Source organism: Eumetopias jubatus, unplaced genomic scaffold (genome assembly GCF_037043125.1).
Source record: "Eumetopias jubatus isolate StellerSeaLion01/CBP00866 unplaced genomic scaffold, mEumJub1_p1.0 scaffold_12, whole genome shotgun sequence".
In the NCBI taxonomy this organism is placed as follows: domain Eukaryota; kingdom Metazoa; phylum Chordata; class Mammalia; order Carnivora; family Otariidae; genus Eumetopias; species Eumetopias jubatus.
In genome coordinates, this window is record NW_028274818.1 from 72,749,835 (window position 1) to 73,309,200 (window position 559,366).

The 559,366-nt window shown below is 50.5% G+C and overlaps 21 protein-coding genes, 1 long non-coding RNA gene and 2 pseudogenes across 67 annotated transcripts in view; 10 read left to right on the forward strand and 14 right to left on the reverse strand.

Annotated features, from left to right (window-relative positions):
- Window positions 1–1,760: 1,760 nt before the first annotated feature.
- HMOX2 (heme oxygenase 2) lies at window positions 1,761–37,750 on the forward strand. 3 transcript variants are annotated; one of them, XM_088017318.1, is made up of 7 exons: window positions 1,787–1,866; window positions 32,244–32,311; window positions 33,437–33,562; window positions 34,786–34,903; window positions 35,326–35,817; window positions 36,820–36,946; window positions 37,037–37,750. In XM_088017318.1, the coding sequence occupies exons 3-7, from the start codon at window positions 33,477–33,479 to the stop codon at window positions 37,162–37,164; spliced, it is 951 nt and encodes a 316-aa protein (XP_087873444.1). In that variant the 5' UTR covers window positions 1,787–1,866; window positions 32,244–32,311; window positions 33,437–33,476; the 3' UTR covers window positions 37,165–37,750. The 3 variants fall into 3 exon arrangements, with proteins under 3 accessions (XP_027973384.1, XP_087873444.1, XP_087873443.1); XM_088017317.1 differs by having other exon boundaries at window positions 1,794–1,866; window positions 32,215–32,311; XM_028117583.1 differs by lacking the exon at window positions 32,244–32,311 and having other exon boundaries at window positions 1,761–1,866.
- A 1,059-nt stretch (window positions 37,751–38,809) lies between these two features.
- CDIP1 (cell death inducing p53 target 1) lies at window positions 38,810–63,676 on the reverse strand. 9 transcript variants are annotated; one of them, XM_088017327.1, is made up of 7 exons: window positions 63,262–63,363; window positions 62,701–62,906; window positions 41,979–42,067; window positions 41,465–41,566; window positions 41,168–41,323; window positions 40,105–40,378; window positions 38,810–39,983 (listed from the first exon to the last, which is right to left on the reverse strand). In XM_088017327.1, exons 4-7 carry the CDS (start codon window positions 41,547–41,549, stop codon window positions 39,872–39,874), a joined length of 627 nt encoding a protein of 208 aa, XP_087873453.1. In that variant the 5' UTR covers window positions 41,550–41,566; window positions 41,979–42,067; window positions 62,701–62,906; window positions 63,262–63,363; the 3' UTR covers window positions 38,810–39,871. The 9 variants fall into 9 exon arrangements, with proteins under 9 accessions (XP_087873453.1, XP_027973409.1, XP_087873451.1 ...); XM_028117612.1 differs by lacking the exons at window positions 62,701–62,906; window positions 63,262–63,363 and adding an exon at window positions 63,590–63,676 and having other exon boundaries at window positions 38,813–38,899; window positions 39,847–39,983; XM_028117611.2 differs by lacking the exons at window positions 62,701–62,906; window positions 63,262–63,363 and adding an exon at window positions 63,590–63,676 and having other exon boundaries at window positions 38,815–38,902; window positions 39,847–39,983.
- Window positions 63,677–71,413: 7,737 nt separating this feature from the next.
- On the forward strand, window positions 71,414–72,491 carry LOC114207309 (proteasome subunit alpha type-1 pseudogene; annotated as a pseudogene).
- An 8,634-nt stretch (window positions 72,492–81,125) lies between these two features.
- CUNH16orf96 (chromosome unknown C16orf96 homolog) lies at window positions 81,126–118,004 on the forward strand. The gene is made up of 16 exons (XM_088017299.1): window positions 81,126–81,545; window positions 92,244–92,348; window positions 93,870–93,950; window positions 94,114–94,200; window positions 94,308–95,649; window positions 96,954–97,039; window positions 97,371–97,481; window positions 101,432–101,506; window positions 102,180–102,344; window positions 106,609–106,727; window positions 107,432–107,494; window positions 110,176–110,268; window positions 111,233–111,413; window positions 111,550–111,649; window positions 117,001–117,081; window positions 117,787–118,004. The coding sequence occupies exons 1-16, from the start codon at window positions 81,126–81,128 to the stop codon at window positions 118,002–118,004; spliced, it is 3,327 nt and encodes a 1,108-aa protein (XP_087873425.1).
- A 6,395-nt stretch (window positions 118,005–124,399) lies between these two features.
- On the reverse strand, window positions 124,400–130,064 carry UBALD1 (UBA like domain containing 1). Its single transcript, XM_028117618.2, has 3 exons — window positions 129,174–130,064; window positions 125,813–125,875; window positions 124,400–125,496 (listed from the first exon to the last, which is right to left on the reverse strand). The coding sequence occupies exons 1-3, from the start codon at window positions 129,441–129,443 to the stop codon at window positions 125,143–125,145; spliced, it is 687 nt and encodes a 228-aa protein (XP_027973419.1). The 5' UTR covers window positions 129,444–130,064; the 3' UTR covers window positions 124,400–125,142.
- Window positions 130,065–135,807: 5,743 nt separating this feature from the next.
- Window positions 135,808–192,603, forward strand: MGRN1 (mahogunin ring finger 1). 7 transcript variants are annotated; one of them, XM_028117565.2, is made up of 18 exons: window positions 135,809–136,055; window positions 157,418–157,536; window positions 159,013–159,101; window positions 159,755–159,901; window positions 162,370–162,487; window positions 170,514–170,580; window positions 171,306–171,355; window positions 173,578–173,625; window positions 174,273–174,341; window positions 175,996–176,155; window positions 177,750–177,859; window positions 180,008–180,073; window positions 181,706–181,932; window positions 183,371–183,488; window positions 183,764–183,809; window positions 184,873–184,971; window positions 187,221–187,265; window positions 192,491–192,542. In XM_028117565.2, the coding sequence occupies exons 1-17, from the start codon at window positions 135,968–135,970 to the stop codon at window positions 187,259–187,261; spliced, it is 1,662 nt and encodes a 553-aa protein (XP_027973366.1). In that variant the 5' UTR covers window positions 135,809–135,967; the 3' UTR covers window positions 187,262–187,265; window positions 192,491–192,542. The 7 variants fall into 7 exon arrangements, with proteins under 7 accessions (XP_027973362.1, XP_027973368.1, XP_027973366.1 ...); XM_028117563.2 differs by lacking the exon at window positions 192,491–192,542 and adding an exon at window positions 189,016–189,104; XM_028117561.2 differs by lacking the exon at window positions 187,221–187,265 and having other exon boundaries at window positions 135,808–136,055; window positions 192,491–192,603.
- A 508-nt stretch (window positions 192,604–193,111) lies between these two features.
- On the forward strand, window positions 193,112–213,103 carry NUDT16L1 (nudix hydrolase 16 like 1). 7 transcript variants are annotated; one of them, XM_088017324.1, is made up of 6 exons: window positions 193,429–193,624; window positions 193,706–193,966; window positions 194,692–194,914; window positions 195,766–195,925; window positions 199,218–199,280; window positions 211,082–213,103. In XM_088017324.1, exons 1-3 carry the CDS (start codon window positions 193,475–193,477, stop codon window positions 194,911–194,913), a joined length of 633 nt encoding a protein of 210 aa, XP_087873450.1. In that variant the 5' UTR covers window positions 193,429–193,474; the 3' UTR covers window position 194,914; window positions 195,766–195,925; window positions 199,218–199,280; window positions 211,082–213,103. The 7 variants fall into 7 exon arrangements, with proteins under 7 accessions (XP_027973423.1, XP_087873450.1, XP_087873448.1 ...); XM_088017322.1 differs by lacking the exon at window positions 211,082–213,103 and adding an exon at window positions 201,699–204,145; XM_028117620.2 differs by lacking the exon at window positions 211,082–213,103 and adding an exon at window positions 201,699–204,145 and having other exon boundaries at window positions 195,771–195,925.
- Window positions 195,190–228,106, reverse strand: ANKS3 (ankyrin repeat and sterile alpha motif domain containing 3). 3 transcript variants are annotated; one of them, XM_028117553.2, is made up of 17 exons: window positions 227,873–228,106; window positions 224,753–224,921; window positions 222,378–222,576; window positions 222,058–222,179; window positions 220,777–220,858; window positions 210,186–210,321; window positions 205,154–205,312; window positions 203,250–203,387; window positions 202,620–202,729; window positions 202,153–202,329; window positions 199,198–199,322; window positions 198,594–198,735; window positions 198,014–198,186; window positions 197,577–197,662; window positions 197,026–197,109; window positions 196,733–196,824; window positions 195,190–196,639 (listed from the first exon to the last, which is right to left on the reverse strand). In XM_028117553.2, exons 2-16 carry the CDS (start codon window positions 224,917–224,919, stop codon window positions 196,745–196,747), a joined length of 1,980 nt encoding a protein of 659 aa, XP_027973354.1. In that variant the 5' UTR covers window positions 224,920–224,921; window positions 227,873–228,106; the 3' UTR covers window positions 195,190–196,639; window positions 196,733–196,744. The 3 variants fall into 3 exon arrangements, with proteins under 3 accessions (XP_027973354.1, XP_027973353.1, XP_027973355.1); XM_028117552.2 differs by having other exon boundaries at window positions 195,190–196,659; XM_028117554.2 differs by lacking the exon at window positions 196,733–196,824.
- On the forward strand, window positions 227,938–241,788 carry DNAAF8 (dynein axonemal assembly factor 8). Its single transcript, XM_088017331.1, has 9 exons — window positions 227,938–228,261; window positions 230,408–230,580; window positions 231,268–231,396; window positions 233,321–233,833; window positions 235,543–235,657; window positions 236,900–237,038; window positions 238,593–238,748; window positions 239,079–239,192; window positions 239,948–241,788. Exons 2-9 carry the CDS (start codon window positions 230,458–230,460, stop codon window positions 240,228–240,230), a joined length of 1,572 nt encoding a protein of 523 aa, XP_087873457.1. The 5' UTR covers window positions 227,938–228,261; window positions 230,408–230,457; the 3' UTR covers window positions 240,231–241,788.
- A 1,428-nt stretch (window positions 241,789–243,216) lies between these two features.
- Window positions 243,217–251,304, reverse strand: ZNF500 (zinc finger protein 500). Its single transcript, XM_088017315.1, has 6 exons — window positions 251,174–251,304; window positions 249,624–250,110; window positions 247,837–247,993; window positions 247,549–247,616; window positions 245,974–246,085; window positions 243,217–243,984 (listed from the first exon to the last, which is right to left on the reverse strand). Exons 2-6 carry the CDS (start codon window positions 250,023–250,025, stop codon window positions 243,299–243,301), a joined length of 1,425 nt encoding a protein of 474 aa, XP_087873441.1. The 5' UTR covers window positions 250,026–250,110; window positions 251,174–251,304; the 3' UTR covers window positions 243,217–243,298.
- Window positions 251,305–255,893: 4,589 nt separating this feature from the next.
- LOC114219884 (uncharacterized) lies at window positions 255,894–258,787 on the reverse strand. The gene is made up of 2 exons (XR_003611482.2): window positions 258,660–258,787; window positions 255,894–256,821 (listed from the first exon to the last, which is right to left on the reverse strand). It is a non-coding gene; the product is annotated as an uncharacterized LOC114219884 (long non-coding RNA).
- Window positions 258,788–267,381: 8,594 nt separating this feature from the next.
- On the reverse strand, window positions 267,382–283,635 carry SEPTIN12 (septin 12). 9 transcript variants are annotated; one of them, XM_088017344.1, is made up of 13 exons: window positions 283,462–283,635; window positions 282,413–283,145; window positions 281,856–282,004; window positions 279,358–281,264; window positions 277,347–277,532; window positions 273,867–273,992; window positions 273,703–273,784; window positions 271,988–272,125; window positions 271,722–271,839; window positions 271,538–271,633; window positions 268,777–268,873; window positions 267,861–267,912; window positions 267,382–267,773 (listed from the first exon to the last, which is right to left on the reverse strand). In XM_088017344.1, exons 5-13 carry the CDS (start codon window positions 277,507–277,509, stop codon window positions 267,566–267,568), a joined length of 1,080 nt encoding a protein of 359 aa, XP_087873470.1. In that variant the 5' UTR covers window positions 277,510–277,532; window positions 279,358–281,264; window positions 281,856–282,004; window positions 282,413–283,145; window positions 283,462–283,635; the 3' UTR covers window positions 267,382–267,565. The 9 variants fall into 9 exon arrangements, with proteins under 9 accessions (XP_087873470.1, XP_087873469.1, XP_087873468.1 ...); XM_088017343.1 differs by having other exon boundaries at window positions 282,413–283,356; XM_088017342.1 differs by having other exon boundaries at window positions 282,413–283,359.
- Window positions 283,539–284,367, forward strand: SMIM22 (small integral membrane protein 22). 2 transcript variants are annotated; one of them, XM_028117430.2, is made up of 4 exons: window positions 283,539–283,619; window positions 283,802–283,948; window positions 284,034–284,119; window positions 284,251–284,367. In XM_028117430.2, the coding sequence occupies exons 2-4, from the start codon at window positions 283,828–283,830 to the stop codon at window positions 284,290–284,292; spliced, it is 249 nt and encodes an 82-aa protein (XP_027973231.1). In that variant the 5' UTR covers window positions 283,539–283,619; window positions 283,802–283,827; the 3' UTR covers window positions 284,293–284,367. The 2 variants fall into 2 exon arrangements, with proteins under 2 accessions (XP_027973231.1, XP_027973230.1); XM_028117429.2 differs by having other exon boundaries at window positions 284,034–284,367.
- Window positions 284,368–284,696: 329 nt separating this feature from the next.
- ROGDI (rogdi atypical leucine zipper) lies at window positions 284,697–291,068 on the reverse strand. Its single transcript, XM_028117428.2, has 11 exons — window positions 290,938–291,068; window positions 290,795–290,866; window positions 290,004–290,092; window positions 289,721–289,775; window positions 288,941–289,021; window positions 288,028–288,123; window positions 286,668–286,766; window positions 286,205–286,318; window positions 286,072–286,121; window positions 285,831–285,957; window positions 284,697–285,294 (listed from the first exon to the last, which is right to left on the reverse strand). The coding sequence occupies exons 1-11, from the start codon at window positions 290,980–290,982 to the stop codon at window positions 285,253–285,255; spliced, it is 870 nt and encodes a 289-aa protein (XP_027973229.1). The 5' UTR covers window positions 290,983–291,068; the 3' UTR covers window positions 284,697–285,252.
- A 480-nt stretch (window positions 291,069–291,548) lies between these two features.
- On the reverse strand, window positions 291,549–327,158 carry GLYR1 (glyoxylate reductase 1 homolog). Of its 8 annotated transcripts, none has more exons than XM_088017334.1 (17): window positions 327,059–327,158; window positions 325,985–326,021; window positions 324,844–324,923; window positions 315,509–315,647; window positions 314,728–314,970; window positions 309,758–309,835; window positions 308,802–308,858; window positions 307,989–308,039; window positions 307,823–307,896; window positions 305,376–305,475; window positions 300,503–300,565; window positions 299,993–300,085; window positions 299,254–299,355; window positions 298,449–298,611; window positions 297,950–298,129; window positions 297,510–297,634; window positions 293,748–295,410 (listed from the first exon to the last, which is right to left on the reverse strand). In XM_088017334.1, exons 1-17 carry the CDS (start codon window positions 327,094–327,096, stop codon window positions 295,333–295,335), a joined length of 1,701 nt encoding a protein of 566 aa, XP_087873460.1. In that variant the 5' UTR covers window positions 327,097–327,158; the 3' UTR covers window positions 293,748–295,332. The 8 variants fall into 8 exon arrangements, with proteins under 8 accessions (XP_087873462.1, XP_087873458.1, XP_087873465.1 ...); XM_088017333.1 differs by having other exon boundaries at window positions 309,749–309,835; window positions 327,059–327,157; XM_088017336.1 differs by lacking the exons at window positions 293,748–295,410; window positions 300,503–300,565 and adding an exon at window positions 291,549–293,740 and having other exon boundaries at window positions 309,749–309,835; window positions 327,059–327,156.
- A 115-nt stretch (window positions 327,159–327,273) lies between these two features.
- UBN1 (ubinuclein 1) lies at window positions 327,274–366,730 on the forward strand. Of its 4 annotated transcripts, none has more exons than XM_028117431.2 (18): window positions 327,274–327,993; window positions 332,515–332,802; window positions 335,990–336,076; window positions 336,626–336,721; window positions 337,075–337,209; window positions 337,922–338,025; window positions 338,735–339,173; window positions 345,923–345,993; window positions 347,245–347,374; window positions 347,552–347,670; window positions 347,898–348,026; window positions 348,212–348,358; window positions 358,329–358,379; window positions 358,478–358,520; window positions 359,708–361,027; window positions 361,959–362,202; window positions 362,488–362,577; window positions 364,511–366,730. In XM_028117431.2, exons 2-18 carry the CDS (start codon window positions 332,554–332,556, stop codon window positions 364,558–364,560), a joined length of 3,504 nt encoding a protein of 1,167 aa, XP_027973232.2. In that variant the 5' UTR covers window positions 327,274–327,993; window positions 332,515–332,553; the 3' UTR covers window positions 364,561–366,730. The 4 variants fall into 4 exon arrangements, with proteins under 4 accessions (XP_027973232.2, XP_027973234.2, XP_027973235.2 ...); XM_028117433.2 differs by having other exon boundaries at window positions 327,275–327,993; window positions 359,708–360,928; XM_028117434.2 differs by having other exon boundaries at window positions 327,275–327,993; window positions 332,515–332,775; window positions 359,708–360,928.
- A 150-nt stretch (window positions 366,731–366,880) lies between these two features.
- Window positions 366,881–408,340, reverse strand: PPL (periplakin). Its single transcript, XM_088017061.1, has 22 exons — window positions 408,333–408,340; window positions 390,086–390,185; window positions 385,389–385,543; window positions 384,526–384,646; window positions 383,811–383,936; window positions 383,676–383,717; window positions 382,054–382,215; window positions 381,850–381,957; window positions 380,793–380,888; window positions 379,489–379,611; window positions 379,240–379,386; window positions 378,520–378,671; window positions 377,404–377,501; window positions 377,022–377,179; window positions 376,148–376,326; window positions 375,926–376,064; window positions 374,951–375,144; window positions 373,370–373,520; window positions 372,497–372,580; window positions 371,757–371,873; window positions 371,179–371,271; window positions 366,881–370,361 (listed from the first exon to the last, which is right to left on the reverse strand). Exons 1-22 carry the CDS (start codon window positions 408,338–408,340, stop codon window positions 367,698–367,700), a joined length of 5,217 nt encoding a protein of 1,738 aa, XP_087873187.1. The 3' UTR covers window positions 366,881–367,697.
- A 17,816-nt stretch (window positions 408,341–426,156) lies between these two features.
- SEC14L5 (SEC14 like lipid binding 5) lies at window positions 426,157–463,916 on the forward strand. The gene is made up of 16 exons (XM_028117674.2): window positions 426,157–426,240; window positions 426,966–427,080; window positions 440,950–441,099; window positions 441,453–441,584; window positions 443,066–443,194; window positions 443,828–444,020; window positions 447,005–447,117; window positions 449,313–449,502; window positions 451,514–451,602; window positions 451,690–451,760; window positions 453,266–453,437; window positions 456,656–456,790; window positions 458,034–458,168; window positions 458,721–458,948; window positions 459,840–460,018; window positions 462,041–463,916. The coding sequence occupies exons 2-16, from the start codon at window positions 427,018–427,020 to the stop codon at window positions 462,147–462,149; spliced, it is 2,088 nt and encodes a 695-aa protein (XP_027973475.1). The 5' UTR covers window positions 426,157–426,240; window positions 426,966–427,017; the 3' UTR covers window positions 462,150–463,916.
- Window positions 463,917–471,065: 7,149 nt separating this feature from the next.
- NAGPA (N-acetylglucosamine-1-phosphodiester alpha-N-acetylglucosaminidase) lies at window positions 471,066–480,263 on the reverse strand. The gene is made up of 11 exons (XM_028117643.2): window positions 480,152–480,263; window positions 479,605–480,060; window positions 478,160–478,299; window positions 477,212–477,320; window positions 475,798–475,926; window positions 475,099–475,304; window positions 474,947–474,994; window positions 473,840–473,968; window positions 473,525–473,656; window positions 473,375–473,438; window positions 471,066–471,882 (listed from the first exon to the last, which is right to left on the reverse strand). Exons 1-11 carry the CDS (start codon window positions 480,235–480,237, stop codon window positions 471,672–471,674), a joined length of 1,710 nt encoding a protein of 569 aa, XP_027973444.2. The 5' UTR covers window positions 480,238–480,263; the 3' UTR covers window positions 471,066–471,671.
- A 7,334-nt stretch (window positions 480,264–487,597) lies between these two features.
- Window positions 487,598–500,738, reverse strand: CUNH16orf89 (chromosome unknown C16orf89 homolog). The gene is given in 8 exon segments (XM_028117525.2): window positions 487,598–487,776; window positions 490,048–490,134; window positions 491,398–491,502; window positions 492,339–492,474; window positions 493,696–493,810; window positions 495,429–495,579; window positions 496,569–496,718; window positions 500,528–500,738. Coding segments are annotated over 8 exon segments (1,134 nt in total).
- On the reverse strand, window positions 494,761–495,154 carry LOC114219891 (cytochrome c oxidase subunit 6A1, mitochondrial pseudogene; annotated as a pseudogene).
- Window positions 500,739–505,676: 4,938 nt separating the features above from the next.
- Window positions 505,677–517,888, forward strand: ALG1 (ALG1 chitobiosyldiphosphodolichol beta-mannosyltransferase). The gene is made up of 13 exons (XM_028117520.1): window positions 505,677–505,890; window positions 506,817–506,894; window positions 507,013–507,116; window positions 508,730–508,878; window positions 510,314–510,403; window positions 510,728–510,838; window positions 511,264–511,385; window positions 511,554–511,592; window positions 511,916–511,975; window positions 512,820–512,930; window positions 514,145–514,259; window positions 515,141–515,216; window positions 516,507–517,888. Exons 1-13 carry the CDS (start codon window positions 505,683–505,685, stop codon window positions 516,636–516,638), a joined length of 1,395 nt encoding a protein of 464 aa, XP_027973321.1. The 5' UTR covers window positions 505,677–505,682; the 3' UTR covers window positions 516,639–517,888.
- Window positions 513,496–529,527, reverse strand: EEF2KMT (eukaryotic elongation factor 2 lysine methyltransferase). 3 transcript variants are annotated; one of them, XM_028117522.2, is made up of 9 exons: window positions 529,432–529,527; window positions 527,113–527,175; window positions 525,107–525,187; window positions 523,567–523,668; window positions 521,643–521,744; window positions 521,343–521,476; window positions 520,965–521,260; window positions 519,402–519,551; window positions 513,496–514,462 (listed from the first exon to the last, which is right to left on the reverse strand). In XM_028117522.2, the coding sequence occupies exons 1-9, from the start codon at window positions 529,525–529,527 to the stop codon at window positions 514,392–514,394; spliced, it is 1,095 nt and encodes a 364-aa protein (XP_027973323.1). In that variant the 3' UTR covers window positions 513,496–514,391. The 3 variants fall into 3 exon arrangements, with proteins under 3 accessions (XP_027973323.1, XP_027973322.1, XP_027973325.1); XM_028117521.1 differs by lacking the exon at window positions 513,496–514,462 and adding an exon at window positions 517,281–517,471; XM_028117524.1 differs by lacking the exons at window positions 513,496–514,462; window positions 521,643–521,744 and adding an exon at window positions 517,281–517,471.
- Window positions 529,528–531,182: 1,655 nt separating this feature from the next.
- Window positions 531,183–559,366, reverse strand: part of LOC114219860 (ectonucleotide pyrophosphatase/phosphodiesterase family member 7-like) — a 29,334-nt gene continuing 1,150 nt past the window's right edge. Inside the window, exons 2-6 of the mRNA XM_088017062.1 lie at window positions 544,017–544,162; window positions 536,500–537,126; window positions 534,327–534,564; window positions 533,054–533,177; window positions 531,183–531,237 (exon numbers count right to left, since the gene is read on the reverse strand). Coding sequence (XP_087873188.1) covers window positions 531,183–531,237; window positions 533,054–533,177; window positions 534,327–534,564; window positions 536,500–537,126; window positions 544,017–544,162 — 1,190 coding nt within the window. The remainder of the gene's footprint in view (window positions 531,238–533,053; window positions 533,178–534,326; window positions 534,565–536,499; window positions 537,127–544,016; window positions 544,163–559,366) is intronic.

Below are 559,366 nucleotides of genomic sequence, written 5' to 3' on the forward strand. Positions count from 1 at the left end.
AGCCAGGCACCCTCCCCCCCACATTATCTCATCTAAACCCTCAAAGCAACCCCTCTTCAATCAGTGTCACTGGATTTAATTCAATTTTATGTGTATGTATTTGGGGCAGGGGCAGTACAGTGTGATTTCCAATTATTACTTTTTAAAAATTCATTCTTTTTTAAATTTGGTTTTGACAGCCAAGTAATGTATAATGCATTTATGCATCTCGTAAAAACATTTAAATGGTACAGATAAAGCACAAGCAAGTGACCCTCGACCACCCTCTGACATTCTAGTGTGTAAACCTTCTTGGCCTTTGCATGCATTTAGATATCTAAACGTGAACATGTGAAAAGAACATTTTGTAGTTAAAAAATAAAAGGGATCATACTGAATATATTTTCCCCAAAATTTTATTGTGAAAATTTGTAGACATATAGAAAATTTGAAATAACTATATAGTGAACACCCATACATATACTTACTACCTAGATTCCACAGTTAACATTTTGCTATATTTATCAGACACCTATTATCCATCAACTATCTTATTTTTTGATATGTTTCAAGTAAATTGCAGACATCAGTGCCCTTCACCCTTAAACACTTCAATACACATTAGAGTTCAATATTTTTTAGGTTAAACTTACACACTGTCAAATGTATTTTTGTATTTTCCTACATCTTGCTTTTCCCTTCTGCTTAACCATCCTCCCTAAGGTGGTGTCTGCCCTTCCTTTTTTATTTTTATTTTTTAAAGATTTTATGTATCTATTTGAGAGCACAAGTAGGCAGAGCGACAGGCAGAGGGAGAGGGAGAAGCAGGCTCCCTGCTGAGCAAGGAGCCCAATGCGGCGGGGCGGGGGGGGGGGGGGTTCTTTCCCAGGGCCCTGGGATCATGACCTGAGCTGAAGGCAGAGGCTTCACCGGCTGAGCCACCCAGGGCCCCTGCCCTTCCTTTTTAAGGGAAGCACAACTCCATTGAATAGATGTGCCCCTGTCAACCGCCACCCCATCCTCCTTTAATGGACGTTTAGGTTGTTTCAAGATTTTCACCCAAATGACGTACGCATCTCCTTACGTGTTGCAATGACCTTCCTTGCTTATGCCTCTTTGGGTTCTTGCACGCATTGTTCTACGATAGCTACCGAGAAGTGGAATTGAGCAAAGTGAAGGCCCATTCTTTTTTTTTTTTTTAAAGATTTATTTATTTATTTGAGAGAGCGAGAATGAGAGAGAGTACATGAGAGGGGGTTGGGTCAGAGGGAGAAGCAGGCTCCTTGCTGACCAGGAAGCTTGATGTGGGACTCGATCCCGGAACTCCGGGATCATGACCTGAGCCGAAGGCAGTCGCTTAACCAACTGAGCCACCCAGGCGCCCAGTGAAGGCCCATTCTTAATTCTAACAGATCTCGCTAAATTGTCCCCGCTTCCCCTGTAACTCCCACGAACACGGCACATTCCGTATACCTTTGTCAACACCCGACAATACGGGTCATTTAATCAGCAGCCAGGTCCAAGGGTAAGGAAATGACGGGAAGCCAGTGCGGCTGGAACAGAAAGGGCAGGTGGAGCCCAGCGCAAGAGGAACCCGGACAGGCGGTGACACGGGGCACGGAGAGCGCGTAGCCCCGAGGCACCCTCATTAACACCTGCTCTTGTTAACCCGCTCTCTCGGGAGCGCGGGTGCTCCCCGGCACCAGGTGCCCCGCGGGAGGCGCGCGCGCCGCAGGGGCGTGTCCGCCTCAGGCTCCGCCCCCGCGGCGTGCGCGCGTCGGGCCGCCCTTGCACCGTCCGCTCGGCTGCGGCGGCCGCGGCACTTCAGGGAGTCGCTGACGGAGGCGCGGACTTGGCGACGGGCGGGGGGCCGAGCGAAACAGGCCGGTGAGTGGCCCGCGCCCTCCGCGGCCCTCCTCTGGGTCCTCGGCGAGTCCGGCCGGCCCGGGCCTTCGAGACGTGGGCCGGGCCGGCGGCGGCACTCTGCGGCCCCGGCACGGGCCTGAGGGAGACGCGGCGGGCCGGGGCGGGGGGCGGCCGGAAACGGGGTGAGCGCGGATGGGGCCGAGCTGAGGGTCCCCGCTTCCTACGCGTCGCATCGGCGGGCCGGCCAGGCCCGAGCGGCCGGTCCGCCTTGGGCCCAGCCCCTCGCGGCGTCACGAGTGCGCAGGGCGAGGTGACCCCGGGGGCGCCGCGTGCAGTCTTGGCGTTCCCGGCGGGGGTAGCAGCCTCCGACAGCCGTGAGCCCACCGGGACCCCCGCCTGTCCCCCAGGCGCCCGAGGTCTGTGCCCCGCTTGGCGGCTGCTGCGGGCTCTGCGCTTCCTCCTGACTCACCTCAGTCGGAAGGGCGCTTTGAGTCACTGTCATGACTTCATGAGTGACCCGCCGCCGCCGGGGCGCACACCGGTCGGGAGGGACCGCCGGCCGCTTAGTCCGGGCGGGGAATTACCATTCACCTCGTCGGCGCAGTGCTGTAGGTGTATTAATTGCCCGGGGTTGCCAGGAGCGCCTTGCACAGTCTTTCTATATGCTCAAGGCCTGCCTGTGTCATGCGATTTATGTGGATTCTGATGAACCGCTTGTTGTGGCCTGTGGCAGTTCTTGTTCATGGCTCTATGAACCAGACAAGGCGGCCTGTGATTGGTGGGGGCGGGGGGGGGGAAGCACCGTATAATGCTCTTCAGTTCACTGTCAGCCCCTTCCAAAAGCCTGTGAGTTGATAGGTTTTTCCACTTATAAAATGTAATTAATGATGAGACGCGGTTTCAGTGACTTCACCTGCATCCCACAACGGAGAAGTCGCCACAGATGGTTTTGATTTTAGTCGTCTGCCTACAGATCCGATGATCTTTCCTAAACAGTGTCTTAGAGATTAGAAATGGATTATGTCGTTTAAGCTCTCTTTTCCCTCTCCAGGGAAACTGTCTTCCAAGTAGAAGGGAACAGGAGTTTATTGGTTTTGTGTATTTGAATTTCTGGTATGACATTAGTCGGTGTGTTCTCATTAAAATTTTAACTCCCATATTTAAAACTTTTAGTTTTTCTTTTTGCAAGGAGTGGGTTAAGGAATACACTTTAGTAATATGTGCTTTATTCTGTAGGTTTTTCTTTTCTTTTCTTTTTATTTTTCAAGAAACATCACAAGCTTACCAGAAGCTCATTGCTCACTTGGGCATTTGCAAATTTACTTGGTGGAATTGGAAAAACTTTTAAATACAGCACCTAAGCCAAAACACTGGTGAGAGTGTGGGAATTAAAGGGGCCTTGGAAATACTCGCTGAGTAACCCCATCTAACTGGGGATGTGAGGAGGAAAATCTACGGGTTCTCTTATTGTCTGGTTTGATTTGCTTTTTTCTTCTGCTTGAGCCAATAAGGTGAGATGCTGTGAGTCACCAGGGTCAGGTGTATGAGCTACTCTAGAAATGACAATGCCAAATGAAAAGATGAGTTACAGAAAGTATTCATTGCCCTTAGCTCACCCCTTACTGAGTTTGTTGAAATGCAAAATTGGACAGCTGGGGCCTTTGAGCTACCTTGATTTTTTTTTTTTGGTTTTCTTTTAATAGCTGACTGTCTTCGTAGGACAGTTAAACTGCATCAGTATTGTATCAAAAAGTAGAGTATCACTCCTTCAGGAGAAAGATATTTTTGAAAATTGGAATTGTGGGGTCACCTGGGTGGTTCATTCGGTTAAGTGTCTGCCTTCAGTTAAGGTCATGATCCCGGGGTCCTGGGATTGAGCCTCATGTCCTGCTCCCTGCTCAGCAGAGGTCTGCTTCTCCCTCTGCACCCCACCTCCGCTCTCTCAAATAAAATAAAAAAAAAATTGGAATTGTGTATTTATTGTAAAGTTGAGAATTCAGTTTGTTAACTTTTTGGTGGAAAAAAAGATGAAAAATTTGAACTGTAAGTTACCTCCTGCTATGTTCTTGGCCACAGTTAACTGAAAAGTTGTAAATAGACATTTAATGCAATCTTTTTTTCTTATAGTAATCAGTGAGAGAATTCAGAGCTCTGGATTACATCTTTTGTGTTCAACACAGTAAGGGTTATGTGCTTTTTAACTAAATTTATTATATCTGTTAAGTTTGTGCAAAAACATAGGATGAAAGCTCTTTTGTTGTAACTTGAATGATTTCTCAGGATATTTTTGCAGTACTGAGAAGCCGTGCTATTTATGATTAATTCTTGGGAGGGAGGGAGAGGAAGGGACAGAGAAAAGTAGAAGGAGGGGGAATCTTTAATTGGAACAGTTACTGTAACTGCTTGTAACGAGGTCTTTCCTTTTTAAAAATTTTTCAGTATTTTAATTTTTTAAAGATTTTATTTATTTGACAGACAAAGCGAGAGAAGGAACATAAACAAGGGGAGTGGGAGAGGGAGAAGCAGGCTTCCCGCTGAGCAGGGAGCCCAATGCGGGACTCGATCCCAAGACCCTGGGATCATGACCAGAGCCGAAGATAGACACTTAACGATTGAGCCACCCAGGTGCCCTCTTTTCTTTTTTTTTTAAATCCTGGAAGATATTTTACTCTGGTGACCATTCAGGTGTTCTGTAATATTCACTTCTCTACATTGGTTTACTTCTCTACATTGACTCCGTTTATTTACCATAGTATATTATCTACCATTGTATTACACATTTTTTTTTTAAAGATTTTATTTATTTATTTGACAGAGAGAGACACAGCAAGAGAGGGAACACAAGCGGGGGGAGTTGGAGAGGGAGAAGCAGGCTTCCTGCGGAGCAGGGAGCCCAGGATCGTGACCTGAGCCGAAGGCAGAAGCTTAGCAACTGAGCCACCCAGGTGCCCCAAAGATTTTATTTATTTTTTGACAGAGAGATAGCGAGAGAGGGAACATAAGCAGGGGGAGTGGGAGAGGGAGAAGCAGGTCCCCACTGAGCAAGGAGCCCGATGCAGGGCTCAATCCCAGGACCCTGGGATCATGAGCCAAAGGCAGACACTTAACGACTTGAGCCACCCAGGCGCCCTTGTATTACACATTTTAAAGCCAACTAATGAAGGTAGCTGCGGCCCTCAGAAATTTCATTTTTTTTAAATTTCTAATAAATTGGGCGCCTGGGTGGCTCAGTCGTTGGGCGTCTGCCTTCGGCTCAGGTCATGATCCCGGGGTCCTGGGATCGAGTCCCACATCGGGCTCCCTGTTTGGCGGGAGGCCTGCTTCTCCTTCTCTCACTCCCCCTGCTTGTGTTCCTGCTCTCACTATCTCTTTCTCTGTCAAATAAATAAAATCTTAAAAAAATAAAATAAATTTCTAATAAATTTGACACATGGTTCTGAAGTACCCATAACTGATGGTCTGGTTTAGCTACATTACATATATTTATGAATATGCAGTTACATTTATATAGATTGCAAGAAATCTTGCATTTCTGAATTACCATTGTCTTTCCATTTAAGAAATAACATTGGTTATTGGAGCTCACTACGGATAAGTTAAAGGTATATAGCTATTGTAAAAGGAATCCATTTATAAATGCCCATCAAAGAACTTGCAATCATGGGGGAGTGAAATGGAGCCAGGAACTCTTTCTGGGTCGTCATATCAACACATTTATATTCAGACCTCACAAGGCAATATTCTGAACTCTTAACTAGGCATTTCAAAACAGCAATTAAATTCATAAGGCTCTTATGTGAACAGGTTTTTTCTCTTGCTTTGATGTAATTTTCAAAGGCTTTTAGCAAATGTGCATTTCTCTGTGTGATAGATTTCTTTAAGCAAATACTGTAATAGTAATCCAAGGGCTGAGTAGTCTATTTATGGAATAGGAATTACGTCAGTGCATGTATTCTTGCTGTTCAGTGATGGGATGTTGAGGAATTTTCTTTCTTCAGATGTGTGCTTGAATATATCAGTGAAAGTCTGCGGATAGATTGACTTTTTGTTTGTACTTCAAAGTGATTGAATTGTTGGGGTGCCTGACTGGGTTGGTAGAGCGTGCAACTCTTGATCTTGGGGGGTCATGAGTTCCAGGCCAATGTTGGGCATAGAGTTTACTTAAAAAAAAGTGACTGAATCGTTAAGTACAAGATTAAGCTGATTTAGTCAGTCTGTAACCATTTTTTTTCATTCACAGCTATTTACCATTAGACAGTTTTGTTTTACTTGTCTGTCTAAATACATACTCATTTATAATAGAGTGAAAAATAAATGGTTGGTTTCTCCCAAAAAAGGAAGTTGTGATGGTATATTTTTGACCATGAGAAAACATTTAAGCCCTTTGAGCTAGTTTCTGTATTTGAAGAATGGGGTTAATACTTAATGAGGTTGGGGTGCCTGGGTGGCTCAATTGTTAAGCGTCTGCCTTCGGGTTCAGGTAACAATCCCGGCGTCCTGGGATCGAGCCCCACATCGGGCTCCCTGCTCCGCGGGAAGCCTACTTCTCCCTCTCCCACTCCCCCTGCTTGTGTTCCCTCTATTACTGTATCTCTCTCTGTCAAATAAATAAAATCTTTAAAAAAGATAATGAGGTTAAGGTTAGCATCTTAAAAGACGTTTAGTGCCTTGAATCGTGTTTATAGATGTAAGACAGGGGTTTTCAAACCTCTTCTATTTGGTTAAGTTTGGGGTTGGGCCAGGGAATCTGTTTTTAAGGTTTCCCGTGTGATTCTTGTTTAGGGCCCTCTGTCTCTGAAGCACAAGCTGGACCAAAGTGGGAGTGGACGGACGAGGAGGGTAGAGAAGTCAGTGACTGGGGTACATGGGGAAGGGGACAGCAGAAGAGGAGAGAAAGGGGTAATTGTTGCATGGCAGTTACTGCTGTCAGCTTGTACACCAGAGGCCGAGCAAGCAGATGGTCTCTTCTCTCTGCTTAGGGGAAAAAAATTAATTTTTGTCACGTGAATAGATTTGTTTCTTTCCCAGGAGTATCATAGGCCTAATTATTGCCATAGTCCTCAGTAACTTTAAAAGGGCTTTGGAGAATAATGGCATAACAGAGACAGGTGTCTTGCACTCTGCCTGTCTGACTTTTTTCTGAATACTCCTAGCTTCCTGCCTTTCTCCTGATGAGCTCCCTTAGTCTCAGAAGACTCAAGTTTCACTCTTTTGTGTTCAACACCGCAATTATCTGAGGGCTATGGGAAGGCACTAGAGTGGTTTAAACAATCTGCCATCATGCTTTTAGCTAACCTAGTTGATTGGCCTTCTTCATCAGTTGCTATGATGGTCATATTTTCTATGCCAAACACTGGGACCCGTAGTCTGAGCATACAAGTGTACTAAAGGAATTGATGGTACAGGATATTTGATTTGAATTAGAACTGTCTTGGAAAATGTGGAACATAAGGTTCAATCTTTAGACTGTTGCCTGTACTGTACAATTAGTATTTATACAGTGGTACACCTTTATCTTTTTTATTTCTCTCTCTGTCTCTGTCTTGATTGAAAGGTGCTTAAAGTCCAAAACAGAGTCTTAGGCCTCTTTGTAGTCATAGAGCCCATGAGCATTATACATGCTTGTTGGTGATGCTATGGCATGTCACGTGCCCAAGTGTAGCCATCCTCTTCCTTAGTTACTGGATCTGCTCTTCTGTCTGGCAAGACCATACACACTGCTGCAGAGGAACTGTTGTCATGAGTTATTTCCAGGGCAGTCTGGAGGAGGGCACGCAGGTGAAGGGAAAGAATTGGTGAGCAAAACTGTGTGTGGGTTGGGAAAGGAGTCTTAGGTAGTGTCTGAACGCAGATGTAGTGAAGTGTTGACCTTTACTACCTTGGTTTTCTTTGGAAGGCAAGGGCAGAATCAGGCTTTCTCTTTGTTTAGTAATAGCAGGTATCCCATTAATTAGAAAATAACTTTATTTTAGATTTAAAAAAATTTTAAATATTTATTTGACAGAGAGTTAGCGAGAGCAAGAACACAAGCAGGGGGAGTGGGAGAGGGAGAAGCAGGCTTCCCGCCGAACAGGGAGCCTGATGTGGGGTTCAATCCCAGGACCCTGGGATCATGACCTGAACCGAAGGCAGTTGCTTAATGGCTGAGCCACCCAGGCGCCCCAGATTTTTAAATTTTTTAAGTAATCTCTACTTAATTTTAAGTAATCCCCAACGTGGGGCTCAAACTTACAACCCTGAGGGATGCCTGGGTACCTCAGTTGGTTCAGCATCTGCCTTCAGCTCAGGTTATGATCTGGGGTGGGATCAAGTCCAGCGTCAGGCTCCTTGAGCAGCGGGGAGCCGGCTTCTCCCTCTGCCTGCTCTGTCTGCTGCTGCTTCTGCTATGCACGCTCGCTCGCTCTCGCTCTCTCTGACAAATAAAATCTTTAGGGGGAAAAAAAAAACTTAGAACCCCGAGATCAAGGGTTGCATGTTCCACTGACTGAGCCATCCAGGTACCCCCTAGAAAATAACTTCTAAAACACTCCATTCCTGTACCACACACTTTTTTTTTCACAGCTACAGCGAAATTTCCAAGTGTGTGTCTTCAGTGTCATATTTGTCTTGCTCTTTGTGTTTGCAAAATCATACTAGAGGATCCAGAAGGAGAAAAGTAGAGTGACTAGCTGCTGTAGGTTATTCTTTTTTTTTTTTTCTTAAGATTTTTATTTATTTATTCATGAGAGACAGAGGCAGAGGGAGAAGCAGGCTCCCAAGGAGCAGGGAGCCCGATGCGGGACTCAATCCCAGGACCCTGGGATCATGACCTGAGCCGAAGGCAGACGCTTAACCATGAGCCACCCAGGCGCCCTGCTGTAGGTTATTCTTTCTTGCCTTTGCATTTGGCTTTTCTAGGGCATATTGTCCAGTTTTAAAGTTAACGTTCAAGTGCAAATGCCTAAAGGTAGAAGGGCAAGGAAGCAGTGATACCTGCATATTGGGCAGTATGTATTGCCTCTGTGGTGTGTGGAGTATTGGCACTGAGGGGGTGTGCAAAACAACAACAAACCCAGCACAGTCCTTGTTCACATGGAGTTGGCTGTCACCTTGGGGAAACTCGAAACAGTAAAATTGCTTTGTAAGGCTTATGATTGTCGTTCCAATACAGTATTTTGGGAGGTCAGCGAAGTGAAGATCTGAGAAACAGAAAAGACTGAAGAACTTGAACTGAACCCATTGGGGTTAGGTGAAAGAATATTAAGAGAAAAGAAGGCAGCCAAAGAAAGGGGGAAGCCCTCTTTAATCAGTACTCAGGGTCTCATTGAACACATACTACAATGAGAATGCCTCTCATAAAGAGACTCTGCTGGAATGAGGATTCTTAACCTGAATTCTGGGTCTGTGGGTAAACTTTAGGAGCCTGTGGATGCTCTGGAATGTCATTGGCAACATTTTTTATATGTAATTATCCTGGAGAGTCTACAGCTGTCATCTGATTCTCAAAAGGGATTTGCAACCAAAAAAAGGTTAATGATTATATTCTATTCTGGCAAATACCCTTCCTACCCATCTTCAGAAGTGCATGTCTCTGAATTTCTGTCTTCAGATGAGGAAGTATTTGAGTGGAAGATTAGAGACAAACCGTAGAATTCCTTTGTAAACAAACAGCCTTTCACCAAACACCATCATAGGACATGCACGAGTGCTCATGCAAAGGACAGTGTGTTCCCACAGAAGTGTGGTCTAATCTGGTTTTCAGGAACAGGGCAGGTAACGCACCCTCCCTTACTGGTGTGGTTGAGGCTCTAGGTCTGCCCTCAGGGACCTTAGAATCAAGTGTAGTGGATACAGAATGCGAGCTAAGTAAGAGTGTTGAGGATGGGGTGAATTGAGGACACAGAAACCACAGGTTTTTTGGAAGGTCAGGACATTTTCAAGAAGCTGCTAGACTGTTGGAAACAAGGTGTGAAAGAGTATAGGGAGCCCTAGTGCAGCAGCCGGAAAGCCCTGGGCAGGTCCACGAACAGGGGCTAATCCAGGACCAGTTTCTTTCTGTTGCTTGGAAGCACTAGCCTAAGAGACTGTCCTAGAACCACTGTTACTTAGCACATGCAGTAGGAAATGGAAGCCACCTCTTTCAAAGCAAATGACCTAGCTTCCCTAGACCGCAGCCCACAAACTAGGCTGAGCTCAGAGTTCCTAAGGATGCTGGAGGAGCTGAGCTCCTGAGTACCTGGCCTGGCTTTATTTTCCATTTATTTTTTTAAATTAAGTAAGCTTTATACTCACCATGGGTCTTGAACTCAAGACCCTGAGAATCAAGAGTCACATGCTCTACCTACTGAGCCAGTCCTGTGCCCCCTGCCACCACTTTAACTGTGGATGCTCCACTCACTGTATTTGCTTTATATATTGGCCTTTTGTGTAGGATTTGGCTTAGAAAAAGGATTGAGGGGCGCCTGGGTGGCTCAGTTGGTTGAGCGTCTGGTCATGATCTCAGGGTTGTGGTACTGAGCCCCGCATGGAGCTCTGTGCTCAGTGCAGAGTCTACTTGGGATTCTCTCCCTTCCTCCCTCTCTGCCCCTCTCTCTTGCTTGTGTGTGTGTACACATGCTCGCTGTCTCTCAAATAAATAAAAACAAATCTTAAAAAAAGTGAGATACATCACAGAACCCTGGAGCACATGGTCCCCTGCCTTTCTTTGCCTATAAGTTGTTGAGTATTTGCCTTCCCCACCTTGTCTACCTTCTTTTTTCCTAAAGTTATTCATTCATTATTGCCTAATCGTGTCCTTAGGCAACAGTAGATGTTCTGGGCTACTTGAATTTTTTCTTGATAATGATTAATAGAGACAATGATGTTTTACCAGTTCTTGGGAACTTTTGGGAATTATAGGCACCCACTTCATGTATCTTTAATTCATGTAGTTTGTGGGGGCTGCCTCATGGAAAAGGAAGATATTCAGTTTTACAGTGGCAAACTGTCGTTTCTTTGTTTTCTTTGAGTAAGTTGTGATCACTGTAGCATTTTTGCTTTTTCCCCTCTTAATAATGATAATCTTATTCCTTGGTGTATTTCCTCCAAAATGTGCTTGGAGACAGGATGTGAGCTTGTTAGGAGGTTCTACAGCTGTTGCGTTCTTTGGGCTTACCCCTTCCCTAGAGTAACAAACATGAAAATGCTGCTGTGTATCCCTTCTCTCTAGAGCCAGCTGGAGGACCAAAGGGTTTTTACAGTGGTAGATATCAGGAAGTGTCAGGTGGTTTGTGCTTGCCTGGGGTGGAGGAATGCTGGCAAGCATTTGTTACCTTGACTATTAAAATTTTGCCAGTCCATTTTTTTTAAAAAGAAAGGGGTGGGGGGAGGATGCCATAAGGTAGTGTTCTGCTTCCAGTGAGGCTTTCACAGTCCCTGAAACCAGTGCAATGCAACATTTCTTCTTCAAATATGAAACTGTTAGTTGAGCACAGAGCATCACATGTTTGGTTCTGCGACATGGCCAATCTAATACCTCACCCCCATCAGTAGAAATTTCTGTAGTAAAAATGCTTACTCATTAGCCAGACATTTTTCTTATTTCTGGGATTCTTTCTTTCTTTCTTTCTTTTTTTTTTTTTGAAGTAGACTCCACACCTAATGTGGGACTTGAACTAGGACCCTGAGATCAAGAGTTGCATGCTCTACCAACTGAGCCAGCCAGGCACCCCTCTGGGACTCATTTTTGTCATCTGCTCTTTGAGAATACCTTAATTTTGAGAATACTTCAAATTCTGGAAATCATTCATTGACTCAGCAAACCCTGATTGGGTGCCCTGTGTTGGGTAGTAGGAGAAAAAGGTAAATGAGCAGTAATCTGGAATGTAAATAAATAAGTACTAATAAATAAATACTGTAATGGGATACGAGTGCTATAATAGGTCATAAAAGTCTTGTTTAGGTTACTCTTAACATCAGGCCTCCAAGATCATCAAGCTCATTGTTTTCAATACCTTATTTTTAGAAGTAACACAACCCCATTTTTGAAGGAAGATTAGCAAGGAATAGGGGAGCTGCTCTGGCTGAAACAGTTGGGGGAAGCCCACGATTTTCCTGCTCTTCCTCATGATAAATACCATCCTTCCTGCACCTTACTGAGGAATGCCTCTCATCTTATTTATTTATTTTTAATTTTATTTATTTGAGAGAGCGAGCATGGATGGGGGAGGGGGAGAGGGAGAAGCAGGCTCCCTGATGAGCAGGGAGCTCCATGTGGGGCTTGATCCCAGGACCCCAGGATCATGACCTGAGCTGAAGGCAGGTGCTTAACCGATTGAGCCACCCTGGTGCCTGCCTCTTGTTTTATAAATGAAGATGTTGGAATTTCCGGAAAGTCCTATAATACAGCTAGCCAGTGCAGGCTTGGTAATAAAACTTAGTTCTCCTAATTCTTAGCCTGCTTGTCAGTCATGCACCAGATTGATAAATGATCATTAGATTTCTTCCAGTATTTTGTTCCATTCCACAAAGAAGTCAGTACTGTCGGGGCTTCACCTCTACCTGACTTTGTTACTGAGCTTGAAGCTTTAAAGATTTTGCCTCCTAGTGATCCAAATACAAATCAGTCCTATTCCCAGGAAGGTACTGTGACTCCTTTCATTGTCACCTGTGGACAGTGCCAAGTTGCCCTATTTAGTAACACCTCTTCTGTTTTCTGGTATAAATTCAGTTTCCCCAGAAATCTCTGTAAAGGATATTTGATAAAGGTGTGACAAACAATGTGAAGCATAGTGCCAAAATGTCATCTTGTCTCTGTAAACTGACAAAGGGATAAGAAGAGTATTAGATGTGTGTCCTTTCTTGAATAACCTTAGTGCTGCTTCTGAGATTCAAGCAGGGTTTTTCAACCTTGGTGCTATTGACATTTTGGGCTGGATAATGGTTTGTGGTGGTGGTGGGTGTGTGAGTGCACGTGTGCATGTGTGTGCATACGTGCACTTGTGTTTGTGCTTTCTGTGCATTGCAGGGTGTTGAGCAGCATCCCTGGCCTCTACCCTCTAGATACCAGTTGAATGGCCCACCCCCCAGTTGTGACAACCAAACATGTCTCCGGACATTGCCAGATAACCTCTGGGGGTAGGTGTATGCCAGCATGGTCCCCAACTGACAACCATTGGGTTGGGGATTGAGTGTCATGAGATGTAAGAGCAAATCAGATTTATCACAAAGTCAAGTAAATATTTCAGTTACCTAAACCCTTATTTATAGTGATGAGCTATTCTAAAGAAACAAAACAACATGCCCTGTCCTCCATCCTGACCATAGCATGAGGGGACCTTCATCTAACTCATGTTCAGAGTGTCCCTGAAAGAGTTTGAACTTAGGTGATCATCTTCTTTTAGATCCTTTGCAAAGGGGCGCCTGGGTGGCTCAGTCGTTGGGCGTCTGCCTTCCGCTCAGGTCATGATCCCAGCATCCTGGGATAGAGCTCTGCATCGGGCTCCCTGCTCAGCGGGAGGTCTGCTTCTCCCTCTCCTGCTCCCCCTGCTTGTGTTCCCTCTCTTGCTGTGTCTCTCTGTCAAATAAAGAAATAAAATCTTAAAAAAAAAATTTAGATCTTTTGCAAAATTTATTTTGCTAGAAATTCCAAGATTTTTCTATTCCTTTCTCAGTATCTAGTGTTATCAGAATGAAAACAGAGGTTCTTCACAGTGAGCCTTCAACACAAAGTGTGGGACCCCAGTACAGATTTGATGTTGCCTGTAAGGGTTTTCATTGAGACAGGGGTATTTCCATTTCTTGTCTAAAAGTATATGGGGGGTTGCCTGAGCGGCTCAGTCAGTTAAGTGTCTGCCTTTGGCTCAGGTCATGATTCCAGGGTCCTGCTCAACGGGGAGCCTGCTTCTCCCTCTGCCTGCCACTCCGCCGGCTTGTGCACTTGCTTACTCTCTCTGACAAATAAATAAAATCTAAAAAAACCCATAAAAATAAAAGTATATGGGAATATTCGTTAACTTCAAATTTTAAGGGACACTTTCTTCAATTAACATTATACAATATGTTGCAGTTCTGTAAGTAATTTATCTCATTAAATTCTCATATCCACCTTGCAGAGTTGTTACTACTATCCTTACAGGTGAAGAAATTGAGATTCTGAGAAGTAGCTGGTCTAAGGCCACCCAGCTGGTGTGTGACAGAACCAGGCTTTGTTTTCAGTTGTGCCTGACTAGAGCTTGGGCCTTGACCACTTCCCTGCTTTTCCTTTTGGCTTTTGTGGCTAATGGATTCTTTCTTGGCTGAGCTCAGTTCAAGTAACATTTGTTGGGTGCCTGCCACAGGTCATCCATGCAGTGCAGCCGTTGCCTCGCTTCCTCCTGTGTCACATCAGCATATCAGCATTGTGTTGTGCAGAAAGGACTTGTATGCATATGCTTGCTATTAGACTGCTCTGTGCCCCTGACCCCTCTACCAGTGGAGGTAGGGCTCACTGGAAAAGCTGAACTCCTTACTCTGAGACAAAGTCCCAATAGCTGCTGTTGCTGGTCCTCTGCTGCCGTAGACAGAGCTTTTGTAGGATGGAGCCAGCCTCTTGGAGTTACTGGTTCTGAAGCTGGGCTTGTTTCCTTGCCCCCACTCCACTCACCCACCCCTTACCCCCTGCTGTCAGAATCTAGGCAGTCATTGTGAAAAAGCCTGGGAATAATACCTAACTCTGTAGGCCTGTGGGAACATGTTAAAATCCCTTACAGGTCCAAAGTGAGTTATAGGAACCACCTTGTTAGATTGACCAATACCTTGGCCTGTGGAGTTCCTAATCTTACATGAAGTTTATGTTGACATACTTCCTATCCATTGCACTACTCTTCCCAAGTTAGACATATATTTTTAGTAGGCAAAGATGGGACCGAATAGATTTTTTTTAAAGATTTATTTATTTATGAGGCAGGGAGGGGCAGAGGGAGAGAGTCTCCAGGCAGATTCCCTGCTGAGGGTGGAGCCGGACGCGGGGCTCCATCCCACGATCCATGAGATCACAACCTGAGCTGAAACCAAGAGTCCAGTGCTTAACCAGCTGAGCCACCCAGGCACCCCAGGACTGAATAGACTTTAAACACTCAGCGCATGGAGAACATGCTTTTAGTTCTTGAAACCAGGTCTTCTATTTCTCTGTAGTTACTATGGTGATAGATGCTATAGAGATGTGCAGATCCTATTGTGACCTCTCCTTGGTGCAGGGATGCCGTGAGTCTCTGGCTTCATTGTCCACCAGGGCCTGGCAGGTCTGGCTGCTTCTCTTCATGCACTGAGTGGTAGAGGTGCTGTCCTCGCCTCTGGGACCAGCTGTCTCCAGCCTTGGCCTCCCCTGCTAGTCAACAAAAGCAGGACTTGCCAGGGAACAATCTTCTCGGGTTGCCGTGTAATCTAAGCAAGTGAAGGTGAGTGTTGTGGGATGGGCAGCACCAGCTTCTGAAGCTTCAAATGGGAGCCTGAGCATTTACTTCTCAGGAAACATAGGATTGAGCTAACTTTTCATACTAAAAAACAAATGGCACTCAGTGGTGTAGAAAACCCTTCCATTGCACACGTAAATGCAGTGTAGTATAGCCTCATTTTCCATTTGCTAGTAGTCTGTGGTGACATCATACTAATTGCACATGTATGTTAGCTGGGACACAGGAGGAATGAGCTTGAATTCAGGAAGGACTTGGTCCCAACTCCATGATTAACTTTCTAAGTGACCTTGGCCATATTACTTAAATCTCTTAATCTTCATTTCTTCCCAGTCATTGGGACCCTGCTTGAAAGTGACTTAGCCTTGTGTGCCCAGGTCTGTTAGAGTTCAGTCTGGCACTCTTCCTCTCTACCATCCTCCCAGGGTGGATTCGAGGACCTTCTGTTTTTACAGGGGTGCTGCTGAGCCACTGTTGAGTCTCTTTGTGGAGAGGAAAGCACCTGGGAGCCGATAGCACCTCATTTTCCAAAATGAAGATTCAGCAGAAGCATCCTAATTAGCCACTCTCCCTCCACCCCCAAATGCTGTTCATAGTCATCGTATCTATGAGTGAAGCTGAAGCCACATGTGACAACTGTTACACCTGAACGAAAGGGAATAAAGACTCCGCTTAAGCCACAGGACATGTTTTCAGGATTGTTCCAAAGTTGGAATAATTTTCACTTGATGGTACCTGGGGGTGACTCATGGTCATGTCAGCATTTCCTTTGTTAAAACCAGCCCTTGTGGGATGTCTGGTGCCTAGGCTTTATTCTTATAAAATGTGATCCTATCCATTTTAGAATTCAGTCAGGGCTTCAGCCCCCACCCCAGGTGCTTCTCATGGGAAAGAGTCTTCCTCTTCTCAGCCCTGAGTCTTGGTCCTCTCCTATGAGGTGGGGTGACGCTCAGGGAACAGGAGAGTCTCATATTTATTTCATTCATAGTAGGAATTCTTTTTACCAGGACTTCCCTTGGGAGCAGCAACAGTAGACTCTTGGCCCCTACTCTGAGCTCTTTTCAGTGCTTCAGGTTTCATCCCCAATGTCTGCTTTTGAATGCTTGCTCAATTGTATTTTAACATGCTGGAGATGAGTACACCCCCCACCCCCCAGTAAAAAGAGAGCTTGCCCAAGAAGTTTTGGACTTCCTGAGCGGTCAGTTTTTGAGGTTACTAAGAGGCTAGTGCCTTTGGACTAGTTGTTGTTTTGTTTTCAGGTTGCTTATTGTCCAGATGTGCAAATGTGTACTTAGTAAATCTGATGCAAGAGTTTTGTGTCCCTGGAGTCTCTACTTTCCCAGGATTCCTTGTCTGAAACTCTTTATCAAGAGGTTAATAGTCATCCAGTCAATGAACTGTGGGACTGAATTCACCCAGTGATTAAAATGAAAGGGATGAAGGTTGTGTGTAAGATTTCCTGAGGAGTGGCAGCACCAGAGTTCAGCGGAGACTCCAGGCCATTCCTTGTATAAACTAAAAAGCTGTTGACGTAGATGATATGGTTTCCTCAGAGTTTTGGGAGGCACCTCTTATCAGGTGCCTTGTTGGGTTAGAGCGGATTTACCCCGACCCACTGCTCCCAGCATCTGGCTCAGCCAGCATCTACAATGAGGATTTTCTAGCTGCAGTGGTCACATGTCTCTCCTTGGAAAGAACAGGTATTCCCATTTTCTGGCACCGCCAGAGAATGAGGGCCAACTCAGAAGACCTTGGGTGTGACTTGATCAGAATTATCTGTTGATTCACTGGGATTTTGTCATCTTTCTCAGTGTTTCATAATCACTCAGCTGCTCATTTTCTTTTTCTTTTTTTTTTCTTAAAGATTTTATTTATTTATTTGACAGAGGGTGCACAAGCAGGGGGAGTGGCAGGGAGAGGGAGAAGGAGGCTCCCTCAGGGAGCCCAATGTGGGGGCTCAATCCCAGGACCCTGGGATCATGACCTGAGCCAAAGGCAGATGCTTAACCGACTGAGCCATCCAGGCACCCCTTAGCTGCTCATTTTCTTCAGCAACTTCTTCAGTAAGAGACCATCAACATTTGAGGCAGCTTTACATTTCATGAAACACTTATATGCACATTAGCTCATTTAGTCCTTACAGCGCACTTGAAAATGTGAGGCAAAGGGAGTTACCCTATTTATGGATGAGGAGACTCAGCCTTCAAGGAGTTATGACTTACTACAGCCATGCAACTACTAAACATTGGGAGTCCAGATCTCAATCCTAAATCTTTAAAGCTCTAAAGACCATGCCCTGTGTGCAAGGCCCGGTTGCCTTTCCATTCCCAAAGGTGAGCTGAGTCTATAGCAATAATCAGTAGTTAGCAGGAGCCCAGAAGTGCCCCAGTAAACTGACAGGTCCATGAGTGTCACTCCCTTGCCCCTCTCTACATTCCAGGTTCCCTGAAGTCTGGGAGCAGAGCAGGGCCAGTCAAGTGGCTGTTTACCTAAGGCAGATGGCACTTCTGCATGTCCATTCATTGAATGGCATGCAGAACTGGCCCTTGGTGCAATCAATGCTGGATTGTAAACCGTGCCAAAGAGAACAAATTCTTGTCCACACCATATCCAGGAACAGGGCTTTTTCCTCCTCTTGAGAGTTTCCTGGTGTCCTAGTAAGGTTTGAAAAGCTCAATCGTTTAGGGCAGACCAGCTAGTAAATAGTTCTAGGTTCATACTCAATTCCTTTTGTAGCATTTGTATCATTTAACATTTATTATCAAGTGTTTTCACAGTCATTATCTTATTTGATCCTCCCATTGGTCTTTTGGTATGGAACACTGGGCAAGTATTCATTCCTACAGGTGAAAAATAGAGAGATTTGGAGGCTCTGAAGAGATGTACCTTCCTGTCCCCGGTTTCTTCTCTCAATAGTAGCTCTAGGGTTCTTTGTTCCCAGATCATATAAAGGGTTTATATGTAGGATGTTAGAATTTACTCTTTTTATGTTGACACATATTCAGAAAAGAATTTTTAGGTAAACAGTTTATTTATATCTGCTGAGGCCCCATGGGACTTTGTGGCATCATTAAGAATTGACTTGGCCTGATTATGGTATTGGTAAATGGGAACACGTATTCTCTCACTTAAATAATGAAAAGCCTTTAGGGCATATAGCGAACAGATCCTATAATCCAGGAAAGAGAGAGTCTGGGATTCTTGTATTCTAACATCTATGGGGCATATAATGAACATGGTTTCTGTGAGAGGTAGTATATTATTTTTGAACTGTGACCCTCCTGAATGTCACAATATAAGTGAGTGAGGTGAGATCATAGACAAAGATGTATGCTATTGAAAGGTATTTATTGAATGCAAAAGTAGAAAACACACACAAAACTATGGGCAGTGGGAAGGAACCTGCACCAGTGACCAGAGGTAAGCCTTCAGATAAAAGAAACGAGTCCTGGGCCCCTGTGTGGCTCAGTCGGTTAAGCATCTGCCTTCGGCTCAGGTCATGATCCCAGGGTCCTGGGATTGAGCCCCACATTGGACTCTCTGCTCAACAGGGAGCTTGCTTCTCCCTCTCCCTCTGCTGCTCCCCCTGCTTGTGCTCTCTCTCCATCTCAAATAAATAAATAAAATCTTAAAAAAGAAAGAAAGAAAAGAAACTGGAGTCCTCATTACTTCTAGTACTGGCTAAGAAAAGTAAGCAGAGCCCAGTGGAGTGCCTGCCCTCATAGGCACTTGGGTGAGAAGCTGCCTCCTGGGGCGGGGGAGTGCACGTTGAACTGGGCCTGTTCGGAGGGCTCAGAGGGGGCCAGGGAGCCAGTGCCCAGCTTTGATGTGAAGAGAACAGCTGAGGCAGGGACTACAGGGGAGACCCTAGGCCTTCTGGAGCCCCGGGAGGGGAGCAGTAGAGAAAATACAACATACCTGGGTAAATGCAGAACCCAGCCTAACTGGGCCCTATGGGATGAGAATGGCCTTGGCCAGCTTAGAGGCATGGGAAACACAAAACAGGTCATCAGGTAGAAAATTCAGACCATAAGAAAGAGAGGGAAGGGAAGGAGGAAGGGAGGGAGATATGAAGAAAGAAAACCAGATTACATACCAGTTAGAGGCCTAATACCCAATCAAAAAATTTTTCCCCAATTAAAATTATTATTTTATTTGGTATTTATTTATTTTTAGTAATCTCTACACCCAGAGTGGGACTCAAACTCCCGACCCCAAGATCAAGAGCCACATGACTTCCAGCTGAGCCAGTCAGGCACCCCTGGTATTTTAGAATTTAACCAATATTTTCTTGTCCCACCCCCATTTAGCTAGCATTCTCAGTAGGCATTCTGTTTGTGCATCTACAACAGTTACAACTCAAGTTGGAGACTCCCCAGGGTACTGACTTATAAGTGATTTGGAATGTGGCATTGGACTCTGAGAAACTGAGTCTGAGGGAGTTTTGATGATCCGTCTTGTAGGAAGCTTCTGGTTTAACTGGGGAAACAACGATGACAGCACTTGTGAAAGCCGAAGAATAATCACCTCTTATTAATGTAATGCCAGTTCTATACAGGAGTAAACTCTGAGCTGGGAACAGCCTTCTGGTAAGCAAGCAGGAACTCCTGGTGCCCAACCACAGGCTGTTTAGTGGGGAGGGGTGGGAGCTATGGCGGACCCAGTATAGGAGTCTGAGCGGCTGCTTACGCCTTCCCTGTGGCGGTTTCCTCCTCTGCACATTGGGATAACAACACTAGCTAATGTTGTGGGCATCTGTAGCTGGTCACTGTCAATTCCGGAGTGGGAGAGTTGTTCTAATTTCAGGGAGCCGGTTGCCATGCGTTTTCTTACTCTTTCTCCCACCTTGCTGTCTAGTGCTGGCTGAGCTCAGCAACATGCTCCCTTCTTCAGTGGTTTTCCAGGGCAAAGAAAAAGAATCAAAATGGAAAAAAAATTATTACAGATTAAGTCTTTTTTGTGCCTTTTTGGGTTTTTTTGATTTATTTATTTTAGAGGGAGAGCACAAGCGCAGGGAAGGGCAGAGGGAGAGGGAGAGAAAGAATCTCAAGCAGACTCCCCACCGAGTGGGGGTCTGACACAGGGCTTGGTCTCATGACTCTGAGATCATGACCTGAGCCGAAATCAAGAGTCAGATACTTAACTAGCTGAACCACCCAGGCACGCCTGTGGCTTTTTGAATCACCAAATGGGGAATGAGTGATAATGTAGTCCTGTCTGGCAGCATTGCGCTTTCTGAGGTTTGTAGGACGTGTCCATGGAGGAGGATATAATAAAAAAAGTCCTGAACACATCTGTTCTTTCAAGAGCCCTAGTGCCTTGAGCCTGCAATTTACCAGGAACAAAGGCTTTGAAATAAGTGTTCTGGATCTGCTGGGCAGGTCCACGGGACCTTTGCTGGAAGGAACACTGGTGATGGGACATTGTTGCTATTTCTGTCAGATCTGGTACAGGAGTAAAAACCTGTGTCAGGTGAACAGCTAGTACGGGAGTTACGGAGGTAGATTTTATAAACAGAGGGTCACAGTTTTCTGGAATTAAAATACAGACGGCAGGTGGACCTTTCTGAAATTTGTAAAAGCAAAATAAAGGCCCAGGTGACTTCCTATGGACTAGTTAGTGCAGTATCTTACCTTAGCTGGTTTGCTTGGTCCAGTTCCTCTCTTTGTCTCTCTCCCTCTCTTCTTTCCCCATCTTTTCCCCCACTCTTCAAGATAATTGGGCCACTTTATATAAAAGAGGGAGCCAATTAGCTAAAAAGTCAAACAAATAGCAAGTGTTTATACCTTTCCAAACTGCCTTCCTATTATCAGTATACTTAGATACTTTGTTTTTTCATTTTTGTGTATATAGATGTATATCTTTTTAAGATTTATTTATTTTAGAGATTGAGAGAGAACACGTGTGCGAGTGGGAGGAGAGGGAGAGAGAGAATCTGTAAGCCAACTCCCAGCTGAGCACAGAGCCCCATGTGGGGTTCAATCTCACAACCCTAAGATTATGACCTGAACTGAAATCAAGAGTCGGATACTTAACCGACTGAGCCATCCAGGTGCCACTTTTACTTACATACTTTTGCACATACTTGTAGTCAGTATTTTGAGTCCTTTAGGTAAAACAAGTGTATGTAGACTTTTCCATAGTGAATGCAGCCTATCAACTTTTCCCATCTGTGCCAAGATTCTTTTGTTTACTGTCGTTCGAGCAATCCTACCCTGTATTGTTAGGCTGTGTGACTTTTTTTCTAACATCATAGTATGGCTACCTACCATTTTGGTACAGATTACTATTAATACATCTTGAAGTGTATTTCCCAGAGTGGAATTTTTTTGTTGTTGTTTTTCAACAACAAAAGGGGGAGAGAAAAACCTAAGCAGACCCCAGGGGGAGTGTGGCAGCAGCTTGTTGATAATGAGAGGTTGAAGTCTAGAAAATTTCTACGTTTATGATTTGGCCTCTGATTTTCTAGGGATTCCAGTGGTTGCTGCAAAGAAAAAAGGATCCAAGTGTAGAGGCCAGTCAGACCAAGTTTGGACACGTAGCTTTTCAGAGAATGAAATGAATTCTGCTTCTGACATTGCAAGGTGGTTTCTGCATGCTGCCCCACACAGCCACTCCCTTGAAGAACAGTGACCAGGCCACAGGGGTGGACAAAGGCTGCCTTCCCTGGGCCCTGCTTGTGTGGGTTGAATGTGCTAATGGAGCTTTCCCCAGAACCTTCTTCCCGTCTGTGTAGATGGTGCTTTTAGTTCACATTAAGGACTTAGTATTCTTGCCTCTAATTGGAGTAGGACTGTATCTATTTTTCATTCAAAACAAAATTGTTAAATCATGCTTGGAGTTTAGAAGACTATTGAAGTAGTCAATAGCAGATAACTTTTTGTTGTCCACAGGTGCCATGTTGTTGGCAGTATGCATGAGAACACTGCCTGCCTGCCTTTCCTTTTTGGATTTTTTTTTTTAAGATTGATTTATTTATTTGACAGAGACACAGCGAGAGAGGGAACACAAGCAGGGGGGGTGGGAGAGGGAGAAGCAGGCTTCCTGCTGAACAGGGAGCCTGATACGGGGCTCGATCCCAGGATCCCGGGATCACGACCCGAACCGAAGGCAGACGCCCAACGACCAAGCCATCCAGGCGCCCCTGGATTTTTTTTTTTAAGTTTTTATTAATGTAAGTAATCTCTACACCCAGTGTGGGGCTCGAACTTACAACTCTGAGATCAAGAGTTGCATGCTCTTCCGACTGAGCCAGCCAGGTGCCCCTCCTTTGGATTTTTTATTCAGAAAGTGTTTGTTGAGAACTTGTTATTTTCTGGGCTCTAGAACTCCACCAGAGACAGCTGTGGCCCTCCCTCTGGAGCCAGAGCTGGGCCTCCTTTGAGCTGAGAGGAGGGAATTAGGGGTCTCAGGCAGGACTGGGGTTGAGGAAGGTGGGAGGAAAGTGTACCCAAAGGGAGACTGCCACAAAGTGGTAAGGAGAAGACATCTGTGGAAGCTGGCTTTCCCTTCCTACTTTTTTTTTTTTTAAGATTGATTTATTTTAGAGAGCATGTGCAAGAGAGTTGGGGGAGGGGCAGAGGGAGAGAGAAACCTAAGCAGACTCCCTGCTGAGTGCGGGGACTGGATTCCAGGACCCTGAGATCATGACCTGAGCCCAAACCAAGAGTCAGACACCTAACCAACTGTGCCACCCAGGCGCTCTTCTCCCTTTTGTATTTTTAAGATAAGCAAAAGGCTCTGTTGCTCCAGCAAGACTATGCCCTCCCAGAGCAAGACCATGCCCTCCCAGAGTGTGCAGTTATCAAACAAAACAATTAATGATCAGATTTAATCACATATATAATCACTGTTGTGCAGCATGATAATTAGGTGCAGGAAGTTTACCTAACTTACCATAACTAGTAACCTAGACAAGCAGATTGCACTTGTTCTTGTCTGCCTAATTTTATTTTTTATTCATTTTTTAGTTTTTTTAAAGATTTTATTTATTTGAGAGACAGAGCGCACATGAGGGGGGGAGGGTCAGAGGGAGAAGCAGACTCCCCGCTGAGCAGGGAGCCCGATGCGGGACTCGATCCCGGGACTCCAAGATCATGACCTGAGCCGAAGGCAGTCGCTTAACGAACTGAGCCACCCAGGCGCCCGTCTGCCTACTTTTAATTTCACATGCAAGCAGCATGTGGGACCTGCAGTCTTCAGTTGCCTGGGGTATGTCTTCTGCATGGCCACATGCACCTCCACCTGTCTAGAGGCTCTGGGACCTTTTACTCTGCCCTGTTTCCTGCATTGGGTGGCCCTCAGCTCCCATCCAGCTCCCTGTTCTCTCAGCAGTCTGCGTGCTGAGTGGCCCAGGATAAATCTTGGCTCTCAGGGTCCCCAAGGACATAGAGCTGAGATGTTCTTTCTTAAAAGTCTGTAAAAAGAGGTCAGCGTGGACAAGCTGGTGTGGGGCTTATTCTGCAGTCAACAAAGTCTACCTTGGCCCCTTGGTAAAAGAATGCAGGATGCATAGCTGGGCAGCCTTACATCAACTCTGTGGTCTGTCCCATTTTACTTTGTTCATGTTGTTCCTTGATCTAGAGGCCCTTCCTCTCTTACCCAAATGCTGTCTGTCTTTGAGGGTCCTGGGTAAGCCCTCTCTTCTCCAGGAAGCCTCTCTGAATACTCTTCTCTCCAGGTGATGACCACCTACCTTCACATTCTGGACTTAACATTAATGAACTGCACAGTTCATCATTATTATTGGAGATGAGAGTATATCTGATTTGGAGATAAGAGGTCCCATTTTCTATATATTCTGGGTTGTTTTTTTTTCCAGCATATTGAGATATAATTGACAAGTAAATTACAATATATTTGAAGTGTACAGTATGGTCTATAATTACGGATTTCCACAATTGAATCCACATCCATCACCTCACATATTCTTTTGTAATAATGCTTAAAAGCTACACTTCTTAGCAAATTTCGATTATGTAGTAAATTATTATTAACTCTAGTCACCATGCTGTTCATTAGGTCCTCAGGCCTTAATTGTCACTGAAAATTTGTACCCTTTTACCAACCTCTCCCTATTGTCCCCACCTTCAGCCCCTGGCAACCACCATTCTACTCTGTTTCTATGACTTAAATCTTTATTTTTAAACTTTTATTTTTTTAAAGAATTTATTTATTTGACACAGCACAGGTAGGCAGAGTGGTAGGGAGAGGGAGAGGGAGAAGCAGGCTCCTCATTGAGCAGGGAGCCAACGTGGGGCTCGATCCCAGGATGACCTGAGCCAAAGGCAGATGCTTAACCGACTGAGCCACCCAGGCACCCCTTAAATCTTTTTTTCAGGTTCCACATACAAGTGATACCATGTATATCTTTGCCTGGCTCATTTCACTTTCTGCTTTTTATTTTCTAAGCATTCTAGGACAACATCAGTTAAGCCTCTATTAAAATACATCCTTCTCTCACTTTGTCAAATAAATAAATAAAATCTTTTAAAAAGGGGGGCGGGCCTGGGTGGCTCAGTCATTAAGCGTCTGCCTTCGGCTCAGGTCATGATCCTAGGGTCCTGGGATCGAGCCGCACATCAGGCTCCCTGCTCAGTGGGCAGCCTGCTTCTCCCTCTCCCACTTGCCCTGCTTGTGTTCCTTCTCTCGCTTTGTCTCTGTCAAATAAATAAATAAAAATTTTTAAAAAGCCTCTGTCAAAATACAAATGTAATATCTAATATTTAGTGCTTACCATGTGGTAGGCACTGTGCTATAAAAGCCTTACTACCTTCCCTGTTCTCACTTAATCCTTCCTATCATTAATCCCACTGTATAAATGCTAAATCTAAAGGTGTGAAGGTTCAGAAAAAGCATGCCGAGCAAACCATTTATTATAATATCTGAAAAGATAAAGAAAATGTAATTACAAGCCTAGAAGAAACTCAGGATTTATACCAACATACTAGCAATGAGTTTATCTGTGGGGTGAGATGGAGATAGGTTATTTTTTTAAATTTTTTATTGTTATGTTAATCACCATACATTACATCATTAGTTTTTGATGTAGTGTTCCATGTTTCATTGTTTGCATAACACCCAGTGCTCCACGCAGAATGTGTCCTCTTTAATACCCATCACCAGGCTAACCCATCCCCCCACCCTCCTCCCCTCTAGAACCCTCAGTTTGTTTTTCAGAGTTCATCGTCTCTCACGGTTTGTCTCTCACGGTTTGTCTCCCCCTCCGACTTACTCCCCTTCATTCTTCCCCTCCTGCTGTCTTCTTCTTTTTCTTTTTTCTTAACATATGTTGCATTATTTGTTTCAGAAGTACAGATCTGTGATTCAACAGTCTTGCACAATTCACAGCCCTCACCATAGCACATACCCTCCCCAATGTCTATCACCCAGCCACCCCATCCCTCCCACCCCCCCACCACTCCAGCAACCCTCAGTTTGTTTCCTGAGATTAAGAATTCTTCATATCAGTGAGGTCATATGATACATGTCTTTCTCTGATTGACTTATTTCACTCAGCATAACACCCTCCAGTTCCATCTGTGTCGTTGCAAATGGCAAGATCTCATTCCTTTTGATGGCTGCATAATATTCCATTGTGTATATATACCACATCTTCTTTATCCATTCATCTGTCGATGGACATCTTGGCTCTTTCCACAGTTTGGCTATTGTGGACATTGCTGCTATAAACATTGGGGTGCACGTACCCCTTCGGGTCCCTACATTTGTATCTTTGTGGTAAATACCCAGTAGTGCAATTGCTGGATCGTATGGTAGCTCTATTTTCAACTGTTTGAGGAACCTCCATACTGTTTTCCAGAGTGGTTGCACCAGCTTGCATTCCCACCAACAGTGTAGGAGGGTTCCCCTTTCTCCGCATCCTCGCCAACACCTGTTGTTTCCTGACTTGTTAATTTTAGCCATTCTGACTGGTGTGAGGTGGTGTCTCATTGAGGTTTTGATTTCGATTTCCCTGATGCCGAGCGATGTTGAGCACTTTTTCATGTGTCTGTTGGCCATTTGGATGTCTTCTTTGGAAAAATGTCTGTTCATGTCTTCTGCCCCTTTCTTGATTGGATTATTCTTTGGGTGTTGAGTTTGATAAGTTCTTTATAGATTTTGGATACTAGCCCTTTATCTGTTATGTCATTTGCAAATATTTTCTCCCATTCTGTCGGTTGTCTTTTGGTTTTGTGGACTGTTTCTTTTGCTGTGCAAAAGCTTTTTATCTTGATGAAATCCCAATAGTTTGTTTTTGCCCTTGCTTCCCTTGCCTTTGGTGATGTTTCTAGGAAGAAGTTGCTGCGGCTGAGGTCGAAGAGGTTGCTACCTGTGTTCTCCATTAGGATTTGGATGGACTCCTGTCTCACATTTAGGTCTTTCAACCATTTGGAGTCTATTTTTGTGTGTGGTGTAAGGAAATGGTCCAGTTTCATTCTGCATGTGGCTGTCCAATTTTCCCAACACCATTTGTTGAAGAGACTGTCTTTTTTCCATTGGACATTCTTTCCTGCTTTGTCAAAGATTAGTTGAGCATAGAGTTGAGGGTCCATTTCTGGGCTCTCGATTCTGTTCCATTGATCTATGTGTCTGTTCTTGTGCCAGTTCCATACTGTCTTGATGATGACAGCTTTGTAATAGAGCTGGAAGTCTGGAATTGTGATGCCACCAGCTTTGCTTTTCTTTTTCAATATTCCTCTGGCTATTCGGGGTCTCTTCTGGTTCCATACAAATTTTAGGATTATTTGTTCCATTTCTTTGAAAAAAGTGGATGGTATTTTGATGGGGATTGCATTGAATGTGTTGATTGCTCTAGGTAGCATTGACATCTTCACAATGTTTGTTCTTCCAATCCATGAGTGTGGAATGTTTTTCCATTTCTTTGTGTCTTCTTCAATTTCTTTCATGAGTATTTTATAATTTTCTGAGTACAGATCCTTTGCCTCTTTGGTTAAATTTATTCCTAGGTATCTTATGGTTTTGGGTGCAGTTGTGAATGGGATCAACTCCTTGATTTGTCTCTCTTCTGTCTTGGTGGTGGTGTATAGGAATGCCACTGATTTCTATGCAGTGATTTTATATCCTGGCACTTGACTGAATTCCTGTATGAGTTCTAGCAGTTTTGGGGTGGAGTCTTTTGGGTTTTCCACATACAGTATTGTATCATCTGCAAAGAGTGAGAGTTTGACTTCCTCTTTGCCGATTTGGATGCCTTTGATTTCTTTTTGTTGTCTGATTGCTGTGGCTAGGACTTCTAATACTATGTTGAATAGCAGTGGTGAGAGTGGACATCCCTCCCGCATTCCTGACCTTAGGGGAAAAGCTCTCAGCTTTTCCCCATTGAGAATGATATTCGCTGTAGGTTTTTCATAGATGGCTTTTATGATATTGAGGTATGTACCCTCTATCCCTATACTCTGAAGAGTTTTGATCAAGAAAGGATGCTGTACTTTGTCAAATGCTTTTTCTGCATCTATTGAGAGGATCCTATGATTCTTGTTCTTTCTTTTGTTAATGTATTGTATCACGTTAATTGATTTGTGGATGTTGAACCAACCTTGCAGCCCAAGGATAAATCCCGCTTGGTCATGGTGAATAATCCTTTTAATGTACTGTTGGATCCTATTGGCTAGTATTTTGGTGAGAATTTTTGCATCCATGTTCATCAAGGATATTGGTCTGTAATTCTCCTTTTTGATGGGGTCTTTGTCTGGTTTTGGGATCAAGGTAATGGTGGCCTCATAAAATGAGTTTGGAAGTTTTCCTTCCATTTCTATTTTTTGGAACAGTTTCAGGAGAATAGGTATTAATTCTTCTTTAAATGTCTGATAGAATTCCCCTGGGAAGCCATCTGGCCCTGGGCTTTTGTTTGTTGGGAGATTTTTGATGACTGCTTCAATTTCCTTAGTGGTTATAGGTCTGTTCAGGTTTTCTATTTCCTCCTGGTTCAATTTTGGTAGTTGATACATCTCTAAGAATGCACCCATTTCTTCCAGGCTATCTAATTTGCTGGCATAGAGTTGCTCATAATATGTTCTTCTAATTGTTTGTATTTCTTTGGTGTTGGTTGTGATCTCTCCTCTTTCATTCATGATTTTGTTGATTTGGGTCATTTCTCTTTTCTTTTTGATAAGTCTGGCCAGGGGTTTATCAATCTTGTTAATTCTTTCACAGAACCAGCTCCTACTTTCGTTGATCTGTTCTACTTTTCTTTTGGTTTCTATTTCATTAATTTCTGCTCTGATCTTTATGATTTCTCTTCTCCTCCTGGGTTTAGGCTTTATTTGCTGTTCTTTCTCCAGCTCCTTTAGGTGTAGGGTTAGGTTGTGTATTTGAGACCTTTCTTGTTTCTTGAGAAAGGCTTGTATTGCTATATACTTTTCTCTCAGGACTGCCTTTGCTGTATCCCAAAGATTTTGAACAGTTGTGTTTTCATTTTCATTGGTTTCCATGAATTTTTTAAATTCTTCTTTAATTTCCTGGTTGACCCATTCATTCTTTAGTAGGATGCTCTTTAGCCTCCATGTCTTTGAATTCTTTCTGACTTTCCTCTTGTGATTGAGTTCCAGTTTCAAAGCATTGTGGTCTGAAAATATGCAGGGAATGATCCCAATCTTTTGGTACCGGTTGAGACCTGATTTGTGACCTAGGATGTGATCAATTCTGGAGAATGTTCCATGGGCACTAGAGAAGAATGTGTATTCCGTTGCTTTGGGATGGAATGTTCTGAATATGTCTGTGAAGTCCATTTGGTCCAGTGTGTCATTTAAAGTCTTTATTTCCTAGTTGATCTTTTGCTTAGATGATCTGTCCATTTCAGTCAGGGGGGTGTTAAAGTCCCCCACTATTATTGTATTGTTGTCAACGTGTTTCTTTGCTTTTGTTATTAATTGCCTTATATAATTGGCTGCTCCCATGTTCGGGGCATAGATATTTACAATTGTTAGATCTTCTTGTTGGATAGACCCTTTAAGTAGGATATAGTGTCCTTCTTCATCTCTTATTACAGTCTTTGTTTTAAAATCTAATTTGTCTGATATAAGGATTGCCACCCCAGCTTTCTTTTGGTGTCCATTAGCATGGGAAATGGTTTTGTACCCCTCACTTTCAATCTGGGGGTGTCTTTGGGTCTAAAATGAGTCTCTTGCAGACAGCATATGGATGGGTCTTGTTTTTTAATCCAATCTGATAGCCTGTGTCTTTTGATTGGGGCATTGAGCCCATTTACATTCAGGGTAACTATTGAAAGGTATGAATTTAGTGCCGTTGTATTGCCTGTAAGGTGACTGTGACTGTATATTGTCTGTGTTCCTTTCTGATCTATGCTGCTTTTAGGCTCTCTCTTTGCTTAGAGGACCCCTTTCAATATTTCTTGTAGGGCTGGTTTCGTGTTTGCAAATTCCTTTATTTTTTGTTTGTCTTGGAAGCTTTTTATCTCTCCTTCAATTTTCAGTGATAGCCTAGCTGGATATAGTATTCTTGGCTGCATATTTTTCTCGTTTAGTGCTCTGAAGATATCATGCCAGTCCTTTCTGGCCTGCCAGGTCTCTGTGGATAGGTCTGTTGCCAATCTAATATTTCTACCATTGTAGGTTACATATCTCTTCTCCCGAGCTGCTTTCAGGATTTTCTCTTTGTCTCTGAGACTCGTAAGTTTTACTATTAGATGTTGGGGTGTTGACCTATTTTTATTGATTTTGAGAGGGGTTCTCTGAGCCTCCTGGATTTTGATGCCTGTTTCCTTCCTCACATTAGGGAAGTTCTCTGCTATGATTTGCTCCAATATACCTTCTGCCCCTCTCTCTCCTTCTTCTGGGATCCCAATTATTTTAATGTTGTTTCGTCTTATGGTATCACTTATCTCTCGAATTCTGCCCTCATGATCCTGTAGTTGTTTCTCTCTCTTTTTCTCAGCCTCTTTATTTTCCATCATTTGGTCTTCTATATCACTGATTCTCTCTTCTGCCTCATTTATCCTAGCAGTCAGTGCCCCCATTTTTGATTGCACCTCATGAATAGCCTTTTTGATTTCAACTTGGTTAGATTTTAGTTCTTTTATTTCTCCAGAAAGAGTTTCTCTAATAACTTCCACGCTTTTCTCAAGCCCAGCTAGTATCTTTAAAGTCATGATTCTGAACTCTGGGTCCGACATCGTACTAATGTCCGTATTGAGTAGGTCCCTGGCAGACGGTACTACGTCTTGTTCTTTTTGCTGAGGTGATTTTTTTCGTCTTGTCATTTTGTCCAGAGGAGAACAGATGAATGAGAGAACAAAATGCTAACGGGTTAACAATGTCCCCAGCAAATATACTGTATACAAATCAGAAAAGACCTGAAACCAGGGGAAAAGAAAGGGAAAGAAAGAAAAAAGAAAGAGAAAAAAGAAAAAGAAAAAGATAAAAACAAAAACAAAATACAAAAAAACCCAGAATATGATCAAATATGATCAGGCTAGTGCATAGATCAGTGCCACACACTAGAGTTTGGGTGTATTTTGGTCTGTTAGAAAAAAGTGCTTCTTAAAATTTTAAAGGAAGAAAGACATATATGTACAAAATAAGGGTTGATACAATGAAAGGATGGAAGATGACTGTAAAGATGAAAATTATAAAAGATTCTATAAAAGGAATTGATAAGGTAGGAAGTTGTTTGAAAAAAGAAAGAAGATTTAAAAAAAGAATGATCAGGCAGGAGACTAGAACAGAGCCATACACTAGTGATTTAGGGTATATTTTGATCTGTTAGAAGAAACTGTATCTCAAAATTTTAAAGTGAGAACAACTTATTATATATATATGCCAAAAATAAGGGTAACTAGTATGAAGGGATAAAATATGACTAAAAATGAAAAATAAAAAATGTTTTTTTTTAAAGAAGGGATTGATAAGATGGTTGAAAAAGGGAAAAAAAATTAAAAAAAGAACAGTTAAAAAAATTAACTTTGAAAAACTAATGAATCATGGTAAAAAAGCTATGAATTCTATGTGCAGTATTACCCTAGCGCTGGAGTTCTACTGTTCTCCTTGATCGGTAAACTTGGTCTTGGCTGGCTGTTCGTGCTGATCTTCTGGGGGAGGGGCCTGTTGCCGTGGTTCCCAAATGTCTTTGCCAGAGGCGGAATTGCCCCGCCCCTGTCAGTCCGGGCCAAGCAAGCTGCTCGGGTTTGCTCTCAGGAGCTTTTTTTCACTGCAAGCTCTGGTACAGCTTTGGAGGACCAGGGTGAAAATGGTGGCCTCCCAATCTCCACCCGGAGGAGCTGAGAACTCGGGGCCCCGCTCCTCAGTGCGCTCCCAGAGAAAAGCAGTCACTCCCGTCTCCCCGGTCTCCGGCCGCACTCGGTGCTCACCCGGCTTGTGACTGAGCGTTTCTATCTCTGGCACCCGACCCCGTGTGGAGTCTCCAAACCCAGCAGATCCCTGCGGTGCGCTCCCGCGCCGCTCCTCCCCGGGGAGGAAGGGAAGTCTCCCCGGCTCTGCCGCTTGTTGGGTCCTGCTGGAGGAGCATTGGCCCGACTGGGCCGTGGATCACAGTTTATGGCAACCCCGAGCTGAGAGCCCGGGCCTCGGCTCTGTCTCTGCAGCCGGCTTCCCTGCTCCGATACCTGGGAGCTCTGCTGCACTCAGGCACCCTCGGTTTTTTATGTGACCCCGAGGGTCCTGAGACCACACTGTCCCGCGAGGGTTCCACCCCCCCCCCCCCCCCCCCCCCCCCCCCCCCCCGCTTAGCCACTGGAGCGACGTCCCTCAGCGGAGACGGCTTCTAAAAGTTCCGATTTTGTGCTCCGCGGCTCTATCACTTGCCGGAAGTGGCCGATGGAGGCCCCCTCCCCCACCGTCTATCCTCCCGAACAATTGCCTCGGATTCACTTTTCCGCACGTCCTACCTTCCAGTAAGTGGTCGCTTCTCTGTTCAGAGAGTTGTTGCTACTCTCTTCTTCGATCTCCTGTTGAGTTCGTAGGTGTTCAGAATGGTTTGATCCCTATCCAGCTGAATTCCTGAGCCCAGACGAAATCCAGGTCTCCTACTCCTCCGCCATCTTGCTTCACCCCCTGGAGGTAGGTTTTTATTTTCTTCTTTATACCTTCGAAGGACCATTACTTGTACTTTTTCTCCCCCTAGACTCCTGTTTCTGGGTGAACATGTAGAAAATGCTCAATAAGTAGATACTGGTGGAAGTAGAAAATGAAGGTCTCTTCTTTCCTTGGCTTGATTGAGTAGCTCTGGTTTTGTAAGTTCCTTTAGTAGCTGGTGCGACTGTGCTGCTGTTCATCTGGAAAGTTCCCCAGATGGGCTACTCCTGTGCACTGCCAGATAGAGGCCTCCGGGGGTGGGAGGTTAGCTTGTCTTGTGGGACTCTATTTCCCTGGCTGACGAAGGCTTGGCCCTGGCAGCAGCACTGGGAACTGACTGGCTAGCTTGTTTTATTTCCTTCAGCCCGACAGAGTCAGGGGTAGGCTGGGGCCGGTCTCCTTTTGGTGACTCCATGTACTGCTTGTCTAGTGCCTTTCGGGCTGCTCTGTGCACAAGGCTGGCCTGCCGGTGACAGCTGGGACGGGCCAGCCCAGATGCCCTTGCTGCCCGACTCAGAGCCACTGTACCCGCCGCTTCTTGTTTTTGTTCTAAGCTTTATCTATGATGTTATTTTGTATTTTACATAACTTTTAATTTTGTTATAATTTCAAACATACAGAAGAGTTGTAAGAATGGTACAAAGAACTCTTGCGTACCTTTTATCCAAATTCACCACCAGCCTTTTGCCTCATTTGCTTTTACTTGGTATGTCCTCCCTCTCTCTCTCTCTATTACGTATATGCATGCACACACACATTCTGAGCCATTTTACAGTAACTTGCAGACAGTGTGCTCCTTTACTTTTAAAAACTTCAGGATACAGTTCCTAAAACAAAGACATTCTCGTACATAATCACAGTACAATTTATAAAAATCAGCAGGTTCAATATCATTATGATGCTATTACTTAATCCACTGTCCATATTCAAATTTTGTCCATGCTCAGATAATGGTCCCAGTAATGGCAGAGCTTTATTTTTTAAAGAAAACACTCTAAGGCATGTGGGTGACTCCTCCATTATATTGGCTCAGATGAGAGCAGCACCAGCAGGTGTTTGGGGGAAGTGGTGCCATGGGTGCCACATCACCAGCTCCTTGTGTCTCCTTAGGACCAGAAGAGTGAGCGCGCAGGAATCACACTCGGCAACGATGTCAGCGGAACCAGAGACTGCGGAGGGGGTGGATGAGTCGGAGAAAAAGAGCTCTGGGGCCTCAGAAAAAGAGAACCACACCAGGTGAGTGGTGGGGGCTGGCTGTGTTGAGTCCTGTGGGCTTAGGGCGCCGGGGTGTGGTTGGGGTCGTGTTGTGCTGCTGCAGCTGCCCAGGACACCTGATTGGGACTGCAGAGAGGAATAGCACACAGCACCCTGGGCTGCTTGAGCATTCTCCCCCTTTGTTCCCAAGGAAGCAGGTCAGGCACTGCTAGGAGTGCTGAGGAATGGAATTTGGTGGTATTTCTGATCCTTTTTTCTTCTTAAAACCCTAAGTGTTTTCTTTTCTGTGCTGAAAAGGGTCATTAGGCAAAACTGGCACCTTGACCAGTGTTTTCCACTCCTTAGAATGTGGGAGTAGCTCTAACTCCAGGGAATTTTCTTACTGGGTAGGGATAGTTCATGCTAAGCCTCAAGTTACCAAAGCCTGTTCTTCATTGTTCTTATTCTCGTTGTAGCCCTGTCACTGACAAAGTGCTTTTTTATATCTTGAAATAATTGCTAATAATAAATGATTCTACTAAAGAAGCCAGCAGAGGGAGGGTGGGCCGTGAAGGACCAAGTTTTTGTCACTCTGGTGGATAGATTGTGTGGACCGCGTGAGCTGCTACCCGGTGTGTCCATCTTTAGGGTCATGCGTTGTTTGCCTTGTCGTGTACTGGCTGTGGCACCTATCAGCGCAACTGCATCCTGTGTCATTTTAAGTGATACAGACCTGCGTCCTGGCTCCAACTGCCTTGGCCCGTCTCATTCGGATCCTAACCTGGGCCCAGCCCCATGTAGTCCTGAAAGGGCTGTGGGTGGAAAGTGGGAGGAAGGCAGCAAGGCTGCCTTGGGACAGCCACTGTGAGTCCATCACAGCAGCACGGATTCTGCCAGACACGTTCCCCAAGGCTGGCTGCTCCCTGGAGAAGCCAGCAAACGCTGTGGTGGGATTAGAGGTATGTGTTTCCTCAGGTACTAGGTGGGCACAGAGGCAAAGCATTGTTATTTGGGTGGTTCATAGATACACGGACACTGTTAAGGAGTAGGCCACAGTCATCCCCCTTGTTACCCAAGTCCTTGGGGCCAACTCATATCTGCCTGCTCTCTGGCAAGACCCTGTATTGATGCTGGAGTGGAGTTTCTGAGCAGCTTCTGCCTCCAGCTCAGTAGGGGGACACCCTGAGACGAGAAAGGGCTAATTCATACGTGCACGCGCACGCGCGCACACACACACACACACACCCCTCCCCGCATCTCCACAGGATGGCTGACCTCTCTGAGCTCCTGAAGGAAGGGACCAAGGAAGCACATGACCGGGCAGAAAACACCCAGTTTGTCAAGGACTTCTTGAAAGGCAACATCAGGAAGGAGCTGTTTAAGGTTGGTGTCCTTGGTTGTGGATAGGGTCAGGTTGGGGCCCTTAGTCCCATGAGGAAGATCCCCTTGGAACTACTCGGAGGTGGAAGCTGGGCCTTTCTCTACCCATTCTCCACTCTTTTGACATCAGATTGTGGTTTTCACGAAGTTTAAATAGAAGAGCATAGTGGTAGTGTGCAGGAAGCAGAGATATCCATGTTCCTAAGAATTCACCATGTCAGTCCTTTAAGGAACATGAAAGTTTCCTGAGTGTGTGAAATAATTCACTATAAAAATGGGCTTCTGGGGAATTGGGGTGATGGGGGCACACTGCTGGAGCCTTCACTTGTGGCTCCTCAGACGCGGGGGCAGGTGGGCTCAGGAAATGTGCTTGCTGGTCAAGGCTGACAGCCCTATCCCATGGTCTCCCCCATTGCCCTGAACAGCTGGCCACTACTGCACTTTACTTCACATATTCAGCCCTTGAGGAAGAAATGGAGCGCAACAAGGACCACCCAGCGTTTGCCCCCTTGTACTTCCCCATGGAGCTACACCGGAAGGAGGCACTGACCAAGGACATGGAGTATTTCTTTGGTGAGGACTGGGGGGAGAAGGTGCAGTGCTCTGAGGCTGCCCAAAAGTACGTGGAGCGGATCCACTATGTGGGGCAGAATGAGCCGGAGCTGCTGGTGGCCCATGCCTACACCCGCTACATGGGGGACCTCTCAGGGGGCCAGGTGCTGAAGAAGGTGGCCCAGCGGGCCCTGAAACTCCCCAGCACAGGAGAAGGGACCCAGTTCTATCTGTTTGAGAACGTGGACAATGCACAACAGTTCAAGCAGTTGTACCGGGCTAGGATGAATGCCTTGGACCTGAACCTGAAGACCAAAGAGAGGATTGTGGAGGAGGCCAATAGGGCCTTTGAGTACAACATGCAGGTATTGCTGGGGCTCATGGGGCGGGGGGGGGGGGGGGGGTGGTGCTCTGATGGTGGGCGCCAATCCAGAGCTGCCTGAACGGGCATCAGTGCATTAGGCCAGATGAGCTGTAGCCTGCCAGAGAGAAAGTGGAAGGACCAAATAGGCCATAGAGGGCATGAGCCCAGCGGTGGCTCCACTTTGACAGACAGCCTGTGTGTTTTTGCTTTGGGAAGGGCGAGGCCCTAGCACAGAGGGTTTTGGGAAAATGAAGCTGTCTCCCTCTCTCTGCCCATAGGATTCTGGTCTTGAGTGGATTTCCTCCTTTTTAGCGAGGGTTCTGAAAAGCCCCACTTGATAAGTTCATGGAGAGAACCAAGGAGAGTGAGAAGCAGGACTCCGTTTACAAGTAGCCTTTAGATGGGGCCAAGCCTGGGGAGGCTGATTCCATCCCTGGAACCCAGGCCAGCCCTCAGCACCAGGAGAGTGGCCATGGCTGGGGGCAGTGAAGCACCGGCCCCAGTGCAGGCCTACTGGCTTAGTCTGACATTAGCAAGCCTCCAAGGGCCACTTAGGATGGGTCAGCCCTGGTGGGGCCTCAGTTTTCACATGTTCTTCTCTGTCATTCTTGCTAAAAATACCTAGCCACTGAAAATGGCATAGTGCCAGTGCTCACAGGGTGTTTTGGGGCAGCACTTTTGTTCTCTCCTCATTGTTTCTGCCCTGGTAGTTTCAGCTGTGGGCTGTGTTGTCTGGTCAGTGCCCAGGGAAGAGCCACCACAGTCAGCAGCAGTGGGATGCTGAGCACAGGTGTGGTCACACCTCTCAGAGCTTGGGCCAGAGAGAAGTGTTGGGTTGGTGTGGCTGTCCTTGCTGCTGATTGGGGCTGCTCACTTACTGGTTTGCCCTCCTGAGTAAGTCTCACCAGTTCTAGCTCCCTCTGCATGGGGGAAGAAAGAGATTTTTCTCCGAAAGCAGAGTGGACACAGTCAAGTGATGGCTGTTCATCCCCTGCCCCTGCAGATATTCGATGAACTGGACCAGGCTGGCTCCTTGTTGGCCAAAGAGACCCTGGAGGACGGGCTCCCCGTGCACGATGGGAAAGGAGATGTGCGTAAATGCCCCTACTATGCTGCTAAATCAGACAGAGGTAGGTCTTGCCTGTCCTGAACTCTCCTCCCGGGGTGGGTTGTGTCCGTGTTCCCCACTGATGCCATGTCCCGTTGGTGCTGCCACACAGGTGCCCTGGAGGGCAGCAGCTGCCCCTTCCGAACAGCCCTGGCTGTGCTGAGTAAGCCCAGCCTGCAGTTCATTCTGGCCGCCGGTGTGGCCCTGGTTGCTGGCCTCCTGGCCTGGTACTACATGTGAAGGACCCATCATACCACGTTGGCGCCCTCCTCCTGAGTGACCACTGGCCTGCCCCCACCTCCACCGGTGACTAAACTACCACCTCAGGTGACTTTTCTTAAATGCTGGTTTTGAGAAAACCAATAAAGGCCAGACGCTAAAGCCTCTGCCTGTAGCGTCCTCTCTGTGGACTAGACGCTGAGCTGGCTGTAGGCCCACCATTCCTGCAGCCATTAGGCCATGGTCCTGGGAGCAGCCAGTGCAGCTCAGCAGATCTGCCCGGGCCTCTGGAGCCAGCTCTGCTCCAGGGGCCTCCACACTGCTCACCCTGAGGCTCCTTCCCTTCATACTTCCTTATGTTAGCATTTAGGTGGGTACCTTTCCCCTGATGGGAACAGAGCAGCCAGCAAGCCCACACTGCGGTAGCTCTGTGGGAGGGAGGGGTGGCTTGCACCCTACCTCAGAGGCCTGGGGAGCTCCGTCCTGAACAGCCAATCCTCACCCTCTCAAGCAGAAACTCCAGAAGAGGGGAGTCTGTTTAGCTGTGGCCTATCTCCTCCCTTGACCTGTGTAAATGCTACAGCACTCAATAAAGTGGACTCTGACAGCTGCCTCCCTCTTTCCTGGCGCCAGCATTATCCTTCTCAGCCACTCCTGCTCTTCCTGTGCTCCCAACACCCCTGGTCACTCACAGCCCTCTGCCCAGAGCAAAGCCACCGTGTCTCACAATCTGGTCTTGTGATTCTCTCTGAAGTGCCTGGGAGGTTTCCTACTTTTTGAAACAATTTGTTTATAAGTAAGGATAAAAAGTATATACTTGTATTATAACAATTCTTGTCTAAAATACAAATGTGAACTTAAATATTTTTATTGATAGGAATCAGTTTCTTGTTTTATATATTGAGGATCTGCAAAAGTTTTATTCAGAAAAGGGTTAAATGGCAGGGAAAACATTTGTCTTCGACTACTGACCAAGCCTACCCATTTTTCACAGTTCAGATGAGGGCTAGTAGGGGTGGAGCTGGCTCAGTACCTGGGGGCTGACTAGCTGCCCCCCATTAGCCTTCAGACCAGAAGCCTCAGCCCCGGTGACTCTGTCTTGCTTAAGGGAGCAAGGGTATTTGCCTTCAGGGTGGGATGACCCTGAGCTAAAGCCAGGGGGCTCCACCCTGCAGACAGTGTGGGCATCTGCCGTGGCATGGAGATAGGTGAAACCAGTGTCAGAGATAGGAAGGTGCCCTTTGAGCGCAGTGAAGCCAACTCCTACCCCGACCCAGTCACAGCTAGAACCCCACGGCTTGTCCACACTGGGTTTGGGTGTGGTTTAATCAGATACTTAGTGTCATCCCTGGGCAGTCAGTGCAGCACAAGCACAAAGACCCCGAGGACTCAAGCCCCTGCCCTTAGACCACTTCTAGCCCCCACCCTCTTTCCCTCAAAGAAAGAAGCCAGGCAAGAGAGCAGAGGCCCAGGGCAGGGGAGTGAAAGGGCCAATTTAATGAGAAACTACAAACTGAGACCAGCCATGATTCACAGTGACAGGAGGCCATGCAGTGGCAGTGCGAGACCAGGAGAGGGGCGGCAGCAGGATACAGCGGTCCACGTGAGCAAGTTCACAGACAAACCATCCACGAAATACAGTGTGGGCTCAGGCCCAGGGCAGGTGTCCACCAGGGCACTTCCGCCACTTGGGGCTGCTCCTTCCTTGTCCCCAGCCTGTCCCAGTCCAGTGCCACAGCTGCTCCTGCTGCAGTACCTGCTGTTGAAACAAGCACAGTGACAGCAAGTCAGCCAGGGCCCAGGGCCCAGCACTTACTGAGAAGAGGATCCATGGAGCGTGCATGACAGATCTGAGTGTGCTTGCAAGGAGGCCCCTTCTCTGTCATCTCCAGTCCTAGTTTGAACACACCAGCCACTGGGCAAAGGTCTTGCCGATACATAGCAAGGACATGGTATGGACAGATGGGTTAGGCTCCTGGGCATTCCTTCTGGCCCTAGCAAAGACGGGGGTTGTGGAGGGGTGGCCAGAAAGGGAGCTGGGTGGGGGCCAGAGGCAAGTCCCTTCTTAGCAAGCCAGGGCCTAACCACTCATCCCACGACTTTGCAGATATGCTGACCTCTCTCCCTTACTCCAGGGGACTCCTGGGCACTTGGACAGGGTGTTAAGAGTTTGAGAGTTCAAAGAGCCAGAGTCATCCTTCTAATCATCGTGTCCACCTCTAGCACCCCAGGAACAAAGCCAGGCCTTAGGACTCTGTCCTGCTTGGGTCCACTCCCCCACTCTTGGCCCAGGAGACAGAAATAACTGTGGCTATAGGTAGAGCCCCACTGCAGGCTCCAGGTCTGCTCTGGCTGCTTTTGGTCCCAGGGAGAGTTAGGACCAAATCTATACTTTGTACAGAAATGGAGGAACGAGACCCCAGCAGGGAGACTGTGCGAGGAGACCCTTCACAGCTTCTCTTCCTGATCATAAACACCAACCAAACCAGCAACACACAGGCTCAGTGCTATTCCCCTGCCACTTGCTGACCCTTGGCCTTAAATCCAACAGAATTTTTGCCGCAAGAGTCAGATGCTCAGGGAAGGGCAAGCCAAAGAGGACAAGACTTCCAGGGGACTGGTGGAATGGCTTCCACCCCCAAGTGGGAGCAGGGAAGCGAGCCACTGAGCAAGGGGAGCAAAAGCACAGGGGGCCAGACTGACAGCAGGGAGTCCAGTCCCGGCTCCGTTAGCACAGGCGCTTGTACGTGTAGATGTAGGCTTTGCAGCTGGGGCATGTGTGCGTCACATCCTTGAAGTCGTTGATGAGGCAAGGGATCAAGCAGCAGCCCAGATCACACCTGAATCAGAGACCGGGAAGACGGGGAGGTGAGAAGAGAAGGCACAGAGGACATGCAGGCCTACTCCAGCTTGGCGGCAGGTGGGCACAGCCCCCACCCCCCAAGCGCCCACATCACCTACCCCATGAAGCAGCAGAAGAAGCCCAGCACGAAGTTCATCAGGCCAATCTCATAGGAAATCTTGGTGGTGATGGCCTGCTGGCAGTGGGGACACACTGTCTGTACAGGGGCGCCCTCGAAGATCTCTCCCTGCAGTACTGTCACTGTGGTGGCAGCCCCTGAAGGAACTAGGACTGTGGCAGTGTGGCCCCCAGGGCCAGCATAGGGCCCTGGAGGGTAAGGCCCTGGTGGATAGTAGCCCATGGGTGGGTGGGGGCCTGGAGGAGGGTAGAAACCTGGAATGGCACAGAAGACAGAGTAAAGACAGGTTACTGGCTTGCCAAACCTGCCCCATGTGGCCCCTAGGATACAAGGGGAGGCCTCTAGGACCGGGCCCTGGGCCAAGGTGACCATCTACATTCTCCCTGCCCTGTGAGACCAAGACAGAGAAGCTACTTGGCCCAGCCAGACATGGCAGAGCCAGGAAGAAGGCCTAATCTCTCCTCGGTCTCAATTTGATGTGTTTGCTCCTTGCCTCTGACATGCAGGGGACCTCAACCACAGGAGGGAGAGCCTTGCCACTCACCAGCCCAGCTCTCTTATGCACACAGGGCTCTTGGCCCCACCAGCGTCAGATCCTGCACTGAAATACTGGGACTGGCCCACCTCAACCTGGGGCCACCTATGCAAGAGCCCTGGGCCTTTCTTTGGCCTGAGGAATCCTCAAGAACTGCTGGCTGAGCAGGAGCCCAGGCCTCCCATGGATTCAGGACCCTGGCAGGGAGAGGCCCCCACAGCACCCACGAGTCAGCACCTGCCACTGCGCCTGAAGGGCCTTCCCGGGAGCTAGCCCCCCTCCCAGCAGGGCGCAGGGCTCATGTGGCTTGCCCACAGTACCTGCACAGCAGTGCTTTGCTTTAGGACACCTTCCCATGTCCTCCATCCACACCCACAATCAACGCCCCCAGCCCTGAGAAAACACTGGGCAGGAGGACCACCTACCTGCAGCAAAGGCTGGACGGCAGCCCAGATAACACGCTGGATGCTGGACTGGGCAGACCCCTGGGCTCCCCTTTCCTACTTACCTGGAGGCATGTAGGTGCCATCTGCATTCACATGTGGGGGGATGAAGCCAGGCTGAGGCATTGGGTGACCCGGTGGCTCATAGGGTGGGGGACCAATGTCTGCCGGGGGCATCGACATGCCCGGAGGGGGCTGCATCACAGCTGGGGAGGTACGGCCTGGACAGAGAAGGGCAGGGAGAGGGAGCTCAGAGGGCGGTGGCTGCAGAGTCGCTGGGAGGGCTGCTCCAGGCACCAGCTCCTAGGAGCGGGGAGGGGCAAGGCACAAGGGACAGGACCGCCAGGAACACTGAACCCTACCTGGGGTAGGTGGGGCTCCACTCTTCTCCTCCAGAAGGGGGGCTGTGGGACCTCCAGGATAAGGAGGGGGTGGCTCGCTGGACATCTCTGCTGCTTCTGGGCCTGGAAGGAAAGCCACGACATGAACTAAGCTCCCAGCCCCTGCATGCTGGTCACGCGTGGGTCTGTGATGGCTCTCTGAGCCCCAGCAGCTCAGGTGGCCTTTCACGCCCCCACGTCAATCTCTGCACTCTGGGTGGGGACAGGGCTCGTGGACTGGGACGGATTCCTTCAGTAGAGCGGTTTAGAGTCAGCGGGCTCCCTCTAGGCCTTGGAGATCTCCCACCATCACCAAGGATAATCAGGCCCAGAGCCGCCACCATCCACCATCATCCCCGCTTCCTGTGTCAAAGCCAGAAGGCAAGGGTGCCCTATGAGGAAAGAAGCTGGTAAGGCAGACCCTTCCCCCAGGGCAGGAGGCTGCCTCAGTGCCAGAGCACTATGCTTGTGGGAGAGGATCTGGGAGACTTTTTACCTCAAGTCCCAAGTACTCAGAAGGGGAAGACAGGACAGGCTCCTTCCACTGGCGGCCTGAGCAGACACGCAGGGCTCTAGGGAGCTGTCCTGGGGGGGAGAACAACAGGCAGAGCCTCAGCACTAGGGCGAGAGGCACAGCCAACACACCCCACCCCATCTGGCTGGTGGTTCCCACCGGCATAGCAGCAAGCCGCCTGCCCGCCAACTCCTCAGCTCCGCTTCCCCTCTCACGGCTGCAGGTCCTGTCCGCTCCAGGCTCACACCAGCCCCCACAGACCCACACCTACTGCAGGAAGGAAGGAGAACAGGCTTCTCCCCACCCCAGCAGCTCTAGAGCCAGCTGTGCACGCAGGGCCCCTGCCCCGTTTTTGTGGAGGACAGGGTGGGAAGGAAGACACAGAGTGAAACACTTCCCTCATCTCTTTCCCTCCCAAGGCTCACTGAGCACCTGCTGCTGGGCCCTAGGGGAGACGCAGGAAACCAGGGGGCCTTCCTGCCTTGGGTCAGCATCCTGTCTCCCTTAGTAAGGCACTTCCTTTCACTGTTCAGCATAGAAGGTTTGAAATTAGTAGCATTTTGAAGTGAAGCTCAGTTAATTTTTTTAACTGAAAATAATATGAATCAGAAAAAATTCTCAACAGTACAAAGAGACACACAGTGAAAGCAGCTCTCCCAGGGCAGCTCCATCCGAGAGCCCCGCTAGAGGGAAGTTAAGAATGCCACCAGAGCAGAAGGAGCCTGGAGTCAGTTATGTTTATTAAATGTCACAGATCAGTGGCAGGGCCCAAGAGATCAAGTCCAAGCAACTAAAGAAAAAAACTGGATGTCAGTAAAATTAAAAACTTGGGCTTCGTGGTGCAGTTGTTTAAGCAGCTGCCTTCAGCTCAGGTTGTGATCCCAGGATCCTGGAATGGAGGCCCACATCGGGCTCTGTGCTCAGTGGGGAGTCTGCTTCCTCTCCCTCTGCCCCTGCTCTGCTCTTGCTCACTCACGCTCAAATAAATAAATAAAATCGTTAAAACAACAACAAAACCTTGGGCTTCAACAGGCACCATCAAGAAAGTGGAGACAGTTCCCAGAACGGCAGAAAAGTTTTACAGATCCATCTGCTAAAAGACTTGTATTTAAAATATATGAAGAACTCTAACTCATTAACAAAGACAACCCAATTAAAAAATGGCAAAAGATCTGTATACACCTTTCTCCAAAGATTAAAAAAAAAAAAAAGCCTAATAAGCACCTGAAAAGAAGCTGAACACTTAGCCTAGAGGAAATGCAAATCAAAACTACAATAAGGTACCATTTCATATCCATGAGAATGGCTACAGTGAGAAAGTAACAAGTATTATGTGGAGACAGACACAGGAGTTCTCCCACTGCTGGGGGCGGGTGGGGGTGTGTGAAATGGCCGGCAGCTGTCCCTGTGCTAACACACAGTTACCACATGACGCAGTTCCACTTCTAGGTGCGCACCCAAGAGAACTGAAAACCACACAAGAATTTGTACATGAATGTTCACAGCATCATTATTCATAGTAGCCAAAAAGTGTAAACAACTGAGGTGTCCAACCACTGGCAAGTGGATAAACAAACTGTAGTGTACGCCTCCAGTGGAAACGTACCCAGCCATGACCAGGAATGAGCCTGCTATAGCCTGGATGAACCTGGAAAACAGGCCGCTCAGAGAGACCAGACAAGAAAGCTTACATGTGGTGTGCTCCTTATGTGAGGCGCCCAGAACAGACAAATCGAGACAGAAAGCATACTCGTGGTTGTCATGGGCTTGGGGGGGGTGGGGGCAGACAGAATGATGAATACGGGGTTTCCTTTTGGGGTGATGAAAATGTGCCAAAACTGGCTGTAATGATGGTTATACAATTCTGTGACTATATGAAAAACCAGTGAATTGCACACTTTAAATGGGGAAATCATACGATAGGTGGATTATTATGTCAATAAAACTTATTAAAAAACAAAATAAAATTGCTCAATCTCACCACCTTAATGCAGCTAGTCTCCCTGCATGCCCCTGCCCGTCTGTATGTAGTCATGTGTATTTTTATATACTTGCTGTTGTGACAGTTTTAACATCGTGTCCTATATATTTTGTCCGTCTTGCAAGACCCCATGACCATCAATTTTAATATTCCCTAAAATGGGCTCATCACTGTTTACCTGACCAACCCTTATTAAAGCATTTAGAATGCTTGTTACTTTAAAAAAAAAAAACACCACCACCACCACCAACAGGGAAAACCTCTGGCTAATGCTCTTTCCCTTTCTTGGATCATTTTCTTTGGTTAAACTTGCCAGAAATGAAATTACTAGGTCAAAGGGTATGGCCATTTTGTGCCTTTGAGAAGGATGATGGCGATTTATAGTACACACTTTGGATACTACTGTTATCATTAATTTGTAATGTTAAAATGACAGTCGGTACTTATTTCTTTGACCACCAAGAAGCAGAACATGCCACAAGTGCTTGTATATATTATGACCTTCTCTTCTGAGTTGCTACTTATAATAATCCTTCAAAGACATGAAAGCCAAGAAAAAATGGGACTTACCCAGGTCACGTGGCATGTAAGAGAAAGAGGTAGAGCTGAGTGTAGGACTCTGCATGACTCTCCCACCCACCCCTGCCTGCAGGTGAATTTCAATAGCGCACGATGAAGGGAAGCTATAGAGCCTCAAATGGACATCACACAAAGTCCCCTTCCAGGCAGGACTGGCTGTGTGTGCTGGGCCCAGAGATCCTTGCCAGCCCACCAGGCACCCGCCTGATGGCAGAGAAAGAGGCTTGTCATACTTCCGAGGAAAACTGTGTATCCTGCTGAGTGTCTTAGAATACGGGCCAGCACCTGTCACAGACTCCTATCCTACCAGCATGTGGGATGCCACAGGTGGTACCACTGTCCATCTCAGCCCCAGCTCACCAGGAATCCCGCCAGGAAGAAAAGGTGCACTGTGCTTGGTGAGCCACTGGAGCATTTTCCGGTGCTAGGAGAGAGGAACTAGCCTGGGTCCTCCCGGCCCCTCCGTGTCCAGAGGGCACATACCACTAGCACCACCCTCTGAGGATGCAAGCATGGCCTGCCTTTTCATCAACACATCTAGTTCCGGTTTCCTAGAGCACAAGATTCTACTTCTGGAATTCTGCCATCATAATGATGGTACAAGCCTGGCACACAGGGCAAAGCCCTTCTATGGTATCCACCCAACTGAGCCAACCTCTGTACCTAGAGCAGGCACTGATGTGTGCCACATGGACGCCAGCCACTGACTGGGCCACCACCTGCTTCCACAGCTTCCCTCGGCCAGCACACCTGTTGCTTCTCCGTCTCCCCTCCCCTCCACACCCATCCTCCAGCTGCCTTCTGGAGCTGTCAACTGTGGCAGAGACGGGGGGCAGGACACTTCAGTATGAAGGGGAGAGGTTGGGGCACCTGAGTGGCTCAGTCAGTTGGGCGTCTGCCTTCAGGTCAGGTCATGATCCCAGGGTCCTGGGATCAAGCTCCATGTCAGGCTTCCTGCTCAGTGGGGGTGTCTACTTCTCCCTCTGCCTCCGCCCCCCCAAGTTATGCTCTCTCTCAAATAAATAAAATCTTAGGGGAAAAAATGAAGGAAAGAGGTTTCTGAAGAATGAATTGTGAACTTTTCTGGAATTCAACCCTTAGTTCCCCGAGTGCCTCCCAATATAAAACCAAGGGGCGTGCCATAAAACTATGTTGTCTAAGGTGCAATAAAAACTAAGAATGCTATGATCTTTAAAAAGAAAAATCAGGGCGCCTGCGTGGCTCAGTCGCTTAAGTGTCTGCCTTCAGCTCAGGTCATGATCCCAGGGTCCTGGGATTGAGCCCCACGTTGGGCTCCCTGCTCAGCGGGGAGCCTGCTTCCCCTTCTCCCTCTGCCTGCCGCTCCCCTGCTTGTGCTGTCAAATAAATAAAACCTTTAAAAAAAAAAATCACATGTCAGGGCACCTGGGTGTCTCAGGTTAAGTGTCTGCCTTCAGCTCAGGTCATGATCCCAGGGTCCTGGGATCAAGTCCCACATTGGGCTCCCTGCTCAACTGGGAGCCTGCTTCTCCCTCTCCCCCTGCTGTGCGCTCTCTCTCAAACAAAATCTTTAAAAAAAATCACACATCTAAAAGCAAAACAGTTTTCCAATAAAAATGCACACTGCTCAAATGACGCTACAAATGCAAATGTGGAACCTGAGATGGCACCCTGGCAACTTTGCTGTTGCGCAGGCGCTGCCACACTGGTAACTAGAGGCTATGGAAGGGGCTGCAAGACCCAAGTCCCCGCAGTTTGCAGTTCCCCTGAGGAGAGGCAGGCCTGCAGTCCTGGAAGCTCAGTGAAGTCAGCATGCAGCCCTGGAAAGCCAAAACATGCCTCTCAGTCTCCTGTTCCCATCTCTTAGATGTGAACTGTGAAGAAACATAATCGCCTGAAAACCCTCCCAAGTCTGTCGCACTGAATGGGGCTGCCCTGGGGCCCAGAGGATTTTATGGATGAATAGATGTTGCCACTTCTGGTTCTCAGAACTGGAGATCCAGCTGACCGCTCAACAGCTGGCCAGCCAATGAGGTGCTGACCCCAGCAGCACACAGGTGTGAGGGTACAGAGCGGGGTACCCAGAACACCAGGGCGTGGGCTGCACTCCACACGGGAGAAGCGCTCTCAGTGAGCCATAGCACATTACACAAGAAGGAAAAGTGTTTTGTTTTGGTTTTTTTTCTTTAAAGATTTTATCTGAGAGAGAGGGAGGGAGAGCACAGAGGGAGAAGCAGACTCCCCACTGAGCAGGGAGCCCCACTCAGGGCTCGATCCCAGGACCCTGAGATCATGACCCGAGCCAAAGGCAGATGCTCAACCGACTGAGCCACCCAGGCGCCCCAAGAAGGAAAATTCTTACATGAAGTTCTCCTGTCACAGTGGAACAGTGCAGGTACGTGGGTCAGACGCTCATCCCATGCAGGCTGCAAGGGCAGTGTATTCCGGGGACATGGATCTTCCATGCCTCTGAGGACTGCAGAAGTCCAAGAGATGGTACTGAGTATGCACCTAGAGAAGCAATAATCCTGACACCCCTGGGGTGCTTGCTACGGGTGTTCAACTGTCCTCCTCAGCCCTTACGGGGCAGCCCTGCTAACATCTTCACATTAGAGAAGGTGAACACAGCTCATGTCACACCCAGGGTCACATGGCCTCACAATAGCGTTTTAGGTGTTTTCAACGATTTCTCTTTGAGCTTTTAAATTCCTGCTTACCAGTTTTTCAGCACAGTTTTGGGGATGCTGAGGAACTTCCCACTTAGTCCTGGATAAAAGTGACATGCCACTGCCCCAGTCCCAATGGCTCCTACTTTAGAAGCCACTGGCCCTTGGGAGACAGCTGCTTTCCAGAGGCTGGAAGTCTATTTGAAACTAATCAGTATCTGGAAATGCGTGAAGAGTGGAGGTTACTAGATGGCACCCGGGCACAGGAGCCTCAGGGGTCAAATTGACAGAGGAGATCAATGTCCCCTGGACTGCATTTTCAGGATGAGGCGAGCCTGCCAGTAATGGTCCTGACCCTTGCCAGGGCAGGGAGGCAGCATGGGCCAGGTGGCTGATGAGTTAGAAGGCTCAAGATACTTGAGAAGGTGCAGTGGCCTCCAACAGATACCCTGTGCCTGCAGCCTCTCCGTGCTGTTACCACAGGCCTGTGTCCAGGAGATTAGCAAGAAAACCCTTAGAATGGAAAGGGCCATAGCCTGCCCTTGTAAGGGGAACAGTAAGGCCCTGGAGATCTGGGGGCAGACGTAGGGGAGCCCCAAGGGACAGGGGGTGGTATGCCCAGGAGAGAGGGTCCTGAGTGGTCTCTGGCAAAAGAGAGGCAAGGGCAGGCCTGTACATGCTCCTTAGCCTCCTGGGAGACAGAATGGGGCCACTTGAGGCCCAAACTGGCCCCTGCGCCCACAACCAACACAGCCTAACTAGCACCCACTGTGGTCTTACTTAGAATTATTCAAGTCACCCTAAAACAAGATGAAGCCTGTCTTCACATCTCTCTGCAGACCCACTGCCCGCGATCTCATCTCACTTTCCCAAGGACGGCAGATGCTGGGGCCTCTGGGGGCTGCCAAACATAGACCCAGGCCCTTTTCTGCAAAGCTGCCCACAGCTCCCCTCCTTAGTCCAGCAGAATTCTTTTTAAATTTTTTTTTTTAAAGATTTTATTTACTTACCAGAGAGAGAGAGACAGTGGCAGGCAGAGGGAGAAGCAGGCTCCTTGCTGAGCAGGGAGCCCGATGTGGGACTCGATCCCAGGACCCCGGGATCATGACCTGAGCTGAAGGCAGATGCTTAACCGACTGAGCCCCCCAGGATCCCAGTCCAGCAGAATTCTGAGTGCCCCCTGCTGGACCAGCAGCCCCTAGAGCTGGGCCCTGCTCGGCACTCAGCGCAGGTCCACTGCAAAATGTAAACTTCTGCTCCACATCCCAATGTTGGAAGCCCCATTCCACCTTCAGCCGTGTCACAGAGCAGCCCTTCTCCTCGGATGAACTGGTGGGACCAGGAGAGAGTTTCCCCAGGTGTGAGGAAGGAAATGACGTCCTGAGGTGCCTGCTATGGGTTTTAGGGTGTGGGGCCATGAAACAAGCAAAACTGCCTTATTGCCCCCCGCCCCATCCCAGGCCCCGTCTGCATCCAACACAATACTCTAAGCAGCTACTGACAATGACAGCTCCAAGGACAGGAAGGCAAGAACCCACCCACTTCTCCCATTCACAGGGGGGAAAGGATTTACCCCATGTCAGTCATCAGTTAATGGGAAAACAGGGCAAACATGAAGAGTGTGGCGCTCTGGAGTCAGACAGCCCTGGGCTTGAAGCTGGTGGCCTTGGGTGAGTCACAGACCCTCCCTGAGCCTCAAGTCTTCCTGGGACCTGGGACTAGAACCCCTGCCTCCTGGCCAGGCTGCGTGCAGAGTGGTGACAACAGCAGGTGCCCAGTACCTGGCAGGGGAGCAGAGCACTTTTGGGTCCAAACACAGGTCTACTTAGGGGATGACAAGGCTCTGAAATTAGACAGTAGTGATGCCAGTACAGCTCTTCCAACATATGAAAGCCACTGAACTGTACACTTTGAAAGGGTGGATTGTATGGTACATGAATTATAATTACATCCCCCCAAGAGCAAAGCCCACCCAGGTGTGGATAGTTCTGTGTGCACAGTTATAAAAGAGAGATGGGGAAGAAACACCCCAGACACAAGGATCATCGTCTCTGGGGTTGAAGTTCGGCAGCCAACGGTCAAGAGAGGTGAGGATTTCTGTCATTACAGACTTACACACGCATATTTTAAACAAAAAGGTATCTGTGTATTTGCAGAACTAAAATTTCTGAAAAGAATACAATTTTAGGACAGAGCTGAGATGGGCAACTTCAATCCCTGGTGACAGGAGGCAGGGGGTCTCCACCTCCTTGTGCACTGAGCTCAGTGGCTCTCCTCTGGGTCCCCCCACATCCCAGAGAGGACTTAAAAGCAAAGATTTTGGGGCCCTGGGAAAGGCCTCTGGCGTTCTGCTTGGCTCCCAACTATTCATCATTCATTGCAGAGAGCTGCTGTTGATCCAAAGCTGGGCCAACTGGCAGCAGCCTACGGCAGCCCAGGCGGGCTGCCCATGGGAGTTGGGAGGGCCTGGGCCCAGGCCAGCAGGAGACACTCCTTCCCGGCTGCAGCCACAGCTGCAAACCCAATTCTGCAGTCTGAACGGTCGGTCCCGCACACAGCCAAGGGATACCCCTGCTGCACCACACATGACCTGCCAGGGACACACACTGACGCTCCCTTCTGGAGGAAGGCACAGACCGGGAGGGCAGGGAGGGACAGTCTGATGCTAAGCTCCATCTGTGCACGAGTGGGCATTCCTGGAGGGCTGAGGGGGGGCGCCCGGGGTGGGGGATGAGGCAGAGGTGAAGGCAGAAGGCAGTGAGGGCAGTGCCTGGAAGGAGAACTTTCTGACACCAGTGTCCCCCAGGATCTGCTAGGGCAGCAGTTCCCCAATGTTTTGGGTCTTAGGACTCCTTTACACTCGATTATTGAGGACTCTAAAAAGGTTTTGTTTTTGTGGGTTATATCTATCAACACTTACCATATTAGAAATAAAAAGTGAGGGCTTCTTAAAAGTATTAATTCATTAAAAACATCAATAAACTCATTACATGTCAGTATAGTTAAAATAACTACCTTCCAAAACAACTGTAATAATGAGACAGCTGGCATTGTTTCTCATTTCTGCAACCCTTTTTCACTTCCCTTATGGGAAGTCTGCTGGATTCTCCTATCTGCTCCTGCACCCAGTCTGTCGTGCTACGGTGTCTGGGTTGAAGTACGTGAAGAAAACCCAGCTTCCCAAAGAAAGCAGCTGGAAATGGGAGGGGCGTTTGAAGAGTCTCTTCAGGTACGGAACTGTGGACATTCTCCCATACCACACCCAAACCTGATGGGGTAGTACAATACGGAATCTGAATGCATAATGAATTCTTCCTCCTGTTATGTTATAGTTCATCCGTCTACCTTGCATTTGGAATGGCTTTTACCCATGCATGGTTTCTAACAGCACACATGGGTCATCTGGAAAACACAGGTTCACAATGTGAGCCCCGATTATGAAGACAGAACAGCGCTCATGTGTCTTATATATTCCCCCCACTCAAATCACATTGCTAGCATCACCACCAATCTCATCGGAAAAGTCTTTAACTACTGGGAAGCTGTTAAGCTCACGGTAGCAGATACAAGTTTCCCAAAATTCTAACTTTCCCTTGAAAGTTCCCAGTTTCATCATTGGGAACAAGTAGATTAACAAATTTATCATTGGTGACATTTACAAAAACAAACGTCAGCGGTTTCCCCTTTAGTGGGCTCACTGTTCATTTTCAAGAGAATGTCCACTAAGTCCCCAAGTGTGAATAACCACAGTTTGTGTGTCAGTTGTTCAAGTAAATCTGGAGCTTCACAAGAAAGCTAGTTCAGCTCACAATTCAAACAACTGTGCATGTGCTTTCCCTGAGGCATCTGTCATACTCCGCAGGTGCGTGATGTAGGTCTCATGTTTCATCACACAGAATAGTAGAGATGTGCACTTGAGGGTCAAGATGATTTAACACAGTAAATCCTTTTTACTGCTTTTTCTTAAATGAGACCTGTGAGTGTGATGAGCATCATCACAAAGATGATGAGCCCAGGTTGGTGCCTCTGCCTTGAGTCAGACAGCAGTTCGGTCCTCGATGCTTCTGCACCACAGATGTGGTGGCCAACATGGTGAGAACGGCACTGCCATAAAGAGTCCTGACCTTCAGCCCCCTGGCAGCCCCCAGGACACGGCCCCTGCTGTGCTAGAGGCGGCCCCGAAGACCATGAGGGGCTCCACCACCACAGAGACCCAGAGCGGCCCGTCCTGGTGAGCCTCTGAGCTTGCTGGTGTTGCACCCTGGCCCCGGCCCCGGCCCAGGCTGCGGTGTGCCCGGCCTGAGAGGAAGCATCGGACCAGCTTGGACCCAGCTCACCACTTAGTAGCTGCGTGACCTCACTGAGCCTCAGACTCCCTCATCTGGAAGCAGAGGTAATCATGCCTACCTCCAGGGGTGGGAGCAAGGTTTAAAATAACTAGTGTGTGCAAAATACCCAGAGCAGCAGCTCCGGACCCAGCACATGAGAACATGGGACAAACGGCACCTGCTGATAGCACCATTTACTGTGACCTACTTCCATCAGGAAGGAAAACAAAACAGGCACCAAGGTCTCTGCCACAGCAGCTTCAGCACCTCCCCCCGAACTGTGGGGGTCCTGGTATGTGCTCCTCACAGGATGCGGGGACACTTGGAATCAAACCCCACCTGAGCAGCCCACCCAGCAGAGTTCATCCATGACACAGCCAAGTGGAGGCCACCTGCTCTGCGCGACTCCTGCAGAGATACCAGCAATCCTCCTCAGGGCCAACTCTCCTTTCGGGCAACTTTACGGTCAGTAATGGCCCTGGCAAAGGCGCTCCGCCCCAAGACTCTGGGTGTCTACCTGAGACTGTGGTGGCAGGTTGGTGGCCAGGCAACAGCAACTGCAGGACCACCTTTCCCAGGGGCCTCTCTCCAGAGGAACTCACCTTCCCAGCAGCCACAGCGCTAGGATGTCAGCAGGCCTCAGGGGGCTCCTCAGTCCCCAGGACACAGGTTCCAGGTGGCTGGCCAAAGGCAGGACTTGTTGGGGAAACTGAAAAACAGTTTTCTACACTGCCGACAGCCTCCCACTGCTCAGGAACGGTTGGAGGCCCAGAGTAAAAGCCAAACACCCTCTTGGGTCCTCTTGGCCACCCAGAGGAGGGGGGAAGCAGAACCCACCTGGCCCCTGCTGAGTCCCTTCACAGGAGGACTGGCCCATAGGTGACTGCATCATCCATATCCCGCCCGCCCACCCCTGGGGCCTGTGTGAGAACAGAGACACGGATGTGCAGAAGCCACGTAAGGACCAGGCAATATGAGGTGTCACTGACTGGGAGACTTGGTTGCCAGGGATGGGCACTGACACCCTGGGCAACACCACATACTGTCCTGTTCTCCAACTTCCCAGGGGCGGATTTAAGAACAGTCTGTGTGGTGGCCACTTCACAGAGGCCCTTGGAGGGAGGACGGCGCTTCTTCTGGGAATAACCACCTGTCTCTTCACGATGGTAGTTGTACAGTGTGGCAGGAAGTGAGAGCCCGATCCCTGCCTTCCAGATGCTTAAAATCGAGTAGGGGGAGACAGGCATTAAATCATCACACCAGAAATGCCAAACATAATGAAAAGTGTGACCAGTGGCATGCAGAAGTGGAGGAGACTTTGAAAGCAAAGGAAAATTGGACCTGGTCTGGGATCAGGGAACGTCTCTCTAAGCAAGCCAGGAGGCGGGATTAATGAGACCAGCAGGCAAAGGAGGGGATGTGAAGAGCGGCTGGACGGTGAGTCACAGACTGAAGGAAGGAGGCTGCACCCGCGGTGGGGGGGCGGGGGGGGCAGGTCACAAGCCTGGAGCTCACGCTCAAGCTGCCCATCTGCTTCAGGGGCACCTGGCCACAGGGGCTGCTCCACCAGAGCACACAGACCATGGGCCCCCACGGGGGACCTGGGCCAAGAGGCAGGATGAGGATCACAGGCCAGGAAGCCCACAGCAGCGCCCCAGCCCTCCTCTTTCCCAGCCCACTCTCCTGAGTGGTGCCCCCATCCACAACCACTCAGTCTTCAGGAACAAAGCCGTCAACTTCCTTCCTTGACCAGCAATAAAGTTTGAGAGCACAGGGTTCATAGGCATCCTGCCCACCATGATAGACTGTATGACCCTGGACGAGTTACTGAATTCCTCTGAACCTCAGTTTCCCTACCTAGAGCACCACACTCCGTTTTTATTCAGGGCAACAGGGTCTTAACTAAGACGCTCCAAGCCCTTCCTACAGTCACCTGTGACCACATAACTAAGCTCCGGCCAATGAGTCACAAGCAGAGTGCTGTAAGGACTGTCAGGAAGGTGCCATCCTGGCCAGGGGGACCCTCCGTCCTCCTGCCCTCCTGTCTACTGCCTGGAATACATCTGTGACAGCGCCTGCAACCATGCTTGACCATGAGGTGACCTTGGGCATGGAAGCCATACTAAGGACAGCAGAAGGTGCCCAGGCCCGGGAAGACCACAGAGATACCATGCCAGCACTGAAGTGACCACTTCTCATGTCTTCTATGTGAGAAAGAAACAAAACTTGTTTTAGTTGGTAACTTCAGGTTTCCTACTAAATACAGCCAGACCTAATTCCAGTAATCAAAGGGAAACGGAAATGCTAGTTTTCCAGCAATTCTCAAACACACTATAGCCAGAAATTACTTGTGATTGGTCAATTTCCAGATTATTAACAAAGAAGGAAGCAGGCATCCTTAGAAATAGTGCTAGTCAGGCTGAAGGTATGCCAACAAGTGGTCCATAACTGAAAGCCTCCCATTACGGACTTCCCACTGACTTGGCTTTCTTGAGCTGACACTGCGGCCTCCACATGGGTTCGCTGAGCAGCCCCTAGGTCTGCCAAGTTCTAGCCCTGGAGGGCCTGGGAAATCCTGCCTGTGGTCCATTTTCCATTGTTCTTACTGATGGAGGCAGGACGGGAGAGGTAATCCCTCCCTCAGACAGCATCACTGGGGGCTATGAACCGCATGTGAACACAGGCTTATCTGATGCCATGGGAATTCTAAATACTTCAAAACAAGCTAAAGTTAAGACACAGAAAGGACCAGAAAGCAGATCTGGTTTTCCCATCTGCCTCTCGTCCCACCCGGCCTGAACGCGCCTCCCTGATCCGTATCACGGCTCCAAGAAGCTACTACACCAGCCCAAGCCCATGGCCCCAAGAGGAGGCTTGAGCCCTGGTCATGGCGTCAGCTGACAGGACAGAATCCTCACCTGTGGGTGCCCAGGCGCTCGGTCCCACGCCAGCCATCTGGCTCCCCAGCTTTCCAGAGGCATGATGAGGCCTGAGTGGGGTTGTGTGTGAAGAGCACACAGTGCAGAGCCGGCCACACAGTGTTCAATAAACAAATTCTTGCTTGTATCACTGGTATTTAGGAACCGCAAGCAGAGCATGAGAAAGAAGTACACAATTTAAAAAGAGAGAAAAAATACACTGGTTGCTCTTAGAAGCAAAATCAAAAGGCAGACAGAACTCAAAGAATGGTTCTAAACTAAAAAGCAGTAAGATTTCTAGGAACTGTGATGATAATAACAATCATAACAATTTATGTCATACTGAATTCTTGTCAAAGTCCTGGCCAACCACTCTGACTCCCCGAGTGTCAAGAGCAACAGACAAGGGCGCCTGGGTGGCTGTTGGTTAAGCGACTGCCTTCGGCTCAGGTCATGATCCTGGAGTCCCGGGATTGAGTCCCACATCGGGCTCCCTGCTCGGCAGGGAGTCTGCTTCTCCCTCTGACCCTCTTCCCTCTTGTGCGCTCTATCTCTCATTCTTTCTCAAATAAATAAATAAAATCTTTAAAAAAAAAAAAAGAGCAACGGACCACAGCGGAGCAGGTTAGCACGACAACTCTGGAGGACAATTCTGCTATCTGTACATTCTATTTGGCTCATTAATTCCATTTCAAGACATTTTTCTTAGAGCTAAGTGAGCATGTGAGCAAAGATTTACAGGCAAATGTCTGTATGTACCAATGTCTTCTGTTCCACCAAAGGGACTGGTTACCCCCCTGGTTACCTACATAATGTAACTGTATTCACCCCCAAAACGATATAGACCCATTTTTGTAGGCAGAACGATGGTCTTGATATTGCACTGTAAAACCAGTATGTGTAGGGATTCTACTTTAAAAGTACATGTTTACATACGTATTACACACCAAATGTTAATTGTTTTCTCTGGATGTTAAGATTTTGGATCATTTGTTTATATACAGATACATATACAGAAACTGGCATGTGTAGTTTCTAGTTTTTCTAGGATGGGCAGCTCCTTTGACTGGTTCTTTCCTCAAAAAGGCTCATGGTAATTGTGTTAAATTTATGTGTATTCCTCCTCAGTCCAGAAAGGTGCCTCTGACTATACTCTCCGGGAAAAGCAATAGTCCAAGAAGCAAACGCAGGGACTATTTACCAGTTTTCTCTCCTAAAGTGGTGTTACGGTCTTTATATTGGTTTCATGTGAGTCTGGTAGCATGCGTCCGTTCTCTAACTCAGGTCACCTCACCATACTCCGGTAAAATTGAAGATCTAGATCTGTGAAGCTGGAACATAAAGACCATCCAAGGTAGTTCTGGCCTCGGAGACCCTGCCGGGACAGCCGGCACGAGGTCACTTGGCAGAGGAGGGCAGGTAAGAAAAGCCCAGCAGACACACATGAAGCGGAGACAGACGGGGCAATAGAGCTGTGCTTGGGGCGGGGCCGCCGGCCGGGGCAGCTGCGGGGAGTTCGGCCCAGGCCTCCAAGCTGTGGTCCAGCACCTCTTCCACCTTCAGAGGTGCCTCCCAGGCAGGAGGGCCTCCGGAGCTGGACACAGGAGGAGAACGAGCAGCAAAGGGAGGAAAACAGATACAGCTGGAGCCACTAGTGAAGAAACAAGTCATCTGCACCTGTCAGGTGGGCAGGGCTTGGGAACTAAAAGGCCAACTAATTTTAGAAGCAGGATGAGTCTCAAAAACCATCACTCAGGCAATCAAAATGAAGCCATGAAAAGAAAAAGTCCTAACCTCTGCCTCCACTAAGCTGACAAAGCAGTCTTTGGCTTGACTCCATTTTAATCAGTTATCTGAGATCAAGACATACCATTGTGACCCAGCTAAAAGCACGAGGCCCTTCGTGCAACCAAGCCACTTGGCCACTGTGGTCATGGCCATCCAGCTGGAAGAATCTTACTTCAGACACAAACCCTGTACCACCGTTGCTGGTCCCGGAGGGGAGCTTAGCCGGCAGCCGGGCCTGGCCCAGGTCTCCCCACCCAACAGTGAGGACGTTTCTGTACATCGTTTACATCCTTCATGCTACAGAGCGTTCTCTCAGTTAAACAGAGAACAGCTGGATGGAGAACAGGAGCTGCAGCAACCTCACCAGTACCAGTGTGACAGGCTTCCAGAGGTCACCCGGATGGCATCAGTCAAAAGAAAAAAGCCAAAAACCAGCAGACATGTCACAGATTTATCACTGTTCCCGGAGCCCACTGCAGTGGTTGGGTGTTGCCGTAGACAGCACGGTAAGAAGCTATGTTGCAGGACCAGTGGAATAAAACCTGAGACAAGAGAACATTCCAGGGCTACGCTCTCCAGTGCAAGCGTCCCAGGGGCTGGGGGCACTTGGACAAGCTGTTGCTGCTGAGCACGTGGGGCCGGCGTCCATGACCACAACATGATGTCCACAGTGGAGAAAGGGAAGAGTGCGAACAAAGTGCTCTGGGACGTGTGAGTGAGCAACAAATCAGGTCAGTGGTTCAAATTACATGACACAGAAGAGTATATGGAAGTTCAGATTCCTATCACTCTAACGCACATCTGACCCAGAGAGCTTACTCATGCCAGTTGGGACAGAAGAACTATTTTGAATCTTCTCCTTGGGAAAATGAGAGCTCATGGAATATCTGCGGTTGCTTCATTTATGGTCACGTGCGATTTCTCTATGATTCAAACACCTAGAGACCACCTTCCAGGCAGAAATGGCATTAGAGATCACGAAGTCCGAAGTCTCAGCTGACATTCATGACTCTTCAGACATTTACTGAACCCCCCCCAGAGGCAGGGTGCTGTGCCGGAGACGGCAGTGGGCAAGACAAGCAGCGCCCACCCCCGGCTGCTCTCTGACAGGAGCCAGCCCAGCTGCTCGGAGAGGAGACCTGATTCATGCCCCATGCGCATTAGATGCACCGGTCTCAGCCCTCTTTTCTCACGCGTTCTCCAAACTATCCTCAAGCAGGCTCTCACACTCCCAACAAAGGGCTTTTGCACACTGGAATTCCACCAAGGGAGTGTGCATGGATTTCACCATGGCCAGAACAAAAAAGAGAAACGACTGAAGTGAGCCCAACCAGGCCCCCTGCTTTTCCCTTGGAGATGGCAGGGCTTGGGAGGGGACCGGAACTCAGGGACACGCATGCCGTCTGCGCAGGGGCCCAGCTCCTGCACACCTCTGAGCTCACAGGCAACTCAAGGACTCTACAGGGCAGTTGGACCCTGAGGTGTCTGCTCTACCAGCTGACTTTAGACCCTAGCCACTGAATGTTCGCTTGGCAATTCACCTCTATTCACCTGTGCTGCAGGGAGTGCCAGAACACATGTATACTCCGCTCCCCACCCCTCAGGACTTCACCAGCCCTTCCAAAGCCAGGACAGCTGAAATGCAGGCACAGGACACAATTTCACTCAACACATAAATAACCGGCACACGCTCTGAATCAGCCCAGGCCCTGAAGGTGGGGAAAAACCTGTCTTCGTGGAGCTTACATTTGCAGGGGGCTTGGGGGTTATAACACAGAAACAGGTCAAGTATACAGTTTGTCAGACAGTGACGCATGCCATAGAGGAATGATGATCAGGGAAGGGAGTGAGCGCTGCACGGATGCAATTTTCAACAGGGCGGGCTTCTCAGAGTGGGGAGCATTCAGGCCAAGATGGGACAGGTCACGTGCACAGCTGTGGAGAGAAGGTCCAGGCAGAAAGAGTTAAGTGCAGAGGCCTAGAATGTGCCTGCACGTTCAACCCGCTGGGGGCTGGGTGGCGTGGGTGCCAGGAGAGTGGGAGGAGCTGAGGGAAGAGGGACTGGCCCTTGAGGGAAGGGAGGCCAGGTCCTCAAGCCGCTAAAGGACGTCCACTTTACTCCCCGAGCGAGAGGGAGGGCTCAGGAAATCAGGCCGTCCAGTTGTGTCTCGGCTCTCCACTTCCTGCCCTATGTCTGGTGTACGAATGTGGGCCCCCAAAGTCCTGATATCAAGAGGTGGCTGCTAGAGGTGGGGGACCGTCAGTTCTCAGCCCCCACCTCCAGCAGGCATGGTTTCTTCGTGGCCAGTTGGACTGGAGCCACAGAGAACTGGGTCATGGCGTGGATCATACGCTGTCCAAATAAAGCAGGTAAATGCACACAGAAATGCGTGTAACCTGAGCCTGACGACACAGGGACAGAGATGAGGCCTGAGCCTCAGGCAGTACAGAATGGCCCAGAGTCCAAGAGCTGACAAGGGGTCACAGGGGGCCTTCTTGCCTGGAGCAGTACAGAATTCTTCTGGGCCTAGGAAAAGCCAGTTTTATTCAGCAGAGCCATCACTATCCAAGTTTGTTTTTTCTTTCTTTCAAGTGACTACCTGTTTAAAAAGCCTTCAGGTTCTTGACTCCTTAATTCAGCCAACATTTCATGGGCCCCTCTATGGAGGTCACTCATTTTGTGGCCCCAGCCCTCAGGGAGCTGCAGATCCAGCTAGGAAGCTAACTCACACCTAAGAAAAATTTACAGAAGATACTTGGCAAAATCCAAACGAGAACCCATGACAGCAGGTGCTCCTGGTGAGAGAAGGGGCGTCTGTGGGTCCCGGCACTGGGGAGGCTTCAGGCACCGGGTGGGCCCTGCAGGCAGGAGGGCAGGGATTCCTGGTCTGGGACAAAAGAGTCACTGTAAGCAGAGGGGAAAGAGAACACTGTGGTCAAGGGCCCAGCCTCCCCAGGCCAGAGTGGCTGCTCCCAGAGGGCAGGGATGGGGTTTGGGGCCAGTGTCTCCATAGCCCCAAGCAGCACATCAAACCTTCGCTGTCACTGGGTGGATAAGTAATGCAGTCTGGCTGGTACTCTGGGAAGGGGCTCTTCCCTGTCCCATAGGCCCTGTGCTGTTAACAGTACCCCAGCCACGAAGATGGATGTTACAGACTCTTCTCTGGCCCTTAAACCTTGACCTGTCAGCAAGTCCTGCCAATGCCATGGTTCAAAAAGGTCTCAGATCCACTCTCTCATCTATTGCTCAAGGTTTAAAGGCTAAAGTCTAGACTTGGCCCCATGTTCCACATCTCTCTACTACAACCTACTGCAGCCACCCAGACTGTAATCCGCTCTTCTCCAAAGAAACCAAACCTCACCCCTACCAAAGGACCTTCCACAGACCCTTCCTCAACCTCCACACACCTTCCCCCTGCCCTCCAACCCCTGCCTTTCCAGCAAACCCGAGCCTTCCCCATGACTCCCCCACACTTCATTCACCTCCCACCTAGAGAACGCTGGGGGTGGGGGGCTCTCCCACCAGTGGCCCTGCAGGCCCTGCTCAGCCCCTGGCATAGGTGCGTTGAATAAGCGAGTCCGTGAGGGTTGGGGTTAGCCTAACTAGGCTTCCCATGCTGTTTCTTGTCCAAATGCCCACCACCCACAGCCACTGGGGCAGAACACAGCCTTAGCAGAGATGGAGTCCCTGGCTTCCAGGGATGAACGTGCTCGGTTTATGTCCAAAAATTCAGATAGAAGACCCCCTTTTAGAGTCACAGTCAACTCCATGGAGCACTTTCCACGATGGGGTGGGGACAGCCCACATTCCCCTCAGCCTCACTCTCTTCAGCCCTGCTGTGCCCGTATCTGGCAATCTTCAGTAAACCACTCACTAACTCTGTTTCCTCGGCTGCGAGACCAATGCCAGTGTGGCCCCCCCGCTGCTGCAAGGACCCTCGAGGACGGAGCACAGGTGCGGGCGCTGCCAAGTGGACCTGGAGCACTTCCAAAGAGCAGCCCCTGCAAACACAACTGCCTTCCTGCTGCCTCCCCAGCTTGTAAGACTGTTGCTCTTAATGCTGCCTAGAACCACGACACGTCTCACTTCCTCCCATAGTAATAAGGCTTAGAATTCTCAAACCCCAACCCAGAACAACCCTCCAACCTTCTCTACCTACTTCTGCCTTCCTCTGTTTCTCCTTCAGGGGAAAACACAAACACTGGAATAGATCTGGATTCAGACTGAATCAACACGTAGGGAACACATTACGTTTCCAGCGCATCCAGTTTTTACTGGACCTTCATGACAACTCCTTGTGGTGAGAATCGATGGTGCAGGTTCACCCAGGGGCCAGATCACAAAGGAGCTCACAGCACCCACAGATCAGGAGAACCAAAAAGATGATGAGAAACGTTTTTCTGGAAAACTGATCCGACATCACCAAACACATCACAACCACTTTTATGGAAACACTCAGAATGTCACTGGACTTCCTTACCCTGCATTGCGTGGTTTTGTGCTGGTTTTACTTCATCTAACATTAGGGGACCCTAGCCTCTCCGCATGAGTGGATACAGGTCTTCATCTCACCTGGGTGTTGCTTTTCACCTATCACAGATGTAGCAAGTGAGGTTCTGGCAGGGCAAACGCCTTGTCACACAGCTTGGAAGCGACAGAAGTGCCACCAACGTGGTCTGCCAAGTCTAGACAGTACTGGTCCCAGGACCTCACCTTTATTACCAGAACCTGGTAACTCACAGAGCAGGAGAGGGTCTTGGTCTGCAGCCTCAACAGCGACCAGACCTGCATCTCCCTGGGTGGGCTGCCCTCTCTGGGGGGAGAGGCTTTGCCACAGGCCCAGATCAAGGGCCCCCTCTCCTCTGCAGCACTAAATTGCAATGCAGCCTCTACCACCTCCTGGGGAGACATGCCTGGGAGGGTCCTGACTGCAGAGATGAGGAGCCGGGAGCCCTCTGTGGGGTTCTAGAAACTGGCACATTCCCATTCTGCACACTCCATTTCCAAGTCCCTTTGTGAAGGCCTAATAACCCTCGTGCCAGCCCTGCAAGCCTGGGTCTCCTCCGCACTAAGGGCCTCCGTTATCTGCAGAGCTCCCCCTGCATGCTGCCTTCTCACCAGCATGACGGTTTTCCTTCACATAAGGACAGAGACATCAGTATAAGGTGCCATGACTCTACCACATTTCCCTGTGTCCTCCATGAATAAACAGATGTGCATGTCCTTTGAAGAGTGTTGCTGAAGCTGGAGATGAATTTCTACAGACCTGTCTCCTCTCCCTCTCAGACAACTGAACAGGATTAAGGGCTGGTGTTTGTGCCTACAGAACACAGTACCTCAGCCCAAGGGACTCAAAGCTTGTCAACGGGGCTATGCAGCCCTGTTCCCCTGGAGCCTGAGAAAATACACGGAACTAGCAGATTCAAACCAGGCAAACTTAAACTGTAAAGAGTAGCAACAGAGTATGCAGGCTGACAACTTATATTATTGAGTGTCACCGAGACCTGCTGGGGCAATCTGACTATTGGGATACATTTCATTAGTACTCCCTCAAAACGTTTTTGTTCCCTTAAGTATTACTGCACATCACACATTCCATGTTTCTGCACTTTGTGACTTCAGAGCCATGGCCTACTGTTTTCAAATCTCTGTAAGAACACATGTAAAGTTCCTTCCTGATTCCAGAGGCCCATACTATGGAAAAACTTTCAAACTCCTCCAGCTCCTCAGGGATGGGAGACAGAGATAACCCTTCAATACCCAGGGCTTCTACTGGTTAAAAAACAATAAGCAAAAATTCTAAGAGTCTGCTTAATTATATGCACGTTTAATTATTTGGGAGGAAAATAGACTGATGTCTACACTTACTTTGACAACCTAAACAAACAAGAGTTAGGTTTGAGACAAAATACGATAAAATGTTGTGCGTTCTAGGTGGCGGTCTACTGGCATTCAGTGTAAAGTTTCTTCAACTTTTACGTGTTTAAAATTCTTCATAATTAAATGTGGGGCTGCAGACAAGGCAGAGCTGGCATGCCTCTCCCTACCCAACTCTTAAGTCAGCCCCGAGGTAAGAAAGTGCCAAGGAGAGAGGTCACACTTGCCTAGGCACTGCATGCCCAGCAGCAGGTCCCACTCTACATACAAAACTGGTATAAGTGCTATGCTCCAGGACCTCCAACCTCTTCACTTTAGGATAAAGGCTCTCAACCCCAAATGTGACTGACAATTATCTGGGGAGCTTATTAAATACAGTCCTGGCCACATCCCATAACTGCTGAATCAGAACCTTCGGGGGGGGGGGGATGGGGGGAGCAGCTGCCCAGGAATCAGCCCTTGGTGATTCTGAGGCAGAGGATCTGAGACCCACACTAGACACACTCCGAGCCGCTAGCTCTTTACCTGACACCTGTTGAGAAGCCTCCTGGGAACATTTAGAGAAAAACAGAAACGCACACACTTACGAAGAAGTGCCCAAAGCTGGGCTCGAAGACGCCGTGGGTTCAACTACACCAAGGTCCTCGACTGCACGAAGCTGGACCCGAAGCCAGGCCTGGTCACTGCCTCCCCGCCAGGCCCGGCGCGTGCGGGCCGAGTGCGGGCGCAGAGATTTACAGACGTCGCCGAGCGGGGACGGGCGGGGAGGGAGAGGCGCGCGGGCCCCTCGGGCCTGCCAAGGTCACCGAGGAGCTCAGCAGGGGCTCCTCTGTCCCCGGGACCCTCCTCCCGACCCGCTTTCCTCGACGAAACAGCCGCCGCGGAAAGCTGGAGATGTTATTTCCCCACCCTTCCTTACAGGGGATGCGGGAGGGGTGATAAGCGGAACCCCGAGGAGCGGGCCGGCAGCCCCCAAGGCACCGACCCCGGCGCCCCGCCCGGGCCTGGCCAAACTGTAACCGCAGCCCCGCGGGTCACTGGCCAACCCAGCGACGGTGCGACGTCAAAACCCCGAGGGCCGCTCTGGATCGCATCAGTGCCGGGGGAGGAGGCGACGGACTCGCTGCGCCGCCCCGGGGACCCTTTACCTCGGGAGGCCAGGCGCCCGAGGCCGAACCAACGCCGAGACAGGCCGGGGTCCAGGCGCTGGGAGGACGAGACCCTCGGCCCCGCGGGGCTTTGCGCACACACCGCCCCCCGCCCGCTCAAAGACCTCTGGGAGATGTAGTCCGTCCCTGTGCCTCAGGCGCGCTCCGCGGGTCGGGGAGACCACAGTGCCCGACATGCACCGCGCAGGCGGGGGCTGGGGGCTCAGCGGTCCGAGGTCACCCTCCTCCCCACCGAGCGCCGGGAGCGCCAAGCCTTGCTCCCGGGGGGCTCCACCGGAAACTGTCTCCAGCGGCCCAGGCGACTCACCGTCCCCGCGGCACCCGCGGCGACCGCAGGGGCAGGAACGCACGCCTCCGCAGCTCGCGGTCGCGCGTCTGTCAGAAGGAGGCGGGTAGGCTTTGGAGCAGGGCGTCAGGGCGAGGGGCGGAGCCATGAGGTCAGCGCCGGGGCGGAGCTTCTGGCGACACGCGACGGTCCCTGGTGACGTCACGGGGAGCGGAGGCGCTTCGGCTAAGGCAGGACACGTAGGAGGGCCCGGGAGGGTTTTGTCCTGCGGAAGAGTGGCATGAGGTTAGGGGAAGGACCCAGTTAACGCTCCCTCCCGCCCTCGCAGCACCAGGGCATCCGTCCGAGCAAGGCGCGTCTTCCTTCCTTCATTTATTCAACCAATGCTCACTGACGTTAGGTGCTGTGTGTTCTGTGAACATGCACAGAATGGGAAAGGCTTTAGTTTTGCTAGGTATGGAGGGTCCAAGCTGAGGTCAAATAAGACAACTTTGTGCCTTCTTATTTTAGCTCTCATACTGTAAACAAGTGTCTCGTATATGTTTAGTGCCACGTTTTTTGCATTTTTGTGGGTTTTCTTGGTGGTTTTGCTGTTTAAAACAGTGTGCAAGTGTAGCCCCAAGCTGCAGAGTATCCTGTGCAGTAGAGGTCACGCAGGAAGAGGACGGGCCAACCTTACTATGCTAGAGGCTTGGGGGAGATTCGCTGACCCTCCAGAGTCCACCGAATAGCAGAGGGCTTAAGGGCCCATGAAAGGCTAAAATTGGGTGAGATTGAACTGGGGTCAAGTCTTGGACCACACCACTGAATGGCCTTGTTCAAGATACTTAATCTTCTAACCAGAAAGTGGGGTTAAATATGAGGCCAGCCTCCTAGGGCTGCTGTAAGGATGGAAGGGCTTACTGCGGTTGGGTCTCTTCACGCATGCCCACAGCGGACACAATTATTATTTGCTCTCCTTAGGGTGTCCTGGGCCTCAGTTCCCCTGCTTACAAAAAGGGAACTGCCATCTCTCACTTGCTGTTAGAGGAATCATGGAATAAAAAAGAGATGGTTGAATTGTATTTGCACTTAAAACTAAGGGCAGGGGGTACCCAGCTGGCTCAGTCGGTGGAGCGTGCAGCTCTTGATCTCAGGGCTGTAAATTTGAGCCACGCGTTGGGCATAGGGTTTACTTAAAAACAAAAACAAAAAACACCTAAAAGCAGATATTCCTCAAAAGATTAAACAGAGTCACTTAGCAATTCTACTCCTAGGAATATGGCCAAGAAAATGAAAACATATGGCCACACACAAACCTGTACACAAATGTCCGTAGCATTTCTTCATATTCATAGCACGAATGCGCACATTCACTCCGGCCAAAAAAGTGGAAACAACCCACCAACAAATAAATAGATAAACCGTGGCTGATCCAGGCTACAACATGGATGAACCTTAAAAATAGCATGCTTGAGCGAAAGAAGCCAATCACATGAGACCACATATTGTATGATTCCGTTTGTATGAAATGTTCAGAACCCGCAGATCCACAGAGATGGGGAGATCAGCGGTTGCCTGGAGCTGGGGGAGTTCAGGGGAAATGGGTGCAGATTTTCTTTTTGGGGTGATGAAAACACTCTAAGATTGTCATGATGGCTGCATGCCACGGTGAATATACTAAAAGCCATTGAATGGGTGAATGTGTATTATATCTTAAAGCAGTTACCAAAACAAACAAACAAACAACCAGGGAGAGACTATACCCAAAGCAACTCAGGAAGAATCAGACACATCATAAGACACAGCCGCGCCTGTGTAGAGATGGGGTGACGTTCCCCGTGCTGTTTGCTGTAGAATCCTCATGGGGCGCATCTGAGACCAGAAGCCCACGGCTGTCCCAGGAGGTGTCGGGAGTTGTCACTTGTGGTCCTGCTGATCTCACCTTTTCCCGGGAGCGTTTGCTTTCTGCTGACACCTGCTGTTCTCACAGACACACACACAAGGCTGCTTCCCCGTCATCTGCCTACTCCTCCAGCCTCCGAGCCTCACACCTGTGCTGCAAAGCCAGCCGCACTTTATTTTTAGTCAGGATTATACCCTAACTGGGTCAGCTAGAGCGCCTTGGGCCCAGGACAGCTTCCGTGGTCCTTCTGCTGGCCCCTGCCTCCAGAACATCCTGCTGCCACCGGAAGAACACCTGTCTGCTTTCACGGGGGCTGGACCCCAGTTTCCCAGGTTTTACAGAAAACAGCCCAAAGATGGGAAAAGTGGGAGTTCCTCCGTCCTCTCTACAAGCAGTGCCATCTGCTGTTCAAACGGTGGTGCAGGGGAAGTGGTCGCTCCCCTGTGTGCCTTTCCTTCCCAGACTTGGAGCCTGCGATGTGGAGTGCCGTTCATCCCTCTTAGATCTCTCAGGCTGGAGTTTAAACCAGACCTCCCTCCTACAATGAGAACCATGAGAAAAGTGCCCATGTCTAACGTATTGAACTTGATGGAGTTTCAGGAACCTCACTCTTGGTGCAGCAGGCACCAGGTCAAGACAGAGTGTGACCATCCCACAGCAACCTCCTCTGTGCCCCCTTCCACTCACTGTCCACCCATAGGGAGGTCACTAGCCCAACTCCTAAGATTCATTTGCCTGCGTGTGCATCTTCGTTACAAGTTGGAAACATTGGAGCTTGCAGTGTGCACTTGCTGTAATGCAGCGCAAACTCCAGGTGACAAAGGGCATTTTCAGCACAGTCCTCCCCAAAGGAGAAAGCCCAGGTATCGCCAGGGACACCTCTCTCCTCTCCTGCCACAACCCTCTGCCTCCTCCCTCACCCCCTCCTCTGTCAAGCTGACCCACCATTGGCTTGAAAGCCTCAAACAAAATCATGTGGTCATTTTGAGAGGTTCAGCCAACATCACGGAGCACTTCCTTTGCACCAAGTACTGTGTTAAGCACTCTGCATGCACACCTGTCTTCCTCCCCACAAGGAGCCTGTGCACACTTGCCTAAACCTGAGCAGAGAGTATAACGTGCTCAGAGGTGCAGACCCAGCGGCTGGCAGACCCCAAATCTCGTGACTCTAGACCGGTGGTCTCGCTACCTCAGCTGTTCTCCAGAGATTGTGTGAGCCAGGAAACCATCATGTGCAGGCCTGTTCTCCCTAAAAATCTGTCCTTACACCCAGCACAGGACAGGAAGGGAGCCTGCGACCCCTGTGGACCCCACATTGTTAGGTCATTGATTTGTTTGAACGGTTGCGGCTTCTCAGACCTTTGATACAGAAAAGGGCCCTTATCAGAAGTGCACAGCATGATGCATTTTCACAAACTGAACACACCAGTATGCCCACCTCCCAGCAGTCAGCCTCACGCTCCCTCCCAAGCATGAGGTCACCCCATGGCCACCATGCTCCTAACTTCTAACAGCAAAGACAGTTCTCTCCATGTTTGTACTTTCTTATAGAAAGGGATTCGTACAGTATGAGCTCTTTTGTATAGGGCTTCTTTTGCTCAATTTTATATCAGCGGAAGTCATCCATACGGGTGCACATAGCTGCCCATGTTCATCCTTATTGCCATGTGACAGTCCATTATGGGACTATAGCGTGGTCCTTCTGTTGTGCCGTTCATGGGCATCTGGGGAATTCACAGACGGGAATTCTTAGCTATTATAGTACTGCTGTCGCAGATACTGCAGTGCATGGGATGAGAACGTTACTTTTGGTGGCCCGCTGAGGGGTAGAGTGGCTGGGTCATAGGGTCTGCCTGCATTCAGCTTTCCCCAAGTGCTTCTCCCAATTTACACTCCACCAGAGGATGGGAGTTCTGCTCATCATATCCTCGCCAACACTTGGCATGGCCAGACCCTCCGATTTAAACGCTCAATGATTCTAAGTGGAAACCCGCATGATTTCAGTGTTAACGTCTATTTGGTAACATTTCTGTTGTTCACACAGCTCATGAGAGTGGAGTACTCATTGGAGCCATCATCCATTTAGTGAACATTTACTGAGCCCTTCCTGCGTGCTGGGCTCTGTGTGCTGGTGCTAGAGAGACAAAAAAAAGCAGAAAGCTGTCCTGAAGGAGCTCCAGGGACATCCTCTCTTCAGGTATCTGCTCAGATGTCATATCTGCAGACTGGCCTCCCAGAGCACCTGCCCGCATCACCCATTGCCTGTTTCATCTTCTTCATGACACGTACATCACCGAAGGTACCTTGTTTACCTGTTTTTTGACGTGTTTGGTGCTCTCACGAGGGCAAGAATCTCGTCTGCTCAGTGTTCTCTATCCTCTAGCATAGTTTCTGGCACATAGTCTGCATTCAGTACATATTTATTGGGTGAGTGAACGATGGAATAAGTGATAGGCAGGGTGAGACCTGAGATCTAAGGTTCAAGTCGTGGCTTTGCCACTCATCCACTGTCTGAGACCTTCAGTCAATTATTTCAGTTTTCTTTTCTTTTCTTTTTAAGATTTTATGTATTTATTTGAGATAGAGAGTGAGAGAAAGCACGAGTTGGGGGGCAGAGGGAGAGGGAGAAGCAGGCTCCCCGCTGAGCAGGGTGCGTGACATGGGGCTCGATCCCAGGACCCTGGGATCATAACCTGAGCCGAAGGCAGACACTTAACCCACTGAGCCACCCAGGTACCTCAATTGTTTAAGTTTTCTGATCCTCATTTCCTCATCTATAAAACAAGAGTGCTTGAACTGGCAAAGGAAAGAACAAATGAGCTTGAAGCGAGGTTGAGAGAAATTACATAATCTGAAAAAGAGAAAATAGAATGAAGAAAAATCAAACAGAGCCTCAGAGAAATGTGGGACAACTTTGAGTGCACCAACATATGTGTAACAGGCGTTTCAGAATGAAAGAGGAGAGAGAGAAAGGAGCAGAAAAAATATTTAAAGAAATAATGCCCCCAAATTCCCAAATGTAATCAAAGAAAAAAACCCACATTAATCTATACATCCAAGCATATCAACAAACTCTAAAGAGGAGTTTGCAAGGAGCTCCATACCCAGATACGTCATAGTTAAAAGACAAGACAAAAAAATTTTGAAAAGATCAAAAGAGGGGCGCCTGGGTGGCTCAGTTGTTTAAGCAACTACCTTTGGCTCAGGTCATGATCCCAGAGTCTTGGGATCGACATAGGGCTCCCCGCTTGGCAGGGAGTCTGCTTCTCCCTCTGCCCCTGCCCCCTCTCATGCGCTCTTTCTCGCTCTCTCTTTCTCACTCTCTCAAACAAATAAATAAATAAATCTTTTAAAAAAGAGCAAGAGAAAAATGACTCATCACCTACAAGGGAACCCAAATGAGATTTTTTAAAAAGATTTATTTATTTGAGAGAGAGAGTGCATGTGGTGGAGGAGGGCGAGAGAATCTCAAGCTGACTCAGCTCAAGCTGAGCAAGGAGCCCGACATGGGGCTCAATCCCACAACCCTGGGATCACGACCTGAGCTGGTACCAAGAGTCAGATGCTCAGACGCTTAACCAACTGCACACCCAGGCACCCCAGGGAACCCAAATAAGATTAACAGCTAACTGGGCGCCTGGGTGGCTCAGATGGTTAAGCATCTGCCTTCAGCTCAGGTCATGATCCCAGAGTCCTGGGATCAAGTCCCACATCGGGCTCCCTGCTCCTTGGGAGCCTGCTTCTCCCTCTGCCTCTCTCTCTCTCTGTGTGTGTCTCTCTCATGAATAAATAAATAAAATCAAAAAAAAAAAAAAGATTAACAGCTAACTTATCCTTGGAAACAACAGAGGCCGCAAGGCAGTGGGATGATATATTCCAAGTGGAAAATATAGTAGAAATAAATAAGGGTAACCTCCGTGTTGTAGCATTATTGTTTGGACTCAGGAACTGTGAGTTTAGTGTCTGACCGCAGCAGTTCTCTGAACACATTACTAAGGATCATACAGTGTAGTTCCAATTGCCTCTTTTATGTTATTTAATACACCCTATGTGAGTTGGCGGCGGCAGCTCAATATTACCGTGGCAGAAGGTAAAAATCAGTCCTTCTACACCCATCTGGAGGTTTAGCCAAAAGAAGCAAATGTCTCCGTTTGTGGTCCTTTCTAGGAAAAAAGCTTTCTACAAATGACTATTTTATTCATCAATTAGTACGTATTTATTAAGCATCTACTGTGTGCTTGCTAGAAGCCATACTCCCGTGGAACTCAACATCTAACTGCAGGAACTCAGAGAGTAGTGAGGGAGAATGGCATTCACCAAATAGCCACACAAATGACCGTGCCAAGCATGTAAAGGCAGGACATGAGAGGTACTAAGATCCCTGGGTAGGGAGCATTTATCCCAACCGAGGAGGTGGGGAAGGCTTCCCTTGGAAAGTGATAGTTGAGCTGAGGTCTGAATGATGAGTAGGACTTTCCTTTCCCTCATAAATATGGGCAGGAAAAATGTTTCATGTGCAAAGAGCCTGCGGCAGGAGGAAACAGAACAAAGACAAGGGGACCGTAGGTTCACAACCCTCTTGGGAGCTTTCCTGGTGTAATCTGAAACCGCCCCCATATGCAGAGAGCAGGGAGAGACCAAAGAAAGAGGCAGGCCACTCCGAGTGGGTAGGTGGCAGTTTTAATAATAGCAAAGGGAGGGGTGACTGGTGGCTCAGTGGTTGGGTGTCTGCCTTTGGCTCAGGTCATGATCCCAGAGTCCTGGGATCGAGTCCCATATTGGGCTCCCTGCTCTGCTGGGATTCTGCTTCTCCCTCTCCCTCTGCCTGCGCTCTGCCTACTTGTGCTCTCTTCCTCTCTGTCAAATAAATAAATAAAAATCTTTTTTTTAAAGATTTTTATTTATTTATTTGAGAGAGCAAGAATGAGAGCTAGAGAGAGCCCATGAGAGGGGGGAGGGTTGGAGGGAGAAGCAGACTCCCCGCCGAGCGGGGAGCCCGATGCGGGACTCGATCCCGGGACTCCAGGATCATGACCTGAGCCGAAGGCAGTCGCTTAAAAAAAAAAAAAAAAAAAAAAGGGCGCCTGGGTGGCTCAGTCGGTTAAGCGACTGCCTTCGGCTCAGGTCATGATCCTGGAGTCCCGGGATCGAGTCCCGCATCGGGCTCCCCGCTCGGCGGGGAGTCTGCTTCTCCCTCCAACCCTCCCCCCTCTCATGGGCTCTCTCTAGCTCTCATTCTCGCTCTCTCTAGCTCTCATTCTCACTCTCTCAAATAAATAAATAAAAATCTTTAAAAAAAATAAAAAATAAAATCTTAAAAAAAAATAATAGCAAAGGGAACTTAACATATGAGGCTTGTCTTGGGAGGCAACAAGACAAGTAGATCCCTACACTCACGCACCAGGTCTTAAAAGCTTAAAAGGGGCGCCTGGGTGGCTCAGTCGGTTGAGGGTCCAACTCTTGATTTCGGCTCAGGTCATGATCTCAAGGTTGTGGGATCGAGCCCCATGTCCAGCTCCGTGCTCAGCGGGGAGTGTGCTTATCCCTTTTTCTCTGCTCAGTACCCCCAGCCCCGCTTATGTACATTCTCTCTCTCAAATAAATAAATAAATAAATTTTTTAAAGCTTATAAAGGGGCCCTAACTGGGCTCAGTCACGTAGAGCATGCAGGCGTTCTCAACATCACAACACTGTCTCCAGGCTGTGTCCTTGGAGCAGTTTTTGGGAGTAGGGAGGGCAAGTGGAAGCCAAGGACAGGGGAGGGATTGAGGAGCCTCCAGTACGTGGGCCCTGCTCACAGGTCAGCTGGCGGTCACGGCTTTTTGATTGCATTCCCCAACAGGGACTGAAAAAAAGTTAATTGGAAAATTATATGTCTGATAAGTGGTCACTATCCAGAATATGTAAAGAACTCCTACAACCCAATTTTTGCAGGAGGCCGCAGGCGGACCCGCGACCCGCGCCGGAACCATGTTTCGCAACCAGTATGACAATGATGTCACTGTTTGGAGCCCTCAGGGCAGGATTCATCAAATTGAGTATGCAATGGAAGCTGTCAAGCAAGGTTCAGCCATAGTTGGTCTGAAATCAAAAACCCATGCAGTGTTGGTTGCATTGAAGAGAGCACAGTCAGAGCTTGCAGCTCATCAGAAAAAAATTCTCCACATTCACAACCATATTGGTATCTCAATTGTGGGACTTACTGCTAATGCTAGACTGTTACGTAATTTTATGCGCCAAGAGTGTTTGGATTCCAGATTTGTATTTGACAGACCTCTTCCTGTGTCTCGTCTTGTATCTCTAATTGGAAGCAAGACCCAGATACCAACACAACGATATGGCCGGAGACCATATGGTGTTGGGCTGCTTATTGCTGGTTATGATGATATGGGCCCTCACATTTTCCAAACCTGTCCATCTGCCAACTATTTTGACTGTAGAGCCATGTCCATTGGAGCCTGTTCTCAATCAGCTCGTACTTACTTGGAGAGACATATGTCTGGGTTTATGGAGTGCAATTTGAATGAACTGGTTAAACATGGTCTGCGTGCCTTACGAGAGACACTTCCTTGCAGAACAGGACCTAACTACAAAGAATGTTTCCATTGGAATTGTTGGTAAAGACTTGGGAGTTTACGATTTATGATGATGATGATGTATCTCCATTCCTGGAAGGTCTTGAAGAAAGACCACAGAGAAAGGCACAGCCTGTTCAACCTGCTGATGAACCTGCAGAAAAGGCTGATGAACCAATGGAACATTAAGTTACAAGCCAGTCTGTATGTTTATTATCAAATCTGTAAGAATGCAGGAACATGTACTGATGACAATAATCTATGTGTAGGAATCAGTCCAGATGTGTTTTTCCCTAGCAACTTGTCTGAAACCATGTAATGGTATGCATTTTTCTTTAAGAAAGGGTCTATATAATCATTTTCTGGAAAGTATAGGTATCTGTACTGATGTTTTTATATGAAGAACATAGTGTCTTTGTGGGTTTAAAGACAACTGTGAAATAAAATTGTTTCACCTGCCTAAAAAAAAAGAACTCCTACAACCCAACAACAAAATTTAAAATGGGCAAAGGACTGGAATAAAGATTTCTCCAAAGATACAGGAATGGTCAAGAAGCACATGAAAAGATGCTCACCACTGATTAGGGAAATGCCCGTGAAAACCACGAACTACCCCGTCATGCCCACTGGGGTGGCTGTTATCAGAAAAACAGAACATAGCAAGTTCTGGTGAGCACATGGAGGAACCGGAGCCCTTGTGAGCTGCTGTGGGAGTGACGTAGCCACCATGGGAAACAGTATGGCAGGTGCTCGAAAAATTAACCTTAGAATTACCATATGATTCAGCAGTTCCACACCTGGCTTAGAGAATTGACAGCAGACGTTTGTACTGCTGTGTGCCCAGCAGCATTATCCACGATAGCCGAAATGCGAACCCAACCCAAGTGCCCATCGTCCACCAGCGGATGAATGGATGAGCAAAGTGTGTGCGTACACACAATGGACTATTCTTCTGCCTTCAGAAGGAAAGGAATTCTGACACCTGCTACAGCATGGATGGACCTTGAGGACACGATGCAAAGTGCAAGAAAGCCAGACAGAGAAAGACAAATAGTGCGTGATTCCACTCACACAAGGTCCTGAGAGTAGTCACAGTTATAGAGGTGGAAAGCAGAATGGGGTGGTTGCCAGGGGCTGAGAAGGAGGAACAGGCAGTGAGTCAGAGTAGAAAGAGCTGCTGGAAGTTGAGCCCAAAGAGGTGAGAGTTCACGTGGTTTGGTCTTTGTCCTAGGCAAACGACTTCAGGGCTGGTGGTGGACAAAGAGGGATGGGTGTGGGCACCTGGGTGGCTCAGTTGGTTGGGCGACTGCCTTCGGCTCGGGTCATGGTCCTGGAGTCCCGGGATCGAGTCCCGCATCGGGCTTCCTGCTCGGCGGGGAGTCTGCTTCTCCCTCTGACCCTCTTCCCTCTCGTGCTTTCTATCTCTCATTCTCTCTCTCTCTCAAATAAATAAATAAAATCTTTAAAAAAAAAAAAGAGGGATGGGTGACATTGGGAAATATTTAGGGCCCAATGGCGGATGTGATGTGAGTGACTGGGGGAGGAAGACACCCCACCCCACCCCCGCCCAGATCCCTGAGCATTTCCCAAGAGGCTCTGGAAACCTCCAGTCTGAGGTCTCATTAAGGTGCTCTGTCCGGGTCCCCGTGCAAATGTAAACTTAGATTTTATGCCTCCCAAGAAGAAATTTGGGCACCTGCAGCCCGCACTCCCACCTGGACACACCCTTCTGGGTGGGTGGGCATTGGGGGCCCTAGCAGGTACAGGCTTGGATTGGTTGTGGCCTCCTCTACACACACATCCACCTGCCCTTCGCTGAGTTCCATTGGTGGTTTCTCACGGTTAGCCAGCCTCACAAATGAGCACTTTGGGCCAGTTGGGTGTTCTTGATGGCAAGTAACAGAACCTGACTCTGGTTACCTGAGCAGGAAAGGGCTCAACTGGAAGGTCATGGTTGCTCACAGAATTATGTTCCTAGTTGGAGAACAGAGCTCACATGGGACCCAGGAAGCTGGGCCTGGCCACAATGCCACCCCAGGACAGGCTGTCTGGGGAGCTCAGCATGTACCTGCCCATCAGCCCCTCAACTCCGCTGGGGCTATCCTGAAAGCTTCCTTCCCTTTCCATCTGCTCTTCCCCCTAGTGAGAGAAAGGCCATTAATTCCATTTTAGAGACAAGAAAGCTGAGGCCCAGGGCGGTAAGTGGCCTTCATTACGTCAGGTGTCTTGCCTAACAGGGCAAGTGGCTGAGTCACCCGACCCCACACGCCACCCCCACAGCCCCACGGTTTCCAGCAGGCTAGTACAGATATGATTTTCCCTTAATTTAAAAAATATTGGTCCTGAATTTCAGAACCAGGAACAGCAGTTGCCTTGTTGATTTTTCACACCTAACCACGAATGAGACTGAGGTGGGTTGGGTGAGGGAGATCTGATGGGATTGACAGCTTCTGAGTAAGGGGCAGGTTGCTGCACCTGTCATGAGATCACCCCCGCCCCTCCCTGTCCCCCAGTAAGGAGAATGTCCAGATACTAGGCAGCCAGAAACCGCACACATTTACCGCAAACTCTGATCCTTCACCCTCTATCCTCCCCCTGGCGCCTGGTTCTTCCTGGAGCTAAAGAGGAAAGGTGACCTGGTTATCCTTCTTAGCTTATTTATGCAGCATGAAGAATGGCTTGTCTGGGCAAAGTGGATGAATAGCACTTTACAAAACGGATTTAATTGTTGACGTCAATTTATTTGAGAGGGAAAAAAATGCTAATGGTCATTTCCAATCATGTTAATTGGCTTCTGGCTCCAACCAGCCATCCAAAGAATGTCTGGTGACAAGTTTGTCCTGAAATTGTCTTTTTTTTTTTTTTTAAGATTTTATTTATTAGAGAGACAGCGAGAGAGGGAACACAAGCAGGGGGAGCGGGAGAGGGAGAAGCAGGCTCCTGGCTGAGCAGGGAGCCCAACGCGGGGCTCAATCGCAGGACGCCGGGATCATGATCTGAGCTGAAGGCAGACGCTTAACGACTGAGCCACCCAGGCGCCCCTGTCCTGAAATTGTCTTATCGGGAGTTCTGCCCTCAGAACTCAGCTATGCCAAATCACAAGTGCTGCCTGGTGACCAAAGGGCAGGGATGCTTCCTGGGGAGCAAGGCACAGCCCGTGAAGTCACATTGTGTCCTCTTCTACTCAAATGGTCCGGTCTTCGGCTCTTTTGTTTTTGTAACAAGTGTTTTATTTCCAGACCTAAAATGACGTGATCTTTAAAGTTTACGAATCCTCGGGTGCCTGGGTGGCTCAGTTGGTTAAGCGACTGCCTTCGGCTCAGGTCATGATCCCAGAGTCCTGGGATCGAGTCCCACATCAGGGTCCCGGCTCAGCGGGGAGCCTGCTTCTCCCTCTGACCCTTTCCCCTTTCATGCTGTTTCTCTCTCTCTCTCTTAAATAAATAAATAAAATCTTTAAAAAAAATAAAGTTTACGAATCCTCTCAAGTCTAACGCATTGGCTTTATTTATTTATTTATTGCATTTTATCACAACTGTTTTGATTTAGTGGCATCAAATCACCTGCAACATACACAACTTTCCCAAATCTTGCCATTCTGTAATGTGAAATGAGTGAAGGCCAGTGTGTCCGTAGATATGGATTGGTGATATACATGTATACATTGTACCCAGTATACACTGGTATATACTTACAGGGTTGTTGGTGTCATGTGGGAGGGGCCACACACAGGGTGTCTTTGCCAGGGCGGGGGGGGCGGGCGAGTGTTGGAGCCTGGCTACCCCACCAGCCCGATTAAATTAGTGCCCATCCCTCACTGTCATTTCATTGTGTTTTATTATGTTTCTAACTCCTATCCTTACCTGACGTTAGTTTATTTCTTTGTTGTAAAATAACATTTCCCCGCTAGGCAGCAAGCTCTGTGAGGTCAGAGACCTCCTCAGACCTGCTCGCTGTGGTCTCCAGAATTAAGAGCATCCTCTGGCACATAGTAGGTGCCCAGTAAATATTGGTTGAAGAAAAGAACAAAGCACCAGGCCCAGTGCCGGGTGCGGGGGAACAGATCGGTATCTCTGTGGTCAGCTTGCAGCCTTATCTCGAAGGCCTGAGACCAGATGGGGCTCTTTGCGGTGCTTTTCCAGCTCTCTGAACTATTGCAACCTGCACTGATTTAGTAGCTTCACTCTCTTCGAGCCCGGAGGAACACACACACCCTGGGCCCCAGAGTGACCAAAACGTGCCCGTGCCCTCACTTCAGAGTGATCTGGGGAGCTAGTCAGCAGCTCTCCGCCTCCCACCAGGACTCCTCAAATGGAAGCTTCCTCCTCCAGTACAGGGATAGTTTGGATGCTGGGCAACTCCCCCAAATGACAAAGAACCATTACACCCACTTACCCACACCCATACCCCATTACACCCACACCCGCTTAGCTCCAGTGACCAAGAATTGCTTCAAATTCTGGCACTCACACGTCTTCGTAAGGGCCGTGGGGAGCCCCTGGTCTGGCCCCGTGCTCCTCTCTCCTACTCATTTCCCCTGATGGTCCCTTGCCTGCTGAGGAAAGTCTTGCTCACGGTTCTGCAATAATACAGCTCCTCGATCCCTCGCCTGCAGTTCCAAAATCCGCAAAGCTCTGCCCACTGCAAGGTTTTTCGTTAAGTTTGCAGTCCGCCCCTCCAGCCAAGAACCCACTATGTTGAGCAAAGCTGGGCTCATTGACTTGTTGGCACGCGGTGGTGTGGTAGGGACCCCCGCTCTCAATAGTATGACACCCAGTGCTGGCCGGGTAAGATGGACAGCGGTTAATTAGTCACATGGACTCACGGCTTGGGGGGGGAAGGAGGACACCGCTCACCACATGGGGCCACTCGGGGTTGCAGTCAGCAACAGAGTGAACCAGCAAAAGCTGTGGGCTCTCCTTTATAATAGTGGGATGGGGTGCCTCCTGGTTCGTCCAGGAGGATGTGATTGGCTTGCAAACTGGCAGGAAAACCAAAGCCCTCCCAAACTGAGGACGGGGTGGAGTGTGGCTGGTCTGGCTGGCAGAAGAACTGGCTGGGTGGGGAGCTTTTTCCAACAATGGTGGCAGCCATGGGGGGGGCGGGAGGGGTCACATCTGACGAGTACAGGGGACTCAGGAGCCCTCGGAGGCTCAAAGATGTCAGGGCGGCACTTGAATTGAGGAACCCACAGGCATGTTGGAGGGGGTTAAGTTAGACGGGCTTACAGAATTGGGGTCCATGTTAGGTAATGGGGGAGTGTTTCGGATTGGCGCAGTTGGGAAGCAGAGGTAATTCTGTGATCAGGTCTCTCAAGCAGTCTTATCTAGAAGGCAAGAGGAATGAAGGAGTGCTAATGCTCTACAGGTCAAGAAGCCAAGGTCACTCATATTAGCCAGGATGGGGGGCTGTCTGGTCATGTTTGTTGGTCTGGACAATGTTCTTGTTTTTATTTGAGTTCAGACATGATTGCAGCTGGTCTTGTTTTGTGTCGGCCCATCATGGGGGCAGAGCCGCCCCGTCGGGGGCTGGCGTTCCGTGAGGTTGTTGGTGTCCACGGAAGCATACCAAGGCCCTCCCAGCAGCCTCAGGGCCCATAGCTCCAGGCCAGTTCCCCATTCAGGGGCTCCTTTTCTCTCCCTCCACACCCCGTGTAGCCAGAGGCATCCACAGTCGGTCCTTAGAAGCTTGGTCTCCAGGATCCAGAGCTTTGCCGTGGCCAACTGTTGCTGGTCAGGAGGTAGTTCAGAGAACGTCACCGCAGCTGGGCTCGGGTTACACCCTGCCTCCCGCCGTCCTGCAGAGTGAGTTGGTCCGGCCTCTCACTGGTCACCCGACCCGTTGCTGCACTGAAGATGCACAGAATGTATCAGCCGCCTGCCACATTATCAGAAACAAACCTGGCTCCTGGCTCTGGTACCAGATCCTGAAGACTGCGGCCTCGATTGCCAAACCCAGGCTGTGAAAACCTGCCCCAGAGTCCAGCTGGCTTTCCTTAGAGAGCCAGGTGGCTTTTCCTTTTTAAAGCCTAGTCACAAACTGTTCTACTTGACCCATCGCATTTACGTAGCATTTACATAGGTGCAGCAAGAATGTTTGTCTGAGCATCAACTCCCCCTGGGTTGACAACAAGAAATTCAGGGCTTCATGATCCACTCATGAAGGTACATTCCACCTGGTTCGCTGGGATGGCAGCAAATGTGTCGTTTATGACATCTGCTAGGGTCAGAGACAAGTTTGGGATGGGAAAGGTCATCCATCCAAGTTACCCCTGCGTGGGTACCACAGCTGGTGGAGAGAGAGAGTGGCCGTCCCTCTGGGTGCTGCCCCGGGTAGCCTGCTTGCATCTTTTCCAAGGTTTCTGGGTGTTCTTTTCAGAGAAACGTGACTCACTGGAAGGGTGGTCATTTTAAACATCTGAAAATCTCAAACAACCATCCTGAATGCCCAGGATAAATGAGTGTATGACAGGGGGCTATAAGCCTGATGTCTGATAGCTACATAGCAAGGAGAATCCAATATCCACCACAACTGTAATGACAAAGACAGGCAATCACAAGTGTTGATGTCGATGGAGAGAAGTCGGAACCCCCACAGCTGGGGGTGGGAAGGTAAAATACTGTAGCTGCTGTGGAACAGTCTGGCAGTTCCTCAAAGTGTTAACACAGACTCACCGTCTGACCCAGCAGTTCAGCCCCTAGCCATCAACACCAACTAACTGAAGACTTGTACACTACCATTCGTAGCAGCATTATCCACAATAGTGAAGAGGTAGAATTGGCCCAAATATCCATCCGAGGATGGACAGATTAAAAACTGGTCCATCCATACGGTGGAATATGATTTAACTGTAAAAAGGAATGACACCTGCTACAATGTACTACAAAGTATTGACACCTGCCACAATGTGGATGAACCTTGAAACCATGATGCTTGGGTGGGTGAAAGATAAAGAAACCAGTTACAAAAGGCCACACATGATATGATTTCATTTATACAAAATGTCCAGAATAGGCAAATCTTCAGACAGAATGTAGGTTAATGAATGCCAGGCACTGGAGGGTGGGGAAACGGAGAGCGTGTGCTAATGGGTATGGCGTTTCTGGTTAGGGTGATGGGCTGACGTTGATTGCAGTGAGGGTTGCACAACTCTGTGACATACTACAAGTTACTGGATTGTATACTTTAAATGGGTGGATTGTATGGTATGGGAATTATATCTCAATAAAGCTGTTACCAAAAACAACAACAAAAAAAGGAGTATCCAAGTGGGACCCAGACTGAATGGGGGAGGAGTGGGTCTTCGTGTGTTTTCTTGTTGTTGTTGTTGTCATTTTATTTATTATTATTATTGCCTCTTGAGGTGGGCAAATTCCTTTAATGTAATTAAGCAATTCTTTCAAAGCAGGCTGGTGTGTCTGGAGATTAGTGGCCACGGTAGCGTAGAGAGTCTGACATGAGTGCCCACTGTTCCTGAAAAACTAGCTTTTGTGGATAGACTAGTAATGGCCTCAGCAGAAACATTTGCTGATGTGAGGTCAAGAACATGGAATTAGGGGCTCCTGGGTGGCTCAACTGTTGGGCGTCTGCCTTCGGCTCGGGTCATGATCCCAGGGTCCTAGGATCGAGCCCTGCATCGGGCTCCCTGCTCAGCAGGAAGCCTGCTTCTCCCTCTCCCACTCCCCATGCTTGTGTTCCCTCTCTCACTGTGTCTCTCTCTGTCAAGTAAATAAATAAAGTCTTAAAAAAAAAAAGAACATGTAATTAGCAAACAACATCCCTGAAAATACACTTCTATTGAATTCATAACGAGCCTCCTGGGCTCTTTCTCCAATGGCCACGATCACTGGCAGGAGTGGGATATCAGGTCAGTTCTGGGGGAAAGGAATTATTTTGAGTCATAGTGGCCTGGCCCTTCACATGTATTATTTCTATGTACACACACACACACACACACACACACACACACACACACACACATTGCCCCTCCCGGCGGCAACCTCACATGGAAGGTTTTATTTCCAATTTAGCAGGCAGGGAAGCTGAAACTCAGAGAGGTTAAGTCATTTGCACAAGGTCACACAGCTGTTGATAAAGAGTCACGCACCCATTTCCATAAACCCAGAGTGGACGGGTGCTCCACTTTCTATGGGGAAGCTGGGGGAGATTGCCCCTTAGCCAACGACACCCCCAAGAAGGACTCCTGCCATGCGCTATATATAAGCAGTGTGTATCATGCCCAGAACGGTGGGGGTGGGCCAGGAGTTGGGGCTCCAGGGGTTAAGCCAAGGACCTTCCCTGTAGACTTCTGTCGGAGACCAGGACGAGCAGGCTGCCATTTTCTTGTCCAAGAATTGACACAAGCGGGGCCTGACCACATAGGGCCCCATGCGGTTTCCAGGTCCTGTGGCAGCTGGCTCACAGATATGTCCTCGGGGCACTGAGGTGTTAGCGAGCCCTGGCTCTAGGGGGAAGCAGAGCAGGGTTTGGCACGGGCGTCCTCGTTGGTGCCCCTGGGTGGGCAGGGCCACGCGGGGTTCAGACCTGTGGGAAGCCAGCTGCCTCTTACCCTTTTTTACCACCAGCCCCACCCCCGCCAGAAACCCTAACACCTGCAGGGCATTTGAAGCACGAAGCTGGTCTCTTTTCTCTACATCCTCTTTTCTCAAAACCAGGCTTTCCTAACTCCAGGAACTCTCTTCTGTCCTGATTCTAGAGGCTTCCAGGAAGCGAGCTGCTTCCCCATCACCTTCGCTGCATGCTTCTTGGAAGGGGTCATCGGTCTTCCATAACTGAAGGGCTTGAACTGAAAGGCTGACCGTCCATCTGTTCAAACACCCAGCACCTTCTAATTGAGCACCCACCCTTGCCCCACTCTGGGCTCTCGGAATCACGCCCACTCGCCCACGTTCTCTGGTGTCCTAGCAACCAGAAGCTCTCATCTGAACTCCCGCCTGGACAGAGGCCATTTTCTCCCATGAACTGCTGCCTCCCTGGACCTCTGAGGACCTGTCCACACAGCTTGTGGGTTCCCTGAAAGCCACCACTTGTCCCCGAGGACGCCCAGAAGCCCGGCCACGCCGAGCCTACTTGCGGGATGAGCTTCTCACTCACATTCTCCGAGCTGGTCAACATCGCCATCCCGCAGTGCGGGGTGGTGAACTTCAAGGCCCTGCACCTCCTGCTTCAGGGCATCCTGGAGCACATCCACATGGCTGAGCTCAAGAAGGTCCTCTCAGGAGACGAGGACTTTCTCCAGACCTCACCAGTTGTGTTCATGCCCCGGGAAGCAGACGCCCAGCCCGTCCTCAGCCCCATGAAGAGGCTCAGCAATGTCTTTGACCACGTGGTGAGCCGCATTGACAAGATGGAGAGCCAGATGGCCATGCTGCAGGACCTGCCCTCCACTTCCCAGCTGCTGGAGGGCAGCCAGGGCAAGGGCCAGCCTGCCCAGGACCTGTGGCACCTAATAAAGCTCCGGAAGATGGTGGAGGGCAACGAAGAAGCCACGGCAAAGGTAAACCACCTGGCCTCCCAAAGCTTCCTGCCCTTCTTGTTCTCCTCCCAGGCATTTTACCCCCTGTTCCCTTATGCCCCTTGTGATGGGCTCTCCCCAAACACAGGGGCAGGAATGGGGCTTTGGAGTAAGGCAGAGCCAAGTGTTGAGGAAAGAAGCCAGTCAAGTGTTGAGGAAAGAAGCCAGACACAAAAGGCCACATATGGTATGATTCCATTTGTATGAAACAGGCAAATCCATAAAGACAGAAAGCAGACTGGTGGTTGCCAGGGGCTGGGGGAAGAGGAGGGGGGTAGGGAAGGATAGCCTCCCAAAAGGAGGTCTCCTTTTGCAGTGATGAAAAGAGTTTGGAAACACAGATCAAAGTCCGCCATTCCCTGGTTCCCTCATCTCCTCACTGTCCCCTTCACCCTTGAGGCTCTGTTTGGCTCCCTCCCGAGAGAAACCGCTAGAAGGAGCACTCACTATGCTCCAGGTGAGCCAGAGGCTTATGTCTGTTAGCTCCTTTGATCTTCATAGCACCTCTGTGAGACAGGTGTGATTACGACCCCCCAGCTTACAGGTGAGAAATTGAAGGACTGAGAGGTTAACCCACTCAGGGTCACACAGTGTCAGAAAATGGGGAGCTGGTGCAAACCTGGGCCAAGAAAGTCAGTGAAAGGCATAGGAATGTAGAGTGCTGAGCGTGCTGTCACTTACCCACTGGAATGGTCGGGCGATGATCATGGTTTCCCCCTCCCAGGATTGCCTAGAGATTAATACTAAACAAGATAATGTGTGGAAAGTGCTCAGCACAGAGCTCCAGGTATCCTGGGCATCCAATCTGTGGCCACTGTTAGTATTATCCAGAGGCTTGAACTGAGCAGGGAAACTGGGATAACTGAGACCTCAGCAAAGTCACGCACCGGGGAGCCCTGAGGGACAGGGAGAGGGTGCGGTCTGGCCAAGGTGGGCTGAGAGGCGAGGCAACACGGACCAACGTTAAATCAGGTGCTCAGTGAAGAAGCCAGACACACAGGGCCACATACCGCATGCTTCTGTTTCTATGAAACATTGGGAACAGGCAAATCAGTAGCAAAAGGAAGTAGATTGGCATTTGCCAGGGGCTAGGAGGTGGGGGCAGTGGGAGTGACTACTGATGGGTATGGGGTTTCTCTTCGGAGTGTTGAGAATGTTCGGAAACTAGATGGTGGCAGTTGCCAACCTTGTGAATGTACCGAATGCCACTGAATTCTTCGTGTTACCACACACACAGCAGAGATTGGCAGAATGGATTAAAAGAAAAAAAGGCATGATCTCACTATACCCTCGACAAGAGACACATTCTAGATTCAAAGACCAATCGGTTGAAAGCAAAAGGATAGAAAAAAAGATAAACCATGCACACCGCAATCAGCAGAGAGCTAGAGTGGCCACGCGGCTCATATCACACAAGACAGACTTGAAGACAGGAATTGTTGCTAGAGACAAAAAAGGCTGCATGGGTGGCCCAGTTCAGGTTACGGAGGCCTTGGAGGCTAGAAACGTGGACACAGTGTCCGAGCAGCCTCCGCCCCCCCCCCCCGCCCCTCCCCTGCCTCCCTTGATGGGTGGAGGCTTCTGGAATGCACAGTACACAGAGTGACCCAGCCGGCTCGTGAAGGAGGTCAGCAGACAGGCTCGGCCATGGGTGTGCAGCCCTCAGAGGACTGTTTGCACACCTAGGATTAGAGAATGTGCCCCCCGCCCCACCAACTCCAGGCCTGGCTGATGTTGCTGGGAGTTACCACAATGACCGTCTCCCAGCCCCTCCTCTTCGAGTGGGTTGCCATGGTAGCTGGCTCTGGAATGGTGCAAGCTGCTTAGCTAAGTGTCTGCACCAACCAGCCGGTCAGGCTGGCGGACCAAATGTCATGTCGATGTCCAGGTCACCTCACCTGCCGCTGACCCCCCCTTCCTCTGGGGCTGGCTGGGTTAGTGTCCTCTGCCGTCCTTTACAAACACCTGTCAAGGTGTGAGGGCCCAAAGTGGGGAAAGACTAGCCTGCCAGCCCTAGCACCCACCCCAGACGGGGTGAATGGTGCCCAGAAAATGAGGGCTGACAACAAGGGGGCTCTTGAAAGGTTTGCGGGGCTCCACAGGCATGGTTAGCACACCGCCAGATCTGGGGCTCGGGCACTGCCACAAGTCCTTACTAGACGCTGAGATTGCAGCGTCCCTCACCCTCACCGATAATTCTCTGTGGTGACGACTGTGTTGTGCCCTGGGGGATGTTGAGCAGCCTCCCTGGCCTCCACCGTTCAGGTGCCAGGAGCGACCCCTAGTGGTGACAACCAAAACTGTCTGCAGACTTAGCCAAATGGCTTGTTGGGGGCCAACTCGCCCCTATTGAGAACTCCTGAGCAAGGAAAACTGGGCTCCCCTTGCTCGCAGTATGTACTTGTCCCCGAAGACCCCTTGGGAGGCTCCGACCCAGGGCTTTCCGAGCCTGCTGAAGCACCAGCCCCACCTGCGGAGCTCTCCCAGAATTGCAGGCTCGCAGGCCTTGCCCAGAACCAGTTTGATTGATTGATTGATTTTATTTATTTGAGAGAGAGCGAGTGAAAGAGCATAAGCAGGGGAAGTGGCAGAGGGAGAGGGAGAAGTAGGCTCCCCGCTGAGCAGGGAGACCAAGGAGGGGCTCAATCCCAGGACTCTGAGATCATGAACTGGGCCCAAGGCAGACACTTAACCAACTGAGCCACCCAGTGCCCCCACTCCTGACAAAATTAACAACTCCCAAATAGCCATCCAATAATTTTGTGTTGAACTTCCCCCAATTTTATCTAAAATAAGGATGCTATTTTTTTACAGCTTTGTTGAAATATATTCATACATATATTTCTGTGTATACCAGAATATTCATCCATTTAAAGGGTATGGTTCAGGGACGCCTGGCTGACTCAGTCTGTAGAGCGGGCGACTCTTGATCTCAGGGTCATGAGTTCAAGCCCCACGTTGGGCATGGAGCCTATTTAAAAAAAATTTAAAAAGTATACAGTTCAGGGATTTTAGTATATTCACAGAGTTCTGCAACTATTAAAATCAATTTTAGGACATTTTCAACAGCCTCCCAAAAAACCCTTAACCATTAGCTATCATTCTTCTTCCTGCTCCTCCTTGAGCCCCACTTTTGCACTTACCATGATGTCTTCAAGGTTTATCCATGCTGTCCCATGTATCAGTACTTGACTCTTATCATTGCCAAATGCTATTCCACGGAATGGATAGACTACTTTTGTTTATCAGTTGGTGAACATTTGGCTGTTTCCACCTGTATGCTGTTAGGAGTCTTGGCCCCTATGAACAGTGGGGCACACATTTTCCTCTGGACGTGTGTTTTCATTTCTCTTGGGCATATACCTCATGGTGGAATTGCTGGATCACACGATCACTCTGTGTTTCAGGTTTGAGGACCTGCCAGGCTGTTTCCCAAAGTAGCTGCACCATTTTGCGTTCCCACCAGCGGTGGGTGAGGGGTCCAATTTCTCTACCTCCTCACCCGTGCTTCTTAGTTTCTACCTCTTTGATTCTAGCCACCCTCGTGGGTATGAAGTGTACCTTATTGTGGTTTTGATTTGCATTTCCCTGGTGATTAATTGTGGTGAGCATCTTTTCGTGTGCCTACCAGCCATTTGTGTCTTTTCTTTGGAGAAATATCTGTTCAGATTATTTTCCTAGTTGTAATTGGGTTGTCATTCTATTGTTGAGTTGTAAGAGTTCTTTATATATGGGCAGCTGGGTGGCTTAGTCGGTTGAATGGCTGGCTCTTGGTTTTGGCTCAGGTCATGATCTCAGGGTCCTGGGATTGAGTCCCGAGTGGGGCTCCATGCTCAGTGGGGAGTCTGCTCGAGGATTCTCTCTCTCCCTCTGCCCTCCCCCTGCTCAAACACGCACGTGCGCACACTTTATCTCTCTCTAAAATAAATAAATCTTAAAAAAAGTTATTTATATATTCTGGATATATGATGCCATGTGTGTGATTTGTAAATTTTTTTAAGATTTTATTTCATTTTATTTTATTTTTAAGATTTTATTTATTTGTGAGAGAGAGAATGAGAGACAGAGAGCATGAGAGGGAGGAGGGTCAGAGGGAGAAGCAGACTCCCCGCCGAGCAGGGAGCCCGATGTGGGACTCGATCCCGGGGCCTCCAGGATCATGACCTGAGCTGAAGGCAGTCGCCCAACCAACTGAGCCACCCAGGCGCCCCTTTAAGTTTTATTTATTTGTCAGAGAGGGAGAGAGAGAAAGAGAGAGCACAGCAGTAAGAGTGGCAGGCAGAGGGAGAAGCAGGCTCCTGTTGAGCAAGGAGCCCCATACGGGACTCAATTCCAGGACTCGGAGATCATGAACTGAGCTGAAGGCAGATGCTTAACTGACTGAGCCACCCAGTCGTCCCTTGTAAATGTTTTCTATCATTCTGAATTGTCTTTTCACTTTATTGACGGTGCCCTTTGATATGCAAAGTTTTAAATTTTGCTGAAGTACAGCGTATGCCTCTCTTTATTTTGTCACCTTTTTTGGTGTGGTGTTGCTTATGCTTTTGGTGGCATATCTAAGAAACCACTGCCTGACCAAGGTCACGACGATTTACTCCTACGTTTTCTTCTACAACACAGGAGTAAATGGTTTATGGTTTATCTCTTACATCTAGGTCTAGGAGCCATTGTCACTTAGCTTTTGTATATGGTATGAGGTAGGAGTCCAGCTTCATTCATGTGGATTTCCAGCTGTTCAGTACCATTTGTTGAAGACAACTCTTTCCCTATTGATTTGTTTTGGCCCTCTTACTGAAAACCAACTGACTAGACATGAGTGTTTCTTTCTTTTTTTTTTTTTAAGATTTTATTTATTTATTTGACAGAGAGAGAGACAGTGAGAGAGGGAAAACACAAGCAGGGGGAGCGGGAGAGGGAGAAGCAGGCTTCCTGTGGAGCAGGGAGCCCAGTGCAGGGCTCGATCCCAGGACCCTGGGATCATGACCTGAGCCAAAGGCAGACACTTAACGACTGAGCTACCTAGGCACCCCAACGTGAGTGTTTCTTTCTGGACTCCCAATTCCCTTCCATTGATCTATGTATCTTTCCTTATGGCAGTACCACACTGTCTCAATTACCCTAGCTTTGCAGAAAGTTTTGAAATCAGGAAGTGTGAGTCTTCCAGCTTTGTTCTTCTTTTTCGAGTTTGTTTGGCTATTCTGAGTCCCTTGCATTAACCTATGGATTTTAGGATCAAGCTGTCAATTTCTATGAAAAAGAGCACACTGGCATCTTCATAGGGATTAAGCTTAATCTGTAGATCAGTTTGGGAAATTAGTCTTCCAACCCAAGAAATACATAGCACAGGGTGCTATTGCTTGATTGGTTGATTTAACAATCAGCTTTATTGGGATATAGTTCACATACCATACAATTCACCCATTGAAGGAGTGGACAACTCAGTGTTTCTAATCTATTCACAGAATTGTACAACCATCACCACAGTCAATTTTAGAATATTTTCACCACCCCCAAAAGGAACCCCATATGCTTTATCACCACTCTATTTCCTCAGTCCCCGCTCCAACTCACCCCCAGCCCTAAGCAACTACTAACCCGCTTTCTGTCTCTATGGATTTGTTTATTCTAGATGCTTCATATAAATGGAGTCCTGCCATATGCTGTCTTTTGTGTTTGGATTAATTTTTTTGAGAGAGCTCGCTCGAGCATGAGCAGGATGGGGGAGGGCAGAGGGAGAAGGAGAGGGAGAAGCAGACTCCCAGCTAAGCAGGGAGGCCGACGCTGGGCTCCATCCTAGGACCCCAGGATCATGACCTGAGCCGAAGGCAGACGCTCAACTGACTGAGCCACCCAGGCGTCCCTGTTTGGATTATTTTACTTAGCATCATATTTCTGAGGTTTCATCTTTCTGGAATCAGTACTTCATTCCTTTTTATGGCTGAATAATACTCCATATTATGAATATATCATGTTTTTCTTATCTATCCACCAGTTGATTGACATTTGGATCATTCCCACTTTTGGCTATTATGAATAATGCTGCTATAAATATTCATATACAAGTTTGTGGACCCATGTTTTCATTTCTCCTGGATATATACCTAGGAGTAGACTTGCTGGGTCATTTGGTAACTCTATGTTCAATCTTCTGAGGAACTGACACACTATTTCCTAAAATGGCCACACCATTTTGCGTACCCACCAGCGTCTGTAGAAGGCTCCAATTTCTCCACATCCTCACCAACACATTATTTTCTGGCTTTTGATTCTAACCATCCTCGTATATATGAAGTGGTATCTCATTGTGGTTTTGATTTGTGTTTCCCTGATGACATAGTGTTGAGTATTTTCTTTTTTTTTTATGTTATTTTTTCATGTGCTTATTGGCCATTTGAATATTATCTTTGGAGAAATGCCTATTCAGATTTTTGCCCATTTTAATTGGGTTGTCTTATTTGTTTCTGGATTCAGTTTGCTAGTATTTTGAGGATTTTTACATCTATATTCTAGTTTTCTTGTGATGTCTTTGTCTGATTTTGGTATCAGGGTAATAGTGGCCTCATAGAATAAGTTTGGAATTCTATTTTTTGGAAAAGCCTGTGAAGAATTAGTATTAATTCTCCTTTAAATTTTTGATAGAAGGGGCACCTGGCTGGCTCAGTTGGTAGAACAGGTGACTCTTGATCTTGGAGTTGTAAGTTCGAGTCCCACACTGGATGTGGAGATTACTTAAAAATAAAATTTTAGGGGTACCTGGGTGGCTCAGTTGTTAAGCATCTGCCTTCAGCTCAGGTCATGGTCCCAGGGTCCTGGGATTGAGCCCCACATCAGGCTCGCTGCTCCATGGGAAGCCTGCTTCTCCCTCTCCTACTCCCCCTGCTTGTGTTCCCTCTCTCACTGTCTCTCTCTGTCAAATAAATAAATAAAATCTTAAAAAAATAAATAAAATTTTAGGGATGCCTGGGTGGCTTAGTCGGCTAAGTGTCTGCCTTCGGCTCAGGTCATGATCCCAGAGTACTGGGATCGAGTCCTGCATCAGACTCCTTGCTCAGCAGGGAGCCTGCTTCTCCCTCTGCTTATTCTCTCTCTCTCTCTTTCATGTGCTCTCTCTCTCTCTGGCAAATAAAATCTTTCTAAAAATAAAATTAAAATAAATGAATGTCTGATAGAAGTCATTGGTGAAGCCATCTGTGCCTGGGCCTCTCTTTGTGGTATTTTTTATTATTATTATTATTACTATTTCAATGTCTTCACTTGTCTTAGGTCTATTCAGATTTTCTATTTCTTCTTGAATCAGTTTTGGTAGTTTATGTCTTTCTAGGAATTTGTCCATTTCATCCAGCTTAACTAATTTGTTGGCTTACAGTTGTTCATAGCATTCCTTCATAAGTCCTTTTATTTCTGTAGGGTGAATAGTAATGTTCCCTCCTGTATTTCTGATTCTTCTCTTTATTTCTTGGTCAATCTCACTAAAGATCTGCTAACTTGGTTGATGTTTTCAAAGAACCAACTTGTAGCTTCATTGATTTCCTCTCTTATTTTTCTGTTCTCTATTTCATTAGTTTCCATTTTACTCTTTATTGCTTTAGTTTTCCTGCTTGCTTCAGGTTTAGTTTGCTCTGCTTTTTCCCAGTATCTTAAGGTTAGCTTTAGCTGCATCCTATAAGTTCTGGTATGTTATGTTTTCATTTTAATTCATCTCAAAGTGGTTGTTTTTTTTTTTAATTTCCTTGGTGATCTCTTCTTTGACCCATTGGTTATTCAGGAGAGTGTTGTTTTTTAATTTCTTTGTGAGTTTCCAATAGTTTCCTCTGTTACTGATTTTTTCTTTATTTTTTTAAGATTTTATTTATTTATTTGACAGAGAGAGAGATAGCAAGAGCAGGAACACAAGCAGGGGTAGTGGGAGAGGGTGAAGCAGGCTTCCCGCCGAGCAGGGAGCCTGATGTGGGACTTGATCTCAGGACCCTGGGACCATGACCTGAGCAGAAGGCAGACACCTAATGACTGAGCCACCCAGGTGCCCTGATTTTTTCTTTAAATCCGTTGTGGTCAGAGTACACATTTTGCATGATTTCAGTCCTTTTCAAATGTATTGGGACTTGTTTTAATGACTAGCATACCGTCTGTCCTATAGAATGTTCTGGGTGTGCTTGATAAGAATGTGTATTCTGCCATTGTTCAATGGAGTGTTCTGTAGGTATCTGTTATGTCTAGTTGGTTTATAATGTTGTGCAAATCTAGGGGCGCCTGGGTGGCTCAGCTGGTTAAGTATCTGACTTTGGCTCTGGTCATGATCTTGGGGTTCTGGGATTGGGCCCTAGATTGGGCTCCTGATCAGCAGGGAGTCTGCTTCTGCTTCTCCTTCTGCCCCTCCCCCTGCTCGTGCTCTCTCTTTCTCGCTTTCTCTTTCTCTCAAATAAATAAATAAAATCTTAAAAAAAAAACAATGTGCAAATCGATTTCCTTGCTGATATTCTATCTAGTTGTCTTATTCATTATGGAAAATGGGGTATTGAAGTCTCCAACTATTCTTTTGAATTGCCTATTTCTTCTTTCAGTTATGTCCATTTTTGCTTCATATATTTTGGGGCTACGTTGTTAGGTGCATATATGTTTATAATTATTATATCTTCCATCGCTTCTTGGCCTTTTGGCTAAGATCAAGTATAATTATTATATCTTCCTGAGGGATTGACCATCTTATCATTATAAATGTTCCCCTGTGTCTCTAGCAACAATTTTTGTCTTAGAGTCTATTTTATCCAATATTAGTAGAATAGCCATTCCAGTTCACTTTTTTTTTTTAAGATTTTATTTATTTGAGAGAGAGTGTGTGACTGAGAGAGAGAGCATAAGCAGGGGCAGTGGGAGAGAGAGAAGCAGACTCCTCACTGAGCAGGGAGCCCCACATTGGGCCCATCCCAGGACCCCAAGATCATGACCTAAGCCAGAGGCAGACGCTTAACCCACTGAGCCACCCAGGCACCCCTCAAATTCCCTTTTGATTACTGCTTGCATGTAATGCAAGCAAAAACTATCTTTTTGTTTTTCACCTGTTTTTCACCTATCTTTGACTATACATTGTTTCTCTTGTAGACAGCATGAGGTTGGATCATGTTTTCTTATCCATTTTGCCAATGTTTGCATTTTAACTGAAAGTTTAATCCATTTACATGTAATATAATTACTGATAAGAAGGACTTTTGCCATTTTGCTGTTAGTTGTTTTTGTTAGTTGAATGCCTAACTATGCACTGGACCCTTCATATACATCATCACATTTTTTTTTCATCATCACATTTTTTAAAGATTTTATTTATTTACTTGAGAGAGACAGCACAAGCAGGGGGGAGCAGCAGGCAGAGGGAGAAGCAGGCTTCCTGCTGAGCAAGGATCCCAGCGTGGGATTCGATCCCAACACTCTGGGATCATGACCCAAGCTGAAAGCAGGTGCTTAACTGACTGAGCCACCCAGGCGTCCCTCATCATTACGTTTTTTTTTTAAAGATTTTATTTATTTATTTGAGAGACAGAGAGAATGAGAGAGAAAGCACATGAGATGGGGGGAGGGTCAGAGGGAGAAGCAGACTCCCTGCTGAGCAGGGAGCCCAATGCGGGACTCGATCCAGGGACTCCAGGATCATGACCTGAGCCGAAGGCAGTCGCTTAACCAACTGAGCCACCCAGGCGCCCTCATCATTACATTTTTTATACTCATTTTATGATTACAGAATCTAAAACCTATGAAGATGCAATTATGATCCCAGTCAGTGGTGGAGCTGAGCTATGAGCCATCAGCTCATTAGCTCTTGTCTGGAGGTTTCCTCACTGGTCCTCTGGCCTCCACCCTTCCCCTCCCAGGGCCAGTCTACACATGCAGCCAGAGGGACCCTTTAAAAATGTAACTCTGGGGGTGCCTGGGTGGCTCAGTCAGTTATACATCTGCCTTTGGCTCAGGTCACGATCCCAGAGTCCCAGGATCAAGCCCCATGTCAGGCTCTCTGCTTGGCAGGGAGTCTGCTTCTCCCTCTCCCTCTGATCCTTGCTCCTCTCGTGCTCTCTCTCTCTAATAAATAAATAAAATCTTGAGGCGCCTGGGTGGCTCAGTTGGTTAAGCGACTGCCTTCAGCTCAGGTCATGGTCCTGGAGTCCTGGGATCGAGTCCTGCATCGGGCTCCCTGCTCGGCGGGGAGTCTGCTTCTCCCTCTGACCCACCCCCCTCTCATGTGCTCTCTCTCCATCTCTCATTCTCGCTCTCTCAAATAAATAAATAAATAAATAAAATCTTTTTAATAAATAAATAAATAAATAAAATCTTTACGAAATATATAAGTAAATAAATAAAAATGTAACTCTGATCATAAGTCCTTTGCTGATGTTCCAGTGACTCCCACTGAAAGTCCTGACGTGTTTCATAATGAGACTCTTTTGATGTCTCATGCATTGATGCATTGATGAGACAATGTAGAGTTGTCTCCTTCCCACCCAGGCCACCTGAGATCTCAGCATTGTTGACTTTGGTGTCGTTTGCTGGCCTCTGAGCATGTTCCAGCCCAGGCCTTGATAGAGCCAAGAGGACTTCTTGGATCATGGCCAACAACAGAGAGCTTCTGGATTTTATATACCTTTTCCCCCAGCCACACCAAACTTTACATTTTCTCCTCTTCTTCCCCTTTAGTCCATGAAGACTCTGCAAGATTTGCTTACTGATATTTATGCACTCAGGAACACCACTGAAACTCTCAGAAAGGATGTGGACAGACTGAAGGACATAGTTGACAAGGTAGACCCTCTCCAGCATCCTCTATACTGGCCATGCTGCTTGGACCTCAGGTGGTTGGGGTGACAGGGCATATCTAGAGAGCCTGTTCTTAGTCAAAGAACACAGCTATGAGAGCAGGAGAAGGGCTTAGACATTGCCCAGCCACTTGGCCCAACCCACTAAACTCTCCATGGCTCCCACACTTCTGGGTTATGACATCATTTGTAGGTAACAGAAACCTACTTCATTGTGGCTTAGGCAAAGAAGAGAATTTAATGTCTCATTTACTAAAAAGCCCATAGTTGCCTTCAGGTACAACCAGATCTAGGTGCTCAACCGCATCAACATCTCTCTGTCAGTGATGTTTTTCTGTGGGTTGGCTTCATTCTTAGGCAGGTACTCCCTAAGACTCCAGGCTTGCATACCAACAACTTAGCAGAAAGAGAACAGCTTTTCCTATTCTGTAAAGCTCTGTCCACACTGAAATATGGAACAAACAGCACAGGCATACAGGCTCTCGCCCTTGAGAGTCACAAGGATATCAACCCAGGTACATACTCAATCCTTACCATGATGTGTAAGGACACAGAATCTCTGAAGCCTGAGGTCACAGCTGGTGAGTCAGAGCTGGGCTCAGAGGCCAGGCCTCCACACTGGCAGGCTGGTATTGTGCTGAGGTTTTACAACTTGCCCCCGAATAGCATGGTTTAGTGTATTATCCCCAATTCACAGGTCAGTGTACACATTTGATTGTCATGGCAACTGTGAGAACTTGGTCTGTGTAGCTCCCATCTGAGAAGAAAGGGCATCACAAAACCCTACAAAGAAAAAAAAACCCAAAACACTGAAAAGATTCCTTCAACAAATCTGTTGGAGAAAACAGTGCCTCCTCAGCCTACCTCTTGGAGATTCTTAATGTACTTTTTTTTAAAAGATTTTATTTATTTATGACAGAGAGGGAACACAAGCAGGGGGAGTGGGAGAGAAGAAAGCCCAATGTGGGGCTCAATCCCAGGACCCTGGGATCATGACCTGAGCTGAAGGCAGACACTTAACAACTGAGCCACCCAGGTGCCCCCTTAATGTACTTTTTTTTTGCCCACTAGAGGCTCTGAGAAGTCCTGCACTGTAGAAGCCCATTGAATACTTTTTTATTTTATTTTATTTATTTTTGAGAGAGAGAGAATGAGAGGGGTGAGGGTCAGAGGGAGAAGCAGACTCCCCGCTAAACAGGGAGCCCGATGTGGGACTCGATCCCGGGACTCCAGGACCATGACCTGAGCTGAAGGCAGTCGCTTAACCAACTGAGCCACCCAGGCGCCCCCATTGAATACTTTTTAAGCCCAGCATTTTCCAAACTTATTTTCCCAGGAGACCCTCTTCCACCCCTTTCCCACTCACTGGGAGACATTTGCTTTGGAATCTGTTCTTCCTTCTCCAACTCAGTCACCTAGAGCTGAGTCCTTGTCTTTGAGCTGTGGGGCAAGCAGGGCCAGGACCAGAACCTGCACCCCTGGCCCATGGACTCGGCTTATTTGACAGATACAGCCGGAAAGAATGGATACTTTGTTCGAAGATCTGAAAGGACAGAGCAGGAGGATGAATGCACTGCAGCGGGAAGTGGTAAGAGCCTCCGCTTCCCTTCCCAGTCCCGTGACCTCCAGGCCTGGGGTGCTGTGGGCAGGAAAGAGTAAGGAAGAGAACACAATCTAGAAAGGCAAGTGTGGACAAAGGAGCCACCCGAGGGCATCACCCCTCATTCTCAACCTCCTCTCCTGCCCCCCAGGTTACTCTCCAGAGCAAAATCCTCACCATCCCCAAAGCTGAGGACGTGGTGCTCTGGAGCAGCCTCCACGAGGCCATGTTCAACCCTGTGAGTGAAGGAGGAAAAGGAGGGGCAGCAGCGGAGGGTCGGGGAAGGCAGGGTGACTGCTGAGCTGGCCTGGAGCAGCCCTGGGCAGCCTTGCCCCTTTTCTGCAGGGAACTTCTGCAAGAGGATCTGGTCCAACACAGATTGAGGATTCAGACCTGTGGCAGTTGGTGGAGCAGCTCCAAGATACTGGTCCTCCTCAGACCACCGAGTACCATGAAGCTGTTGGGCATGTCCAGGTCTCAGAGGCCATCCAGAGCCCCAGGTTACTGGAGACTATCTGGCATAACAAGACCCCCAGGCAGCTACAGGAGGAGGAATATAACCAAGCTGTTCTACTCACTGGGGCCCAGGGCCCAGGGCAGGCTCCGGGACTTGAGCCCGGGTCTGTGCCCACGCCAGGGCCACAGCCCAAGGCCATGCCTGCTCCGGGGCCTGTGATGGGACCCGGTCTGACACCAGGGTTCACACTACCACCTTGGCCTCCATTCATACCTGGGCCTGGCCCTGGCCCTTGGCCTGCCCTCGGACCTGGGCCTGGCCCTGGCCCTTCACCTGCCCTTGGACCTGGGGCTGGCCCTGGACTTTGGCCTGCTCTCGGACCTGGGACTGCCCCCGGGTATGCACCTGCCCCAGGGCTTCAGCCTTCGCCACGAGAACGCTGGCCTTCCCCCAGAGGCTTGTCCAGGGCTAGCACGTGGCCCTTCTGGGGCTCAGGCTTCTTGGAGCCTGCACAGTCCCAGGACTTCAGGGCCCCACCGCCAGCCAGGGAGTTTGGCTCAGCGTGGCCCCGTCCGCTGCAGTCACAGTCTGGCCAGGCAGAGGTGCACCTGCTCCCAACTGTCTCAGAAATTGAGGAAGACTATGTATCCCAGGACGTGCCAGCCCCTCAGGACAGGGCACCCGGGGCTGGGGCCCCCAGGGCTGGGGTCCCCAAAGAGGCACCTGCTAAGACTCCCCAGTCTGCCCTTCAGCGCCCGAAGACCACTGCGGCCATCGTGGCCGGTGCTGCAGCCTCCTACGCAGCTGCTGCCACCTCAGCGGCCCGGAGAGCCGAGGTTGTCGCCAAGGCTATCAGGGATGCCCCTGCCACCAAGTTGGCCACCATAGCAACGTCTGTGGCTGCATCCGGGCCCTTAGGGGCCTTCGCAGACAGCTTGGGCGCGGGCTCTTCCCGTGGGGCCTTGGCTTTCACTGAGGACACAGAGGTGGAGGACTTGAAGGTGTTGGGTGAGGACCTCTCTCCCCTGTACCCTGCTACCAGCCTCCCTCCCGAAAGGACCCTGTCCCAGGTCATGCTGACTGCCCAAAAGGCTGTGACCCCTGAAGACAAGAAGACGGCCGTCAGGTACTCCATGGGCCGCATAGCCCAGATGCCCATTAGACACGACTCCCTGAAAGAAGAGTTTGCCCAGCTGTCATCCACCCTTCAACAGCGCTTGAATTACCTAGGTAGGCCTGGCCTGGTTCAGGCCCTCCCTCCCTGCAGCCTTCGAGAAGTCCCTCGTCTCCTTCATTGAGCTCCCCCAACAAAAGCTGTATTAACCATTAGCTGTTCATTCCTTTGGCTTCAGCATCTGCCTCTTACTAGTCTGTTCCTTCATCACGAAGGTAGTGTGAGGTCTCCTCATAGGGGAGAGGGGTGGTTGGGGTCTAACGCTGGCCCTGAAGAAGGAAAATCGCATGTCACAATGACTCTGGAAAACTCCCTTTCCACAGCCCATACAACACAGCCCTACCGTACAATGTTTCGATAAGTCTGGATCCCACCAGAATGACCCACTGAACAGACCCCGGATGACATGGTCCGTGTGGGGTTAGGAGCTACTCCCGGGCAAACATACGTATCCTTAAAGACCACAGAAGCTTTCTGGGTGGCAGCCAAAACGGTAGATTTATGCTCTGATTTTATGTCTTCGACGGGCAAAATGCTCGCTGAGGGGAGTGGAGGGCAGAATAGTCTAGTTGAGTAGTTTTCAACCCTGTGACATGGGGCGAGGTCCAGTGCCAATGTGCTCTAAGTGTGAAGCACACATCAGATATTAAAAACTTAATATGAAAACATGAACATAAAATATCTCACTTCTTTTTATCCCATATTGAAATGATACTATTTTGAATATATTGGGTTAAAGAAAATATCAAAATTACTTTTACCTGTTCCTTTTTTTATTTTCAAAGATTTATTTATTTTAGAGAGAGAGCACAAGTGGGGGTGGGGGCAGAGGGAGAGGGAGAGAGAATCTCCAGCAGACTCCTTGCTGAGCACGGAGCCCGACAGGGGGCTCAATCTCACGACCCTGAGATCATGACCTAAGCCATAATCAAGAGCCAGACGCTTAACTGACAGAGGCACCCAGGGCCTCCTCCTTTTTTGATTTGTTTAAAGAATGTGGCTACTGGGCGCCTGGGTGGCTCAGATGGTTGAGCATCTGCCTTCGGCTCAGGTCATGATCCCAGGGTCCTGGGATCGAGTCCCGCATCAGGCTCCCTGCTCCTTGGGAGCCTGCTTCTCCCTCTGCCTCTCTCTCTCTCTCTCTCTCTCTGTCTCTCATGAATAAATAAATAAAAAGTTTAAAAAAAAAAAGAATGTGGCTACTAGAAAATTTTAAATGACCTCAGAGGCCCCCAGGCTCACATTCTCTTGCTTTGGACAGTACTACTTCCAACGACTCCTTTCAGAAGCAGGTGGAGCTCTAGATGAAGCCTCTTTCCCCATCCCTGCCCCAGACAGCCACCCCCTCCTTTGCTTGCAGCTAATATGGGAGCCTCTTCCAAGCTTGGGACGACAGTGGACGTACTGCAGGAAAAGATCGGGACCCTCCAGAGATCCAGGATAAAGGTGAGTGCCCCAGGCAGAAAGAGCTTCAGGGGACGGGTGGCTTGAGGTGGGCTGATGGCAAAGTCCCTGACCCAGGATAGCATTTGTCTGTCCCATAGCTGAAAGGCAGCCTGGGGGAGTCAGTGGGGCCGAGGAGGCAGACCTGGCAGGTGCAGGGGTCCCAGTGGGTTGTGCCTGTGTGGTTTCCATGGCGAGGGTCTTTGGGGGTCACCTAGGTGGCAGGCTGGAGACAGGCTGGAGACGCGTTGGCCTGGTATACTCTTCATGCCCCTTCCCCAGCCATGGTGACCTTAGAAGCAGAGGCCTTTTTGTCCATGTCTCCCCCTTTTAGGAGGAGGAACTCGAGAGAGTTTGGGGTCACCAGATAGAGAAGATAAAGAACCACCACGTCGTGCTGGACAGGGCAGTGGAGAAGCTGCAGATTCGCTTGGATGACTTGAAGGTCTGGGGGCTTGGGTGGGCAGCTGCAGGGAGGGCTCCTCGCTTGGACATTCGGACCCTCCCTGAAGGTTTCACGGATACACCGATGGTGGGGAAACTAGGGATGCTGCACAGGCATTTTACTTTGTGTGAATTACACCTCGGTGGCAACAGACAAATCCCACCACCTCCACCTGCACCTCCAAACATAGAAACAAGAGGGCCTGAGCAATGTCTGTGTTACAGACCGCTGGGTCAGCCGCCCCCAGAAGGGTGCCTGGCACACAGCAAATGCTCAAAATGTGCTGAGGGAATCAGTGAATGAATAAGAGGATTTCTTGCATCAACTGTTAGGTTCCTAACATTTCCCCTAACCCAGATTGCTGGTGAATTCTCAGCGTCGGGGCATGGGCCGGGGGGGGGGGGGGGTGTGTCTTTCTGGAACCGCAGATTTGCTGACCCCACAATTGTGTAGACAGACACAGAGCACCTAGCTGAGGCTCACTCGGCCTGACACCCCCTCCCGTGGGCCTGGAGGGTCTGACTCAGCTGGCCTGATGACCCTGACCTGATTGATGGTCCTCAGGAGCTGTCCAGTCCATGCCTTGTCTCAGAGGTGTCCCCAACCTTTGGAGGAGCACTCAGAGTCATTCCTAGCAGGAGGAGATAACCTTCCCTCAGAGTATAAGAGACAAAACCCCACACAAAACCACCGGAGATGGTTTCCACGGGGGCTTCCGATTCCAAGTCAGGGGGCTATTGGTGGGATGCATGAGGATGTAGGAGGCACAAGGCGAAGGCTTATCTCCCCCTCCTGAGACCATGACACAGAGGAATCAGGCTATGACACACGCAGGGCGCCTTTGGCATGCAGAGAACTCCTGAAAGGGGAACCAGTCGTAGCCTGAGCTAGGGTGAGGGTGCTGTGTGTGGCCAGAGGGGCCGCAGGCTTGCCGGCGCAGACTTTTGTGAGTGCCGAGATTGGGAACTCCCTTGTTTCTGGCCAGCTCCCGGCCCTCCCTGTCAACTGCCCTACAGGGAGGCTGGGCTGCCATGCCCTGCAGGGTGCCTTCCCCGACCAAGACTGGAGCCAGTGCCCGGGCACGCGTGATGTGTGCCCAGTGCTCTGGTCCACCCTGTGCCGGGGGAAGGAGTTGCTCACTGTCTGCCTCCGAGTAGCTGTTGCTTGTTAAGGGAAACTGCAGAGGACAAGGCCTGTCCAAACAGTGCCAAACAGAACAAGTCAGCCTTTGTGCTCCCTTCCCCTGTGCCAACAGGAATCCGTTGCTTATAAAAGTTAGCCCTGGGAGGACCTGGAGCAAGGTTCCGTATACAACCCATGCTTCGTTAAATATTTCCTAAATGAATACAGGCGATAAGAAATCAGCAGCCCTGTGGAGCCCTTCCCGGGGAAATGAGGGAGGGCAGACCCATCCGCTGTGGTTCTTTTGCAACATCTGGAGATGTGAAGCTCTCCCTGGATGTCTGCGAGAAACATCAGGAACACAGCAGGTGGCACAAGAAATCCTCTTATTTATTCACTGAGTGATTCAGCCTGTACTACCAGCGTCCACTTTGCACCAGGCACCCTGCTAGTGGCTGGGGATGCTGCAGTCAGCAAGACAGACACCCTCCAGGCCCTTCGGGGGGAGGGGTCAGTGGTGTATTTGTTTATTTTTAACTGGAGTGTAACTTATACACAGTGAAATGCCCGAGTCTTAAGTCCAAGAGCTCAGTCCACGTCCGCCTGTTTGTGTAGCCATGCCCCCACCATCCAGTCAAGACGGAAATGTTTCTGTCCCCTTGGCGTGCTTCTCTCAGAGTTTCCCACTGAGACCCCAGCCAGAAAATAAGTGGGGGCCAAACTCTTTCTTACGGACCTTACGGAAAACGTGATTTGCGTTTTGCAAGGGGACAAGTGTCTTCCATAAGCCAGAGGCTGCATTCCAAAACCATTCTTGAAACAAACGGTGATATTCAGAGTTTGGGCTTGGTGTGGGAGGACACGGGTAAGGCGGCCAGTGGGTACGGAGTGCTGACTCTGCCAGAATTAGCCAGAAGATGCCACTTCTTGTCTCTCTAGGCTGTGGGGGAGTTAAGGGATTAGTGCCCCGTGAAAGAGCAGAAAACCGATCCAGGCAAAGGAGTTGGTGGGGCTCACCCGGCCGGGAGGCGGCCTGGTGCTGGGGTTCAGAGCCCTGGCTGTGGGTTAGATAGGCCTAGGCTTGCGTCCTAGTCCTCCCACTGACTGGGTGTATTTGTCTCCTGGGGCTACTGTAAGAAATGATCGCAAACTGCATTCTTTATTAAAACACTAGGCACCTGTTCCGTCACAGTTCTGGAGGCTAAAAGCCCAAAATCCAAGTGTTGGCAGGACCTCGCTCTGACAGAAGGCTCTGGGGGAGGATTCTTGCCTCTTCCAATTTCTGGTGGCTCCAGGCATTCCTTGGCTTGTGGCCACATCCGTCCAATCTCTTGTTTCCCTATTCCCTCTGCGTGTCTGTCTTCATCTCCTTATAAGGACATCAGTCGATGGATTCCAGTATGACCTCATCTTAACTAATATATCTGCAAAGACCCTATTTCCAAATAAGGCCACATTCACAGGTTCTGGGAAGGCATGGATTTTGGGGAAGATGTTAATCAACCCAGTACACAGGTGACCCTAACAGAAGTTAGAAGATCTAAGCCCAATCACTCCTCTTTATTTCTAGATTTTAACTAGAAAGAGCCAAGTGGAGATGTAAGTATTAATATTGGGCCTGATGACTCCAAAAGGTCAGGGCTCTCTGCTTATGTGGGGTTGGAGGAAGGAACCTGACTTGAGGCCCAAACAGGGCCTTCCCTCCATACCTCCACTTCCCATTCTAGACCTTGGGGACCCATCTTCAGGCAAGGTGGATGTGATGGAACTTGGCACTTATTAGAATTAGGTTCAACTTCAGATAACATAATCTCTGCCCCCCCCACCCACAAATAACTGACTTAAACCAGGTGTAAGTGTATTTCCCATTCACATTCAAGAAACTCAGAGGTGGTTTGTCCAGAGCTGGTATAGAACTCCATGGTGTATGACTTCCATTCCCAAGCTCACCTCAAGGAACAAGATGGCTACTGGCACTCCAGTCATTAACTCTGCATTCAAGCCAGCAGCAGAGAGGACATACATCATTAAATATTTCTTATTTTTCCTACCTACTTCCTGCCCACTTCCATTTACACCCCAGTGGTCATACTGAGCTATAAAAGAAGGTGTGAAATGAATTCATGATTCTGGGCTGCCAGGTGCCAGCTCAAAGTTTAGGGGCTCTGTTCCTAAGGGTGAGAGGGAAACCAGACATGAAGGAAGAAACAGAAGCCTGTTTCCAGCTTTGGAGGAAATATGGCTGGGGACAAGGCTCTGGGGACATGGCTCAGGAAGTGGTGAGGCTCTGAGGCTCTTCCCAAGCAGGTTAGCTGCTGCTGCCACAGGCAGGGTCCAGAAAATGGAGAGCGGGCAGAGTTAATGAGCAGAGCTGGTTCTTCATGGAGTGAGGGGGTAGGATATGAGAGTTTCCTCCTGACACCGGGGCACAGCATGTGCCTATTTATCCACCAAGTGCTTGGTGGATAAATAGACTCCAGTTCTCACTGGGACCCCATTACAGATAAGAGCTGAACTTGCCTCAAACTTCCAGGGAACCAAAGTGTTAGCATTGGTTTATGTTTTCCTTCCTCAAGTCTGCCCCCCTCCCCCCATGCCGCCAAGTTCCTATGATGCCACCTCTGAGGGGACATCTTGTCCCAAGGCTCACGTTCCTTCCCTTCTGATCTGGCATCTGGAATCCACACCTTTGGATGTGCCCACCCTACCTGCTAGCCACCTGGCCCCATTGTCCCTTCCTAGCAGTGTGGCAAGTGTCAACATGGGAGGAAGATGTTATTTCCAAGGTCTCCAGGGATGGGGAACATGCCATTTTCTTCTGTTCTTAGATTGTCCATGCTCAAATTAAAAACCTTGAAATGCACAAGGTGGACAAAAGTGTGATGGAGCAGGAGTTGAAAGAGGTGAGTGGGGGCGCCTGGGTGGCTCAGTCAGTTAAGCGTCTGCCTTCAGCTCAGGTCATGATCCCAGGGTCCTGGGATCGAGTCCCGCATCGGGCTCCCTGCTCAGTAGGGAGTCTGCTTCTCCCTCTGCCCCTTCCCCCCTCATGTTTGAGCTCATGCTTGTGCTCATGCACAGTCTCTCTCTCTCTCTCTGAAAGAAAATCTTAAAAAAAAAAAAAAAGGAAAGAAAGAAAGAGATGAGTGAGCAGTTTCCTCTCTCCTCCTGCCTGTGCATCCTGAGCCCAACTCTCCCACCCAGGGGAATGGAGTCATCCAGCCAAGACAAAAACCAGGCAGAGAACATCCCACAATTTCTTTCCATCTTTCTCATATAGAAGGGCTAGGGAAGCTTCCCCAAAGTTGTCCTGTCAACTCCTATTTTCAGTGACTCAGAATTAATGACAATTTATTATGTGAACTTAAAAACCATGCACCAGTTTCTCCATCCACAGGAAGACCTTGGCTTAGACCTGACAGTCGTGTTTGAGCCAGTTAGACCCCAAGGTTGAATTTAAACCAAGGCCGGGCATTCAGGGTCCCGACTAAAAAACACAGACCAGAGTGGTTGGATCCCCCAACTTCTTCCTGCTCCCACGCCAGCATCCCTGGCTCCCTGAGTCCCCTGTGTCTCTAGAAAGCCGACAGGAGCACCCTGGCAAGCAAGGCGAGCCGGGCCGACCTGGAGACAGTAGTGACAGAGCTGAACGAGATGATTCAGGGCATGCTCTTCAGGGTCGTGACCCACGAGGATGACTGGAAGAAAGCTCTGGAGCAGCTGAGCAAGGACCTGAGCACCAAGGTGAGTACCCCATAGCAGCTGTCACCTGCTGCATAACAAGTAGTCCTGAAATGTGACACCTTGAAACGACAAATGCTCAGATTTGCTGAGGGCCAGGAATTGGGGAGCAGCTTAGCTGAGGGACTCAGATTCTCCCATGAGGCTGCAGTCAAGAGGCCATCGGGGCTTCAGCCCGCTGAAGTGCCATTTCCAAGATGGCAGTCTCCCGTGGTTGTCAGCAAGACACCGCACTTCCTTGCCACTCAGACTTCTCCTCAAGTCTGCCTGAGTGGCATCACAACATGGTAGCCTACTTCCCCAGAATGAGTGACCCAGGAGAGCCCAACGGAAGCTGTGTATTGTCTTCTAGGACAGCCACACCGCATCATTTCTGTAGCATCCTGTGGTTCCATAGGCCAGCCCTACTCCGTGTGAGAGAGTGTGAGGACCGAGAGGTGTGGGCTGGGAGCACCTTGGAGGCTGACTACCATAACTCTCCTGCCTGGCCCAGCAAAGGGGCATGGCAGGGTGGCGGGCGGGGGGGAATCTGCTGATCATTTATTTCTTCTTCTGTCATTTACTGACCACCTGTGATAAGCCAGACTCTGGAGAAATGTTGATAATGAGTCCCAGCCCCTGCCTTGATTGAGACTGTCTAGTAGAGAGACAGCAACAGTCAAACCAACAATTACAGTGCTGTGCAGCTCCTGCAGTTTGGGTTCAGAGTCCGGCAGCCCTGGGTGCAAGTCCCAGCTTCCCCTGAGCGGCCATGGGCCCCAAGTGGTATGACCTCCCTGAGCCTCAGCTTTCTCCTCCGCAAAACGAGGATTTGTTCGTTCATCAACTGCGCAGTGGGCACCTACAGTGGATGTAATGACAAGCAAAGCAGATACGGACGTGTTTCTCTCAGGGACACGTTCCTCATAAAAGTCACACAGATCAGTGCGGAATTGTAGCCTGAGTGAATCCACTCATCTACAGAACAACTGACCTACTTTTCTTCAATAATTCAATGATGGGGTGGGGAAAAGAGAGGAGACAGAGACTGTTCTAGATTACAAGTGTCTCCAGAGACAAAACAACCAAATGCAGCTCATGAGGAGACCTGGCTTGTGTCCTGGTTCAGTTGTGCCAGCTCGACACATGGGCTGGGAATTGGTGCAAAGTCAGGAATTCCTGTTCGTGTGTTCGGTGTCCTGATGGCATTGCGGTCACGTAAGAAAATGTCCTCACGGTGGCGGGGCACCGGGGGGGTGCCGTTGGTGGAGGCTCTGACCCTTGGTTTCAGCTCAGGTCGTGATCTCAGGGTCATGAGATTGAGCCCCGCGTCGGGCTCCATGCTCAGCACAGGGTCAGCTTGAGATTCTCTCTCTCCCTCTGCCCCACCCCATCTCAAAAATAAATAAATAAAGCTAAAAAACAAAAAAAGAAAAAGAAAAAGAAAATGTCCTCATGAGTACTATGGTATTTATGAGTGAGGTATCACGGTCTTTCTGTTTTAGAGAAAGAGAACACACGGGGAGGTAGGGGAGGGAGAGAGAATCTCAAGCAGGCTCCACACCCAGCTGGTTAACCTTTAACCATTTTAAAATGACTAAATCGGTGGCATTTTGTATATTTACAGTTTTCTGTAAGCACTACCTCTGTCTGGTGGTAAGACACTATCATCTCCCCAAAAGGAAGCCCATACTCATATAGGCAGCACCCCCCACCAGCCCCTGGCAACCACTGGGCTTCTTTTTTTCTCTGTGGGTTTGCCTATTCTGGACATTTCATATAAATGGAATCATACATAACTGTGACCTTTTGTGATTGGCTTCTGGCACTTAGCATCATGTTTTCAAGGTTCATTTATGGATCAGATCTCCATTCTTTTTTATAGCTGAATACTAATTCCATCGACAAGATAGACCACATTCTGTTTATTCATTCATCTGTTGATGGGCACTTGGGCTGTTTCCACCTTTGACTATTATGAATAATGGTGCTGTGAACATACATGTACACATTTTTGTTTGAATGCCTGTTGTTAGTTCTTTTGGGTAGATAGCCAGGAGTGGAATTGCTGGGTCATATGGTAATCCTCTGTTTAACTTTTTATAGGTAGGGGTGATATATCATGTCTGCAATTCACTCTGAAATGATTCAGAAAATGAACAGATACACACACGTATAGATAAAGAAAATGTGGTAAAATGTTAAAAGTTGATTAAATGGATGTCCAAGTGTCCTTTGGATTATTCTTGCAACTTTTCTGTAGATTTAAAAGTTTTCAAAATAGGAAGCTGGGGGAAAGAGTCTTCTTGGGGTGCTGTGCACTTCGTGTCACCTTGGGTCGGCAGGTACGTCATGCTGGCCAGTGGTCCCTTCAGTGGTGAAGCAGATTCATCAGAGCCCAGCGATGCTAAGCTGATGGCACCACTGTAAAGGTACATTCCCCCCTTATAAGCAGCAAGTGATTTGGGGGTGACCCTTTGGCACCCTGGAAATGTCTGTTGCCTCATTGGCCATTTTCCTAGTGGTTTCCTCATAAATTGAGAATCGTTTCCTGAACTGGTTATTTCACGGTTGCAAAATAGTGAGTTCTCTAATCTTAGCACTGCTTCTCCATTTACCAGCTAGAAATCCCAAAAGAAGAGCTCTCCCTCATCAGCTTGAGCCAATTACCCTGAAATATGTTTTTTTTTAAAGATTTTATTTATTATTTGAGAGAGAGAGAATGAGAGATAGAGAGCATGAGAGGGAAGAGGCTCAGAGGGAGAAGCAGACACCCTGCCGAGCAGGGAGCCCGATGTGGGACTTGATCCTGGGACTCCAGGATCATAACCTGAGCCAAAGGCAGTCGCTTAACCAACTGAGCCACCCAGGCGCCCTGAAATATTGTTCTTGCAGGAAAGATGAGAACAATGATGAGCTATTTCCTTTAATTACTGGTGTTCAAGAATGATAATCACTGCTACAGATACCTCCAATATATGGTGGCAAATGGGGGTTTCTGTTTTTTTTTATTTCTTTTCTTTTTTGTGAATGTCACTGTGAATCATGGGTTTTAATGTATTCAATTTGCTCAATCAGTTAAGTTACTATTTCTTTTGTCACTTACATGTTCTCATCTTTGGCCTGTGAGCTGGCCTCTGAGCCCTTTGACTTGACCCTCTGTCTCAGAAAGCGGTCTTGGTTCCTTAAAGGACAAGATGTTCCAGGCTCATCTTCAACATTCCCTTCCTCAGACCTGATTCAGTCATTTCTCTACAGAGTCTCGGTTCCTGTTAGTGGGGAGTGGTGTTTAGAGACCAAAATGTGGGCACTGGAAGGAACACTTTAAACTACACCCAACAGGGGCACCTGGGTGGCTAAGTCGTTAGGCATCTGCCATTGGCTCTAGTCATGATCCTGGGGTCCTGTGTCGGGCTCCCTGCTTGGCGGGAAGCCTGCTTCTCCCTCTCCCACTCCCCCTGCTTGTGTTCCTGCTCTTGCTGTATCTCTCGCTGTCAAATAAATAAATAAAATCTTAAAAAAAACAAACATGTAAACTACCCCCAACATGGGGTTCTCACTCATGACCCCAAGATCAAGAGTCACATGCTGGATTTAAAAATTCACAAGTCCCACTGTGAAAACCAGTCTGGCAGTTTCTCAAAAAGATAAACATAGGGTCACCATACAACCCAGCACTTCCAGGCCCAGGTGTGTACCCAAAAGAAATGAAAATGGGTCCATATAAAAACTTGTACACAAATGTTCATAGCAGCATTACTCATAATAGCCAAAAAGTAGAAGCAACCCAAATGTCCATCAACAGATGGATAGATAAATTGTGGTCTATCCATCCACAAATTGTGGTGGAATATTATTCAACCATAAGAAGAAATGAAGCTCAGATTCATGCTGCTACCTGGGTGACCCCTGCAGACATGATGCTGAGTGAGAGAAACCAGACACCGAGGGCCATGGATTGTGTGATTCCATTTATATGAAATGTCCAGAACAGGGCAATCCATAGACAAAAACTGGATTAGTGGGTTGCCTACACTGGGGGTTTGGAGCTCACTTCACCACTTGCAACAGCATGCATTAGGGAGATGAACCTTAACCAAAGCTTTGTCATTTTCCTTTTCCTTGACCCCCTCACTGTTTCAGTTTAATCTTGTTACACTCTGTGTAATTTTGCTGCAGTTCCTTTTCTGGAGTGAAGCTGGGGACAGGGGAGTGTGTGTGTGTGTGTGTGTGTGTGTGTGTGAATTAGCTGACTAAAAGCTCTTCTCTTCCCTTTGGCTGTTTGCAGCTGGTCCACAGTGATTTGAATGGTCTGAAGAAAGACATGGATGAGATCTGGAAAGTACTCAGGAATCTCCTGATTGAAGGCCTACGATTTGACCCTGACAGTGCTGCCGGCTTTAGGAAGTGAGCCCCACCTGGGTAGGGGTGCAGCTCCCAGAGGCTGGGGAGACCCTCTCTCCAGAGAGGAAACCAGAGGGGCATCCCAGCGGATTCTGGGAAGAAGGGTTCTAGACCTGTGGACCCAGGGGAAAGGGGTGGGGCTTTCCGGCTTCAGGGAGGAGGGTGAAGGTGGGATGGAGCTGAGGGCACCCAGGGGCTCTGGCCTTGGCTGTCGAGGGGCTCCAGGAACACATCTGCTCTAAAGCCCTCTTGCCACGAATGAAACCAAGGCTCACAGAGGGTAGGGGCCATGCAAGGCCTCACAGGGAGCCTGGGTATCTGGGACTGGAGCCCTCTTGCCATGTCCCCCAGCCCATCCAGATAGAGCCCCAGGCAGATGGACTCAGTGTTGGGGTGGGGAAGGGGTCTCCTGTCCTCAGATGACCCCTCATCCCTCCAAATATCCCCTGTGTAGGGTAGCTTTCCAGAGGCCCCTGGTTTTCAAGACCTCCATTGTGTTTGGGGCAGGAACATTAACTACACACACTGTATCCCCTACCTGTGCCCCAGGCAGCCACAGGGTAGGGATCAGCAGGGGCCAGCAGAGCCGACTTGAGCTGAGCTGGGCTGGGTCAGCAGGGGAGTAGGGTGTGGAGGGAGGTCCTGACCCTGAGGAACAGATAGACCTTACCCCACGGTGCACCAGCTGACGGCTGGCTGTCTTCCAGGAAACTGTTTGAGCAGGTGAAATGCATCTCCTGCGACCGGCCTGTGGAGCTGATGACGGGCCCGTGAGTACCGCCGCCAGGGGGCGCCCACGCCCACCCTCTCTGTTTGGATTCCCCCACCTAGGCGCCTGGGGAGGTTCTAGGTCCATCATTTTTCTGTCCGTCTGTCCGTATACATTATTCCATACACATTATTCCGTACACTTGATTTCATTTGCTCCCGGTCCCGGGCAGGGGCACTTGGCATCCCCTCCTTCACCAGCTCTGCCTGGCGCCTGCTGTGTCCCAGAGTCAAGGTCAACTCCAAAAGCAAAAGGATAGAAGGAAACGGGAAAAGCTGAACTTTGTGGGACTTCCTTGCATGTATTTTTAGAGTCTAATACTTTTTATTTATTTACACACACACACACACACCATTTTAAAGTGAACAGTTCAGTGTCATTTGGTGCACATTCATGGTGAACTGCAACCATCACCTCTAATTCCAAAGCATTTTCATCTCCCTAAAAGGAAACCCCAGACTCATTAGCAGTCTCCCCAACCCCCGACAACCACTAACTTTCTATCTCTGTGGATTCACCTGTTCTGGACACTCCATATGAATGAAGTCGTACAACCTGTGACCTGGTTCTGTCACTGAGCATCATGTTCTTAAGTTTCATCCACACTGTGGCAGGTGTCAGTGCCTCATTCCATTTTTTATGGCTGAATCGTATCACATTATATAAGCCGCCCACATTTTGTTTATCCACTTACACGCTGATGAACATTTGGGTTGATACATCTTTTAGCTCTTGTGATTAGTGCTGCTGTGAATATGCATGTACGGAGATTGGCTGGAACACCCGCTTTCTGTTATTTTGGGTATAAACCTGGAGATGGTGGGAGTGCTGGGTCATGTGGTCCCTTGATGGCTAACTCTTTGAAGAACCACCAAACAACACTCTCGTAGGGTTTAAGAGCCTGAATCTTGCAGCGCCCACACTAGCCTGGCCCCCGTGACCCACGAAGCTCACCACCCTACATCATCAGTCCATGCTCATGGAGGGGATTTGAGCCTATATCCAGATTTTTTGGTTAAAGCCCCAGATCCCTAGTTGCAGCGTTATTTATAATATTTAAAAAAAAAGGAAACAATGTGAAGCGGTGAATGAGTTGTACATTTGCATCAGCTGATATAAGTCATGTTGTAGAAGGAGGTATAATGGAAACTTCTGAGATGTGGAAATGGTTGCAGCTACACCGTCCAACGCAGTAGCCGACAGCCAAATAGGGCTAATGCGGCTGAAAATGGAATTTTGCATTTTATTTAAATTTATTTAAGTTTAACCATAAATTTAAATAGCTTCCCGTGTCCAGTGGTTGCCATATTGGATGGCACAGTTGTGGAAGAATTATTTAGTGGCCTGGAAAAAGGTTCACAATAACTTAAATGAGAAAATCAAGTAGTTTGTGTGTGATCCTATTTTTGTTTTGTTTTGTTTTGTTTTTTAGCAAGGTTTATTGAGCAATAGCAGTGATAGTATAAAGCTCCCAAGGAGGGAGGGGTCCCAAAGGGGTTGCCCATGATCCTATTTTTGTTAAAAAAAAAAAATACAGGGGCGCCTGGGTGGCTCAGTCATTAAGCATCTGCCTTCGGCTCAGGTCATGATCCCAGAGTCCTGGGATCGAGCCCCGCATCAGGCTCCCTGCTCAGTGGGAAGCCTGCTTCTCCCTCTGCCTGCCACTCCTCCTGCTTGTGTTCCCTCTCTCACTGTCTCTCTCTGTCAAATAAATAAATAAAATCTTTATTTTTTTTAAAGATTTTATTTATTTATTTGAGAGAGAGAGAGAGAATGAGAGAGAAAGCGCATGAGATGGGGGGAGGGTCAGAGGGAGAAGCAGACCCCCTGCCGAGCAGGGAGCCCGATGCGGGACTCGATCCAGGGACTCCAGGATCATGACCTGAGCCGAAGGCAGTCGCCCAACCAACTGAGCCACCCAGGCACCCAATAAATAAAATCTTTAAAAAAATACATAAACAGAAAATTACTGGAAAGGACACATATCAAAATATTTGTCACATGGTTATAGAGCTTTTTGTGTTTATTTGTGGTCTGTCCTTTCTAAAATACTGACAGTATATATTACTTTAACATTTTATTGTGGTTAAAATGGTAAAGTATATAAATGTTTATGGTGCAATCTGATGAATTTGTACACGTGTACACACCTTTATAACCACCTCTGAGATCAACATGTACAATAGTTCCCTCTGCTCAGAGAGCTGATATATATATATATGTATTTTTTTTTTTTTGGTGTGTGTGTGTGTGTGGAGGTAAAACACACAACACAAATCAACCATTTAAAACTGGGCAGGTCAGGGGCATTTAGTACCTCAACAATATTGTGCAACCACCGCTCCTTCTAGCACCAGAGCATTTTCACCAATTTTCCAGAAGGAAACCCCAGCCCCATTTGTGGCCACTCCCCATCCCCTCCCCCGCCCCCTGGCAACCTCCGATCTGCGTTCTGTTTCTAGGATTCACCTGTTCTTGCTTTTAGTTTTATAATCAGAACAGTTGTTCTTCGTGACTGTCAAAGATCACTGGGGCTCTTTAGGGCCCTGAGCGCAGCGGGCCGTGCTGTGGATGTCTCCAGAGAGAGGGATGGGTTTAAGGGTGGACTTCCTGGAGGAGGAAGGAGGCTGGGGCTGTCTGCTGGACACTTGTGTCTCTCCCTGAACTCTTGTCCTCCAACAGGCAACTCATCACCATCCGCAAAGCCCACCTGCTTTCGAGGCTGCGGCCAGCCAGTGCCAACACGTATGAGTACCTGCAGCAGCAACAGTTGAGGTGAGTGGGCTGGGGGCCTGCCCCGCAGAAGCCCTCAGGAGCCTGGAGCCCTGCAGAGATGCCAGCTCCAGTCCCAGGGCATTGACAGCCATCTGCAAGGGAGCCGTCTGGGGAGGTGCTGGGGCAGCAGATGGCCTGGGAGAGGACACTGGCAGAAGGGAATGGGCATATTTATTGGACATCTATTATGGGCGGAGACCATTCGGGAAGGATTCTCATTTAAATCTCACCACTCCTGTGAGCTAGGATGGACGTGCTCGCCTCCAGCTGGTGGAAGTAAGCGAGGGCCATGGCCTCAGCTCACTGCGCTGAGTGCTTTGCCCTAGCCGACCTCAGTGAATCCTTAAGCCTTCCCTTTGAGGTGTATTCTATCTTCACCACATTTTGTAGTTGAAGGAAATGAGGTTCAGAGAACTTCAGTGACCTGCTCAAGGTCACAACTAGTAAGTGGCAGAGTTGGTGCCTTGACCTACAGTTTCCCAGCGCACCTGGTGGGCTCCCTGGGTGGCCCCACCCTCAACCTCCTGACCTCCCACGCACTGTGGGTGCTTCCTACACCCTGCCTGAGATACTTCTGGTCAGGTGGGGAAATGAAGGCTGACCAACAATCACAGCCACATGAAGGGGAGAGCCATGGGGACCTGGGCCCGCACCCCCACCTTCCTGTGCCTGACTCCTTCTTGACATCACTCCCTCTTGAGATCACAGGTTAAAAGCCTTCTGTTGTCGGGCCAGACCAAGGCCCCCAGGGGTGGCTGGGTCTGGGGGAACATAGGCCTTGGGTTTCCCCTCTGCCCCGACTGTGCCTGTCCGTATCCACCCGCCAGCCCAACGTACCCCCCAAACTCAAGCTGGAAGAAATTCCAGTCTTGTCTTGCCACTGGGCGGGCCCTTGGGCCCATCCTGATGCTTCTCTGGGGCAGAGGGTTCTCCCAGTGCCTGCTGTCCTACCTGCCTACCCCAGGGAACACCGGCGGCTACAGCAGCTCCGGGACCTTGGAGACCAGCAAAGTAGTCTGGATTCGCTGGGGTCCCAGAAGGACTGGGGTGATGGCCCTGGCAATTTTGCCAACCTCCAGTTCAACTCCTATGACTTGTCAACGCTCTACCCCTACGGGGACCCCGAGGTGTTCGACTATGACACCGTGAGTAGTGTCGTGGGTGGGTGACCCCGGGGCGTGGGTGACCCCGGGGAGGCCGTGCTCTGTCTGCTGATCCTCTGCATGTACCAGAGATGCAGGGGAGGACACTCCCTGACTTGGGATCCGGGCCATCTAACAGGCTGAGGTGGACATTCTGGGAGTGGACGGGATCCTGTACAAGGGCCGAATGGCCAACCAGGATGGGGCACGGCCTTTGACCAGCGTTGAGAAGAGGACAGGTGAGAGCTTCTAGGACTTCCTGGGAGCCCGTGTCCTGGACGTCCTGGCTTTGCTGGGGAGGATGAGGAGGTGCAGGCCGGGCTCAGAGCTGGCCCCATCCTGGGCTGGGGGGTCCTCACACAGTCACTTGCAGAAATGGGTTCCACTGTATGCCAGGCACTGCACCAGGCACTGGGGAGGTGGTGGAGAGCCAAGAAAGATGGGCTATCACTCCAGGGTTTCCACACCAGTGAGAGAAGCAGACTGTGAGCAAATAACCTGAAGATGAGGCCCCATTGTTTGGAATAGCAGTGAGTAGCTGACCTGAGGGGAGGACCCTGGAGACAAAGGATGCTGGCCTAGGGACAGGTGCCAGATGGCCTCAGGAAAGAGGGATGCTGGGCTGGGGATGGGAGAGTTGTGAGAAGGACATCAGTCCAAGAAGAGGCCTCTGATGAGGGAGTAGAGGTTAGCTGGATCAAGGGGCCAGGTGGAAAGAGAGTAGCCTAGGTGGAGGGCATAGCAGGTACAAAGATCCTGTGGGGGCTGGAAGCCAGGCACAATTGGAACTCAGGAAGCTGAGTCTACCTGTGGTGGAGATTAGGAAGGGGTTGGGAATGATGAAGAGATGTGGACAGACCCTGGAGGCCTGTGTCTTAGTGTCCCAGGTTAGGTGAGGTTTGGGTTAGTAGGGGACACATGGAATCAGTTATTCTGATTGCTGCAGCATCAAGGCTTCCGCTCCAGCTGGCTCCTACTGGGAACCCCAGTCCTTGGCTCCAGCAGTGGGCCGGCAATACCAGAAGGGTTACATTCTGTGCACACCCTTCGGGGTTTTCTCCTTCTGGGAAGAGGAATTCTCAGTTTTGCCCTGGGTGGGAGCCATACACTGCCCCGTGGCAGGGAGCCCCAAGGTGGCTGGAGGGTTAAATTCTGCCCATGGTATTCTTCTTCATCCCACATTGTCCCTATTGACTGGAGGACGAAATACCAGACGCGTAAGGAAAGGGGACTGTTCAATTGCGGGTGCTGGACAAAGAAAGAAGAGCCCGCGTTATTGTCCTGGGATGACTGCAACAAATGGCCACAAACTGGGGAGCTTGAGACAGCAGAATTTCTCATGGTTCAGGAGACTAGAAGTCCAAAAATCAAGGTGTCCCAGGGCTGTGCTCACTTCCAGGGCTCTAGGGGAGGTTCCTTCCTGCCTCTTCCCGCTTGTGGCGGCTCCACGCATTCCTTGGATGGTGGCTGTGTCCCTCCAGTCTCCACCTCCATCTTCCCGTGGCCTTCCCCCTGTGTCTTCTCTTCTGTCTTTCTGTCTCCTATAAGGACACTTGTCCTTCTTAAGTCGGGATGAGCCCAAGATCCTCAATTACACCTGCGAAGGCCGTTTCTCCAAATAGGGTTATAGTCATAGGTTCTGGGGGATGTATCTTTTTGGGGACCACCCGTCAACCCAGGAGGGCAGGACACCATCTGAGCCCTGCATTCCCCCAGCATGGATCTGGCCCATGTGGCGTTCATGGCTCATCCCAGACAAGGCTCAGTCCCCGGCAGCAGCTGCTGTTAGGTTAAGCTTCAGGGGTCACCAGGCAGGGTAATTAACAATGGTGGCTAATATTTAATGAGCCCCAACTTATTGCCAGGCTTGTGCTGCCTCCTTTCTTCCAGCAACAACTTGTTGAGGCATTGCACAAAGGCAGCTGAGGGTTGCTGGCTGGAAGTGCACCCTTGGTGGAGGGGCCCTTCTTCCTGCTCAGGCACCAGACAGGACCCCTCTCCACCCACCTCCCCTGGGCTGTCACCCAGAGGGATGGGGCTTCTCTCCCCATGGCTCATTCATTCTCGAGACCCATGCAGCAAAGCAGGCCTGAATCACAACTCCTCAACTGCTTTGCCCTGCTTGGGGACAACAAAGCTTAGAAATCAATCAGAAACCTGCCTGTGGCCAGATCTTTTGACCAGATTGTTCTTATTGCTCATTTATGTACTCAAAAGAACATTCTAATCCAAAACAGGCTCGAAAGCTAAACCTAAATGAGCCCGCATGAGCCCCGCCCCAGGTCCAGCCTGCCCCCCCCCATGCGTTCGTCTGTTCACATCAGCATCCAGCATGCCCTGCCGTTTACTCAGCCCTTTGCCAGGCCCACAGGGGACACTGAGGAGCAGCTGGGCAGTCTGTGCCCTCCGGATGCTTGCACTGAGTCAGGAGATCAGGCCAGGGCAGGGGAACGGCTGGTCCCCAGTGAGCCGTGCCCCCGCAGTAGGGGAATGGACGCACTGAGGCGGGTGGTCAGCAGGCTGGACTTTCAGAGAAGTGCCCTGGAAGGAAGGCTAAGTTCAGGCAGGAGTTGGGTAGGACGGAGAAGGATGTGGCAGGGGCGGGCGCAGGCCTCAGCCCTCCTCACCAGCTCTGGGTGGACTGCCTAAAACGCACACTGCGACCGGGACCCTCCCCGGCTCAGAGCCCATCCCTATGAGTTTCCTATGGCTGCTGTAACTAATTCCCGCAAACCAAGGGGCTTAACCCAAATTTATTATCTTTGTTCTGGAGGTCAGATGTCCAAAATGAGTCTTAAAGAGCTAAAACTAAGCTGTTGGCAGGGCCAGTTCCTTCTGAGGCTCTAGGGGAGACTCTGTTTCCACCCTGTTTCCACCTGCCAGGGGCCTCCTGCGTTCCTTATCTTACGGCCCCTTCCTCCAGCTCAAGATGCGTCACTCCTACCTCACTTGTGTTCTCACCTCCCCTTCTCTGACTTGGACCCTCCAGCCTCCCTCTTCAGAGCCTCGCAATTACATTAGGCCATCTGGATAGTTCAGGGTCCTAGGTTTTAGGGTTTAGGACGGGGATATCTCAGGGGCACTGCCCTCCGAGTCCAGGCTCCTTGGCCAATCTGGCAGGGGGGGTGTAGAAAGGGGTGCTTGTCCCCTGTCTGCCCCTCCCTCCAGCATCTCAGAACTGTTTTCCTGTCTGTCAGTGAGCCTGGCTGTCTCCCGCCTCTGGGCCTCTGCCCGTGCTCTGTGCCTGCCTTGAAGCCCTGGGGAATCTTTCTCATCTGCCAGAGCTTAGGGTCCCCTCCCATTGAGAGCCTCCCAGCTCATCGGCTTCTGGCTTCTGCAGAGGGGGGCAAGCCGCAGAGGAGGGCCTGGGAGGAGCAGGTGTCTGGGTCAGGTGTCGAGTCCAGGGCATCTGTTGGGTCAGAGCTGGGTTTCCAAGCCTCACTGGGTCTCGATTTTGAACCTGTGCCCTGCGCCCACATCCCTCACCTGGCAGGGAAGCAGTGAGACAGTCTCACTGGTCAGCTGGTTGGCCGGTCCTGCCTCTGACCTGTGGAGGGATCCAGGTGCCAACTGGTGATCAGAGCGGGGGCCAGGGAGTACCCCTCAACTGGGCATTTGCTCTTCACAGAACCCAGGAAGCACAGTGGAGCTAGTTCTTAGTTCACACTCAAGGAGGAGTTGATGCAGACCTTGAGACAGAGTTAGGAATACAAGAGGTTTGGGGTGGGAGGGTTACAAAGAGGGGGGGAGGAAAGGGAGAGAGCAAGCAGAGACCCTCAGATAGTAAGCAGATCTGATGAGGTCCATGCCAGCCCCATGGGGAGCTGAACAAACACCCCTGCGCTCCTACCATTGGCCGGAGCTGCTAAGAGCCCCTGAGGTGCCAACAGGTGGAGACCGTTGGCTCCCTTTGCTCCTGCGGCTGAACAGCGAGTTTTTCCTTAAAAGGGAATTCGTGTAGCTGACCCTGCTGCTGCAAGACCCTGGTCACTCAGCTGGTCATTCCCAAGCCCTTATTGGCGCCACGTGTACTTTAGATACCACTGGGGAGACAAGACGTGGACAAAATAGTTACTGCCCCCTTAGAGTTTTTACCCCATGAGGGACCATAAGATATAAACTAAAGAAATAATTCAGTGAGTAGGATGAAACATGGGAGTGAGGGAGAGGATGACCACTTGAGCTAAAGGACTCTTTAAAGAAAGGACATTCGAAGCAAGAATTGTCAGGACAGCCAGGGAAGGACACAGTGTCTGGGCAGAAGGAAGAATCCGGTGTCCTTCATGGGAAGGAGTTTGGTGCCCCTGTAACTCGTCTTGAGGGGCAGGCCTGGGCCCTCACCCGCCTCTTTTTTTTTTTTTTAAGATTTTATTTATTTGAGAGAGAAAATGAGAGAGAGAGAGCACATGAGAGGGGGGAGGGTCGGAGGGAGAAGCAGACTCCCCGCCGAGCAGGGAGCCCGATGCGGGACTCGATCCCGGGACTCCAGGATCATGACCTGAGCCGAAGGCAGTCGCTTAACCGTCTGAGCCACCCAGGCGCCCCCTCACCCGCATCTTCACTCTCATGGCCTCCACCCCACCCCCACGGTCCCACCTCTTCTTGTGCAGCCTTTGGTCTGGGTGGCCAGTCATGGAGATTCTCGGCTGGACATGGAGAAGGGGATGCCTTGGGTTCAAAAGTGAAGGACGGAGCCAGACCCAAGAGGCCAAATATTGTACCTTCCTCGGTCTGTGAGGGGTCCAGAACAGGCATACTGCAGAGACAAAAAGCAGATCCCTGTCCCCCAGGGGCTGGGGGAGAGAGGACCGGAAGTGAGTGCTTCCTGGGCACAGGGTTTTCTTTGGGGGGCATGAAATGTTCTGGAATTAGGTAGAGGTGGTGGTCGCACACCACTGTGAATGAACAAAGTCACTGAATTAACTGTTTTAAATGGCTAATTTTGTGGGGCGCCTGGCTGGCTCAGTTGTTGGAGCGTGTGACTCTTGATCTCTGGGTTGTGAGTTCGAGCTCCATGTTGTGCATAGAGATTACTTAAAAAAAAATTTTTTTTAAATAAATGGTGGGGCACCTGGGTGGTTCAGTCTGCCTTCGGCTGGGGTCATGATCCCAGGGTCTTGGGATCTAGCCCCGCCCCCCGGCATGGGGCTCCCTGTTCAGCAGGGAGCCTGCTTCTCCCTTTACCTCTGCTGCTCCCCCTGCTTGTGCGCACGCTCTCTCTCTCCGTCAAATAAATAAATCTTAAAAATAAATAAATAAATGGTTAATTTTGTGGTATGTGAATTTTACTTCCCCCCCGCCAAAAAAAATTCACACACATGACGAGGGACGGGAAGGTGGGGGCGGGGGCACAGTGGCGGTCTGGCCTCAATGGGAATATCTATGCCTTGAGAAACCCTAGACTCGGGAAGGTGGGAGGAGGAGTCTTCTGCCAAGGGCTGGGTGGCAGGTGTGTGGATGGGCGGGTCTGGGGAACAGTGAAGGGGCCTTTGCGGGGGTGGGGGGGCGACAGGGCGGGGCTTCTGGGAGGGGGCGAACTCTGCAAGAGCCCTCACCCGGTCCTGTCTCTTCCCCTTTCTTTTCGGTGAAGCTGTGAAGATTCCACACCCTCCAACTCGAAACCTGTATGATCGTGAACGCCAGAGTACCTTTTACGGTTCCATCTACCCCCGTGAGTACCTGCCCTCCTAACTCCCTGGCCCAGCTGGGATTCTGGCAAGGTCTCTGGTGCCTCCCAGTCCCAACCTGGGGCTCTGAGACCTGCCCCACCTCATGCGTCTCTCACCTGCTCTATGCCAGGGCCCAAGAAGGCCCCTTGAGTGGCCCCCACCCAGCACCCGCTCCCTGGCCAGTGCCTCCAGCTATTCTGGGCTCCTAGTTTACCCTTCAGTGGGGCTTCCTGGCCCGGGTGCCAGTCCCAGGGGTCAAGGCCCGATGTCTGTCCGCAGGTGTCTAGCTAGCTGCAGGGATGGGATCAGAAGCCCATTCATTCTGCCTGGGGCCCCATGAGCCAGGCTGGGGGGACTCCTCGGAGTCCTCTCACCATGCACCAGGCATCTGCGGGAGCACTTTCACCCTTGTGTCCTCAGCCCTGCTCTCCGGGCTGACTGTGGAGCTGGGGGCACAGCAACCCCCGCCCCGATCCTGGACTCCAGGTCCATGTCGGGTTCAGCGTCCGTTTCTGGTGTCATTTATCTGGGGTCACTCCCCCCCCGGGGGAAGTTTAGGGTGCCTGGGACTGGGTGAGCCGTGGGATACCACTTCTAGTCTGGTAGCTTCTGGGCTCCTTAGTGGGCATGACCCCATCCGGCCAGCCTCCCCCCCCACCCCAGGGCATGTTCCTGGGACACATCACCGACTTTCCTGCCCCTCCCAGCCCTGCACCCCCACGCCAGCGTGCGCTTCGCTGCCTCAGGCCCCCCGCCTACGACACCAGCTCAGCCTCCATCGCTGCTGCCCCTGCCACTGCTCCCCCCACTGGCGCCATCCGGGCGGGACCCCCAGCAGGCCCCAGGGCCCGCCCGGCACCCAAGGGCTCTGCGCCTCGAGTCCCGAGCCAGCACGCAGCCATCCGAGGAGCCCACCAATCCGTGAGACTTGCATCCCGCACCCCTGCATCCCGCACCCCTACCGTCTGTCCTCTCCCCCTGCCCGCAGAGACTGGGCCCTGAGCCTGGCCTCAGGAGGGTGCAGGGGCCCTGGGCGTGGGGGAGGGGCCTCCATAAGGGAATCATTTTGACCCAGGGGCTATTTTAACTCATGCATATAAATACAACACAATCCTTCTTATCCTACGCTTCGTGGAGCACATAGCTTTATAGATTGAATTTTTCACTAAGCCAATATAATTCCTTGACGAGTTTTCAATACAACAGCTAATGTGCTTTTAAAAACAATCACTTTCCTTTTTATTTTGCTGAAATGACTCTATCAGAATCAGTTCCAATTACAGCTACTGCCCACGGACATTTTCTTTGGGGGCCATTGTTTCTAACAAGACCAATTTTCTCACGGGAACCAAATTTTACTGTGTGCATCCTTTTTTTTTTATTTCATGTTGATTATTCCCACCAGTAATTACGGTTATGAATTGGATATTTTTAAAACCTGATTGTTTATATTTACTTTTTTGGCCAATCCATGAGGAACTTGGAGCAGCGGCCCTGGAATATTCCGGGACTGCTCTCTCCCACCAAGGGCTGGGATCCCGCACGCCTGTTTGATGTCCTTCTGGTTCCCGTGCTAACTGCCTGTGCACTTGTAGAATAAAGAGGTCGTAATGTCCTGATCTGGCCATTTAGTGGGCAGCTGCCACCAGGCATGCATGGCTTGATTTTTTCCCCTTAGGCAGCTTGTTCCTCCCTCCTTCTGTCAACTTCTCTCCCTCTTCCTCTCCATTCCTCAGCTCTGTCTAGTTGTGTCCTCTATGCTTTTTGTACTTCTGACGTGTCTACACATTACACAAAGTCTAAAATATTTCCCTCTGCGTGGTTTTGGGACATGACTCTCCCCCCACCCCCAACATCCACTAGAGGCTCCTGGGACTGCCAGGTGGGTAAGGGAGTTGGAGGGGGGTGAGGTGCCCAGGGGTCTGCCAAGGGGGGAGCCAGGAAGCTGGCATGGAGGAGGATCCCCAGCCTGGCGGCCATCAGAGTTCAGGAACACTGCATGCCTACCCCCTTCCTAATGGTCCCCTGGCGCTTTCCCCAGTTCCTCATCGGTGACCACTCCCAGACCTTGACTTCTCTTTTCTTTCTCCAAGGACTGTGTCTAAATGAGGCCAAGCTTTTCCTGACCCAGGCGACTTACCTGTTCAGGATGCCTTAGGGAGCACTGGCTGGTGCAGTCCTGGACCCCGCACTCACCCCCATATCACAGATGAGTATTTTTGGCAACTTCTCCCCAGAATAAAATCTTTCACTTTTTGACTGTGGATGAGGGTGACTGGCCTGGTGCCCTCTTTAGAGGGTGGCCTTGTCTGCCCCACGTGGGTGAGTGGACCTGCTGGTCCCTACTCGGGCCCCCACCCCGGGGTCAGCCTCCCAGAGCCACCAGCCAGAGCCACCGTGGCTGAGTCCCAGTAGAGAATCAACAGCAAACATTCTTGCCTCTGCTACATTTTCCACCATGGCAGTGTCCCGAGGTGCCTTAACCCTGTGTTCTGAGGACAGGGGTGGTGGTGTGAGCTGCCCAGGTTTGCTCAGGGAGGCCTCAGCTCTCCAGCCCCTTGCCCAGTAGCTGTCCTCCTTGGGTGCTGTACATGGGTATAAGGGCCCCAACTTCCTTCCACTGCCTCCCACGGTAGGAAAGGGAGGTGTGGCCTGGGCTCAGGCGAAGAATCCCATGTCAGGCTTGTCCCCTGCAGCCCTGACCCTTGGGCACCCACACATCCAGGTTCGATTTTCAGACCCTCCTATCCATCCCTAGTCGCCCCTCAAAGCTGCCTTCCCAGCCATTTTTCAGTTTTACAAAGGGAATCCAACCAATTGAGTTGGTTCCTGCAGCCCAGACATCGAGGAGTGAGGCCCAGGTAGGTGACTATGTAACCATTAGCATTAGGATAGGCTCCTCAGAGTTTAGGAAGGTGGGGAAAACCACCAGCAGCCAGCCAGGAGCAGTGTCAGAAGACAACAGTCCTGTTCCCCATAGAGGTTGTGGGGGAACAAGCTGGCCTTTGGCCTGGTCCCAGATGGGAGCTGCAGGCAGAATCCTTGCCCCTCCAGATTCCAGCCCCAGAGGGTGGGACCTGCAGGAAGCTGGGAGGGAGGTGCTGCACCGACCCCCAGGCAGGTGCCTCAGGAAGGTAGCCCACCCTCTCCCAGCAGGGAAACGTGCTTGGGGAGCAGACAGAACCAGGATGGGGTCTGCAGAGTGGGAATTTCAGAAGGTCCTGGGTCCAGCTTCCTCCTTTGCCAGGGGGACATGGCTCCTGGCCTGTGATGCAGCAGCAGTGTCAGGCTGGACAGGGGGTAAGGTGACCAACTGTCCCAGATCTGCCTGGCTCATGGCTTCAGCAGGATCCACAGGAAACCACCCCACCAGCATGTGCAGCTCTTGTTCCCCAGGAGAAATGCCCTCGGGAAGCAGAGCAGAAGTCGGCCAGCAGGCTCCCAGCACCTTGGGCTGTGCTGGTGACACGGCCTCGGCCATCCTAGAAATGGGTCTGAGGGGACCCAACGCCCCCCACCCCTAAAAGAGTGGTTATTCTAAGGTGCATCTGAAACACATAAATTGCCCGAACAGAAGCTGTGGCTAAGCAACCAGAGACCCTTCCAAATGCTGGAATTGGAAATAGCCTTGCCTCAAAAGACCTCCTTTTGTCCAGCCCAGGCAGCCTCCCCAACACTGACCCTGGGAAGTAACCAAACTCAAAGCTCGCATCTGTCCTCAGATAAGTCCTGCTATAAAAGCCCCTCAGAGACTTCCAGAGCCATGTTGGCCCCGCCCACTGCCGGGTTTGGGGGCCGGCCTTGGGGACAGCGTGGTTTTGTGCTGCTGGCCACAATGCGTTCTCAGAGAGCCCTCGAAATACTCTGGGGACCCTTAGCAGCCCTGGGAGTGTCCACTTCATCGGAGAGAATCTTGGAGAACAAGCCCTTCTCTTTTGAAAGCTGTCTGAAGGGGAGCCCTGCCTGCCCGCAGAAAGCATTTTAGAGTCTCCATTCATCCACCAGCTGCCCCCCTCCAACCCACGGAGTATGACTTTCACTTGTGAAGCTCTTCCTGGTAAAAAACAAGGTCCCTCCAGATTCCAACCGATTTGGAGACAGGAACTGGACACACATGTCTGTGGCCAGCGGAGTGGCCTGGCTGACTAGGGGCAGGCTGGCTGTGTCCCCACTGTGACAGTCTGCTTTAGCCAGCTGCAGCCTTGCAGGAACCTGGGCCAGCTGTTACAAATGTCCAAGGTGAGCCAGAAGTGAGGCTTTTCGTGCAAACTCTCATTTTAAAGTGTTGATAGACCATTCAGAAAGACATGGAACATGATGCAAGCCCAGCAGCATGTCAGGGCACTAGGAGCTTGCAAACCCCTAAGTTAGCACGCTCAGGTGTTTTAACGGCAGACCGGAAAGACACACCCACTGCCTGTCACCTGGGGAAGCTAGACCTTCATCCCACATGCTGCCACGTCCAGTCTTCAGAAATGAGAGCTCAAATCGTCTCAAGCAATGTCACGGATGCAAATGGTGTTTAGAGCAGAACTTTGGAAACGGTCATTTGAGCTCAAGTCTGGCAGGCAGGTAGGGGGTGACCATGCCCAGAAGAGGCTGGGCTTTGAAGTAACAAGGCCAGTTTCCTGTGTGTGCTGCTGGGGTAGCTCCCAGGAGGCGGTGAGATCAAGGACAGCTGAGGATGGCTGTCTCTTCCCTTCCGTTCATGCACCAGCACCTTTGCTTTCCAGCCATTTTACACTCTCATGTGTAATAGATGGTTACTGACTCCTTCAGCCTTGCGTCTGAGCTTCCAGCCTTAGGGAAGTTGAGGAAGGTTTCAGGTTCTCTGTTCCCAGCTCTGGCTCTCCCTCGTTTGTCTGGCCTGCTTTTGCAGCCTTTCCCCTGGTCTGAGCATCTCAGACCAGGAGCTCCCAGCACACACCTGACAGGGCCTCTGCATTTGCTGGGAAGTTAGGGGTCTCCAGCCCCAGCTCTGGCCCTGCTCTCTGACCCCTCCTTGCTTGGAGCACTGATGTAAAGTCAGATTCCTGGGCCCTCCTCCAGAGCAGTTGCCTCAAGCACGCAGGGGACCCTTATGCCCTAGAAGTTTGGGGTCATGAGTCTGGTGGCTCCCAGTCACTGGGAGGCACATGTGCCTGGCTCCTGCCTCACAAACACCTGGGAGGTGAGTAACAGCTTTGACATACAGTTGGCGTTCTCTAGAGTTCACCCTTTCAAGGTATATGATTAAGTGGTTTTTATTCTGAAGTTGATCAACCAATATCCTGTGGAACGTTTAAAATAATACTGTCAGGGCTTCTCCCCAGGGACTCTGATGCCATGGGATCTGGGAGTCTGGTTTGTCTTTTTACGGAGCTCCCTGGAGGCTCTGCTGTGCAGCCAACTATGGGAACCTGGGTTTAGGGGACATTTTGCCATGTCTACAGATACTTCTGGTTGTCACAACTAGGGGATGCTACTGGCATGTAGTGGGTGGGGGCCAGGATGCTGGCCAGTATCCCAGAGCACAGGACGCCCCATGGCAGACAGTAATCCAGCTCCAAATATCCACAGTGCCCAGGCTAGAAACCCGGAACCTACAGGAACCTCAAGTCCTTTCCAGCCTGATGTGACCACCTGAGGCCTCCAGGCCAGCCCATGGTGACCCCCAGACACGGAAGTGCACCTCACCTCCAACAGGTCAGCACTCAGTAGAGATGTTGTGTGGGGACACCTCTCAATGTGGAGCTTGAGGTCCTGCATCTAACAAAACTCTGAGTAGCAAGACTGGCTTATTTATAGGCCCCTCGCTGGCCTACCCGGGGTTGAGCCTCTGCCTCCCAAGAGTGCAAATTCTCGATGGTGCACGATCTCCTTGTCTCTGACACACACACCACCCAATCATCTGCTCACTAGGACAACCCAGGCACACACACCCCTACAGAGCTGAGAACCCACAAACACGTACTTGCCTCTGCATCTCTCCTGCCACTCGAGGGGGCTGTGTGGCAGTTATTTGCGCATCTTCTCCCATCAGAAGGCTGTGGTGAAGATTCAGGAGGCTCAAGACACCCTGACCCTGCCCCTGCCCCTGCCCCGCCCCTCCCTCCCTCCCCTCTCCATAGTAACTCCTCACAGAGCTGTCCTCCTGGAAGAAGGCCAGTAAGGCTGCTGGAAGGGGGGGTGGGCGGTTCAAGGTGAGGACACGATTCCAGGACAGAAACAACAGCTGGAGTGGGGCCTAGCGGTCAGTCTTCAGTAACAGCCAGAGAGCAGAGTAGTCCCCTGAGCCTGTCCAGGGTCCAGCAGGGTGGAGACAAAGCTGGGGAAGCCAGGTAGTGGCTCGGAGAACACCCTACACAGGAGCATCTTCATCAGAAGACCCAGCCCCATCCCTGGAAGCAAGGGCAGGACTGCCAGTGGGGAGCGCAGAGATGTCAGTCAAGCAGACCTTCTGAGATAGAAGAAACTCTCCAACCCAGGTGTCATCCGCGGAAGACCAAGGTGCTGGGTGGGTGCCAGACAGGTGGTCCTAAGTTAAGAGAGTGAGGTCCACCTGTACTGAACGTTGGGCAGAGACCTTGGCCTCCCTCCTTCCCCAAAACCCAGCCCCTCACAAGAGGTACAAGGCTGAGGCTGCCCCAGGAAGCCCCTTTCCCAGCAAGGGCAGCTGCCGGTAGTGGTGGGGGGGTTTGCACAGAGTGGGGCACCCCTGGCTTCTCCCTTGGGGTGAGAGCAGGTGTCTGCCCCAGCCCAGCTCCGGAGTAGCCCAGGATCCTATCACTCCTAGGTTGCCAGTCTCCTTAGTGACCAAGGTTTGAGCTGCAGGTTGGACTCTGCCCTGGGCTCGTCCTGTTCCTGCCACAAGCCCCCACTGGCTCTGCACAGAGGCCGGCTATGTGCACCTCTGCAGGGGGAGGGCCCTGCCCTACCCAGCATGTCTGTTGGAGGTTGGGCTTGCAGAGTCCAGCCTGCAGCCAGCCATTGGGACCCTAAGACACAAAGAAAGGTCCTGTGTGAGACCCAAGCAGACGGGAAGGCAGTTGTTAGCCCTGGAGGTCAGGATCAGTCCAGCCTGACAGTGGGAAAGGATGGGCAGGAGGCAGGGATTCTGGGAACACAGGCCAGAAACTAACTTCATGGGAAGAGCCTTGGATGGGCAGAAAGGTTCCAGAGCCATGTTGTGGTTGAAAAAGACAGCAGCAGACAGGAGCCGTGTGGAGCCAGGCAGGACTGGGGGTGCCCTCTGCTCTGGGCTCTGTCAGTGCCCTGCCTCTCCACATGGAGCCAGCCGGCAGCAAAGCTCAGGATGTGAGGCAAGACCACAGAGCCTGGTGGTGGTTTGAACTCTTTCTTCTCTTTTGTTAAAAGGGGGAATTGAAAGGGTGTGAGGTACCCCCGGGCTCTGGGGGAGGCATGCAGGCAGCCCCAGCAGGCAGGCGCTGGGGAATGGGTGGGAAGAGTCCTGGAGTTTCCCACAATTCTTTTCTCTGCAGGGAACAGCAAGGCTGGCTGACAAGGGGGTGGGAGAGAGAGGCAGGGCCCTGGGGAGCGGGGTGGTGGGCAAGGGGCTTGGGGGCTCACTCTAACATGCAAAGTCCAGCTGCCCCCTAAACTAGGTTGCTTCTTGGAGAACGACATACATATAAATACAGACACAGCTACACACACGTGCGGAGAAGGCTCTGCATTCCCAAGGGTGGGGCTCGGGGCCTGCTGGCCCCCAAAGAGCTCCAAGGCAGGAGCCAGCCAAGTCTCCGCTGCTGTGGCGATTCTCCACAGCCCCCTGGGGTGGGGCAGGGCGAGCAAGTCCTCTGGGGAAGGCTGCTTGTTCTCCGAAGTTCTGTCCACCAGCACCAAGACAACTCTGAACCAAATCCATGCAACGTGGGTGCTCCGTGCCTGCGCGTCCATGTCTGTGCGCGGGCAGCCTGTGTGCTGGCACCAGGGTCCGGTCTCTCCCCTCCAGGGCTCCGGGGTACGGGGGGTGCAGACAGAGGAGGGTGAAGGGGGCCCACAGAGACATCCTCTCCCCCCCCCACAGGGTCCTGGCCTCCGGGAGGGGGGAGGGGCCTCCCTTATCTCTCGGCCTCCATGGCAGGGTGGGCCCTTGGTTCTGAAGCGGACTGCTGGGGGGCCAAGGGTGGCCAGTCTGACGCTGGGGAGGGAGGTGCCGGAGTCCACAGGGGCAGCTGCTGCGGCTGGTGGTGCTGTGGCCCCCCTGGGGGCGAGGCCGCAGTCGGCCAGGTCGGGGCCGCGAAGCTGCCGGTGGCGGCGTGGGGGAAGTGCGGTGGGGGGGATGTGGCCGTGGCAGCCATTGGGCTACCACTGCCACCACCGTGAAAGCTCTCGGAAGCCTTGAGACGGGAAAACATGGTGAGGGCGTCAGGGAAGTTGGGGGGCGTGGCAGGGGTGTTGGCAGGAGTGCACATCTGTAGGGGAAAACAGAGAGGGTGGGGTGAGCACCCCTTTGTGGGAGGGCCCCTGGCCTCCGGCTGCCTCCCAGGAGACACACACTCAGCCACTGTGGGGAGCTTCTGGGCCTCTGTGCTGGCTGCATCCTGGCTCTGCGAGACAGTCCACTAGCTCGGGGCTCACAGAGGGAAGGCACAGCCGAGACAGGCCGGCCCACCACACCCCCAGGCAGTCTCCAAGGAGGACCCTCCACAGCAGAGAGCCACTGCGGCTTCCCCGCCCTGGACCAGGAGCACCCCCTTCTCGCCACCCCTGCGGCCGCAAGACACTTACCATCTGGTGGTGGTGGTGGCTGTAGGGGATGTTGGTCTCCTGGAAAAAGGCGCTAAGGGCCGTCTGTGGAAAGAAGGCCCAGATTTAATTACCCTCAGGCCCTTGTTTCCAGAATCTCCAGGACTTGGTGTGGCCCTGGGCCTGGCTACAGAGAAGTGAATGGAAGGAGTGTGCCTGTCAACCCCCAAGGAGGCGCTAAAGACTCCCGGGCGGGCAGGCCAGCCTCCAGCTCCGCACACACCTTATGTGGTCACTGTGACCTCGGGAGCAGAGCAGGGAGCACCCTCTCCCGGTCTCACAGGGAAAGGCCTTTGATTCAGATTCTAGCCTGACTGTCACCAACTCCATGGGTGGCAACTCCCTCATCTGAGCCTCAATTTCCTCATCTGTGAGCCAGGGGATAGCAAAGACTCCCAGATGTTAAGTCTATGACCCGCCTGCCCCTCTCCTTGGCTGGCCACGGGAGCCTGCTATGATCTGTGGCTCAGTTTCTCCATCTGCACCACAAGGAGACTGGGCTGGGTGGTTTCCAGATTCCCCTCCCCTGCTGCAATAACCTGAGATCCACATTCCACTTGGGAGAGCCAGAATTACGTAGGATGGTCTGGGTTTTGCACTCGTTGCCCCACTCACCCAAGCCTCCCTTGGAATGTTAAGGTGCAGAGCAGGAGGATGGCAGAAGGGGGTCTGCACCCAGGGTGGTGAGAAGGGGAGTGGGAAAGGAGGCAGAGAGCAGGTCTATGCCAGACAAGCTCATGTGGAGGCCCTGGGGGACTGGCAAGAGGGGGCTCCAGGAGCCTGAGGAGGTGCTGCGGAAAATAAGAGAGCCAGCTACTCTTGCAAAAGTGCTGGGTAAGGGAGTATGTGCCAAGTCCCAGGCCCAGCCCCAGCTGCCCTCCTTCGCCACCCCTTTAGGTTCCCTGCCCCCCAAACCCAGCCCAATCCCCTGCCCACGCCCCCCCCCCCCCCCCCCCGCAGCACAGCCAGACCAAGCTGGCTCCCAGGGCTTGCCCTGGGGGTTTGTTTTTTTTTTGGATTCAGATTAATTTTTCTGGGAATTTCCTGCTGGAGATTTCCTACCCCAGTGTCCCCAAACAGGGTGTGGGAACGGGCTGGGGTTAAGTACCTCCTCAGGACTCCCTCCCACCTGGGAGCCCCAGGCGACACACCCAAACCATTCCTTCCCAACAGCAGATCCAAAGGCCACCTGAGTGAGAATTCCAGTGAGAACATTCTGCTGCCTTAAAGCACCACCACTTAAAAAACACACAGGTCCCCTTCCCCCTGCAGCCGCCTGTCCTCATTAACACCTGAATCACAAAGGTACGACCCCAAAACACAGCCTTTGGCTGGGTCAACCCTCAGCCGGTGAGCCTGCAGGGGAGGTTACCGTGGGGGAAGGGTAGCCCTGAGAAACCCCTCACTCCCTTTCATGCAAGAACCTATGGTTTGGGGGTTCACATCCCATTTTCACCTTAAGTGAACCTCCCTAGTATCCATATCCTCCATTTTCGAGATGTGAAACATAGACTCAGGGAGCCCAGAGCATATGGCTCCTACCCCAGGGGCTCACCAGAGCTACCAAGTCTGCAGGCTGCTCCTGCCCCTCTTGGGGACAGAGTTTTCCCCAGCATTTCAATCCTCAAAGCTACATTTTAATTCCCATGACGAAGTGACACCAACCCGTGCTGAGAGACAGCCCAGCGGGTGCCGGGCTCTGTGCTGGGCTGAGAGTCCAGACACGCAGAGGCTTCCCACCAGACACCTGCCTGCCCAGCCCCAGGCAGGGAGGGAACCATGTATGTGGATGTGGGACTCAAGCAAACTGCCATGAATGTGGTTTTACAAGTTTTGCCACATCTAGCCTTTGAGACAAACAGGCTGATTAGGGAGCTTCCTGCAGGGTGGGGCTGCAGGCCCTGCAGGGGGTGGGGGGTGGGGAGGGTGGAGGGAGTGGCCATTCACTTCTTAGAGGTCAAGTCCCACACTGGAGGTGCAGAGAAAACTGAGGCCAGAGGAGGGAAGGGACTTGCCCAGAGCGAGGAGCCTCCCATCTTGGGGTGTGAGAACCACAAAGGATCAGCGGTCCCTCCTCAAAGCTCTGGTAGACGTTGGTGAGCAAAGATCCCCCTGGCTGGACAGGCCACTGCTCCCCCAGGCTGTCCAAACCTTTGGTCTGGAATTCTGATCCCCATCCCACTCTCAGGAAACTGCGCCCTGGAATCCCCTGGCTCACTGTCCCCTCAGCAGGCCCAAACACCTTTCCTGGGATGGCTCCCCATCAGGAAACCAGGCCCCTGGGTCCTGGCTGGGCACAGACACTGGCTGGGCGGTGACCTTACACCTGTGAGGGGTGGAGCTCAAGGACTCTGGCCTCTTTCCTAGATACCACCCTGGGTTATTTCTGGGGCAGTTGAGCTAGGCAAAGCCAAGTGGCCCCTTGGCAGCACAAGCTGTGGGCACTAGTGCCCTGTGGGTCAGGGAGGCCTGGTGGGTGGGGTCCTGACTGAGGCAGCCCCACCTCCTGCCCAGCTGACTGGAAGCTACTGAGCCATGTAAACCACGCCGAGCACTAAGCAGGTAGATTCTCCTGCCAGCACGGAGGCGGCCACCTGGGCACGCCTCTGGGGCGGGGTGCACAGATGTACACCCCTAGCTGTAGTGTGGGATCCAACACAGCACCGGTACACTCGTGTGTGTACACGGAACACACACAGCCCGCACCCGCGCGCCGGGTGGACTGCGTGTTTACACACACGCCAACATGCCCACACGTAGCGTGGCGCGTGCGTAAATACAAACGCACATGTACGTGGACACAGGCGCCACCGAGCTGCCCATCGGGCACGCACACCCTCAGACCCACTCGCGCGGGGCCCCGGCTCTCGTTGGCCCCGAGGCTCCCCGTCTCACCCCGCGCCTCCCGAGATGGGGGCGGCGCGCGGTCCTGGCCCGGGGCGTCCTCCTTCCGGCCGCCTGCCAACTGTCCGTCCGGGCCGTCGCGCCGCCCCGCCCTGGCCGTTACCCGAACAAAAGAGGGGGGTCCCTGCATCCCGACCGCCCGGGGACGCAGGGGGGGGTGGGGATTCGGGGTGCCGGCGGGGGCGGTCCGCCCCTCCCGCACACCCCGCGCGGGCGGCGTTTCCGGGGGCCGCGTAGACGCGGCCGCGACACCCGGCCGGACCCGCACGCCGCGTGTGCGCGCTAGGGCCCGACCGCCGGGGCGCGCGGCCGCCAGGACACCTGGCCGAGTGCGCGGCCCCGGCCCGGGCGCAGCGCGCACCGGCACGTGTCCACACCCGCCCGCACACGCGCGGTTGGCGGGACGGACCCGGACCCCGACCCCGGCCCGGCCGCGCACCTCGAACTGCCAGTGGGCCGCCTGCAGCAGCTGCTTCGCCTGGTCGGCCGCACAGCCCGCCGTCAGCACGAACTGGTTGATCATGACCTGGTGCTTGAGCTCATCCATGTTCACGGACATGGCGCCGCCGCCGCGCTGCCCGCTGCCTCCCGCCGCCGCGCTCCTCCGCCTCACGCGTCCACCATTAGCGAGCCGGCTCCGGCTAATACAAATATTTACTGTGCGGCTCTGACTCACCGAGCCTCGCCTGGCTCGGGGCCGCGGGGGCATGCTGGGAGATGTAGTCCCGCGCCGCGGCCGGCCGGGGGGCGCAGGGAGGTGTGTCCGGACGCTGCCCCTGCTGTGTGCGGAGGCGGGCGGGCGCGTCTGCAGGCCCTCACCGAGGCTCGTGGGGGTCCAGCAGGCGGAGACCGCTGGCGTCTTTGCCCGGTATGCCTGGCATCCCTCTGTTGAATGGGCGTACACTTGGAAAGGAGGCCCCTAGAAATTTTGGCATAAATCGTAAGCACTGGGACACACAGCCCCGAATGCCTGGCACAGAGTAGGCGCCAATAAATACTCCTTCACTGAATGAATGAATGTACCCCTTAGGGCTCTGCAGAGAGTCACCGCCTCCAGGAAGCCTTCCGGTCTCCCCAGCGCCCCGAGCACAAGCTCACATCGCCCACTCGTGATGCGGGTACCTTCCCGGCCTTGTGCTCGACCAGGCACACAGTAGACCCGAGGAACGTTTGGGGATGGCATGGCGCCCGAACAAGCCGGCGAGGCGGGCAAGCTGTGGTGCCTCGGGGTCTCCTCCCCGCGGGGCTCCCACTTTCCCACGCAAAATCTCGTACGTTCTGTCGGAAATCTCGGCCTTCGGATGCGGGCGCCAGGACCTGGCGGAGACAGTTCCGGGGCGGCCCCGAACTCCTATTCCCAGAATGCCCCGGTTTATTTGCATCGTTCTGTCCCGAATGACGTCAAGTGAGTGAGGCCGCGCCACCGCCAATGGTCGGCCGCAGAGTGTTAGGACCTGGCCATATAAGGTAAACAAAGCTGGCGGCCCAATGAGGCTGCAGCGGGGGCGGGCGCTGGGTCGGAGCCGGCGGGGGCGCGTCACGTGGCGGGCGGGGGCGGGACTGGGGAGCGCGGGAGGGGGGGAGTTGCGTGTTGTGTTTACAGCTCTGCACGCGCGGCTTCCGGGTGATCTCTCGGGTCGGGCGTGCGGGGCCAGGGCGGACCCGGAACGGGATCCCAGGGGCGGGGAGGAGGCGGGGAGAGGTCTGGCTCGGTCACCCCCGCTCTGAGGGACGTTGGCCCGGTTCCTCGCGCTCCCTGGGCTCCAGTTTCATCCGTTGGGCAACCGTTCTTTGAGCCCTTTCTCTTGCCCTGCCCTGACCCAGCGTTACTGCGGAGAGCGCACCCCGGAAGGGTTGGCTGGGGAGGGGGGGCGGGGGTGTTGGGACCGTGTATCAGAAATCCCAAGGACGGGGGCGCCTGGGTGGCTCAGTCGTTAAGCTCTGCCTTGGGCTCAGGTCATGGATCCCAGGGTCCTGGGATCGAGCCCCTCATCGGGCTCTCTGCTCAGCGGGGAGCCTGCTTCTCCCTCTCTGACTCCCCCTGCTTGTGTTCCCTCTCTCGCTATGTCTCTCTCTGTCGAGTAAATATCTTTAAAAAAAATCTCAGGGACGGATGTAGGCTTGTGGAAATGTAAAAAAGTGCCCCCTGGGAAGTGACACAGGCCCTGGGGACTTGGGGTGAAAGGTCATTGGGAGGTTTTTCTATATATATATTTATATTTTCTTCAAGATTTTTATTTATTTGAGAGAGAATGAGAAAGAGAGCACATGAGAGGGGGGAGGGTCAGAGGGAGAAGGAGACTCCCCGCCAAGCAGGGAGCCCGATGCGGGACTCGATCCATGAACCCCAGGATCATGGCCTGAGCCGAAGGCAGCCGCCCGACCAACTGAGCCACCCAGGCGCCCAGGTTTTCCTATATTTGATCCCTTGTTGGCTTTAGGCTTAGTGTGGGGTCCAGAGGTTGTGGAGGGGTCCAATGGGGATCAGGAGATCTTCTGGATGTGTCTGATTCTAGAGGAGTGCCCCCCCAACCCAGCACCTCAGTAGAGGAAATGCACTGGGTGGAGGGAACTATGCCACACTGGAGGGGTGGAGAGAAGCCCTACCTGGGTCCTAACCTTTCCAGAGGTTCTGGCTTTGGCGAGTGGGAGGATAATGGGAGACTGGTGGACAGGGCCTGAAGGGTCCTAGGAATCCGTGGGGGTTGTGGGTGGGCTGGGGCACCCGGATGCTCTGGGAGGGAAGGGAGCCCTGCACAGTAAGACCCCCCCAAGCGGCCTTTGAGGGCTAGAGTGCCCTGGGCTAAGTCTATCTGCAGGTAGCGGACTCACAGTGTCCTCTTGTGAGGTGCCCCAAGGGGGTACCTTGGCTCTGGCAGAAGTAACCTGTCCGCATGGGAAGTCAGGTTTGGGTGTTTTCTGCTACATGGGATCACTCAGGCTCCACCATTTTTTGCAAACCCTGATAGTGCCATGAGATTTCTGGTCTTGTTAAGAATGGCTCCTCTACTTAAAGCATCCTAAGCATGAATTAATGTGGGTAAAGCACCCAGCCCGAGGTAGGTGGCTCTGAAAGTGGTTATTGCTGTCCCTGTTATACCAGGATAGCATCAGGGCATGCTGGAAGGTAAGTGGGTTTTGGAGCCAGACAGACCTGGGTATGAGTCAACTCTGCTGCTTACTGACTGATGTTGGATAAGCTACTGCAGCCTTGAGCTTTGTTTCATTTGTAGAACCCGAGGTAGCAGTGTGGGGCAATCCCAGGCCTGCTGAGGGGATTAATACCCGTGCAGTGCTCAGCAAGGGCCCAGAACTCAGTGTACCATTTCTAGTACTCACCTCTTTGCCTGCATCTGGACCACTCTAGGGAGCCCAAGCCCCATTTTTACTGATGAAGAAACAGGCTGGAATCCAAACCACCTTATGCTCTTGCCAGTGTTCAGAGCCAGTGGAGAACAGGCACCCAGTAGGCCATGAGGGTGTATTTCTGGCGAGTGAGAGAGGGCAGTGCCCTGGCAGGGCCCACTAGGGGATTTTCTGGCTCAGGGAAACAGGAAGTACCTTCCCCCTTCCACCTATCCTTATCCAGCAACACTCAGTTACCTGCCCAGGCTTGTCCAGCTCAGAAGGAGCACTTCCAAACCAGCAGGCTGGCTGGGGTGGGGCAGATGAGGCTGGCAGGAGCAAAGGTTACTCCTCTGGCCCCCATGGTACCCCTAGCCCGCTTGTGTTCCCAGGGGCAGCAGGGAAGGAAAAAACAATCTTGTTTTTAGCCAGGATCAGCCTGGCAGGAGAGTGGACTTTGGATTTCTTAGCTAGCTCAGATGGGGCCTGACAGCTGGGACCAGTAGATAGGACAGGGGGACAAAAAGGTATTTTTTTAAAAAGATTATTTATTTATTTATTTTTTTTAAGATTTTATTTATTTGAGAGAGAGAGAGAAACAGCATGAGAGGGGAGAAGGTCAGAGGGAGAAGCAGGCTCCCCGCCGAGCCGGGAGCCCGATGTGGGGCTCGATCCCAGGACCCCAGGATCATGACCTGAGCCGAAGGCAGTCGCTTAACCAGCTGAGCCACCCAGGCGCCCCAAAAAGGTATTTCTAGCAGTGCCCACATCTTAACTGAAGTTCTGGGAAGTTGGGTGCCCTGCTAAAGTCTCCCAGCCTGCCCTGGCCTCCTTCCCACCTCCATCCTTTTTTCCTTTTCCTTTTTTTTTTTTTTTCCAAGATTTTAAATTTTCTCCACACCCAGTGTGGGGCTCAACCCCACAATTCTGTGATCAAGAGTCTCATGCTCCACTGACTGAGTCAGCCAGGCACCCTTCCACCTCCATTCTTTCAAATACTCCATAGATCATTGGGTGCCTGATTCTGGGAGCACAAGAATGAATAGGCAAGGAGGCTCAGGAAGGAAGAAGTCTGGACTCAAGGACTCATCAACCCATTAACTGTGCCTAGTGTCTGTTTCAAAAGAACCAGTGCTGGCTGACTGAGAGGATTTGAGATCTGGTCACTGCCTCACTCTTGACCTCTGTTCCTATACCCTCCCCCCAATTTGAATTTAACCACACTGACCTTTGAGCCCTTGGATCATACTCAGTTCCTTGAAGCCTCAGGGCCTTTGGATATAGTGTTTCCCTGGCTTGGAAACTGAACTGGCTTACCTCCTTAGAGTTTGCTCCCCTGCTGGTTTGCTCTTATTTGTATTTCAAATCCTGGCTTAAATGTTACCTCTCCAGAGAAGCCTTCCCTGACACCCCTATCAATAATAAGTCTCCCTTATTATTTCATTGCACTTCTATTCTCCTATAGCACTCACCACATTTTGTATTTGTGTACCTGTTAAGCTTTTAAGTGTGTCTCACTAACCTGCATGCTCCACATCTAGGGTTCTTCCATTTGATCCCAGTTGCCTGGCTAGTAGCCTGGCTCATTGCCTGTTACATAGTAGCTGCATGATAAATATTTGTTGAATAAATAAATGAATCAGCACAGATGTTGACAGTAGAACTAGTAACAAATCAGAAAGGACCTGTCTCCCAGCAGGGCATGGATAAGCACAGAAAGAACAAGTCCAAAGCTCTATTAAGAGGAATGTTTAATCAAACATCCAGCCCATGGAAATGACTGCCCTGGCCCAGGATCTATAGGAAGGACACGCTCCTAGGGTTGTTTTTCAATGAGAACATCAGGGTCTGTCCTACTCTCCTTGCCTCCCCACCAATCAGGGAGGCCAGTAAATTGAATTCAGTGTTGGTATATGTATGTGTGTATACACACGAGTGTTATGTGACTTAATAAAGATAAGGGAAGAAAGATCACACGGTGGTGGGGGGGGTGTGTCTTCAGGCCCATCTGGTGGCAAGAGACATGAAACTTAGCACATCGGGATGTTTCTGCTTCTGGGGTGGTAGGGGAGTATGGCAGTAAAAGGAGTGGCCTGGGGGCGCCTGGGTGGCTCAGTTGGTTAAGCGACTGCCTTCGGCTCAGGTCGTGATCCTGGAGTCCCTGGATCGAGTCCCACATCGGGCTCCCTGCTCAGTGGGGAGTCTGCTTCTCCCTCTGACCGTCTTCCCTCTCGTGCTCTCTATCTCTTATTCTCTCTCTCTCAAATCAATAAAATCTTTAAAAAAAAAAAAAAAGGAGTGGCCTGGTACAAGTTTCAGCTTCATTACTGTTTATCTACTGCAGCCTAAGTGAGTACTTCACTTCTTCCAGCTTCACTTTCCTTTTTTCATGAATTGGGAATGAAAATAAAAGCTCCATCAGAAAATTAAATGAGAGGGGGCACCTGGGTGGCTCAGTTGTTAAGCGTCTGCCTTCGGCTCAGGTCATGGTCCCAGGGTCCTGGGACTGAGCCCCACATCGGGCTCCCTGTGGGAAGCCTGCTTCTCCCTCTCCCACTTCCCCTGCTTGTGTTCCCTCTCTCGCTGTGTCTCTGTCAAATAAAATCTTAAAAAAAAAAAAATTAAATGAGAGACTATGTCTTAACACGATGTCTGGCACATAGTAGGTGCTCAGTAAATGGGAATCTTAATTGTAAAGCAGAGATTTAATCAGGCCCCTCCAAGACCTGGACTCTACTCATAAGCACATAAATCTTTCACCTTTTTTATTAATTTTGGCTTCCCAGGTTCCCTGACAATAGAAGGTTGTATTCTGGACTCTGGCCTCCCAAGGGGCAGGACTCGTTTTAATGTGGAATGGGGTGCATTTACCATTTGAGACCCTTTGCCAGCTGCGCCCTCCGCAGCTGCTTTCCTGGTGGAGCAGGCTTGCCTTGGGAAGCCACTTTCTTTTTGGAACCCCAGTTTCTCAACTGAAGAGTAGGTGAGAACAATCTCCACTTGGCCTGCTTACAGAATTTTATGTGAATCAAGAGCCACGAAAATACATTGCAACCTGCGAGCCTTTAATCATGACCAATTTTTTAAACATGCCTTCAGCACCTCATATGCAGCCATCCCTTGTGCCTCAGTTTCTCTATATGTAAAATGGGGAGAGGTCTGTGGGGCTGTAAAATTATGTCTTCAAAGTAATTGTTCTGGACGTGGAGCCAAAGAGAAGCCTTGAGTTGTGGAAAAGGCTAAAAGAAGTGTTTACCTTCTGTGAACCCCAACTCCTAGTCGGCTTGGGTTCCATCCCAGCTATTGCCGGGTGGCAGGTAAAGATGTGCCCTCTTCTGGACGGGGCAGGAGATCGACCCTGGGAAGTGGGGAGAACCATCGTGGCTCAGGGAGATATTTTAGAGAGGGGGTAAATGGAAGGCGCTGGGTTCCTATAAGAATCTATATACGAACAGATTATCAGGAGACTAAAGAGTTAGGATGTTAGTGACGTGTTTGCAATGCAGAGGAAAAGTCAGTTTGTGGTGTGGGTGATGGTTCCTCCCCTCTGGATTCAGGTCCATTTGGTTTGTCCCGGAGTCCCGGTCAGCATCTTCACTGGGCCGCGGCGAAGGGCATCCTGGGACATGTGGTTCTTTGGTGGGCTTCCTGCGCAGCAGCCCGTCGGCTTCGGCGGCGAGGGGACTCCATTTCCCGAGTGCCTCGTGCCCGGGGGGCGGAGGGCCGCCGTGGCGTCGGGTCCCGGCCGAGCTGGGGGTTGGGGTTTGGAGGCCGAGGTACCCGCGGTCGTGGGCGGGTGTTCGTGTGGCCTGGTCAGGGCCATGTCCGCGTGAGGACGCCGCCGCCGCCCGCGTCCCGGCCCCGGCCCGGCCCGGCCCGCCGCGCACCATGGGCTCCATTCTGAGCCGCCGCATCGCGGGTGTGGAGGACATCGACATCCAGGCGAACTCGGCCTATCGCTACCCGCCGAAGTCCGGTGAGCGGCCGGCGCGGCCCCGGGCGCGCAGCAGGGCGAGGCCTGGGCCGGAACGCGGGGTGGGCAGGGCGCGCCCGCGCGGTGCGCCCCGCAGAGGGTGCGGTGGGCTCTGCTCGGCCCGCGGCCCTCCTTGCGTCTCCCGGTCTGGGGCTCCGCGCGACCTCCACTCAGACCGTGGGTGGGGCCCCGGGCTGCCTGCCCGGTCCCGGCGGGGTGACCTTGGGTCAGTCACTTCGCCCGTGCGCGCCTCAGCTTCCTGGTCCGCACACAGGGGAGACTGAGTAGGAAACCCCAGGGCGGGGGTGAGGTTCGTGGCTCGACGCTGGCGAGGGGTTAGCACGGTACCCGGCGCTTCGCTTGTGCTTACAAAGTGGTCATTGTCAAAGGGATTGACATCACACCATCGCCAGTTTTGGCTTTCTTTGGTGGCTTAGTGTGACGACCCGGCCCGTGGTACTGAACACTCGCCATCTGGACAGAAGCTGAGCTTTCTGGTGACCTTCTGGTGCCTGTGAATGGTGGGTGGGTGGGTGGGTAGGGGCAGTGACGTTGGGCCCAAGGAGATTATGATCAATGGGGTCCTTGCTGGAAAACAGGAGACTGGTTGGAGGGGACCTACCTGGTTCCCTGGTCTCTTTTTTTGTGGCAGGGAGACCTGAGACACTAGCGAGGAAGTGACTTTTCCAAGGTCTAAGAGCTGGATGGAAGTGCCTCTGGGAGGAGGACCACAGATCGGACTCCCAGTCGACTTGTTCCCACTCTGTTTTGGTGCCCCTAAAGAGTGTGGCCTGACCCAGAACTTCAGCTTGGGTTCCTCCCTCTCCATCTCCTCATGGGGGTCATTTGTCGTGGAAAGAAAAGAAAAAGGACAGAGAATTTGGACATGAGGGGGACTTTGAGGTTGGGTCTCCTGATCCTGGTTTCTGAAGAATCTGATCTGTTATGGTGGTCTCCTAGACCTCACAGTTGGCCCTGGGACACCCACCAGGCCAAGTTTCCTTCCAGTGTAGTCCAGGAGCACCCACTGCCACTAGTGGAGAAGCTTGTTAAAGGCGCATTTCCCAGGCCCTGCCTCAGACCTGCTGGGGCCTAGGAAGCTGCATTTAAACCCATTTCTCAAGTGAGTCTGATGTCCACTCATATTTGAGAACTGCTTTGCCCTGATTTTGGAAGCCCAAGAGGGAGAGTGTCTGGGAAAATAGAGGGGCGGAGACTAGCACAGTTTTTGGAACAGAGTGGGCAGAAGGCACTGTTGCCTGCTTGTGTCCCAGGCACAAGTGCAGGGCAGCCCAGCCTGGTGTGGGGATCCCCTGGAGGCCAGTGGGCTGACATCCCCAGATGTGATTGAAGCAGTTGTTTGAATTCATCCTCTTCCATCTCTGATGTTCTTCCAGCCTGTCTTTGGCTGAGTGACGCTAGGCAAGTTGCTCTGCCCCCTGGGTCACAGTTTCCTCATCTGTACAATAGGTTGATCCTTGAACAGTGCTCAGAATAGTGCCTGGCACCGAAAGTCCTCATAAAATATTAATTAATTGTTATAATGGCTTAAAAAGGAAATCAGCTGGCCAATTCAGACCCTAATAGCTGTTAGCAGTGGCATGGCAGAGATATCAAAGTTTTATGTGGCATTTCCTGTATAACCTGGGGCTAGGACACACTTGATGTCCCTTCACTTGGGTGTTTGGACGAAACCACAAATACAAGGCCTTTATAACACCACTTTCAGATTCTGTGTGGTAGACCTTGCTAATCATTCAGGACACTCTTTGTCACCAAGCCTGGACTTGGTTTCAGAATCCATTAATAAACACCCTGGTCAGCCACAACTAATCGATTGGGTCTGTCACCCAAGATGAATGTCATAGGCTACCTTAGAGCACGACAACAGTGCTCTCCTGGACTTGTCCAGCCTGAAAGCTGTCCCCTCAGATTCCTTGTCCCTCGGGCCGCCATGCTCAGGGAGGAGGGTCAGTCTGAGAAATGACTTTAGCAGTACTTTCCTATGTTTCCCCAAGTGTGGACTGGGGACCCCAGGGGAGTTCCAGATGATTTTTAAGGGATGGCCCCATGGACCCTTCTAACACTTGGTGAGAAAGTTATCTTTTCAGGTCCGTTAATTTTGTTGATAATATCAAGCAGAGGAAAATGATTGGATGTTAATATTTTTTAACACATATATAATACTGTCAGATCCCTTTCAGCTTTATTGAGACATAATTGACATATAATGTTGTGCAAGTTTAATGTGTATACCCTAATGATTTGATATGTGTACACATGGGAAGATGATCACCACAATATAGGGTGAGTTAACACCCTCATCTCTACACTTTTTTTTTTTTTTTTTTTGGTGTTGAGAACTTTTAAGATCTCTTTCTTTTGCTTGTGGAACTTTCAGCATGTACTGCAAAGGTTCCTAGTTCAAATTTAATAACATTTGCCTTGTTTTCATTGTATTTATTCATTTTACTTTTTAAGTGGCTTTATTGAGATATAAATTGTGTGCCATACAACGCATCCATTGTAAACATATGATTTGTTGACTTTCAGTAAATGTATAGAACTGTGCAACCATCACCACAATCAGGTTTTAGACATTTCCAGCACCCTCCAAAGTTTCCTTGTGTCTGTTTGCAGTCAGTCTGTGCCCCCACCTGACCCCCACCCCATTACTCTGATCTGCTTTCTGTCTTAAAATGTGCCCTTTCTGGACACTTTATATAAAAGGAATCATTCAACATGTAGTCTCTCTTATGTCTGGCTCCTTGCGCTTGGAACAATTTCTTTGAAGCTCATCCATGTTGTAACAGATGTCTGTACCTTATTGTACAGATACCATACATTTTATTTATTTACCAGTTAACATTTGGGTTGTTTCCACTTTTTGGCTATAATGAATAATGTTGCTATGAACATTGAACGTTTGTATGGCTCTTTTCAATTCTCTTTAGTATACACCTAGGAGAGGAATTGCTGGGTCAGATGGTGACTCTATGTTTGACCTTTTGATGAACTGCCAGACTGTTTGCATAGTGGCTGTTTCATTTTACATTCCCATCAGCAGTGTGTGAGGGTTCAGGTGCTCCACATCCTCGTCAACACTTATTATTGTCTACCTTTTTTTTTTTTTTAATAGGCTCTACGCCCAATGTGGGGCTTGAACTCACAACCCTGAGATTAAGAGCCGTGTGCTGTACTGACTGAGTCAGCCAGGCGCTCCTTTGTCTGCCTTTTTCATTATAACCATCCTTGTGGGCTTGTGGGTGTGAGGTGGTATCTCATTGTGGTTTTGATTTGCATTTCCCTGATTGATGTGGAACATCTTTTCACGTGCTTATTAGCCATTTGTATACTGTGTGTGTGTGAGAGAGAGAGAGAGAGCCTGCAGCCTGAGCACACGTGCCAGACGTCTGTTTTTGTCTTTTGTTCATTTTTTAAAGATTGGATTGTTTGTCTTACTGAGTTGTAACAGTTCCTTATTCTGGGTACAGTGACACAATTCCTTTATCAGCTCTGACTTGGTAATATTTTTTCCTAGTCTGTGACTTGTCTTCATTTTTCTTAATGGTGTCTTTTGAGGATCAAAAGTTTTTAAATTTTGGTTAAGTTCAATTTATCAATTTTTTAGTGGTTAGTGTTTTTGGAGTTATATCTAGGAGATCTTTGCCTAGGCCAAGGTAACAAAGATTTTCTATGTTTTTTTCCTCAGAAGTTTTACAGTTTCAGCTCATGCGTTTGGGTCTGTGGTCCATTTGGTTCCAATTTACATATGTGCTGCCGAAGCAAGCACTGTGATCCATATTGAGGTAATGTTTTCATGTGTAGTTCCAGGTAAAACTGTGAGGTCTTTTTTTTTGCATATGGATATTATTTCATTATCATTTGTTGTAAAGACTATTCTTGTCCCATCCAGCTGCCTCTGCACCTTTGTAAAAAATGAGTTCACCATAAACGGTGAGGGTTTATTTCTGTACTCTGTTGCCCTGATCACACAGCTGGCCTGTCTTCAGCCGAGGGTCAGAGCAGGAGCGAGGACACCACGGCTGAGTCCGTACAGAGGAGGTGCAGACATGCAGGAGAGGGTCCGGAGTGTAACAGGTGCCCACGTGGAGTACCTGGCTGTGGGCAGCTGCTGCCACCGTCAAACCTCCTACTGAGATTATTACTGTTAATTGTGTGTCTCAGAGCGATGCTATCTGCCCTGTGCTGGTGTTTGAGGGAGGTCGTGCTGGGACCGGGTCACCCAGGAAAAGTGTCGGAAGGGGAGGCAATCAGACATGTGACCTACCAACCCAGGGAGGGGACGGAGTGGAGGGGAGATACGCCCCAGACCTAAACCTTGTGTGTGTGCGTGTGCTTTCCGAATGTTTTCACCTCCTTTATCTTATGGGAGCCTTGCCTTATCCTTGTGACACCAAACTTTTGTCCTCTGGTGGAGGAACTAGAAATCAGACTGAGCCTTTTGTCGCGCAGCATCTGAGCCTGGTGTGCAGTAGGCACTTAACAAATGCTTGTGCAATAGGCCCGGAAGGAAACCAACCCCATCTCCCTAGTGTATGGGCCGCTCAGACTGGGCTGCATCTTATCCCTCGGTGTGTCGGGCGGGGTCTGACGACTCCTGGGCCTCCTGCCATGTGATGGAGCCACCCAAGGCGCGTGCAAGACTTTTGGTGTGTACTTTGGTGTTGCTGGCAGTCTAGGAACATCTCGTGAGCACTTGTGTTGGGGTTTACTCTTTACAGAGTAGGGCCTTGCTGACTGATGTCTTTGGCATCTGAAGGAGAGAGCCGAGGCTGGTGTTGCAGATGAGAGAGGACAGTCTCTATCACCAGGGGCATTCTGGGTCTCTGGGCCATCCCTGTCCAAGGGAGTGAGCTTGTGCTGAGCCCCGCGGCAGTAGGATGGAGGGTGGGGAGAAGGGGCTCCTGCACACTGGCAGTTCACCTTCCTGCGCCGAGACCCACACCATCATCACGAGCGTGGTGCGGCTCCACTGGGTTCCTGTTCAGCTTCCCCGTGTTTCCTGTGCCATTCACAGATGAGAACTAGTTCTGTGCTTCTGCTCTTGTTAACTGGGTTCAGATTTTATCATTGGAATAGCTGCATAAATAAACTGTATTTTCTGAGCTTCAGTTGTTACTTCAAGTAAAAACAAAAGCAACAAGAAGCCTCTTAAATGGGCCGTAGTAGGTGGGCATCTGAGCCCCTGCTTCCGGGAAGCAGCAGCCTGGGGTTGCTGGGGTTTAGAAGCCTGTGATTGGTGCCCAGACCCTGGGGCCGCGGGGAGCTGAGGTTTGGTGGGTCTCCCCGTTGGAGTGTTGCCTGCCCATGGGGCCGGGAGCTCGGTGTGCTTGTTTCTGAGGTCTTGCATCGTTTACTCAGTTCTGGGCATGTGTCTGGGGACCTTTCATAGTTTCTCTGGGGATTGTTGAGAAACTGTCACCTTTTGTTGACCTGAACATAACCTGGCTGTTAGCCAACTCCTGCCAGCCTTCCTGCCCTGAGCTTTGTTGGACTTCCCTGTGCATGGGCCAACTACACAGGCCTATAGGGCCTGTCGCTCCCGGTGAGGAAAGCCGGAGCTTGTTCTGGTCTGGTCGCAGAGCCAGTGGGCCTTTTACCCCTGCCCGAGGAGGTGGCTGCTGCCATTCCACAGCCCGCCATGGCTCCCAGGGCCCAGCTTCCCGGGGTAAAGAGGATGTGGGTGCTTATGAGTCTGTGTGCACATGTGTGTGTCTTCCTCACAGTTGGGGTGACTTTTATTGTGTTTACAACACACCCATCCACAGACATGGAAAGTTGAGGATTAGTTTAGCGCAGGAGATTGAACCCAGGAGCAGTCCTCTGCCCCCCCCCCCCCCAGCCAGTAGAGGTGCGGTGGTAGGAGCACTAGATTCTGAGTCCTGAGGCCTGACTCTGGCCCTGGTCTGTGGCCTTGAGCCAGGAGCTTGCTCTCTGGCCCCATTTCCCTGACTCACTGGGGTGAACCTCTTGCCCCAGGCCTCTTTCCAGATCTGACTCTGAGAGTCCACGGGAGCTGGCAGAGTGAGACCACGCCCTGCCCTGCCCAGCCTTTGTTTTTCAGCAGTCCCAGAAGTTTCCTGGAGGATGTCCTGTACTTCCTGGATGGTCCCAACAGGCAGTGACCACTGCCGTCTGCCTCTCCTCCCAAACCCAGTGTGGCCCAGACCAGACATTTGCATGGGGCCGTGTTCCATTTGGCATTTCCTGTGTGCATTTCCTGTGTGGTTGTGTTGTCACCCAGCCTCACTATTCTGTGTTATTCCATAAAATGGTGTCCCATAAAAGGGTGGATGGTGTCACAGGCGCCCTGTGCCCCATGCAGCGCCTGATGTGGCCTCAGTCAATAACCGTACAGTTGTTTACTTCCACCAGCTGCCCCTGCATCTGCCCAGCTCCTCAGAGATGGGGGATCTGGGCTTAGCCCCGGCCTGTGCTGCAGGGGGTGGCCATCCCACCAGGATGGGAGTGAGAGGGAGGAGTGAGGCCTACACCCTCTGCCATGTGCAGAAAAGCACATGGTCTGGAACCGTGTGGGAGAGGGTCCTGTGCTGTCTAACCCGAAATCCCTTGGCTTGCTTAGTCATAGAGCCAGGTGAGGAGGCACAAGGCTTGAGGAGTGACTGATGGAACATCTCTCCACCTCTGTGTCTGAAGGATTTCCTCTGTCCTTTCCTCCTGCCTGATACTGATTTGGGCCCTCCTGCTTGGTCCTGGGTGCTCGGCACCCGCAGGGCGGGCAGACTGCCGTACTGGCCCCCTCCAGGTGGTCCTGGCGTCCACCGTTCTGATAACTGCAGCTTTCTGTCATCCACACCTCCTGCCCCAGATGATATCCCCGAGTGACCAGACTCCCTGGGTGTCTCTAGGGGGAATCAAAAGAAGGAATTGTGTTTGGTTCACGGCTTAAGAAATATGTGTGTATACACATATATGCATTCTTCCTCAGATCTCGATGGGACTGTGTGCCCATAAACCCATCGTAAGCTGAAAAGCCTAGAAGTTGAAAATGCATCGAATACACCTAACTTAATGAACATTTTTTTTTTAAGCTTTTATTTATTTATTTGACAGAGTGAGAGAGCACAAGCAGGGGGGCTTGTGAGAGGGAGAAGCGGGCTCCCCGCCAAGCAGGGAGCCTGGTGAGGGGCTCGATCCCAGGACCCTGGGATCATGACCTGAGCGGAAGGCAGCCACTTAACCGACTGAGCCACCCAGGTGGCCCCCTACTGAACATTGTAACTTAGCTTCGCCTACCTTAAATGTGCGCAGAACACCTACATTAGCCTACGGGTAGGCAAAATCGTCTAACACAAAGCCTATTTTATATTAGTGTTCGATATCCATGTAACTTAGTGAACACTGTACTGAAAGTGAAACACAGAATGGTTGGGTGCGGAAGGGCGGTGAGTACGAGTTGTAGACCCTGTGGCTGCATTGCTGACTGGGAGCTGGGGCTCCTGCTACTGCCCAGCATCCCGAGAGAAGATCCCACCATCCCACCACAGATCATTAGCCCGGGAAAAGATCCACATTCACAATTTGGAGTATGGGTTTGAACCAATGCCTGTCGCTTTTGCACCATTGTAAAGTCTAAAACTTGTATGTTGAACCATTGTAAGTCGGGGACTGTATGTATGTTTAACATCAAAGCGTAAAGGTGTTTAGAAATTGTGCAAAGCATAAGCTTGATGAATGATGACACAGTGAATGTATTGAAGGAGTAGAACAGTAGCAGCCCCCCAAGCCCCTAGGTGCCCCTTCCCAATCTCTGCCTTCTTCCTCCCTGGGAAACCTTCCGACTCCACTAGAGGTGATTTTACCTGTTTCTGAATTTGCTATAATAACTGGCTGCTCTTTGCTCCACACTCGGTGATGAGAGAGAGGCCCTAACACTGTTCGTGGGGGCCGTAGTCGGTTTGGTCTCTGCTGTGTTACATCCCATTGTCTGTTGAGGCCGCTGTGTCTTCATCCGTTCATGTGCAGGGGCGTCGGGCACATTTCCAGTTTGGGCCCTTACGGAAAATGCTGCCATGGACCCTCCCGTGGCTGCTCTGGTGCCCAGGAGTCAGATTTCCTGCGGTCCGTGTTTTTTTTTCTTTTCTTTTTTTTTAAGATTTTATTTATTTATTTGAAAAAGAGAGAGAGGGAGGGAGAGCACAGGAGAGGGAGGAGCAGACTCCCCGCTGAGCAGGGAGTCAGTCCGATGTGGGGCTCTGTGGGGCTCCTGAGATCATGACCTGAGCCGAAGGCAGCCGCTTAACTGACTGAGCCACGCAGGCGCCCCCGTGTTTTTCCTAATTGTGGTAAATACACGTAACTGTGACCATTCTAACCGTTTGAAGTGTGCAGTTCAGTGACATTAAGTACCTTCACCATGTTGTGCAGCTGTGCACCAATCCACCATCATTTCTCTACAACTCTTTCCCCCTTGTGCCGTTTACACCCTGACTCCCTGGTCCCCGCTCCCAGCCCCGGGCAGCCACCACTCTTGGTGTTAGCGACTTTTGACCTCCCCCATCCCCGGTACCCTCTCTGGGTCACAGTCACACGTGGCAGTGGGTGCTGGGGCCCTCAGGCGCGAGTTCGGCCACAACGGGTTTTGCAGACAGGTTTTTGGAGTTGTTGAGCCGATTCACACTCCCATCGGTGGAGCCGGGTGCTGACTGCTGTGCATTCTCACCCACCCTGGGGAGTGTCAGCTGCGTGTGGTTTGTTGTTGTCTAACTGTACCAAGGAAAGCTCATGGAGTTTTTTTTTTTTTAAAGATTTTATTTATTTATTTGGCAGAGAGATACAGAGAGAGGACAAGTAGGCAGAGAGGCAGGCAGAGGGAGAGGGAGAAGCAGGCTCCCCGCCGAGCAGGGAGCCCGATGCGGGGCTCGATCCTAGGACCCTGGGATGATGACCTGAGCTGAAGGCAGCCGCTTAACCGACTGAGCCACCCAGGCGCCCCAAGCTCATGGAGTTTTAATTTCCTTTACCCTGATGGCGGTGAGGTTGGGCACCTTTTCATATGGAAATTACCATCCATTTCTCTTCCTCTTTTTGTGAGGTGTCTATTGAAATCATTTGCATGTTTTTCATACTGGGTTGTCTCCTTTCTCACTGATTTGCAGGAGTTCTTTCTTAAGTGCTTTTTATTACATTTTTAATTCTAAGGAAATTGGCTGTCACTTTGGCGTTTATGCAGACTAGCTTAGGCAGGAGGCAGAATGTACTGGAAAGCTGGTGGTGGGTGGGTCTCTGGAACCCAAGGGTGGGAAGCCAATAAGTGGAAGCCAACTGAACACAAAAGCCTCTCATCCCCTCTGGTCTCAGCATCCTTCTGCTGCGACTTGCCCAAAGCTGACTGCCACCCATCTGGGGCCCTCAAGGACCAAGTCCTTTGGTCTCTGGTCCAGTTCCACAGGAGAGAGAATCCACGTGTTGGTCCAGCATGGTCAGGTGTCCACCTTGGCCAGCCAGCAGTGTCTAGGGGGTGGGAGCTGCGCGGTCTGCTGGCAGCTGGGGCCTACCACCAAACTGGGTTGTGGAGGCTGTTTCCAGAAAAGGCAAGGACCCCTCCTCCCAAAAAAAGGTGGCTGCAGCCACTTACTCTGGAACTCAGTGAACCAGAATCTTTTCACCTGTGCAAGGCTCTTTGTGTTACCATGTACACGCGTCATAGGGCAGCCTGAAAGGTCCTTGTCGGTGTTATTCACTAAGGCCTCCATGTTGCAGATGGGGACACCGAGGCCCACAGAGATTAGGCTGCCCTAGGTCACCTAGGCTGCGTGGAGAAGCACTGTTCTGTGTACACGCAGGACCTTGGCCCAGGGGGAATCAGGGAGCAGGGTGGTTAGACGTGGGTGACCCCCTTAGGGTCAGTCTTTTCTCTCTGCCTGGGAACCTGCTTCCAGGCTGTAGGGCCTCCCACCTGGCTAGGAGTTTCACAAGCCTGAAGATGCTTTCCTTTCCTGAGATCACTCTTTGGGGACTGTGATGTTCTCATCCCGTTGGTCCAGCCCAGCCAGAGCTTAGTGGCAGCAGATTCGGGACACTGGTTATTGGGAACATCTGTCCTGGTAGAGAATGAGAAGAATTTTCGGCCTGCGGAGTTCTTGAACTGTCCCCAGCCATTGCACAGGCCTGCTCAGTTCTCTTCCCCCCTACTGGGGCTGCTGAGCGGGTCTTGTGTGTCTTAGCGGGGGGGGGGGGGGGGGGGGGGCAGAGTCTTTAGTTTTGTCATGGCTTACTGGCAGGGACATTGTGATTTATAGTAAGAAATATCTGGGGGGTGCCTGGGTGGCCCAGTCGTTAAGCGTCTGCCTTCCGCTCAGGTCATGATCCCAGGGTTCTGGGATCGAGCCCCGCATTGGGCTCCCTGCTTGGCGGGAAGCCTGCTTCTCCCTCTCCCATTCCCCTGCTTGTGATCCCCTCTCGCTGTCTCTGTCAAGTAAATAAATAAAATCTTTAAAAAAAATGCAAATAAATAAATCTTCGGTTTTCACCTGTTCCTGTCGCAGAGTTCCTAAAACCCTTGGAATTTCCTAAGCAATGAGTGATAGTGATAGAAGTGAAATCAGAGTCTTTTTTTTTAAGATTTTATTTATTTGACAGAGAAAGACACAGCGAGAACAGGAACACAAGCAGGGGGAGTAGGAGAGGGAGAAGCAGGCTTCCCGTGGAGCAGGGAGCCTGATGCGGGGCTCGATCCCAAAACCCTGGGATCATGACCTGAGCTGGAGGCAGACGCATAGCGACTGAGCCACCCAGGGACCCCAGAAGTGAAATCAGAGTCTTGATACTCGTAACTGGGCCCCTTTCCATCACACCTGAATTTATGTTAATGAGGAGATTTTGGAAAGCACCTAAGGGTTGGTCCTGGCTGCCTTTGGACCCAACCTTGTGACCAGAGGCTGGAGATTGAAAGGGTCACCAGCAGCCAGGGATTTAATTAACCGTGCCTATATAACAAAACCTCCATGCAAACCCAAAAGGGCTGGGTTCAAACTGCTTCTGGGTTGGTGAACACAGCAAGAGGCCAGGAGGGTATAGCACTCAGAGAGGGTTTGGAAGCACCTGCACCCTTCCCACATGCCTTGTCCTGGGCCTCTCTTCTGTCTGGCTCTTCCTGAGTCCTATCCTTTTATAATAAACTGGAGATCTAGTAAGTGAACTGTTACCCTGAGTTTTGTGAGCTGCTCTAGCAAATTAATTGGGGGTCATGGGAATGTCCAGTTTATAGCCAGTTGACAGGTGACCAACTGGACTGGGGATTGGCATCTGAAGGGAGAGGGCAGTGGTGTGGGGCTGAGCCCTTAATCTATGGGATCTGATGCTGTCTCTGGGTGGATAGTGTCAGGATTGAGCTGAATTTGTAGGCCACCCAGTCAGTGTGCACTGGGAATTGGAGAATTGCTGGGGGGTGTGGGTAGAACACACAGGGGGCTGGTGTAGTTGAGTGTACAGCTCTGGGGTCAGTGAGGACACCACCTCTGGCTGGTGCTGGGGCTTGAGCAGGTCACATGACCTCTCTGTGCCTCCCATTTCCTCAACTGTCAGTAGTAAGCTGTCATCCATGCTCCCCCTCTTCATTCAGCCGGTTTTTATCAAGCTCCTGTGTGCAGGCCAGGGTGGTGGTTGCTGGGGTACAGGATGGTGGACAAACTTGTGACCCCTGCCTGGAGTGTGAACCAACCAGCACAGGAAGAAAAACTTTGAAGACAGTGGGGGGCGGAGGGTTTGCTATCGAATGGGCAAGATGGCTTGCAGGGAGGCTGTAGGAGGCCTTGCTACTGAGTGGCAGGGTGGGAGCATCCTTTGGGTCACAGGGAATGGAGGAAGTTCCGGAATCCTGGGAGACAGGCCAGGAAGGTGGTGCTGGGCGAGGTGGCAGCACAGGGCAGTCACTAATTTGCAGGGCGGTGGGTGGTGGCTGTCCCTGAGGTCGAGGCATGGGAATGTGTGTTGCTGGGGATGGTATCAGTATCGCTGGTTTGAAGCATCTGCAGTGCAAGGAGGGAGCTCCTGATAGGGTGCTGATTCCACCCCTCAGAGCATCTCCTCATGACCTGGTCGCTGCCCGAAGGCCCCAGCTCCCAGTACCACCACACTGGGGGTGAGATTCACCGTGTGAATTTGGAGGAAACATGAACATTCGATCTGTAGTAGGGTCCCAAACTTTGGTCTCGATGAAACTTGGTTTTTGTGAGTATGTAGCTAAGGGGAGAGCAGGTGTCTTCTGGGAGAGCTTCGAGCTCCCACTTGTACTCTCCCCATTCCTCGCCCTGCCTCCTGGGGGATTCTGGGGATTTGGGTGTGGATCATTCTGGGCTTTGGAGAGCTTGTCCTGGTGCCTGGCCCCTTAGCAGGGTTAGTTCACTTACATAATTGAGAGTGTTTCCGTTTGGGGGTTGGAAGTGATGATCGTGGTCCGCCATGTGTACTGCCAGACATTTGAAAGCAGAACAGACAGAAGAACCCCAGAAGCCCGGCCGTCACTGTAGCAGCCTCTGACTGGAGCCCATGGTTCTGATTTTCCTCGTCTGTAAAAAATGATGAACATGCGTGTCCATCCACATCGGAAAACCGAGCCATGTGTGGGAGCGCGGGGAGGCCTCCAGGGGAGGTCCCCTCCCTTGGTCTTTATTTTGGTGGCTGGCCACCTGTGGGTTCTCCGGGTCACTGGGATGCCTGTAAGGAGGACGGAGTCTGAATATCCCCCGCTACAGAGGAGGTGAACTGGCTGAATTCCTCAGAGGTCGTGCGGCCCTCGAGCGTGTTGGTGCCGAGTAGCCAGGGCCAAATCGTGGTCAAAATCGTGGCCTCTGGCAGGCTTCCGAGTGTGGCCTTAGAGGGCTTTTCAACTGGTCTGATCTGGAAGGCCTTCCCATGTGGCTCATTCATTGTGTGCGAACAGCAGCCCTTTGTAGTCTGCCCTGAGATGACACCATGACACCACAACACCCCTGGCTGCTGTCCCCATGGCGGGAGGGGAGGCCCAGCAGGGGATTGAGATGCGGGGCTGGGAACCACCTCTGAGCTCGTCGCCCCATGTGGAGAATAGTGGTGGCATCTGTGCCCCCTCGATGGGTTCTGCAGCTGGGGGGCATGGAGGAAGAGTCCGGTGGTGATGGTGGTTTCTCTCCTTCCATCTTCCGGTCTGTCTGCCTTTTGTTCCTGCCCTTTCATGGTGTTTCCTTGCTCTTTTCCCTCCCTCCTCCTCAGAGCTTCGCCTGGTCCTCTTGGTCCTAAACTAAGTGTAGGCACACAGACGCCCACGTGTACACACGAGCACACGCCCAGCCACACGTGCACGCTGCACGCATACACACACTAGCACACACCCTCCCTGGTCCTCTGTTGCACACATTCTTCCTTTAACGTGAGCATTTGAGGGGCGCCGGGGCGGCTCAGTTGTTGAGCGTCTGCCTTCGGCTCAGGCCATGGTCCCAGGGTCCTGGGATCGAGCCCCCGCATCGGGCTCCCTGCTCCGCGGGGAGCCTGCTTCTCCCTCTCCCACTCCCCCTGCTTGTGTTCCCTCTCTCGCTGTGTCTCTGTCAAATAAATAAATAAAAGCTTTAAAAAAAAAAACATGAGCATTTAAGAAACCTGGGAAAGCAGAGAAATTGAAAGCGAACACCCTCCTTTCAGAATCCACGCTTCCCATTTTCATGTTGCATCTCTCTCTCGAGCAGCCCCGTCGTGGCCCCCGTGCTGCCCTCCTGTGTTGCCTCTTCACGTTGGAGCCACAGGGCTGCTTTCCGCATGATGCGGTCTCCCACTGCTCTGTGTTTGAGTCGTGTTTGTTGTGCGCTTGCTCCGTGCTGATACGTGGAGACCTGGCTCATTCCTTTTAACTGACGTGTGGTCCCATCTGGTGACGGCCCCTGTCTGCTTGCGCATGTCATTATCTGCGGAGACGGGAGGTGTGAGAATGCCTGCGCCCTTGTCCCTGCTGCCTCCAGTCCCGACTGACTTCTCAGCAGCTTTTTGCGTACGTCCTTCCTGACCATTCTGTGTGAACTCACAACTTGTGTTGTATATATCTGTGTGCAGTTACCTCTCAAATGGGATCCGGGAACATCCTCAGCTTGTTTTTTTAATAACAAATACTCCGTGATCGTCTTCCCATGTGCATATCCAAGTGTTTGACTCTCTTTAGCCGCTACTTGGTTTTGCATAAAATCAGGAGTGTTATGTTTATTTAGTCACCACTTGACTCTCTCACTGCAGTTGGCTCTGTCTGGGTCCTGGCCACATGTGTGCTGGGTGGGGTTATGCCCTTGCCCAGTGTTCCCTGGTTATGTTCCCTTCAGGCGAGAGCCCCCAGGCTGGACCCCTGGTTCCGGGCCTGTTTGCCTGGGCAGCCAGGGCTGTGTGCTCATAACCCGGGCTGCGCTTCTCAGGAAGGACATACACCTCCAGGCCGGGCATGCCCTGGAGTTTGAAGTGCTCAAGATTCCCTCTGGGGGCTCCAGGAAGGACCCACATGGGCTCAGGTGCTCAGATGTGCCTGCTGTGCCTGCAGGATACATGGCCTGGGTGTCCACAAAATTCACAGGGCCCTGTGGCCACCTGGGCTTTTCTCTGGGTTCTCTGTGCCAGAGAGAAATGGGGGACAGAGGGTGAGCGTCAAATCAGTAATCTTGGGAGAGGCGATAGATACTCTCATGTTTCCCCAGCAAAGCTGTGAGCTCTCTTCTTTGAAGCTGACCCTTTTATCCATTGATTTTTACGAAAAATGTGAATTTAGTGCCTAAGTGTGCCAGGGACATAATGGGGAACTGCTGAGAGCCTCATTTCTCATGGTGGGGGGGGGGTGTCAGATACTCAGGTCCACACAAGTTTTCAACTGTGGTCAGTGCTGAGGTGAAAATGTACTCAGGGCTTAGGTGTGGGATGGGGGGACTGACTTAGTCTAGGGCCGTGGGGAAACCGTGTTAGTGTCCTGTGGCTACTGTAACAAAGCACCACAGGGTGAGTGGCTTCAGACAACAGAGTTTATTCTCACAGTTCTGGAGGCTGGGAGTCCCAAGGCAAGGTGTCAACAAAGGATGGTTCCCTCCAAGGGCTCTAGGGGGACGTCCTTCCTGCCTCCCAGCTGCTGGTGGCTCCACGTGCTCCTTCCCTTGTAGCCAAGTCACCCTGCCTTCTTCCCTCTGTGTGAGCCTCTGTGTCCCGATCTCCCTCTTTCTCGTATGAAGACATCGGTCACTGGATTTAGTGTCCCCCAGTCTAGGCTGACCGCTTCTTTTTTTTTTAATTTTAGTTACAGCTAGTTAACATGCAGTGTTATATTAGTTTCAGGTGTACAATATAGTGCTTCAACACTTCCATACATGACCCCGTGCTCTTTGTGACAAGTGCGCCTCTTAGTTCCCATGACCTGTTTCGCCTATACCCCCACCCCCACCCCTCTGGTAAACATCAGCTTGTTCTCTGTAGTTACTCTGTTTCTTGATTTGTCTCTCTTATTTTTTTTCCTTTGTTCGTTTGTTTTGTTTCTTAAATCCACACATGAATGAACTCATACGGTATTTGTCTCTCTCTGACTTATTTTGCTTAGCATAATATTCTAGGTCCATCCGTGTCGTTGCAAATGCAAGATTTCATTTTTTATGGCTGAGGAATATTCCAGAGTGTGCACGTGCATGTACATGTATGTACACACATACATATCCATACCACATCTTTGTCCGCTCATCAGTCGATGGACACTTGGGCTGCTTCCATAATTTGGCTCTTGTAGATAATGCTGCTGTAAACATCGGGGTGCGTGTATCCCTTTGAATGAGTGTTCTTGTATTCTTTGGGTAAAGACCCAGTACTGCAATTACTGAATCGTAGGGTAGTTCAATTTTTAACTTTTTGAGGAATGTTCCACACTGTTTTCCACAGTGGCTGCACCAGTTTGCATTCCCATCAACAGTGCACGAGGGTTCCTTTTTCTCCACATCCTCATTAACACCTGTTTTTTTTTATTTAAGATTTTATTTATTTATTTGACAGAGAGACACAGCGAGAGAGGGAACACATGAGCAGGGGGAGTGGGAGAGGGAGAAGCAGGCTTCCCGCTGAGCAGGGAGCCCGATGCGGGGCTCGATCCCAGGACCCTGGGATCATGACTGAGCCGAAGGCAGATGCTTAACCAACTGAGCCACCCAGGCGCCCCAACACCTGTTGTTTCTTGTGCTGTTGATTTTAGCCATTCTGACAAGTGTGAGGTGAAAGCTCATTGTAGTTTTGATATGCATTTCCCTGATGATGAGTGATGTTGAGCATTCTTGTGTCTGTTGGGCATCTGGATGTCTTCTTTGGAGAAACATCTCATGTTTTCTGCCTATTTTTAAATTGGATTATTTGGTTTTGTTTGGTGTTGAGTTGTATAAGTTCTTTATATGCTCTGGATATTATTAGCCCCTTATCAGATATGTCATTTACAAATGTCTTCTCCCATTCGGTAGTTTGTCATTGAGTTTTGTTGATTATTTCCTTTGCTGTGCAGAAGCTTTTTATTTTGGTGTAGTCCCAACAGTTTATTTTTGCTTTTATTCTCTTGCCTCAGGAGACATATCTAGAAAAATGTTGCTCCAGCCAATGTCAGAGAAATTACTGCCTGTGTTCTCTTCTAGGATTTTTATGGTTTTGGGTCTCACATTTAGGTCCTTAATCCATTTTGAGTTTATTTTTGTGTATGGTGTAAGGAAGTGGTCCAGTTTCATTCTTTTGCATCTCGTTGTCCAGTTTTCCCAGTACCATTTGTTGAAGAGACCGTCCCTTTTCCACGGCATATTCTTGCCTCTTTTGCCAAAGATTAGTTGACCGTATAATCGTGGATTTGTTTCTGGGCTTTCTGTTCTGTTACATTGATCTTCACATCTATTTTTGTGCCAGTACCAGACCACTTTGATTACTATAGTTTTGTAGTATATCTTGAAATCTGGAAGTGTGATACTTTCTGCTTTTTCTTTTTCAAGATTGTTCTGGCTATTCGGGGTCTTTATGGTTCCGTACCAATTTTAGGATTCTTTGTTCAAGTTCTGTGGAAAATGCTGTTGGTATTTTGATGGGAATTGCATTAAACCTGCAGATTGCTTTGGTATGGACATTTTAACAAAATATTTGTTTTCCCAATCCACGAGCATGGAATATTTTTCCATTTGTTTGTGACATCTTCAATTTCTTTCATTAGTGTTTTACAGTTTGCAGAGTGCAGGCCTTTCACCTCCTTGGTTAAGTTTATTCCTAGGTATTTTATTATTTTTGGTGCAATTTTAAATGGGATTTTTAAAAAAAATTTCTCTTGGGCGCCTGGGTGGTTCAGTTGGTTAAGCGACTGCCTTCGGCTCAGGTCATGATCCTGGAGTCCCGGGATCGAGTCCCACATCAGCAGGGAGTCCGCTTCTCCCTCTGACCCTTCCCCCTCTCATGTGCTCTCTCTCTCTCTCTCATTCTCGCTCTCTCAAATAATAAATAAAAATCTTTAAAAAAAATTTTCTGTTGCTTCATTCTTAGTGTATAGAAATGCAGTGGATTTCTGTACCTTGATTTTTGTATCCTGCAGCCTTACTGGATTCATTTATCAGTTCTAGTAGCTTTTTGGTGGAGTCTTTAGGGTTTTTTATATATAGTGTCAGGTCATCTGCAAATAGTGAAAGTTTTACTTCCTTACTGATTTGGCTGCCTTTTATTCATTTCTCTTGTCTGATTGCTGTGGCTAGGACTTCAGTACCGTGTTGAATAACAGTGGTGAGAGTGGACATCTTTGTCTGATCCTCTTCTTGGGTGAAAGCTCTCAGTTTTTCCCCATTAAGGATGATGTTAGCTGTGGTTTGTCATATATGGCCTTTATTATGTTGAGGTATGTTCCCCCTTTATAAACTCACTTTGTTGAGGGTTTTTGTCATGAATGTATGTTGTACTTTGTGAAATGCTTTTTCTTCCTCTATTAAGGTGACCATATGGTTTTTATCCTTTCTTTTTTTTTTGATGTGATACATCCCATTGATTGATTTGCAAATATTGAACCACCTTTGCATCCCAGGAATAAATTCCACCTGATCATGGTGAATGATTTTTTAAATGTTGTTGGATTGGTTTGCTGAGGATTTTTGCATCTATGTTCATCAGAGATACTGGTCTGTAGTTCTCTTTTTTTGTACCGTCCTTATCTGATTTTGGTATCAGGGCAATGCTGGCCTCATAGAATGAATTTGGAAGCTTTCCTTCCTCTTCTGTTTCTTTATTTTTATTTTTTAAAGATGTTGTTTATTTGAGAGAGAGAGCACAAGCGGTGGGGAGGAGGCAGAGGGAGAGGGAGAAGCAGACCCCTGCTGAGCAAGGAGCCTGATGTAGGGACTCGATCCCAGGACCCTGGGATCATGACCTGAGCCAAAGACAGATACTTAACTGACTGAGGCACCCAGGTGCCCCTCTTCTATTTTTTTTTAATAGTTTGAGAAGAATAGGCATTAACTCTTTTATTTTTTATTTTTTTTAAAGATTTATTCATTCGAGACACAGAGATAGAGAGAGAGCATGAGCAGGGGGAGAGGCAGGGGGAGATGGAGAAGCAGGCTCCCCGCCGAGCCAGGAGCCAGATGTGGGGCTCGATCCCAGGACCCCGGGATCAAGACCTGAGCCACCCAGGCGCCCTGGCAATAACACTTTTTAAATGTTTAGTAGAATTCACCTGTGAAATCATCTGGTCCTGGACTTTTGTTTGTGGGGAGTTTTTTGATGACTGATTCAATTTCATTGCTGGTAATTGGTCTGTTCAAATTTTCTGTTCTTCCTGATTCAGTTTTGGGACCTTGTATGTTTCTAGGAATTGATCCATTTCTTCCAGGTTGTCCAATTTGTTGGCATATAATTTTTAAAAATATTCTCTTGTGATATTTCATATTTTTTTTAAAGATTTTATTCATTTATTTAATTGACAGAGGGAGAGCATGAGAGGGAACACAAGCAGGGGGAGTGGGAGAGGGAGAAGCAGGCTCCTGGCCAAGCAGGGAGCCTGATGTGGGGCTCGATCCCAGGACCTTGGGATCATGACCTGAGCCGAAGGCAGTCGCTCAACCAGCGCGCCCCGATACTTCATATTTTTTGGTATTGGTTTTTATTTCTCTTCTTCCATTTCTGATTTTGTTTATTTGAGTTCTCTCTATTTTTTATGAGTCTGGCTAATGTTTTGTCAATTTTGTCCATCATTTCAGAGAACCAGCTCCTGGTCTCATTGATCTGTTCTATTATTTGGTTAGTTTCTATTACGTTTGTTTCTGCTCTAATCTTTATTACTTCCTTTGTTCATGTTGGTTTGGGGTTTTATTTGTTCTTTTTCTTGCTCCCTTAGGTGTGAGGTTAGGTTACTTATTTGAGATTTTTCTTGCTTCTTGAGGTAGGCCTGTATTGTTATAAACTTCCCTCTTAGGACCACTTTTGCTGCATCTCAGCATCTCAAAGATTTTGGACTGCTGTGTTTTCATTTTCATTTGTTTCTGTATATTTTTTTATTTCCTCTTCGATATCTTGGTTGACCCATTCATTGTTGAGTAGCATGTATTTGTGGTCTCCCCAGATTTTTTTCTTTTTTTTTTTTTAAAGATTTTATTTATTTATTTGACAGAGAGAGACACAGCAAGAGAGGGAACACAAGCAGGGGGAGTGGGAGAGGGAGAAGCAGGCTTCCTGCAGAGCAGGGAGCCCAATGTGGGGCTCGATCCCAGGACCCTGGGATTATGACCTGAGCCGAAGTCAGACGCTTAATGCCTGAGCCACCCAGGCGCCCCCTCCCCCCGATTTTTTTCTTGTTGATTTCTAGTTTCATAGTGTTGTCATCAGAAAAGCTGCATGGAATGACTCTGATCTTTTTGACTTTGTCGAGACTTGTTTTGTGGCCTAACGTGCTCTATTCTAGAGAATGTTCCATGTGCACTTGAAAAGAATGTGTATTCTACTGTTTTAGGATGGAATGTTCTGAATATATCTGTCAGAGCCATCTGGTCCAGTGTGTCATTCAAAGCCACTGTTTCCTTGTTGAATTTCTGTTGGGATGATCTGTCCATTGATGTAAGTGGGTTAATTACTATCAATTACTTCCTTTATAGTTGTTATTAACTTGTGTCTTTGGGTGCGCCCATGTTGGGTGATATAGTGTCCTTTATCTCTTTCTACAGTCTTTGTTTGAAAGTCTGTTTTGTCCCATGTAAGTATTGCTACCCCAGCTTTCTTTTCACACTATTTGCATGATGAATGCTTCTCTACCCCTTCACTTTCAGTCTGCATGTCTTTATGTCTCAAATGAGTCTCTTGCAGGCAGCCTATAGATCGGTCTTGTTTTCTTATCCATACCATCACCCTTTGTCTTTTGATTGGAGTGTTTAGTCCGTTTACATTCAAAGTAATTATTGGTGGGTATGTATATATTGCCATTTTGTTACTTGTTTTATGGTTGTTTTTGTGGTTTTTCTCTATTCCTCTCTTCTCCCACTTTCTTCTCTCATGATTAGTTGGCTTTCTTTCTTAAGATTTTATTTATTTATTTGACAGAGAGAGATAGAGCAGGAACATAAGCAGGGAGAGTGGGAGAGGGAGAAGCAGGCTTCCCGCGGAGCAGGGAGCCCGATTGGGGGCTCGATCCCAGGACCCTGGGATCATGACCTGAGCTGAAGGCAGACGTTTAACAACTGAGCCACCCAGGCGCCCCTAGTTGGCTTTCTTTAATGATGTACTTGGATTCCTCTCTTTATTTTTTGCTTATCTATTACTGGTGTGTGATTTGTGGTTACCATTCAGTTTGTATGTAACATCCTCTGCATATAGCAGTCTGTATTAAGTTGGTGGCCACTTAAGTTTGAGCCCAGTCTTCTACTCCTCTCCTCCCCACAGTTTAGGTGTATGGTGTTGTACTTTACATCCTTTTATTTTGTGAGTCAGTTGACTGAGTTTTACCAACATACGTATTTTTACCACTTTTGTACTTCAGACTGACTTCCTCTTGATTTCATCTGTAAAGACCTTGTTTCCAACTAAGGTCACACACACGGGTGTAGGGCAGGAACTGAGACGTATCCTTAAGGAGGACACAACTCGGGCTGCCCCAGAGGGAAAGGAGAGTTGAGCAGAGGACAGGGTGTGCCCCTGAGCAGGGAGGAGGAGCAGGAAGGGTGTCGGGGTGCAGGGGTTGACAGGGTTGAAGGGTTGAAGCCCAGGCTACAGCTGCAAGTGGGAGGGACCATCTGTGAGGCTTCTTTCCAAATGGAGCTGCTCTCAGGGCTGAGCCTCTTGGCCATGCCATGCTTCCCCTAGGCTGTGTCAAGCCTCCTTATCTACAACTGTGTTTCTTTTTCAACCAGGAAACTACTTTGCCTCGCACTTTTTCATGGGAGGTGAGAAATTTGACACCCCCCACCCTGAAGGTTACCTCTTTGGAGAAAACATGGATCTGAATTTCCTGGGCAATCGCCCAGTCCAGGTGGGTACAGGTGGTTTTCGCCCGGGCTAGGCACGTGGGTGGCAGTGGTGAGGTGCCTCCCCTCCGCTGTCCATAGCCAGCTTCGAGGACAAGCGGGCACTGAGTCGCCCCAGACGGGCAGAGCTGCTGGTGGGACGTGTGTGTGTGTGTGTGTGTGTGTGTGCGGGGGCATGTCCTGCTGCTGCCCCCTGAGAGCCTGGATGGCTGCAGGTTGGTCACTGGAGACAGGACGGCTGTTGCTGAGCCCAGTGCATCCAGGCTATGGGACCACCTCAGGTTCGCTTTCACTAGTCACCAGAGAAGTGCACGCTTATACACTGCTGTCCATTTATTCAACACACATTTGGCACCTGCTGTGTGCCTAGGACTCTTCCAGGGGCTGGGGGGTGGAAGACAGATCCCACCCCATTCCCTGCAGGGGGTGCTGACAATGAAGAAGAGAACATTTCATGAATGGAAACTAAAGAGAGAGGGAGAAGGATGAGTGAGGGCCAGTGGGGAGGGGGATGCCGAGCAGGGGATTGGGGTTTGTACTTTGAAATGATGGTCCCCAGTGTGGGTGAGGGGCCAGGCAGGAGGCTCTCTCTTTCAGGAGACATTGAACTCTGTTCCCTAAGGCTGCTGAGTCCTGGGGTGTTTCTGGGCCTGACAGGAGGTGGGGTGTCGTCTGGACCAGGAGTCTTTAGGCTGTTTTACAACAGAGCAGCTAGTTGAAATCTTGATCCTTTAGTGGATGGGAGGCAAGGAGCTAGGGCCTGGTGGACCATCCTTCCCCACCCATAGGACGACTGGGGCTTTCGGGTGGTGCTGAGTCTCCCCCAGCCTCCTGAGTCCACGAGAACAAGAAAGCAACCTCACTTCCATCTTTGAAGCCTCAGCTCACATGTAGGGCCTGGCTCTTACAGACCTCCATAAATCTGTTATTTTTTAAGCTTTGAGAGCATCATAGACTCAACCTGCAGTGGTGAGAAGTGATGCAGAGAGATCCTATAAGCCCTCTCCTCTGTTTCCCCAGTGACAACATCTAATAAAGCTCCAGTGTGCTATCACAGGCTGGAACTCTCCAGATGACTCCAGTGTCCAGCATGCATCTGTGTGTGTCTGTGTGCTAGTCCCCTCTAGAATGTTTACTGAGCATCGGTCCTTTTTTATTCCCCATTTTATTCCGGGCAGAAGTGGGCATCAGGTCCCACCTGTGGGAGCATGGCCTGAGAGCCCCAGCCCCCACTGCCCCAGGGTCCCTCGGGCCAGGTTATGCTTGCTGAGGGTCCTCCTGGAATTGGAGGACCGTGGTGAGATCTGTGTGGCCAGAACCTCCAGGGTGGCCTGGGCCCTGCTCCCCCGTTCACCAGCTGCGCTGCCTGCACTAGGGCCGGGGCGTACAGACTTGTGACTGTTGCTTCGATCATTCCTGTGTTCTGCCCTGGCCGCACCTTAGGGAGTCACTGGGCACTGCTTTGGGTTTTTCCCTTCTAGTTTCCTTACGTCACCCCTGCCCCCCATGAGCCAGTGAAGACACTGAGGAGCTTGGTGAACATCCGAAAAGACTCCCTGCGGCTTGTGAGGTAAGTCTCCGCCCCGCCCTGCTCTCTGGCCCCTGATGCCTGGAAGAGGGGAGTGGCGAGCGACCCTCGGCTCTGCTAACCTTGGGCATGAAGCCAGAAGGTCGCAGGCAGGTCTTGAGCCCCAGAGTTGCTCCTGGGGGGTGGGTGCAGAGGGAGAGGAGGCCAGCAGGGCTCTGCTTGTGAAACTCTAGTCTTTAAACCAGGGCTTCTCAACCGGCAGCTGTGCCCCCAGGGACCCTGGCCCGTGTCTATTGTCACAGCTGGGGGATTGGGTGCTGCAGGCCCTCAGTGGGCAGAGACCAGGGATGCTGCTCAACACCCTGCAGTGCACAGGACAGCTCCCAGCCAGGAATGATCCAGTCTCCAGCATCAGCAGGCCAGAAACTGCTTTTAAACCTGGACCGCTTGAGGCGTCTGGGGCTGTCTCTAAACCAGGAGGACTCCTCCCCTTCTGTGGGCAGGAGGTGAGGGAAGGACAGCTCTGCAGTGTTGGGCCTTATTGTCCACCCGGGAGCGGGTCTGCACATTTCCAGGCAGCCACCTCTGAGGACCCCGGCTTGGAGGGGGGGTGCGGGATGTGCATGCTGTGCAGGCTGGGGGCGCTTACAGGCAGGACCCCTGACCTGCTGCCTGTTCTTCTGCCTCCCGGGCAGGTACAAAGATGGTGCAGACAGCCCCTCCGAGGACAGTGAGAAGCCCCGTGTCCTCTACAGCCTGGAGTTCACCTTTGATGCCGACGCCCGGGTGGCCATCACCATCTACTGCCAGGCGGTGGAGGAGTTCCTGAACGGGACTGCGGTGTGAGTCTCTGGGCCTGGGGGAGTGGGGCGGGCCCCAGCAGCTCTGCCTCTGTGGTCCGTGTTGTGTGTTTGAGCTTCTAGAGGTTTTATTTGCAGTAAGGGTCCTGCTGGCCCCAGAAGTTTGAAATCTGCAACTTCAGCAGCAGATTTGGACAGACCAGGGAAAATGCACCTGCTTGTGTCCTGTTAGGGAAAGCCACCTGAGGGCCTGACTGGATCTGGGATTGGGACTAAGGCTTCAGGTGCTGGCCCTGCCCTGCCAAACAGCTCCTGGCCTAGGACCGCTTGTGCCTCAGTTTCCTGAGCTGGGGGTGGGAGTGGCTGGAGTGGCCCCCTCGTGTTTGGTATAAGGACCTTGCCGCTGCTTGCCGTTTTTTGGAGAAAACTCAGAGGTGGGGCTTTGTGGGGAGCACCCCCTTCAGGGAGTGAACGCTTTGTCCTCTGTGGGGCTCAGTGGGCTGGGGGCCTGGGCCCCCAAGGGGCTGCCCTTAACGTCCGCCCCATGTTCCCACGCACCCCCCACTCGTACCCGCCCTGGCAGCAACAAGAGGACAAGGTTCCTTTTCCTGTACTTTCTTCTTTGAGGCTTCACGCTGACCCAAACATTGAATTACTTTTGTTTTTTTCAATGACACAAGCCGTTTACAATGTGTTCTTACCGTAAGCCAAGAATGAGAAGATCCAGGAGTATCTGGGGGCCTGCCCCCCAGAGGTAAGCGTGGTGCCCTGCAGGTGCTGTCGCTAATGTGGCCATTCAGGTCACTCCTTGGCCCTCCTGGTGCCCTGTTGGCTCTTTCCTTGTGACCCTGCCTGCCTGACCTTTGTCCCCAGCCATGTTCACCTCTGGCTCCTGACCAGGAGGTAGGAGGACACGTGTGGGAGGGCCACAGTGCCACATTGGTTGGGGTGAAGCTTCTGTGTTCTCTGTTTTCTTCTAGTTTGGCTGCCACAGTGGAGGGGTCCTGGCTAGTGGGGAGGGGTCTGAGGGCTGCCACAGAGAGGGGCAAGGGACAGGTAGGCCGGCAGGTGCGGGTGAGCGGCCCACCCACCCCACACTCCCCCAGCTTTTGTCTTTGTCACACTTGGGCTGGTAAGAGGTTCCATATGCTTGAGAAGAGAGTCTGCTGCCCCCAGAAGGACAGTAGATGCCTGAGCCAAGGGCATAGCCCCTGGAGCCTTCGTCTTGGACCCCTGGGAGACTCCTCTGGGGCGGGGGGCGGGGGGGGGAGAAACGCTGCTCTGTCCCCTTCCTGAGACCTGGCTGGAGTGGCTGGGAGCCATGCTTCCCTTCTGAGTTTGCTGGAGTTGAGTGGTGTGAGCACAAAAGTCACCGGAACAAAGAGAAGCAGGAAGGCTCCGGAAGCCTGTGCCCAGAGACCTTTACCTTAGCCTGGAAATTCTGTTTGCATTCCCTGATTCCCTCTCTGCTTCCTGACAGGCGAGAAAGGGGGCAGATCTGAGGTCCCAGAGAAAATCTCAGGTTTGCATGGCAGCAGAGTCCTAGCCTGTGTCTTTACGACGGGCCGAGGCCTGGGTTCTCACAGGGAAGGAAGGGCCTCTGGCCTCTGGTGGGCGGAGGGGCCCTCTCTCTTTGTGTGTACAAGAACAACCCCCCGCCCCCCAGTCTGTCAGGCTCTCCAGAGTGTCTTTTGTCTAAGAGACTGAGAGAGGCCCCAAGAATGGTGGGTGTGGGGTGGGTGGAGGAAGCTTTTTCAGGGTGGTGTGTTGGATTCCTGAATGGGGAGAAGCCAGAGTTGATCAGAATTGAAAATGTGAGTCCTCTTTGACCCAGCTGTTCCTTTTCTGGGAATGTGCTTGTAGTATGTGGCTAAGATGGATGTAGAAGCAGGTCCTGGAAGTGTTGTGTGCAGTAGCAAGATGTTGGAGATCGTCTGGCGTTCACCCCGTGGTGAAGGCCGTGCAGTGTTTGCAGAGCACTCAGCTCTGTGTGTCGGCTAGGGGACATCTTCGGGGCCCGGCAGTCGCGAGAGCAGGTGTGGGTGGACTGCCGCTGGAATATGGAAGAGCAGACTCCCGTGCATTCGGGCGTGGGGGTTGTGGGGGTGCCTCCCACTGAGTACATGTTTGTACCATGTTTGTTCGGCACAGTAAACACACCATAAAAGCCAAATGGAAAGGTGTAGCTAGATCTGGAACGGCAGTTACTGGGCAGGTGTGGGCTCTGGAGGACTTGTGACCAGGCAGAGCTGGTGGTGAGCAGAATGGGTCCGCTGAAGTCAATGGCAGGCTGAGTGCCCTGCCCTGCCACAGGAGGGCTGGCATTTGCAGGAAGAGAAAGGAAGTGTGGGTCCTGCACGTCCAATTACCTCTCGGTCCCAAAAGCCCAGTGGCTGCCAGCCCCTGTGTCACAGGCCCCTGTGCTCGGGGGCTCGCCCTGAGGACCAGGCACAGCAGACCGTTTGCTCTCAGCAGAGTCTCAGCGGCCTTTCTCTCGGCTGCCCCTTCAGGTACAGCCCCAAGAGCCCCGCCCTGCAGTCCGAGACCGTCCACTACAAGAGAGGGGTGAGCCAGCAGTTCTCCCTGCCCTCCTTCAAGATCGACTTCTCCGAGTGGAAGGATGATGAGGTAACCTTCTGGCCAGGCCCCCCTTTCCCGGGCCCCTTTCCCGAATTCCCTCCCCCTTGTGGCGGGGGACGAGCACCTCGGGGCCTGTCTGCTCAGATTCCTTGCGTGGTTGATAAGCATCAGGAGTGGCTGCTGACTCAGGTCTGTGTGCTCAGTCGGGCTTGTGCTGGACCAGAGAGCGGGGTTTGATTCACGTGTTGGCGGCAGTTACAGGCTCCAGTACCCAGCTTTGGTGCCTTGTCAGGGCCATGGGACTGCAGGATGGCAGGACCCCTTCCACCGTGTGGTTCCATAGCTGGGGACGGTAATTTATGTCATGTGAAGGATGGTGATCAAAGCTTTGTCTGTAATAGCAAAAAATGCAAACAGCCTGTATGTCTGATTGCTTGTTCACTGAGGTTATGGGAACCATCTGTCTGCATAATACGGGCCCCGTAGTTCACTTCTATAATGGATGCCATGCAGCCTTAGCGCAGGGGAAAGGGATGTGTGTGTACTGTACAGACTGATATCCCCTTACAGGCTTGGAGGGCCATTGCAGACAGATACAGTATAATTTCATGTATGTGACAACAAGAAAAATGCACAAAGCCATTTCTGCAGGTACATGTACGTGTATATAAATCTTGAGGAGAAATTAGGGAAGATGCCCGTGAAGCTGCACAGGGTCTTGGGAAAAAACAAAGAATTCTAGAACACATGTATGCACACACATACACACTGTACGTGAACGGTGTGTGTGCCAATACTGTAAACGTGTCTGAATTGTTACAGTAGGTCTGTTAAGGTATAATTTACGTACCATAAAACCCTCCTAAGTATGTAATTCAGTAATTTTTAGTAAATTTATGAATTATGTGATGATCATCACAATCCAGTTCTCAAACATTTCCATCCTCCACTAGGGTCCCTCAATGCCCACTTGCAGTTAATCCCTGTTCCTAGTCCCAGCCCCTACATTAATCTACTTTCTGGACGGACTTGGCTTTTCTGGATGTTTTATATAAATGGAGTCATATGATTTGTGGCCATTTGTATCAGGCTGCTCTCATTTAGCTGAATTCTGTGGTTTCTTGAAGAAGGCAGTCGTATATCACTAAAATAAATTAGGGGGAAGGAACGGAGGCAATGGGGCATGGGTGGTATAGGAATTGGGCAGGAAGGTTCTGGCTTGTGGACTGTGTCAGAAGGTGAAGGCACGCCACGGTGTTTGCTCTTGGCTGTGTATGTGTTTGCTTGTCAGGGTGCTTTGATGACAGGCAGCAGAAGCTGCCGTTGTATCACTTACGTGAGAAAGTCCTCTGAAAGAAGAATGGGGCCACTGGAGCCCTGCCCCCAGTCCCATTCTGTCACATGGTTCCATCCCTGCATGTCCACACTCCTGGTCAGTATACCCAGCAGGTGCATGTGGTCCTGCTCACCCTCCTGTGAATGGGGGAAGCTGCTCCCCAAAGAAAGGAGGGGGCTGGGTGGGCAAAAGGGGGTTGGGCAGACAAGTGGGTGTCCCCACCCTGTGGTTGCTTGTGGGGAGGATTGGGCTGAGGCTGCATCTCACTTTGGTGACCTCTGTTCATAGAGCAGTCCCTTGCCTGGCGTTTTGGCCGCAGAACAGATCTTTGTGCATTTGCAGATGTGCTGAGTCAGGCCGACAGTTTGGGTTCCAGACTCCTGGTGAGGTCAGTTGTCCTGGGGGCACACTTGGCTCATAAACCGGTCTGAAGTGCCACATAGGGGCACCCCCTTTCCTCCCTTAGAGCATCAGGGGCCCACATTCCAACTTGTCAGCGTGTGACACGGTGGACATGGGGGGGGTGGTGGAAGGCGCAGTGGGTGTGGTGGGCGGCCACGTGGGCCTGTCTCGGATGAACTCATCCCAGGGTCCCTTCCTCGTCTTTGCCTTCTCTGATTATCTCCTCAGCTAATATGTTCTCAAAATCAGCTCACTTCTTCTTTTATGTATTTTTTTAAAAGATTGATTGATTGATTTGACAGAGATACAGTGAGAGAGGGAACACAAGCAGGGGGAGGGGCAGAGGGAGAAGCAGGCTCCCTGCTGAGTAGGGGGCCCAGTGTGGGGCTCGATCCCAGGACCCTGGGATCATGACCTGAGCCGAAGGCAGACGCTTAACCGACTGAGCCACCCAGGCATCCCGTTAGATGTATTTTTAAATGGAAACTTTTATCCATTATTACCGTGGTGGGGAAACTAAGCCTTGCCATAGATAGAAGGTCCCGGAAGTTATTACGTCCTCTCCCTGTGTCGCTGCCTGCCGGAGGTGCTGAAGCAGATGTTGGCAGGTGTTTGAGGCCTGACAGATACTCAGGCCCCAAACCCAGACTTGTACTCAGTCAGGGCTTCTCAGCCTCAGTGCTGTTGACCCTTGGGACCCCGGTCATTCTCTGAAGTGAGGGCCGTCCTGTGCACCGTGGGATTTCGAGCAGCATCCTTGGCCTCTGGCCGCCAGGTGTCAGGAGCACCCCCACTGCAGCTGTGACAGCCAGGGATGTCTTGTGACACAGGCAGGTGTCCCCTTTGCCGCCAGCATCATGCCAGCCTCCCTTCTTTAGCCATTTTCTCCGGACTTGCCTATTTAAAGATTACAACGGTAATGTATGCTTGTTGCAAAATGTGCAAATTATACAGAATTTGTAAGGCAAAATGCCCCCCAGTTGAAGCTGCTTCTTCAGAGGCAACCGCTTCTGACCATTTAGCATGTATATTCCAGACTTTTTTCCCATGTGCATCTGTTTGTTTGTTGTAAAGATGTGGTCATGCCGTATACATATTATTCTGTAGTTTTTAAAAACATTTTATTGAGATCTAATTCAGGTACCGTACTGTTTGCCCTTTTAAAGTGTACAGTCAGTGATATTTACCAGATAGATGATGGTCCTTTGACTTAAGATGGTTTGACTTTGATTTTTCAACTTTACGATGGCACTAAAGTGATAACACATTCAGTAGAAACTGTACTTCGAATTTTGAATTTGCATCTTCCGCTGGGCTAGTGATCTGTAGCACGGTCCTCCCTGGGGATGCGGGGGCAGGAGCTGAAGCTCCCCGTCAGCCACGCGCTCACGAGGGTAAATGACCGACAGACTGACCGCCATCCCGTTTTTCTCTTTCAGTATGGTATTCACTATATTACATGAGATACTGCTCAGCACTTCATTATGAAATGGGTTCTGTGGGAGACGATTTTGCCCAACTGTAGGCTGATGTAAGTGTTCCGAGCACGTTTTAAGTTCCTCAGGGTGTGTTAGTGCATTTTCGACTTCTGATAATTTCACCTTACGAGGGGCTTCTCAAGCTGTAACCCTGTCATAAGTTGAAGAAGGTCTGTATTCAGAGTTGTGCAGCCATCACTGCCATCTGATTTCATCAGCCCCAGAGGAGACGCTGTGCCCACCACCAGTCCCTCAGCCCCCGGCAGCCGTTCGTCTGCTTTCTGTCATTTTGGACTTGCCTGTTGGGGATGTTTCACATAAACAGAATCAGAGTATGTGACCTTTTTTTGTGACTGGCTTCTGTCCCTGAACACCGTGTCTTCATCCATGTCGTAGCAGGCGTCAGTACCTTGTTTCTTCCTGTGGTTCATAGCACTCCCCTGTGTGGTTGGACCACGTTTTGTTTATCTGTCCATCAGTGGGTGGGCATTCAGGTTGTCTCCAGTTTTGGGTTGTTAATGGACATGCTGTAGAAATTTTTGTGTGGATGTATTCATTTCTCTTGGCTATGGTTTGCTTTTTAATTTAATTTATTTTGGGGGCACCTAGGTGGGTGGCTCAGTTGGTTAAGCATCTGTCTTCAGCTCAGGTCATGATCCCAGGATCGTTGGGCTCTCTGCTCCACGGGACGTCTGCTTCTCCCTCTGGCCTCTGTCCCTACCCACTGTTCATGCTCGCTCGCTCTCTATCAAATAAAATCTTTAAAAAAAAAATTTATTTTTTAAAACTTTTATTTATTTATTTTTAAAGATTTTATTTATTTATTTATTTGAGAGAGAGAGAATGAGAGAGAGAGAGCACGAGAGGGAAGAGGGTCAGAGGGAGAAGCAGACTCCCTGCTGAGCAGGGAGCCCAATGTGGGACTCGATCCCGGGACTCCAGGATCATGACCTGAGCCGAAGGCAGTCGCTTAACCGAGCCGCCCAGGTGCCCTTATTTTATTATTTTTTTAAAGATTTTATTTATTTATTTGACAGAGATACAGCAAGAGAGGGACAGCACAAGCAGGGGGAGTGGGAGAGGGAGAAGCAGGCTTCCCGCCGAACAGGGAGCCCGATGCAGGGCTCAATCCCAGGACCCTGGGATCATGACCTGAGCCGAAGGCAGACGCTTAACGACTGAGCCGCCCAGGTGCCCTATTTTATTTTTTTAAAGATTGTATTTATTTGACAGAGAGAGACACAGTGAGAGAGGGAACACAGGCAGGGGGAGTGGGAGAGGGAGAAGCAGGCTTCCCCACGGAGCAGGGAGCCCGATGCGGGGCTCGATTCCAGGACCCTGGGATCATGACCTGAGCCGAAGGCAGACACTTAACGACTGAGCCACCCAGGCTCCCCTAAAACAATTTATTTTAGCGAAAGGGGGCAGGGGGAGGAGCAGAGGGAGAGGGAGAGAAGCAGACTCCCTGCTGAGCGCAGGGCCCAGCACAGGGCTGGACCTCAGGACCAGACCCCAGGTCCCTGAGATCATGACCTGAATTTATCATGAGTTAGCCGCTCAACTGACTGAGCTACCTAGCTCCCTTTAATTTTATTTTTTTAAGACTTTTTTTTTTTTTAAAGATTTTGTTTATTTTTTTGTCAGAGAGAGCACACGCACAAGCAGAGGCAGCGGCAGAGAGAGGGAGAAGCAGACTCCCCGCCAAGCAGGGAGCCTGATGCGGGGCTCGATCCCAGGACCCTGGGCTCATGACCTGAGCTGAAGGCAGACACTTAACTGACTGAGCCACCCAGGGGTCCCAAGACTTTTTTATAGTAGTTTCAGGTTCACAGCACAATTAAGAGGAAGGCATGAAGATTTCCCGTATCCCCCCATTCCCACACATGCGTAACTTTATTTACTGAATCTTATTGTGGACATCTTGGAGATGGCCTGGTGGCTGGAGTGGCTTCTTTGCTGGGTTTCCCTACCAAACCCCTCATGGCTTCCGTTTATTTTCATGAGAGCCACGTCCCCCTCCTCTTCCGTCCTTTGCCTTTTCTCTATTTCTCAGTGTCCATCTGGCCCGGGGCTTGCAGAGACCCTTCTCTGGACGCCCCTCTGGGGCAGGAGAGCCCAAGCTGCCGTGGGGCGAGGCTCCCACCCGTGCTTGCGTCGGGGAAGAGTGGGGCCTGGGCTGGAGAGCCCGGTGTGGCTCCGGCCAGTACTAGCTCTTCCTCCCGACCTGGGCAGCCGCTCTTCCCAAAGAAAAGCCTCTCTTCCTGCATTAAAAATAAATATTCCCCTCAGACTGTGGGGTGGGTGCAAGTTGCTGTCCTCCCCCAGCGTACTTAGCTCCAGGGAGTGAGTCAGGTGCGAGGTGTCTTAGGGGAGATGGTCCTCACCCCCTGAGCCCACAGCCCCTGGTGCCCCGGTGTGATGTGGCTGTGGCGCCAGCTTCAGAGGCACAGGCCACGTAACCGGCTGGCAGGTGGGGGTGGCAGCTCCCTGTGTGGAGGCTTGTCATGGCTGGGCGTTCGAGGGCGGCACGGTGCCGGGCCCTGGTGCCAGGGAGAGCTGGGGTCCCATGTCCCTTCATTTCTGTCACGGTCCCCTGGCCTCAGCCTGGGCCGGCCAGGGCGGGTCTTCTCTCAGGCCTTGCCGAGTCTTTTTAAGGAATACCAAGCGTCTGCCGCTGCCCTGGGTTCTGTGGCCGTGGTCGCTGGGTGAACGTTAGCAGGAGGCGCCAGCAGACCTGCCGCCACAGAGCCTTTGGACGGTGTCTGTGTCAGGACGGTTTTGGTTGAGCAGCCAAAACACATCTCAGTATGACTTAAGAAATGAAGACCGAGGTCTGTCCATTGTGAGCCCCGTGTGCCCGCAAGACCGGAGAGCAGGGCTCAGGTCACTGACTGCTGGTGGAGCCACCGCGCAGGCCTCCCCAGACCAGGACCAGCGAAACAAGACTGGTGCTGAGGCTGCACTCAGTGTGCAAGGAAGAAAGAAAATGCCAGTCACTCGTGGCTTCTCAGAGCCCTGAGCTTGTTGTTAACTGACCCCTGCCCCACAGCAGCACCAGGGATTCTATTCCAGAAAGTGACCGGACATGCAGGGGCAAGTGGGCTGTGTGCACAAAGCTCTGCTCCCCATCGGGCTCTTACTTGAACCCTCCCCTTCTGGGCTTGATTACAGCCCTTGGAAAGGCAGTGCCTGCACATCACCCAGTGTCCACGTCACCAGGATAACTGTAGGATGGTCACGGCAGGATGGCCCCCTGTGCCCTGACTGAGGGTGGGGAGGGCAGAAACAGGCTTGCAGAGGGGTAGCTGTGGATGACTTGTATCTCCTGTCTCAGGTGATCACCTCCACCATCCCCCATGAGTCACCCCAGAGCAAGGCAGGCCTTGCAGAGAGGGGCCCTTCCCTCTTCAAAGTCTGGATTTCTGTGGTACAGCCCTCTACCCTGAGGCTACAGCGAGCATGAGCCCTGGCTGGGTCCTGGGGGGCCTGAACACGCCCTCCACCTCCCCACATGCAGCTAGTGTGCACATGGGTTCCTAGAGTCCTGCGTGCCTGGGAGTCCGTGCCCTGTGTCTCTCCGTGAGGCCCTTCTGGGCCACATTCCTCCTTAGCTCCTGCTGCCTGAACATGCCAAACTCTGCATGGCTGGTGCTCACTGCGTGTTTTCTCAGCCACCACGCGCACCAAGCACAGCTTTTATCCCTGTTTTACAGACGGGGAAACTGAGGCTCAGGTGGTGGAGCCAGTCTTGATCCCAGTACCTGGTCCCTCCCAGTCCCGCCCCCCACGGGCAGTCTGGGACCCACAGGCACCTTCTGGGCCTCCCTTTGCAGCCCTTCCTGGGGTGTTCTCAGCTGGTCACGTCTGTCCTGTGGGTCCTGGCCTGTGGCCCCCGCTGCTGAGCAGATGTGGAGACCATGCCCAGGTAGATGTGTGTGGGGAGGAGAGTGGCCTTTGGCCAGGGAGCAGCCGGGAGCCACGCAGCCAGCTTGTGTGCCATATTGTGGCCACTTTCCTTCTGCCCTTGGTCGGGGCAAGCCAGGCACTTTCTTTACGACACTGAACACCGGGTCCCCTGGGGCTCAGACCGATGCCGTCCATTGGTGTGCGTGGCAGCCCAAAGGGGGACAGCCCCGGTGTCCCTTAGCAGGCGAATGGGTGAGCATGGTCTGGCTGTGCAGCAGAGGAGTACTCAGCCCAGGGAGGAAGCACTGATGTGTGCAGTGAACCTCGAAAACGTGGTGCACAGTGAACAAGCCAGACGGGAAAGATACGTGCTGTGAGGTCCCACTTCCGTGAAATGTGCAGACCAGGCAAATCCGTGGACGTCAAGTGGCGTGGGGCTTACCCGGTGGGGAGGGTGTGTGGTCATGGGGACAGGGTTTCCGTTGGGACTATGAGTGTGCTCTGGAAATGGATGGTGGCAGTGGTAATTAATGTGGCCTTACAGATGCACTTAGTGCTACTGAGTTACACAGATTTGCCATTTTAATCATTTTTTTTTAAGATTTTATTTATTTATTTGAGAGAGGGAGAGAGAGGGCGCACATGAGAGGGGGGAAAGTCAGAGGGAGAAGCAGACTCCCCACCGAGCAGGGAGCCCGATGCGGGACTCGATCCCGGGACTCCAGGATCGTGACCTGAGCCGAAGGCAGTCGCCTAACCAACTGAGCCACCCAGGCGCCCCATTTTAATCATTTTTATCGATTTTGCCAAAAGGGAAAAAGAGGTGCAGCCAGCTGTCTGTCTTCTCTCGCCATTTTGTCTGACTTTGTGAGCTCCACTGCGGTGCCATCCTGCTCACCGCGCCTCCACCCTCCAGCTCAGTCTGACTGTTCTTGCCTCCTTTTCTCCTCAGTTGAACTTTGACCTGGACCGGGGCGTGTTTCCAGTGGTCATCCAGGCCGTGGTGGATGAAGGAGACGGTGAGCGGCCTTTCCTCGTCCGTCTCCCTTTCGGGCTGTGGGCCATTCTCACTTCAGTCAGCAGGGAGGAGTTTATTCCAGAAGTGGTGAAAGACAGCTCAGCCCACTCAGCACATTTAGGGCCATGGGGTTCAAGCCCTGAGCTGGGCTGCGGGGCTCCCTCTTGAGTTCCTTCTCCTGACTCAGCTCCTTCCCACCGACTCACCACCGCGGTGACAGCAGCTAGCCAGGCCTTGGCTTGTGGCGTCCACGCTCAGCGGGATGACGGGAGACAGCAGAGAAGGTGCAGAGCAGTTTGGGCCCCGTGCTGGGGGCTGTCAGCGCGTCAGGCCACGCTGATTGGCTGACCGGCCTTCCTCCTTCTGCCGGTCTTGCTGGGTCTCTCCCGTGCCACTGCTGTGGGCTCTGGTCCCCCAGCCTAGAGCATGGGCCCCCCCCACACCCCCCCTCCCTGGCTGAGTCCTGGCTTCTCGGCCCTGTCGGAATGTTCCTCCGTGCAGAGCCAGCAGGCAGCACGTGGAGGCGCGTTGGAGGAGGTATGGCCGGCCAGTGGGAGCAGCGGGCCCCCCAGACAGGAAGGCACAATGAGGACGCTCCTCCTGTGGGTTTGGGCTCTCCAGCTGAGAGCCTAGGGAAGCTGCAGCTCAGAAGGAGAAGTTCAGGGTAGGGGGCAGAGGAGGGGTTGAGGCCAGCTCTGACCACTCCCTCCTCTCTCTCCCCGGCAGTTGTGGAAGTGACTGGCCACGCCCACGTGCTCTTGGCTGCCTTTGAAAAGGTAAGTGCCATCCTGCCCCTGCCTGTGCCCGTGACCAGGGAGCGTGGGTGTTTTGGGACTAGAAGTTTGAACTGGGGGTCTGGGCTTGGCCAGATGGGCCTAGTGCCAGAGGTTCAGGGCAGGTGGGAGGCACTCCAATTACTCTGGGCTCCAGGAGGCCGGGCCTCAAGATAGCATCACCTTTGGAAGGGTTTTCAAAGGGCATCTAGTGTGTGGTGAGGGGCTGTGTTCTAGGGAGGCCAGCCGTTTGGAACTCCCTATAACCTGCCAGCACAGGGGCCCGGACACCCATGTGGAGGGCTCTCATCACAGACCAGCTTTTCTCTGGGATGTAGACAGATCATCCAGGTTGTCACCTCTCAGGACCCCTGCCTTTCCCACCAGTCCCATTGGAGCCTCTCAGCCTGGCCTGGTCCTCACATGCATGCTCTGCCCTGCCTCCAGGTGGCTGTGTCACCCGGTCCCACAGGCCTGCGTTGACCTCACTCCCTACTGGGCCCTTTCAGACTTCCGGGACAGACATTTGTGGTATTTACTCTTCTGATGTCTGTGAGGACACCCAGAGAGTTGGGTGGACCTAGGAGGCAGTCCTCCAGGTAGCTTCAAGGCCGACAGCCCCTTGTTTGTTGTGTCCTTGGCACGCAGTAGATGCTCAGTGAATGCTGGTGGGGTTGCTGAGGGTCTGCCACCTGTCTAGCATGGCCCTAGACCCGCTGTGGTGCAAAAAGAAAACATCCAGGCCCTCCTGGAGTCCCTGAGTGGCGGGTGCCTCTCATACAAAGAGGCCATTTACATGCAAGGATTCACTTAATATTACCTGTGGCCTGATGCATATTTGAACTTAGATGTTTGCCCGTTTCTTCCATGGAGATCCCAGTCCCCAGTCTCCCCAGGTGTTCATGTTTTGTGGCCACGTTACGTAGGGTGCAATGGGGAGAGAAGGGTCAGCCTCACCGTCGTCTCTGCGTTAGGATGTCGTGGGGTCTAGGGACGGTCCCAGTTACCAGTCACTGCTGTTCATGGGGGCCAGGCAGTTGTGTGTGTGTTTGTTAATGCAGCAGGGAAGAAATCCCTGCTCACGGAGACCCTTGCTGGAGGTAGTGGGCTGTGTCCCTTGTTGGAGAATGTCATGTCTGATGGCCCCTTCCCCCCGGGGCTCTGTGACACTGGCCTGGACTCTGCAGTTGTAAAGTGGTTCCGGCATCAGCCTGTGGCCTGGGTGGACAAGGATCAGGGATGCCTCCCATGAGGAAACCAGGCTCGGGCTGCTTCTCTGGACTTTGCACCACACATGGGCATCCTGCTGATGCTTCCTCAGCCTGGTGTGCGTCTGCAGCCTTGAAAGCGTTGAGGGCAGCGCCCAGCTCCTCCCTGTGATCTGGGTCTTTCCAGACTCCCCGGGGAGTTAGGACAGCTGGGCCCAAGGACCCTGTGGCCCATTTGTCCTGTGCTCCCCCTGGCCCCTGGGGCTGTGGTGGCACGGAGCGCCCAGGGCAGAAGGTGGGCCTCTCCCTCGCCGGCTGCACTGCCCAAGCCCGGCCTTGTCAGAAGAGATGGTAACTGTTTGCTGTGTGCTTCTCTGGTGAGGTGGGTGGGCCATCGAAGGCAGACTTCACCTGCACTTCCAGTTTAGAGCCCAGTGAGAAACTGCTTTATATTTGGAATCCATCATACTAAAAATGCTGAGCACTGGAATCATTTGATTCTGAGGGGTAAATGGTGTTGTCACAAGATCTCAGATCTCATACCTTCATTAACCTCGAACTCTGGGCGGTGTGTCTCCCCAGATGCCACCAAACACACTTACCCTCTTTAGTTGTTAGAGTTTTTAGGATTTGGGGCTTTCCCGTGTAAGTATGCGTGTATATGTTTGTCTTCTCAACAAAGCCAAGCCCTTTTGGGGTCAGAAGTGGGCCGTGTGAGTTCTTGCCATCCAGGTGCTGCTGCTTGCTGTTGGGGGGCTCTGCTCTGTTGTCAGAACTTGCCTGATGGTTGCAAGCCTGAGTGTGCTTGGGCACTACCCAGAGAGTTGGATGGACCTAGGAGGCAGTCCTCCAGGTAGCTTCAAGGCCCAGTCAGAGGGCCACATTTGGAGAGACCTGGCCGGGCGCCGTCCTTCAGCCATGGATATGGAATGGCTGAGGAAGGGCCTTCAGCTTGCTGGCGGGAGTGCTAAGTGATACCAACTTGATTGAGTTCACCTTTGTCTTTCTTCCCTGTAGCATGTTGACGGCAGCTTCTCTGTGAAACCTTTAAAGCAGAAGCAGATTGTAAGTCTGATAGAAGAAATATTGTGGCCCCTTTTGATTTAAACCCCCCCCCCCACACACACACAGTCTCACTCTGCAGAGTCATTGTCTGGGCTCTGGGAAATCCGGCTCTGCCTCCTCAGGTGCATGTGTGCCCCCATCGTGTCCCAGTATTGACTTGTAGCCCCAAGTCTTGTCCGGCTTGATAAGGAGTGTTTGCGTCCATAGGGCTATGGGGGAAATGCAGCGACTCAGACCACTTCTGAACATGGTCAGTGTGAGGTCTGACTCTGGTCACTCTTGTGCGGCTAGTGACTGGGGGTCCAAAGTGGTTTTTCTCTGGGGAGGGGGACAGTAAGGTGGGCATGGGGTATGGTTGCCTGGCCCGTATAGAGGTTGGCTCCATGCCCCCTGGTGGGCAGAACCACTGGACTCTCCCCCCCGCCCCCCCGACTGCCTGTGCTCCTGGGTGGGCTGGGCAGGTAGCAGGTTCTCTGCCCTTCTCCTGGCACTGGGCCCACTTCCTGAGGGGCAGGTGGACAGATTTTCAAACCACACCTGCTCTAGGACCTGAGCCTGGTCCCTGGAAAGTGGTGTTGGGCCATGTGGGTGCAGTGGAGCCCTTAAGTGGGGGCTGGCAAGGGCCCAGATTCCTCTCCGTTCTCCAGGTGGACCGGGTCAGCTACCTGCTGCAGGAGATCTACGGCATCGAGAACAAGAACAACCAGGAGACAAAGGTATGTGCTTGTGGTGATATCTGCTGGCACTGCAGGAGGAGCTCGCTCCCCAGCTTCCCTTCCACCTACACGGAAACAGGCTCCTGGAGGGGCTTGTCTGGGTCCCCCAGCCCTGGCCAGGGCCCCGTGGGCTGGTGGTAAATGAGTTAGTCCCTTGTGTGCCTTCCCCGGGAGGCCCTGCGACCCCAGACTCCATTTTTCCTTAATTTTTTATTTTATTTTAATTTATTTTTTTAAAGATTTTATTTATTTGAGAGAGAGAAAGAGCGTGATCACGAGCAGGGGGGAAGGGCAGAGGGAGAAGCAGACTCCCCACTGAGCAGGGAGCCTGAGGTGGGACTCAGTCCCAGGATCCTGGGATCATCACCTGAGCTGAAGGCAGATGCCCAACTGATTGAGTCACCCGGGCGCCCATTTTTCCTTAATTTTTTAAAGGAGTTAATAGGGAGGGGCGCCTGGCTAGCTGGGTCAGTGAGCATGCGGCTCTTGATCGGGTTGTAGGTTCGAGCCCCACATTGGGTGTAGAGATGACTTAAAAATAATAAGAGTAATGAATGAATAAATAGAAGAGTTAACAGAATCTGCGGGCATTTTGTTCTTTTTCCAGCAAATTCCCTGACTTGTTAACATCATTGGGTTGCTAGCCGTCGGGTGGGCAGGGACAGCCTGGCGTGTGGGGCCCCTTTGCACCCCCTCAGGGGAGCCCACACTGCCCCCGCCAGTCGGCCCCCCCCCCCCCGCCCAGTCGCAAGCCCTCTGTGTGCCTGTAGCCAGAGCACGTGGTTGACGGAGCTCTGGTCTGGTCCGGCCAGGGAAGGGTGGCAGAGAATCAGCCTGTACCTTTGTCATCGTTTGAAAGGCACGAGGGAAACTACCATCTCTTTTTAAACGTTTCTGGAAGTTTCTGGAAGTCTTACACGTGAGCTTCTGTGACAGCTGAGACGGGTTGAAAGCTGAAGTCAGGGCAGTTTGGTCAGGCCCTTATTCTCGAAGGAGCGCCCCCGGTGTGCTTGCTTCCTGCGTTAACACCACAGGTGGGCCGGCTGCCCCTAAATGGCCTGGGAGTGCGTGTCTTCGCCTTGACTGGCCGTCTGTCTGATCTGTTCCGTGCCCCGATTTCACAGAAGATGCACAAGCAGCATAGCTGTTCCGAAGCACAGGGGCAAGGCCGGGCCCCCGTCAAACCTGATTTACAGAAGCTGGTGGTGGGGCCGTTGTTGCTGACTCTTGATCCAGATACTAGTTTTGATTAGACAAGTTAGACTTGTCTGATTTTTTTCAGTTTCAGCCCCGTAAGTGGGCGCCCTCTGCAAGACATGCTCCGTACTGTTGGGTCGTTTCCACGTTTTCTCTGTGGTTCTGAGGCATGGAACGAGACCCGAGTTTCTTGTTTGGAGAGTGTGTTGGGGGTGGGGCATAGATTCTCTTCTCTGTCTGGGGGCCGGCGCGGGCTGGGTCAGCCCTGGGCTGCATCTCCCGAGGAGTCCTGCTCCACGGTGACCTTCCTCCGCCCTCTTGGGCTTCCCTCTGGGGAAGTGGGGGACAGCCAGTGGGGCGGCCGGGGACGGGAACAGCTCCCTGCTCCGCCCCCCGTCCTGGCCCCTGCCTGTGGCCCTTGGGAGCCGCCGACGCTTGTCCCTCGGTGTCCCCACAGCCCTCGGACGAGGAGAACAGCGACAACAGCAGCGAGTGTGTGGTGTGCCTGTCGGACCTGCGGGACACGCTGATCCTGCCCTGCAGGCACCTGTGCTTGTGTAACTCATGTGCAGACACACTGCGCTACCAGGCCAGCAACTGCCCCATCTGCCGGCTGCGTGAGTGGGGGGGCCGGGGGGCCGGGGGCTGTCGGCCGCCCACCCTGGGCACAGGTGGTTGGGACCCACGGCGACCGCGCGGGCCCGTGCGTGGCTCTCATCCTCTGAAAATTAGACTTCGGGAGTTAACGTCTGGAAGGCTGTGCCAGGGCAGGTGCTTGCAGTGAAATTGGAACCGGACAGATAGATGTTGGTAGTGACTCAAGTTTTTAAGTGTTACGTGGAAAATGTCTGGATTTAAAGACCAGACCTGGTGATGTGGAAAGCTGACTGAGGAGGGATAGGCTTCCTGGAGCACTGCAGACGTTTTCTCAAAGCTAATTCTGAATCAAGTGTTTGTCCTCCAGTGGAGGAATCTAAACATTCTCAGGGCAGAAAATCCCACTGGATCAAAATGAGCATCAAGCTGGCGGGTGGGTCCCGGCAGCAAGGGAGCCCAGGGTGTGGGTGAGGAGCGAGGACGGCTTTTTGGAGAAAGCCTTCCTGCCCTTTCACCTCAGTGTGCTGGTCGGCCTCCTTGGGGTCTCCTGGGGCACTCGTGCCTCACCCCGCGCCCCTGAGGCAGCACGCAGCCCTGCAGCCCCAACTGCCATGCCTGTCTTGTCACTGTCTTGGGGCTCACAGCCTAGTAAGGCGCAGGGGTGGGTCTACACCTGTTGTCCCCCTGGGATAGACGGGTGTGTGCAGAGGCCACAGGGCAGGCCGAGCGTGTGGAAGTAGAGGATGAGGCTGTGGGGTCTGGGGGTCCAGAGTCCAGCCCTGATGAGACCTCAGGGGTAGGTGGGGGAGGCTGCAGGGGGCCGGTGTGCTGGCCCTGGAGGGTCAGGCAGCAGGGCCAGAAGCCCCTCCCGTGGGAGGAACAGGCTAGGAGCAGGGGAGTGGGGGGCCGAAGGCCAGCCTCCCCCATGGGCCCTGGCTCCTGGGCATTCTCGGCTGCGGCCTGGTGTGGAGGCCCCGGGGGGCCCTTGTCTCTGAGGCCTGCAGCCTGGGGCAGCCGCCGTCAGTGCTAGGGACATGGGTGCCCCTGGCAGGTGCTGGTACGGTGTGCAGCTGTGGACTGTGTGCAACCTGCATTTTTCGTCAACGTTACACTCCTGTTAGGGGAACTGACGGTCCAGGACGACCAGTAGCCTGCGTCCTGATTTATTTTCCCAGTTCTTGCTGCTGCTGGTTTTCCAGTGTAGAGATTGTGCTGTCGGGCGTTCACATACGTGCGTCTGCCTGCCCTTGGTATGACTTCAGGAGGAGACTGGCCAGTGCCCGGGGCACACCTTACGCTTTTAGCTGGTCGCCAGGTGTGACGCAGATGCACTGTTGCATGTATAGTCCAGGGTTCGGCCTGTGGGAGGCTGGTGGCACCCTGCTTGTTGCCCCAGAAGCTCCACCAGAACCAGGGTTGTGCACTCCTGGCCTCATCTGTCTCTCTTCCGGGCCACTCTGTTGTGACTCTGTTTTGCCTCTGATTTGGAAACGTGGCTTGTTCTAGGACCTCTGTGTGGTGGGTGGGTGGCCAGTGTCCCTGGAGCCCAGAGGGCCTCAGTGGTGCTGGAACTGGCTGCCCCTTGCCTCACGTGAGCCCTTCCCTCTGCCACAGCCTTCCGGGCCCTTCTGCAGATCCGGGCGGTGAGGAAGAAGCCAGGAGCCCTGTCCCCTGTTTCCTTCAGCCCTGTTCTGGCCCAGAACATGGACCACGACGAGCATTCAGTAAGTGCCTTTTTTTTCTGTGTTGGGGGGTGTGGGGCAGAGAGAGGAGGGGGTCTGGAGGAAGCCCCTGCCCACTTGCAGAGCCCATCAGGTGTCCACATGCTCTCAGGGCTTACCTTTGTGGTAGGACGGCTTCAGGTTCCCAGTGGGGCCGTGTCATGAGGCCCTGGTCGGTGGCCAGAAGGAAGGGCAGGGCCAGACTGTCTGCCTCTCTCTGCCTGCCAGCTCCATGGGCCTCCTGTGCCTGGCGGGCCAGTGCTGGTCCCCACAGGTGGTGGTGGGGTGGAAGGGGTGACCCAGGCTGGGCCCAGTGAGCCCCGGGTCCCAAGAGTGTTGTTTTTGCCGAGAGCAAGGGCCATCTGACGGCACGCAACCCTGCCTTGAGTGTGAGTGTCTGTCACCGTCACCGTCATTCTACCAGCCAGACAGCCAGGGCCACTGCATGGGTCCTAGAGGGTGAGGTCTCGCCCAGCGGGCAGTTGCCACATGTCCCCCTGACGTTCTCTGCCCACCTGGAGGTGGTGCCCATCCTGGACACAGGAGGGCACCTTGGCAGCCATCCACCTCACTAGCTTCCTAGGAAACCGGCAGGTAGAGCTTGCAGGCAGATAAGGGAAGACAGGCTCCGGCTTTGGGGAGAGAGATGGCTCTTTGGCTGAAGAGAGACGGAGAGAGACAGAGAAAGGCATGGAGAGAGATGGGCGGAGACATGGAGAGAGACACAGATGGGGATGAAAGTAGAAAAGCAGGTACTGAGACATTGGCAGAGAGACAGGACGAGACAAGGATGGGGCAGGAAGGGGAGGCTGGCGTGGGCAGGTGGGGCGGGCAGGGGTAGGCCCAAGTCTTGAGCTCCTAGGCCCCAGCCGGCCACAGCAGTTGTCAGCCAGTGGATCCGTTGTTGGGACTCAGTGATTCTTAGAGGAAAAGGACCCAAACCTTGTGGTTCACGCACCCACAAGATGGCCTTCTGTGCTGGGCCAGTGGGTGTCATGTGTTTGGCCTCTATAGTGATTCTGAATATTGGACCAGCAGTGTTTAAAAGTCTGGACATTTTCCTTAAGACTCAGATTTCTGGCTTCTCTTTCGAAATTTGTAGCTGTGGTCTCGCAGCTGGAGCAGAACAAGGCTGCCTCGAAGGTGGGGTCCCCATCACCCCCACTCTTCCTGGGCCAGCCAGACTGGGTGTTTTGCCTGCTGGACCCCTGTCGGCATCAGGGCTTACTACTTCCAAAACAGCCTTCCAGTGACTTTAATGTTGGGCTTGACTTAGGAACACTGAATATTTTCCCCAGCAATGCAGTTTTAGTAGAGATTGGAGTAGCCCTGAGATGTGATTTGTTCCTGGGAGAGAAGTCACTGTTCTGAGGGATGGGGGCTCGGGGATGGATGGTGGATTTTCTTGTTGCTTGTCTGTGCCCCTCCCAGGCCCTGCCCTGGAGTCTGAGCATCCGGCCTGACTTTCACTCTTACTCTGAGAGAGCCGAGATGCTGCTCACACTACTAGGCACACTGGGGTTTGAGTTGTAAGCTTCACATGCTCCTGTGACTTCCCCTCCAGAGGATAAAGATAGCCAAATAAACGGGCTCTTGTTCTCTGCCACATTCCCTGTACGAGCAATTTCCACATAGTGCCACAGAGAACCCAAATTTTCTTCCATGAGACCATTACGATCATTGAGGAGTGGGGGTGATCTGAGGTTGATTTTTCTCCCTAGCTTCCTCTAGGAGTTGGACATTGGTAATAAGTTTATGAGGCAGTGCTGAGCCTCATAGAGGTATGGGGTGGAGTGTTGCCTTCCTCTGCTCAGCTGGACCCACTTGTGGGGAGCGCCAGGCCAACCTCATACCTGTCCTGGCCAGGACTTGCTTCTCGGGGTGACCCAGACCGCGGGTGGGCAGTGGGACAGGGATGGGCTCTCCCAGCGGCAGAACTCCTGGGAGTTGTGTAGATGTCCAGGCCTAGGTCCCTGCAGAATCTTGTACTTGGCCAGGTCCCCGGACTTCACGTGCAGGTTACATTTGCCAAGTACAGGCTCACAGCACACCTAGAGACCAGCAAACCTGAGAGACCCCCCCCCCAGCCCGCCAGCTCCAGTGCCGTTTGGGGGGTGGCAGTTGTAAAACGTATGATTTTTATCTTGACAGTGTCCCTTTAAAAAATCAAAGGCGCACCCCGCCTCACTGGCCAGCAAGAAACCTAAAAGGGAAACAGTAAGTGTGTTTGGCCCTATGGCCACATCTTTGCCCCGCACCCTAATGATTCAACCAATGACAAGTATGGGAAGTCATTTTCACCCCAGGCTAACGTGTTTGGCTAATTTAATCTGTCCAATCCACTCTCCCCAGTCCCGGCGTCCCTGCCCAGGAAGGGAGTTTTGTGGAACAAGCAAAGCTCAAGGTCTGTCGGCAAAAAGCCAGTGTCTCGGCTCCCCGCTGCCAAGCGGCAGCAGCACCGGCCTCGGGCCGCCCCTTCTCGCCAGCTCTGCTTCTGCCCGTGGTCCCCAGTGGCCTCGTTTCCCTTTTTTTTCTTGCTGGCAGTGGAATGACGTTGGAGGTGGAGCTCCCTTGCTGCTAGTTTTTGCAAAAACCGTCCTCCTCGCGCTTGCTGCTTGTCCCGCATCCCCTGCTCTCTCCCCCTTGGATGGTAGCTCTTTGGGCCAAGGACTTGGTTTTCTGGCATTTTCCCTGCATCTCGGGGAGCAGGTGGGGACCTCTGCCTGGAGCCTCTCCTGAACCCCGTGGCCGCTTGGCAGAACTTAGGTGGAAGTCCCTGGAGGCCCAACCTGGAGGTAGAGGTTTTTCCTGTTTGGAGGGCAAGGAGGTTCACAGTAATTACTGGCCTTTAAGTGGAAGGCAAGTTGGGAGCAAATGCAGGGCACCACGGGTCCAGGGGCCCAGGGGACTCAGGAGGTCCTCGCTGAGGGCAGGGAACCCCTACCCTGGCCCTTCTGCCTTCCCCTGGTCCACAGGGTTGTCCCGTCGTCGCCCAGAAAGGCAGCTCTCCCTTCCTCCCGGCAGAGCAGTCAAGCGGGCGGGAGCTTCACACTGGGAGCACCACTGGGCATTTGCCCTTGGCCTTGTGTAGTGAGAGCGAGGCAGGTGGCTGTCCCACCTGCACAGCGGCCTGGGGGCCTAACATCTCCCGGCACCTGGGCATCTCCCCATCCTAACCCTAAAGCAAGACTCAGTCTGTTGATTTGCCTCACTCCCAGCCAGGGGGAAGACTGGTTCTGAACCAGGGGTGCCCATTAAAACCACCTGGAACACGCGTCACCTCCAGTGGACGCTTGTTCCAGGCACACAGGATCTCGAGTTGGGCCAGATGCCTGTATGGGGCAAAGCTCCCTGCGGGGCCAGGCCCTCCCTGGTCTAGAACACATGCGGCTCCACTGGCCTCTCCCGTCTTTGGCATGGCTTTGCTCTCCACCTGCTCCTGAGCCTCCTTGCTCTCTCTGATCCCTCACTCTCCACCCTTGCCAGGCAGGAACAGAAAGCCAGGTAGGGGCTGGCCGAGACCGGGGGTGGGGAGGCTCTTTTAGCTGCCCTGTCTTCCTTCGTCTGGGGTACAGAGCGGGCCACTCGGGCATCCCAGGCTGTGTGCTGCAGCTGATGGCCAAGGGAGCCCTGGGGGGGTGTCTGATGCTGCTGTGGTGTTCTTGGCACCCCTCTGAGGGAGGGTAATTTAGGTCCCTGGAAGGTGGAGTGGACAAGAGATGGCCAGAAGGCAGGTTCTGGGGAGTAGGACATCCCTGGGGCACAAGGCCAGCGTCTGGGGCTTTGTGGCCCAGGGTACTGAGCAGGGAGTGTGGCCAGCCCGTCCCTTACCCGCTTTTGTCCCCACAGAGCTCTGACAGCATCCCACCTGGCTATGAGCCCATCTCCCTGCTTGAAGCGCTCAACGGCCTTCGGGCCATCTCCCCGGCCATCCCTTCAGCCCCCCTTTATGAAGAGATCACCTACTCAGGCGTCTCGGATGGCCTGTCCCAGGCCAGCTGTCCACTCTCTGGGATCGATCGAATCCTGGAAAGCAGCCACCAGAAGGGCAAGCCGAGGAGCAAATCCCCTGACAGGTGAGGCTGGTGCCAGGATTCCCTTTGGGGGCTGGTATGTGGGAACCCAGCTGCCTGTTCTGTGGCGGGGGTCAGGGAAACATGCGGTATCATGAAAGAAGTGCAAAGCAGGGGGCCACCTGGGTGGCTCAGTTAGTTCATCGTCTGACTTCGGCTCAGGTCGTGATCTCGGGATCCTGGGATTGGGCTCCACGCTCAGTGAGGAGTCTGCTTTGAGATTCTGTCTTGCCCTCCCTCTGCCCATCCCCCTGCTTGAATGCACGCTCTCTCTCACCCTAAATAAATATTTAAAAAAAAAAGTGCAAAGCAGGTAGTATCTGCGGCTTTAGAATGTTTTGTTGGGTGAGCCATCAGAGTGACTCGCGGAACCAGTAGCAGGTTAGGTTATGGCTAAGGCTGGTTACAGCAAAGGAGAGAGAGCAAAGCAGCCGGAAAGATGCACTGGTGGAGGCCACAGGTACCCAGTGTCCCTCCCTGTCCCAGGCCACACAGGACACAGTAGGAGCCCTTTGAGTCTCAGGGTCCCAGGACTTTCTGGGGGCTGTCACATGGGCACATCCTGGGTGAGCAGCCATGGCACCAAACCCGGGCTGGCACGAAACCAGGCGCATGTCGTTGCCCTTGTTATGCCCAACAAACAGAGAGTCCAGTCATGCTTCCCCTGGACACATGCGAGACACAGTCTCTTCTCACACGTGCTGTTTATTTTTTTTGTTTATTTTTTAATTAAAATTCAAGTTAACGTAGAGTGTATTATCAGTTTCAGAGGTAGAGCTCAGCGATTCGTCAGTTGCATACAACACCCAGCGCTCGTTGCATCATGGGCCCTCCTTCATGCCCGTCACCCAGTTACCCCCCCTTCCCCCCCAGCAGCCCTCGGTTTGTTCCCTGTGATTAAGAGTCTCTTATGGCTTGTCTCCCTCTCTGATTTTATCTTATCTTATTTTTCCCTCTCTTCCCCTATGATCCTCTGTTTTGTTTCTAAAATTCCACACGGATGTGAGATCAGATGATAATTGTCTTTCTTTGGCTGACTGACTTCGCTCAGCATAATACCCTCTGGTTCCATCACGTGTGCTGTTTTCTTAAGTAAAGTTGGAAGTTGTGTAAAACCAGCCACGGCCCCGGGGACTTGCACACGTGGCCGGGCCACTCCAGATCCAGAAAGAAGCGTGGGGGTCTCTCCTGCTGCCCCCGCCCCCCACTCCAGCAGTTTACCTTTGTGATGCTCTCCTCCTCCTGGAAACACAGAGCTGGGGTCAGGCCCGTGCCTCCGAGTCCGTCCTACCACTGGGCCTGCTGGTGGGCGCTCTGCGGGCGCACACACCTCCCTGGGGCCCTCTGCTGGCTGTGCCGTCTCACCCACAGATGGCGTTGGCTTTTGTGGGTTGGTGTTTATCATCGACACGTCCTCCACTCCCGTCTTCTCTGTCCCTAGCACCCTGCGGTCTCCGTCATCCCCCATCCATGAAGAGGATGAGGAGAAGCTGTCCCAGGCCTCGGACGTCCCTCCCCCACTGAGTGGGGCGGGGCTGGCACTCAGCAGCTCCCCCGAGGTAAGGCCCTTCTGTCACCCTGTCCCCACTGCCTGTGGGGGGGCCTCCAAACCGGGGGTGAGGTGTGCCTGGGTCCCGCTCCAGCACTCTCTCACATGGCACCCTCAGCTGGTTCCCTCATCTGTGGGCTGCATCCTGTTTCCGGGAGGGGGGCTGTGCGGGAAGTCCTGGAGTGGCGGCCGCAGCTCGCCCCGCGCCCCCTCCCCCGGCCGTGCACAGCCTGCTCCCTGCTCGCAGCTCCGGAGCTGTGGGCACACTTTGTCCTTGTTTCCTAGAGCTTCATAATGGAGGAGGCGGATGAGGCATCAGCACTGAAGGAAGGTAAGCCCTCCGTTCGGGGAGCGTGTCCCCGGCCTCCTGTCAGAGGCCTCCCAGGCCACTCTTGCAGGGGTTTGGCAGGGCGTGTGCCGGCTCTGCTCCTTACTGCACTGTCTCCTAGAGCACAGCCCTCTGCTGCTCCTGGTTTTCTGCATGTGGCCAGCTGCTCATGAGTGTCCCATACGGGCTGCCCAGCCACCGCCTGGAGGGACCCAGGGTCCCTCTTGGGGCCGTAGGCTGGACCACCGGGTGCAGATGCACAGCTCAGCCAGGGCCCTCCTCTGTGTGTCCCTGTGTCCGCGGAGCGGGCCTTGCACCTCTCTGGAGTGGAGGGTTTAGCATAGCTCAGCCTGCTGGGGCTTGAGTCCCAGCTGCCACTAACGGACATTGACCTCCCAGTGGTTGTGGGCCTCCCTCTGCCCCAGCATGTGGGGTCCGCCTGCAGGTTTCTGGGCCTGGGGCCTTGGGTCTGGGTTGTGAGTGTTGGCGCCCAGGGCAGGGTGCCCAGTCTGGGTATCTTCACTTCCTGCCTCTTAGGCCTGGGCTCCTCCACCTCAGGATGGGCCTGACCCTCTCCCGACATCCCTTCCTTCCTGGGCAGAGCATGCCCAGACCAGGTGGCTCTCCACTGTGCCTGTCCCAGGGCCCGGGTCCCCCTTCTGCCAGAGGGGACCTCCCCCTGAGGACACTCTGGGCAGCACTGGGACCTGTGCGAGAGGGGGTGTCCACACACGGGCCCCACTAGCTCTCCACTCTGTGGCCCAGCTGGAAGGAGAAGCAGGAGACCGTTAAATCTATTACCTTCTTGTTTTTGTATAAACAGGAGTATGTAGTGTTTCTCCAATGAAAAACAAAGCCCCAGGCTGGGGTCGGGTGAGAATGATAGTAAAGAAAAGCAAATGTTGGCCTCTCAGACCTAGAGGGCGGAGGAGGGAGTCAGGGTGGGGTCTGGCCCGCAGTGGCTGCAGAGCCCTCAGGGAGGAAAGACAGGCTCCTGGGGGTCCTGACCAGAGGGATAGTGGCCACCTTCTGCCTCTGGGCCTCTGACCTGTCCCTTCCTCTGCAGGGAGCCAAGTGCCGTCCATTGAGAACGTCCTGCAGGATGGCAGCCCTGAGCCCTGCAGCCATGGCCAGCCCCGCCTGCCGGCCGATATCTACCTACCAGGTAACGGCATTCGGCGCTGGGCCTGGGGGTGGGGTGGGGCGGGGGGTGTATATACTGTCACCGTCCCCATGGAGCTTGCGCTGACTCTCTCCATGGCGCTAGGGATTTGGTGTGACTGCTCGGGGAGGGGCTGGCCTGTTAGGAGCCCAGGTTTCTCTCCCTGGCTCTACTCACACTCCTTTTGACCCCAAAGCACAGCCTGGCCCTGGCTCCACAGTCACCCCCCTGCAGCCCCTTGCTCTCTGGTGCAGGGCCTGTGCGTGAGGCCCCTTCACACCCGGAGCCGCCAGCTCAGGATCTGGAAGGCAGGAAGGGCTTCTTGTTCAAGGACACGGTCCTTCTTTCCATCCATTTTCTGCGTGGAGCCTGGTAGGCCGCTCTAGCCCCGCTGCAATCTCCCACTCTTACTTCACCCGTGGGCCCAATAGGCCCTGTTCGGGTGCCCCAACAGCAGGGCCTCTGCCCCAGGGAGCTACACACAGAAAGCCACCTGCGTGCCCCAGGCATGATGCTGGCCACCAGTCGTCTGCCACCTGCCTGAGGGGCTAACGGGCACTCGCAGGGCCCAGGTGATGTGGCGCATCGCAGGCCAGCGCTGGGAGGACAGGTGGGGTGCCAAAGCACCTGCGAGCCCCAAGGGCAGTGGGGGAGGGGTCTTGCTTCTCTGCCCCCCTTTTCCAAAGGCCTCTGCCTCCTGTCCCCAACTCTGCTCTCTGTTCCTCTGGGTCAAGATCTTCAGCTTTAAGTCCCGGGCTCCAAAGATGGGGGACAGGAGTTGAGGGCTCTCAGAGACTGGTGCCTGCTGCCTGCTAAGATACCATCGGAGGGTCCAAAATCAAGATAAATAGCCACGATACCCTCAAAGTCCGGCTCCTGCCATGTGGCTAGGAAGCACCTTTGCCCCCTGCCTGCCCCAGTTCTCGGTGACCTGACCTGTGCATCGGGCCTGGCTGTGATGTGCTTTGGTTTGGAGGTGCCTTGTCCTGCCCGCCCCAGCATCTGGACAAGCAGTGGCCTGTGCAGACAGAGGGTCCAGTTAGCCCAGAGGGTGGCATGGTCACCAGGGGTAGGAAGGGCAGGGCAGTAAGTGCCGTCGGCACTTGTGCGCCTACCCAAAGAGAAACCATGGGTGAAAGCCATGTTTAGGACCAGCGTTCCATAGAGTAACACAGAATTCCAGTAAGTTCTTTCAAGGATTTTCTTAAAATTACAAGCTTGGGGTGATGGGGAGAGCCCGGAGAGGGACTTCCTAGAAGCATGAGTGAGAGTTGTGATTCTGTGGGTGAAGGGACACCTTGACCCCACCCAGCAGTGCCGGCCACCTGCCCCGCGGTGTCTGCAGGTCAGGACAGGTGACACCAGGCTCTGTGGCTCTCTCACCCCCCAACCCCAGGCCGGTGACGTGGCCTGCTTCATTCAGCTCCACAGATGGGGCGGGGGGGCAAGTTGGCTGTGGAGGTGGTAAAGGAGAGGCTGAAATCCGTGTTCGGGGCAGCAGAAGCCCGAATCCAGCCACGGAGCATGAGGAGGCAGCAGGGTGGGGCGATGCTGTGGCTCTGGGGCCCGCGCCCCACCGGGGTGTGCATGCTGCACGCTGTGCCCTGAGCAGCGCCGTGAGCACCCGGGGGCTGCCCCCGACGTGGGGGCCGGGCAGGGGTCCTCACAGACGCGCACACCTTTATAAGTATAGGTGTACCTGTCTTCCTTTATTCCCGAGCTGACACCTTCTGTCCTGCTACTGGCTCTCGCTTAGCCGAGATGCTAAACATCTTTCACATCGGGCTGTGTTCAAGAACAGGGACATGCCCACGGGTGTCTTCGTTCTTTACAGAAGCTGCACAGCTGTCCCCTGGAGGGACGGGCACAGTGTAGTGAAGCTTCATGTCCATAGTGTTGATAAGGGGATGATAAGGAGGCTGGGCAAATCCATGTTGGAAAGCTAGATGCGGGTAGCCCTGTGGGGGTGGGGGCCCCCTGGGCGCCGCCTCCCTCGAGGTGAGCCCCGCCCGCCCCGGCCCCTGCCCTGTGCATGCTTCCCTGGGCTGAGTGCCTCTGCGTTGGACTGTGGCCCAGTGCTTTGTTCTCCTTTGTTTCAGCACAGGAGTCTGTGTGGGCGTTTCGTCCGGTCCCCGCCCCCCACCGCCCACCCCAGGGAATCTTGTCCTAAAGCAGTGCATTTGCTGCGGAATGTGCTGGTCTGTCTGAGTGCTTTGCTAACTGAGCTTCCATCTTTCTCCTCCTCTGCACAGCCCTGGGGCCTGACTCCTGCTCTGTTGGTATAGAGGAGTAAGCTGGTACGTGATCGCCTTCATCCGTGTTGTGGGGTGGCTCTGAGGGGCATCCTTGACAGTGCTGGACTGAGGACCTCCCCAGCTCCCTCTCCCTCTCCTGCTTCTTCCCTGGGGGTTCCTTGCCCTTTTCTGGGCTTCTCCACATCCATGTCTTCCTTGGGGTCCTGGATTCTGAATCCAGAGCTCTCCAAACGTGCTACACCTTTGCCCCTAAGAGGTGGTCCCAGGGGGTCTGACATTGGCCTACTTTTGGAGCCAGAGCTTTTTCTGTCTGGACTGTGTGGCCCAGCCAGGCCTTTTTAGCCTTTAGGGCCCCAGGAATGGTGACTTAGCCCTTGCTGAGATCCCCGTTGCTGCTGACTAACCTGTCCCCCAGCCTATGTATGGAACTTTCGGAACACCAGCACAGGCTGAAATCAGGCCATTAGGAGGCCATGTGAGGTTGACCTCCACCCTGATTGGGAGATGCCTTCATCTGCGTGACCTTGCCAAACGATTGTTTATGGAAGGTCGTTCTAAGAGTACCACCACCCAAACAAGCGAATGCGATTAGGACCTTCTTCCCCTTCTTCACATGACGGTAGCAGCTCTGGGAAGTCTGGTGGTGGGAGAACCCGGTGCCTTCGGTGGCCCGATCTTTCCCAGATGCGTGTGGGGTGGAGCGCTCCAACAGGACTCCCGGCCTGTCCTGGCAGCGAGAGCCTGGCAGCCCCCGCGGGGACATGTGCCCCAGGCTGGTGTGCGGCCTTCCTCCTAGCCAGCTGTCCTCAGCTTTGGTGTCTGTCCGCTCGTTTTGACAGCTGCTTTTACGTCCTTGCACAAACCTTTCTTGTTCTCCTTGAATGTTTCTTCTGATGAATCTTTCCCTCTGTTGAAGTAGGGCCCAACGCTTTTATAAAGTCAGCCCTGGTCTCCATGTCAGTGGATGTTGAGTGCTGTGATCTGAAACTTCCAGGAGTAGAAAATGCACAGGGGTCAGGCTGAGCTCCAGGGAGCTGTATTTTGCCTGCAGGCTGCATAGCATAGCTGACGCCCTGCACAAAGCCACAGATCCTAGGAAATCAGTTCCTCCACCTCAGGGTCTGTGTCGTGGGTGACGGGGCAGATGCACTCCTTGGTTTGTGATTTGAAGGCTGTCCGGTAGAGCTCGTGTTCAGTGGGCGGGCGGCCGGCAGCCGTGCCTCTGCATCTCTGACAGTCCTGCTGGTACTCGCTGCTGCAGGCCCGGGTCACAGCTCCAGCACCAGCGCCCTAGGGAATACACTTAGTCCAGGGACAGAGCGCCTCGTGGCATCGTGAGGCAACAGTGTGATCATGGCGGAAAAGGCCCCTGAAGAAGGCAGGGTTGGACTCCGGGGGCTGCTCTGAGCGCAGAGATGCCCCCAGGTCCAAGTCCACTCCCCCTCTGCCTGGGCTTGACTGAGTCCTGGTATAATTCAGTAGTGAAGGACAACAGCTGGTCAGATCCCAGGAAGCAGGGACTGGGAGAGGGAGGAGGTGAGCGAGGAGACCCCAGGAGGCGGGAGCCCACGGCGCCCCGTTGCATTCTGTTCTGGGGCATCAGCTGGTCCTGTTGCCTGGGATGTGCTCCAAGAGAGACAGACTCCTCCTTACTCTCCTGGGGCTGGAGTTCTAGGTCTCTGGGTGGCCCTGCCCTCTGTGGGAGGCTCATGGTTGGTGAAAACTGAGCCTGATGGGTGAGGTGGGTGACTCGGCCACCCATGACCGCTTCGCCCTCTGCTCCTGCCTGCAGGATGGTCCACCTCCATGGAGACGCCCCACAGCCTCCGTACCACTGGCCCGCCCTGGCCTGTGCTCGGTGGCCCCAGTCCTGACCCTGGGGCCACTGAGCTGACCCCACTCTGAGAGCCTGGCCAGGCTGGCAGCATGGAGCCCTTAGCTCCCCAGACTTTGCTGAGGGGCCACCGGATTCCAGCGTGACCCCTGGCCTCTCCTGTCTTGCACGCTCTGCGTGGCCACTGGTTCTGAGGGGCCACACGACCCTTGATTGAAGAGCACAGTGGACTGTCTCCTCTGACAAATTCCTTTTTCTACAGTCGATGTATTTGTAAATGGTACAAGATGAAGGACGGCAGCTTTCTGTTCTGGGCTCTGAGCTCTGGGGTTTCCCCCAAACGCCCCATTGGCTAAGTGGCTGGGACTGGGGCCTGACCACCCCTGTGCAGCCTGGACCAGCTTCTTGCAGCATCCTAGCTACTGAGGACTTGACATCCCAAGAACTCACAAATTCTCTGAAGAAAAGTGTGTTGGTGGGTGAGGTGGTATCTTCACAGGAGATGTTATAGGGACCTTGTTGGCCGAGGAGGAAAGGAAGTGGGGACTGAGTCATGGTCAGTGAAGGAAACAGTGCCTGTCCCCTGCCCCATGTGCGCCTGTGTCCTTGGCAGCCCAGCTCTTGCTGCTCGCACCCTCTGCTGCTGCTTCCCCTTCCTGGTCCAGTCCGGCGGAGTGGTGGGGGGGGGAGGCGGACTGCCTCCCACAGCTCCCCCTCCCCCTGGGGGCTGGGGGCTGGGTCTGCCGCGGGGGCAGAGGCAGCAGACAGAGACCCGTGGCCCCTCTCTCGGCCCTGCGCCTTCTCTGAAGCGGCTTTGCTCACATGGCAGGTCCCTGCAGGTGCAGGGGCTTCTGCTGGGCTAGCTGCTGCCCACTTGCCCCAGGGAGGGATCTGAGCAGCTTCCCTGCTCCCTCTTGGCCACTGAAGTGTCCCTTGGTTTCTCTTTGACTTGTTCTGTCTGGGGTCCCTGTAGTGGACTGCCTGGGGGACGCACATGGCAGATCCCATCTAAGGTGACCTCGTCTTTTTTTTTTTTTTTAAAGCAAAACTTTCTGGGCAATAGCAAGGCAAAGGGGGCATCCAGCCGTGGTGGCCCAGGGTGACAGCTGCCCAGCAGGGACCTTGAGCCAGGTGGTTGGGTCTGTGCAGCTCCCCGAGGTGGGAACACTGTCCTGGTCTGGGGTGGGGGGTGCAGCGCAGTGCATTTTCTGAGGGGCTACCCTGGGAAGGATGGTTCTGGGGCAGCTGGCCTGTGTGTGCAAAGCCCTGGCCCCCGCCCCGGCACTCTCCCTGTGGCTCGCCCCACAGGATGCTCAGGAGAGAATCCAGCAGTAGAGGACTCGTCTTCTCTCCAGTTGAGCCTGTGAACAGAGCGCTGCCCTAGACATAGCTCTCGGCCATGCGCAGGCCATCTTTTCCCAGCCACTTGACTCCTTGCCCTCCACGGCCCTCCCTGGCCCTCCCCTGCTCTCCCCTGCTGCCTGCTGTGCCCTCAAGCCTGGGCGAATGCCAGCGCGCACACAGAGAAGTGCAGGCACGCGCGCACACAGCCTGGCTGCCTCCCTCCTTCCCTCCCTCCCCTTTCTGCTCCCGAACTGCCAACCCCAGCGACAGGCCCTTGGTATTGGTGCCAGTGCTCTGTTTGAAGGCCAGGATGCAGACTGGCCTGTCTTGGACTTACATGTGCTATCATTTGATGTACTCTGATTGGCTAGTTTCTGTTCGTTTTTACTGTATATTTATAGTAATAAAATCATGCAGCAATATCTTGTCCGCTCCTTCCTCTGCGCATTGCACCGAGGGACTTCAGCTGCTGCTTGTTCTGGAGGCAGGACGGCAGAGCGGCTCCGGGCAGCTCTGGCCGCCGCCACCGCAGTGTGAGCACGTCCGTGTGCGCGAGTTGTCAGTGGCACGTGACTTCCAAGAGGGCGAGAGCGCATGAGGTGGTACGTGAGGCGCGCAAGCTGCTGTTTGTTACAACTGTGGCCGTCGTGCAGATTCTGGGTTGGAGTGAAGCGGACTCTGGGGACGGGGCTCGTCTTCTGAGCGGCGGAGCAATCCCCGTCTTCACTGCCAATCGCTCCCTCAGATATTTACTGAGCACCTACCGTGCTGGGGCTGGAGGGGGCCCAGACCCGCATGGCCCCAGCCCCGGGAGTTTGTGTTCTAGGCACTGGGACACTGTGCAAGTAATCCGAATCTTCCCAGGTTGGGTGACTGTTGGAAGAGTCAGCTGGTGACAAGGTGGAGCTGCATGGAGTACTTGATTTAACCTGTGACGGAGGCGGGCCTCTCTGAAGGGCGTTTCAGCTGAGCCCTGCTGGTGCCGACAAAGGCCCTGGGGCCAGAGTGAGTCTGGTATGACCCCTGAGCAGAAAGAAGCCCTAGTGGCTCCCGTTGCTGGAGCGCCAGAATCGAGGAGTGTTGGTGGGGTGCAGATGCCTCAGGACCTTGTAGGGACAGTTTTATTCTGAGAACAGTCAGAGGTTTTTACACAGGGCAGCAACTCTCCACAGCTGTCGTGTGGAATGGATTAGAGGGCCAGGTTTGGTTGCTGGCTTCCCTGCCCTGCAGGCGGCCTCCCAGTAGGGAAAGGCTCTAGCGCCCCAGAGCTCCCAGGCAGCACTGGCCCCACTCTGCCTCCTCAGGTCCCCTCTGACTCAGTGCTTACTGGTGAGATCATTGTTCTCAGCTAGCATGCCCCGGGGCAGGCCTACCACCCTCAGCCCTGCAGCGGCTGTCATGTTTGGGTCTGGCATGGTCCCAGGGTGGGTGGAAAGGTGTTCCGTGTCAGACGAGTTCTTGCATGGGCTGCGCTGGATCTCCCTCTTTTGCCAACGGACCAGAAATTGTGTTAACATCTTGTGTCAGGGAGGGGTTGGGGGCATGGGGTACCTTTCCTCTGTACCCCCTTACTTGCCCCTTCCCCCAGCCCTGGGTTTGGGTCATGGAGACGTGGCTGCCTGTGGCCTGGAGATGTGGTTGTTTCGGGATGGGCCCTTCCCCTCGCTGACCTCTCTTCAGACACGGTTGCTTGCCCTGGAATCTGGCTCCTCCCTGCCAGTTGTGGTTGCCCCTTCTGAGTCCTGACCCCGGGAGAGGCCATGGCTAGGGACAGAGCCTGCCTCTTTGGATCCTTATTCCCCATTTCTGAGAGTACCGGCACGGACTCACTGTGTGAACGAGTGTCTAGTGGGTCCTACCAACCCCTTGCCCGCCCTCTGCCCCTGCTCTCCTCTCCTCAGCCCTGCTCAGGGCAGCCTTCTCTGCCACAGCGCTTGCCCTCGCTCACTGCATGCAGTTCTCCGAGGCTGTGGCTGGGGCGCCCATCCTGTGAGTGCAGGTGGCAGTTCCTTCGCTCATTAAATCCGTGCCCACTGTGGGAGGGGAATGGAGTTTGGGCCAACCAGTGGAGTGAGTGGCCCCATTGCAGGATTCCAAGGAGCCCCAGGGCTCCCTCTTGGACACTTGCTTCCCGTGTTCCCGAGCCCCAGCGACTTGCTTCTCCCGCAGACACGGGGTAAGTACTTCAGGCCCCCTTTGTGAAAGTTGGGAGGTCTTCTGTTGAGGACACGGGAGGAGACATGGTGGGAATCTAGGGTGGGATCCTGGCTCTGGCACCAACTGCTGGGCGCCCTTCAGGCAAGTCCTGTTCCTCTGTGTCCCAAGTTTCTCCTTGGTAAATGGAGACCCCATTTCCTCCCCCCGAACCTGGCATTGTGTCTGACTGGGAGGATACTTGGGATGCTGGGCTCGGATTTAAGGTACTTCCTCCCCCAGCACGATGGGTCTAGGAGCCCCAGGGGTTGTGCGTGGACACGGACTGTGGGGGCAGCCGGAGCTCTGCCGGGCCCTGCTTTCCTTGCTCTTCTGGAGTCGGACTGACCGTCAGTGACCTTAGATGGGAGTGCTTGGCTGGCGCGTGTGCAGGGAAGGGTCGTAACCTCCGGTCGCGGGGCTCCGCGGAGCCCTCCTGGGGGAGGCGCCGGCCGGGGAGCGAGGCGGGGGCTGGTAATGTGAAGCCTGCGGGGCGGCGCTCCCAGGGAGGCACTGGGGGAAGGCACAGGACTCGTTGCGGGCAGTCGGGAGCCCCCAGCCCGGAAGCAGCGCCCGCCCGAGGGCCCCGAGGCCCCGCTCGTTCGGGAGAGCTCAGCCCGGGCGCGGTGCCTCCTGGGCGTCGTGGTTCTCGAGGGCCGTGGGCGGGGGCGCGCGCAGCCCCCTCCTTTTGCACACGCCCCTTCTGCGCCTCAACGACGCGACGGAGCGCCGGGAAGGGCTCGGCCCCGATGGGCGTTGGCAATTGGTGGAGGGGCGGACCTAAGAGCGAGCCCGCCCTCGGATTGGCCGGGCCCGACGGGGGCGGGCCCGCGCATGCACTTAAGGAGCGGTGCCCGTGCCGCGGCGGGGCAGTGTCAAGATGTCGGCGGCGGTGCCGGAGCTGAAGCAGATCAGCCGGGTGGAGGCTATGCGCCTGGGGCCGGGCTGGAGCCATTCGTGCCACGCCATGCTGTACGCCGCCAACCCCGGGCAGCTTTTCGGCCGCATCCCCATGCGCTTCTCGGTGCTGGTGAGGACGCGGGTGGGTGGGCGGGCGGGGGACGGGGCGCCGCTCGCACCCCGCGCGCCGTGACCCGGCCCTCCCTTGCAGATGCAGATGCGCTTCGACGGGCTACTGGGTTTTCCCGGGGGCTTCGTGGACCGGCGCTTTTGGTCTCTGGAGGACGGTCTGAACCGGGTGCTGGGCCTGGGCCTAGGCTGCCTGCGCCTCACGGAGGCCGACTACTTGAGCTCGCACCTGACCGAGGGCCCGCACCGCGTCGTGGCGCACCTGTACGCACGGCAGCTGACGCTGGAGCAGCTGCACGCCGTGGAGATCAGCGCGGTACATTCGCGCGACCACGGCCTGGAGGTGGGGCCGCCGCCCGGGCCCCGCCCCCCGCCCCAGGGTTTGGCTCTGGCTCCGTGGAAGGCACCGATGGGTAACACGTCCCCCTGAGGGTCCCCTGGCCGGGCTGGGTGGGGTGTCGCTGTCTTTAGCATCGGGGTGGGGAGAGGGAAGTGGGGGCAGGTGTGGGAGCGAGGGGCCCGGGGCTGGGGGTTCCCTCGGGGCTGTGTTCCATCTGCCTTGCTGCCTGCCATTGCCAATCCTGGGAGCGGGGAGTGGGATCGGTGGGAGGATGGGATGGGGTAGTACCTTCTGGGGAGGTGGGAAACTAGGGTGGGTTCATGGGCTGGGATCTCAGGGTTGGGGTGATGAAGGCTCTTAGGGTCTGGGTTTTTATAGTCTGGAGGGGCTGGGAGTCATACTTGGGATGTTTGGGATTCACCTGTGGAAGGGGGAGCATGGGGTATGAACTGAGGGGCTTTGTGCCAGGGGATGGGAGCTGGGACTTGAGAGTGCAAAGGGTGGTCATGGGTGCATGGGGTCAGCTTTGAAACTTGCCTGGAGAGTAGAGGGGCTGCACTGCTCCAAGGGTACGGCTGGCTTCTGCCTCACCAGACCCTGCTCGGGTCTCGCATTACAGCCTTGGCAACCTGGCTGCCCTTCTCCTGGCCTAGCAGCTCACAGGCTCCTCCTGCTAGGGCTGCACCATTGGTGTGGGGGCCTGATCCCACTCTGGTCTCTCTGTGCAGGTGCTGGGGCTTGTGCGAGTCCCACTTTACACCCAAAAGGACCGAGTCGGTGGCTTTCCCAACTTCCTGAGTAACGCCTTTACCAGCACCGCCAAGTACCAGCTGCTCTTCGCTCTCAAGGTGCTCAACATGATGCCCGAAGAGAAACTAGCTGAGGCTTTGGCCGCTGCCACTGAGAAGCAGAAGAAAGCGCTGGAGAAGCTCCTCCCGTCTTCCTCCTGAGGTTGTCTTTGCGGCATGTCTCTTACCCTCCCCTGGTTCTGTGCCCTGAACTCCTAGGAGACTATCTCCTCCTGTGTGTGTTCACAACTCCTCTCCGCTACCCTGAGCAGCTACTGGGTGGTGGCTGGGTTACTGGGAGCCCGCCCTGCTCAGTAGGTGGCCTGGCTTTCCAGGCTCAGGACATTTTCTCCTACCCCAAGATGCAAACTCTCCACATGCGACTCGGGTGGGTGGAGGTATCCCCCATTCATTCAGGTGGGTAGGTAGACACACAAAGACCATCGAGAAGTCAGTTTTATTCTTGTGGAGCATGCCTTGAGTCCTGTCACCAGCCGGCCTCAGGGCTGAGAGAAGAGCTGGCTCACTTTTGGTGGTGGTTAGCCTTAATTTTTTCTATGGTGTGTGAACTGGGAATGAGGCTTTGAAGCCCCTTTACCCCACTGGGTCTTGGTCCCTAAGGTTAGTTGGGGCCATGAGGCCAAGCTGGAGCTGTTGAAAAAGAAAGGACAGGAAAGTCCATTCTCAGCTGCTCTGTGTTCTCTGGTCCCAGCCACAGGCCTGGGGCTGGGTGCACCGGGGGGGTGGTGGTGGTGGTGGGGGGGGGTTTCTCCCACTACCCAGGGACTTAAGGGCGGGAGCCACGTGCAAGAGTGCTGGGACTCCATTCAGCGTGGAGCTGATACAGGCCTCCTGTCCCAAGGGGAGGTGGTGTCTGCCTCCCTGTGGTTGCTGTGGGACTGCCGGCTTCAGGCCTCTCTGGGCCCCAAGCCTGGTCCGGGGCTTCTGGCCACACGGGGGCTGAGCTCACTGCTCTTTGCTTTGCTTTGCAAGCCTCCCTTTCTGCATTCCCAGCACAGGCTGCAGGCAGCTTCAGGACATGGTGTGGAAGCAGGCCGAGTGTGCAGAATGACAACCACAGAGCCACCACAGACGGGAAGGTCACCACTGGCCTTATGTCCGGAAGGACTCCTCAATGAAGCTAACAAAGTTTCCATAGCACCTGCTTGGCCTGGTAAGGAAAGCTGTGCTCCGGCCCAGCCTGAGTGTCTGTTCCACCTTAGAGCCTCGATGAAGTGGCCAGCACGTGTGGGCATAGGCACTTCATTCTGTAAATAAAATACCTGTACCTTGTTCCTCTCTTACTTCCTTGGGGCTTGGGGGTGTGCATCACTCTTCAGATTGCTTCTGTAGACTCGATGGGGCTCGGGGCAAAGGCAGCCCTCGATGCAGGGGACGGCAGCACAGGAGGGGGTCAGGCGGTCTGCCCTGCTCTGCACGCAGTGGTCTTTGTCCTGAGGGGGCCTGGGTCCCAGTGGGTTTACTGAAGTGGGGGTCTCGGCCTGCCCTGCCCCTGGCTTTGGTTTGTCAGCCAGCACTGCATGTGGTGGGACCAGAACGGAGCCCCTTACCAGCAGAGCTTACATTTTATTTTCCAGCCAATGACATACGCTGCCCAAGTGCCCAGTCCTCTCCGTGTGGCACCTGTGGTGTACGGGGACCCGCTCTCTCCCCGTGGCCCTGCCCGCTCTGGGCCTCACCCCCAGGTTCTGGCCTAGAGGCCCTCGTCCTGCCTTGGTGTGGGCCTCGCTCCTCGCCCCGGCTCCAGCCCTGTCGTGCTTGCTGCTCCGGGGGCCTGATCCTCTGGCCCGCTGCAGCCGCTTGCTCTCCGTGCTCCTGTCTTCCAGGCACACAGCTTCAGGGTGGATCAGTCACCCAACGTCGGATTCTGAGAAGGGAAAGGGAAGACTGAAGGGAGAGCTCACTGCTGCCCAGGGCGCCCTGCTCTCCCAGCCCAGGACCTGGGCTGGCGGACACTCACCGTCCCTCCCAGCTAAGGCTCCCGCCAGTTCTCCTTCCCGTTCAGCACTTGCAGCTTCTCCAAGCTCTGGGTCACTGAGCATAGCACTCGCCCTGAGGACAGGAGCAGTTAGTTACTGCTTTGCAAGTGTGAGAAGGGGCGGGGGGGATGCCTAGGACCGCGTGGTGGTGGGGGTAGTAGGCCAGGGCAGGGCTGACCCAGGGGTCCTAGCTAACCGGGCAGGGCTCTCCCTGTTCACCCACTTTTGGCCCCTGCTGGGGGTGAGGCCACTGGCTGCCCTCTTGGAGACTCACCCATTTCCTGGACTCGATCCTCCAATGCTCCTGACAGCTCAGGGAGGCTCAGGGCCTGCAGGGAGGCTGGCCAGCCGTTGGAGTCTGCGGGATAGAGAACCAGGTGGGCCTGGGGTCTGTGTGGTCACCACAGCTCCTGCCTCTTTGTCTTGAGCTGCTGGGACCAGGGGACCCACCCAGCTGTTGGTTCCTGCGTGACCTCGTTATACCAAAATATGTTCTCCCACCTGTTTCTCCAAAGCACTGTCAGGGTCCAGCCCCAGGAATGAAAGTGTGAGGGTCCCTGGCCTACAGTGAGGTCTTGCCCTGGGGCAGCCCCAGCTGTAGGCTGCAGAAGTCACTGCAGATCCTGGATAGCACAGTTGGCCAGGGCCTGAGGGCTCTTGCCTCCCACCATGGGGAGGAAATGGGGGTGACAGGGTGCCCTCACTCTGGAGCCTGGGATGGTGTAGAGGAGGGATGGAGTGTCAGTGTGGTGACTGCTGGAACAGGTGCTAACACTGGGCCCAGGGCAGCATCTGTGTAATCTGGAGCCAGAACACTGTTCTTACCAGCTGTGGGGAGGGCTGTGCCCAGGGGGGACCCTCGGGTAGACACCTCCTGCTTCACTCTGGCTGACAGCTCAGCTTGACAGGCTCTGCCAGACACAAGGCCAAGTGCTGGTGAGGGAGAGGCCTGGCAAGAGTGCCTTTTCTCGCCCCTGCGGGGCGGCAGACACCCCCACCTCCCTGAGTGTCAGGTGGGGCTCCGCCTTCACGGCAAGCTCTGGAGGCCTGAGACCCGGGCAGAGGATGAGTTGCACGTAGTGTGCAGATTCTCGGGGCCCTGTTTGCTGCCTCGGTCTGCTCTGCAGACAGACCCAGAACAAAATGGAGGACGACAGTGAGTGACCCCAAGAGACCCTACCAACAAGCCCTTGGTTGAATCTGGAGGCATCGGTGACTCAGGGTCTGGCCTGGGCCTGGGGGCAGCTCAGATGCCCACTCACCGCAGCTGGTCCAGGATGAGAGCAGCGTCCCGGGCGAGGGCCCGGGTCTCCTGCAGCTGGGCGTGCACGTCCTTCCGGGCGCCGTCCTGCTCCAGGAGGCAGCTCTCCAGCACGGCGCGTAGCCCCTGCTCCTGCGACACCTGGCCTCGCATGGCCTCCACCTCCTCACAGCGCTGCCGTGCGAGACGCAGGAGCCCGCGTGGCTAAGTGAGCCAGGGGTATGCGAGGCCGGGTGCCCCCGACCCCGGCTCGCTCTCTCTGCCGTCCCCTGGGCAGGAGGATGGGGACGCCCATCTCCAGATGGAGCCGCCTCTGCCCAAGCGTGGTGGAGTCCGAGCCGGCTGCTCATTCTCCGCCCTCCCCCTTTATCTTCTGGGTCTGTCTGCGCTCCTGCCTGTGCATCTCCCCTCGGGCACAGGAACAGTGCCGCTTTCTGCCCTTGCTGTCCCATCGCCTGTCCCAGCTGCTTCCCCTGCTGACCCTGGGTACTTGTCCCCACTGCTCGCTCTCCTCGTCCTTCGCTGCAGCCGTGTCTCCACAACCCCTCTCTTGCACGGCCCCTCCCCTGCTCCCCACCTACTTTGTGCAGCTGGATGGCGAGCTCCTGCATCTCGGCTTCGAGCCGGTCAGCATAGGCCAGCTCCAGGGCATCGCTGGGGGGATGGGCGCTGCTGTGCCATCGAGCAATGGCCGAGGTCATCTTCCTCTTTGGCCCAAACAGCCTGCAGGGGTGAATTTGAGAGAAGTACACAGATCGGCGGGGTGTGCAGAGGTGCCACGGACTATCCTTCCACCAAGACGGTCCCCTAGGCAAGGTCCCAGCTTGGAAGGGGGAGAGTGACCCCCAGGATCCCGGGACAGATGACAGAAACAAAGGGTTCCAAGCAGTGACCCCAGTTGGGGCTGGCCTCCCCTGCTTGGTTGCCTCCCCTGCCTGGTTGTTGCTGATTTCACTCAACAGGGAGCCCAGGCCAGCCAGGGCCAGGCTGTGAATGGCCTCCCACCACCTTGGGAAGCTCTCAGGTGGACAGCCGGGCCAGCCTGGGGGGCTGGAGAGGCCAGCTGGCTGCAGGGAGCGAGCGGACTTCTGGACAGGGTGGCTCGTTCCACCGCAGCCTTGGGACGTTGCAAGCTAAGCTGGCCCCTTCAGGCTCAGTGGAAACCAAGGGCCCCTCTGCACTCACGTGATGCCAATTTCCTTCAGGTCGCTCTCAGTGAGGGTCAGGAAGATGCGGAGGTCCACGTCCTGCTCCTCGAACACCTGCAGGTACTTCAGACACCCAATCTGCTCCAGCAGCGCGGCGAGGTCCTGGAGGGCAGAGGAGCCAGGGCGGGTCAGAGGGCGGGTGGGGACCTACAAAGGCACTGCGGCAACGCAGGGCCCTTCCTGCCAGGCGTGCGTTCCTTGGTGCTGTCAGTCCCCGAACCCCCCCCCCCAGTGGGATGGTGCTGCGGGCGCCAAGGGCTCCAGCCCCCTCCCTGTGCCCTCAGGCGGAGTAGATGGGTCCGGAGGGCCTCAGCCCATTTGTCTGCACTTCAGCCTGGACGGTGTTAGTGCTTCTTGGAGGGCGGGTCTGCTAGCAACAAACCTGGAGTCTGTTTACCTGCACCTGCGCAACCGTCTTAATTTCTTTCACTTTGAAAAGACAGTTTTTGCTCGGATATAGCATTCTTGGTGTTTTGTTTTCCTCCTCTCATTACTCTGATTCGGTCATCAAATGTCCTCTAGGTCCCATGGTTTCTGATGGGAAATTAGCTGTTAATCTTAGGAGGGTTCCTTATGTGTAAAGGACTCACTTCTCTCTTGCTCCCTTCAAGCTTCGCCTTTTGTTTTTGGACAGTTTCATTACTTTAGGTCTAGCTGTGGACCCGAGTTTAACTTACTTAGGGTTCATACGGTTTCTTGGATCAAATGTAGGAAGGTTTGGCTATTTTCTTAAACACTTTTTTGTGCTCTTTCCTACCTCCTCTCCTTCTGGAACACCAATTATGTATATGCTGGCTGCTTAATGGGGTCTCAGGGGTTTCTGTTCATTCTTCATTCTCTTCTCAGACGGGATAATCTCAATTGATCAACATCAGGTTTGTGGGGCCTTCCACATGCTCCAGTCTGCTGTGGAGCCCTCTTGTGAAACATTCATTTCAGTCATTGTACTTTTCACCTACAGAATCTCTGTTTGGTTTGTTTTTATTTCTATCACTTTATTGATAATCTCTGTATCTAGATAGGTTTTCTTGAGCTCACTGGACGTATTTGAAAAAGCTGATCTAGAGTCTTCGTCCAGTTAAGTCCCAGAGTGGCCATCCTCAGGCACTGCTTCTGTTGACTTTTTATGGCCTATGAGCCATACTTCCTTCTTTGCACATCTTGTCTTTTTGATGAAATTTGGACATATCCAAGATTTTAAGTAATCTATACACCCAACAGGGGGCTTGAACTTACAACCCCAAGATCAAGAGTCACATGTTCCACCAAACAATCCAGCCAGGTGCCCCTCAAATTCGACATCTTAAATGTGGTGGCTCTGGAGATTGAATTCTCCTCCCTCTCCACAGCTTGTTGCTGCTGCTTGTTGTAGAAGTTATTTGTTTAGTGCCTTTTTGATAAAGTCTGTGTTCTTTCTCCCATGTGGCCACAGAAGTCTCTCCTCAGCTAGCTTAGTGGTCAGCTAAGGACTGGACAGATTTCCGTAAACACCAGAGACCAGTCAGTCTCCCCCTCTTTGCTGCATAGCTCTGTAGGCTTGGCTGGGGCATATCTTCAACACTCAGCCAGGCAGATGACAGTCCTATCTTAGCCTTTACTTCCTCCTTGCTAGAGCCTCAAGGCCATCAGATATATTCTCACTTCTTTCCTGACCATCCACACAACACAGCCTTGAGCAAGTGTGTGGCCTCCCAGATTCCCAGGAATATGTCAGAGCTTTACAAACCTCCTATGGACATCGCATTCCCCAGTTTTTCCTTTTCAGCTTTTGTGGTTAATCTTATTTGCCCCAACTATTATCCAACACCTCAGGCAGCTGCAAAGTTAAAACATACACCTGTAATTATTTTCAACACACATTGTTATACTGGGTAGACAGGCTCTCAGTCAACTCAAACACAGTTTTGTAAGCATGGCCTCCTAGGGAGTCATCAGATGCATCCCATCATGCCAGTTATTTGAGAATGAAGCACTAAAGAGCCCCTGCACTGGCTGTCACAGATACCCTGGCACTGGGGAGTGCAGATGGGACTAACGCGAGTTGAAGTGCTACAGAGCTTGCAGTTTTGGGATTCAGCCACTTCTCTTGAATGAACATTTCCAGGTTGCTCCAAGCTTTTGCTTGATTCAGAGAGTTTTGAAAAAAATTATTCTGACCACTTCTGCCAGTTTATTGCCTTTAACAAGGAAAAGCAAATTTTCAAAGGTCGTTACTCTGCCATTTGCCTTAACCTACTTTCTGAAACAGCCTAAGATCCCACCACCACCACCATCCACTCCCCCTCGAACATGTATTTAAGGAGTTGAAAGGTGTAGCTGTTCACTGAGCCTGGAAACATAGGCCCTCGAGAGAGCTCTCTGGAGGGGCCACAAGGAGAAGCCAGCAAAACTGTAGGCTTTTAGTGAATAGCAGAGCTGTGACTTTAATAAATGGCAAAAATGTACTTCTCTCTTTCATCTTTGTACTAACGCCTACAGAGGGCAGGAGAAGTCAATAAACAGTTGAGCTGCTGTGCCGGACCCATCACCCCTAAGAAGCTGGTGAGCCAGAGTGACCCACAATGAGGACGACAGAGATGGCAAATTTCCTTAAGCACCACTTTAGCTCTGCTTCATATGCATCTTGTCACAGACTTCTGAAAGCAGCTCCATAAGACTGGTCCTGTTTTTCTCCGCCCCAGGCTCAGGGAGGCTGAGTAAAGTATGGAAACTAAGGGGAGAGACAGATCCCTCCCACGGAAAGGGATGGAACAGAAACCCTACGACTGGCACTTGGAGCCCATAGGACTCCTCTCAGCCTAGCTTCCCAGATCATTTGAGGGAAAACCATCACCACACTCTGCTCTCCACAGTGCCTGGCCCATCCTGAGTACACAGTGCGGGCCTCACGGAGCACAAGAGGTCTACGTGCCTGCTTCACAGATGGCCTTACCTGAGGTCCTGAATGGCGGGACCTCTCGGTCTGGGGCAACGATCCTGGGGAAGAGGCTGCCCCCGAAGTCCCAGTGCTGGGAGGCCACTGGCTCTCGCTGTTGCTGTAACGATTCTTGGTCTTCATATAACTTTTAGTTTGCTTGCGAACCGAACTTTTACAGGCATGATCTGAATCCTGTGGCAAGAAGTGTGCTTGAAGTTAACACTACGGGGCTCACAGCTAACGGAGCTGCATCCACTCTGCCCTCTGACCCAAAACTGTAGCTGGGAAACCCCCCCACCGGCCACACACAGGCTTCCTTGGTGACTTTCACAGTGGTCGCTGCTCACGGAGGGCAGCCAAGGACACTGTGTGTCTGACGTGCACGAAGTCCTTGTCACCAGACTCGCCCTCTCGGAGGAGGCAGCCCCCACAACAGAAAGAAAGGGGAGGGAGGTGGGAGATCAAGAAAGGAGAAGCTTCACCTCGTTGCTCTCCAGAGAGGCCTCACTGCTGACTCCCGGGGCTCTTGTCAGGCCCTCACTGCTGCTGCTGCACCTCCCGACCCCCAGGTTGGTGCCGAAGGCGTGCTCTTCTGACAACAGTCAAGACAAGGGCAGCTGACCACAGGTCTCCCTTGCAGGGCCTCCCCAGAGCCCCACACCCACTGCATCCAACTCCTGAAACAGCTCACTGTCTCCTCTGATGCTGGCCCAAGCCCTCCTGCCCTAGCACGTGGACAAGAGCTTGGCCCGTTTTGTTCACTGTTAAATCCAAGCGTCGATCTAGAGCAGTGCCTGGCCCAGCGGACACTCTTGTCAACAGCTCCCGAACAAATGGTACATGTAATAGAACGGACATTTCCCCGAGGGCTTGCCAGTCAAGGAGCTTCCCTGGTTAGGAACGACTCCCGCAGATCCTGCACCGGGACACACCGGGCCAGAAGCTGCACCTCCCCCGTGTCCGAGCCACATTCGTGGTCCTCACAAAAGCCAGGCCCTGCGGTACCCTTCACCCCCTCGTTCTCCACTGGCTGGACCTGCCACAGTTCCGTGCCCCCGCTGGGTGGGTAGAGGGGTGATGCACGGGGACTCCCCACAGGGCCCCCCACACACCCCGACTGCTGCCGCTGCTGCTCTCCACATCCCGCTCATTGATCGGGGAGGTGACGTCCCTGTAGCAGAGGCCCCCCCCTTCCAGAGGGTTCTCATCACTGCTGTTGAAGGTGACGTAGCCCGGCAGAGGCACCTGCTCTGTGGACAGAATGGGGGACATAACACCCACGTGAGCACAAAAGGGATAGAGTTCCTCCTTCCAAATTCAACCACCCCAGACGAATCTGGGCATGAGGGAAGGCCCAGGATTCAGGCAAGCAGAAAGAAAACTGCTATCTAGCTGGCCACTACCCCCATCGGCTCCAACTGCGCGGTCTGCAGGTGAAGAAAGATTCTGAGGGGCATGGGGACCAGTCTGTGTCCCACAGCAAGAGCACCTGGATGGGGACCAGCACCCAGTCCAGCCTGGCGCCCCTTCCATCACACCATGTGCCGCTTTGCCGAGTGGACAAAGCAGGAAACGGTTAGCTGTGTTCACAGGTTCCTGAGGCGAAGGAAAACCAGACCACTAAGTGGTCCTCGTAGCTGGGAACAAAATCTCACACACACCAGCTTTCATGCTCCCTGTGACTTTTCAACACACACATCTAGGGGTGCTGCTCCTCGGGTCAGTCAGCCCCAGCTAAACAGATCTGGCTGAGCAGGGAGGCAAGAGGCCCCAGGCTAAAGATTAACAGCAGTAACACCAAGTTACATAACCTCTGAATGCATCTGCCTGCAAGAAAATGTTTTTTCATCATTGGCAAACAATATACACACATATAGAGAATTTAAATATCAGAAGGTATAAGAGGAAAACCAAAATTATGAAATAGCACAACTAAGGGACAACGAGCATCATTCTTTGGTGAATGTTTCTCTGCCTGTGTGGGTGCATAAAAAGATTTCTGTATAAATGGGCTTCGGCCAGATTATTTTGGGAACTCGAACAAATTCCATTTTAAAAAGCATGTGTTGTAGAGCAACACAAGTTAATAACCCCCCCCACCCTGGGTAAGACCCATCTTCCGGTGTGCGCCCACCATACCTCAGGTGGGACGGGTAGCAGGGACTCCTCACAAGAGAAGCACCAGCCACATGCCCCAGAGCATGCTGCTCTCACCTAGCAGCAGCCTGACCACAGCTGGGGGCAGCTTCCCCAGTGGCCCAGTCAGCCCACCCCTCTGTGGCTGATGGGAAAAGGTGGGCCTGGAGCTCCCAACCCAGCACTAAGACTCCTTCCAAGGGTCATGGGAGGCAATGGAGCAACTTATATATTCTTGACGGAAGCATGATCTCCACTGACTGGGAAAGTTGGTTTCTAAGCCCAGGGGTACTGGCTCACGAGATGGACCCATCCACCCACCTTGCTGGACCAGCAGGATTGGCCCGGCCACTGATGGGTGACAAGACGTCAAAGATGTAACTCACACCCGAGACTGAGCACTTGGTCAGGGCCAGAGCAAGAGTGTCAGCGCCCCCTGCATTCACCATGAGGCGCTGACAATGGGAGAGTAAACTCATTCTGATTCTGGCCCACAAAGTATATGATCTGACAATTCTCCAATCTAGCACTTTGAGAAGAGAGAGCAACAGCCTGCCCAGAGACACATCCACCTCCAGCTGGTGAAGTGGGCAGGGACCAGACTTAAACATTTTCTCTGCACTAGCTGACCTACCACATGATAAATGAAATCCCAGCTTTGCTGTATTTCCACCGCTGGAGAGAAAATTCTATTTGTAACATAACCCATGGAAAGGAAAATTAAAGGATGAACCCAGAAGCTAGCCAGTGATCAATGTCTTTTATCCCTCTAATCAATTCCGAGTCTAAGCTGCAGTGCCCCCCAGGGCCCACATTTCAGAAGGCTAAGAACTGTTGGGGAGGCAGAGCCGAAGAGCCAGCAGGACATGGGGGCACTCACCACAGCAAGGCCGCTGCATCTTGCCTCCAAGTCCGATGGCTGTGATCCTTGCCAAGGCTCGAGGCCCCTCATGGATGCTGAGGCCCTTCTTCCGACAGGGCCTCTGTCTCTGGGGAACAGGGCAGGATTCATCTGAAGAGCTTAGATCTTCAAATTTGTCTGTGGGTCAAACACCAGAATTAAGACATTTTGTTCAGTGATGGACTAATTTAGTAACCCTCATAATACGTGGGAATAAAGTCATCATAATTGGTTTTCTCACATTAAGGAGATTAAAAAAAAAAAAAAAAAAAACTGTTTCCCAGGACATCACTAGAAATAATAGGCCAGTCCACTGCTCAGAGGGGCCACGGGGAGATCTGGGGAGAAAGCAAGCCTGCTAAACATGAGTCTCAACTGAAAAAGTTCATCATGATGGGGGAGTCTTAATTCTTATTCTGCTCTTTGGGTTCCAGAATTTTTTATAGCAATATATACTTAAAACCAGAAATAAATTTTGTTCCAAGTTGAGATTATGGTAAAGAAGATCCATCTCTTCATAGACATAGACAATATCAGTCACAACTTCTGTCAACTGTCTCTTCTCCACCTGCACGTCTTGCGAAACAAGGGGCACGTGCCAGGTGTGTGCCAGGTCTGGGGAAACACTCTGCATGCCACCTGTCACGGTTTGAGAGCTTGACACGGTCACAGCCCTTATCATCCTATAGCTTTTCCCAGTTTTCCTTATTTCATCATACCTGGAAGGCAACATTCATGACCATATTTGTATAAGGCTCCCATCTGATAAGACCTCATTCTCGGGCTGATACACTGGGGCTCAGATGCTGAAGGAGCCCCTCAGCCCACTGCCCCCTTGAGAGCTGGTGTCCGTCACCAATGATCCCGGGCCTGGGAAGGGAGCCAGGCCGTGGACTGGTGTGAATGGAGAGCTCAGGTCAGTGACTACCTGCGAATGAGGGCGTTATTGAGGCAGGTTCCAAACCAGTGACCCCGGGCCAGTCACCCTCTTCCCCACTCAGCTCGCTCCCATGCGGTCCAGGATCTACACCATCAGGAGGAGACTGTGGTCCCGCCCAGGCAGAAAATGGAGGAGTCCTAAAGAATAAAAGGACAGGGGCACCTGGGGGGCTCAGTCGTTAAGCGTCTGCCTCCGGCTCAGGTCATGACCCCGGGGTCCTGGGATCGAGCCCCGCATCGGGCTCCGTGCTCAGTGGGGAGTCTGCTTCTCCCTCCCCCACTCCCCTTCTCACTGAGTCTGTCAAATAAATAAATAAAAACTTAAAAAAATTTTTTTCATTAAAAAAAAAAGAAAAGGACAAGGGAAGAGGGGTAACTGATGCAAAGGCAGCTCTGTGAATCTGAACCTCCCCGCACATCCTCTCGAACCTGACAAGTCAGCAAGGGCAACAGACAGAGCCACACGAATCCTACCCCTTCCCCAGAAGTGGGATGACAGCACCCCAACTGCCCTGTTCCTTGCTCCTATGGAGAGAAGCCACGTCCATTTCTCTTCTCGCAGAGAGACTTCTTGCTCATGCACACCTAGTCTCCGCAGGGAGTGAGCAGGTCCCGAAGAAAGCCACACCCGAAGAGAGACAAGGCGACAGAAGTGCCGTGCTGTCCCCAGAAAGAGTCCATCCTGTGGCAGAAAAATCGTCCTGGCAGAGGAAAGCACAGCCCCAGAGAAGCAACTTAAAAATGCACACGGGATATGAGGGAGCAGAACAGCCCCACTCCTGGCCGACACCTTGTGGAAACTGAGAAGTGGACAGGAAAGCAAGTGGGGGAACTCCAGGATCGGGCAAGACAAAAACAGCAAGGACACACACGCCCCGGCCTCGCTATATCCCCCTCCCAAAACAAAAGCAACCCCCAAAAACCCATCTATCAAGGACTCCCCTGGAGACCCTGGGGAGGGAGTCCTGAAGCAGGACGCTCACACCAGCCAGGCTGCTGAGCCCCGGAGCTCCAGCCCTCTCCACACACAGCTACTCCAAAGAGGACACAGGAACCGGGGGCAAAACACCACGGCGAGTAAAGACGCCCCTCCCTCCGAAAGAGGTAGAAGAGGTAGAGGTAGAAGGTAGAAGAAAGCTAACACGACACTCTGCACGGATACGTCCTTAAACAAGGGTGGAGGAGTGGAAAAAGCATCCTGGTTCAGAAATCCAAAACAGAAAACAGAAAGACACAGGCACACACTCGCAATGGTGAGAAAGGAAAATGGAACTCAGGAAAGAGAAAACAAAGGTCAATAGGGCACCTGGCTGGCTCAGTCGGTGGAGCAGGCAACTCTTGACCTCGGAGTTGTGAGTCCGAGCCCCATGTTCGGCGCAGAGATAACTTAAAAATAGAATCTTAAAAAAAAAAAAAAAAAAAAGGAAGGGGGGGGCGCCTGGGTGGCTCAGTTGTTAAGCGTCTGCCTTCGGCTCAGGTGATCCCAGGGTCCTGGGATCGAGCCCCGCATCGGGCTCCCTGCTCCACGGAAAGCCTGCTTCTCCCTCTCCCACTCTCCCTGCTTGTGTTCCCTCTCTCGCTGTGTCTCTCTCTGTCAAATAAATAAAATCTTAAAAAAAAAAAAAGAATGCAAGTGATGATCTCTGAGAAGCTTGTAAACCGCTAAAAAACAAAAAACAAAATAAAGGTCAAATTTTTTTAAATGAAGACCCAGTCACGAGGTGCTCAAGGCAGAAGACATTTGAGTGGAAAAGCAGTACTGCAGGAAAAATGAGAAAACCACCAAAGACTGAACAAGAAAGGGGAGAGAGAGGGTTGAGTCGGGAGGCGGGCGAGACTGCAACGACACAGGAAAATAACCACTGGAACTTTTTAGAAGGAGACAGAGAAATGGTTCTGCACACCTCTATGAGAGTTGAAGTTGAAATCCTGGAGAAAAGGATTTCCTAGGAAAATGCAGTTTACCATACCTGGCCCCCATGAAACATGAGAAAGCATAAGCAGACCAATTTCTATGAAAGAAACAGAAACACGTACCACAAAGAAAGACCAGGTCCAGATGGTTTCACAGAATCCTGCCAAACCTTCAAAAATCACAGGGCATCCATGCTGTATAAATTGTTCCAGAGCACAAAAAAAGAAAGAAAACTCAAATTCTCTGTATGAGATACACTGATGCCTACACCCGATAAAACAGAATCACAAACCAGTATCATTTATAAATGAATAGCCATACAGAAACACTGAATAAAATACTGGCAAACAGAATCCAACATCACTTTAAGAAAATAATACACCACATCGGATTTATACCAACAACATAAAGTTGGTTCATTATTAGGAAATTCACTAATATACTCTATTAGTAGATCTAAAGAGAAAATTAACAATTGTCTTTGTAGATGCTGAAAAAGCCTTTGACAAAATTCTACACTTATTCCTGTAAAAAACAGTCATGAATACAGAAAAATGCCAGATACTTTCTTAACATGATAGAAGACATGTACACCTTACCCTTAAAGCCAGCATCTCACCTAAGGTGGCATTTCCACTAAGGTTAGGACGAGGTGTATGCCCACTCTCCCCAACACATTCAACCCCTTACGAGAAGTATTAGCCAATGCAACTAAATGAAAGAAATCAGAGGTACACAAGTCAGAAAGAAGCAGTAAATCTATCTCTGGGCAGACTGTCTGGTAGCATACCTGGAAAACCCTGGAAACTCAATAAATTCAAGCAATGAAAGAATTCAGTAGAACAGCAGAATATAAAACTGGCAAGCAGCGGCGCCTGGGGGGCTCAGTCAGTTAAGCGTCTGCTTTCGGCTCAGGTCATGATCCCAGGGTCCTGGGATCGAGCCCCGCATCGGGCTCCCTGCTCCACAGGAAGCCTGCTTCTCCCTCTCCCACTCCCCCTGCTTGTGCTCCTGCTCTCTCTTTCTCTCTCTGTCAAATAAATAAAATGAAACTGGAAAGCAGACACCAACAGCTTTCACACTCACACACAATAGGCAGAGGACGTGAAGGCAGTGAAACCCCATTTACAACAGCAACAAAGAAAGTCAGACACTTAGGAAGAAAAAAAGTTATATGCACAATGTCTCGGAGGAAAAATTTTACACCCTCCTGTAGACACAGGAGTACACTTGAACAAAAGACATCCCTTGTTACAGAGGACGACTCAAAAGCATAAAGGGGTAGTTGATTTATAAATCTGCCACAGTCTCAATAACACGCTGTTTCCAAGCAGCTAGACAAGCTGATGTTCAAGTTTACACAGAAAAATACACGAGCAATACTAGGGAACACTGAAAAGGGAAAGCTGCAGGGGGACTGGCTGACCAGACAGTCCAACGTACTACAAAAAGCCTCTGCAAGCTGACAACAGTGTGGGTCTGGTGTGTGGACAGACAGACCCGGGGAACAGAATAGCAAGTCCAGAAACAGACCTGGGCACGGGTGGAAATTCAGAATACTGACAAAGACAGCCTCTCAGATCACTAGGTCAAAGATGGACTGTTATATAGTTTAATGAAGCCAGGACAATGGGGAAGCCATCTGAGAACACCACACCTCACACCACGCATGACAAAATAAAGTACAAAGGATCAGAGATCTAAACATAAAAAATGAAACCATGTAAGTACCAGAAGAAAATGGGCGAATTCTTGTACAACCAGGAAACAGGGAAAGATCTTCTGTGACCCCAAATCTAAAAGCAATAAAAGACTGATGAATGTGACTATACAAAATTAAAATATTTCATATGGCAATGGGCACCCTAAGCCAAGTCAAGAAACAACAGCTGTAAGCAGTCCCGTCTGGGAGGCTGCGCGCCCACCTCTCCGTGGCCTCCGCCAGCATCCCGGGCACACCTTCAGCCTGGCTGGTCCCACTCCACACTGACGGATCTCTGTCCTGTCAGACCAGCTAGCCTCAACCCTGACTGCACCGTGGAGTCACGGGGAAGGCAGGGGCGCCCTGGCGAGGCCGCAGGAGCCACACTTCAGCAGGGCCGGTGGGAGCTGGCAGCAGGACCCTAGCAGAGGACCCAGCAGCACAGGAGCAGGTACCTGGGCTCCGATAGAGGTTCTTGGGCAGAGAAGGCGAGTGAGCGTCTATCAACCCCACGATCTTCATGTGTCCATACTGCTTGGCCAGCATCCGGGCTGTGGCTCCACTGTGGTCTCTTGTGTCCACTCTGACTCCCTGTGAAAGTTCATGGAAGTTCAGGAGCTGGGCACTTCCCCTGTAAGGCACTCACTCTTGTTCCCTCACGTGGGCTCTAGACCCCAGCTAGGACATGCACGGGGGTCTCAGCGCCCCGGGCCCTCCACAACCCCACATCTGCGCCAGAAAGAGGGGAGGGCCTGTAAGGGCCCTCACTGTCCTTTAGGATGGGGGGGGCGCTGGGGAGGGGTTCAGTGGCAGGATTCCAGCCACCTGGTGGCTGCAGCAGCTCTCGGGCCCCACGCCCCGCAGGCAGATCCTTCCGGGATCGGCGGTCATGGGCTCCAGCTGGGGAAGGGCACACTGCAGGCCACTGGGGCCACAGCCCAGCCTTCACCCTTCCCACCTGGGCAGGCCCGCCTCACTTCTCTCCACCAGAGAAAACTGGAGACAACAGATGCACTAGAGAAGCAGCCTTTAAAAATCATAACCACCACCAGAGCACCATCCTTCTGAAGATGAGTCTGGTCATTTTTACCCAAAGCCCTAAAATGTACCTATAGTCTTCTGCACAGTTAACTCCACTTCTGTGACTCTCTCCTAAAGAAATAACTCCAAGTAACAGAGAAAGCTTTTGTGATGCAGGTTTTCAGTAGAACGTATCTGCAATAATGAAAACCTGGAGACCTTGTGAATGTGGGCAGAGGCAGCCATGTTATTACCTTAATGCTGGCGCTTACAAATAATTGGTAGAACCAAGTTTTTGAAAGGACCATGATACGTCTTTATGGTATCAAAGGTATAAAGTGTCCTCATGAGGAAGAGAAGACGACACGGACACGTGGGGGAAATGGCATGAGAAGAGAGAGGCAGAGATTGGAGGGATGCATCTAGAAGCCAGAAACACCAGGAGCCAACAGGAGCTCAAAGCCAAACGCAAGCATTCCTCCCAAAGCCTCTGGAGGTACTGTGGCCCCGCTGATGACTTGGTTCTGGAATTCTGGCGTCCAGAACTGTGAGAAAATAAATTTCTGTGTTTTAAGCCCACCAACTTTATGGTAAATTGTTAAAAGCAAGAAACTAGTGCACTCATTTCTGTGTGAAATTATTCAAATTATGGCGCATTGCTACTATCAAGTACTGGATCAGGAAGAATGAGGCAGGTTTCTCTGTACGCATGTGAAAATAAGTTTGTGATATTTTGCTAACATTTAAAAACACACTGCAGAAGTAGATGGATCCCATTTATGTAGCAGGATTCCATTCATGGAGAAATCTATTCACAGCTGTTAACACTCTGGGGGGAGGAGGCGATGTAAGAAAACTTAGAGGTTTTTTAATGCTTATTTCTAGATTTTTGATTAATTATCCTCTGTTATTGTTTGGCTTTGTTTAAGCCTGTAAGTTATATTACTTTCATACGTGTTTTTAAATCATGAAAACAACATGCACTGTACAGGCCTCAGACACTGCAGGCTCAGCTCCAGATCCCCCCACAATAAAGTACCACAATAACACAGGCCAAAGGAAGGTTTTTGGTTTGCCAGTGCATATAAAAGTTATATCTACACTATACCATGGTCTTATTAAGTGTGCCACAGCATTATGTCTAAGAAAACAATGTAGATACCTTAAAGAAATAAAATACTTTATGGGGGCACCTGGCTGGCTCAGTCAGTAGAGCATGAACTCAGGGTCATGAGTTCAAGCCCCATGTTCAGCATAGAGCTTACTTGAAAAAGATAAACTTTATTGCTAAAAAATGCTACCATCTGACTTTTCAGCAAGTCATAATCACTGATCACAGATCACCGTAACAAATACGACAACAGAGGCGCCTGAGTGGCTCAGTGGGTTAGGCTCGTGCCTTGGCTCAGGTCGTGATCCCTCTGGGATCGAGATGCATTGGGCTCTCTGCTAGGTAGGGAGTCTGCTTCTGCATCTCCCTTTCCCTCTGCCCTTCCCCCTGTTCATGTGCTCTCTCTGCCCTCTCTCTCAAATGAATAAATAAAATCTTTAAAAAAAAAAGACAATAATGAAAAAGTTTGAACTGTTGCAAGAATTACCAAAATGTGACACAGAGACACAAAGTGAGTGAATGCTGTTGGAAAAATGGCACTTGTAGACTTGCTCGATACAAGGTCTCTACAAACCTTCCATCTGTAAAAAACGCAGTATCTGTGAAATGCAATAAAGTGAAGCACAATAAAATGAGGTGTGCCTGTTCACATTCATAAGTTATAGGAAAATTTCCCTATAATACCATTACTATTGAGGATTTAAGAGAAGTTTTATATTTTAAAATATTTTTCAGAGTTTACTTGTTGATACACTTTTACAGGTTCATGGAAAGGCACAAGGAAGTTACCCAATCATTGTTTAAGAAGCTCTTTAAAAAGGGGCACCTGGGTGGCTCAGTCATTAAGCATCTGCCTTTGGCTCAGGTCATGATCCCAGGATCCTGGGATCGAGTCCTGCATCGGGCTCCCTGCTCAGTGGAGAGACTGCTTCTCCCTCTCCCGCTCCCCCTGCTTGTGTTCCCTCTCTGACTGTCTCGCTCTGTCAAATAAATAAATAAAATCTTTTTTAAAAAAAAAGCTCTTTAAAAAGGAAAAACTTTGTAACTATGAGAGGTGATGGGTGTTGACTAAACTTACTGTAGGGGCGCCTGGGTGGCTCAGTCGTTAAGCGTCTGCCTTCAGCTCAGGTCATGATCCCAGGGCCATGGGATCCAGCCCTGCATCGGGCTCCCTGCTCTGAGGGAGGCCTGCTTCTCCCTCTCCCATTCCCCCTGTTTGTGTTCCCTCTCTCGCTGTCTCTCCCTGTCAAATAAATAAAATAAAATAAAATCTTAAAAAAAAAAAAACCTTATTGTGGTATTCATTTCACAACGTATACTAAATTCAAATCATTGTTGTACACCTTACTTATATAATGTTATATGTCAATTGTATCTCAAGAAGACTAGAAAAAGTATTTTAAAAATAAAAGATTAAAAAAAGGACCATGATACAACACTGTACCTATATTACAACAGCAGCAAAACAAGACAGACAAAAATATGTATAACACTAGAAGAAAGTGTGCCCAAACTGTTAATATTATTTCTAAGCAGTAGGATAGGGGGATTTTCCCCATCTTCCTAATCCTCTATATTCTCTAAATTTACTACCACGAGCACACTTACTTTGAAAGTGGAAAAGACAATAAACTTTCCATTTTAAAAGCTTCAACCACGCACTCCGGGGTCTGAGGGCTGGACCACTGGAGCTCAGTGCTCTGGAGGGGAAACAGTAAACGTGCACACCCCTTTGACCCAGCTAGGGATTTAACCTTAAGAAAGAATTAAAGACATACGCTAACATTTAGGATTTTCCCAGCAGCATTTAGTATCGTGAGAACTAGGAAGAACGTAAAATCAGGAATTAGTGAAGGGGGAACACATCTAGAGTGGAATACCACTCCCCCATTTATATGACCGTTCCATCCAAGTGTACGTATTAACATGGAAGGGGGTGCACAGGACATCGTTAAAAGGAAAAAAAGCGTAATACAAAACATTCTGTATAATGGGACTCTACTCGGACTTAAAATATCTGTTAAACCAGGAGGACCCTCGTCAGGGTGTTAAAACATGCTATCTCTGGGTGACGGGATTATGAGCAGTTCTGGCTTTCTTTGTGTTTCCCTGTACTTCCTAATTCTTTTATAGCAGATATATAACACTGTATGATAAACATTTACTTATGCACGCTTTCCCCTATTTTGAAAATCTATGACTGGGGCGCCTGGGTGGCTCAGCCATCAGGCGTCTGCCTTCGGCTCAGGTCATGATCCATCGGGCCCCGCATCGGGCTCCCTGCTAGGTGGGGAGCCTGCTTCTCCCTCTCCCACTCCCCCTGCTTGTGTTGCCTCTCTCACTGTGTCTCTGTCAAATAAATAAAATCTTAAAAGAAAAAAAAGGGGGCGCCTCCGCCTGCCACTCCCCCTGCTTGTGCTCTCCCTCTGGCAAATAAATAAAAGTCTTAAAAAAAAAAAAAAAAGAAAGAAAGCCTATGACAGTCTTGGTTGAGCCTAGTATAGAAGGTGATTATCACACGTCCTCTGGTAGAAAAAACTGCTTTTTTTTTTTAAGGTTTTATTTATTTATTCAACAGAGAGACAGATAACGAGAGCAGGAACACAAAGCAGGGGAAGCGGGGGAGGGAGAAGCAGGCTCCCAGTGGAGCAGGGAGCCCGATGCGGGGCTCAATCCCAGGACCCTGGGATCATGACCTGAGCCGAAGGCAGATGTTTAATGACTGAGCCACCCAGGCGCCCCGAAAAAACTGCATCTTTACAAGACCTTAACTGAGCTTTACTTTCTATAATCCCCCATTTCCAAGAGCTCTGGTTAGAAATCAGCTCTGAAACCTTCAGCCTTTATCACTTCTAGAGGGGTCTGGAAGGGGAAAGTGAAGGCAGTCAAAAGGCACAAACTTCTGGTTGTAAGATACAACATGACAACCGCGGCAAGCACGGCCACATGATAAACACGGAAGCTGTTCGGAGGGTAAATCCAGAGCTCTGGCCACAAGGAAACACTCCCTCTCTGTGCCCGCATCTACATGAGACAATGGACACTCACCAGACGGGGTGTGGTCATCACTTCACAACACGCTGAGTGACAGCAGTGCACTGCATTCCCTCAGCTTCTACAGGGAGGTCTGTGTTTACATCTCGGTAAAATCGGGCGGGGGCGGGGGGAAAAAAACACCATCTTCACTGTTAGGGTTTTAACTATCACGTTTTTAAGCCCAGAAGTCTTCAACCTCAGATTACAGCTAAAGGGGGAAAAAGCAGTAATACTATCCCTTAGTGAGTAAATGAGGAAGAAAATAGAACCAAGAACAAGGTCCCCGAGGTGAGGGAAGAAAATACTAGAATTTGTTTATCCTTTACATTTTGGGGGGTTTTCTTCCTATTTTGTAATGTACATAACATATTCCTAGAGACGTACATGATCAAAACTCACTCTGACAGGAAAGCATGATCAAAGCTTCGGAGACTGTGGCCCAAGAGGATGGCGGGCACACTTGTCACGTGGGGGCCAGGCCATCAGCTCAGCTGTCCCCTAAGAGGCCTAACCACGCCCAGATCATCCTGCCCCGCCAGCAGGAAGGGAATGGGGTGGAAGGGAGGCAGCTACAGCCCTCTCCTATCCTTGCGGAGCACAGGGAGCCCAGCGTCCTGCAGTCCCCCATCTCCAGGAATGGGGCCTGGCTCTGGAGGGCCAGCTCGGGAGACCGGTGGGCCCGGCCCTCTGGCTCCCTCAGGTCTAACCCTGACTGAGAGGAGGAAATCTGCAGGAAATGAGGAGCAGAGGAGAAGCCGTGCAGGGTTAGCCACACGGATTCCCCAGCAATGGAAGAACGTGGCCCATTAGCCACATGCTCCCAGCCATGCCCGCCAGCACCCCCACCCCTGCCCCCCAATGCCAAAGCAATCATGGCGAACTGCCCAACACCTTCTACTCCTGATTAGTGCTAGGGGGAGATCTCATAGTTGATTTCCTGAATTTGATCACTGTATGTGATCATGAAGACAAAACTGTTTTCAGGAAATACATACTAAATAAAGTATTTAGGAAGAAAACGGCATTACATTATGTCAGCAACTTACTATCCAATGGTCCCAAAAAGACAGTATGTATATAGAGACTAATAAAGAAAATGAGATGAAATGTTAATAATAATAAATGTTAATACTGGGCAATCTAGTGAAGATACACAAATTCTCTGTATTATTTTGACATTTCTTTAAGTCTGAAATCATTTCAGAATTTTAAAATTTTAAAAATTTTCTGAAAGAAATCCAATATAATTTGTTTCCTCTAACTACAAGTTGCCCAATAAATAAAATCTTTAAAAAAAAAGGGGGGGGGCGCCTGCGTGGCTCAGTTTGTTAAATACAAGTTGCCCACAACACACAATCTCATTCCCAACTGGGGAGTAAAGGTACCAAATGAGGGCATAATCTGCATGGTAGATAAATGATCTAAAATCTCTGATTTTCGGGGCGCCTGGGTGGCTCAGTTGGTTAAGCGACTGCCTTCGGCTCAGGTCATGATTCTGGAGTCCCGGGATTGAGTCCCTGCTCGGCGGAGAGTCTGCTCCTCCCTCTGACCCTCTTCCCTCTCGTGCTCTCTCTCTCTCTCAAATAAATAAATAAAATCTTTAAAAAATAAAAAAATAAAAAATAAATAAAATCTCTGATTTTCCAGTATGTTTTCCAATGTGAATGTCTCTCATGACTTCTAGTTCTACCTAATATATATTTTTTTAAGATTTTATTTATTTATTTGAGAGAGAGAGGGAAAGAAAGCAGGAGAGGGGATAGGATCAGAGGGAGAAGCAGGCTCCTCACTGAGCCGGGAGCCCGATGTGGGACTCGATCCCAGGACTCTGGGATCATGACCCGAGCCGAAGGCAGTCGCTTAACCAACTGAGCCACCCAGGTGCCCCAGTTCTACCTAATTTAAAATCAAATTCTAGGGCGCCTGGGTGGCTCAGTCAGTTAAGTGTCTGCCTTCAGCTCAGGTCATGATCCCGGGATCTCGGGATCGAGTCCCGCATCAGGCTCCCTGCTCAGCCAGGAGTCTGCTTCTCCCTCTCCCTCTCCTCCCGGCTCATTCTCTCTCTCAAATAAATAAATAAATAAATAAATCTTAAAAAAAAAAAACTTCAAAAAATATATAAATAAAAATAAATAAAATAAAATTCTAGGGGTGCCTTGTGGGGTTCAGTCGGTTAAGCATAGACTTGTGATTTCAGCTCAGGTCATGATCTCAGGGTCATGAGACTGAGCCCCACGTCAGGCTCTGCACTCAGCGAAATCTACTTGAGATTCTCTCTCTCCCTCTGCCCCTTGCACCCATGTTCTCTCTCTTAAAATAAATAAATCTTAAAAAATACATAGTAGGGCACATGATATGATGAGCACTGGGTGTTATATACAACTGATAAGTTACTGAACACTACATACGAAACTAATGATGTACTATATGTTGGCTAATTGAGTTTAAATAAAAAATTTTAAAATAAATAAATACATAAAATAAAATTCTAAACTCAGAAGCCGAGGTTATGCTTTTTACAGGTTTGAGCTCTTACCCATCTATTCTTGACCCTATGTTAGGTCTTAAGGGTGCCTAGTCTGTGTAAGTGGAATTACTTCAAAGAATAATTATTTGCAGCAAAGAAGCCCAAATGGCTGACAAATATAAGAAAAGATGCTCAACCTCACCAGAAATCCGGGAAAGGCAAAAATCAATAGGAGACAGCTCATCTGATACCAGGTACCAAGTGCTACTGAGGGCGTGGAGAAGAGAGCTATAAAATACTATCAGAACGTCAATCAGGATGACTATGGAGGAAAGTAAGTTAATACTCTCCAGTCAAGATCACCCTACCCTACACACCAAAAATTCTACTTTGAAGAATACATCCTGATTTCTTTAAAATCCCTTCCTACATGCTCGAGAAGACAGGTAAAAAATGGGAACCACAGCCCTGTCAGGAATAGCAATGTAGACACATGTGAAATGTCCACTAAAAGACGAATGGATAAACGTAAAATACTCATACATTCAATATGTAGAGAGCTGTCAAAATGAGTGAACCAGGCCCCCACGCACTGGCACTCTGTCAAATGACACAGTCTGACACGTTATTTACATAAATCTTTAAAATATATCAAACAACCTGTGCCTTCCTTAAGGACACACAGTGCGTGGCGCAAGCATAAAACCAGGAGAAGGAAAGCTGCAGATCAACATCTGTTTAGGGGTCACTCTGGGGTCATGTGGGTTGTATTAGTATCATCCTCTGTAGTTTTCTATATGTTGAAAGTACTTCAAATTTAAGATTCATAATTCTTGCTGCTGTGGAAAGAGTATAAGTTGGTACAATTTGCTCTTCAGGTGGCAAGTGGGCAACCCTACGTTAAGACTGTACTCACATTCCATGCAACATTCTACCTTCGGTACTGAATTGGACAGATGTGGTCACACGCGTGTGCAGAGATGTATGTGCGGAGTCTCCACAGCACTGTGTGTGACAGCCAGAGGCTGGCAACGACTCACTTCCAACGACTCTGATTCGTCCCTACAAGGAAATGCTGTGCCGCCACGAAGAAAAGAGAGAGAGATTAACATACACTAATACAGAACAATCTCCGAGAGACAGAGAGAGAGAAAGAGAAGGAAGGAAGGGAGGGAGGGTGGGCGGGCTGAGGAGCAGCCGTGGGGAGAGACCAGGAGACCGAGGCAAAGGGGGCAGGCAGGCTCCTGTACCCCCTCAGTCTCATGTCTAGTTTTACCATGTAAGGGTACCGTTCCCAAATCCTTTTTTTTTTTTAAGTCTATGAGCTGGCACATTTATTTATTTATTTATTGGGAGTGTGAGCACAGAATGTGGGGGAAGGGGAGAGGGAGAGAATCTCAAGCAGGCTCCACGCTCAGTGCGGAGCCTGAGCTCAACCTCACGACCCCAAGATCATGACCTGAGCAAACCAAGAGTCAGACACTTAACTGACTGAGCCACCCAGGTGCCCCCAAATTCTTTTTTCAAAGAAAGATAGCATGTTAACATTTTATTATGCTAAAATATCCAGTTGGACCCCCCAAAAGAAAAATCATAAAATAAATACAAATGGCCAATAAATGCATTTTTAAATGTTCAACCTCACTAGTAAGTATAAACCAAAACAGATGCCACTTTTCTCCCACCACATTGGCAAAAACCTAAGACAAGTAACTTTCAGGGCTTGGTGAGGACATGAAAAAGTGGGCACCTTCACATATTACTGGCAGGGGGGCGGGGAGGCAAAAGAGACAACCTTTCTAGTGGGAATCTGTTAAGACTTATTTCAACCCCACTGCACTTTTTAACAACTTTATTAAGACAAATTCACTTATCGTGCAATTCACCCACTCACAGTTAACTCACTGGCATGCAACCATCACCATAATCAATTTCAGAACACTCTCCTCACCCTAAAAAGAAATCATGTACCCCTTAACCACCACCCTCTCCCTAGTACTTCATCTCTCGTCATCCCTTCCCATCCCACCCTCCCTGCCCACCCTCTGCTGCCAGCCCCAGGCCACCATTAATCTGCTTTCTATCTCTACAGATTTGCTTACTCAGGATATTTCATATGAAAAGAATCCTACAATATGTGGTCCTTTGTGTCTGGCTTCTACCACTGAGTATAATACTTTCAAGGTTCATCCATATTGTAGGTGTCAGAACTTCATTCCTTTTTATGGCTGAATAATATTTGTTTGTGGAGAGACCACACTTACCTTAACCATCTATCAGCTGATGGACATGTGGGTTTCTTTCTTTTGGCTACTGTAAATAACACTGCTATAGACATTTGTGTTTAAGTTTTCATGTGGACCAATTTTCAGTTCCCTTGGGTATATACCTAGGAGAATGGCTGGGTTATACAGTAGCTTTATGTTAACTGTTTGAGGAACTGCCAGACTGTTTTCCAGAGAGGCTGCATCATTTTACACTCCCACCAGCAGTGTGTGAGGTTCCAATTTCTCCACATCTTCACCGACTCTTATTACTGTCTTTTTATGTTACAGACATCCTAGCAGTTTTGATTTGCATTTCCTAGATGACTAATGATGTCAAGCATTTTTTCATGTGCTTATTGGCCATCTATAAATCATCTTTGAAGAAATGTCTATTCAGATCCTTTGCCCATTTTTTATTGTCTTTATTAGGACCTATTAAGTGTCACATGTGAACACGAGCAATCCGCCCTACAGAAACAGAGTATACCTGCATGCAGGCTGAAGCTGCTCGTACGGAGCTAGTCCCTGGAGCACTGTTTATAACTGTGAAAGGTCAGAAACCTAAATTTTGACAAATAAGGAACTAAGTTAATTATGGCTCGGATTATACATGGGATACCATAAGGAAAAAATGTCTATGGCATATTAAGTGAATTTCTAAAAGCTGTAGAGTAAACACACAGTAGAATCCCACTCTGTTCAAAATGAAGAGCAACTTGTGTGCACCTGTCTACAGACAGACCTTCCTAAGCAGAGAAGTCCTGGGCTGTCTCTATCAAACCAAGTGGGCATATTGGGGAGGAACCGCGGGTGCTTGAGAAGGAATATCTTAGCATTCTTATTCTGTATGTTGTTTTTAAGTGATGGGATGATAAGTGTTACCTACTTTTTAAAATATATTTTCCATACTTCTCAAATAATAGCATTTTCAAAATTATTACAGGACTAGGTGTCTATTTTTCCTCACCACTGTACCACTGAGCGCCATTCAATACTTGGCATCAGTAGATACAATGAAAATGTGCCGAGTAAATAAGGAGCAGCTATTTCTGTGCAGCAGAAAATTCTGTTACAGCTCATGCTTCAGGGGCAGGACTCCTCACCTGCCATGACTAAATCGTAAGCAAATCAACAGGGTCACTTACATGATTGAGAAAATACTGCACAATTATTTCATGGCCAGCGGCAGCTGCTTCCATCAAAGGAGTAAATCCATATACCGGCTCCCTGCAAGACAGAGGCCATGGCCAGACGATGAGCGGAGAGGAGCTCAGCCAGGCAGAAGCTTTCCTGCTGCAGACAAACCCAAGCCAGCTCGTCACCCATCCCAAGGCATCCAGGTCTCCCTCTCGCCAGAATGAACAGGGTGACACGAAAAGAGTTCTTATCAACACATGAGCCTCATAAATTCTTCTGCTTCTACCACCAGCTCTAGTCTCTCTTCCTGAAGACAATCTGTCTCCCCATCTTCACTCCCTCTAAGCTGCTTCCACTGGCTGACTCTTAAATCTCCGTTTTAATTACAGGCAAAAAGCACCTGTTGCCTTTCACTGCGCACAGCCAGCCAGTGTCTCCCACCCACCTATCCAGATGATCTTTGAGCTCAGCGTCTTCCAGGAGCCCTCCCAAGAGCTCTGAGACTAATCATCTACCTTGTCCTTATCTCACCCACTATCTGATGCTTATTTCTGGGCTCAGCGCTGTCTCCAGATGCCTCCTGACCCTCCCTTCTCTCACGCTGGTCTAGAAGACAGGAACCAAGCTAAATTCTGGGTTGCACCCACTCTAAGACACACCATTTTCACATTCTCACATCTCTGAAGTCAGAATTTATCTTAAAACCAATAGGCAAGTGGCATTTTAATCAGTGGCATTTCTTTCTCAGTGGCGTGTGAAACTATGATGCACCTTACAGGGGGTGACTTCAGCCAGGGGCGGGCACCGTGCCAGCCAGAAGCTGGGGTGGTACTTGCTGTGTTGAAAGGGGATTATCGTCATGACATGCTTTAGACAACACAACACCCCTTCCAGCTTGTAAAACTCATGACTGCTTTCAAAGCATCACCTCACCCGATATAGACAAAAGACAGGAAGGAAAAAGGAATTAGCATTTAATGCATGTCAATCAAGGGCCATTCACTATGCCAGGCCGCTGGTGTGTGACAGAACACGTAATTCCTCCAACAACCCCATGACACTGGTATTGCTGGCCCCAGTTTTCAGATAAAGAAAATGAGGCTCAGAAAGTGCCGCACCCAGTGTCCCCTGACAGATGCAGAAAAAAGCTGGGACCAGCCCCAAGCTTCCCACGCCTGGGCAGGCCTGTCCCCTCCGCCCACGGCAGAGGCTACCCTGCACTCTGGCCCGTGGCTGCCTCCCCAGCTGCCCCCCTTGGTTACAGCGGCCACTAACGACCCGGTAATCACCTCACGTTGGCATTCGCTCCACTGTCCAAGAGGAACTTGACCATCTGCTGGTGCCCAGCGCTGGTGCAGTGGAAGAGAGCAGTCCAGCCCTGAATGTCCCTCATTTCCAGCTCGGCACCTTGCTTTAAGAGAACACAGAATGCTCGTTACCGCCTCAGCTCCTCTGTGTGGGGCAGGCGCACTCCGGGCCGTCACGCTGCAAGAATCAAAGGGATGACCGAAGCAAGCACACGTACGCCATGGCCTGCAGTGGTTCCCATCTCCGCCAGAGCAGCCAGGAGCCCCTCGTGTCTCTGGGCCTGAGTCCCCTCGTCCCTCACCTGGAGGAGAAAGTAGGCGATGCTCTCGTTGCCACAGCTGGAAGCCAGCATCAGCGGAGTCTGCCCTTCCGGGGTCGGCACGTTCACGCTCACCCCTGCCTCGAGCAGCAGGTGCACGATGGTATCGTGTCCGATGTACGAGGCATACATCAGCGGGGTCCAGCCACCACCATTCTTCTTATTCAAATCTAACTCTCTCCTAAACAAACACAAGATACGCCAGACATGTCCAGCCATCTCACATGTGAGGTTTACCAAAGCTGGCAGCAAGGCCGGGCCAAGAGAAAGAGCGGGAAATACAGCCAGGAAGCAGAACTTATCTGCCACCCTGAACGTCATGGGGGAGGGGAGGCAGGCGGGGAAACCATTAGGTTTGCCACACAGCTGCCTCTGCAAAGTCCTCAGAGCCATCTTCCTCCTCCGACTGCACATTCTCATCGGCCCCTCCGCCTACCCCAAGGCCAGCAACTCTTCTTTCCTACCCCAGCTACACAGATGGTTCTCAATCAGGGGTGATTTTTTGCTCCAAGAGACATTTGGCAAAGTCTGAAAACATTACTGGTTGTCACAACTGGAGAAGGAAAAGCTACTGGCATCTAGGGGGTGGAGGCCAGGGACGTGGCTAACCGGTTATCCTACATGCACAGGTCCCCAACGGAGAATGATCTGGCTCGGGCTGTCCGGAGTGCCAGAGTCAAGGAACTGTGACCTTGAGCCCTGACTGCCTTCTTCTCCCAAAAGACCAGAATCTGCTAGTGTGGGGCTGGGTGGAAAGGGGAATGGGAAGGGACTCAGAAAATGGACAATATTTCTCCCTTGTCACCTCATCCTACAGAAACATTCTTGGAAAATCATTGACCAGAGAATCCTATCTTTCTCATTCATGTCCATCAAAATTCTGGAAAGGCGTTTCCCGCAGGGAAAAAACCATGGGCTTCCAAGCCCAGAGTCTGGGGTTGGGGCATGGAAATCACATCCACTTCCAGGACACCCTGAATAGTTCATGTCCCACAGCCTTTCTTCTCACGCAATCCCTGCCTCCAGCAGAGGCAACAACTGACAATCAATCCAGTCTGTGCCTCTCAGAGGTATGCACACAGGAAGCTACACAGACAATTATTTTCCATTCACTAGCATCTTCTAGTAACTCTGGGATGCCCACGCAGCCATTTCAGAAGGTCCTGATCCCAGGAATGCAGTGGCGGCCACTGGCTGGGAGAGCGCACAGAGACCAATTCATCCTGGCCACACGACCTTCACTGTGGGAGTGCTCAGTTCCACGTGGAGAAGAGCCTAGCCCTTGGCAGAGCATCTCTGAGGCTCTGACATGTCTAGGCGGGCCCAATCCTCCCTTCGGAGGCCTCTCCTGCCCTCAGGCCCCTGGTCTATGCTTACTGTGGCCAAGCTTCAGTGTCAGCTAGGGCCACAATCCCAGTCAGAGCACAGACACTTCCCCTCTCCCCTGTGGAGCCATTTGGGACCGTGAATTTAAACAGCACACCCAAAGGCTTAAAAGCCCAAGAATGCCAAAGAAGCAGAATTGTAACTGGGGTCTCAGTGACCCTATGAGGGAATGTGCTGCCTGTGTGCCCAGCTGCACATTCCTAAGGCCACCTGGTACAGGAGTATGACAGAATGTCCCTTACCACAGGCCTGCACTTGTACTCGACTGGCCAGATATTCATAAGTGATGGCTAGGACTTGGGAAACAGAAACCTGGGACTCAAATGAGGCTTTGCTTTGGCTCCCCAGGAACTGAAAAAGGCACATATGGGTACGGACCTGTGTCCGTACAGGTCGTTTCTCCAAGTTATTGATGAAAAACTGAAACAAGGAAGTAGGTCAGTAAGGGGGTGGAGAGGAGGAGATGGGTCCTTTTCCAAAAACTACATTAACATATGTATAAGACTGCAGGTGGCAACCCCCAGAGAGGAAGATAAACCCCACTTCCTCCTCTATAGCAAAAGCTAGAAGGGAAAGGAACGCAAAAAAGAAAAAAATGAACCTTCTGGGGAAAGAAGGCCATACGGCATCACTTTCTAACTTTATTTTTGTTTTGTTTGAACATTTCTGCAATTCATAAAAACCATTAAGTGACTCTACAGAAAGCCCGAAACGTTTCATAAGCCTATGAAAAAAGTTTAAAGCCTCTCTTTCTTCCGAGGAATACAAACTGACTTCCTTATTAGTGTCCAGCATAAATCATTACTGACCACTGTCCAAGAGACACGGGGATTGATCTGTGTGTCTGAAATGTCTACAACTATGTGAGGCCCCATGAGCTTACTGACAGCTCTGTCTGGGATGTGAAGCATCCCAGTACAGAGACGGTACTCAAAATCTAAGCAGAAGGAACATTTCCCAAGATCTCTTACCGCTGCACACATTCCTTCACCACTTCATCCTGGCCGATGGAAGCAGCTGTGTGAAGATCCAAGGGGACGGCCAGCTCTTCCCGGCTGACCTGAGCACCCAGCCCATGCCACATGGACAAGCTGCGGTTCAGTTCTGGCTCACTAGCTTCATCGCTGAGCTCCGACATCACTGTGGAGGGAGACCCAGGGGTTAGGTCTTTCCTTCCCGGTTGTTCCAGGGAGTGAAACACGATGGTTACACTCCTACCTGCAGTAGGCCTCGATGTCACTATCCTAGCAGACTCAATGCAGTCAACTCCTGGGACAGACTTAGAAAATTTTTATTAAATATCGTATGGGTTTGGGCAGCTCCATCCTGCTAATACTGGTGAGCTTGTCACCAGACAGAAAAAGAGGAGCACATATGGTGAGTCACACACTGCGGTATATACTTTCCTTCATCAATCCTCGGGCCCCAGTTCTGCAAAGGGAATTCTCCAGCAACTCGGGAAGCCTGACAACCTCTTGGATGGGCAGTCAAGAAATGCTAATTGAGTCACTGGACCAAATCACCTCTTGGGTGGGGTGGGAAAGAACCCTGGACTTGGAGTCATATCAAAATTTAGCTCTGCTATTTAACATCTCCAGTCCCTAGTTCCTTGCTGTCTAATGGGGACATAGCTTAAAGGGCTGCTGTTAAAACACATGGAAGAATGGATAAATAAATGGCAGAATAGCATATAATGGAACGCTAGTAATAAGCAGAAGAAACAGTTGATATGCATAACATATGAACGAATCTCAAACACAGTTGTGCAAACAGAAGCCATACTCAAAGGCTACCTACTATATGATTCCATTTATATGACATTTTAGAAAAAACAAACCTGAAGGGCTGGAGGACAGATCAGTGGTACCAGGGATTAGGAACAGGGGAACCTCGAAGGGACAGCAAGAGAGAACTTGGGGGTGACGTACCTGTTCTGTATCTTGACTGGTGGGTATGTTGACTCTATACGTTAATCAAAACCCATAGACCCAAACATCAAATGAGTGAATTTTACTGTATAAAAATTTTAAACAAATAGGGTGCCTGGGTGGCTCAGTCAGGTAAGCATCTGCCATCGGCTCAGGTCATGATCTTCAGGTCCTGGGATCGAGCCCCACATTGGGCTCCCTGCTTGGCGGGGAGTCTGCTTCTCCCTCTACGCCTCTCCCCTGCTCATGATCCCTCTCTCTTTCTCAAATAAATAAAATCTTTTTTTAAAGATTTTATTTATTTATTTTGATAGAGAGATGGCGAGAGAGGGAACACAAGCAGGGGTGGGGGGTGGGAAAGGGAGAAGCAGGTTTCCCGTGGGTGGAGCAGGGAGCCATGTGGGACTCGATCCCAGGACCCTGGGATCAACCTGAGCCGAAGGCAGACACTCAATGACTAAGCCACCCAGGCGCCCTCAAATTAATAAAATCTTTAAGAAAAAAAAGTTTTTAAACAAATAAATCTTGAAAAGAAAGTCCCAGCACAGAAACTAGGATGTGATTGGTATTCAGTGAATGTTAACTGAGCAGGAATCCACCTATGAATTCCTTGAAAGTGGGACAGATGGTGGGCAGGGAGGGGGGGGGGGCGATGTGACAGACTGGTAAATTTGTGGGGTGACGGAACTTTCCCAGAGATGCAACACCACCAGGATGAAAAGTCTACGACTGGGGTGCCTCGGTGGCTCAGTTGGTTAAGCGATTGCCTTCGGCTCAGGTCATGATCCTGGAGTCCTGGGATCGAGTCCCGCATCGGGCTCCCTGCTGTCAGCAGGGAGTCTGCTTCTCCCTCTGACCCTCCCCCCTCCTCTCATGCTCTCTCTCTCCATCTCATTCTCTCTCTCAAATAAATAAATAAATAAAAATCTTTAAAAAAAAAAGTTTTCGATTATGACAGTCCCTTATCCTGGGAATCCTAACCAAATCAATGCCAAGCCCTTAGCTTCCTGTTAGAACCTTTAGGTCCAAGAGTAACATTTGTCTCCGTCTCTACTATGGGTGGGAAAGAACAAGAAAGCAAGTATAGAAAAGAGAGAAAAGGAGAAAACAACGGTCGGGTCCATTCAGATGGCCTAAAGGTGCCCCAGCAATTCACAGATGCCACTAGGACCTCAGTCTTTACTAAAGAATGCTTCCAAACTCCAGGAACAGCTGAGATAGCCAAACAAGCAACAAGCCACCAATTTGGGGGACAAAGAATTTGTAAGCCCTTGGCCAGTATGTGTACATATGAGGGGGGCTGTTAAGTAACCAAGTTCAGAGCAAAGCCCTGCTTTCTGATACCACCACCTCCTCACACCCGCAAGGCCTGAGATCAACCAGATTTCTCACTGCGCAGGTGAGAAACCCCAACCTGAACAGTCCTGGCCAAGAGACACTGGTTCAGAACCCAAATAAGCCTAGTGCCAGTCCAGGGCCCCTTTCAATACACCGCTCAAGCCTCCAATGGGTGTGTCTCTTCTACTCCAAATGCCAGGGTGGAGTCCAAATGGTCTCTCCCATTATTGGAGGGAGGCTCACACGGCTGACACCCTGCAGGGTGGCAATCAGAACCAGACCCGGCTCAAGGAGCCTAGGGAGGGAGAATTCGGATGCCAAGGGGCCACAAGGCTACCGCTACTTCTTTTATCACCCCACCACATGCCATACTCTACAATGACGGGGTATTTGTTATGAATAAAACGGTTATGCTCATCCATATATTTGCATACTCGCTCAGCGGCCGTTCCTCTAAACCAAAAATCTTAACTAAAAAATAATGACGCTGGTGGTCGGCCGCCATGCCTAAAGGGAGGAAGTCTCGTCTCGGCGCGTATGCCTTTCACAGGAACCGGGGTACCCATCCTGGTTCTCAAGCCCTTGGGGGGGTCCTTCGGGAATACCCCGAGCCCCGACTGTACTGACGTCCCTTGACGCCTCCTCCCGGTAGCCCTACACGGCACGTGGCTCTGTCGTCCCCGCCGCACCGCTGCAGAAGCGGAAGCGCAGTCAGAAACTCACGCGGCGAGCAAGCGGCAGGGCCGGGCCGTCTGGCGCCGGGCCCCGCAGGCGGGCTGCAGGTGCCGGCACCAGGCGGGGGAGCCCGGCCGCCACGGAGCCTACCTGCGCTGGGCCCCGGGCAGCCGCCGCCGCACTCCCTCAAGCCGGCCCGTTCTCCGCCAAGCTCGCCCGGACTCCCTCCGCGCGGGCTGCCGCCGCAGCGCCCGGACCCCGCGGCCCCGCTCCCGCCCCGGAAGTGGTTGCGGGAGGCGCGGAGCACGCCGGGACGCTCGCCGGGCAGCGGGGCAGCTCCCGGCGCCGCCGGGCAATTCGTCCGTCCCGCACCCGAACCTTCCGGTCAGCTCGCCTGGCTGGCTATGTGACGCCCACGTCAGCCAATGAACAGGCGGAGCTCGCCCTGCCCCGCCCCTCCCCTGGCCGGGGGAACCAATCCTGTTTCAAGAGAGGCAGGCCGCGCCGAGTCCCGAAAGAGGAGCAGCGGGAAAAGTGAGGTTGGCAGTCCAGTAATCTAAGACTCTGCCGAGGGGGGATTCCAAAGGCCGTGAGAGCCTCAGTAGTTGCGCCGCGGCCCGAGGGGGCGAGCGCGACCGGAGGGACGCACTGGGGACTGTTTATAGCCCTGTCAGGACCGCGCAGGGAGGGGAGGCGGAGGCCTGAGGTGAGTGGCCTCGGGCCTGCCGCAGCCGCGAAGGTACAGGCCGGGATTCGGACAGGACGGCGGGAAACAGGGAGTGAGGGTGGCTGGGAAGGTGGACGATGTGTTTTCCTGCTTCCCAGCTTTAGATTTTAAAAGCCTGACCCGGGAGGCCGTTGGCGTCTGGTTGTCATAACAACGGGGCGCCCCGGGCAGGAGGGGCCAGGGGCGGGCCTGGGGGCGGGGCTAATGGGCTGCAGCCAGGAAACGGACATGGAGGTACCGCCAGGATTCGGAAGAGACTGGAGCTCCTCTTTGGCTTAGCTTTAGGCATTAACCCCAGTCCGAAATCCTCACCTGCGCGATGTAGTCCGTTTTCACCGCATATTCCAGCAACTGATACCTTCTACCCCGCAACATGTTGGGCAGTTTCCGCTCCTCTGAGCCAATGTACATGCTCTTCCTGTAGCCTGTAGTGCCTTTCCCTCCTCTGTTGCCTTGCCTGCCTACAAGAACCTAGTCTCTGGTAGCCGCCTTCACTTCGGTGATTCTGTTGTTCTACAATCTGCCCTACAGAGGCCGCTTCCAAAAAAAAACATCCCCTGATGTGTGTTGATGGGTGTTGCATCCGCACCCTGCTGTTCACAGTTCAGGGTGCACCAAGCACAGAAGCAAGTACCCCACCACTCACATCTCCTGCTGGTACCCTGATGGGGTATTAGCCGGACAGTGCTCTCTTCCCATTTACCCACTCACAGTGGCCTCTGGCGCTGCAAGGGATGTCCAGACACTGGCTCTGAAGTATCATCATTCCACTCTCTCTCTCTGCCTCCTCCCCCTGCTCTTGCTCTCTCTCTCTGACAAATAAATAAAATCTTTAAAAAAGGATTGGGCAGGGGCCCCTGGGTGGCTCAGTCGTTACGCGTCTGCCTTCGGCTCAGGTCATGATCCCACGGTGCGGGGATCGAGCCCCGCATCGGGCTCCCTGCTCTGTGGGAAGCCTGCTTCTCCCTCTCCCACTCCCCCTGCTTGTGTTCCCTCTCTCACTGTATCTCTCTCTGTCAAATAAATAAAATCTTTAAAAAAAAAAAAAAGATAAGCGTCTGCCTTCGGCTCAGGTCATGATCCCAGGGTCCTGGGATCGAGACCCACATCCGGCTCCCTGCTTTGCGGGAAGCCAGCTTCTCCCTCTCCCACTACCCCTGCTTGTGTTCCCTCTCTCACTGTGTCTCTCTCTGTCAAATAAATAAATAAAATCTTTGAAAAAATAAAAAATAAAAAAGGATTGGGCAGAGGGAGAAGCAGGCTCCCCGCTGAGCAGGGAGCCTGATGCGGGACTTGATCCCAGGACCCTGGGATCATGACCTGAGCCGAAGGCAGACACTTAATCAACTAAGCCACCTAGGCGTCCCCTCCCCCAAAATTTTATTTTTAAGTAATCTCTACCCAGTGTGGAGCTTGAACTTACAACCCCAAGATCAAGCGTCACATGCTCTACTGAGCAAGCCAGGCACCCCTCCACATATAACTTTTGACTCCCCTCAAAGCTTAGCTAATAGTCTACTGTTGATTGAAAGCCTAACCGATAACATAGTCAATTGACACATATTCTGTAAATATTTTATATATTGTATTCCCACATCAAGTAAGCTAGAGAAAGGAAAATGTTAAGAAAATCATGAGAAAACACATTTACAGTACTGAACTGTATTTATAGAAAAAAATCTGCATACCAGTGCACTGGCACAGTTCAAACCCGTGTTGCTCGGGGGTCAGCCATATCTGGGTTCCACCTGCACCAAACACACAGCGCGGACACAGTGACTGGCAGGAATAGGAACCCGCAGAACCGGAAGGGAAACCAAGTGGGAGGTCTGGGAGTCTGTGTTCATCCCCCACAGTGTGGTAGGTGCTTTGAAAAGGCAGCCCTCTCCCCCTGCCCCATCCTGAGCTCTTGATCCTTGGCCCCAGGACCCTCTCACTTCACCCTGTGTCCCCTGCAGGGCTGCTTGGATGATGGCATGCTGAGAATCACCCCGGAGCCTGGGCCCGCATGGCATCCCAGGACAAAGATGAGGAGTCCTCACCTCGCTGGGCCTTCCAGACAGGGCCCTGGGATGCCATCCTCGAGGCCGTCAGGGAGCAGCTCCCATCTCTGGACTCAGATTCCTCCTCGGTAAGCAAACACCTTCTTCCTATGTCTTCCTAGGCCCCGACTGCCCTTTCTTCCCATGGCAAACATGATGCTGCCCCATGAACAGCTTTGGAGCTTATCAGCTTCTGTGTTTATCATAATCTGTTTTTGTTCTCTGAATACATTTATTGATTCTTGGCATCCTCACGGGCCATTGTGCATCGCAAGGCTAATGGAGAGTAGATAATGTGACCCCAGTGCCTTGTCATGTCTCCAGCTTCGTTTGCTCTCACCCTCAGATATCCTTGTGAGGTGAGCTGGGAACTCTAAGTGTCCCCTCTCCCCTTAGAGGCAGGCACCAAGGCTCTGTGTCATTTAAGTGTTGGCTGAAGGTTGCAGGGCAGGGGGAGAGCTGGGCTCTTCTTTCAGCTACCACCTCGCTGCCCTGTTCATTCGATGCCGGCCATTAACTGGGCACCTGTTATGTGCAGGGTCTTAGGGAGCAGCAGGTATGTGCAGAACGGGGAGCCCTGGATCTCACCTTCACAAGGCTGTGTGGCCGAGCCCTTTTCTAAAGCAGTGGCAGGACGCAGCCCAGGCAAGGGCCTCTGGGAGAAAACTGATCTCCCCAAATCACTCTGAGCAGCAGGGCAAGGGCTCCTGGAGCCTGAGGCCTTCCTGGCTCTGCCTGCCGCCCCATAATCCAAAAGTCCTCTCATTTGTCCACAGTCAGACTGCGGTCCAGAGGAGCTGTTCATCTTCCAGCGAGATCAAACTGCCCTGATCCCAGACTTGTCAGAGGAGCTGGCTGAAGAGCCTGCCAGGGCCTGGCTTGCTACGGCCGCTGGGCCTCCTGAGGTGTGTAGGAGGCAGGCTCCGGGGATCCACGACGCTGGGCCCCTGCGGGCAGAATGGGGTATGGGTCTGGGTGGCCATGCTCTCACCAGACCCTAATAGCAGTGGGAGTCAAAGAGGTTAAAAGCCCAGCACTCCCCAAACATTTGTTGATTTAAAAAGGGTGACAGTGGGGATTCAGAGATAAGAAGGTGCCCCTAGCTGGAGAGGCAAGGCGAACACAAGAAACAATTAGAAAACACCACAGCACACTCTATAACTAAGTATCATAGTTAGTCATTGCCAACCGGCAAAGCAAATTTTCTATCTTCTTGTCTTCCCATTTCTCAGAGAGCAAAAACTCTATCTAAAATTAATGGCTTGGTGCTTTAAGTTAATTGCTGCCTTTATAAATAGAAGCCATCAATAGGCTTTCATCCCTGGGCAGGTCCCCAACCGGTCAGGCCTGTCTGACTCTTGTTAAAAGCTCCAGGAGACTGGCTTAGCTCCGTTGTAACTATTATGACTAGTGGTCACTCATTAACCAGGGGAATGGGGGATATTGTCAAAGACCAACGCAGCCAGACATCCGTCAAGGCAGCGAAAGCAGACTTTATTCAGTAACTGCTGACAGCAGGGGAAAGAGCTGAGCGCTGTCGGGTTTGTGCAGAGGTGACTGGGGTTTTAAAGGGAGGAGGGAGGAGGAGAGCAAGACCCACTAGAGTCAGGGTCGTGAACGATCACAGACAGCGGGTCAGTGGGGGTGTGACCAGGCCAGGAGGTGTGTCACTGGCAGGTACGGAAGTCAGCAGTCTATCCTCCCACGGAGAAGGGAGACAGAAGCCAGGTCCCTCCAAAAGAATGGCTCTCCCATGACAGATGCTTCTCGGTTTTAAGAGACACATACTCACAATAATAAACCCTTTTTAGTAAATGCTCTAAGAAAGGGAGGTCAGCTGTTGGCTGGAACAAACACTAAATTCTCCCTGCAGCATTGAGCTTTCTCAGGCAGGGCTGCGGTCATCCTAGCCATGTGCTGCTGGAAGCCATTCTAGAGTCTGGTCAAGTCTCTCCGTGCTGGTTTGGGCCGAGTGGTTATGTGCCACAGTCTGTACCTCTCAGTGCAAGCACTGACACGGGGTCATTTTACGGAACCAGGCAGGGCATGTCTCCTACCCATCACTAGGACAGACGTCACCCACTCACCCAGCCATGCCTAGAAGTATAACCCCAAACGGGAGAAATTCCCAGGGCTACTAAGCCCTGTGGTTAGTGCAGGTGCAGTGATGTCCACATGGTCTTATCTCATGTTTTCTTCATTTCTATAATTACCTCGGTGACTCTTCTGGAGAATTTTTTTCAGTCTGGGAAGGGAAAGTCTGCATCGACTCACAGGGGCAGAGACTGTGGGCTTGCTCTGGAGTCAAAGGGCCTGGATTTCTTCTTGTCCACCCCTTAATAGTTGTGTGGCCAAAAGGTAGAAACAACCCAAGTGTCCGTCAACACAAAAAACGGACAAACAAAATGTGGTGTATCCATACAATGGAACATTATGCAGTCCGTGAAAGGGAACCAAGTACTGACACATGCTACCACCCCAGTGGACCTTGGAAACACTAAGCTAAGCAAGGACACACAAGGACAAATACTGTAGGATTCCACTTATATGCCATACCTAGAGCAGGCAAATCCAGAGAGAGAGAAAGTAGACTGGAGGTTACTAGGGGCTGGGGGGTGGGGAGGCACAGTCCCTTTGGGGTGATAAAAAAGCTTTGGAAATAGACAGCGGTGACGGTTGCACATTATGAATGTACTTAATGCCACTGAATGATACATTTTGTAACAATCAAAATAGCAGATTTTATGTTACATATGTATTTTACCACACACATAAAAATTCCCGGCAGTATGTTTTTGAGGATGCTAAGGACACCTGTTTTCTCCACAGCCAGATGTGGTGCCTGTGGAATTCACTGCAGAACCCTGGAGTAAGGGGGGCCCAAAGACAAGGGGTTCTGCCTCTCTGCAAGGCAGGGACCCTGACGGGCCTGTAGAGAGCTGTGGTGAGGCCTGTTCCCTTCTTCGGGTGCCTGAGGACACCCCCATGTGGCAGGAAGGCAACCGTGGGGCTGTGCCCTTCAGCACCCAGGGTCCTCCCCGGGGGCCACACGGAGAAGCCACCTTCTCCCCGTGGGAATGCAACCTGAAAACAGAAGCCCCAGGCGCTGCCTCACGAGCCCGTTGGGGCACAGACTCCACAGCCCACAGAGCCCTCCAAAGGGAGAGAAGGAAGATGATTGAGAAGGACATACTCCATAAAGTTACCTGGGATGCCCGGGGCCCAGCCTGCCGTGACCAAAGTCCAGTGGAGGAGGCACCCAGTGCCGTGGGAGTGGCAGGTCTGAGACCAGAAACACCCCCGGAGGGGCCTCAGGAAGGACCTCCGGTGCTCTCCCTCAAGGTAGGCATCCCCCTAGCCTGCACTTCCTTGGGGTGGGGGGGTGGGGCCCTTGCACAGGCCTGGCCCCACTATACCTGTCCTAGTCTATCTGGGCTGCCGTGACAAACTCTCATAGACTAGGGGGTCTTAAACCCCAGAAATTCATCTCTCACAGTTCCAGAGACTGGGAATTCCAAGACCACAGCGCCGGTACACTTGATGTCTGGTGAGAGCCTGTTTCCAGGTTCAAAGATGGCATCTCTGGCCGGGTCCTCGTATGGTGGAAGAGACAAGGAAGCTCTCTGGGCCTCTTTTATAAGAGCTCCCCCTTCATGACCTATTTATCACTTTCCAGCAGCTCACCTCCAAAACACCATCGCACTGGGGGTTAGGATTTCAACCTGTGAATTTTGGAGGGACGCAGACATTTAGTCTACAGCAACGACCTTAGGCCCCTAGGCCCATGGTCCCAGGTCCTTCAGTGGGCGGTCATGCCTGTCTCAGCGGGCAGCGGTAACAAGAACAAGGAAGAGCAAGGAGACTCCAGCCTTGAAAGAAAGAGAGAAAGAGAGAGAGAGAGAGAGAGAGAGAGAGAGAAAGAAAAAAAGAAAGAAAAAGAAAAGAGAAAGGAGGAAGGAAAGACAGACTAATCCAAAGCATGTTTATAAAGACAAGACAACCACATGTAAGACATAGAACAAACTTTGTTAAAACATAATTCCCCAAATGGTAAAGCCCTCATTTTCATACAGAGAGTGTGAGCACCTGTTAACATTGTACTTAGCTCATTAACGGGAGAACCAGCAGGATGATGAAGCCGGTTCAGAGAGGTTATGAGAAACTGGGATTTTGTAAAACACTGGGGAGAAAGAAAGGGACGCTGAGGAAAATTGCACATGAAGCACAAAATTGGTCAACATCCGACAAGCCGCAAAGCTGTTTGTTACCTCTGGGGTCATCTCCACGGGACAGAGAAAACCCCTGCACCTGTTTCTCAGTTTTACAAAGTCGTAACATAGGTGGGCCCTGGTCGCCTGCGGAAACCAAATTACCGCCCTCAGGGAAGGTGGGCTCGTCAGAAAAGCTCCAGCATGGCATTTAAACATTGTGCAATTCTTTTTTGCCTTATTTGCAAATTTTGATAATTTTCTTAACAACTTAGAGAAAACTGGCATCAGGTTGTACATGAAGGTCATTTTTACCACTTCCATTCTTATCAATTGCTGTTGAAATAAGCCATTCTTTCCTTTCTGCTTGCCCCGATACACTTGTTTCCACTCACCTCTGGGGCTGCACGGAGCTGCAAGAGGGTCCCCAAGAAACACCAATTCCTACTTAGCTTCCTCCCTGCTCTCATCAGACCCAGGCGCCCCCAGCGCTCTCTTCCAAGTCCTCCTGTGGATAGCACCAGCCCAGAACAATCTGTTCCTTAAAAGAGCAAACCGTTTAAATCTCCCAACACTAAACCTGTATAAACCTAAGGAGGTTAAGACAACACTGGGTTTCCAGGCCAAACAGTCTTTGTACCAAAAACAAAAGTATTGCTCAAAAGAGGCGTAGGAAGGAGATGGCAGGAGGTATGGGTGAGAGTGCCCAGGGGGGCAGGCACCTAAACCCTGGGGATTTCTAACCCGAAACAACCCTCCGTGGGTCACAGCAGCTGCGGAATCGGGCATTCCCACCGCGAGGACCGTGTGGCTACCTCGTAATCACTGCTTTAATTATTTCAGGAACTTGAAGAGTGGGATTTGGATCACATCCTTCAGAGTTTGGCAGGGCAAGAAGGCAGCAGGGGAGACCGCGCACCTACAGCCACTTGGTGGGCAGCTGACCGCCTGGGCCCAGGTCTGACCTTGAATGCCAGGGCCCAAATGCATCCCCACAAGCAGCTCGTTCCAGATCCTCTCAGTAAAATAGGGTCAGCCCTGCAGCCCACCATGTCCTCTCTGCTGCTCAGCCCTCACAGTCCCAAGCACACAGGTGCCAGTCCGTGGAAACTTCCACCCATCCATCCACTCACTCACTCATTATATACATGACCCCCTACTAGGTGTCGGGAGTGGACAAGCCCCAGAGGGGACCTTCAGACAGGTCCCTACCCTTGACTCACACCTTTCCCTCCTGCCCACCTCCAGGGCTTCCTCCCTCTCTTTCTGGGAGCAAAGCAATCTGCAATTTGTGCTCCTTCAGCCAGCAACGAAGCACACCCTGCCTCCCCTCACCTCCCCATCGACAAAGCCAGGGATGTGATTACTGCCACTGCATTTGTGCCCTTGCTCTGGGCAGTTCTGTAAATAAAAGGAAAGCTCCTCCCTGCCTCTCCAGCCATCCTGGGTCAAAAATGTAAGCAGAGGCTGGTCTGAGGCAAAGAGCAAGGAGGTGTGGGGGTTCTAGCCTCCAATTCCAGAGCAAACCTCCTCTGTGGCTGACAGCCCCTGGTGCTGTTTCAACGTGGTTTTGTTTGTTTGTAATTTAAAGCCTTATAGCAGGATGTGGAGAAACCCTCCCTCCTGTCAGGCAGGGCCTGGGCTGGGGGCTGTAACCAATATACCCTCTTTGGAGGGCAATGTGGCAGAATCCATTCTGTTTAAAGCCACATAAGCCACATCGTCCACTTATTCCACTGCTAAAGTCTATCCTAAACACACACCCCAATGGGTAAAGATATGTATCCAAGGATGTTCATTACAGCGCTGTTTATAATTGTGAAAATTTGGAAATGACCCATATTCAATATTCAATAGGAGTCAAGCTAAATCAGTTATACCACAGAATGCTCTAAAGCTCAAATGAAGAGAATCTATGTATATTAACACAGAACGACATAATCTATTCAGTGAAAAAAAAATCTATAGAGGATAATCCTGTTGCTATTTTTTTAAAAAAGTGAACACACAGAACTGTTAATTCTGGTTCCCTCAGACGAGTGGGACTGGGGAGTGAGGAAGTGAGGGAACCCGTTAATAAGTCACTCCTACTTTACGGGGCCTTTACTTTACAAGGGAGTCCAAGGGGTCCTAAGGCTCAGGCTGCTGTAAGTCAAACCGTGGGTGTCCCCACTCAGCAGCCTCCCTGCTCTCCCATCAGACCACATCCTGCCGAACAGCCAGGACAGGCTCATGGAACAGCTCATCCTTCTGTGTGCCACACATTCCAGAGCCCCTTCTGCCTGGAAGGTGCCTGCTGACACACCTCAGGACACCATGCAGCAGGAGGCCAGGAGCAGGTGAGACTTCTGCCAGCCACAGCCCGTGTCCTCTCTGTGGAACTGGCCATGGTCTTGCAGCAAGTATCAGATGTATCCTGGGTGGGGCACTTGATGTAGAGTTCTCATTTCATCTCAAGAATCTGATCAGGTAGGTGCTATTATCTCCATTTTATAGATGGGGAAACTGAGGCTGAGATTGAGTTACCCAGGCCATACATGGCAGAGCTGGGACTCAAGCCCCAAAGCACCTGCTCTTGCACACCCCCTGGGAACCCTCCCTTCACCATCCACATGGCTTCCCCAGAGTAGGACCCTGCCCCTCTGGCCGCTGTTAATTAGGCCAGCCCTGGAGTCTGACCCAAGCCAGGCCAATCAGAGCCTTTCTGTGAGAATTTCCAATCTCCCTGTCTCTGGGTGGGGGTGGGAGGGCAGAGAAAGGCCAGCTGTAGTGAGAAACACTGAAGCTGAGGGGCAGAGGTGGGCGCAGGGCACTAGGATCCCTGAAAACCTAGCTTCTCACTCTTTTTTAGGAATCTGAGAGCCAATGAATTCTCCTTTTCACTCAAGCCATTTGGAGTGGTCTTCTGTTCCTGGCAACCCAGTGACAAATAGAAATATCTAGGGGTCTCTGGGTGGCTCAGTCAGTTGAGTGACCAACTCTTGGTTTTGACTCAGGTCATGATCTCAGGTTCCACATTCAGAGGGGAGTGTGCTTCCCTTCTCCCTCTCCCACTGCTCCTCCCGCCCCCGCTTGCGCTCTGTCTCTTTCAAATAAATAAAAAGTCTTAAAAAAAAAAAAAAAAGGAAGGGCGCCTGGGTGGCTCAGTCATTAAGTGTCTGCCTTCGGCTCAGGTCATGATCCCAGGGTCCTGGGATTGAGCCCCACATCGGGCTCCCTGCTCCACGGGAAGCCTGCTTCTCCCTCTCCCACTCCCCCTGCTTGTGTTCCTTCTCTTGCTGTGTCTCTCTCTGTCAAATAAATAAATAAAATCTTAAAAAAGAAAAAAAGAAAAAAAGCACTATCTAGACTCGTACTGTCCAATTGGTAACCACTGGCCACATGTGGCTACTGAACCCTTGAAATGTGGCTGGTGCAACTGAGGAAATGAATTTTTTAAATTTATTTTTTTAAAGATTTTATTTATTTATTTGACAGAGAGATAGAGAGCACAAGTAGGCAGAGAGGCAGGCAGAGGGAGAGGGAGAAGCAGACTCTCCACTGAGCAGGGAGCCCAACGTGGGGCTCGATCCCAGGACCCTGGGATCATGACCTGAGCTGAAGGCAGACACTTAACCAACTGAGCCACCCAGGTAGCCCAAATTTATTTTATTTTTAAATTTAATTTTAATTAGCTTACAAGTAAATTTAAAAAGCTACTTGTGGCAAATGGCTACCACACTGGGAAGCACAAATATAGAACATTTCAGTCACCAGGGACAGTCCCGTTGGACAGTGCTAGCCAAATCTTGAGGGTTCTGAAGAGCAAAAGAGCAGGTGCATTTACAGGGCCTAGATCAGGTCACACCATAATCACGCAGAAGTGACTCAGAAACCCTGCTCTCTCATCTCAGATCTGCTCCGAGGGAGCCAGGCTTCCAGGCTGAGCTGGGCCTGACACTGGCCGAGAGCAGGCAGCTAAGGAGCCCCGCAGAGCCTCCCACCATCTTCATCGATCTGCGGCCCTCGGAGCCATCAGACCCCGGGTCGGTGGAAAGGTACTGGGAGTGGTGACAGCCCTGCTTTGCACTGTTCCCACTGGCCTCAGGAGGAGCAGGTGCTCATACAGGTGGGAGTCACACTGGTGTGGGCTAGCCCCAGAGCACTGCTCAGTGGAGAAGTGCTGTTAGCCAGGAGCTGAGCCTGGCCGACAATCCCACTTGGTCCCATCAGCAGGCTCTCCCTGCAGGGAGGGAAGAACCCAGGTGGAGCTCTAAGCAAACAGAGTCTGGGCTTTGGTACATGGCCCTGGGGTGTGTCCCTCCACCTCTTGGCAGGAAATCCCAGTGGCCTGGGTGGCCTGGGGCACATTCCGTGAAGCCAGCTTTCCTCTCCTCCAGCTCCAGCCTCAGCTCCAGCTCCTCCGACAGCGAGGAAGAAGAGGAGGCTACAGTGGCCCTCAGAGACCAGCAGGGCCCAGCCAAGCAGGAGAGTCCTTCCTCCCGCCGCCTACGGTAACCACCAAGGGGCTCCCATCACCTGGGGACGTCCCATCCCTGCTTTCCACAGCAAGCCCTCAGGCTGGCACACTGAACATTTGTGCTTTCAGCTCTGTCTTGCACCCATAAGGCCAGCACGTGCGGGTCTGGTGGGGGGTCTAGGAGGTGGCCCATGGGAGCCCACTTGAGGCCCAGCCTGGAATGCTGTCCTCCCGACATCACCAAGGACACCTTAGTTCATTCCTGAGAAGGGATAAGTACTTGCCTTCTGAAAAACAGCTGCCCAAATTTATTTGCTCCCTACTCCTGACAGCACTGGAAATGAAGTTGTTGGGATGGAATGAAGTGATGGTTGTTGGCTAGAAATGAAAGGCCTGGGTGAAGGAAGCAGTGTCCCATTCAGAGAAGTCCAGCTCCCCACCATGCAGAGGCCCCACATGGTGGTCCTAAGGCCACTTTTTGGAATTGCAAAGCCTGTGGATCCTATCCTCTGGGAAGATCAGTCAAATGCAGCTTTTCCCCTAAAGTGGTACATGATTAGGCATATAGGAAAAAAGAAGAAAAATCTGAGTTGAGAAGCATCACACGAGTGGGCTCCCAGAAGCCTTAAACATGCTAACATGCCCTGTGACTGAGCACGGGCTGAGAGGCCAAAATCTCTCACTTACCGTCTTGAGAACCAGGGAACACGCTTCTGGAAGCACTCTGGCCCCTTCTTGTGGGGAGGTCTGGCTCCACTTGGTGTTGATTGATCGTCTCTTGTGTCACAGGGACTGCACCGGGAAGAGTCAGCTTCTCCAACAGCTCAGGGCATTTCGGAAGGGGACGGCTCAGCCCAATTTGCTTGCCACGGGAGGTCCCAGTGGCCAGAAGGCTCAGGTCCCTGAAGATCCAGCCAGCTCCGCAACTGGGAGAAAGCAACATATACCAGCCGGGGCCGAGCAGCAGAGCACCCAGGCCAGATGCCCAGGGGGAGGTCCCAGGGCGCTAGGGGACGCTCCTGGGCCAGGGACAGCCAGGGAGGCCCTGGTGCCTCCCCTGGACCAACTGTAGCTGCGTCCTGGACCAGATGGGAGAAGGAGCTGGGCGGGATGATTCCACTCTCCATCCACATGCCTGGGCCCCTGGCTCTCCCTTGTTTCTGTGAGAAGGTGCTTCTTCTGCAGCACGGGGACCCTCAGGCTGCGGGGCAGATCATTCTATGTACTTAGAGCAAAGATGCGAGAACACAGTTGTACACAGAGCAGGACAATAGCGCCTTGGAAGCAGACCCCACGGAGAGCACGGTCCGTGCCAACAGGGGGACTGTCGGGTGTTTTCTCTCTCATGTCTGCACTCTTCTCTGTTATTGTCATCATGCAAGCTTTTTCTAAAGCTAAAACTCAAGTAAAACATATTCAGAGAATTTCAGGGTTTAGAGAAAGGGTCTTGGAGGAGAATTGAGCCTGATCTTCTGGGTCCCTGGCTGCTTGCTATTTATGTGCCTAAATGAACACACCACCCGCTCTCTCTCACACACGAAATGGACTCTTTGATAAATGGGGGAAGACTGAAGGTTTTTTTCTTTAACCAAGATACAAAGGCACACGTTTTAGGGTCCTTCCAAATTATGGGTGGAGTTGACCTTTCCACAGAGATAAGAGTACTGAGTGTCCTGACACCCAAACGGTCCCCAGGGAACAGAGCGGCGCCCGGCCTTGTGGAGGACATCCTTCTCGTTACTTTGCAAACATCACCCCCCACTGCCCATTTTCAGTCCTTTCGTATTGTTCTCAGCCCTGCTGTCCCCAACAGGCTGAAGCCCTGATCTGTGGCTACCTCTGTTCTCTCGTCAACTTGTTTCCGAGATTCTGCTTCTGAGTCTCTGCCCCACTCTGCCCTGCCTGCCCCATGGGAAAAGCAGTCATCTCGAGTCCCCCTGTGACATGGGCTCGGTGGCTTGGTAGGGTCCTTGGCATTTGGGCACGTGTCCCAGGATTCAGCTGGGGTCACCACCTGTTAGCATGCGCTGAGGATGGGCAAGGGTCTCTTTCCATCAAGCCCTGCACCAGGCAAGGCAGGCTCTGCCTGGCCTCAGCTAGTCATGATCAGGGCCACAGACTTCACTTGATATGACCATGGGGGCCCCCACAGCAGCCCCCAACCACAACGATGAGGGGCCAGGGGCAAGGCAGCTTCCACCAAGTCCACAGGAAGCCCTGGGTGGGCCTACCGGCAGGGCAAGTAACCACACTGCATCACTTGGGCTCCTGGGTCTTGCCCATCTGTGAAAGTCCCTCACCCTCTGCTCCAGGGCACGTGCAGTGTGGTCAGGGCTCAGGCACTGGGCAAGGCAGACTAAACGTGACCACCTCCACCCATGCAGCCTGTCAGGAACAATGGCCAGCTTTTTTTCCTTTGAACCCATTTTCCCCATCTCTACCCCTTTTAACGTCATTAGTTTGTTAAGAATGTTTCACAAAGTGAGAGAAAATAAACTCTTTGTTCCAAGTTCAACTGGGTGAACGACTGTTAAGGCAAGCCGAAAGGATGATGTGGTAGGAGTTCTGCCACCTGGACAAGGTGAAGCACTCAGGACCTCAGTTTCCCATCTATAAAAGGAGAGTCACAAAAGCCCTATGTCCTAGGACTGTGTGAGAGAATATTCTGGAACGGGTACTAATGGGCCCAGGTCCCAGGCCAGGAAGCGGGCGGCCGGCGGCCTCCAGCACCAGCCTGGACATGACAGAAGTGAACCCGCAGACTCACAGCCGCATAGGGAAGGAGGGTGGTCGGCAAAGCCAAGTGTGCTCAAGAGCCCTGGCAGCTGGCCTAGAAGGTCAAACCATGCTTCAACTGAGTGGCCGCCTTCTCTGGAGAACACACCAGGCAGAGCACACGAGGCCAGAGGGACCGACTTTATTAAGGGAACTGAGAACAGATCACGCACCCTGGAACCTGGGTTATGCTGAAAGGTGGAAAATACCTACAGTGATTGGGTGACCAACAGAATGGAGCACAGCACGAGGCCCAAGGCAACCCCGCCATGGGAAATTGCCACACTCCCTGCATGGAATGTTCCAGAACCAAGGGGTTTCAGCAGCTGCTCCAAGACTCCAGTGATGACGAAACGAAACCAGGACTCTCTACTGCTCCCCTCAGCTGCCCAGGACACAGTGGATGTGAACAGATCAGAAAGACCAAGAGGGGCAGCCAAGGCTGCCTCTGTCCTGGCCACTTGGGGCTGGAGAAAGGCAACCCTGGACTCCTGCCCTGGGGACAGATGGCAAGGCTGGTCCAATCCACAGGCTTCCTCATGGGCCGGGGAGGTTGGAAGATGGGGTATCAGGGAAGCGTTCCCACACCAGGTATTCATCCTTTAGAACAGCCATGGATCTATGAAGGTGACCCCCAACTCACCCCACTGCCCCGCTAACACCACAGAGATACAGAAAAAGCCCCCACAGGCTACATACTGGGTGTGGCAAGGCTGGAGGGGAAGGTGGGAGACCAGGGAAGGCTGGGGTATGTTAACGCTCCAAGGAACTGGAGTTCTGGAGGCTTCCCCGAAGTGGGCTGACAAGCGTTCCCGGCTTCATGTCCACCCACAACCTCAGCATGTGCCCTTATTTGGAAACAAGGTCTATGCAGATGTAATTGAGATGAGGTCATTCTGGATCAGGGGCCCTAAATCGAATGACTGTGCCCTTAGAAGAGGACACCAGAGCAGAGAAGAGGCAGAGGCGGGAGCGATGTGGCCACAAGCCAAGAACACCGGGGACACCGGCAACACCAGAAGCCAGGAGAGAGGCGTGGGACAGTCTCTCCCATCAGGGCCTCCAGAAGGAAGCAGCCCTGCCCACATCTTGGGTTTGGCCTTCTGGCCTCCTGAACGGTGAGTATCCATCCCTGGGGTGGTGAGCCACCCAGGCTGTGGTCACCTGGACAGAGGCCCCAGGACCCAGGTCCATCTGCTCCATGTCCAGCCGCCACTGCTAAACTCAGTGCCCGGATTCTTCCCTCTGCCTGGGCACCTGAAATATCCCACAGCCATGGGCTGGGCCCCCACCAGGGGCAAACAGGGTCAGTCTGAAATGCCTTCAGATTAGGGTTCTGGTTCCAAGACAGTAACTCCAGCAGCTTCATGAACTCTGACCTCGAAATTCTGAACGGAACTCCGGAGGTGGGCAGCTCAACGAGTGGCGGCTGGGCTTCACCCCGGGGGCCTCCTGGAGCCACGCCGTGGGGCTCTGCAAGCCTGGCAGGCGCTGCTCTCCGCTGTGGGTCCGCTGGTGTTTGTGCAGGTCCGTGCCCCGGCGGAAGCCCCTGCCACAGGTCAGGCACACAAAGGGCTTCTCGCCCGCGTGTGTCCTCCGGTGCGCACTGAAGTGGGAGCTGTTGCTGAAGCGCTTCCCACACTCAGCACAGGCGTAAGGCCGCTCCCCAGTGTGCGTCCGGCGGTGGATGACCAGGCTGGAGCTCTGGCTGAAGCGTTTGCCGCACTCGGCGCACGCGTAGGGTTTCTCGCCCGTGTGGACCCTCTGGTGCGTGCTGAAGTTGGAGCGGTCACTGAAGCCCTTCCCGCACACCTGACACTTGTAGGGCCGCTCCCCGGTGTGCGTGCGCTGGTGCTTGGTCAAGTGGGACGTTTTGCTAAAGCCTTTGCCGCACTCGGGGCATGTGTACGGCTTTTCGACTCGTCGCGGCCCTCCTCTTTCCAGAGGCTGCTCGGGCCTGGCCATGCCCCTGACCAGCTCTTGGTCCCGCTCCCTTCCCATTGACACGTCCTCCCTGGTGTCCTGTCCGTCCTCAAGTTGCAGCCCAAGCCCTGGGACAGAGAAAACACAGTCCCTGAGGCCTTCACAGGGAGAGGGGACAATAAGAAGGCAGAGGCTGGGCGGCTGTCCCACCTGAGGAACATGAGAGCAAGCCTCAGAGCACCTAGCAGGGGAGTGTCAGACCTGAACGGAGACAGTGGACCGTGGCCAGCAGCTCGTGAAAGCCTCACAACGCCAGTGAAGTGCGTGCCCTTACTGTCCCATTGCAGGGCGAGAATGCTGAGGAACTCACCCAGAGTCACTGGGCTAGTAAGTTACAGGACGGGCTCTGGAGCCTGGGCTCATAACCTCTAGGCCAGGGGTTCTTACCCGGGGGCAATGGTGGCCTTCAGAGGGCACTTGGCATGTCTGAAGACAGTTTTGGTTGTCACAACTGGGGAGAAGAATGTTGCAAATGGCATCTAGTGGGTGAAGGCCAGGGATGCTGGTGAACATCCTATAGCTCACTAGATGGCATCCTAACGGAGGATTCTACAGCCCCAATGTCAACAGTGTTTTGGTGTTAACTAAACAGTGGTACCACAGCCAGGCTAAATAACCTCTCAGGATGTCATCTGTAGATCTGCTTAACATCTACAATCAGCTGACTGTAAATAAAGCAGATCACCCTCCACACTGCGGGTGGGCCTCGAAATCTAATCAGCTGAAGGCCTTAAGAGCAGGACCTGAGGTTTCCCAGGGAGGGGCAGAGGGAGAGAGGATCCTAAGCAGACTTCTTGCCCGGCATGGAGCCCCTTGCAGGCCTTGATCTCACAAGCCTGAGATCATGACCTGAGCTGAAATCAAGTGGGACACTTCACCAACTGAGCCACCCAGGTGCCTCCCCCAGAGAAGGAATTCAGCCTCCAGACTGTAATACAGAAATCCTGCCTGGGTTTCCAGTCTGCTGGCTGCCCTGCAGATATCAGACTCAGGACTGCAACATCAACTCTCACTCGAATTTCCAGCCTGCGGGCCTGTCCTATGATTTTAGGCTTGTCAGCATCCACAATCCTATGAGCCAATTCCTTAAAAATAAATGTTTTTTTTTTTTTTTTTTTTTTTTTTTTACAGAGAGAGAGAGAGAGCGAGAGCAGGAACACAAGCAGGGCAAGTGGGAGAGGGAGAAGCAGGCTTCCCACTGAGCAGGGAGCCCGATGCGGGACTTGATCCCAGGACCCTGGGACCATGACCTGAGCCGAAGGCAGACGCTTAACGACTGAGCCACCCAGGCGCCCAAAAATAAATGTCTTAACTTACACACACACTATTGGTTCTCTTTGTCTGAAGAAACCCAACTGATACAAAGCAGCATCTCAATTCCTTCAGAACCTATTTCAGGGAGTGAATGGGTATCTGGACTGCCAAGATGAGCTGAGCGGGAAGAGCAGAAGGAATAGTGTTGGGTGGTGGGGTGGGGGTGGGGGTGGTAAGGAGAGGCTGTGGATGGCCAAGGCCTTGCCAGAAGCAGCTCCACCCACGGGAGCCATGGGCAGCACAGAGGCCAACGTGAAACAGGACCAACCATGTGGGTGAAGGAACAAAAGAATAAGGAACCCAGGACAACTGTGGGCACCTGCCTGGGGCGAGGCGAGCAGCCACACTCTCCCCACTGCAGTGGGCCCCTGACAGGTCACTAGCAACCCTGGCTTTGCAGGCTGCACTCAGCTGGTTGCTGAGCAGACTCTCCAGGGAGCACCCCTGGCCCACTGGACCCACCTGGGAACAGGGTGTGAGTTCTTATTTCAACATGCTCCCCAGTGATTCCTCGGGCCACTGCAGCCTGAGAACTGTTGAACTGGCTTTTGTAAGTGGTACGGAGACAGGGGCGATACGGAGCAGGGAGATGCTGGGCCTAGGGTGCCTGAGGCCCACACACAACTGTTGGGAAATGCTGAGCTGGCCCCAGCCAGCCTAAGGGAAGGAGCTACCCTCCCCGAGACTGGCCCACTTCAGACACGCCACTGAGGAGCAATGGCCAGGGTCTCTCTGCACGTTACCCCCGTGTTCCGGCAGCATGTCCCAGCTGCAGTCCCGCTGAGCCGGGTCCACGCACTCCCACTCCTCCTGGGATAGGTACGCCGCCATGTCCTCCAAGGTCACTGGCACCTGCTGGAATGCAAGCCACTCAGTCCTATGCCACAGCTCTGTCATGTGGGCCAGCCTGGCGGGCTCACCCACCCCCTCCACCTGTATCACAATGGCAGGTCCGGCTTTGCCTCCCCCCACTTCCTCTCTCCAACACTCTCCCTCTCCATATGCTGTTGGCCACCCCTCCTCCTCAGGCTCCACTCACAGAACGGCTGAATCCTGCTCCCTGGGAGGACACCGTCACCGCCACCCTGTCCCACTGCTGCTGGGCCAGAGACAGTGTGGACAGATTCACTGTCTGGAACAGCTGGTTCCACTGCACGCTCAGCCACCGGGGCCCACGTTCCCCAGGGGACGAGTCAGGCATGCCCTGCCTCAGCTCAACCAGCCCTGAAACCCGAGGGGGGTGTCTTGGGAACTTCAGGATGCCTGTAGGCCAGTCGTTCCAAATCTGGCACCAGACTGACCTGAGCAGCAGATTAAAACCCAAGCAAACAATGTCTAGAAGAGGCAAATCCATAGAGACAGAAAAGTAGGTTGCCATGGGCTGGGAAAGAGCGAATGGGGGTGTGCTGCTAATGGGTATGGGGTGTCCTGGGGAGGAAAGTCTTTTGAAGACTGTGATGATGATTGCATAACTCTATAAATACGCTAAACACTATGCACTCTAAATAGCTAAGCTGCGTGGTATGTGAATTATACCTCAACAAAGCTGTTATTTTTTATTTATTTATTTTAGAAAGAAGGAGGGCACCTGGGTGGCTCAGCTGGTTAGGCGACTGCCTTCAGCTCAGGTCATGATCCCAGGGTCCTGGGATCGAGTCCCACATCAGGCTCCCCCTGCTCTGCAGGAAGCCTGCTTCTCCCTCTCCCTCTGCCTGCCACTCCCCCTGCTTGTGTTCCCTCTCTTTTTCTCTGTCAAATAAATAAATAAAATCTTTAAAAAAAAAAAAAAGAAAAGAAAAAGAGTGAGAGTAAGCATGAGCAGGTGAAGGAGCAGAGGGAGGGAAAGAGAGAGAATCTCAAGCAGACTCCCCATTGAGCACAGAGCCTGATACAGGGCTCGATCTCACGACCCTGAGATCATGACCCGAGCCGAAATCAAGAGTCAGATGCTTAACCAACTGAGCCACCCAGGCGCCCCTCAATAAAGCTGTTATTTAAACAAACAAGCAAAGGAGACTCCAATTCCAGGCCAGGGCTGGGGGAGGAACCTATATTTTTACCCAAAGTCCCAAGAGTCTAGTGCCTGGCTGGGTTTGAAGCAATTGCCCCAGCTCACCATTAAGCCCCAGAATCCTCTGGGACACACCTAATACGCAGATGGCATCTAAGAGAAGACTTTCGGTAGGAGAAAGTTGGGGTAAAGGGGCCATTCCATGAAGGAGGAGCTCTAAGAGCTGGACCTGGCATGGGAGAGAAGTGTTCCCATAACAGAGGAAGGGGACACACAGGGATGCTGCAGATCAGGAACACCCACTCACCCGGGACCAGGATGAAACGAAGGACGTGGCCGATGCCGCCATCTCCTGATGCTGGGAGGCCACTGGGCCTGGGGAAAAAGCACAGAGTTGCCAGAGAAGGCCACACAGCCCATCCGTGCACACGGTAGCAAAGGCCCAGACAGGTACAACTACTCCCCACCTATACTCAGCTCCCAGGCAAGAACGTGTCCTTCCCATGTACACAGAGGCCTAGCCTCCTGTGACACCCCTTTCCCTCTGCCTCCTTCCCCTACAGAGCTTCTTTCATCTAGAGGGATGGCTACTCACCCCTCTTTGGTCTGTGGCTCCATTGGGCTGGGGCCTGCTGGCTGGAGCATCCAGACCCTTCCTCCAGAGACAGCTCCTCTGGCCTGGCCTCCACTTGGTGTTTCAAGCACTGTTCTGTCCCATGGGACAGTACATCATCAGGGAGCACCTCCAGGCCCTGAATGCAGACAGAGATCTGCCCACCAGCTCCCAGAAGGCTGGGAGAAAACCCACAAGGTTCCCAACCACTCCTGTCTCAGGCACCCCTGGCCATCCTCCTGTTCCCAGGTTCTGAACCAGCTGTGCCTCACCTCCCCCACGCCCAGGGCTTCCTCCCCCTGCCTGCCCCCATGGCCCTCCACATGCCACACAATCTTCCCTCCAGACACGCTGGGAGAAGAAATGTGAGCTGGGAAGAGGTCAGGCTCCCAAACGGGACAAAGTGAGACCTGCTCTGTCCCTGAGTGAGTCTCCCCAGTCTCTCCCCATCACACTGCACTGGTGTCATTGTCACACTCTTACCCTCCCTTCCTCGGTGCTCCCAATAGACCTGGGCCAGGAGGACCCTGAATCAGGTCTCATTTCAGAAATTCGCACTATTGCATGTGCTATGCTTTTTGAAGTCACCTACAAGTTCTCTGGAACAATCTATTTCCCAATTGCAGCAAAGATGATTAGGATGACCTTGGGTCTCAGAGTTTACTGAGTTCTGCAATAGTACTTAAGTCAAGAAACATCCCCAGTGAACTGTGAAACCAGCACCGGGGACCCCTGCGTCAGGCTCAACATTGCACACCTCTAAGAGGAGACAGTCCTCAGAGGTTATGGGGTGCACAGAGACAGAGGGAAACCATGCTAAGAACCCCAATGCCAGGGCTGGAGGGGCTGGGAAAGGATCCTGAGTTCTCGCTGGCCACCAAGATAGCAGGATTTGCTTACTGCAATCAACTCACACTGTGATCAAGTTTGGGGGGATGTGTCTATCCTGCTAGACAAAAAGGAAAGTATGTGGCCAATGGCACTAACACAGGAGAAAGGCCACCTGTCCATATCTGCCAAATATTTAATCTGGAAAACTAATCTAATCTAAGCAAAAGGAATTTGTGAGACTTCCCACTCTTCAAATTCTGTTAGAAGCTGGGAATGTGCCCTAGAGCAGTGCTGTCCACAAAATCTTCCATGACAACAAAGTGTCCTATGTCTTCACTGTCTAGTATCCAGTATAGTAGCCACTAGGGACATCTGACGACTGCACCCTTGAAATGGGGCCAGTGTAACTTAGGAACTACATCTGACGTTTTATTTAGTTTTAATTTAAAAAAAAATCATATGTGGCTGGTTGCCACTGCATGGGATGACACAGCTCTAGAGGGCTGGGGACATGTGGGGGCTCTAAGCAGGGCACCCACCAGCCCCTGCTTTTTCTTCCTAGTGCTCCTCATTTTGGGATCTCGTCAATGCCCAGGGCTCTGCCTGGGAAGGTCTCCAGCCGCCCTCCCATCAAAACCCGTGTCTGACCGCCGCTGGGATGATGTTAATGAAACAACCCACACAGCTCAGAGAGGGCTAGTGGGGCTACATGTGCTCAGTCAACAGGTTTACACCCAACAGCCAAGGCTGAGAAACACTTTGCAGTGTCTTCTTCAATTCACAGGAGGAGGCAGCCCCAATTCCCCCATCCACAATGACCAAGGCAGGCCGTGGCTCCAGAGCCCAAGGGATTTCCAAATGCAGATCTCAAGAGCAGGGCCCTGAGATCTTGGGGGCCCCGTTTCCTCACCTCAACGCCAAATTGCCCCCCACCTCACCCGCTGCCTCTGTTTCCTGGGCTCCCGCTGCAGCCCTTCCACGAGGACCACGGCCTCCTCACCACTCTCCGGCTGTTGCTCCCGCACCCGGGCCTGGATCTCCCCTGGCAGCACCATCAGGAACTGCTCCAGCACCAGCAGCTCCAGGATCTGCTCCTTGGTGCGCAGTTCAGGCCGCAGCCAGCGGCAGCAGAGCTCCCAGAGGCGGCTCAGGGCCTCCCGGGGCCCGGCCACCTCCTGGTAACAAAAGAGCCGGAAGAGCTGGCGAAAGGTCTCAGGGCTGGGGTCTTCCGACTCCAGGGAGGGCTCCTCTTCCCAGCAGAAATCCTCCTCCACCTTCACGATCAGGATCTCGTCTTGCTCCAGGGGTGGTGGAGGCTGGAGACCAGGTGTGGCTGCCATTGTCTGGGGCAGGTCTTGCTTTCTTGTGTCTCAGGGCTCAAACTTGTCTCTCTGGCCGGACACTGGAAATGATGTTTGCAGGGCTCTGTGGAGAAACAATAAATCATTTGGGTGCAGTGTTAGGGCTAGATAAGCATCTACCCATAATGCTCTGCTCTTGCCCCAGAGCCAACTCACCCTCTTTGGCAAAAGAAAAGGACTGAGGTAAATCAAGGCGTTCTTGCTGCTACCCTCCTGTTTACTCTCAGGCAAGTTAGAGGCCTTGGTTCCTCATTCAAAAAGTAGAGAGAGGGGCACCTGCATGGCTCAGTTGTTAAGTGTCTGCTCAGGTCATGATCCCAAGGTCCTGGGATGGAGCCCCACATCCGGCTCTCTGCTCAGCAGGAAGCCTGCTTTTCCCCCTCCCACTCCCCCTGCTTGTGCTCCTGCTCCTGCTCTCTCTCTCCCTGTCAAATAAATAAATAAAATCTTTAAAAAAGCAAAACAAAACAAAAAGTAGAGAGAATGGTATCCCTACACATAGGCTGCTGAGAGGACTAAACCGACTTTTTTTTTTTTAAAGATTTTACTTATTTATTTGATACAGAGAGACACAGAGCAGGAACACAAGCATGGGGAGTGGGAGAGGGAGAAGCAGGCCTCCTGCGGAGCAGGGAGCCCGATGCGGGGCTCAATCCTAGGACCCTGGGATCATGACCTGAGCCGAAGGCAGACGCTTAACGACTGAGCCACCCAGGCGCCCCTAAACCGATTTTGGAAAGGGTTTTCCGCATTGCCTGGGACGGGGTCAGAGTTCGAGAAATGCGGTTTTCATTATCACGGTAGGCCCGTTTGGGCTGGGGTCCCTTTGGAAATACGGTGAGAACCAGGGCCCCCTCTGCCCAGGAGGACGCAGATTCTGTCACGACCCGACCTCCGATTTTAGGCTCGGCAAGCCTCGAAGGCCACCCGGGTACCCCCGCCTGTATGGTCACCACGGCCTCTCCAACTCCAGGGTGCTGGGAAGGTTGGGAGTCCCCGGCCCGGATGCGTTCCCCGGTCTCGCCCTCAGGTGGAGGGTGAGCGGTGGCCCAGGCAGAGCACAAACCCGGGCTCTGACGCGGGCCGCGGGATGGAAGCTCGAGCCGGGACCCCGAGCCCGCACTCACCGGCAGTGCGGCAGGCCGGGCTGGAAGCAGGACCGTAGGCGCGGGGGGTACAGCCGGTAGGCTGTACACGACGAGACCAACAAACCCGCAGAACGAACACAGCGGACTGGTCCTAACGAGCCACGGGCTCACCCCGCTGTGGGCGGGCCCACCGGAGCACTGTGGGTAATATAGTCCTCGCCCCATTGGCCGAGCTGGCTGTCGAGTGTGGGAATGAGCCGGCATACGCCGGTCAACGGGGGGCATTGTGGGCAACGTAGTTCTTGAACTGCTGGCCGACCAGCTGTAAGGGGATGAGAATGAGACCGCGTGGGCGGGCCCACGGGAGGCATTGTGGGTAAGGTAGTCTTGGCATTGTCAGTGAGCCGGCCAGGGTTTCGCGGCTCCGAAGGTTCTGGGCCATTCCCCCCGCGTCCTTTCCATCCGCCCTCCCCTGGCCTGAGAAAAGTACACTGTGGGAGGGGACTTGTGAATTTACATTTCTACTTACATCGTACTTTGTACGTACCAGGGTCTGTTCTAAGTACTTACCAATTATTAACAATTCATCTTTAAAACAATCGTGGGAGGTAGGTACTTTTAGCAATATTTTATAGATGAGGAAAGGAGGCACACAGAGGTTCAATGACCTGCCCAAGGTCACACATACTCTGTAAGTGTGGCATGAGGTTGGAACCCAGGCATCTGTGCTAGTCCACCTCCTTAATTTTAGAGACTAGTTAATGAAGACCCAGAAAGTTACTTGCTTGGGGCATCTTGGGTACCAATTGCTTATTTCTTTTATTTGTTAACTTAATCAACAAATATTTATTGGGCTCTGCTTTGTAACAAGTGGGCACCGCGAACAGGAGGTAACTAGACAGCCGGTCCCTGGTGTTGCTGTCCAGCCTGGGAGAGACTAAGCCTGGCCTTTAAGCAGGTGAAGGGTCATGGTGAGGGTTACCTGCCTAGCATATCATAAGTGCTTCATAAACATCGTCACTGACATAAGGACCCGGTGATTCATGAGTCCTTCAACTCTGGCATCCCCAGACCTAGCACCTTACCCCATCTTCCCACTAGCTTTTCTTCCCATTCTACTCTCCATTCCCTCTCGTTTCATTTTTCCCACTACAGCCAATATTCAGTTTTTATTGTGAGCACGCCGAGCAGAACAAGACGCTGGGCTGCCCGTGACTAAATTCTGGACACTGCCCCTTCCTGAGTGGGAGGCATCTTTAAGGGCAGATTTCAGGACTATCCCAGGCTTCCACAGCCTTGGGGTGGGGCCTGAAGAAAGGTAGGACCATATAGGCCTCAGTGTCTCCTTCAACATGGGGTTGCTGGTCAATAAGGCAGGGATGTTAGAATGAACTAACACCAAAGTGTGCAGCCACTCAGAGAACTGAACACAAGAGGCCTGCGCTCAGTTTGCTCTGGGAGGAGAATGTGCAAGGGGGAACTTCGAATAAGTCACAGGAAGTATGTAGCACGGGAGGAAGAAGACAACAAATAAAGTGGGAGAGGGAAAAGGAGGAAAACAGAAGAGCCTGGTGGAGAATCTGAGGGAAAATCAGCAGGTTCTATAGGACTGCATGACCATGATCTGATTGCAGAGCATGCTGGGTTGTGTGTAAGGAAGTGGAGAGGTGTGGGGACGTCAGCATTTTCAAAGCTGTGCCATGCCTTCCCCTTTCTAACTCCCTCCTAGTTAGCTGAGGGGACCAGGCATCTTCTCCTTAGAGCCGTATGTTAGCGAGTCTATGTAGTGACCAAGGCCTGGCTGACATAGCCCTGGTCCTCTCCTGTCTGGGCAATTTTCAGTGACTACAACCAACAGAGATTTAAAGGACAAATTTCTGCTTTGCTCAGGATTTTGTGTTGGTTTGTTTAGAATTTCAGTCTTTTTTTTTTTTTAAGATTTTATTTATTTATTTGAGAGCGAGAGAGAGTGAGAGAGAGATCACAGGTAGGGTGAAGGGCAGAGGGAGAATCAGGGTTCCCGCTGAGCAGGGAGCCCAATTCGGGGCTCGATCCCAGGACCCCGGGATCATGACCTGAGCTGAAGGCAGATGCTTAATTAACTGAGCCACCCAGGTGCCCCTTGGATTTCGGTCTTAATTCTATTTTGGGGGAGATACAAACATGCAGTCCTTAACAAATGTAAATCGGGATGAATTTGGGCCTTCACAGACATACACCCAAGCCAGTGCTTCAAACCCTGGCTCCACCACATATTAACTAGGTACGCCTTGCCTTCCTCACCTGTGCAACGGGGATTGCCATACCTGCAACTTCAGAGAGCTGAAGGTCAGGATTAGATGAGATTGTTTGTAAAGCGCTAGTGACAATGCCCAGTGCATACCAAATGCTCCCTAAGCACCGGCTCTATTTCATGCCTTGAGCCACACTGAGATGGAGAATGCGGGTCTCAGTGTGTGGGTCATGGATACCTGGTGCCGTGGAGTTCCTGTAAGAGGTCCATGGGTCCACTAAGGCCCCAAGCATTGTTCACAGTCTGAATGAAAAGTATTTATAGTTGGCGAGTGCTGTGAATTGTGCAAGACTGTTGAATCACAGATCTGTACCTCTGAAACAAATAATGCAATATATGTTAAGAAAAAAAAAAGAAGAAGATAGCAGGAGGGGAAGAATGAAGGGGGGGAAATCGGAGGGGGAGACCAACCATGAGAGACGATGGACTCTGAAAAACAAACTGAGGGTTCTAGAGGGGAGGGGGGGTGGGGGGATGGGTTAGCCTGGTGATGGGTATTAAGGAGGGCACGTTCTGCGTGGAGTACTGGGTGTTATGCACAAACAATGAATCATGGAACACTACATCCAAAACTAATGATGTAATGTATGGTGATTAACATAACAATAAAATTTTTTAAAAAAGTATTTATACTTATACACACATATCACTATTTATATTTACACTTATAAAGGTAGCTTGTTTTCATAGTGTTTATGGAGTCTACAAAACAGTTCGAGTTAAAATGGCAGCCTCATACTCAGAAGTTTGCAGCACAGACATATCCTTCTCTCTGAAGAGAGAGGGGAAGATCTCTTCAGACTAATGGCACAGTTCCGTCATCACATACGAGGCACCGATTCAGCTATTTGCTCTTATTATTTAAATGTGACAGAGAAAAGAGGCTGTACAATCAAGCCCTCAAACAGTTGTCATCTTTGGTAGCAATTTCTCCATGTCCAAATGACAGAAACAAAAACTCAATATACAAGTCAAATGGTTAAATTTGACTAAATAATCTAAGAGAGTCATCAGAGAGTGCCATGCCCCAAAACTGATATATAATGGGTGTTTTATTACATTTTTTTAAGTTTTTTTTTTTTTTTTTTTTTTAATTTGAGAGTGAGAGAGGAGGGGCAGTGGGAGAGAGAAACCTGAAGCAGACTCCTCACTGAGTGCGGAGCCCGACTCAGGGCTTGATCCCAGGACCCTGAGATCATGATCTGAGCTGAAATCAAGAGCTGGCTGCTCAACCAACTGAGCCACCCAGGCGCCCCTACACTCTAAGGCCTCCATGAGCCACTAATAAAAGCTGTAATTTTTTTAAAGATTTTATTTATTTGTCAGAGAGAGAGACAGCACAAGTAGGAGCAGCAAGCAGAGAGAGAAGTAGTCTTCCCGCTGAGCAAGAAGCCCAATGCGGAACTCGATCCCAGGACCCTGGGATCATGACCTGAGCCGAAGGCAGATGCTTCACCGAATGAGCCACCCAGGGGTCCCAAAGCTAATGTTTTTTACGCACTTCCTAAGTCCACAGGATTTTTTTTTTTATTGTGCTACTTAAATCTTCACAATGATTCTCTTGTATAGATATCATTATGACCCATGTTTTAGTTGAGTAAACTGAGGCTCAGAGAGGGCACAGCCCTGCTAAAAGCCACACAGCCAGGAAAGTGGAAAAGCCAAGTCAAACTCAGGCAGGTCTGCTCCAGAGCCTGCTGCCCCAACCACTCCCCTAAGGTTCTCCTGAACACCAGCCAGGTATTAAGAGCCCTGTCTTGGAATAAGTATCTGAATGATTTCTCGGAAGACTCTAGTCCTGCCTCCAGGTTATCTTTTGAGGGGGCCACTTGGGGCCATAATACCCTCTGATTTTCTAAACAGTGGGCAAATCTGCTTGGTTCATAGAGGTGCTCAGTAAATATTTGCTGAATGACTGAAAAAATGAATGAGAAGAATTTGTTCTTCAGACATTGACGTCTGCTGCCCAGCCTTATACAAACTTGATTCACAAACATGATGACGGTGGTATATGGAGCTAGACAGTACCTGTGCCCCAGAGGATACTTATGAGGATTGAACGATCTAGTACATTAAAACGGTTCACTCTAGGGTGAAACCTAGAAGCAGTCAGTAAACATTAGTATTGTTACTATTTTCATTAACACAAAGGATGAGGGAAAAGAGCATTTGCTGGGAATGCTGGGAAATTTCTCCTTGGAGTCCGCCTGTGTTTTGGTTCCATTATTAAATGAGACAGATGAGAGGATATGTCAGTTAACAGGGAGGCAGGAGATAGCCATTGTTTATACCCTCGATCACCCAGCATTTGAAACTTTGTCTTATCCCTACAGCCAGCAGACCAAATGACAAGCAGGCAGGTAAGAACAGCCTTGCAACGCATGACCACTCCTCCCAGGGAGAGCTGCCTCCAGGATAAAGGAGGCTGGAGTGTGGAGAAAGAAGGGGGATTCAGGGACCACCAGGCATGCTTGGAAATCTTTATTCATGGGGATGACATCTGCTAAACTCTCCTGTTTGTGGTTAGCCCAGGCATCACTCAGAATGGGGTGAAGATTCCCACGGTCCTCTTGGGAAGGAAGACAGGTGTCTTGTTCTGCTCAGGCTGCCATAACAGCATACCATAGAGACTGGGAGCCTTAGACTACACACATTGATTTCTCACAGTTCTGAAGGCTGGAAGTCCAAGATCAAGGTGTCAGTGGATTCAGTCCCTGATGAGAGCTCTCTTCCAGCTTGCAGACTGCTACCTTCTCCCTATATCCTCCCATGGCAGAGTGATCCCCCTTAATAAGGCTCCTCTTCTTAGAAAGGCCACAGTTCAACGAGGTTAGGGCCCCACCTTATCACCTCATTTAACCTAATTACCTCCTATAGATCCTTTCTCCAAATACAGTTACATTGAGGGTTAGGGCTTCAACATATGTTTTGGGGAGACATATTTCAGTCCAGACCCCTAAACACTGCCAGTCCTTGGAATGACCCATGATTCTCCTCGGTCCTCAGACCACCACCCACTCCAGACCAAGGCCAGGGAGGGAGGCAAGACTGGCCTTTCAACACAGACAGCTGGCACATCCAACATGCTGGAACATTCGTGCTATCCACAAAGACACTTGTTCTCCCCCATTTTTCTTAAAACACGTGTCCATCTCGGGGTCTTTGGTACTGCCACGTAGGAAAGTGACACGAGCGTGGAGATTCTCTCCCCACCAGAAGAGACACAGCAGTGCTGGGACAATGGCAGCTGCTGCTGGAAGCCAGTGTCAGGGACGTGGGGAGTAACGGGACATGGGCCCCCTGCTGCCAGCCCGTCTGACTGAAGAAGTCTGGTATCTGGATGTTCAGGTGAAAACTCCTAATTTTGAACGTAGACTCAGACTGGTTTTAAGTCCTGTGTGAGATAAAACACATCGACACGTTTCTGACCTGTGTCTGGCACACACTAACAAATAGAATGACATAGGTGGTGACAGTGTTATGAAGAAACATGCAGCAGAAGGGAAGAAAGGGATGCAGTTTTTCTTTTAGGTGGAGAATATTTACACAAAAAGACCATTAGTTCATGGGCGCCTGAGTGGCTCACGCAGTTGAGCATCTGACTCTCGATTTTGGATCAAGCCCCACATCAGATTCCATGCTCAGCGGGGAGTCCACTTTAGATTCTTTCCCTCTGCGCCTACCCCCCACTCTCTCTCTAAAAATAAATAAATCTTAAAACAAAAAACACAAAAAAAAAAACAAACAAAAAAACCCCATTAGTTCACCTGGTGAGTCATCCCCCTCATAACAGAAGCCATAATCTCCTTAGCTTCAGTACTCTCTTCAATGGTTTACTCCAAAATGGCAGGAGGCCCAAGAAAAGGGAAAAGAAAGAGAGGTAAAATGTCCAGCTTCCCTCAAAAATCTATTCAGCCCTACTGAGGGCTGAAGCCAACCATGCAGAGAGCCAGCCTGTGTGAGAGACAGTGACAGACACAGAAAGTGAGAAATGCACTTCCTTTTCTCAACCACTGTTCAGGAAAGTTATTCATGCCACTTGTCAAACAATGGTATTGGAAAGCTTTATCCAGGACCAGAGATAGGTGCAGGGGCCATGCAAGGGGGTGCGTGGTGAGGGAGAGACACTGGGCTTAACTCCAAACACAACAAGGAAGGCGGGACTTTATAGCCAAAGTGTGGGAGGATGGAAAATTAGTAAGAGGAAACATCAGGGGGAGACTGTAGCTAAACCAACCCAGTAGGATTCTTGCTGAAGGCAGGCCAGCATGATCAGACATCACCTGGGGGATGCTGGAGGGTCAGGAACCCAATCAGATATCGAGGGTGGGGGTTCTGGCTGAACTGACTTAGTTGGATTCTTGCTATGAATACAGAAGTCCCAAAGTCAAGACCTTGTTGAGAAGAGTTCAGAGGAGCCTAAGTAGAGTTTGCTTAAGGAATCATTGCTACCACCTCCAGGGTAAATGGACTCTCTCATAGACAGGAAGGCTGCTCTCCAGAAGCAGGAAGTGCCCTTTGGGGTTCTCATTGCAGAAAGCAGAAGTTGTTCAAGACAGCAAGAGTTGCCAAATGCCCTATGCCCACTATCTTACCTAGGAGATTGAGACCTTCCAGGTCAATGCATAGCCCCAAGCTTGTCCTGCCTGCTTCTCTCTTCTTCTTCTTCTTTCTTTGTTTAAGATTTTATTTATTTGAGAGAGAGAGCATGAGCAGGGTGAGGGGCAGAGGGCGAAGCAGACACCCCGCTGAGCAGGGAGTCCTATAAGGGGCTCCATCCCAGGAACTCCGGGATCACGACCTGAGCAGAAGGCAGACGATTAACCCACTGAGCCACCCAGGTGCCCTGTCTCCTTTCTGAAATAATATTGGCCACCAATTCCTGAGCACGTGGCAATACACATTTGCTCTCTGTTCTTAATTTGGTAATAATAGGGGTAGTGTGATCTCTACAAGTAAAAACCCCTGACGCTCCGAGGAGGGTCACATAGACGGGAAGCGACAGAAACGAGACTGGAACCCACGCATTTGCTTCCAGAACCCCAGCCCCGAAGCACCAGGTTAAAGCATTCTAGCCCGGAATTATAACCCAGGCATCCTAAAGGTCTGACACGGTAGCCACACTTGACTCTTTCTCCTTGTCCTCTGGCTGAACACGCTCTGCCCCGTTTCCCCGTCTGGGGCGCGCCCACAGAGGTCAGGAAGGGGCCTCAGGCCAGGTTCGAGCCCCACCTCTGCCTGGTGGCTGCGACGGCGCTCCGCACACAGGAGCACAGCTAAGATGGTAACCCACAGACCCGCCACGGAGACGCCACGCAGATCCACCACCAACGCCGCAGTTCTCACGCGTCTTTCCCCAAACCTCGCGCGAAGTCCGTGCCCGCCGGAAGCGGAAGTTGCTGGAGCCGGAGAGCGGACCGGACTACACTTCCCAGAGCGCCCCGCGCCGCTCTGGGAAAGCTGTTACCTGGGCGCTCCTGGGGTGCTGTGGGGTGCAGCTCCGCCTTGGGGGTCTCCACGGGAGGCGGCCTTGCGAGGGCCTCGGAAGGTGGCTTCATCCTTAGGGCGGCCACGTTCAGGTTGCTGAGGCCGGGGCAGCCCCTCGTGGGCTCAGCCTCAGTTTCCACATCTTTGAATGGGGACGTTAGCCGTTTACGGTTGTAACAAGTTCAAAACCGTTCATACATATTTTCCAAAGCATTATGAGTCCTTCTGCTAGGCGCAGGCGTTACCGCAGTGGTTAGCAGGGCAGTGGTTAGCAGGCGCTTGTTTTCAGGAGAGGCTGCCTTGATCTTCGTAACTAGGATGGTGATTTTTAAAAAAGATATTATTGATTTAAGAGAGCATACAAGCAGGCAGAGCGGCAGGCAGAGGAAGAAGCAGGCTCCCTCCCAGCAGAGAGCCCGAGGTGGGGCTCGATCCTGGGACCCTGGGATCATGATCTCAGTCGAAGGCAGAGGCTTAACCGACTGAGCCACCCAGGCGCCCCTAGCATGATGATTTTTCTTTTTAATATTTTATTAACACAGAGAGACACAGCGAGAGAAGGAACACAAGCAAGGAGAGTGGGAGAGAGAGAAGCAGGCCTCCTGCCGAGCAGAGAGCCCGTTGCGAGACTCGATCCCAGGACCCCGGGACCACGACCGGCAGGCGCTCAACGACTGAGCCACCCAGGCGCCCTAGCATGATGATCTTTAATAGGTCTTCTTAATTGCATATGATTGATTTACCAACCTTCCTTGGTATCTGTAAATCTTACATTCCTTTTTAGAAGGAGAATAGAAAGCCCTCACATGTCACAGAACAGCAGTTAGACATCTTGCTACACCGAGCACTGAAAGCTGTAAATAGGCACCATTAAATCTGCAGGGAATCAGGACGTGTTACAGGCCACTGCACCCTCTCACTGATTAATGACCCCCTGTCCCTTTAAAACCCTCCTCGCTAGGCAGAAACCAGGGAGTTGGCTTTTGGACAAGAGTCTACCTTCTGCCTAGGTGGCTGGCCTCCTGAGTAAACCTCATATTCCTTTCCAATCAATATTCATCTCTTGAGTATTGGTCTTTGGAGGGACATGCAGCTGAAGTTTGGATTTGTTAAAAAGAGGCATACAGGGGCACCTGGGTGGCTCAGTCAGTTAAGCGGCTGCCTTTGGCTCAGATCATGATCCCAGGGTCCTGGGATCGAGCCCCACGTCGGGCTCCCTGCTCAGTGGAGAGTCTGCTTCTCCCTCTCTCTCTGCCTGCCTCTCTGCCTACTTGTGCTCTCTATCTCTCTGTCAAATAAATAAATAAAATCTTTAAAAAAAAAGAGGCATACAGTGACGAAATCATATCTTTGGTAAATCCTGCCAAAGGGTATAGAAGAGGGGGCTTGATCTCCTTTGGGTTCAAGTGACAGTTGAGTGGAGGTGTGAGGACAGCATAGAGTTAACCTAGGGAGTTGGGGGAGAGGGTTCCACACAAAAAGAGCAACAGGTGTGAAGGTCCAGAACGAGGCCTGAGAGATTGGGGTGTGTTTGAAGGACAGAAAGGAGACCAGCATGGCCCAGGTGCAGGGGGAAAAGCTTGGGATTTGAGGCTGGAGAGGTGAGGCCACACAGAAGGACCTTGAAGTTCTGCTGAGGATCGAGACTGTTATCCTAACAGCAGTGCGAAACCGATAGAGTTTGGGATTTCAAGCAGGATAGTGTTGGATTGGGTAGGAAGCTTTGTGGAGTAGAGATCTCAGGGAGAACAGAGGGAGCAGTGAAACCAGCTGGAAGCTCCTGGAGTGGTTCATAGCTGAGGTAATACTAGCAATGGTGGTAGTCACAAGGGATGGAGCTGACCGAGATTACTGAAGCCGAATCAGCAGGGCCTGGTGGTTAACTGGGTTGGGCTGAAGGAGAGAGCAAGAAAAATTGATTAGTAAAATGGGGATCATAACATCTCCTGCAGCAGGTACCATTTTGATTAAAAGAGGCAAAACAGGGATGCCTGGGTGGCTCAGTCAGTTAAGTGTCTGCCTTCAGCTCAGGTCATGATCCCAGGGTCCTGGGGTTAAGCCCCATGTTGGGCTTCCTGCTCAGCAGGGAGCCTCCTTCTCCCTCTCCCTCTGCCTGCCTTTCCCCCTGCTTGTGCACGCTCTATCAAATAAATAAAATCTTAAAAGAACAGTGTTGTTTGTAATGGCAAAACATAAATGTCAATCAACAGAATGATAATTCTCTCACAAGAGATGATGTTGAGCAAAAAAACAAGTGACAGTATGACACCATTTCCATAAATTATGAAAACATACAGAACATAATGTATGTGACTTAGGGATATATACCTATGTAGCAAAAAAGTGAAGAAATACTTGGGATCAGATAAACACCAGATTCAGGATGATGATTGCCCATGGCACTGGGGGCAGGAGTTGGAGAGAGATGGGTAAGGCATGCAGGGGGCAATAAACTGCAAGTTTTAATGTGCTTTTTATTTTATTTTATTTTTAAAGATTTTATTTATTTATTTGAGAGGGACAGGCAGAGGGAGAGGGAGAAGCAGGTTCCCCACCTAGCAGGGAGCCCGATGTGGGACTTGGGCTCCATCCCAAGACCCTGGGATCATGACCTGAGCTGAAGGCAGACGCTTAACGGACTGAGCCACCCAGGTGCCTCTTACTGTGATTTTTAAACAGCATCAAGGGGCGCCTGGGTGGCTCAGGTGGTTGAGCATCTGACTCCGATTTCAGCTCAGGCCATGATCTCAGGGTCATGAGGTTGCCTAGCTCGGGGCCCCACGTGGGTCCCCACCCATGCTCAGGGGGTTGTTTGCTCAAGATTCTTTCTCTCCCTCTCCCTCTGCCCCTCCCCTGTGCACGCTCTCTTTTTCTCTCTCTCCAAAATAAATAAATCTTAAAAAAAAACCCAACATCAAAATAGTTATTATTGGGAATTTGCATTCTTGAACTATTGAAACCTAGCAAATGTTTCCATAAATAATTTTCAATAAATGCAGTGCTAACTTGTATACTGTTTCTATTTCAATTATTTTAAATTTCTCCTTACCTTCTAAGATTTTTGTTTGAGGTCTAACATATATTGAGTAAAGTGCACAAATATCTCACAATGAAATGCACAAATCTCAAGTGCATGCCTCAAAGATTTTTACAAGTCTATATACTTATGTAACTTCCACCCAGATCAAGATATAGGTCCTCTTCAATGCCTCAGAAACCTCCCTCATGCCCCTCCCCAGTCAATATTCCCAACTCTGGCCTGAAACCACAAGTCTGATTTCTATCACCTTAGATTGATTTTTCGTGTTCTTGAACTTTATTTATATTTTTACAGATTTTATTTATTTATTTGACAGAGAGAGACACAGCGAGAGAGGTAACACAAGAAGGGGGAGTGGGAGAGGGAGAAGCAGGCTTCCCGCTGAGCAGGGAGCCCGATGCGGGGCTCGATCCCAGGACTCTGGGATCATGACCTGAGCCGAAGTCAGACGCTTAACGACTGAGCCACCTTAACGACTGAGCCACCCAGGCGCCCCTGTTCTTGAACTTTATAAAAGGCATCCACATGGTACTTTCTATCTGCTCTCTGGTTTCTTTCACTCATCATTAGTTCTGTGAGATTCTTCCATGCTGCTGCATGTATCCGCAGTCGGCTCCTTTTTATTGCCAAGGAGTGTTTTGTTGTACCACTCTTACCACAGTTTATCTACTGTCCTGTCACTGAACATTTGCAGTTTCCAATTTGGGGCTGCTGTGACCATTCTTGAATAAATATGAATACATTGCATGTAATCTAGTTGATGTTTTATTGTACCAGGTACATGGAAATTGATTTTGTGATTCCCCTTGTAAAAAAAATGCTATTGTTATTGAATATTATGACTGTATCATTATGACATGAACCTGCTTAGTGTCCTGCACAATGCAAACCTTCCCCCACCCCCAACACACACACTTACAGAACAGAACCATTTATCTACACAGAACCCTGAAGCAAGGGCTTATTGTTGCTATTCCTGTTTCACACATGAGGACATCATTCTGGGGTGTCAGGTGACTTGCCTAAGGTCCTGCAGTTTAGAAGGGGCAGAACCCTCACTTGCCGGGCCTAGGAAATCCCAAGATGTGTCAGATGAGGCCTCAGCCCTCCCCCAACTGGTGTCGGGCAGGAAATGCACAGGAGAGCTGTGTGAGGCCATTACTGGGCACGTAACGAACAGTCTGTGCCAAGTGTGAGTTGCAGAGTCACTGTAGGCATGGCGAAAGCTTCCAGAGCTTGGGGTAAAGTCATGGGTAGAGAGCAGGGCCAATGCGCCCTGAAATATCAGCACTCCCTGGATTGCCTCTCCCCAGCCTGAGAAGAAAACTGCCCTAGTGAACAAGCAAGGACAGGCTGGGTGAGGATGCCGTGAGAGCAGGTTGTTGGAGGCTGAGGGAGGCTGCAGCAGAGGGAGCAGGAAGGCAGGCTAGTGGCCTTCCACCAGCACCTGCTGGCAATCCTGACTGCAGCACATCCTAACTTTCAGGGAAGGGATAAGAGCCAGTATTTCACACAGTACAAAAGGAGACAAAGGAAACATTAAGTCTCCTTCCCTTTCTTGACCTCCAAAGCAACTGACCTCCCCAGAAGCAACCATTTGTTCCAGGGTCTTCAGTATCTTTCTGGAGATATTCATGCCCCATGTGCTGCCATCCTCTATGTCCTCTATTGCTCCTTGTTTTCCTCGCATCAGTGTCATTAGGCAATCAGTCTGTATCTGCACAGAGTCATGATGGGGAACTCAAATTCGACAGGCTGTGGGCCTGCCCTTCACCACCTCTCTGTCCTCATTTCTCCCCACTCTCTCCCTTTCTCCTGGTTCATGTTGCTCCAGCCACAGAGGCCTCCTTGCGAGTCCTTGAACACATCTAACATACTCCTGCCCCAGGGCCTTTGCACTAGCAGTGGCTTTTCTCTTTGTGTGGAGTGCTAGGATTCTAGTTATCTCCGTGGCTTATTCCTTTACATCTTTACTCAATGTTTCCTTCTCAGTGAGGCCTCCCTGACCCCTTCCTCCAATTATAAACCCTAGACTGTCCTATACCCCTTAAATGCCTTACTCGGTGCCAGAGCACCCACCTAGGTGCAAGCTCCCGAGGACAGTGACTTGGTTTTGTTCCCTGCTGAACCCTTAGCCTCTGTAGCAGCATATAGTGGACCCTAAAGATCCATGAGTAGAATTAACACTTGGATGATAATAGTGCTGCCTCAATTTTTTTTTCTTCCAGCTTCATTGAGATATAATCGACAAATAACATTGTGTAAATTTAAGGTATACAACTTAATGATTTGATATGCATATATATTGTGAAATGATCACCACAATAAGGTTAGTTAGCACATCTGTCACCTCACATAGTTACCTTCTTTTCTTTTTGATAGTTTAATGTTCTTTTCTTTTTTTTTTTAAGATTTTATTTATTTATTTGACAGAGAGACACAGCAAGAGAGGGAACACAAGCAGGGGGAGTGGGAGAGGGAGAAGCAGACTTCCCGTGGAGCAGGGAGCCCGATGTGGGGCTTGATTCCAGGACCCCGGGATCATGACCTGAGCCGAAGGCAGACGCTTAACAACTGAGCCACCCAGGTGCCCCTCTCTCTACTTTTTGAATGAGGAACCAAAGCCTCGAGATTGAGTAACTTGCCTGGGAATTAGCAGGAGGGTAGCAGCAAGAACGCCTTGATTTACTTCAGCCCTTTTCTTTTCTTTTTTTTTTTTTTAAGATTTTATTTGAGAGAGAGAATGAGAGAGAGAGAGAGCAGGAGAGGGGGGAATGTCAGAGGGAGAAGCAGACTCCCCACTGAGCAGGGAGCCCAATGCGGGACTCGATCCTCATGACCTGAGCCGAAGGCAGTCACTCAAACGACTGAGCCACCCAGGCGTCCCATACTTCAGCCCTTTTCTTTTGCCAGTGAGGCTGAGTTGGCTCTGGGGCAAGAGCAGGGCCTTATGGGTAGATGTTTATCTAGCCCTAACACTGCACCCAAATGATTTATTGTTTCTCCACAGAGCCCTGCAAACATCATTTCCAGTGTCTGGCCAGAGGTACAGGGAGAGACAAGTTTGATGTTTAACGGGCTGACACTTAACCGACTGAGCCATCCAGATGCCCTTTTACTTCATTCTTTTCAAGGACCACATTATATTCTATGGGGTGGTGGCTGAAGAATACGCCCCCACACACCCAGTATCCAATTCCTGTGCCAGAACTTATATATACGCTACCTTTTATGACAAAAGGGACTTTGCAGAGGTGATTAAGAATTTTGAGGAGGGGAGATGATCCTGGATTGCCCCAGCAGGGACCAATGTAGTCACACGTGTCCTCATGAGACACCTGCAGAGGGAGATGGGCCGTGTGACAACTGAAGAAAGGTGGAGGAGGGGACCACGAGCCAAGGCATGCCGGCAGCCTCTAGAACCTGGTAAAGGCAGGGAAGCTGACTCTCCCCCAGAGCCTCCAGAGGCAGCACCACCCTGTGGACCCTTCGATTTTGACCCAGTGATACTGATTTCAGACTTCTGCCTTCCAGAACTGTGAGAGAATAAATGTGTGTTGTTCAAGCCTCCTGTTTGTGCTTCTTTGTTACAGCCACCATAGGGAACAGATTCTTGTGGTATGGATACCCCATGATTTAATTAGCTGCCCATTCCTGGTGGGCAGTGCACTGTTTTCTGTCTTTACTACACTGGGTGCCACCGGCAGTGGCTCTCAACTGGGGAGATTGTCTCCCAGGGGACATTGGGCAATGTTTAGAGACAGTTTTATGTGTTACAGCTGGAGGGCTGTGCTACTGGCATCTAGTGGTGGAGGCCCAGGGTTGAACATCCTATAATGTGTAGCTACAACACAGAATGACATGGCCTCAAATGTCAACAGTGCTGAAGTTGAGAAACTCTGGTCTATCCATTAGATCTGTTCCTAGAAATACAATTTTCTTTCTTCTTTCCTCCCTTCCCTTTTTCTTTCTCTTTCTTTTCTTTCTTTCTTTCTTTCTTTTTCTTTCTTTCTTTCTTTCTTTCTTTCTTTCTTTCTTTCTTTCTTTCTTTCTTTCTTTCTTTCTTTCTTTCTTTTTCTTTCTTTCTTTCTTTCTTTCTTTCTCTTTTTCTTTCTTTCTTTTTTTCTTTTTCTTTCTTTCTTTCTTTCTTTCTTTCTTTCTTTCTTTCTTTCTTTCTTTCTTTCTTTCTTTCTTCTTTCTTTCTTTCGCTTTCCTCTTCCTTCCTTCTTTCCTTCCTTCCTTCCTTCCTTCCTCCCTCCCTCCCTCTCTCCCTTTTCTCTTTCCTTCCTTCCTCTTTTTTATTTGCGGGGTGGGGGAGGGACAGAAGGAGCGGGAGAGACAGAATCCTCAAGCAGACTCCCCACTGAGCCTGGAGCCCAATGCAGGGCTCAATCCCAGGACCCTGAGATCATGACCTGAGCTGAAATCAAGAGGTGGATGTTTAACGGGATGAGCTGCCCGGTCGCCCTGAGAAATATAATTTCAAATACAATCTCTAAATACAATTGCTGAGCCTGAGGGTGTGTGTTGTTGACATTGCCATATTGTCTGGAGCTACTATTGACTTAAAGTATGTGCTCAGTCCCTATGTGGCAACATGCAGCCTCTGGGATGTTGGTGCAGATGGTGTGGGTCCCCACAGGCCCCGGGAGTTCCTCAAGCCTGGTTGGCAGGTTTGTGAATTGGTGGGGTCAACAGCTATGAGGCAGGTGCTCTAGGGTTCGTTCATTTAACAGCTGGGTCTTGAGCAGCTGTTATGTCCAGGATGAAGCTGATATATCTCTATCCTTACAGACCTCCCAGCCTGATAGGGAGACTGACCTGAAAACAAACCATGTGATACATACAGAGTGGGCAGCGAGGAATCACACTGGGGAAGTCAAAGAGGGCATCATGGAGGAGGCAACTTGTAGCTCCTGTGATGGTTAGTTTTATGTGTCAACTTACCTGGGCCAAGGGATGGCCAGACAGCTCTCAAGACATTATTTCTGGGTGCATCTGTGAGGGTGTCTCCAGAAGACATTAGCATTTGATTTGGTAGGCTGAGTAAAGATGCCCACTGTGGGTGGGCATCGCCCAACCTGTTGAGCGCTCTAAAAGAGCAAAAGGGCAGAGGAAGAATGGATTTCCTTTCCCTTCTTGAGCCGAGACAACAATCTTCTCTTCATGCTGGTCTTCCAGCGCAGGGCAAAGAGGAAGACAGCAAGGAGAGGCACAGAGTTTGGGGAAGATAGCCGAAAACGGGGACTTTTCAAGTGTTTATGACAGGGCCTGGCCCTGTGCCAGGAATGAGGGTTGGCAGCGGCGGCAGAGCCTGATTTGGAACTTGGCTCTGGTTCTGGGGCAGAAGGGGCTGGCTGTCCAAGTCACATGCTCCCAGGTCTTCAGGACCCCCGAGGGCCTGGGGTCTCACACTGTTATTTAAAAAAAAAAGAACCATACTTTTATTTGAGGATAACTCAAAGAAATCATTTACAGAATGCCTTTTGTTTTCAAAGCACAGCTTTTCATAAAAAGCAATGTCCACCTTTAATACATGCTCTAGTACATAGCTGTGTGTTGGGGTCTGCCAAGGACAGTGGGAGCCCCAAGGCCCCAGGTGCCCTGGTGCTCAGTACTCCTCATCATCTTTGGAGTCATCCTGGACCTGGTGGCGCACCTTTGAGGGCCGCGGGGTGGCTGGGGGGCCTGCAGGGGCCTGGGTCAGGTTAACCCAGCCAGGCCCACGAGGCAGCAGGTGGCTCTCATTGAGTCTGCAGACGCGGTAGTTCTCGTAGTGGACGTTGTGGGTGATGTCCTTCAGGTCTTGGAGGTGGGAGCTGGGAGATGGGCAGAGGTTCAGCCTAGGCCCCACCACAGCATCCCCCTGGGGTCCCTGCAGCCCCCTGGGCTCCCTGCATCCTCACCGGATGAGCAGGTCTCTCAGGAGGGGAAACTCACAGTGCGCCAAGTTCTCCACTGTAAGTAAGACAGGACACGGAGTGCTGGCCCTGCCCCGCTGTAAGTGTCCGCTGTATGCTCCCCAATATCCACCACAACCTTTCCCCCACATTTCGCACTGTCTTATCCCACTTCCCGCTCATTCATTCATTGATTTGTCCCCGGCATCTGGTACAGGCAGCTCCTACATATAGTTGAATCAGTGAATCCACTAATCATTTATTATTGTACACTTAATAATGACTACATTATTACATTACATTATATACCATATATACCATGTAAATTATATTCTTTTAGTAATTATATTGATAAATTGGAGGCTCAGGCCCTGGCTGGTCTGCCTTCACTTCCCAGTCTCCCCCACAAGGAGGCCTCCCTCTGCTTCCTTGGGTAGCCCTGTCTCCCACCCCACTTTCTCCCAGCCATCATTGTCTCATCAGCTCTATGGGGGCAAGAACCTTGCCAGTCCTGCTTTCATCGTACCCCCTCAGGAAACACATATAGTCTGCCTGGCACACAGTAGGCCCACAGTAAATTCTGATGAATGCCTAGGGTGTCTTCTGGGTGCTGGGCATTGTGCAAAGCAGTGGTCTGCCCTATCCAACCACCTTCCATGTGCAGATGTGCAGTTCATCTACTGCACAAAAGCAACTGGCTATGATGTTGATGTTCTCATGCCCATTTTACTGTGAGGAAACTGAGGCACAGAGAGTTGGGGAACTTACCCGAGGCCTCCCAGCTGCAAACAGGGACTTGATCCCAGGTCTGTCTGTTTCCTGACTCCTGGCCCCGTGATGGGTGCTGAGGGTGCCAAAGGCAGTTGGATGTGCCTGGCTTTTCACCCCGCTTCACTTGCTCCTGCAAAGTCCCTGCACTCACCTTCAATGACGCCCCACTTGGTCTTCCGGCCCAGGACACACCTCCCATTCACCAGGTGCTCTTGGTCAGCCCCGACTACAGCAAAGGGGATCCGGTCCTGCAGGAGGAGATGAAACAGAAGGGTTGGCCCTGTCTGGGAGGTGGGGAGAGAAGTCACTGAGGTGTGGTGGGAGAGGCACACTGTCCTCTGTAGAGAGAGAAAGTGGTAGGAAGAGCACAGAGATCTAAAGACATGGGGCAACTGGCTGGCTCAGTGGAGTGTGTGGACTCTTGATCTTGGGGTTGTGAGTTCGAGCCCCACGTTGGGTGTACAGATTACTTAAAAATAAAATCTTAAAAAAAAGTCACAGGATACACAGTCTCATCAATGGCTCAGTTTAGTCATCTGTAAAGTGGGAGTCAGAATGGCACACACACAGGGCTTTGTGAATGTTTGGGAAGGTTACCCAGGGTCACGTTAATAACATACTCTTGCCGATGGGCCTTCTCTTACCTGGGAAACAGGAACTGTGACCACCTTCATCGGTTATCATGAGGGTTAAAAGACACAGCTTCATAACCCAGGGCTTGGCAACCTACGGTAGGTGCACCGGATTGAGCCCGCACCTGTTTTCCCACATGGACCGTCTGTTGGCACACAGCCTGTGCCTTCATCTCAGACTCTGGTCAAGGCTGCTTCTGTGCTGCAACAGCAGACAGTGGTGACCGTGCAGGGACCACGTGGCCCGCAGAGTCTAACACCTTTACCATCATCTGGCCCTTTGCAAAAAAAAAAAAAGAAAAGAAAAAGAAAAAAAGTTTGCCAAGCCCTGTTGAAAATTCTAGTTGTTCGCTTGCTCATGGCCAGAAGTGGAGACTCGAATCCCTAAATGGCAAAAGTGCTGTCCGGCGGTGGGGGGGGGGGGGTTGTTTTTCATTTCTCCAAGAGTTAATTTGTGATGAGGAAACAACACGCAAGTTGTCTGTTGCACGCTTGTTACGTGCCAGCCCTCAGTGAACGCCCCATGTCTGGATGATTTACTGAGATGTCGAGTTTGTTCTCCTTGTACCCGGTTCTATTCGCAGGCTTTGGGACAGAAAGCAGAGGCAGTGGAGGTCGAGGCTCTCCGAGTGTTTCACAAGAAATCCTGTCTGTTACCCCAGCAGGGAGAGGAAAGAGGGAACGTGTGGAGACATTGGGTACCAGCTGGGAAGCAGGGCCTCCATGTCCAGCTGTGTGGTTTGTTCACTGCACAAAGACAACTGGACTTGAGGCTGGGTAGGGCCGCCACCGTGCAGGCTAGCAGGGTCCCCTGGGGAGGAAGTCAAGGCCTGGGGTTGGTGGACGATGAATCCCAGGCCTCACAGGGTCCTTCGCAGGATCCAGACAGACAGACATTGGATGCACCACGAGGACAGCACGGTGGGGGCTTGGTGTTGGAATTCACTTGATTTGGGGAAAAAGAAGACGCCATTTTTCCTCTCTCTCCTTTTTTGAAACAGCTTAGCTGGGATAGAATTCATGTGCCATAAAATTCACCCTCTTAAAGGTACCGTTCAGTGGCTTTAAAGGTACAGTTCACAAGACTGTGCCCCCATCCCCACCATCTAATTCCAGAGCATTTCACTGCCCCGAAATGAAACCCCACTCCTGTTAGCAGTCACTCCGCATTCCCCCTGACCCCAAGCCCCTGGCAACAACCACTAACCTACTTTCTGTCTCCATGGGATTTGCCTGGTGGGGACATTTCAGAACGGAATCATGTAATATTTAACCTTTTGTTGTCTAGCTCCTTTCACTTAGCGTCATGTTCTCCAGGCCCATCCGTGTGGTGGCAGGTTTTCTCTCCTTCTTAAGGCTGAAGAATATTCCATTGTGTGGACACACCATGCGTGTTTATCCCTTCATAAGTTAATATAAGACATATGCATTATTTCCCCTCTTTGACTATGGCAAATGTTTCCGCCAGGAACGTCCGTGTACACGCTTTTATGTGAACGTAGGTGTTCATTTTCTCTTGGGAGTGGATTGCTGCTGGGTACTCCGCTAACTTAGTGTTTAACCTTTGGAGGGACTGCCAGGTTGTTTTCCGTTTGACCTTCCCACCAGCAGTGTGCGCAAGTTCAACTTCGCCACATCCTCACCAGCACCCGGGATTGCCTGTCATTTTGATCGCAGCCATCCTAGGGGGTGTGAAGTGGCATCCGGTGGTTTCGATGTGCGTTTCCCTTATGACGGGTGATATCGAATCGACATCTTTTTGTGTGCGTATTGGCCATCTGTTCAAATTCTCTGGGGAAATGTCCCTTCAAAACCTTTGCCCCGGGGTGCCTGGGTGGCTCATTCGGTTGAGCGTCCGACTCTTGAGCTCAGCTCAGGTCTTGATCTCAGGGTCGTGAGTTCAAGCCCCGCACTGGGCTCCACACTGAGTGTGGAGCCAACATAAACAAACAAACAAAACCTTTGCCCGTTTCTAAATTGGTTATTTATCTTTTATTGTTGATTTGTAAGAGTTCTTTATATGTTTAGGATACAAGTCCCTATCAGAGATATCATTTGCAAGCATTTTCTCCCATTCTGTGAGTTGTTGATATGACCCATTTCTTGCTCACTTTTTTGAGTTTGTGGATGTTTGGAGATTCATACCTGCTAGGAGTATGTGAACTTCCCCCCTGCCCCGAGCTGTAGAGAGAGATGAATCTTCAGATGGGAAGGATGAGTGGAAAGAAAACCACCCAGCCTTGGTCACGCCAGCCTGCCCACCCCGTCATGGCCTCCTACCCGGATCTTGCTGTTGAGGATCCTGTCATTGATGTCCTCATCAAAGCATTTCTGCGGGTACACGTCGATGCAGTGAGTCCTCAGATTGTGCTGGATCTGGGGACACAGGTGACCACATCTCATCCTGTGCACTCTGCCTCCTCCTTGCCCCCACCGACCCCATCACCCTGGGCGCCCAGATTACCCTGCGTCTGAAGGTCTCTCGCTCCTCGATGGTCAGGCTGTCGGCCCGGGCAATCACAAGCACCACGTTCACGGTCCGGCATAGCCGCTGTAGGAACTCAATGTCCAGGGGCCGCAGGCTGCGGCAATGATGGTGGTGATGGCAGTGGTGAGTATGTGAGTGAGGGGGTGCCAGCCCACAGCCCACGCCAGGGGGCTCCTCCTCCTCCTCCTCCTGCTCCCTGCCCCGGGCAGGGGGTCCTACCCCAGCAGGCCCAGCCACCTCACCAGTGTCCGGTGGGCGGCACGAAGTATACACAGCAGTGCACCCGGGTGTCGGGGATGTGGCGCTGGCGGGTGATGAGGATCTCCTCCTGCAGGTACCGCTCATACTGTTCCTTGATGTAGCCTAGGATGGGGTCCCAGCTGGGGCAGGAGAGAGACCCGACCTCAGAGCCCCAGCCCTGGGAGCCCCACCCCATCCCCCCGCTAGGAAGACCAACCGCCCTGGTTTGCCCAGGAGACGGGACTTCCAGTCCTGCACAACCCAAGGCCCTTGGTTACCCAGCATCTTCCTCCTACTCCCCGGAATCATCTGAGAGGCCCCCTGCCATTCTCAAGCTGGGGCCTCAGCTTCCCTGTTCCTAAATGGGGACGAGAAGGGGTGTGGTTTTGAAAGAGATGAATTGTCCCAGCCTGGTTCAAACCACCGCGGACGCTCGCCCCATTGCCACAAGGATCTCCTGGGTCCTCTCCCTTCGTCCCTTCTGCCCCTGCCGGGTTATTGTCAACACGGCACCCCAAAAGATCCTTTTACAAACAGTAGTCAGGGCACATCCCTCTTCGGCTCAGCCTGCGGTGGCTGACAGGAAGCCAGAGTCCTTACGTTGCACTCCGCACACCGTCCCACTGCTGCTTCCTGCCTGTCCTCTCCTCCTCCTTTAACCACCCTTCACACGCCGCCAGCCACACCAGCCTTCCACCGACAAACCCACCTCGGGGCCTGCGCCCCGAGCCACTCTGCATTGCACACTCTCCCCCCGTGTGAGCACACGGCTCCTTCTCTCATCTCCTGGCAGTCCGCCCAAGTGTTCTCCTTATCCGGGAGGCCTTGCTTGACCACTCTGCTTAAAATCGCAACCCCCCGACAGCTCCCGACCCCTTTCATGCTCAGAAATGTCCTGCTTGGACGACAGAGTTGAGGTTCACCCTCTGTATAACTGATTTATTGTGCTCCTTGTCCCCCCCGCACCCCGCCCCATGACAATGTAAATTTCATGTAGACGAAGATGTTCATCTGTTTTGTTCACTGCCCTATCCCTGAGACTAGAACAGACCTTGCACACAGAACGTGCTCTATGAAGCACCGTGTGCAGGGCTGGCTCCCCGGGAGTGCAGACGGAGCAGTCCCGCAGCCTCCGCACTTTGGAGGGCCTGCACTTGGTTGAATGTTCTGTGGTGGTGGTTTTACAATTCTTCATACTTTTTTGAACAAGGGGACCCACATTTTCATCTCATTGGGTCCCACAAATTATGCAGATAGTCCTGATTTTGCGTGTGTATGTGTTACCAACCACTGTCACAGGGTTGGGCTCTCATCGAGAGCCTAGAATCACTCTGCAAGGTGGGTGTCCTCATTCCCAAGTGACAGAGAAGGAAACTGAGGCTTGGAGAGCTTCCATGAGCAGTTCCCAGGTTACATGGCTGGAAAGTGGTCTAACCCAGTGGTCCTGACTCTGGAGTGTGGGCTTCTAACCCTGCAATACCATAACCTTTATTGATCAATGACGTAACTGTGCCAGCCAGCAAGCTCTGACCTTTCCATACTTAACTCCCTTCAATCTTGGAGGGATGGTTGCACATACCCATTATACAGACGAACAAACTGAGACTCAACAATGCCACAGCTGGGTTAGGTTGCTTCAGGGCTGGGCTGTTTCCCCAAGGCCAGAGGGGCAGGGGGAGGGACCACCAGGGCTTGGCCCCCACTCCTGAGGACCCACCACTTGTCGTTGTTGATCTGGTCTCCAAAGCCGGGCGTATCAGTCACCGTCAGCTTGAGCTTCACGCCCTTCTCCTCGATGACTGTTGGGCAAGAGCAGAGTGGGGGGAGATTGGCCGGGGTGGGGTGGGGTGGGGGTAGGGGTGAGGGTGGGGGGCCAATCACCGTGAGTCACCGACTGCAGCTTCAGCGTCTGGGGTGTGGGCATCCCCAGGCCCGGTATGGTGGACTTCCACATCTTGGACTTGAAGAGGGTGTACACCATTGTGGACTTGCCCAGCCCGCTCTGCCCTGCGGGTAACCAGAGGACAGCAAAGGTGGTGGAAGTTTTAGGCAGTGCTTCTCAGGCTCTTAAATTGTTTTAGAAAGTGAACTGTTTTGTAAGCATAACATAAATACAGAGAAGTGGGTACTATCGTCAGGGTTCCCCTCAGTGCTTACCCCCCTTTTTATTGAGGCAAAACTCATATGATAAAAAATGAACCATTAGCCTTTTAAAGTGAACAATTCCCCCTGCTTGTTGTCTCTCTCTCCCCCTGACAAATAAATAAAAAAAAATAAATAAAGCGAACAGTTCAGTGGCATTTAGTACAGTCCCAGCGTTGTGCATCCATCACCTCCATCTAGCTCCTGTTAAAAACAAAACTGCACCCTGGGTCGCCTGGGGGGCTCAGTTGGTTAAGCGTCTGCCTTTGGCTCAGGTCATGATCCCAGGGTCCTGGGATCGAGTCCACATGGGGCTCCCTGCTCAGTGGGGAGTCTGCTTCTCCCTCTCCCTCTGCTGCTCCCTCTGCTTGTGTTCTCTCTTAAATAAATAAGTAAATAAATAAATAAAATCTTTAAAAAAACAACAACAAAAAAGAAAACCACAGGCCCAAAATGACATCACTTAGGCCAAGTCCCCAAAGGAAGGCTTAATATCTAACCTAATTGCAGTTCCCACCTCCCCCAAAATGGAGTCTTGACTGGTAGGTCAGGAATTTTCTGGTCAGTACCAATGAGGTAATGTCACATGGGCCTCTCTATCCCCCAAAGAGAGAGGAGGTAAACCGCCTAGGACACCTTCTTGTCTCCTAAGGGAAAACAGCCTTGCCTGGGACAATCCTCTTCTTTTGCTAATAACTTCCTTGCACGCCCTCCCCTCCCCACTTCTTTTTTTTTTTTTTTAAGATTTATTTATTTATTTGAGAGAGAGAGAATGAGAGAAAGAGAGAATACATGAGAGAGGGGAGGGTTAGAGGGAAAAGCAGGCTCCTCGCTGAGCAGAGAACCCGATGTGGGACTCGATCCCGGGACTCCAGGATCATGACCTGAGCCGAAGGCAGTCGCTTAACCAACTGAGCCACCCAGGCGCCCACCTCCCCACTTCTTATAAAAATCTTCCAACAACAACAACAACAACAACAACAACAACAACCACCACCACCACCACCACCCCAAAATCTTCCATGCTGCACAGCTCCTTGGAGCTCCACTCTATTTGTCAGATGGGATGCTGCCCGACTCATGAATCATGTAATAAAGCCAATTAGATCTTCAAATTGACTAGGTTGAATTTTTTTTTCATTTTTTATTTTAAGTAGGCTCCACACCCAGCATGGAATCTAATGCAAGGCTTGAGTTGAACTCATGACCTTGGGATCAAGACCTGAGCTGAGATCAAGAGTTGGACACTCAACCAGCTGAGCCACCGAGGCGCACCTGAATTTTGTTTTTTAACACTCAAAAACATTTGCATCGCCCCCCAAAGAAACCCCGCAGTCATCGGCAGTCCCGCCCCGTTCTCCCTCCACTGTCACCCCTGGCAACCACTGGGCTTCTTTCTGTCTCTGTGGGTTTACCTACTCTGGACATTTCCTATAAATGGAATCATGCAATATTCACCCTTTTGTGTCTGGCTGCTTCCCCTAAATATCCCCTTTTCAGGGTTCATCCATGTCATACCAGCTGTGGGTGCTTCCTTCTTTTTCATGGCTGAATAATGTTCCATCACAGGAACAGACCACTTTGTGTTTATCCATTCAATCATTTCATAAATTAAGCAGCCCATGGACACAGCACCAGGTCCAGAGATGGAACACATAGTTCCCCATAAGCCCAGTCACGCCCCATCTCAGTAGCTATTGGCCCCCAAACCCCGGGGACAGCCACTTACTTCCCCGACTTCTGGCAGCAGGGAGCAGCTCTGCCACCCTTGTCTTAGGGAAACACACACCCTGGGCTCTCCTGTCTGGCTCCTTTCACTTGACACTATTTGGTGAGATGCACCCAGACTGTCCATTCTCCCTGCTGTGGGGGCTTCTCAAACTGTGAACCCCACCTTGCAGGAGGGAACACCTTGTTTCACGATGCAGGACACATCTTTGTGTACATAACCGACATGGTCCTTAGGGATGTGCTGTCCTATCTGGGAGTCACACTTGACTCCTGCCAAGGGCGATACAGACAACCTGAGCTGTGCCACCAGTGGCAAATGCAAACCAGATTTTGCAGACTTGGGTGTGCCAGAAAGAATGCAAAAGTTCTCGTGGATCATTTTTTATGTGGATTACATGTCATGTCACAGAGTATTTTGGAATGGTCTGGGTTAAATAAAATAAATATTTAAAATTAATTTCTCCTGTTTCTCCTCACTTTTTTTTAAGATTTTTTTTAAAGATTTTATTTATTTATTTGACAGAGAGACAAAGTGAGAAAAGGAACACAAGAAGGGGGGAGTGAGAGAGGGAGAAGCAGGCTTCCCGCGGAGCAGGGAGCCCGATGTGGGGCTTGATCCCAGGACCCTGGGATCATGACCTGAGCTGAAGGCAGATGCTTAACGACTGAGCCACCCAGGCGCCCCTTCACTTTTTTAAAGGTGGCTACTGGAAATTTTTAAAATTACGTTATGTGGCTCACGCTATATTTCTACTGGACAGCACTGCCTTAGAATAATACTGTTCAGGAGCGCCTGGGTGGCTCAGTTGTTGAGCGTCTGCCTTCGGCTCAGGTCATGATCCCAGGGTCCTAGGATCAAGCCCCGCATCGGGCTCCTTGCTTCGCAGGAAGCCTGCTTCTCCCTCTCCCTCTCCCACTCCCCCTGCTTGTGTTCCCTCTCTCGCTGTGTCTCTGTCAAAAAATAAATAAAATCTTAAAAAAAAAAAGAGTAATACCCTTCATTGGTGCTACACAGTCTGATGTTTTATGTTCTGTTGGACCTAGTTTATTTTGTGCAAACTGTAGTTTTGGCCTACGAAATTAATTTTGCTTATATAAAAATGCAATTCCGGAGAACCTTCTGAAGGCCAGGCACTGTGCTAAACCGGATGAGGAAAGGAAGCAGAGAAGGGTCAGGGACTGTGCCCAAGGTCACACTCTGGTAGGTGTTAAGGGCTGGGACCAGGATCCGGGTCTAAGTGTTCACCACTTCCTGCCACAGCCTCCCCTTTCATTGTTCGGTTTGGGTTTGGCTGGGCCTCCATGGGTAATTTTTGTCTTTTAAGGCCTCAGTGTTTCCAGGTTTTCAACTATGTCACCTGGTGAGGGACTCTTATCAGGCCCATTTTACAGATGGGGAGACTGAGGCTCAGAGAGGTGAAGTGACATGCCCAGGTCCACAAGGTTGCATCCATTGGTCCGTCCTATGAGTCCAAGCCCCTCACTCACCCACCACCATGATGTTGAACTCAAACCCCATCTTCATGGCCTTGATCTTCAGCTGGTCCAGCATGGCTTCTATGCCCACGTAGCCAAGCATCTCGCAGGGTGGGGTCCTGGGGCTGGAGGGTCTTGATGAGCAGGGGGAGGGGGACCGCCTCATGGGGTCCATGGGGGCCAAGGGCACAGCAATGCCTGTCATCCGGGTGGGTGGAGAGAAGGGGGTCACTGGGGCTCCAGAGGGGGACCCCTGAATTCTCATTTCTGGGCTCTGGCTCATTTCTGCTGCCAGGCACTCCTGCACATTATACCCCGTAATCTACCCATCTTCCACGTCTCCACAGCTCAAGGGCCTTGGTGTGAGGTACTTGGAGGAGCTGTCTTTCAGGGGAGGCTGAACCCTTTCCCTGAGATGCACAAGCCCACGAATCTGTTCCTCTCCCCTTGCCCCAGCTTCTTTCCGCCCAGATGGGCCCCCGCCCACCCCCGCAGAATGTGGCCAGCCCCGCGAAGCCCGCCCAGGGTCTGGACCCATGGGGACAGAGAGAAAGGGAAAAGCAGCTTTTGTGTGCCACCTGATGGCCTTGGGTCTCTGAGGGAGCTTCAGGGGGCTGTCCAGTCCTGGCAGACCCTAGTGTGTGTGATGAGGGGGAGGGGACAGGGCGACAGTTAACTGAAGAATCTGAGCTCCACCCCTTTCCCCTCACGTGGGTGGGGTGGGGGTTCCTCTACAGGAGGGAGCTGAGGGCAGGGACAGGTAAGCTCCTCCAGGGTCCTTTCTGAACACTCCCCTAAATCCTTACAACGACCCTGGCCTAGTGTTATAGACAAGAACCCAGGGCCTCTGGGCAGTTCCCTTGCCCAGGGTCACCTAACTGGGCTAAGCGGGCTTCAGCCGGCCCCCCTGACTTCCAAATTCATATCCCTTAATCACTCTGCTAGAAGAAGCCAACCCGTGACCCATAGCTGGAAAGCAGAACATCTGTGTGTTCTCTTCGGGCTGTCCATTGCTGGTGCCACAGTGTTTTAAATTACCAGCACTGAAAAATCAAAAGATTGATTTAGGAAATATTCACCCGCACACTTTGTGCATAATGTTGCTCTGGGGGCCCTCTGGATGGTAGCTTGTTTAATAATCACCCCCGCGCTCCCTGCTTGGTGGGAGGCCTGCTTCTCCATCTCCCCCTCCCCCTGCTTGTGGTCCCTCTCTCACTGTCTCTCACTCTTTGTCAATTAAATGAATAAATAAGATCTTAAAAAAAAAAAATCATCCCAGCGCTTTGAAGCCACTGCCATTACTACCTCCAGTTTAGAGAGAGCCCGAGCCAGCCGCTCAAGGCCACCTAGTGAGGAAGCGGCAGGGTGGGATCTGAGTCCATGTGCTCACCCTCTAATGCTTCTCTCTCTCTCTTTTAAGATTTTATTTATTTGACAGAGAGAGACACAGCGAGAGAGGGAACACAAGCAGGGGAAGTGGGTGAGGGAGAAGCAGGCTTCCCACGGAGCAGGGAGCCCGATGCGGGGCTCGATCCCAGGACCCTGGGATCATGACCTGAGCCGAAGGCAGACGCTTAACAACTGAGCCACCCAGACACCCCTCTAACGCTTCTCTTGTTCACAGGAACATCTAGACTTTCAGTGTGTGTCAGAGAATGTAAGCTCTGGCGATTCTGGGCCCAGCCCACAGCTGATGAGCTGCCCTCTTTAGCTGGGCCATGAACTCTCCAATTTGCCATAGTCCTCACCCCTCCCTGACGTGTCCCTGATAAGATGTTTCTTTTCTTTTCTTTTTTTTAAAGATTTTATTTATTTGACAGAGAGCGAGGGAGCACAAACAGGGGGAACAGTAGAGGGAGAGGGAGAAGCAGGCTCCCCGCCAAGCAGGGAGCCTGATGCAGGGCTCGATCCCAGGACCCTGGGATCATGACCTGAGCCAAAGGCAGACGCTCAGCCATCTGAGCCACCCAGGCACCCCAAGATGTTTCTTATACCTAATCCATCTCACTCAGTTCTTTCTCACCTGTTTCCTGGCACGTAAGCAGTCCCCGGTCCCAGGTGTTGGCATTTTCTCTGAAAGCCCAGATAGTAAAGATGTTCAGCTTTGTGAGTCAAAACATCTCTATTGCACTTACCCTTCAGCCCTGCTGTCATAGCGAGAAAGCAGCCACGGACCGGTAAAGGGTGTGCTGTGTGCCCGTAAAACTATTTACAAAAGCAGGAGGTGGCTTGCTGACCCTGCTCTGCCCACAAGTCTGCCCCAATCCACTCACCTCCATTGTCCTGAGCCCCAGCTAGCCTTCTGTCCCTCCATACCCTTGCCCTCTGCTCCCCCACCTTCTACACATCTGACGGCAGAGGCTCAGCTGGGAGTGGGGCTGGGCAGGGCCTGTCCTGGAACGTGGTTTCATCTCCAACAGACAAATCTCTCAAGCCAAGAGTCCACAGCTCTTGCGGGATCTGGGAGACTGGCCTCTTCGTCAAAGCAAATGAGAACATTAGGTGTGATGACCAAACAGTACCGGGGACTTGTGGACTGGCCTTGAGCAGGAAGAGATTTGGCCTTTTGAAATGTCCCCTAAAGAAATAAGCTGCTCTGCAGAGAAAACATACCCCCCCCCACCCCGCCAAACCATCACATGTGAGTGGCAGTAGGATTCTGAACAATTGAGGGGTGGGAAGCAAGTCCCAGTGGGTGACCACTTGCATTGCAAGCAGGATGATCAGGTTTGCAGAAAGCAGCAGTCTTTTGCTGGGCGCTCTTGGCGATGTTGATTGGGAAAAGCCCGGCTTAAAATGATCTGAGCAGTGTGAGCCTGGCAGGTCAGCCCAAAGGTATACAAAGAACAGAAGACTGGAGGGAATCTCACCCACGATTTGGGTGAGTAATACACGGCTAACTAGTGTGAGTTTCTAGAGCACCTGATAAGGCTAAGTGAGTGTTAATGGGGATTATTCCACTCAGCTTAACCTGAGAAGGGGGATACTATGCATACACCAATTTTACAGAAGAGGATACTGAGGCAGAGAGGGTCAGGGATTGTGCCCCAAGGTCACACCCTGGTGGGTATTAAGGGCTGGGAGCAGAATCCGAGTCTGGGGAGTCTGACCCACCTGAAATATGTCCTGCCACAGCCTCCCATCATTGCTCTGCTTGGGTCTGGGGGGCTCTAATGGTGATTTTCATATTTTAACAGCTTGGAATGTCCCAGATTTTCCTTAATGAGAAGGTCTCACCTCCCCACCCCCACCATCAGAAGGTCTTACTTTCATAATGGGCATGAAAAACAAGAAACAATGCACCCAGGGGTCTAGATAGGAAGGCTAAGGGTCAGAGGGGAGAGGAGCAGACAGAGGGCTTCCTGCCCACCCAGCCAGGCCAAATGGTGGGGGGACAGGGGACACAGCTGGGGACCCCTATTCCTCTTTTTAAAACATTTTTTTTAAAGATGTTATTTATTTATTTGAGGGGGCAGGGGCAGAGGGAGAGAATCCCAAGTAGACTGCGCTTAGCACGGGGCCCGAAGCAGGGCGTGGAGCCTGCTTTGGGGCTCGATCTCACAACCCTGAGATCATGACCTGAGTTGAAATCAAGAGTCGAACGCTCAACCGACTGAGCTATCCAGGTGCCCCAGTGCTTCTCTCTTTTTTAAAATTGAGGTAAAGGGGTACCTGGCTGCCTTAGTCAGTAGAGTGTGCAACTCTTAGTCTTGGGGTTGTGAGTTCAAGCCCCATGCTGGGTGTAGAGCCTACTTAAAAATAAATAAGTAGGGGCACCTGGGTGGCTCAGTTGTTAAGCATCTGCCTTCGGCTCAGGTCATGATCCCAAGGTCCTGGGATCGAGCCCCGCATCGGGCTCCCTGCTTGGCAGGAAGCCTGCTTCTCCCTCTCCCACTCCACCTGCTGTGTTCCCTCTCTCGCTGTGTCTCTCTGTCAAATAAATAAATACAATCTTTAAGAAATAAAAAAATAAAATAAAAAAGTAAATAAGTAAAATTGAGGTAAAATTCACATAAAATTAACCATTATCCATTCTTTTTTTAAAAGATTTATGTATTAGAGAGAATGGGGTGGAAGAGGAGCAGAGGGAGAGAATCTTCAAGGAGATTCCCTGCTGAACATGGAGCCCAACTCAGGGCTCAATCCCAGGACCCCAAGATCATGACCTGAGCCAAAACCAAGAAGTCAGATGCTCAGTCGATTGAGCCACCCAGGCTCCCCCACCGTTATCCATTCTAAAGAGAGCAGATAAGTGGCAGATCTGAATTGAGTACATTCACAATGTTGTAATGCCACCCCTATCCTGTTCCAAGACATGTTCATCACCCCAAAGGAAATGCCATCAGCACTAAGCACTCACTCCCCTTCCCCCGCTTTCCCCAGTCCCTGGCTACCACTAACTACTTTGTCTCTATGGATTTGCCCGTTCTGGATGTTTCACAGAAACACAACTACACACTATGTAGCCTCTTGTGTCTGGCCTCTTTCACCGAGCACCATATTTTTGAGGTGCATCCATACCGTAGCAGGTGTTAGTACTTGATTCTTCTGTATGGCTGAATAATGTGCCACAGTATGGACAGATCGCATAGTGTTTATTCATCGGCTGAAGGACGCTTGGGCTGATTCCACCTTTTGTTTCCACCTTTTGGCTCTTGTGATCAGTGCCACTGTTGAACAATTGTGCACAAGTCTTTGAGAACCTGTTTTCAGTTTTCTTGGGTCTATACGTCGGGGTGCAATAGCTGGGTGTTTGATATCACCACGTGTGACTTTCTGAGGCACTACCTGATTGTTTTCCACAGGGGCTGCGTCCCCCGCCCCTCCTTTGGCAATAACACTCCAGTTGCTTCAAAACGACCCTGCCTCTGAGATCTCGGAATGGGACAGAGGGATTGTAGGGTATAAGAAGGGGACCCAGGAGACCCTAGAATATGCTGGTCAAGGGCTCTGGGATCTGAATGCCTGGGTCCCAGTTCTGCTTCTCTGCTCACTCTGGGTATGGCTGGCAGAATCATGGCTCCCAAAGATGTCTTCATCGTAATCCCTGGAACCTTGGAACAAATATTTTAACTTACCCAGCAAAAGGGACTTTGCAAACGTCATTAAGGATTCTGATGGTGAGATGATCCAATGTGATCCCAGGGGTCCTCGTGAGAGGGAGGCCAGGAGGGCCAGAGTCAGAGAAGACCAGGACGGAAGCAGAGACTGGGATGAACAAAGGAACGTGGGTGGCCACTAGAAGCTAGAAAAGGCAAGGAACGGACTGTCCCCTAGAGCCTTCAGAAGGAACACAGCCCTGCCGACCTGTTTTAGACTCTGACCTCCAGAACCGTAAGACAATAAATTTGGATTGTTTCAAGCCACTAAGTGTGTGGTGGTATGTTATAGCAGAAACGGGAAATGAGTGCATTAGGTGTGTGACTTGAGCTGGTTGCTAAACTTTTCAAGGCAGCACCTTTCATACCTGTAAGTGGGGAGAATGGTAAGAGCCACTTGAGGGTTGCCTCGAGGACACACCCGGTAGTGGATGTGTGGTGTTAGGTGTGGAGCCTCACACTAGCTGAGGCGTTCTCCCCTGCTAGACCACAAGTACCACAAGCACCACAAGCACCAGAAATTGTGTCCACCTGGCTCACGGCCGACCTCCGGTGCTGCGCAGTCTCTGGCCCCCGGTTGGGCCTGGACACGCCTGCGCTGAAGGCAGGGAGTGAGAGCTGCCTTTCTGGCCAGTATCGGGGCCCCAGGTCCCCAAGTTCCAGGGGAAGAGCTTGTTTGAGAGAGGATAATCATCTTCTCGTAAGGATTATCCTGAGGATTAGTAGAGCAAACAAGGATACAGAAGACTCCTAGTATAGTGCCCGGGAAATCCCACCTGCCCAGGAAAGGGAGGAATGGAAACCACGTTTCCCGCTCCTCCCTCCCACCTTCCCTTCCTACTGTCTTCTTCCCTCCCTCCTGTCTTCATTCATGAGGTCCACAGCAGCCCAGGGCACACTGTATTCCAGGCTGCTCGTCTGGTCTACTGAGAGAAAGGGAAAAATCCCCCTGTGAAGAGGCTTAGGGGGCTGTGGCTACCTCCCTGGGTCCCGCAGCACCTGCTGCTGTTGGGAGGCTGTAAGCACACCTGCTAGGGCACAGGCCCCGCCCTCCGAAGTCTGGCCACCCCCTGGGAAGGGTGGGACTGGTTGCCAAGGTGCAAGGGCCTCAGGTGGCAACTTCGCGGATCCGGAAGCAGGAAGTAGTTGGTGTTCTCCGGACCAGGAACCTGCCTGGCTGAGGGAGGTCGGAGGCTGGTGGGGGTCTGGGGGTGGGGGCGGAGCGGGAAGGGACAGGGCAGGGGCCGAGGGGTGGCGTGGGAGGGGGGCAGGGGCAGGGGCAGGGCGGGGGCTGGACTGCGGGAGGCCTGGATGCAGCCCAGCCCCAGAGAACAGGGTTCTGAGGCAGCCCCTGGGGGGCTGGGGCAGGTGGCACTCAGAGGCCTCGAGCTGAGATGGACTTGGCGGAAGAGCTGGAGACCACAGCCCAGGAAGTGCTGGGGAAACTGAGGAGTGGTGAGCCGTTCCAGTCCAACTGGGACACTGCTGCCTTCATCATCTTCCTCATTTTCCTCGGTGAGTGTGGCCTTGGCCCCTGGCCCCTCTTGACCTGTCCTGGACCTGGCCAAGTGCCATATCTGGACACCCGTCCCACCCCCAGGCACCGTGCTGCTCCTGATGTTGCTCGTTTGTACCCACTGCTGCTGCCACAGCTCCTGCAGCCGCCGCGCCTCCAGACCCCAGAAGGTGAGCCCCACTGGCCCCCGGGTCTGGGCAGGCGCCAGGGGCAGCCTGGAACTGCCCTGGGGAGAGGAGGGTGTTGGGCCTCCTGTGGAGAGGGGCCGGCAGGGCACACACGAGTGAAGCCTCTCTTGCAGGTACACCCCAGGGGAGTGGATAACTTGGCCTTGGAACCTTAACATGGCAAGCCCACCAGCCCCCACCCCGTCCGTGTGTCCTGCTGGGCAACAGTAACAAAGCCTCGTTTGCCCAGAGCCTGCGTCTGGAGTGTGTTCCAAGCTTCCCGTCAGGGGTGGGCAGTGTGGGCACTCACTGCTTTCTCCGGAAGCCCACCTACTCCCTCACAGCTCCAGGTCACACAGCAGCTGCTGACAGGAGGCGAAGCTGGGCTCCAACTCAGGGGCCCCAACGCCCAGGCCGAAACCTTGTCCCCAGCCCACTCAGTCCCCTGGCGGCCTGGAGGACCCCCTCAAAGGTGGGACAGGGAGGCCAGGGGCTCCATCATTGGGTACCCCACCCAGGTCCTGACTATCTGGGATCCCCAGCCTGGTCCTCACTCAGACAGACAGACAGATGCTCCAGGTAAAGTCAGATGATCTTTATTTCCTGGAGGCCTTGTGAGGGACATGGAGCAGACGCATTCAAGGGTATCACAGCTGGTGGTGGATGGCTTTCTGTCTGCCCTCCTGACTCACAGCTTAGGGCCACCACCCACTCCTCACCTTCCACTGGAGGGGGGCGTGCCGCTGCTCGTACCATCCTGGGGCAGCTCAGAAGGCAGAAAAAGGAGGGGGAAGGAGGGCCCCTGGGCCTGGTGCCACCCTGGGTCCAAAGGTTCCCGCTGTGCAGGGAGGGCAGGGTTTGGAATGTGGGCCACCTCTGGGCTCTGCCTTCCTGGCCGCCCCCCGTCCCACCTTCCTGACCACCCCCTACGAAATGAAAAGCAAGCCAGCATCCCTGTCTCTCAGTGGTTCCAGTGTTCATTTCCATCTGTGCAAATGTGATGGGCAGGATGGGATGAAGAGGAAAATAAATAATAGCCCAGGCTGCCCGGTTCTGGCTCTGGCCAGCATTCTTGGGGGGATGGGTGAGGGGGACAAGGGCCATTTCCCTGGGGGTCAGGCTCTTGGGTGCTCTGCTCAGAAAGGCCTGTAGCTCCAGTAGCTGGAGAACACGGAGATCTGGGGAGGGAGAGAGGTGGGGGGACATGGTGAGTGGAGGTGTTAGGGGGTTTCACCCCTACTGAACCCTCTGACCCCCGTGAGATTTCAAGGATTCAAGGGCAATGTGTCGGGGAGAGGGTATTGTTGCTCAGCCACACTGTGGCCCATCTGCCTGGGGTGTGTGGAAGGTACAAAGGACCTTAAGATTTGGGGGTGCTGGGCGCCTGGGTGGCTCAGATGGTTGGGCGTCTGCCTTCGGCTCAGGTCATGATCCCAGGGTCCTGGGATCGAGTCCCGCATCGGGCTCCCTGCTCCTTGGGAGCCTGCTTCTCCCTCTGCTTCTCTCTCTCTCTCTCTCTCCCTTTCTCTCTTCTCCTCTGTCTCTCATGAATAAATAAATAAAATCTTTAAAAAAAAATATTTGGGGGTGCTTTGGAGGTGTGACAAGATTCCTTGGAATCCCTCCAAAATGAGAAGGCTTAGCAGCCTGCTATGCGGCTGGCCCCAACTGTCTGAGAGCGGCCCGCCCCGCCCCCACAGTCCCCACACCCCACCTTATCCTTGAGCTGCTGGCAGAGCTGCAGGGACACAGTGAAGAAGACGAGGGCGTCGTTGAGCCATGGGATCACACACTCCACCTTGTGCACGTGGCTCACCTCCAGGCGCTGGGAGCCCCACTCACTGGGGAGAGGAGGAGGGTCCCTGGGGGTGGCCTGACCAGCCCGGCCCCCCCAGCCCCCAAAGTGCAGAAAGTTGGGGCGGGCAGGGTGATCCAGGCCCCCCCCACCTACTTACAACATGGCCCCAGGGCTGTGGAGCACGGCGCCTCCAGCTGGGCGGAAGTTCTAAGTAGAAGAGCACCAGACCCAGTCAGGCCCAAGAGGCTGCAAGGCACTTGGGGGTGGGGGGCGAGTGGGGTCCCCCTCACCTTGGTGGAATTGGGCTGCAGGGCATGCAGCTGGTAGACGGTGAGGCAGAGTTTGTTGAGGTTGATGTAGACGTTGACAAGCAAGTCGGAGGGCAGGGCAGGGGCAAACATCCGCTGGGGACGAGGACCGGGCAAGCAGGTGGGGTGAGGGGCCAGGCAGAACCGCCTGGGGGACCCCATTCCCCAGCCTATAGACTGGGGCTTCCAGACTCTTCCCGGTGCTCCCGGTAGCTTCCTGCACCAGGCTTGGGAACCACTGACCCAGACCAGGGGTATCTGGGGGATGCAAGATGGAAGCCGAGGACCTTATCCCAGAAAACTGTGGCATAGGCCTAGACCTCCAACTGACAACAGTTTGGGGTTTCCAGGACCCCGTTACAGCCCTGTGTCCCTCCCAGGGGGCAAGCTGGGCTCCTCAGCGGCATTCCCTCTCCTGGAGCAGGGGCTGCCCTAAGACACTAACCGTGAGGCCACTGGCAGCGATCTCAGGCAGAGTAAGGGTGGCCGGGGTGGTGAGGCGGTTGCGGGCTCTGGTCAGCTGCAGCATCACAGCATCCATCAGCTGTGGGGAGGGGGCCTGTCATAGCTGCTGTGAGGGCAGCCCCCGCCCTCCTGCATAGGGACTGACCAAGTCATGGTAGCTCCCAGCTCCTGCCCCCGGGAGTCACACTCTCAAGGCCTGAACCCCTACAGTGTGGGGCTTGTTAAAGGTGCAGGTATTTGGGCTCTAGCTGCGGGTGGGGGACTGGACGTCTGCACTGTTGACCATCCATCCGGGAGGTTCTATTGCATGGGATCCTGGGTGCTGGTCCAATGGGGAATGGAAGATGGAAGATCCCTGGAGTTAGTCCCAAAGGCATGAGGGCTTTGTGGATGGGGGTGCAGGCAATGAAGGAGCTTAGAGGAAGGGGCCTTAATCCCGGTTGGGTGCAAGGAGCCAGAGAAGGCTTCCTGGAGGAGGTGATAGGATGGGTAAGTTGAGGTCTTAAGGTGGGCACCAGACCGTTTTCAAAGGTGAAGCTCCAGAGAGGTAAGGTCACATAGCTAGTGAACAGTGGAACCATCTGGAACTCATCGTTTTCCTTTGCCACGGACCAAAGCTCTGGCCTGAACTCCCCAGAGCCCCAATTTCCACTGCTTCAGATGTTGCGATGGGGGTGGGGGTGACCTGGCTTCTAAGAAAGGGAAATTTTGGGTGGAGGCATGGGGGCTGCACTGCCTACACCCAGGGTGGTCACAGTTCCGGGAGGGACTTTAGTCCATCTAGTTCTAAGTTTTCATATGAGGACTCAGAGGTCCAGAGAGGGTAGGTGAATCACCTAAAGATACACAGCAAGTCAGGGACAGAGCTAAAGCACGAGTTTGGGGCATACAAGAGCAGCTCTTCCCTCCACACCATGTGAAGTCACTTTGCAAATCACAAGGGTTTCCCTATGGCTAGTAGTGCTGTTAGCAGCTGCTCTTCACGGAGCATGTGCCAGGGGCTGCTCCACCTGCATCATCACAACCGCTAGTGGTGACACCATGGTCCCATTTTATAGGTGAGGCTACTGAGGCACAGAACAGCTAAGAAAGTGACCTGGGGTTGCACGGCTTACAGTGGAGGCCCTGGGATCAGAACCCAGGTCTGAGTCTGGAACCTGGGCTGTGAATCATTTGACTGTGTCTGCATGGATATGTGCACACCGAGAGGTGATGGGTCCACCATCAGCTGCACCTGAGGATGTGGGGGCAGAGCTCTCCAGGGGCCTGGTCAGGGGTCAGGGCCAGGGACAGGGACAGGCATAGGGATCCTGCTGCTTCTGTTCCTGTAGGCAGCTCACCTTGAGGACCTCTGCTCCTGTCCTGAACTGGTAACTTTCATCCCGGTTGGCAAGGAGGTAAATGGCCTGGCTTACGTGGTTCCTGGCATCCTGGATCTGAAAAAAATGTCCACTGAGAGGTCAGTGGGCTGGGCCTCAGGAGGAAGAGATGCCAACTTCAGAGAAGCCACAGTCTCCAGGACCCCAGATGACGGGCCCTCACCCCGAGGTACTGCCTGCCCGACCCTTCCCCGCCAGCTGTCCTTTCTGTGCCCCCCGAAGGCAGGCCCTGACTGGGTGTTGGGCACATGGCACAGACTCTGGAAGGCCTGCCATCGCACAGCTCACCTTCTAAAGAAGGACAGATGGTAGCAGAGCAAAGGCACAAGATAACAACACACTGAGTGACTTGCACAAGGACAAGAGGGTGACTCTGCAGGATGGGGGAGGAGGAGCCTCTTTAGCTGGAGGTCAAGGGAGGCCCCAGGGAAATGCCTCTTGGGCATCACCCAAGTGATGAGAAAAGCAGCAAGAGAGGGCCCCAGGCAGAGCGAGGAGCATGGGCGAAGGCCCTGAGGTGGAGGAGCAGGGGTCCAATCACACAGGAGCTGGTAGGGAGCATGGACTTTGTCCCAGGAGCCAGTGGAAGCCCCTGGAGGCTCTGGGAAGGGGAGTTTCTTGTTCAAGAGGATCCCTGTGGTTCCCACTGGGGCCCAGGGGCCTATAGACAGAATAGGTTCTCACCTCCCTCCAGGCAAGCCTCTGGAGCCCCAGGCACTGCCTGCGCCAGCTTTGCTGCTAGGAAACACCCTCCCAGGCTTGCTGCAGCCTTAAGTCCCCCATGGCCACCCCAGGAGGCCTCAGTGCTGCTCAGGCCTGCCGCTGCCTGCCTGAGCTTGTGGCTTGAGCCCTGGCAGGGGAAGGGCCCAATTACCTGCTGCAGCTTCCACTGCTTGTCCTCTCGGAAGGCGAAGTGCAGCAGCTGGTTGTTCCGCGGTATCTTCAGGTTCACGTCCTGACAGGCAAGAGTGTATAAGCAGGAGGACCGCCCTCCTGCTTTTGGCCACTCTGAGACCTTGAGCAGGGGGCAGACACGGCGTGTGTGTGGCGGCTCAGGCCCCAGTCATTCCACAGGGCAGAAAGTCTCCCAGAACCCTGGCCATTTGGGGTGTGAACAGGGAGGTCAGTTCCCGTGAAACAGGAACTCAGGCCCAAGAGGAACCACAAAGAAACAAAAGGGAAAAGAGAAAGGGGAAGGTGGCCTCAGCTGGGAGGAGGTGTGACTGTGGGCAGAAAGGGAGCATGGATACAGGCCAATGCACTGAACACCTACTACTGGAGGAAAGGCACCTTCCCCCACATCCTGGGGCCTGGCACAGACGGAGCTCAGATGTTGGCTGATTCCACTTTGAATTGGGGCCAGCCTGATCCCTCCATTGCCCACGCTTCACTGGGCCCAGACTCAGGGCCAGGCCGTGTGCAAAGCATCCCCCTTCCTGCACCTCTCACTGAAGCCACACACCAATTCCAGAGGAGGTTTGGCAGGGTGGGTTGTTACTTCACAAATGAGGAAACTGAGGCCCAGAGAGGTCAAGGATCCTGCCCAGGGTCACAGAGCCAACTGTTAAAGGCAAAGCTCAGCAGGAGGCCCCCACACTCTTCCCCACTGGATCCTTCAGCAGCAGGGAAAGGGAAGAGGGGCTGGGGGACTCACCGCCTGGCTCAGCGCGTCCCCTTGCAGAGTCAGCACGCCCTTCACCTGGTCTGTGCTGCAACACGCGGGGGTCAGAGCAGTGCCTGCGGCTGCCCTTTTCCACCACCTAGCCCTCCCAGCAGGTTGCCCTGGCTGTCACAGGATGGTCCAGGCTGTCCCACAGCACACCCTCTGGATGTTGGGGCTGAAATCAGTCTGCATGGCAGGGCCTTGGCTGTGCAGTATCCCAGGTGTCCCCCTTCCAAACAGTCCATCCCTCTTGTTTCTGCTCAGCCCGGCTCACCTACAGCTGCCAAGGATGAAGTTCTCCTGCTTGGCAGGCCCCTCGGTGCCCGTACCAGAGCATGGCAGAGTGAAGCGGAGCGAGGCCTCCTGGAGGGGCAGAGGGCAGTGGAGTAAAGTTCACCCAATCCAGCTCACCACTCCTTCCAGAAGCCCCATTCCTGGGTTGGCCAGGGGAGGGACAAAGTGGGCTCCTCTCAAGCCTCCAGGGCACCTTCCCATTTCTCTGGCCCCTCCCCCACCACCTGAGTTTCAGGTCCTACCAGAGTGGATAGCTGTTTCTTCCACATTCCCTGGACGCCTACCTCATGCCCAACTCAGGGATATTGGTTAAGATGCTTGAGTGTGGGGAGCAGAGTCAGGGAATGACGGTACTCATGGTAACTCGAAATTCTGGCCATAGCAGGCAATGCCTAGACATTTTTGTGAATTGACTTATGTTCACAACAGCCCCGTGAGGCCGGTACTGCAATCTCGTTCTTGCGATAGGGAGGCCTCATGAGGTTGAGTACGATGCTGGAGACCTTGAGATCAAGCTTCAAAGGAAGCATTCCATGACCCCAACCCCGACCCCCCTAAGCCGGGGGCTCATTCCAGGCCCAGCCCAGCACTCTCACACAGCTGCTTGTGATTAAGTGGGCAATCATGTAGTGGTGCCCCGACTGGACGCCAAGTCCACTAGGGTAGGGCCTGGTCTGCACAACGCGCGTCGCGTCCACAGCAGGCGCTCGGAAGACAGGAGCGGTGGCCCGGGAAGGAGCCGCAGCGGGGTCGGCCCGCCAGAAGCCTTACCTTGAGGATGTCCTGCAGCTGCCTGAGCACGGCGTGCACCTCGTCGTGCAGCAGCCAGCGGAACTCCTCCTCCTGCGGGGACAGGCCGGACGTCAGTCGCCCGGACCCGCCATCCCCCGCCCCACCCCGCCCGCGCGCCTCACCAGCACTGCTCGCTCCGCCGCCGTCGCTGCCATCGCGGTCGCCATCGCCGCCGCTCAGCAACGGTCACCGGCCCGCAGTCCGCTTCAGGCTCGGTCCACCGGCCGTCAGTGCGCCCGCGGCGCCCGGGCCCACCCCCGCCGCCGATTGGCTGCGCGCGCTCCCGCCCCGCTCTCGGGCCCCCTCCCCCGCCTCCGACCGGCCGAGCGGGCGCTCCAAATCGAGGCTGGCGGCTGCGCGAACCCGCTTGCGCCGGCTCTCCCACGCCGCCGGCGGAACCTACCCGGGGCGCTGGGCGCTCGGGCGCCGCATCCACCGCCACTCTCCGGGTGGAGCACGGCGGCCGCTTGTACCGCCCCTCCCAGGCTCTGATACGGCGCCCTGCTCCGCTTGCGCTCACTGATTGGCCATCGGGATGGCTTGTTCTCGCCGCGCCCGGCGATTGGCGGGCGGAGCAGCTTGTTCCTGCTCGGCCTCGCCCTCCGCGCCCTGAGCTCTCCGGTTCCGTTGGGCCGGGAGGAAGGAGCCCACTGAGCCGACAGTCCCGGCGCTCCCGGCCCTCCTCCCTCCTCTGGGTGCAGGCAGTAACCACTGCCGAGGTAATCAGTCACAATTGTGTTACCAAGAAACGTTTTATTTTGCTTGCAGTAGCTTTTTGTTAATTGCACAAAATCATGTTTTGTTTTTGCCATTTAAACATTATCACACAATCCTATTCTGAAAGACAAATGTTCTTTAAAAACAAAGCAAAAATAAAAATTCACAACCTTAATTACCTAGATTTGTCCTTTAAAGTAGGTTTAAAGAAAAAAAAGGGGGGGTCGCAGAAGAGGGGCTTTCTTACAAGCTTTTTCACAAGTGTCACATTTTCTCCTAAAAGGGAAGGATTTCAAAACAAAGGTGAAATAGCTTAAACAGAAATACTCATAAAAAGAAACTTTACAGAATTGTCAACAATATTAAGACAACATTGACTAACCAGTTTCATTACAGTATCTTCCCCACCCCCCCACCCCCCCCAAAATGTCCGGCTAGGACTAGAACAGGCTTTGTGTTCAGACAGAAAAGAATTCCAAATCCCAGTGAAGTTATGCCAAAAACACGCAGGCATCTTCCTTGCCCTCCCCCTATGTCTTCTGAGATCCCCTAGCCTGGGTTCTGATCAGCGCAAATGGGCCAAGGTTGAGGGGGTAGGGGCCCACACCAATGTGGTCTCATTCTATATATTCACTAAAAACGCTGACCTGCAAAGTGTGACTTTGGAAAATGCAACCCATGCAGAGGGAGAGAACATTGACATCCTTTAGGTGACTTCTCCTTGTTTTTATGCCACATTCCAAGCCTCTCTGGTCCCCTGTCCAAGGAGAAATGTTAGGGTCTCGAGGATGTCTTAGATCCACCTCTTAGGGTCAGATAGTTCAGGCTGGGTCAGGCCCAGTTCTCTTCCCTCCCGAGACCCTGGGGCCCTGGAAGCATCGAAGACCATGCTTCTGGCTGAAGTGAAGACACTCGTTCCTGTTTCAAGAGCTGAGCCTAAGAAATGGCCATCGTTGGTCAGGCTGGGTATGGGCCAAAGAAGGGACAGACAGAAACACTGTCTCCATGGGAAGAAAAGGAGAAAGGGAGAAGAGATGGGCAGGTGGGGAACATGTGCAGGAGCAGGCTGGAGAGTGTGGGACTGCTGTGAGGGGACCCAGTCAGAGTGACTCTTCCAGAACGAGGTGGGAGTCTGCAGCATAACGGAAAACAGGAAGGAACCCCACTCTCCTCCCTCTTCACTCCTCCCTGGTGGCCCTCAGGATACCTGTTCCCAAAGGCTGGAATGCAAATCCAAATACTAAAAGAGCCTGGTGAGGAGTGAGCTCTCCCTACACCAAGCAAGAAAGTCTGATCCCAGCCCAGGGCTCTGCAGTGACGGTAACTTCTGGGACAGGTGCTCAAGAGCAGTGACGAGAGTAGGCTTCTGTGGGGCTCACCTAATGTGCTGGCGATTTGCTGCTCTCCCTAGAGAGCCAGAGCCCTGTGTCTGCTCAACTTGGCCAATTTCTTTTCAGTTCACAAAGGCATTTATGGAAAGTTGGTTGCACACTGGTAGGTTAAACATGACAATCCTCATCAGCTGGTCACCTGAGGTTGGAGGGCCCATGAGGACCCTCTGTTTGGAGTCAGTGCTGGCTCATCTTGACCCAGAGCCTCTGTTTCATGTGCGGGATCCAGGGGGGATGTGAACATAACCACAGCCTCTTCGCTCTGAAGGAAGGAAGTGGAAAGGCTTCCAGTTCTTACTGCTGATTCTATTTCCTTGACTGGAAAGGGTCTGAGATAAGACAAGCTCAGAAGGGGGCGGCGGGGGGGGGGGGGAAGCCAGGCAGCAGTTTCTGGGCAGCTTCTATCCTGGGGTGAGAGCCAGTGTGTGGTGTATAGGGGTTGTGTGTTTGTGTGTGTGTGTGTGTGTGTGTGTGTGTGTGTAACACACAGCCACCTAGTCCAGGGCCAGTGCCCAGCTCAAGAGCTTTCCCAAAGGCCAATCCTGCTGACACCCCTCCCCTCCCCAGGACCTCCAGGGGAGGAGTGACGCTGTGTGCTGTGCTGATGGCAAGTCTCAAAGTCTGTATAAAAGGAGATGGAGACAGGTGGACTGGTCCAGAGTTAAGTCCCAGGACCCCAACCCCATGTGAGGAGGAGGGGTCAGAGGGAAGATTGGGGGGGCACGGGTGGGGTATCAAGGGCTTAGTGTATGTAGGCTCGGTACACGGCAGACATGTCGTTGTCAGACTGGTCCAGTGCCTTGGCTCTTTTGTACACCTGGAAAAAAAGGAGATGGGCTCAGTGTCTGACCACAGAGCTGACTTAAAGACACAATGTGCTTTGTGGAGGTAGGTCTAGATGCGGTCAGGCAGGCAGGCTCTGGAGTCCAGGCTGTCTGGGTGCAACTCCTGGCCACCCTCCACTGATCTTGAGCCAAGTGCCTCAGTTTCTGTCTTTATCACTAGTCCTTCATGTCATGGAGAAGATAACAACGTTATCGTGAGGACTAAATGGAGCGAGGGAGGTCAAGTGCTCAGAGTTAGTAATTATAATCATGTCTCTGCCTCTAGGGTCTTCCCATGTTACTCTCTGGGCCACTATCCTTGCCCTTCCCTCTGCATGGGAAGCCTTTCCCTAGCCATGGCTGGCTCCTTCCCAGTCCGCTCCAAGGCCTTCCCTGACCAGCCTATGGAAAGCAGTGGCTGTACCACTTGATCCTGGTCACCTTTTCTTACTCTATTTTATTCATACTTCTGACCTTCAGAGATTGCTTAAATAACTATCTGCTTATATTGTGCCTCCTTCCATTGAAACATAAGCTCCACAAGGAAGGGAACGGGCGGCCCCTCAACATGTCCCCAGAGCCTAGAACAGTGCTTGGCAGCTGACGGCCACTCCAGAGCCACTAGGTGAATACTACGAACGAGTGTGAAGAGAATTAAAAAGCCATTCGAGCAGGGCAGTGTGGCGTCCAGGCACACTGAGGAAATGCAGTTGGACACCAGGTTCCTCCCACAGAGTTAGCTGCATCCTCATCTTTTTTAAAACATAGTAAAGTTGAAGCCATGACAACTGAGTGTCCATTATAGCTCAGGTGTAGCTGTCAACTCAAAATGAAGGCTAAATAAAGACCTTTTCAGAGAAAAGAAAACGAATTGTTGCCAGCAGACCAGCATTACAGGGAATGCTAAAGCAAGTTCTTCCAGTTGAAAGGAAACAATACCAGAGAGAAATTCAAATCTTCAGAAAAGAATGAACACTGGAAATGGTAAATTAGACAAACAGAAAAGTATTTTTTCTCTTACTTAAAAAAAATACATACGACCACTTAAAACATTCCAAAATCCTCTGGTAGGTTTAGAACAAAGGCAGATGTAACACACAGGAAATCTATATCCCAAAGCAGGGGTTCTCTTGGGGCACCTGGGTGGTTAGTGGCTCAGAGCATCCGACTCTTGATTTCAGCTCAGGTCATGATATCAGGGACATGGGATCAAGCCCCACATCAGACCCCACACTCATTGTGGAGTCTGTTTGTCCCCTTCCCTCTGCCCACCCCGCCCCCGACTCACGCACATGCATGTACACGCTCTCTCAAAATAAATCAAATCTTAAAAAAAAAACAAAAACAAAGCAGGGCTTCTCAAGCTGGGGATATTTTGCCCCACGGGACACGTGGTAATGTCTACAGACCTCTTCTCAACTGAGGGGACACTGCTGGCTTCTAGTGGGTATAGGACACTGCTAATAATGCTAAATATCCTGCAATGCACAGGACGGCTCCCACAACAAAATGGCAATGGTGCCCAGGTTAAGAAGCCTTCCCTTAAAGGAGGAGGGAGGGCGGGAGGAGGAAATGGATCTATGTTTTATGTGAAGAGGTACAACATTAACCCTAAGTAGGCCATGAAGTTAAGGATATTGGGTATCCTTCCATACTGCAATCCCTAGAGCAAAGATAAAAGAGAAACAGTGTATTATTAAAAAGTCAATGAAGAAAATGGAATTCTAAAAAATATTCAAATAATCCAAAAGGCACTAAAAAAGGAGAAACAGACAAAAGCCAGAAGGGACAAATAGCAATCAAATGATAAAACGGCACCTCCAAATCCAACCACACATCAATAGACTTTAAGATAAAGACTAAATGTTAACGGACTAGTTAATCTTAAGATCCTGAACACTGAGCTCCAGTGAGGAGCCTAAATTCACACCTTCCAGAAAGCACCACGCTCCACTGAAATTAACCAAAATACCTGTTTTCAAGCCAATGAATCTTGCAGAGTCAGGGCAGAGGCAAGTCAGAAATCACTTCACAGAGAAAGCTGCCAACACAAGCCACACACAGACCCTTCAGAAGTAACTTCAATTAAAGACAATCAACAAAAAAATTATATAAAATACACAGAGAAGTCCACTGCTAAAAGAGAATCCAAGGCAAAACAAACGGGGGGAATGTGAAAACTGTACTGCAATCTGAAAAGGTGAAGTAAGTTCTCTGAAATGTCCAGGCAGGCAAGGGACAGGAGACTGATTACATATTACGAAAAGCCACATCTGAAAAGAGCAGAACTGTGTTTCTTTACTTCTAAGCTGGAACAATCCACTTGAGACTTGTTTAACTTGAATGAAAATATGTGTCCTCTTATAGTATCTAGAAGATACATCCTCTAAAATAAATGAATTTATGTGTTTCGTGTATGTGTTTTACACAAAATACTTTTTTTTTTTTTTGAAATTTTTTATTTATTTGAGAGAGTGAGAGAGAGAGAGAGCTCAAGAGGGGGTAGGGTCAGAGGGAGAAGCAGACTCCCTGCCAAGCAGGGAGCCAGATGCGGGACTCGATCCTGGGACTCCAGGATCATGACCTGAGCCGAAGGCAGTCGCCCAAACAACTGAGCCACCCAGGCGCCCCAAAATACGGTTTTGATTGTAACTCTAATGAAGTATTGCTCAGCTTTTTTAAGGCTACCCTTCTGTCGGGCTGAGAAAGCTGACGGCTTTCTAAAGAACGGCAGCTGGCTGGCTCAGTTGGTAGAGCACCCAACTCTTGATCTTACGGTCCTGAGTTTGAGCCCCACATCAGGTATAAGATTACTTAAAATAAACTTATTAAAACAAATAAACAACCCTTCCCCCAAACCCAACTGTTTTTAAAAAGTGCATATGTAGGTGTTTTGTTGTTACTCAAACAAATGTTAATGACCAAACACTCCACTTAATAGGCAGATGCTGTCAGAAGGGATAAAAATGCAAGCCCCAAGGACAGACTGTATACAAAGGATACAATTTAAATAAAAAGACACAAGTTGAAAATAAATGAATGGAAAAAGATATACCGTGAACACAGTAGCAGCTACAGTAGCAGCTACGGTGAAACCAGGCTATGGGCTTCTAGACATTTCATAATAATTAAAGGGCAAGTTCATCAGGAAGATATGACCATCACAAATGGCTAAGGACCCAACCACAAGAGTTTTGAAGATAACAGAGTTAAAGGGAAAAACAGACTATGCTACAATCATAGTTGGAGATTTTAGTATCTCTCAGCAACTAAAAGAACCAGAGAAAAAGGCCAGTAAAGATGACCTGAAAAAACACTACCAACCTTGACCTAACTGATTATTTGCAGAACACAGCACCCAACAACTGCAGAACAGAGTCTTCGTAAGTGCACATGGTACACCCACCAAGACAGACCATCTGCTGGGCCACAAAACAAGTCTGAATGAATTTAAAGAGTTAAAAATCACACAGGATGTGTCTTTTAACCACAAGAGATATACATCAGTAATCAATAGCCATTAGATTCATAGGATGACTCCAATTATCTGACACACTTTTAAGTCATCCACAGGTCAAAGAAATCACAAGGGAAATAAGCATGGCTCAGAAGGAAATGTATGCTTTTAAATGCTCCTGTCTAGAATCAATGACCTGAGCTTCCACCTCAAGAGGTGAGACACAAAGAGACACAAAACAAAGAGAGGGAAGGATGACTAAAAACCAAGGGAAGGCTGCCAGATCCCCCGCCTCTTGCAGTTACCTCATTGGCTGCAGCTGCCATTGGAGTAGGATGGTTGACGGCATCCCCCAGGGCAATGGCTAAACGGAGATCCTTCTGAATGTACTTCAGGTAGAAATCAGGCTTAAAGTTCCCTTGCAGGATATCTGAGGAGGGAAAGCACAGATCAGAAGAATTAAAGGGACTCTTAACTAAGAAACTATCTGCTGTACCATCAGGGCTCAACATCTCGCATTTCCTCCCTCTTGGACACTGAAGAGACCAGTTCCCAGCCAGTACACCCAAATCCCATCTGCCATGTCTCTGGACCCCCTCTGGCAGAGGGCATGGACTGATTAGAGAGGGTGCGTCTTTCATACCAGTGAGCCCTTGAAGAAGAGAACGCTCTGTGACAGAGACCTGACCCAGTTTCTCAGCTCCAATCACAACTAAAATGCACGGAGAGGATGAAGGCAACTCACTTTGGCACTTCTGGTCCAGGAAGATGCTGGCTAACTGTCCCTGATTGAGGATGTCCAAGAGTGTCTGCTGGGACTGGCCTGTCACTTGGGCCAGGGTTAACCCCTCAGCGATGGTGGCCATGAAGCTTCCTTGTACCATGTTCACGATCAGCATCATCTTGGCTGCGTTGCCAACCTCACCTGGCCAGGGCAGAGAATCACGGTCACTTCCCAAGAATTCGGAGAGCAGGGACTTTTCTGCCCACCCTCATCCCTGCTCGGACCCACCTCTACACCCAGGGGAGGCCCCATTCACCTGCCCCTGACAGAACTGGCTCTGACCCTTCGGGCTCTTCCTCCTTCCAGGCACTGACTGTGCAAGTCAAAGGAAACCTTCCCACGGGGGCCCCAGGCAGAGAGGCCGTGCGGGATTGACGCTGTCATCAGTGCAGTCTAGAGGGGATGTGGCCCACCCAGCCTCCGGGCCTGCAGTGGCCCGATGGGTGGGCAGGCATGTTACCTAGAAAGAAGGAGGTCTTCCCCATTGCCTGGAAGCAGCTGCTGCAGTCCTCATACAAGCCCCTGTCTCCGGCTGCTAAGATCACCAACATCCCATCATTAGACAGCTGCTGATTCCCTGAGACTGGGGCTTCCAGAAAGCGGCCCCCCCTGGACACAATCACCTGGAAAGGAAAGTCATAGCTTCTGAAGGCCTTGCCTCTCACAGGGGTTTCAAGTGGAAACACCTGGCCTTCCACACCGAGGCCCCAAACAGATGCCTGAATTACATGCAGTAAACAGAGAAGCAGGGGTGGGGGGTGGGGGGGTGGTCTCCCCACAGACTTAGAATTTCTTGCAATGACCAAGCATGACCATGCCAATGGCCTGACTGACCACACCTCCTCCAGACACTGTCCTTCCCTCTTCAGCCACTCTCAGAACAAGGGCTAGAAGTCACCACCCCCTCACTTGGCCCAGCAGCTTAGGGAGGAAGAATACTGTTAGTAACAACTGTAGATGGCTGCTTAAACCAAAAAGGCCCTGCTGGCAGCCTGGATTGTTTCTCATTGTGGGGCAGGCAGCTACAGGACCTAATGCCCATCCCAGCCAGGCGGCACCTCTCCTCACACGGCTGTTCAGATTAGCTGTGGCTTTGAAAGTAGAAAGTGAAGACAGGCTGGTCCCAAGGCTACAGGCCTCTCATCCTCTCCTGGCTTGGTTTCTAGAGTAACCAAGTTGCCTACACTCAGGCATAATCAATCAGCCTGAGTCTTGGGCTCCAACTGCCAAGGACGCTGGAGGGCCAGCATGAACGAGGCCGCTACCTGGGCCAGCTCGGTGACTGTGTCAGCATCCACTGTTGACATGTCCACGTAGCACTTCCCGGGGCGGATCCCCTGCAGCACACCACTGGGGCCCAGCACCAGCTGTGGGGACACAAGGGAGAAGCAATAGCCCAGGCTCCCAGCCAGACGCCCAGGAGCCCCTTAGACCTAAGGTCAGAATCCTGTTACTTTTTTGGCTCATCTCCTGATTAGGAACTAAATATTAAGGCTGAAAGGGGGCAGCAAATAAACAAGCATAAGAGAGAAAAACACCTCTATTTTATTCCCATTTATCTTCAAAAAGAACACATGCATGTTCCTTTTTACTAAAAACCTCCCATTTAAATGATAACCTCAGTGTTTTCTTGGGCTTCTTTGGATTCACTTGGATTAAATTAGTTACCAATTTAACAAGATGACTATTGTACTTGAACTTATAAAACATACAAATACAGCCAGAGCTAAACGTAGGACCTCACCACATGAACCAAATAAGAATACATGGGATGGTCAGCATAGATCTCAGGGACCCCAGTTATTTTCATTCTCTGTTCTGAATTAAAGGACGGCTGTATTTAATTTATGCAGATTACTTTCACAATGGGGATGGCCCCAAATAGGAAATACAACCCTCCCACATGCTACACACACTCACTCATGGGCAGGGGAGAAAGCAGGGAGGCCAGCCAGTTTTCCTGGCTACAACCTGACACACTGAGGGGAGGGAGGGGATCCTTACGTCCTTGGCTGCCTTTGGATCTGACACGCAGGCAAAGGTGATGTCACAAGTCGAAACGACTTCAGCGGGGGTTCTTCCTAGGCGGGCCCCCTCCTGGATGAACAAATCACACTGCAAAAGTCACAGATCCTACTGTGAGCTGCACGCAGTGCACAACAAACAAAACAGCCAGGCCAGAGACACACTGCGCAGTCCTCCTGGCTGGCCTCCCAAGGTAGGAGGCTGAGGCTAGGAGCCAGGGATACCAGAGCTGGTGGTCTTTTTTTTTTTTAAGATTTTATTTATTTATTTGACAGACAGCGAGAGAGGGAACACAAACAGGGGAAGAGGCAGAGGGAGGAGACTCCCTGCCGAGCAGGGAGCCCGATGTAGGGCTCGATCCCAGGACCCTGGGATCATGACCTGAGTGGAAGGCAGATGCTTAACGACTGAGCCACCCAGGTGCCCCCGGTGGTCTTTCTGAGGGAAGTGGATGGGGCTCCTTAAGGACCGTCTTGTGTTTTTGCATACCTGGTGCCTAGAACGATGTTCTACTTCACAGTAAGCACAGAACAAGTGTCTGCTGAAGGATTCCTGTTTGAAGAACAGGATGTAAACAGTACCTGTTTGTAGCCCTCTGTAGCTGTCTGGGCTGTGGCAAAAGCTGCCCAGTGTTCCAGGCTATCCACACTGTGCTGGGGAACCAGGGCTGGGGCTGGGAGGCTGCCATTCCTTTTTTTTTTTTTTTAAGGATTTTATTAATTTATTTGAGAGAGAGAGAGAGAGAGAGAGCATGAGCATGAGAGGGGGGAGGGTCAGAGGGAGAAGCAGACTCCCCACTGAGCAGGGAGCCTGATGCGGGACTCGATCCCAGGACTCCAGGATCATGACCTGAGCCGAAGGCAGTCGCTTAACCAACTGAGCCACCCAGGTGCTCCTGTATCCAACTTTTTTTTTTTTTTTAATTTTATCCATTTATTTGAGAGAGAAAGAGAGCACACACAAGAGAGAGCACAACTGGGGTGAAGAGCAGACGGAGCAGGGAGCCTGATGTGGGACTCGATCCCGGGACTCTGGGATCATGACCTGAGCCGAAGGCAGTCGTTTAACCAACTGAGCCACCCAGGCGCCCGAGGCTGCCATTCCTTACCAAGATGTTTCTGGGGGTTTCTAAAAGCATGAACTTTTCTTCCTCGAGAATTGAAATTACCCAGAACATCTCATAACAAAACATCATTAATATTTCAGTGTATTTCCTTCTCCAAGCCATTTAAAAAAAGTAATTAGAATAATGTGAAGCTACTATTTTGTATTTTTTTTTTTTAAGATTTTATTTATTTGACAGAGCGAGAGCAGGACAGCACAGGCAGGGGGAACAGCCGAGGGAGAGGAAGAAGCAGACTCCCCGCTGAGCAGGGAGCCCGATGTGGTGCTCAATCCCAGGATCGTGGAAACATGACCTGAGCCAAAGGCAGACGCTTAACGGACTGAGCCACCCAGGCGCCCCTGTATCCAAGTTTTTTTTTTTTTTAATTTTATCCATTTATTTGAGAGAGAGAGAGAGCACACGAGAGAGAGCACAACTCGGGTGAAGAGCAGACGGAGAAGCAGACTCCCTGCTGAGCAGGGAGCCTGATGTGGGACTCGATCCCGGGACTCTGGGATCATGACCTGAGCTGAAGGCAGATGCTTAACTGACTGGGCCACCCAGGTGCCCCAGTATCCAACTTTTAATACTGTGTGTCATTTACATTTATCCATACTGTAGCCTTTCATAATTATCATTTATAATAGATGGCTGCAGAATATTCCATTGAGATACACCTGAATTTATCTAATGGCTCTCCTGCAGTTAGATATCTAGCCTGCTTTTAATTATAAATGACTCCAACAAATATTTTCATGTATACCTTTGTGTTTTCAATTTAGGTCTCTGAAAGTAGAATAAAACAGGCTCCAAATAGCTTTAAAGTTCTTAATAAATGTAGACAAATGGCTTCCCAATGGAGCTGTTAATCTATAAGATCATCAGCAAGGTCTCAAATCACCAGCACTGAGTACATCATTTAAAAACAACAAACAGGGTGCCTGGGTGGCTCAGCCGGTTAAGCAGCTGCCTTCGGCTGAGGTCATGATCCCAGGGTCCTGCGATCGAGTCCCGCATCGGGCTCCCTGCTCAGCGGGGAGCCTGCCTCTCCCTCTCCCCCTGCCTGCCTCTCTGCCTACTTGTTCTCTATGTCAAATAAATAATCTTTAAAAACAACAAACAAGCATCCATAAATACATAAAAATTTTGTCCTACGGATGATTTAACCAGCCCAAAACAGCAACTGTTTGTTTGATATATTTTGATTACTCTTGATTACTGAACCTTCTAAATTTAATACCTTTGTGTTTCTTTTGTGAGCAATTTTTTATTTTGGATTTATGAAACAATGTTTAATAAAATCAGTATGTTACCCTTTCCCTATATTTGCTATAAGCACTTTCAGTTGGCGTCCCTTTAAATCTACATGGAATTTATTTTAGTAGGTGTTACAAAGTGAGATTAGTACTTCCTCAAATTTCTATCCAGTTGTTCTGAATATAACTTACTGACTGACCTTTCTCCTATCTCACTGATTTGCAGCGAGGCACCTCTATCAGACAAGTCCTAGCTGTCCAGTTTAGCTGATGGGTGTGTGTCTTTATCACGGTACACACGCACCTTAGCCTTTTAGTATACAGCTTTATGTTTTTTTTTTTTTAAAGATTTTATTTATTTGACAGAGAGAGACACAGCGAGAGAGGGAACACAAGCGGGGGAGCAGGAGAGGGAGAAGCAGGCTTCCCATGGAGCAGGGAGCCCGACATGGGGCTCAATCCCAGGACCCTAGGATCACGACCCGAGCCAAAGGCAGACACTTAATGACTGAGCCACCCAGGCGCCCCACAGCTTTATGTTTTAAACTTTGCTTGGGAGAGATCTCATTACTCTTTCTTTTCTGAAAAAGTTAAAGTATGTTTCCCATTTACTATACCAGGGAATAATTTTTTATCAAGATCCTTTAAAAAGCATTACACAGGGATTGTAAAAGAATTACATGGCTTTTTTTTCCCCTTGAGAGAGAGAGTGCAAGAGTGAATGTAAGCGGGGGAGGAGATTCTGCAGAGGGAGAGGGAGAGGGAGAGAGAGAATTTTAAGCAATCTTCATTCCCAGCACAGAGCCTGATGTGGGGCTTGATCTCATGACCCTGAGATCATGACCTGAGCCGAAATGCAGACTCCATGCTGAGCATGGAGCTCGATGTGGGAGGTCAATCCCAGGACCCTGAGATCAGACCTGAGCTGAAACCAAGAGTCAGACCCTTAACTGAATGCGCTGCCCAGGCGCTCCTAATCTTTTGCTTTTGCTGTCATCATTTTACAGATGAGAACTATGAGGCTTAGAAAGGTAAACAATCTTGCTGGAGAGAGTGAGCAAGACAACTGTGACTTGTATTTAGGTCTGATTTCAAACTGAGATTTGTGAATGCTTTGCTCTCCTGCTTTCCCGTAAATTAATTTGGAAAGAGTGGCCATGTTTATATAACTTTTAGGTTTTCCAATCAAGATACAGGCTGACTAGAGGCACTTCTATCAAAGGGGAACGTACTTATAAGGGAAACCCTCTGACTCTCCCAGCTTCTGCAACTGTCTGTGTCTACATTTCCTGGTTACCCGTACCTTCAATCACAACCTATCCTGCTGATGGGACGAGAGGTCTCACTCCTGCCTTAGGTACCCAATGCCCAGCAGCTGAAGCCCAAACTTTTTAGCACAGTTTTCAGTGCCCTTTCCCCCCAACCCTCTTGACTCTCCGACTCTCCAACCAGTTCCTTGTTATTCTTGAAAAGGCCTTTGTTTCAATAGTGAATTCTTTTTTTTTTTTTTTTACCTTGCCAAGACATTTGTTAATTCAAACCCATTAGGCCTACCACCTCCTTCAGCAACCATCTTCCTTTCAGCTGCACCCAGCTGCACACCGGGTGTTCACTCAATCACTTTGTAAACACATGCTCAGCCACACCTGCTCCCCAACAGGCTGGTCCTTCCTCAATCTCTTCATGTGCTCCTGGTGAGTACAGGGCTTTAGTTTCTTGGTACTCAGACTACCGTTCTTCACCTTTTCTTGGATAGGAACTCGATGGGAGGAGCCGTGGCCTCTCTCCCTTACAAAAGGTGCACATTCGGACTTGGAATTCCATTTCAGGGCATGCACAGACCCTTGAAGTGGTGGACCACCACCTTAGGTTAAGAACTTCTAAACCTGTCCTGTCCACTTTGGTGGGCACTAGCCATGGGGGACTATTTACATTTAAGTGAAATAAAATTATAAATTCAATTCTTCCATCATACTAGCCATGATTCAAGTGTTGGAAGAGCCACATGTGGCTAGTGGCTACCACACTGGACAGGGCAGACACTGGACATCTCCAGCACTGTAGAATGCTCTACTGTACAGTGCTGTTAATACAATCCCAATGACAGAACACAGTGCAGCCATTAAAAGGAAGAAGCAGATCTATCTCTATGCACTCAGTATCAATGAATTACTATTATACACACGTATATATTTGCATGTGCATAAAAAAGAGAATACAAACACCTGATGTGAGCTACCTCAGGTAATGGCAGAAAAGGGAGAATTTTCACTTCATTTTATACCCAAGTGCTTTTAAATGTTTACGTTTTATTTATTTTTAAGAGTTCCAGTTGCACTGCGCATCCTAGTGAGCTTTTTATTTATTTTTTAAGATTTTATTTATTTATTTGACAGAGAGAGACACAGCGAGAGAGGGAATACAAGCAGGGGGAGTGGGAGAGGGAGAAGCAGGCTCCCCGCAGAGCAGGAAGCCCCATGCGGGGCTTGATCCCAGAACCCTGGGATCGTGACCTGAGCCGAAGGCAGACGCCCAACAACTGAGCCACCCAGGCGCCCCTAAATGTTTACTTTTTATAATAATATCTAAAGCTTAGAGATTCTTAACTGTAGAGAACAAACTAAGAGTTGATGGAAGGAGGTGGGCAGGGGATGGACTAAATGGGTGATGGGTATTAAGGAGGACACTTGTGATGATATATGTTATATAACACTGGATGTTATAAGTGATGAATCACTAAATTCTACACCTGAAACCAATTTTTATCACGTATGTTAACAAGAATTTAAATAATTAAAAAAAGAAAACACAAAAACCAAACATCCTAAGCTCATATACCTACAGCTTCACCTGCCTGAACTAAGAGCTTGGCTTCTCCTGCTCTACGCATGCAGAATGCTGGGCGGAGGTAACAGGAAGATTCCTATCCTTAAGCCACTCCAACTCCAAGGGTCAAGGTGCCGTCCCACCCCACCCGACAAGCACCCCCATGAATGCTTACTTTTTCTGCAGTCCGGTTCCAGACAGTCACTGTGTGACCCATTTTTAGCAAGTTGGAGACGATGCCACTTCCCATGAGGCCAAGGCCCAAAAATCCTATCCTGAAAAAGAGATACCGATGGGTTGGTGGGGGGGGGGGCTCATCCACCAGCAAGTCCACTCAGCGGCTGACAGCACCGCTGCAGAGCCAGCAGCAGCATGTGCACATCATGCCTTTTCTCATTATGCCATCGTTTTGAAGTGTCCCTCAATTTAAGTGGGCTTTTCTAAACCCTTGCCTGCCACAGAAAGAAGTGTGCCTTACTGGTTTAGGGCAAGTCTTCCAACTTGTTCCCTTACTGCTTTGATAGAGCGTCTGAGCCTCCAGTTCCGGTACAGCGAGAAAGCAGGCACGTGTCTTTGACTCTTGCAGCGGTTTCCTCATCGGCCACCCCAAACACCAGGCTTTCAGATGCCACTTTAAAGCACATCAGAATCCGTGACAAGTAACCGAAGCAATGTGTTCAGAGCCAGCCAACTTCTTCAATTGTAGGACTCAGGATCATAGTCTTCATCTCCCTCCCCAGCTCGACACCCGACACTACCTTTGTGTTCTTCCTGCTGTCAGCAGAGAAGGGCCCTGACCCTTTTCAAAGCCTGGAGCCAGGGGAATTCTCCAGAACATGAATTCTTCCTATGCCTGCCTTCTCCTGAACCTCTCTGGCACTGCTCTCCGCTGGCCTGTCCGTGCCTCCCCACCCTGCCCTTCTAACCGCAGGCCCATGCTCATCTTGGGGGACTAGAGTTCAGGTGGACAACATGTTCTGCTTACCTTCACTTCCTGTGGCCTGCTTCTTCCTGCAATGCTGAGAACTTAGGGGCTATTGGCTACTACTGCTATTTCTATGTGCTTTTACAGATGATTTTATCTTGCCCAAAGGTCTTTTTTTGGTTCCTGCACTTCACTCCTTGCATGTGATATAGCTAACCAATGCCTCTTCCATCATTTCTTACTACATGGTGTTCTGGTTTTGGCTTGGGTTTCTTTCAGCTCCAGACCCTCTCTGCAGCCTGTCCACCTCCACCTGAGTTACCCTTTTAGATTCTCAGTCTCCTGGGGTGACATTCACAGCCACCCCTGCAAACTGGCTCTTATACTGAAACTGTCTCCCCTCATCCCTGGTGGAATACGAACTCTCACATGCTCTCTGTCCCAGCCTGAATCCAATGATAAAAACAGAACCCACTGCATTCCTCACCAAATGGCAACCTCCCCCATTAAGTTTCCAGCCAAAGCTCAAAACCCAGGAGATCTTTTGTCATTCCCAGCTGTCTGGGTAGTTTAAGCTTGCCCGACGACTCTAGATCACAATAGACGAATTCTCTTTTCCTGGCGTTCCAGGACACCTAGTGCACCATACAGCTGCTTCACTTTGTAGTTGGCTTCACATTCATGTCAAAAAACGGTTTGACTAATGAGGCAACAAAGGTCTTAGGTGAAAGCACTGGACTCTGGTCTCAGCCTCATCCTTGTCATTTTTTTAAAAAAATCAACACAATCCTCCTTAAATCAATGGGTGACGCCCATCTTCCCTTTCATTAGCATAGAACATGCCTCTGCCTTTTCTACTCTCCCCAGGGCTGTTCACCCAAAATAACCGGTGGAATCTTCAGGGATTTCATCAGCATAAAAAATTATGAATAAAGTAAAAGACATACTGTTTTTACTCTGAGAAAGAACTGTACAGGAGATACGCACAGAGAATTCAGACCCGGCCACTGGGCTCAGGACAGTGCTCTGTCTTTGCACTTATAGACACACGACTGCAAATACCACCAGAGGAAAGGCAGAGGTGTGCGGGCGCAAGCTAAGCTTTGGGGACCATAGTCAAGACAGGTGTGTGGGAAGGACCGGGCGGCAACAGCAGGGAGAGCTGGGGAAGGCGGGACGATGGTGATTCACCTCTCACCAGCCACCTGCCCCCACCACAGCCAGTCTCAGGGTTTTCATCACTGTTCTACCAAGCCAGTGGTTCTCAAAGTGTGGTGTCTTGACTGGCAGCAGCGGCACACCCAGAAAGGTGTCCAAAATTATAAATTCTCCGGATCTACTCCAGATCTACTGACTGAGAAACCCTGGGGGGTGGGGCCTAGCAGTTGATGCTTTACATGTGGCCTTCCAGGTGATTCTGAGGCAGGGGAGTGTCTGAGAACCACCAAACTGAGTGTTCCTCCAGCTCGAAGACTCACCAGTGAGCTATGAAGGCAACCCGACCATGTACTTATAGGACCTTGGTCTCCTGCAGGTCAAATTACTTCCAGGCAACTCACTAAAAATTGTAACTCTCTCTCTTTCCATTCAGTCCCACCAACGGCTGGGATACAACCCTTAAAAAGAGCCCCTTGGGGTCATCCCCTATTCCCTAACAGAACTAGAACCACACGAAGCCTTTTCATCAAAGCTCCTACTTTTTGTCTGTGGGTGTGATGCTGCCATTCACGGCCGTGCTGTCTGCTGCCTGGATGGAGGTGGACCCAGTTTCCTAGGGAAAGGAAGCACAGCTCATCAGGTCAGTCTGCCCATGCCAAGGGCCCCAGTGGAAGAGAAAAATAGGGAGGCACGGAACCTACGTACCTCTTCACATATTTTCAACTTCTTTGTGATTGCCTGGTAACAGACAGCTGGCTAATAAAGGAGGAAAAAAGACCATGTATTAAAGTGAATGCTTAACTGGTCTTCGTTATAATTTCCCTAAGAGGTTAGGCCTAAAGTGTGGTGTTAACACTGAAACCTATTTGCTGTTCGACTTTACTGAACTCCAAAGGACACATCAGAAAGGTAACATAGACTACTTCACTTAAATATCTATGCAACTCTGCAAGATTCTTTTGCCGACGATGACATTAAGGATCAGATTCATGAAGTCATACACTCAGAGTTACAAGGCTACTCAGTGTAACTGGGCTTGCAACCCAGATCTGTCCAACTCCAAAGCCACAGCCTATCAGGTCCTATAACAAGGTTCAGCCTAACTCATGGCCTTGCAGATACTCTGGGAAGCTTGCCCTCCACAAACCGATGGTTTAGAGAGACTGCTTGCACAGCAAGCCTGAGAATGCATCCACCAAACAGCAAGGGCTACCTCATGAGTGTGGATAGCTCACAAGGTCTGGCTTCTGCCCCAGACTCACAAATGTCTCAACCACACAGCTGCTGAGCCTTAAATGCTTTTTTTGGCGGGGGTGGGGGTGGGGGTGGGTTTACTTTTAACTGTAACAACACCTGATTCACGAGTGGGCCTCCATGTGACTTTCTATCTAGTTGCTCTGGGCAGTGGTAGAAGCAGAGCCTAACCTTTCAGACTAGTAGGGTGAGGTTCCATGGAGCCACCTTCTCCCTTTAGGCCAGCCCCTGACCAAGGATCACAAATGTAGAAGACTGACTCACCTTCTCAGTTTGGCTGAGCAGGAAATGATGGAAATGAGGGTCTGCATCTTTCACAGGCTGAAACCAGAAAATGATTCAATAAAACAACTTATCTTCCACCAGAGGTCACCTTGCCTGGTAACTGACTCTCCTCTGGCTGAAACACCCCTGGCAGCTGGTCTCAACTATATAACTGCCTGGAAGCCCTTTCCCATTGTTGGTCTAAGCCTTTTATAAACAGTCCCTGCTCCAGCTAGAGGGAAACTGGCTACTTTTCCACAAAGTGGAAAAGAAAAGACAGTTCTGTCAGGGTGGCATAAAAATTATTCTAGTAACACTGCAAGAAAATATTTAAGAGGTATACTGGTATTTTTAAAATGCAGCATTTACCAGTCCTTTTGGATAACTGAGTAGGTGAGGCCAAATCAATTCTCAGTACTCTCCCAATTTCAGGGTTTTACCTACTGTGTCTGGTGCCAGTCCCTTGAGTGTCTCGTCTCATGGAGGATCGATATAAACAGAAATGTAGGGCAATGAGTGCAGGACTTTCAAGGGTTTTCACAATTAGGTTCAACAGGGGACTGGGGCATCCACTCCAAGGGGCTACTGAACAGCAGAGTTGTATATGTGAACAGTGAAAGGTGTCTATAAAGCATTAAGTGAAAAAACGTGTGGGCCAATTCCACGTTTATGAAAACCAACCCTATTCCCAACAATAGAAACCCCAAGTGGGTATATAATTCTATAAATGATGAGTGAGTGGGGGTTGTAGCAAAGGGTCTGGAAGAAGTTACATCGAACATGAATGAAACTGAGCACCCATGAGGGTGGAGACTTGCACTTTTCCCCCTCAAACACCTCAGTACTTTATTGCAATTTTAAAAATGGGGAAAAGAAAAGCACCTAACACAGGCCAGGAAACCAGCTTGGAGGCTGGGCTTATCCTGGCTTGTGGGAGAGCTTGTTACCTCACTCACAGTCGGCTGCCATTTAAACGCGGCCATCGGTCCAGCCATCACCCCCTTCACGGTACTAGACTCAGGGATGGTGAGATCCTAGAGAGGGAAAGGCAGATGGTCAAGACACTGAGGCCACCTCAGTAGCAGATGTCTTCCTGCACCAAATCGGGGAGCACCTCTTCACTTCGTCGCTTCGCTCAGTTACAGTCCACCTCAAACGAACCCCCTAGCCAACTCCCGTCTCGGCCTAAGTCCCCAGGCACGGTTCTGACCATCCATTGGGAGAAACCAGGCAAGTTCTCATCAACATGGAGCAAAGCTTTCTTCTCTGTTCTTGAAATAACAAATTGTCTTCTTGTGCCCAAGTTTCACAAGGACAGATGTCTCTGGAAAGCCCAACTATGGTGTGCAGTATTGTTACCAAGTCACAGAGAAGATTCCTTATGGCCAATAATGAATATTAAAAAAACAGTACTGGCTTCAGAGAGAATCTCAAAAAAAAAAAAAGAAAAACTAAGAAAGCCACATGGTGCTGATGAGGAAATGTGCCCAGCGTTTTTTTTTTTTAAAGATTTTATTTTATTTATTTGAAACAGAGAGAGAGAGAGAGAGAGCACAAGAGGGGGTAGGGTGAGAGGGAGAAGCAGACTCCCTGCAGAGCAGGGAGCCCAATGCGGGACTCGATCCCAGGACTCCAGGATCATGACCTGAGCTGAAGGCAGTTGCTTAACCAACTGAGCCACCCAGGCGCCCCTGTGCCTAGCGTTTTAACTACTAAGCTACTAAGTGACAAAGCCAGACTTCCAATCCAGGGCAGCTGGGAGCCAAGAGGCCCACTCTCTCTCCAGGCTGATGCCAGGGCAGGACCCAGTGGAACGGGGTGTACCTCCTCCCCAACAGCCTGGCCCACACCCATCCTGGGCAGGATGCTGCTTCAGCTTGACACCTGCTGTGTCTTATCCCCTCCACCAAGTTCACCGCACACTCCTTTTCCACATGTGGGATCTTCCAGGCACGGTGGCCCTCCTGACATTTCTACTTGGATATCTCATGGGAATCTTGAACGCCCCACTGAACTCTGGATCTCCCTGCCCCAACGGTGCCTTCCACTGTCTTCACAGTCTTAGAAAAGCAGCTCCGTTCTACCAGGCTGAGATCTTTGTGGTCCTTCTTGATTCCACCCTCCTATCTGCTAGCAATGATTATGGTTTTACAGCTGCGGATCGGTGACCCCTTTTTTTTGCCATCCCCTGCCACTTCGACTGTAGCAAAAAGGATCCCCCTGCTTCCGTTCTGGAACCCTGCAGTCTAGACTAGACACAGGAGCGAGAGTGCAGCAGGACACTTCTCTGCCTACAACTGGCTTCCTGTCTCACACAGTCAGGCCTACGGGGCACTACAAGTTCTACAACCCCCCAACTCCACCCTACTCCGAATTCATATCCTATTATATTTTCTCCCCCTCACCACTCTCCAACTCACCAGCACCGCCTTGGCCCTCCAGCCATTCCGCAAACACATCAAGCATATGCCTTTGCACTACCAAGAATGCTCTTCCAACAGTTATCTGCTTGACTCACATGCTCACTTCAGGTCTCCGCAGAAATGTCACCTTATCAATGACCCCTCTGTATCCTCCTACATGATGGTGATGTTATTATAAGTGAGTTCTATGAAAGCAAGACTTTTGCCAATTTTGTTTACTCTGTATCCCATGTGGGGAGCCATGCCTGGCACAGAGGAGATGCTCGCTATTTACTAAAGAAGTGAACATGAGAGGGGCCTGGTCTAACTATCATGCTGCTTTATCGCTAGACATCTGGCTTATGTGGGGCTTCTCGATCAACACGTGCTGAACAAAGAGCTCTGGGGAAAAAAGAGGCCTAGTGTAGAACTGTCCTAAGAACGTCCTGCCGCGATGGACATGTTCTGTATCTGCCCCTGTGGCTAGGGGCAGCACAGCTCTAGTGACCTGCTTAAGGTCTCAGAACAGTAGAGTGGGGTGGAGACACTGGCTCTACATCTGGCACCAGCGGAAGGCCCCGACTCCCCAGTCAGCAGTCCCTGAATCACTCGGGGATTTGAGGAGAGCCACAGCCCTGAGGGCTCCGTGCTGTCAGGGTGCTGTGTGCCCAGAGCTGCAGTTCTTCTCAGCCCAGGACTTGGAAATGAGAGCCCCTGAGAGAGGATGAGGGCACACCTCTCACACCACAGCCAAGGCACGAACCCAGGCTTTCCCTGTATGCACGTGACTGACGCCTCTGTGTCAAAAGGTCAGCCTTTTCCACTAATCCTCACAGGACAGGGGATTATGGCTCCTAACGGCTATCATCCGAGACTTTGCCCAGTTATCAGCCTAGGCTACTGCTATTTCAGAAAGAAGCCATTACTGTAGCAACACACACTCTTTTTAGACCGCAGGACCTATTAGATCAGAAGATGCACCAAAATTCCAAGCCCAGATTCCCTACATCTCTGAAGATGCTTAATTAAAACCAACTGTCTGAACTGAAAGGGCTGTGTCTGCCCTGCACCACTAGCCACACTCCTTCCTCTCCAGCTGACAAATCCTTCACTAGAGGCCGGCCAAGCAAGGAGACTGTAGGAAGCACTGCACTAAGGGTAAAGAGCAAGCAGACCTCTTGGCTGCGGACCTGACTCCAAGAATGGCAGCAGAAATGTTACTATCCCCTGATTAATAATTCAGATTCAAGGGCAAACTGCTTTTCCCTGGGAGCCTGTGAGAAGAGTCCCTGCAGTAATGCCCGGTGGCGGCCTCGGGTGACACTAAAACCACTACGCTCTCACTGCAGAACAGGCTCCTGCCAGACACTGACAAACATAAAGCCATTCATCAAATGCGTGGTGCACGGCACACCGTTCTTGATGCTTCGCTCTTGTTACTCGTTTAATTCTCACGACAAACCTGAAAGACAGGTATCACTATTATTCCCAATGATCAGACGAGGAAACCAAGGCAAAGGAAGTTGGCCAAGGCCACACAGCTGCAGCAAGTTATGGAGTCACAGTTCCGACTCAGACCTCCTCCTCACCTCTCCTGCACACTTCTCTTTTTCCAAAAAGATGTCGTTTCTCTGCAGGGCCAGCACGGAGTTGGTGAGATCCACGGCTTTAGAAAGCAGAAAATAGGAATTTGGAGAACAGTATAAAACCTGACAGCTCAGATGCCTCTGGATCCCCAGGAAATCAATTCAATTGGATCAAATTAGAACACACCCCCGAAAAGTTCTTTCTGCACCACGGCTAGCTGTTTTCTCCACCTTCTCCACCTCTGACTGGCAGTTCCCTGTGCTCACTGTCAGCCAGGGCTGTCCTGACCGCTAGTCACTTTGTCTACTCTCAGTCTCGGCTTTGTCTGATGGTGAGGACTTTCTCTAACATAGTGGTCAGAGTGGCAGCCCACAGGCTCAATCTGGCCCAGAGATGTTCCTTGGACCTAAAAGTATTTTAAAATTTTGAATTAGTGTGTAACACTTAAAATTGGAATGTTACACATAAAAATCAGTATTTCCAGCTTCTCTAGAGGAAAAACCAGATGACCTGGCAAACTTGGCTGGGACCCCATGGACAGAGCAATGACCTCCCCAGAGCACCAGCTGCTGCCACCCCTAGTGCTCTCAGTGTGGAGGTAGGTCAGGGCTGCAGACCCTCAGCCAGCCTCCCCTTGCTGCCATGACCTGTCTGGTCTCGCTGGTGTCTGAATTCGCAGGCCGCGATCTGATGCAGTCTAGTGTTTTGTCAAGGCCTTATCACCCAGCTGTTTCTGCCAGCCATCTGGCTCCTTTGCCCTTGATTGTGCTCTAACAGTCCTCCCGTTTTCACAGACTACCCCATCCATCTCGAATTCTCTTCCCTTGGCTTTTGAGACTTGACCCAAATCTTTTCAGGAAGGTGAAAGGTACATTATTTCCACTTTATTTCACTGTGATGGCTCCTCTGAATCCTTCCAGGTCTGACCTACGGGTATTTTCCCTGCAAGGCAGAATCCTACCCTTCACTCTGCTCCCTCCTTACTTTCTCTGAAGACCAATCCCACCGGACCTCAGATATACTTTGTATGTATTCTCCAATATACTTCTACATATTTGTCTCCCACATCTACATTCCATCCTGACATTAGTTCAAGGCTCCCTAATAGTCTTGGCATCACCTCAAATTCATCACACTCAAAACAGATCTAGTCCTCTTGCTCCGTTCGCCAACTCTACTCCTGACTCTTGCTCTTGAGAAAGTTATTACCATTTTCCAAACAAAAAAGTGAAATCATCTCCCTCCCCCTTTCCTCTGTAACCCGTTGCTAAATCTTATGAGCTCTTCCTCTGAAGTGCCTCTCAGGCAGTTCCTTTCAGTATTTGCTATCAATATAGCTCCTTATATAAATGCAAACCTGGCTTTAGCTTTCTGACCAGTTTTAGCCTTTCTTCTCTGCCCTCCACCATTGCTAAGATGCAGCTTGGAGCACACCACCACCCTGACACCCAGCTCCCAACATGTTTGTGGCCCCCTATGGACTCCATGACAGTAAATACTGCTTCAGTAGACCTCAAGGCCCTCCACAATCCAGTGACAACCCACTTTTAGCTCTCTGCTCTCCTCCCTGTCCCCTACCTATAAAAAGAATATCCACGCCAACATCAAGCCCTACATAGGCTGGGCCCTCTGTCTCTGGAATGCCTTCCCCTTTCTTAAGCCCCTTCCACCAGTGCCAGCCCTTGCATGCTGGCTCAGGCGGACTGTTCTCCCGCCTCGACCATTTAGTTGAATGCGAGATCCTTTGCTGCCTTGTGTTCCTATTTCATACCTGTGCACCCAGGCTGAGTCCCTCCCCTGGTCTGCAGGATTCTTTAGGGCAGTGCTTAGCACAGGTTTCTATGTCCACTCAGTGAGCTGAGGCACACTGTAGAGCTCAACTCTTTCAGAGACAGAAGGAAGTCACTAATCCCGGAAGCTGCAGAGGTAAAACAAACCTTCTCATCCTTTGGGGGCCGACCCCGTTTCCGGGGACTCTGCTCTTGGGCTCTTTTCAGAGGGGACTTGGAGCCTCTCTCTGAAGAGCCTGAAGACACCCTCTTCTTTCCTTCTCCCATGTTCTTCTTCACCTTCCCTTCAGACAGGCTAAGCTTCCGCTTCTCATCACCTGAGTTTGGCCTACTTCTCTCCTCACTGGAATTACGCCGATTCTTGTCATCAGCAGAATTGTGGGACGATGTCTGAAAGTTTAATAATAACAATGATAGCCACCACAGCAGCCACTGCCGCCGCCACCGCCATTTACACAAGCCAGACACCCTAGGAGAAGCGCTTTACATGTGCTATCCACACAACAACCCTATGAAATAGGTTCTGCTATTGCTTCCACTGATACTTGGGGAAGCAGATAAAGTCAAATCACTTGCCTGTACCCTAAGCTAAGAAGTGGGATTTACACCCAGGCAGTGGATATACCCAAGAACACTCCTAATCTCTAGAATGTCAAAGGGAGAAATGCCTGTGTTGTATTCAAAAGCTGAGATACTTCTCCTGAGTCCAAGTGACTTTCCTAAGAACAGCAATCTATTTCAGAAAAGTGCCACATGCATGGAGTTTCAAGCTGATAAGCCAAACGCGGATACCCTAGAACTGAAGTAGTGTTCTCGCCACTGGCATGGCATAAAAACAGAGTTTAGGTTTGGGCCATGTTTAATCTGTTAGATACTATGACAAAATAACCAGTCAGATGCTGGAATAAAGCAAGAATCAGTCTCTCACCTGGTCTTTCCCTTTGGCTCTCCGGAGGAACTCTTCGACAGCATCCACAGCCTGCTGGAATCGTTTTCCCTTGTTGATCTTGATCATTTCCTCCTTGTGTGCATGGTATGGCTTTAGCTGTTCCACTTTGATCCAGGCACTAGCAGAAAACACACACAGAAAGGGTATGATCCACACTGCCCATGCCAGAAATTATCAAATACCTCATCACAACAGAATGCAAATATCCGTTTGGTTTAACTGGACTTTGAACCAGGCCTGCTATTTTTTCAAAACATGTTACCACCCACCCCAAACTCTTGGGGTGTTATAAAAAGTATGTCTTCCCGAAACAAGTCAAGCACAACCACCACCACTACCAAAACCAGAATATCTTCCACAAGTTGCAGGCTATTTGTCTGTTCTCGTTCACCAGCCTTCTACACTAAACCACACATCGCCTGCCACTTGTGTAGGGCAGGGGAAGCCTGGCAATGTTCTTCCATTCTCATCACAGGGGCCCGTCATGGAGCGAGGGCATCAGGAAGCATAATCGACCACAGTAACATCACTGCCCAGTCAACACCCAAACCAGAATGACAATCTGTCATCAACTGAGAATCAGGGATGCTCCCATGGCTCAAGAAATGCAGCATCTGAAATCTGCTCCTCTTACAGGATACATTATATTTGGTCATAAATGATCCTGTCTGTGGCTACTAAACCACACAAAACATGTGACACATGATTTGGAATTAGGGCAGCAGTCGTAACAGGAGGTCTTTAGAAACAAGATTCTGCTTGTGATTAAAGGTACAACATACTCTTATGATGTTTATTTTTTAATTCCTACCATCAATGTGTAACACACGCAAGTAAAAAATCCATCAGTTGTCACTTCTGGAATATCTGGCCTACATATTGACCTGAACAAATCTGCCCCAGCTGGCTTCCTGTGGTTTTTCTAAATGACATTCAGCGTCCCAGTACAAAGGAGAGGATTTTATAGGCTTGGCAAGGTAACAGTTAACTTATATACATTTTTACTGTGTAATACTCACAGGTTTCATAGCATAACGTTCTGAAAAAAGGGGTCAGGTTAAGGATAGAGAAACTAAGCTATCACACTGAGGGTCCTCTCCTTTAGAGAAAGCTGGAGAATATTCACGAATAATAATAAAAATGTGGGGCGCCTGGGTGACTTAGTTAAGCGTCCAACTCTTGATCTCAACTTAGGTCTTGATTTCAAGATCATGAGTTTAAGCCCTGCACTGGGCTCCACACTGGGCACGGAGCCCATTTAAAAAAAAAAAAAAATTGCTAATCTCTACATAAAAATAGTTTAGTCAACCCACCAACAGCCACCTATCCTTTAAGTGTTATGCTAATAACTGTGACCATGGATCTGTACAAACACAATAGCCGTAGGACTATTAGCCTATAAATGTGATAGCAAACCAGGACTAAGCATGTTATCTATGGCTAAACAAAGCCACAGAGAACGGAACGATGAACAAGGACTCAGATGCTGTCTCACTGCATAAAGTTCCAACCAGGTGAGGTAAGCAGGTACCTTTCAGTGACTAACTCATCTTAAAGTCTGAAACTTGCCATGATAGAATGCATTGGTCTGTTCCTGGGGAGGAAAAATGGAATCATATTTTGACCTTACATTGCCTGGCAGGTACACCACTGAACAGACCCTCCTGCTTCTCCTCCCATTTAGTGTTTCTAAGGACAGACCACCAGAGCAGATGCAAAGCCAGACATGCCCTGAAAAGCAGGTTAAGCTGTCCTACTGAGATCACACAAATACCAGCGATAAGGCTTAAAGGGCCACGTGCCCTCGACATGCCTCTTCCTTCTCTGAGCTTCAGGTTAGAAGCTAAGACCCACACAAGTTTTGGTGTAAGATGAATGGGGTGGTTTTATGGAGCTCCCTGAGATGGGACAATACACTCTAGGCATCCTAATCCCTGCCTCCCTCTCCCCACATGAACCAGAGGAAGTGGAGAGGTAAGGACATCTGTGGAGGAAGGACCAACAACCCATGCCCATTTCTTCACTGAAGCACTTTAAGTGGATTACTGATTTCTGCCAGAAGAATGGTACAGTCAAAATTCCATTCTGGCATTTGCATCCTAAAATGAAATTTTCCTCTCTGGCCATTTTTGAAAAGTGAAAATGGTTTGCTAAAAGAATGGACAGTATAAATATCAAGAGGATAAATCCAAGAAATATTAATCTAGTTAAGAAATCAGTCTATTGTTGAAGCACTGTGCCCCAATCAGAAAAACTGTAAATAAAAAGCCAGCCCACCAGAGCCCTAGGAGGATTACCTCTTGAAAGCGAGCCAAATTGAAATCACTTTAGCCTTCTGAATAGTTTTTTCTCTAAAGGCTATATTGCAAAAAAACCCTGTCTCCTTAAAGAGTATGCTTTTCATCCAGGGCTTCAATAATGTACCATTCTCACTGAGGCCCATCAGCTGGGCCTGGTATGCAACTGGTGCTCAATAAATAATCACTGAGTAAATGATGCCTTCCAAGCATATTCAGAGGGGCTGGAATGATGGCCTCTGGGTTAAATGTTCTAAGGCTTTGGTGGCCTTTTCTGGTTGTTGCTGTTGCCTGTACATTTTTGTTTGTTTTATCATGACCCTGAGATTGAGACTTGAGCTGCGATCAAGAGTCGGAACGTTTAACCGACTGAGCCACCCAGGTGCCCCCGTTATTTTTTTTAGGTGACTTCTGTTTCTTTCTGTGATATGAGCTGCGACTTATGATTTCCTTCCTATCATCCTCCTGATGCCCGGAAGGAGCTGGACCTTTTCTACCTAAGTTACTGTTGGGCTGGGAGTCAAAAATCAAGCTTAGTCAAGTGGTATGTAAAGTATGGGCCTTTGCTTTTACATACAAGGAAGTAAACCCCATTGTTTGTAGTGGCAATCAGTGACGTCATTACAAAGGACAAAATGGAAGGTCCCTTGAGATATCTGGCTAAGTGGAAGAAAGCAATATGCAGAACAGTGTGTGAGCTACACTATCACTTGTGTAAAAACAAGGAAAAAGGAATATGTAATTTCTTGATTCTGCACACAGTGTCTTTGGAGGGACATGCCGTAAGAAACTAGTATAACTGGATGCCCAAGGGCTGGTAACTGGGTGGCTGAGGGACAGGAATGAATGGAACTGTTTCACAGTTCATAGCTTAATTTGGGGGGGTGCCATAAACATGTATTATCTTTAAGAAACAACAAATCAACAATAAAGGTCTCTGCTGTAGAACATGGGCTGCTCTACCCAGAAGGTGCCCCTATGACTTCCTCAGGTGAGTAGCTACTGCCTGGTTGCCGGTGTAACTGCACCTGTAACACAGCCAGGAGCAGCAAACTTATGGTATTCTGATACACCTGTAAATTCTTTTCACTTGTGAATATAAACTTTCCACTATAAGCCACTCTCAGATTACACACTCCACTCAAAACGAAATTAAACACCTCACATTTTCAAAAACTTCCATAATTCTGACCTGCTTTTCCCTTAGGTTAAATCATACCATGTACACATATTAAACACGTGGGTCTATGAATAATCCAAAACTCTCACGTATGTGTCTCAGACTTTGCATGACACAATGACCTGGGTGGGAGTGGGGGTGGGAGGGAGAACACACACGTGTCAGCACAGTCCAAAGGTGAGAACAAAGATGGGGACAGAAGACATGAGTTGCTTTTCCATCTAGATTTGGTGAGTAGTACTGAGCAAATGATTTGTATGCTTGCCCTGCTTTAAAACCACTGAAAGAGGCTGAAGATTACGGAGTTGTTACAGCTCCAAGTCTAAGCTGTTCAGAAATCAAGACATCCCAAAACCCACAAATCAAAAAACAAAACAAAAAAAAGCCACAAAGAAAATAAGAGTTTGTCAGTTAATCTCAAGCAATGATTATCATACAGACATCAACAAAGACTTGCAGATAAAATAGATTTAGAAGATTCTCTTTTCAAAACTTGAAAATATTCCCAAATGCTGGAGAAGGCTTTCAAGCTGTGTTGTCTATGCCAATATGGTCAGCTGCTTCTTTTGTGCCAGATTCTTTAATTCTGGTGCATGACACACCTGCTCATGGAGTCCACTGTCTCAGCCATGAGGGGAGTCACGTGTAGGATGGATGCTGGTGCTGGGAGAGGAAAATCTACTCAGTGCTCTCTAGGACAGGTATTCTCCAGCCCTGGCAGAGGGACACTGCTGGCTCAGTCCAAATAGCAGCGTGCTCACCATCCATTTGGCTCCATTCTCCAGCTACTGCACAGTGTTGGATGTAGGGAAAGCAGGGCGATCAGGTGCCAGGCGAAAAGAAAGAGGGATGCTCGGATGGCTCCAATCTGCTTGTAAATACAAGCCACAGGTTCTTCTCCAAAAGTTACTTTAGTACTCACTCACTTCATACCTTATATTTGCCTTGATGAAAAAAGTATCTCAGGTTGGGATCCTGGACATTCTATCACTGAACTCCACAAATCTCCTGCCTCTCAGTGTACAAATCTGTTAAAAAGTGAGAACCAGAACAAATATCCTATCCATTTCCCAAAACGGCTCTTGTAGGATCAGGTATGAAGACTGCTACAGAAACTCTCAGAAGGTCATTTGGGATCTATCTTCTTTTGCCAGTAGTCTTCTCTTGAACTGTTTATCTCTGGGCGTTTTTGAATACCCACAGACTAAATGAGCTCCCTCCTTTCTGCCATCCATGGCCCCTGATGAAAATTTCAAACCCCGAGTTCAGTTTCTATTCTGATGGGCAACTCCCTGCCCAAGGTGGGCTCTCATGTGCCTGAGACTTCATCTGTGGGTGGGGTCACCTGGCAGAGTTGTCAAAGTTATGCTAAAGTTATTTTCCCCTTTGTATCTCTATGAAATAGAAAACAACCATAAGTAACCCCCATACTCGCCATCCAGGCTCAGACAGCTGAATCCAGCCATCTTACTAAGTCCTTCCCCTTCCAGGAGCGGCTGGTTAGGAAGGTCTGGTCCTCTCTCTTCCTAATAGGACATCAGTTACGAAGGTCTGGTCCTCTCTCTTCCTAACAGGACATCAACACAATTTGTCAGATGTTTTGACAGAGGAAGGGAGAGAGAAAAACTAGTTTTCTAGAAGATTGAAATCTTTATCTTCCCTTTTTTTTTTTTTTTTAAGATTTTATTTATTTATTAGAGAGAGACAGTACAAGTCGGGGAAAGGGAGAAACAGGCTCCCTGCTTGGATCATGACCTGGGCTTAACTGAGTGAGCCGCTGAAATCTTTATCTTAAGGAGCTACCCTTTTCACTCTTTTAATAAAGATCCCTGTTAATATTAAAGAAATCTTATTTATAAATATTTTTCCCCATACATAGTGTACAGTTTTGAAAAAGAACATCCCTGACTGAATCCTATATTGCTCAGAAATTCAGGAGCAGCCCCATGCGGTGAGCCCCTATCCACCAAAGTCAGAGCCCCGTAACCAACATGTGCGAGGAGCATATGCCCCTCTCCCTGACTTCAAGCATCAAAGGTGAGGTAGAGCCCAGTTTCTTCTGGAACCACCTATAGCCTTGCCCTTCACAAAGCAGTACTCATCTCTAAAAATCCACTTGTACTTCCCACCTAAAACACTTCTCAAAAGTCTGTTTCCTACAGTACTTCTTATGCATGCCCTAAACTTGGTCACCACAGCATTTGTTCTACTCACAGGGCTGCTATCGGAAATGTCTGATGATTTATGAACAGGTCAGTGTTTACCTTCTTACGGTCATTCATCATTTCAACAATTCTGACTTTTTCACATTAAAGAATCCTACTCTTTGATCTGACTTGGTCCTCTTTTCTGATCTTAATTAGTTCCATCAGATCCCTTTGGGAGCATGGACTCGACTGCACACAGCACTCCTGGCAAGGCACAGCATAGTTTTTCCATAAAGATAGAACAATTGGAAAGAAAAAAAAAAAGGGTGGAACAATTTACTGTTTTGTGTTTGAAGCCTTTTTGGTCCAAAGAAGAGACCTGGGGGCCCCTGGGTGGCTCAGTCAGTTAAGCGTCTGCCTTAGACTCAGGTCATGATCCCAGAGTCCTGGGACAAGCCCCGTGTTTGGTTCCCCACTCAGCGGGAAGCCTGCTTCTCCCTCTCCTCCCTGCTTGTGCTGTCTCTCTCTCAAATAAATAAAATCTTAAAAAACAAAAAAGCAAAGCAAGGGCGCCTGGGTGGCTCAGATGGTTAAGTGTCTGCCTTCAGCTCAGGTCATGATCCCGGAGTCCTGGGATCGGGTCCCGCATCGGGCTCCCTGCTCCTTGGGAGCCTGCTTCTCCCTCTGCCTCTCTCTGTCTCTCATGAATAAATAAATAAAATCTTTAAGGGGCGGCTGGGTGGCTCAGATGGTTAAGCATCTGCCTTCAGCTCAGGTCATGATCCCAGGGTCCTGGCATTGAGCCCCACATCGGGCTCCTGACTCAGCGGGGAGTCTGCTTCTCCCTCTCCCACTGCCTCTCCCACTGCTCATGCTCTCTCTCTATCTCTGTGTCTCAAATGAATAAATAAAAAAATCTTAAAAAAAAACCCCAAAAAACAAAAAAGCAAAACAAAATAAAAAAACAGACCTGGCTGAAGTCCTTAGGAATTTCCAACACAAATGCCTTCCTTTTCCAAACACAAATCCTTTCTCTCGTTTCCCTTATTTTTTTTTAAGCCACCTGCTTCTTACCAGCTTATTCTCTCCCTTGTAATATATCTATACGGCCACCTGAAGTTTACTGAATCCCTGCTGTATACCACACCACCCTATGGAACAAGTGACACTACTTCTCCTGCATAACGAGGTAGGGAGTATCATCCCACATATGGGCAAGGACACAAAGGCTTAGAAAGGTGAAAACAGCTTGCCCAAATTGTAGGGCAGGTGCAATGGCATCTGAATGCACAGCAGGCCAGCATCAAATCCAGAGCTCTTTCCTCAAAGTAATTCCCTGGACACTTCACCTTCAGATAACTTAAAGATAGTAAATAATGTCTGATCACTGATCACTAAGAACCCTTCTCCCTTCAGATAAGTGCTTGGAGATCCTTACCCTGTTTCCTTTCATTGTCAACCGCCTAGCCACAAAAAGATAATGTGTTGGTCCTGTGACAACTTGTTTTTCAATAAGTTTTTATGTGGAATTCTACCAAGGAAGTTTTATAAGCTTAAAGATATTATATCTAACAGTTGCCCAAAATCCACTTGCTTATGAATCCCCTCAAAGAATTTTAGTTAGAAATCACATCACCACCACTACTACTAACACCATTAGGTTATTTTTGTGTTCAGTAAGTGCATCCCTTTCATTGGCTTCACTTGTGTGCCCGGTTAAGTGCTGAAATGCACTCAACTCCAATTTCCTGTCTCACCTGTAGTAGGCATCCGTTTACTCTTCTGACCTTCCAGCATTTGCTTAAATTATAAGAACACAATGGCTTTCAGGCCTCCTGTAATCTCATCAAGCCTCTACTTTCCAAGAGTTTCCACTTTTGTTTTAGACTTGTACATCTTCGTTTAGCTAACCAAATTGGGTCAACCATATTGCCTGTTATTCTCAAGCACAGTTCTTTACCCCAGGTGGGGAGCCTTTCTCTGCCCACGCATCCAACTTAACACCCAGTTGCTCACAGTATTCCCACTGCCTGCACTGCCCTTCTTCTTCCTGCCTATTCAAATTCTATCTGTCCTCCAGAAGCAGATTCTAACTCCATCTCTTCCATCACCCTTCTTCTTCTTATTTTTTTTTTTTTTGATGTGGAGCTTGATCCCAGGACGCTGGGATCATGACCTGAGCCGAACGCAGACGCTTAACGACTGAGCCACCCAGGCCCCCCCCCCAAAAGATTTATTATTTGACAGAGAGAGGCACAGCGAGAGCAGAAACACAGGAGAGGGAGTGGTAGAGGGAGAAGCAGGCTCCCGCTGAGCAGGGAGCCCGGTGCGGGGCTCGATCCCAGGACCCCGGGATCATGACCTGAGCTTAACGACTGAGCCACCCAGGCACCCCTTCCATCACCCTTCTATGACCTGAGTGTTCTCCACTGATCTCTCCGTGTTCTAGAGCGCTTTAATAGTCACCTGTATCACTCACTCTGCACCTATTCCCATCTGAACTGGTTATGTCTTGTCACCTGAATTCCTGAAAGGCAAGGCCCACAACATTTGCTTTTCTCTGGAAGTTCCTTTTGGTGTCAACATTCGAAGTGTGGCTGTACAATTAGCACTTGTGTTATATACCAGAAGCCAGTGACTCCCTTGAATATCGTCATCAAAAGGCTGCTAAGTTGTTTTGTGACAGAGAACTGGTATATTGGTATACCTGCATGGTGAAGATAAACATGCCAAACTCTAACCCAGGGGGCGCCTGAGTGGCTCAGTCCATTAAACATCTCCTTCAGCTCAGGTCATGATCCCAGGGTTCAGGGATGGAGCCCCATATCAGGCTCCCTGCTCAGTGGGGAGCCTGCTTCTCCCTCTCCCTCTGCCTCTCCCCCTGCTTGTGCTCGCCCGTGCATGCTCGGTCTCTTTCTCTCTGTCAAATAAATAATAAAGTCTTTAAAAAACAAAACAAACAAACAAAAAAACCCCTCCAACCCAGGCTGAGCACTCTGGCATATAAACTCCTGAATGAGTGAAGAACACTGTTTATAAGAGATTTTGCTATAGAATATCATATATCACTTTCTAAGAACATATATTTTAACCATTGGTATTAGATTTCTCAGAAAACTCACATTTTTCAAACCCCAAACTACATTTTTCTCTAAAAATCCTAAGTAGAAAATGCAACTACTTAAACCATCTAGCTACACCCAGGTAATCAAATCCATGTAATAACCAGAAAGCTGAACAAATCACTGGAAATTCAGGTAAATACACATTCTCCTCCTCACTGTGACCTATATGGCCTATCACAGAATCTCAAATGAATGGTCCTGATTTCACTGTAAACCTCATACATGAACCACAATGATAACCAGCCATTAAAAGAGAACCAAACATGGCCCTAATAAAAAGAACTACCTATGGGATTCGATAAAGAGATGAGAAATAATCTTATTGTGATTATCATCTTTAGAAAATAGTGAGTCCTATTTCTCACTTGACTGAAATTGTTATTGGCCCCAGGACAATTTCTATAAGCTAAGAATAGCACCTTTTATTTAGGTATACAAAGCCAGAACAATATGCCTGACAGACTACAGTAAAAATGAACTAGGGTCCTTCGAATATTCTCACAAGCAGCTCAGATCCAGAGCAACGCCCAAAGGGAAAGTGAAACTCTTGATGAGCACTACTCACTGATCTTCTGTTCCAAAAAACTTCACAAAGAAGCATTTCTTTCCACGCGGTTTCTTCAAGTCTTTGGGTGGATTAACAATCTGGGGAGTAAAGGGGGGGGGGGAAAGGTTTTTCCACACTTCCAAGTTGGTAAGAAAAAAAATGAAATAAAACAAAAGGAACAGGCTTAGAAAGAACCCAGGTAGTACATGTCCAAGTCTGGCACTTTTCTACTGAGATGTGTGGAAATGTGCAAATATTCTAGAAGTTCCCTACATCTACCATGTAGCAGTGCTCAGTAGGTAGAATATCCCTTCTACTGCAATGACTCTGTTTTAAAAGCGTAAGATCAACATCAACTCCTCCAACCACATGACCCTATCATCACTGAAGAAATGCAGAGAACACTTTTACATATACTTCAGTGAAATAATGATGTTAGGTGGTGACTATCCTTACCGTGGTAAGCACTGGGTAATGTATAGAATTACTGAATCAATATGTTGTACACCTGAAAACTACTATGACATTGTATGTCAATTATGCTTCAATTAAAAAAAATTGTGCAGGAAGAGTTGAGACAGGTAATAATGACAATGAAGAACAACTGAGGCAATGAAAATGCCATATTGCAAGGAGACAGTCTAAAGACATTTCCTGGGCTCCTAGCAAGAATATAAAAACAGAACATTTGGAAAGCTATGACGGATCGCCTCATGCAAAATCTGGAATGCCAACTTCTGCAAAGATGCACTGGAGCAGCACATATGGTAACATGGAAAGAAGATTTAAACTTAGTTGGGACAAAAATACTTTGACTTTTCACTAACCTACATTTAGATTCCTCTCTTCCTGGAGAATTTATTTTCTTCTCCTTTTGTTACATTTAAGTGTAAAGCTAAATTCAAATTAGAATTGATTTCCAGGATTAAAAAACTTCACCAAAACCATCTCTGATTCAAGAGATAAGCATTTACTGCAGATTAAATGACCTAGTTTATATTATATTGTCTTTTCTAAACAAACGGAGAGTAGAGAGAGAAAAACTCTGTTAAATAGGTCCAGTTTAACTAAACGCCAGAAACTGAGAGGAATGAATCTTACATTCTCCACCTTCTTAAACTCAACTTCAGATATCTTCCATTTGGAGCAAGACACTCACCTTTCCTGGCCAAGGAGGATACCGGCCGAGTTTCCCCCTAGAGAAAACACACAGTCAGCATTTGCCCTAGAAAAGCCAGTCCATCTCCTTCAACCCACTCAACATGAAATTTATTTTCCTAACTCTCCACCTGCACCCTCAAGAGCCAAAACAAAAGCTGGCAAACAGGAGTTCTTAATCTGGCTTCCACAGCTGGGCCCAGGAGGCCCAAACTCTTCAGAACTGAAATACAAAGGTGCATACTGTATGTGCATTCTTTTGGTGACAAGGAATACAGAACAACAAAACCAATCAAGAGTCACTTGTCTAGAGTCTCCCTTGCCGGGGGCTGGGGGTAGTTTGCAATGTAAACACAGACTTCCCCTTACACAGTCTAGTTTAATTCACCGTGAGACCAGCCCGGCTTTGACAAATGCTAATGGAAACCCTCCTCTGGGTTGAGAAGTGAGCTACGTCGCTCCAGGGAAGCGGCGACAGTCAGTCTTGGTTCGGGCGGTTGTCTGGGACACAGAAGCAGACCACGAGAGGCACCCAAGAAGGCACTGGTCACTGCCAAGCCTTCGGCTGTAAAGGAGAAGTCTCCCTTCCATTTCTTCGCGGGGCAGCGCCAGCAGTCCGGTTTCGACACCCCAAGCCAAGCCGCCCGCACAGGTCGGTTCCATCGCAACGCGGGTTTTGACGGGCTTGCCCAGGCGAGATGGCCCCGCGGGCTCCCCGGCTCTCCCGCTTTCTGGGGAGCCTCAGGAAGACCCCAAGGACCCGGCGTCCGCGGGAGCTGTGCGGCGCCGGAGACTCCCTTCACGGTGGCCGCCGGCGTGCAGGTGCGGAGCGAAGCCCTCCCCCGGGCGGCCCTGGGGCTCAGAGCCCGGCCCGCCGCGGCCACTCTCGGCCTCAGTCCCCCGGGGCCGGGCTGCCCCTTCCGCCCGGCGTCGCTCCCAGCGCCGGCACCTCGTCTCGCCCTCTCTCCGCAGCCTGGAGCGCATAGAAAAGCAGCTCCGGGGCTGGCCGCGAACCCCGCGCCCAGTGGGGGAGTTCCCCGGCGCACCTCGCTTAGCCCTGGCCGCCCGGACTCACCACACCAAATCGCCGAGCCGCAGACTCACAGCCGCCATCTTACCACCCAACCACCGCCGACGCACGGGCCGCCGGGAACATCAGGTCGCCCCGGCACCGCCCATTGGAGTGCGCCCGGCCACGTGATGGGGGCCGGCTGTCACCGGCCACGCCGCTGCCCTGACGTCACCGCGCCCGCAGGAGTTCATTGGCCGGCCGAGAGGCACGTGACTGGGGTGCCGCGGTCTCGGCGCGCCGGAGCCCGGAGGCTCCCGGCTCCTTCCCCCTCCCTCCGGCTCGTGACAACGAAGCGCCCGCGGTCTGAGGCGGCGGAGGTGGCGGCGACGGTGCGGCCGTTCGAGTGCGTGAGGGAGCCGGCCCTGCGGCCCGCCCCGCCCCTGGGCTCTGGCCTCCAGTCCCCTCCGGTTCGCGCTTCCGTTACGGCCGTTAGTTCCGCGCGGGGGCCGGCCGTGTCTCCACACCGGGAGCTGCCCTGACGGACCTCGGCGCGGCCTGGAAGCCAGCCTCCGCTCGCTCCCGGGGCCCGCGCCGGGCGGGCTCTGCGCGGCCTTGCCCGGGGGGCGGACGGGTCCTTCGGTGCGCGCTTTCTAACGGCCGGCGTCCGGGGAGCGGCTCGGAGCCCGCGTCCGCCGCCTCAAGTTCTCCCGGGGCGCCACTGCAGCCCGCCCAAGGTCCCGAGCTGCTCGACCGACGTGGAGCCGGCGTCTCTCCGCTTCCTACGGGGCCGGCTCAGCGGCACGGCTGGCGAGGCTCCCCCGGGCGCGTGGGGACCCGGCCATGGGCCGCGGTGCGGGTTGGCCGCCCGCCGGGAGGCATGGCTCGGGGGCCGGCCGCTAGCAGCGCCGCAGCCCGGGCGCCCGGGCCGGCATGAGGACGGCCGCGGGGGGACGAGTGCGGCCCTCGGGGCCGTAGCCTGCGTCGCGCCGGGGACAAAGGTGCGTGTCTTTGTCGGGACCGGGCTCTCACGTACGCCTTGTTATAGTTTGACACTTTTAGAGAAGTTGGGAGCTGGCTGTTGTGACAACAGGAAGGCAGATGCTCGCGTAGTTTCAGTACGTGAAAACGAAGTCATTGAATGGGGAACTGTTCACAGCAGTTCAGCCTAGGGCCCAAACACTCCGGGTGGAAAATAACGGTTTCTGAAAAGGTCCCAATCCCAGTTGCAGACTCCAAATATGTCTAAGTGTCGACTGAAGAGTTTTTCTTGAGTCGCCCTCTGCTTGAAAAGGTGGCGGAAGCTCACGCTTCTCCTGTAGGTGTTTTTGTTATAGAGGGACTTTGGTTGTAAGAGTGGTTTTTTGTGTGTTTGGCGAGTTGGCTTGTCCGCAGCTTGGTTTTTCTTGGAGTTCAGTTTCCCTAAAGTACCGTCAATTAGTTTCAGGAGCTGTCATTTACTGTTTTATATTGCCTTAAGGACAAACCGGTAATTGAAAGCACATTTAAGATTCCAGGAAATGATTTCATAAAATTCAACACACGTTCCTAATTTTAAAACTCTTAATTTTGAGCAATCGAAGGATATTTTAATGGTTTGATAAAATATGTGAGATTTAGATCAACATCCCAGTGGACCTAGATGCGTTTCCATGAGAGTCAGAGCATGGCAAAGAATATAGGTTTAATATTATCCTGTAAGTTCTAGCCAATGCAATAACACAGGAAACAAAAATAAGAGACATTTCAGAAAGAAGAAAAAAATCTCATTTCCAGGAATGACAGGACAGCCTCTTGTGGGGGGGGCGGGGAGCCATTAAATGAGTTCAGTAAGGAGACTAATTACAGGGGCACCTGGGTGGCTCAGTCCTTAAGCCTCTGCCTTCGGCCAGGGTCCTGGGATCCAGCCCCACATCGGGCTCCCTGCTCGGTGGGGAGTCTGCTTCTCCCTCTCCCCCTCCCCCTGCTTGTGTTCCCTCTCTCGCTGTCTCTCTGTCAAATAAAAATCTAAAAAAAAAAAAAAAGACTACATAATCATAATACAGAATTAAGTTTTTCTGTTTCACTGATAATCAGTTTGAACATACAATAGTTAAGAGAGTGTATAATGAAAAAAATGTGTAATTCGTGGGAATAAACCAAGGTGCAAAAGAAAGCTAGTGTTTCTTTGATAACACCAGTTGAGGTTTTTTGGGAGGGATGTTTTTGTGTGTACAATACTGTGCTTTTATTTAGAATGATGTTCAACTTGTTAAAATTGAGTATTTAAATACCTAGTTTTTCTTAAGCCTTTTAAGTTTTACTCCCACATTTTTTTTTAAGATTTTTATTTATTTTGAGAGAGAGTGGAAAAGAGCAGGGGGAGGAGCAGAGGGGGAGGGAGTAGAAGGGGGAAAGAATCCCAAGCAGACTCCAAGCTGAGCGGGATGCAGGGTTTGATTTCAGGACCTGAGATTATGACCTGAGCCCAAACCAAGAGTCACTCAACTGAGCCACCCAGGTGCCCCCAATTATAAATCTAAGAATAGGGGGTGCCTGGGTGGCTCAGTTGTTAAGCATCTGCCTTCGGCTCAGGTCATGATTCCAGGGTGCTGGGATCGCACCCCACCTCGGACTCCCTGCTGGCGGGAGGCCTGCTTCTCCCTCTCCCACTCCCCCTGCTTGTATTCCCTCTCTCGCTGTCTCTCTCTCTCTCTCTCTGTCAAATAAAATCTTAAGAGAAAAAAAAACAAATCTAAGAGTAGTTATATAAAAATAAAAATATTTGACCCTTGACAAAGCTTCAGTTAATGTATCAGTTTAAAAAATTACATTCCGCTAAACAGTGAACTCTTTTTGCAATGTTGAATACCCTTAAATGTTTTAAGCTGCATTTAAAGTTTTTGTTTTTGTTTTGTTTTGGGCATGGAGCCCAGAGCCGGGCTTGAACTCACTACTCTGAGATCAAGACCTGATCAACCTACTGAGCCACTCAGGTCCCCTGCATTTAAAGTTGTATATGTTTTTTCTCTCAAATACTTCAAACTTCTAAAATGTACTTATAAGCCTAATGGTAAAAGCTTTCCAAAGACATAACTCATGTAAGTCTGATAGATGTAGAAGTCAGGTCTAAATGAACACTTTGAAACATCTATTTTTTTTTTCAAATTAAAATTGTAAGTCTAATAGGTTAATCATTAATATGTCTGATTTTTCTTAAATGTTTCAAATAACTTAGTAACAAGTAGCAAGTAATTGTGATGATTATAAAATTTCATCTAAAATCTGTTAATACGTCATAGGTTTGATTTAGTTTATTCTCTAGTCTTATTTATAAAGTCACACAACCGAGAGAAGCAGTTTTACCATTTAGGTGAATGAAGTTACAATGTCTAAAATTTGGACCATGATAAGGTTACATTTTAAAAATTACTGCCTGACAGGGACAGGAACCTGGTTGCCCCTTCCAGGGTGAACTTCCTATTATCCCATCTGTTAACTGGCAGGTTCCCTTCTTATAGTGTGACTTTACCTGCTTGTGTCAGTGGGGGACCTTTAAGCCTCAGCTTCCAGCTGTGATTTATTTTCACAACCCAGGGCATCACTAATGTCCTGGGGGCCTTGAAAGTTTTTTTTAGGGGAATTTCTTTCCAACATTTTAGTGCACGATGGTTTTTTGCACTACCAACCTGTTTTGCTGCTAATCACTTTGCTGCCTACTTAGAATAATTTTAACTCTTCATTTTTAGATATTTTATTCCCTGGTCTTAGCGATCATAATTTTTGGTCATAGTAGAAAAAAATGAACATTACATGTATACAAGTAGACATTCTTATATGCGGATATATGTGATACGTGTAAATCTTCCTGAATTAGTTACTAATCATTCATTAATGTCAAAATACAGTGAGTTTTTTTTTGGAACTTGTCAGAATGATTACTAGGTTGACCTGAAATAATAAACAGGCTGGAATAACTATTATTTTTAAAAGAAGAATAATAAAGATGAATTTTTGATTGAAGATATTAAAATATACCATAAAAATTTTTCAAAATAGTATAGTTTTGGTTAAAGAATGTCTAGATATACTAGATTAATCTAACAGGTTGGATTTCCGTAGTAGATCTTAAGATGTCTAATACATTACTATATAACATATGCCAAGTCAGGGGAAAGAAAGGTTAGTGATTGATGTGGGAAGAAGCCAAGTTAGAGAGTTCAGTGTGAAAACTAAATTAAAATTTCTTTTATATCTCACTTTAGTATATATGTGCTGCCGAAGCGAGCACTATACCTCACTTTATTTTTTTTTTAAAGATTTTATTTATTTATTTGAGAGAGAGAGAATGAGAGATAGAGAGCACGAGAGGGAAGAGGGTCAGAGGGAGAAGCAGACTCCCTGCCAAGCAGGGAGCCTGATGCGGGACTCGATCCCGGGACTCCAGGATCATGACCTGAGCCGAAGGCAGTTGCTTAACCAACTGAGCCACCCAGGCGCCCTATACCTCACTTTAAATTAAACAGTAACAGAGCAGGAAAAAGTAGTTGTAAGAGGTATGACAAGCATTGTATATCTCTATCAAAATTTATAGATTATAAGAATAAATCAGTTTTAAAAAAGCTGCAGTTTTTTTTTCCAACCATTCCCTTAATGCTGGATATCAAGGTTGTTTTTACCATTTTCCTGTATAAACAAGGCAGCAGTGAATATTTTTATTTAGTGTCATGGTAGAAAGTTCATACTAGAGTGTGAGTTTAAAAAAGGACATAAGATTATACCTGAAGTGCGCGCGCACGCACACACACACTATATATATATAGTGTGTGTGTGTGTGTGTGTGTGTTTGGATATTTATATTCTGTAAACCCTGGGTGTTCTGAGCTTTACAGTCTATTTTGACCATTTCCAAGCAACTTTGAAGGTCTTTGGCATGTGATAATTTTTTACTTTGCCGAGGCCCAGTTGTGGGTGGACAGACGCTGGTGTGTTAGGAAATGAGCCGAGCCACACTCCTCCTGAGACACTGGTTTTTTACTTACCCCAGAGGAGGCAGTACCTTCTGTGAGCTGTTGAAAACTTTCTCATTGGAAAGATGGGCCCTAAATGTAAGTGTACTGCTGGTGATGAAAATATAGAGATCTTAAGAAAGAGATTATTCTCAGCCAGAAAAAAAAAAGTGTTAGATAAATGAAAAATATTCTCTGGTGATGTTTGCAGTTTTGAGGATTCTTTAAGGCTCTATCAGCATGGATTCTCTAACATGTAAGAACTATTGACTGGCATAGAAAAAAAGACTAGAAAGAAGTATGCTGAACACTATCTCTGAATGATAAGATTTGGGATGATTTACATTTATATTTAAAAATGGTATATTTAAGATGAATAGTGTTGAAGAAAAAAGCAGCAAGTGGTAATTAAGATCAACAGTGGATTCTTCTTGACAATGAAATTCTTTTAAGCTTGAATCTGAATAGCTGAACAGGAGAAATTATCATTTTTATCATCTTGGTTTGACCTGGCCCTTCTTTTAATGTTAACAGAAGCCATGCAGTGACACCCGCTAAGACTTGTTGGTAGCCATGTCGGAGCCCCACAGGGTCCAGTTCACCTCTCTCCCAGGTTCTCTGAATCCTGCATTTTTGAAGAAATCCCGGAAAGAGGAGGTTGGGGGAACAGAACAGCATCAGGACTCTGAGCCGGCTGCAGCAGCTGTTCGGATTACACTCACCCTCTTTGAGCCAGATCACAAGCGCTGTCCAGAGTTCTTCTACCCGGAGCTGGTGAAGAACATACGAGGGAAGGTAAAAGGCCTTCAACCCGCAGACAAGGTACACCCCAGCAGCCCCAGACTCAGTCTGCAGATATAATGCGTGGGACATCCTGTGCAAAAGGGATTTCTAGAAGGTGGAAGCAAGATTAGAAAGGCTCTGGCTATCCCAAGATCATGGCACTCAGTCCAAAGCAGTCACAAGGTGTGCTGGTTTTGCCTCTGGGCAGGAAAGGATAGAATTCTTTCTAGAACCATTCTCCTGATTTATGCTAGAGAGAACACTGTACATCCAAGGCTAATATGAATTATGCCTAATAATAAACACTGAAGCCTTTCATACCAAGGTGTTCATGTTATGTGTAAATGTGACCAGCCCCTGGCTGTTACAGCACTGGAATTTTGTGCAGGACATTTTTCTTTTCCAACAGAATCTCACTCTGCCTGGTGTAAGGGCAGACAAGAAAAGACACTGACTGCTCATGTCTTCTGAACAGTGAGATTCAGGATAGTTTCTTGGATGGATAGAAACCTATTGGGTTGTACGTTTCAGGTCTTTTGAGAATCAGTTTGATTTCTTAAATGTTTTTTAAAATGACCTATTTATTTTCCTGGCAGATTTGTTTTGCTCTTTAGTATGGAACTTCTCAAACATGCACAGAATAGGAGGATAGTATAATGAGCCCCCGTGTACCCATCACCAGCTTCAGCTATTACTGATGTTCTGATAATTCATTAACATTGTAAAATTAAAACTATTTACTAAATTAAATACACAACAAAAGTGCATATATGATAAATTCACAACTTGATGCATTTTCACAAACTCCACACACCCTTGTATCCTGTGCCTGGATTATAAAATGTAATATTTTCCAGGACACCAGAAACCCTCTTCCTGCCCTTCCAAAATACTATCCATGCCCACTGCCCTGATTTTCGACAGCTTAGATCAGTTTTGCACGTTTTTGTGTTTTACGTAAACGGAGCGGAATGCTACAGCACGGGTAGGAAATAGGTGAGGAGCACAAGCACTCCTCAGTGCACTGTGCTGGGCTCTGAGGCAAAGGTGAGGATCAGCCTAGTACCCGGCTCACAGGGTGTTTGAGGATAGAATGATATCATGTAGATACAGTTTTTAGCGGCATAACTCAGTGGCCAGAGTTCTTCCTTCTAATTCACTGTTGTGATGTTGGGGGTGAGTGCCTTTGGTTAGGAGGATTATCTGTTTTTTTGCTCAGACAAAAATGTGTTTCCTTGATCAAGATCTCATTAGCTGAATGGAAGCCAGTAAGTTTGTGCCAAGGGTCAACCTTTTATATGAGGGCTATTGGGCAAGATTAGAAAAAATAATTTCAAATCCGTTCATGATTCCTTTTCCAAAGTAGGAATGGGATCTTCCTTGAGAGGAAGAGACAGTAGCAGGGATTGGTTGAGGTCTTTATTTATGGGCTCAACTGAAATTAGAACTCAAGTGCTCTGATTTCACCTTTTTGAGGGATCCAGAAGTTCTTCTCCATTGCAGAAAAATGTTTGGAGCATACACAGAGAACTTTGGATTCAGTTTCAGGGGATTCACTCCTGGACTTCAGATTCAGAACGCTGAATCTTTGTGTCTACTCTGTGGTTTTCAAAGTATTATGTAATCTGAGGGATTCATATATTAATTCAGTTAGCATATGTTTCTTATAATGTAAAGGCACTGGGTGAGATGCTGAGGACTATATAAAGGTGGAGAAGCCACTATCCCAGCCAGCCTCAAAGGAACTTTCAGTCTTATAGGTACTTTAGAATTATGCCAACACAGGTAGCAGGAGTTACAATGTGGCAGTTGTTTAAGTCTGATACAAATAGAAAGCCCTGCAGGGCTTGGACAGCAGAGAGCTTACATCCTGGATGCTGTGTTTGGACAGAGTTGGACCTTCATGCATGCAGGAAGTAGTACTTTTTGGACAACTCTTCGCAAGACATAAGAGAGTACATGTTGTGTCTAGTACTGCTCTAGATTGGTGGAATTTTTTTTAACCTTTTTTTTTTTTTAGATTTTATTTATTTGAGAGAGAGAAAGAGCACAAAAGAAGGGGGAGCAGCAGAGGGAGAGGGAGAAGCAGGCTCCCCGCTGAGCAGGGAGCCCAATGCAGGGCTCGATCCCAGGACCCTGGGATCATGACCTGAGCCGAAGGCAGACACTTAACCAACTGAGCCACCCAGGCGCCCCACATTGGTGGCATTTTTTAAAATTATTTTAATCACTTAGGTTATATGTGATCATTATAGAAAACTTTGGAAAGTACAGATGAGTGCATGTTTTAAAGACCACTCACTTGTGGCTTTTATATGTACGTTCCACAATATCTCATTTAACTGGTCCTTCATGAGTAGATGGGATTCCAGTGGGCAGGGATGGGAGGGTGGGGTAATAGAGTTTTGTCTTAAGATAGGCATCCAATCTTTAGTGATTTTGGTCTACTCTGGAGTCTTAAATGTATTTGGTATAGGAGTCTTTTATTAAAATTAAGTTTCCTTGCCAGAGAATCTTAAAGTCCAACTCTGGAAAATTTACTTGAGAAAAATGCAACAGTAAGTTTATGGAGTAGAAATAAACTTTGGAAAACCACATGAAAATATTTGGAATGCATATTGACATTGGGAGGAAAGACAAGATTACTGATCCATCAAGATGAGCTTCCAGGGAAAGGGAATGCTGTGAACCTGGTTTTGACTTTTGGTAGCAGTGAAGGAAGTGCAAGTTCATACCACTCTACGAACCAATACGGCAGAATAGCTCTCAAGGGCTTGCACTATTTTCACTGCGTTCTTAAACTTTTTGAGCTATTGACTGCTTTGGAAGTCAGTGAAGCCTATGGACCTTCTTAGAGTAATGTTTTTAAATGCGTAAAATAATTTTTAGGGTTACAAAGAAAACCGACTATATTGAAACAGTTCTATACAGGTTGAGCATCCCTAACTAAAGGCCCTTTGCCATATTTGGAGCCCTCTAGGACCTAATGCTATGGTGGGTGATTGTAGGCGTTTAGTTTTGTTGAATTACGTGAATGGAAACTTTATTTTCTTAAGCAGCTAGGTAAACACTTTTAGGACAGTAGCATGTATTTTATCTTGTCTTTTTTGAAACAGTTGTTTTTATTATGCAGTTTATGCGTATTGAGTAGTCAGTGCAGGTATTATGAATAGGATTGTGGGAATTTTTTTGTGATTCTTATTTTTGTGGAATGGTCTCTTTACAGAAGAAAGATCTCTCAGATCCTTTCAATGATGAAGAAAAGGAAAGGCATAAAGTGGAGGCCCTTGCCCGGAAGTTTGAAGAAAAATATGTAAGATTCCTCTCTTGGGCAACAAAACAACCTCGTTGAGTGGGAGAGGTTTCCAGACATTTTTATGTTCCTTTAGTGGATTATCATCTAAACAAGTACAGAGGTTGGAGAGAACAAAATGCAATTATTAGATAAATGCATTAAGGTAGAGACAATGCGTGTGGCAGGCACTAGTGTGTGAAGCTAAGTGGATGAATGAGCAAGAAGGGCGTTTTACTCCTAGAATTTATGCTTAGAATGAGAGTTTTGATACAAAGCCATTTAGTTCCTTTTTCTTTCTTAGGCCATTTTGTGCAGATACAGATCTGTTCTATTTTAGAAGGTCTTCAAGGGAATGGGGTTTGGGGTGGGTGTAGGGGTGTGTGACCCACTGATTTACAACCTTTAGTCACTAGTTGTTGGAATTCAAGGCAACAATTAATTCTGTGTATCAGAAAAAGCATGTGACCTTAGACTTAAAACATTTATTGTTAAGAGGGTAGGTCTTATGCTATGGGTTTTTACCACAGTTACACATGGAAAAAGCACATGACCTATTTTGTATTTTAGGGTGGAAAGAAACGTAGAAAAGATCGGATACAGGACCTGATTGACATGGGGTACGGTTACGATGAATCTGACTCCTTCATCGATAATTCTGAGGCGGTAAGTGTTAAAATGCCATTGGAGCCACCACACCCTAGCTTCTACTGGTGATGGCCTGGAGGCGGAGATCGAGTCAGTGTGCGCATGCCCTCAGTGTGAAGAAAAGGCTGCCCTGGTGAGTTAGAGAGGAAGTGACACACTTGATCTGGCCATGGTTCCCTCACTGAAAATGATGACCAGATCTGTCCAAACACCTTTGAGCTAGGACATTTGTGGTTGACCAGTAGCAGGTCTTACCATGCTAAGTGGCAGAAGAACAGAGTCATATCTGCTCTGTCAAGACCCACTCTGCACCTTTGGACTATTTATTAGTACCAGAACTTGGAGCTGACCATTTGTTTTCCCCCCTTCAGTATGATGAACTTGTTCCTGCTTCTTTGACTACAAAGTATGGAGGATTTTACATTAACTCCGGAACCCTGCAATTTAGACAAGCATCAGAATCTGAGGATGACTTCATTAAAGAAAAGAAGAAAAAATCTCCAAAGGTTAGAACGATACTTGCTTTTGGATTTCAGAAGTGCTTTTTTTACATGACTTTATAAGATCAGTAGGTGACTTGCCGGAACGTCTGCTGGTTTAGGATGGCTCAGGAGCTTGGTGGAAAGGCATGAGCCCTGCCGAGGCTGACAGGTTACTACTCACACCTGCACTGTGGCCAGGTGCTGTGGACCTAGAGGTGTCCACGCCTGTGTCCCAGCAGGCTCGGCAGGGATTCATTTGTCAAGGTGGTCTCAGGGCGGGACTAGGGCAGTGAAGGGTGTGGAGTGAGGGGAGTTTGCACCAGCCTTGCTGTGTCTCTTCTGTGGACATGTAGAGGACTTCAGTTCCCAGGGCTGTCACCCCAACAAAAACAAGTTAGCCTTAAGATGAGTGTATTTTGAAATCTGTCCACCACTGCCTGTATGTTTAAAATAAGAGGTAGGGCCCATATACAGCTAACTTGAACTAGAAAAGTTTCAGGCTACAGAATGGCCTCTTGCCTCAGCCCTGGGTGCTTCCAGGAGACACTGTTAGTGGGAACGCTGTGTTGACCTGCTGCAGGTCTGTGGTCCAGGGACCGATCTGAAAGCTGTTGCTCATGAAGGAAATAAGGCAGCTCTCAGGATGTCCCCTGGGCGGAGCAAGGCCAGTGCTGTGTAGTGCACTTGCTCCCTGAGTTAGGGAGCCGTGTAACTGTGCCTTGTCTTTAATTCTCAGAAGCGGAAGTTGAAGGAAGGTGGTGAGAAGATAAAGAAGAAGAAAAAAGATGACACTTATGACAAGGAGAAGAAATCGAAAAAGTCCAAGTTTTCCAAAGCCGGGTGAGAGGCAGCAGCTTCTTTGCTAGGATAAAATCTGAACTGTTAGGGCAGGACACCTGGGAGCTGACGCGCCCTCCTCCTCACAGCTTCAGAAGAAGCAGCAGGGCCTGGCCTTCCGTTCCCCTCACGCCTCCCACAGTGCCCTTGTGGGCATTGGTGCTTTCACATCTCTGTGTGTCAGACATGGGACTTCTCTCTGGCCCTCTGTCAGTGTTGGCAGCAATTTCTGTCACTGTGTGACTCTTGATGTTTCTTGTTCTCTTGGGCACCCCTCTGCCCCAGTTCTCCTTCCGTCTCTGCCACTTCCCTTTGTCTTCTGTGGTCCTGCTGTCTTCGCCTCACTTGGTCTCACCCCAGCTGCCCTTCAAGTTGCTGCTGCTCTCTGCTGCTTCTGCTTTTTCCCTTTAAATATTTTTCTTGCCCCCCACCGCTTTTTTGCAACCTTTTATTTCAGCCTGGCAGTGGTTTTTAAAAACACATCGGATATTTAGCATTCTGTGACACTGTTTTGCTAACCTGTATTAAATCTCAAGCTTTGGTCCCAGCAAGAAGGAGCTCCATATGCCAAGAGGAGGGAGGAAGAGTAACAGGGTGGCCTTGTGACTGAGGTTCCTGGAGACAGTTGCGCTGGGAGCAGGGGCTGTCTCTCGTGAATTTCCCTTTTGAGGTGTACTGCAGCCCTCATAACCAATTTCCTCCTTGCTTGCAGCTTCACAGCACTGAATGCCAGTAAGGAGAAGAAGAAAAAGAAATATTCTGGGGCTTTGAGCGTTAAAGAGATGCTGAAGAAATTTCAGAAGGAGAAAGAGGCTCAGAGAAAGAGGGACGAAGACCATAAGCCCGTAGCGGTCTCGTCGGCGGAAGCTCAGGGCCTGCGGGAATTGGAGGGCACCTCTGACCCCTTGCTCTCGCTCTTTGGCTCCACTTCTGACAACGACTTGCTCCAGGCAGCCACTGCCATGGACTCGCTGACTGATTTGGACTTGGAGCAGCTGCTCAGTGAGTCTCCAGAAGGAAGCCCTTTCCGTGATATGGATGATGAGAGCAATTCCCTTGGGGTGGGACTGGACCAGGAATTCAGGCAGCCCTCTTCCCTCCCTGAAGGCCTGCCTGCACCCCTGGAGAAGCGCGTTAAGGAGCTGGCTCAGGTATGGTGACACAGAGTGGCCGGGCTTTCCTGGAAGCGGTTTGGGCAGATTGACGCTGGTTCTCCACCACATGAAGCTCGCTGCCCAGAGCAATCCTTAGTGAATTGGCAGTTTCAGTGTAAGCTTTTCCAAGCTCTCTTCTCTTCCCAAGTAAGGAAACTGTGTAAGCTCTGTCCATCAGGTATCATTTTTAGGCCTTTTGTGGTTCTTTCACTTCTGGAAAATCTACTTTCTTCTCGGGGGGGGGGGGGATTTCTGTCTTTCCATTTCCTGCCTATCAGTTCCTTCCCCACAAATATCTTTCCTTTGGTGCAATAGACTGACACTAATGTTGGCAGCAGGCAACTGGGGCACAGATCCGTCATTTTAGTAATCTTTTGAAAGTTTTCAAAATTCACAAAAGTTTGCAGATGAATGTTACACAGAGTACGTGCTGAAACTGGGTTTCCGTTGCTCCTTGGACTTGCCCATCATCAGTGTTAGGTAGTGATTATAGGAATGCCTAAGGTGTGGTAAATGAAAAGGAGCTGAACCTTAATATTGTCTGTGAACCATTAAAAACAGCGACAGTCTTTGGGCTCTAGCAGCCGTTGGCAATTGGGAATTGATTTCTAGAGTGCTGAGAATTGTCAATTCAGTAATCTGTTACTGACCATAAACCAAGCATGGGTCGTTAGTTATGATGACTTTTAGTTAAAAAACGTTTTAGCTTGGGCATCATGACTTATAATGCAACTCCTGTGGCATTTATACCCTGTAGCTTAAGTATTAAGCCAGTGATTCTCACAGGATTTCAGAATTACTGTTACGTGAAATCTCTCTTATATTTTAGAGTAGGGTAAAATGTTAACCACTGCTACAAATGATTTTCTTGTTTCCAAGAAATATTTAAGCACAACATGCAAAGTAAAGCAAATGTCTTCCTTGGATTTCTAGTTCTTCCTCGTTAGCCTATGTGCAGTATTTTGTTTGAATGTGATGATATAAATGAATTGTGCCATGTTAGGGATTCAGGGTATATCTTAGTAGGACATGAAGGTGGAAGTAGTTGAATCTGAACTTGGCATGTTTGAGCATACTGTTCTGTGTTTGCTCTCAGAATTTATGTTTAAAAAAATTACTCCTTGTTCTTCTCAATCCTCTGCTTTGTAATCAAATTGTTTTGTAGTTTCTGAAGTCTTAAGTAAGTTGAGTGAGGTATATGTGGCAGTAGCCAGTCGTTTCTTTAGAGAAAAGTCAAAACCATTCTTGGATGTGTCCCTACCCCCAACATAGGTAGTGTTCTAGTCTGATAACTTAGACTCATTATTTCAATTTCTTGGGAAAGATGGACCAATTCAATGGAAACAAAGTGGCTTAACATGAATCGGAGTTGGGTTGTGATTCAAGAAAGCCTCGCTTTCTGGAGTCCCCTGGATGAACCGTGAGCAAGCAGTCCTTCCTCAGTGATTGCCAAGTTCTCTCTTGGGACAGTGGAGACAGGGTTCTGGATCCCATAGATAAAGTAGGCTTGGGTTTTGGTGGGAAGGGTGACCAGGACAAATTGACATACTGAAATGAAAATACAGTGTTCATGTGTGAAATCGATACTTCAGTCATCACCTGGCCCTTCTACTATAACAGTGTTAAGAAACTTTGGGAAATGGGGTAGAAAATGGGGATTACCCATCATTCTGCCAATCTGAAAACTATTTTCAATTTGCTTATTACTTTCTAGCTTCTGTGTATGTTTTTATGCAGTTGTAATTATAGTTGTGAATAATTGTTTCCTGCTTTCTTCACTTAATAAATATTATAAAGCCCTCATCACTTGATGGTTGCATGGAAAAGGCTTATTCTTGGAAAGTTACTTAATGCCATTCCAAAGGATCCCCAGGGGCTCCATTCCCACAAGGGCCTGACTTGGGTACTTGGAGGCTCCCGCATGTGTGCACAAGTGCTCTAAACCCATACCTCTCTGAGAATCTGCTGGGAAAACTATTCTTCCCAGGAGAAAAATGCCTATGTACACAAAAATTGCGTACAATTCCAAAAGTCACCCATGGATATTTCGATCCTTAATAAGGAGCCCTGTCCTCAGTCTTAAACTGGACATTTTCTTTTTAAAATTTAAATTAAACGTAATGTACATAATTGTAACATTAGTAGCGTTATGTGTTTCTCACTTTATTTTTCACTCCCCTTATTATCTTTTTTCCTCCTCTTTATAAGATTGTTTACATTTAAAATTTTGGCTCTAGATGATGATAAATGTATCAGTTTCTACTGTTATCTAGAAAACTGCCCAAATCTTAGGGCTTCAAAGAGCAATTCATTTCTCCTGACTCGGGTGGCTGGGCAGATCCTCTTCTGGTCCTGCTTGGTTCACTCTTGTGGCTGTGTTCAGCTGGCAAGTTGGCCGGGTCGGGCCGGCTGGGACGGCTGGCCCCTCCCTCCTCTGATCTTTGATCCTGGGTTTCTTCAGGGTATGGCAGTTTCAGGGCAACATTTCAAGAGAATGAAGGTGGAAGCTGCAAGGCCCATAAGATCTAGCCATAGAAGTTGTGTGTTCACATCACTTCTCCCACTCTATTGGTAAAGCAAGTCGCAAGAGCAAACCACTTTGGAGGGTTGGGAAATTAGAGGCCATCTCCCTGTGGCAGAATGCATGTACTGGGAGGGAAGGGATCTGAAGTCCTGTTTGCCATCTACCACAGTCCCGTAAACAGATTCTGATGTGGTATGTATCCATCCTTTAGGGATTAATCTTTGCTGTGGGAAGCAAAAATTAGATTTACCTTCTAACTAGATGTGATCCTTAAAACTTTGAAAACTTACATATGTTAAAGAGGTATCCCAAGAGGGCCACCTTGGTGGATGCCCCAGCAATGGTCACTGTTTTCTTATGTTAGCCTGTTTTTCATTTCCTGTTCCCTTGTACTGTACATTTTTATAGACCCCAAGGAATCCAATGATTTGATTTGATGGCCTTACCCTGTCTGCACTTAATATTCTTGATTGTACCTTTTGTCTTGGTTGGTGGAAAGTTCAGCTGTGTCGCCACCCCCCTCACCCAGGTTACTTGTCTTGATGTAATTTGGCAACTACTCAGCTTGGTCCATACAGATGACCCAGGTCTGTTGACTCAAGCATAAAATGGGAACAATACTGAGGAAAGAAAAGAAACAGAAACCCCATGTCACCCATTCCTCTAATCTACCTGCTCACAGCTTACCCTCCCATAGACTTAGAACTGCATCACAAATCCAGGGAGACCTGGATCCAAGGAGAAAAAGGTAGAAAAAAACCCAAAAAACTAACCTGTTTGATCTTTTCTGAAAAGAAAATCATACCAGCAAAAACAGATACAATATATAAGGTTCTGATTTAGGTGCTAAGAGGCTGTAAGTGGCTTTTCTTATAATTAAAACAGCTCATTAAAGGGCTGTTGAAATTATTATAAATCAGCATGATTGGGCTGTTTGGTTTCACTTCATTGCCTAAGTAATCTAGGATTGATCAATTTATACAACTCTTTAGGCAAGAGTGTCTCAGGGTTGAGGAACCTCACTTATTTGTGGAAGACTATCATATAAATCTGATTGTTCCTTTAATTAGATTTATTTAAAAATACAGCACTTAAGGGGCGCAAGGGGCACCTGGGTGGCTAGTCGGTTGAGCATCTGACTCTTGGTTTTGGCTCAGGTCATGATCTCAGCGTTGTAAGATTGAGCCCCGCGTCAGGCTCCATGCTCAGCTGGGAGTCTGCTTCTCTCCCTCTGCCTCTGTTCCCCTTCCTGTTCACACACTCTCTCTTTGTTTCTCTCTCTCTCAAAGTATTATTTATTTATTTGACAGAGACAGTGAGAGAGGGAACACAAGCAGGGGGAGTGGGAGAGGTGCAGGCTTCCAGCGAGCAGGAGAGCCCCACGCGGGGCTCGATCCTAGGACTCTGGGATCATGACCCAAGCCGAAGGTAGATGCTTATCGACTGAGCCACCCAGGCGCCCCTCTTTCAAAGTATTTAAAAAAAATAAAAGTATAGCACTTGACTAATTATCTCAGTATAAAACCAGACCCTCAGAGATAATTGTCCACACAATTGTAAGGGCATCAGAAAAAAAATCTTCTTAAAAAGTATATAGCCAGAAAGCTTCTGACACATTGGAGGAACTGGCTGATATCTAAAAATAAAATTTGAATGGAAACCTAAGCTTGTTGATAGGTCTGACAAACAGTGGGGCATTTGAAATACATGTTAAAGTAATTAGATTGAATTAATATGGAAGTGCTTCTGGGTCTTGTAAGTAGCAGTGTGTAAGCTTAAGCAAAAGAATGACTCAGTTTTATTTTTTCTCAAACTAAAATCGTACTCTCAGTACATTAGAAGTGCCAAGAATTCTGAATACTTCTGAAAATGTAAGAAATTGGCAGGTGAATGGATTAAAAGTCATGCCTTTATTTCATTTCCATCCATCCGTTTCACCCCCTTTCATCCTGGGCTTTTGCACTTCCTCCCTCCCTCCGGGGTCTGCAGAAGCTTGAGTTTTGCGTATCTTCTGCAAGTTCTGTTTGTCAGTTCCAAACTTTCTTCCTCTGGTTGCATTCTCTCGGTAACACCTGTTTTTCCTTCATGCATTCACTCAGGCAACATTTACTAATAAGCTCTATTATGTGATAGGCAGCTGTGGGAAGTATATTGACAAATAAGATTCAGTTCTTGTTCTCCATGAGCTTGTTTTGTAAATGGACCAGTAGACATGTAAACACCTGGCTGTAGGACAGAGCAGAATGAGGTAAGCTCTGTGATGTTTGGGTGGTCAAGCAGATGGTCAGGTGAACAGCCAGCTTTGAGGAGGTAAGACAGAAGCTCCTTGAGGTACATAGGAATCAGACTGGAGGCAGTAGGCTTGGCCAGGCTCAGTGGTGAGATGGTCTTATAGGAAGCCAGGGCATAGAGCTGGGGATAGACAAGGAGTTGTTGAATTGTTGGATGGTGGGGACTCCTGGAGTGTGGTAGGGGTTGGGAGCTGGAGTGGCTGGCTGGGGCCAGATCCTGGAGAATCATAAATGCCACATAAAGGAGTTTGGATTTGATTCTGGGCTTGGAGAGAGCTACCTCAGGGTTTTAAAGAAGGGAGTGGAAGGATTTCCAGAGGATGGAGTATAGTTATTAGAAGTAGGGAACACAGAAGTAGAAGCAGAAGCTAGTAGGTTTGGTCTTGGGTAAGTTGAGTGTCCATACCAGAGGATCATCCATTCACAGAAGTAATTGGAAATTCTAATCCAGAGCTTAGAAAAAAGGGTATAGGCCTAGAGATTTAGATTTGAGAGATGTATGGGCATTATGTGTTATTTCAAAGCTGTGAAGGAGAAGTATTAGGAGAAGGTAGTTCTAGATAGAATTTTGGGCTCCATCTCTATTTAAGGAGTTAACGGAGAAGATGGAGAGGGAGCAGAGGTAGGAAAAGGACCCAGAGGATACGGTGAGGGAAGGCAAGTCGGGTGATGGGAAAGTGGAGGGTCGATCTCAGTGCCTACAGTCTTAGATGGCTTGATCAGGGTTGACTGTTTTAGACAATTATCTTATTGCCTTTGTTTGTGGTCATTATTCTGTATCAAGCCTGATTTTAGATGATTTATTTTTGCCTAAAGCCTTTGGACCAGCAACTCTTGGATTTAGATCAGTGGTTCTCATTCCTCTCTGCACTTTAGAGTTACCAGGGTTCCTTTTAAAGAAACAGATTCCTGGGGCGCCTGGGTGGCTCAGTCGTTAAGTGTCTGCCTTGGGCTCAGGTCATGATTCCAGGGTTCTGGGATCAAGTCCCACATCGGGCTCCCTGCTCGGCGGGAAGCCTGCTTCTCCCTCTCCCACTCCCCGGGCTTGTGCTCCCTCTCTCGCTGTGTGTCTCTCTGTCAAATAAATAAAATCTTAAAGAAAAGAAACAGATTCCTGAGCCTCATCCCCAGAGATTCTGATGTGATGGGTCGAGGGTGGGAAAAGCCGCCAGGTAATTCCAATATGCAGCTGAATATGAGAACCAGTGGTTCAGACTTTTGCCGTGATTGCTTTACTGACTTCTGCACTCAGTGCCCTGGCTGCCTGCCGTGGCTGCCGTCCAGGGTGCTGATTGTGTTCTCATGGGAAGCGAAAGACTGTACAGTAGCCTGCGCTGCTACTTGTGTCAATAGGTAGGAAGGTGTGTTAGTAGTTCAAGTGGTCTGGGTCATAGAATTTGTGATACACTCTAAGTAGATTGTGAATTTCCTAAAAATTACAATGTCCTTAAATGCTAAAGCAGCACTTTTATTATTATTTAGGGGTGAGGGGGGATAAAGAGCTTTGAATTTTGTGGTTTTGTTGAAGTTCTTGATTGTTTTTATATTGTAGACGTATGGAAATACCAACTCACAGTTGAGGTGACAGACTGCCATTCACGGGAGTTAACTAGCTGGTTGAATCAAATGCATCCTGATTGCTTTGACTCTGTATGATTTTCTTTTATGTGACTGTCATTTCAAGTCCTGGGAAGAATGACAGTCCATAGATGCTTTAGTAGTGTTTGAAAAAAGCTGGATATACCAATTGTGGAGTATATAGTGATCATATGTGAACTTAATCTGGGATTAGGGCTGAGTAGGGAAGGGCACAGTGAGGATTTTATTGAATCGACAGGTGTTCTGTAGGGACTGACTGGTCTTGTGCCTGTGGGTTGTGTGGTCGTGTGGGGAAAGTGCACTAACGGATGTTACTGTCTGCTGTGAACCAGGCTGCCAGAGCTGCTGAAGGAGAGAGCAGACAGAAGTTCTTCACCCAAGATGTTAATGGCACCCTCTTAGAGTGAGTATCTTTTGTTTCCGTGCGTCTGCTGTTACCATGCCTGGCTTGAGCAGGCTGGGGAAATGAGCATTGGTTGAACTACATTAACGATAACCACTTATGAGAGAAAAAATGGTTTTTATTTATCTTTTTTTTTTAAAGGGGGGTGGGTACACCAAATATTTGTTTCCAAGAAATGATAGACCTTAGTAACCTTAGGCAGCAGGTGTTATTGGAACACTGTGTATAATAATCATGGCCAGTTGGAAGAGGATTTCTTGGCAAGTATGAGATGAGAGAGAGAAAAAGTGTTGCTTGCTGTCTTTGAGAATCCAGAAAAGTAAGAGATAACTTGGTGCAGCCACAGGAGCCTGCTCTCCTGGGATCATTCTCTTTTCACTCTCACTTCTCCCAAGGCCAGGGTATATAAATACCATCTCGTGGCACTTCTCCGGGATACCTGAACCTCTGAGATGTTGCACTGTATGAAGTAGATTAAAAAGCAAAAAAACCCTGCACATATAAACCCAAACCAGGTTCTTAGTATCCGGCCTTCCAGCTTTGCCAGCTTCTCTGTTGCGTTATTTAGCAGAGGAAGCTTGTTCTCAACAAGTGAGGATTTTGCACGTGTAAGAACAGTTGTCAAGGCTTGGGAATATTCTAGCAAATGACCAGGATGGGGATTGGCCTCCTGGGTCAGGAAGCCTGGACTATAGAGAGCACCTGAGGGTCAGCACACATGAGAGATTTGTGTCAACAATAGCGTGCTGGAGCATGCCAAATACAGAGAACTCAAAGGATTGAAGACAAATATTTTTCTGCTCATTTAGATGGGAACACTGGAGGGGTGAGGATTTCCCTGACCTCCTTATTAGGGATAGAACTGGGGAAAAAAGGAAACGCTGTTGGAAGGTATTTCCTGTCTACAGCAAGTAACTCAATCACTTTCATTTTGAAAGCTCTTATGTGAAATTTAGTACTTCAGAGCTTGTTCTCTCAGGTTCTGTTTTCCTGACTACCTTTTAGTTGGTCTTGTCTTTGACCTGAGGGTCTTGACCCTCCGTACCTAGCCAAGTTCATCAGGTGTGGGAGTTCTGATTTGGCGACTGCTGGGGATCTGTTGCACTCGTCACTCTTTTACATTGCATGACCGACAGCATAAGGTTTGATCTGTTGTTGGCTCTTAGTTTTCCTCTCTGCAGTAGGGTGGCTTCATGATGAGAGGAGCTCCAGGGAGCTGCAGGCTCTTGATGACTCTGTTCTGTTCTTCAGCATAGAGGTGCAAACTCGGGAGCTGAGTAGCCAAATCCGTTCTGGGGTGTATGCCTATCTTGCTTCATTCCTGCCCTGCAGCAAGGACACCCTGGTCAAACGTGCTCGGAAACTTCACCTCTATGAACAGGTGGGTGACTGTGGAGTAGAGTCCTTTGGCTTCAGGGCCCAGCAGAGAGGGTGACTGAGTCTTCACAGATGTCACATCTGCAGTTTGTCCTGCCTTCGTGCGATTATTCCAGTAGTGTATCCTCAGTATAAGAAGTGATGAGTAAACCAGTCTTAGGATATGTCCTGCTCTCTGCAGGGGGGGCGTCTGAAGGAACCTCTCCAGAAGCTTAAGGAAGCCATTGGAAGGGCAATGCCAGAGCAGATGGCCAAGTACCAGGATGAATGCCAGGCACACACACAAGCCAAGGTCGCTAAGTAAGTGTGTCTCCTGGCTCTCACATGACAACATCCTCTTGCCTCTTCTCTCCCCCCCCCCCATTATTACATTTGTGAATGAGACTCTTGGCTCTTCTGCAGCATTTTCACCTTCTCTTAGAAGTTCGGGGTGGGGCTTTGGGCAGGGGGGAGGTGGTGGATATGGGGGGAAGTAGTTCTTCCGTGGTGGTGACTTTAGGGTCCCATTGGTCCTATTCACACTATAGGATGCTGGAAGAGGAGAAGGACAAGGAGCAGAGAGAGCGGATGTGCTCTGATGAGGAAGAAGATGAGGAAAAGGGGGGCAGGAGGATAATGGGACCCCGGAAGAAGTTCCAGTGGAATGATGAAATCAGGTGTGCCCAAACTGGGACCTTGCCTCATTGGAGGGTTTGTGGGGCCAGTGTCTGAGCATGTTCCTGTGTTTCTAATGAAGGTTAGAATCATTTACTTTAATTAGGGCTGCCGAAAGCACACGATTGAAACCTTGAAAGAAGCATTTGGGGTGGTTTGAAGTTTTTGACTTGTCTCTGCCCCTCAGGGAGCTGTTATGCCACGTGGTGAGGATAAAGCTGGAGAGCTACGATCTGGAGAGGAACAACAGGACCCAGTCTTGGGAGGACTATGTGAAGGCCTTTCTGGATGCTGAGGTCAAACCTCTGTGGCCCAAAGGCTGGATGCAGGCCAGGTGAGGGCCGTGAGCAGCAAGTATGGTCCGTGTGGTGAGGAGGTGGAGTGTTCTTGTGGTAAAGAAATATTTGAGTGCTTCTGTTGTGCCAGGCCAACAGGGTCCCGTCCCTCAGGAGGTCACCATCTAGCTGACTCAACCCCCATCTTACTGGAGTAATCAGGCGGTGTACAGTTGCTGGGAATGGCTCTTATTCTTCCTTTGAAGAGGGAAGTTACCGGTGGGGTTTTTTTGTCTTTGTTATTCTTGTCCCACTTCAGCTCCTGGTTGGGGCATGCTCGTCTCACCTCAGTCTGCCCTTACCTGTTTTGAGATAATGGCTCCTCGTAGAAGTTGAGAGGTAGATTCATCTTGGAAACATCTTCCGGTTCTGAACAGAAGTCTCATTTTCGAGTAGCAGGGCTGACTGCTTATTGGAGTTAAGTGCTGAACTTCTGTGTTATGTAGCTCAGGTGAATGGACTACAGCTGCCATCCACAGGCAGGAAAGCTGGCTGGAGCTAGTGCTCTTCCCCCTGCCGCCACTGTGGGAAAATAGACTTTACATAAAATTTACCATCTTAACCATTTTTAGGTGCATAGGTCAGTGTTTGTTTTGTTTTAAAAGATTTTATTTATTTACTTGACAGCACAAGCAAGGGGAATGGCAGGCAGAGGGAGAAGCAGGCTCCCCGCTGAGCAGGGAGCCGGATGTGGGGCTTGATCCCAGGACCCTGGGATCATGACCCGAGCCAAAGGCAGCCACTTAATTGACTGAGCCACCCAGGCGCCCTGTCAGTGGTTTTAAATACATTTACATTGTTGTGCAACCATCACCATCCATTTCCATAACTCTTTTCATCTTACAAAACTGAAACTCTGTACCCATTAAACGATAACTTCACATTCCCCACCCCTCAGATTCTGTGACCACTGTTCTACTTTCTATGATTTTGACTCCTCTGAGTACCTCATAGAAGTGGAATCATACAGAATTTGTCTTTGTGTAACTGGCTTATTTCACTTAGTATAATATCAAAGATTTGTCTGTATTACACATTACAGAATTGCTTCCTTTTTAAGGCAGAATAATATTCCATTGTATGTATGGAAGACATTTTGCTTATCCACCCATCTGTTGATACTTAGGTTTCCGTATTTTAGCTATTGTGAATAATGCTGTTATGAACTTGGGTGTACAAATACCTCTTCAACACCCTGCTTTCAGTTCTTTTGTGTGTATGCCTAGAAGTGGAATTGCTGGGTCATGTGATAATTGTATGTTTAATTTTTTGAGGAATCATCAATGTCTTCCATAGTGGCTGTGTCATTTTCCATTTCCACCAACAGTGCACAAGGGTTCCAATTTGCCTACATTCTGCCAGTACTCGACGTTTTCTGGGTTTTTGATGGTAGCCACTGTAATGGACCTGAGGTGGTATCTCCCTGTAGATTTGAATTTTCCTAGTGGTCAGTGGTGTTGAGCATCTTTTCATGTACCAATGAGCCATTTATGTATCTTTTTGAAATGTCTATGCAAGTCTTTCACCCATTTTTTATTTTATTTTATTTTATTTTTTTCAGATTTTATTTATTTGACAGAGAGAGACACAGAGAGGGAACACAAGCAGGGGGAGTGGGAGAGGGAGAAGCAGGCTTCCTGCAAAGCAGGGAGCCCGATGGCGGGCTTGATCTCAGAACCCTGGGATCATGACCTGAGCCGAAGGCAGACGCTTAACGTCTGAGCCACCCAGGTGCCCCGTTCACCCATTTTTGAATTGGGTTAATTTGTTTCATTGTTGAGTTTCAGGAGTTCTTTCTGTATTCTGGATATTAATCCTTGACAGATGTGATTTCCAAATATTTTCTCCCATTTTGTGAGTTGCCTTTTTACTCTGTGGATAATATCTTTTGGTGCACAAAATTTTTAAATTTAATGAAGTCCAATTTGTCTACTTTTTGTTGCATGTACCTTCGGTGTCATATCTGAGATATAATTATCAGATCCCATATCATGAAGCTGAGTTAATTTTTGTATATGGCATTAAGGGCCCAACTTCAGTTTTTTGCATGGGGTATCTGGGTTTCCCAGCACCATCTGTTGAAAAGACTGTCCTTCCTTTATTGGTCTTTGCACCTTTGTCAAAAATTGTTTGACCACATGTGTGAGGGTTTTATTTCTGGGCTCTCTGTCCTATTGCATTGGCCTCTGTGTCTGCCTTTATGTCAGTAACACACTGTTTGGATTACTGTGGCTTTGTAGTACGTTTTGAAATCACGAAGTGTAATTCTCCAGCTTTATTCTTTTTCAAGATTATTTTGGCTATTCAGGGTCCCTTGAAAATCTATATGAATTTTAGGATGGGTTTTTCTATTTCTGCAAAAAACACATTAGGATTTTGCTAGCAATAGCATTGAATCTGTAGATTGCTTTGGGTAGTCCTGAGATTACAACTCAATAATATTAAGTTGTCCAGTCCATGATGGGTTGTTTCCATTTATTTATGTTGTTCAGTAATGTTTTGTCATTTTCACTGTACAAGTCTTTTAGGTCTTTGGTGAGGTTAATTCCTAAGTTTTTCTGTTTTTTTTTTTTTTTTTTCTTTTGATGCTGTTGTGAATAGAATTATTTTTGTAATTTCCTTTTAGAGTGTTCATTTTTCATGTACAGAAATACAACTGATTTTTGTGTGTGTTGATTTTGTATCTTGATACTTTGCAAAATTCATCCTAAAATTTTTTGGAATCTTTAGAGTTTTCTAAATAAAAAATCATATCTGCAAACAGGGCTCACCTTCTCCTTTCCAATTTGGATGCCTTTTGTTTCTCTCTCTTGCCTAACTGCTATGGTTAGAACTCATAGTACTAGGTTGAATAGAAGTGGTGAAAGCCTGCATTCTTATCTTGTTCCTGATCTTAGAGGAAATGCTTCAGCCTTTCCCCGTTATGATGTTCCCTGGGGGGGCTTCATATTTGGCTTTTATTATGTGGAGGTATTCCTGTTTCTAGTTTGTTGAGTGTTTTCATCATGACAGGGTGTGGTATTTTGTCCTTTGCCTTTTCTGCATCAATTGAAATGATCATGTGGGTTTTTTTTCCTTCTGTTAATGTGGCATATTACACTGATCAGTTTTCATATGTTGAATCACCCTTGCATTCCAAGCATAAATCTAACTGGGTTGTGAGCACCTGGGTGGCTCAGTCGGTAAGTGTCTGCCTTTGGCTCAGGTCATGTTCCCAGGGTCCTGGGATTGAGTTCCCCATCGGGCTGCTGCTCATTGGGGAGCCTGCTTCTTCCTATACCCCTCCCCCTGCTCATGATCTCTCTCTCTCTCAATAAATAAATAAAATCTTAAAAAAACAAAAAACAAAAAACAAACAACCTCACTTGGTCATGATGTATAATGTTTTTAATATTCTCCTGAATCCTGTTTGCTAGTAGTTGTTGGGGAGTTTTGCATCAGTGTTAATAGGACATATTGGTCTGTAATTTTCTTGTGGTGTCTTTGCCTGGTTTTGGTATCAGGGTAATGCTGGCTTCATAGAATGAATTTGTCTTTCCTCTTCAGTGTTTTGGAAAAGTTTGAGGATTGGTGGTAGTAGTTCTTTACGTATTTGGTTGAATCCACCCATGAAGCCATTATCAGGTCCAGGTCTTTCCTTCTGTCGGGAGATTTTTGATAACTGATTCAGTCCGTTCACTAGTTACAAGTCTAGTCAGATTTTGTATTTCTTTGGGAAATAGAGAAAGTCTTAGTAGGTTTTGTGTTTGTAGGAATTTGTCCATTTCAACTAGATAATCCAATTTGTTGTGTGCCGTTGTTTATAGTACTCTCCTAGAATCCTTTTTTATTGTAGAATCAGTAGTAACGTCCCCACTTCCTTTCCTGATTTTGGTAATTTGAGTATCCTCTTGAACATTATTAGTCCATCTAGCTAAAGGTTTGTCAATTGTGTTGATGTTTTCCAAGAACCAACTCCTGCTCTTACTGATTTTTCTCTATTGGTTTATTCTGTTTTATTTACCTATGCTCTGATCTGTATTTCCTTCCTTCTGCTTTCTTTAGGTTTAACTTATTCTTTTTCTAGTTCCTTAAGTTGTAGAGTTAGGTTGTTGATTTGAGATTTGTTTTTTACAATGGAAACGTTGATAGCTATAAGTACTCCCTTTGCATCCTTTGTATCATAAGTTTTGGTATATTGTGTTTTCATTTTCATTCATCTTTAAGTATTTTCTAGTTTCCTTTGTGATTTTTTTTCTTTGATTCATTGATTGTTTAAGAAGTATGTTGGTTAATTTCCACAATTTTGTGTGTTTTCAGTTTTCCTCATGTTACTGATTCGTAACTATATCCTCTTGTCAGAGAAGATACTTTGTATGGTATCTATCTTTTTAAATCTTTCTTTTTTTTAAGATTTTATTGATTTGAGAGAGAGAGCATGAGCACTGAGGAGGGGTGTAGAGGGAGAGGGAGAAGCAGGCCTCCCGCTGAGCAGGGAGCCCGATGGGGGACTGGATCCCAGGACCCTGGATCATGACCTGAGCCGAAGGTAGACGCTTAACCGACTGAGCCACCCAGGTGCCTCTATCTTTTTAAATCTCTTGAGACTTAATTCGTGACCTAACATATGGTCTGTCTTGGGAAATGTCCTATATGCACTTGAGAAGAATGTGATTCTCTTGTTGGGTAGAGTGTTCTGTGTATGTTGTTAGATCTAGTTGGTCTACTGTGTTAAGTTTTCTATTGTCGGGGCGCCTGGGTGGCTCAGTTGGTTAAGCGACTGCCTTCGGCTCAGGTCATGATCCTGGAGTCCTGGGATCGAGTCCCGCATCGGGCTCCCTGCTCGGCAGGGAGTCTGCTTCTCCCTCTGACCCTCTTCCCTCTCGTGCTCTCTATCTCTCATTCTCTCTCTCTCAAATAAATAAATAAAATCTTTAAAAAAAAAAAGTTTTCTATTGTCTTATTTGTCTTGTGTCTGGTGTTCTATCCATTATTGTGAGTGGGGTACTGAAGTCTCCAACTCCTATCGTAGAATTGTCCATTTCTCCTTTTACTTCTGTCAGTTTTTGCTTCCAGTGCAGGAATGGTTATAATTATTATATCTTTTTGCTGTTTTGAAGTTTTTATTAATACGTGATGTCCTTCTTTGTCTTGTAATCTTTCTTAATTTAAAGTGTATTTTGTCTGATATCAGCGTAGCCTCCCCTGCTCTCTGTGGTTATTATTTGTGTGGAATATCTTTTTCCATCCTTTTGCCTTCAACGTGTTTGTCTTTGGGTCTCAAGTGAGTTCCTTATAGACAACATTGAGTTGGATCTTGTGTGTTTATCCATTCTGCCAATCTTTGTTTTGATTGGAAAGTTTAATCCATTCATATTTAAAGTAGTTATTGATAAAGGAAGGGCTTGCTTCTGTAAGTTCAATGACCTATAAAAGCGCTGCTCTCTGGGCGCCTTGGTGGCTCAGTTGGTAAGTGTCTGCCTTGGGCTCAGGTCATGATCCCAGGGTCCTGGGATCGAGCCCCACATCGGGCTCCCTGCTCAGCGGGAAGCCTGCTTCTCCCTCTCCCACTCCCCCTGCTTGTGTTCACTCTTTGCTGTGTCTCTGTCAAATAAATAAATAAATAAATATCTAAAAAAAAAAAGGCGCTGCTCCCTTATAGTTCTGTCCCCACTTTGGTTGCTGAGGTCACAAAATTATATTTTTAGAGATTGTGTGCCCCAAAACATAAGCTAATAATTTTAAAAATGCATTAGTGTCTTAAATTATATAGAAAACAAGATTTGGAGTTACAAATCAGTTACAGTAATACTAGCTTTTACACTAATAATTGCTGTTTTTTTTTTATTAGTCTTAAATCATGTAGAAAATGAAAAGTTCAGTTACGAACCACTGTTAGGAGAATACTAGCATGGTTTTTTAAAGATTTATTTTATTAGAGAGTGAGCGAGAGAGAGCGCGTGCACTCACACTTGTGCAGGAGGAGGGGCAGAGAGAGAGGGAGAGAGAATCTCAAGCAGATTCTGCACTGAGTGTGGAGCCTGATGCAGGGTTCAATCTCATGACCCCAAGATCATGACCTGAGCTGAAATCAAGAGTCAGTCACTTAACCGACTGAGCCACCTGGGCACCCTGAGAAAACTAGCTTTTATAATTGTCCTTGTATTTACTTTTTTGAGATCCTTATTTCTTCACATGGCTTTTAAGTACTATCTGGTGTCCTTTTTATGTAACCTCACAGGGTGCCCTTGAGCATTTCCTGCAGGGCAGTCCAGTGGTCATGATGTCCTTCAGCCCTTGTCCATCTGGGAGTATCTTCATATATACCCCACTTCCGAATGACAGTTTTGCTGGATATAGGATTCTTGTTGGACCTTTTCTTTTAGCACTTTGGATATATTAGCCCGCTATCTTCTGGCCTCCAACTTTTTTGATGAAAAATCTGTTGATAATTTTATGTGGTGATTTTACTTCTCCCCTTGGGCTTTCAAGATTCTGTCTTTGTGTTTTAAAAGTTTGATAACAGGGCGCCTGGGTGGCTCAGTTGGTTAAGCAACTGCCTTTGGCTCAGGTCATGATCCTGGAGTCCCGGGATCGAGTCCCGCATCGGGCTCCCTGCTCAGCAGGGAGTCTGCTTCTCCCTCTGACCCTCTTCCCTCTCGTGCTCTCTCTCATTCTCTCTCTCTTAAATAAATAAAATCTTTAAAAAAAAAAGTTTGATAACAATGTTTCTCTGTGTGGGGCTCATCTTGGAGTTCACTGAGCATCTTGGATGTTTATATTCATCTTTTTCATTGGGGGATTTTTAGCCGTATTTCTTCCACTGCTCCCTCTGCCCTTTCTGCCCTTCTCCTTCTGGGACTTCTACAGCAGGTGGTGTCCCACACATCCCACTGCTCTGTTCACTTTTCTTCAGTCTTTTTTCTCTCTGTTCCTCAGACTTGGTGATTTCCATTATCCTCTCTTTGCTCACATCTGTGTTTGAACATCTCCAAGGAATTTTTCATTTCAGTTACTGCACTTTAAAGCTCCAGAATTTCTTCTTAATTTCTTTTTAGGTTTTCCGTCTCTTTATTGGTATTTCCATTTTGTTCACATATTCTTTTTTTATCTACATCTTCCTGTAGTTCTTTGAGTATCTGTAAGATCATTGTTTTAAAGTCTTTGTCTAGTGTATTTGCCATTAGGTCTTTTTCAGGAAGAGTTTCTGGGTATTTTTTTCCCTTGTGAATGGCCCATACTTTCCTGTTTGTTTGTATGCCTTATGATATTTTTCTATGCATGTGTGTGGAGCACTGGATATTTGAATTGAATGTGGTAACTCTAGAAATCAGATTCTCTCACTTCCCCAGGGTTTACTTTTTGTTTGTTATTGTTTTTATTGCTTGGTTTTTTTTGAGATATAATTGACATAACATAATATTAGTTTCAGGTGTACAACATAATGGTTTGATATTTGTATGTGTTGTGAAATGCTTACCACAGTAAATCTAGGGATCATCCATCATCTCACATAGTTACAATTTTTCTTTTGACGAGAACTTTTTTTTAAGATTTTTATTTATTAGGCAGAGAGCACGAGCGAGCGGGGGGGAGTGCTAGAGGGAGAGGGAGAAGCAGACTCCCCGCTGAGAAGGGAGCCTGATGCGGAATTCAATCCCAGGACCCTGGGATCATGACCTGAGCCGAAGGCAGACACTTAACCGACTGAGCCACCCAGGTGCCCTGACAAGAACTTTTTTTTTTTTAAAGATTTTATTTATTTGACAGAGACAAAGCGAGAGAAGGAACAGAAGCAGGGGGAGTGGGAGAAGGAGAAGCAGGCTTCCCGCTGAGCAGGGAGCCCGATGCGGGGCTCAATCCCAGGACCCTGAGATCACGACCTGAGCTGAAGGCAGACACTTAACGACTGAGCCACCCAGGCGCCCCATCTGACGAGAACTTTTTAAGTTGACTCTCTTAGGGGCACGTTGGTGGCTCATTTGGTTTAGCATCCAACTCTTGATCTCAGCTCAGGTCTTGATCTCAGGGTCATGAGTTCAAAACCCACGTTGGAGCCTACTTAAAAAAAAAAAAAAAGACACCTGGGTGGCTCAGTCGGTTAAGCGTCTGCCTTCGGCTCAGGTCATGATCCCAGGGTCCTGGGATCAAGTTCCTCATAGGGCTCTTTGTGCAGCGGGGAGTCTGCTGCTCCCTCTCCCTCTGCTCCCCCCCCCCCCACATTCGTGCTCTCTTTCTCTCTCTCGTAAGTAAAATATTTTTTTAAAAAAAAGATTTGACTTCCTCAGCAACTTTTGAACATACAATACAGTATTGTTAGGGCGCCTGAGTGGCTCAGTTAGTTAAGTGACTGCCTTCGGCTCAGGTCATGATTCTGGAGTCTCAGAATCGAGTCCCGCATCGGACTCGCTGCTCAGCGGGGAGTCTGCTTCTCCCTTGGACCCTCCCCCCTCTCATGCTCTCTCTCTCTCATTCTCTCTCTCAAATAAATAAATAAAATCTTTAAAAAAAACAAGACAATACAGTATTGTTAACTATGGTCCCCATTCTGTATATTGTTTTTGTGGAAGGTTGTGGGCAGTCTCTGTGCCTGGGAGCAGCCTGCAGTGTAAACTTAATGTCTTCCCAGGTCTTGTCTGAACCCTTCCTTGGGTGTCACTTTCTCATTTTTCCCCATATACGTGGTTGTTTTGAATGGTCTGTTTCTTAATGTCTGTCTCCTGAAAGTGGGAAAGTGAACAATGAAGGAGGGGAAAAGGGCACCAGTTTTTCAAATCCCCCGGAAGTCACCTCAGCCAGAGGGGCAAGGGCCTGCCACAGGTGGGAGGGGTGGGAGGTTGACAGCAGTGGCTGCCCACCTCTTTGCATCTCTGTGATGAAAAGCAGTAGTCAGCAATCAGAGCAAAGATTCCCCATACTTGGAGCACAGGATCATTTTTGCCCACCCTAGTTCCTGGTAAGCTGTTTTGGGGACACATGTATGGCTGCCTGCCATGGGGCTGGGAACAGAAGGCTACAACTGTGCTAAGAGCTGAAATTGACAGCAATTTACCCTCCAGGGTAAATTGTTTAAGATTTAAGATTTATTTAGTTTAAGATTTATTTATTTATTTATTTATTAGAAAGTGTAAGTATGTGAGGGAGTGAGGGGCAGGGGAGAGGGAGAGAGAGAATCTCAAGCAGACTCCGCTTTGAGTCTGAGCCAAATCAAGAGTCGGACGCTCAACCGACTGAGCCACCTAGACACTCCCAAAATAGTTGTTTTAGATTCTATTAGTGCAGTTTGTTGTCCAGGTGGGTAGACAATTCCCAGTGCTTCCTACTCCACCATCTTCCCAGAATCCAAATCATGGAGCCTTTCTTTGTGTCCCTTCTTTAGGTGGACTTGCTCTTTTCTTTACAGATTGAACATCTGAAAGTGCATAGGGGGGCGCCTGGGTGGCTCAGTTGTTAAGCATCTGCCTTTGGCTCAGGTCATGATTCCTGGGTCCTGGGATCGAGCCCTACATTGGGCTCCCTGCTTAGCGGGAAGCCTGCTTCTCCCTTTCCCACTGCCCCTGCTTGTGTTCCCTCTCTTGCTCTGTCTCTCTCTGTCAAAAAAATAAAATCTTAAAAAAAAAAAAAAAGCGCATAGGGAGGGGCATAAAGAAAATTCTGTTGTGTTTCCCTGGAAGAAGACTGCGCTGTGGTCACTCCACATTTGACTCTTGGAAGGGATGAGAATCAGCAATAAGGAAAGCAGTCCTGCCTTTAGGGGAAAAATCACTATGAGAAATTTTGCGGCAGAGCCATAGCTTTTTTGGGTCACTCCTAGACTGTTTGCTTTCCAGTGGCCAGTGCAGCCATTTTAGGAATTAAGCTCACCAGGCCACTGACATTTAAGGTGTAATAGCCACTGAGTACCAGGGATGGCAGGAAAGCTCTAGAAGCAGAGAGCCTGCCTTCAGGGGGTTTCCACAGACTGCCTCTAGTGTTCTTTCTCTGTTTCAGGACTCTGTTTAAGGAGAGCAGACGAGGCCACGGGCACTTGACATCAATCCTGTGAGTGTCTCAGTATTTTCTCTTCTCAGGGCGACGGTTATTTTCACCTCCTTTGTGGATCTTCTCTAAACCTTTTCTGTGTTCATTCATTTGAACAGGGCCAAGAAGAAAGTAATGGCCTCTTCCAAAATCAAGATGAAGGTGAGTCAGCCTGCTCAGGTCATGTGCTCTTCTCCTTTCTCTCCAGCCATGCATATGAAACCTCTTAAGCAACTAGAGCAGCTCATTGAGGTTGGCTGGACTGGGGGATAGCTCTTCAGGATGGCACCCTTGAGGCTGTCCAAGAGGCAGCCTGGCCCATCGCAGGAGCCTGAGGTTGGCAGGGCAGAGACCTGAGCCGGGCCACTTAGTACCTTCCAGCCTTAGTTCTAGGAGACAGTACCCATCTGGCCCTTTCCTGGGGTGGTAGTGGTGGTGGTGGTGGTCGGATTTCAATGAGGTCTTCCTGACAGGCCCTCTGAGGCGTGAAGAGCCCCTGCAGATTTGAAGGTCGTATAGTGTGATGATATTCTTTTCATGAAAGAACACTGCTAGCCAGGTGCAGGTTTGCCTGGAGCTGTACCGGAAGGGACAGGTGGCTTTGTTGTGTTTGCCTGGTGGAGATGGGGGGAACTGAAAACCATCTTAGGCATTTCAGAAGCTTTTGAATGTAGTAAAAATTGCTGTTTTTCTGAAATTTTTAACAGCTCATGTGGCTGTATAGTGTCCTTAACCGTACATAAACAGTCCATGAGAATAAGCTGTGTAAATTCTGTATTCTAAAGTATCTGTTGAGGTCCTACAGTGTCTAGGACAAATTGCATTAAGCACTTGGAATGTGAGAATGATGAGGTAGACCCTGTTCCCACTCCCGTGACAGGACTTTTCCTTTGCACCCAACTGAGGAGACAGATGCTGGAGAAGACCAAGGAGGAGAAGAAAGCTAATTTAAGGCAATTCTCATGCCATGCATCATTTTCTGATTGCAGCTGGGAGTACTCTGAGACAGTGTGTGTCCAGTAGGGAGAGCATCTCTTTGCTCAAGTCTTACACTTTTTCAGAAACAGAGAAGAAGAGTTTCTTTGTGGGTGGATGGGTACCTAGCAAGAAAGCATGCTTGGTAAGCCCAGCCCCAGCCAGCCAGACAGGAGCCAGAGGGGGTGAAGGAGTTCAGCACTTTCAAGTCCAAGCAGGCGTGGCAACCGCTCTCTTCCTGTCTTGTTTTGTGATTGTACAGGAAGACCTGGTTCTTTGGGCCTTGTGGTGTTCTCACATTTGTGTTCTCACCACAGGGCCAGTGTTGGCACCTTTGGACATTTCTAAACATCAGAATTCCTGCTTTCCTTTAGGAATCATCTACTAAGCCTGATAAAAAGGTTTCCATCCCACCAGGCCAGATTGGCGGCCCCCTGGCTTTGCCTTCAGAACACCTGGGAGGAGGCCTGAGCACTGGGGCTACAAACAGGGAGCTCTCAGCCCAGGCATCTGGCAGCCTTGCTAATCCTGCTCCTATCAACCTGGAGGACTCGTTGGATGGAGACTTGATCCGTAATTCAGCCTCCTCATTGGAGGTGGTGTCTAAGGAACTGGCTGTGCTGAGCAGCAGAGCAGGTGGGAGCTCTGAGTTCCCACTGCCGGCACCCTCAAAAGTACCTGCAGAGAAGATGGTGGGCGTCGTGTGTTCAGAAGAGAAGAGGAACTTTCTGAAGCCCAGCCCTTCTGCCCCGCCAGCCTCTAGTTCCCTGCAGTCTCCCCTCAATTTTCTGGCCGAACAGGCTTTGGCACTGGGGCAGTCCTCTCAGGAGACAAAACCAGAGAGCTCTGGCTACAAAGAGCTGTCCTGTCAGGCCACGCTCAGCAAGGGCCTGTCGGAAGTGCACCAGTCCAAAGCAAAGCACCATGGCTTGCCACGGACGCCTCATGCACCCCAGGCGGCAGCTCCTGTGCCTGGCCCCCAAGTCAAAGTCTTTCATGCAGGCACTCAACAGCAAAAGAGCTTCACCCCTCCAGCTCCTTTTGTCAATAAGCTCCAGGGCCCAAAGCCTTCCTCCCCGCAGTGCCATCGTTCCCTCCTCCAGCTTGTGAAGACAGCAACCAAAGGCCAGAGCTTCCATCCCTCCACGCCGGCCTCTTCAGGAGGCACACCAGCCTCTAGCAGCAACTCTCATAAGACCCCAGCCTCGTCCTCCACTGCCCTGAGCCATCCAGCAAAACAGCACTCAGCCAGCTCTTCAGGGCCATCTTACAAGAATAGTCCCTTTGCCAGCTCGGTCTCTAAACACGGGGTTTCTTCTGGCAGCTCTTCCTCTGGAGGAACACCAGTCCAGAGCTCTGCTTCCGGGAACCTGCTCCCCGGCGTACAGCCTCCCTCCGCAGGACCGTCTGCCAGCAGACCTGTCCCAGGCTCTGCAGTGAAAAAACCACCTGTTTCCCAGAAGCTGACCCTGGTGGCCCCTCCGGGTGGTCCAAGTGGAGACTCCAGTGGTGGGACCCAGGGAGTGGCAAAGCTACTGACCTCCTCCCTGAAGTCCAGCGCGGTTAGCAGCGTGACATCGTCTACCTCCTTGCCAGTGAGTGTCCTGGCACAGCAGCCCGCCCCTCGTGGGTCTTGTGGACAGGGCCGCTTGCCTTGCCCTGCTCGGAGAGTGAGATCTGACACTGAAGGTCAGGTAGGAACAGTGAGCCCAGAAATCGGAAGGAGGACTGGGCTTCCTGTTTTCAGGTCTTTACTTTTCTGATGGTAGGAATCTTAGGAGAGCCTGAAACTTCTCTTGAGGATGAGCAGAAGGAAGGGCCTAGTTTGCAGGGATGCTATGATTGTGGGTGGTATAGAACGAGTCACAAAACTCCTTTCCTATCTCATAGCTCCTACTTGTCCATCTCTCCAAACAAGTAAACGAAATGCTGTCACCTCTCAGATCATCAGCTTTATGGAGATGTTCATGCCCCAGGAAGAGTGACTCTTTTGGTTGGGTTTTAAAGGACTCTGCAGGTCAGACAGAGGCAGTTTGGCAGAGTCCAGTGGTTAATGAGGCTTGCCTGTGGGTAATTACAAGAAATTTGGATGCAGGTTGGGGGCATGGGAGAGAGCAGTTGTTTTCATTTTTCCAGTATATAAAAAGATTATATGTTTACAAAGACAAAACTATAGAAAGGTATGTTCAGCAAGGTCTCACCTGCCTCTGTTCTGTCCTACCACCCCTGCAAGGTGACTATTCCTTAGTTTCACATTTTTCCTGTTTTTTCTAAAAACAAAGATCAGTACAAACAAATGTGTGTATGTTTTATGTATATAAATATGGACACACCAGTGTTTGTATGTGCCTACATCTGTGGATGTCTACAGAAGATATCCTTCCTTTTTTGTACAAAGGAGGCATAGTTAATACCCAGCTTTTTAAGTGAACACTGTCCTAGGAGCCATTCCACGCCAGTTCAGAGGCTGTCATCTTCCTTCCTCTGGGGCGCCAGAGTACGGGGCACCTTCCTGAAGGGTGGTCTATGAGTGGGTCCCCGCCCTGCACGTCCGTTTCCAGCCTTGGTCTGTGTGTGAGCTGCGGATGGAGCTGGCGTTCTGACCATGCTGTGTTTCCTCCCCAGAAAGGAACGAGTGGGGCTGTGCTGCTGGCCAGCTCCTCGCCCTTAAATCTGCTGTCTGCATCCTACAAGTCCGGCAGCGCGAAACTGCCCGGAGCCATGAACTCCAACTCCCTGGGGATCATCTCCCAGTTTCCCCTCCACGTGCTCTCCTTCAGCGCCGAGTCCTCTGCGAAAGCAGGGGTTTCCAAGGATGCCATCGTCACGGGTCCTGCCCCTGGGACATTCCACCACGGCCTCAACCATAGTAAGTGCTGCTCTTATTTCTCCTCATGCTGGAGGGACAGAAGGTTCCCCAGCACCTGTGCCCCCACTGATGAGTTCTTTTGTCGTGTGCTGGGTTCCTGTGTTTGTCTGGTGTGTGACCATGGGCAGCGTTCCTGGGATCCATGCTGAGCCCCCCTTCCCCTTGGGGTTCTCACCCAGGACCGGTCCAGTAGGTTGTCTGGGCTCTCAACCACCGAAGCAGCTTTTCTGTTCCTGTCTTCAATGTGTGTGTTTTGTTCTTTTCTCCCCTCCTGTTTTCTCTCAGGTCTCCTGGCTGGCTTGCACTCCAGCCCACCCCGTGCAGCGCCTCTCCCACACGCTGCCGTGTCCACCCACATCCCGCAGAGTCTGCCAGGTAATTGCCAGGTGATCAGAGTGCCGTGCATCCCGTACGCCATTCTGCTCCCTACCCATTAGATGCCTTGTCTGCTGCCAGGGAGTTTAGTGTCTTCAGCTCGCTGTTACAATATTGTCTTGGTTTGTCCTTCAAGGCTCTGGCTCTTCGAGTACTCAGAGAGACTGACAGAGGCTTCCACTTTGAAATTTCCCCTCGTTCCCCACTTGGAACTGCCACTGGGTCAGCCTTAGCCTGTGTGATCACAGGGGAGTTTGTAATGGCCTGTGTGCGAGGCAGGTGAATTCCCTTAGCTAAAGTTGGTGCTCACATCGGTGCTAATACCCAGGGGCTAATCGGGGCACTGAAAGGCCTTTACATTGAAGCTGCTGCACCTTCCAGGTGCGGCCAGCTAAACTTTAAGTGAAAGGGAGAACCCAAACAGCAGCAAGGTCACAGGGGCAAGGTCTTAGGGACCCTTCCCTGTGATGTCAGCCTGTGTGCCAGAGAGGAGCATCTTTCATTTGAGTTCAGGGGTGAAGGCAGACATTAGGGAGCACAGCAGGACCTGGGGCAGCATTCCTCTTCTCTTCCTGCTTTTCATCTCTGTAGGTCAGTAGATTTCAGAAAGGGATGTGGTATTGCTGTGAGAAGGCCGCACAGATGCTCCAGCTGGCACCTTCCCAGTAAGTGATTGGCCTCGCCCTGTGCTGGAACATGATTCGTAAACATGCCTCATGGCACACTGGTGGGAAGCCTCATGGGATCTTGGTTTTGGCCTACTGCGCTCTTCTTACTACTCTAGACCTGCTCCAGAGAGGACCGGGGATGCTATGTCAGTCAGGGGAGAGCTATTCTTCAGGAAGCTGAGCCTGGGTAGCGCTGGTGCACAGGTGCCAGGGTGGGAGTAAGACAGGGAGCTTGCCTGGCTAGGCATGCCTGTGGCCTGACGCTTCCCAAGTCTGTGTCTATCTCCAGATTTGCAAGGGGTCTCTGGCCTCCGTGTCCCAAGGCTGATGCATTCCTAGTGAGCACCACAGGCCGTCTGGGCATAAGACTGGACTGAAAATTTTCAAGGTGGAAATTTTGCTTCTTTAGAGAAAGGAACCAAGGGGCTAAGCTTCCTGGATCAACAGTGACTCCATTTTCCTCTAGAGAAGCCATAGCTCCAGTGGACTTACTCTGCAAACTGGCGGCTGCTGTAGTAGCTAAGAGAATAACATGGGGGTCACAGAGCCACCTAGGTGGGAGTGTGTGGTTTGAAAGATGGCACATCACAGTGCCAGGAGACACTCCACTTAGCAGAAAGAGCGTAGTTAGCCGGGCCTTTCCTCTGAAGATGTTGCAATTTCCGTGGCACACGGAATGTCACACTTTCAAACAGAAACAAAATAATTGAAGAGCCATTGGAACATGACTGTTGGCCTGTGGTATTTTCAACAACCACAAAAAGGAAAAGCACTTTCCTGTACCCTCTCTGTCTCCTTTAGCCCTTCTTCACGTTGGAGGATTACGTTGAGTGGTTGTTAAGTGAAAAGCTGCCTGCTTATTTCAGCTGTGTGACTGTGTCTGCCTTGCTTTCTTTCCCGTGCAGACTCGGAATGCTAGCACCTTTGAATTTGTCTTTGTAGGGCCGGAGGGTTTTGATGGTGAGAGTGCTCACTGCTGCTTGAGTGGAGCGCAGTGCGCCAGGGGATGGTGGTGGCAGTGGGGAACGGAAGCGGCTCTGGGTGCGCGGCATGCAGCGGGCAGCTGCCATCACAGAGCTCAGAGTGCCATGCACACTGTGAGCTGCTGCAAGTGGCAGTGCTTTCAGTCTTTGCCAAGGGTTTTTGGGCTCAGCCTTCGGGGGGCTTTTGCTATGTAGGTGATCTCCTTGAGGTTTTGTTACCGCCACCTTGAGGGAATCTGAGATCCTGAAAGACTTGTGTTATTTTTGCTTATTCTTTTCCAGATGCTTCTCAACTTCACGGAAAAGGGCCCGGTGTACCACGGAAATTGTGACCTCTTCAGAGGAAAGGCCCGACTAACTTAGGTCTGGGCGGAAGCTGAACAAGTAGGTCTCAGAAACTGGATAATCACTATGCTCTTTCTGCCCCGATTGGCTTTCTTCTGGAGAAGGTGTGAGTGCTAAGTGGAGCGTCTCTTGGCACTGTGATGTGCCTTCTGTTAGGGGACCAGCCCTGGGCTTCTCCGGAGGCACGGACTGGCCTGGTGTTCCGGGCTGCGCGGCTGTGTCATGGACAATCGTTGGAGGGGCAGCTCTGGGCTGGGGTGCGCGCTGGGTCATGTACGAAGCTCTGGTGTCGGGGCAGAGCAGTTGGCACACGTGCTTTAAATCCACCTGACCCCTGGCATTTGGTCAGAGTACCTCATGGTGCCCTAGTGGTCAGGGACTCCTCTGGCCACAGTGGGATCCCTGGATGGTCATGGTATCTGTCCCATCCTCACGCTGTGTGCTCAACAGGACAAAAACCTCCCAGCTAATACACAGCTGGGAGACTTACCTTGTTTTTTTGAAAAATACTCAGAACACCTAATGTGTGCCCATCATGGTGGGGGCCAGCATCTCTGCCTGAACGTGACAGTGAAGCTCTTTCAGAGAAAAGACCTTTGTAGATTCAACAGTTGTGACAGGATTTTTAAAGACACTTATTTTGGTCCAGATTTCATTATTACCATTAATGCATTGGATAGAATGGGACTGCTTTTTGCCTGTCATATTATAGTAAGACATAATTCCAGTGCCTTTATGGTGGAGCAGAATTAGACACGTCCATTCAGCCCTCTGGGTGGATCTCAGATGGAAGACTTTTTTAAAAGATATGTCTGTATTTAAGACATAACCAGTTTGAGTTTTTTACAGTTGCACATCATAATCTGTGCCGTCCTGACTTGAAGGTCATCTGGGCCCCCAAATCCCAAGTCCCAATACAGCCCGGGCCCCCATTTTGTTTATTTCAGAGTTCATACAGGTGGACTGCAGAGCCCCAAAGCCCTTCATCTCTTAGAGGGCCAAGGATATGAGGGGTTCCAAGTCACAGACATTCCAGTTTGTTTTGTTTAGAAACCATTGTCAGGCAGAGCTGCAGGAACAGACCTCTGTGAAGTGTCTGCCATGTAGAAACAGGCCTCGGCGTCCTGGAGCTCTCCACGCAGCAGGGCTGGGCGTTGACTTAAGGGTGGCACGCCGATGAGCATGGAGAGTGCGCCAGAGACAGACTAGGACAGCTACCGCGGAGCGCACTCAGCAGGCGGCTGCTTCACAAGGATGGTTAGGGCACTTGCCTGTCCGGTGAAGTGTGTACCACAAGGCGTGTCTGAACTGACTGCTTCAGCTAAGTGATTGCAATTATGTTAAGAGTAATCCGCCTCCTCAGAATGTACACCTGTGTGACGACACAGGCAGCTCTCTTGGTTCCTGCCTTCCAGGGTACAGTGCTCAGTAACTCAGTTCATGCAGAGGTTTGCCCGGGTTCAGATGGAGCAACACCTCCGTCAGCTGTCCGGCTAGGCCTCTGCTGTTTGTTTGGCTTTTTTCTTTTTCTTTTTTAAACGTAAGAACCAACATGTGTTTCACATGGGCTAGAGTGGATTCCTTATCCCTTCATTGTACCTATTTTTTGCAACTTGGGTTTCCAGTTTGTTTACAGAATATAGTCTTAGGTAGTAGCAAAAGAGCCAAAGAAGAGATTTGTATTGCTGAGCTCAGAGCCGCGCAGAGGCCGCCCGTGAACACTGAGCAGTGGGAACTCTCCAGGTTTCTCCACCCGAGAACACCCAAGGTCCCTTCCCTGCAGCGCTCCCTCCTCCCCATGTACCATTGAGTGTGCAGCTGGAGCAGAATACCCTCATTTTTAGGAATCTAGTGATGCCTCTTGCCTCAGGGAAACGTTTCTTTGATGGGGAGTTTATGAGATTTCTTTTTCTTGTTTATGCTTTATTTGTGGTAACGAAAGAGTGAGTGACTTACACAGCCACGGCCGTTGCGCCCGGCAGGCAGAGCGGGCTCCGGGGTGGGGTGGAGGGGGGCGCTGCCCTTGGTGCAGCCGCTCCTGAGGTGTGAGAGGGGCTGTGGCTTTTGTGCGGCGAGACTATGTTGGTGTTGGGGGTGGTGTGGAAATTGTTAATCTTGTATAAAGCAACTAAATAAATTGTTTCAAGGTTTCCAAAACATTGTTTCTCATTCTTTTTACCTTTTTTGCAACTAATTCTTCTTCCCCTAGGAGCTGGTAGATGTGGAATATCCATTTTGGCCATAAGCCAAGAGGGAGCAGAGGAAATAAAAAGCCTCACGGGCAAAAGAAGAAGAAACACTATGAAATTAGAATCAAGCCACCAGGTGTTTATTTTCGCATTATAAATAGAGTTCCCTAGTCCCATTTTCTTACATAATACATAACAGAGAACCTAAAATTCATTTGGTGAAAAGTCAGTGTATGGTTAGTATACTTCAATACCAATGAGCGGATAAGAAGACTTGTAAGGCACTAAAACTAAGGCTAATAGCAAGACAGTCCTTTATGAAAATACTTTAATTTCAGAACCACAACACATTCTCTGATGGTGCGTTTTCCTGGGACAATCTGGCTGACAGTTTACCTTCACTATAGCACCAAAGGCCAGACATTGTTCTGGCTTTGCACCTTTTCTGGCCTAGAACCCGGATCTGTCTCACCAGGAGGCCTCTGACAGAAAGTCTGCTCTCAGCCAGTACCCAGGGGGATATGAATGCAGGTCAGCAGCCCTGAGGGTCCCAGTCCTTTGATGTATGGAAAGGTATGTGAAAGGGAGGCCTTTCTGCTCGAGGGTCCCCCCCACCTGGGGTGTGAAGGCCAGTGCTCAGAGTGGGCTTGTCTTCTTCAGTCGTCATGGGTCGTGTGCTTTAGTTTTTTCGGGTTGCTTCCAGGTGTCACACAAGGAGTCTACTGATGGAAGTGTGTAGGAAAAGGGACAGCAGAGTGGCATCATGGTTGTCTGATCATCAGAGAATGAAGCAGGTCCCTCACCCAGGTTGAATGACAGCGAGGGTTGGGGAATGTGCTCAGCTCTGCACAGGTCAGGAGTCTGCACAGGGCCAGGGAGGAGAAGACACGGTGGTACTGGGTAGGCTTCCAAGAAGACAGGGGGCTAGGCTGTGCCTACTTCTGTCCAGACACCAGGACGGCCAGCTCCTGAATGGACATATCCTTGTTGACATAGCGGTCATACTGAGCCGGTGTCAGCCTTCCTTTCTGCAGGGCCTCTTCAATGGAGAACTTCCTGCCAGACTTCCTGTCGTGGATCACAGAGGACTCTCCGCTAGGACCCTTCACCGAGATTTCCTCCCAGTCACATTCCTGGCTCCTGAGTTTGACAAACATGTTCCAGTCGATGAGACCGGCGCGATGGGCTTCCTCTGGGGACAGCTCCCGGCCCGTGTCGGGGTCGATGACCACAATGGAGCGCCGGAGGTGGTTCTCCCTCTGCTCCCTCTTGACGGCCACGGAGCCCAGGCGCTTCTGCAGCTCATCGATCTCAAGGTCTTTGTCTTTGGAGAGCCTCTTGAGGTCATCCAGTTCTCTCTCCAGGGACCACAGTCTAGAGTCCAGGCTCGTCGCAGAGTCTGCCGTGGTCATGTTTCTCAGGTCTCGTGTTTCTGTTGCAGCCATTTCAATTTCCGACTGGAGTCTCCGGGTCTCGAGCTGCAGGCTCTGCCGCTCCAGCTGCAGCCTGTGGTTTTCTTCCCTTAGGAAGTCCAGCTCTTTGGATGACTTGGAGTTACAGAACTCCAGCTCCGACAGCTTGGCTTCCAGCCGACTCACTTCCGCATCCAGATCCCTCTTGCTCCGGCTCTCCTCCTCCAGGCTGCTCTTGAGCTTCTGGATCTCTTGTTCGGTGTCACCTTTCTCCACCTGGATGCTTTCGGAGAAGACCACCTTCTCCTTGACCTCCATCTTCTCCAGGTTGTCGAGCTTCTTTCTCAGGGTCTCGAGTTCGCTCTCCAGGACCTGCCGCCGGTGCCTCTCTTCCTCGAGCTGGACTTTGAGCAGAGAGTGTTCCCTGGCCTGCTGGGGATCCTGCTGCAGCACCACCTTCTGCTTGAGGGTCACTTTCTCCCGGGCCTCCCCCTCCTCCTCCTCCAGGTCGGCCAGCCGCTGCTTCAGACGCTGCACCTCCAGCTCGGCCTCCCTGCGCGCCTGCCTCTCGCGTTCCAGCTCCTCCAGCTGGCGTTCAAGCTCCGCACGCCGGCGCTGCAGCCGCCGCAGCTCCCCCCGGAGGTTGTCGATCTGCCGCAGCTCCACGTCGATGCTCTCGGTGAAGGCGTTCACCTCAGCCCGCAGGCCGGGCTCCTCCTCGTACCTGACCACCTCCTGCTGGACCACCTTTTCCTTCACCTGGGACAGCTCCTCCTCCTTATGCCTGATCTTCTCCTCCTGGGAGGCCCCCTCCCTTTCCAGATCCACTTGTTTCCTCTGTTCCTCTGAGAGCCTGGCCCGCAAAGACTGCACTTCCTCTTTGGTTTGGGGGTCTTCCTGGAACTGGAGGATCTCCTGGACCACCTCCTTGGTCTGCACCTGGGGTTTGGTGTCTTTCAGGGACTGGATCTCTTGCTTCAGCTGGTAGATTTCTAAATCACACCTTTCAATGAGTCTTGTCTTGTCCACAATCTCCTCCCTGAGCCTCTGAAGCTCCTTCTCCATCTCAGGGTCAGTCTTGTACTTGATGACTTCCTTGGTCACTTCTTTGACCTCTACCTGAGGGCCCCGCCTCCTGAGCGCCTCCAGCTCACCCCGGTAGCTCTTCAGCTGCTCCTCGGCCGCCCGGTACTTGCGCTCCTGCTCCACGAGCTCCAGGCGGAGGTTGGCCACTTCCCTCTCTGCCTCGGGGTCCGGCCGGACGATTTCCCGCACTTTCTCCTGCACCAGCACTCTGGCATTTTCCTCCTCCAAGGCCCAAATCTTGCGGAGCAGCTCAGTCTTCTCCCTCTGGTTGGCGCGAGCCTTGGCCTCCTCATCCTCATACTGGCGTTTGAGGTCTCCCACCTCCCTCTCGGTTGCCACATCCTTTTCCACCTTAAGCACCTCCTTCACTGTGATCTTCCCCTCCGCCATGGCCCGCTCCTTCTCCAGCCTCTTGAGCTTGTCCTGGAGGAAGGTCAGTTCCTCCTCGCACTCCTCCCTGAGCTGGCCCTCCCGCTGCTGGGCCTCCTGCAGCTGCCGGTACTCTGCCTCCAGCTGGGGGTCATTCTGCAGCTTCACCACCTCCTTCTCGGTCACCTTCTCCTGTGCCCGGTTCTTCTCCTCGGCCAGGGCCGCGATGCGCTGCTGCAGGAGGGCCGCCTCTGCTTCCCGGGTGCCTTTCTGCCGCCTCAGCTCCTCCAGCTCCTCCCTGAGCTTCAGGACCTCATCCGCCTGGGCTCTGTCTGGCTCGATGCGCAGGACCTCCTTGACCACATACTCCTGCCCCCCATCCCTGGTCTCCTGCTCCAGGGTGCGCAGCCGCAGCCGCAGCGTCTCCAGTTCGTCCTGCAGCAGCTGGTTCTTGTGCTGCTCCTCCACCAGGGTCTGCTGCATCTGCTGGAAGCCCTCCTCGAGCACAGGGTCTGGCACCTTCTTCAGCACTTCTTTCTTGACCACCGCTTCCTGGGGGCTCCGTTTCTGCAGAGTCTGGATTTCTTCCTGGGCGCTCCTGACCTCCTTCTCCAGCTGCTGTCTCCGCTCAGTCTCCTCGTCCAGCTCCTTCTGAACCTTCCACGTCTCCTCCACTGTGGAGCCTGCTGTGCTCCCTTGCAGGGTCTCATGGCTCGCTCCCACCTCCGGCTGCTGAGGAGGAGAAGACAGTGCGTGGTTAAAGCTGCACGCTCTGCCTGGCCTGTTCCCACTGGTCAGAGCACACCTCGGTTACCATGAGCGTGTCAGACTGGTTGTCCGGTGACCCCCAAGGCTCCCTCAGTGCCGAGGTCACTAGAGTTCTAGGGTTACTTTTGAAAATGGTAAAAACAAGTAGTTTAGGTTTTTTAAATGATAAAATATTTTACAGCCACAGAAGAGTGTGAAGTGAAACCACACTCTGGTCGTGTTTCCAGAGGCTATGGGTCATCTTTGAGACGTGTATCTGTGCACAGATGGTTGTCCCCTGTTCTGCACTCAGCTTGTTTCCACAGTGGTGCTACTTCATTTTCCACTGTGTGGACGGACGGACGTGGGCTTCTGAAAATAAGTAACCTGCTCCTGGGAACTCAGCAGATGTTTGTTGGATGGCACGCGTGTTACAGTCATGTCAACAGAGGCGCTGGCGGGGGCCAGTACTTGGCCTGGTGCTGTCCAGCCATGTTAGCAAGGGACACTGCCGCCAGCTCAGTCTGTTTCTTAGAAGCAGAATGAGCCTTATTTCTCACCTGCTGGCATAGTTTTGAGTAAAATGTCTTAGAGGGGCACCTAGGTGGCACAGTGGGTTGACTCTTAATTTCCGCTTAGGTGGTGATCTCGGGGCCGTGGGAATTGGGCTTCGAGCTATTCGAGGAGTCTGCTTGGGATTCTCTCTCTCCCTCGCCTCTGCCTTTCCCCTGTCTCTTTCGCTCTCTTGCTCTAAAATAAATATAATCCTAAAAAGAAAAAATGTTTTACTAAGATCTGTTACCTGTCTCAGGATACTCAGAGCAAACTCCAGATTCTGCAGCCTCTGTCTATTGATGGCGTTAACTTCCGTGAACTTGGCAGCAAGAGCAGCTTCCTACAGGAGAGAAGTTAGCAAACAGAAGTCAACAGGCTAAGCAAGAGCAAGCTGGACAGTATTTGGAAAGTCCGGCATTTGGGGACAGAGCGTGGCTTCTGGCCTCTTGCTACCTGGAGTTGGAGTGCAGTCTCAACTGATGGAAAAACTGGATTTAGAGGGAGAAGGCTAAGTCCCCTATCTGTGCCTTAATGTTCTCGTGTGTAGAAGGAATCACATCATCCCTCCATATGTACTTAAGAGGAGCAAAGTGGGAGCCTCCCAAATCCATGGCTCTGGCCCAGATACCTCCAGAAGTCTGTCTTTCTAGGTGTATCAGCGTGGCTGCCCGAGAACAAGTCCGTTATTTTTTCTTACTGAACCTGTTTGCACCCAGGAGGGCTTCTCAGCCCAGCTTCCCTACTGGGTGTACATCTCGGAGGCCTGCATGCCCTGCTCCTTAGAGGCCCCGGCAGCTCCAAGGAGGCCCAGCCTGCAGAGCTCACCTCTTCCCTCACTTTGGCAGCAGGAGACTGGAGCCTGGCTCTCTTGCTCATGTGGCTGCTCCTTCCATTCTCCAGATCAAGAAGGGACCTGAGCTTCTCGGCTTCTAACTCATAGTCCTGAGTGAGAGAGAGACGTCAGAGAGGGCAGACAAAGGCATGAAGTCCGAAATGTTGTGCCCCTTGTAGCTGACTGCAGATGTCTGCACAGCTGCATCAACCTCCAGGAGGTTTTGAGAACCATCGGCCCAGCAGCACCACAGAGCTTGGTCTCTAAACGACCTAGGACACAATGGAAAGTGCCAGCACTCGCCCAAGCACCCCCAGGGCTCCCCCCAGCCCCACGTGTGGCACTCTGCTGCTTCATTTACCGCGGCGCCGGAAGCAGTTCCTCACCTTGCTGCCTCCCGATCCCCCTCTTGTGTGAGTGTGACAAGTGGATGAAGGATAACTCGCCTGGCTGTTTCTCTGCTATCCGCCACTTAGGTGCTTTCTTGTTTTTCTGTTTTGCTTTTATAAATAGTGCTGTTGGAGCGATTTTGTTTATCCTCCATTGTTCTTTGGTCATTTTCCCCTTGAGGATAAATTCTCCCCGTGTACTGCTCTGAGCAGTAGAAATCCCTTTTCTGGCATTCAGTGTCTGGTACCCTTGGTTTTCCCCAGGGTTGTGCCAGTTTACAGGATGCCTGCCATGCCCGGCCCAGGGCTTCCCTAAGCAGTGCACCTGGTGGGAAGAGGCTCACCTTGACAGCTTGCTGGTACTGCTGGGAGTGGGTGCAGACTTCGTGAACTTCCTGTTCCCTTCTTGCTATCTCATCTAGCAGGTTCTATAAAACAACAGAGACTTTAAAAATCAAATTAAAAAAAAAAAACCAACTTGATAGAGTAGCTGGATTCCTTAGAATCTGAAATTCTTCTGTAGCACAAGGAGTAAAGAAAGGCTTCCTTGTGTACAGCTGTTCGTCACAGAAGGCAGTTCTCTGGCCCTGTGAAGAAGGGCCGGGAGGATAATAGTCTTTGCTCGGAAACCAGTGTTTATTGAGTGCTTCGAAACGTCAGGCACTATTCTCCCATCTTACTTAGATTATCTCATTTAATCTCCCAGCCACCCTGTGAGGGAAGCACCATCATGGTCTCTGGTTTAGGAGGACACCGAGGCACAGGGAGGTGCAGTGACTTGCCCATGGGCACACAGCTATTAGGGGTAGAACGTCGCTTTGAGTCTAGGCTGTTGGGGTCCCATGTCCCTTGTCCCACACTCCAAGACTCTGCTGCCTTCCAAGGAACCAGGACTCTGAACTCTGGACGTGGGACCTTTCACCACAAGTGCTCCTCCTGTGTTGCGGCGACCATTCATTTGCTCATTCAGCCAGCCTGCTCGGATGGTCCACGCCAGGCCAGGCCCCGTACTGGACACCAAGGGGAGAGCGAGACCGCTCTCGTTCTCAGACTTAGGTGCCAGGGCCAGGTAGGGCCGAGGTCCCTTGAGGACACAGCTCTGCCAGGCCTTTGCCCTCCTCCCACCGGGGCAGGTGGCAGGCACTGCCTGGCTCCCCTCCACGCCCCCCCCCACCCGTGCCACCATAGGCCAGTGAACATGGAGGCAGCCACCCTACCTTCTGATTCTTGAGCTTGGTCTCCATCTGGCTGAGGCTGTCTGTCTCCTGGGGCTCGTAGCTGGGGATATGGGACAAGAACTGGAGCACGTGGTCGTAGCCGCTGCAGTAGTTGTCATACGCGGCCCTGGCACTCTGCAGGCTCTGGGCCCTATGGGGACAAAACCCGTTGTCAGGCCTCTGCCACAGTCAGCGGATGCCTCCTGTACCTTTTCACAGAAGTCCTCTCCAAGCAGGAGGGATCATAGATAATCTAACAAGATAACCTAAGTAGTCCCTAAAAAGAGGGTGGTTAATGAAATTACGTAATGTTAAGTTGGAACACACTGCGGCCTCTGTCAAGCACAGGTAGGTCCCTGTGTACTGACCAGCAGAGACGCCCACGGGGCATTAGAGGCCCTCAGTAACCCACAAGTCCAAGGAGAAATCACAGGAGACGCTAGGAAACCTGAACTCACTAAAATAAAACTAACATTTGGAGGACATAGCAAAAGCAGTGCTTATAGGGAAATTTGCAGTTCTCGGTGCTTTTATTGGAAAAGGAGGAAGTGCTCAACAGTGAAAGAAAAAAAGAAAAATTAAAGCTAAGAGCAGCAGCAGGAAATGGTAGAGAGCAGATGCCCATGACAGGAGACAGAAGAAGGGAGAAGAGGCCTGAAACCAAAGCCAGTTCCTTGAAATGGTTGGTGAATTGACGAGCCACACAACGGTCAGGAAGGAAAAAGAATATATAAATGAAATGAGAAAAGGCAGAACATTAGGAATGAGGGAGGGGATATCCCCTCGGGTTCTGGAACCAGTGAATAAGAGGATATTTGGACCACTTTTATGTCCGTCAGTTCACCCACTTGAGGAGATGGACAGATTCCTTGAAAGACAAGCTCCAGGACCTGCTCCAGGAATCAGATGACACAGAGCAGCCTGATACCTAGTGAAGACGTTGAATTTGTTGTTAAAATCTCACACCCCAGGGCGCCTGAGTGGCTCAGTTGGTTAGGCGACTGCCTTCAGCTCAGGTCATGATCCTGGAGTCCCGAGATCGAGTCCCACATCGGGCTCCCTGCTCAGCGGGGAGTCTGCTTCGCACTCTGACCCTCCCCCCTCTCATGCTCTCTATCTCTCAAATAAATAAAATCTTAAAAAAAAAAATCTCACACCCCAAAAACAAAACGACTTGCAGGTCTGCATGGCTTCTCCATTGGTGAATTCTACGCAACATTTAAGGAAGCAGGAGGTGTTCTGTACGGGGTCTTTTGCAGAAGAGAGAAGAGGAGGAGGTTCCATTTACTGGCGCCCGACCCCGACAACGTGGATGACAGGAAAAAGCAAGCTACGGTGTAGGCAGTGAGTTGTCAACCATGTTACGTGCCCGCCCCAGCTCCTCGACAGTTTTAGAAGGGGACGCAAACTGGTAGCCATGCTTCCCTTGGGGGATGGGCTGGTCACTGTAATCACCTTGGGTTTTTTAGTTTGTAGATGTATTACTGCTTTTCTCAATAAGAGAAACTTTAGAAAATAGCCTTCGGCAGCCTCAGCGCAGACCAGCTAAGTGGAGGCTGCTGCCCGCCCGCGGCTCCTCACCTGAGCTCAAGCTGCTGGCGGAGGTTGTCATAACGCTGGCCCAGCTTGTGCACCTCAGCCTCCTGGCGCTCCAGGTCTGGGCAGTGCTCCTGGAAGCGGCTGGCCAGGGCGCTGGAGCACTGCTTGGCCACTTGCAGGTTCCGTTCCACCTCACCGAGGAGGGGCTTCTGGGCCTGCAGCTCAGAGGCCAGGGCCTGCCGGGGCAGAGAGGCAGACGGCAGGCGCTGTGGCTGGGGCTTCCAGGGGCTAAGGCAGCACTGCCCCAACTGCTGGGGGCCTCCTGCCTCGGCAGGTGAGTAAGCCTGGGCATGGGAAGGGATCAGGGCTTTGCCTCCGTGTTTCTTCTTAAACCTGGTGGTCGTTTCTGCAACGTTCTGTCTTGTCACAATGACCACAACCCGGAAAACCTGACCTCTGAAAACCCTGCAGTGGGCAGCATGTGCCCTGTGACCCCACACGCAGGACCAGAATGACTGGCTGCCCTCCAGCCACAGGGCCTCAGCTCTGAGGTGAGGATCCCCACAGGAGAACTGGTGTGTGACTAAGGGGCCTCCCCAGGGCTTGAATGCCCACAGCCGACAGGCAGGCAGACACGCCAAGCGGCCCAGGGGCAACAGTGCGGAGAAAGCAGATGCTGGGGCTGCAGGCAGCTGCCAACTCTCCTGCTGCCGACCTGCTTGGGAGAGTGCGCCGGCCCAGGTGGCCAGATCTGCTCGTCGAGAGATCCTGGGAATCTGGCTGGTTGACGTGGATACTTCATTTTAAAATCAGGCTCCTGATTTCCACAAGCCCCCCGAGCAGCTGGGATTCGCGCCCTGGGTCTCCATTTGCAACCTCTGACTTGGCACGCAGCCTTTCAGAACCTAGAGACTCGCTGGCCTGGTACTCGGGGCCTCAGTCCCCGCCTGTTCAGAGGCAGTGGGTGGGGAGCACCTGGGGAAAAAGGCTCATGAGGTCCTGGGTCCCCAGACTTACCACTAGCTCCTGCCTCTTGCTGTCCAGGGCGCGGCCACTCTCAGGCACTGTGTCGTCCTGGGTCAGCTGCTTCTCATAGGTGGCCAGAGCCTCCCAGCCCTGCTGCAGGCTCTTCTCCAGACGGTTGGCAACGTCCACTCTGAGGACATGGGGCAGTAGTGACGGGTGCCCGCCTGGCCCCATGATCCCGCCCAACCTCCCCACCGCCCACCTGACACCCACTTCTCCTGGGCCAAGTCCAGCAGCTGCACCAGGTGCTCATATTTGCGGTTGGTGTCCTCCACCCGGGTCTTCAGCAAAGTTGTGGTGCTGTTGCCTGGGAGGGCCTGCATGAATTCCTCGCACTCAGCTGTGCTGCGCGCCTTCTCGGGCTCGATCCGCAGCAGCTCATTGGTGATGTTCTGTGGGGACCAAAACCCCTGGAGCTGGCCACAATCCAGCAGCCTCCTCCCCCTCCAGGGCCTTCAAGGCACAGAGGAAGCTGCTGTCCTCCCTGGGGAGCCAGCCCATAAGGAGCGTCCCCCGAATTCTGGTAGGGTGGGCTGTGACTCACAAGAGTGATGGAAATTAACAGGTAATTATCAAGCATCTACTTTTCCGCCCACATCAAGTGGATGATTTCAACCAGCTTGGGGGCCACTCCACGAGGTGGGTACTTTTCCTCTCCCCATTCACAGGTGACCCTGTAACTCCAAGCAGCTTAGGAAGGAATGTGATGGGGCCTGGCCACGACCCACCCCTGTACCCGCCCTCCTCTGGCCTTGTTTCTGAGCACACTGAGGCCTGGGCTCGAATAGCGGGTCTGCGGTCAAGCAGCCAGCAAGCAGCTCTAACTCCGAAGCTGCGGCCGCCACGCACTGTAGCCTCCCACTTGGCCACAAGCCCGCAGGCAACAAAGCCATGTGGAGGCAGCGTGAGCCTCGCTTGCCCTTCCTCCTGGGGCCGTGTTGGGGGCGCCAGGGCTCAGGCACCTCCTTGGTCATCAGCCTAAAACAGCCCCCCTCACTGCCACCACTCAGGACTTCTGGTTACATGGGGCAGGTGGTCCCTGTCAAGCACCAAGGCCCCCATAAGGAGGAGACCAGCCTAGCAGTACCTTAAGGTCCTTGGCCCGTTCAGCGCTGTCCTGCACAGCCCGGCCCTGCTCCAGCGGCGGCCGTAGGATCCCTGTGATAGCCTTCTCCTGCCGGTCCAGATCTCTGGCCACTTTATCCAAGCCAGCCAGCAGATGCCGCCCCTGAAGGTCGGAGGCATCTGCCAGAAGGAAATCACAGAGTTGGCTGGCAGTGAGGAACTGGATGGGGGGCCGTGAGGCACAGGGAGAGGGGCCTAGGAGGCCAGCTGGGACTTTTGGGGCTGGCCCAGCCTCCCCCACCCCAGCCCTCCCTGCCTCCTGCCATCCCATCTGCAGCACAGACCCGAGGTCCAGCCCCTCTTCCCTGTCCACCGGAGTCCTGCACAGTGGCCCCGGCACCCACCTCCAGGATTCTCTGCCTTCAGCACCTCATGCCGCTGCTGGAGTTTGCTCCTGCTCCTGGCTGCCTTCTGCCGCACGCCCCGGTACTGGCTGCCCAAGCTGTGGGTGCACAAATGCGCTGGGGGCCTGGGGCAGCCCACCGCCCCCTCCCCCTCCACACACGGGGCTCCAGACTGTGGCTGGGCAAAGGGCCCGGGGAGTCACAAGGCTCATCAAAATGCTCTGAAAAGTTAAAACCCGGCACACGTGGAAAGTTTGCTGTAATGCTACTTTCTTTACTTCTGGGTTCAGGTAGATCCTTCCTTCCTTCTCCTCTTCTTCATATCAAATTTTACTACCTAAAATTATCTCGTTTGTTCCTTTGTCTTCCCTAGCAAGATGTTACTCCTGAGGTAGCAGTACACAGTAGGTGCTCAATGAATACTTGCTGAATGAATACACGAAGGCATTCCTCAACTCATTGAACAAAGGCGATGTTGGGTACTTACTTTGCACCGGGTACCGAACAAGGCCCTGGAGACAGTAAATCTCAAGGAGCCCCTTCCCAGCATGAGACTGACACACACACACTGTTCCAATAAAGGGCAGTTGCGTGCAGTGGGAGAAGGTGCTTGAGCCAGGGTGGAGGGTGAGTGAACAGTTGGGGGAGGCTTTCACAGAAGACGTGGCCACGGGACTATCTTAATTCAAGAGGCCTGAGCCAGCCGGGCCTTGAGTAGGTGTCCAGAGAGAACAGCATATGCAAAGGCACAGAAGTAGGTGTCCAAGTAGAGGGACCAGCATATGCAAAGGCCCAAAGGTAGGTGTCCAAGTAGAGGGAACAGCATATGCAAAGACCCAGAGGTAGGTGTCCAAGTAGAGGGGACAGCATATGCAAAGACCCAGAGGCACTTGCAGAGAAACAGCTCACTGACTGTGCCCACAGCCGGACAGTGACATTTGGCAAGTCAACCTGGCCAACAGGGTCTGCTCCTGTCCCACTTGAGCCCCCAAGGGGGTGCAGGTGTGGGGTCAGTTGCCTTCTGAGGCTGGGTCATGATGCCCAGGGCTGTGAATGGGGCCTCAGGGGCCCAGCGGATGGGGCCAGTCCTTGCTGGCTCTATCCTTTGCCCCGTACCTGTCCGTCAGAGCCAGGGCCTCGGGGTCAGTTGGGGGAATCACGAAGCAGATGGCGGGGGCAGTCAGCTTGTTCCCTGCGCTGTCCGTGAGGTCCCAGCTCTCCCCATTGTTGCTCTGCAGGGTGTAGCTGTAGCCCCGTGAGATCAGGCCCTGGCAGGGGCAGGCCGGTCAGAGGACATGGAGAGACCTGCCCTGGCCAGTGACCAGAAGCCCAGTTGCCATCTCGCCCCACCCCTCAAACCTTAGCCCGTCTCTCTGACCCTCCTCAAGACATTACACTATAGAGAGCAGGGAGGGTCCAGCTGCAAAGGGACATGTTGGGTCGGCCTGATGTCTCAACACTCACCTGGATTTCCCTTTGGGGAACTGCCCCCCCCGCCCCGCCCCGCGCCCAGTCCCTGAGAGCTCAGGGTGGGCATGTGACTCAGGCCTGACCAATAAGAATGGCATCTGGAGCCAAAGTGACTGGTTTAGGCAGGACACAGGACTCAGCTGGTAGAACAGAAGGTCAGGGCGGCTGGTGGGACATGGGGGTGGGGGGGGCACAGGGGTTGGCAGAGAGTGACCCCAACTGCAGAGATGGACAGAGGTTCCCTGAAAACATTATGTGGGTCCCTGCATCCAGCATTGTCACTCCTAAGACTCTTCAGTGACCTCAAAGGGGCAGATCTGGGCCCAGCCTGCCTGGGGCACCCGGGGCACCTGGGTGGCAGCTCACCTGGTCACCCTCAAAGTCACAGAGTGCCTCCACGGGGATGGGCTTGAGCGGTGTCTCCCGGCGGTACTTGAGGGGCACAACCTGCTGCCCTCGCTTCTGCAGGCCCCGCACCACATGCTCGTACTTGTCCAGAGCCTTCTCCTGGTCCTGAATGTAGCAGGGGGAGGGCCCAGGTGAGACCACCCTCTTCCCCAGGTGGGAGCTGCAGGGAGGGGGTGTGGAGAGGCCCTTGCTGGGCCCATCACTCACGTCCAGCTCCCGCAGCAGCAACTCAATCTGGTACTGGTCCTTGAAGTCAGGGCTATATTTCTGGTTTAGGTCCGAGTCCACCTTGTGCAACAGCTCCTGAGCATCCCTCATGTCTTTGTGGAACTAGGGGAGACCAGATGGCCCTATTACAGACAGGAAACCACTAGGATACCTAGGGATGATCCTGGCTGTGTCTACAGGCTTACCCCCCCACCCTCCCCGTCTGGCTTCTGGGGGCCTCTTGGGCCGGGTGCATTCCCACCAGTCCACATGACGCCACTTTTAGGACATACATATTAAGTGTTCATACATAGGTACTGTTAAAGCTTTAAGTTCTTTTCTATTCCATTCCTCTCTTTGAGCTAGGGGTACCCTGACTTCACTCTACACTTTTCAAAGTCTTGATACACGGAACACAAGCCTCCCCACTTTGTTCTAGAAAGTTCTCTTGCCCATTCTTTAGTCCATCAACTCTGAAATCACTCAGCTGTCCCCTGGGCTGTAATAGTGAATGAGACTCTGAGGTCCCTGTGAAGCTCATAGCCCAGCGGGCTCCAGGCACTGAACCAGAAGTTACACCAGTGTCACCTGAGTTCAAGAGTCCCCAGTCCTAAAAATCAGGTCACCAGCCCTTGTGAAAAATACACATTCCTGTGGAAACCAGCTAGTATCCACCAACGAAGAATGGATAAACACAATGTGATCTGTCTGTACAAATGGACTAGGATTCGGCCATAAAAGGGAATGAAGTTCTGATTCATGCCATGACATCGATGAACCTTGGAAACATCAGGGTCAAGCGAAAGGAAGCCAGACACCAAAGGCCACGTAACCTGTGAGTCCATCTTCATAAATGTAGAGAAGGAAAATTCATAGAGACAGGTTAAAATTTACCAGGGGCTGGGGGAGGGAGGCAGAGAGAAGGGAGTGATTGTTTCATGGGTGCAGAGTTCTTGTTTGGGGTGATAGAAAAGTTCTGTAAACCTTCCCAAGGTGAAGGCTGCACAACACTGAATGAATGACACTGCATCATGTGCTTAAAAATGGCTAAAACAGCAGATTTCCTATTCTATATGTTTTACCAAAATGAAAACCCCACCTCCTTCCTGGGGTCCACAGTGACCCGTGAAATCAGATTCTCCAGCCCTGGCCTCCAGAGAAGACAGACAAGGGCCTGGCAAGCTCGGGGGCACACCCACGTATGCCATCAAAAGCATGGGCACTGGGTGGCTTGGGAAGGCAGCCCTGCTCCTGGAGGAAGCCCTGTGTGCTGATGGCAGTGATGCTCTGGGGCTGATGGGTACCTGGTGGTAGTCTTCCATGTACTTCAGGTGACTCTCCTCACAGATGAGCAGGTTCAGGTACTCCTTCCAATCTGCATGCACCGCCTCCATGTGTGCCTGCCAAGAGAAGGGGGCGGGGAGCAGGTCACTGCTTGGCAGGTGCCTGGGATGCCCAGGGAGGAATGGCAGGATTCTGGACCAGAGAATGGTGGGGGAAGGGGCACCTGGCATCCCCCTGAATGTGGCTCTGACAGAGGCAGCCAGCTTCTTTCCAGGCATGGGAGGAGAAAAGGGACATGTTGAGGAGCCAAGCAGGATTGCCATGTACAGGTACTTGGGTTGTGCACTGCACAAGGGACAAACGGGCTGCATCTCCTCAAAGTGGTGCTTTTAAAAATTCACACAAAGGCACTGTAGAGGGTTGAATGGTATCCCTCCCTTCCCCAAATTCATGTCCACCCAGAACTCAGAATGTGACTTTATTTGGAAATAGGGTCTTTGCAGATATAATTGATTAAGGATCTCAAGACTAAATCATCCTAGATTTAGGGTGGGCCCTAAGGTCCAATGACTGATGTCCTTATAAGAAAAGGAGATGACATACAGAGAGACACACAGGGGAGGTTATGTGAAGACAGAGGCAGAGTTACGAGCGACACAGCCCCAGGCCAAGGAACGCCACGGACTGCTGGCGACCACTAGAAGCAAGGAGAGGCAAGGAAGGAACTAGAACCTTCAGAGGGAACAAGCCTGCCAACATCTTGATTTCAAACTTCTGGCCTTCAGACTGAGAGAGAGAAAGTTTCTGCTGTTTAAAGCCACCAAGTTTGTGGTCATTGGTTATGGCAGCCCTAGGAAACCATTACAGGTACTGTATGGGGCCGAGGGCCGGACGTGGCAAAGGATGAGATAACGAGAAGAGATAGGGTCAGACAGAGGAAGGAAAGACAACAAAATGGAGAGACAGACACAGGATGCAGGACCCCCATCTTGGGGGCTGCCTGAGTCCCGGCGGCCCACAGTAGAGGCCGCCCTGAGGCCACCCTGGAGGAGGCACCCCCTCCCCAGGCACACGCACCTCAATGGAGTTCCTCCCGGGGTGCTCAGCGGCTAGCAGCTGGTCACCCTCGCTGTGCAGCTTGTTAATTCTCTCCTCTTTGGCCTCCAGGTTCCGGTTGATGAAATTCTGCAGAGGGGGCAGTGGAAGGGGCTCAGCACCCAGTGGGCAGCCCTGTGCCCCCTGCCAGCCCCGCCCCCGATGCCCCAGGGCCCCGGGGCCCACCTCGTACTGGCGCCGGCGGCTCGGGTAGTCGAGGTTGCGGTCACTCCAGTCGTACTGCATGCGGCCCTTGGCCTGCTGGTCCAGCCAGTACAGCTCGTTGGTGCAGCGCTGCATGTAATCCTGCAGCGTGCTCAGGTGCTGCTGCCGAGCCTGGGATGCTGCCTGCAGGGGGGCGGGGGGGGAGGGCAAGGACAGGGCTGAAGCCTCCTTCCACCCCTCCCCTTGGGCCGGCTCTGGCCAGTGTGCGGACAAGCCCAGCTCCACACTTCCTGGCTGGACCCCCTTGAACCAATCACCTGACCCTCCGAAGTGCGTTCATTCATTCAGCAACCGTCTATGGCGCAGGTACTAAGTGCTGGGCTCTGCTCCAGGCTCTGGGCACACACCAGTGAGCCAGACAGACAGAACCCACATGGAACGGACTTCCTTGTGGAGCCTCGAGTTTGCTCACGCACAAAACGGGGATGACAGCAGCACTGGTCTCACAGGGTACAAAGACTGTCAAACAGGGGCGCCTGGATGGCTCAGTTGGTTAAGCGTCTGCCTTCAGCTCAGGTCGTGATCCCAGGGTCCTGGGATCGAGTCCTGCATCAGGCTCCCTGCTCAGCAGGGAGTCTGCTTCTCCCTCTGCCTGCCATTCCTCCTGCTTGTGCTCTCTTTCTTTCTCTCTGTGTCAATTAAATAAATCTTGGGCGCCTGGGTGGCTCAGTTGGTTAAGCGACTGCCCTCGGCTCAGGTCATGATCCTGGAGTCCAGGGATCGAGTCCCGCATCGGGCTCCCTGCTCAGCAGGGAGTCTGCTTCTCCCTCTGACCCTCTTCCCTCTCGTGCTCTCTATCGCTCATTCTCTCTCTCTCAAATAAAATCTTTTTAAAAAACAAAATAAATAAATAAATCTTAAAAAAAAAAGCCTGTCAAACAGTTGGTGCTCAATAAATGTGAGCAGCTAGAGCTTCCACTTTTGCCTTTATCACGATCCCCGTACAGAGGCTAGGAGCACAGTAGCAAAGTGCTACCACGGAGGGAGCAGGGACGCTCGCCTTTGCTCTGCAAACACGAACAGGAGCGTGCCAGGACCGTGCTGGGCACTTCCGCATCAGCAATCCTAGGAGACAAGACCTCGAAGGAACTCCACTGTACAGGTCAGGAAACTGAGGGTCTGAGAGGTTATGGAGCTCGCTCAGGGTGTCCCTGCCAACGAGGGATGGAGACATCTGGCTCCAGAGCCTGTGCCTCTCTCACCTGAGAGGTCTGAACTGGCCACAGCAAGGAAGCATTTAGGCATTCACAGCGCTTTTAAAAAGAACGTATTTCTTAAAAGTTTTGAAAAGGGAAATAGAAAACCTTTGCTTATAAAGCGCATGGCATTGTATCTGGCACACAGAAGGTGCTTAGTAAAGAAAAAGATGCCGACTGCAGGACGGGCTGTATCCAGGGGACCTGTTAGGGTTTTCCACAAGCACAGAGCAAACTGGGACACCTCTCAGGTGGGGGCTCAGGGTATGATCTTCCCACTCAACCCCTTTCATTCTGTTTGAAACGTTCACTGCACACGCTTCCTGTGCCCACACTCCTGGCTTCCCACCCCCACCCGGCCCATTCCGGGGGTGGGGGGCTTCTCACCAGCAGTTTCTGGTACTTGGCCTGGAGTTCGCTGTCTGGCTCCTGCGGACAGAGCCGGGGACACAGGTCAGGGCGGGACTGCAGGTGTGAGCCCCTCCTCCCCCGGGGCCAGGCCCGCTCCACCACCATGTGCACCTTGCCCCCATCCTTGGCCAGGTGGGGCCCGATGGCCTTGACCTCATTATGGAAGATATTGTGTTGCTCGACCTGGTGGTCCACCAGCGGCAGGTCCGTCCCAAAGCTCTGGCCGCTCAGTTTGTCCTGGGAGGGCGGGCGGAGAGATGACCCACAGAGGGTGGGCTAGGGCCCAGGACTCACAGCCCACCCACACACAAGAACCAAGGAGGGAGCCAAGGGGCCCCAGAAGAGATATGGGGAGTGACAGTCACCTTTACCACCATCGCACCTACACATGTCAGCTCACTCAATTTCACTGTAACCTCAGAGGACTCCATGGCTGTCATATCCATTTTACAGATGGGGGAACAGAGGCCTGGTCAGGGGAGTGGTTGCCCAGGTCACACCACTAAAGGAGGACTGCTGGCTCCAGCAGCTGCCCTTCCCCATGGTGGGGACAGGCTGGTGAGGGCAGAGGAAGAGCATCCGGCCACTCCTCCGAGCCTGCCCGGGACCCCAACAACCAGGGTTGGAGAGCAATCCCAGGAGGCTCCCAGTCTCCACCACGTCTGCTGGGTGACACTAGGCTAGGTGCTACACCTCTCTGAGCCTTGCTGTCCTCACTGATGCAGCCATCGGGAAACGTCAGGAACATGACCCTCTGTAAGGCAGGACCGTGGTACCCATGAAATGGCGGGGTCCTCCCTGCACACAGCTGAAGCCAGGGCCGTACCAGCTTTTCATCCACCAGTGCTGCCCAGTTGACCTGCGGGTCCACCTCCTTCACCACCAAGTTGTAGATCTGCTTGTGTTTCCCACGGAGGCTGGTCACACGCTCCTTCAGCTGACGGATGCTGAGTGGGGAGAGTGGCCATCCTGGTTAGTGGGGCCAGTTAGCAGGCCCGCTGCCCATGCCCGTTCCCCCAGGAGGGGCCTCCCACCCCAGACACTGGGCTGGGGCTTTCTGCTCAGAGGCCTGGAAGGACAGGGAGACCGGGGCTTTGGGTTCCAGACAATCACTACCATCCTCCCTCACCCTTCCTTCCCCTATCAATGTTTTCCCAGGGCCTACTGTGTGCCCAGAACCATAGAAGGTTCTGGAAGAAACAGGCAGTTCCACTGCTCTCTGGAGCCTGCCATCGAGCAGGAACCACAGCGGTGGTGTGGGCCATGACAGGAACAGTGCAAGGACTCATGGGGCACCCTGAGACCCTTGCCCCTGCCGGGGTGGGGGGTACAGAACCAGGCAGGAGGCATTTTGGGTGCCAGTTTATCCACATCTGAGCGGAGGGGAGAGCCATGAGCACAGGAAGCTGGCTGGGCATCAGGGAGTGGGAGGCCATGCTCAAAAGCTTGGAGATTAGACAGCACGATGGTCAGGGACCTGTGGTCACACTATGCCCAGAACAGGGGACATTAGTGCTGTGCCTCAGTTTCCCTGACTACAAAATGGGTCATCATGAGGATAACATAAAGCATTTGGCATGTGTCTAGCATCTAGTTAGCTTTCAATAAACCCTGAGTTGGGTTCCAGAATATGGAGCAGTCCACAGCCCTCCTGCCCTGTCCCAGGAACCTGGAGCGGAGGGGACCTACTCCTCGGCAATCATGTCTCCTTGGGGATGCTTCATGTGCTTGGCAATGGCTGTGTCTGCCTCTAGCACATACAGCAACTTCTCTGAGTCTGACACCTTCTGCAGGGTCACGTCCCGGTACTCGGGCTGTCGGCCCTCCTGCAGCCGGGCCAGGTCCTGTGAGAGTCAAGACAGAAAGGGGGATCGAGGCTGGGGACTCCATGGGCACTGTGGGGCTGGGAGGGGTGGGAGGAGAGGGCCAGCAAGGGGCTCCCAGTCCCACCTAGCCTCTCCTCCGCCTCTCAACAAACAGCCCAGGTACCTATGTGTGGGGTCTCTGGGACACACCTTCGAATGAAGAGGCATGGCCCTGCACAGCCCAGTCAGATAAACAGATAAACCTCACAAAGGTGATCACAAGTTCATACAAGTCGGTGTTTACCAGGGAAACACACCAGAGGTGGAACAACAGGAACCTGCTGTAGATCTGGTGGTCAATGAGCCCCTCTAGAGGCGGTGACACCAGCTAAGAACTAAGGATGAAAGAAAAGAGTGTTCTAGGCAGAGGGAACAGCCTGTGCAAAGGCCCTGAGGCAGGAAGGCTGGCTGGGGGAGGAAGTGCAAGAGGTACAAGGCAACGGGGCCCCATCTGTCCTTAAAGGCAAATGCCTCAGGGCTCTACACGGCAACGGCACGGCCTCGAGGGCAGTCAGCACTTGTGACAGGGCCAAGGGTGGTGGGGGGGGGGAGTGGACGGTGGCCCATCTGGGGTGGCACCTGCAGAAATGGTGAGAGTCAACAGACCGGGTGGATATTTGGGAGGCACCGTCAGTGTCGCTGATGAGCCCAGGGTCTCTGCTTGTTTAGGGAAGAACAATGAACTGGCAGCCAGGACAGCAGGTGTCTACACACAGTCTGTTCACTCACTCGGACAACATTCCTGAGGCCCAGCCACACACCGTGCGGGGCCCTGGAGACCCCAGGCCAGTGGGGGAGGCGAGGACAGACCGGGGACTGGGCTGAAGACAGACCATGGAGGTAACACGGGGGGCCAGGAGGAGCCAGTGCCCACCCCCACTGGGTCTCAGCATCCCATCGCTGCCATGGGAAAGAGGAAGAGGCACCCAAGTGACCCCAAGTGCAGGGTTCCACCATGTCCTAATCCAGAGAGACAGGAAGCAGATGCGTGGTTGCCAGCGGGTCGGGTGGAAATAGGAACAGTACATGAGCACAAGGGTTCTTACTAGGCAATGAAAATGTTCAGAAACCCATTTATGGAAACAGCTGTGCCACTCGGTGAAGTTACTAAAACTCACTCCATTGTCCACTTGAAGTGGGAGCTTCTTGTGATATGTACAATACACCTCAATACACTTGTTACAAGAGCAAAAAGAAGGGAAAGAGGTGATGTGCTTCCTCGTCCAGAGGAAAGAGCAGACTTCCCCTCGGAAGAAGAAAAGGCGTTCAGCCCACCTGTCCCTGGCCAACTCCAGGGAGGCTGAGGGGCAACTGGGGCCCGGCGCGCTGAGGGACTTGGAGGTGAGGCCCAGGGGGGCCTGTACCATCTCTCCACCCCTGTGTGGATCTGGCCAGTGGGGGGGAAAATACGACAAAACCTCATGGTTCTTGGCTTGGGTGGAACATTATCCGCTCCATTATTTCCAGCTGATCTGCAGCTCTTGGGCAGTTACAGTGACAAAGACTAATTTTGCAAAAGGGGGAAGTAAATTAATCATTACCTCATTCATGCAAGTGCTGTGTGGGAATGCAAGCCCTCTTGAAACATGCTAGCTGAGATGAGAAAGAGAACATCTAGCTGAGAGATGCCGCGTTCAAGGGTTCACAGTTGGGCAAAACAGATCGATGGAGAGAGAGGTCAGCGTAGTGGTTACTCTAGGGGGTATGGATTGGCAAGGTCACGAGCCAGCTTTCTGGGAAATGTTCTCTATCTTGACCCGAGCAGTGGTTACGTGGGCACTTATGGATGCAAAGGCCCTTAAAATGTGGACACTTTCTATATACCTTACAGAATTTATACCTCCAATAAAAGGTTTTTACGAGTAAAAACAAATCATAGGGACTGATGTAGCTAATAAACTACACACATGCTGACAGGCGGATGAGTGATAAAGCAAATCCAGCAGCTGTTGCTGGTGGAATCTGGGGGGTTAGGGACATGGATGTTCTCTGTGAAATTTTTTTTTAAATATTTTTATTTATTCATTTGAGACACAGAGATACAGAGGGAGAAATAGCACGAGAAGGGGGAGAGGCAGAGGGAGAACCAGGCTCCCCGCTGAGCCAGGAGCCCGATGCGGGGCTCAATTCCAGGACCCTGGGATCATGACCTGAGCCGAAGGCAGACGCCCAACCATCTGAGCCACCCAGGCGCCCCATCTCTGTGGAACTCTTTCAACTCTTCTGCACGTTTAAAAATTTGGATAGAGAGAGAAGGTCATTATTGTACGATTAGGTTTATACGAAACACGCAGAAGTAAATCCATCCACAGAAAGCAGATTAGGGTTTCCGGGGGCTGCAGGGAGGGGACATGGGGAGGGGCTGCTGTTGCGTATGGGGTTCCCTTTGGGGGAAGGGAAACGTCTTGGAACTAGAAGGAGGTGGTGGGTGACCAACACTGCGAACGGTGTACAGGCCACTGACTTGCACGCTTTAAGTGGTTAATCTTATGTTATGTGAACCTCGCTTCAATTTAAGAAACAGGAACATTCAAGAGAACTTATGGGTAATAAAATGAATAGTGACATCTTCCGAGAAATGAAAGGGATGGAAGGAAAAAAAAAAAGAAAGCAAAAGATTAGTCCATATGGTCGTCAAAGCACGGTTTCTATTTTCAGGTTTGTTCGTCTGAAGTTAAAAAACAGTTCAAAATTATCCCCCAAGTGCATGCTTGTTATTGTGAGCCATTACTCTAAGCAAATAAAAATGAGAGCTCGAGACCCTATTCTCTCTCTCTCTCTCTCTCTCTCTCTCTCACACACACACACACACACACACACACACACACACGCGCGCGCGCACACACAGGAAAGGGTCAAACAGATACACCAAAAGGTTAATTGCCGATCCATCTCTCTGGTGGTGGAATTATACAGGATTTCAGTTTGCTTCGTTACACTTTATCAGTCCTGAAAGATTTGTAACAAACTCATATTACTTTCATTAGGACAAAAACAGACACACCCAAAAAGCTGTTTTCATTTAGGAAAGAAAATAGCACGGCGCCATGCGACAAGGGGATTGAAAACTCCGCAGAGGAGCCGGGACGAGGTGGCGGCCCAAGGGACAAGCTGTGGGGCTGGCGAGGCACTGAGGCAGGTAGAGGCTGGTAGAAGGGCAGGAGCGGGCAGAAAAGGAGCCGGGGGAGGGCCCCTGGCGGGAAAAGAGAGAGCGCCACTCGCCTTTCCTGCTCTTCCCCACACCTCCGTTCCTCACTGCCGGCTGTACCATCCCCAGCGCATCCCGTCCCTCAGCTGTCTGGGCTGCCGGCGGCCTGGCCCCCGGGCCGGTGGACACCAGCGTGGGCAGGGGGAGGGGCAGCCACAGCTGGGCCAAGCCTTGAGCTCGCTCGTGACCTGTCCACCTTCTGTCCCCCACTCCTCTTGACCCGCCTCTTGGTCACCTCCTGGGTAGGAATGCAGATGAAATACAGACCATCCAGTTAAGTTCAAATTTCAGATAAACAATGGATCACTTTGTGGTATAAGTATATCCCAAACAGTACATGGGATATACTTCTATGAGAAAAGAATTGTGTTCTGAAAGTCAAATTTAACTGCATATCCTGTATTTTTATTTGCTAAATCTGGCAACCCCGCCCCTGGGATGCTTCTGGGGCTAGCTCTGTCACAGATGAGTCACCTCGCACTCTCTGAACCTCAGTGTCTCCAGCCACAAAATGGATATAAGCTCAACCGCCCTGGGCTGGTGCCTCCAGCAGGGGGATGATCACCCTGGCAGCTCACAGGTATCCCGCGTGGTAGAGATTCCTCAGGAGAACCTGCTGCTCAGAGCGGTTGTCAGCCCATGTCACAGAAGAGCAAAGGGCGACACAGAGAGGGAACATGATTTGCCTAGCTACTTTTCTCTCTCTTCTCTGTCAAAGGAGGATCGCATGCATCTGAGCAATGGCAGGGGAAGTATAAGAATGAGAATATCGATGGTAATAGCAAGCCCTGCAATACACCTGCATATCACTGAGTCTTTACAGCAGCCAGGGGATGAGGGTGATCGCTTTTACCCTGTCGGAGGGAATCACGTGCACAGAGAGGTACGGTGAATTGCCTAAAGTCACACAGTAAGTGGCAAAGCTGGGATACAAGGCCTGGTTCCTGAGACCATGGTTTTCCTCCAGACAGGGTCCATAAGCTGCAGGAACTTAGCCCCCAGGGTAGGGGGCTGACATTAACAGCAATAATGAGGTTTCTCCATCTCAGCACTACTGACATTTGGGGCTGGATCATTCAGGGGGAGATGGGCATCCTATGCCCTGTAGGGTGTTTATCAGCATCCCTGGCCTCTACCCACTAGATGCCTGTCCACCCCACTACCCCAGTTGTGACAGCTAAAAATGTCTCTAGATGTGGCCACATGTTCCCTGGGGGCGGAGAACCCACCCCCCTCCCCGGTAAGAACCCTTGGGTCGGGCAAGACCCTGGTCCACAATAGGGCTGGCAACACGGGGGTGGGGGGGCACTCACGCTCTGCATCTTGGCCTCCGTGTCCACGATGTTCTTCTCCACCTGGTCGGCATTTTTCTGTAGCTGCTCAATCAGCTCCGACAACTCCTTGTTAGAGATGCTGCAGAGAGAAGATACAAGGTGGGCTGGACCTGCAGGGCGTGCCATGTCCCCACCAGCCTCAGAGGGAGCCTGGCTGCCCACCCTATCTCCTGCCCCTGCCCTGGGGCGACATCACCAAACCCACAGAAACAAGGCAGCTTGGGGCGAGAGTTTCTAGTTTTCCATTTTAGCAGAACACCTTTACTATGTTTTTTTTTCCATATTTTTTATGGAGACATAATTCACATACTATAAAATTCACCCCTTTAAAGCCTGTAACTCAGTGGGTTTTAGTGTATTCACAAGGTTATACTGATGGGTGTCTGGCCCTGCCTCTGTTGTTGCTTTCTTTCAATAAAAGAAGACACAAAGACCAGAGAGAGAATGCAACTTGGCCAATGTCACCCAGCCAGCCAGTAATGGTCAAGATTAGCACCTAAGGGGCGCCTGGGTGGCTCAGATGGTTAAGTGTCTGCCTTCGGCTCAGGTCATGATCTTCAGGCCCCGGGATCGAGCCCTGCATTGGGCTTCCTGCTTAGCGGGGAGTCTGCTTCTCCCTCTGGCACTCCCTCTATGCTCTGTGCTTGTTCTCTCTATCTTTCAGGTAAATAAATAAAATCTTAAAAAAAAATTAGCACCTAATTCCCCAATCTCCATTGAAAACCCTTTTGTACTGACTCCACAGTAGAGCCCAAGCAGCCAAGCACCCAGAGGTTTCATTCCACCTGCACTCATTAAACACCTACTGTATGCCAGGCCCAGCAGTGCACACAGAAAAAGCCTCACCCTCTGACTGGTCACCCCCTAGATGGGGAGGAAATGAGCACTTACAGAAATAGTCACACGACTGAGACAGGCATGGAAGCTAGGGTTACCCAGAGGAGCCTCCTGGCTGGCTGGGTGGGAATGGGGCTGGTCACTGAATGCTTCCTGGAGGAGGTGGTGGTTGCTAGGTTCTGAAGGATAAGGAAGAGTTTGGGGTTCATGGGCAGAAGGCTTCAAGGGAAGAGGCCACAAAAAAGGTGGGTTCTGGGCATGTCCATTGGAGGGGGGGCCAGGGCAGGGCTCTGGATCCTCAGGCTGAAGGGGACCACCACCTCCTCACACTGGAATTCCTCAGATCAAGGCCTGGGACCACCTCTTGGGGCACAAAACATTCAGATTCCCAGGCACTAACCCAGACCCTCTGGGTCTGGATCTCCAAAGCTAGGCCTGAGAAACTGTATTATTATTATTGCTCTTGTTATTACAGGTTCTCTAGGGGACCCTGATCCCCTGCGGAGTTTGAAGTCCAACACTGCAGGTACTGCTGGTATGGGGAGGGGCAGGTGTCAGTGGGGGGCAGAATCAGGCACAGCAAACAGAATCTGTGAGTCTGTCCATCCATGTCTCAAACTGTGCCCGAGAGCCTGCTCTGTGCCAGGCCTGGATGCGCAGGAGCTAAGGAGGGGAGAGAAACAAGACCCAGGCCGCACCATCCGCCAAGTCAATCAAGGGGGCAGCCTTTCCCAAAGTGGGTCCCAGGAACCCCAGTCCTGTAAGTCATTCCCAGAATGAAGGCTTGTGAGTCCAGGCAGCTAGGAAAACCTGGACCCTTGAGAAGTCTATGAGCCAGTAAAGGCTCTGAGCAGTCCTGCAGTGCAGAAAGCTGGTATTCAGTTGGAGAGGCAAGGAAGGCTCAGAAGAAGGGACTGTGTGTGGAGGATCTGAGTAAGGAAGGGTAAAGGCTGGGCTGCCAGGGCATGGACTGAGCCCACAGCCCCCACCCCCTGGCTGGTCAGACCACATGGAGAACATGAGTACCTCCGGGCCCCTCCCCTCCACCAAACCACTGACCCTCAGCCTGGCCTGCTGCATTCAGATGTAGCGAGTCTTAGACCAAATATTTAACCCATGACTGCTCATGTGTCATTGGGAAACTGAAGTGTGGATTAGGTGGGGGGCTTTGGCTCGGCCCAGCCCCACCTCAGGGCATGGGACCAGCTCCCAAGCCAGCCCCTTCACTGGGTGGGCAGTGTGAGGAAAGCACCTTCTGGACCCCCACCTGGACTGGCCCATTATTCCAGCCAAAGCCCAGCACCAGAAAGGGGACAAAGGACGTGGGTGGAGCAACCGGTCCCAGGAACCTGGTGCTCCTGGCAGAGGATGAAGGAGGGCTCTGTGGGAGCTTCTGGCCAGACAGGCATGCGTTCCAGGTGCAGTGGGGCCATTTGCAGCTTGGACCATCTCAGGCAAGCACCATACCCTCGAGGTGCCTCTGTTTCTCCATTTGTCTACAAGGGATGCCCACCAAGGCGTCATGGTAATTTGACGCTTCCTGCACATGCTTCACCAGACATCAGACATGTTCATAGGTACTGCCTCAACAACATCCTTACCCTAAGCCCTGGGGGAGGGTTGTGTGTCCCTTTACAGAGAGTTTATAGGAAACCAAGGCTCAGAGATGTCAAGGTGCTTGTCCAGTGTCATACACCTTGTGAATGGGGCACCAGGACTCTCTGCTCAGGCAGTCTTGCTCCAGAGGCCACTTCATCAAATAGTGGCTCACAGCTACTCATAGGGGCGTTGGGAAAATCACAAGCGCATGTGTAGCAACCACCACCATCACCAGAATAGTATGAGCTTGTATTTCACGTGCCAGTCTCTCTGCTCATTCTTAATCTTCATTACAATCCTGTGAGGTAGGTGTTGGCCCAGTGGGTCATCATATTATTGTCCCCACTTTACAGATGTGGAAATGGAGGACCAGAGAGTTTTAGTAACTTTCCCAAAGTTACACAGTAATTAAATTAAATGTTAGAGCCAGAATTCCAACCCAGGCAGGCCCCCAAGTTCATGCCATTAGCAACCCCATTTGACAATCCTGCACGGCTCCCAACACATCCTAGGCATGGACTGCCAAGTGCCCTAGACCACAATGGGATACCACTTCTCACCCACCAGGATGGTGATAATCAAAAAGACAGACCATAATGATTTGGTAACAAGGATATGGAGAAATCAGAACCCTCACTCACAGTAGGTAGGAATTGTAAAATGGTGCAGCAGCTTTGGAAAGCATCTGGAAGTTCCTCAAAAAGTTAAACATAAAGTTGCCACATGACCCAGTAATTCCACTCCTAAGTATCTACCCAAGAGAAATGAAAGCATAGGCCACACAGAAATTTGAACGAAACACAAATGTTCCTAACAGCACTACTTATAATAGCCAAAAAGTTGAAATAACACAAGTGTTCACCAACCAATGAATGGATAAACAAAATGTGGAATATCCATTAAATGGAATATCACTCAGCAAAGAAAGGAATGAAACACCAACACCTGCTATAGCGTGGGTGAACCGCAAAACCATTACACCAAGTGAAAGCAGCCAGACACAACAGGTCACATATAGTAGGATTCCATTTACATGAAATATCTAGAATAGACCAATCCATAGAAGCAGAAAGCAGATTAGTCGTTGCCGGGGCTGGGGTGGGGCTGGCAAGTGAGCACTGAAGGGTATGGGGTGTCTTTTGGGGGGTGATGAAAATGTTCTAAAATTGGTTGTGGTGAGAGTTGGGTAATTCCGTAAATATACTAAAAACTAACTGTATACTTTAAGTGAGGGAATGGTATGCTATGTGAGTTATGTCTCAATAAAGCTGATACCAGAAAAGTTGGTAAGTGCCATTTCTAAGTGATAGGGGCTTGTTTCTTCTTCCCCCACCCCCTTGAGTGTTCTTCCTGCCTTCTATCCCGTTTTCCGTGGAGGCTAGACCAGCTCCAGGCTACGCCCAGCTGCCTAGAAGATGCTAGTTAACACACACAGAGTTGACCCTGTGCCCACCAGTGCTAAGCAAGTCACATAGAGATGAGCTCCTTTAATCCTACCACTGCTGAAGTTGCACTGTTCTCCAATTTTACAGATGGGGAAACTGAGGCACTGACTCAATAACTTGGCTCCAGTCCGCTGCCAGGAAACAAGGAGAGCTGGGGTTCTAATCCAGGCCTCTGGGGCACAGTCCTAGTACTTATGCCTTTTGGGTTTGAGGTCCTGAATGAGAGTCCCCACAGGGTCCTGCATTCCGGCCAGGAGTGCAGGAATGCAGGAACGTGGGCAGGTCAGCAACCTGCAGGGAAGGGGCACAGATCCCAAAAGGCCTGGGAACTGGCTTGGCCAGTCCAGCTTTTCATCTCACTAATAAGACCCATGGGGGCATCCAGACAGGGCATCGGCCCGACTGATGGAGACCAGGATACACCCCTTCCCCACCACCCCCGACCAGTCTTGTCCCACCCACAGAGACGACAATCACCGGCAGAGCCAGGAAAGCCAAGGTGCTCCCACCCCAGAGAGGGGAGGCAGGTCTGAGTGACATGCTGGGAGAGGGACACACCCAGCCTCCCTCTACTTACTCAGAAGTTTAACACGGACACAGGTTCTAAGGGCAAGTGGCCTTCCGTACTAGAATGTGGCTTGGAAGTCATCCAGCCCCACCTGCTCATTACACAGATGCACAAACTGATGCCCTCAGAAGCAAAGGCACCTACCCAAGGTCATGCAGGAGGCAGCTGGTGCCTGGAGTCAGACAGGGTTCAAATCCTGACTGCACCAGCCATTGGTGTAAGCTTGGAGGAGCTACTTTATGCTTCTGAACCTCTTTTACCATCTGTAAAATGGGAATAGTCCATCCCACCTAGTTAAGTGAGGTGGGTGGGGGAAAGGTCAGGGGCACTTCTGGAAACACCTGAATGAGTTTCAAAGACCACTTTGGGGTTCAAGGACTGAGCTGGAGGTTCAGGGCAGCCTCTGGAGTCCCAAAAGCAGATTAGAGATCACTTAGGTTCACAAGTGGAATCTCCCTGGTTTCACCAGTGCCTAACCAGTGCGGGGCACGTAGGAGACATTCAACAAATATTGTTCAGTGAAGGACCTCGAATTACCAGGCCCATTGCAGGGGCTTCACAAACGGTGAGGATGACCGCTCATCCACACAACATGTATTCACTGCACTTTTACACCCCATAGAGGGTGCCCTTCACAATGCACCTGAGGCCTTATGGGGCCCCTGTGCATGGGGTTCTGCCTGTGGGCTCCTGCTTGCCAGTCATGCCTGGTCCTGTAAAATAGGTTTCTTCTGAAAATCAGTAAATTCACAGTGGCGAGGACAGAAGGTTCACATCCCCAGGGGGAAGGCATATCAATACAGTGGAACCACCTGACACCGGGGACCAAGGAGGACACAAGATTGCCTCCAAGGAACCCTTCTCAGTATATGACCTCCATCTCATGGTTAGGGGCCAGCAGACAAGCCCAAGCTGAGGGACGGTTTACAGAACACCTGACCAGCCCTCTTCAAAAGTGTCAAGGCCATGAAAGACAAGGCTGAGAAACCATCAGCCTGGAGGAGCCTAAGAAGATGGGACCGCTGAATGCAAAGTGGGGTCCTGGAACAGCCTAAAGACATTAGGGAGAAACTGAGGAATTAGAAACAAGTTCATAGTTTAGTTTATAAAGTTTCCTTCCAGATTTCTGGGTTTTCCAGCAGACCCCTACAGGACACCTTGGTGATGGGAATGGCATCTAGGACACCCACCTGTGGACAGGCAGGGAGGAGGTGGGGTGCTGTGACCCAAGACCCCACCTGGTAGAAGCTGGTGGGACTAGGGACTCAGCTGTCCCCACGACAGCCCCCTCAGCCCAGCCCGGTCCAGCCAAGTGCTGCTGTGTGCGTCGCACAAGCCAGGTTGGGGCGGCGGTCCCCAGCAGATTTGGGCCCATTTCTCCAGAGAATCAGCCCTCATTTTCTTCTCCTAGGCGGATGAAGCCGGGGTCTGGCACGGGCCCAGGAGGGCCAGGGTCATGTCCAAGGCATGCCGAGGATACCTTGTGGGTGAGGACACACTGAGGGACAAACAAGGGCCTTTTGGGTCTGAGCCTGCAGGCACCAGCCTGGAACAAGTGCCTCTTTTGTGTCCCAGGAAGTACTCAGAGCACTGGAACCACAGGGGGAGAGCCTGAGAGCTTTAAATGACACCAGGTACTCCCATTCTGTCACCAGGAGTTAGAAACTCAATAACCACAGTCCAACCTGCTCTGCAGGTGGCCACTCAAGCCCAGGAGGTCAGCAGCAATATGGGGATCTAGTCAGCGAGCCAGCAGGGGTGCCGTCCAGAGAAGTGGGGACAGAGGTGGCACCCAGGTCAGTTACACACCACGGATGGAGTATATGAGCAGGAAAAGAGAACACAGGCATCTCAGGGGACCCTCCTCCTCCCCCAATCCTACTGCCCACCTCTCTTCTTGCTTGAATTTTGTGCAGGAGCTCCTTTCCCTTTACCCAGCTGGAAGGGCAGTATGGCCTGATGGTTAAGCACCCAGACAGAAGGCAGCAGGCCTGCATTTGAATCCTGACTCAGTCCTTACTAAGCTGTGAATTACTTAGCCTCTCTGAGCCTCAGTTTCCCCATCTGTCAGTGGGGGTCATCTCAATATGCATGCCACAGGGCTCGGCCAGGGGTTAAATGAGAGAGCGCTGTTGTATGGGGGAGCCCAGGCTCTCTGCCTCCACGTGGGGTCACTGTCCAGGGATCTGGGCTCCTTTTAAGGAGATGATAAAAGCCAGCAGCCGAGACCTGATGGCGGTTCACTGGCACCAGGGAGCTAAAAAAAAAAAAGACCCCAGGCCAGCACACCATTCACACTGATCCTCACGCAAGCTAAGACATGCTCTGGCTCTGCCTGGCGGATCTCGCCTCGTCCAGGCATGGGAAATTCGCAAGTAACGTCAATATTTGGAAACGTCTCCACCAATCCCTGCAGAGGGAGGCTGGTGTATATACATGGGTAGTGAGACTGCTGGGAGGATTCGGATCCCAGGCCTGGTCCCACTGAACTGCCTTGGGTTTGGGCTTAGAATCAGGTTTGGGATTTGAAGGGTATGGTGTGTTTCCACCGAAGGGTCTCTGCTGTTCTGAGAACTCTCCCCCATCTGTAGGAGGGAAACCACAGAACGGGAGGGCAGGGAGGGCCTGTCTACCTGGTTGTTCAAGCAGAACCCCAGAACCGCCCCAGATCCCTGCCTTTCCCTTCCCAGTTCCACCTGGGAACAGATCTCCTGTGCCTCCAACCTCCCTTTGTTCTATGGTCTCAGCCTGATCAAGGCTGCTACCTCTCACCTGGACCAACGCAACAGCCACCCCCAACTGTCTCCCCGTGCCCATACTCTAGCTGCCTCCAACCAGCTTCAGCACATTTCAACAATGCAACCTCATCTTACCACTGTCCGGCCTCCAACTTGCCAGGGCTCCCAAATGCTCTGAGAATAGAGCTCAAACTCCTGCCCAAGGCCCATAGGACTCCCTGTGCCCAGCCTTTTCTGCCTCAGGGCCCTTGTACCAGCGGGGACTTTCCGGGGGGGGGGGGTGGTTCTGTTTGTAGATCGCCTCCAGGACCACCCTGGCTAAGACTTGGTTTACTCACTGCATGCCCAGCTGACCCACTCAGATTCTCTATCTCCTTCCCAAGCTCAGAAGCAGGAAGGACCTGCTTCCCAGCCTCCTACCTCCAGGAGGGACCCAGGCCCTCCAAGAACACCGTGAAGGGCCAACCCTCCAGCTAGCAGCTACCCTTGCTGCCTTCAGCTCTCCGTGCCCAAGTCATGCTGAACCAGTTGGCCCATTTTCCTCTCTATCTCGCCTGCAGGGAGGGGGCCATCCTGGCACATGGAAAGAACGTAGGGTCTGGTGTTACTCTGACCTGGGCGGGCTCCTTACCCTCTCTTTGTCTATTTTCTCGTCTGTAAAATGGTGATAAGAATCCGTCCCACCCCAGAGGGTTGAAACAATTCAAGGAGATAATCCTTGTAAAGCACTTTGGATGTGGCAGTCACATGGCCAAGGCTCAAGACTGTGCCCCACACAACGCTCTTCCCAGCAACAGTGCAATGAGCCGCGCGGGTGTCTGGCGTAACCAAACGTGCTATTTCTCCTACCTACCTGAATTTCCTCATCCATAAATAGGGTTATGGTGTCTACGTAGGGAGCAGCAAAGAGAAAGACACACTTCACAGGTGGGGAACATCCCCAAATGGGAGTTCATATTGTATCGCTTTGAGTTCAAGGCTACTACTGTCCCATAGGAATAGGCTGCAAGCCACCATTTGTGGTTTAAATTTTTCCAGCAGCCACATGAAAAAAGTCAAAAGAAACAGGTGAACTTAATTTTTATATGATATGTTATTTAACTTAATATATCTAAGAAATTATTTTGACAGGTAGTCGACAGAACAACATTATTAATGAGATATTTTACATACCATTTTCATATTATGTCTTCTGAACCCTGGCATGTAGTTTTAACTCACAGCACAGCTCAGCTTGTTCTAAGCACACCCCACGTGGCTAGTGGTTCCCAAGTAGGACAATGCAGTTTTAGGGGATTCTGTGGCTTCCGGCCACTTTGCTCTAAGCCCATCGGTTCTGCCATAATAAAGCTGATGGATGCTCAGAGCATCTTGTGGTCCTGCTCAGAGCCTGGTACCTAGGAACACTCAACAAATGATCATCCCTTTTGCTCTCTGTCACTCTCCCACCAGACCTACACAGGTTGCCCAGACACCTGCCCCAAGGCCAGGTCCGGTCTACAGATTCCTGGCTGCCTGACTTCAAAACATTCCAGGGCTCTCAGCTGCACCCAGCCGAGCATGGTACCTGTGTGTAGAGGGCCAGGGCACGTAAACCACAGCCCAACGCCCTTTCCCCAGGCCCCCAGAGCTGCAACATCCCTGCCCACGGCATATGGCTCGCTCCCCGCCATCCCCCCCTTCAGGCTGGGAGAACAGCCTCTTTCCTGCCCTGGTCTCTTTCAGGACCTGCCACTCTGGGGAAGAGATCACACCCCCAGAGGGGTGCTGCAGCCCTGCCATAAGCCCCTGTCCCCAGCTGTCCCTGCCTGCCTAGAACCACTCTGTCCCCCACCAGTCACAACTCAACTTTCTCTGTGTGTAGAGATAGGAAGGGGTGGGCACAAGGCCCGTCTAGTGGGAACTGCCCTTCCTCCTTGGCCAGGACCACCTAGCCTTCCAGGCCTGAGTCAGTCCCCATGTTCCCCTTGATCATGTCTACCCGTCCTTCCCTTTGGGGGTTAATTCTGTTTCAGTGGGTATGCACAGGGAGCAGGGGAAGGGTGGGCAGGAGCCGTCAGCTTTGGAATGTCCGGAATGCGTAAGAGTGCACACCTCTTCCCAGAGCCCAGAGCAGGGGCCTGGCTGCCTGCTGGCCAGGGTCATCCTCTTCTGGGTCCGGCCAGCCAGCCAGGGCAGGAGCAGCTCTCCGGGGACATCCAGACCTGCTGGGAGGCTTAACCTCTGGTGCTGGGTGTCCCTCGGCCCCCATTTTCTTTTGTCCCTCCCTCCCAGACATCTATCCCATCCTGACACAAAGGCACACACAGTAGGCACTCAGGAAATGATTGCTAAACACTGAGAGCACCTGCCAGATACCTATCACCGCCCCCCTACCCCCCGCAGGTCCTTCACAACAAGATCCATTAAAATCTTACAGTCCTGGGAGAAAGGCACCCTTACAGTCATTGGACACTTCTCTTTTTCAAAAGATTTTATTTTTAAGCAATCTCTACACCCAATATGGGGCTCGAACTCACAACCCCAAGATCAAGAGTCTCACACTACACCAAATGAGCCAACCAGACGCCCTCATCGGGCACTTTTCTTAATCCTGCCTTTATTAGACTATAAATTTTTGGACAATAAGGACGTACTCATTTTTTTAAGATTTATTTATTTATTCTAGAGAGAGAAAGAGCCCAAGTGGGAGAGGGAGAGAGAATATGAAGCAGACTCTGCGCTCAGCACAGAGCCCGACACGGGGCTTGATCTCACTGATCTCATGACCACGAGATCATGACCTGAGCTAAAACCAAGGGTCGGATGCTCAACAGACTGAGCCACCCAGGCGCCCCAGGACACACTCATCTTTCAGGGGGCCCTTTTTTGCCATTAATTCCAGGCCTTGCATAGGTTTGGGGCTCAATAAATAGGTATTGAACTGAGCGGACTTTTGGAGGCATGGCCACAATTCCTATCCCCCCATTTTTCAGATGAAGACAACTGCGGCTTAGAGGGTATGAGAAACCCACCTGAGGTCACACAGCTGAGAAGTGGTGGTGCCAGGATTGGAACAGGCTCCAGAGCCACCTTCTCAGAACAAGGGTGACGGGGCGCCTGGGTGGCTCAGTCGTTGAGCGTCTGCCTTCGGCTCAGGTCATAGTCCCAGGGTCCTGGGATCGAGCCCCGCATCGGGCTTCCTGCTCGGCGGGAAGCCTGCTTCTCCCTCTCCCACTCCCCCTACTTGTGTTCCCTCTCTCACTATCTGTCTGTCAAATAAATAAATAAAATCTTTAAAAAAAAAATACCGGGGTGCCTGGGTGGCTCAGTCGTTAAGCATCTGCCTTTGGCTCAGGTCATGATCCCAGGATCCTGGGATCGAGCCCCGCATCGGGCTCCCCGCTCTGCAGGGAGCCTGCTTCTCCTTCCCCCACTCCCCCTGCTTGTGTTGCCTCTCTCGCTGTGTCTCTCTCTGTCAAATAAATAAAAAAAATCTTTAAAAAAAATAAAAATACATAAATAAAAAATACCAATCCACGAAATGACAGGGAGACGTTGGGGAGACAGGACGAAGCAGCAAGGTGTTCACCCCTCAGGGGAGGCCTAGTGATTTACATCTTGTGGGCACCTGTCTCGGTACAATTAATCCCAGTAGTTGAGTAATAGTGGTGGCAACTGACTCAGACATTCTCCTAAGATGCCACCATGAGGGGATCCCAATCTGTCCCTCTGAGCAGGCCTTTTGGGAGAAGCAATCAACACAGAGGGAACACCTCCCTGGGTTGTACCCTGGCCCAGGGCCTGACACATGTTTCCACTTTGATCCTCATAACAACCCCTCCAGGTTGGTACTATTATTGCTCCCAGTGAACAGACTGAGCCTAGAGAGGAGGGGCAACTTGCCTGGGGCCACTGGACTAGTAAGCATCCAGACTGGTGACTGCTGTCACCCCAGCCAGTTTCCTACATAGTCAGTCACGGCTGAATAAACTTTCACCTCCACCCCCAGCTCCTTGTCATCTCTCCACCGCTCTTACCCGCCTGGGGACAGGCCCTTCTCTGTTACCAACCCCTGAGACAGGAGTTGTTAACATGCTATCAAACGTCTGCTCAGATCAACACTTACTTATTTATTTTAAAGATTCTATTTATTTATTTGACACAGAGAGAGACAGCGAGAGAGGGAACACAAGCAGGGGGAGTGGGAGAGGGAGAAGCAGGCTTCCTGCCGAGCAGGGAGCCCGATGCGGGGCTCAATCCCAGGACCCTGGGATCATGACCTGAGCCGAAGGCAGACGCTTAACAACTGAGCCACCCAGGCATCCCTCAACACTTATTTATTGAACTCCAAACCTATGCAAGACCTGGAATTAAGGGCACCCAAAGACAGGTAAGTCCAAAGATTTATTTTTAAAATATTTAATTAATTTATTTATTTGACACAGAGAGAGAGAAAACGTGTGAGCACAAGCAGGGGGATCGGAAGGCAGAGCGAAAGGGAGAAGCAGACTCTCCACTGAGCAGGGAGCCTGACACAGGACTCGATCCCAGGACCCTGGGATCATGACACCCAACCCAATGAGCCACCCAGGTGCCCCATCCAAAGGTTTATAACCTAATAATCAGGATGAAGAAAAACACCCCAGTGACTATAATTGCAAACATTCAGATTGCCTGGGTCAGGGTATTTTCATCCACTCTGTCCCATTCAGGCTTTATATCCTAACTTAATTGTGAAAATATAGTTTGACCCAATAAAATGCAGGAAAAGAACCAAAAGGAAACAAAAGAGAAAGCATGATAAATAGGAAATACAAACTATTTTTGTATAGGGGAAGGTCCAAACACATCAGTTATTACAATAAACGTGAATGAGTTAAACTCTCCTGTTAAAAGATAAGACTCTTAGGTGAGAATAAAAATACAAAACAAAAGCCTGCTCTGTGCCATTTTATAAGACACATACCTGAAACGGAATGATACAGGAAAGTCGAGAATAAAGGAATACAGCATGACAGATCGGGCAGCTGCTATGGCAAAGGGAAAGCAAGGTGTGTGTACCTCAAGGACAAGATGGATCGAAGTAATCAGTGTAAATGTGGGCTTTGCACCCCTGGCTACACATCCAAAGACTGAAGTGTGGGCCCCGCCCTAGAGATTCTGACTTAATCTGTCTGCGACAGGGCCTGGACATCGCTTTTAAACTCCCCGGATGAGAGGCGCCTGGGTAGCTCAGTCGTTAAGCATCTGCCTTCGGCTCAGGTCATGATCCTAGGGTCCTGGATCGAGCCCCGCATCAGGCTCCCTGCTCAGCGGGAAGCCTGCTTCTCCCACTCCCCCTGCTTGTGTTCCTGCTCTCGCTGTATCTCTGTCAAATAAATAATTTATAAATAAATAAATAAATAAATAAATAAATAAATAAAATAAAATAAAATAAACTCCCCAGATGAGTCTAATGTGCAGCCAGGGCTGGGAACCCGGAAATCAACCACAGTAATGTGTCACAGGGTTGGGGGGGGATCAGATTGAGGAAGAATCCCCAGATCTCTACAGAGAGGAAGTCTTGTAGGAAAGGAGTACACAGTACACAGGAAGCATCCAGTAAATACCAGATTGATTGGTCAATTGACTGATACTCTCCTTACTAGAAACTTCCATGGTAATTAGTAAAATCCTCCACACCCAACTATTAATCCTGGGGAAGTACTCCTAAACAGAGAAGATTGCTGGTGTAGTAACTACAGATCCGTTTCCCGGCCTAATCTGTTTCCGCCCCACAAAGCCACCCTACCTCCAGGCCCGTGTCAGGCGTGTGCTCTCAGGCTCTCGTTACCCACATGCAGAAGTTCAAGCTGCCTTGGGTAACACCAGGGTAATCTTGAAGATTTTTGCAAGGTTTAAACGGGGCTTAAGCCAATCTTGGTGCCCCTGGGTGTCAGGACATCATCCAGGTTCAAGACCAGCAGTACCAGGCTCCATTTATTAAGCACCTGCTGCATCCCTGCTGTTGTAAACCCACTGTCTCTAGTGTTCTCCACAAGCTTACGCTACTCTAATTCACAGATTCAAGACAGACCTCCCACCACTATTTACTGAGTGCTACGTGTGGTTGGCACCGTTTTTGGGGGTATGGGAGTGACTGCACAGCATGCAAAGTCCCTGCCTTCATCAAGCCTAGAGGGGTGGGAATGTGACCTGCAGCACAGCTGACAAGTGGCACAGCTGGGCCTGAAGGGGGGGCAGTCTGCAACTCCTAAACTCAGGCTCTTTCTATTCTACCCACCATGCCCTCTGTCCCTGCCCATGGGCCTCGGCTTCTCCCTCAGGAGCAGTGGGGTTTAGTTGACCATTTTATACTTAGAAAGAGTCAAGGTCCTTATCTGGGGCGGCAGGACTGAGCCCTCTCAGGTCCCGACACAAACTTAGAATCCTTCCTCAACTTTAATTTGGAACCACTATGTCCCCATGCCCAGGACGTAGTAGTGAAAACCAGAAAAGCTAGGAGTCTGAAATCCGAGCCCAGGCCACTGGGGCAGCAAGGAATTCTACACACAGCTATTTTCTTGCAGCCATGCAGCCTTTCAGGGTCAGCGGGCAGCAGATGGAGCTGCCAGCCAGGGAGCAGCTGGGTGTGCAGTTCCCCTACAAGACCTGACAAACCCTTTGCCCAGGAAAGGGTGGGCCAGGCAGGACACTCTGGCAGCCAGCTTGCCTGCTCCTGGCTCAGAATGCCCGTGTTAGAGTAATTCTGAGTCTCTGGGCAGGCTACTAAAACTCTGAGCCTCACTTGAAACAGAAACATCAGGGTAGTATTATCCAAGAAACACAACATAATCATAATTTAGGGCAGCCGCTCCAAGCCAGGACTCAACCTTGAGCCTCTTGTATGTTCATACCTTTCCCAATACCCCTGCCGCCTTCCTGAGACTTTCTATCCATGACTCCTGATATGGAACCATCCTGCCTGCCTTCCAGTCTTGCTCTTCCGGCCTCAGGACCTGTCCCTCCCAGGCTCACCTCCTCTTCCTCCCCGAGACCCCTTCTCCCACTACTGACTAGACTCTGAGACACAGGACTCCAGGCTCCCTTCCAGGCTCCAGTCCACTCTGTTCCTCCTGCCAGTTCTCCTTTCCCATCCCCCTCCTCACTTTAAAAGACCTGAAAACCCATGATCTAGCTCAAACACGCAGAAAAGTACAGAAAAGAATCCTACCACCAAGACTTAGTTGATGTTCCCATGCTGCCGTATTTGCTTTGGATTATGTTTACAAATATAACATTATCATTCATTATCCCTTCGGCCCCCTCCTCTGGGGGAGGGTAATTTTGGAGCTGCTGGTTTCCTCCTCGGCCCGTTGCATGCTTTCCACTACATACCTGTGTCTGTATCCAGAAACATCATATTGCTTTGTATGAATGTTTTTTAAAATGTACATAAATATACTGTCTCCTTCATTAGCTTTGTTCACTGATGACTTTTCAGGCTTATGCACATGGATGCACACCTATCCCGCCTCACCCCCTCTCTGGGCTCTCTTGATCCACCCACCTCCTGCTGGTCCCCCAGAAGCCCTCGGGCTGGCTCAGGGACCCTCTGCCTCCACTGTCCCAGCACTTACCACCCTGCATTGTTGTCGCCTGTTTACCGAGCACACAGAAAGTGGCTAGATGAGGGCAGGGGTCAGCAGCACTCTCTGTTCAGGCCCTCACATTGTGTCCCAGCCCCCACCCCCACCGTCCTGGTGTGTGTGTGGGGGGGGGGCGGTTTAGGGAGAGAGAGAATCTTAGCAGTCCTCCACGGCTCACCTCATTCATTCATTCATTCAGCATATGTGCTACACCAGCCAGTCTGGTAGCAGGGAGCCAGCCATCCCCATCTGGCCAAAGGGCCAGAGTCAAATGGCTGCTGAAATAAGGACCAAGGAGATGGGCAAGACAAAAGGTTAGAGAGGGCTTAAGGAACAGAAACCAACCAAGAAAGAGAAAGAGAAATGAGCCAAGAGAGGTGGGAAGAGCATTCCAGGCAGGAGGAGCAGTGCGGGCAAAACATGGTTGGATGTGGAAAGGACAGGGTGAGGGACACACATGAGTGTGTGCAGGGCTGCTGCAACCAGGGAACCCAGGGGCAAGGGGCAAGCGGCGGGGGACAGGATCAGATATGCATCTTGCAAAGAGCTCCCCGGCAGCCACGGGGAGAAGGGACTAAGGTGTCAGAGTAGAAGCAGGAAGTGTGAAGAGGCTACTGCAAGTATGCAGGGCAAGAGGGCCTGGGCTGCTAGCTAGGCAAGGGTAGGCAAGGCAAAACGGACAATGCAGGGCTGGCCCCTGCAGACAGCAACCTCCTTCCTGGGGCACCAGGGGCCTCCCTCCCCAGGCTCAGGAGGCTGAAACACAGAAGGGCCACCAGGAGCAGAGAGAACGAAGACCAGAGGCCATTTCCCCCTTCCCCTGCAGAGACAGGCTGGGACAGGCAGGCTGGGAGAGTGGCACGTAGAAGGGAGCTGGGAAGCCCAGGTCCTCCCCCGTTGACAAGGAGCCTTGGAAATGCTCTTAAAGGCAGCTTGTCCCAGTGCCCAGAGCCCTCTGGGTGCCCCTCACCCTACTTGGGGTATTGCCTAAATGGTATGAATTGAGCTGAGCCTCTCCCCCCCAAAACTTCCTATCCCCAGATGATTGCCCCTGACAATCCTCGAAATGCCAGCATTAGCAGCCATTCTAAAGGTTCAGTGCCATTCTGTTCTGAACCTAATTTATCAGGTCTCCTTCCCTCTGCCAAGAGGAGGACTGGGCAAGTGAGGGCAAAGCCAGAGAGAGGGGAAGTAGACAGGGTTGCTGGGGCGGAGTCAGGGAATACAAAAGCCAGTGACTCCACCATCTGGCCTGGGGCAATCCCTGGAGCCGGCTGCCACCAGACCCAGGTGTGGGGTGGGGGGAAGACCTACTTCCCCTTCCCAGGGGCTCCTGGGCCACTAGCATCGGCCACCTGTGAGCTATGCACCCAAGGTGACTGGCTTTACTCTTGGCCTCAGTGTTACTGTCTGTGAAATGAGACACCAACACCAGCCTGGCTGGTATGGTGTCAAAATGAGGCACCCTAACACCCACGGCCATGCTGGGCACACAGTAGGTGCTTGAGAAATGGCTGGATCACTCCAGTACAAGTCACCCATGTGGTTGGAGATGGGCTTTGCTGACAGAACCCTCCCCAAATCGTTCAGGCTTTCCAGCTGTCACTGATCAATGTGTGCAGGTGTGTCTCCGTGGATCTACTTGAGGTGGGCGCCCCATGAATGTTGAGGTGAATGGATGAGAGTCAGCTGATCTCCTGCCCCACCAGGGAGGAGGAGACCAGCTGCCTGGTCAGCTCTGGGCTTAACACTATCCTTACCCTTAATAGTGTGCGCTTACTGGTACTGGCTGCTGGAGTTTACCGAGCACTCACTGTGAGCCGGGTCTGGGGCTGCACACCCAGCAACCTCACCAGCTGGGGGTTGCTATCATCACTCCCATTTCACAGATGAAGAATCTAAGACTCAGAGATGTTGAGTGACCTGCCGAAGGTCACACAGTCAGGAGGGGCAAAGTGAGGGAGGGCTTGAACTCACACCCAGCTGACATCAGACTCTGTGCTCTTAACCACCAATAGGCTCAGGGTACCCTAGCCAGCTTCCAGGAGGGCAGGCACCCCTTTCACCAGCCCTTAAAGCCTTGGGCCCCACCTCCCACACAGGGTCCTCCTCGTTAAGACGGGGCGATTCTTGGCAGGATGCAACCCCGGTGAGGTTGAAAGGTGAGGCCAGGCTGCTGGGTGCTTACTGGGACCCAGGTCTGGGTGGAGGGGCAAAATTAGTCCCGTTTTACAGATGAGGAAGCTGAGGCTCTGTGAGGCCAAATTTCTTTGCCAAAATCAAAAGGAGGCAGAATTCAGTCTAACTCCACAGCTGGATTTTAACCATTCCACTCCTCCCCATGACAGGTCGGACACCTCCCCAGGAAGTCCTGCCTGATCTCCTAGGTCTCCACCCTAACCCTGCCCTGACAGCTCTTACTTCAGACCAGTCAGGGGCACCAGAGCCGATGGGCTAGAGACCTCGTCTATCCAGCTCTATGTCCCACCGCCAGGAAACAGTCCTGTAACCACACTAGTAATTAAGCGTAACTCCATCGAGTACAAGAAGATTGTCAATGTCTCCTCCACTCCCCGGGAACAGCAGCCCTTGAGTTGTGCGGTGCACAGCCTGTCCATCGGCATCCAGTTCAAACCCAGGCACGTGGTAGGTGCCTTATCTGCATTTGTTCAATAGTTATAATCATCGTAGTGGCCATAGATTGAGGCCTCCTAAAACTCTCAACTCTTTCCCTGTGTTATTTCATTTAATCTTCATGCCAACAATATCATCCAGCAGGAACTATGCTTATGCCCATTCTACAGTTGGAGGAAACACCGACTCAGAGGCCAAGCAGCTCGCCCTGGGTTGCGTAACCAAGAAGGGGCAACTGGTAGGGGCTGCACTATCAGCCACAGTTCAGGGTTCAGGACGGTGGGAGAAGGTCCCCTCCGGACCTTCCCTGCTGGGCTGGATGCCCATGTTCATCCTCAGTGACCTGCACCGTCAGGCCTGACCCTGTCATTAGCTCAGGTGTGAACATCAGCTCCCACACCTGTTATTAGGAACCAGGGTGACAGGAGCAGCGGGGTTCACCTGTTCCAGCCCTCCCCAGTTTCAGATGCTAAAAAGTGGACAAACAGGGAGGGGCAGTTTTCTCCACAAGAGCTCTTCTGTGACTGCCTGGCTTCTGGGTCCTGGGTCCCCTCCGCTGAAGATGGTGCTGCTGACCCCGTGTCTGGGTACTTCCTGTGTGCTAGGGGCATTCTGTCCATTGTCACAGTTGCTTCCCCCAGGACCTCAGGCTGGAGACATGTATTCACACCATCCCTGCTTTGGGGATGAGGAAGCTGAGGCTCAGAGTGGTTCCCTGACCTGCCTACAGCAGCTGTGGCAAAGCCGGGTTCAGAAGAGAGGCATTCTACTCTCGGGGTCGGAGCTCCCACTCACCTTGCCATGCTTTATCTCCCTGGCAACCCCACCCTCCCTCAAAGGAGGCCCCCCAAAAACTTAGGGTGAATGTTTGAGGGTCAGTGCCCCCATGACCCACGACCACATCTTAGAGCTACAAGGACAGTGTTAGGCACTACGTGACACTCAGAAGATTCTTGTTTAGAGAATGGGGCAAGAGGCTGTCCCCCAGCCCATAACCCAGTCCATGAACTTGTCCCCACCGAGGGGGAAGGGGCAGAGGGATGCACTGGTCTGGTGAGATCAGGGAGGGAAGCACCCGGCCCCTACTCAGAGCTGTCTGTGCCAGGCCATAGAGCCCCAAGGAAGAGTCTCTCATCCCATCCTGGGGGAGAGAATTGGGAAGGCTTCCTGGAGGAAGAAACCTCAAAGCTGAGATCTGAGATCAATGGCTGTCAGAAAACAGCAGATGGTGGCTGCCTTGGGCCAGAAGTATGCAGGGAAGAGAAAGAGGGCAGGAGAGGGGTAGGACCCTGAGTCCTTGTCACCCCAGGCCCTTGGAGTCTACGCAGCTATAAAGGATGGGAAGTCCTTCCTTCCTATCCTCTGTTGGGAAAGCCAAGACCCTCCCAGCACGTATGATTTCATCATAACCTTGTTAGGTCCAACCTTCTATTAGGGGGACCAGACAGAGAGCTGGAGGGATCAGGGTCTGGAGGAACGGGGTAAGCAGAGGGCAGGGTGAGGCCTGGCCCATCTCCTGGTGTGTGGGTGTGTGCATGTGTGAAGGACTGGAGGAGCCCAAGTCTTGGTGGGGGGAGAACAGAACAGTCCTCTGTGGCTGGCACAGAGTATGCGATTGTGCAATTCTCCAGGGAACAGCTCAGGGACTGGACGGGACCCCAGCTAGGTTTGAGAGCCAGCTGGACTCAGCCACAGAGGAACAGCATACAGGGCCCTGCCCAATCTCTGGGGCTGTGAAAGCCTGGGGAGGCTGGGGGGGGGGTACTTTGGAGGGGAAAATAAATGCCTCTGAACTTTAAACAGTCCAAAGGAGAGATGGGGGACCCTGAAATCACGGGGTGGTGCAGTTTCTGAAAAAGCTGGAACTCACAGTAATAGAGTGCCCAGGCCTGCCTGCACCTGTCTGAGGGGGTCTGCCTGGGCTGGACCACAGGAGTATCGTGGGAGCCCTGGCCAGAGTCTTCTCACCTTCTTCTGCGCCTGGATGGGAGTGAGGATCACAGTGGGGTGGGGGCATGTTAGGGTGGATACTGCCAGCAAGCTGGACAGTGCAATTCGCGGAGTCTCCCACCTGAATGAAGCTTGGTAAAGTGCACCCTCCCAGCCAGGAGCCCCCACCTCATATTTGCAAGGGTCAAAGTCCCACCCCTTCCCTCAATCTCAGCATCTCCAAGAGGCTTCCCTAAACCGGTTATTAAATGAATACATTAGGCTTATCAAAACGGACGTGGGCTGCCGTCTCAACGCAAACACATCAAGACATGTCATTCCCTTCCCAGGCCGCCCTGGGAACCTGAGGCTCAGAGACGCCGCCAGTTTCTGGACTGGGGGGTGGGGCACACCCTGGGAAGTCATGCAGTGAGAAGGAGGCTCCGACGACGCCCAGCCACCGCGCAAACCCCGGCATGGGAAAAGGGGGGGTGTCTCAGCCTGTGCCCCCCCACCAGCTCCCCCCCACACCCATGGGTTTTTCTTGGTGAAGCTCTGGAGGGCAGGGTGGCAGCTCCCGGGAACCGCTGCCGCAGCTGGCACACAGACCACCGCCCCGCCACGCACCACCCCCACCTCTAGCCCCACAGAGCCAGGAGCACCTGCGCGCTCTCCAAGAAGCGCCGGCGAGCGCCCCCCCTCCCCCGCCCAGCTCAGTCTCCGTTCCCCCCGTGAGCCCCTGGACGAAACTTCCTGAATCCCCTGCGGCGCCCCTGCCTTGGGTGTAGCGTCCTCCCGACACACCACTGTCCACCCCTGCGGTGCTTCCCGTCTCAGGAGAACCCCCGGCGCAAGGGCGACCCTCAGACACAGAAGTTCCCTGTACCAAGTTAATGCTCCCTGACCTCCTACAACTCTCCGGTGCCAAGTATCATGTTTCTCCTCGGGCGCCCCCCAGCCCATCCTCATTCCCACCCCGGCAGGGCTTGCCAGCTCAAGGGTGTCCCTCGGGAGCGGCGTTCCCGCCTGGCGCGCACTACCGGCTCAGCTCCCCGCCCCCTCGGCCAAGCTTTCGGGGGGGCCCCCTGCAGCTATCCGGGCCAGGCCGTTTCCCCCACGCTCGGGGCTCTGCTTCCCAGCCTAGGGCGCCCCTCAGCGCGCTGGTTTCCCGCGGGCGTCCCGGGCGCGGCGTGCGGCGCCTGCTCACCTCCGGGTCTGCACAGTGGGGCTGTATTTGCCTTTGTTTCTCTTCCTGAAGAGCGAGTTCATGGTGGCGCTCGGAGTGCGCGGGCGGGGGCGGCGGGTCGCGGCGCCGGGCTGGCAGTGGGAGGCGGGCGGGCCCGGCGCGCACCGAGGGGCGGGCAGCGGACGCAGGTGAGCGAGCGGCGCAGGAATCCCTAGTGCGGCGCGGCGAGTGCGGCGACCGGTCACTACTCACGGGGGGCGGGGCGCCCGCGGGCCTCTGGCTCTCCGGGCGGCTCCCGGAGAAGGTGGTGCTTACCTTCCCGGAGGAGGGGCCACCGGGAGGGCGGGGCTTCCAGGCCCCTTGGGCGCGCGCCCTAGGCCTGGTCCGAGCGAGCGGAGCGTCCAGCCTGGGCTGGGGATGGGACACGGGGACCTGTCGGGACACCGCCCACCCTCCCCGGCCCCCGCACTCTAGTGTCTGGCAGGTGGGCGGGGGCGCACAGGCCCGGGCACACCTAGCCCCACACTCAACCCCCTCCCTCGGGCCTGGCGCTCCCCCTGGCTGAGGGCCCTCACCTGGCTCTCCGCTGCCCCTCGCGCGTCGCGCTCCCATCTCCTTGGCTCACACCCAGGTGCCCCCCCCCCCAGACAGGTGTGGCTGGGACCAGACGGGTCTCTGGGCCTTGGCTAGCTGGTGAATTACATTCACAGGTGGTAGCAGTGGCAATGGCAATTGAGAAAAGAGGTTGTGGAGCGCGTCTGCCTGATTCACATCCCCGACCTCAGCCGCAGCTGACACCTGGCAAGACGTCTTACCGCTCCCAGCCTCAGTTTCCTTATTTGTCAAACAGTGATAACAACTGCCCACAGCCCCAAGGGTTAGGAGGAGAGTCCTGTTGAGAATTCACACTAAGTACTTAGCACAGTGTCCGGCCCAAATGTGCAGGAAGTGGGCCATCTAGGGTAGACAAAAAAATCCCTTGAAACTAATAACTCCAGGCCCTGGCATGATAGAAATACTTCATGGCTGGTCATAAAAGCAGCTGGATTCTGGTTCAAAATCGCCATGTTACAGAATTCTGCCAACATGTGCCCAAGTTAAACTGTGTGCCACGGTGTCCCTGGGTTTGACAGTAGACCACTGTGCACCCGGTGTTAGGTGTGTACCAGTTGAGAAGGCTGTAGTGGAAGAGGCAGTAAACCGAGTCTGGCAGTGAGCCCAAATGGGGCCCCGACAGCTGGGAAGGTTCAGTGCCACTTTAGAGGGGAGTGGAGGTGGGGTCTGAGCCTAGCGGGAAAGGAGGAGCAATGAGGTCTGCAGGGGAGGGAGGCAGGAGCCCCCTGCTGAGAATCCCGACTCCTCAGGCCAGTCCCTTCCCCACATGTTTTTATTTATAAAATAAAAGTGCTATGGAAGTTGATTTCCAAAGGCTTTTACTGCCCCTGGACCCTGGAGCATTCTGAGAGACACAGTGTCCTTTAGACCATCTCTTGTCCCTGCCACCAAAGGACTTCAGTTTCAAAGTGTTACAGAGACTCTAGGAAAATCTTATTTTAATGAGGCATATGTGGGTGGACTTCAGGGGGTCTGTGAATCCTCATAGCTTCTTTCAAAATGTGTGTCCATATGTACATTTTTCTTGGGGAGGGCCTATTGCTTTCAGTGGGTTCCTTCATTCACTCATTCAGCAGATACTAACCTTCTCTCAGCTTTGGCTGCCTGGTTCCACTACAGTGATAAGAAGAGGGGAAAAACAAAATACAGCAAAGGTGCCTTTCTCTTAAGGGATGGGGCCTGGAGGCACAAAGGGACTCAAGTCCAGCCTGCTGACATTGGGAACAGATATCAAGTGTGTGTGTGTGGGGGGGAACCTGGGGCCTGCAGAACCCAAACTCAGCAGAGCTTACCCACCCACAACCCCAAGTAGGCCATAGCCAGGGGCTCAGGAAGGTACCTTGTTGATCTCTCTGCTTTTGCCTGTGCAGCAACTCTGCCTGGAAACACTTTCCTTACTTCTCCTCACCTATCCCTACAGAGGGCTCTTACATGGGAGATAAGCATGCTTTAGGGGATGTTCCTGGCAGCATTGTTGCTATGGAGACAGAGCCCTGGAGACAAGCTGATGGCCATGGGGAGACAGTGGTTAAGTGAACCACTGTGCATCCACACTAGGAGACCATGCAGCTGGAAATGAATGAGGGGCAGATGTGGACACACGTGGTCAGGCACCAGAAGTACAAGGAAGAGAATATACATGTGTATATGCACAGAAAGCTTCTGGAAGGATCCACAAGAAACTGTTAGCTGTGAGTCTCCTCAGGAGGGACAAGAGAAAAATCTGAATTTTCATTGTATACCCTTTTACAGTATTTGGAGTTTATTTTTTTAATCTATTTTTATTTTTTCAAAAATCTCTTGATTTTATTTTTTATATGTGCATGAATTGCCTTTTTAGTTGCTTTTTAACAACTTGTTTAAAAATGACCCAAGTCTCGGGGCACCGGGGTGGCTCAGTCGTTCAGGCGTCTGCCTTTGGCTCAGGTCATGATCTCAGGGTCCTGGGATCGAGCCCCGCATTGGGCTCCCTGCTTAGTGGGGAGTCTGTTTCTCCCTCACCCACTCCCCCTGCTTGTGTTCCCTCTCTCGCTGTGTCTCTCTGTCAAATAAATAAATAAAATCTTTTTAAAAAAATGACCCAAGTCTGGCATTCCCTCTTTCCAGTGCCTCCTGTGCTGTCCCCTCCACTGCCCACCCCCCATCCCAGCTGTGTGCCCCTCTATCAGCACCCACCACAGTCTATGGTAATAACCTCCTTCCTCGTTGGACTTTCTTACTGGCCTGGGAAATAATGGTGGGTAAAGATTACGAAAGACATGAAACTTGGGGAATAGAAGAATCCGTGCTGAAGCTGCTCTACCCTCAAGTTGCTGATGGTCTAAGAGCTGAGACAAAGGTACAACTACAAAGCCCACCTGGATGAGTCTGGGAAGAAGAGCCTTATCAGGGCTCCAAAGGTGGGAGGAGCAGCCTGGGAGACCTGGCTTGGAGTCCTCGCCTGGTCCCTTTCCCCTGTGTGGACATGGGCAAATCATCTTGCCCCTCTTGGCCTCAGTTGTCCTCATCTGTGAAATGGGCACACGACGATAGCATCCACCAAAGAGGGAAGCCCACCCATGTGTGAAGCACTTAGCATGCCCCCTGCAGTTAGTGATGGCTCAGCAAATGGGAGGGGGTTATGTCTGTAGCTGGGGGATTGTGGGGCTGAGGGGTATAAGCACTCACAGGAGCTCCAAACTGCATCAAAACTCTGGATTTCTCCCAATTTCCAAATCTTCTTCCCCCACACCGCTTACAAAAGTGATGGTCAGGGATGCCTGGGTGGCTCAGTCAGTTGAGGGTCTGGCTCTTTGTTTTGGCTCAGGTCCTGATCTCATGGGTCGTGGGACAGAGCCCCATGCCAGGCTCCAAGTTCCGTGCAGAGTCTGCTTGGAATTCTCACTCTCCCTCCCCCTCTGCCCTTCCCCCTGCTTGTTCACTTGCCCCCTCTCAAACAAACAAACAAACAAATAGAGGTGATGTTTGGCTTTGGGAAGGAAACCAGGCTAGGGACCTCCAAGTTAGCCTGCTTGTAGCTCGGCTGCTGATAACAGTCATGGCACTGATGATATTCATGCCATTTCTCATTTATGGAGGACGGACTCCATGCCAGACAACAGGGCATGTGCCCAACATGTCTCAGCTGGCTGGTTCCCCCGAGGACCCCCACTGGGTGAAGCAGGCCAGCCCTCCCCCACCTGGGCAAAAGCTCTCTTATCTCATGTTCCAGGGAAGGGCACTGAGGCCCTGAGAGGCCCGGTGCCCAGCGGGGCTGTTTCCTGGGTTATTTGGCTCCAGCCCTGAGCTTGGACCCCCACCCACCTCCACCCTCCCAGCCTCCCACTGACTCAGCTGGGGAGAATTGGCAAATTCAGGGAGGAATTTGGGCTGTGCTTCACCATCCCTCCCCGCTCTGTTCTCTAAAATCTGGACTTGGAGCTGGTACGGCTTTGTGTGCGTACACACGTGTGCACGACACTCGTCTGTGGGCAGGCCGGATGGGGTGGGAGCTGTGTTCTGGCCCCATGCATCCTCCTCTGGGCAGATGGGATTTGTTTGGTTCCGCGGAGCCCTCTTATGCCAAGTGACTCATCCCCCGGTCGACTGGGGGTGGAGGTTCGGGGGAGGGTGTTTGCTTTCCTGGGGTTTGCTCGATGGTTAAACCCACGGAGATGGCACCTGCATGGCCTTCTAGTGCCCTGGCAACCAGGCCACCCTCGGTCCCTGAACCCTGTCCCCTCTCTCCAGTGGGGCCAGGCTGCTGACTCCCAGGAGGCCACCGCCTTCTGAAGGGTCACCCACATCCTCCTTGTTTGCTGTCATTGTTTCCCTAGCAGTTGGAGAGGTGCTCACTCACTCACTGGCTTGGGGTGTTTCTGTGAACCAGTTTGGAACAAGAAGGGCAGCATTCCCCCAGCCCCAGAGAGAGGTGTGTGTGGGACCAGCAGCCTGTTCCTAACCACAGCACCTTCTCCTCCCAACCTTCTGTGGACAGCCATCTCCTGTCTCCAATATTGTGACCTCACACCCCACCTGAGGAACATTTAAAAATGCAGATTCTAGAGTCTCCTGGTTGGGTGGGTCTAGAAGGGCCCAGGAATCTGCATGTTAACAAACACCTCGCCCTTGGTTGCTGAAGCCACCCTGAGAAGCACACTCTGGACCACCGTGAGAAACACAGACAGGTGCAGTACATGCTCAGGCCATGTCTGCACCCACTGGGAAAGAGCCCACAGGCTTTAGTTTGAAGCCCACCTGGGTTTGAATCCTGGCTCAGCCACACACCCACCTGTGTGCCCTCAAGGGGGTGGCTTAACCTTTTGGGATCTTGGTTTTCCCATCTGTAAAGTGGGGAAAAGCCAGTTGTGGCATGATGTGTGCCAAGCACCTGGCATGGAGGCCCCTCTCTTCTCCACTCTTCAAGGGGACAGCAGGGGACTGGCCCAGCTTCACCCTGGGTTTTGTAACATGTATTTACTTTTCTTGCAGAACAATGCAAGGGATGGAAAAATCATGCTGGCTCTCCAGCCCAGCTCGGCTGACTCACACTCAGTCCTGGGCTGGGGGCCTGGTGAGCTCCCCACAACACCCCGGGGGCCAGATGGGAGGCTGGACCCTGGCAGCAGGGGGAGGAAAGGGTCCATGGTGAGTCACCCACCCTGCCTGCCCCTGAGTCATCCCTCAAGAATGTGCCTCAGGGCCCTACCCGCTGGGGGCCCCTGGCAGGCTGCCCCATCCTGGCCATCTCCCCACTGCCTGCCAGGGAGCCCCGCCCTGCCACCCTCCCAGAGAGCTGCTGCTCAGAGGACCCTCCTGCCAGTGCCTCTGGATGCAGGGGTGTATCTTACAGATGTGTCTGTTTCCAGCTACTGAATAGTGACCACTCTGAGGCTCTGGTGCCCCTGGCAGCCCTGGCCCTTCCCCTGGGCCCAGCCACTGAGAGGTTAACCCTCAACTCTGCGGGGGGTACTCTCAGACCCTGCCTCACCCACTCTGACCCAGCCCTACTAGCACATTAGTCCATCTGGTAGATCCAGGCCTCATCTTGAACCCTGGATTGCTTTCCAGTACAACCTGCTCCCTCTCTCTGGACACCTCATTCTAAGCCCATCCCTGGGCCTCTCAGCCGGGCCAGAAGGGCCTCCCAGTGAGGAGGTCACACTGTCAGGGCAGACAGCAGAGCTGGGTGGGACCAGACAGGCTCTGCCAGGCCTGGGATCCCCGCAGGACAGGCTGCCCAACCCTATCCCAAATCTCCTGTCCTCCCCTAAATACCCAACCTTTCTTCCTCCCACCCCACCTTGTGGGGCCCTGCCAGGGCTCACGCTGCCCAGACCGGTAGGGCTGCATTTCTGGGGCCAGTGTCCAGGGTGTGGCAGCCCCTGGGGATGGCCCAGGTCAGAAGGTCAGAACCCCATTCCCTCCAGAGCCTGGAGGCCTGAGTGATGGGCAAACTAGGCCACAGGGGGCAGAATCAAATTAGCTTTTAGCTTGAAGCCAACCTGGGTTTGAATCCTGATTCTGCCATGTACCCAGCTGTGTGATCTTAGGCAAGTGGCTTAACCTCTCTGAACCTCAGTTTCCCCATTTGTAAATTGGGGAAGAGCAAGTGAGTTAAGATGTCAAATCCTAGCTCCTCTGTTTCCTAGCTATGTGACCCTGAGGAAATGTCTTCACTTCTCTGAACCTCAGCTTCTCCACCTGCAAAATGGGAATACTCTGACACTTGTTCCACAAGGTCTTGAAAGGATTCTGTGAAGTAAGACATGCAGTAATGACAAACAATCCCAAATCTGCTGAACATTTACTATGTGCTAGGCCCTGTGTTATGGATTCCAGCTTGATTGAGGTGTGACGGACATATAACAAAGGGTACATCTTTAAGTGTACCATCCAGGGGCACCTGGTGGCTCAGTCAGTTAAGCATCTGCCTTCAGCTCAGGTCATGATCCCAGGGTCCTGGGATTGAGCCCCACGTCAGGCTCCCTGCTCAGTGAGGAGCCTGCTTCTCCCTCTCCTCTCTGCTTGTGCTCTCTCTCTCACATAAATAAAATCTTTAAAAAAAATAAAGTGTACCATCCAATGGGTTTGACATCAGCACCCGACGGTGAAACCATGACCACAGCAAAGATGATGAACTGGCCTTCCTCCTCTCCCCATTTTTCAGATGTGGAAACTGAGGCTCCAAGACGTTAAGAGTCCGCTCAAGGTGGTCAGGAGAGGACTCAGGATTTAAACCCTGCAATCTAGGGCACCTGGGGGGCTCAGACGGTTGAGCGTCCAACTCTTGATCTTGGCTCAGGTCATGATCTCAGGGTCCTGGGATCGAGCCCCGCATTGGGCTCCCTGCTCAGCAGGGAGTCTGCTTGTCTCCCACTCCCTCTGCCCCTACCCCCACTCACGCTCTCTCAGTCTCTAAAATAAATAAATAAATCTTTAAAATATTAAAAAAAAAAACCCTCAACAACCATGCAGTCTGAGCTAGCGCCTTCGTCCCCATGTCTGCCCCCATTCAGTCAGGTGCCTGGCACAGAGTAGGCACTCAATGTCACTGCTGAATGAATGAACAGGAGGGTCAATGCATGATAGTGGTCCCAGGGAAGGTCCAGGAGAACTGACCAAAGGTTAGTAGGTCCTGAGTCAGAACCATGGTGAAGAGAAGGTGTTCGTTCATTCATTCATTCATTCATCAAATATTGATTGAGTACCTACTATGTGACAAGGCCTGTTTTAGGCACTCGGGATACAAGGCTGAGCACAAGGGACACAGATTTCTGCCCTCAGGGAGCTTGCTGCAGAGGGGTGGGCTTGGGGAATGGTGAGTTTAATGCCACCTGTGGGTGGATGATGGCACCTGTCCTGGGTCCCCAGCAATGGAGCACCCCAGGCAGACAAAGTCATGGAGCAGGGGCCTGGAGAGACTGTGAGGAAAGCAGTCAGACCCAAGGCTGAGGGTGGTTGGCGCCCTGGCAAGGAAGGGGAGGGAGGCAAGTGAGGGACCCTAGTTCCCTCATCATACTCCCAAACATCACTGACATTTCCACAGGAATCAGGCTCCCCCAACCCCTCAGGGGAGGATCTTCTTGCCTCCACAGTGCCTCCCACACATTCACCCATCCATTTATTGGGCACCTACTATATGCCCAGCCCTGGGGGGTACAGCGGCTAACAGGATACAACCCACATATTCCCAGCCTGAGAAGGGAAAGAGATCGAAAAGCAGACAGACAACACATTTTAAAGAAATGAAATAACTTAAATGCCCACCAAGGGGTATGTGTGGCTGATAAATGCTGAGACAGACATCTAACATTGGGTGGAAGGGGACAGACACATGGGGGGTCTGTAGGCCTCGCGAGGAAGGAAGCACTGGGTGTATTAAGTGAAAAAAAAAAAGAAGTGACCCACCACTGCATATTGCATTTTCGCCGTTTGTGATGTGAAATAGAGCTGCCCCTGTATTCCTCCTGCTTGCCTAGGTCTGGGTCTGCCTGGACCTTTTGTCCATTCTCTCTGCTGAGGTCAAACATTCCTGCCAGAGACCTGGGTGGCCAAGCCCCCATGCACTACCCTCCCAGGCCATTCTCTGGTCACTGGCTCAGGCTTAATCCCTTGCCTGGGCTTGGGCCCCGGGACTGATGAGTCAACACCAGTTGGCTCTGGACAAACACCCCCTCTTTCGCCCCCGCCCCTGTTCAGTCCATCCTGTTCTCTGGAAAGGGCCCAGCCTCTGCTGGTCTAGGGGCGACTCTGGAGAAGCCCTGTCCAATGGCACTTCTTTAGATGCTAGAAATATTCTGTGTACATGGGAGGCAAAAGCCACATGTGGCTGTTGAGCACTTGAAATGAGGCTAGTGCAAGTGAATTTTTAAATTTATTGTTCATTTTTATTATTTATATAAATATGATATGTTAATATGTTAATTAATCCATGTGATTAATTTTAAATTTAAACAGCTGCATGTGGTTGGTGGTAATTGCTTCGAGTGATTTGGGAAAGTCAGATTGGACCCAGGCATAGAGGAGAAGTGGACAGCCCAGGACCCTGGCCTCTCCCCCCAGGCAGGGGCAGCTGGGGCCTCAGAGACTGAGCTGGGTATGTGGGGGTTTCCCTTGGGGTCTGCTCTGTTAATGGGGCCAGGCGTAGGTTTTGGTGCCTGTGGCCAACCTCCTACCTGCCCAGCATCTTGGTCTGACCCCAGCGTGGTGGGCAGAATCATGACCTGGACTGATCCCTTAATATTGGGAGTGCCCAGCTACAGCACCATGGTCCAAACTCTCTCAGATCCCACCTCTCCCTCTGCCCATCCCTGCTCCCACCTACACTGTTCCAGAGGAACTTAGGATGGGGGGTTAGGGTCACATCTAATTTGCTGAAAGGCAAGGGCAACGCACTCCTCTTTCCAACCCAGAGGAGTCAGAGGCCATAGCTGTCCTGGTCCTGGTCCCTCTAAGCATCAAGCTTGGGTACAGGGACTTTGTTTTTGCAGTGACCCCAGGCCAGGGAAGCAGGGGCAAGAGGGAGAATGCACCAGGAGGAGGCCAACCAACCCAACGTACAACCACAGGTGGGCCCCACAGTGGGCTAATGGGGGCCCCCCCAAAAAAGTTAAGTCCAAGTACTAACCCCCTGCAATCTAGGAATGTGACCTTATTTGGAAAAAGGTTCTTTCTAGATGCAAATAAGTTAAGGATCTCAAGATGAGATTTTCCTGGATTTAGGGTGGGCCCTGCATCCAATGACAGCGGTCCTTATAAGAAAAAGGCAGAAGGAGATTTGTAACATGGAGACACACTGAGAAAAGAAGGCCATGCAGTGACCAACGCAGCTAGAGATGGAGAGATGAGATCTGATGATACAGGCAGGGGCCACAAGCCACGGAATGCAGGCAGGCTCTAGACGCTGGAAAAGGCACGGAAATGGATTCTCCCTTCAGAGGTTCCAGAAGGAGCAAACCCTGCTGACAATCTGACTTTAGCCCAGTGAGGCTGATTTCATATTTCTGATCTCCAGAATTGTCAGATAATAAATGTGTGGGTTTTTTTTTTTTAAGGCCACTAGAGCATTAGTAAGAAATTAATACACGAGGTTCCTTCTTCCCTGCCCCAAGGTCGGGGGGTAGTCTGCCATCAAGGTAACTTGGGGTGTGAGGAAGGTCCTGGGTGAAAGCAGGAGAGCAGGAGCTGGGGGAACATGGAGGAACCTCAGAGACACGATGCTCAGTGAGAGAAGCCAGTCATGAAAGGCCGCATTACGTGTGATTCCACTGATATGAAATGTCCAGACTAGGTAAATCCATAGAGACAGAAAGCAAATCAGTGGTTGCCAGGGGTTGGGGGACACACGGGGAGGGACTGCTAAATGTTACGGGGTTTCTTTTTGGAGGGATGAAAGTGTTCTAAAAATTGGTGGTGGTGGTGGTGGCACCATTCTGGGAATATACTAAACACCACTGGCGGGTGCCTGGGTGGCTCAGATGGTTAAGCGTCTGCCTTCGGCTCAGGTCATGATCCCAGGGTCCTGGGATCCAGTCCCGCATCGGGCTCCCTGCTCCTTGGGAGCCTGCTTCTCCCTCTGCTTCTCTCTCTCTCTCTCTCTCTCTCTCTCTCTCCCTCTGTCTCTCATGAATAAATAAATAAAATCTTTAAAAAAAAATAAACACCACTGGCTCACACACTGTATGTGGGTATACTGTATGGTGTGAGAATTATGTCTTAATAAAGCAGAGTCATCACTTTCCTCCACTGCACCATCTCAAATGTCACCCTCTCCTAGAAAGCCCCTGGAAAATGGTCCCTCTCTCCTAGCTGACACTATTTACCCGTTTTATTTTATTTATTTATTTATTTATTTATTTACTTATTTACTTATTTACTTATTTTTAAAGATTTATTTATTTATTTGACAGAAAGAGACACAGCGAGAGAGGGAACACAAGCAGGGGGAGTGGGAGAGGGAGAAGCAGGCTTCCCGCGGAGCAGGGAGCCCGATGTGGGGCTTGATCCCAGGACCCTGGGATCATGACCCGAGCCGAAGGCAGACACTTAATGACCGAGCCACCCAGGCGCCCCTATTTACCCATTTAAAAAAAAATTTTCCCAACGTGATTTCTTGAATTATTATGGTCAGATGTACATAATATAAAACTTATATTTTACTAACTAGAATTAAGATTAAAACTTGAAAAAAAAAGAAAAACCTTACCATTTTAGCCATTTTTAAGCGTATATAGTTCAGTGGCATCAAGTACATTCACGATGTTGTGCAATCCTCACCACCATCCATCCCCACAACCTTCTTTCTCATCTTGCAAAACTGAAACTCTGTTCCCATTAAACATTAACTCCCCATTTCCCCTCCCCCTCCCCCCGCACCCCCCCTTCCACTTTCTGTCTCTATGAATTTGACCACTCTAGGTCCTTCATATAATTGGAATTAAACAGTATTTATCCTTCTGTGACTGGCTTCTTCCACTGAGCGCAATGTCTTCAAGATTCATCCATGTTGTAGCATGTGGCAGAACCCTCTTCCTCTTTAAGGCTGGACAATATCCATGTTATCCCCATTTTAAAGGAGGGGACACTGTGGCCATATACACTGCAGGGACACTACAAGGCGGCAGGGTCAGAATTCGCACCCAGGTGAACCTGACTCTAGCACCCACTGCTCACCACTCTGCCACCCAACCCCCTCCCAAGTGCCACACTGACTCCCCGTGCACCCTACCTTTGCTCCCTCTCTCTTCCCTCCTCACTGAGAGCTCCTGGGGCTCAGACAGCCTTTTACTCACCTTTGGACCCTGCACCTGGTGGAGTCCCAAAGCTTGTGTGGAAGTGACTAGACCTGGGTGTGGACTGGGGGTCTAGGTGTGCAGTGCCTGGCTGTGCAGCCTCCTGGATCAGGCCCCTCCAGACTCAGCCTCTTGTTCCATCAAAGCTGTCCAATGACAGGTTACTACCTGCACACCTGTACGTAGCCAAGGACCCTGCCAAGGACCCCTGTGGCCCTCGAGATTCCCAAATCCAGGAAGTTCCTGAGTTGCACTCTGAGAAGGGAGAGGTACTTAGAGGCAGCCCTAGGACAAATGAGACGTGGTGTAGAAAGCAGATTGGAGGTTGCCAGGGGCTGGGAGAGGGAGAAAGGAGGGACTGCTTGATGGATACTGGTTTTCTTTTGGGATGATAAAAATGTTCTGGGACTAGATAGTGGTAGATAGTTGTGCAACCTTGTGAATATACAAAAAAAAAAACATTGAATTGTACACTTAAAATGGTTAAGATAACTTTTATGTATATTAACCACGATTAAAAAAATGTCCCATCCTCTCCAGCTTCAGCACCATCCTGGGGCACTCATGTATTCCAGAGCCCACATCAAGGGCCACTCACGTCCCCACAAGGGTCTGGACTTTGGATCTCCTCACTCTTAACCCCCTCTTTACTCCATCATTTCTTGGTGTCATACTGAGCTATCCAACTGAGGACATTTTCCTGCAGGACGGACACGTTCTGAAGATATCTGCATTTGGGCCCAGTTTTTTTACTCAAATAAATGCATTGCTAATGGTTGAATTTCCTGTGGCAGGGGCCCATCTGTGGGGGAGATATTCAGAGATGTGGGGGTGGTTTCTGGAGTCTTCAAAAATTACCTCACCACAAGGCAGCTTCGGCTTGGTCATTTCCGCAGGGCAAGTAGGAAGCAGCAGATAGAGGCTGAAGGTCCTGCCGTTGGGACTGCCCTCTCACCCCCCAGAGATCCCATGGACTCAGCCCATCCTTCTAGTACCTCCTTAGCCCAGAACAAAATGCCTGGATATCTTTATAGTACAGGCTGGAAAATCATATCTTCTGGGTAATTCAGCTACAGTCCTGGGCAGAAGAAGGCACTGGAGAACTAGAGTCCTTGGTTTGAGTTCCTTAGTAGCTGTGTGACTTTGGGCAAGTTACTTAATCTCTCTGTGCCATAGTGACCTTATATTTAAAATGAAGATTAAAATAGTTTTGATCTTAAAAGATTTTTTTTATTTTTTAAAAAGATTTTATTTATTTATTTGACAGACAGAGATAGCGAGAGCAGGAACACAAGCAGGAGGAGTGGGGGAGGGAGAAGCAGGCTCCCCCACCGAGCAGGGAGCCCGATGTGGGGCTCAATCCCAGAACCCTGGGATCACGACCAGAGCCGAAGGCAGACGCTTAAAGACTGAGCCACCCAGGCGCCCCTTAAAAGTTTTTTTTTTTTTAATTTAGATAATCATTTAACATAACGACTAACCGTTTTAACATTAACCATTTTGATGTGTACAATTCAGGGGCACTGAGTGTATTCATAATGTTGGGCAACCACCACCTCTATGGAGTTCCAAACATTTTCATCACTGCAGGGGTTGTTTTTGAGGATTAAATGTTTGTAAGGCTTTAGAACGGTGCCTGGAACAGTACGTGCCAAATAAGTGCTCAATAGATGGTAGGAATAATCAGAAATAGAACGGTGCTCATAATAGGTAACACTTGCTGGACAGTGCTATTAATTCGTTTCCCTCCAACCGGAGGAGGAGGGAGTTAGGGTCTCACTCTACTTTGGGCTGCATTTTCCACTTTGAGCTTTCCGAACCCACCCGGCTGTGCCCCACGCCTCCCCGCCCGGGCCCAGAGTCCCATCCTCACAGGTTGGGAGCAGGGGAGACGCTGCTGGTAGCGAGGAAACCTGAGGCCTCCCCCTCAGTCTCAGAGCCTCTCCTCCGCTCCTGGGACTCTTCCTGGCCCGCTCCCTGCATCTCCCACGCCCGCTCCTGCTCCCCCAAGCTGTCACCTTCTGTGGCAAAGGAGACATGTGTGTGGGTGGGTAGCCAAGATTCTGCCAGAACCGAAGGGAGTGAATTGGAGTGGAAGCACGCCCACATCTGGGAGGAGCTCTGGCGAGCGGACCTCCCCCGCTTATGAGCGCCCCGCCTCCCACTCTGGGCCGGCGTTTAGTTCGAGCACTCCAGGATCTGCAAACGCTTGGAAGGACCCCCACGATCTGCCAGCCAGCACCACCAGACTTGTCCACTCAAAGAATCACTTGGGGACTTGTTGAACAGGCAGATTCCTAGCCTCCTCTGAGCGGTGCCCGGGAATCTGCATTTTAACATGTGCTCTGCTGAAAGGAGTCTGAGGAGCTGGAGAGTTTGGGACAGACTGTTCCTCCCCACCTTTCTAGGTGTGAACATCCCGCTCTCTGGTTACTTAGTGCCAATTTAACGCCTTCCGTGCTGTAACAACAGCTAAGTGTTAGTGCTCACTACGCGCCCGGCACTGACGCCTAGGACAAGCAGGCGAGTTTCCTTGCTGAGCCCCGGGTACAGCGGAAACATCCCTGGAGCCCATCTCCCGCAATAATTCCCCTTGGTGCGCGGACCCTGGAGTCGTGGACTGTCGTTTGCTGCCACCTTGTGGCAGGAATGGCAACTTTGCGCTCCATTTCCGTTCTTGGTAACTTTAATTGAAAGAATGCGCTGACCACCTACTGTGTGCCCGGTACCCAGTACGGTCCTGGGGTCCTGGGGGCGGATGAATAAGACAGACATGGTCCCTGCCTCACGGAGCTCACAGTCTCCCGGGACAGTCAATAACGCACAGATAAATAAAATGAATGAATAAATGATTACAGAGTGTGACACATGCTAGAAAGGAAACGAACAAGGGCTGGTTATCATAGGATGCAAAGGCCTATGTATTCGCTAAACAGAGCATTGTCACACCCTTTCCCTGTCCAGGACTGTGGGCCACGCGAGGGCAGGTGTGTCTGCCTGATTCCCCTTTGGGAATGGGTGAAGTCACCCAGTGCTGGCACATAGTAGATGCTCAGTAAATGACCAGTGAATGAATACACGGAGGACAAGGTTGTCCAGCGCCAGCTTGTTAGCTCTAACAGGCCGAATAGATAGGGAGCGGGAAGGGAGGGCTTTGGAAGGGAGGCTGGGTCCCTAGGGATCTTGAGAGAGCTAGATGGGTTTGGGTATGAACTAAAAGGAGATGATGGCCAAATGTCACCCTCCCAGGGAGGCCCTGGTCCATCCTGTTTCAAATTGTACCCTCACTTCGTTCACTCCTTGAACCCTTTCCCTGCTTACCTTTTCTCCTTGGTACTTTTCACTATCTCACATACTATATACTTCCTTATTTGTTTAATGTCTGGCCCCCCCATTAATGTAAGCTCCAGGAGGGCTAGGATTTTTGTGTTTTGTTCGCTTAATGACTCTCCAGCACCTGGAAGGACATGACACTTAGTAGGTACTCTGTAAACCTACGCAGAGTGAATGAATGATGCATGGGTGGGGCTTGGGGCAGAGCCAATATGGATCTAGGAGTAGCCCATGGGAGGGGCGGGGCTCAGAGACTAGGCGATCGGGGTAATCCGAGTATGAAAGTAAATCTTACTCAGAGGGGAGGGGCTGGGCGGGGCAAAGGTCCGCGTGGGGGCAGAGCTAGACTGGGGGTGGAGCCTTGGGGGGGTTCTTCCCGGGGCTGGGCCATTTTCGAGGCTTGCAGTCTTCGGGGCGGGACCAGTATAGGGGCGGGGCCTACCTGAGGCGTGGCCAATCTGGAGAAAGGGCCGGGCTGGGCGTAGTCAAACGGGGGATAAATAAAGGAAGGGAGGGGCTAAGGCTGGGGAATGGCTAGGGCAGGACCAGCCAAGGGCCCGGGAAATCTGGGCGGGGCCGAAGCAGGGTGGCATGGGCGGGGCCAGGCTAGGGGCGGGGCTAGGCCGGATTCTTCGCTGTCCCAGGTCCTGGAGCACTCCCGCCAGCCAGGTCTCGCTCCCGCCCTGCAGGCCCCTCCCTGGCTGGCCGGGCCCCAGGAAGCGCAAGGCAGGACGCCCAAGGCTGGGCGGCCGCGGTCGGGCCTCGCCCCAGACGCTGCGCTCCGGGCCAGGCGTCCACTGGGGGCCCTGGCGGACTCAGCTCCGTACTAACCCCCGGGGCTACGTCCCCGGAGACTCCGAGGGCGACGGTGAGCAGGGCTGTGGGGGCCTGCGAGTGCATACGTGTGTGCGTGGATGTGCATACCGGTGTATGTGCGAGTGTGTGGACGTTTGTGCGCACCAGGGGAATTGTGTGCGTGCGCGGAGTTGGGTAGGTGTGAGCTCCAGGGAGCTGAGTGTGTGTGCGAAGTTGCATGTGTGTGCAAGGGCAGTCCCGTGTGGGAGGTGGGTCGTGCATGTGTGTGCCTGTGTGTGTGTTACAGAGACAGTGCATGTGAAATTTAGTGAAGACTGTGTGTGTATGCAGCGTATCTTGGAGGAAAATGGGAGGGCAGGTGCAATGATACTTGGGGATCTATAGGGTCGGGACGTCTGTGGCGAGCTGTGGGGTGCGTGGGTGGGCGGTGAATTGTGGGAGTGTAAGAGTTGCAAAGGTGTGTTTCCATGTGAGCGGCAATGAGGGGTGCTGCTGCGGGCCTCAGTGTGAAGGGGTGGGGACCGAGGAAAGTTTGGGTACTGATTGCTCTTTGAGGGATGAGTGTGATCTGGAGCAGTGGGTAATGGACAGGGCAGGTGTTTGGGGCCTGGCTCAGAGTAATTTGGTGATCACATCAGTCCCCTTGCTTTGAGGGCTGGGGAAATGTGTGGGTGGAACCTGAAGGGGCTGGGCTTGGCCCTTGCTTGGGGAAGCAGTGGGCAGGGTTCTTGCTTCAGGTGGAGGGAGCTGCTGCCTTACCAGTCACCTGTCACCCAGGCTCTGTGTTCACTCCTACCTGGGTGGCTTCTGTTGGCGCTCCTGCGAGAACATGGTGCAGAAGTATCAGTCTCCTGTCCGAATCTACAAGTACCCATTTGAGCTGGTCATGGCGGTGAGTGACCCCTGATTCTCCAGCCCCTTGTGTGATGGTTAGAGGGACACAGGAGGTCAGCTATGCAGGAATGAGAGGAAGCCCCTCAGTCCCCCCAAATGAGAAGGAATTATTGAGTTGCTCTGCTGACCTGGTGGGTCAGGCTTCTCACTAGTGACCCCTCCACCCAGTCACCCCAGCCTTCACCACAGCCTCTGGAATCCTTGCCCACTGACCGGATCATGATGTACCTTTCTTTCTTTCTCCTCAATGAAGCAGCCTTGTTCTCTCATCTCAAGCTCCTCTAACAGAAAACAAAGATATCGTGGGCCAAGCCACTGCTGTCATTTGTGTAATGCTAATAATAATAATAATAGTAAATATACTAATTAATGATGATGATGGTAGCAGCCATTCACCGAGGGTTTACAGGGCCAAGTCTTTACATACATTGTTTCATTTTTCTCATTTTACCTTCACTTAACTGAAGCTTGGAAGGGTGAAGGGGTGGCCCCAAGTTCCGTGGCTGAGAAGAGGTAGAGCCAGGGTTCAGACCCATGCAGGGGGTACTCCTGAGCCATCATTTTTACCACCACTCCCCCAGGGTCCTCCTTCTGTTTGCACACCACTTTTCCTTTCCCTCAAGGAAGCTGAGAGAGGGCCAGTGTGCAGCAAGGGCAGTCGTTTTCAAGGTGGCTTCAGACTCACTCTATGTAAGTCAGGCAGCCAGTCAGCTGAGGGACTAGAATTGACTCCCAAGCTCTTGGCCTCCTGAATCAATGGTCTTTGCACCATGGGGCAGGTGCTGTAAATAGGCAGATGTAACTTTCCTTCTGGGGACCATCCCTCTGCCTCTCAGAGGTCCCATTCCTTGGGGAAAAGGAGGCAATGCTATGGTCTTGTGTTAGGAGTGAATGAGAAATGTGTAGTGCCTCTGGCCCACTGCCTGGCACACAGTCAGCACTCACAAAATGTGGTTGTCCCTGCTCTTCCACCACATGGTGTTATAAATGATTGTATTGAAAGTGCAAGAAACACTGGCATCCACCTGCGTCCTCCCCATCCCAGCCTGGCTGCTTAACTTCAGCCTTTGATTCAAGGACTTTCATATCAATTGGTACCTTTGTGGGTGTGTGTCCTGCCTGATCTTATTCTACAAAGCTACCTATGTATGTGTTTATAATCACATAATGGATTTTAAAGCATCTGGAGTCATTCATACATGTTGTGTTGTTATGTGCAGATGATTCCAGGGCAAGAGGCAGGGGGCAGGCCTGGGGTTGTATTGACCAGCTAGGTGACCTTGAGCAAGTTACTTAACCTCTCTGAGCCTCCATTCCCCATCTCTAAATGAGGAGTACGTGGTTTCCAAATCCAGGCTTTGTGCCAATGGATTAAATGAGTCGATATACGTAAAGCTCCCAATGCAAGGTCTGGCACAGACCAAATGCTGTTACCATTATGGTTGTTGCCGTGTGTGGCTGTGTGATGAGGGTGGGACACCCTCCCTCCCGTAATGAGGGTGGGACACCAGGGGATGATGAAGAGTCAGAGGCGCTAGGTTCTTGCTGCGGCTCTGCTGTGCTCTGGCTGTGTGTGGTTGAAAAGTTACTGAATTTCTCTGAGCTTTGGTTTTCCATTTGTGAAATGGGGATGGTTATATGCACTTCACAGAGTTGTCATGAGGATTAAAGTTTATATATATATATATGTTATAAATACATATTATAATATATATTATAACGTAGGGGGAATAGGGGGGTGGGGGGCAGGTGCCCTGCAAAGAGCTTGGTCCATACCAAATAGACAATAAATGGCAGCTAAATATAAATACTTGTCTTCTGTCTAAGGCTCCAGGCAGCTCACGTATTCTAAGACCCTAGGACTCATTCATTTATTCATTTAAAATAAGAGAGACACCATTCTGACCCTTCTGGAACAATCCAGGGCCCTGTGGTTTTCTACTATGAAACTGAGACAAATAACTGTAAAATGGAAAACTAATACTGTTTTATTATTGCATGAGCTTAATAAATGTAAATTTAATTTAGCATATTTAGGATTCTCAAAAATATTTACAATTGTTGCACTTTAAAATAAAACACGCCAGCTAAAGTAGCATGTAAGTCTGTATAAATAAGACTAGGAAAGTATTCACATTGAATTTACCGGAGTATGTTAAGCATATTTTGTAAGCTTCCTGTTTCATAAACGAAGGCAGGACTCCCTTTACTCCCCTATCTATTAACAATCCCTAGGTGTTGCTGCATAGAGGCTTGTGGGCACAGTAGGAAACAAAGGTTTTCAGATACTTATTATCTGTATCTGCATTAATTTATTTGTATTTCTCAAAGGGACAGCCTTGCCCACGTTTCCTTATCCTCCATACAATTCTTGTTGGTGAAAAGGCCCCAAACCTCTGCAATGTTACCGACAAAGCCACTTTGCCGACTGTTTACAAAATGTCATTGTCCCCAAAATAGCTGCATAACTCAACATAACTTGCATGCTGTGTGGGCACAAAAGGGTTTTTCTGCACTTAATGTCCGTCTTTGTTTCTCAGCTAAACACTTGCCTTCAGTTTGGGTCAGATGCCAGGGAAGTTTCAGATGGACTCAGCTATTCTCAGTGCATCCGAATGACCAGATGAGCTGGCCTTTGGTTTTTCTGTTTAACAAAACTGACTTCAGAATTGAAGCATTCCTTGCTTCAGAAGTCCACAAGGAACAAACACAAATGACTAAAACCGAACTCAAGGAACTGGTTATAAAATAGCACTGAGCCAACCTTTCTAGACGGAGCTTAAAAAATTACCCCCCCCCCCAAATTTTTTTCTTTCATTTCAAAAATTTAACTAATCCAGTGAATGGGTGTCTCTCTCCTTGGGCCATATCCCCTGATGTGAATTTTGTTTCTGAAGGGTGAGATTCCAAGGACCTTTGCTTCCTTCTTTCTTGATTGTATTCTGTATTATTTGGTTCAAAACAGTGCGCTCGTATTATCTTGGTAAACAGAGGGAAACAATTAAGACAATGGAGGTAGCTGTGTATCCAAGGTTGGAAAGGGTCTTTGGTCCCTTTGTGTGTGGGGTCCCAGAAGGTGGTGGTGGGGTCTTTGTGCAGAGAACACAAAGGCCGTGTCTTGGACTTCAGACAGTGGTCCCTTGAGCATCAAAGGCCACTCTCTGGTCAGCCTGCACCCTGTTGTGAATGGATTCCGGGTTATCTGGGCTCTCCTCCCAGATAGATGGTGGTGAAGAGCCAGATCCATCCTCTGGGTCCCTGCTCCGATTTCTCAGCTGGAAAATGGAGGATAATAAAGCCTCTTGCTCTACCAAGAGTGGAAGTGTGAGGATTGAAAGAAGGGACAGGGGTGCCTGGACAGGGCCTGGCATATTGTTCATGCTGGTGAAATATTACTTAGGTTTATTGTTATTATGTATGGTTCTAACAGCTTTATTGAGTTATAACTCACATACCCGATTAAAAGGTTCAAGTCAGTGGTTTTTAGTATTCATAGAGTTGTGTACCCATCACCACCATCAGTTTTAGAACATTTCATTGCCCCCAAAAGAAACCCTGTTCCCATTTGCAGTCCTCTCCAATCCCTACACCCTCAGCCCCTGACAACCACTAGTCTACCTTCTGTCTCTGTAGACTTAACTATTTAGGACATTTCATGTAAGTGGAATCATAGAATATGTGGCCCTTGGTGACGGGCTTCTCTCACTCAACATCATGTTTTCAAGGTTCATCCAGGTTGTAGCATGTCAGCACTTCACTCCTTTTTATGGCTGAGTCATATTTCGTTGCCTGGATAGACCACATTTGTTTTCCACTCATCAGTGGAAGGATTTTTTCCAATGTTGGCCTATTACAAATAACACCGCTATGAACACTGAGGCCCAAGTTTTTGTGTGGACATATTCCTTCCAAAGAAATCCCTGCCATGAATGGTAGTGATCGTTTGTGGGTTTAGGCAAATTTTATCTTAAATGTTATTTAATAAACATGTTCACAGTGCTTATGAGGTCCCAGGCACTGTTCTGAGCCCATTCAAATATTAAGTTGTGTACTTCTCCTAAGCACCCCAAGAGATAGGTTCTCTGGGTAGCACCATTCTACTAGAGGAGGAAACTGAGAAATGAGAAGGATGAATGGATTCCGCAAGGCTACAGAGCAAACATGAAGCAGGTGGGGACAATTGCAGGCAGTTCAGCTCCAGAATTTACATTCCCAATCATGAGCTCTGCCATTTCTCAGAGCTGAGGATCTCAACTCATTGGGGTGGCATCTGGGCCTAGTGAGTAGTCTGGCTGGGATGGTTACCACCAGGACTGTGTCCCAAATGCCTGCACTCCATCAGGACCCCACAAAAGGGAGCACAGCCGGAACCCACAGACCCTGGCCTTCTGGTGGGGGGGCAGCCAATGCTGACAGAGCCTGGCAGAGGTTACCTACCAGATGCTCTGTGTGCCCAGCTCTTAAGTCCAGCTCAGAGGCAGGAATTTTCATAGCAGCCTTGGCTGCAGTGGGAGGGAAAACTAAGGTTTACAGAGGGTACGGAGACTATCTCCTAGTCAGTACCTTCATTGGCTAGGGCTGCGTAACAATGTACCATGACTGGGTGGCTTAGAACAACAGAAATCTAGAGGCCAGCCATCCAAGATCAAGGTGTCAGCAGGGCTGAACCTCCTCTGAAGATACTTTGGAAGGATCTGTTCCAGGATTCTCTCCTGGCTTCTGGTAGTTCTTTAGCATGTGGTGGCATAACTCCAACCTTCACATGGTGTGTTTCCTCTGTGTGTGTGCCTCTGGGTCCAAATTTCCTTTTTTATAAGGAAGGACACCAGTCATATTGGATTTATAAATACACTCTAGTGACCTCATTTTAACCTGATTACCTCTGTAAAGATCCTCTTTCCAAATAAGGTCACATCCAACATACCTTTTCTGGGGGAACATAATTCAGCCCATTATGCTCAGTAAATGGCATCATCAGAGATTTGAATTTAGGGAAATCTGACCCTATAGCCTGTGCTCACAGCCAGACATTCCAGATTCGGGCGCTGATGTTCCGTAAACACCTGTGCACCAGTGGCCACAGCTGTTTCACGAATGACCTGGCTGCCTCTTGTCAGGGCACTGCCCCGGGATCCCAGTGGGGCTCCCAAGCCCCGTGACTTCAGCTCATCTCAGATTCTGCAAATCCAAAGAAGGAAGATGGCTTGGAGTAGAATTTCCTTAGCAATAGGCTTTACACACAGAGGAAGGGTTATGGAGGTGAGAGCTGTCATCAGCAATTAAGTGTTAAAATATTTAAAGACCTGGCCTTTTGTACTTAAAACAGCTTGTAATTTAGCAAATGAGTTATTAATAAGGAGCAGCATCTAGAGGTAAATCCTTGCAGCTCAGGCCAGGGCAGTTACAGTTGGACCCGTTGTTATGGGCATAGTTTTAACAAAGCAACAGGGGCCTTATTTAAATGAGTTTAAATTAGTTCCCTGGAGCCCATCATCTGATCCTGTTGCTAACAGATTAAGGGAAGCGACATCTTCCATCCTGGATTTCTTACAGGGACCTGAGGCGTTCTGATTTGGGCTGGGAGAACAGAGGCGATCCACTGCCTAGCAAAGTGATTGTATGAATTCAGAAGCAAATTTTAGGTCCTCACTCATTAGTTTATGTAAATATTAATTCCCACATGTGTTCATGTATGCATCCTACGAATATTTATTGAGTTTCACTGTGTGCTAAGCAGCATGCTAGGTGTAGGGGCTACAACATAGTGGATTCCTAGCACTTTTTGAAATGCATTGTGATTCTGTTCGTTTGCTTCCTTGCTTGTTTATATGGGCCTTTCTCATTAAATTAAGCTTCAGGAAGGCGAGGGCGAAGTCTATCTTGTTCTGGTTCTCCTGACACCATCCTTTCCTGCCCTCATGGAGCTTGCAGTGATGTGTGTGTATGCGTGTGTGTGTGTGTGTGTGTGTGTGTGTGTGTGTGTTTCTGAGAGAGAGAGAGAGAGAGAGAGAGAGAGAGAGAGAGAGAGAGAGGAACCAGGCAAATGCCATGTAGAGTGATTCCTAATAGGGAATGCACAGGGTGTTGTAGGAACAGGGGGAGGGCCCATTGATTGTCAGCTGAAGGTCTTTTAGGTCCTTCAGGCTGAGCCTTGCCAAGGGCAGGAGGGTCCACTTTGTGCAGAGAAGGAGACCTTCTCTCTGAAGGAATAAATGTGGCTCATCTGGGCTCCAGTGTGAGTTAGAAAGTGATTGGCAGGGTCAATTTTTCTGTTCAAGGAACTTGGGAGCTTTGGAAGGCTTTAAGCATGAGTGACATGATCAGATTTAGGGTTTAAATGGATTGGAGGGGGTTTTCCATCCTAGAGGCCTGGAGAACGTGGGGAAGCAGAGGTGACAGAGGCTGGGCACATTCCGGAGACACTTGAAAAATCTCAAATAGTGTTTCCCTCCCATCGCGATCCTGACATACTGCTAAATGTCAAGATGCTCTGGGCTGGCCTCCCTGCCTCCCAGTCCCTCCCTGAGCCATCAAGGGCACCAGCTGATCCTGGAAGTTTGTGGGTACAGAGTGTGTTCAGAGGAGGAGAGTTTCCTCCACCCTGCTCCCCATGCGTGGGTGAGAATCCACAGCAGGTTTTTTTGTGCAGTTGCCGGGCGGGGCGACCAGCCTATGCGCTCCATCCCCCAGTGCTGGAGAAGCCAGGCGTTCTGACGGTGTGGCCTCCCGAGGCAGAGACACAGTCCTGGCCAGGGCAGAGGGACATCCAGATCTGATTCATGCAAAGAAAGGATAGAATAGGAAGGAATAATACCTCGGCCCCATTAATGGCACCCCATGCTACAGCCTCAGTCAGGACCAGGAAATTGAAAAACAGGCAGAATTGTTCCCTGGCCTTTTGTTCGGGGCTGATTCACTGGCCAAGAGTGGCGGCTGCATGGCTCTCGTGACCACAGACGGGAACTACTGAGGCATTTATTCACCTGTGCAGTAGGCACCTGCAAGGACTCAGCTTTGTGCAGGTGGAGCGTAAACAGCGATACACGGGCACAGGTTACCTGCTGGGCCTGCCGCAGTGCACTGGCAGGTGCGGACAGAGCCCACTTATGGGGAGATGAGGGTCCTGTGCTGCCCCACCTGCTCTTTCATGTAGATCTATGTCAATGGTTCTAACTTCCTGCTTTCTTTCCCCAGCACCTGCTCCTCCCTCCCTCTCAGCCTCCTTTCCTTCCTTCCTTCGTTTCTTCCTTCAGCAAATATGGGCCGGGCTTCTAGAGCATCCCAGGTGTTGTACAAGGACACTGGGGAATCCAGGGGTGAAGAAAATAGACATAGAGACTGAGGTGTTGACTAAAAACAAACACACAGACATGATATTCTACTCCAAATCACAGCCAATGCTCCCGGCAGGGCTATAAACCACCCAGGAGATGGGGCTTACTCTTTTTTTTTTTTCTTCAAAAAATCTGTGGTAAAATATACATAATGCAAAATTTCCCATTTTAACCATTTTTAGGTGTACAGTTCAGTTCAGCATTAAACGCATTCATAGTGTGGTGCAGCTCTCACCACCATCTATCCCCAGAATTCTTTTGTCTTCCCAAACTGACACCCTGCCCCCATTAAACACCAACTCCCCGTCCCTCCTGCCCCTCCCAGCCCCTGGCGTCCACCCTTCTACTCTCTGCCAGGGAATCTGACTATTCTAGGGACCTCACACAAGCGGAACCGTGCAGTATGTGTCCTTTTGCGTCTGGCTTCTTTCACTGAGTGCGATGTCTTTGAGGTTCATCCATGTTGTAGCAGGTGTCCATGCTGCCTTCCTTTTTATGGCTGAATCATATTCCCCTCTATGGATGGACCACATTTTGTTTATCCACGCATCCGTCGAAGGACACTTGGGATGTTTCTACCGTTTGGCTACTGTGCATGATTCTGTACAAATATCTGTTCCTCTCGTCCATTTAAAAGTCTACGATGTCATGTCTGGCACTGCGCTCTGTGCCTTAAACATATTATCTACCTTTAATCTTTACTGTAGTCCTTACGAAGTAGGTATCACCATCATTCTCGTTATCTTCTCTTTCTCTCTCTCTCTCTCTTTTTTTTCCGAGAAAACTGAGTCTCAAAAGGTTGAACTGGCAAGGGGCAGAGGTAGCATCTAAACCCCGTGCTCTGCTTCTGCCGTGCTGCCCACACCCGAGCCTTGCCCCCTTGCTGCATCCAGATGCCCTGGCTGCAGGGTCCTGCCTCTTTGTCTCCATATTTTGCCTCCCCCGAGCTGGCTTTGACTAGACTGGCAGCAGGTTATCCAGCTCCAGGACCCTCTGGGCATACCCGTTTTTATAGATTGTATCCAGCAGTCAAACGGCTCCAGTGGTGTGTTCTCCTGGTTCTACCATGCCCACTACCCTTAGCTCTAGCTAAGCAACTTGGCCAAAACTGGGGGGAATCCATACAGTAGAATATGGTTCAGCCACGAAAAGGAATGAGGCACTGACTCCTGCCACAATGCGGATGAGCCTTGAAAACACGATGCCAAGTGAGAGAAGCCAGGCGCAAAAGGCCACATACTGTATGATTCCACTCCCATGGAATGTCCAGAAACAGCAAATTTGCCGAGATCGAAAGTGGATTAGTGGTTGCCTAGGGCTGGGGTAGGGGCACTAGGGATTGACTGTAATGGGTAAGGAATTTCTTTTTGGAGCGATGACATGTTCTGGAACTAGATGATGGTGATGGATGTACAACTTTGTGAATGTGCTAAAACCCACGGAATCGAACACTTTAAAAGGGTGCATTTTAGGGGCTCCTGGGTGGCTCAGTCGGTTAAGCATCTGCCTTCGGTTCAGGTCATGATCTCAGGGTCCTGGGATCTACTCTTGCCTTGGGCTTCCTGCTTAGCAGGGAAGCCTACTTCTCCCTCTGCCGCTCCCCCTGCTTGTGCTCTCTCTCTCTTGCTCTCTCTCAAGTAAATAAATAAAATGTTTTTTTAAAGGGTGCATTTTATGGTATGAGAATTCTATCTCAGTTTTAAAAAAAAGTTGGGGGAGCTGAGAGGATTGATATTCGTCAGTTCTGGGGTCTTCCACGCTTGCAGGGGGCGTGTGGGGGTCATCAAGAAAGGCTCCTGAGGAGTGTGACGGGAGGTGTGTGCCTCCGTGTGAGGTCATACAGTGCTCAGTGCCCCGAATCCAGCCTGCAACATGGAAAGGGAAGGCAAAGTACTGGGCCAGAGTACGTTAGCGCAGTTTGGATCTTCTTTCCACACTCTTGGTGGAAGGTTTGGGGTAAGCAGCTTCCAGCTTTTTTTGAATTTGCATGAGGAAGAGCAGGAAGGAAGGAGGGGTGGGGGGAGGAGGGAGCAGCTGTCAAGTGATTAGCAGAAATAGCTTTTCTGTACTTTATAGAATCTCACTCTTTTTTAAAATTTAAATTTATTTAACAAATGCTTATGTAGAACGAACCATGTGCTAGGCACTGTTCTCAGCACTTTACAAAAACGGACTCCTTTATTCCCCCCTACACATCCCACCACTCAGCAAGGTAGCTACTTTTCTTATTCTCCTTCTAACAAAACGAGCACATTAAGGAACTGAGAGCCCGATGACGCGTTCAAGGCCACACAGTTGGTAAGAAGCAGAGCAGAGATTTGGACCCAGAGTCCGTACCCTTAATGGGTTTGGGATGTTGTCATTCACTCATTCATCATGTAAATGCCTACTGTTGACTGTGTCATTTTGACAAGCCCTGGGGATTTGGTGGGAGGAGGAGAAGCTCCCTGCCAGGGGCCGATGACTTCTTGTCAGCGGGTGTGACGCACAAATGAAGGAAACGGTACAACCAGGTGCTCACTGGGAGTGAATTGCTTTACAGATGAGCCTGAAGGGAGACAAGGGGACATGCCCATGTTCGAGGCTGCCCAGTTGGAGGTAGGCAGGTCTGGCTAGGAGTCCAGCTGCCCATCTCCACATGCTAAGTGTGTCACTGTGGATTTTTACAGGACGGAGGTCCATGGGAGGCAGTCAACGGAAGTTTCCACTGGTCTCTGCCTACCCCAGCTGCGGCCCTGCATGGGCGGGTTCTGGGCCTTGGACCAGCTTCCTTTCTGAGTGAGGAGGTTTGGGTGTCCCTCTCTAGCCACCTGGCAGAAGGGCTGTAACCGAATCCTTCTGCTACCTTGTGTTCCTGGGGAGGCGGGGAGGCGACCATGTGCTTGTTCAGCACAGAGAAGCTCAGGCATGATTTGTTGGGACAGGAGCCCGTGGGGAGGATCCTGTGGACTGTTTGGTCCTATAAGACCCTGTGATGTGCCAAAGGCAAATGTACCCCTGACTTAACTGGTTTTAGGCCAGCAGGACTCAGTATTTCCAAACTATTGACACTAGTGCTGTAACCAAAATCCCCTGAGAGGCAGGACAGGGTGGTTCGGGGCTGGGGTCTGGGTCAGATGGGCCTATGCTCCAGCCCCACCACTTACTGATAGTGTGATGCCTTCCCAAGCCTCAACTTGCCTTTCTGTAAAATGGGGAAATACTAGTTTCCATCTTGGGGCACTATACAAAGAAATGATGCGGTTTAGTGCCCCATAAATGTCAGTAGCAACAATGTCTGACACTGGGCCTCACAACCCCGGGGGACTCTCCGGCAGGAGATATAGCCCTGGGATGGACTCTTCATATAGGGGCCCCTGCCTTCCAGATGGGACCTGAGCTCTGATCCGCTCCCCGCCCCAATGCCTGGCCTAGCTCCATCGTTGCTACTTGAGAAAGGTAGCACCTTCCCTTTCAGGGTCAGGAAAAGCTGTGCCCCAGCAGCCTCTGCTGCCGACCAGCCCTCCGCCATCCACCGTTATCTGGTGGCTCCAGACAGAGCTCTTCTACCCAGAGCTTTGTTACAACAGGAAGTCAGCCTGGTGAAGCTCAGTTAGATGCTCTGTCTCCACAGCCTGTCATTCCCCTCTGGGGACACCTTTCTTGGGGGCTTTTTGGATCATAGACAAGTTTAAATTATTTTTTTCTTTGCCTGTGGGCATTTATTAGTGGTGCTGTGTGCCAAGAGCTGAGACAGACACGTATGAGGTTAGTGCTGTGGAAAAAGCATGCAGCCCAGGCCTTCAGCACACCACATGTGAGCTAGGATACAGCTGAAGGGTGTGATAAATGGTATCAAGGAAACGAATAAGCTAAAAGGACAGAATAGGGAAGGAGGCAGCCTTGCAGGGGAGAAGGTGGGGGAAGATGTTCCAGGAAGAGGGACTAGCACGGATGAGTCCCTGAAGCCAGAGCATCTCCTTAGTCCCCGATCCAGGTCCCTTTACCCTCTGGAAGACCCAGTTACTCAGGCCTCCCTCCTCCTTCACTGTCAAGTAAAGTGATTAGTGGTCCAAGGAGAGGGAACAGCTCATGCAAAGGCCCTGTGGTGGGAACAGATGGTAGGTGCATTAGTGTCCTGGGGCTGCATTTAAAAGTACTACATACTGGGTGGCTTAAACAGCAGAAACGTTTTACCTCACAGTCTGAAGCCTTGAAGTCTGAAATCAAGGTGTTGGCGGGATTGGTTCCTTTGAGGGCTTGAGGGAGAATCTGTTCCATGCCTTTCTACTAGCTTCTGGTGTTGCTGGTAATCTTTGGCATTCCTTGGCTTGTAGAGGAATCACCCAGACCTGTGCCTTCATCTTCACATGGTGTTTTCCCTGTATGCGTGTCTGTGACCAAATTTCCCCTTTTATAAGGACATTAGCCATATTGGATTAGAGATCTGCTCCCCCCCCCCCCCAGTATGACCTCATCTTAACTAATTACATTTACAAGGACCTATTTCCAGATAAGGTCACATTCAGAGAAACTACGTAGGACACATGGATTTTATTGGGGGGGCTTGGCGCACAACTGAACCCATAAAAATGTGTTCTAGAAACAGCAAGGCTGGTGTGGCTGGAGCAGAGGGAAGGTGGCTGATGGCAGAGATTGCCTGGGACCTGGTGGGCCACAGTATGGAGTGTGGGACAGGTTCTGGGCATCCAGGCCTGTTCTGAGTATGTCATTTCATCTGGGAAGCAGGAGAGACTCTACAGTTAGAGGGAGTGCAGAAACTCAGGGACAGTGTGGCCATGCGCGAATAGGAGTTGAAGTACTAAAGGTGGAGAAGGGGGAAATTGTGATCACTCGGCCCTGGGGACAATGCCTGGCTGTTTCCCAGGTGCCCAGAAGAGCAAAGCCCTTCCGAGGGAATGGGGACTGGGCCATGCTGGGATTCAAATCCAGGTTTACCAATTTTCACTGTGTGACCTTGGGTAAGTTACTTAGCCTCTCTGCGTTCCAGTTCTTTCATTTGTCAAATGGGGATGCCACCCCATTTTACAGATGAGGAAACAGGCTCACGAGGCCACTCAGCGAGAAAGTAGCAGAGACATGAACTGAGCTTGTCCAATTCTGAGACATGCACCCCTTTCCCTCCACATACTTTAAAAAAATGTCAGCATCCCTCTTCCTATGGTGGAGGGAAGCTCAAGCCGCCTCCTCTGGCTCCCTCCTACATTTGGTGACAAGGGAGTACTCAGATATGGCTGGTAGGGAGCTGTCTGTGGTTCTTGCAAACCTGTGTTCTGCTGTCATTTGAGTCTTGTTGCCTGGAGAATGAAAATTCTGTTTGCTTTAAATGAGCCAGGCTCTGCATTAGCCAGCCTGGTTTCATACTCTGGGAGGCAAACTTGGTTATGTACCCATTTTCCAGATGGTGAAAGAGGCTTAGAGGAGGAAAGGACTTGCCTCTGTTGGGAGTAGGTGGAGCTGAGCCTCATACTCTCGCAGCTGGCCCACCACCACAGGATCTGCCCACTCTGTTATGCAGCTCTGTCCTCAGTGGGCAAATGTCTGCTCGCGGTGCACCCTCCGCTGGGGAACAAGGGCTCCTTATTCCAGCCCTGCTGTGTCTGCGGTGTCTGTACGAGACAGCCAGGCTCAACATATGGCAGGAAGACACACTACGCTGGCCTTGTGGGGCCTGGGGTGACACCAAGGGCACCGGGCACAGTTCCATTTCTTCTTGCCCCCACCCCCCTCTGCCCTTCTGAGCTGGGAGGAGCCCTGAGGGATGGGGGAGGAGGTGCTGTCCTCAGACGCCCGCACTATTTTTGGAGCTGCTTTGATCCCGATTTCCTGGCACATGGGCTGTGACAGGCGCTTGGAGCAGACCCCACTTGGATACAGTCAGCCATGGATGAGGGCTTACCCCACAGTGGCTCTTTCCCTGGCAATTCCAGAACTGGGCACAGACTCCCGTCCTCCAGTCTGGAGGCCTTTTATTTCTTTTAATTCCTAACTGCCAGGACTAGAACTTCCAGGACAATGTTGAGCAGACATTGCCAGAGAGGACATCCTTGCCTTGTTCCCGATCTCAGGGGGGGAAGTATTCCATCTTCTAGCATTGAACATGATGCTGACTGTGATTTATCAGATTGAGGAAGTTCCCTCCTATTCTTTACTTGTTCAGTGTTTTTGTCACGAAGAGGTGTTGGATTATGTCGTGTTTTTTTCCTGAAAGATGCCTTCTTTTGAAATGCCGCAGGCAAGCCCACTCTTCCTTCTGAGGTTGAAATCTCAAACGCAGAGCCAAAGAGTGATTTGCCAAATCATTGCTCATGCGCTCGTGTGTCACGGCTCTGAAACAGGTGTTAAAATGATGTCTTGTTGGTAAAACAGCAGTGGTCACTGCTCTTATCTTAGGCCAGGAATTCATGTTTCTGCTCCTGTAAATGAGACAACCACCAGGCAGGAAGGAGGAGGGTTGAGCTCCAGGCCTCAGCAGCAGTGGGCCTCTCTGGGGCCACCAGCCCCCTTGGCACTCACTCCCGCTCTGCCCCCAGGCCTATGAGAAGCGCTTCCCCACCTGCCCGCAGATCCCGGTCTTCCTGGGCAGCGAGGTCCTGCGCGAGTCCCGCAGCCCCGACGGGGCGGTGCACGTGGTGGAGCGGAGCTGCAGGCTGCGCGTGGATGCCCCACGGCTGCTGCGGAAGGTGGGCGAGGAGGAGGGTCCCAGGGGCTGGGGGGGGGGCGCGGAGGAGGGGACTGGAAGAGGTGTGGGGGACCTGGGGGCGGGTTCAGGTGGCGGACGGAGTGTGTGTGTGTGTAGGTGCCGGTATGGCGGTATGGCGTACTGGGGTGTAGGGCTGGTCTGGGAAGGACCAAGTCCTAGGAATTGATTGATGGGCTGGGGACTAGGGCCCAGGCTGGTGCGCAGGCGCCGGGGGTCTCAGGGTCTGGGGGTGGAGGGCGTGGTACAGAATCCGGGCCAGCTGGTGGGCAGGCGCACGGGGTCTCGGCGAAATCTCCATATCCTGCAGGCCCCCCCACTGCCCTTCCCTTGCAGATTGCGGGCGTTGAGCACGTAGTCTTCGTGCAGAGAAACGTGTTGAACTGGAGGGAGAGGACCCTCCTCATCGAGGCCCACAACGAGACCTTCGCCAGCCGTGTGGTGGTCAATGAGAGTTGCAGCTACACCGTGAGCCTGCGCCCCCAGTCCTTGCATCAGCCTAGATCCCCCTCCTCTGCCCCCAGGGCCTTGGCCTTTACAAGATGCAGGACACTGGCTTCCATCTGCAATTCAGATACACAGCTGATACTTTTTTGTTTGTTTGTTTGTTTTTAAAGATTTTATTTATTTATTTGACAGAGAGAGACAGTGAGAGCAGGAACACAAGGAGGGGGAGTGGGAGAGGGAGAAGCAGGCTTCCCGCGGAGCAGGGAGCCCCATGTGGGACTCGATGTGGGACTCGATCCCAGGACCTGAGCCGGAGGCAGACGCTTAACGACTGAGCCACCCAGGTGCCCACTTTTTTGTTTGTTTAAATAGTCTCAAGTATTGCTTGGGACATACTTAACAAAATATTATTCACTGTTTATCTGAAATTCAAATGTGGCATCCTGTATTTTGTTGGCGAAACCTGGCAACCTGCCTCCCTCTTCCTCTTCTCTCTCTCCTTTCCTTCCTCCATGAAACACACCCTCATTTACAGTTTCTTCATCTGTTTTAAAATGGGGTTAATGATTGCACCTACCACATAGGTTGTGTTGAGGATTAAAGGAAGTAAACTATCCAAACCCCTTAGGAGAGTGCCTGGCACATACTAAGCCCCGTAGGTGTGTTACCTTTCTTTTTAAAAGATTTAATTTATTTATTTCACACAGAGAGATAGCAAGAGCAGGAATACAAGCAGGGGGAGTGGGAGAGGAAGAATCAGGCTTCCTGTGGAGCAGGGAGACCGATGTGGGGCCCGATCCCAGGACCCTGGGATCATGACCTGAGCCTAAGGCAGATGCTTAACGATTGAGTGGGTGGCAGCTTTTTATAAATCATTTTTAGTGCAATATTTCTCAGAGTGAGTTCAGCCAACAGATGAATCAGCATCACCAAGGCTGCTTGGGAAATGCAGGTTTCCAGGCCCCACTCTGGACCCATTCGGCCTAGGAATCTGCACGTTTAACAGACTCCCGGGTCATGTTTCTGCCCACGGAAGTCTGAGAAGTACTAAGCCTGGGTCTGCGTAGTAGCTGTGTCAACAAAGTTTGTCCTTGTTTTTATGTATATATATATAATACATATATATACACACATATACATATATATAATATATATAAATATATAACAATACATACTTTAAAATATATATCTAGAATATATACTAATTGTGTTTAACTTGCTTATATATAATTGTATGTTAAATATATTACTCATTTAAATATATTATTATATATCAGTTTTTAAGGGAGAGGCATGCAGACACCAGACCCACTTTCTCCCGTCCTCTCATGAGAAGGCTCTTTGTTCTCTAACACTTTCCCTTGTTCTCCGGGTAGGGCTCTAGGTGCTGTCTGCTGTCTGCTCTGGCTGGGCCCACATCACCAAGAGAGCCCCTGGGGCGGGAGGGTGGGCGCAGCATCCCCCACACTGAGACCTTGTCATCACCCCTGCCTGGCTTTCAGGTCCACCCTGAGAATGAAGAGTGGACTTGCTTCGAGCAATGTGCCTCGCTCGACATCCGGTCCTTCTTTGGCTTCGAAAATGCCCTGGAGAAGATCGCCATGAAGCAGTACACAGCCAACGTCAAGAGGGTAAGGGGTGGGCTCCCCTGTCAGTCACAAGGAGGAAGGTACACAAAACCCGCTCTACCACCTGACAACCCCAGTGACATCGGGCAAGATAAATCCTTAACCTTCCTTGGCCTCAGTCTTCTCTTCCATAGAATGGGTATCCTAATAATGACCATAACACACAAGATAATGAGTGGAAACTACCCGGCCTGTAATGGAGGCACCATTATCATTATCCTGAAGCCCCCTGATGTTTGGGGCTTCTGTAGTGAACTCTGGAAGAGGAAGAGCTTTCTGTAGTGCTTTGTCCTGGTTAAAATGGTTGCTGTGTAAAGATCTCAGACCCATCACTGAGGAGAGAAGCCTTTTCGTGTAATGAAACAGGTGAAATTCATTTTAACGATATATTTTATCCAGCGTGTTATCCATAGAAAACTTATTAATGAACTATTTTACTTTTTTTTGTTCTGTACTAACTCTTGGAAATCCCATAGCACATCTCCATTCAGACTGGCCACATTTCAACAGCTCAATAGCCACGTGTCAGGGCTGGGACTGCAGCCAGCTGAGGGTGACGCCCAGGCTGACGCCCTTACCCCCCCCTCCACGCTCCTGTCCTGGTGTTCACGTGCCTCTGATCTCTCTGGCTTCCAGGGGAAGGAGGTGATTGAGCATTACCTGAACGAGCTCATCTCCCAGGGCACCTCTCACATTCCCCGGTGGACGCCTGCCCCTGTCCGAGAGGAGGACAACCGCTCTCAGGCTGGCCCAAGGGATCCTGGCTCCCTGGAGGCTGACAGGCCCGGCAGCGCCCCAGGCCCTGCTCCTGAGACAGTTCTTACAGACGGTAGGTCCCTGCGGTGGAGGCCATCTGGCCAGGTCTGTGCCCTTGGCCACCCCTCCCCACCACCACCCAGTCCCCAAAAGCCTGCTTAGGTTTTGCTCACTCCATGCGGGGGAGAATTGCTTCGGGTCCCCTTGGGAACGGGTCTGGGACCTGGAATGACTCAGCTTCCTCCCTTCCCCGCTGCTTTACCCTGTCTTCCTTCTGGCCCAAGAGCCAGAACTGATTTATTTCTAAATCAGGAGTTGACCTGATCTGGTGCCTCAGGGCTGCCCTTTTCTCTGTTTTTTTTTCTCAACTATTTTTAATTATATGAGTAATGCATGTTAAAAAAAAATTCAAATTTCTTGGAAGATGTAAATTAGGAAGTAAGATTCCTTTCTTCTCCTTGAGGCCATAATAGTTTTGTGTTCATATTTCCTAAAATTATCTAGGCATATATATGCACATAATATGTGCATACATACACATATATACAGGCATGCATATGTGTATAACTTACGTTGAGTCAATGAAAGCATGTTATACATTCTACTGGATGTTTTGCTTATTTTCACTTCTTAATGTTGCTTGAAGTCTTCTGTGTCATTGCTTCTGTCTCAGCACTTTGCAGTATTTCATGGTATGGTTGTACCATAACTTACTTATTAATAAACATTTATTGATTATTGATTAGTTAATTTAGCTAAACTTCTAGTGATGGACATTTAGGTTTCTGTTTTTAAATTTTATTTTTTTCCCATTTAAAAAAATATAAATAATATAGTATATCTTTCTACTTAAGGTTATTTTTATATGAGTATATACGTAGCATAAAATGTTTTAAGTTGAATTGTTGGGTCAAAGGTTATATGCAGCCAAAATTTTGTCAGATTTACCAGTTAGACCTACAAAGAGGTCGTACTAATCAGTGTTCCCCCCAAAAGTGCATAGCTGAGTCTATTCCTGACATCACCCTGGCTCCCCACAAGACTGTTACTAAATGTTTTAAACTGAGGGGTGCCTGGGTGGCTCAGTCGGTTAAGTGTCTGCCTTCGGCTCAGGTCATGATGCTCAGCAGGGGGGTCTGCTTCTCCATCTGCCTCTCCACCCTCCCAACCCCCTCTCATGCATTCCATCTCTCTCTCTCTCAAATAAATAAAATCTTTCAGAAAGCAAAAAGTGACCACTGGTAGATGAGTGGGGCCAAATATTATTTTCTTGTGCTTAGTGACTCTGTATTGCTTTTTTGTGAATCTCTGTTCTTGTACTTTATTTTCCTATTTGCCCACTGATTTCTTACTGCTTTGTAAGAGCTCTTTGTACTGAAGGCAATTAGCCCTTTGTCATATTTTAGGCTTTTGATGACATGGGAACTGTTCACAATCTAATGTTAAAATTAAAAAAAAACCCTAGGACACAAAACTACACATACCCCATGAATTCAGTTTTAACCGTATGCATTAGTGCTCACGATGATTTAGTCTCTCCTTTGGGGCCACTGAAGTGTAGGGCTTGGCTTTCTTGGAGATATGCCATGTAACCAATAATACATCTGGGGCAGTGTTTAGGGAGAACAAAATGCATTTATTCAACAAACATTTAATCTGTACCAACTGTATATGCACTAGCTGGCTGCTGTGGTACATGCACTTTTAAAATATTTTTTAAAAATATTTTTTTAAAAAATATTTTTTAAAAAATTAAAATTAAAATTTTTTTTTTAAAAATTAAAAATTCTGCCCCTTCTTGTGCACATTATCCGGTGGTCAAGCCCTGTGCCCTACTCATTTTGCACCAGGCTTTTCCTTCCTTGTCTGTTTGTGCTGTCCAGCAGCAGGCAGGTGCTCAGGATGGCTGGCGAGAGGCAGAGTCATGCCCCTTCCATCTTGCCCTGAATCACTGGGCCTTTGTACTCAAGAGAAAGGGGCCTTGACAGCTGCATAGAGGCCGGAAGGATGCTGGTATCTCCTGCCTCCCTTGTGCTTTCGCCCTCATCCTCTCCATGCTCCCTTCCCATATCCAGCATCTTCACTTCGGACCACTCTGAGGCTCCCCCACTGCACACCACCAGCATCTCTCCTGCTTCTGCTTACCCAGATGCCTACTGACCTCCAGCCCTGGATTTTTTTGTTCTAGAGGGAACCATTGGATCCTGCTACTGGTTGTGCACACATTCCATTTGTTTTCCAATTGTGCACAGAGAGAATGGGCTGTACTCATGGGGGCTGCTCTTTGTGGACCGCTTACCCACTGCTGAGATGCTCACATGCTGATGTGCCTCACCATGCCAACAGCTGCCACCCCAGCAGTTAAGAGTGGGCACCAGGACCTCCATGTTGGAGCCCAGCCTCTAAATGCCTGCACATGCTGACCCCAAACAGCCCAATTGTGTAGGACAGGACTGAACACTGGGGATGATCTATGCAGCTCCTGGGCTATATTTTGGGGTCAGGGCTCTGTCTATGAAAAGCCTCAAACCCACAAGGGGGATGGGAGTGGGAAGACAAAAGTAACTGTATCTACTGACTGTCTCTTTTATGCTGGGTGCACCACATGCATTCACTTGCTACTTAACCTCTCTTGGCCCCAGTTTTGTCTTCCATGAAGTGGGGACAGTAGTGTGCCCGCCTCACAGGGGTGTTGGGAGAGCTCACTGAGATGACGCCTGTCTAGAAACAATGAGTACATATTGTTAATATTTTCAGAGGGCAGGACAGCTCCAGGGGGTGGGAATTATCTGGATTTCCGAGGGTCAAAGGACACGTCACTTGCCATAGTGAGATCCAGGCTGGCCCTACCATGAGTTTTCAGAACCACCTTGGAAATGGGTTGGCAAGACTGGAGGATGTGGAACCCATGTGGCTATTCTTTGGTGAAAGGGCCACTGTACTCGATGTTTCAGATCCAAGGCGGCCAGTGAGGCAAGCGTTCCAGAAAGGGTAGACCACGTGGAGATGAGAGTGGTATTGCCCTCTGGTCCTGAACTCCCCCATCTTCTCCTGCAGAGGACAAGCTGGATGCAGACTACATTGAGAGGTACCTGGGCCATCTCACGCCCGTGCAGGAGAGCTGTCTGATCCAGCTTCGGCACTGGCTGCAGGAGACCCACAAAGGCAAGGTGGGTGCAGAGCTGGGGTCTACGAGAGCATGTTCAATGACAGCTACTCACCTCAGGCACTGGGGGAGGAAGGGCCAGGTGAATACGCTGATGTAATTAGCAATCCTGGAAACATATTTTGCTTTCTTTTTTTCTTTTTTAATTTAAATTCAATTTAATTAACATATACTGTTATTATTAATTTCAGAGGTGGAATTCAGTGATTCATCATTTGCATATAACACCCAGTGCTCATTATTTCAAGCACCCTCCTTAATGCCCATCACCCAGTTACCCCATCCCCCCACCCACTTCCCCTGTTTTGCTTTTTTTTATTTTTTATTTTTTTATTTATTTGAGAGAGAGAGAATAAGAGAGAGAGAGCACGAGAGGGAAGAGGGTCTGAGGGAGAAGCAGAGTCCCTGCTGAGCAGGGAGCCCGATGTGGGACTCGATCCGGGGACTCCAGGATCATGACCTGAGCTGAAGGCAGTCGCTTAACCAACTGAGCCACCCAGGCGCCCCTGTTTTGTCTTTTTATTATGTATTGTCTCATGTATCTATAACGTGTGCTGTGCGTACCACTGATCGCGGGCTTTCTCATCCTCCGCACTGTTGACATTTGAGGCTGGACAGTTCTTTATGGGGTGGGGCTGTCCTGTGCACTGCAAGGTGCTGATTAGCATCCTGGCCTCCACCAGTAGATACCAAGAGCTCTTGTTCCCCAGCTGTGACAACCAAAAATGGCTCCAGACTCTTAAGCCCCATCACATGAATGTCCATTGTGCATGTAGGTCCCAAGCATGGACTTGACCTTCAGCTCTGTTGAATAAGAACTTCGAGCTTGCCCTTCCTTCCTATCCCCTCCCCACGCTGGGGTGGGGGCAGACAAGGGAGACAGGGGGGCAGACAGGGAGTACTTTCATGTTGGGCTGTGATTAACCTATCTGCCCTGTTTTCTCATCTATAAAAGGGGGATGATGCTGGCATATGCCATCTGGACTGAATTACAAGGGACAACGCACATAAAGTGCCTGGAGTCATGTCTGGCTCAGGATGAGCACTCAGAAAAGGGGAGCTTTCATTGGGGCTGGGTTGCTATTTGCCTAAGGGAAGGAAGGAGAGCTGGCAGGGTCTTACCCTGTCACCTCAGCCTATTAGTTAGTCTCTGGGTTCTGTGTGGTAGGAATGCAGCTTGAGTCAAGACAGAAAATAAGGAGAGGAGTATTTATTGGCTCATATAACTGTTGAGCAGGGTGTATTCATTTTCTAGGGCTGCTGAAAGAAAATGCCACAAACTGAGTGGCTCGAAACAACAGAAACTTATTCTCACAGTTCTGGAGGCCAGAAGTCTGAAATCAAGGTGTGGGCAGGGTTGGTTCCTTCTGAAGGCTCTGAGGGAGGGTCTCTGCCATGCCACCTCCCTCCTGGTTTCGGGTGGCTGCCGCCAGTCCTTGGCTGATAGATGCGGCGCTCCAGTCTCTGCCTCCATCATCATCCCATGGCCTTCTTCCCCCAGTTTGTCCTGTTTGTGTCCCAATTCCCCTCCTGGAGTAGGGCCCACCTACTCCATTGTGACCTCATTTTAGCTAATTATATCAGTATAGACTCATTTCCAAATAAGGTCCCATTCTGAGGTTATGGGTGGATGTGAATTTTGAAGGAACATCATTCAGCCTCACACAGGGGCCCATGCAACCTGCCTCAGGGATGTCCCGAACCAGGACTCACGCATGGTCGGGACCCCTGAGCTCTTGTATCTGTTTGCTTCTGCTTCATCCCCGTCAGATTTACTTCCCGGTTGAGCTTGGAGCTGTGGCTGCCCGTGGCTTGCAGGCTCACCTTTGCCACTGCAGAGAAAGGGGTTCATGACCCATTCTTCTGATTTAAATTGGGTTTAAATCTGGGTTGTGCCACCCCTGAGGCCATGAGAGTGGAGTGCTGATTGGCAACACCAGCTAAAGCCAGGATGGGTGCTGGGGAGTGGGGAGGAAAAGCAGCTCCCCAAAGGAAAAGAGGTACATGAGGAGGGAGGAGCGTCAGGCAGCCCAAACTCACAGATTTTCCTGACAGTTCACCCCTAGACTGCATCATGGTTAAGTGTATGGTCCTTTTCCCAGCTAAGTGTTTTGCAGATAAGACAGGAGCTACTCATTCTCCATAATTTTGTCCACTGGGTTAGGGAATACCATTCTACGGGCTTTCTCCTTCTCTCAGATTCCCAAAGATGAGCACATTCTCCGGTTCCTGCGGGCTCGTGACTTCCACCTGGACAAGGCCCGGGAGATGCTGTGCCAGTCCTTGAGCTGGAGAAAGCAGCACCAGGTGGATCTCCTCCTTCAGACGTGGCGACCCCCTGCCCTCCTGGAGGAATTCTATGCGGGGGGCTGGCACTACCAGGACACAGGTGCGTCCCTTTACCTACATAATGCAGAGCGCACACTTTGGTCACTGCCAAAGGCGCTTTGAAGGCCACTTTTCATGTTAGCCTCTTATGATTTTTCCTTTTGACTCTCCTGGGCATCTGGAGATGGCCCTTGGGGTTCACCCAGCCATGAGGAAAGTAGGGCCAGAATAGACATTTGAGCTGGAAGCAATGTTTCTCACGCAGTGGCAGAGTTAGCTCAGCCTTGCTTTTGGTCTTGGAGATCCCACACATAATGGCTGTATGATTTGCATTAGTGGCCGGGGGCTGCCATAGCAAATTACCACCAACTGAGTGGCTTAAGGCCATAGAGATGTATTTTCTCATAGTTCTGGAGGCAGAAGCCCAAACTCAACCTGTGGGCAGGGCCATGCTCCCTGCAATGTCTCTAGGGGAGAATCTCTCCCTGCCTTCTCCAGCTCCTGGTGGCTCCAGGCGTTCCTTGGTTTGTGGTCATGTCACCCCAATCTCTGCCTGTCTTCACATGGCTTCCCTCGGGGTGTCTCTCTGTGTCCTCTCCTCTTCCTGTAAAGACCCCAGGTCATCGTATTTAGGGGCCACACTGATCCAGTAGGATTTCATCTGGAGGTCCTTCACTAATTTCTTCTGCAGGCTATTTCCAAATAAGGTCACATTCAGAGGTCCTGGGTACACGTGAATTTTTGGAGGACACTGTTCAACCCACCACAAATAACTCCTCTCAGTTTCTTAAAGCTGCCCTTGATTCCAGCGCACATGATGCTTTTCAATGCCCTTTATGTAGAAATTCATATATATCGATTGAGGTGAGTGCTTGACTCTCCTGAAGAACCGGTTGGAGCACTTTATTTTAATATACAGTCAATCCTCATTATTCATGGATTCCATATTTGTGAATTTGCCTAGTCACCCAAATTTATTTGTAACCCCCAAATCAATACTCGGGGTGCTTCTGCGGTCAATTACGACCATGGGCAGAATGGCAAAAAGTCAGTTGTCTGATCTTTGTGTCCTCAAGATGTCCGTCTGCCTTTTTGTTCCGGCTCTCATACTGTTAACAAGAGTCCTTTTTAAAGTCCACTTAGTACTACCTTTTTTTTTTTTTTTTTGCAATTTTGTAGCTTTTGTGTGGTGTGTGTGTGTGAGAGATTTTTGCTGTTTAAAATGGCCCCCAGGCAAAGTGCAAAAATGCTGGCTCGTGTTACCGAGCACAAGAAGGCTGCAATGTGCCTCACAGAGAAAAAATGTGTGTTAGATAAGCTTTGTCCTGGCTTGAGTGTGGTGCTGCTGGCCGTGAGTTCGATGTTGATGTATCAACAATATATACCCAATAAAGTGTCCTTAATGAGCAATAAAGTGTCCTTAATGAGCATGGCCTCTGAGGCTAGTGTGCCTGAATTTAAGAAATTCAGGACAAGGTTATGTATCGACCAGTTAACAAAAATGTTATGTCTAGAGGCTTGCAGGGACCTTACCCCATATTTCTTCTCAAAGCGATGCTTCACTGTTCCCTAAGTCAGTGTTCAGGATCACTTCAGAAAACATCACTACCATGAATAATAAGAATCGACTGTATTCGTATATTCTTCCTTATTTTTCCTATTCGCTTTGGTTGACAGAAAGCTAAGAGCCAACATTATCCACTCTCTCCATATTCCTTCCTAACATGGTTCATCTCTTCTTTTTAAAAAGCTTTAAAATAAACATTTAATTTTAGGACAGGTTTTCAGAAAAGGTGCTGAGGTCGTACATAGAGTTGCCACATGCCCCTCAGCCAGTTTCCTGTGTGATGGAAATCTGTCTCTTTGACACTTGGACACTTTGCTTCTTTTGCCATAACTGGTGTCAGCCCCTCTCGGGAGCAGGCAGAACATTGTCGAATAAATGGACAGGAGGGGCAAGCTGAGCCACAGCCTGGCACCGCCTTCTCCGAGGAGAAGTTTGGGCCTACCCTCTCACCAGCACTCCTGAAATAATGTCCCTTCTCTTTGCTCGGCCTGCCTCACCTACAAAGATGGCCGCCCCCTCTATATCCTGCGCCTGGGCCACATGGACACCAAAGGCTTGATGAAGGCCGTGGGGGAAGAGGCACTGCTGAAGCACGTGAGTAGGGGTCCCCACTGGATCCCAGGGCTGCCTGTGGGTGGGGCAGCCAAGTGAATGTTTGCCAGCACATCCTCTACTTTCCAGGTTCTTTCCGTCAACGAGGAAGGACAGAAGAGATGTGAAGGGAACACAAAGCAGTTTGGCCGTCCCATCAGGCAAGAACCCCCAGCCAAGAGCAAATTCCCCTGAAATAGTGAAAACAGCCAAGGTTCATTGGGCATAGACGCTGGCCAGGAAGCATGCTAGGTACTTTACAGAAATGTCCTCTCTTAATTCTTACAACAATCCTGTGAGGCAGGGACTATTATTGTCCCTGTTCTTTGTGGAGGGGGAAACGGAGGCTCAGAGGGGCGATGCTCGTCCAAGCTTGCTGCTAAGTGGGTAAGTGGCAGAGCTGAGATTTAAACCTGTTCCTGTCTGCTTCGGGCTCAAGGATGTGAACCCCTGTGCCACATCACCCCCTGGACCTTGCTTTGTGAGGCCAGCTCTGCACCACCCCCAATTGCCGCCTTGACTCTGTCTCCCAGGCAGATGGACTTGCAGCTGTCACAGCACATCCAGTAACCTCTGTCCCTCTCTGACTTCCCCCGAACTCAGTTTCCCACATGAGTACTTAGAGTGGCACTGAACCTTTCTGAACCGTAGCTTGCTCATCTATCATGTGGGAATAATATCACCAGTCCCAGGGTTTCTTTATGCATCATCAAAAACGACAACCGTTGAGGGATAACGCAAATGCGTGTGTGACACTCTGCAGCAGGTGCTCTCTGAAGTACCTGATTCATGTTGTCCTTATTACACCCCAGGGGGGAGGGGCAGGCAGCACCTGCTACTGCAGCCTTTTATCCTGACGTAGCCTGATCTTTAGGAAAAGTAAGTTTCTTTGTTGTTTGGAGCTTTCCTAAGGAGACATACATTGGTTGGGGTGAGAAATCGATCAATCAGGGTCCGTCCTGATCAGAAATGGAATTCACCCGACGTGGCTCAGATGACAGGGTGTCATGAGGGATTCCTTGCAGCGGTGTGGACTGGATGAAGGGAACAAAGGCAGGATGGAGAGGCTCCTGAGAACTAGCTGCTTCAGTAAAGTAGTCATTTCTCTAATGAATTAGTACCAATGAAATGGAGGCACAGAGAGGTTAAGGAACTTGGCCAAGGCCACACAACCAGCGGCAGAGCTGGGATTTGAATCCAGGCCATCTGGCTCTGGAGTGTGTGCTCTTAGCAGTCAGCACCCTTTCAACAATTGGTAGCAATAACTGGCTTTTATCGAGTGCATGCTATGGCCTGTCCCTGCGGAGAGCTTTACACATACCACCTCATTTAATCCTAGCAACTGCTCGAGATGGGGACTCTTGCTGTCACTGCCACTATCTTGATGAGGAAATTGCCCATGTCACACAGCTCTTGGGGTTGGAGGTGACACTTGAATTCCGTTGCCTAGCCTCAGAGGCCAGGCTCTGAACCTCCTCCCCACATGGCCTCCCCAGCCGAGGGTCAGGGGTGGTAGGATCCATGAGAGTGTCTTGCCCCTCTACCCCCAGCCCTGCCTTCCTGAGCCTCTCCATCCATTCCTGTCAACTCTGAGACCCGCTGAGGGTGTCAGGGGCCCCGGGAGGTGGTGGAGCAGGCGGGAGTGAGTGGCCCGTCTCTGCTGCAGCTCCTGGACCTGCCTGGTGGACCTGGAGGGTCTCAACATGCGTCACCTGTGGCGGCCGGGGGTGAAGGCCCTGCTGCGGATGATTGAGGTGGTGGAGGACAATTACCCCGAGACCCTGGGTCGGCTGCTCATCGTGCGAGCCCCTCGTGTCTTCCCGGTGCTCTGGACGCTGGTGAGAGCAGGCGCCCGGGCCAGGCCCTTGCCCGGTAGAGATGACCGAGGTGGGGGGTGGGTTCCTTCTGCCTAATTGTTCCGTGTCATTTCTTCTAAGTCACAGCTTTATTGACCTAGAACTCATTGACCATAAGGTTCAACCTTTCAAAGTGCAGAATGCAGTGGTTTTTAGTAGACTCACAGGGTTGTGCAACCATCCCACCATCTAGTTCCAGAACATTATCAGCACCACAAAAGGAAGCCCTGTAGCTATCAGAAGCCCTGCTCCTCCCCAGCTCCTGGCAGCCATCAGTCTCCTTTCTGTCTCTGTGGATTTGCCTATTTGAGATATTTCACATAAGTGGGATCATACGATACGAGGCTTTTTGCATCTGATTCCTCTCACTGAGCATCATGATTTCAGATTCATCCATGTTGTAGCATGGATCAGTATTTCTTTCCTTCTTATATCTGAATACGGTTCCACCGTATGGGTAGACCATGATTTATGTATCTTTTGTCCTGCTTTGTGGACACTAAAGTCACACTCAGGATCGTACAGCGTTCCCAGGGTTCCTGTGAGTCGGCTCCGAGGAGTGTTGGGATCCTGTGCTGTAGGGATTTTAAAACTTTTGCCTAAGACCCACAGTAAGAAATACACGTTATGTTACAACCCAACACAGACACACACACACACACACACACACACACACACACACACACCTGCACAGATCCACAAGCAATGGTTACCTTAACTACGTACAACACCTTCTTCGCTCTTCTATTCCATCCCATTAAAAATAGGCTAGTCACAATGCGCTGAATTGATCTCACAACCATGAGCAGGTTGTTACTGGCAATTGAAAACTACTGCCCTGGGGCCTTGCTACTGGTCCACAGGCCCCTCCGAGGATTCAGTGCCGCAGAAAGCCGGAAAACCACTGCTATAAATTGAGGTTCAATCAGGATAGACATTTGAGAGTTAAGTGGATTCAGTGTTTCACTAAGTACCTACTATGTGCCAGGCACCTTCCAGGCCCTGGGGATTCGAAGTAAACAAGCCAGCCACTGTGTCTCCCCACCACTGTCACAGGGCAGGGAGTGATAAAGCAGATAACCCCACACAAGCAAACACTTCGTGGTTCCCTGTGGCAAGGGCATGAGGATGTTCAGGGTTCTTGGAGAGGCTAAGTCAGGCAGGGGGTGACGCAGGGGGTAATTTAGGTTGGAAACCGAGGAAGGTCCCTCAGAGGAGGTGACTTGTGGCTGAGACCCTAGAAAGGAGCAGGAATCATACAGGGAAGGGCAGGGAGGAAAGATGGGCCAGGCAACCCACACAGCACGGGCAAAGGCCTGGAGACAGGAATGTACTTGATGCTTTTTGAAAAACTGAAAACCCAGTCCAGAATGGTTGGAGCAAAAAGGAGCAAAAGGAACAGTGGCCCTGGCAGAGGCTGGGAGAATGCTCGGGGACCAGTACTTACCAAGTCCAGGCTGTGGTGAAGGTGGGACTTTGTCCTGGGGCAGTAGGGAGCCATGGAGGATTGTCAACAGGAGAGGATGTGAGCGGACTTCTGGGGCAGAATTTTCTCTAGCTCCTGTGGCTACTTCAAGGCTCTGTTGGGGCTGGGCCGGGGTGCAGTAGCTGTTGGAGGGACTGGCAGGATCTGCTCCTGAAAGCTTTTTATCTTGAGATATCCTGATCTTTGTGAAAATGAAGTTCCCTTGCTGTCTGGAGACCTTTAAGAAGATGTATATTGCGTGGTGGTGGGGGCCAGTCACTTAGGGTCCTGGCCAAAAGTGGGATTCGCCCCAGTGGCTTAATGGGGATGTAACATGAAAGAACTCCTTGCGGAGGTATGGGCAGGATGGAGAGGCCCCCTGGGGCTAGCCCCTGCAGTGAACCCTGACCACCCCCCGGGGGTTGGAGGGACAAGCAGAGGGGATGACATTGTTACTGAGCCCCATGAGAGCTGGAATGGGGTGGGAGTGGGGGTGTCTGGGGCACTGAGGTGGGAGAGAGTGGGGGAAGAAGTACTCTGGCCTCTTTCTCTGTTCCCACCTCCCATCTCCTGCTGCTGCCCCCCACCCCTGCCCAGTGGCCACACCAGATGGAAGCTGGTGGCATGGAGCCAGGTTGCCGAGGCCCGCAGGTGACTGCTTCCCGGGATGGAGGGTGAAGGAGAGTAACCACACAGGTGGGATTCCCAGTTCCCTGTCCATCTTTTGCTTGTGGCATTCCTCGCTGAATTGGCTGGTGCCCTGCCAATATCAAGTCCTTCCTTCCTGCCCCAACTATGTACCTCGTCAGATACCACACCAGCACTGGGGCGGGGGTGTGTGTGTGTGTGTGCTGTGAATAACAATGGATCGACATGCAGCTTTGAGTTCAGCATTGAAATACTTTCCACCTGGGGTAAACAAAACAGGATCATCCATACAGTGGAATATTATTTAGCCATAAAAAGGACTACGACATGGATGAACCTGGAAACCATGATGCTGAATGAGAGAAGCCAGACACAAAAGGCCACATGTCGTGTGCTTCCATTTCTATAAAGTGTCCAGAACAGGCAAATCCATGGAGACAGAAAGCAGGTTGGTGGTTGCCAGGGGCTGGGGGAGGGGCATGGCGAGGAGCCGCTGATGTGTATGAATGTGTAAAAGGAATGGGGTTTCCTTTTGGGGTGATGAGAAGTCTTGGAATTACAGGAAAGTGGTAGTTATACAACATAGTAAATGAACTAAAAGGCATTGAACTGTTCACTTTAAAATGCTTAATTCTGGGGCACCTGGCTGGCTCAATCAGAAGAGTATGCAACATTGGGGTTCCTCGGTGGCTCAGTCAGTTGAGCGTCTGACTTCGGCTCAGGTCATGATCTCGGGGTCCTAGGATCAAGCCCTGTGTCGGGCTCCGTGCTCATTGGGCAGTCTGCTTCTCCTTTTTCCTCTGTCCACCCCCCCCACTCCCAGTCATGCACTTGCACTTTCTCGCTCTTTCTCAAATAAATAAATAAAATCTTGGGGGAAAAAAAAAAGAACAGAAGAGCATGTGACGCTTAATCTCAGGGTCATGAGTTCGAGCCCCACGTTGGGTGCAGAGATTATTTAAATACATAAAAACTTAAAAAACCAGTAAGATAAAGTGGTTAATTTTTTGTGATGTGAATTACATCTCCATATAAAACAAACAAACAAAAACACCGTTCCATCTTGTCTCCTCTCCCCCCACTTCAGATCAGCCCCTTCATCAATGAGAACACCAGACAGAAGTTTCTCATCTACAGCGGTAGCAATTACCAGGGCCCCGGAGGCCTCGTGGACTACCTGGATAAAGAAGTGATTCCTGACTTCCTCGGGGGAGAGTGTGTGGTGAGTGTATGGCTGCAGGCCCTGGGCTGTGGCCACGGGAGGAGCCAGAGATTGCTGGGGCGGGGCTGCAGAGGTCCAAGGAGGCTGGAGTGGGGCCCTCCGTTGTGTGTGTGGGTGCTGGTACCTGGAGAGGTCATGCTTTCTCTTTTTTGGGGGGCAGGGCTTGGTTTGAAGCTGCCCCAAAGAGAGGTGAGATCTCTCCAAAGGAGGGGCCTTACCTTGTTTCTTTCAAACATAGTGATCCAGATGGAAGTTTCCGGAAGCCCAGAGACCAGGCCAGTCAAAGGTTTACCTTGGCATTCCCCACGCAGTATGTTGCTAGGCAGCAGTCAGAGTTTACCTGCTGACTTTGCACCCTCTGCTTCTGGGAGAGGTGACTCAAACATCCCAGTGGTCTGGACCCTGAAGCTGGTGTACCCAAAGGGATTTATTCCCAACCAGCAGCCCCATGGAGTGGGAAGATCGGCCAACTGCTTCAGGGAGAGGCAACCACAGACCCCTTCTACTTGCCTCCCCCTGGGGGTGAGATGACACAGGAAGGGGCTACCCTGGGTCACGACGGTCTTATCTCATCTGGCTGTGGGAGGGCAGGCCCCTTTCCCTTCTCTAACAGAATACCAAACTCCAAGCTTACTTGATTTCTGAATTTAAAAAAGGCATTTCTGGGCGCCTGGGTGGCTCAGATGGTTAAGCATCTGCCTTCGGCTCAGGTCATGATCCCAGGGTCCTGGGATCGAGTCCCGCATCGGGCTCCCTGATCCTTGGGAGCCTACTTCTCCCTCTGCTTCTCTCTCTCTCCCTCTGTCTCTCATGAATAAATAAATAAAATCTTTAAAAAAAAAAAGGCATTTCCTAGGGATTTTGCCAAGCTTGCCCATTTTCTCCACTTGTTAAGATACATATGCATGATTTATGTTTAGCAAATGGGCTTCTAAGGCCAGCATGGTAATAAGAGACATGAGCCTGGGGGGCCCGATAAACATGGGTTTGTGCCCAGGCTTAGCCACTTTCTGCTGTGTGATCTCAGGCAAGTGGCCCGACCTCTCTGAGCTTCCATTTTCCTCCTCTGTGAAACGGAAGGAAAGAATAATAGCTTCTATTGCATTGTGGTTCTGGACAGTGAGGTAATGAAAGCCCTGCACCCTACTCACTAAGGGGTTGCTGTGACAAGTGCAGTTTCGGGGGTCACAGAGCACCCTTCTGTGGGTCAGCCAGGCCTGCCACCTTTGTCTTTGTCCCCCAGTGCAATGTCCCCGAAGGAGGGCTCGTCCCCAAGTCCCTCTATCTGACAGAAGAGGAGCAGGGGCACACGGACCAGCTGCAGCAGTGGAGAGAGACCTACCAGTCGGCCAGCGTGCTTCGAGGGGCCCCCCATGAGGTGCTGGGACCTGGGAGGGCCCGCTGGAATGGGGTGTTGTCTTAGGCCAGGGCCCCCTGAAGCAGAGCCTGAGATGAGGGTTCTTGTGCCAGCGATTTGTTGAGGGTGAGCTCTCGGGTGAAACCTGTAAGGAGAGGTGGGACAGGGTGGGTGTGGGGATGGATGTAAGCACAGGGGCGGTACAGCCGAGTCTTGCCCAGCCTGATCTGAGGGGAGCACTGGGCTGTGCAGAGCATGACAGGTGGGCAGGCCTTTTGTACTCTCATGTCAGTCCTCGGCTGTGGGTCACCCACCCTGTGACAGGGTGGGACCTCCCAGCCATTTCGGACAGAGGCAGGACCATTTGCCCAGAGCAGTTCTTAGACAGTGGAGGCTGGGGGCCTCAGCAGCCCATCCTTCCCGCAGTGGGGACTGGAGACCCAGGTGGGTACTCCACAGCACCTACTGCAGCTGACTTCCCCATCCCAGCTCCCCACTCCTGGTGAGATTCCAGATGGGACTCTCAGACTATGCCTCCCCCTCCTCGCCCCCCGCCCCCGGCCCTCCATGCAGGTTGCGGTGGAGATCCTGGAGGGGGAGTCAGTCATCACCTGGGACTTTGACATCCTGAGAGGGGACGTGGTGTTCAGTCTGTACCACAGCAAGCAGATGCCCAAGCTTGGCCCCCAGGAGCCCGGGGCCAGGGCTGGCGGGCAGCTGACGGACAAAGGCTGGGTCCTAGGTGTGGATTACAGCCGTGTCGAAGCCCCTCTTGTCTGCCGGGAAGGGGAGAGCATCCAGGTTCGAACTCCTTTGTTCATTTATTCGTTCATCATACAGGATTGAGTGTTCACTGTGTGCCAGGGTTCTGGCCCTTGACCTCAGGGACCCTGTAGGACAGTCAGGGAGAAAGGACTGGACAGATCCAGAACTCTGGGGACCCCAGGATCCCAGCCTCAGAATCCTCTGGGACTCTTGTCAAAGATGCAGACTGCCAGGCCTCATGCCAGGGGCGTAACTCAGAACCTCTGGGCACAAGGCCTGGACTCTGCATCCCTCACCCTCTCCCAGTGATTTCTGATGTGTTAGTTTCAGAACCTATGCAGCAGAGATGCTCTAAGTCTGGGGATAGAACTCAGATGGATCTTGGAACATGAACCCCCGTTACTCACATGCTGCTCAAGGCCAGGGCTCGCAAGTCTTAGATCACCAGCCCCACTCATTCACTCACACTGCACAAACAGGCTCCAGTGAGCACAGCAGATCTTACCCAGGGTCCCTGAGCAGCAGGCTGTCTTGTACCTCAAACACCAGCACCCCTAGCCCTCCCTGAAGTTGCTCTTGTAACAACTAACACCTCCATTCTCACCGTCTAGGCCTTCCACCAACTCTAACCAACCTGCCAGCTCTCTGCCCAAATCCCTCCTGGGCAGCACAACAAAAGCCCAACAAAATCCAGGCTTTTAACCAATTGCACCTATTCTCCTGCAACCACAGCCCCACCCCAGGCCTCCACTCCCACCAGATCAGGGGGAGGCTCTCAGCCCCCACAGATACAGGGTTAACAGCGGAGGGGTCAAGGATGACTTCCGGAGGCCCTGTGAGGAAGATCTGTGGGTTCACTGGTTTAGCAAGGGGTTCCCGTCCATCCCCAGGTGGACCAGAGCCTCAGGCAGGACTGCTATGTTTCAGGGCTCCCATGTGACCCGGTGGCCTGGCATCTACTTGCTCCAGTGGCAAATGCACAGCCCCCCTGGCAATGTGGCCTGCAGCCTCCCGGGTGTGGAGGACGTCCTGACGGCCCTGCACAGCCCTGGCCCCAAGTGCAAACTCCTCTACTACTACGAGGTGCTGGCATCTGAGGACTTCAGGTAGGAGGGGCTGGAGTAGGGAACGTGGGCAGGAAGGGCCCCCTCCTCCTCTCCAGGCCAGGCCTACAGCACTTCTGAGGCCCCTTCCTTCTGGGCTGGGGGACATTGGATTCATCTTCCCTACTTGCCTTTGAGCTTATCCAGGGGTGGGGCCCCAGCATTGGTATTGTTAAAATTCTCCAGAGGTTCAGCACCTGTGTGAGCAATCAGATCCAACACTGTGTCCAAATGCTGCTTCAGCTGCAGAACCTCCCCTTCAGATGAAACTCTGGACAGAAGCCCAACATACCAGATTGATTGCTGGGGGAAGGGGAGCCCAAGGCCCTCCTATTTGGAACTCCTCTCACTCCTAGAAACCCATAAAACAGGGCTAGACTGTTCTAGAACATTCTAGAATAGTGTCTCGCAGACACATCTCCCCAAGTGTTGCTTTCAGAGAGGCAGGAAGTGTAGTGGTTAAGACCTCTAGCACTTCCTGGTTGCTGTGTGACCTCAGGCAAGTCACCTAAGTGTCTGAGCCTCAGCCTCCCCATCTGTTAAAAAGGGACTGCTGAAACCCCCACATCACGGGGTTGTCATCAGGAAGAAATGGTTGGGGGAAGACTGCCCTTCACTGAGGCATACAGTAAGCACTTGATAGCAAAAATGAAGCAGAGGGTGAGGAGATGGAGCAGGCAGTTTCTTCAAGGCTTTACATTTTATCTTTTAAAAACAAATGTGATTTTGCATCCTGCTTCATAACATATCTGTTAGTTTCTGTTTTTCTTTTTTTTTTTTTTTTAAGTAGGCTCCACGCCCAGCATGGAGGCCAGCATGGGGCTTGAACTCACAACCGTGAGATCAAGACCTGAGCTGAGATCCAGAGTCGGACACTCAACCAGCTGAGCCACCCAGGCGCCCCGTGTTAGTTTCCTTCTAAAAATAATGCTTTATATTCTTTAACGTCAAATTGAGGCTCTAGGGGGGTGTCGCATCTGCATCCATATGCCAGGTGGAACTCCAAGTACCCTAAGGGCACATGCAGCCCAATGTGAGAGATACTGGGCCAGTGTCTTTACTCCAAAGAGAGCCCCACAGCGTGGGAGGGCTGGTGACTTCCTCTCTGGGAAGCAGCTTGTTTTGGCCACTGGGCGCCAGTGCAGGGGACAGACACCCTAGACACTAGCGCCTGGGGGCTGCTGCCTCCAGGAGGGCAGCTGGAGGCTGAAGGGTGGGCCAGATGCTGCTTGCCAGCCTGTCTGGTCTGGTCCATGTGGGGGAACTTTGCTGCCCTGACCTTCAAGAGCTCACAGAGAACCAGGTCAAGGGCTAGTTCCTGGCTGTCCTCAGTAGGCAGGCACTGGGTGGACCCTGGGGGACCAGACACACAATCATGGAGCAGGCGGCGACATGATCACACCTGTCCGTAATTATGAACAGCAGTGGATGCCACGAAGGTACTCCAATCTGGGGTCCTTGCCCAGGGTCACACAGCTAGGAGGTGCCAGAGGTCTCAGCACAGGGTGTTGTCAGAGCACAGGACAAGGGGCCTGGCATAGGGTGGGCAGGAGGTATGGGGGAGGTACCTGGGAAGTGACATTGGAGTTGAGACCTAGGTGGTGTGCACACAAATCACCTGGTGGGGGGTGGGGAGGGTGTTGTCAGAATGCAGACTGCAGCTCTGGGGCAGCAGAGTCTTCAGCTCTAAGGAGCTACAGGAGGCTTGGTGGTGCTGGCACTCTCTGGGCCATGCTAGATCTCCAGGTCAAGGAAGCCCCTGAATGGTGTTTGGCAGGCTGGGATCTTTGCCGGAGGTGGGGGGGCGGGTGGTGGGCAGGAAAATGGGTGGAGCCTCGTTTCTCACCGTAACTTCACTTGCTTTTCCCTCTGCACTTGCCCTCTGTGCCTGGGGTGGTTACCAGCCTTGTGGAAAGACCCCTGGGGCTCATTTGCAGCATCACCAGCTTTTCCACTGCTGTGTGTGGGCCCCAGCGCTGTGTCACCACCAGAAGGTAATGTGCGTGCGACGCCTTTCCTCCCCAGGGGCTCCATGTCCAGCCTGGAATCCTGCACCAGCGGCTTCTCCCAGCTCAGCACCACCACCTCCTCCTCTTCTGGCCAGTCCCACAGCAGCCCCCTGGTCTCCAGATAGCTGGGACTGAGCCCTGTGGGGCAGCCCGCTTGCCTCCCATGTCTGCAAGTGTCCATGGGGTCTGGGACCATGTGGGCTGCAGCCCTGAGTCTGGACACTAAGTTGGGGCATCTGGAGCCAATGGCAATGATCCAGCTCATGCACTCTCGAGGATGCAAATACAGAACAATCTCCTTTGTGCTTCATGTAAGGAAAACCAAGGAGTGGGTGGGCCACCTTTGGGTCGGCCTGGTCTGGGAGCTCAGGGATATCATCATGCTCAGCATCCTCTCTCCACCTCTGGCTCTGCTTTCGCTGGGGCAACCTCCTTCTCAGGTGCCCTCCCCATGCAGGGGACCCCATCACCATTAGGCTCAGCTGCGGAAGAGAACCTCTATCTCCCAAAGTTCCATCCAAGCTCCCAGAACAGTCTAATCAGCCTGCCTGGGTCCCACACTGGTCCCTGAACCAATCACAGTTCCCAGGGAAGAGAACACTGATTGGCCAGCAGCAGGGTCCTCTGTCCAATCTGGACCAATCACCATATGGGGATGGGGATGGGGATGGGGTTTCAGTGATTGGTCCACCTGGACCACATGCCTGTTCCTGAAGCCAACCACCTGGTTTGAAAAGCATAAGCAGGTTGCCTCTAGGAATACTGGGGTACCCCACAAGAGGGAAAGGACGCTGGGTAGGCAGAAATGACCGTTTTTGCATCTGATTCCATAGCTATGCCCTGTGTCCCAAGACATTCACGGTGAGCAGTTATGAGTTACAGGCTCCACTTTCTGTGGGGAGCAGCCCACCTGGACCTGAAATCCATTGTCCTAGCACTTGGCTAGGAAGTCAACCTAACCACCACTGACTTGAGGAGGGTGGAGAGGCCCAGGCAGTGATGAAGTGGCTCTGTCTTTAAACTCCTCTGGAGGTCCTTCCCCACCCCTCCACCTTGGAGCTGTTTAATTATGCCTTTTTTTGGTTGTAAGTCACAGAGACCCACACAAAAGGTTAACCAGTCATCATCACATGCAACTGGCCAGTCCAGGAGTTCTTGCTTCAGGTAAGGCTGGATCCAGGATCTCAACATGGCATCAGGACTCCCCTATGGGGAGGAGGAGGTTGTGACTTTGTTTTGTCCACCCTAGGGCAAATCTGACCCCTGGAACCAGCTTCGATATTGACAGACTATTCTCTCATAGCCTTGCTTATAGCTGGAGGTCATCTCTGGTCAACACCCAGAGTCACTGGATCTTGCCCAAGGGGTAGGCTTACAACCATGGGGTTCATGCTTCCATGCAGTCTCAGCATGATGGAGCAAGGAGAGCAAGGACTTCCTTGCACACCAGCCTCACCTCCAAACCTGGAGCAGAAGGAAGGAGATAACTTCTCAGAGACATCCTTCTCCCTGCAGGGAGGGAGTCTCATCCACCTCTGTTTGCTCCTCAGGTATAGGAACAAAATCCAAAACTGCATCCTGCATCAAGGTGTGTGTGCATATGAGGGAGAGAGGTAGGGGGAGACTGAAAACGTTCTCAAAGCTAATTGCTCCCATGTCACTAGACGTTTATCACTGAGGAATCTGAGATATTTTCACCAGTCTTTAGATGAGTTTCTAGATTGCCTCTAAAACCCAGGTGTGCCCTAGAAGCATTCTGGGGTAAGCTGCCCTGGCACTCCCCACACATTAATTATCTAGGACTAGCACCAGGGAAGGATGGAGAAACCTTTCCTTGACTTGGGGTTCTACATGGCTTGGTAACTGGAACCTGGATCTGCTGTGAACAGTCCAGCCTGGACAAAAGGGATGAGCTTCAGGCCCCTCTCAGTTCTCCCCTCGAAAGCTCATTCTTTCTCCCTTGGGAAAACTCCAGCTCAAACTGGCTTAAGCAACAAAGGGAATTCCCTGGGTCCTGTAACTGGGATGGCTAAGGGCTTTCTTGCTGCAGGTATGGCTGGATCCAGGAGCACAGTGTCCTCAGGCTTATGTGCCCATCCTCTCAACCTCACCCAGGCCTCCTAGCTCTGTATCTCTTCTCACACTGGTCTCATCCTCTCCTCCGAGACCTGGTGGGAAAGGTGTCTGTCAGCAGCCCCAAGCCTACAACCACAGGGCTCACAATCTCTAAGGTTGAGAGAATTCTCTTTCCGTATCAAATCCCACAGAAGGCTCTGACTGGCCCTGTTTGAGTAGTGTGCTCGTTCCTACAGATGCACTGGCCAAGGGGCTGTGGGTCCTGTGATTGCCAGATCCAGAAGCAGCAGTGGGATAGGAGAAAGCAGATCACCCCAGGACGAGAAGCTGGGTCACAGAAACAGCAAACAGCCATGGTGGCATCTGCTGCAGTCCCCCCTTCCCTTGCTGGAGGTCTCTGGGGTCCAAGCTGGAGCTTCATCAATCAATAGGTCTTTCCTACCTTTGGGAAGCGTGAAATTAAAAATCCGAGGAAGGGCTGCCAAGTTCCTGGCTTTTGTATTTCCCTAGACCCCAGGGTTGGAAGCTCCTTGGTTTCTTTCTCCGTCTTGTTCATTAACCTGTTGTGACCAGGACAGAAACAACCCATGAGCAAAAGGATCCTGCCCATGCACTGTGTTTAGGAGCCTGGGTCTTAAAATTTAGACGGGGCGGAGTTCAAACCCCAGCCGCCTTTCACTAGCTGCGTAACCTCCAGCAGGTGACTTAACTCCCCTGTGCCTCAGTTTCCTCATCTGTAAAATGGGGATGTGCCTACCTCATTCACTGGGTTGTCGTGGGACGAGTGAGAGCAGCTGTAGAGTCCACAACCCCAGTGCCCAGCACACAGAAAGCACATGATAAACGTCAGAGGTTATCCTGATGATTTAAGGTTTCTCAACCAAACACTCCAGACTCCTTCCTGAGGATGCCCGCCTGTCACTGTTTCTCATAGGACAGAAGCACCATGAGCATCCAGAGGAATATAATTTCTCTCTTACTTTCCCATTTAGAAACTGCTTGCATTTTCTGAGCAAATGCACTAATCTGGAAGAGCATCATTCAGAATGGTATTTCCCCCAACTAGCTAGAAAATGTTCTCTCTATAGGCTGAAATATGGGGATTCTGAGAACTTTTATCCCACATCCTGCACTCTGGAATTGCTCTGCCTGTAAAACAAATTGTTCGATGAGGATACTATAATTCTGTTCCACACACTCTATTTCAGCCAGTAAAACATGATGTTCCTTGTTTGCCTGATCATTGGCTCCAACCAAAAGCATTAAACATTCTAGATTTGGATATACCTCAACTGCCTACCTCCTAAAACGCTGGAGGTTTCCCTGGGCTTGTTCTAGAGTTAACTCCGCTGTTGTTTATAAGACTCAAAAGCATTTTCACAGGGGCGGTATCACCTTCAAGGGGTTGCGAGTTGGTTCTTTGGGGAAAGGGGGCACATAAAAAAAAAAATCACATTTTTATATATAAAGCACAGATACACGGTAGTAGTTCTCTAGGGCTGCCGTAACAAATTCTCACAAACTTGGTAGCCTAAAAGAACCGGAACCGATTCCCTCACAGTTCTGGAGGCCAGAAGTCAGATCAAGGTGTTTGCAGGTGTCGCCTCCTAACACTAGGGGAGGATCCTTCCTGCCTCTTTCGATCTTCTGGAGTCTCCTGGAGCTCCTTGGCTTGTGGCTGCATTGCTCCTGTCCCTGCCTGTCTTCACATGGCTTCTTCTCTGTGTGTCTCCTGTCACCAGTCACTGGATTTAGGGTTCACTCTAAATCTAGTATGATTTCAGCTTGAGATCGTTAACTAATTACATCTGCAAAGACTACTTTCAAAGAAAGTCACATTCTAAGGTTCTGTGTGGATGTTAATTCTGGGCCGGGGGGAACGCCATTCAAACAATTGCATATGCATCGGGTGCATACACAGATATATGGGTAGTTTATCAGTGGTATTAATGCAGATTCCCGGGCCCACTCAGCACTGCTGACTTGGAATCTTGAGGGTGGGTTTCTGGATTCTACTTGCCAGGTATCCAGGTGAAGGTTGAGGGCCCTGCCATCCATCTTTCTGGGTCACTCTGCCCTGTTCCCTGAGGTTTGACCTAAGTCCTAGCGTTATGTCCAAGGACAGCCATAGTTCTGAGTTTGGGGGTGGGGTATGGGCCCTGTCCAGGACACCATCTGTCCCTCCCGTGAGCTTCCTTGGGACACAAAGCAGGGGTGCTGCCATGCACATCGTGGGGTTCTGAACAGGCTCTCTTGTTTTGGAGCAGAAGGCCAAGGACTATCACTTGGGGGAGCAGAGGAGGTGTGGTTTTTTTGTGTGACCGCTCTAGGGCCCCATCTATACCGGCTTTGGTTACCCAGCCCCCCCCCCCCCAACACATCCAAGTGCGGGAGAGGAAGCAGCCTTTTCCTGCTTTGGTACAGTGCATGTATTTATTCTCTGGGACTTTTCCATGGATTTCTCTGCAACTGTGGGTTAGAGCTCTCAAAGGACCAGCCAGCATGTAGTGGCTGTTGAGAAAGACAGAGGTCCCTGGGGCAGGCCAGCTAGGATCAGGTCTGAGCCATGAGTTACTGCTGACGTCTGTCCTGGGTAGAATCGCCTCCCCAGAAGCCTCCTGGGGTTTGAGGGGCCCAGAGAGGGCAAGTCACACTAGGGCTCCCTTGTGGCCCAGAGGCTGCCTCTGGGACCAATTCTTCCCCTGAGGCCAGGGCCCAGGTCCAAAGCAGACCGCTGGGGCCTCCATGGAGGCAGGTCTCAGAGCTTCACTGGGCATTCTCATTACCACCAGGAGGCATCTGGATGCAAGTTGGGAGTTTGGGCAGAGCCTGGAAAGAGCCGGAGAGTAAAGTGCCAGGTAGCTTTCAGGGACATGAAAGGCAGCCGTGGCTTTCAAACTTCTCTTCAGACCATTTCCCCACTCTCCCCCGTTCAGTGCCTCCCCTCCCCTGCCAAGGCATTCCCAAGGAACGTGGGTCCCCAAAAAGCATAACTTGAAACCTCTGACTTAAGAGTTTCCTGGAGCCCAAAGTTTTCTGACACAGACCCCTTCGCAAATCCAAGGAAAGCTTTGGGCATCACACTGGAATGTTCCCATATCAGGGCTCCTAAGAGCCTTGCAAAGCCTACCCATTAAGCCCAGGATTGAACCTTTTTCTGGGGACTTTCCTGATGCTCAAGTTTTATAAAGAGCATCCCAGCAGCCACATGTTACCATGGTAACAGGACTCCGGGGGTTCCAAGTCAGGCCACCAAGACATCTGGTCCACATTCTGTGCCCAGGGATCTTTCATCTCTACCATGAGGTGGGGAGGGGATCCTTGCACCACCATAATTAGTCCATGTTAATCCCTGACTACCAACCCCAAAGCTTGATGACCTGAGCTCTTGTATATGTCAACACGTGTCCCTACCCACCACCAGAGATAAGCATTAGAATCTCAAAACACCTTTCTGCTGCTGCTCCATGCCCCATCCGCAAATGCCTGAGTCCAAAATGTGCCTCTCCTCGAACAGTATGAGTGTTAGACTCTGTGGGTTGCCAGAGACCCCAAATCCAACACAAAGTGCCTCAAGCAAAAATGGGGATTTATTGGTCTGTGTAATTGGTCCAAGAATGTTACCGGCTTCAGGTACAGTTGGATCTAGGGGCTTAACACCCTTTTGTCTTGATTTGGTTCTTCTCCACATTGGCTTCACTCTCCTTCTCCATGTAGCCCACACCCTGGCAGGTGGACAATCTCAGCAAAGTGTTTTTCCCCAAATTCCAGGGTGGGTTCTGGTGAGCCAACTGGGACAGGGGACTATCTCTGACCCATTTATTCATGGAATCTGGTACTTGAAGAGATAGTACCAGCCAAACCAGAGAGATAGAGAATGGGGGAGAGGTAGTGCCCTAAAGGCAATGGGAGGGAGGCTCACGGCCGTGGCTCTCAGTGTCCTGCCCACCTTCGCTGGGCATTCTCATTACCACCAGGAGGCGTCTGGATGCAAGAAACTGCGTTTCTGGTGGCTACCTCTGGTTGCTGAAGTATACTCAGCCCTGTGTAGGGCAGGCTAGACAAGCCGAGGAGTTAACCCCCAGGAGAAGCCTCCACCCCACAATGACAACATGTTGGCTGACAAACACCCCACCAGAGGCAAAACCCCAAGATGTTCTCTGCATTCCCCCAGAGACCCCAGGCAATGCCCACAGTGGGGAGCTGCTCACTAATGCACTGTGTACTGACTGCCTTTCCTTCCCTACCTCACTTCCCTGCCCCCCACCGGGGCTTCCTGGGGTCACCTCCCAAATAAACTACTTGCCCTCACATCCTTATCTCAGGTTCTGCTGCTGGGAGGGATCCAGCCAAAGACAGGGCATTTACTAAAAAAAGAGGGCCTGGGTGTTGGGCAGGCATGATAGATACCCCTATACAAACACGGGAGGGTGAATTATCCTAGTCGCTGGACCAGGGACCCTTCCAGCACACCACGGTGGACCCTCTTGAGCTCCCTCCGGCCTGAAATCCACCAGACCCATGCACAGCACCTTAACCTCCCAGCTCAGCTGCCAGCCCAGCCAAGGACAGACAGAGATACCCTCTGCAGAGCTCAGAGCTCCCAGGACAAGGGTTTCTACAGCCCATTGCCTCAGAACCCCTGAAGGTGCTCCCTGTAGATTCCCAGGCTCCCTGCCCCTGAGATTTTGATTCGATGGGCCTGGGACAGGATCTGGACCTCTGCAATAATACAACATTCCTGGGGAATCCACTCTGACCTGCAGCCGGGCTCAGGAACTGTGTCTCAGGAATATGCCAACATGATTCAACGGTGTCTGGGAAGTCCTCCCAGCTCTTGTCACTACTTGCTACCCTTGAACACGGGGAGCAAAACATCAAAGCAGCCCAGGGACCACCTGTTCACTACAAGAGAGCAAAACACAGAATGAGACTTCCAGGTGGAGTTGAAAACAAGGTCCCTGGAGGAACATGTGAACTTGGTTGTTTCCATTTCTGGAAGGAGGAATTACAATGTGAAGCATTTGCCTAGTTCCTTGGATGAGCAGCCACCCTCAAGTTTCTGGACATGCTGTGAATGCCACCCCTTCCTTCCCTCCAACCTGGGTCACAGGCCCAGAAAAGGGGCTGAGTTGGGAGATAGAAATGACAGGCGCCTGGCCGTGGGTAGCGTGAACTTCGGGTGATGGTTCACTAGGTGTAGGATCAACTATGCCCAAGGATACCGACAACTTGGCCTGTGGCTCCCACTGCAGGACCAAAACACAGCACCTTGGAGGGAGTATCACAGACTGGCTCAGCGGCTCTCAACTTCAGGCGGAGAGACAGAAAGACACGCAGACCCACAGACACATTCCTGCAGGAACCTGGAGCCTGGGAAACTGGCCTGTGATATTTCACTTCTCGGAACCAAATTCTTCCTTTCTGAAGTGAAACTGGGCCAGCAGGGCAGCCTCCTGGACCCAGTCCTCTTTGCAACTCCTCTCACTATGGGGTGGAATGTCTGTCCCTTCACCTTGAATCTGGGTGTCCTGGGGATCAGCTGACAGAACTCGGTGGAAGTGAAGTCACGCCAGTTCTGAGCCGAAGCTTCAAAAGGCCTTGCATGCTTCTCTTCCAGGATCCCCGTCCCTACCTGGATCCCAAGCCTGAACCAGCCTCCTGGAGGAGGAGGCGCCAGGGGGAGCTACGTCATCAGCTGTGGCCATCTCAGACCAGCCCATCCCAGTGGGCCCATGAGCTGTTGCAGACATACCAGTGATCTCAGCTGAGATCACTGACCCCAGCCCACATCAACAGAATCACCTAGTTGACCCTAGAATCACGGAAAATAATTATTTTTCAGAAGAAGCAGTACCTGGTTATTGTTTTAAGCCCCCAAGTTTTGGACGAGTTATGGAGTACGAGAGAGCTACTAGTTATACTGTCTTAGCCTGCTCAAACTCCTGTGGGCGGCTTATAAACAACAGACATCTATTTCTCATAGTTCTGGAGGCTCAAAGTCCAAGATCAAGGTGCTGGCAAATTCAGTTCTTGGTGAGGGCCCACATCTTGGCTTGTAGACACTTGCCAGCTTGCTGCGTGTCCACACAGCCTCCTCTCTGTGCGTGTGTGGAGTGGGTGTTCTCTCGTCTCTTCCCCTTGTAAGAGCATTAATCCCATCATAAAGGGACCACCCTCACAACCTCATCGAAGAAAACTAATTAAACCAAAGGCCCCACCTCCTCATACTATCACCTGGGTGGGGGGAAGGGGAGAGGGTTAGGGCTTCAACATAGGAATCTTGGGGGGTGGGGGTCATATTCAGTTCATAATGTGCATGAGTCTCTTTGAGGACTTGCCGGGAGCTACTTCCCTCATCTCTCATCCCAAAGATCTGCTAAGCACAGTGTAACATACATTCATGGAGAAGGAGGGGGGGCTACCAGGCACTTCCTGAAGACCCTTCACGGCCAGGGGTTACAAACTCAGATACTCACGGGGATAGCAAGCCACAGACCGCTGGGGGTTGCGATGACTTGGAGAAGGCAGGCCCAGACGGGGACTGCGGATTCTCATCTCTGACAAGTCGTTGCCCTGGAGGGGTGTTGGCAGGGGCTGCGGGCTCGCCCTCTTTTAAAAAGAAGTCAGAAATCTGATATTGTTTATCTCTTGACTTTTAAATGCTGGTAACTACTTTTAATTCCTTTAAGTCATGGTGCGGACTAAACCTTTTCCTTTCAAAACATGGTCCAGACCCCCCCAGTCTCGCCTTCACCTGGGAGCTTGTTACAGACTCAGACTCTTCTACCCCACCCCGGGCCAGGATCTGCATTTTAACAAGATCTCCAGGTGACCTGTGTACCTGGATCAAACAGACAGATCAGGGAGCTGGTGCTCTGGGCTGCCTGTTTATGACCCCGGATTCAGGTGAAGCAACCCCACCCGTTAAGACTTAGGTACACCCAGAAATCCACAATTCAGGCTTTAGATGCCACCCGGGGGCTCCTTTTATTACATCAATTTATTCAAGTGATAAAAAGCCTCTCTTGGCGGCAGGATACCAAAATAGAAAGCTTGTAAACATGATTTCATCCCCTGGCCCTTCTAAGGAGCTTCCTGTGACAGGAAATAGAGTTCTAATTGGCAAATTCTGTGATGAGGTCTGTACAAAAGGGTCCCATGACATGGCCCTCGTCTCTGTAATCCATCCCTGTCCAGGGGGGCTGGCTGGACCCTGTCATTTGGTCACGGTGTGGTCACGGTGCATTCCATTGCTAGCGGCCTCAGGAGGCCGGAGGCTCTTTGGCAGTGGAGGAGGCCCTCAGGGGACAGGTCTTACAGGCAGCAGACACAGGCAGGCAGGGAAGGACACAGTCTCTCTCTGGGGAGCACGGTATTGCTAGGGTTGCATGTGTCATGGCAGGCGACCAGGTGAGGGCCCGGGGCCAGGTGAAGGGCTGAGGCACAGGCGCTGTCAGAAGCTTGGCTTCGCACCGGGACTGAGATCACCCAGATGATCAGCGGCCTTGAAATTTCTCTTGCAGAAATCAGACCGTGTCGAAACGAGCCTTCAGAGGAGGCTGGAGGCTTCAGTCCTTAAAGGGGTTGTGGGCATCACCTGGCTGTTCCTTCTCCGTGGCCAGGAGCTCCCCATTCATCTCCTGCAGTGGGTGGTAAACGTAGGCCCCATCCAGGTGCCGGCTCCGTTCTGCTCTTGAGCCAAGGAGCAAGGACACGTTCGCCACTGTGCTGATCAGCAGAAGGAAAACTAGGGCCAGGGTGAGGGCTAGCCAGGTGGTCCTGGGTGCAGAAGAGAAAGCCTCAACAGGGGCTTGTTGGGCAGTGCTGTTGGGCAGGAAGGGAGGGGTTTCCCTCCCTCCCCGCCACACAATAGTGGCAGAGTCAGGGGCCTCCAGACACATGTTTGGGGAGCAGTAGTGAGTCACTATGTGGCATGCAGGCCAGCCCTGCCACATCTCCTGATATTTCAAGAGAAACCACGAATTTTTTTTTTAAGTGACTGTTACTGATTTTCAGATGTTGCTAATAAATCTTAAATTTTTTTTTAAAATTCTGCAGGCCAAATAAAATACAGCTGGGAATCTAATGATGCCCCAAGAGGCATCAGTTTGCATCCTGGGCTCCAGGGGATGTTCCAGAAACCTCAAAGCAGATAGAGCAGGGAGAACTGCACCCCTTCCTCCCTCCTGTGGAGCTGGCGGGGTCTTTCAATAATCCTTGTTTTTCCCCCTTCATGTGAATCTTTGGCTGAAGCCCTTAACGCAAAAGCGGACACAAGCATACTGCTGGGGGCAGGGGCATGCTCGTCAGCCCCCCATGGCTCCCTTTCCCTGCCCGGCAGCTGTCAATGGGATCCAGGTCTGCACTGGGGAGGAGGGGCTCAAAGTCTCACACCTGAGGAGCCTGAACTTAAGACAGGGGGCAGGGCACTCCCGGAAGCTACCGTCCCTGCTCTGGGTGCATTTTCAAAGCATGTTGCCAGGGGTTTTCTTCACATGTGGTTCTGGGCCTTCAGAGCCTCACCCCAGGCTCACTGAGTCAGGACCTCCAGGAGGGACCTGGGATCTGCATTATTAATGATGAGACTGCCCTCTAGAACATCGCCAGGAACTTTTCATTCATACCCACACCTGATTCCCACCTCCAATGGGGGTGGGGCTGGGCCGGCACCCAGGGCTGGGCCATGAGGTGAGAACTACAAGAAAAGAAGTTCTCAAAGCGGGGTCTCCATACCAGCAGCATTAGCATCACCAGCGATAGCACTGGAAATGCAGATTCTCAGGCTGCACCCCAGGCCTACTGAAGCAGAAACTCCAGAGAAAGGACCCAGCAATTTCTTTGAGTATCCCCTACCAGAGGTCAAGTTTGAGACCCACTGCACTAGAAAACAGAGATAAAGCCCACCACAAGGAGCGCATAGCAGGGCTTGAGAAATGATGTGAGTTCCCTGGGGCTTGGCACCTCTGTACCAGGCACCAGGTACTGAGAAAATAAGTTGCAAGTCTCACAGGGAAAGGAGTCTGATGCCCTGCCCCCTCGACTCCCACTGGGGCAGTGACCAGGGTCCTTCTCCCCATCTCCCAGGGCCACTTCGGTGTCTATGAGCATCAGCTATGAGCACCTCCCTGTGCTTACACTGGAGAAACGTCACCTGGGTGCCCTGCTACCACCTTCTAGCCTTGCTGAGTCCCTGAGCAGAGGCCATACCTCACAGGTGGAGGGAGGGGAGATTTCCTCCCATCCCCACCCCAAGTCCCACCAAATCTCCTACCCGGTGAGAAGGGACAGTTCTCCTGTTCTTAGGGTGGTCTTGGACGGCTGGAGACACTGCTTCACTGTAAACGACCAGAGAGAGGCTGACACACTGGGAGGAGAGGGGTGTGCCCCCTCCTGCCCCCCAGGGGCCTGGGAGGAGCCATACCTTGGGAGAGGATGCTGTTAAGGGCTGGTGCCTGGGCCAGGCTGCAGTTGCCAGTCTGGGGGTCACAGGGACACTGGTGCTCACACTCGCAAGGCCTCTGGCAGCCTGGCCCATGCCAGCCGAGGGGACACTCTGTGGAGAGGAGGAAGAAGCGGAGGCCTCAGTGGCAGGGCCTCTCTCTGCACGGACGGAATGGGCCCCAGGTGTGTGCAGAGCTGGGCTAAGCAGAAGTGCCCCCCCGGGGTCCCTCAAGGCTAGACCCTGGAGGTGCCCCTGGCGCTTCCTCCCAGCTGGCTTGGGGCCCATCTAGCTTACCCTGCTCACAGGTGTCTCCGGTGAAGCCAGGAGGACAGGTGCAGGTCCCTCGGACCGGGTCACAGGCAGCTCCATTCTGACACCGGCACTTCATGGCACAGGCCTCCCCAAAGGACCCGTTGCTGCAAGCTGGCATGGGGAAAGGGGAGTCATTTCAAAATCCAGCCCCGCCCCGCCTAGGCGAGGGCCAACAAGACAGGAAACAGATCTCTGTCACCCCAAGGGCCCCATAGGTTCACATACGCTTCCAACAGCAAGTTGTGGAGAACCCACTTCAAGGCAGGCCCCGAGGCTGAGTTCTCCTGGGGCTTCCTGTCTAGGTGGGCAGGTGGCCAGTGAGCCAGAAAGGAGACGTGGACGTACAGGTGGGGACAAGTGCAGCAGCAGCAGCAGACCGCTGGAGGGGGCGGGGTGGGCAGGCCCCTGGGGACAGGGCAGTTAAGCTGGGGTTTGGGGGAGCAGAGCTGGGTCAGTGAGTCAGGGAGGGGCTGCAGCACCTGGCAGGTCAGGCTGAGGGGTTCATTCCTTTCACTTATTCAAAAGAAAGCCCTGAAGGATTTGAAACTGTGGATGGCTGCAGTGGGTTGAACTGTGTCCCCCCAAAAGAATATTGTCCTAATCCTCAGAATCTGTGAACATGACCGCATTTGGACACAGAGTCTTTGCAGATACCATTAAGTGAAGATCTTAAGAGATGGGGGCACCTGGATTGAGTGGGCCCTCAATCCAATGACCTGGGGTCCGCGTAAGGGAACGGAGAGACTGACACGGGGCAAGGCCGTGCGAAGACGGAGGCGGAGAGAGGAGTGACGTGGCCACAAGCCAAGGAATGCCTGGAGCCACCAGGAGCTGGAAGGAGCAGGAAGGAGCCTCCCCTAGACCTTCAAGCGGGAGTGAGGGCCCTGCAGACACCTTGATTTTGCAGTTCTGGCCTCCTGAACTGCGACAGTGTAAGTTTGTGGAATTTGTTGTGGCCGCTCCAGGAGACTAATGCAGTGATTTCCAGTCAGGCGAGAGCAAGAAACAGGAGGGGATAAAGGCAGCTGCCATGCTCCCCTCTCCCCATGGGGCCAGGGGTGGGGAAGCAGCTGGCCTGGTGGCTTTTACCTTCACCGCAGCTAGACCCCGTCCATCCAGCTTCACAGTGGCAGCCATCTGCCAAGACAAGACCGAGGAGGCCAGGTGAGGGGCCCAGGCAGGGCCGGGCAGTGAGGGCTGGGAGCCCCAGTCACAGCTGCCACCCCAGAGACCCCACTCACTCTCTGTGCAAAGCCCGTGCTGGCTGCAGTTGGAGGGGCCACAGTCCAGCTTGTTGCAGGCCGCGCCCTGCCAGAAGCGTCCCGTGCACTGGCAGCGCCCCTCCACACAGGTCCCGTGGCCGCTGCAGTCAGGCGGCTGGCAGCGGGGCTCGTGCACACATACCACAGTAGACACGCGGCGTGGACAGCGCCACATGTTGTCCTGGCTGCGGGGAGGGGGGGGACATGGCATGTGAAGGCGCTGATCATCCCCAGCGGACCCCTCCTCCCCCCTATTACAGCCCCCGAGGGCTGCCTCTCTCTCCATTGCCCCTTCCTCAGCCTTTTACAGGTTCTTTCCACCCTGACAATCTCTTCCAACCCCAGGGCCTTTACATATGCTGTTCTCACTGCCCAGAAGGTTCTCCTGGCCCTGCCTCACCACCTCCTCAACCTTCAGATCTCAGCTCAGGTTCCATTAAAGCTCAGAAAGGTCTTTCCTGACCTATCAATCTCCTTTCGTTGGTGTGGGTGGTGCTGGTACAGTATGTATGATTCAACTCTCTTCCTGTAAGCACTGAGAGGCAGGGATCTCGGCTCTTCCTGCTCATGGCTGAATCCTCAGGGCCTGGCACATGGTAGGTGCTCAATATTTGCTGAGTGAGACAGCTGAGGACAGGCCTGGACTTAGACCTCAAGAAGGGGCTCTGGCATGCTTACCAGTGATCTGATGGGTAACTGGCCAAGGTCCCGTTGAGCACGAAGGTGGCGGAGCCCCCTCCGTCCAGGTTGATGGCGTTGACCACATCCTGTTTCAGCAAGAACTCTGCCATCTCCCACAGGTTAATGCTGAAGCACAAGAGCATTAATGGTGACCGTGTCCACTGCATTTCCAGTTTAACTGATCTTACTTTCCATGGTAGACAGTGTCATGCCCACTGTGGCAGACAAATTGCTAAATGGGCTTCCCCCAAAAATGTCCCATCTTAATCCCTGGAAGCTGTGAATATAATGAGAGATCGCTCCCATGACTGTGTTATCTTACATGGCTCAGCTGTCCACAAGTGCAGACAGTGTCCTGGATTATCTGGGTGGGCCCAAAGAAATCACAAGAGCTCTTAAAAGCAGACTTTCCCTGGCTGGTGGCAGAATGTGAAGTGAGAGAGACTGCGAGTACAAAGGGGATGAAGGGAATGGACACATGTTTGCTGGCTTGAAGATGGGGAGGGTAACATGTATGCGAAGGGACACGGGCAGCCTGAAGGAGCTGAGGGTCCCCTGGCCAACAACCAGCAAGGAAATACAGACTTTGGTCCTACAACCATGAGGAAGTGCATCCTGCCAACAATCCGAATGAGCTAAGAGGATTCCTGCCCTGAAGCTCCAGATGAGAGCCCTGCCTAGCAAAAGGCTTGATTTTGTCCATGATTTGAGCCCTCCAGACTTCTGACCTACAGAACTGTGATCTAACAAATGAGTGCTGTTTGTGCTTGTTTGTTACACAGCAATAGCAAACTAACACACTCTCTTTACAGAGGAAGAAACTGTAGCTCAGAGAGGTTGAGCAACTTGTCTGTGGCCACAGAGCTAGCAGATGGCAGAGCTGGGACTGGAACAGAGGTCTTCTCCCTGCTCACTCTGTAATTACTTCCTATCACCCTATCCGGGACTCAGGAGAGTGGAGGCCTAAGTTGGGGAGACTGAGAGGAAGTGTGTAGGGGATGATGAGTTCTCAGAAGTGAGACAGATCGGGGCGCCTGAGTGGCTCAGTCGTTAAGCATCTGCCTTCAGCTCAGGTCATGATCCCAGGATCCTGGGATTGAGCCCCGCATCGGGCTCCCTGCTCAGCAGGAGGCCTGCTTCTCCCTCTCCCACTCCCCCTGCTTGTGTTCCCTCTCTCGCTGTGTGTCTCTCTGTCAGACAAATAAAATCTTTAAAAAAAAAAAAAAGTTCTTAAAAAAAAAAGAAGTGAGACAGATCTAGGGACTGTTTTGTGTGGGAAGGCAGGGGACAGATGGACGTGAACATCCCCAGGGAAGAGTTGGGAGTCTGATGGCCAGCTGTCAGTGGGCTGAAGTTCCTCAAAGCAGGACTCAGCCCCCCAGGCGTGGTGTTCCCAGTTCCTGGCACTTACCCCCGCTGCTCCGTCTGCCCGTCTACGTGGAAGAGCACCAGCTGCCCTTTCCGGTCATGTCCCACAGCTGTTCTGGCTGACATCACGTTCACAAATTTGCTAAAGGAACCTAAAAGAGAAGAAGCCTGGCTGATCACCCGGCCCTCTGAGAAGACTCCCGGGCTCTGCCTGTTATTTTTGGCCAGTCCAATGCCACTCTCCACCTCCCGTTCCACACCATCCAGTGTCTCACTTAGACATGTATCATCCTGTCTCCCCTCTGCCCCGTCCCACTCAGTCTCCACATAGTGGCCGGATGACCCTTCTCAGGTGTAAATTAAGTGACATCAGCCTCCAGGGGAAAGCCCTCTAATGACTTCCACAGTTCATCAGCCCAACATGGCCGCCCTGGCCTGCTTCTCCTACCTCATCTGTGGGGGCTCCTCTCTCACCACCCTGCAGCCACTTTCTGCTTTAGGGCTTCTGCACCTTCTGCTCATCTGGCTGGACTGTGCTTCTCCTCAGCTCTTCCTGTGGTTTGCTCTTTCCAATGTAGGGCACCTCCTCAGTGAGGCCTCCCTTGACTGCTCAGTCTAAAACAGCCATTTCCACATCAGGGCCACAGCATCCCTTCCCACACCAGTACTCCACATCCCAGAGGTTCTCAAACTGAATTACCCAAGGGGTTTGTTAAAACACACAGGTTTGGGCCTTACCCCCAGAGATTCGGGATTCTGATTCACAGCTCCTTTCTTCCACCCAACTTTATTTTCTTTCTTAGCACTTACCACTTCCTTTCAGTAAATTACATATCTATTTTCTTTCTTATGTATTCCCCAAGAGCAGGGACCTAATTTGTTGATCCCCTATACCTTGAATAGTACTTGCTCAAAGACTTAAGAATAGCTTCCCCCACCAGCCCAGAGGTTCTGGTTCTCAACAAGACTATGCCACACCCCACCCCCAAACCTGTTTCCTGTGTCTCATCACACTCAGCCGCCTGGCTTTCGTTGATGTACACACTTCCATTGCGGATGAGCCACACGACCCCACTAAGCAGCTGCACAAATGGATTTTCAGTGTCCAGCACCTCCTCTTCAGACAGGTACCTGGACACAGAAAAGGCATGAGATTCACTCACTGGCAGGGGCAACTGCAGGTAGTAGGGTTCCCTCCTACCTCCCCTCCTCAGGTTGGCTGCTTGACTCCTCCCAATGTCCCAGGAACCATCCTGGTCCTGAGTGCAGCCTTTGTAAACAGTCTACGCATCCCAGTTAATAATTCATTTAATATAAACAACAATTCTCAACAGATTTCAAGTTCATCTCTGGCCTTCAACCTCCTAGGCCATCACTCTAGCCAAACTACCACCTGATGCCTACTGACAACTCGTCATTGGTCTCCTTGCTTCTACTCTGGTCCCTCCAACCCAGCCTCCAGCCAGGATTAGAGCATGTTTTTATTTTTATTTTTTTTAAAGACTTTATTTATTTGAGAAAGAGAGTGAGAGCGAGAGAGAGCAAGAACAGGGTCAGAGAGAGAGGGAGGAGCAGACTCTCCTGCTCTGGTCCCTCCAACCCAGCCTCCAGCCAGGATTAGAGCATGTTTTTATTTTTATTTTTTTTAAAGACTTTATTTATTTGAGAAAGAGAGTGAGAGCGAGAGAGAGCACGAACAGGGACAGAGGGAGAGGGAGGAGCAGACTCTCCTGCTGAGCAGGAAGCCTGACTCGGGGCTCGATCCCACAACCCTGAGATCACCACCGGACCTGAAGGCAGACGCTTAACCAACTGAGCCACCCAAGCGCCCCTAAAAACAGCATGTTTTTAAATAACCAAAGTCAGTCCTGTCATCCCCTGATACTCTGTTCCTTCCTTCCGTCACTCACACACACCAAACCCCTGTGCATCTCCGAGCCTTAGCACTTGCTGTTCCTTCTGACTGTAGTGCTCTTCCTCCAGTTCTGGCCTTGGCTAACTTGTGATTAATCTTCAGGTCTCAACCCAGAGGTCACCTTCTGAGACAGGCCTCTCCTATTCACCCTACCTAAAATCTACACTACATTTACACTGGTTCACCCTGTTCCTTGCTTCTTTACATGCATGCAATTTAAATTTATCTTAATCATTTCCCTGGCTTTTATTTATTTTTCCTAGTAATGGGAGGGGTCCGTGAAGACAAAGGCTGTCTGCTTGTTCACTGCTACATCCCCAGTGCGCAGCACATCGCCTGACACAAAGCAAGCGCTCAGTGATACTGGGAGATGAACTGCAAGAAAAGTTATTACTATCCCCATTCTGCGGAACGGAAACGGAGGCTCAGCTTTGTCAGGTGACTTGAACCCAGCACCACGGCTACAACCCAAATCTCAGGTTCTCTGCCCTCGACAGTCACGAGGCTCCCTGCCTCCTCACCCGGTGACCAGGGTCCCGTCGCGGCGGATCCCGAACTGCGCGTTCTGCAGCCCACCGGCGCTGCTCACCCGGCGCCCGTCGCTCACCACGTTCCCCAGGCACTCGCCCGTGTCCATGCGGAAGAAGCCGCCGTTCTGGGCGACCCTGCAGCCGGCCGCCCGCGCCGTATCCTCCACGGTGGCGCGGCGCCTCGAAAGGCAGCCGCCGGACCCACCGGGCTCCAGGACCGAGAAGGTGCGCAGGGGCTCTGCCACACGCGTCAGATGGCCAGGCACCGCGCGGTCCGCGAAGTGCGAAACGAAGGTGCGCACCGCCGGGCCGCGGGTGCCGGGGGTCGCAGTGGTAGGTGGCCAGCTCTCGTGCTCGCGGCTGCCGGCGCGCACCCTTGAGCAGTCCCGGGCAGAGCGCGCGCGCGCGCGGGAGTATGGCAGCAGCAAGTCGTCGTCGCGGGAGGCCCTGCGGGGACAGGGCGGCCGTGAGCTCGGAGGGCTGTGTCCCGGGCGGAGTACCCCCCGAACCAGGCTCACCCCTCCAGACCTTTACTCACCCCGAGTCGAGGCCGCTGGTCGCCTCCCAGAGGAAGCCAAGAAGCGCAAGGAGGAAGAGAAGCCAGCGACCCATGGAGGCCGCCATGTTGGAACCAGGCCTCCGATCACGTGGGATCGTCCCACGTGACTCAAGGTTTTGGGTGGCCGATTTCAACCGGGACAGAATAGCTTAGGCTCCTTTGGATATCGCGAGATCTTGTCCTATAATTTACTGTCTTCAGAAGGTGAGCGGAGCTGGGGTGGTGGTAGGGGGAATGTTTCGTGTTGATATAATTTCAAACTTACCGGAGGTTCTGGAGGTTCTAAGAGTAATGTAAAGAACTCCCATATACCTTTTACCTGTATTTACTAGTTGTTAACTTTTGTTCCGTTTAGTTTATCTTGTCAGCTTCATTCGCATACTCCACCCCACCCACCAACCATTTGCAACCAAGTTGCAGACATCGGGATCCTTCACCTCAGTACTTTATATATCTTTTACGAACAATGACATCTTCCTACATAACCACAGGATAAATAAAATTAAGACGTTTTACATTGCTAGAGTTTATTAACTAATCCGCAGAAAATTTGCCAATTTTCTGTATAATGTCCTTTACAGCTATTTTCCCCACATCCAGGGTCCAGTCCAGGAATTGCATTTTTTGTCATGTCTCTGTGGTCTCCCTGAATCTGGAACAGTTTCTTAGCCTTGGTCTCTTACGACCTTTGATGTAGTTTTTTTTTTTTTTTAAGATTTTATCTATTTATTTGAGAGAGAGAATGAGATAGAGCATGAGAGGGGGGAGGGTCAGAGGGAGAAGCAGATTCCCTGCTGAGCAGGGAGCCCGATGCGGGACTCGATCCTGGCACTCCAGGATCATGACCTGAGCCGAAGGCAGTCACTTAACCAACTGAGGCACTCAGGCGCCCCTGACCTTTGATGTAGTTTTGAATGTAGGTGACGTCTGGAGCTGATGACCAAGAAAGAATTCTTGAGACATCCTTGGTGCAAAAAGGTGGTTGTATTAAAGCAGGGGGACAGGACCTGAGGGCAGAAAGGGCTGCTGCCCTGGGGTTGTGAGGAATGGCTGATTATATACTTGGGAGTTGGGGGAGGTAAGGGAAGTGTCCAAAAGCACTTTCATATGCTAAAGAAGACTTTCACGATACTGGAGGCCTTGCGATTTAGTCAAGCTAAGGTTATTTGTCCCTGTAGCAAATCATTAACATTAAGACAGTTGGGAGTTTCTGGAGTAAGGTCACACTTTCCCACCTGGAGTCCAGGGAGGAGGTGGGTGGGAGGTGGGGAGGGTGTTGTGGGATCTCAGCTTGCGCTTTGTCCTCAGCTTGCCTTTTGCTTCCTCATCATATTGATGTGAAGGGATGATGTCTTTCTAATCTTTACATCCAGGCTGCAAAAAGTCTTTAGCAAATAAGCCCAGACCTGCGACCAGCTTCCCTGTCCCCGGAAGTCCTCTTTTTCTCTACTTCACCTGGGAGGTGTAGGTACAGGCAGTCTCTAGAGTGTTCTGACCTTCGGTCTCCTCCCAACTTTGTCACTCCTTTGACAAACACCTAGCAAGCACATAATACCTAAGTGCGTAAGTCCCATGGAAATTCTCCATTTGCTGAGCAGCCTGTTAATTAAACAAAGAGGCCATTAGATTGATGTGGCTTTATGCCATGGCTGCTATTAAAAGACAAAAGTCAACTGAGTAAATTTAAAGATTAAATTGACTTTATTCAACGAATTAGGCAGCATCCCATCTAGCAAATAGAAAGAAGCTCCAAAGAGCTGTGCAAAATGAAAGGCTTTCATCGGCAGAAAGGGCAGAGTGGATTGTTTCAGGCAAGGTCACCTTCCTTTGAGGGAAGGACAAGGGCCTTTGGTGCAGATGACTTCACTAGTGCTGACCAGGTAACTGACTGGTTAAAGGTTTCATTCCTGGAAGAGTCTGAAACTGTAGTTAAGTCAGATATTAAGTCTTGGTTGGCTGACATGGGGCTTGGCATATGTTACTCCATTTGGGGCCTGTTGTCTCTCCTTTTTACTTTTTTAAAAACACTAACTCTCCACACAATGTGGGGCTTGAACTCAGAACCCTGAGATCAAAGAGTTGCATGATCTATGACTCAGCTGGTCAGGCACCCGTCTTTTTTTTTTTTTTTTTCCTTTAACACTGCCTACAGAAGCAAACCAAGATGTGCACTAAGGAGGGCACTTGATGTAATAAGCATTGGGTGTTGTATGCAAATGATGAATCACTAAATTCTACCCCTGAAACTAATATAGTATATGTTAACTAAATTGAATTTAAATAATTAAAAAAAAAGAAGCAAACCAAAACCTAAGCCTGTAAATGCCTCAAGGTTATGAAATCAAAATGCTAAGGATGACCAATTGCAAACGGCTTCAACTAACAGCCAACTAGGCATTAAGGTATAGGGAATCAATTTCCTTTCTTCACTTTCTCACTATCTCAGTAGAGGTCTTTCCCCTGGCTCATTTCCACTTCAATTTGGTACTGCCCAATTCGAATTGATTTTTGCTTAGACTCTTAGTTAAAAATTTTAACATGCCTTGGTTTATCTTCCTAAGCCCAAGCCCACAGTTCTAGCCATACCAGCTAACTAACGCAGTGCTTTCTCCTCTGCTCACATTTACCCTTCGTTAGGTGCCTTTGTCTTCTCTCAGCTTCCTCATCTGGGTTCCACAGTCATTTGTAGATTGAAGAGATTGAGCTCCTCCTATGTGCTAGATGCTGATGAAACAGACAGACCAGTCCTGCCCTTGCAGAGACAGATACTAAACAACACAAGTGTGGTGGGAAGAAGCAGGTTGGAGAAAGAAGGGGAGTGGCAGGGAAGGCCTCTCTAAGCCCATTTAGACTGAGACATGAGGGAAAGGAAAAGGGGTAGGTGTGGGAGCTCAGGGGCCAGAGCCTTGCAGGACATGGCTGCAGCCCATGGACCATGACCTGAGGCAGGCAGAGTATAGCATTTCTCCAGGAAGCCCCCAACTATCTTCATGTTAACGCCTTACTAGAAGGAAAATCAACTTTAACTCAGGAATAGTCAGGCCTCCAGTGTCTGTAAATCTTTAGCATATGAAAGTGCTTTTGGACATCTCCCTTTGTCCTTACCTCCCTCACTTCCAAGTATATAATCAGCTATTCGTCACAACTCTGGTGCAGCCCCTCTTTCTGCCCACGGGTCCTGTCCCTGTGCTTTAATAAAACCACCTTTTTGCACCAAAGACGTCTCAAGAGTTCTTTCTTGGCCGTCAGCTCCGGACCTCACCAACATTCCAAAATGACGTCACTGTCAGTTTGTCGGTTGAGGGAAGAATACCATGTCCAGGCCGTGCACCCAGTCTTTCCCATCACAGGTGCAATCTACTTGATTATAACTTTCTTTTTTTAAATTTCATTTTATTTTTAAGTAATCTCCACACCCAACGTGGGACTCAGACTCACAACCCCAAGATCTAGGGTTCCGTGCTCCACCGACTGAGACAGTCAGGCACCCCCTGATTATAGCTGCTTCTTAATGTCTCTCCCGCCTTGACTGTCATCTCTGAGGACAGAGACCATGTCTGCTTTTCACTACTGTCCCCTGATACTTTGCATAGTCCTCGGCACACAGTAGGCACTTCACGGATATTTCTTAAATGATGGGAACAGGGCCCTTGTTTGTTCTCAGCTGCATCTCCCATGCCCAGAGCACAACTTAGCACACAGTAAGTTCTCAGTCACTATCTATTGAAGGGATGGATGGAGTATTTGCCAGGGAATGACATCCTTTGCTCGTAAATGATAGTTGACTGATAAAACCCCAGAGGCAGAGGTGGTGTGGATGCTGGGTTTTCTGAGAAAACTCAATGCTAACAGCCACTGAGCTCATTTAAGCCTCAAACACTGTGTGAGGGGCCTACCCTGCCCCATTTTATCTCAGGAATCCTAGAAGTTGGATGTTATTGTGCTACCCATTATACAGAAAAGTTGGCGGTACAGAGAGGGCAAGCTACTGACCCAGGGTGACACAGATGTTAGTAGAGGAGGCAGCTTGTTCTGAAGTTTGAGCTCACAACTTTTCCTGTACGTATTTACATCTTAAAGGGAAGTACTTTAGGTGGTGCCTGGGTAGCTCAGTCATTAAGCGGCTGCCTTCGGCTTAGGTCATGATCCCAGGGTCCTGGGATCGAGCCCTGCATCAGGCTCCCCGCTCTGCGGGAAGCCTGCTTCTCCCTCTCCCACCCTCCCTGCTTGTGTTCCCTCTCTTGCTGTCTCTGTCTCTGTCAAATAAATAAATAAATAAATAAATAAATAAATAAATAAATAAAAAAAGGGAAGTACTTTAAAAACACAATGATTTATTTAACAGAAGTACTCTTTTACAGGGGACATTTTTATCTTGAGCGAGGGGCCTATCGGGAACACACTTTTGACAGGAACATTGCTGGGGCACTTAAAGTCACAGTGGGGTGAGTGTGAGCACCAAGGAGGGTGTAGGGGAGCAAATTTTGCCACCCTAAGATATGCGTCTTTGGCATACTGATTATCTTAAGCTGGTTATTTTTAAGAAACTGCAGACACAAGGGAAACTCTGAAAACAGAATTTACCCTTTTGTAAGTGTGTTTTCGTCTCATTACGGGAAAGAGGGAGATGGCTGACTCTAAATCTCTAGAAACTGTTATCAATAGAGACAGCATGGACTTAAATCTACTCTTGTTTACCGTGCTTTCCCCAGTAACCTCCCATAACTGACCTCCCACCCCCAATATCTTCTCTCGTCTTTAGCTGGAAATGGTATTTAGGGTGATGGCTTAGGCAACTGCAGGGAGTTACTCGTTTTCCTGGGCCTCTCATGTAGACAGGCAGTATCACATTATTAAACTTTTTTGTTTGTTTGTTTTTCTCCTGTTAATTTGTCTCATGTCAACTTAATTTCCAGACCAGCCAAAAGAATCTTGCAGGGTAGAGGAGGAACATCAGTTATACCTCTGAATGCATAATCGAGGCCACTGCCCCGGTGTCAACTGTAGGTGTTCCCTTTATCTACCACCTGATGTCATACAGGTCCAGGCCTTGAGGACCCCACAGTTCTCAGCCTTGGCGAGCATCAGCATCCCTTGGGAGCTTGCCAAGGAGGCATGTCCCCAGGCCCCCTCCTGGGGTCTGAATGAGAATCTCTAGGGGCAGGGCTAGAGAATCTGCATGTTTGTTTGTTTTTTAAAGATTTTATTTATTTGAGAGAGAGAGAGAGAGAGAAAGCATGAGGGGGAGAGGGTCAGAGGGAGAAGTGGACTCCCTGCTGAGCAGGGAGCCCAATGCAGGACACTATCCGGATCCTGGAACTCTGGGATCATGACCTGAGCTGAAGGCAGACACTTAACTGACTGAGCCACCCAGGTGCCCGAGAATCTGCATGTTTAAGATTCCTCAAGCTGGTCCTAATGCCAGTGGCCACAGACCACACATTGAGAAACTCCTCTAGGAAGTGAGCCAGTGCTGGGTGTTTAGAATACAAGAAGTTAAGGCTCACCTCCACATCATGTTAAATGCTCATGGGATTCATCTTCATTGAGAGGCTAAGGTCTGGGGTGGGGGAGTGGTGAAAAGACTCATCCATTGGTATTTTTACCTCTTCTTAGTGCCCTACCGCAATTGTAACCCAAAGACGTGACAATTCAAGTGGGGTTCATCTTGCAAATTTTTCTTCCTATGTCCCACTTTGCATTAGGATTCCCTTTTCCTGAGAGTGGCTTATAAACCCAGATTTCTGCTAGAGTTATCGCCTCCCCCTAACCCCCATCCTAGTTTGGTAAATTAAACCTTCTAAAAATGTATCAATGTCAGGCTCCAGTGACTAATCCATCCCGAATGCAGGAAGGACAGGGGGGTAAGGCATAATTCCCCCTAATCCGTTATGTGCTGCCCACCCATCTCTAGGCTGTGTGCCTATCTTGGTAAACTTTGGTTTGTGATGCAGTGTGGAAGAAATCCTTGAAGCATATGGAGTGCCAAGTAGGTATTAAATTCTGGCCCTTGGTTCCTCAAGAAAACTAGCAACTTAAAAGCAAGTCAAACTTCTCAGCGAAATCCAGGACCATTTCTGTGTGCCTGACAACTTAATAGCACTTTCAGGAACGCATTCAGGGGCACCAGCAAAGAGGATTAGACAGAAGGGACTAACTCCCAAGAGAAAGATTTAGAAGAACCACTGCCCCAACCAGATTATTTAGCTGAGCACAGAAGGAGCACGGGTGTTTGAGTTCAGATTCTCAAATACAGCGCAATTGTCACATAGGGATGATCGACAACTATTTTTCACTTTGAAGCAAAGCAAGATGATGGACTTAAAGAACCTTCCAGTCCAAAGGACTGGGTTTTTAGCTGATTTTTCTACCCCAGTCTCCTTTTGACATGTGTCTGTCCATAGCCTGAAATCTGCATCACAGACAGTACCTGGACCCGTGATAATGTTCCAGAAGGTCTTTCCTCCAACACTAGATTAGTGTCAGAGTTCCAGGGGATTGTATGTCAGCTGTACTTCAGTAAATCAGATGAATTAATTAAAAGAACTCTAGCTGACATGTTAAGATTTACTCACACTGAAGCAGAACATGAGGGAAGAAGTACAAGCTGGGAATAAGAGAAAAGTTGACAAGTCAGCTCTCCATGCCCACTGCCTCAGGGACAAGCCCTCCAGGAAATGTAACATCATCCCTGCTGTGGCAGCAGGTAAAACTCACCTGGCTCTTACTATGTTATAGGAATGGTTCTCAGTACCCTACAAAGGTGATGGTCACAGCACTGCAAGTAATCCTAAGGCAGGTGCTGTAGTTATCACAATTGTACTGACGAGGAAACAGTTACAGAGACGCTAAATGACCTTGCCCGAGGACACAGAGCTAATTAGCGGGACAGCTGGGATTTGGACTCGGGGAGCCTGGGCACAGAGCTGCACCATTACCCATGATGCCACGCTGCCTTTTGTAAAATGACACGGCCATGACAGGATGCGACATGGTACTGTAGAGTTCCTCGCGCGGATATAAACATTTTATGTGCTGCCGTTTGTGACCATATCTCAAGTTTGGTCATGACTCGAACTGTTACATTCAGAGACCCTTATTTCTCCCACTGGGAAAGATGCAGTCGTTGACATCTGAACAAATTGCCTTTAAGACTCAGGTTATGGATCTCCTTGGAGTTTGTGTCGTGACTTGAAACAGAGCCCTAGAAGTTGTCCCCAGGCTGAGAAACACGACTCAATTGCACTCTAAATTTGTTCATCTGCTTCCACGCCTGGATCCCATGCCTGGATCCATCCCCACATCGCCTTCCCTGGCCCTGCTCCCCGAGGGGATGAAGCTGGGTTGCTTTGCTACTCATTGCTTCTGCTGCCTCCTTGTCAGGGCATGGCCCAGGCACCCAGGATTTAAGGGAGGAAGGATTGACTAATGGCATCTGGCATCCATTTCAGTGGCAGGTGTGGAAACATTTGTCTCAGCGACTGCGGGTGGCACCAGTGTGGACTGCCACAGCTCTCCATTTGCTAGGGGGTATTTAGCCGGGACGTAGAGGAAGCCCCCCCGGGCTGCCACAGCCATGGCTGTCTTGTGGGAGGAACAGCCATCTGGGGAGAGAGAGAGTCCTCCCTGTGACTACTGTGCGGTGGCCACAGTTCCATTATGAGTGCTTTTCGGATGCTTCCCCAGCCAGCCAGATCCTGGGCCAGGCACCCGTCCACCAGCTGCTATGAGCGCTGGCCACTAATGACTCCCTTCTCCAGAAAAATGACCCCAGCCAGTTGGAGCCTTCTCCTCAGGGAGGTTATGCCTCCTCCCAGTGCCTTACTAATACAGGACACAAAAGCCCCGCCTTCCATCTCAAGGGGGTGACTCAGGTACGATTTCCACTCCAGAGCTCCCCTCCCCTGGGATCTGACCTGAGGCCACACCCTTGTCTAGCTCCTTCCCACCTCCCCTTGCTCTCAGGCCCTGCGTGAGACCTTCTAGGACAGCACCCTATTGCCTGTTTTTGCAGACAGGGAAACTGAGGCTCAGGTAGCAGAGCTGAGCTCCGCATCCCTGGGGGCTCCACAGCTCATTTTTTGACCTTGATAGCCTCTGTCATTGCTGCCTTAGTCTTGCCTGGTCCCAGGTGACCGTGAGCACCTGCCTGACACCGGCCTGAGACAAGAACCCCTTAGATGTTACTTAGTTCCCTAAACCCAAAGTAGGCCACCCATCCTGTGTTTCTGAGCAGGTGGGAAGGAGCCAGGACTTTTCTCTCCCTGCACAGTCTTGAAGAAGGGAAGGACCCCAGCTAGGGCCTTTGGAGGGAGGGAGAATGCAGGTTTCAAGAAGGCTAATTACCCACCCCAGCAGCTCACGCTGTCATATGCCAAATACCATGGAGCGTGCTTTGTACAGTGATCTGATACTAACCCCCAACAGCTCTATGAAGGAGGCACTGTTAGGTCCCTATCTTACAGATAAAGAAACTGAGGCTCAGAGAGGTTGAGTGACCCCCACTGTGAGGAAGAAGCGGATTCAAACTCTGACAGCATGATTTCAAATCCTGTGCTCCAAATCTCCACGCTGGCTGCCCCCTGGTCCATGGGTGTGCAGGGGGTGTGCACCAGAAGGAAAGAAAGCACCACTCCCTCCTGGGCAGTTTTCCAGACTTGTCAATCTGCAGGGGCCCAAGAAGGACCTTGGGCCTTTCTGCAGCTCCCTCTCCAGCCCTCAGGTCGGTCCTACGGTCCATCTGTCTGCCTCTAGGGGGCAGCCTACCAGCTGGCCATGGGTAGCCACAGCCCCCTGTGTCAGGGGCCTCTGGAAGTCTCCTGAGAACTTCTCTCCCGGCTTCCACTCCCTTCTCTTGTCTACCTGCAGGCAGATGATGAGGCTACAGTGGGGCTCACGGGCAGACATTTAGTTAATGGGATCGTTCACCAACCTATGCTGGACATCTACTAAGGGGGCTGGCTATTCTACCTCCTGCTTCTGTCTTGCAGTTATTTATTTTTTATTAATAAAAAAAATGAATCAGGTCTTCTCTTCCTTCTTTATCCCTCCCTCCCTCCCTCCCTCCCATATTAAATCTTGCCTTTCTTCCTTTCTCCATATAACCATATCTGATTCTTGGTTTCTCTACACTGGTGGGCTGATCACATAAGTTATCATCTCAACCAGGACACTTTGGGGAGGAAAGGGGCCACTATTCATAATGGCTCCAGGACAAGAGGTGTAAGCTGGGGACATCCGGACATATGGCCGTGGGGATGGCAATGGTCACTTGCCTGTTGGCTCAGATTCCCTCCTGCCCTTTTTTGCTCCAAACCACAGTGCACTGACCCTTCCAAACTACATTTCCCAGGATGCCTTGCTCATCACCTTCTGGTTAGGTTTGAGCAATAGCAGACACAAGCTGAAAGAGGGCCGAAGATGGGGTATTTCTCCCCATTTTTGCCTCCTCCATGTCCAACCACCTTGCTCCACAGTCCCTCCAGCTCTGCCTCCAGGGAGAGTAGTGGCTTCTTGCAGTGGTTAATCTCTGGGTTTTCTCACTTTTCTGGGTTCACCTCTTACAACACCTCTGAGAAGAGTTCCCTCCATTAAATTCCCTCTGCCTCAAGTTCCTGGTGCAGGTTCTGGTTTCCTGACTTGACCTTGACGGAGAGGGGGTGATCTCTGTGATTTTCAGTAACATGCTGAAACTTTTATGTTCCTTTCCCTGGAGACAAGGTCTTTGGACTCCCAGTTCTTACCCTCCCCTCCACTTCCCAGACCTGGCCCTGAAGGGATGGCAAGGCACATTTCCACTGAGGTCAATCTTCTGTGTGCAGCCTTTCTGGGGTGTCTTGGTTTCATGCCCAGAAGGCCCCGGGTATTTTCATTACCTGTAAATTGTTTTTCTCGCCTCTTCACTCTTCTCAAAACATGCTGTTGGCGTTGAACGGCTTTTGATAATTCTTCATCTTCAGCAGCTGGGAGAAGAGTTGGAAAGTGACCTTCTTGAGATGGGTTTTCACACATTACTCACCAAACCTCCTCCCCCTCACACCTCAAGCAGCTCAGGTCTTCTCTTGAATCTGGAGGTCCTTACAGAAGGTTCCTTGAGTGCCTGTCTGCAGATCCTTACACACTGCCTAAATATGTCATCTACTGATGTTTCTCCAGGTGTAGTCCCCCAACCACCCACATCAGAACAGCAGGAGGAGCTTCTTAAAAATGCAAGCTCCACAGGCCCACCTTCTACCTGCTGAATCTGTAGGTCTGGGGGCCTGATAATCTGCATTTTATCGACTCCTCAATTTTGAGAACAGATGCTCTTATTTCAAAAGCTTTGCCTCCTTGAGCATCCCAAGCTTCAGCATTTATTGGGAGCCTCCTCTGTACCATGCACAGGACAGGTGCTTTCCCATGTATTATGTCTACTCACAGCTCAGGAAGGAGATTATTATACTAATTTATTGACAGATGAGGAAATCAAGGCTTAGCGAGGTGAAGTGACTTACTGCAAAGAGGACCAGCTGCCCAGTGTCACACAGCTGGAAAGGGGCTGTGTCCTCTCTGCCTCTACTTCTATGTTACCTGCTCCAGACGTCTCCCCTGAATACTCCCGCCCAAAGAACCATCTTCCATATTCTTTTCTTTCTCAGCCTGTTGTCTCCTTCACAGCCCTTATCAGAACTTGTAATTATCTCACTTATTGGTTAATTTAGATGGTTTCTACCTCTCTTCTTCAGGGCCCTAGTATTCCCTGGAGCCTAGAACAGTGTCTGGCACAGAGCAGGTGCTCAGGGAATACTCACTGAAGCAATAGATTTGTTCATGCGGGTGCAGGGGGCCAACACCTTCCAATGAGACTGTCTCCCGCCCTGCAAAATTTTGGCTTCCAAAGGTCTAAGCCCATTTCCGTATGCGTGTGTTCACATGTGTGTTTGCATGCATATACATGTTGAGAATCTCTCTCTGAGCCACTAAGACCACTGTATCACCTTTCTTCACTCGGCCTGGAAACCCAGCCCCCTACCAGCCTCCCTACCAGCTTCTGCCTTTGGCTCAGGTCATGATCCCAAGGTCCTGGGATCGAGCCTGGAGTCTGGCTCCCTGCTAGGCGGGGAGTCTGCTTCTCCCTCTCCCTCTCCCTCTGTCCCTCCCCACAGCTCATGCTCTCTCTCTCAAATAAATAAATAAATAAAATCTTAAAAATAAAATCTCCCAGCCAGGGTAGAAGTGCAGCTCACCAGGCCTCCTGAAGTATCCTTCCTGTGGCTTCTGCCAGTTGAGAATGGCCTCCAGCTACCGGAGATTGTAGAAATCCAAGAAGCCACCGATTCCACAGAACATGACTGGAAGCAAAAGGCCCTCTACAGGCCTGCCCCCCAGACCCACCTGCTCCCACTGCCCAAGGGTGCACAGTGCCCCCTGCCTCCTCCCGCCAGTGGGTGGGTACTCAGTGCAGTGGCTGGAAGAAGGCAGCTGCCAGGCTAGGTCCTGCCTCCCATTTAGGGCCTTCATGGGAGTCCCTTAAGAGTCAGGGTCAGGGGGCGCTTGGGTGGCTCAGTCGTTAAGTGTCTGCCTTCGGCTCAGGTCATGATGCCAGGGTCCTGGGATCGAGCCCCACATTGGGCTGCCTGCTCGGCGGGAAGCCTGCTTCTCTCTCTCCCACTCCCCCCTGCTTGTGTTCCCTCTCTCACTGTGTCTCTCTCTGTCAAATAAATGAATAAAATCTTAAAAAAAAAAAAAAAGAGGGTCAGTAGAGGGATCTAGACACCCAAGCCAAGGAGCAGCTGCTCAGAGACCCCTTTTCTGCCTCATCCCTGAGCTAGCCTGTCAGTCCAGAGCTCCATCACTAGGTCAGCCTTTCGGGGCAGGAAGCAGTCACATCATGGCAGATAAAATATAGGATGCCCAGTTAAATTTGAGTGTCCAATAAACACAAACGCAAATTTTAAAGCATACACATATCCCAGGGAATGTTCAGGATAAACTTATACTAAAAATATATCTGAAGTTCAAATTTACTTGGGCATCCTGTATTTTTATTTGCTAAATCTGGCAGCCCTACTGTGTGTGTTGTGTGTGTGTTTGTGTGTGTGTGTGTGTGTGTGTGTGTGTGTGTGTGCGCGCGCGCGTGCAGGCACACCCCTCTGCTTTGTTCCTAGAGAGGAATGCCAGGGCTCACTGTTCTCCATGAAGATGTCCCGGGTCGGGTAGGCATATCCGATGGCCTCAGCTCTCCGGTTCAGGTCCATCATGTTGGCACAAAAGAGGTTCATGTAGTGCTGGCTCTGGCAGAACAGTCCCCCTGTGCATCCCTTCTGAGGGGAACAAACAGCCAGAAGGATGGGTGACAGACCTGCACTCTGCTATAGGGGAAGACTTGTAGTTCTCAGATGGTCTGGTAGGTGGCTGTCTTTGGGGCAGTTCTTTCCCCTTTCCCAGGATTTCTTCCCCATCTACACCCCTGGACTGCTTGGGGCTCTGTCCCGGGGCGGCGGGGTGGGGGGGATCAGAAAGAGCTGGGTTTGAGTCCTGGCTCAGCCACTCGAGCTGTGTGACCTTAGCTTGCTAAGTTAACCTTTCTGAGCCTCAAGGGTCTTAGCCACAGGGAAAGGGCGATGTGTCTGGGATCTGCACCAGAGGTGCTCACTTGGATGGGTGGTACCATAATTAGGAAGTGCCCAACACAGGCCTGACACTGGAGCGTTATAGCCATTAGCTGCTGTCACATTCAGATTCCAGGCTAAGCCAGCTGGCTAGCTTCAGTGCTGCTCAAAGTGTGGACCATGGACTGGTCTCAGGGACAGGACAGGAGATGAGAAGGGGCTTTGGCAATTTCTGTAACAATGTGTAGCTTTCTACCTGTCGAATCTAATAAAATAATTTTCCTCATAATTTGATTTTTATTCTATTTACAGAAATACTGGATAGTGACAGCTTGCAAATAAATAATTTTTTTTTTTTAAAAACCTACCTAAAACATTAAGTACCTGCTCAGCTAAGAATTTCCGCACATGGAATAACCTCTTTCAGTGGAGATAATGAGCCTTACCTTTCCATATGGGGAAACACATATGTTTAAAAATTATCATTATTTAGTGAAATTTGAGCTCTTGGGCTTGGAAGAGCATTGGGTGCTGCAGAGGTGGGTGTGGGGCTGGTTTGTCTTGGTTTGGTTTTCTAGAAGCTGCTAATGGACCAGATGTTCTAAATCCTTTTCCATTTGTTATTGTTTACTGAGTTCTTTCTGCTGCTTCTCTTTTACTCTTTCTCTTTGTTTTCCTGATGCCTACGACCTAGTTTAGCATGCAATTCGATCTGTCCAACGAGAATCCCAAATCCTGCCCCCCCACCCCTAGTTTGGTTCAATGTTATATCAGAGAGATGGCAGGCTACTCTTCTCCTTCCTGATGTCCAAAGCATAAGTCCAAAACCCTGCTTATTTTCCTGGTGTGTAGCATACAAACCACACTGCCACAAGCCCCTTTTTCTCTTTCTCTCTCCTCTATGTGCATGGCTGGCCCACGCCGGGCACTTACCATTCTGGCAAAGAGGAAGAAGAGCAACTGGTGGGACAAGCAGTAGCCTGAGCAGCCGGGCTTGGTCATGAGGGTCCTGCAGAAGTCTGAGAGCCTGCAGGGCTGGCTGTCTGTCCTGGGGAAGAAGTGGTTCAGGCCCTAGAGAAGGGTGCCCTAAAGGAAGACTGAGGACAGGGAGTCTTCCCTGGTCCCCGTTCCCCCACTAGTTATTAGAACCCCAGTAGGTTCCAGGCACCCAGCTGTGCACAAGGGGTTGCTGGATAGCACACAGGTGTACTGTGTCTTGATTTGCTAAATCAGTACCCCAGCACAGGGGAGGTGACCCTGGAGTTATCCTGGGTTGGGTGAGCTCCAGTGGGCTGTGACGTGCTATTGCTCCGTGGGACTCCCAAGTACGGTCTTTCCTGTCACTGCCCTGTACAGCAGTTCTCTGAACCTAGGGCTGATTCAGGCCTGGCTCCAAGCCTACTGCACAGCAGGATGAAATGGTGAGCTTAACTAGGCTCTACTCCTGCTTGCAGAGACCTACAGCCCAGGGAGGGAGGCAGAACCCTAGACAAATGTAAATTGTATCTATGGCTACCAGTGGTGCTAGGAGAGCCCACCTATTCTGGGAGGTCAGCCTTGTGCAGTGGGGTCAGGGAAGGTTCTGGAGGAAGGATGCTGGAGGTGGCCCTGAAGTGTAAGCAGGGTTATTTAGGTGGGGGGTGGGGTGGGGCAGGGTGGGAGGAGGCCCACAATGCCAGCCGGGCACAGAAAAGGTTTAGAAGTGGGACAGAGTAGGTCCTTTTGGGAGTCTGACAAGAGCCCCAGGGGCTGGTTTAGAGGGGCCTGGAGACCTGGAAGGGCAGCAGGAGCTGGGGCTTTGTTCTGAGAACAACAGGAAGCTTCACACTGGGGGTGGGATGTTCAGATATGGTTTTTTTTTTTCTTTTGGACCAATCTAAGTTATTTATTTAAGCCATCTCCTGCCATAAGCAAAGGGATGGAAGATCAGTATACTGGTCATCATTTGATACAAGTAAGGAAGGTGAGCTTAAGGTCCCATAGACTTGGTCTGTGTGCAGAGTCATGGTCCAAACCAGTGCTGTGGTCCCCACTGGGTGGTGGTCCAGGTTCTCTCTATTCATCTTCATAGCCGGTTGGAAGTGGATTCACGTGAGAGTTATGGAATAGAGTATGATTACCATCTCCCCAGGGAAAGGGCTTGGACCTGATGCGGAGATGGGGGTAGGCGACGAACTCGGGTCTCTCGTGCTCTCTGTGACGCGACTTCAGGAAGACATTCAGCATGCTCACACCCACACCAGGGAGCGCTATGAAGTAGGTGAGAGCCTTCCACATGCAAGCTGAGCCCTCCTCGCCGTGGGCGCCACTCGACATGGAACGCCCCAGCTGTGCCCCGGACCGACCTAGCAGCCCAGACAGCCGAGACACAGACGCCGCCGCCATTTTCGACCTGGACCCAGATATGTTTTTTGAAAGGATCCCTTTGGTGTGAGAGACCAATGGGGTGCAGGGGAGGGAGGTGCAGGGAATGGGGTGGATGTTTGGGGAGTGGGGGGGCAGCTTAGGTGCAATGAGGGTGGGAGAGGTTGGTGTCTGGGTGGCTAGGGGGGTGGTGGCTGTGCCTGGTTTCACACAGGGACTTGGAGAGCAAGTGGGACAGGAGGACAAGCAGGGAGCAAGTGGTTTTGGGCTTTTGGGAAGCGGGGCAAGTGCAGGGGGCCCACCCTGTTCCCAGCAGCTGCACCAGACACGAGTCACTGCGTTCCTCTGAGAAGGAGTCCTGTGGTTCAAACGTGGGGTAGACTATGGAAGCATCTGTGCGGGTCCAGGCATGCGGAAGCTTCCAAAACCCAGGTTGGATGATTGGCTGGAACTCTGGTAGAGAGGTGGGGTGAGGGGAAAACACCCAGGAGCAGTGGGCCATGCCTTGCCTAACTGCACCCAGGCTCTTGCAGCCCAAGCCCAGGAATTGGGTGTCCCTGCCCAGGTAGCCCTGACCACACACAAGCCTGCTCAGGACTGTGAGCCTTGCCTCCTGGTTGCACATTATGTTTGAAACACTCAGGAAGCTCCTCTTCTAAAAAAAAATTTTTTTTTAAATCAGTAGGAATTGGGGTGCCTGGGTGGCTCAGTCGGTTAAGCTTCTGCCTTCGGCTCAGGTCATGATCCCAAGGTCCTGGGATCGAGCCTGGAGTCTGGCTCCCTGCTAGGCGGGGAGTCTGCTTCTCCCTCTCCCTCTTCCTCTGCCCCTCCCCACATCTCATGCTTTCTCTCTCAAATAAATAAATAAATAAAATCTTAAAAACAAAAACAGATGCCAAGGGGCTTCTTTTAGGGTGACACAGGTTGGGACGGTCTTAAAGGACAGGCCTGGGAGAGAACAGGGCACCTGGAGATCAGAGGTAGAGAGGGCTGGGGTGTGGTCATGTGCAGCCTGGCTATTGCTGAGAAGGAAGGGTGTGCTGGCTAATCATCTCCCCATTCACTCCCACACACCTGACTGGAAGCTGAGAGTCTAGGAGGCTGGACAAGCATGAAGGGCTGGTTTTGTAAGTCGCCCCCCTCTACCACCCTCAGGAATGATTCACGCCAGGCTTATGAGGTGGATCAGAGAGAGGCTAGCAGGATGCTATATTTGGTGTGCAAAGGGCTGAATTACTTTTGAGATATCCCACTCTCTGGGACAGACCAGACCCTCCCCTCTGGTCTAGGATGAAGGCTCCCAAGCCTGGGGTGAGCTGAACAAGGAGAGGCACGTTTCCTACTCCCAGCCACCCCCCACTCCGCCCCACCATTCACCGGTAGGAGTGTCCCCCCCAGATGCTGTGTTCCTGAAGTAATGGGACTCTACCCCCTGGTATTACCTCTTAGGTAGTTGGGGTCACTCAGCTTGAGGTAGAAGATGGATCTGTGAAGGAGAGGCACTAACTTTTCCACCAGCTTCCCCACATGCAGGCTCAGCCACTGCAGCTGGGGGTCCTGGGCCTGCTTTTCCTGAACACCTTTTAGCTGCACTGGAATGGAAAAGACTTCATTCATTCCATCATTTGACAAACCATTGGGACAGGAAAGATTATCCTAACTTATAATGCTTAGTGAGCTTCTCTGCCTCCTCCAGTTCCTGAGAGGAAAGAATTGGCTGAACTTATTGGAAATTAGGCCTTGTGGGGCTCAGCTGGGTGATGGGGGTGGGGCTAGTGTGCTGGAAGTTGGCAGCTAAGAGTTTGATTTCTGGAGATGGGCCTGAGTTCAGATTGTGACTCTAATATTTTCTTGGGTGACCAGAGAAAGATATTTAATTTCTTTCCATTTTACTTGCTTCACCTATAAAATGGGGGTAATGATGATCCTTACTTCTTAGAGTGGGGGGTTGTAAGGATTAAATGAACTAATGCATAGAGAGGACTTAGCATTGTCCACAGTGCAAAGTAAGCACTTAATAAAGTTTAGCTATAAGTATTAATTAGGGAGATCACTGCTGTACAGGAATGAGGAAGGGATTCAGATGCTGGGTGAAGAGCTGCTGTGTACAGTTGAACAGGTTGTATACTGCATGAGGGCAGCATATATTCCTGTTATGGGTTTGTATATGTATTAAGACAATTTTCCAGCAGATGGCAGGCAAGTGACTTGAGGAAGGAGACATCTTTTTCTAATTTTCACAAAGGTGCCTTTTGGAATAGCAGTGGTTCTGCAGGGGTGGGAGAAAATGGTGATGGTAGGGAGATAAGAGGTGGTCGAGAGAGGAGATGTGAGGGAAAGCCTCAGCACAGGGCTGAGAGGGTAAGAGATGGCCTGAGTTCAGGTAGAGAACTTTGATGGGGAGGGCAGCTGAGGTTTAAGAGGGTGCTAAGCAAGTCTTGTGGGGTGATGGGCTCTGTAACACTCTTCTCCAGTCTTGGTTCTCTCCCTGCACTTGAACTTAGGCCGTCTGCTTCCAAAGACTTGTTCTGGACTGCCTGGCTCAGGTGGAGGGCATTGTGCTGGCACCCAGAAGGGGTAGCCAAGTCAGCAGTGAGGTGCACCCAATCTGGCCTCATGGTGGTATGTTTGTCCCTGCCTGTGCAGCTGCTGCTGCCACCCTCTGGATCACCCTCCTGGCTGGCAGGGGCAGCTGGAGGGACCCTTTTCTCTCTTAGGGTCAACGTTCACTTGCCTAGCCCCAAGCAGAAAGGATTTGGGAGATGATCAAGTATCTTGTTGCTACTGGACCCCCAGAACATGAAGCTCTTCTCTCTGTCCCGGGAGGCTGAGAATGAAGATAGGACCCTCACGTGAGTGCTGTGGCAGCCAGCTGGTTTTCACACCCTTCCAAGCCCCTCCTTCACTGTATGGGGCTGACCCTCGAAACCAATAAGAAATTGGGGAAATGATGGTGTGTGACCTCCAAAGCTTGGTTGTAAAAGACGTTGAGCCTTCTACCTTGCTATCTCTGAGGTCACTTGCTCTGGGGGATGTCAGCTGTCATGTTACGAGGGCACACAAGTAGCCGTACGGCGAGGTCACATGGTGAGTAGCTGAGGCCTCCAGGAACCTGCCAGCACTAACTTGCCAGGCCTGGGAGTGAACGGGGTGGCTCCTCCGGCCCCAGTCAAGCCTTCAGATGATCACACCCCTGGCTAACATCTTGACTCCAACCCCATGTGAGACCCTGAGCCAGAACCACCCAGACCAACTGTTCCTGGATTCCTGACAAACAGAAATGGTGAGATGGTAACAATTTTGTTGTTTTATGCAGCTAAATTCAGGAAGAATTTGTTATGCGTCAGTAGGTTATTGCAAAGGGATAGGGCAGAGCTGTGGAGAGGAGAGGAGGGGGGTGGCCCTGGTCTAAGGCTGTTGTGTGGTGTCAGCTTGGGCCGCCGCTTCCCTCCTTCCCAGCCACCTCGACCCTGTAGTGATTCAGACAATGGGCGCTGAGTCAGACAGAGCAGGGTTCTAAGCCTACTGCTTACACTTGCTTGCTGTGTGACCTTGGACATTTTCTAAAGCCTGTCCCCTCCTTGGTAAAAAGGGGGTAATCATAATGAACTTACTTTGAGGATTATGGGGAGAAGTCAGTGAAATACCCTACACGAGCGTCTACATTGTGCCAGTGCTTAGTGGGTACTTAACCTTATCTTTTATTATCTCATGGACCCCACAAAGCACATGGCCAAGGGAACCACCTGCCCTTCCCTTCTCTCTCCATAAGGAAACAACAGGTCCATGGGACGGCTGTTGACAAAAGCCTGTTGCCTTGTTCCAGGAATGTTTATTCAACCGCTGCTTGGATGGAGCCCAGGGCTGTGCCTGGCATCTAGGGTGGTCAGAAAAGTCAACGCAATGCCCACCCCCCCCCAAGGGCTGTTAGAGCAGGTGGATTTGAGTACTAGACCCTCTGCCTATCAGCTGTGAGGCGTAGGGAGGTTACTGAACCCTCTGTGCCTCAGAGTCCCCACCTGCAGAGAGAGCAAAACAGAGCACTTCCCTCTCTGGGCTGTTTGGTGATTACATGCAGCCAGTACCCAGGTAACATCCAAAGGCACATTTGCCCGGCCACATGCCAGGCTTTGTGGGCCCCTTCCTTTAAGAAAAAAATAGATTAAAGTCTTACAGTCTTATGACTGTATTAGGATAAAGATGGATATGTTGATATTATATATTAGAGCATTCTCCTTGATTTAAAAGTTCACTTTTATTCCTTCTGACTTTAACAGAAATCAAAACAGGGCGCCTGGGTGGGTCAGTTGGTTAAGTGTCTGCCTTCAGCTCAGGTCATGATCTCAGGTCCTGGGATTTAGCCCTGCATCAGGCTCCCTGCTGAGTGGGGAATCTGCTTCTCCCTTTCCCTCTGCCCTTCTCCCCTGCTCATGCTCTCTCTCTCTCTCTCTCTCTCTCTCTCTCTCTCTCTCTCACACACACACACACACACACACTCTCTCTCTCTCTCAAATAAATAAATAAAAAGAAAATCATTTTCATGGGCCTCTGTAAATATCCTGTGCCTAATGGGGAAGCCAGGCCTGTGGTTTATTACTGTTATTCATTTCTAGAGGCATTATAGGACAGGGCTGGGATTAAATGGAGACCCTGGTCCTAGCCTGAGAGGATCTTGGATCTTGGGGGTCTCCGATGCTGCCTGGAGGCTCAGAGGTGTGGGGAGTACACTGGGAGGCCAGGCACAGAAGCAGACCTGTTCCAGAGCCCCTCCTCCTGCTGGGACCTGGTGTCTGGGTGGGTGGGGGTGGCAAGCTGCACTGGCCACCCAGAGGGGGTGATGTGAAAGGGGGCCAGCCAGAGCCCCAGGCTGATACCAAGTCAGCTCTTTGTCACTTAGGTCAAGGTGGCCTTGGGAGAGGGGCTTCCTGCAACCTGAAGTGTGTGTTGGGTGGTTCCCTGTTTGCCTTGGCCTATTGCCAGCTCTTCTAGAGGATCTTATATCCCTGAAAGCTGAGCAAACACTTGGCTCTTTTCTTGGAGCCTTCAGGTGGCTTTGGCTGGAAGTGGGGGGAGTGGTTGGAGCCTGATCTTCAGGGTTCCTGGTTTTGTCCATAGCTGCCCTCCCATAAATGCCCCCCTTGAAAGGGAACACTCCTTCTGCCCATCTTGTTCATGATATATCAGGATTGGCACTGTCAAACGAATCATTTCCTCCCAGGAAAATAATTTCCAAATATTTTCCCATGTGGTTTCTGAATCCTTTTTGCTTCTAAAATAATTGAGTATATATAGCAAGGCTCCAAGACACTCAAAAGGAGCAAGGGTTCCAGCAGAGCAAGGAGGTGACTGGCTGAGAACTGGTTTTCTGATGGCCAGTCCAGGAGAATGAGAGTGCACCCACCTTCCATCACCCGGAAGCCCACCACGCCGTCTTGGTTGATTTCAGGCAGCCTCTTCTTCAGGAAGGAGGTGGCTCTCTCCAGCGCTGAGAGGATAAGTCCCACGATGGCGGTCTTGCCCTCTGGGGTGTCTGGTGGTGCCAGTGAGGAGGGCTGCAGAGATGGTGGTGTTGCCATCAGCAAGAGCAGGAGTGTGAGCCCTGGGCTGGACATGGCTGGCCCACTGCCTGAGGCTGGTCGAGTGGTTCAGCCTCAGGCAGCCAGCCCCCACATACCCTCCTCCTGTCCCTTCCTCCTTGCCCCTCCCCAGCAGAGCTGGAGACAGTTGGCGGGCGGGGCTGACCCAGCAGCTTGGGGTGGCCTGGGCAGAGGGCCATGGGAAGGGCCGCTGGAGGGGTCTGCCTGCGGGGGGTGGGCGGGGGGGTGGGCAGCAGTCAGGCCAGCCCTGGAGTGGAGCCAGCTGGCTGCAAGCTCCCACCCTTTCCTCCTCATTCCTGATTCTCCAGGCCCATAGGCTACATCTTGGATCTACCAATTGCAGTTATACTCCAGAAATCTGAAAGCACGAAAACGTAAAGGTTTTTGCTTTTTGTTTTTTTTTTTTTTTAAATAAGTTCGGGATAAGCTTCTTTGAAGGCACATCTACCAGAACTGACAGAAGATTCCTTAGGGCACCTCCTGCCCAGTAGAAACAGAATATGAGCTGCAAAGACAAGCCACGTGGGCACTTAAATATTTTCTAGTAGCCCCAGCGTGGAGCCCAACAGGGGGCACAAACTCACAACCCTAAGGTCAAGACCTGAGCTGAAATCAAGAGTCAGACACTTCACTGACTGAGCCACCCAGTGCCCCAGGTGAAATGAATTTTAATGATCTATTTTATTTGAATCAATGGATCCAAAAAATCATTTCAACTTGTAATCAATATCAAATGAGTAACTTTGTACAATTTTTTTTATTTTGTATATTTTTAAGACTTTTTTATTCATTTATTTGAGACAGAGAGAGAGAATGAGAGAGAGAGAGAGAGAGAGCATGAGAAGGGGGAGGGTCAGAGGGAGAAGCAGACTCCCCGCCAAGCACGGAGCCCCATGTGGGGCTCGATCCAGGGACTCCAGGATCATGACCCGAGCTGAAGGCAGTCGCTTAACCGACTGAGCCACCCAGGCGCCCTTGTAACATTTTTTAAAAATATGTTTTCTCAAATGAAGTCTTTGAAATCTGGCATTTTACACTTGAGGCACATTTCAACACAGGCTAGCCTCATTTCAAGAGCCCGACAATCACATGCAGCTGCTGTATTGGACAGTGAAGACTTAGAGCCCTTCTTTGGCTCAGTGTGAAAGCATATCTTTTTCCCTGCAGAAATTTTTTTAAAAACATTTATGCATTTATTTTAGAGAGAGAGCTCAAGCAGGGGGAGGGGCAGAGGGAGAGGGAGAGGAGGAGGAGAGAGAGAGAAAGAGAGAGAGAGAAGCAGACTCCCCACTGAGTGGGGAGCCCCACACGGGGCTTGATCCCATGACCTCGAGATCACGACCTGAGCCAAAACCAAGAGTTGGATGTTCCACAACTGAGTCACCCAGGTGCACCCCCTGCAGAAATTTTAATGTTGGTTTACTGGGTGCTGTCCTGAACCTTGCTGGATGGTTACATGTACATGCGCCATATTGCCTTTCTAAAATCTAAAAAGTTCTGAATGCAGAAACATATCTGGCCCCAAGGACTTCAGTTAACAGATTACAGATCTATAAAAAAATTATAAAAATACCGCCACCAGAATATGCATCTTGACTCCTTGTGGGCACGCTGTAGGTCAACCATTTAATTTCATTCTCGTCCCTCCCTCCCCTCATCAGCCTTTTTATACATTTTTTCCTGAACATTTAAAAATGACAGCTTTATTGAGATATACTTCACATACCATAAAATTCGCCATTTTAAAGTGTACAATTCAGCAATGTCTTTTAAAGTAGATTCACAAGGTTGCTCAACCACCACCACCGTCTGATTCTGAAACATTTTCGTTCCCCCCAAAAGAAACCCGTACCCACTAGCAGTCACTCTCCACTCCCACCCCTGCCTCCTCAACTGCCCAGCCCCTGGCAACCACAAATCTACCTTCAATTTCTATGGATTTGTCCATTCTGGACATTTCACAGAAATGGGTAATTATTTAACATGTGACCTTTTGTGTCTGACTGCCTTCATTCAGCTTAGTGTTTTCCAGGTTCATCCATGATGTACCATGAATCAGGACTTCATTCCTTTTTATGGCTAAATAACATCCCATTGTATGGCTAGATCACACTATGTCCTATCCATTCATCAGTTGATGGACATATGAGTTGTTTCCACCTTTCTGCTATTGTGATTAATGCTACAATAAACATTTGTTTACAAGTTTTTGTTTCAACACCCGTCTTCAGTTTTCTTGGGGATATACCTAGGATGCAGTTGCTGGATCCTGTGATGACTCTATGTTTGACTAACTGAGGAACCACCAAAATATCTTCCATAGGGGCTGCATCATCTTACCAGGGATGTATGAGGGTTCCTCATGTTTTTGTGTGGTCACCCCATGACATTTTAATATTGCAGTTATACTATATCTTTGTGTACTCTATCTACATCTGTGCCTTATACATAGAGTTAAGTTTTTTTCCCTCCCCAACCATTTTTTATCCCCTTGGGTGCGTCACTGAGAATGAATGTTCCAGGTGAAGTTTGTCACTATCGTCACTTCAGTTAATCCTTACAACAGCCTCTGAAGTGGGTCCTATTCTTTTTTTTTTTTTTTTTAAGATTTTATTTATTTAGGGGCACTTGGGTGGCTCAGATGGTTAAGCGTCTGCCTTTGGCTCAGGTCATGGTCCCAGGGTCCTGGGATCAAGCCCCGCATTAGTCTCCCTGCTCCTCAGGAAGCCTGCTTCTCCCTCTTCCACTCCCCCTGCTTATGTTCCCTCTCTCGCTGTGTATCTCTGTCAAATAAATAAATAAAATCTTTAAAACAAAACAAAACAAAACAAAAGATTTTATTTATTTACCTGAGAGAAAGCAAGAGAGAGAGAGAGAGAGCAGAAAGGGAGAGGGAGAGGAAGAAGCAGACTCCCCACTCAGCAGGGAGCCCAATGTGGGGCTTGATCCCAGGATTCTCAGATCATGACCTGAGCCGAAGGCAGATGCTTAACCGATTGAGCTGCCCAGGCACCGAAGTGGGTCCTATTCTTATCCCCTTTTATAACTTAAAATCTGAGGCTCTAGGGGACAGGGTAAGTGACTTCTTGTGACCTAGTGTCTCACAGCTAGTATGAGGTGATGCAGGAATTCCAACGCCTGAGTCCACATATTAACCATCAGGTGATCCTGCTAGGGTTCAACCTCTGGTCTCTGGAAGGGGAAACAATACCCTCCTGACCTTTGGAAGGACTGAATTTCACATGTGATGTATGTCAAATGGGCAGGCAGGACCTCTGGTTGTTGATACATCTTGCTCCTTTCTCCCTAGAGAAGCAATCCCGACTTGTTTGCAAACCAGGGTTTCATCTTCTAGAGCACAGCATTTACTCTTGGTTTGTCATAACCATGGCACCTGGTCCTTATCCTCTTAGATCATCAGAGCAGGAAGGGCTGTCTGAGATGGGAAGTCCCCTCCTTTAATTACAGGTCAGGAAAGTCAACTGATGGAGAATGACTTGCTCAAGATCATGAAACTCACAAGGCTGAGGTCTCTAGATCCCAGCTGCATCCCACCACAAGAGCGTGGACAGAGTGGGCAGGGTGTGTACTCCAGCCTCCCAACCCCTGCACCTGCAACTGAGGGACTAAAGAGGCTGCCTTCGTCTGTCTGCCTATCCCTCGCATCTGTACATATTTACTCATCTTTCCTTCCCCTCTTTAGCTAAATTTTCAAGCCCTGCCTCTGTCACATACTAATGGTGTGATCTTCAATGTTCTTATTGGTAAAAAAAAAAAAAAAAAAAAAGGACTCACAAGGCTATTGTGAGAAGCAAATGAGACACACATGCCAAGTCTTGAGCTGGGCTCTAGGGACATGGGAACCACATCTGCAAGGTGCTGCCCTGTCTAGGCTCTTATCAAAGGAGGAGGTGCTGTTTTGTTTCTTTGTCCAGTGCATGAGTGAGTGAAGGAGCTTGAGGGCAGTGAGGGTGGCTTCACCAAAATGCTCTCAATGTTTCCCAGCAAGAGGACCCCTTTCAAAATTAAAAGGCTCTCCCATGGACACACACTAAACTCTTGAGTGTGACTACTTTAGGAGGTAAAATGAGAAGGTCAGTGGGAAAAATTTTCCTTCTTAACCACATATATTTGAAATCATTGTGTTTTTTACTTCCTTGTCCTTTTCCCTTTCTCTTTATAAACATTTTATTCAAGTACAACATAGGTCCTGAAAAATGAACAAGTTTGCTGCTTAATGAATTTTCTCAAAAGGACCACACCCACCTCACCAGCACCCAGATCCAGAAAGACAACATGCCGAGCCCTATTCCACCAGCTCTGTATTGGGCCCCCCCTCACAATCCCCTCCTCCAAGGCAGGTCACTCTCCTGACTTCTAACAGCAAAAGGGAGTTTTTTTTTGTTTTTTAAGATTTATTTGAGAGAGAGAGAGAGAGACTGCACGCACAAGTGGGGAGACAGGCAGAGGGAGAGAGAGGATCTCAAGCTGACTCCCTGCTGAGCGTGGAGCCCCCTCCAAGGCTCCATCTCCCGACCCTGAGATCATGATCTGAGCTGAAATCAAGACACGCTTAAGCGAACGGACTAAGCCATCCAGGCGCCTCCAAAGGGTAGTTCCATTTATATAAATTAACGCCAGCCAGTATGTACTCTGGCATCTGGCCTCTTTTCTCAACATTATGCTTATGAGATTCATATAAACTGTTTCACTGTATTTTGTTTGAAATTATCTTAGAATTTTGAGAAAAATTGTTCCTAGATCCTCACATGGTAAAAACTTTACCTTAATATCACTAACTTTTGGCCCGCAAGGGCTCCTCCAGTGTTCCGTGGGCCGCCACGTCAGGAGCCACTTCCCCCCTCCCCTCTGTCCGCCCACCTCCGAGGCTGTCTGGGGCTGCGCACTGCGTAGTGGGCCCGGGGAGGGCGGTCACGTGACTGCTGCCGGCTCGCCAAGATGGCGGCCTCCTGCGTGGCCCTGCTGGCGGTGGCTGCGTCGCTGCTGCTGCTGCTGCTGGTCTCGTGGAAGCGCTGGCGGCAGGGGCGCGGGAAGTGGCACGTGATCATCGTGGTGTTGGGGGACTTGGGCCGCAGCCCCCGCATGCAGTACCACGCGCTGTCGTTTGTCAAGAGCGGCTTCTCCGTGACCCTTCTGGGCTTCTGCAGTAAGTGCCCCGAGGGCCTGGGAGGGAGGCTGCGCTCTCACCCTTTAACCCGCGGCTTTGACCAGCCCAGGGGAGCTGGGGCGGGGACGCCCCTTTCCTTCCTCCTACCTCGCGCAGCTCTCTGAGATTGGACGCCCTCGGTAGTGGCCCAGACGGCCAGGTTTCTGCCCAGCCTTTGGTGGATGGGTCTCTAGGAACAGTCAGTTAATGGAGTGCCTGCCATATGTCAGGACTGTGCTAAATTAAGTGAACTCATTTCATAGTCTCACATAATCCTCCTAGTGAATGGAAAGACGGACTGGAACCCAGGTGTGTGTGACTCCAGGGCCAGTGATGATGACCATACCTCCTTGTGGCTACTTTTGTCAGGCTGTGTCTCAGAGGACTTGTCTCCTCTCCATTCCACACCCTCAGTGCAGAAGTCTGCAGGCAGATGTTTCATTTGTGCTGCATGTCCAGCTTTTACTCTGAGTGTGCAGAAGCAGGGGTGTCTGCTCCTTCATCTTCCTCCAGGATGACATCTTTAGAGGGTACCTCAACCGTGTATCAGGGAAAAGGAGGGAGTAGCACTGGTTGCCTTTGGCCCCTGTTTAGAACGTGTCATCAGAGGTTAGAGTGGAGTGGAACTTCCTAGGGGGTCTGCCGATGGTGGGGTAATTCCACCAGTCGGGTAGTCTAAATTATCTGGAGTGCTTACTATGTGCCAGACATTGTGTTAAGTAAATAAAGGTAGATAAGATTCAGGCTCTCCCTCTGTGGAGAGAATCTGGACCAGAAGTGTCCTCATGCTCTGTTCTGGCTGTGGAGGAACAGAGAGAAAAGTCTTATTTTCCAAAACATTCTTTCTTCACTGTTCAGCCCGAGCTGGTGGATTATCTGACTTTATATTGCCCTGTCCACTGCATTAAAGGAGACATTCTTTTCAGACTCCAGACCCTATGATGAGCTCTTGCAGAACAACAGAATTCAGATTGTGAGTTTGACAGAACTTCAGAAACTTCCAGGTAGGATGCAGTGAACTCCAGTTTCCTTTGAATCTGTGTGTGTGTTGGGCGGGTGTGGTGGGGATTTACACATGGCCAAGAATTCCTTTGGGAGCAACAGCTGTTTTTTGACTTGTAGTTGGGCCCTACATTTTCCAATATGGAGTCAAAGTTGTATTTCAGTCCGTGCACTTGCTGTGGAAGTTGATATGCAGGGAGCCAGCAGCCTACATCTTTCTCCAGGTAAACATCAGCCTTCTGTTATTCTATGAGAACCATTGTTAAGTTTCCTTTACTTCCCAGCCTTTTAAAATGTGCAAATTGTGGGGCGCCTGGGTGGCTCAGTCGGTTGAGTGTCTGCCTTCAGCTTGTGTCATGATCTCAGGGTCCTGGGATTGAGCCCCACATGGGGCTCCCTGCTCGGCAGGGAGCCTGCTTCTCCTTCTCCCTCTGCCTGCCACTCCCCCTGCTTGTGCTTCTGTGTCAGATAAATAAATAAAATCTTTGAAAAAAAATAAAATGTGCAAATTGGTGAATAAATTGCATATTTGTGTGTGTATAGACTTATGAAAACATGAGTAGGAGCTTATGGTATATGCCTTGTATTTATGGTACTCATTCATTCTGTTTTTCTGTGTCATTATAGAGAGTCTTATGATGTACTTATTACTTACCTAAATGTCTTTAAAAATTCATCCAATTCCTCGGAATTCTAAGAAGTAGGTTCTTGTATTACTTACATTTTAGAGATGAAGAACCTAGACCCAGAGAGATTCTGTAAATAGCCCATTGTCACACAGCTAGGAAATACTGGAGTTAGGATTTGAACCACCTAGTCAGTCTGGTTTGGAATTAGGCTCTCAGACTCTCTCATTTGCTGCTTTTTAACATATAAAAACATCTCTTAATTAGCTGTACTGTATTACAATATATGATATGCTCTAATGTATTTAGTTTCATTTTAACAGACATTCAGATACTTCCAGAATTTTTACTTTTACAAATAGCACAGTAAAGAGCATCAGTGAACATATGTTTTTTGCAGTTTCTTTGTGGGGTAAATTCCTGTGCTTGATCAGAGTTCATGCACTTTTTAAACTCTCTCTCTCTCTTTTTTTTTTAAAGTAGGCTTCATGGCCAACATGGGGCTTGAACTCAGGACTGCGAGATTAAGAGTCACATGCTCTGGGGCGCCTGGGTGGCTCAGTCAGTTAAGCATCTGACTTTTGCTCAGGTCATGATATTGGGGTCCTGGGATTGAGCCCCGTGTCGGGCTCCCTGCTCAGCGGGGAGTCTGCTTGTCCCTCTCCTTCTGCCCCTCCCTCCCACTTGTGTGCATGCTCTCTCTTTTTCTCTCTCTCTCTCTCAGATAAATAATAAAATCTTAAAAAAAAAAAAAGATTCACATGCTCTGTTGACTTCGCTAGTCAGGTGCTCCAGAGTTCAAGCACTTTTAAAATGTTGTGGTGTGTTACTGGATAGTCCTAGAATAAGGTTGGGCCAATTTATCCCCCACCCAATGGGGATGCCTCTTCTCCCATGTGCTCACCACCACTAGCTATTGTTAGGTGTTTTAGGGTCCGCATTCTGATAGGTGAAAAATGCACCTCTTTGGCCATTTTTTATCTCCTTGATTATTGGTGGTCTTGGACTTTTCAGGTTGGCCAATTTTATTTCCTTTATGAGTTTTTATACCTTTTTTGGTGAGGAAGAGGGTCTTTCTTCTGTTTATTAATTACCAAGAGCTTTGCAAAGATAATTGACTCTTTGCCATGTACGTTGCAACAGTTTTCACTCAGTTTATTGTTGACTGTGGTCTGGATTTCCTTCTCTTCATTCAAATATCTCTTTCCCAGAACCCCCCGGGCCTGCCTGCCATTGCTGTCTGCTGGCTTGTGGGTTGCCTCTGTGGGAGCAAGCTCATCATCGACTGGCACAACTATGGCTACTCCATTATGGGTCTAGTGCATGGCCCCAGCCACTGCCTTGTCGTGCTGGCTAAATGGTGAGTGTTTGGGAAGAGGGTGCACACACCATCCCTGAACCGGGTAGGAAGAAGGGCCAGTGCAGAGGCCTGGTGAAGCTGGTCCCCCATGTGTTCAGTGGGGTAAGGGCAAGGCTGGGGAATTAGGCTAACTCTGGTTACAAGTGATAGAAACAGGCCTAAGGCAAGGAAGACGTTTGTTGGTCCCTGAAACTGCAAAGTCCAGAGACATGGCTGACTTTGAGCTCCAAAAGGTATCGTCAGGACCCACTCTCATTTCTCTCTCCGCACTCCCTCCTGGAGGTGTTGCTCGTGCTGCGGAGTTCCCCTGGTGCTCATCCCCACCCTGACAGGCTCAGTGCGAGAAAGGGAGCCTCTCTTACTGGCTCGTGCTCATCTGCCAGGCTCTGACATCCCACTATACCCCTATGTCTCAGGCTTAGGGGAAGTGTTCCACTGTCAAACCTGGGGTCCCAGGTGCACCCAGACCAGATCCCCAAATAAAAAGTGGGGGTGCTGTTGGAGGATGGGGACATAGGCCACAGTCTGCTGCAACTATTGAGACAGGGAGAGGGAAGAAGGGCCTGTGGGAGCAGGTTGGACGCAGAGCAGGAAGAGTTGTGTTCTGAGCCCGAGCGGGCACCATCTGCCGCCTTCCCCCCATGGGTCATTCACTGAGGGTTCTAATAGCTGTGGCAGCAGCAGCAAGCGATCATTGAATACTTGCTGCATGCCAGGCCAGGCCTTTTATCCCATTCAGTTTACGCTGCCCCTGGTGAGGATGTCCTGTGGTCACTCTCCTTTTACAAGCCAGGAGACTGAGGTCGAGCGCCATTTTGCTGCTTGCCGCACAGCTAATAAGCGTGAGGACCACAGTTCAGTCCCCGGCTGTCCAGCTCTCACGCCTTCTCTGCATCCTGAGTGAGGAACAGGCTGTGCACCTGTACCACTGTACACCAGTGGCATTCAGCAGCCTTGAGTGCTCCTTCGCCTTTCTCGTCCTCTTTCACTTCTGCCCTGGGATCAGGGCTCAGGTCTCTGTTGGGAGCTAATCTATTGCTTACACCTCTCTAATGTTTTTAAAACCATCCCTTGGTAGCCCACAAGCCTCAGCCCCACAGCCTTTGCAGCAAGAGCACAGTGTGGCTAACATATAATAAAGAGACCTTTGTTATATTTCTTCTTTTGGTGTCAAGAGATCCTGGATTTTCCCTTTTGTAGAGATAAGGTTTCTAACTGTATTTTTGCTGAAAAGCGATATGACTTAAAGAAAGGTGTAAAGGAAATAGTAGTACAGATGGAACTAAGTGCAGACTCTGGGAAGGTGCCTCACCAGCAACTCGATTTGGGAGACCCCAGCTCTGTGCTCTTCTGTATCAGAAGGTGTCACGTCATGTGGGGGTGGTGGCAGTGTGGCGCCCAGGGCTCCTGGCTGAATGGTGATATGTCTTTTCAGGTACGAGAAACTCAGCGGGCGCCTGTCCCACCTGAACTTGTGCGTGACCAACTCGATGCGGGAAGATCTGGCAGAGAACTGGGGCATCAAGTAGGGGCCTGGGGAGGCGAGCGGTCCCAGTATGGTTGGTCCCAGCTGCAGTGCCTGCTGTGTCATGTTGGCGAGGCATCCAGAAATGCCCAGGGGTCTGGGAGATGGTTACCTGGGAAGCCAAGGGAGGAGGAGACCAATAGCCCATGTGGTTTTGATCTTGGAACATGTCTCTGTGCTTCCCCAAGTAATTCTGAAGCTTCTTGTTGTCCTTGTCTGAGACTTGGCTCCTCCGAATGAACTTATTTTTTGGATCCCCCTGAATCTTGTATTCCTTAGGTCTTTCTCTGGCTCTCTCTAGAGCCCCCTGTGATCTCATTACAGAGCTGTGACCGTCTATGACAAGCCAGCATCTTTCTTTAAAGAGATACCCTTGGACCTGCAACACCAGCTGTTTATGAAGCTGGGCCGCACCTACTCTGCATTTAAGGCCCGGTACGTCTCCCATCTTCAGCCTTTATCTGCCTTCTCTTGTGTTTCCTGTGCTCCCGCCTCTCCCCAGTATCCTCGCAGCTGTTCCATCTCTCCCCTGGGTCCTCACTGCTGTCATGGCCTCTCTCATTTTCTGGCTGCAGACCTGGGAATCCTCTAATCCAGGGCTTGGCAAACCATGACCACAGGCCTGCCACCTGTTTTGGTAAATGAAGTTCTATGGTACTGCAGCACACTCATCCATTTATGCATTGTCCATGGCTGCTTTTATACGGCAACAGCAGAGCTGAGTTTTGGATGGTGTTTCTGACTTGGCCTGACCTTTGGGAGCCTGCGGGCCTTACTCCTCACTCTGGCAGGAGATGGCCATCCTGGGGCCCGAGGCCTTGCTCTGTGGCATCTCATGGGCTCTGTTTCTGTTCCTTCAGCTCAGAACCCCTGGACCCAGCAACAGAGAGGTCGGCCTTCACAGAGCGGGATGCTCAGAGTGGGGTGGTGACGCATCTTCATGGGCGGCCAGCCCTGTTGGTCAGCAGCACCAGCTGGACAGGTCTCAGGACCCTTCTGGGCGCTTGGGGCTTGTGTGAGCACCTGGCTGAGCCTGCGCCCCATGTGTATCTGACGACACTGGGGCCCAGACGAGAAAGGGGAGGGTCTTGAGCTGGGAGGGGAGGCATCTAGAAACCAGCCAATGACACTTAGTTCTCTTTTCTTATAGAGGATGAAGACTTCTCCATCTTGCTGGCAGCATTAGAAAGTAGGTGTGTGGCTGTGATCAGGAGCTTGTCAGGGGCTGTTGAGCTGTGAGGTGCTCACCTGGCCTTGTGTGGTGTCCTCTGAAGCATGTTCCTGACCCAGGGCCACTGAGTGGGTCAGCCTAAGGACATGGGTGGTGGAGGCGGCGGCTCTGCGTCCCCATTTGGGTCACTGAGTGACCAGGCCCTAGATCTGAAATGCCACCTCTGCGAGAGTGATCTTGTGGATGGGAGAGGCTCCCTCCCTGCCACCATCTCATCCCCCAACCCCCACTCACCTGATTAGATAATAATCCTGGTTATCATTTAATTTTTTTAAACATAGAGTTTGAACAGCTGATCCTAGATGGAGAGAGCCTTCCTTCTCTGGTCTGTGTGATAACAGGTATTGCCAGGGATCTTCCATGTTCCCATATGAAATGGGGGCAGTTGGGGGTGGGGTACAGAAGGCATCTGCCTGTATTGTGTGCCTTCCCCATACCAGGCGTGTGATGTCGGTTGTCTTGTCAATCCTGACCACAGCTGTCTGATGTAGGGTTTTCTACACTAGCTTGACAGAGGAGGAAACTGAGGCTCAGAGGGGCCTGACAGCAGGGTGTGGCTTCTAGTTGAATCTTGGATAGCATGGCCTCACAGATGCTGAGTTTTACATGTGTGCAGTGGTTTTCAGGCATCCTCTTTTTTTTTTTTTTTTTTTTTTAATGGAAGAGTCCACTTTAAACTAAAGAGCTCAACATAAAATTGCTTCCAGAGTAGCCCAGTGGGGAGAGAGAAGCAGAGAGCTGTGGTTAGAGCAGAGTCCTGGGCGAGCTGCCCCACCTTGTATACTTCCCTCCTCCTGGCCAGAGCTCCCAGGGGCAGCTAGGAGCCCACTGTATACACCATGCCACCTGGGGCATCAGGCAAGACACAGGCCAGTCTGGGTGAGAAGTTGTATCCAGTTGGTAATCTGGGGCCTGCCCAGAGTTTATCCTGGCCACCTTCCCAGCCTGAGGCCCTCTGGATTCAGGTTGCTTGGGGCGGGGGTGGGGGTGGGGGGAAGAGAAGGGCCATGGCCTCAGCGGTCAGGGTGCATTCCCCTGGGGGGTCTGCAAGGGGCCAGATGGGGACCTGATCACAGCTGCAGAGTGTGGGCCTTCTGCTCACACCTGTGCAGGGTTCTGAGGCTTGAGGCTGTGGGATGGAGCCAGAGATGGGCCCAGTGCAGTGACTCAGATTTTCTCTGCAAGGCAAAGGGCCTCTGAAAGAGTATTACAGCGGCCTCATCAGCCAGAAGCGTTTCCAGCACATCCAGGTCTGTACTCCGTGGCTGGAGGCTGAGGACTACCCCCTGCTTCTAGGTAAGGGCATCCAGCAGGGAGAGAGCTGGGGTTTAAAAGGGAATATTCTAGGATAGGGCAGGGACAGAGTTTTTCTGAAAAGGACCAGATAGTAAATGTTTTATTTGCTTCTGTTGCATAGTCGTCTTTGTTTTTGTAATCCTTTATAAATTAAAAGCCTTTCTTAGCTCCAGGGCTATACACACACAGGCCTCAGGCTGGACTGGGACCTGCTTAGGGACTATGTGGGGCCAGGAGATGCCACCTGCCAGGAACCTGTCGGAGGAGCTCTTGGCTGAACTCTAGGGGACCAGGCTGCTTCCTGATGTGCCGGCTTCTCCCGCCTGCTGGGCCCCAGACCTGTTTGTCGGGGTTCTGTCCTCTCAGCCTCTGAGCCCTCCATTCAGTCCTACTCTTCCATCTGGGCAGGAGGGCTGGGCCTGGTTTTGGGTTGGGGTTCCCCAAGTTCCCCAAGTCTGGGAGGGCAGTGGCTTGGGAGGTGCAGAAATAATGTGTTAAACAGCATTGACTCTCCTAGACCTCTCCATCTTCCTCCATCATTCTCTCTCCGGAGGGGCGTGCTGGCCTAGTGCTGGCAAATCTCTAAGGCCTCATCTTCCAGTGAGCAGTCTCGAGTGGAAGGCCTTTGGTTGGCAGGAATTTCCAGCCAGGATTTATGCGAAGTTGTTTATTTGGCTTTATTTTCACAGTGACAGCTGCTTTTCTGTTGGGTCTGCTATGGGTTTTCCCCCCTAATTATTGTGGTAAAACACCATTATAGTACAAATTTGATATTTTAACTATTTTTCCATTTTTAAGTATACATACAACTCAGTAGCATTAATTACATGCACAGTGTTGTACGATCATCACCACTGTCTATTTCCAAAACATTTTCATCACCCCAAGCAGAAACTCTGAACCCCTGAAGCAATAACCACTACAGGTTCTTTTAAAATATATCGTGGTTAAGTAGACAAAGGGAGTCTGAATAAAACTATCCGTGATGGGCAGGTCGTTTTCAAACAGGGACGAGTGGCCAGGAGTGGTGGTTGGGGAGCTCTCCTGTGTGTCTCCCCTTCTCCAGGCTGCTTGCCCAACTCAGCCAGTTGTATGTGGGGCTGGGGGCTTTCCCTTCCTGACCCTGAGGTGTCGATCCACAGCCCTCTGAGGATTTGTGTTCAAGGGGTGCATGGGCCAGCGCTCTGACTGCCCCCCTCGCCCCGACCCTGCAGGGTCGGCAGACCTGGGTGTGTGCCTGCACAAGTCCTCCAGCGGCCTGGACCTGCCCATGAAGGTGGTGGACATGTTCGGGTGCTGTCTGCCTGTGTGCGCCGTGAACTTCCGGTGGTAGGAGCAGAAACCAAATCTTCCCTGAGTTAGGTTCTCAAATCAGCTGTGGGGGTGGTGGGGGGTTGCCAGCGAGGTCAGAATTGCTCAAGGAATTCCTCCGGAAAATCGTGCAGCGTTGCTAGGTGGTCTTCAGGAGTAGGGCCCGTGGGGTTTCTGAAGGTAGGCTGCACCATATTGAAGGAGTGGGCTTCCACCTAGAGCTGATGTTGAATAAAAAATACGAGTCTTAAATACTCCACTTAGGCGGCCACTTATCCATACTCATGGATAGAGTGGTGGCTGGAATTGCTCGCACAGCTGACCTGGTTTTATTTCTCTCTCTGTCCCTTTTGTCTGGGCTCATATAGCTGGATTGGAATCAGTTAAATGAGTGTAATTCTCTTTCCACTGTTCTTGGCAAAGATGGGTATTTGGAGAGGTTCTAGAAATAGTAGCCCCACCACTGGCTCAGGAGCCAGCCTCTGAATGGGAAATACAGGATGTTTGACCCTGAGCTCTGGGCACGTTGGGATTAACTTCCTGGTGACCCAGAAAAGTCACCCTTAATGTGCCAAGTCTACCTCCAGTGTGGTTTCCTTTTACCTTGTTTTTCTGCTGTGCAATTAAGGAAAAGATGGAGAGCCCATTGAGCATGTTCTCACGGAAAAGAACATGTAGCAGAAAAGGTCAAAGTGTGTGCTCATTGCACCTCCTTCTCAGAATCAGTTTGGATTTTTAATGTGTATCCATCCCTCCAGGCCTTTTTTTTCTATTCAGATGCCAAATCTAAGAACAGACTCACTGCAAGCAGACTGACTGTGGGAGGGGTGGAGTGGGAGTTGGGGCAGGCACCGGGGGTCTTCTCCAGGCAGCTCTCAGGTCTGTGGTTCTCTCTGCAGCTTACACGAGCTCATGAAACATGAGGAAAATGGCCTGGTCTTCGAGGACTCCGAGGAGCTGGCAGCTCAGCTGCAGGTAGCCACGTCTGCCCCCACGCCAGGGTGCTGAGTTCCACCCCAATTCTTTGCTCCTGTGGCCGGGTGGGTCTGTGCTGGGTCTGGGTGAAAGTTGAGGTGGGGAGCAGTGGTCTCAGAGGCTGGGCCTCCGTGGGCTTGGTGTGTGTGGGGGGCCCTGAGTGCCCTCTGGATTTGCGGAGCTTACACCACACAGATGATGCCAGAGGTGGTGGACCCTGTGCGCGGTCTAGGGAGCAAGCGACTGGTTCTGTGGGAGAGTGAGTGAAGGGAGCTTCGTGAAGCAGCCTTGCAAGGGGACAGGTGGGAGTCTTCAAAGGGTACTTAACACTTATTATAAAAGATGTGTTCATCATCATTCTTGGCAGTTGAGACCAGGGACAGCAAACTTTCTGGAAAGGCCCAGATGGAAAATGTTTTCAGCTTTGCCATAGTCTTTGTCAGAAGTACTCAACTCTGGGGCGCCTTGGAGGCTCAGTTGGTTGAGCATCTGCCTTTGGCTTGGGTTGGGGTCTTGGGATTGAGCCCCATGTCAGGCTCTCTGTTCAGCGGGGAGTCTGCTTCTCCCTTTCACTCTCCCTCTGTGCTTTCTCTCTTTCTAAATAAGATCTTTAAAAAAAATAGTACTCAACTCTGCTATAACAAGAAAGTGGCCACAGTCTATGAGTGAAGGGATGTGGCTCTGTTCCAATAAAACTGTACTTGCAAAGACAGGTGGAGGCTGTATTTGGCCCATGGGCTTAGTTTGCAAACACCTGATGTAGTTTAGCAAAGCTGGAAAGAACACAGACTGTCTAGTTCCAGCACGTGAGCTGAACAGTGGTGGGCAGAGGCTGAGGGTGGGTGCTCTTGGTGGACGGAACAGCGCAGCAGAAGCCAGGGGCTGCTGTAGGGTATGGTATGTGGATGGTGTGGATGGAAAATGCCGCAGTCTGGTTGCACTGTCCAGTAGGAGCAGAGTAGGGGATGGAGTGTGGCTGGAATGTGAGGGCTCTTCTATGCCCTGTGAGGAACGGGCTTGTTGGGTCCAGGATATCGGGTTCAGAATGTGTTTGAGCCAAGCTTGCTGTGGAAGCTGGCCCACAGCGGGAACTCTGCGGGCTCCAGGACACTGGTAGTGGTTCTTGAGGTGCAGTGACAGAGGGTTTCAGTAGATCACTGGCCTGACTGCCGGTATTTGGAGGGGGACAGGAATCTAGCCTGCTGGGAAGGAGGGACAGCTTTCGGGTGGGACCTGGGATAGGGGTGGGAAGCAGTTGATGAGGTTAAGTTCTGGTCTTTATTCTTCTAGATGCTTTTTTCAAAGTTTCCTGATCCTGCTGGCAAACTAAACCAGTTCCGGAAGAACCTCCGGGAGTCAGAGCAGCTTCCTTGGGATGAGAGCTGGAAGCAGATGGTGCTGCCTTTGGTTATGGACACGTGACCCCTTGAGCCAAAGACTGAGTGCTCCTGAGCATGTCCCAGTTCCTCTTAGCCCTGGGCAAACGCTTTAGAACAGTGCCTCCCCGTGGACAGCAGCTGGAAGGACAACTGTAGAATGATATTTTTTAATGACCTAGTTTGTGGCCCAGGAAACTGGTTCAGCCTGGTTTCCTCCCTGGAGGCTCTGAATCTTAGACTCTTCTGACCTGAATGTTTCCTTCTCCCCACTATATTACCTTCTTGTTATTTGCTTGTGGTATCTTCAATATCTCTTTGACCTGCTTTTGTCTTACGGTGTCTGCCTTTCCCAGCATCTGCCCCATTGTGTGTCTGATATTTTCATTCCTGCCTTGAGGACAGGTCCTGCAGCCTGCTGCATTGTAACGTGTACAACGGGCTTGGCTTCCTGAGGGATGTGGGTACAGGCTCGGGGGTGGGGTGGGGAAACATACTTAATACATGTTTTTATTTTCACAAATGAAATGCTTATTTCTGAGCCAAAATTTTCATTTATGATTTATAGAGATTTACTTAAGAACCAGAACTAGTGACAGAAAGGGGCACCCACTTGAATAGTTTATATTTTATTAGAACACAGTTTGCAGTTCCTGATTCTGAATTTAACATTCTTCAAGCATTCAGGTCCAGTGAAAATTTTATTTTTTGCTACATGAAAATTCTTTCCAGGATGGTGATTTAATTTTTATGTTAATCTTTAAAAACGTTTGTAAACCTACAGAATTAGTTTCAAAATTGCCATGTCTAAGTGCTCTTCATAGGGAAACAGCTTCTGGTTGTGATGAGGCACTGCTTCCCATGGGATCCCAGTCTGGCCTGGAAATACAACATATGTGTCTCAGGATGGTAGGGTTTGGGGACATGACATCAACCTTATAGTGTGGGGCTGCAGGACAGGCTGGAGGGTATATACAGACCACAGACTTCTAGGCCCCATCCACACACGTAGAATCAGCGTTCAGGGATGGGACCAAGAATTGAGTTTTTAAATGGCCCATGGCAGCCAGGTTTGCTGCCCCTGCCTTCTGGGCCCTGGAAGGTCACAGACCTGGCTGGGTTTCCTGACTACTCAGCCTGGCGCCTCTTGGCAAAGGCTGGACATACATCAGAAGGGCTTACATTGTTTTTGTAAGCACAGCTGTTTGAAGAGCCCTTGGCAAGGAGCATTTTGTTACCAGTTTTTTATGAATGAAAATAATTACAAAAATGAAATATTAAAAGTATTGAAGTGTTGGGGTTCTGGGCTGGCTCAGTCGGTGGAACATGCGACTCTTGATCTTGGGTTCATGAGTTCAAGTCCCACATTGGGCCTAGAGCTTACTTAAAAAAAAAATATACACACGTGTGTGTGTATGTGTGCCTATAATCCTGCCACCAAGTACAACAACTGCTAATTGGTTATGTTCTTTCAGATTTTTCCCTGTATGCATGTTAACATGAAGACGATTATTTTTAAAAATACAAATAGGCTTGGGGTCCCTGGGTAGCTCAGTTGGTTAAGCATCCATCTGTTGATTTCAGCTCAGGTCATGATCTCAGGGTTATGAGATCGAGCCCCATGTTGGGCTCCCCACTGGGCACAAAGTCTGCCTAAGATTCTCCCTCTCAAAAAAAAAAAAAAATTCTCCCTCTAAAAAAAATTAAATAAATAAAAATGGGTATATATATATATATATATATATATATATATATATATATGGTGTTTGGTATTTTGCTTTCTTAAACTACAGTGTATTTTTCATATAGTATCTGAAGGAGGACTTCATTCTTTTTGAAAGCTACAGGGCACTCTGTCCATGGGACACGGGCACACGTAGGGGTTGTTTGCCTGCAGAGGCGATTGTCGGTGGGGCTGTGCTTGGCGGGGGGGGGGGGGCGGGTTGTGGCAAACATGGTCCTGCACTGTGGCCAGGCTGTGTGTGGAAAGCCCTGGTTGGGCCTGGTGCATGGCAGGCACTACAGGGCTGTGGCCAGTGGTTGTGGAGTGGGAGAGTGGAGGGCGGGTGTTGGCTGCCTGGCTCCACTCTGGAGCTCAGGCAGTCATTAGCTCCCCTGCACCCCAGAGTTTCCATGGATGAGACTGGAGGATGACAGCATACCCATCCCTGGTGCTAGAGGGGCTGGCATATCAGGTCTGAGGACAGTGCCTGGCCACAGCGGTACCTGGCGACAGCAGTGCCAGTTTGGGGTGTAAATGGCAGAGCCCCCCCCCCTCCAGAGTCCTCCCTGCTTTTCTTCCATTTACTGGGTGCTTAATATAGCGATAATAGCAGCTACCATGTTCCCAAGTGCTCCCTGCATGCCAGTCCCTGGGTCACGTCCCAGGTGGATGTTTCCGCTGTAAAGATGAAGACGGGGAGGTGAGTGGCGGCCCAGCTTCACCAGCGCAGGTGGGATCTGCTCCAGAGCCTGCACCGCACTACTGTGTGGCCAGAACTTATCTACCCTGACACCCACTGGCATCCACCATCCTCTCCTCTCTGTTCTACAGACCAGGAAAACAGTTCTGAAGGCCCTTGAAACGTGCTCTAAACACACAGTAGGACTGCTGGTCTCTGACCTTTAAGACTGCTGCATAAACTGCCTCTTCCCCTTCAGAGCACAGCTCCCTGGCCCAGCCTCCTCCGCTGACCACCCAAGGGGTGGGTAGTGGGTCGAGGACCCAGCACGTCATGTGTTCTGGAGTCCTGTGTGGGGCCCAGGTAGCCTCGCAGAGACAGCAGCCCCTCCCGGGCCCATGGCTCACCTAGCTCGTTGGTGAACAGCCAGCAGGTCTCAGGGCTGCGGACGGTGAAGGCAATGTAGGCTTCAGGAGCCTGCTGGTCTTTCAGGCAAGCAGAGAGCCTCTGCAGGACTCTGACCAGGGACATGACAGTTTCTGGGCAATATAGCACATCTGCAATGAAAAATCTCAGGTTACCGAAAGGGGCTCACTCCAGGATTCAGGATCCAGAAAAGAGGGTGCCTGGTTGTACTGACCTCAGCAGCAGGGCTGGGGCCTGGAAACCAGTTTTATTAGAATCATGCCATTGGACACAAAGAAGATGTGGTTAAAAAGGAAAACTCTTATGAGAGAAAAAAAAGCTGCTGAAAGACCCTGCAAGAAATGGAAAATATCCAGGACTCACTGGTGTTCCTTTAAAAAAAAAAATTGATTCTTTGCCTATGGTCTATTTAGAAGACGCTTAATGAAAGAAACCCCAACCAACTCTCTGTCTCAGAGTTCTTGCTTCCAGGGGCCTACTGTTCTGTTAGCTACACTGGGGGACAGGGGAGACAAACTTGCTCCCTGTCAGCATGCTTACATGGGAGGGTGCTGCTCAGGTTCTGTGTTCTGGCTACTGTGGGCCTGTGGGCCTCAGGGCTGTGGTCCAGGATCAGAGGCACAGCACTGTCAGCTGGACAGGGGACTGAGTGAGCTTGGCAGGGGACTGGGTGAGCTTGGTGGAGGACAAGGCGGCTGTTGGCCAAACACCCCTTGTCTCAAGGACTCTGCCTTGCACCCGAAGTGGCTGGTCCCCTCCCTCCCCCTTTTATTCCCTCAGAGATGAGATGTGGGGCTCATCTCTGAAAGACATGGGGGCATGGACCTAGGATAGAGACGTGCAGGCAGAGCCCTTGGGGTCAGATGTGCAAACATCAGACAACAGAGCCATATGCAGAGATAGAAGCAAGTGCTCACAGGGGTGGGGGCACTCAGAGCTTGTTTCCTGACTCGGACACCACTGTGGTTTGACCCTAGGTCTGGCCCAGGGCTGGGTGTCTGTGATATGCATAGGAATCAGACATGGTCCTGGGAGAATCATGCTTGTCCCTCGTAGCCCTGAAAAGATAGGGCTGCCGGGGCCATTTCAGCCCCACATCTGAAGACTGGGTGGTGGTGGAGGCAGGGCTGGTGTTCAGCTCCCTTGCTTCATGGCGCTGCTCTGGCCATTTCATTCAGGTTCTAGAGAGGGACATAAAAATTTCTCTACTCAGCTGCAGCCTGGCTAATAGGTTAGATGGCTTTGGTGCCCTGGGGCCTGTTCTCTCCATCTCAGGCTTTGCTGAGAAAAGCTGGGTTCATTTATCCGATGGAACCATTTTAACAGGAGTACATGTGGCCACTGTGTCAAACGGGAGAGCTGTGGCTTTAGGGCATCCAAGAGGCATGCCCTGTGGTTTGATGTTACCCTGAAGGCCCACAACAGCCCTTCTACAAGTCTCATCGTTCCTCTGCCTAGCAGGGTGCACTGTCCCCTTCCCAGAGCTGAGAGCTGGGAGGAGTCACTCCAGTTGCCCTGGGGCGGGGCGGGGGGGGGGGCAGTACCTGCTGCTATGATTACGTCTGGCCGGAAGGCAGCCAGCTCAGGGGCCGTCACAACATCCCAGTCTAGCTGGGCCACCGTCACCCTGGGGCTCTCTGTGTCGTGGGCATTATGTCCTGGGTGCCTTTCAGGGTCAGTGGTGTCTGGTTCCAATGAGAGGCCATTGAGAAGGATGTTTCCTCGGAGCTGCTCAAGAACACAGCTGTGACAGTCGCTGAAGACGTATGTGCTGGGACAGCATGTCTTGCAAATGGCCAGGCCCGTGAGGCCAGCTCCACTGCCGAGCTCTAAGACAGTCCTAGGTGGGAGAAGGGGGCCTGTGTCTGAGACCGTGTTGGGGAAAACCGGCTTCCCTGCCCTGCCCTGCACCCCGAGGTCACCTGTGAGCAAAGGCGGCTGGGTTCTCTATGGCCCATTCAGCGAGGTAGAGTGCAGCGTCCCACGTGACCAGGCCGGTGGTACCATGGGAAACGATGGCTGTGCTCTCAGAGAGCGTGACCGAGTCTCCGGAAGGCTGGGCCGAGACAGGGAGAGAATTAATCCTGCTACCAGGAGACAAGGAGCTGATCTTAAAAAGAAAAACATCACAACAGGTGGATGGCTAGATAAGACCGTGGAACATCCTGCCACAGAATGCTACATGGCAATGGAAAGGAGCAGGTTGTCATTGTATGCACTACCTGGATGGGTCTCAAGGGTGTTAACGCTGCACAAAGAAAGCCAATCTCAGAAGGGCACACATTGTGAGATTCCATCCATCTGACCTTCTCAAAATGACAGGACTGTGGAGAGGGAGAACAGATCAGTGGCTGCCCAGGGTGGGGTTGGCAGGGGCCCGGGGACAGGGGAGGCCTGAGGGAGGTCTTTATGGTAACGGAGTAGGTCAGTATCTTGATTGTGGTGGTGCCCACACGGGCCTGCATGTGTGATAAATGAGGTACACCTACACAGGCTCGGTGTATACACCGGTGTCCCTGTTGTAATGCCATACAAGTCAGGTCCCATGTTTCCAGTGGGGGAATCTGGAGAAAGGGCACCTCTCTGTACTGTTTTTGCAATTTCTGTGAATCTGTAATTATTAACAACAACAAAAAGTCACAACTCCCTGGCATCATGACCTATATGTGGAAAGTCTCAGCATGTGGGGCCTTCCTCAATTCAACCTGACATTTGGGGCTTGGGAATTCTCTGGTCTTTGAAGTTTCCTGTTGCCCTCAAAGCAGGTGGTTTGCTGGCAAGGGCTTCATGGAATATGCAGTCCTGAAATGTGTTCTCCAAAGCGGGGCTTCTGAGCATGGCACCTCCAACATGCCGTCACCCAGGGGTGGTTTCTGGCTATCTCTGAGCTCACAAAACTCATATAGGAGACTCCGGTGTCTGGAGTACTGTGAGCAGTCGTTTGTTCATTCATTCATCCACACATTTTTCCTGAGCATCTACTACGGTGCTGGGGACTCAGATGTGACAAGATGAAGTCATTCCCTGTTCTTATGGAACTTCCATGCCAATGGGGGATAAAACCATAATAAACAAAGTAATTTCTCAGTTTTTCAGGGCTATGAACAAAATAAAAAGGACTACATGATAACAGAGAACAGGAGGTCTATTTCAGATAGATTGGTCAGAGACAGCCTCTTTGATGTGTCATGTAACCTGGGATGTGAGTATAAAGGAGAAGTGAGGCATGTGAGGTTCTAGGAGGAGAGCATTCCAGGCACAGCATGTGCAAAGGCCCTGAGGCAACATTTCAGTTGGTGAGTTCAAGGAAGACAAAGAATGCCAGGGATGTGGAGCACAGGGAGAGCAAGAGGAACGAGATGAGAAGGAAGGCTGGGGCAGAGCATGCAGGGCATGGCAGGCTACGTGAGAAACTAGGATTTGAGTCTGAGTACGAAGGGCAGCCACTGGAAGGTTCTGGGTGGTCGAGTGACATGCTCTGATTTACCTCTCAAATCAAGGGGAGCACTCTGGGGGTTCTGAGAGTGTGGTTTTGAATCTTCCTGAATCCCCACATACAAACAGAGTAGTGAGATATGGACAACATTCAACAAAACTAAGTGAAGCCAAAATATCAACAAGTGGGGGCAAACCATAGACACAAGACTTGTGTGCTCCATGTGTCTGTGTCATGGGGCACATGACAGGCCTGAGGACAGAACCCCAGTAGCCGAGCATTCACTGGAAATGCAGGTACCAGCTGTGAACCACGGCCCACGGAGGAGAGAACTTGCTGCTCTAGTCATCGGGGGTGTGAGGGACCAGGGGTGAGGCCTAATGGCAACTAGAAACACTCAGAAATGCTCTCCTGTAACACCCATCCATGAAGTATTTACTGAGGACTGAGCACCAGGTCTCTACTATGCAATTTTGTGCATCACCTGACTTAACCCCCAGCCACCCCATAAATGAGGCACTATAATGTATTGAAATGCTTGGTTTACTGAAGGGGAAACCAAGGCTCAGGGTAGTTAACTGACCTCCTCTAAGATCTCAGAGCTGATGGGTCAGGATTTGCACCCACTTGAGGCTGACTGGAGTCTGAGTTTCAACTCTGTGTACAGGGGTGGATGTCTGGATTGTGTGGGGAGGGTGCCCATCTCCTACCAGCAGATAGCTCCGGTGGCACTGGGTGGGCTCCTCAGCCATCAGGACCTCTGCCAATGCCTCGTACAGCTCGTCCAAAGGCTCCATGTGGACAGCCTCGTGCTGGGGGTGGGCAGAGCAAAAGCTTCAGCCAAGACATTTAGGTTGACCCTCATGAATCAAACAAAGGTTCCATGTGTTCACTTTTACTCTGACTTGTTAAAAAGGCTGGAGGATTTTTACCGATTTAGATAGGAGATTTGTGATGGATTGACTTAATACAAGCCACCTGGCATACAAAAAATTCATTTGGTAGGGAAGCTGGAGGGTATCTCAGGTATAGAGAGGGCAATGGTGAGGTATAGTCTAGGGCAGCAGAAATGGGACTGCATGAGCTGCCATGTGACGGTGACAGAGAGCTTTGCCCTTCCATCATGATGCTGTGGATGGATCAAACAACTGGTGCTTTTAAGTGAGCCCGGGCAAAAGCCACAAGGACGGGCACTCTGCATGGTACAGTTGGCTTCATCAATGGGCAAGCCTCTGTCGTGCCCTTCACAGGGGCAGCAGCAGGGCGGCCATGCTTCTGGTGGTTCTGGGGAGACCTGCAGGCCATGACTAGATGCACATATTGGGGAGAATCAGGTGGGGAGGCAACAGAGAAGCCAGGAATGTTTCACATGCTAAGCTTGGGTGAGACATGGCCCATGCATTCAGTGGCCGAACACAGCAGGTCTGATGCTGATCACTAAGGAATCACCTCTCTGAGGTCCAGCCTAATGTGAAACCCAGCAAGTTTGGGCTCATTTTTTTTTTTTTTTTTACTCTTTTTTTAATGTTATGTTAATCACCATACATTATATCATTAGTTTTTGATGTAGTGTTCTATGATTCATTGTTTGCGTATAACACCCAGTGCTCCATGCAGAACGTGCCCTCCTCAATACCCATCACCAGGCCAACCCATCCTCCCACGCCCTTCCCCTCTAGAACCCTGTTTGTTTTTAAGAGTCCGTAAAAAAAAAAAAGAAGAAGAAGATAGCGGGGCGGGGGAAGAATGAAGGGTGGGCTCATTTTTAAAATACATCCTGTATCAGTCAGGAAAAGAGTCCACATCAGATAGCCCATTAGGGAGAAGAGGGTAAAGCGAGCTAGTTACAAAGGTATTGCAAGACCTAAAACATCCAATAGAGGGCAGTGTGGCAATCCAGAGATCGGCAACAGCAGAAGTGGGCAGGCGGGCTAGGGGAGAAAGGTTGGGGGGGCGGCGAAGGGGGGCTGGGACCACAGAGGAAATGCAGCTGCTGCTGGAGACCTCCTGAAGCACAGAGGGAGAGATACCCTGGTCTCTCTTCCTCCTGCTCCCCCATAGCCTCTGACTGGTCGAACCCAGCTGGGAACAGTTAAACAGGGAGGCCCCTGACATATTGGGGTTTGCAGAGCAGGCAAAGGGCATGGGACAAATCGGAGCTCCAACAGGCAAAGCCAGGCACAGTCCACTTTCGGAGAGCCAGCCAAGTCCCAGGTGTTGTGTGGCTACCAGACAGTGCCCATTACTGACCTTTCTGATGAGCTCTGAGAGAAAGCACCGGACATACTTCACTGATGGCGGATGCTTCACACAGAGAGGATGTTTCACAGTCTGTGACAAAGGACGCAATGTGAGTTGCTGGAGAGACCCTGCCATCAGTCTCCCATGAGCTTCAAGTGAATACAAGGCAACCCCCATTACTTGATCCCTCAGAAAAGATGTGTACAGACACAAGGGTTCTGGGTTCAGGTGACCCTCATGCATCTGAAACAGTAAGTCTTAAGATACAATTCCTTTCCTAAAAAAATTTCTCCACTACAGTGGCATAGGCTGACAGAACATTCTGGGTAGAACATGGATCACACGGACCCAAGCTAATGCCCTGCTACAGACTGAATGTTTGGGTCCCCTCAGTTCATATGTTGAAGTCTAAAACCCAATGTGATGGTATTAGAAGGCAAGGCCTTTGGGAGTGATTAGGTCATGAAGGTGAAGCTCCCATGAATGGGATTAGTGCCTTTATAAGAGACCCCAGAGGGTTCCCTCAGTCCTGCCACAGTGAGGACACAGCTATCTATGAATCAAGAAGTGGGCCCCCCACCAGACACCAAATTTTGGGGAACCTTGATCTTGGCCTTCCCAGCCTCTAGAACTGTGAGAAATAAATTGCTGTTGTTTTTAAGTCACCCAGTCAATAGCATTTTGTTATAGCAGCTGGAAAGTGCTCTGCCACCCCTTCCCAGGGCAGGCAGCATGAACTAGTTTTTAGTGGGGACAACTGTGGGATTGTCTGGTTCTGTGGAAAAGGTGAGAGCCCAAATAGTGGGAACAGGCAGACTGGGCACTTGCTCTCCTGGAGCTCACATGCCAGGCTGAGGATGAGTGCTAGGATGGCTGGGACGGAGGAAGATGGGGACTCTGCCTGGGATGTGGTGGAGGGGAAGGTGGCTCTCAGGGGTGGTACTTCAGCTGATGTCTAGAAAAATCAAAGAGCATGGGGAGTGGGTTCCAGGCAGAGGGGATAGTTTGTGGAGGCTCTGAGGCAGGCATGGCCTGGCATTTTGGGAAGGAGGGCAAGGCAACAGGGCAGTGAGAGTGGGGCCAGGTCACGTGGAGGGACATGATTTTTTTAGTCAAGGGCAACAAAATACCCACACAACCCTTCAGGGGCTTTCTAGTTGGCTGGTGTTAGGTTTTAGCCTCAGGATGAAAATCAGAGTGGGCTGCTGCACAAGGACCTCAGAATCTCTAAGCTCACAGTCGTAAATGACTGGGTTGCCCTGCAAGCCTCCACTAGCCATGGCTGAATCTTTCCTATATGGTGGTCAGACAATCTTGGTTCACCCTCCACACAGGAATTCTTAACCTAGGCTTCTTGGATGGGCTTGGTGCTTGGAGGGCTGTCTATAACTCCCGTGAATTTGTATACAAAATGTATTCTTCTGGTCCTCCTTTTTATGGGGGTGGGGTGAGAACAGGAGAGTCTACAGCTTTGGGTTTTCAGAAGGGTTCACGATCCTCAAGAGGGTTCATAGCCAGGATGCAGCGTGATTTCCACTTGATCCACATGGCCAGGGTCAGGATGGGGCAAGGCCAGGCAGAGTGGTGGCCTTACCTCTACCCTTGTCCAGATGTACCTTAGAATTCAAACCCTACCTCAGAAAAGCAGGCATATCTACATCTAGAAGAGACACGAGTAGGCAAGACTTGCCTCCTTATTTTTTCCTTAAATGTAAATGTAAAGAAGAAAGTCTTTGAGTAGCTACCAAATGCTAGATGTTCCCATAGCTGTCATCTTGGTTTTCATTGTGGATAGTTTCAAAGAAATCTCCCAGATTCCCTCCTCTCATGCAGATTTTTGTATATTCTAATGTCTTCATCTAAGAAAACAACAGAGTCAGAGCTGCCTGAGGTGCTGCTACCCAAATGCAGTGTCTTTCTTTTTAAAGGATACAAGCGCGCCCACTGTGTTTCTGTCATGTCTTCATGGGCAAGTCAGGAGGCTGGTGATGCGACCCAGTGATTCTGATTCTTACCTTCTGCAAAATATTCAGCAGCAGCTCAGGACCTGATGAGTCCCTTAATTTCTCTTCTAGGCTCTATTCAGAGAGAGAGTGGAGGGGAGAGAGAGAGAAAAATCTCAAGGGCATTTTCACAGGAACATTAAACATGCAATAGGACATGTTAGCAAAGTGTTAAGTGATCTCTCCTCAGGGACCTCGGGCCAATTGGAAGGGGAAGCCACAGGCTGGCTGAAACCCTGAACTTGAGAAGTCCTGGGTTACACACCTCGATGAGTCAGAGAAAGAACATCAGAAGACAGACTCTTGGTTTGTGTTAGCCCTGGCTGCTTAGGCTCACCTGGGTCACAGAGCAGCTCCAAGGCTGAAATGATCAACCAGGAATTACGGGAGGAGCCATGACACTGACACCTGATGGGCTCACCTTGAACTTGACATCTTTAAAATGGACACACAGGCCAGGCAAGGTTATGCTGTCTTCTCTGACAGAGAACTCCAGCCCAGCGGTGAGGTCAGGCTCTAGAAGTAGGCATACTGGCCCTGGCTGGTGTGTGGTATCAGGCAAATCACTTCATTTCTCCAGAGTGAGTTAGGCTCTAAAAGGCCTATAAACCTTGGCCCTTGCCCCTCTCTCTGACCTTATCTGCCACCACCCCTGGCCTCCTTGTCATTCCTCAACCACAGCAGCCTATTCTCACTGGCAGGGCCTTCCCACAGCAGGCTGCTTTACTGTTCAGGTTCTGGCTCAAATGTCACCTCTTGGGGGAGGCCTTCCTGACTCCCCTACTTTGATGATACATTTCCCTGTTTTATTGACTTTACAGCCACTGTCATCTCCTGGTGTTTTCTTGCTTATTCATTTACCTGTTTATTCTCTGGCTCTCCCATCCAAGCAGGGCCTCATCTGTAATGTGTACTGCTGATTCCTGGTGCCTGGCTCATGGAAGGCATTCAGTAAATATTTGGTGATGGAATAAAAATACTAGCTAACACCCACGTCACTTACCATGAGCTAGATAGACACTGCCTCAGGTGCTTCAATCTCCTGTAATTCTGACACCAGCATCATCACTGTAGTCCCCATTTAGTAAGAAAACTAAGGTATAGGAGAGATGTATTCACTTGCCCAAGGTCACACGGCTTGTATGGGGGTTGGCCAGGATTCAAACAGGCAGGCTGGATCCCAGGCCTGAGCTCCCCCCTGCTACACTCTACTTCTTTACTAATCAAGCCATCTTTCTGGTCAAATGTGAATGGTACTAATAGTACCCCCTGCATGGCTGTTGTAGGCCAGTCTAAGTAAGCATTTATCATGGGCCTGGTACAGAGTAAGCACTCATTTCATGTGAATAATTATAGTCGATATTGAATTGGGACCCACTGATGCTATTATGAAGGTTTACATTTTGGGTTAAAAAATTACATATTCCTTTCTGACCGGAAAGATCTCTCAGAATGCTAAATGGGTTAGGTCAATGAGACACAAATGACTAACCACCACCCCTTAAGATGGGGCAGACTTGGGGGGAGGAATATGTACCCAATCTGAGTCATCCCAATGAGCTCACCGCACATGAATTATGAAGGAGGCAGCATCATTAGAGCCCCTGCATTGGCAGAAGGAACCTGCTGCCATGGTCATTTGCCTGTGCAGGTCTCCAGGGCAGGGGAGGTGAGACTTCTTTCGTCTCTCTTCTGGCCTGTTTTGTACCTCCCTGTCTCTTCCATCACAGGCATAAGAGCCTCAAACTGCCTCTGAGAGGATTTTGTCCAATGCTGACGGTACAGATGAGAACACCGAGGCCTGGCGGGGGAGGGAGTGTGGGTGTTTGTGATTTGGTCACTGCCCTCATTGCAACTGGTCTCCCGGTGTCCTGAGGACGTTGACTGTTTACATGCGCAGGAACAATGGCTAGAATGACAACTAGCTAAACAACAAAAGTAATGAAATTTATCGTGAATTGTCCCTGACCTAACTCCCGAGTGACAAAGGGAGTTAGGAGGAAACTCCGCATTCCTTGAATTCGTGGACTCAGTGTGCAAAGGCAGTCGAGGGCGGGAAGGGCCAGGGGAGGGAGCAGAAGGCCTAGTGCAGGCTGGGCTCCCCAAGAGCGCGCAGGTGTGCCTCCTGCTGCCCGCCGCCAGCCCGCGCGGCCCCCGGCAGAGCCCGGGGGACATGGACCCGACGCGCGGCCCGTTAGTGCGAGGGAGCCGAGAATATCACGCGGCGGGGGGAGGGGGTCGGGCGCCGGAACCCGCCCCGCCCCCACCCCGCCACAGCCGCCCCTCGCCCGCCCTACCTCCCGCCTGCCCTACGCGCGCCCCACCGCCCACCTGCCAGGGGAAGGAGCGCAGTGTGCGCGCCGCCAGGAAGCGGCGCTCGAAACTCTGCAGCACGCTCTCGGCCTCCGCGATCTCCTCGGGCGCCATGGCGGGGCGGGCGGGGCCGCGGCGTTGCCCGGGAGACGGGGCGGCAGAGGGGCGGGGCTGAGGCGGTGAGCGGGGGCGGGGGAGGCGGGTTGGGGGCGGTGCCAGGTACGGCTGGGCGTGTGGGAGGCGGGGGCAGGGTTGGCTTGGGGCGGGGCCTGAGGCTTGAGGGCGGAGTCAGGGCTTTGGCGCCAAGGGAGGGCAGGCGGGAGGCACCGGCTCTCTGGTAGCTTCCAGTCAGGCGAAGGGCGAGGTAATCCTTCTTTTGTTCTCGCGCCTTCACGAGGGTTTTCTCGGCGGGGTCCGAGTGGACGGACGCGTAGCCCCCTCCCTGTTGCGCTCCTGGGAGCGAAGGAGGCTGACTGCCCTCACGTTCCAAGTCTGTGTCCTCAGGCGGAGGGTTGGGGGCCGCAGGCCTTCGCCTCCCCTTCAAGTCAAGGTGCGGGTTCGCGGCTCCGGGTGGTTGGGTAGGTGGCGCGGTTAATGGGCGAGGATACGTAGGTTCTCAGACCTGACCCACCAGGGCGCCACAGGATGAGTGCAGGCCTGTGAGGTGCGCCCCCCCGCCAGAATCTTACACATTCCGCTGGAGGCCGTGGTGGGGTTTAGTCCCCTCTGCGGTCCGCGTGCTCTCCACAGCGCGGTGCCCTGTCTGGGCGGCGACCTCAAAACGGCGAACCATGCGCTGAGGTGCGCTCCAGAGCGGGGAGGGGGCGAGGAGCTTGGCAGGGTCAGCCTGAGGTCACGTCCTCTCCATGACCTCGACACGAGGCAGGACCCCCCACTCCTCCGTCCTTCGGGTCCGCCCTTAACCCATCCAGTCTTGCCTTCACCAGACACTTATTAAGCACCTACTGCGTGCCCAGTGCTGTCAGGGCATGCAACTGTGAGGGAAACCAGGAGTGGCCCCTGAGGGTCAGGGGCTCGCGCGGGGGAGTAGGCACAGGACTAATTATCAGACAAGTATGTGTAGACGCGCCGTGCAGGTGAGCTCCCCTAACTAAGGAGGACTTACAGTAGAAGTTTGACCTTGTAGGGAAAGGAATGTGGATGGAGAGTAAGAGGGCTGCTGGGGGTGGTGGGGATGGGGAAGAAAGGGAAACAAAAATAATGATTTCCATTAGGCATTATTGTGTCTCGAGTGAAAGGCAGGATAGACAGCAACCCATGGCGCTGCCTCTGGAGTTTGAGCTGTGTTCAAAGTCTAACACGTTTACTTTAGCACATCTCTCATAAAACTCCATTTGGAAGAGTCCAGAGCTAATTTGCTAAATATACTTGCAGAAGGTAGATGAGGGGGCAGATTAAATCTTATTACCCCTTTCAGATGAAAAACACTGAGCCTTGCTCAGCTATGAGAACAAGAGAGGAGAATTAATTCTAATTGAATGCATTTATTCTCATATCTCTTGTTCTAACACCAGCACCAAGTGAGCACAGGTTCCAACATAAGAATGATTTGTCTTTTATTCCCTTGACACTGTTGATTTAAATAGAGAGGGTGGACTGTGATTATTGCTGTTTTTACACAGAATTAATGGTTTCTGGGTCTGATGTTGTAGAAATCCTCTTAGTCACAATATCCTGAGGTAGAATCATCTGAGATATGACAATGAGTCTCAACCAGGGCTGAGTCTTGGTCCCAAGGGAATGATGCTTCAGAACTGGGCCAGGCGGATTGGTTCACTTTTGCTGTTTTGATCAGCTCTCTGCCTGCAATAGACAATGAAAACAAATGGGAAAGGGTCAAACTCATAAATACTAGGCTTATTCCGTTAACACGTATAATAGCTATTAATTGCTTTTTTTCTGAGAAGCAAAAGGGCATGTACAGTCAATGCCATAGTAAGTAATACTGTGTGGTTTTTTAAGATATTAGTAAATCTAGTCTGGTTCAGGCTTTCCTGATGCCATAGATGGGAGGTAGATTGGGAAAGGACCCCAAGTGGGCCATAGCACTGACCTGCACACAGAAGAAACCTTTATTTTGGTGTGTGGGCTCTTGGGAGGGAGAAAGGTCATAAAGTCATACATTTCAGATCTGAATCTGGAAGAATCAAGGCACTGAAGGCATTTTTAACATCCCAGGGACCTCATAGGTGTGTGTTCAGGTGTAAGTGAAGATTAGGACTGACATTTAACACAAAAACTAAAAATTTCAGGGTGTGTTTATATGAAGAGAAGCTTTAGGACACATCCCATGGCCATGCCAGCAGCAAAAGGGGATGTGTATGTGCACATGCTGTATTAAAGATTTGGCTTCTGGATTTGAGGCTTTTAATAATAATAATAATAATAACAACCACAACCACCTAATACATTTTTAACTGTATGGAGTGGTTGCTTTTTAGAAATTATGCTGTGGGCATGGTAGTTTAATCAGTACCTTGAAGTTTTTCCTTTATCTCTCCTATAGCTAATGGTTTCTTTAGAAAAGGACCAATTGATTTCTTTTTAAAATGTTGCTTCAGGGTGTAGAGACCTTTATAGGTCGTGTTTCAACTTATAGGAAATTTTTATAGTTCAAATATAAATTACTTTAAATGTAGCCTTTGTAATGGAGTTAAGGTTAAGTAAAGTTCTGACTTTCCTTAAGCTGTTTATAGTGTTCAGGAGGCTCCCGTTCTATTGGGATAGGAGCTATGTTAAAGCAGAAGAATGGTCAGGGTTGGGTTTAATAAGGAATGCAGGAGGCTCAGTCTAATGATGTAATTATTGAGATAGAGAAAGAGGTGCACTGGGGCTCTGTAATGCTTTGATTGGTGGCAGAACCAGTGTTATGAGTTGGATTGTGTCCCCCCCCACCCCGCCCTGAAAATATGTTGGAAGCCCTAACCCTTGGTACTTAGGACCTTATGGTACTGGTGACCTTATTTGGAAATAGAGTCTGTAGATATAATTAAGATGAAGTCATCCTGGCTACAGAGGGCCCTAAATATCATGACTGGTGTTCATATAAGAGAAGAGAACACCGTGTAAAGACAGAGACACAGGGAGAGGATGGTCATGTGATGATGGAGGCAGAGACTGGAATGATGCATCTATAACCAAGGAATACCAAGGATTGCCAGCAACCACCAGAAGCTAGAAGAGGCAAAGAAGGATTCTCCCCTATAGGTTTCAGAGGGAGCCTGGCCCTGCCAACACCTTGATTTTGGCCTTTTACCCTCCAGGTCTGTGAGACAATAAATATCTGTCGTTTTAAGCCAGCTAGTTTGTGGTACTTTGTTACGGCAGCTGTGGAAAACTAATACAATTGGTATGTCATTTGGGAGGCCCACAAAATGAAAATGCAGGGTCCTTGTTAAAAAAATCAAGAATTCTGAAATGGTGCCAGTAGATTATTAAACCAAGTTGGGGGCTCTTCTGAGCCCTGGGCCTTGCGTGATTCCTCAGGTCACAAGTCATGAACCTGGCCTTGGTTGCTGGGTTCTCAAAGTGCTGGATCCCCTTTGGCATGCAGGAAGTGGTTGAAGTGGATTATTACAATGTGCAGTGATTAACCATGGGAAACCCAAAGAACACTCACTTCTTTTTCCGATGAATGGCTGTGTATGTCACGCTAGCAACAAACAGAACTGCAAGAACTCCTGTGACAATCGCGAGACCAAACACTGTCTTTTGGAGAGCCAATGTCCTCCGTGTCTCTGCTCCTGATAAAATATCAGATGGTTTTTAATTGTCTGATTATTAAGAGGCTGTTCTGGCTGCTCCTGGGTCCCTAGGAAGTTTTTCATCCAGGCTCTGGTGAATATTAATTATGGAAATGAAATGTACATTTAACCCAAGAAAGTGCTCACTGTAGAGAAACCTTGTAGGGCAAGTTGTTGAAAGCCGATTTACTAAACGACTTATTCACCAAATGACCCATTTTCCTAATGACCACTTTGCCAAGTGACCAATTTGCTAAAAAGCCAATTTGCTGAAAATCAGTTGGTGGGACATTTTGTTTATAAATAACTGATGACAGGCAGCCTAACCCCAGGCTCCCAATGGGCTATGGGACAGGGGAGGGGCCAAAAATTTTAGCAAAACTCCAAACTTAAAAAAAAAAAAGCCTCAATAATTTGGTGAATTGTCATTCATTTAATTAGATTCCTACAAAATGGCCTGCTTCCTGGGGGTTCACAAGAAGATCGTGTGCAGTAGCTTAGAAGAAGGGAAAAGGGTGTCCTTTGTACTCCGTTCTAATTGAGCATAGTTAAAACGTTTTAAGTAAAATAAATAAATCACCGAGCAGCATCTAAGTCTCTCTCTGCAGAAGAAAAGCTGGCCAGTGTTTGCAAACAACTGAATTCTCAGAGATGATTGCATTCTTCCTTTATATCATCCAGATTTAAGATTTTGAAATCTTAAGAATTAGCAACCTTATTTACAGGAACCACCTCCTTTCCCCTTTTTTCAGCAGTGAGTGGAATAGTAAGGTTTCATTCCTCCCCTGTGAGCAGCTTTCTTCTAGGCACCAGCAAGGACTGAGTTGCTGAAGGAAGGCTGCTTTTCTGTATCTAGAAGGGGCATCAAGGGACAGACTGCATGTGATTTCTGAGGATCAGAAGGATTATTGCTTCATGTTTTCTATGGAGAGCCTTCCTTTTGCCCCAAAGGCACTATATGAAATGCTGCCAACATGTGGAGGGATTCCCTACTTCCTTCTCTATCTGTTTAGAGCTGCTGCTATCTTGCCCTGGGGGCACCGAAGCTGCCAGGGAAACAGGATTATTCTGCCCCCCCCCCCCAATTTTGATTCTTTTCTCAGGACAGAACACACTATCAATTTTCTTTTGGTTGATTTTGTATCTCACCTGGCTGCTGGTCATAAGAGTCCACAAGCATTTCCTGGGTGACTGCCAGGGAGCCATTGTGGGGTTCAGGGGTAACCCCCAGGAGCTTACACATGAGTGGGTAGATGTGGATGCTGTCAAAAGGCTCAGCTAGGTGATTCTTCTTGAAATCTGGCCCAAAAGCTCTGAATATGGTCTTCATGTCCATGTCGGCATTATCAAAGCCATGATCTCCTTTGTTGAAATATATTATAAATCGCTGAAAAATAATAACAAAAAAGCCATTTTAGATTCCAGTCCCCTGAAAGAAAACTGTCCCTTATTGTCATGCTTGTCAGATCCATGAAATCTTTGAAAATTTAAACGACAAGGAAGGACACTGCTCTAAAGTGCCAAAGAGAAGAGCAAGGAATGAAAGATCTTTAAGAAAGAGAATAAAGAAAGCATACCCATTAGACATAGCAAGAAGATAATACTGACAATAATAATAAGCTCAGACATAGTGCCTCTGGTGATGGCCTCATGTGCTTTGCAAGCTCCTCAACCGTGAAGAGAGAAGAGTAACACCTACTTCACTGTGCACACCAAAGCAGGCAGATGGATGGGGATCTGAGAAGTGTACTCAGTGAGAGGCATTTTCTTCTGCCTTACGGTCAGTTCAGAAGGTTCCCTGTTCCCTCAAACCTGGTTGGTTATGTTGGGATTGTGACTACTGCATTAAGTCCCTTCACTTCACTCTCAACTTGTTACATCATGAACCAGGCTTACAAAGGCCAGTGACTGTAGAATCTCTCCTTGGCAAGACCTTAGCTTTGGGCAAACATCCTCAGTGTTCTGGGCCGTGTGAGTGATAGTAAAATATCAATAAATTGTTGCATTTTACTGTGACTATTTCCACCAACATTAAACAATAACCTTAAGAGCTTTCCTATACCTGTTATACTCTGAATTTGTAGCAGTACAAGAGTATACAGATTGCAGACATGATTATTAATGTTCAGCTCCTGTCCGTAGCCTAGGACAAGCATTCTTCAAGGGGATGCTCTTCTGTCATGTGATGTTTAGATATCACCTAAACTTTGTTCTGCCATGAATTATTGGTTGGTAGTTTACAAAAACCAGACCACCTTACTTATGTCTCACAATTAGCCTTGATTTTGGTATTTTCTTCTTTAGATTTGCTTATTTTTTCATAACAGCTTTGTTGAGATATAATTTGTATACCATACAATGTACCACGTAACATGCACAATTTGATGATTTTTAAATTTTTCTCAGAGTTGTGCAACTATCACCACAATCAATTTTGGAACATTCATTACCCCAAAAAGAAACCCTGTACCCTTTAGCAGTCACTCCTCATTTTCCCCCGACATCTCCCCCCCTGCTCTAGACAACCACCAGTCTGTGTCCTGTCTCTATAGATTTGCCTATTCTAAACATTTCATTTAAATAGAAATTCATTTAAAAAAATCATACAATATGTAGTCCTTTGTATTTAATTTCTTTCAGTGATCATAGTATTCTCAAGGTTCATTCAAGTTATAGCATGTATCAGTACTTTGTTCCTTTAATGGCAACAAAATATTCCATCGTATGGATATACCATTTTCATTTATCCATTTGTCAATTGATGGGTAATTGGGTTGTTTTCACTTCTTGGTTATTATGAATAACGCTATATGAGCATTTGTGTATAATTTTGTTTGTGAACAGGGTTGCTTATTATTATTATTATTATTATTATTTTTGATATATGCAAAGGGGAACCGGCAGGTTTTTTTTTTTTGGTGAATCTACTGGTGATCTGTGCATAATGATCAAGCACACAGGCTTGGGTTCAAACTTCAGCCTTACACTTCTAATCCCAAATCACTTCTCTCTATCTTTGGTTTATCCCTCATTAAAATGGGGGAGATAAGAATATCTTTAGGGGTTGGGAAAACAAAAAATGAAATAACTAATGATAAAATTTTAGTACAGCACTGGACAGTGCCTTGGTCAGGGAGGGATGTTTGTCATTATTGCATAGTGGTGACATAGGACAGGGTTGTTGGTTGGGATGTGGGGTTAGGAGTGGGGAACACTTAGGAAACAGTGGATTACAACTTATGATTTAATTTTTTTCAGAACTGTTTCTCTCTAGAGGCTGTCCAGACCCAAGATGACTTTATTCATTTTAGAATCAACTCACCCCATTGATGTTATAACCAGAGTCGGCATACATCACGATTGGCAGGACCCGCTTGTGTTTAGCAAAATGGAAGCGTTCTGGGAATTCCTCCTTCTTGTACACATTGAGGTGAGGGTGTGCATTCTTCAGTGCTTGGTAAACGGCTTCCTCTTGCCCTGGTTTGGGCAGGAGCATCCCCATGCCACCATAGTCCACGATATCAAACTTGACCAAGTCCCTGAACTTGATGTAGTTAGTCAAGAGGATCTCAGTGACATTGGGCTTCTTTTTTACTGTGGTCATGCCGTGGTCTGATGTGATGATGACATTGAGGTGGTCGGTCAAGCTGTGTCTCTCAATGGCTTCCACCAGGTACCCGATGGTTCTGTCGATTTGCTGAATAATCACCCTTCTCTTCTCCGTCTCAGGCCCAAATTTGTGTCCCATGTTATCTGGCTCTCCATAGTATAGAGTCACAAAGTCAAAGTCTTCCTTAGTGAACCAGCTCATGACAATATCGATGTTCTCCCTCCACTCTGTCTCGTTGCTGTCTGGGTGAGTGTAAGACTCCACCAGGGACCGCTGGACAGCCTCCCCTTTGTACTTCACACCTCCTCCAGGATAGTGGAATGATGCTGTCTTCTTCCCCTGCAAGCATAAGAAGAAAATTCTGTCAGGGCTGTTTCTCATATCTTTTTCATAATAAGTCAAGCCTGACCTGTTGATGTCCCTGCCCTAGCCCAGAGTCATAGAGAACATGTGAGCATTGGAGTCAGATGGTGTTGGACTTCATTCCTCGCTTCACCAGGATCTCATCGAATCTATAACACCATTAGTTGCAAGACATGCTATTATTTTATGTGCTAGTAGAAGAAGAATGCTGCCAGTTAAACCATGACACTCCACTGATTGTAAGATGCACTCCAACTTCAGAGTGGCAAGATGGAAAAAAAAAATTCCTTGGAATGGAGGAAAAATGGTACTTTCTGTATTGGTGATGGTGAGTGAATTCTTTAATTTCTTAAGCTTCAGTGTTTCTACATGTAAAATGCCAAAAAATTGATATGATTTTTGTGAGGATTAAGCCAGATAACTTTAAGATAAAGTGGTGGGGATTGTGTTTTGGCATGTGGTAGGCACTTTTTCTTTGCCTCCAGGTAAAGGAAACCACCAAAAAGTCTTCCCTGATGTGTGTACTGAACACTTAATATGTTTGCCTGCCCAGCACCCACTCCCCCTCTGCTGGTTCAGAGAACCCTGACTTCCCCTAGAGACTATGCCCTTGCTTCATGGCTCGTTTGGGATGTGTTGTTTACACATCTGGCTCAGAGGTGGGATGTGGCTGTGGCCTGGCCAATCAGAGGACACTGCATCCACTGGCCACAGAAATTGGTTCAGCCTTGGGCCCATGTCCCAGTCAGAGCCAAAGAGATTTGATCTTGAGAATTTTGGGGAGGAGGAGTAAGGGCTAGAGGAAAGCTTTGGACCAGAAATCAGGTTGTTTTAACAACACACATGATTTCAAAATATTCTTAAATGATCCCCCCAGCAGAAAGGTGGCTGGTAATTTGGTAAAATTTGGTAAAATTTGGTAAAATTATTAGGAAAAAAAATAATTTTATGTTTGCTCACCAATGAGTTAACAATGAGATGGACACATCTCACTAAATAAGTCCTGTTGTTGTAAAGCAGCTCCTCAGCCAGGACATGGAACACAGTAGGGACTCAATGGATTTTTCATTTAATGAATGAATGACCTACTTATTTGGGGAGCAAGTACTTTCCTTTGCCTCAGCAAAGCTATTAACTTGAAGGCTGTACTGTGACACTTCCTCTATCACCCAAGATTTGGATGTTCTGAAAAACACAAAAGTTCATTCGTTTTAGTAGAACCAAGGATGGTGTTGGTGTCACTATGTTGATTTGGTACGGAGAATAAATGACCAGGAAGAATTTGAGGATAATGGCACCTGGATTGTGGCTGTTTGGTCAATACATGAGCAGAAAAGTATAACCAAGAGTAATGACAAAACTTCCAATGTACTGTTTGAGAGAGAAAAACAGGAAAGCAATTTGGAAGTTTTAGGGGATGCAGTTGGTTTTCTACCCAGATCCCCTTATTGGGCCAGTGCACTCACATTCACTTCAGCTGCTCCACGTTCTGGAAAATTACCTTCGGCCAAGTGGCCAAATCTTGCCTCACCTGGGAAGGTGTGCCATACTGCTCCTTCACTCCTAGCTGCCTATGGCCAGTGATTGACTGATGGGAGGACAAAAGACCAGCTTCCTTGCCTCAGGTTGGGATAGCATGGAGGTGCAATTCATGCTCCAGAGCTGTCTGTGGGATTAGGCTGAAGCTGGTCTCTAACTGCAACTACAACTCACTTATCTTCTTCAATCCTTGCCCTGTCAGTTTCCCTCATTCCCATCTCCTGAGAACTCTCCCTCAATGCCCTATATGCACCAAATCCCTGTCTCAGGCTCTACTTTTAGGAAACTTGAAATAAGATATAAATCTTTTTTTTTTTAAAGATTTTCATTTATTTATTTGAAAGAGAGAGAGAGTGTGAGCACAAGCAGGCAGAGGGGCAGAGGAAGAGGGAGAAACACACTTCCCGCTGAGCAGGGAGCCCAACGTGGGGCTCAATCCCAGGACCCTGGGATCATGACCTGAGCTGAAGGCAGACACTCAACCGATGGAGCCACCTAAGCACCTGAAGATAGAAGTCTTAATACAAAGTATTCTTTTCAAGGCTTCAGAAGCTCTGCTATCCATTGCTATAGGTGAAATATTGTGCCCTCTGCCCTCCAGCATTCATTTTCTATCATGTGATTTAGTTTTATTTTCTCTAAAGCACTTTACCCAATCTGAACTTATCTTAATATGTTTCTTTTTTACTACTTCCCTCCCTTAGAATGCGAGTTCCGTGAGATCAGGGGCCGTGTTGATTTTATTGACCACTCTTTTCCTGGGATCTAGAACAGGCATGGCTCAGTGTAGGTGGTAATTTTTGGTTAAATACATGTTGAATGAATGCATGGATCACATCTCCTTTTGTGGGTGCAAAACCCATCCTATTCTCACTCCTGATTAACTTATGGAAATAGTTACAGAAGCTCTTTCTTTTTTGGATTCTAACATCTTATTTGTATACTCTTCAGGCAACACATTTTCATTTCTGATAATAGAATTTCTATGGTTGCTCTAACTTGCAAATCCTCTAATATTTATTTATTGCATTTCTGATTGGCATTACTCATAATTCTCAGTTTTTAGCGGTGGTACTTTGTTTAACTTACATATAAATTGACTTTGCTCTGAAGTATGGAATTGGCTGGAGGGATAAAACTTTCAACATTTTGTAGAACATAGTTTGACTGGCTATTTTATTATCTAGAATAAGCTGACATTGACATTATGAGGGACTTAGGCAGCTCTCCATAACCAGTTGACTTCTTGATGTTTGCATGTTAAATCTCAGATGTTCTCAACTTGAAATTGTTTTCTTGTGCTGTATGCTCAACACGCACCTTCTTTCAAGATATCTCAAACTGTAGTCTTAGGAAACTGTGGTTTTTTTAAACTTTGCCCCATAGGGATTTTAAGAGTTATACTGTTCCATGAAAGAAGCTCTGGAGAGAAATTATGTTTGGGTGTGTGTATACACCACCCCCCTCACATGACTCTGTTTATTTGGGACCTGTGATAATCAAAAGTGCTATTTTCAACAAATACTTCTTAGAAATAATCTGAGTACTTAATTGGATGCAAAAGAGTGGGTATTTACTATTCTACCCTTTAATTAGCATAATCAGTGTTTCCAGTAGCAATAGCAATTGGAAAATCGCTGGTTTTATTAGGTTCATTATTCTCCCTTAGTGTAGTGTTGCATCAATGTGCTCTTAAGTTGCTTTTTTTAAAATAAGAGTTCGTACTTCCTATAGGCAAAATCCTTGGGTTTTTTTACAGAGTCCGCCAAACTCCTCAGAACTAATCATTAGAACAGAAGTTTCAGTTTGGTTTTGCATTATGTCTGATCTCTTCCTTTAGGACAGAGTGAATGTCACAAGGTGCACATGTTTTAGGAAGGCCCTCGAACATTTCATCATGGTTGTACTTTGGTGGGAAGTATGTATGGTTTAGGGAAAGGAGTTAGTTCCTCCTTCTAGGAAGAGATTGGGTGGAAAGAGATGGACTCCATGTATGTGAAATTCAGAAGTCAAGGTTGATTCTGAGTGTTTTCATTGCTTTTCTGTGCTCCAGAGGAGTCACTGGATGGAAGGAGCCAGATGGCCAAGATTCTATTTTCTCCCCCTCCCACACCCTTTCAGAGGTCAGATTATTATTCTTAGAACCTTTATGATGCATAATAAAGACATGGTTTTGGCCAATATTGGGATGAAATATCTTGTTATTAATGCTCTAGGCAGAAGCAGCTGGTACCATCTAGCTCACAGCTCTTCCAAGTTTGGAAGCTACTGTCTAGGAGACTTGGCTTACAGTGAAAACTATACCTGCCCTCCTCACCCTTTCTCCAAATCCCCTCCTGGTTGTAGCCTATCATGGTCCTGATACAGACTCTTGGCAGCCATGGGGATCTCATTCAGATTATCCCCTGCCATTTCACTCCTTAATAGGCTCTATAGCTCCTCCATAGAGAAGTGAAACATGCCCCTAGGTTATTACTTATTTATTATTATTTTTTATTATGTTCAGTTAGCCACTGTATAGTACATTACTAGTTTTTAATATAGTGTTCAATGATTCATTAGTTACATATAACACCCAGTGCCCTCCTTAATACCCCCTTAATACACTTAATACCCATCACTCTGTTGCCCCTTCCCCCCACCCTGCCCCTAGGTTTTTATGGTTTTCCTGGACCTTAAAGTCATGGCTGCCTGCCTTTCTCTGAGGATTAGGACTTCTGAACTTGGTGAACCACTTCAGCCATGAATCATGTTCAGTTATCAGGCATGCTCATTTAAAATCTGAGCTTGCTGTAAATGGAGCCTCTCAGTTCATACCCTGACCGTTAGTGAAGTCTGCTGGAGTGTGGATATGTTCTTGGACTGTGAATAATGGACTCAGAGGTGGCCAGGAATCCCATCTTTTAGGCATCATCCACAGGGCATGTCAATTCTTATGTATCTCAATGGACTCTGGCAGCATTAATGTCATGGAAGGAAAACATTTTAGTCCTCTTAAAGGTAAATGCATCAATCTCCACAAAGCCCGCCTGGAAGATACTCAGAAGAAGGATGGATTTTCCCAGTGATGGATACAGGTCAGGCCACTCCCTTATAGTCCTGCCTGGTAATATAGATAGGCCCCTGAAAGGCATTTAGGGCCAGTTGGTATGCTGTTACTGGGGGGCTGACCTGGGGCCACAGGTTTGCTCTGATTGCAGCAGCTTTCCTGCCAACTCCTCGAGGACCTGGCCAATGGCCCTGTCCCATGGCAGGAGATGTCAATGGTAGAATGAGATATACCAGCTTGACTTTCACTTGCCAAACTCATGGCATATTGTCAGTCGTCGGGCCCTCCACCAGATCCTGTTTTTGCACAACCACATAGGAATTCAGCAAAGAGGAAGAACACTCTGATTATGAATTGAGCAGAAGGAGACAATGTCTTGAAAATAAATGGCAATGAGACAAGAACCATGAATAAGAAAAACTGTAGGAAAGAATGCTACCAGAAGCTTCATGCCAATGAACAAATACCATAGCAAGAGACTAGAGAGGCCCTGGGTTTTGAACAGTGAATTAATGAAGACTACCTAGACCTCCCTAGGAGCAAGGCAAATACGTGATTCATTATGAAATCCATGGTTGAATGTTTTGGCCAAGGAACTAATATTATGTTATGGTTAAGAGTTAAGAGTTGCTGAACCCAGAGTGAGTTCAAATCTTAGCTTTGCCTCTTGCTAGCTTTGTGACTTTTGAGAAGTTATGGCACCGCTCTGTTAAGTGGGCATGATCGTAACACCTACCTAAGAACTGTTATAAATTAATAAATGTAAAGCACTTAAATCAGTACTGGGCACATAGAAGGTGTTATGAATGGTATTTTCTTGGGGGGACAGAATTTATTTGCATAGTCTTTGCCTCAAAGTTAAAAAAATGTGACGGAGGAAGGAATCTAGAGCCCAACAGTTAAGGGAAAAATGAAGCTGAGGTAGAGTCATTGACAACCCCTTGTGATTCATTTAGAGCTATGTTGTCCAATATAGTAGCCCTTAACCACATGTGGTATTTAGATTTAAATTGAAATTAATAAAAATTAAACGCAGTTGGGCGCCTGGGTGGCTCAGTCAATTAAGCGTCTGCCTTCAGCTCAGGTCATGATCCCGTGGTCCTGGGATCCAGTCCCGCATCGGGCTCCCTACTTAGGGTGGAGCCTGCTTCTCCCTCTGCCTCTGCTGCTCCCCCTGCTTGTTCTCTCTCTCTCTCTCTCTCTCGCAAAAATAAATAAAATCTTAAAAAAAATTAAATGCAATTAAAAATTTGGTTCCTCAGTCTCACTAGTCACATTTCAAGGACTCAGTAACCACATGTGGCTAGTGGCTTCCATGTTGAACAGTGCACAGTAGAACATGTCTATCATCAAAGAAAGTTCCATTGGATAGTTCTGGCTTAGAGCTGTAGTGACCAACTGAAGTGCTAAAATGATTCAGACTCCTTTAATGACTAATAGTTTTTGAACATTATTTTTCAGCATGTTACATGCATTATCTCAGTTAAACTTCCCAATGGGCTTAAGAAGCAGGGACTCTGATAAACTTCATTTTATGGGTGCGGCAAATCAGGCACAGGACGGAGGGTTTTGCCCAAGGTCACGCAGCTGGAGAAAGGTGGAGCTGGCCAGATCTTGCTCCAGGAGTCTAAGTCCACCGCCTGCATGCTGAGCTGCAACAGTACCACCTTGTAGCATGACATGCCCAGTGTATGTTGGAGCACAGAGATGAAGCTCCAGTGCCAAGGGATCTTTGGAGCAAAGGTTGGTGTCTTGGGGAAGACGAGGAGGAGGTTCTACTCCAAAGTGATGACTGTGGGAGCTGATTAGGAAAATACAAAGCTGACAGCAGTTTTGGGGCTAGGACTTAAACATGCAGCTCTGATTTCTGCCTTTTTGAAGGAATAGTAAGTGGCCACTGGAATCCTTTCAAGTGAATGTTCTCAGAGCTTTTCATGGTCTGAAGATTCATTAAATGGTCAACTTCATTCTTAAGGGCTTTTATGGTTAAGTCTGAGGCAAGTGTATAAACAGATATTTATGAAAGAGCTGCTGAGTTCAGACCCTATGGTAAGCCCTGGAGGTGCAATCATGATTAAGCCAGACTCTGCCCTCATAGAGACTCATCCATCGATAATGGCTAAATGCGTATTTTGTTTAATACTTACCATCAAATCTATTAAATAAGCACATCATCATTATTCCCATTACTCAAGGTCACAGCTCCTAACCCCCATCCTACATGCTTAGGAATGAGAGGCGATGTCCCTGGAAGCCAACCCAGGGTTTCTGATAGTACCTGTCTCTGGGCTGTGATCCAGAGGGGGAGAACACCATTGTCCCACCACTCAGTCTTGTTCTGTGTCGTTTTGTGGGAGAACTTCCATTGTGTCTCTGTATTAAACATCATGTTGTGAATGACTCCGTGATCTTCAATCCAGCGACCTTGGGAATGAAGGAGGGAAGGTACTGATAAGTTCTACAAATGGATACTGCCAGGGTATCAAAGTGATCTTAAGACCTCCCCCAATATTCTTCTGGTTGGCCTATTTCTTCTGGGGGATTTTTGCTCCAGGTGGCTACCCTGGGGCTTCAGACTTGGTTTTCTGGAGGTACAAACGTTGGTAGGCATAAAGGAAGGGCTAATTTCTTCTCACAACAGCCAAATTGGATCTGCTCCCTGGAACAGACCTCACAGTCCTGGAGGAAGCTGGGATTGGCTGTGGAGCCTGATGTGGGAGGGAAGGCAGGGCATGGGGAGGCCAGATTACTTGGGCTATTCTGTGTCCAGAAGGTAAGAGCCTGGAATTTGGATATTTCCTGTGGGATGACTTTCCTTATCTTCTGCTTGTGATGATCTGATTCAATATTGAATATCCAGTGGGCCCAATTCTTGGCAAACATCCCAGGGTTTTTCCTAGGACTTTCATGCTGCTTGAGGAAAACAATGGAATCAGGAAGGATTTCTAGACATACATGGGTATAGACTTATTTCTCTCTACTTAAAGAAGGAAGGCAGATGTTGGAGAATGTGATTAAGCTAGATTATTCTTGAAAACATAAGAATTGAACTAGTATAGAAAAAACCTGTGATCTTATATTGTACCAGGGAAAAGGGGATGCATGTTGGGGGGCAGTCTAAAGAGTGAACCAAAAGATCCAAGGGGATAGCTGAGTACACTTCCTTACCTGCTGGGACAGAATCCTCTGGGTGACCCTACTGATTATAATAAGATAGTGATGATTTCTCCTATTTCCAAGTTAAATCAAGGCAAGACATTCTGTGACTAGAACTTGATGGTCATGGGAACCAAGAAGGGAAAGCTCTCCACTGGCTCAGAGTCATTGCCAGGCTGCTGGTGGGTAAAGCCCCCATATGATGACTCTATATTTAACTTTTTGAGGAACCGCCAGACTATTTTCCATAGTGGCTGTGCCGTTTTACATCCCCACCAGCAGCGTCCAGGAGTTCCATTTTCTCTATGTCCTCACCAACACTTGTTATCTTCCTGTTTTTGATTATGGTCAACCTAGTGGATGTACAGTGATAGCTCATTGGGTTTGACATGCATTTCCCGAATGACTGATGGTATTGAGCATTACAGGCTGGGGTCTTAATCTCTCTGTTATACTGTATGTCAGGGGGCAGGGCTGTCAAATACCACAACTGAGAGTACTTTGTTACGAGTAGGTGGGGGTGAAGTGGGCAAGAAGTTTTCAAGCCTCACGATTGAGTAATGGAAGCCTTTTGAAATCTACAACAAATTGTTTCGTTGTTATAGTATCTGAGCTTTCTCATGGCTGAGCCATGCCATATCACAGTAGATGAAATGGAAGCACAGAGACAATTCACCCAGCGGTAGCTTGCTTTTGCCTTGTTTTTGTCCACCACCCCCCTGCCCCGCAAATCCTGGATTCTGTTCTATGTGACTCTTCCTGCCCACTAAGGATCAAATCACCCTGGAATTACAAAAATCTGGCACTTCACCTAGTCTAGTATTTATCCATACCACCAACATTAGAATCAATTGAACTGCTTGTTAAAAAACACAAATTCCCGGGGCGCCTGGGTGGCTCAGTGGGTTAAGCGTCTGCCTTCGGCTCAGGTCATGATCCCAGAGTCCTGGGATTGAGCCCTGAGTCGGGCTTCCTGCTCAGCAGAGAGTCTGCTTCTCCCTTTGCCCGTTCCTCCTGTTCGTGCCTCTCTCTCTCTCTCAAATAAATTAAAAAAAAAAAAAAGCAACCAAACAAAAAACCCTCACAAATTCCCTGGTCTCCACTCTAGCCCTTGCTGAATCCACACCTCTAGGGTGGGGTCTGGGAGCCTGCATTTTCATAAGCTCTCCAGGTGGTTCTAGTGCCCACAGACATGTCCCACTGACATGTCAGAACCACTGTTTCAGGGGCTGTTAGTCATTCACACATGCATGTGGATTAGTTCTAGCAGATTGCCCATTACTCCAAAATCTGGGTTGATAGCAACTCCCCTGAGGGACCAAAGGGAGGACAGACAGCTGTCAAAACCTGGAGTACTCCACTATCTGGGGAAGCTTGGGGGCCCAAAGCCACTGGGAGGATTTGGAGGAGGGATTGGAAGAAGCAGAGGATGCCACAGACACAGAAACTTAACCCTCCTGGACCTTAATGATTCTGGCTTCCAGACTCTGGGACACAGAGGTCAATTATAATATCAGTTAAGTAGACGAGCCTGGGAACCAATCATAGAATCCATTTTCCCCTCAAAGAGATGTTACCCAAGTTTTAAACACCTAACCTTAAATGAGTTCATGGGGCATGACCCTTCTATTCTGTGGCATGGCTAGTCCCAGTAATTGCACAAAGGAAACTCTCCATGGTTTTGGGTTATTTCCACCCAGACACTTAAAGGCATGTTCTAAATCCAGCCAGCAGCTAGGGACCACTAATGACCCAGCAGAAATTTCCACTGCCCCTTTGGTTCCTGCTTCCTGCTGCTCAAGGCTCTTTATCCTGGTTAAGGGCCAGTTCTGGAATGTGGGCAGAACAAGACAGAGGAGGGAAAAAGCTAAGAAAGGAACAGCTGCAGGGAGTGGCAATCAGTTTTACTAAAATTGCATTTTCAACTCTGGAGACAATCAGGGATGGGGCTGGAAAAGCTACGTGAAGGCAACACTGTTGACCATGCCTGGAGTTCCAGTACCTGCAAAGGAACTGGTTTCACTTGGGTCAGATGACGCTGTCCTCACTACAGTATGATGCTACAGAAGGGGGGCTGCTCTCAGAGGCGAGACATCTGGTTTTGGTTTTGGCTTTTGTAAGCATTTGCTCCCTCTCTGGGACTCAGTTTTCTCCTCTGTAAAATGAGAGGGTTAATGATTTCCAAGGGCCTTTCTGGCTTTATCCATTCTGAGAGTCTGTCATCCATGTCATTTCAATGTCTGTGATGTGGGTAATTATGCAAGTTAAACAGGAAGTAGGGTGAGCTCTCCTAGAGAACGTGATTCCTGCTGCTTGCTAATTATGCTTTTATCAGGGTACAATGCATACACCCACACCATGCCAGTTATGGCAAGGTGTGGGTAAATTCACCCAACCAAGCCTTTCAAGTGTGGGAACCAACCCAGCTAGATTTGACTTCTTTCTCTTGATTCTCAGAGACTGACATTTATTTATTTCCCAAATACTTCAGGGTGAATTTAGGAAACCATCAATTCCAGTGTTTAATCCAAATCCTCTCTTTCTCAGACATTTTGAGCCAAGTATTATCCTTGATTGTCCCATGGCATTTACAGCTTAGGGGACAGGGGAGAGAGAGTTAAAAAGAGAGAGAGAGAGAGCATGTTCTGGGGTGCCTGCAATGCTCACAGGCACCTTCTCTTAGATTGCCCTACTTACAGGCCTTGCTGAGAGGCAGGTCTAGGCACCATATTTGTAACATGTGGCATCTCCTCCCCACATTCAGTTGGTTGGTGAGAAACCCAATTCTCTCTCTCAAGACTTAAACCAAGAGATGTAGTAACTAGTCTACTGGTTGTGGGCTCCGAGCAGCCTACCATGATGGGCCTTGGGCAAAAAGAGAAAGCTGGTTGTGAGTGAGTGAAGCAGAGACAGGAGAGTTCCTGGGGCTGATTAGAACACTGGGCTTCTGAGAGCCAGATACATAAGGTCTGGTTTCTCTAAATCCATTTTCCATTTTCTCTGATTGTCTCTCATTTGGTTCCCTTGCCTGACTTTGCCTGTTAGAGCCTTGCAGGGCAGTCCTTTCCCTTGAGCTAGTGTGAAAGTATTTCTGTGTTTTATGGCTGTTTTTCCCCGACATAACTGGTGATCAATGCTCCAATAGATGCTGAACAAAGTGCAGTGGGAACACAGAAAAGAGGGGATCAGGGAAGGCTGCACAGAGGAGGTGACACTGGAGCCTGGTAGAAGGCAAGTGCAAATGCAGTCCAACCGTGAACAACACGGGCTTGAATTGTGTGGGTCCACTTATACACCAGATTGTTTTTGGTAAATATACTACAGTACTGTTAATGTATTTTCTCTTCCTTATGATTTTCTTAATAACATTTTCTTTTGTCTAGCTTACTTTATTGTAAGAATATAGAATATAATATATAAAATATGTGTTAATCGCCCATGTTATTGCTGAGGCTTCTGGTCAATGGTAGGCTATCAGTAGTTAAATTTTGGGGAGTCAAGGGCGCCTGGGTAGCTCAGATGGTTAAGCGTCTGCCTTCGGCTCAGGTCATGATCCCAGAGTCCTGGGATTGAGTCCCGCATCGGGCTCCCTGCTCCTTGGGAGCCTGCTTCTCCCTCTGCCTCTCTCTCTCTCTCTCTCTCTCATGAATAAATAAATAAAAATCTTTAAAAAAAATTTTGGGGAGTCAAAAGTTATACATGGATTCAACTGTGTGGGGCTTCACCACCACTAACCCCCATATTGGTCAAGTGTCAACTGTATCTGCCGTGATTTTTGACTATTAAAACTAAGCACTTCACTGCTTGGACAGAAGTAGATAGAGGTGGTTTTATGATAGCCTGCCCCGGTTGTATCCATTATCAGTTACCTTGCTGAAAGGATCATGTAGCCTGAGTTTGCTTAGTGCTTTTTTGTTAATGACCTAAACTTCTCACATGATACGCACTTGGAAATAAGTGAGCAGTATTGTTCAGTTATGTTGTTGTGGACAAACCACTATTTTGGCCATTGTTAGATGGCTTGAGAGATTAATTCCAAAGTTTGAACTAAAATAGGGTCTGGCATCTACCTAGTAAGACTGTTGAAGTTCTTTCCTTTTTTGATTATGATGATGAAAAAATGGCTGAGATGGTTCATGACTTGCCTTTTCTCATCATCTCAGTCCTGGATTCTTGGCCCAGAAGCCCTGCTCTAGAACTTGCAAAGTTTTCAGGTTTTGCCAATGTTCTGGGCTATTCCTTGGCTTGTGATAGATGAAAACCACTCCTTTTATTCCCTGATCCTAAGGTCAGGACTGACATGACTTAGACTGTAGACCTAGATTAGACCTGTCTAGATGCAAACCTTCATGGGCCTTCAGATCATACAAGAAATGGGTGCCTGTGTAGCATTGCTGTGGGCTGTCAGGGAGTGTCATTGGAACTGGGGACACACGGCACTCATGTCATTCCATCCTGCTTATACTTTCCACTTAGCATCCATCTCATTTCCTCTTGGATTTCAGATGATTGTCTACAAATATGTTTTTTACATTAGTTTACAAACTCCCTAAGAGTAGGTAGGGTTATGCCTCATTTATTCTGGTGTCTCCCTGGCACAAAGCATAGAGATTTGCCCTCATTAGACATTCAATAAATGTTTGTTGAATTTAATTGAACAAAATCCCTCTTACCTCTGCCCCAGTTGCATTTGGCCAGGTATGATCTGAACAAGTAGGAAACAGAACCTGATTTAGTCCAAAGTCAATTTGGGAAAAAAGATATTTTAGTGGGATTAAAAGAAGCCATGCCACAACTTAATAACTTAATAAGGGCATTCCTCCCCCTCTGCTCCAAACATTTGCTGTGTTCATACCTACTAATTTTCAGGTGTAACAGTGTATATTTACAGATAGTCCATTTGGGCATAGACACACTTTAATGCATTTATTTATTTAACAATAATTTGAGGAACTTCTATGTTATTCACTAATTCCTTTAAACTGATCTACCGTATAAACTATAAGCATGTCTTCATTTTCCTCCTGATTTGTGATTCATTAAGTTCACATTCCCAAAACAAAAGAAGAAAATGTCTTTTTGACCAGCTAGTATGAAATCAGTGAGGAAGAACAGTTGCCAAATCAAGTCAACCAACCACCTTAAATCAACCCAATGTTCCATTCTTGAGCTGACAAGCTCATTGAGAACCACAGCCAAGACACTGATGGGAAACAGCCCACACTGATGCTCAAAACCGCACTTACCCAAGTTTACACACCCAGGGTGCCACCCATTGATAATCCACTGGACCCATAACAAAGGTACTTGAAATGAGGACAGGTGAACCAATCAAAATTTAAAACCTTCTCAGCTCCTGCTACAGAATTGAGGCTTGTCTCCAACACTAGCACTCATGATGGCAGCCCTTTTTTTGGACAGAGAATATAAAACCCTAGCATACCCATTTTACTAAACTGCTCTTGCTCATGTGTAAGTGCAAATGAAAAACGCTGATGCTGCTTCTTTTTGACATTGCTTTTTAATTATGGCCATCCATAAATCATTTTATCCTTGAACAAGACTTGAGAATGGCCCTAAGGCAGAGGCACGATTCCTTAGGAACTAGGCCAACAGAGAATGGGCTTTCACACTCTCTACCTCTTCCTTTAATCTGCTGTCAAAAACAGAAACTTTCTCTCTTTGAGTAGCTGGAAGCAGCTGGCTGCATTTAAGTTCCATCTGGGAACTCTTCTAACACACAGTTCTACCCTTGTCCTGCCTTACTGACCACTGTCACAGAAATGGAATCTGTCCCCTGCATTTTTTTCTCACTTCATTTTCTCCTCTTACCACTATAGTGGGCTGAATGGTAACCCCCCAAATTATATGTCCACATTCTTTTTTTTTAAAAGATTTTATTTATTTACTTGACAGAGAGAGACACAGTGAGAGAGGGAACACAAGCAGGGGGAGTGGGAGAGGGAGAAGCAGGTTTCCCACTAAGCAGGGAGCCCGACGCAGGGCTCGATCCCAGGACCCTGGGATCATGACTTGAGTCGAAGGCAGATGCTTAACGACTGAGCCACCCAGGCGCCCCTAATATGTCCATATTCTTATTCCCAGAACCTGTGAATGCTACCTTATTTGGAAACTAGGTCTTCACGGATATAATTATTTAAGTTAAGGATTTTTACATGAGATCATCCTGAAAATCATCACGTGAAGAGATTATCCATATTGGCTCTAAACCCCCTTATAAGGGGCAGAAGAGGAGAGGACACAGATAGAAAAGGAGGAAGCAATGTGACCATGGAGGCAGGTATTGGAGTAGTGTGGCCACAAATCAGGGAGTGCTGGCAGTGATCAGAAGCCTAAGAGGCAAGGAAAGATTCTCTCCTGGAACCTGTAGAGGGAGCATGGCCCACTGATACCTTGATTTTGGGCTTCTAGCCTCTAGACTTTCTGTTGCTTTAAGCCACCCAGCTTATGGTACTTTGTTATAGCAGCCATGGGAAACTAATGTACCCATGCTGTCAGTCTCAAGTGGTTCCAACTTCTCTTACTCAAGGCATTGGGATTTGGAGCAGTCATGATTTTTTGCTCAGTTGCTGTGGTGTTTTGGGCTGACACTTTATCCTGTGTAATCCATAGACCTGAAACATTGGCATCTGATTTTTCTACATGTTGGAGATTCACGTCATGACAAGTTAGGAAATAATCCTGGTTTTCCAGCCTTCCTTATTTTCAAGACTTCCTTTTTTCCCTCCTTGTGGAAATGACTGGAGTTGGAAGCACATCTTTTCTGTCTCCATCTGGGTTTTCTTTGCTTTGTTCATCTATGTTTTGGGGGTTTTGTTGACTTCCAGGACTTTTTTTTTTATTATTTTTTTATTTGACAGAGAGAGAGAGACAGCAAGAGAGGGAATACAAGCGGGGGAGTGGGAGAGGGAGAAGCAGGCTTCCCGCTGAGCAGGGAGCCTGATGCGGGGCTCGATCCCAGTACCCTGGGATCATGACCTGAGCCGAAGGGAGACGCTTACCCGACTGAGCCACCCAGGTGCCCCGACTTCCAGGACTTTTTCAGTGGAGAGTTATTTCTGGGGAAGCAGGATGGGAGCTGATTAAGGTTTATAGCATCTTCTGACTAGGTTTCCAACAACATCTGTTGGGCTTATATTGTTATCAGCAGCAGGGATTTAATTTCCTTTCCCTACCTCTTTTACCTCTTTCAGACTCTTTTTCACTGGTTAGAGTGTCACATGGGTGACCTTTGGCTCTCTGATTTACATGTGATTTGTGTATTATACATCTAGTCCCAGGGTTCTCAAGTAGGGGGTAATTTTGTCCCCCAAGGAACATTTGGCCATGTCTGGAGACACTTTCGGTTGTCACAATTGGGGGAGGGATGCTACTGTCATTTCGTGAGTAGAGGCCAGGGATGCTGCTAAACACTCTATAACGCACAAGACTGCCCCCCTTAGACAAAGAATGATTTGGCCCAAAATGTCAGTGGTGAGACATTGAGAACCCTGCCCTAGTCTTAAAGCTCATTCAAGTATATTTGACCATGCTTCCTTTGCTCCTTCTCAGGTAGAAGGAGAGTCATGGATTCATGACTGGTAATGACATCCATGAGGAATTTTTACCTCTTATAGATTGATTTTGGGATAGAATGTAAGCAACTGATCATTTGTGCAAATTATTCCCTGTGCACCTCCAGGGGATACCATCCACATAGCATTCACGAAAATAACCTCCGTAGAATTGTGTTGTACACAATATACAGTTGCAAGTGATGGCTCTGATTTTGGGGTTGCCCTAGTGGGGTTCTGGAATTGGGAGAGACTTAATTTCTGGCTGATAGGGAGCTTGAGCCCATCATTGAGTACCCTTTCAAGGAAGGAGAAAATGTTGAGCAGAGAGGACCTCACTTTTATTATTCTCGACCATCCTCTAGTTACCAGAGTCCCCTTTTCGCCTCTGATCTATATCTATTTGACTAGATTTAAAATGATCAAATTATAATATCACAGCTTACGTTTTCCATAGCCTTTGTCTGAAACATGGTGGTGATAGCTTCTTATTTTCAGTAGGTTCCTTGGGGGAGAAAAATATATGCTGCTGCCGTTAAGACTTCCTATCCACCCACCACTTGCTTGGCGGGATTTCCTTAGTTTCAGCAGCATAAGTTATTCTCACTGGTCCTCAATCACTTTGCAATAAAAACTGAGATTGCAAAAATGTTCACTATCATTACCAGTGATGGAGCAGTAAGTACAGGCTTCTGGAGAGGGAGAAGGAATTGGGTGATTTAAACTAGCAGAATGAGCTGCTAACCCTCAGAGAATGGCTTTTCATTTTGGTGAGATCTGAAGGGAATTGGGACAGTTCAGGGAGACTGGGGGGACCATGCTGGGAGATGGCTGTTTGCACGTGTGGTTACTGAATCCACAAGGAGCCCATGCTCTGTGAGCCAGCCCCACAGGTGAAGGTGTGACTTCTTGGGACTGAGTACTAGGCCACTGGACTACACACCCCCATCCCCATATCAAAAGCCCCATCAAGCTAGTGAGGTAGACCTTGGCTCTTCCTGCCAGACCTTCCTACATTGCTCTTTTCTCTGATAACAGTCCTTGATTTTCTACTGAGAACCCACCAGTCTCTGACTTGCAGTCCACGTGGTTTGTGTGGTGCTTGCCACCGCCCTTAACCCTGACCTGGGGGTGGATATGTATTCTTAGCTTGGGTGTTCAACATTGTTCCACCCCCCACCCCAGGCCACAGTGATTGGTTTTGAGAAGTAAATTGGCCCAATGAGAGCCAATATTGGGAATTTTGTGGTCACTCTTAGAAATAGAGAAAGAGAGGGAGAGGGAAAAGAAAGAGATTGATCACTCTGGTGACATAGTTTGAGGACCTGGATTACTAATGCCTGTAGTTATCAATTAATTATGTCTTATAATACTGTTGTGGGTTGAATTGTGTTCCTCAAAAAAGATACTTGAAGTCCTAAGCCCCAGGACCTCAGAATGGGACCTTATTTCAAAATAGGGCCACTATAGATAAGGTCATGCTTCAGCAGTTTGGGCCCCTAATCCAAATGACTTGTGCCCTTATGAGAAGATGGCCTGTGAAAATAGACACACAGGGAGAACTCTATGGATTGGATGGAGGATGAGAGTGTGGCATCTATAAGCCACAGAATGCTGGAGATTGCCAGCAAACCACAAGAAGTGAGGAAGACAGAGGAAGGGTTCCCTACAGATTTGAGAGGGAGTGCAGCTTTATTAACACCTTGATTTTAGACTTTTGGACTCCAGAATTGTGAAACCATACATTTCTGTTTTTTTAAAAAGATTTTTTTTTTTTTATTTTTAAGTAATCTCTACACCCCATGTAGGGCTTGGAATCATAATCCTGAGATCAAGACTCACATGTTCCACTGACTGAGCCAGCCAGGAACTCTATAAATTTATGTTGTTTTAAGCTGCCCAGTTTGTGGTATTTTGTTATGGCAGCCCTAGGAAATGACTATAAATACTTTCAAATTGATAACTCTCCTCCCCCTCCTCCTTCTTCTCCTTTTTTTTTTTAAGATTTTATTTATTTATTCGACAGAGAGAGACACAGTGAGAGAGGGGACACAGGCAGGGGCAGAGGGAGAGGGAGAACCGGACTCCCTGCTGAGCAAGGAGCCCGATGTGGGACTCGATCCCAGTACCCTGGGATCATGACCTGAGCCTAAGGCAGACGCTTAATGACTGAGCCACCCAGGTGCCCTTCTTCTCCTTCTTTATGTCCTCCTCCTCATCATTCCCCCCCTGCCTCCTCATTTTTGCCTAAGCAACAGAAAGGGTCTAATACTGATGAGGTGACACACTATGATTGGAGAGGCCAGCCTCCGTGGACATTCATTGCCCCCTAGGATTCAGGGGTTAGCCATAATTCTGCAGGCTTTCTGGAGCTTCACTCTGGGGCATGTCCCCTGTTACCTTATGACTTTATACAAAGACTGATGCTCACTCCCTGTTTATCTGAGCCCCATCAAGGACCTGTTTGTGCTAGGCGGAATTCCAAAATGGCCCCCAAGGTTCTTGTCCCCTGATATATAAGCCTGGTATAATTCTTTTCCCTTGAGCATGGGTGGGACCCGTGGCTTGCTTCTAACCAGCAGAACATGGAAAAGTTGGAGATTTTGCAGATCTCTTGAACCCTAATCAGTTCATTTTGAGTTAATCAAAAGGGAGATTTTCCAGGGTGGGCCTTACTTAGGTGAGCTCTTAAAAGAGGATCTAGAGCAGAGAGACCCTCTCTTGCGGCCTCAAAGGAGCAAGCTGCCATGAGTTCTACAGCTGCAGGGAAATGGATTCTTCCAACAACCACGTGAGCTTGGGAGAGAACCCCAGCCCAGCTGACACCTTGATTGCAGCTTTGTGACACACTGAGCAGAGGCTCAGTGGTGCTGACTTCTCTCCCATGGAAACTGAAAGATAATACATGGGTGTTGTTCTAAGCTGTTAAGTTTATGGTAATTTGTTCTGCAGCCATAGAAAACTAATACATCATTCTATTTTAAGAAACTTCCAGGTCCTGTGGCCAAGCCCATGTTTGTGTGTGTGTGTGTGTGTGTGTGTCTGTGTGTGTCTGTGTGAGAGACATGGATATTGGGGGTGGCGGGTGATGAAGCCAGGTGGGAAGAAGAAAACTAACTTGGAGGAAGTAATGGCTCATTCAATGGGGAGGGGACGAAGCTGATTAAAATGCAGGCCTGCCCAGTGTCCAGTTTTGGGGAGCTGGAGGGAAAATGTTTCCCCCAGAGCCAAGGCTTGCTTTGCACTTGGGAGCTTTGATCCTAGATAGGTGCCCCACTTCCACCTCTTGCAGGTGGTGATGGGAGGGCCAATAGTTGGAGGAAAAATACACATTCTTTGTAAGGATGCAAAGATTGTCTCACATGGAGAGGTGATAAGGTAGGATATTTTGAATAAATAGCCAGTTTTTAAGAAATCCTCCATCCCTGAGTTTCTTGCTCAGGACTTCTCTCCTCCCTGCTTCAAGGAGAGGGTGCCATGGGAGAAAACATGGAAAGCGGGTATTTCTGCTAAGCTCTGCCCCTTATGGGGAGCTAGGGTGCAGAAAAAGGCTTGGGGGGCACACCTGGGTGCTCACCTGAGTGAGAACACATTTCCCTGTCTGATTTCCTGAGCTGTCAGAGAAAGGAAACAAAAAGGCAGAAGGATCCACAAGAAAGAGCTCTTCCTCTTTCTCCCTGGCAGAGCTACAAAGAAAAGGAAACACATCCCCCAAAAGATCTGTGGGATCTGGGAACCAAGGGGACATGAGCCTGTGTTGTGGGGCAAGCCCTGACACTTAAGTGTAGCTGGCCACTGTTCCCGCTGCCAGGCCCAACAGAGATGCTAGAACAGTAATTGTTGATTGAAGGAATGCATACGTTGGAAACCCTCTAAAAAAAAACTCTCCACTCTCCAGGAAGACTTTCTTTACCAGCAGCAGGGAAAACTGATGAGGGTCATATGACCTTGGCTCTGGGGTGAGGGATGAGATATCCACACACCTGATAGCCCCCAGGCATGAGGAGGCCCTGCTGCCCACATGAGGGCAGCAGATGCTCTAGGAGGCCCAGAGTTCTGACCCTGGGCAGCTAAGTCAGCTGTCTTAGGGAGGCTTGCTCATGGATCCTTGTGCCTGGGACATGGCTTCTCCTGGCTTTGACCTGGCCCCTGCCCCTTAAACTCTGTCTAGGAAGCTCAGAGGAGTGGCCACATGGCTTCTTGGACCTGAGCCTGTGTTGGAGCTGTGTGTCGTATGCAGCTCAGATATGAAACAGTGCGACAGGTTCCTTCTCATCACCTCTTTTCCCTGTTAAATTGCCCAGAGGTGTACATAAGAACACCAATTAATTAGTTGTTGAGCTAAGAGAGCCCCATTTATCATATTTTGTGTCAGGCCTACACCCTGGAATCTGATGAGGTCTTTGGGTGCTGGCAGCACGAATTTTATTCATTATTTTTTCTATTATGGATGATTCTTTACCACATTGGAGTCAGACAGAGGTCTGCTTGAACCCAGCTCATAAAGACAAATGTTGGGGGTTTTGTTGGGCCTGGGGTGGCCTCTGTTTCATTAATACAGCATATTGAGGATATATATGTTTCCTAGAAGCTCTGAGGATGGGCAACATTCACAGGGGTTTGGAATGATTACTTAATTAGAATCAAAGATGCTGGTGGGTCATAGTCATGCTGGAAGGCAGGGATTGAGGAATCAGTGTCTGTAACCATCCAGGGCTAAATTTGAATCTTAACTTCTGTCCCAGAAAAGATTTGTACATCTTTGAACCTCGGATATCTCACCTGTAAAGAGGGTAACTGTCCTGACTTCATATCACCATTACAAGAATTGAAGGATCTGATGATGATGGTACCTGCTTAGCATTTTTATAAGCCAGGTATTAGGTTCCACCATTCAAGGCAGGAGTTTTCAGCTGGGGGCCAGTTTGCTCCCTGAGCAGACATTGGGCAATGTTTGGAGACATTTTTTGTTGTCACATTGGGAGGAGGGGGTGCTCCTGGCATCTAGTGGGTTTACAGGCCAGGGATGCTGCTCGGCATTCCACAGTGTACATGATGTCCCCCCTGCCCCACGAGAGAAAAATCTGGTCCCAAATGTCAATAGTGCTGGGGTTGAAAAACATTTTTTAAAGTTGAAGCAGAGTGAATGTTCACCTGCTCAATAAATGGCAGGTCTGGTTATAAATAGAGGGTTCAAAGGAACATGTTTTTTTCCACAGTGGGTGAAGTAAAAAGATTATTTTGTTATTTATAGGCAATACATTTTACATGCTCCAAGATCTAAAAAGTACACAGGGGGTACAATTCAAAGTCTCCCACCCCCTGTCCTCCCTGGAGGAACCAGTATTGCCAATTTCTTGTTTATTTATCCAGAGGTCCTCTATACATCTATAAGTAATTGTATGCACATATGCATACATTTATATTATATGAACACATATATACACACATTCTTTGCATTTTGCTTTTGTCACTTAATCCATTTTGGAGATAGCTTCCTATCAGGGCACAAAGAACTACCTCATTTTTCCTTTTAATGGTAACAGATTATGCCATTCTATGGATGTCTGGTATTTTATTTAGTCATTCCCCTCTGGGTGGCTAGTTAGGTTGTTTCTATTTTTCCTGTGGTTACAAATGCCAATGCAATGAATAACTTTGTATGTACAGTGTATATCGTTTTCCACCCAGCCTATATATAAAGTCCTACAAGTGGAATTGCCAAATAAGGAAATTTGTATGTTCCTGATTGTATTGGTTGTTGCCAAATTACTCTGCATTGAAACTGTACCCATTTCCATTCCCCACTGGCAATGAATGTAGAAGAGGAGGTGCAATGATTTTATAATTTTTAAAAAATCTGCTCTTACTGTTTATATCTTCTCATTGGAAACCTTCTGGGAATAAATAAAAGGTGGGCATGCCTTATAATATTTTGTGCCCATCATATTCTCAGTGTTCAGGGACCCAGAATCTGCCCATGGGAAATCTTTTAAATGTTATGAAGTTAATGCCACTGGGAAGTAGCATTCGCTTTCTCCAGAAAAGGGCTATTTAGTTCCTGTTTCCTGGCACTAATAGTTCCCAAATGACTTGCCTCTCAAAGAGTTTACATGTAGGAAAATCTCTCTCAGCAAATCTCCCTCTGAGTGGTTGTTCAGCTTTATTTTTTAAGTTTCTGGGCCCCTTTGAGAGTCTGATGGAAGTGATAAAACCCTCTCCCCAAAAAGGTACCAGCAGTTTGTGTATCATTTCAGAGGCTCCTAGAGCTGCCTTGGACCCTAAGGGAGTGGTTCTCTGGGTAGGGGTGAGGCTCATGCTGCCAGGCACCACTCCCTACCCCATGAGGGGGGTCTGTGGATCCCAGGCTCATAGCTGGGCAGAACCAGTTCTATGTGGCCAGGGACACACTCGTTCCAGACCTGGCTTCCCCCTTGCCTGCTTCTTGGCCCAGTGACTGATGAGTTATTCAGCCTTTCTGAGCTTTAGTTTTCTCATCTGTGGAATGGGGACAGCACTTGCTTTGCAGTATTTTTGTATTAGAGATGTTGAAGTCAGAGCACCTAGCACATGCCCGGCTTCAGGCCTATGTTGGAGGAATGGAAGCTATTCTTATTCTTATTATAGTGAAATCCTTCGCATTTTGGCAACTGGGATTCTGGAACGACCACATTCTTTCCTCTTACAGAGACCTTGAACATGCCCTTCCCTCTGCCTGGAATACTTTTCCTTCCTCTTTGTCTCCTGAGGTCTCTCTCAATTCTCAGTTCAACCGTCCCATTTCAGCCTTTCCCTGCCTCCAATTTCAAGTCAATTTGCCCTTGCTATCTTCTCCTGGAGAAACTCTCCTCTTCCTTCTCAGTGCCTCTCCTGGTTGTAATGAGATCTATTAGTGTAT

Bases quoted from the DNA above. Each gene is read 5' to 3' on its own strand.
- ALG1 (XM_028117520.1), top strand. From the start codon at position 505,683: ATGGCGGCCTCCTGCGTGGCCCTGCTGGCGGTGGCTGCGTCGCTGCTG. The intron at 510,839-511,263 runs GTACGTCTCCCA...CTGTTCCTTCAG, and splicing joins TACTCTGCATTTAAGGCCCG to CTCAGAACCCCTGGACCCAG. The intron at 514,260-515,140 runs GTAGGAGCAGAA...TTCTCTCTGCAG, and splicing joins TGCGCCGTGAACTTCCGGTG to CTTACACGAGCTCATGAAAC.
- ROGDI (XM_028117428.2), bottom strand. From the start codon at position 290,982: ATGGCGACCGCGATGGCAGCGACGGCGGCGGAGCGAGCAGTGCTG. The intron at 288,124-288,940 runs GTAATTGGGCCC...CATTTTTTTCAG, and splicing joins AGCAGTGGAAGCTGCAGCAG to ATCCAGGATGCCAGGAACCA. The intron at 285,958-286,071 runs GTAAGTAGGTGG...TCCTCTCCCCAG, and splicing joins CACAGCCCTGGGGCCATGTT to TGAGTGGGGCTCCCAGCGCC.
- GLYR1 (XM_088017333.1), bottom strand. From the start codon at position 327,096: ATGGCGGCTGTGAGTCTGCGGCTCGGCGATTTGGTGTG. The intron at 307,897-307,988 runs GTACGTAGGTTC...TCCTTTCCCTAG, and splicing joins AGTTGAAAATATGTGAAGAG to GAAACTGGGTCCACCTCCAT. The intron at 299,356-299,992 runs GTAAGGATCCCC...GTGTCCCCACAG, and splicing joins ATCCAAAGGCAGCCAAGGAC to CTGGTGCTGGGCCCCAGTGG.
- CUNH16orf96 (XM_088017299.1), top strand. From the start codon at position 81,126: ATGAGCTTCTCACTCACATTCTCCGAGCTGGTCAACATCGCCATCCCG. The intron at 102,345-106,608 runs GTGAGTACCCCA...GGCTGTTTGCAG, and splicing joins GCAAGGACCTGAGCACCAAG to CTGGTCCACAGTGATTTGAA. The intron at 106,728-107,431 runs GTGAGCCCCACC...GCTGTCTTCCAG, and splicing joins AGTGCTGCCGGCTTTAGGAA to GAAACTGTTTGAGCAGGTGA.
- SEC14L5 (XM_028117674.2), top strand. From the start codon at position 427,018: ATGGTGCAGAAGTATCAGTCTCCTGTCCGAATCTACAAGTACCCATTT. The intron at 443,195-443,827 runs GTAAGGGGTGGG...TCTGGCTTCCAG, and splicing joins ACACAGCCAACGTCAAGAGG to GGGAAGGAGGTGATTGAGCA. The intron at 458,169-458,720 runs GTGCTGGGACCT...CCCTCCATGCAG, and splicing joins TTCGAGGGGCCCCCCATGAG to GTTGCGGTGGAGATCCTGGA.
- HMOX2 (XM_028117583.1), top strand. From the start codon at position 33,477: ATGTCAGCGGAACCAGAGACTGCGGAGGGGGTGGATGAGTCGGAGAAA. The intron at 35,818-36,819 runs GTATTGCTGGGG...CTGCCCCTGCAG, and splicing joins CCTTTGAGTACAACATGCAG to ATATTCGATGAACTGGACCA. The intron at 36,947-37,036 runs GTAGGTCTTGCC...GCTGCCACACAG, and splicing joins TGCTGCTAAATCAGACAGAG to GTGCCCTGGAGGGCAGCAGC.
- UBN1 (XM_028117431.2), top strand. From the start codon at position 332,554: ATGTCGGAGCCCCACAGGGTCCAGTTCACCTCTCTCCCAGGTTCTCTG. The intron at 336,722-337,074 runs GTAAGTGTTAAA...TCCCCCCTTCAG, and splicing joins TCATCGATAATTCTGAGGCG to TATGATGAACTTGTTCCTGC. The intron at 361,028-361,958 runs GTAGGAACAGTG...TTTCCTCCCCAG, and splicing joins GATCTGACACTGAAGGTCAG to AAAGGAACGAGTGGGGCTGT.
- NUDT16L1 (XM_088017324.1), top strand. From the start codon at position 193,475: ATGTCGGCGGCGGTGCCGGAGCTGAAGCAGATCAGCCGGGTGGAGGCT. The intron at 193,625-193,705 runs GTGAGGACGCGG...CCTCCCTTGCAG, and splicing joins CCATGCGCTTCTCGGTGCTG to ATGCAGATGCGCTTCGACGG. The intron at 193,967-194,691 runs GTGGGGCCGCCG...CTCTCTGTGCAG, and splicing joins CGCGCGACCACGGCCTGGAG to GTGCTGGGGCTTGTGCGAGT.
- NAGPA (XM_028117643.2), bottom strand. From the start codon at position 480,237: ATGGCGGCCTCCATGGGTCGCTGGCTTCTCTTCCTCCTTGCGCTTCTT. The intron at 477,321-478,159 runs GTTTGGGGGTGG...CTTCTCTTTTAG, and splicing joins TGATGAGACACAGGAAACAG to GTTCCTTTAGCAAATTTGTG. The intron at 475,305-475,797 runs GTAAGCATGCCA...CCCTCCCCGCAG, and splicing joins AGTTACCCATCAGATCACTG to CCAGGACAACATGTGGCGCT.
- CDIP1 (XM_028117609.2), bottom strand. From the start codon at position 41,549: ATGTCCAGCGAGCCACCCCCTCCTTATCCTGGAGGTCCCACAGCCCCC. The intron at 41,324-41,464 runs GTAGGGTTCAGT...TTCTCTGTCCAG, and splicing joins TGGAGCCCCACCTACCCCAG to GCCGTACCTCCCCAGCTGTG. The intron at 39,984-40,104 runs GTAGGTGATGTG...TCTCTGATTCAG, and splicing joins TTCTTCTGCTGCTTCATGGG to GTGTGATCTGGGCTGCTGCT.
- SEPTIN12 (XM_028117418.2), bottom strand. From the start codon at position 277,539: ATGACAGGCATTGCTGTGCCCTTGGCCCCCATGGACCCCATGAGGCGG. The intron at 271,840-271,987 runs GTGAGGTGGCTG...TCATTGCCGCAG, and splicing joins GTGCCGCCCACCGGACACTG to CCTGCGGCCCCTGGACATTG. The intron at 268,874-271,537 runs GTAGGAGGCCAT...CTCCTCCTGCAG, and splicing joins TCCTCAACAGCAAGATCCGG to GACCGGATCCCCTTTGCTGT.
- PPL (XM_088017061.1), bottom strand. The intron at 382,216-383,675 runs GTGAGAAGCCCC...GCCCCCCTGCAG, and splicing joins CCAAGTACCAGAAACTGCTG to GCAGCATCCCAGGCTCGGCA. The intron at 371,874-372,496 runs GTGAGCCTCTTC...TCTCTCACTCAG, and splicing joins AGTACCAGCAAGCTGTCAAG to GACTATGAGTTAGAAGCCGA.
- SMIM22 (XM_028117429.2), top strand. From the start codon at position 283,828: ATGGACTTGGCGGAAGAGCTGGAGACCACAGCCCAGGAAGTGCTGGGG. The intron at 283,949-284,033 runs GTGAGTGTGGCC...TCCCACCCCCAG, and splicing joins CATCTTCCTCATTTTCCTCG to GCACCGTGCTGCTCCTGATG.
- ANKS3 (XM_028117553.2), bottom strand. From the start codon at position 224,919: ATGTCGGAGCTCAGCGATGAAGCTAGTGAGCCAGAACTGAACCGCAGC. The intron at 202,730-203,249 runs GTGTGTGGGGGG...GACTGTTGTCAG, and splicing joins CAGCAGCGGCAGCAGTCGGG to AAGAGCACGCCTTCGGCACC. The intron at 198,736-199,197 runs GTGAGTGCAGAG...TCACCCCTGCAG, and splicing joins CTGAAGGAAATTGGCATCAC to GCTGTTTGGGCCAAAGAGGA.
- EEF2KMT (XM_028117521.1), bottom strand. From the start codon at position 529,527: ATGGCGCCCGAGGAGATCGCGGAGGCCGAGAGCGTGCTGCAGAGTTTC. The intron at 521,261-521,342 runs GTGACCTCGGGG...TCTCCCACCTAG, and splicing joins CCAGCCGCCTTTGCTCACAG to GACTGTCTTAGAGCTCGGCA. The intron at 519,552-520,964 runs GTACTGCCCCCC...TTTTCATTGCAG, and splicing joins AGACGTAATCATAGCAGCAG to ATGTGCTATATTGCCCAGAA.
- ZNF500 (XM_088017315.1), bottom strand. From the start codon at position 250,025: ATGGCAGCCACACCTGGTCTCCAGCCTCCACCACCCCTGGAGCAAGAC. The intron at 246,086-247,548 runs GTGAGTGGGTGT...CTTGCATTCCAG, and splicing joins TCGTTTCATCCTGGTCCCGG to CAGGTGCCAGTGACCTTGGA. The intron at 243,985-245,973 runs GTAACGTGCAGA...TCTCTGTCCCAG, and splicing joins CATGCTGCCGGAACACGGGG to GGCTTGGGCTGCAACTTGAG.
- MGRN1 (XM_028117561.2), top strand. From the start codon at position 135,968: ATGGGCTCCATTCTGAGCCGCCGCATCGCGGGTGTGGAGGACATCGAC. The intron at 162,488-170,513 runs GTAACCTTCTGG...TTTTCTCCTCAG, and splicing joins CCGAGTGGAAGGATGATGAG to TTGAACTTTGACCTGGACCG. The intron at 170,581-171,305 runs GTGAGCGGCCTT...TCTCCCCGGCAG, and splicing joins CGTGGTGGATGAAGGAGACG to TTGTGGAAGTGACTGGCCAC.
- DNAAF8 (XM_088017331.1), top strand. From the start codon at position 230,458: ATGGCATCCCAGGACAAAGATGAGGAGTCCTCACCTCGCTGGGCCTTC. The intron at 237,039-238,592 runs GTGAGACTTCTG...CTCTCATCTCAG, and splicing joins CAGCAGGAGGCCAGGAGCAG to ATCTGCTCCGAGGGAGCCAG. The intron at 239,193-239,947 runs GTAACCACCAAG...CTTGTGTCACAG, and splicing joins CCTTCCTCCCGCCGCCTACG to GGACTGCACCGGGAAGAGTC.
- UBALD1 (XM_028117618.2), bottom strand. From the start codon at position 129,443: ATGCCCCCGCGGCCCCGAGCCAGGCGAGGCTCGGTGAGTCAGAGCCGC. The intron at 125,876-129,173 runs GTGCGCGGCCGG...TTCTTTCCACAG, and splicing joins CGGCCCACTGGCAGTTCGAG to ACGGCCCTTAGCGCCTTTTT. The intron at 125,497-125,812 runs GTAAGTGTCTTG...TTTCCCCTACAG, and splicing joins GCCACCACCACCACCAGATG to ATGTGCACTCCTGCCAACAC.